Here is a 412,058-nt window from a genome sequence, read left to right as displayed (position 1 = left end):
GGAAGTGGGGGCATATACCTCAGTATAATGCAGCCTCTTTTGTGTGTGAACCCTCTGGCTACTGGCCTAGCCTGTTGCTGTGGGTTTAAGATGGTAAACCCAGCGGCTGGTCGCGGTCTGTTTGCCCACTGGCAACGTTGTGAGGGAGAATCAGCTGCCAAAAGAGAAGGCCCCTAGCTCCCCACAGCTTTCCAAGTCCCCTCTCTCTGGGGTTTCTGGCAAGTGATCCAACAGTGCGCCAGTGTGAAGCCTGCCTTTGCTCCTCCATTGTCAGAAGTCTCCTGCTTCTGTCATAAGGAGAGGGAGCCCCTGGTGTCTCCTCCTTCTCCTGACTCACCTCTGCCTCTCGACCTTCCTCCTCCCACCTCGCCTCCTTCCTCTTCTGCCTCCGATTCTGGACTGCATTCTGCCTCAGAGTCTCCCAGCTCACTAAGCCCTGTTACCCCTTCAGCTTCTGACACCTCGTCTTCCCGGGCTTCTCCCTGTTCTCCCTCTCACTGCTCATCCTTCCTCCACCTCCACTCCTTGGGCTGAGACATTTTCCCTTCCTGGTTCCCCGGCTGCTTCCTCCCACCATTCCTCTGTGCCCAACCAGTCCATGACATTGCTCCATCCCTCGGCCTCTGTCCCCACAAGGCAGCTTCCCCTGACCTGATCTGGTTCCACAGCCGCTGCTTCCCTTCTGCCCCCATGAAAAGGTGGATCAGGAGGTCTTGCTGGCATCATTCTGTCTCCTGAAAGAGAAAACAGGTAAGCAGGATGCCAGGCGTGCCCATGTCTCTCACAGGTGAAACAGGCATCTCTATCTACAGATGGGCCTTTCAGAAAGCCTTACCTGCTGAGTGCATTTGGACATTTGTGCCCATTTCATATGTTAGTCATGCAGAAATACATCTCTCCTCTTCTGGACCCTTCCTCCCTACTCCCCCCCCCCAAAAAAAAAACTTGATGAAAAGAACCCAGAGGTTATATGGGGAAACCAACAGAATGAGACCAAATGGAGAAAAACCGCCTTCCTCCTTACCCAGTGGCCTCTCTCTGGTGTCCAACGGAGGCCTTTCTGCCTCACAGGAATCTAGGTCCATTTCCTCAAAACGATCCTTTTCCTGAAAAAAGCAACAAGGATTCAAAATAGAGAATGAATGACAAGAAATAGCAGAAAGATAATGGAAAAGTCAAAAACTTTAAGAGTGTGAGATCTCATTCCATGGATGCCTTCCCAGAAAAAGCATGGGCCATCAGCAGAGCATTATGGGATGTTCTCCATCCTCTTTGGAGCCCCCAATAATAATAATAATAATTTTTTATTTCTACCCCACCCTCCCTGGCTGGAGCCAATCTTTTGGCGGCTAACATCATAAATCTAACACAGTATACAAAGAACATAAGAACAGGCAATCGATTAAAATACTTCTTAAAATTAGTTCAAAACAAATTAAAATCTGGACAGATGGCAGTCCACTGGTATAATGATGATAATAATAATAATAATAATAATAATAATAATAATAATAATAATAATAATAATAATTTATTTATACCCCGCCCATCTGGCTGGGTTTCCCCAGCCACTCTGGGCGGCTTCCAAAAGAATATTAAAATACTGCGATACATCAAACATTAAAAACTTCCCTAAACAGGGCTGCCTTCAGATGTCTTCTAAAAGTCTGGTAGTTGTTCTTCTCTTTGACATCTGGTGGGAGGGCATTCCACAGGGAGGGCGCCACCACCGAGAAGGCCCTCTGCCTGGTTCCCTGCGGCCTCGCTTCTCGCAGGGAGGGAACCGCCAGAAGGCCCTCGGTGCTGGACCTCAGTGTCCGGGTAGAATGATGGGGGTGGAGACGCACCTTCAGGTATACTGGACTGAGGCCATTTAGGGCTTTAAAGGTCAGCAGCAACACTTTGAATTGTGCTCAGAAACGCACTGGGAGCCAATGTAGGTCTTTCAAGACCGGTGTTATGTGGTCTCAGCAGCCGCTCCCAGTCACCAGTGTGGCTGCCGCATTCTGGATTAGTTGTAGTTTCTGGGTCACCTTCAAAGGTAGCCCCACGTAGAGTGCATTGCAGTAGTCCAAGCGGGAGATAACCAGAGAATGCACCACTCTAGCGAGACAGTCCGCGGGCAGATAGGGTCTCAGCCTACGTACCAGATGGAGCTGGTACACAGCTGCCCTGGACACAGAATTGACCTGTGCCTCCATGGACAGCTGTGAGTCCAAAATGACTCCCAGGCTGCGCACCTGGTCCTTCAGGGGCACAGTTACCCCATTCAGGACCAGGGAATCCTCCACACCTGCCCGCCTCCTATCCCCCAGAAACAGTACTTCTGTCTTGTCAGGATTCAATCTCAATCTGTTAGCCACCATCCATCCACCAACCAACTGCCTGCAGACACTCACACAGGACCGTTACTGCCTTCACTGGTGCTGATTTGAAAGAGAGGTAGAGCTGGGTATCATCTGTATACTGATGAACACCCAGCCCAAACCCCATGATGATCTCTCCCACCGGCTGCATGTAGATGTTGAAAAGCATGGGGGAGAGGACAGAATCCTGAGGCACCCCACAGGTGAGAGCCTAGGGGTCTGAACACTCATCCCCCACCACCACTTTCTGAACACGGCCCAGGAGGAAGGAGCGGAACCACTGTATGACAGTACCCCCAGCTCCCAGCCCCTCAAGACGGTCCAGAAGGATGTTATGGTCAATGGTATCGAACGCCGCTGAGAGATCCAGCAGCACTAGGAAACAGCTCTCACCTTTGTCCCTAGCCCGCCGGAGATCATCAACCAGTGCGACCAAGGCAGTTTCAGTCCCATGATGAGGCCTGAATCCCGACTGGAAGGGATCCAAATGGTCCGCTTCTTCCAGGCGTGCCTGGAGTTGTTCAGCAACCACTCTCTCAATCACCTTGCCCAAGAATGGAAGATTTGAGACTGGGCGATAGTTGGCCATCGTGGCTGCAATAAAGATGGTTTTTAAAGAAGCAGTTTAATAACCGCCTCTTTCAGCAGGTCTGGGAAGGCTCCCTCACGGAGGGAAGCATTCACCACCCCACGAAGCCCATCGCCCAGCCCTTCCCGGCTAGCTTTTTAAGCCAGGATGGGCAAGGATCCAGGAGACAGGTGGTTGGTTTCACTCGTCCAAGCAGCCTGTCCGCAAAGATATATCACCTGCCTGATAACAAATGTTGGAAATGTAAGGAAACTGAAGGAACATTCTTTCACCTCTGGTGGACCTGCCCTAGGGTTAAGGCTTTCTGGGAAATGATATATAATGAGTTGAAAAAGGTATTTAAGTATACCTTCCCTAAGAAACCAGAGGCCTTCCTTTTGGGCATTGTTGGCCAGAGGGTGTTAAAGAAGGACCGAACTTTCTTTATGTATGCAACAACAGCAGCAAGAATACTTATCGCAAAACATTGGAAGACCCAAGAGTTGCCCACTCTGGAAGAATGGCAGACGCAACTGATAGACTATATGGAATTGGCAGAAATGACTGGCAGAATCCGAGACCTGGGAGAAGAGGCAGTGGAAGAGGACTGGAAAAAGTTTAAGGACTATTTACAAAAACATTGTAAATTGTATGAGTGTTAAGAAGGATGCAGGACTGAAAACAACACGGCACCAGCAATTTAGTTGAAAGAAACATGAGAATAAGTGAGATTTGAGAAATAAGATAAATTTTGGAATGACATTATGTCTAAATTAAGTATTTAAGTATTTGATAAAAATGTTTAAAGTTGGGGACATAATATTTGAAAACTACAAAATAAGAGTTGAAATAAGGTGATAAATTGCTGTTTATGATTCTATAACTGGGAACGCAGGGATGGGAGATGCGAGGAAGTCCAAAAGTTTAAGAAAAGATGGATGTTAGATATCTGATTTTGTGGTGTGTTTGTTACTATATGTTTGTTTGTTTTTTGCTTTTTTCTATTGTTCTTTGTTTGTTGTATTTGGGTGAGGGTGTTATATGTGTTTGGTGAATTTAATGTTTAAAATCTTTAATAAATATCTTTTTTTAAAAAACAACAAGCAGCCTGTTCACATCCTCGAAGGTAACAGATTGGAATTGATCCCACGCAATTTGACTAGACAGGACTCTAGCACTCTCCCGCCCCGGCCCTGCTCCCACGGTGGAGTCTACTTCTTCCCGAATCTCAGCGACTTTATCTGCAAAAAACTTTGCAAAATCATTGCAGGAGATCATGTGGCCCGTACTGGGCCCCGATGTAGCAGGTGGTTCCGCTAAATTGCGGACCACCTAAGAAAGTCTCCTGCTGCTGTTTTCTGCAGATGCAATAGAGGTGGTGAAGAACGTCTTCTTCGCCGTCGCTATCGCCACTTGGTAGGCTCGACATTGAGCTCTAACCCGTGTCCGGTCAGATTCGGAATGAGTTATCCGCCACCGGCGCTCTAGCCGTCTCAACGATTGTTTCATTGCCCTCAGATCTGTGGAAAACCACGGGGCTGTCCGGGCTCCATGCAATCGGAGAGGGCGCTTCGGAGCCAGACAGTCAATAGCCCTGGTTAACTCCGCATCCCAGTGGGACACCAGGGAATCGGCTGAAAGGCCATCAACATGGGATAAAGCATCCCCTACCACTCTCTGGAAACCATTTGGATCCATTAAGTGGCGGGGGCGGACCATCTGAATCGGTCCCACCTCCCTGCAGAGGGGAAGGGTCGCGGAGAAGTCCAGTTGCACCAGGAAGTGATCTGACCATGGCACTTCTTTCGTTTCGCTTGTCAGATCACCAACATCCATAGAGGTAAACACCAGGTCCAAGGCATGTCCGCGGCTATGGGTTGGGCCAGACTTATTCAGGGACAGCCCCATGGAGGCCATGCTTTCCACGAAGTCCCGAGCGGCCCCTTGTAAGGTCGTGTCGGCATGGATGTTAAAATCCCCTAGGACAACCAAGCTAGGTGTCTCCAGGAGAACATCCGCCACGACCTGAAGCAGCTCGGGCAGGGAATCCTTGGTGCAGCGGGGAGGTCGGTACACCAAAAGGAATCCTGTACTGCCCCTATTGCCCAACTTCCAGAACATGCACTCAGAGAACTGGGTCTTCCCAATAGGACGCCTGGTGCAAACTAATGACTTCCTAAAAATCACTGCAACCCCCCCTCCCCGCCCACATGACCTGGGTTGCTGTGCGTAAGAGAAACCTGGTGGACAAGCAGCGGCAAGAACAGGCCCATCTGCTTCATCCAACCAAGTCTCTGTTACACATGCCAGGTCAAGTCCTCCATCCACGATCAAGTCAAGTAAAAATGAGAGTGGTTAATATTCGCTAGGGCCAACTACTGTTACCACTGGTCTTATAAAGGAGGTGTGAGCGGGCTAGGAAGCCTCTTTAATGCTTATTCTTGGACTGAAAGAAAAGAATCAGACTGAACTTTGAACCCTGAAGGCCTGGCAGAACACTCTGTCTTGCATGCTCTGAGGAAAGATGTCAAATCCCACAGTGCCCTGGTCTCTTGTGAGAGAGCGTTCCACCAGGACGGAGCCACATCCGAAAAGGCCCTGGCTCTGGTCAAGATAATATCCAGAGGAAAGTCTCCCTCACCTGCTTCCTCTCCTCTGCCTGACTCAGGAGGAAACCTTCGGCCAGGGCCACCGCCTGGGAACTGGTCTCCGCTCCACACTCCCTCACCCAGCTCTCCATCTCCGGAGGAAGGACAGCCAGGAACTGCTCCAAGATCACCAGGTCCAGCATCTCAGCTTTCGTGTGCCTTTCTGGCTTCAGCCACTGGTGGCAAAAGTGGTAGAGTCGGCTGCAAACCTCTCGGGGTCCTTTGGCCTCCTGGCAGCAGAACTGCCTCAACTGCTGGCTCTGCACCTCTGAGCGGAGGGTGTCCTCCTCACCCAGGATCTTCTGGCCAGAGTTTTCCCAGAATCCCCCACTGCTCCCAGTTTGGTTGGCATGGTCTCTTCCTGCTTCAGGGCCAGCTGGGTCTTGCTCATCCATCTGTGCTCTCAGGAAGCCTCAGAGAGATCGGAAGGAACCCTTTGGTCTTCTGCCAAGTTCTGTCTGTCTTAATGAGAAGCTCTAGCAAATCCTAGAAAGCAAATACATTGTTCTGTTACAGAATTTGTAGGTCAGGAGAAGAAACAGATCCCTGAACAAGCATGGATGAGTCTTGCCAGGAATCAGGACTGGACGGGACCAGAGCCCAAACCATGAGATACCTTTTTGAAAAGAAAGAGGAGGAGGAAGGGGAGAAGAAGTAAGTCTCCAGCCCTCTAGCAATGCAGAATGTGGAGGCAACGGAAGGGATTTCTGGGAGATGAGTCAGCCTGGTTGCTCCTGCCTTCCAGTCAATGCATGAAGTCAGAACTGACTGACAAGGGAGTCATTTGAAAAATGGATGCTTGGCTCTAGTGGGGGTCCTCATCCGGGGTCCTCAGGAGTTGATCCCCACCCCCACTCCCCTGCTTCTGTCTCCTTTTCTTGCACTTGGACTCTCTGCCGCTCACAAGACAGACTCCTGGGGTGGGGTCCCTTTTTCTTTGCTCTGAGGGCCAGGTATGTATCTAGTCAACCCCCTGAGGGCCAGGTGGGTGGGGCCAAATACATCTCCCTTGAAATATAGGCAGCTAATTTATTACTATTATTCTCTTAGATGGCTTAACACACGCACAGCCCTTGATGCCCAGGTCCCCGGAGGCTCAGTGAGTAGCAGCGCCCATTTCCGGCTGCTTTGCCAGCAACAATCCCTTTGGGAGAGAGAGGACGTGGTCCTGGGATGCCCTGCTCTGGGTGCGAGGGGATGGCTGCAGTGGCCTCCGTGGGGAGCTGCCCTGGGAGACACTGGGAAACTGGTCCCCAATGCAGCAGCCAGACTCTGGGCTGGGATCCCTCTCTTTATTCCTGGCCTCTCTTTCCCAATTTTCCTTCCTTCCTCCACCTCCTCTTCCAGCTTTCGAAAACCATTTGCAGATGTTTCCCCTGTTCTGCAATACTGCTGAGCGACGTCACACAGTCCTAGGGACTCCTTTGGGAGAAGGGAGATTTTTTCTGAAGGGGGGCGGAAGGCCAACTGAGTTTGAGACCCTCTGCTCTGCAGGAAGGAGAGCGTGGCAGACCTGGCCCCTCCCTGGCAGGACCCTCTCCTCCCTGACTTGGGGTCCCCCCCCCGCTCTCTCCTTCCCTGACCTTCCTCCTGGGGAATCTGGCAAAAAGCTCTGGCTCTCAGCCCCGGGGCTCCTTCCTCCTCTGGGTAGCAGGAGCATATGGGGGGGTCTTTGCACCCCTGACCCTCTCAACCCTGACTTGGGGTCCCCCCCGGAGGAGCAGATCAGGCCCCCCCGGCCCCCGGCCCTGCTGCAGCCCTGGGACCCCCACCAGATCCCAGAGAGAGAGGAGACTCACCAGATCCCAGAGAGAGAGAGGAGACTCACCAGATCCCAGAGAGAGAGGAGACTCACCAGATCCCAGGAGAGAGAGGAGACTCACCAGATCCCAGAGAGAGAGGAGACTCACCAGATCCCAGAGAGAGAGGAGACTCACCAGATCCCAGAGAGAGAGGAGACTCACCAGATCCCAGAGAGAGAGGAGACTCACCAGATCCCAGAGAGAGAGGAGACTCACCAGATCCCAGAGAGAGAGGAGACTCACCAGATCCCAGGAGAGACACCCAAGCAGGGAAGGACTGGGGAGGGAGGGGCCTTGGCTCTGGAGGACCTGCCCCCCTTGCTTCCTGGCCTCTCTAGGAAGGCAGCTCAGTTCCCTTTAACCCTTGCCATGCCGAGTCCCCCTTGGCAAAACCTCAGATTCTTCTTTTTCTATGGATTTGGGGGGGGGCAGCTGCCCCCCTGGCTCCCTCAATGCCCAGATATCCTTTTGGGGGCGAGGCTATCCTTTTGGGGGCTCAGAGCATCTCCTTCCCCTGGCCAGAAGCCGGAGGAAGAGTTTGCAGGGAAAAGGGCTTTGCAGGAAGGAAGGAAACTCATCCTAGAATTCAGGAAGGGGAGGAATGGGGGTGGGCTTGATCCACTACAGGGGGGCAATTTCAAAAGTCTTGATCAGGCCTTGCACCCCCTTTTTCTGGCTCCCTCCCCCTCCTGCAAGTGAGGGGAGCCCCCGCTCGCAACAGATCCATCCAGACCAAGCCCACAGGCTGCTGTTCTGCTCCAGGTTCTCCTGGTTGGTGTCTTTCTTTTTGTCCAAGGGAGCCCTCGGATTTCTCCGTTAAGACCCCCAGGGCTGGACTTGAGGGGTGACTGCTAATTAGGGGCAGCTAATTTATTATGATTATTCTCTTAGATGGCTTAACACACACACAGCCCTTGATGCCCAGGTCCCTGGAGTCTCAGGGAGTAGCAGCGCCCATTTCCAGCAACCATCCCTTTGGGAGAGAGAGGATGTGGTCCTGGGATGCCCTGCTCTGGGTGCGAGGGGATTGCTGCCGTGGCCTCCGTGGGGAGCTGCCCTGGGAGACACTGGGAAACTGGTCCCCAATGCAGCAGCCAGACTCTGGGAAACTGGGATCCCTCTCTTTATTCCCGGCCTCTCTCTCCCACCTCTTTTTTTCGGGGGGGGGGGTGTCTAGTCCACTTCCTTGTCCAGCTTTCGAAAACCATTTGCAGATGTTTCCTCTGTTCTGCAATGACGTTGAGAGACGTCACACCGACTTAAAGTCCCAGGGACTCCTTTGTTTAAAGAAGGGAGATTTTTTCTGAAGGGGGGGGGCGGAGGGCCAACTGAGTTTGGGATCCTCTGATCTGCAGGAAGGAGAGCGTGGCAGACCTGGCCCCTCCCTGGCAGGACCCTCTCCTCCCTGATCAGGCCCCCCCCGCCTCCTCCCCTGCTGCAGCCCTGGGACCCCCACCAGATCCCAGAGAGAGAGGAGACTCACCAGATCCCAGAGAGAGAGGAGACTCACCAGATCCCAGAGAGAGAGGAGACTCACCAGATCCCAGAGAGAGAGGAGACTCACCAGATCCCAGGAGGGGGCAGCGAGGCAGCCCTTGCAGCAGAGACACCAAAGCAACACCCCCCCCTTCCTTGCAGGAAAGGACTGGGGAGGGAGGGGCCTTGGCTCTGGAGGACCTGCCCCCCCGCCCGCTTCCTGGCCTCTCTAGGAAGGCAGCTCGCTTCCCTTTAACCCTTGCCAAGCCGAGTCCCCCCAGCTCAGCCCCGAAGAGATCCCGGCTGGCGAAGGGTCTCTCTAATCCAAGTGCAGAAATTGGGGGGGGGGGGGGGGGAGTGGAGATCCAGAGACGGGGAGCAACTGGGGCGGAGGGGGGAGCCTGTGCAACTGCCTCTCCCCCCCCTTTCCCTCCCGGCTGGACCAGAGCAGCTTCTCCTGGGGGGGGGACGCCCCCTCTCTCCCCCCCCCCCACAGATTGACATATTCATGGAACCGTTTTTTAAAGCCCATTTTGCGGGGAGGGGGCGCCTATGCCCCTGGTGGGGGACTTCCTCGCCCCCCCCCCCGCTAGATACGGCCCTGATCCCTGGGTCATCATCCAGTCCCACCCCCTGCAAGGCAGGAATCTCAGCTAAAGCATCCATGGCAGATGGCCGTCCGATCTCTGCTCAGAAACCTCCAAGGAAGGAGAGTCCCCCACCTCCCAAGGGAGACCTTTCCCTGCCCAGCTGCTCTTAGGTGTCCCTCAAGGCAGCGGGCCCTGAGTTCTAGCCCTGCTGAAACCATTGCACTGGCTGCCGAGGAGGAACCAAGCAAAGTTCAAAATAAATGATGGTGATGATGATGATGATGATAATTTATTATTTATACCCCGCCCATCCTTTTGGGGGTGAGGCTCTTGGCTGGACTCTGAGCATCTCCCTCCCTTGGCCAGAAACCAGAGGAAGAGCTTGCAGGGAAAAGGGCTTTGCAGGAGGCAAGGAAGCTCCTCCTAGAATTCCGGAGTGGAGAGATAGGAGGGGATCCCAGGGTCATCTAGTCCAACCCCAGCAATGCAGGAATCTCAGCTCAAGCATCCATGGCAGATGGCCGTCCGATCTCTGCTTAGAAACCTCCAAGGAAGGAGAGTCCCCCACCTCCCCAGGGAGACCTTTCCCTGCCCAACTGCTCTTAGGTGTCCCTCAAGGCAGCCGGTCCTGAGTCCAGCCCTGCTGAAACCATTGCACTGGCTGCCGAGGAGGAACCCAGTGAATATCATAATAAATAAATCCTATTCTCATCATGAGTAACCAAAACTTTCTTAAGCATGTTGCTATGCAAACATTCAATAGTATGCCATTTCCCCTCCCAGAAATGCTGAATTTCTAATTCAGTGGACTAAAAATGGATGGTTGTTATGTTTAGGGGAGCTTTTAATATTTGATGGACTATTGCATTTTAATATTTTGTTGGAAGCTGCCCAGAGTGGCTTGGGAAACCCAGCCAGATGGGCGGGGTATAAATGAATGAATAAATAATAATAATAATAATAATAATAATAATAATAATAATTGTTGTTGTTGTTCTTAATTGAATTGATATAGCACCCTTCATCAAAAGATCTCAGGAACATTGAAAACATAGAACTCATAAAAAGTATACAAATGATGCATCACCTCAAATTCTTCAAATAGGTGAGTTTTCTCTTTTGGAAAGAGGCAGGTGGGATCTCCACGGTTGCTAACAGAATAACATCGAAAGTCTAGTGAAATATGGGGAACCAAGAGCATCTGCTTGGCATGCAGAATGTCCCAGGGTCAGCCCCTGGCATCTCCCGCAAGGGCTGGATGAGACCCCTGCCTGAAACTGGGGGGAGCTGCTGCCAGTCAGTGTGGACTATACAGGGTTAGAGGGAGCCCTTGGTCGGGCTCAGCAGAATCTCCTCCCCCCAGACACCAGTTTAAGACTCTAGCCTTGCTCCACCTCTTCCTTTGCTCTTTCCTCCTCTGGCTCCGCCCGTCCTCTGGGGTCTTGCCCTTCCTAGACTGTTCTGACGCTGATTCCCCTGAGTCTTCCCCCTGCCTCCGGCGGGCTTTAGGACCTGGTTCCCAATCCAGGTTTTCTGCTGTCCCACGCGCCTGTACATTCGAACTTGGCACGCGCGCCCAGCCGGCAACCTTCCTCCTGACCATTACACTGCTCCTGTAACTGCTTCCCCCTTGGGGGGGGGCTAGCTGGACCTGACCTCCCCTCCATTCCCCCACTCTCCGATAGAGGCGTGGTCGGCCCTGACTCATCTTCTCCCCCGCTGGAGGAGACGCTGGCCCTGACACATGGGACTCTTCCCCCCCACTACGCTCTGGTGGGGAAGCTGGTCCTGATCTCCCGCTGCTGCTTTGGGAGTCCCCGCTGGCCCCTTGTTTCTGGTGCGTCCCCCCCTGGGACCCCCCTTGCCCTGACCATCGGCGCCTCCTTCTGGGAATCTTCCGATTCGCTGTCATACTCCCCTACGCTGCCCTCAGATTCTTCCCCTTCGCCCTCCATTTCCTTCCTCCCCTGTGCCTCTGTTCCTGAGCCCCTGACAGCAGGTGATACAACCTTGATGGCAGAAAGTGAGGAGGAATTAAAGAACCTTTTATTGAGGGTGAAAGAGGAGAGCGCAAAATATGGTTTGAAGCTCAACATAAAAAAAACTGAAGATCATGGCCACTGGCAAATAGAAGGAGAAGAAATGGAGGCAGTGAGAGATTTTACTTTCTTGGGCTCCATGATCACTGCAGAGCTTAAAAGCAGAGACATCACCTTGCCAACAAAGGTCTGAATAGTTAAAGCTATGGTTTTCCCACTAGTGACGTATGGAAGTGAGAGCTGGACCATAAAGAATGCTGATTGCCGAAGAATTGATGCTTTTGAATTATGGTGCTGGAGGAGACTCTTGAGAGTCCCATGGACTGCAAGAAGATCAAACCTCTCCATTCTGAAGGAAATCAGCCCTGAGTGCTCACTGGAAGGACAGATCCTGAAGCTGAGGCTCCAATACTTTGGCCACCTCATGAGAGGAGACTCCCTGGAAAAGACCCTGATGTTGGGAAAGATGGAGGGCACAAGGAGAAGGGGACGACAGAGGACGAGATGGTTGGATAGTGTTCTTGAAGCTACCAGCATGAGTTTGACCAAACTGCGGGAGGCAGTGGAAGACAGGAGTGCCTGGCGTGCTCTGGTCCAGGGGGTCACAAAGAGTCGGACACGACTAAACTACTAAACAACAACAACATTCCTGCCCTTGATCTGATTCTGCCTTCTGCCACATTGGCCTATGCTCCCCATTTGGTTTCGTCTGTAAATGTGATGAGCATCCCCTCAGTTCCTTCATCCAACTCATTCATAAAGACGATGAATGACAACGGGCCCAGGATTGAACCCTACAGCACCCCTCTTGTCACTTCTCCCAGGGTGTTGAGGAACCATGAAGGAGTCCTCTTTGGGTTCGGTCAGTCAAATCCACCTAACAGTTTCCTCATTCAGCCCACATTTTACCAGCTTTCTCACAGAAAGATCACGGGGGAACTTTCTCAAAAGCCTTACTGAAATCAAGATGCACTATTTCCACAGCTGTCCCCTGACCAACAAAGATTGTAACTCCATCCAAAAAAAGGGGAGGAGAGATTTCTCTGGCTTGAATTGTTTTTGAGAAAGCCATGCTTTCATCCTTTATGTTTCTGTTGTGAAATCTTCAGATGGAGGGCACATAAATATTAAAAATGATAATAAATAAGGATATTGACAAGCTGAAACATGTGCAAAGGCAATTTATGTAATTATTTAATTTGTATACCACCCGAAACAGTGGTGCCAACTTGAATAAAATATTGGTGGGGGGCCAGGTAAGGCCTGCCTTGCACAATCAATCACATGATGCATAAAGGGCATTGGAATGGCGATGCCTATCAACTGGGGGGGTGGCCCCCTCAAATATACTATTGGGGGGCAAAACCCCCTTGGCCTCTAAAAGTTGACTACTGTTCCCACATGTCACAGGTTGGTTACAACATAAAAAGACAATATAAAAACACATAATATACATCTGTAACCCCCCTCACTACATTTTAAAAGGGCATTAGATGTCAATAAGCCAAAGGCCTGGTTAACAAGGTGCGGATTTGCCTGGCTCCTATAGCTGTATAATGGTTTTTCCAACCTTGGCATGAATTCTCTGATGGGATGTGAGACTGAAGCTCTTCCTGAAGCTCTTTCCACATTCCACGCACTCATAGGGTTTCTCCCCTGTATGAATTCTCTGATGCCTAGTGAGATGGCCTCCCTGACTAAAGCTCTTTCCACATTCCACACACTGATGGGGTTTCTCCCCTGTATGAATTCTCTGATGCTTAGTGAGAGAGGAGTTATGACTGAAGCCCTTTCCACATTCCATGCACTGAAAGGGTTTCTCCCTTGTATGAATTCTTTGATGGGAAGTGAGATGGGAGCTCCTACTGAAGCTCTTTCCACATTCCACACACTGATAGGGTTTCTCTCCTGTATGAATTCTCTGATGCTTAGTGAGATAGGAGCCCATACTGAAGCTCTTTCCACATTCAAAGCACTGATAGGATTTCTCTCCTGTATGAATTTTCTGATGCTTAGTGAGATCAGAGCTCTCCCTGAAGCGCTTTCCACATTCAAAGCACTGATAGGGTTTCTCCCCTGTATGAATTCTCTGATGCTTAGTGAGATCTGAGCCCTTCCTGAAGCTCTTTCCACATTCAACACACTGATAGGGTTTCTCCCCTGTATGAATTTTTCGATGGGAAGTGAGACGGCAGCCCATACTGAAGCTCTTTCCACATTCCACACACTGATAGGGTTTCTCTCCTGTATGAATTCTTTGATGGGAAGTGAGAGAGGAGCTCTGCCTGAAGCTCTTTCCACATTCCATGCACTGATAGGGTTTCTCCCCTGTATGAATTCTCTGATGCTTAGTGAGATCTGAGCTCTTCCTGAAGCTCTTTCCACATTCCATGCACTGATAGGGTTTCTCCCCTGTATGAATTCTCTGATGCTTTGTGAGATCTGAGCTCTTCCTGAAGTTCTTTCCACATTCCATGCATTGATAGGGTTTCTCCCCTGTATGAATTCTCTGATGCTTAGTGAGAGAGGAGCCCTGACTGAAGCTCTTTCCACATTCCACACACTGATAGGGTTTCTCTCCTGTATGAATTCTTCGATGGGAAGTGAGAGAGAAGCTCTGACTGAAGCTCTTTCCACATTCCACACACTGATAGGGTTTCTCTCCTGTATGAATTCTTCGATGGGAAGTGAGAGAGAAGCTCAGACTGAAGCTCTTTCCACATTCCACACACTGATAGGGTTTCTCTCCTGTATGAATTCTTCGATGGGAAGTGAGAGTGGAGATCTGTCTGAACCTCTTTCCACATTCCACACACTGATAGGGTTTATCCCCTGTATGAATTCTTTGATGGGAAGTGAGAGAGGAGCTCTTACTGAACCTCTTTCCACATTCCACACACTGGTAGGGCTTCTTTCCTGTATGGATTCTCTGATGGGAAGTGAGATCAGAGCTCTCCCTGAAACACTTTCCACATTCAAAGCATGGATAGGGTTTCTCCCCTTCATGAAATTTCTGATGCTTAGTGAGATGGGAGCTCTGCCTGAAGCTCTTTCCACATTGCACACACTGATGTGGTTTCTCTCCTGTATGAATTTTTCGATGGGAAGTGAGATTGGCGCTCTGCCTGAAGCTCTTTCCACATTCAACACACTGGTAGGGTTTCTCTCCTGTATGAATTCTTCGATGGGAAGTGAGAGAGAAGCTCTGACTGAAGCTCTTTCCACATTCCATGCACTGATAGGGTTTCTCTCCTGTATGAATTCTCTGATGCTTAGTGAGATGGGAGCTCTCCCTGAAGCTCTTTCCACATTCCACACACTGATAGGGTTTCTCCCCTTCATGAAATTTCTGATGGGAAGTGAGATTGAAGTTGTTCCTGAAGCTCTTTCCACATTCCACGCACTGATAGGGTTTCTTTCCAATGAGAATTCTTTGTTGTGAAGTGGAATGGGAGCTCTGACTGCGGCTCTCTCCATACTCCAAATTTTTGCATGGCTTCTCCTCTCTGGGGTTTTTGTCATGTTCATCCTTGTTCTTGTTTTCCAATTCATCAAAATCTGCAATGGAGACAAAAAGGGATTAGAGCCTCAGAAACAAATCAAGAAGAACTGAAGGGAGTTGGGTCTTTTTTCATTGCCTTTGTTGGTTGTCATTAACCAACATTTTTATTCATATATTCTGATGGATTGTTGAATGTTGATTTGTTTGATATACAGTAGTGGCCAAAATTGTGGAAGCCTTTTGGGGAAAAAGTGTATTTCAGATATTTGATGGCTCGTAACACAACTTCGTTTAGAGTAATACCACAAAATTATGTATCAATGGAAAGATAATTTAATGAAGAATGTAATTATCTGTATTCTATCAAAAGTCATAGCGGAATAACCAGAAAAAGGAAGCACAACTTGCTTAGCTTGACTTTTGTTAGTGTGTTATGTTATATTGTGGAAAGTTGATATAAAATTTACAGATTGTATATTATTAAGAGAGAATTACATGAAAATGATGCATAGATGGTATATCACACCAGTGAAAATGGCAAAGATGTTTAAGAAAGAAAATAAGAGATGCTGGAGATGTCAAGAAAAGGAAGGAACATTTTATCATATGTGGTGGGAATGCAAATGCATTAAAAAATATTGGGAAATGATATATAATGAACTGAAAAGAATGTTTAAAATGAACTTTGGTAAACAGCCTGAAGCCTTTCTGTTAGGTATCTCAAATCAAGAGCTGCCAAAAGAAAAATGGACATTATTTATGTATACTATAACAGCGGCAAGAATCTTGACTGCACAAAATTGGAAGATGGAAGAAATACCATCAAAAGAACAATGGTAAGAAAAACTGATGAAATATGCAGAATTGGCTAAGCTAACAGAAAAACTACGAGAGAAGGACAAAAAGGATTTTAAATGAGTTTGGGAACCATTTACAGGTTATTTGCAGAAACAACAACTGGCAGGGTCTGAATAAACTTTATTATAGTAACAGAAAAATTAGATCAATAAAAATATTCAATAAATATTCATTTTAAAAAAGAAAAAAGAAAAAGATTGAGGAAAACTTAACCAAAGCTGGCCTTTCTATATTTGTGAAGAGATATAAGGAGAGTCCCATGGACTGCAAGAAGATCCAACCTCTCCATTCCGAAGGAAATCATCCCTGAGCGCTCACTGGAAGGACAGATCCTAAAGCTGAGGCTCCAATACTTTGGCCACCTTAGGAGAAGAGAAGACTCCCTGGAAAAGACCCTGATGTTGGGAAAGATGGAGGGCACAAGGAGAAGGGGACGACAGAGAACGAGATGGTGGGACAGTGTTCTTGAGGCTACAAACATGAGTTTGACCAAACTGCAGGAGGCAGTGGAAAGACAGGAGGGCCTGGCGTGCTCTGGTCCAGGGGGTCACGAAGAGGCGGACACGACTAAACGAATAAAGAACAAGATAAAGAGACTCAGTCACTACAAAATCAGACTGGTAAAGGCAGGAAAAGGTGCACAACAGCAAGTGATGATCGAAGAATGGAGAGACTGTGTCTGCATGACAGAAGAAAATCATCTGGGTGTTTACAAGATGACATGGCGCAATGGAAGGTGAAGTTGAGGGCAAGGACTGGTCTAAATGCTAGAATTCCAAGGGAAAAGCCATTATCTCTCAAGCCAAGGTGGAAAAGATTAAACTGGACTAAAACCCATGTTAACTGGACAGCGGAAGAATGGGACAGTGTTATTTGGAGCGATGAGACCCAAATCTCCTTGCTTGGTAGTGATGGCATGAAATACGCGAGGAGGAGAATCGGAGAAGATTTACATCCTACTTGCATTACACTGACCGTGAAACACCCAGACAGTGTGATGATCTGGGGTTGTATGACAGCAAAAGGTGTGGGCAGAATTTGTGTCATTAATGGGAACGTCAATGCCCCCAAATACATAAATCAAATACTTGAGCCTGAACTGAAGCGTTCTGAATGTGAAATCCTATTCCACTGCTGGAATGGCCTGGGAATAGGCCAAGCGAAAATATTGGGAGCCGACTAAAGAAACTTGTTAGTCAGAAGCAACCCAGCAATAAAGCCCAATTAATAGAGGCAATAATTCCATCTGGGTTTCACATTATTTTTTTATTTTTTAAAACTGATATTTATTGAGAATTTTAAAGTTACAAAGGAAAAAAAGAAGGAAAAAATAAGAAAAAGAGAAAGAAAAAGAAAAGAGTAGATAAAAGTAACAATTAAACAATACAAATCAATAAAAACAAAATCAAAAAGAAAAAACAAAACACACAATGCAACACAATCAAAAAACAAAAATATACAACAAATTTAAAAACAAATCCAATATTCCCAAATCCTTAACTTTCATTAACTTATTTCATCGACCTCCTCAAACCTCCCTTTTTTGTATTCTAGTTGTTAATTATCTCAGCAAATCCTTTCCATCTTTCACAATATTCTGTCATTAAACTACCTTAATCTATTTTAACCTTATCTTACCATAAAAACCTTAAAACTTAAATCTTAAATCTTACTTATACCTAATTCTTTTAACCATAACGTATTTTTACATAATTCTTTTTAACATTTCTGCTAAAGCCAATTAATTTCATTCCAACATTTTTCTAATACTCATTAATTTTGCGATACTTTTCTAAATAAATTTTTAAAACTTTCTTCCAATCTTCATCCATCGTCTCTTCTCCTGGTCTCGGGTTTTGTCAGTCCTTTCTATCCCATCCATCTAGTCCATCAACCTGGTGACCTTATATCCGAGGCTCTTAAGCCCTCCTCCCACCCCAAGTCTTCAGGAAAGCCATCCGATGCCCGGCGGGGGGGGGGGGGGGAGAACGTCTCCTCCCGCCGCCGGGCATCCGAACGAAGCTCCGATGCCCGGCGGGGGGGGGACGTCTCCTCCCGCCGCCGGGCATCGGATGGCTTTCCTGAAGACTTGGGGTGGGAGGAGGGTTTTCCTTCCCACCGCCAACATTCAGAATGCTGTTCTGAATGTTGGTGGTGGGGAGGAAAAACCCTCCTCCCACCGCAAGCCCCGGGAACAGAGGAGAAGCGCTGCCTTTCCCCCCCCGCCTGCCTTCCCCCCCCCCGCCTGCCCCGGGCGATCTTAAGTTGCTGGCGGGCGGGAGCGAAGCGTTCGCTGCCGACCCCCAGCATTTTAAAATCTCCAAGGGACAGCAGAGAAGTGTCTGTCCCGGGGAGATTTTAAAATGCTGGGGGTCGGGAGCGAAGCGTTAGCTGCCGACCCCCAGCATTTTAAAATCTTCCCCTGTCCCGGGGAGGTTTTAAAATGCTAGGGGTCGGCAGCGCTTCGCTCCCCACCCCCAGCATTTTAAAACGCTGTTCCGAAGGGGGGGCGGGGACACCTGCCCCAGCCGCCCCACTTCGGAAAGCTGTTCCGAAGTGGGGCGGGGGGGCGGGGACACCTGCCCCAGCCGCCCCACTTCGGAAAGCTGTTCCGAAGTGGGGCGGGGGGGCGGAGACACCGCCCCCGCCGCCCCACTTCGGAAAGCTGTTCCGAAGTGGGGTGGGGGGGCGGGGACACCTGCCCCAGCCGCCCCACTTCGGAAAGCTGTTCCGAAGTGGGGCGGGGGGCGGGGACACCTGCCCCAGCCGCCCCACTTCGGAAAGCTGTTCCGAAGTGGGGCGGGGGGCGGGGACACCTGCCCCAGCCGCCCCACTTCGGAAAGCTGTTCTGAAGTGGGGCGGGGGGCGGGAACACCTTCTGAAGGCGGGCAGGGGGCGAAAGTCTTTGTCCCCCCTGCCTGCCTTCCCAGGGGCTTTTAAGATCGCCCCGGACAGCAGAGAAGTCCTCCGCTGTCCCAGGGTTTTTAAAAATGCTGGGGGTGGGAAGAAAAGCCCTTGTCCCCCCCCCCAGCCTTCAGAAGAGGTCCGGGGACAGACTGTCCCCGGACCTGGTCTGAAGGCGGTTTCCCTAGGAACGCATTAATTGATTTTCAATGCATTCCTATGGGAAACCGTGCATCGCAAGACGAAAAAACCGCAAGACGAAGAGACTTGCGGAACGAATTAATTTTGTCTTGCGAGGCACCACTGTACTTTACTTTGTTTTCTTCTCCTTTCACTCTGGGTGACTCCAACTTGACAATATTTTTGTCCCTTCTTGACAAGTCAGCCCCTTTTCCATAGTCAACACTCAAATCCATGTGGTATTTAAAGGCATGTTTCAAGGCCCTTCCAAAGTTAGGGGCCCCCACAACTCCGAGCTCCCCCTGGCCTAAAGCCAGACTTGAAAAATCAAAACATCTCTGCATAGGGGGGTTTATCCAGCCCCCCATCTCCAAACCAAGCAGAACTCCATCTCTCCAAATCTGACTTTTTCCAGGCTCATTCATCAAATCCAACAACTCATGTTCCTGCTGGGCCACCACTCCCTCCATCTCTGCCACCCGAGGTCCAGCAACAGCCTCCTCCCTCATCTCATCTATCAAAGCACATTCCTGGATTAATTCCTGAGTGGGTTCTATATAGGTACCCACTGCCTGTCCAAAATTTCCTATCGCAACTGTCATCAAATCCATTTTCTCATGCAACTGTTCCAATAAAGCACTTGTCTTGCAAAAGGCAAGCACCAGAGCTTCTGAGCACATTCTTGTTCAAGGTCGAAGTCTGGTCCCACGATCTTTAATCTCTACAGCTGCAAAGCTCCCCAGTTCGGCTTTAATAACAGTTTCACGAGCTCCCTCTAGGGGAAACAGTTTCTATTTGTATCCATCTTTTTTTCCTTTTTTCTTTGAAGGCAGATTTAGCAACAAAGTTTTCCTTTTTCGGATATTTTGTCAAAATTTTGTTCCTTTTAGAAGCAAAAGGAAACAATGGAATCAATATTTTTCTGTTCTTTTAACTATCTGTCAAAGACGTTTGTCCATAGTCAATGAGCTTCTCCAAAACGTCTGTCTTGACACCCCGCTCCCAGGTTCAAGACGATGGAAAATTACCTTTCTTTACTCTCTCTTCTGCAGGTTTGAACAGTCCAAAAAAAGGTTCCCCCCTCTTCTCCTGCTTCCAAGGGGGGTTCAGTAATTTTAAATGATGAAAATTTAGTCCTTTACAAACAACTTTCTGAACTCTAGCTTGCCGTGTCTTTGCTTCAATCTATCTACAAAAGCGGAAGGCGGACTTCCTGTTTAGACCTTCCCACTTTCGGTGCCTAATTAAGAAATTTCACAGTCCAATTTTCCGTTCTACTCACAGGCAGCTGTTTGAAATCCAATTGTCCACAGGAAAAAAGTCAGCGCGCTCCGGCAACAGCACTGCGGCTTCACTCCGTGAAAGAAGCAGTCGATTCAAGGCACCGCGCCACTCACCCCACGTCACTCCGGATCCCCAAAACCGGGTTTCCCTGCGAGTGGAGGGGGCGCAAAGGTGCCAGCCGAATCCCACGTCCACAGGCTTCTCCCGCCTGTGGTTTTTGATGGGTCTCCGCCTCGCCGTGGCGGTTCAGACCCTGTTTTCCACGGAGCGGATTCCTCCCAATCGGAGGAAATCCGCCATTGCCAGAGGCGCCAACCTGAAAGTCCTCTGGGTTTCACATTATTACAGCTGCAGAACTAAAAAACTTGCTTCACTCCATGAGAAGGCGTTGTAAGGCCAGAATTAAAGCGGAATGTTACCAAAGTCCGTATTAATTGACATGGTGAGAATATCTATATATCTCCTTTTTTTCTATGTGTTTCACATTTCTTTTTAATGACTGCTGTTCTAATAAATACTCCTTCATAAAAGTTATTGCATTGCAATTTTCATTAAATTATCTTTCCTATGGTATCACTCCCCCCAAAATTGGTGTTATGAGCCATCAAACTTTGGAAACACACTTTTAAATAAGTTTCCATGATTTTAGCCACAAGTATAAGTTGTTCATTTAAAGTTAATGTACTTTTTATATGGGATCAGATTGTTGTTATTAATGTTTCATGTTTATATATGTGTTGGCTGGGTGCAACCCAATCAGATGGTCCAGGGATAAATAAAAATTATTACTATTACTATTATTATAATTGTAGGGATCAGACGGGATTACCATGAGGAATTATAAAATATACATCAAGCCATTGTGTCCACGATGAAAGCATTGTGTTGACTGGGTTTGATATATTGACGATAATTTCTGATTAAATCCCATAAGATTCTACATTCCTGCCCTTTTCATGCCCTTTTGCCTCTGCTGCCCTTTTTTCCTTGCTCTTCACGAATCACGTACACACTTGGACAGGCAGGCGTCCTGTGTCCTCAAAGACTGGGCAGTTTCGTCTTTGTAGTTTTCTAATAGGTAATCTTAGGATGTTAATCTTAGGGCCAGGAAACAGGTTTCACATTAAGGTGATAATGGTCACTGTCCTCCTGGCCATCCCCCTTATCATATGTACAGTGGTACCCCGCAAGACGAACGCCTCGCAAGACGGAAAACCCGCTAGACGAAAGGGTTTTCCGTTTTGGAGGCGCTTCGCAAAACGAATTTCCCTATGGGCTTGCTTCGCAAGACGAAAGCCCATAGGGAAATCTCTGGGACAGCGGGGAAGCGCAGCGCATTTAGAAGCGCTCGGGGAAAGCAGCGCACTTTGCTGCTTTGCCCAGAGTGCTTTTAAATGCGGGCGGCTGGGAGGGAATCCCTTGGCCCCCCGCCGGACTTCCTGAAGCTCTTTTGAAGTCCGGCGGGGGTGCAAGGGATTCCTTCCCAGCCGCCCACGTTTAAAAGCACTCTGGGGAAAGCAGCGCACTTTGCTGCTTTGCCCGGAGTGCTTTTAAATGCGGGCGGCTGGGAGGGAATCCCTTGGCCCCCCGCCGGACTTCCCGAAGCTCTTTTGAAGTCCGGCGGGGGTGCAAGGGATTCCTTCCCAGCCGCCCACGTTTAAAAGCACTCTGGGGAAAGCAGCGCACTTTGCTGCTTTGCCCGGAGTGCTTTTAAATGCGGGCGGCTGGGAGGGAATCCCTTGGCCCCCCGCCGGACTTCCCGAAGCTCTTTTGAAGTCCGGCGGGGGTGCAAGGGATTCCTTCCCAGCCGCCCGCGTTTAAAAGCACTCCGGGGAAAGCAGCGCACTTCGCTGCTTTGCCCGGAGTGCTTTTAAATGCGGGCGGCTGGGAGGGAATCCCTTGGCCCCCCGCCGGACTTCCCGAAGCTCTTTTGAAGTCCGGCGGGGGGCCAAGGGATTCCCTCACCGCCGCCCGCCTTTAGAAGCGCTCGGGGGAACACCTGCCCCAGCCACCCCGCTTCGGAACGCTGCTCCGAAGTGGGGTGGGGGGCGGGAGCACCTGCCCCAGCCGCCGGGCTTCGTAGCGCTGCTGCGAAGCCGGGCGGGGGGTGGGAACACCTGCCCCAGCCACCCCGCTTCGGAACGCTGCTCCGAAGTGGGGGGGGCGGGAGCACCTGCCCCAGCTGCCGGGCTTCGTAGCGCTGCTGCGAAGCCGGGCGGGGGGTGGGAACACCTGCCCCAGCCACCCCGCTTCGGAACGCTGCTCCGAAGTGGGGTGGGGGGGCGGGAGCACCTGCCCCAGCCGCCAGGCTTCGTAGCGCTGCTGCAAAGCCGGGCGGGCGGGGTAGAACGCCTGCCCCATCCGCCCCACTTCGGAAAGCTGTTCCGAAGTGGGGCGGGGGGCGGGAACACCTTCTGAAGGCGGGCGGGGGGCGAAAGTCTTTGTCCCCCCCTGCCTGCCTTCCCAGGGGCTTTTAAATCGCCCCGGACAGCGGAGAAGTCCTCCGCTGTCCGGGGCGATTTTAAAATGCCGCCCGCCAGCATTTTAAGATCGCCCGGACAGCGGAGAAGTCCTCCGCTGTCCCAGGGTTTTTTAAAATGCTGGGGGTGGGAAGAAAAGCCCTTGTCTCCCCCCCCCAGCCTTCAGAAGAGGTCCGGGGACAGACTGTATATTGCTTGTTTATTACCTCCAGGGTTGCCAGATGCTCTTCTTTGTAGTTCTGTTCTTTGTTTACCCTGTGCTTAATTAGTTTTAGTAGTTTAACTTTCTCCCCACGTGGGTTTGTTGAAATGCTCAGAAGAAATCTGATTGGTTCTTACGAACACTCTGTAAAAAGTTCTTTTGTGAATAAAATGGTGTTGGGTGTAGTGAAGGGTTAACCTTCTGTGTGAAAAGTGAAAGCGGTTTTGTTGCGAGCAGGACGCAGAGAAAATGCAGCTTGAATCAGATGGAAGTTCTTGATTGTAAATATGCTACTTTTGAGCAAATAAAGGGATATTAGGACAGAAGAAACGTGTGGGACTTGTTCACTGCTCTTTCCACACACATCGCTGCGTAATTCTGCTAATTGCTTTACGACCGCCTGAAAGCCACACTGCGTAAACAGAAGCTACAGAGGCTCCCAGGGGGAGCGTGGCTGGGCGCCGAACAATAAAGCAATAAATCTACCTAACAAACGGCCTGGGCCGGGGACTGCGGAGATTGGACGGACAAGCACAGAGAGACACGCACCCTTCCCAGAGTCTTGCTGGTTCAAGCCTCTGTGTGTATTCTTATTAATCAGAGTTCAATCATAGAATCATAGAATCATAGAGTTGGAAGAGACCACAAGGGCCATCGAGTCCAACCCCCTGCCAAGCAGGAAACACCATCAGAGCACTCCTGACATATGGTTGTCAAGCCTCTGCTTAAAGACCTCCAAAGTAGGAGACTCCACCACACTCCTTGGCAGCAAATTCCACTGTCGAACAGCTCTTACTGTCAGGAAGTTCTTCCTAATGTTTAGGTGGAATCTTCTTTCTTGTAGTTTGGATCCATTGCTCCGTGTCCGCTTCTCTGGAGCAGCAGAAAACAACCTTTCTCCCTCCTCTATGTGACATCCTTTTATATATTTGAACATGGCTATCATATCACCCCTTAACCTCCTCTTCTCCAGGCTAAACATGCCCAGCTCCCTTAGCCGTTCCTCATAAGGCATCGTTTCCAGGCCTTTGACCATTTTGGTTGCCCTCCTCTGGACACGTTCCAGTTTGTCAGTGTCCTTCTTGAATTGTGGTGCCCAGAACTGGACACAGTACTCCAGGTGTGGTCTGACCAGAGCAGAATACAGTGGCACTATTACTTCCCTTGATCTAGATGCTATACTCCTATTGATGCAGCCCAGAATTGCATTGGCTTTTTTAGCTGCCGGGTCACACGGTTGGCTCATGTCAAGTTTGTGGTCAACCAAGACTCCTAGATCCTTTTCACATGTACTGCTCTCAAGCCAGGTGTCACCCATCTTGTATTTGTGCCTCTCATTTTTTTTGCCCAAGTGCAATACTTTACATTTCTCCCTGTTAAGATTCATCTTGTTTATTTTTGCCCAGTTCTCTAATCTGTCAAGGTCATTTTGAAGTGTGATCCTGTCCTCTGGGGTGTTAGCCACCCCTCCCAGTTTGGTGTCATCTGCAAATTTGATCAGGATGCTCTTGAGTCCATCATCCAAGTCCTTGATAAAGATGTTGAATAAGACCGGGCCCAAGACAGAACCCTGTGGCACCCCACTAGTCACTCTTCTCCAGGATGAAGAGGAACCATTGATGAGCACCCTTTGGGTTCGGTCAGTCAGCCAGTTACAAATCCACTGAGTGGTAGCATAGTCAAGACCGCATTTTACCAGCTTCTTTACAAGAATATCATGGGGCACCTTGTCAAATGCCTTGCTGAAATCAAGGTAGGCTACATCCACTGCGTTCCCTTCATCTACCAGGCTTGTAATTCTGTCAAAAAACGAGATCAGGTTAGTCTGACATGACTTATTTTTCAGAAATCCATGCTGACTATTGGTGATCACAGCATTCCTTTCTAGGTGCTCACAGACTGTTTGCTTAATGATCTGCTCCAGAATCTTCCCTGGTATTGATGTCAGACTGACTGGGCGGTAATTATTTGGGTCCTCTCTTTCCCCCTTTTTGAAAATAGGGACAACATTTGCCCTCCTCCAGTCTGCCGGGACTTCGCCTGTTCTCCAGGAATTCTCAAAGATGACTGCCAGTGGTTCTGAGATCACATCTGCCAGTTCTTTTAATACTCTTGGATGCAGTTCATCTGGCCCTGGAGACTCGAATACATCTAAACTAGCCAAGTATTCTTGTACTATCTCCTTAGTTATTCTGGGCTGTGTTTGCTTTGCTGAATCATTTGCTCCAAATTCTTCAGGTCAGGCATTGTTTTCCTTATCGGAGAAGACTGAGGCAAAGAAGGCATTGAGGAGTTCAGCCCTTTCTGTGTCCCCTGTTTGCATTTCACCATCTTCTCCTCTGAGTGACCCCACTGTTTCTTTGTTCTTTCTTTTGCTACGAACATACCCGTAGAAGCCTTTTTTGTTGCTTTTAACCTCTCTAGCAAGCCTGAGTTCATTCTGTGCTTTAGCTTTTCTGACTTTGTGTCTACACGTGCTGGCTATTTGTTTGAATTCCTCTTTGGTGGTTTCCCCCCTTTTCCATTTTTTGTACACATCCTTTTTTAATCTTAACTCAGCTAAAAGTTCTTTAGATAGCCACCCTGGCTTCTTTAGGCACCTTCCATGTTTCCGTCTCATAGGTATTGCCTGACATTGTGCTTTTAGTATCTCCCTCTTAACAAACTCCCAGCCATCGTGAACTCCCTTTCCTTTTAGTATTACTGTCCATGGGATCTCACCCAGCACTTCCCTAAGTTTTATGAAGTCGGCTTTCTTAAAGTCAAGAAATTGAGTCCTAGTATGCTTGGCTGCTCCTTTCCGCTGTATAGTAAACTTCAGAAGAGCATGATCACTCGCGCCTAATGATCTTTCCACTTCTACCCCACTAACCAGGTCATCAACATTGGTTAGGACCAGATCTAAAATGGCTGTTCCTCTTGTTGCTTCTCCCACTTTCTGGACAATGAAGTTGTCTGCAAGGCCAGTGAGGAATCTGTTTGACCTTATGCTCTTGGCTGAGTTTGACATCCAACAAATATCCGGGTAAATGAAGTCCCCCATTACTACTATCTCCCTTCCTTTTGCATGCTTGGTCATCTGTTCCAGGAAGGCATCATCTATGTCCTCCGTTTGGCTTGGGGATCTATAGTAAACTCCCACAATGAGGTCCCTGTTATTCTTCTCTCCCTTAATTTTGACCCAAATGCTCTCACTTTGGCTTTGTGGTTCTAAATCTTGGATCTCTTCACAGGTATACACATCCCTGACATATAACGCCACTCCTCCTCCTTTCTTGTCTGGTCTGTTTCTCTGAAATAGATTGTATCCCCCCATTATTACATTCCAATCGTGGGACTTATCCCACCAGGTTTCAGTGATGCCTATTATGTCATATTTAGTTTGCTTCCTAATCCTTCCTTTACTTTGCGAACGCAACAATTATCACTGATTCTACTACCTGAGGTTCAATCAGCCTGACTCTTCTCTGGGACGGATTTTGTTTGGCCCAGTCTTGGCATTCCCCCCATCGCCAATGTCAGGCGTCTCTTTGGTCAACCCAAGACTGACAGCAGCAAAAACAAAAACAGAAAGAGCCAGTGTGGTGTAGTGGTTAAGAGCGGTAGTCTCATAATCTGGTGAACCGGGTTCGTGTCTCCGCTCCTCCACCTGCAGCTGCTGGGTGACCTTGGGCCAGTCACACTTCTCTGAAGTCTCTCAGCCCCACTCACCTCACAGAGTGTTTGTTGTGGGGGAGGAAGGGAAAGGAAAATGTTAGCCACTTTGAGACTCCTTCGGGTAGTGATAAAGCGGGATATCAAATGCAAACTCTTCTTCTTCAGAAAACCTGACAGAAGCTACTTATCTTTCCTAACAACTCTGAAGCTGACATTTAAGATGCCTGGGCAGTTCAGACCAGCCCAACCGTGGTATAAAAAGGCAGAACTGGAGGAAGATGGTTCACAGAAAAAACTGGAGTTTGCTGTTCAAGGTTTATTGTGGGGGTGTTAGGTTCCCAGGTGTTGTATTGGGCGCTGCTGAGCTATGTGGAAATATATGAGGTTTGTTACATAGAGGTATTTTTTGAATTTCCAGGCAGATAGGACGATCCCACAGGGAGCCTTACCAAGAGAGGCCACGGTCCCACGATTCTCCTCCATGACGTCCTTATGCAGAGCTCTCTGGTCAGGATCCAGCAACGCCCACTCCTCATCCGTGAAATGAACAGAAACATCTTCAAAGCACACTGGACCCTAAAAGAAAAAGGGAAATGTCCTCCTCTGAGACAGCAGAAATATGATCTGCTACACAATGCTCTGTTATAACAGATTGAGGTCGAATCCTGACAAGACAGAAAGTACTCTTTTGGGGGACAGAGGGTGGGCAGGTGTGGAGGATTCCCTGGTCCTGAATGGGCCAACTGTGCCTCTGAAGGACCAGGTGCGCAGCCTGGGAGTCAGTTTGGACTCACAGCTGTCCATGGAGACGCAGGTCAATTCTGTGTCCAGGGCAGCTGTTTATCAGCTCCATCTGGTATGGAGGCTGAGACCCTACCTGTCCACAGACTGCCTCACCAGAATGGTGCATGCTCTGCTCATATCCCGCTTGGACTACTGCCATGCGCTCTACCTTGGACTACCTTTGAAGGTGACCCGGAAACTACAACTAATCCAGAATGCGGCAGCTAGACTGGTGACTGGGAGCAGTCATTTTTTGTAAGTAGGTGGTACTCCAGTTGGTGTTTTTCAAGTAATTCTGCCTACGCAAGCATCCCAGTTTCCCAGATGGAAGGATCCACTTTCTCCTCTCCTCATGTGCTGTTTTGGGAAGTTCCCTCCCAGTGCCCTGGAGCCAAATTCAAGGGGTTCATGGGGGCATGGAGAGGGGGAGGAGTGGGGGGCAGGCCCCATTTTACAGCAATGGGGCTGGCTAGGTGAATCCTGGACACTGTTGGTTACGGTATCCAAAGCTTAGAAGCCATTTTTTGTATTCAGTGATTAATATAGAAATACAAGAAGCGTAGTCTGGATGACCAACTGTCTTGGAGGATCTAGCTGAGACTCCTGCAATGCAGGGGGTAGGACTTGATGACCTTTGGGGTCCCTTTCAACTCTAGGATTCCATGAAAACTGCAACTACAGATGAATCCTACTGGCGACATTCAGAAGGCTGGTGTAAAGTTGGTGTTTCCCCTTTGCAGTAACACTCTGGCACAGTCAGCGTGCTACTTAGAGTCTTTATTACACATATACAAGAAACAGCTACAGTTCAGAATTAGGCGTCCAAACCTGTCGAGTCAGATTCGGGGAGCGGCTTCCTACGATTCCCGCGCAAGACGTCTTTGATCCTTCTTGTCTGTGCTGATTTGAAAGCCCCCTCCCTTCCGGAGTCTCAGCTTCCTCCCTGAGCCTCTAGGTGGTTGAGGGGATCTTCAGCATCCCTGAGCCCCGGCTCCCCCCGACTGCTCTCTGCCCCCCCCCCGTTCTGCCTCTTCTGTCCATTACTCCTCCGAATCCTCCCTGACAGCTGGCGTCACAGAGTTATATGGGCAGGAAATCCCACAGTTCACAGCTGGAGTTAACTCTTTATCAGCAAGAACACAATATTCACAGACTTGGCTGAGTTTCAGGCCTAATGAGAAGAGCAGCTCATTCCCTGAGGGTTTGTCAGTTTGCATTTCTTAGTGCAGAAAGTATGAATCTGATATTGATCTTTTCTATTCTAGTTAGTTCAAGAGGGTTCCGGAAGCTGCTCTGAATAAAAGAAACAAGCAGAAGGTTCCTGATGTTTGGGTTATTCCTTCAGAGAAGCTGAGTACAGCTGGGTTAAAGTGGTTCTGTCATCTCTTCTGTCAAGAACCACTGGCAGTCATCTTTGAGAATTCCTGGAGAACAGGCGAAGTCCCGGCTGACTGGAGGAGGGCAAATGTTGTCCCTATTTTCAAAAAGGGGAAAAGAGAGGACCCAAATAATTACCGCCCAGTCAGTCTGACATCAATACCAGGGAAGATTCTGGAGCAGATCATTAAGCAAACAGTCTGTGAGCACCTAGAAAGGAATGCTGTGATCACCAATAGTCAGCATGGATTTCTGAAAAATAAGTCATGTCAGACTAACCTGATCTCGTTTTTTGACAGAATTACAAGCCTGGTAGATGAAGGGAACGCAGTGGATGTAGCCTACCTTGATTTCAGCAAGGCATTTGACAAGGTGCCCCATGATATTCTTGTAAAGAAGCTGGTAAAATGTGGTCTTGACTATGCTACCACTCAGTGGATTTGTAACTGGCTGACTGACCGAACCCAAAGGGTGCTCATCAATGGTTCCTCTTCATCCTGGAGAAGAGTGACTAGTGGGGTGCCACAGGGTTCTGTCTTGGGCCCGGTGTTATTCAACATATTTATCAACGACTTGGATGATGGACTCAAGGGCATCCTGATCAAATTTGCAGATGACACCAAACTGGGAGGGGTGGCTAACACCCCAGAGGACAGGATCACACTTCAAAACGACCTTGACAGATTAGAGAACTGGGCAAAAATAAACAAGATGAATTTTAACAGGGAGAAATGTAAAGTATTGCACTTGGGCAAAAAAAATGAGAGGCACAAATACAAGATGGGTGACACCTGGCTTGAGAGCAGTACATGTGAAAAGGATCTAGGAGTCTTGGTTGACCACAAACTTGACATGCGCCAACAGTGTGACGCGGCAGCTAAAAAAGCCAATGCAATTCTGGGCCGCATCAATAGGAGTATAGCATCTAGATCAAGGGAAGTAATAGTGCCACTGTATTCTGCTCTGGTCAGACCTCACCTGGAGTACTGTGTCCAGTTCTGGGCACCACAATTCAAGAAGGACACTGACAAACTGGAACGTGTCCAGAGGAGGGCAACCAAAATGGTCAAAGGCCTGGAAACGATGCCTTATGAGGAACGGCTAAGGGAGCTGGGCATGTTTAGCCTGGAGAAGAGGAGGTTAAGAGGTGATATGATAGCCATGTTCAAATATATAAAAGGATGTCACATAGAGGAGGGAGAAAGGTTGTTTTCTGCTGCTCCAGAGAAGCGGACACGGAGCAATGGATCCAAACTACAAGAAAGAAGATTCCACCTAAACATTAGGAAGAACTTCCTGACAGTAAGAGCTGTTCGACAGTGGAATTTGCTGCCAAGGAGTGTGGTGGAGTCTCCTACTTTGGAGGTCTTTAAGCAGAGGCTTGACAACCATATGTCAGGAGTGCTCTGATGGTGTTTCCTGCTTGGCAGGGGGTTGGACTCGATGGCCCTTGTGGTCTCTTCCAACTCTATGATTCTATGATTCTATGATTCTAAGGTCATGCTGACTATAAGAAGAGGCCAGAAGGGGACTGGCTTTCACTTTCTCTTTCTATACTTCTCTCTCTCTTCCTTCTGGTGTTCTGTACATAGTATGTGTTAAGCTTAAGGTTAAGTGTTAAGGTTTAGACTTATTATATGTTGTGGTAAGTTTAGGTTAAGTCTGCTGCAACTGAATTTCTTATGCACAAGGCCAATCCTGAATGTTTTGGATTTGGGACCATTATGCTCATTTGCCTTCAATAGCAGTAAAGCTCTGCTGGATGAAATACAATTGCCTCTGGTCTATTTTTGGGAATCCTATAACGTGTTTAGGTTTTACTCTGCTAACTATACATTGGAGTTCTGCTCTGGATCAATATTGAGTCGAATTTTATAACGGTGTCTTCCTCCACAAAATCAATTGCTGAGAGTGAAGGCCCCCAGCTCCCCACAAGTTTCTAACTCCCCTCCTCTCTGGGGTTTCTGGCAAGTGATCCAACAGTGCGCCAGTGTGCAGCCTGCCTTTGCTCCTCCATTGTCAGAAGTCTCCGGGCTCTGAGAGACAAGCAGGGAGGGTGGCTTATGGCAGAAGGAGAGGGAGCCCCCGGTGGCTCCTCCTTCTCCTGACTCTCCTCTGCCTCTCGACCTCCCTCCTCCCACTCGCCTCCTTCCTCTTCTGCCTTTGATTCTGGACTGCATTCTGCCACAGAGTCTCCCAGCTCACTATGCCCTGTTGCCCCTTCAGCTTCTGACACCTCCTCTTCCCAGGTTTCTCCCTCTTCTCCCACTGACCTCTCATCCTTCTTCTACCTCCACTCCTTGGTCTCTAAGACGTCCTCCCTTCCTGGTTCCCCGGCTTCTTCCTCCCACCATTCCTCTGTGCCCAACCAGTCCATGACATTGCTCCATCCCTCAGCCTCTGTCCCCACAAGGCAGCTTCCCCTGACCTGATCTGGTTCCACAGCCGCTGTTTCTCTTCTGCCCCCATGAAAACATGGATCAGGAGCTTTTGCCGGCATCATTCTGTCACCTGCAAGAGAAAAAAGGTAAGCAGGATGCCAGGAGTGCCTCTTCTCTCAGAGGTGTAACAGGGCATCTCTAACTACAGATGGGCCTTTCAGAAAGCCTTTCCTGCTGAAAGCATTTGGAGGTTTGTGCCCATTTCATATGTTAGATGTGCAAAACCCATTTCCCCTCCTCTGGACCCTTGGTCCCAACTGCCCCCCCCTCCAAAAAAGAACCCACAGATTAGTTGGAAAACCAACAGAATGAGACCAAATGGAGAAAAGCCACCTTCCTCCTTACACAGTGGCGCCTCTCTGGTGTCCAACGGAGGCCTCTCTGCTTCACAGGAATCTAGGTCCATTTCCTCAAAATGATCCTTTTCCTGATAAAGAAACAAGGATTGAAATCAGAGAAAGGTGAGAAATATTAGAAAGAGAATGAAAAAGACAAAAACTTTATGGGTGTTAGATCTCATTCCCAGAAAAAGAACGGGCATCAGTAGAGCATTATGGGATGTTCTCTGTCCTGTTTGGAGCCCATTGGGAGTATCCAGGCAAAGTCTCTCTCACCTGCTTTCTCTGTTTCTGCTTTCTCTCCTCTGCCTGACTCAGGAGGCAACCTTCGGCCAGGGCCACCGCCTGGGAACTGGTCTCCGCTCCACAGTCCCTCACCCAGCTCTCCATCTCCAGTGGAAGGACAGCCAGGAACTGCTCCAAGATCACCAGGTCCAGCATCTCAGCTTTCGTGTGCCTTTCTGGCTTCAGCCACTGACGGTCAAGGTGGTAGAGTCGGCTGCAAACCTCTCGGGGTCCTTTGGCCTCCTGGCAGCAGAACTGCCTCAACTGCTGGCTCTGCACCTCTGAGCGGAGGGTGCCCTCCTCACCCAGGATCTTCTGCACAGAGTTTTCCCAGAATCCCCCACTGCTCCCAGTTTGGTTGGCATGGCCTCTTCCTGCTTCAGGGCCAGCTGAGTCTCGCTCATCCATCTGTGCTCTCTGGAAGCCTCTCAGAGATCGGAAGGAACCCTTTGGTCTTCTGCCAAGTTCTATCTTAATGAGAAGCTCTTGCCAATCCTACAAAGCAAATGTTTTTTTTATGTAAAAGTTTTTATTATTAGTAGTAAATATTTATATTTTTTGTATAGTTTGTATAGTTTTGTTCTTTAGGTGAGAGGGTCAGGGCTGCCTGGGAGTCGGCCCCATTCAACAGAATGGCAGGGGGCGGGTTCCCCGGGGGGGGGGGGAAGCACTGGGACACTCGATCACAGTGATCACGGGTAGGAGGAACAGTTACACTAAGATCAGACCACGTCATTACCGAGGAGGCAGGTTTAGTCATTGTTTGAGGACTATCCTTCCCTCCAGGTCTGGTCTTGACCAGAAGGATACTGGAATCAGCAAGGGAGACCCACGTGACCTGAAGGGGCTGCTGTGCAATGCCAGGTCAATGATTCATGAGACCACTGCCATCCACGACTTGGATGGAGGACTTGACCTGACATGTTCACCTCTATGGATGTGGGTGATCTGACATGAAGTGAAACCGAAACAAAAGAAGTGTCATGGTCGGATCACTTCCTGGTGCAACTGGACTTCTCCACAACCCTTTCCCTCTGCAGGGAGGAGGGACAAATTCGGATGGCCCACCCCCGGTGCTTAATGGATCCAAATGGTTTCCAGAAAGGAGGAGGGGATGTTTTATCCCATGTTGATGGCCTTTCAGCTGATTTCCGTGTGGTCCCTGGAATGTGGAGTTAACCCAGGCTATCGATGGCCTGGTTCCAAAGCGACCTCTCCGATACATGGAGCCTGGACAGCCCCGTGGTTTTCCCTGGAGCTGAGGGCGATGAAACAATCACTGAGATGGCTAGAGTGTCGGTGGCAGAAAACACACTCTGAATCTGACCAGATACGAGTTAGAGCTCAACGTCAAGCCTACCAAGTGACGATGGCTGTCTAAACTGCCTCTATCTGCAGAAAACAACACCAGGAGACTATTGCAGGTGGTTCGCAATTTAGTGGAACCACCTGCATCATTGGGGCCTCAAAAGGACCCTAAGATCTCCTGCAATGATTTGGCAAAGTTTTTTTGCAGTTAAAGTCACTCAGATTTGGAAAGAGGTAGACTCCACCGTGGGAGCAGGGCCAGGGTGGGAGAGTGCTAGAGTTCTGTCTAGTCAGGTTGCGTGGGATCAGTTCAAGTTTCTTACCTCCAAGGATGTGGACAGGCTGCTTGGACAAGTGAAACTGACCACCTGCCTCCTTGCTCATCCTGGCTCATAAAAGCCAACCGGGAAGGGAAGGAAGGATGGGCTCTGCGGGGTGGTGAATGCTTCTCTCTGTGAGGGAGCCTTCTCAGACCCGATGAAAGAGGCGGTCCTTAAACCACCTCTTAAAAAACATATCTTTGGACCAGGCCAATATAGCCAGCTGTCACCCAGTCTCACATTTCCCATTTTTGGGCAAGGTGATTGAGCGGGTGGTTGCTGAACAACTCCAGGCACGCCTGGAGGATGCGGACCATTTGGATCCCTTCCAGTTGGGATTCAGGCCTCATCATGGGACTGAAATTCCCTTGGTTCATGATTTCCGGCGGGCTAAGGTGAGAGCTGCTTCCTAGTTCTGCTGGATCTCTCAGCAGCCTTTGATACCATCAACCATGGCATTCTTCTGGACTGGCTAGAGGGGCTGGGAGCTGGGGGCACTGTCATACAGTGGTTAATCTCCTTCCTCCTGGGCCATGTCCAGAAAGTGGGGGGGGGGATGAGTCTTCAGACCTTTGGGCTCTCACTTGTGGGGTGCTCCAGGGTTCTGTCCTCTCCCCCTTGCTTTTTAACCTATATATGAAGCCACTGGGAGGGATCAGCAGGAGGTTTGGGCTGGGTGTTCATCAGTATGCAGATGACACCCAGCTCTACCTCTCTTTTAAATCAGAACCAGTGAAGGCGGTGAAGGTCCTGTGTGAGTGTCTGGAGATGGTTGGTGGTGGATGGATGGTGGTTAACAGATTGAGGTTGAATCCTGGAGGCTCAGGGAGTAGCAGCGCCCATTTCCGGCTGCTTTGCCAGCAACAATCCCTTTGGGAGAGAGAGGATGTGGTCCTGGGATGCCCTGCTCTGGGTGCGAGGGGATTGCTGCCGTGGCCTCCGTGGGGAGCTGCCCTGGGAGACACTGGGAAACTGGTCCCCAATGCAGCAGCCAGACTCTGGGCTGGGATCCCTCTCTTTACTCCTGGCCTTCCTCTCCCACCTTTTTTTTGGGGGGGGGCTAGTCCACCTACTCGTCCAGCTTTGGAAAACCATTTGCACACGTTCCCTCTGTTCTGCAGTGATGCTGAGAGACGTCACAGAGAGTCAAAGTCCCAGGGACTCCTTTGTTTAAAGAAGGGAGATTTCGGGGGAGTCATTTTTTTCTGAAGGGGGGGGGCGGAAGGCCAAATGAGTTTGGGATCCTCTGATCTGCAGGAAGGAGAGCGTGGCAGACCTGGCCCCTCCCTGGCAGGACCCTCTCCTCCCTGATCAGGCCCCCCCCGCCTCCTCCCCTGCTGCAGCCCTGGGACCCCCACCAGATCCCAGAGAGAGAGGAGACTCACCAGATCCCAGAGAGAGAGGAGACTCACCAGATCCCAGAGAGAGAGGAGACTCACCAGATCCCAGAGAGAGAGGAGACTCACCAGATCCCAGGAGGGGGCAGCGAGGCAGCCCTTGCAGGAGAGACACAAAGCAACACCCCCCCCCTTCCTTGCAGGAAAGGACTGGGGAGGGGGGGCCTTGGCTCTGGAGGACCTGCCCCCCCCCGCCCGCTTCCTGGCCTCTCTAGGAAGGCAGCTCGCTTCCCTTTAACCCTTGCCAAGCCGAGTCCCCCCAGCTCAGCCCCGAAGAGATCCCGGCTGGCGAAGGGTCTCTCTAATCCAAGTGCAGAAATTGGGGGGGGGGGGGGAGTGGAGGTCCGGAGACGGGGAGCAACTGGGGCGGAGGGGGGAGCCTGTGCAACTGCCTCCCCCCCACTTTCCTTCCCGGCTGGACCAGAGCACCTTCTCCTGGGGGGGGGGCACGCCCCCTCCCCCACACCCACAGATTGACATATTCATGGAACCTTTTTTTTAAAAAGTAATATTTATTAAAGTTTTACAGACATGAGAGAATTTCAAAGTTTAAACTTAAAAAGTAAAGACAGAGAATCACCCCAATATCATGGGACCGTTTGAAAGCCGATTTTGCAGGGAAGGAAGGATGGGCTCTGCAGGGTGGTGAATGCTAAAGAGAAGGGAGCCTTCCCAGACCCCATGAAAGAGGCAGCTATTAAACTGCTTCTTTAAAAAAAATATCTTTGGACCAGGCCACGATGGCCAACTATCGCCCAGTCTCAAATCTTCCATTCTTGGGCAAGGTGATTGAGCGAGTGGTTGCTGAACAACTCCAGGCATGCCTGGAAGAAGCAGACCATTTGGATCCCTTCCAGTCGGGATTCAGGCTGAATTCATGGGACTGAAACTGCCTTGGTCGCACTGGTTGATGATCTCCGGCGCGCTAGGGACAAAGGTGAGAGCTGTTTCCTAGTTCTGCTGGATCTCTCAGCAGCGTTCGATACCATCGACCATAGCATCCTTCTGGACCGTCTAGAGCATGGGAAGGCAAACTAAGGCCTAGGGGCTGGATCCGACCCAATTGCCTTCTAAATCCGGCCCGCTGACAGCCCAGGAATCCGCGTGTTTTTACATGAGAAAAATGTGTGCTTTTATTTAAAATGCATCTCTGGGTTATTTGTGGGGTATAGGAATTCGTTCTCCACCCCCGCAAATATTGTCCGCACCCCCACAAGGTCTGAAGAACAGTGGACCAGCCCCCTGCTGAAAAAAATCGCTGGTCTAGAGGGGCTGGGAGCTGGGGGCACTGTCATACAGTGGTTCTGCTCCTTCCTCCTGGGTTATGTCCAGAAAGTGGTGGGGGGGATGAGTGTTCAGACCCCTGGGCTCTCACTTGTGGGGTGCCTCAGGGTTCTGTCCTCTCCCCCATGCTTTTTAACATATATATGAAGCCACTGGGAGAGATCATCAGGGGGTTTGGGCTGGGTGTCCATCAGTATGCGGATGATACCCAGCTCATCCTCTCTTTCAATTCGGAACCAGTGAAGGCGGTGAAGGTCCTGTGTGAGTGTCTGGAGGCAGTTGGAGGATGGATGGCAGCTAATGCATTCAGGTTGAATCCTGACAAGACAGAAGGACTGTTTTGGGGGGGTGGACAGGGCTACCTTTGAAGGTGACCTGGAAACTACAACTAATCCAGAACGTGGGAGCCAGACTGCTGACTGGGAGCGGCCACCGAGACCACATAACATCAGTCTTGAAAGACCTACATTGGTTCCCAGTACGTTTCTGAGCACTATTCAAAGTGTTGGTGCTGACCTTTCAAGCCCTAAACTGCTTTGGCCCAGTAGACCTGAAGGAGCGTCTCCCGTCTCCCCCCATCGTTCTGCCTGGACACTGAGGTCCAGCACTGAGGGCCTTCTGGCGGTTCCCTCACTGCGAGAGGCCAAGTTACAGGGAACCAGGCAGAGGGCCTTCTCGGTAGTGTCACCCGTGCCGTGGAACACCCTCCCATTGTAGCCTTATGAGGCTTTGCCCTCGGGTGGGAAAAATACTGCGCCTGGGAAAGGGAAGTGGGAGTCAACAGACACTCAAGGAATAGTTCGGAGAAAAGGCTTTTATTTCTACCATCCATGAACTGGTAGAAGGAGCAAGTGTGATAAGTCACAGAAAGCATGCACGAGTTGACAGTGATGTGCACAAACATATATACCCCTTTCTAGTTCCCTCCTCCTTTCTCCTCCCTCCGGAGTCCTGCCCCATGTTGAGGTTCCTCTGAGCATGAACAGAAGGCTCTCTTGGGACTATTGTGGACTCTTGGCCCCCTTCCCAGGAAAGGGGGAATGAGAGCGGTTCAACATGTCCAAAGGTGTTGCAACTGAATGAGATAAGCTTCGTCTCTCAGGCCTGAGTATTCTTGGCAATGACAGAGTCTATTCATTAGCCTTTAAAAGTAACATTTTGCCTTTTGCCACAGCATCTTGTGATAGAGCAGAGGAGAGCAGAGAAAAGCTGTTTTGGATTTTTAGAAGACAAAAGGAATTCTGGACAGTTTTGAGGCCTGGGGTGATTTCACAGACAGGATTTGGGTATCCTGTCCCTTCACCATCAGATGTTAAAGAGATAAACAACTATCTGATGTTTAGAAGGTTATTTTGAACTTGGCTTGGTTCCTCCTTGGCAGCCAGTGCGATTCTTTCAGCAGGGCTGGAACTCAGGACCCTTGAGGGACACCTAAGAGCAGCTGGGCAGGGAAAGGTCTCCCTTGGGAGGTGGTGGACTCTCCTTCCTTGGAGGTTTCTCAGCAGAGATCGGACGGCCATCTGCCATGGATGCTTGAGCTGAGATTCCTGCATTGCTGGGGTTGGACTAGATGACCCAGGGATCAGGGCCGGATCTAGCGGGGGGGGGGGCGAGGAAGTCCCCCACCAGGGGCATAGGCGCCCCCCCCCGCAAAATCGGCATTAAAAAACGGTTCCATAAATATGTCAATCAATCTATGGGTGTGGGGGAGAGGGGGCGTGCCCCCCCCCAGGAGAAGCTGCTCTGGTCCAGCCGGGAGGGAAAGTGGAGGGGGGGAGGCAGTTGCACAGGCTCCCCCCTCCGCCCCAGTTGCTCCCCGTCTCTGGATCTCCACCCCCCCCCTCCTTTCTGCGCTGCAGCGATGGATTAGAGAGACCCTTCGCGAGCCAGGATCTCTTCGGGGGCGCAGCGTGTCGGTCAGGCTGTGCAAAGGGAGGAAGGGCGGAGCTGGGGGACTCGGCACTGCAAGGGTTAAAGGGAACCGAGCTGCCTTCCTAGAGAGGCCAGGAAACGGAGGGGGGGCAGGTCCTCCAGGGCCAAGGCCCCCCCTCCCCAGTCCTTCCCTGCTTGGGTGTCTCTCCTGCAAGGGCTGCCTCGCTGCCCCCTCCTGGGATCTGGTGAGTCTCCTCTCTCTCTGGGATCTGGTGAGTCTCCTCTCTCTCTCTCTGGGATCTGGTGAGTCTCCTCTCTCTCTGGGATCTGGTGGAGGTCCCAGGGCTGCAGCAGGGGAGGGGTCCTGGGGGGCCTGATCTGCTCCTGCAGGGGGGGACCCCAAGTCAGGGAGGAGAGGGTCCTGCCAGGGAGGGGCCAGGCCTGCCACGCTCTCCTTCCTGCAGATCAGAGGATCCCAAACTCAGTTGGCCTTCCGCCCCCCCTTCAGAAAAGATCTCCCTTCTTTAAACAAAGGAGTCCCTGGGACTTTAACTCTGTGTGACGTCTTCTCAGCATCAGTGCACAACAGAGGGAACAGGTGCAAATGGTTTTCGAAAGCTGGACAAGGAGGTGGGCTAGACACCCCCCCAAGAAAACCCCACAGGGAGGGAGGAAGGAAAGGTGGGAGAGAGAGGCCAGGAATAAAGAGAGGGATCCCAGTTTCCCAGAGTCTGGCTGCTGCATTGGGGACCAGTTTCCCAGTGTCTCCCAGGGCAGCTCCCCACGGAGGCCACTGCAGCAATCCCCTCGCACCCAGAGCAGGGCATCCCAGGACCACATCCTCTCTCTCCCAAAGGGATGGTTGCTGGCAAAGCAGCCGGAAATGGGCGCTGCTACTCCCTGAGCCTCCAGGATTCAACCTCAATCTGTTAACCACCATCCATCCACCAACCAACCGCCTCCAGACACTCACACAGGACCTTCTCCGCCTTCACATGTTCTGATTCAAAAGAGAGGTAGAGCTGGGTGTCATCTGCATACTGATGAACACCCAGCCCAAACCTCCTGCTGATCCCTCCAAGTGGCTTCATATATATGTTAAAATGCAAGGGGGAGAGGACAGAACCCTGGGGCACCCCACAAGTGAGAGCCCAAAGGTCTGAAGACTCATCCCCCCCCCACTTTCTGGACATGGCCCAGGAGGAAGGAGATTAACCACTGTATGACAGTGCCCCCAGCTCCCAGCCCCTCTAGCCAGTCCAGAAGAATGCCATGGTTGATGGTATCAAAGGCTGCTGAGAGATCCAGCAGAACTAGGAAGCAGCTCTCACCTTAGCCCGCCGGAAATCATGAACCAAGGGAATTTCAGTCCCATGATGAGGCCTGAATCCCGACTGGAAGGGATCCAAATGGTCCGCATCCTCTAGGTGTGCCTGTAGTTGTTCAGCAACCACTCACTCAATGACCTTGCCCAAAAATGGGAAATGTGAGACTGGGTGATAGCTGGCTATAGTGGCCTGGTCCAAAGATATGTTTTTTAAGAGGTGGTTTAATAGCTGCCTCTTTCAGCGGGTCTGAGAAGGCTCCCTCACAGACTGAAGCATTCACCACCCTGCAGAGCCCATCGCCCATCCCTTCCCGGTTGGCTTTTATGAGCCAGGATGAGCAAGGGGGCAGGTGGTCAGTTTCACATGTCCAAGCAGCCTGTCCACATCCTTGGAGGTAACAAACTTGAACTGATCCCACGCAAACTGACTAGACAGAACTCTAGCACTCTCCCACCCTGGCCCTGCTCCCACGGTGGAGTCTACCTCTTTCCAAATCTGAGTGACTTTAACTGCAAAAAAACTTTGCCAAATCATTGCAGGAGATCTTAGGGTCCTTTTGAGGCCCCAATGATGCAGGTGGTTCCACTAAATTGCGAACCACCTGCAATAGTCTCCTGGTGTTGTTTTCTGCAGATAGAGGCAGTTTAGACAGCCATCGTCACTTGGTAGGCTTGACGTTGAGCTCTAACCCATATCTGGTCAGATTCAGAGTGTGTTTTCTGCCACCGACACTCTAGCCATCTCAGTGATTGTTTCATCGCCCTCAGCTCCGGGGAAAACCACGGGGCTGTCCAGGCTCCATGTATCGGAGAGGTCGCTTCAGAACCAGGCCATCGGTAGCCCTGGTTAACTCCACATTCCAGAGACCACACGGAAATCAGCTGAAAGGCCATCAACATGGGATAAAACATCCCCTCCTCCTTTCTGGAAACCATTTGGATCCATTAAGTGGCGGGGGTGGGCCATCCAAATTGGTCCCACCTCCTTGCTGTAGGGAAGGGTCGTGGAGAAGTCCAGTTGCACCAGGAAGTGATCCGACCATGAGACTTCTTTTGTTTTGGTTTCACTTCATGTCAGATCACCCACATCCATAGAGGTGAACATGCCAGGTCAAGTCCTCCATCCAAGTTGTGGTCTTATGAATCATTGACCTGGCATTGCACAGCAGCCCCTTCAGGTCATGTGGCTCTCCCTTGCTGATTCCAGTATCCTTCTGGTCAAGCCCAGACCTGGAGGGAAGGATAGTCCTCAAACAATGACTAAACCTGCCTCCTCGGTACTGACGTGTTCTGGTCTTAGTGTAACTCTTCCTCCTACCCGTGATCACTGTGATCGAGTGTCCCTGTGCTCCCCCCCCCCCGGGGAACCCGCCCCCTGCCATTCTGTTGAATGGGGCCGACTCCCAGACAGCCCTGACCCTCTCACCTAAAGAACAAAACTATACAAACTATACAAAAAATATAAATATTTACTACTAATAATAAAAACTTTTACATAAAAAAAACATTTGCTTTGTAGGATTGGCAAGAGCTTCTCATTAAGATAGAACTTGGCAGAAGACCAAAGGGTTCCTTCCGATCTCTGAGAGGCTTCCAGAGAGCACAGATGGATGAGCGAGACTCAGCTGGCCCTGAAGCAGGAAGAGGCCATGCCAACCAAACTGGGAGCAGTGGGGGATTCTGGGAAAACTCTGGGCAGAAGATCCTGGGTGAGGAGGGCACCCTCCGCTCAGAGGTGCAGAGCCAGCAGTTGAGGCAGTTCTGCTGCCAGGAGGCCAAAGGACCCCGAGAGGTTTGCAGCCGACTCTACCACCTTTGCCATCAGTGGCTGAAGCCAGAAAGGCACACAAAAGCTGAGATGGTGGACCTGGTGATCTTGGAGCAGTTCCTGGCTGTCCTTCCCCCGGAGATGGAGAGCTGGGTGAGGGAATGCGGAGCGGAGACCAGTTCCCAGGCGGTGGCCCTGGCCGAAGGTTTCCTCCTGAGTCAGGCAGAGGAGAGAAAGCAGAAACAGAGAAAGCAGGTGAGAGAGACTTTGCCTGGATACTCCCAAGGGGCTCCAAACAGGACAGAGAACATCCCATAATGCTCTACTGATGCCTGTTCTTTTCCTGGGAATGAGATCTAACACCCATAAAGTTTTTGTCTTTTTCATTCTCTTTCTAATATTTCTCACCTTTCTCTGATTTCAATCCTTGTTTCTTTATCAGGAAAAGGATCATTTTGAGAAAATGGACCTGGATTCCTGTGAGGCAGAGAGGCCTCCGTTGGACACCAGAGAGGCGCCACTGGGTAAGGAGGAAGGTGGCTTTTCTCCATTTGGTCTCGCTCTGTTGGTTTTCCAACTAATCTGTGAGATCTTTCTTTTGGGGGGGGGGGGAGGACAGTCGGGAACAAGGGTCCAAAGGAAGGGAGAAGTAGTTTTGCACAACTAACACATGAAATGGGCACAAACGTCCAACTGCACTCAGCAAGAAAGGCTTTCTGAAAGGCCCAACTGTAGTTAGAGATGCCCTGTTTCACCTGTGAGAGAAGCAGGCACTCCTGGCATCCTGCTTACCTGTTTTCTCTTTCAGGAGACAGAATGATGCCGGCAAGACCTCCTGATCCATATTTTCATGGGGGCAGAAGGGAAGCAGTGGCTGTGGAACCAGATCAGGTCAGGGGAAGCTGCCTTGTGGGGACAGAGGCCGAGGGATGGAGCAATGTCATGGACTGGTTGGGCACAGAGGAGTGGTGGGAGGAAGCAGCCAGGGAACCAGGAAGGGAAGACGGCTCAGAGCCCAAGGAGTGGAGGTGGAGGAAGGATGAGCAGTGAGAGGGGGAAGAGGGAGAAACCTGGGAAGAGGAGGTGTCAGAAGCTGAAGGGGTAACAGGGCTTAGTGAGCTGGGAGACTCTGTGTCAGAATGCAGTCCAGAATCGGAGGCAGAAGAGGAAGGAGGCGAGTGGGAGAGGAAGGTCGAGAGGCAGAGGTGAGTCAGGAGAAGGAGGAGCCACCGGGGGCTCCCTCTCCTTCTGCCAGAAGCCCCCCTCCCTGCTTGTGTCTCAGAGCCAGGAGTTGTCTGACAATGGAGGAGCAAAGGCAGGCTGCACACTGGCGCACTGTTCAATCATATGCCAGAAACCCCAGAGAGGAGGGGAGTTAGAAACTTGTGGGGAGCTGGGGGCCTTCACTCTCAGCAATTGATTTTGTGGAGGAAGACACCGTTATAAAATTCGACTCAATATTGATCCAGAGCAGAACTCCAATGTATAGTTAGCAGAGTAAAACCTAAACACGTTATAGGATTCCCAAAAATAGACCAGAGGCAATTGTATTTCATCCAGCAGAGCTTTACTGCTATTGAAGGCAAATGAGCATAATGGTCCCAAATCCAAAACATTCAGGATTGGCCTTGTGCATAAGAAATTCAGTTGCAGCAGACTTAACCTAAACTTACCACAACATATAATAAGTCTAAACCTTAACACTTAACCTTAACCTTAACACATACTATGTACAGAACACCAGAAGGAAGAGAGAGAGAAGTATAGAAAGAGAAAGTGAAACCCAGTCTCCTTCTGGCCTCTTCTTATAGTCAGCATGACCTTGACAGAAGAGATGACAGAACCACTTTAACCCAGCTGTACTCAGCTTCTCTGAAGGAATAACCCAAACATCAGGAACCTTCTGCTTGTTTCTTTTATTCAGAGAAGATTCCGGAACCCTCTTGAACTAACTAGAATAGAAAAGATCAATATCAGATCCATACTTTCTGCACTAAGAAATGCAAACTGACAAACCCTCAGGGAATGAGCTGCTCTTCTCATTTGGCTTGAAACTCAGCCAAGTCTGTGAATATTGTGTTCTTGCTGATAAAGAGTTAACTCCAGCTGTGAACTGTGGGATTTCCTGCCCATATAACTCTGTGACGCCAGCTGTCAGGGAGGATGCGGAGGAGTAATGGACAGAAGAGGCAGAACAGGGGGCAGAGAGCAGTGGGGGGGGGGGGAGCCAGGGCTCAGCGATGCTGAAGATCCCCTCAACCACCTAGAGGCTCAGGGAGGAAGCTGAGACTCCGGAAGGGAGGGCGCTTTCGAATCAGCACAGACAAGAAGGGAAATGAAACATAAGGATCAAAGACGTCTTGTGCGGGAATCGTAGGAAGCCGCTCCCCGAATCTGACTCGACAGGTTTGGACGCCTAATTCTGAACTGTAGCTGTTTCTTCTATATGTGTAATAAAGACTCTAAGTACCACGCTGACTGTGCCAGAGTGTTACTGCAAAGGGGAAACACCACCTTTACACCAGCCTTCTGAATGTCGCCAGTAGGATTCATCTGTAGTTGCTGTTTTCATGGAATCCTAGAGTTGAAAGAGACCCCAAGGGTCATCAAGTCCCACCCCCTGCATTGCAGGAGTCTCAGCTAGATCATCCAAGACAGATGGCCATCCAAACTAGGCTTCTTGTATTTCTATATTCATCAATGAATGCTAAAATAGGCTTCTAAGCAGCGGACAGACGAGTACAAATAGTGGCCAGGATTCACCTAGCCAGCCCCATCCGCTGCAAAATGGGGCCTGCCCCCACTCCTCCCCCTCTCCATGCCCCCAGGAACCCCTTGAATTTGGCTCCAGGGCACTGGGAGGGAACTTCCCAAAACAGCACATGAGGAGAGGAGAAAGTGGATCCTTCCATCTGGGAAACTGGGATGCTTGCGTAGGCAGAATGACTTGAAAAACACCAACTGGAGTACCACCTACTGACAAAAAATGACTGCTCCCAGTCACCAGTCTAGCTGCCGCATTCTGGATTAGTTGTAGTTTCCGGGTCACCTTCAAAGGTAGTCCAAGGTAGAGCGCATGGCAGTAGTCCAAGCGGGAGATAACCAGAGCATGCACCACTCTGGCGAGACAGTCTGTGGGCAGGGAGGGTCTCAGCCTGTGTACCAGATGGAGCTGATAAACAGCTGCCCTGGACACAGAATTGACCTGTGTCTCCATGGACAGCTGTGAGTCCAAACTGACTCCCAGGCTGCACACCTGGTCCTTCAGAGGCACAGTTGGCCCAAACAGGACCAGGGAGCCCCCCACACCTGCCCACCCTCTGTCCCCCAAAAGAGTACTTTCTGTCTTGTCAGGATTCGACCTCAATCTGTTATAACAGAGCATTGTGTAGCAGATCATATTGATCCTGTCTCAGAGGAGGACATTTCCCTTTTTCTTTTAGGGTCCAGTGTGCTTTGAAGATGTTTCTGTTCATTTCACGGATGAGGAGTGGGCGTTGCTGGATCCTGACCAGAGAGCTCTGCATAAGGACGTCATGGAGGAGAATCGTGGGACCGTGGCCTCTCTTGGTAAGGCTCCCTGTGGGATCGTCCTATCTGCCTGGAAATTCAAAAAATACCTCTGTGTGACAAACCTCATATATTTTCACAGAGCTCAACAGCGCCCCCTCCAACACCTGGGAACCTAACACTCCCACAATAAACCTTGAACAGCAAATTCCAGTTTTTTCTGTGAACCATCTTCCTCCAGTTCTGCCTTTTTATACCACGGTTGGGCTTGTCTGAACTGCCCAGGCATCTTAAATGTCAGCTTCAGAGTTCCTTCCAGTAGTTTTGACTATGGCAGACCAACACGGCTACCTATCTGTAGCTTCAGAGTTGTTAGGAAAGATAAGTAGCTTCTGTCAGGTTTTCTGAAGAAGAAGAAGAAGAGTTTGCATTTGATATCCCGCTTTATCACTCCCCTTCAGGAGTCTCAAGCGGCTCACATTCTCCTTTCCCTTCCTCCCCCACAACAAACACTCTGTGAGGTGAGTGGGGCTGAGAAACTTCAGAGAAGTGTGACTGGCCCAAGGTCACCCAGCAGCTGCAGGTGGAGGAGCGGAGACACGAACCCGGTTCACCAGATTAAGAGTCCACCGCTCCTAACCACTACACCACACTGGCTCTTTCTGTTTTTGTTTTTGCTGCTGTCAGTCTTGGGTTGACCAAAGAGACGCCTGACATTGGTGATGGAGGGAATGCCATGACTGGGCCAACCAAAATCCGTCCCAGAGAAGAGTCAGGCTGATTGAACCTCAGGTAGTAGAATCAGTGATAATTGTTGCGTTCGCAAAGTAAAGGAAGGATTGAACTCTGATTAATAAGAATACACACAGAGGCTTGAACCAGCAAGACTCTGGGAAGGGTGCGTGTCTCTCTGTGCTTGTCCGTCCGATCTCCGCAGCCCCCGGCCCAGGCCATTTTATTCACAAAAGAACTTTTTACAGAGTGTTCGTAAGAACCAATCAGATTTCTTCTGAGCATTTCAACAAACCCACGTGGGAAGAAAGTTAAACTACTAAAACTAATTAAGCACAGGGTAAACAAAGAACAGGGGCGCGGGTGGCGCTGTGGGTAAAAGCCTCAGTGCCTAGGACTTGCTGATCGTAAGGTCGGCAGTTCGAATCCCCGTGGCGGGGTGCGCTCCCGTCGTTCGGTCCCAGCACCTGCCAACCTAGCAGTTCGAAAGCACCTCCGGGTGCAAGTAGATAAATAGGTACCGCTTTATAGCGGGAAGGTAAACGGCGTTTCTGTGTGCGGCTCTGGCTCGCCAGATGCAGCTTGTCACGCTGGCCACGTGACCCGGAAGTGTCTGCGGACAGCGCTGGCTCCTGGCCTCTAGAGTGAGATGAGTGCACAACCCTAGAGTCTGTCAAGACTGGCCCGAACGGGCAGGGGTATCTTTACCTTTTAAACAAAGAACAGAACTACAAAAAAGAGCATTTGGCAACCCCGGAGGTAATAAACAAGCAATATACATATGATAAGGAGGATGGCCAGGAGGACAGTGACCATTATCACCTTAATGTGAAACCTGTTTCCTGGCCCTAAGATTAACATCCTAAGATTACCTATTAGAAAACTACAAAGACGAAACTGCCCAGTCTTTGAGGACATAGGACGCCTGCCTGTCTAAGTGTGTACGTGATTCGTGAAGAGCAAGGAGAAAAGGGCAGCAGAGGCAAAAGGGCATGAAAAGGGCACGAATGTAGAATCTTATGGGATTTAATCAGAAATTATCGTCAATATATCAAACCCAGTCAACACAATGCTTTCATCGTGGACACAATGGCTTGATGTATATTTTATAATTCCTCATGGTAATCCCATCTGATCCCTACAATAATAATAATAGTAATAGTAATAATTTTTATTTATCCCTGGACCATCTGATTGGGTTGCACCCAGCCAACACATATATAAACATGAAACATTAATAACAACAATCTGATCCCATATAAAAAGTACATTAACTTTAAATGAACAACTTATACTAGTGGCTAAAATCATGGAAACTTATTGAAAAGTGTGTTTCCAAAGTTTGATGGCTCATAACACCAATTTTGGGGGGAGTGATACCATAGGAAAGATAATTTAATGAAAATTGCAATGCAATAACTTTTATGAAGGAGTATTTATTAGAACAGCAGTCATTAAAAAGAAATGTGAAACACATAGAAAAAAGGAGATATACAGAAATTCCCACCATGTCAATTAATACTGACTTTGGTAACCTTTAGCTTTAATTCTGGCCTTACAACGCCTTCTCATGGAGTGAAGCAAGTTTTTTAGTTCTGCAGCTGTAATAATGTGAAACCAAGTCTGAATTATTGCCTCTATTAATTGGGCTTTATTGCTGGGTTGCTTCTGACTAACAAGTTTCTTTAGTCGGCTCCCAATATTTTCGCTTGGCCTATTCCCAGGCCATTCCAGCAGTGGAATATGATTTCACATTCAGAACGCTTCAGGCTCAAGTATTTGATTTATGTATTGGGGGCATTGACGTTCCCATTAATGACACAAATTCTGCCCACACCTTTTGCTGTCATACAACCCTAGATCATCACACTATCTGGGTGTTTCATGGTCAGTGTAATGCAAGTAGGATGTAAATCTCCTCCGATTCTCCTCTGCACGTATTTCATGCCCTCACTACCAAGCAAGGAGATTGGGGTCTCATCGCTCCAAATAACACTGTCCCATTCTTCCGCTGTCCAGTTACCATGGGTTTTAGCCCAGACTAATCTTTCCAACCTTGGCTTGAGAGATAATGGCTTTTCCCTTGGAATTCTAGCATTTAGATCAGTCCTTGCACTCAACTTCACCTTCCATTGCGCCATGTCGTCTTGGAAACACCCAGATGATTTTCTTCTGTCATGTAGGCACAGACTCTTCATTCTTCGATCATCACTTGCTGTTGTGCACCTTTTCCTGCCTTTACCAGTCTGATTTTGTAGTGACTGAGTCTCCCTATGTTGTTGTTTAGTCGTTTAGTCATGTCCGCCTCTTTGTGACCCCCTGGACCAGAGCATGCCAGGCCCTCCTGTCTTTCCACTGCCTCCCGCAGTTTGGTCAAACTCATGCTGGTAGCTTCGAGAACACTATCCAACCATCTCGTCCTCTGTCGTCCCCTTCTCCTTGTGCCCTCCATCTTTCCAATAATAATAATAATAATAATAATAATAATAATAATAATAATAATTTATTATTTATACCCCGCCCATCTGGCTGGGTTTCAGAGAATGATGCTGGCTTTCCACTCTGCAAAAAACCCCTCTCTTATTATTAAGCAAAAAGTGTTTTTGAATAGTCTTGGCATTTTTCCAACGAGAGTTTTCATGGATTCCATAACTAGACAAATTGGGCTGATTTAACTAAAGCTAAATGGTGGACTGCTCCATGCCTCGACAATTATGATTTGAGACATGCCTTAGGGAGAGCCTCAAAAGACTCTAAAGTAAACGAGGCTGGAGTACTTCTTTACCAAATGGCTATTCGCTTAAACCTAGTACCCCTGAATGGTTGCTGCCCTCCTGATATACCGGGGGAGTATACCCACCTAGGCATAAAATCAAACAGTGTACTAGATTACCTTTTAGCCTCGAGTGACCTGATTTCGAAAGCCCTCTCTTTTAAGATTGACAATATTCAGTTCAGTGACCACCTTCCACTTGCTGCTACATTTGACCTAGATTGGCATGGGGACGAGCACAGTCATCCAACTCAACTAGATACCAACGCAGAAAACCCGGTAGAGGGTATTAATACGGCATTACGAGTGAAGGGTATAAAGTGGTCTGTAACGCAGGCTCAAAAATATTCTGAATTTTTTCAGCAGGAGATCATACAAACCTATTCAGCCCTTGGCATAACCTCATATGAATATGATCAATCTATTAATCTATTTGCCAATCTGTTGAATGACCTTACGTCATTCTTTACTGTCCCATCCCACCAGGCAAATAGGGCCCACTCCAAGACAGGTGCACTGTGGTTTAACCGTAATTGCAAACAAGCCAAACAACATCTCTGTGCTATTTATAATGATTAAAAATCCTCAGGGGTGACTACGCTTCCCAAGAAGTACTATCAGGCAAAATCAGCTTACAAATATGTGCAAAAAAAGGCCAAACAGGAATGGCAACGGAACCGCTGGCAAGCACTTATAGCTGCCTCAAGCACCCGTAATTCCCGAAAATTCTGGCTGTTGGTTAACAGAAAAACTAAAAGATACCCCTTAACAGTTATTCCTGCCCCAGTTTGGGAATCCTTTCTAAGGAACTATTTTGCCTTACCAGACCTTAATATTAATACAATCGATGGATTCTTTGAGCAGGCTCCCTCTTTGGCCACCCACTGACCCGGAAGAAATCCACGGACTCATTTCTAATCTTAAAATTGGAAAAGCCCCCGGTCCTGACCTAGTCCCGGCGGAAGCTATAAAACTTCACGCAGACTGGTGGGCGAAAATCCTGGCCACTACTTTTGATGCCGTAAACAACAGTGGGATGGTACCAAGAATATGGAAGGATGCGATTATTGTTCCAATTCATAAAAAGGGCTCGACAGATGATCCGGGAAATTACAGGAATATCAGTTTATTGTCATTAATTGGGAAAATATATGCACGGTTCTTGTTAACTAAGCTTACTAAGTGGGCCGAAGAGAACAACTTGATTGGGCCTGAACAGGCTGGTTTTAGACCGAATCAGTTAGCGGTTGATCATGTCTTAGTTTTATACCACCTTGCCTGGAAATATTCTTCCCCAAATAGAGGCCAACTTTGTGCGGCCTTTATTGATTTAAAGGCCGCTTTTGACAGCATCCCCAGAGGATTACTTTGGGGAAAATTAGCCCGATGGGGAATAGACAAAAGACTTTTGTGGCTAATAACTAAATTGCATGACGGATCGGCCACTAGGGTGAGAATCACTCTGGCTGGCGACCTCTCAAACTCAGTAACTTTCAATAGAGGTGTTCGTCAAGGATGTATCCTTGCTCCGACCCTTTTTAATCTATTTATAAGTGATATGAGAGCGCCTCTGATAGATTCTCAAGAAACGATTCACGCCCCCCGTCTTGCCCAATATCGTTGCCCCCTTCTACTCTACGCAGACGACGCAGTGAGTCGGCCTTAGGAGGGCATTAAATTTTTTTTATGTTTACTGCAAATCAAATTTTCTTACAATTAACCATGTTAAGTCCAAAGTCCTAATTTTCACCAAGAGTCGAAAAACCTATAATTGGAGAATAGACGGAAAAGCAATTGACCAAGTCTTTAAATTTCAGTACTTGGGAGTCCTTCTCCAACACAACATGGGCTGGAAGGTCCATCTTGCATATGTATTAAACAAAGCTAAAGCCCTTTCCTTTGCGCTACTGCGTTTTTTCTTTTCAGATGGGGCTTTTCATATTCCATCAGTGTTAAAAGTTTTCAAGGCAAAGGTGATTGCAACAATAGCATATGCAATCCCATTATGGGGGTCCTTTGTTAATCTAACCCATTTGGAGATAATCCAAAACCAGCTTCTAAGAAGGTTGCTAAAATTACCCAGGTGTGTAAGCAATACTGCAATACGACTGGAACTAAATGTTACATCGCTAGAAACCACATTATGGAAATGCATCCTCTGTTACTGGCTGGCATTATGGCATAAACTTCCAAATCTCCACTTGATACAGTGTCTCTGGAGAGATGACTTCCCTAGCCCCTGGGCAAAAATAATACATGGGAAACTTGTGTCCCTAGGACTATCTCCATCTGAACTATTAAAATTGGATTTAATTTCTGCCAAGAGAATTATAACTCAAAAATTAGAGGAGATGGATTTACAATTTAATATTGCGACAGGTGGTGGCACCTGTTCGCCGATAAACCTTGGCTTAACACCACCAACGAAACTTCCATCTTATTTAACTACCTTATCTGTGGTGACGCACAGGTATGCCTTTATAAAGGCTAGATTCAATGTTTTCCCATCAAACGTGTTGGGTAACAGACTCTCCAACAGACAGATCTCACTCCTCTGTGACTGTAAAAGTGGATCTATAGAATCGTTACATCATATAATCTTCTGTTGTCCATTACATTCGGCTGCACGGTCCAAGTTTCTGGCCCCATATTTATCGAGAATTGCTGACGGACCTCAGGAAGCCCAAATAATATACTTATTAAACGACGAAGATACAAGTAGATCCCTTGCAGTCGCGAGATACCTGATTAATGTTTTATTTCAAAAGAGGAGAAATGGATCACTGTATGACTCTGACAGCTTAGCTAAACTTAAGAACCATCAATAAGTGCCAGAACTAAGACGCATACCCCCAAAATCTGGTGGATTTGAATTGCGGTTTACATAGAGGGAGCTTATTGAGTATAGTGTTTACTTAACTGAAGTAAAATTGGTTTTATATGGGTGTTTTAACTTGGAACTGTTTAAATTGTATTGTTTATGGATAAATTTTGATGTATTGTTTTTGATATGGGCCAATGGCCGCAATCTATCTATCTATCTATCTATCTATCTATCTATCTGCGGAATGGAGAGGTTGCATCTTCTTGCAGTCCATGGGACTCTCCTTATACCTCTTCACAAATATAGAAAGGCCAGCTTTGGTTAAGTTTTCCTCAATCTTCTTCTTTTTTCTTTTTTAAAAATGAATGCTTATTGAATTTTATAACAAATAAAAATATCTCAATCATCATGTTATATACAATTGTTCTCCCTCCTGTCCTCCGGACTTCCCTCAACTCCCCTTCTACTGAGTTATTTAGTTTTATTTATTGTGTCCTGCTTTAGATAAAAGTAAATTCCCCTATCATTTCTCTAATTTTTCTGTTACTATAATAAAGTTTATTCAGACCCTGCCAGTTGCTGTTTCTGCAAATAACCTGTAAATGGTTCCCAAACTTTTAAAATCCTTTTTGTCCTTCTCTCGTAGTTTTTCTGTTAGCTTAGCCAATTCTGCATAATTCATCAGTTTTTCTTACCATTGTTCTTTTGATGGTATTTCTTCCACCTTCCAATTTTGTGCAGTCAAGATTCTTACCACTGTTAAAGTATACATAAATAATGTCCATTTTTCTTTTGGCAGCTCTTGATTTGAGATACCTAACAGAAAGGCTTCAGGCTGTTTACCAAAGCTCATTTTAAACATTATTTTCAGTTCATTATATATCATTTCCCAATATTTTTAATGCATTTGCATTCCCACCATATATGATAAAATGTTCCTTCCTTTTCTTGACATCTCCAGCATCTCTTATTTTCATTCTTAAACATCTTTGCCATTTTCACTGGTGTGATATACCATCTATACATCATTTTCATGTAATTCTCTCTTAATAATATACAATCTGTAAATTTTATATCAACTTTCCACAATATAACATAACACACTAACAAAAGTCAAGCTAAGCAATTTGTGCTTCCTTTTTCTGGTTATTCCACTATGACTTTTGATAGAATACAGATAATTACATTCTTCATTAAATTATCTTTACATTGATACATAATTTTGTGGTATTACGCTAAACGAAGTCGTGTTACGAGCCATCAAATATCTGAAATACACTTTTTTCCCAAAAGGCTTCCACAATTTTGGCCACTACTGTATATCAAACAAATCAACATTCAACAATCCATTAGAATATATGAATAAAAATGTTGGTTAATGACAACTAACAAAGGCAATGAACAAAGACCCAACTCCCTTCAGTTCTTCTTGATTTGTTTCTGAGGCTCTAATCCCTTTTTTGTCTCCATTGCAGATTTTAATAAATTGGAAAACAAAAACAAGGATGAACATGACAAAACCCCCAGAGAGGAGAAGCCATGCAAAAATTTGGAATGTGGAGAGAGCTGCAGTCAGAGCTCCCATTCCACTTCCCAAGAAAGAATTCTCATTGGAAAGAAACCCTATCAGTGCGTGGAATGTGGAAAGAGCTTCAGTCAGAGCTCCTCTCTCACATCCCATCGAAGAATTCATACAGGAGAGAAACCCTATCAGTGTGTGGAATGTGGAAAGAGCTTCAAGCAGAGCGCCAATCTCACTTCCCATCGAAAAATTCATACAGGAGAGAAACCCCATCAGTGTGTGGAATGTGGAAAGAGCTTCAGGCAGAGCTCCCATCTCACTAAGCATCAGAGAATTCATACAGGGAAGAAACCCTACCAGTGTGTTGAATGTGGAAAGAGCTTCAGGAAGAGCTCAGATCTCACTAAGCATCAGAGAATTCATACAGGGGAGAAACCCTATCAGTGTGTTGAATGCAGAAAGAGCTTCAGGCAGAGCTCCGCTCTCACTTCCCATCAAAGAATTCATACAGGGGAGAAACCCTATCAGTGTGTGGAATGTGGAAAGAGCTTCAGTCAGAGCTCCTCTCTCACTAAGCATCAGACAATTCATACAGGGGAGAAACCCTATCAGTGCATGGGATGTGGAAAGAGCTTCAGGAAGAGCTCAGATCTCACTAAGCATCAGAGAATTCATACAGGGGAGAAAACCTATCAGTGCATGGAATGTGGAAAGAGCTGTAGGAAGAGCTCAGATCTCACTAAGCACCAGAGAATTCATACAGGGGAGAAACCCTATCAGTGTGTGGAATGTGGAAAGAGCTTCAGGAACAGCTCCTCTCTCACTTCCCATCGAAGAATTCATACAGGAGAGAAACCCTATCAGTGTGTTGAATGTGGATTGAGCTTCAGAAGGCATTCCCATCTCACTTCCCATCAAAGAATTCATACAGGGGAGAAACCCTATCAGTGTGTGGAATGTGGAAAGAGCTTCAGGCAGAGCTATGATCTCACTAAGCATCAGAAAATTCATACAGGAGAGAAATCCTATCAGTGCTTTGAATGTGGAAAGAGCTTCAGTCTGAGCTTCTCTCTCACTTCCCATCGAAGAATTCATACAGGAGAGAAACCCTATCAGTGTGTGGAATGTGGAAAAAGCTTCGGTAGGAGCTCCCATCTCACTTCCCATCAAAGAATTCATACAGGGGAGAAACCCTATCAGTGCATGGAATGTGGAAAGAGCTTCAGTCATAGCTCCTCTCTCACTAAGCATCAGAGAATTCATACAGGGGAGAAACCCTATCAGTGCGTGGAATGTGGAAAGAGCTTCAGGAAGAGCTTCAGTCTCACATCCCATCAGAGAATTCATGCAAAGGTTGGAAAAACCATTAAAAAGCTTTAGGAGCCAGGCAAATCCGCACCTTGTTAACCAGGCCTTTGGCTTATTGACATCTAATGCCCTTTTAAGATGTGGTAGTGAGCCACAAATATGGATAAGTCACAAAGACAGGTAGTCATGAAAGATGGCAGACTGCCAAAAACCTTTTTTGACATGACTGACAACATGGACTTGATTGACATTTGGAGAACTAAGAACCCCTCGGGTAGAGAGGGAACTTTCTTCTCTGAAGCCAAAATGGCATGGACAAGAATTGACCAAATTTGGATAACTAGAGGATTGGCTCCTAAAATTCGAAAAGCGGAAATTTGTCCTAAAACTTACTCCGTCCATAATGCTGTGAGAATGGAGATGAAATTAACACCAATTGGTTCCTTTAGATGGAGGATGATTGACACCTTGTTTAGAAATGTAGAGGTTACCAAGAAGGCCCAAAAAATCTTGAGAGACTATTTTGATATAAATTTGAATACCACGGTTGAAAAAAGAGTAATGGTTGAAAAAAGAGTAAAAAATTTTGCAGACATTTTGGCAAAAAGACTTAAAAAAGCATTAGCAGAGATGATAAATAAAGACCAGGCAGGCTTTCTCCCCGGTAGACATTTATCTGACAACATAAGGAATGTAATCAATATTTTGGAAAAGTTACAAGTGAATATCAATACAAAAGCAGTTTTGATATTTGTAGACGCGGAGAAAGCCTTTGACAATATTTCTTGGAGTTTTATGAAGAAAAATTTTCAAGGGATGGGGGTTGGACAAAACTTTGAAAATGGTATAGGTGCGATTTACTCTGAACAAAAGGCTAAACTGATAGTTAACAACATAGTGACAGAAGAATTTAAAATTGATAAAGGGACACGACAAGGCTGCCCAATTTCCCCACTGCTTTTTATTTCGGTCCTGGAGGTTTTGCTAAATATGATTAGAAGGGACCAACTGATACAAGGTATACAGGTCGGATCTAAACAATATAAACTTAAAGCCTTTGCAGATGATCTTGTATTGACACTACAGGAGCCAGTATCTAGTACCAAGAGGGCTCTAGAATTAATCCAGGAGTTTGGTCAAGTGGCAGGCTTTAAGCTAAACAAGTTAAAAACTAAGGTTTTGGAGAAAAACTTGACGCCGATTGAGAGAGAGAGGTTTCAGAATGAGAGAGATTTAATATTAGTAAAGTAGGTAAAATACCTGGGGGTGAATATGACTGCTAAGAATGCGAATTTATTTAAAGACAATTATGAGAAATGTTGGTCAGAAGTGAAGAAAGACTTAGAAATCTGGTCGAATTTGAAGCTTTCCTTGCTTGGTCGAATTGCTGTTATTAAGATGAATGTATTGCCGAGAATGTTGTTTTTGTTTCAATCATTGCAAATTATTGACAAGATGGACTGTTTCAAGAGGTGGCAAAGAGACATTTCGAGATTTGTCTGGCAGGGCAAAAAGCCCAGAATAAAATTTAAGATACTTACTGATGCTAAAGACAGAGGGGGGTTTGCCCTGCCGGACCTTAAACTTTACTATGAATCAGCATCTTTCTGCTGGTTGAAGGAATAGATGCTTCTTGAGAATACGGACATTTTGGATCTTGAAGGTTATGGCAATGTATTCGGGTGGCATGCATACTTGTGGTATGGCAAGGTTAAAGCACATAAGGCATTTAAAAATTTAATGTTTGGATAAGATATAAAGACTTTTTGGAGAGTAAAACCCCAAGGTGGTTATCACCTATGGAAGCGAAAGCTATGAAAAAACTTAATATGGAGGCCAAATGGCCAAAGTACAGTGGTACCCCGCAAGACGAATGCCTCGCAAGACGGAAAACCCGCAAGACGAAAGGGTTTTCTGTTTTGGAGGCGCTTCGCAAGACGAATTTCCCTATGGGCTTGCTTCGCAAGACGAAAGCCCATAGGGAAATCTCCGGGGACCTGTTTTAAATTGCTGGCGGTCGGGAGCAAAGACTTTCGCCCACAGCCGGCCTTCAGAAGAGGTCCTGGACCTCTTCTGAAGGCCGGCGGGGGGCAAAAGTCTTTGCTCCCCCCACTGCCTTCCCGGGACAGCGGAGACTTCTCCGCTGCCCCGGCGATCTTAAAATGCTGGGGGTCGGCAGCGAACGCTTCGCTCCCGACCCCCAGCATTTTAAAATCTTTGGGCGAGTGTCTGCAAGCCTCGCGCGCCCGGCAGGAGGTCCCGCCGGGTGCGCGAGGCTTGGGGCGGCAGCCTGTCACCCAAAGCACGGGGAGCCCTTCGGAGAGCTCCCCTTGCTTTGGGCGAGTGTCTGCAAGCCTCGCGCGCCCGGCAGGAGGTCCCGCCGGGTGCGCGAGGCTTGGGGCGGCAGCCTGTCACCCGAAGCACGGGGAGCCCTTCGGAGAGCTCCCCTTGCTTTGGGCGAGTGTCTGCAAGCCTCGCGCGCCCGGCAGGAGGTCCCGCCGGGTGCGCGAGGCTTGGGGCGGCAGCCTGTCACCCGAAGCACGGGGAGCCCTTCGGAGAGCTCCCCTTGCTTTGGGCGAGTGTCTGCAAGCCTCGCGCGCCCGGCAGGAGGTCCCGCCGGGTGCGCGAGGCTTGGGGCGGCAGCCTGTCACCCGAAGCACGGGGAGCCCTTCGGAGAGCTTCCCTTGCTTTGGGCGAATGCCTGCAAGCCTCGCACGCCCGGCAGGAGGTCCCGCCGGGTGCGCGAGGCTTGGGGCGGCAGCCTGTCACCCGAAGCACGGGGAGCCCTTCGGAGAGCTCCCCTTGCTTTGGGCGGGTGTCTGCAAGCCTCGCGCGCCCGGCAGGAGGTCCCGCCGGGTGCGCGAGGCTTGGGGCGGCAGCCTGTCACCCGAAGCACGGGGAGCCCTTCGGAGAGCTCCCCTTGCTTTGGGCGAGTGTCTGCAAGCCTCGCGCACCCGGCAGGAGGTCCCGCCGGGTGCGCGAAGCTTGGGGCGGCAGCCTGTCACCCGAAGCACGGGGAGCCCTTCGGAGAGCTCCCCTTGCTTTGGGCGAGTGTCTGCAAGCCTCGCACGCCCGGCAGGAGGTCCCGCCGGGTGCGCGAGGCTTGGGGCGGCAGCCTGTCACCCGAAGCACGGGGAGCCCTTCGGAGAGCTCCCCTTGCTTTGGGCGAGTGTCTGCAAGCCTCGCGCGCCCGGCAGGAGGTCCCGCCGGGTGCGCGAGGCTTGGGGCGGCAGCCTGTCACCCGAAGCACGGGGAGCCCTTCGGAGAGCTCCCCTTGCTTTGGGCGAGTGTCTGCAAGCCTCGCGCGCCCGGCAGGAGGTCCCGCCGGGTGCGCGAAGCTTGGGGCGGCAGCCTGTCACCCGAAGCACGGGGAGCCCTTCGGAGAGCTCCCCTTGCTTTGGGCGAGTGTCTGCAAGCCTCGCGCGCCCGGCAGGAGGTCCCGCCGGGTGTGCGAGGCTTGGGGCGGCAGCCTGTCACCCGAAGCACGGGGAGCCCTTCGGAGAGCTCCCCTTGCTTTGGGCGAGTGTCTGCAAGCCTCGCGCGCCCGGCAGGAGGTCCCGCCGGGTGAGCGAGGCTTGGGGCGGCAGCCTGTCACCCGAAGCACAGCCGCCCGGAGCTTGCGGGGCGGGAGGTGGGAAGAAGGGCTATTTTTCCCACCGCCAGCCTTCAGAACAGCCTTCTGAAGGCTGGCAGTGTAAAGAAAAGCCCTTGTCCCCCCTCCCCAGCCTTCAGAAGAGGTCGGGGGACAGACTGTCCCCGGACCTGGTCTGAAGGTGGTTTCCCTAGGAACGCATTAATTGATTTTCAATGCATTCCTATGGGAAACCGTGCATCGCAAGACGAAAAACTCGCAAGAAGAAAAAACTTGCGGAACGAATTAATTTTGTCTTGCGAGGCACCACTGTATTGGGAAATCTTGGAACAGGAAGGTGACAAGCTGAAATTGCAGAGCTATGAGAAGCTTAAAGGGAAGGTGCGAGACTGGTTACATTATTTTCAAATAAGAGAGGTTTATAACCAAGATAAAAAAATTGGTTTCCAGGTGGAAAAATCAAAATTAGAAACAGAATTGTTAGAACTTCCGGGTTGGTGCCATCGCCGAATGGCGGATTCTCTCCGAGCTCCGGAGGGAATCTGCTCGGCAGGGGTCGGGTCCTGCTGCGCCGGCAACGCGGGGACCATCAAAAACCACGGGCGCGGAAGCCCGTGGACCTGGAGACTCGGCGGGCACCGTTTGTGCCCCCAGACCCACGAAGGAGCCTTTTTAAAGGCTACAGAGCGGGGGACGGGGAGCGGCGCAGTGCTGTGAGTCTTCTGCTTCCCCTGCCGAGCGAAGCCGCATGCCATTTGACAGAGAGCGCTGACTTCTTCTGAAAATTTGGACTAAAAACTAAAAACAAATGGGAGGGGGGGACTAAGGAGATAAGATGGCGGCGCGTGTAGATGCAGCGGCTGGTTGCTCCTCAACTCAGAATTTGGCTTTTTTGTCCTGCCAAAATAGACTTGTTTATAGTCGGCAGGACATGTTATCTATTCGGCTAAGGAGTGAGTGCTGCACAAATTGTGAGTGTCTCCGCGTCTGCAAGGAAGATTTTTTGACTTCAAAGAACTGGGGAGTAAAGAGACACAGGAGAGACCGTAAACAGAAGAGAGGCTGCAGAGGAGGAAGGTGATTAAGGCAATTAAGGTTGAAGACACAACATTATAACTTACCGCTTCCCAGCATTTTCTATGCGAATGTGAGATCTTTGGTGAATAAGCTGGAGGAGTGGAAATTGTGGATAGCAACGGAGAAAACTGTGAGTGAATGCTGTCTTCTGCTGCTTACAGAAACTTGGCTGACACCAATTATTCCTGACTCAGCCATAGAACTAACAGGCTATACAGTGTTCCGCCATGATAGAACAGAGGACTCTGGTAAAAGAAGGGGGGGAGGTTTGTGTGCATACGTGAATAACAGCTGGTGCACAAACCACGCTGTGATAGCCAGTCATTGCTCCCCAACTGTGGAATTTATGACGCTTAAATGCAGACCTATATATCTCCCCCGAGAATTTACAGCAGTACTGATAACTATAGTATACATTGCACCTGATGCGAACATCAATGAGGCAATGGGTCTTCTGCATGATGCCATCAGCAGACAACAAGGCAAGTATCCCGAGGCTGCATTTCTTGTATGCGGGGATTTCAACCAGGCAGATTTGAAAGTGGTCCTACCTAAATTCTATCAACACATAAAGTGTGCAACCAGGGGAGAAAGGACTCTGGACAGGCTGTATACAAATGTCAAACAGGCCTATAAGGCCGAACCACTGGCACATCTAGGCCAATCTGATCATGTGTCCCTGCTCCTGACTCCTGAATATATTCCATTGAGGAAACGGACTCCAGCTATAAAGAGGGATATTACAATATGGCCAGCTGAAGCATCCCAACAACTACAAGACTGTTTTCATGACACCGATTGGGAGGTATTCGCCCAACAGGATGTAGAGACTCATACTGAGCAAGTGTTGGACTATATTAGGTTCTGCACTGAAAATGTAACACGGAGGCGCCGGATAAAGATCTACCCAAACAGGAAGCCCTGGATGACAAGGGAGGTTCAGGGGTTGCTAAAGGCAAGAAATACTGCTTTCAGAAGTGGAAATAAGTCGTTGTACAGCTTAGCTAGAGCGGATTTAAAGAGAGGTATCCGTGTAGCAAAGGAGGCGTATACACAGCGGCTGGAGAATCATCTACAAAGTAACAACACCAGGCAGGTGTGGCAAGGTGTACAAGAATTAACAGGGTATAAATCCAAGGATTCCCTGGCAGACGAGGGAGGGGCATCCCTCGCAGAGGATTTGAATGCCTTTTTTGCCCGTTTTGAAGTAACATCTGCAGCAACACCTGCTGAGGCTTTACCACCACCACCACCACTCCCTGTGAAGGCCTTGCCACCATCACCATCATCAGTACAAAGGAATGTAGTAGTCTCTGTGGAAAAAGAAGAGATGAGGAAGGTGTTGAAGGGAATCAACCCAAGGAAGGCCACAGGGCCAGATGGGGTAGCTGGAAGGGTATTGAGAGACTGTGCAGATCAACTAGCAGGAGTTTTCACTGGGATCTTAAATCGATCCCTAGCCCAGGCTATTGTTCCATCCTGCCTAAAGTCCTCTACTATCGTTCCAATAGCAAAAAAATCTAACCCGGAAGATCTGAATGACTTTCGTCCAGTAGCACTCACACCTATAATCATGAAGTGCTTTGAAAAGCTGGTACGAAATTATGTCATTGCCTGCCTACCAGAGGGACTGGACACATTCCAATTTGCTTATAAAACGAAAAGATTGACAGAGGACACTGTGGCGATTGCCCTCCATGCCGTTCTTGCACATTTGGAGCAGCGGGGGGGGGGGGGTTATTCCAGACTGCTTTTTTTAGATTTCAGCTCGGCATTTAATACCATTCTACCACAACGTCTGATGTCTAAACTGGAAGATCTGGGGCTTCCGTTATCACTTTGTGGGTGGATATTGGACTTTTTGTCAGACCACCCCCAGAGGGTTCGGTTGGGCCCTTATACCTCTAGTATGCTTAGGACTAACACAGGAACACCACAGGGATGCGTACTCAGTCCGCTCCTTTATATTTGCTACACGTACGATTGTGTCGCTGCTCACCCTAGTAATAGGGTTGTCAAATTTGCAGATGACACAACCGTGATTGGGCTCATCTCTGAAAGGGAGGGTGAAACGGACTATAGAGATGAGGTGGAGCAGCTGACAGAGTGGTGCAGAGCTAACAACTTGCTCATAAATACAAGGAAGACAAAGGAGCTTGTGGTGGACTTCAGGAGACAGAAGAGCAACGTCCAGCCACTTTTGATTGATGGGGTCTGTGTGGAGAGGGTAACAACGTTCAGATTTTTGGGCATTGAATTACAAGAGGATCTGTCCTGGAGTGTCAACACAAGGGGGCTTGTGAAGAAGGCGCAGCAGAGACTGTACTTTTTGAGAATACTAAGGAAAAACCACCTTCCACAGAAACTGCTGCTTGCCTTCTATCACTGTGCCATTGAGAGCGTGCTCACTTATGGCTTATGTGTGTGGTACGGAAGCTGTACTACCCAGGACAGGTTGGGGTTGTGCAGGGTTGTTAAGGCAGCAGAGAGCATTGTTGGCTGCCCACTCTCCACCTTAGAGCAGATTTATGCCACAAGGTGCCATAGGAAGGCACTGGACATAGTAAAAGATCCATCGCATCCTGGTCACTGTCTCTTCGAGCTCCTGCCGTCGGGACGGAGATACAGGACGATGAAGACAAGAACAAGCCGTCTTAAGAACAGCTTCTTCCCCAGAGCGATCTCGGCCCTGAATGGGAAGCCTGGACTTTGAAAGTCATCTAATCTTCCTTGCTGTTTTATACTGTATTGTTTTAATTAGTGTTTTTATAGTTGATTTGATTTTGTGTGGAGTGCCCTACCTGGGTGGATGGAGCAGCCAAGTAATTTCGTTGTCCCCGAGAGGGGGCAATGACAATAAAGATATTATTATTATTATTATTATTATTATTATTATTATTATTAAAAACAACAATCCGTGAGTAAATTTGGAAATTGGACTAAAATTTTTCTTGGATTAGGTACAAGCAGGGGAGGTGCAAAGAGGAAGTCTGTCTCCCCCCCCCCATTGTAAACAATTTAAAGCAAGGATTTGACAACTAAGGTCGAGAGAAGAGCCTTTTATTTATTGGATAAAAGTTATTAATTGCACGGATTGAGAGTATAAGTAATTGTGCTGGAGGATAAGAGCTAACTTTTTGAGTTAAAGTGAGCTAACTTTTTGATTTAAAGTGCCACCCCTCCCGGGAACGGGAGCGATCCACGAGAGGAGCCTGCTGAGGAGACACAGAAGATTTTTACAGCTGTCAAATTAGCTGTCAAAGTCGGAAAAAATAGAGAACTTTGTTTCTGATGTTCTTGCCGGTTACATTAGATACAATATAGTTACAACTGAAACAAATTAACTTGACTTTTGGGTTGGAAGTGAAAGGAATACCGAATAACCAGAATCCCTCTTGAGGGAGTTCAGGGACATTACAAGAATGGAAATAGGTCGGAAAATACTAGCTGACCTGGACGAGGTTGCTTTTCTCTTGGGAAAGTTGCGAAAGTTGCAAGAGCAAGGTCATGTTTTGTCTACATCCGCTATAACTTTGAAGTCAACAGCAAATGTATCTACTGAGTTGGAAAAGGACTTGATGTACAAAACCCAGGCAGCTGAACAAGAAAAGAAATCTGAGAAAATTGAGGAAGTGGAGAAAGAGATATATGTTGAACAGGAGGAGCAGGAAGGAGGGACTGCAATGCTGCAGAAAGCAAAGGAGAGCCGGAGGCCTGTCAAGATGGATATAAAAGAAAATAAGGACTGGATGAGGAAAATTTGGTATTGTCAGGGGTACAGGGACAGAGGCACAGGGAAGGCAGGAAATAGAGAGCGATGGAGAGGAATCCCAGGAGAGCGAGGAAGAGGATAGCAATGACGCAGGGGATTCCATGAGTCTCTCCAGCGAATCAGAGGATTCCCAGAAAGGGGCGCCTGTGGTAAGGGCAAGGGGAGCCCCGGGGGGAAAGTGTCAGGAGCGGGGGGCCAGCAGGGGACCCCAAAGCAGCAGCTGGGAATCAGGGCCAGCCTCCCCACCAGAGCGCAGCGAGGGAGGGGGAGGTTCTAGTGTGTCAGAGGGAGCAGCTCCGGCGACAGAGAAAGGGGAGGGATCAGAGCAAGCCGTTCTCCCGGAAGGGGATGAAAGCAGTGAGGGGAGTAGCATAACTGTCAAAAGGAAGGTCAGAAGTTGGGCGCGCGCGCCAAGTTCAAATGAGGAGGCGTGCGGGAGAACAGGGAGCCCGGAGGAGGAGGGGCCAGGTCCCAAAGCCCGCAGGAGGGGGCAGGAGCAGTCTGGAGACTCCGCTTCAGGAGAAAGCAGGAGGGGAGGAACCCCGACGGGCAGAAAGTGTTAGGATATTTCCGTTACACCTTAAAGGGAGCAGGCTTTGTAAGCAACAGAGTCTGCGCATGTCCTGTTTTTGTTCTGATATTCCTTTCGTTTTTGTCAGTCGGCTCAGAGACGCTGAAAGAATGGATGTGTTTTCTTTTGTTCTGTTCAACACTAAATAAAGTCTGTAAATTATGCTCTTCTGTGATGCAAGCTTTTGGCTGTGTTTCTGCTGAAAGAGGGTGCACCAGCCTAGGAATGAGGCTAGGAATTTCCAAAGGCTTCGTGTCCCTAACTGTTGGATCTGCGTGACTACGGGAGGCCGATGGACGTCCAGAACTCCGGCTTGGGGGCCATGATGGACGTTATCTCCCTTGCAGTTTCCCAACAACAAGGTTTCGGGCCCAGATTCACGGCACCTACAGGAGAGTAAAGCTGCAACAGACTGCGTTTGAGAGGTATGAAGGGGGGAAAAGCAAAACGGACGCTTTTTCTGTTTTACCTCGGCAAAGAGCCTTTGATCTCCGGCAAGGCTAAATTGGCCTGGGAGCTGAGCCAAAAAGGCTTCGTGATTAATGGCTGCCAAGATAACGAGTCTCTGAAGATAAATAAGGGCTCACGGCTCAAGTAAAAAGCTGAGATGGATCTCTTACAGACCTCAGAAACTGCTCTGTGTCCTAAGTTGGATGGGCAGAATTATGAACCCTGGGCAAAATGGTGTGAATCTTTGCTGCGTCAGTTTGGGGTCTGGCATGTTGTTTCTGAAGCCCCCCCCCCAGTTCCTCTGACAGAGAGGTGGAAATCAGCTGATTCGAGAGCGATGGACATAATAGTCCTATCCGTATCTCTTGAGGAAATTAAGACGCTGGCTGGCAACACCACTGCACGTGGAATGTGGTCTGCTTTGAAAAAAGCTCATTTGCCAATAATCCCAGCCCAGAGTTTGACTGCATCGGAGGTCCTAGCTGTTTCCCAGAATGCGATTGAGTGCAGGGATGCTGAGGGCACCGGTTGCAAGCTGCAGGGGGAGCTGACCGTCACGGCATCCCAGGCAGCATTCCAGCCTCCAGGGGGAGCCAAGGAGTCGGCAGCTGAGAGCTCTGTTTCTCATGGGAACCAAGGCTATCGCCTTTGCAGAGGCCGGAAAGGCAAAGGTAAACAGAGCCACAGGCAGACACCTGCAGATGGTCAGGAGCAGAGGGAGGGTGAAGAGCCCACGCCAGTGGAAAGCAAGGCGTTGCTTGCTGGCACAGCTTCACCAAAGGCTAAAGGCAAGTCTGCTGGCCAGGAGCAGCAGGGGGGCAAGCTGCAAAAGCCCACGCCACTGCAAAACAAGGGTTTGCTTGCTGTAAAGACTGCTCCAACAGCCAAAGGCAGCTTTGTTGTGGATTCAGGCTGTACGCGCCACATTTCTAAGGATCGGCATCTCTTTATCTCCTTCAAGCCTCAGGAAGGTGAGATCCACCTGGCTGATGGAAGGACGTTGCAAATTGCAGGAGAAGGGACTGTGAAACTTGCAAGTCTGCACACTACCATCAGTAATGTACTTTTTGTTCCAGGAGCTGCAAGCAACTTGTTGAGCGTCCCACAGCTTACTGGACGTGGTTTTCAGATTTCCTTCAAGAGGAGCGTCTGTGTCATCAGTAAAGGCAAAGAGGACTATTTGCATGCAAAGTTTATGGATGGTTTGTTCCATATAACTTATGATGACACTGCTGTTGTGTCAAATGCTGATTCTTGTTGTGTTGCACAAACTAACAAAGTTCTTCATGCAGGTTGCATTCACGATGCGCATCGACGGTTTTGTCACCTCTCTTGGAAGGCACTGGCCAAGATGCCAGAGGTGGTTGAAGGTTTGAACATCAAACCCTGTAAATTGCACATGAAATGTGTATCTTGTGCAGAGAACAAGGTGAAGGTTGCTCCAAAAGGCAAGGAGTCTAGCAGGCAGGCTTCCAAACCCTACCAGCTAGTGCACGCAGACCTGGTTGGGCCACTTGCGCCCTCTTTAGGGGGAGCAAGGTACTTCATGATTCTGATTGATTCTTTTTCCAGGTACATTCATGTGTATTTGCTCGAACAGAAATCGCAAGCGTTTCCGAAGTTTAAGGCATTCTGTGCTTGGTTGCAGAATGTGCACGGTAAACGTATTTCTTGCTTGTTTACTGATCGGGGCGGGGAGTTCACTTCTCAGCAGTTTGAAGCTTTCCTGACTGAGAAGGGAATCCAGCAGCACTTCCGGTCGGTGCCAGCGCTTAATGGCGGTCCTAGCTCCGAGCTCCGGAGAAGGACTGCTTCGCAAGTTCGGGTCTTACCCGCTACGGCAAGCGGGGGACCCCTAAAATCCCAGGCGCTGAAGCCTGAGAACAAGGAGACTCGGTGGGCACCTTTGCGCCCCCCGGTACCGTGAAAGAGCCTTTTTAAAGGCTACGGATCGACATCGGGAGTGAGCGCGGTGCTGAGAGTCGCTACCCAGCCTGCGAAGTGAAGCCGCGTCGCCATAAGCGGAGAGCGCCGATTCCTTCCTGAAAAGAAAATTTGGACTGATTCCCCGTGAGTAAGAGCTGAAAAATAACCGGGACTCTTTGAATTTTAAAAATTGGGCTAAAAACGGGGGAGATTTAAACAAAGGAAGTCTGCCTCCCCCCGACTGTATGAAAGCGAAAGCAACGGAGCTCTAAACCTGCATCCGTTTAAACCCGTTCTTTGATCAGCTAAACCGGACATTTAAACCTTTGATCTCCCCTCTAGCAAGCAGGGCAGAGGGGAGGTGAATCTGACCAATAACTGCATGATTTATTTGGGGGAAAAAACCTCTGCTGTCTCATCTATTTGAAAGTACGAAACGGTCTGCCTTTTCAGTACACTGAACTGACTTTTTCCTGTGAAGCGATACTCTGATACAAAGTTTCCACAGTGCCTGACTACTGTATATTATAAGAAGAAACAGTATAAATTGGGCAACTGTGGCAATTTGAAGTTATAAGCATTTAGCAACATTGACTTTGACTGTGTTAATTTCCTTTTTTCTTACTCCTTGGATTGTCTCCTTTATTTTTGTATTTGGAAATTTTGCTCTATGGCCATTTTGATTTGCTCCCTCTAGAGGATAAAGTAAAGCTCGGCACGGCTTAAGACAGTGGAATTTTCCAAGGGAGAATAAATCCCGTGGGAATTGACCTTGACATGAGTGGCCCACAAGAAGAGATAGTCACAAGAGCCAAGATCAAGCAACAACAACAACAACAACAGCTGCAGCTGCAACAGGCAAAGAAAAGAGGCTCAATCTCAGGCGCAACAGCCGGATCAGCAGGAACAACAGGTCAAGACAAAGGAGCAGCCGTTTCTATGGAAGCTGTGACAGAGGCCCTGCTCAAGATAAACCAAACTCTGGAGTCTTTGACAAAACAGACTTCAGAGAACACACAAAAATTAACAGAAATATCAGCAAGATTAAACCAGAATACAGAATCTATAAATAAATTGGTAGAGGAAAACGCCACCACGCGCCAAATTGCCGAAGAGGCCAAAGCCACTGCTGGAGAGACACAGGAGAAATTAGAGCCGCTTGCCAAGAAGGTCTATGAGCATGATGCAACTTTGGCCTTGTGGGAGTTACAGAGGAAAGAGAGAAACTTAAAATTAAGACTGATTCCGGAGAATGAAAGAGACAGCCTTGTGGAATATTTGACACGGGAGTTTGCGGATTGCTGGGACCTTGAGGAAGACGAATTCAAAATTACGACTGCCTTTAGACTGGGGAAAAAGCAAGACAGAAAGACACCGAGAGATTGTCTGATTACACTCAGATCCAAGGAGGAAAGAGACAAAATACTAGGATTACACTTTGAAAAGGCCTTGCAAATTGGAAATTCAGCTGTACAGATCTTTAAAGACATCCCAAAATACATTTTGGATTTAAGAAACTTCTACAAGGACTTGGTTCTCTTGCTAAAGAAGAATTCTATTCGCTTCAGGTGGGAGTTCCCACAAGGACTGTCATTCGACTACAAGGCAAAGAAAGTGAAAATAAAGACAATTCAAGATAAAGACAAATTTTTGGCAAGATACCAGGAGGACTTACAGAAGGGGACTGTGGACGCACTTGCAGAACAGAGGAGAGCACTGGATATCCTGAATCTCTCGTTTGGACAAAAACCATCACCATCAGAAGAAGAGCAACAACTTGGAGCTGTTGGAGGAGCCTTAGGAAAATAACAAGATGGCTCTGCAATTCCTTAGTTGGAATTGTAATGGGCTCAATGGGCCTTTGAAGAGAAGACAAGTATTTCATATATTGAATAGAGAACAATTGGACTTGATATGCTTACAAGAAACTCACATAACCAGAGCCCACAGGAGATTACTTTCAAACAAAAGGCTAGGACAAGAATTTATCTCATCAGACAAAGTTAAGAAGAGAGGAGTTGTAATATATGTGAAGGAGAAATGGGCTCCAAAAATGATATTTAAAGATGAACAAGGGAGATATCTGGCTGTGGAGATACAAGTACAAGGAGAAAAATTCTTAGTTGTTGGAATTTATGCACCAAATGAAGGCAAATCCGACTTCTTTAAGAGACTTCATGAAACTTTGATGGACTATCTGGATTACAATATGATAATTATGGGAGACATGAATGGCGTGGTCTCCACCAATATGGATAAGGCACAAAGACTTACAGTCACCAAAGAAGGGAGACTCCCTAAGACTTTTTTCGAAATGACTGAAAACATGGACTTGATAGATATTTGGAGAACAAGGAATCCTCTGGAGAGAGAGGGAACCTTTTTCTCCCAAGCAATGATGACCTGGACCAGAATCGATCAAATCTGGGTTACTAGTGGAATGGCTCCAAGGATTAAGAAAGTGGAAATCTGCCCAAAAACTTGCTCCGACCATAACGCCGTGAAGATGGAGATGAAACTCACAACAACTGGTCAATTTAGATGGAGAATGAATGACACCCTCTTTCGAGACAAGGAGATTCTCACGAAGGCCCAAAAGACCCTAAAAGACTATTTTGAAATAAATTTGAGGACCGACGTGGAGAAAAGAGTGATCTGGGACGCAAGTAAAGCGGTGATGAGAGGATTTTTGATTCAACAAAACTCAATAAAGAGGAAAAAACAAAATGAGAAAAAAGAGAAGATTTTGGAAATGATAAAGGAAGGAGAGAGGAAATTAAGAACAAAACCAAAGTCTCAGGACATTTTAAGAGAGATCAAATTATATCAAACACAATATATGGAATTGATGAACCAAGAGATTGAATGGAAGATAAGGCAAATGAAGCAAAAGACTTTTGAATCAGCAAATAAATGTGGCAAACTTTTGGCATGGCAACTGAAGAAAAGGCAGAAACTAAATACAGTTACAAGCCTAGAGGTGGATGGAAGGAACATATCCAAACCCAATGAAATCAGAAATTGCTTTTTAAGTTATTTTAAAAAACTCTTCACCCAAGGCCCGCAAAATGAAGAAGATATAGACAAATTCCTCGGAAAATATGGACTACAAAACATCTCTCATCAAAGTAAGATGGATTTGAACCAGAGAATCTCAGAACAAGAGGTAGAGGCTGCCATTCAGAATATGCAACTGGGCAAATCTCCGGGACCAGATGGACTGACTTCCAGATACTACAAATCGCTGAAGGAATGGTTGACTCAACCACTAAGAGAAGTTTGTAATGAGATCCTTGAGGGAAAAAAGGCACCTGAATCGTGGAAAGAGGCATATATTTCACTCATACCAAAGTCAGAGACTGAAAAGACCCAACTTAAGAACTACCGCCCAATATCTCTGCTTAATGTGGATTACAAAATTTTTGCAGACATTTTGGCAAAAAGATTTAAAAGAGTCTTGATGGAGAAGATTCATAAAGACCAAGCAGGCTTTCTCCCTAAAAGACATCTAGCAGACAATGTAAGGAATGTAATAGATATTTTGGAAAAGCTAGAGGTGAATATAAACACTAAAGCAGTATTGATCTTTGTGGATGCGGAGAAAGCCTTTGACAATATTTCTTGGAGTTTTATGAGGAAGAATCTTCATGGGATGGGGGTAGGTCAGGGTTTTGAGAATGGTATGGCTGCAATATATTCTGAACAAAAAGCCAAACTGATTGTAAACAATGTTGTGACTGAGGAACTTAAGATAGAAAAAGGAACACGACAGGGGTGCCCGATTTCCCCATTACTTTTTATTTCAGTTCTGGAGGTGTTGCTGAATATGATAAGAAATGACCAGCAGGTCAAAGGTGTGCAGGTCGGAGCTAAACATTATAAGTTAAGAGCGTTCGCAGATGACCTAGTATTGACTTTGCAAGAGCCAAACACTAGTACGAAAAAGGTTTTAGAAATAATACAACAGTTTGGTCAGGTAGCTGGATTTAAGTTGAACAAGCAAAAAACCAAAGTTTTAGGGAAAAACCTAACAGATATGGAAAAGGAGAAATTTCAAGAGGAAACAGGTTTGACTGTGGTCAAGAAGGTCAAATACCTAGGGGTTTACTTAACATCTAAGAATCAGAATTTGTATAAGGACAACTATGAAAAATGTTGGTCAGAAATTAAAAAAGATTTAGAAATATGGTCAAATTTGAAACTGTCAATGTTAGGCCGAATTGCAGTAATTAAAATGAATGTATTGCCTAGAATGTTATTTTTGTTTCAGACCTTGCAGATTATTGATAAGATGGAATGTTTTAAGAGGTGGCACAAAGATATCTCGAAATTTGTCTGGCAGGGCAAAAAGCCCCGAATTAAATTTAAAATATTGACAGATGTTAAAGAAAGAGGGGGTTTTGCCCTGCCGGACCTAAAATTGTACTATGAGGCAGCAGCTTTTTGCTGGCTCAGAGAATGGATGCTCCTCGAGAACACGGACATCTTGGATCTGGAAGGTTTCAATAACGCTTTTGGTTGGCATGCATATCTTTGGTATGATAAAGTCAACAGTGCCTTTAAAAATCACATTGTCAGAAAAGCATTGTTTAATGTTTGGATAAGATATAAAGATCTATTGGAAAACAAAACCCCTAGATGGGTGTCACCAGTGGAGGCTAAAGCAGTGAAGAAACTCAATATGGAGGTCGGATGGCCGAAGTATTGGGAAATTTTAGAACAGGATGGAGATAAGTTCAAACTACAAAGTCAGGAGAAATTGAAGCATAAAGTAGAAAATTGGTTCCAATATCGCCAAATAATGGAATTTTTTAAACAGGACAGGAAAGTCGGTTTTCAGGTGGAAAAATCAAAATTAGAAACCGAACTGTTAGAACCCAATACTAAGAATTTATCTAGAATGTATAACTTGTTGTTGAAATGGAACACACAGGATGAAACAGTTAAATCGGCTATGATTAAGTGGGCTCAGGATGTTGGACATAACATTATGTCAGCTGACTGGGAATGGTTATGGAACACCGGTATAAAATTTACGGCATGTAATGCCTTAAAGGAAAACATTATGAAAATGGTATACAGGTGGTACATGACCCCAGTCAAGCTGGCAAAAATCTATCATTTGCCCGATAACAAATGTTGGAAATGTAAAGAGACTGAAGGTACCTTTTATCACCTTTGGTGGACATGCCCGAAGATTAAGGCCTTCTGGGAAATGATCTATAATGAAATGAAAAAGGTACTTAAATGTACCTTTCCTAAAAAACCAGAGGCCTTTCTCTTGGGCACTGTCGGCCAATTGGTGACAAAGAAAGATAGAGCTTTTTTCATGTATGCCACAACAGCAGCAAGAATACTCATCGCAAAGTATTGGAAGACACAAGATTTACCCACTTTGGAAGAATGGCAGATGAAAGTGATGGACTATATGACACTGGCCGAGATGACAGGCAGAATCCGTGACCAACGAAAAGAGACGGTGGAAGAAGAATGGAGAAAATTCAAAAGCTATCTTAAGGACTACTATAAACTTAATGAATGCTAAAATGCCGTGGTTTCCAGAAACAAAGGGGTACAGGGATATAAGGTCAGATTATAAAAGAGGACTAAGATGATAGAGATTGGAAAGTAACAATTGGGAGTTGCTAGTTGAACTATGGACATTGGGATGCAGAGAGGGGGGGTATGGGGAAGTCCAAGAAAAGAGGTTTATGAAAATATGTTTGAAACTATACGTGTATGTTTGTCATTTTTAGTGTTTGTCTGTTTTTCTTAAAAATGTTGTAAAACCAATAAAAATTTTATAAAAAAAAAGAGAAGGGAATCCAGCATGACATGTCAACGCCCAGATCGCCATGGATGAATGGTCTTGCGGAGAGAGCAAATCAAACATTGCTGCAAGGGATAAAAACCTTGTTGCATGATGCCAATCTCCCTGATAAGTTTTGGGGGGAGGCTTTGGGGAATTTTGTTTATTCCTTTAATCGCAGATTGTCATCACCCATTGGTTGTACCCCCTATGAGAAGATGTTTGGCAAAAAGCCCAACACCAAACACATGAGAATTTTTGGTTCGGACATGTGGGTACGCACACAACAAACCAACAAGCTTGGGAAGCGTGGGGCACATGGTTTGTTCATGGGGTACGAAAAAGGTGCATACAGGGTATGGATGACTGACTCTAAGTCCATAAAGTTCACAAGGAGTGTTGAGTACAATCCTAAGTGGGGGAAAAATGTGGGAATTTTCCAGAGTTACCCAGAGGAGGATGAAGGTGATGTCAAGCAAGCAGCTAAAGATGAGAAAGCTGATGATGATGATGATGATGAGGATGATGATGATGATGATGATCAGAGTTCGGATTCCAGTTCAGTGGGCGGCGCTGCTGCTGATGTCAGTGACAGTGACGACACAGCAGACTACCAGAGCGCAAAAGCCTCAGTCAGACCATCTGATGCGTCTGTCAATGAACTGGAAGAACCACTGTTCACCATTGGTCACTTTTCTCCTAAGAAAGAGGAGATGAGTCCAGAAGACTTGCGTCTAGTACGTAGGTCTGAAAGGGCGACCAAGGGCAGACCTCCAAAGAGGTATGCTGATGAGTTTGCTAAGACAGCAACTGCTGTTCTTAGTAGCTCAGAGAAGGTGTGGGAACCTTCACGCTTCAAAGAGGTTCAGGAGTTAACCTCTAAAGATGCTGAGCCTTGGCTTAATGCCATGAAGGCTGAAGTTGATTCCTTGAACAGGAACCAAACTTGGGAACTGGTACCGGTAGTCCCAGGAATGAGACTGGTTGGCAGCAAATGGGTCTTCAAGGCCAAGACAGACCAGAATGGCAAGGTAGTCAGACACAAAGCCAGATTGGTTGCCAGAGGTTTTTCACAGGTACCAGGACAGGATTACCACGAGACCTACTCACCCACAGTCAAATATGAGAGCATTCGGCTGATGCTCAAGGTCGCTGCGGAGGAGAAACTGCATGTTTCCCACCACGACATTAATACAGCTTTTTTGTACGGGATTTTGGGGGAGGAGCTGTTCATGCTTCCACCTGATGGGATGCAGATACAGAAGGGAATGGTCTGTAAACTGCGGAAATCCTTATATGGTCTCAAGCAGAGTGCCAGGTGTTGGAACACAAAACTCACTGAGACATTGCTTTCTCTAGGTTTTCACCAGGGCAAAGCTGATCCATGTGTGTTTGTCAAGGAGGAGGGGCAAAACAAACTGTATTGTTTATGTTTTGTTGATGATCTTCTGATGTTTTGGAAGAATCAGGCTTTTTACCAAAGCACCCTAGCTCAGCTGAAGGAGCACTTTGACATGAAGGATCTTGGTGAGGTGTCCAACTATCTTTCTCTGCAGGTGGAGAGGGACCAAGCAGGTAATTTTCTGGTACACCAAACACAGAAAATTGCTGATGTATTAACCAGGTTGAATTTGGTTGATGCAAACCCAGCAGACACACCGATGGTGACAGGTTACCAGGTAGACAGTACTGCTGAAGCGTTTTCTGACACAACGCTATACAGATGCATTCTAGGCAAGCTGAATTTCATTGCCAGATGTTCAAGACCTGACATAGCTGTAAGCTGTAATCTGCTTAGCAGACATGCCAACAATCCTACGATTCAGGATTGGAAAGCTCTGAAGCGCATAGCCCGCTATTTGAAAGGGACTATGCACTACAGGCTGAAGTTCACCAGTCAGAAGACTGGAGGTCTTGAAATCTTTGCAGATGCAAGTTTTGGAAGTTACACCACGGATGGTACAAGCACTTCTGGAGTATGCTACATGTACAACCACTGCCTGCTTGACTGGTTGTGCAAGAAGCAAACAACAGTGAGCCTAAGTTCCTGTGAAGCAGAACTCAATGCTCTGTCATTTTCACTCATGGATTGTGAATGGTTGATGCAACTGTTTAAGGACATCAGGGTTTCTGTGAAATGTCCTATACAAGTGTATCAAGACAATAGATCGTGTTTGGCTTTGCTGAACTCCGAGAGTTGCAAGCAGAGAACCAAGTACTTGCAGATTAAGCTACATCGTGCAAGAGAGTGTATTCAGAAAGGACTGATTCAGGTGTCCTACATGGCAGGAAATGAAATTCCTGCTGATCTGTTGTCTAAGGTTGTTAACAAAGAACAACTTAAGGTTTATGTACAAAGGTTGCAATTGGGTGAACCACAGGTACAACAGGTTACACGGAAAGGGGGAGGATGTTAGGATATTTCCGTTCCACCTTAAAAGGAAGCAGGCTTTGTAAGCAACAGAGTCTGCGCATGTCCTGATCACAGGATGTTTTTGTTCTGATATTCCTTTCGTTTTTGTCAGTCGGCTCAGAGACGCTGAAAGAATGGACGTGTTTTCTTTTGTTCTGTTCAACACTAAATAAAGTCTGTAAATTATGCTCTTCTGTGATGCAAGCTTTTGGCTGTGTTTCTGCTGAAAGAGGGTGCACCAGCCTAGGAATGAGGCTAGGAATTTCCAAAGGCTTCGTGTCCCTAACTGTTGGATCTGCGTGACTACGGGAGGCCGATGGACGTCCAGAACTCCGGCTTGGGGGCCATGATGGACGTTATCTCCCTGGCAGTTTCCCAACAGAAAGACCCTGCGGAAAAGGAAAGAGAGAAAGAGGTGGGGCAGCGTTAGCTTATTAAACTGGTGTAGGGGAGGGACCGATTCAGAGGGGACTTCTAATGTCCAGGAGAAAGAGACCCTTGTATATAAGAAGAGCTTGGCGTTGGTCTTTTGTGAGCTGAGACCTGAGGCAGCCCTGACAGTAAGTCCCCTCCCAAAAGTACGCAAAAAATTTTTTTGCGAAGCTCACGAAGTTTGGCGGCCATGAGTATGGAGGAGCAGATAGCTGATCTTCGCAACGCAGTCTCCCAGCTTACCACTGCGGTAGTGATCTCCCAGAAGAAGGGGGAAGAGGCGGAAAAGCGATGCCAGGATCTGCAAGCCAGGTGGGATCATGCATGCCAAGTGGGATTCCCGGGGTCCAGATCTGCAGGCGTAGGACTGGGCAGAAGGGGAGGCAACTTGGTAGCCCACTTCGATGGGAACCTGAAGCAGTACCCCAGTTTTCGAGCAGACGTCGAATATGCGTTGCATTTGCTTCGCGACGACTTTAAAGATGAGGAGGAGAAGGTGGGTTTCATTGTGTCCCACTTGCATGGGGAAGCGAGGGCTTGGCTGCGCAATCTGTGGCGCGAGGATTGTCCTGCTCGAAGGGACTCCGATGAATTTATCAAAGCCATGGACGCTTGCTTCCAATCTACCGTGGTTGTGGATGTAGCACGCAAAGAGATGCATGGGTTAAGGCAAGGCAAGGCTACAGTACGTCAGTATCATGCTAGGTTTTTCGCCTTGCTGAATGTGCTGAGGTGGGAGAAAGACTCCCTGGCAGTAAGAGACTTGTTTTGGGAGGGGTTGTCTGGCCCTGTAAAAGATGAATTGGCAAGGGGTGACAGACCACAAACCCTAGCAGAACTTGTGCAGCGGGCGCTCGCCATTGGAGTGCGCCACGAAGAACGCCCTTGGCGCAATGAGGAGGGTCGCCAGCTTCACACACCCTCTAGAGCGCCTCCTTTCCTTCCCAGGGATCTAGGACGTACGCGTCCCTCACCTCAGCTGCAGGCGGGGGAGGAACCAATGGAACTTGGTGGTGCAAAGGCTCAGTCAGCTGCTGGAGCCCCAGCGTCCGGAGCAGTCAAGACGAAGCCTCCTAGAGGGAACAGGAAGTGTTACATCTGTGACAGTGCGATGCACATGGCCAAAGAGTGTCCCCAGAGGCTCCAAAAGCACACTGCAGCCTTAGCAACAGTAACTGCAGCAGCACAACATGAAGAGCACTTTCAGGGAAACGGCAATGCCTGGCTGGAAGCAGAAATGCTGGGGCACAGCCAGGCGAGTCAGTAGGACAGTCCCCAGCGCTTTTGCAGCATACAGACCCCCTGCCACCCAAGCCAGTGGTGCAGCTCACTGCAACTCTCCCCATTACAATTGACAGTGGGAGCAACGCAGACTTCATGGGGGTGCACTTCGTCAAGCAGCATCGCATAGAGCTCCTACCAGCCACGCTGCCATTGAACGTCGTCACAGTGGATGGCAGGAAGCTGCTGGGTGGGCAGGTGGTACAACAGACGCCGCCCATGGTGATGCAGATTGGCAATCACCGAGAAGTCATCAGTTTCAACGTCACCCGCCTGTCAGACACGCCTATAGTGTTAGGCATGAGTTGGCTGGATAGGCACAGCCCAACCATGGCGTGGTACCAGCGGCAGCTCACTTTCGGCTCGTCCTATTGCGCGCAGCATTGCATCCAGACTGGTCAGGAGGAGGAGGGCCAAGAGGAGGGGCAGCAGCTAAGTCTCAGGATGGCACAAGCAGTACCCCTCAAGTACAAGGGGTTTTTGGAGGTCTTCTGCGAAAAGGAGGCTGACCAGTTGCCACCCCACCGGCCCTACGATTGCGCAATTGACCTCTTGCCAGGGACAACGCTGCCGCCTGTGAAGCTGTATTCCATGTCCGAGGATGAGCTGCAGGAGCTCAGGGAGTTCATAGATCACAACCTGCAGCGGGGATTCATCTGAGAATCAAAGGCTGTAGGGGGCAGTCCTGTGTTTTTTGTGAAGAAGAAGGACACGCCCCAAAAGAGGCTGATCATAGACTTTAGATTCATAAACTCGAAGACAAAGCCCGCGGCCTTTCCCATGCCCAAGATTGACGACCTGCTCGCGACGGTGCGGAAAGGGAAGATCTTCATCAAGTTGGATCTCCGCGGAGCTTACAATCTCATACGCGTGCGAGAGGGTGATGAGTGGAAGACGGCCATGTTCACGCCGTTGGGCACCTACGAATACAGAGTTATGCCGTTTGGTCTCCAAAATGGCTCCCACTATTTCCAAGCTTTTATGCACCACGTGCTAGCGGGACTCCTCTACAAGAAGTGCGTATGTTTCCTCGACGACATTCTGATCTTCTCAGAATCGCCGGAGGCTCACGAGAGCGACGTGAAGGAGGTCCTGCAGAGGCTACGGGAGCACAGGCTCTACGCCAAGCTGGAGAAGTGCCAATTCGACGTGACGGAGGTGGATTTTCTGGGCTATAGGCTGTCCGACAGGGGACTAGCCATGGACAGCGCCAAGGTCCGCGCGGTGTTGGACTGGAAAAGCCCGCGAAATCGGAAGGAGGTCCAGAGGTTCGTCGGCTTCGCCAACTTTTACCGCAAGTTCATCAGGGGTTTCGCCAGGGAGACGTCAGCTATCACGGACACTCTCAGCTCCAAGAAGAAGAAGTTCACCTGGACGGACCAGGCGGAGCAGTCCTTCAGGAGACTTAAGAGTCTCTTCGCGTCCGAAGAACAGCTGCTACACGTGAATCCCGGCAGGCCCATGAGGGTTGAGACTGACGCATCTGACAAAGCGGTGGGGGCCGTCCTCTTACAGGAAGACCCGCAGGGGAACTGGAGGCCCTGCACTTTCTACTCCCGGAAGCTCAGCAAGTCGGAACAGAACTACACCATCTGGGACAGGGAGTTGCTGGCCATCCACGCGGCTTTCAAGGCGTGGAGGCACTTCCTCATTGGAGCCAAGCACACTGTGCAGGTCCGCACGGACCACAAGAACCTAGAGTACTGGCGCACGGCGAAGCTACAGAGCCAGAGGCACATACGCTGGGCCGAGTTCTTTGCGGACTCCGATTTCAGGATTGAGTACATCCCAGGCGACAACAATGTCATAGCAGATGCGCTCTCCAGGAAACCGCAGTATCTCGAGGAAGCGGCACCTGTGGGAGCCAAGCACATTTTTGCACCGCAGGCGTGGGCGTGCGCTTCAGCTGCCGTGGACCTGGAGGCGGTGCGTCGCGCGCTGCAGATGGATCCGTTCGCACAGTCCAAGATGGAAGAGGTGCGGAGAGGCACAGCGAGGGACGACGAGTTCCAGATACGCGACGGCCTGCTAACCCGTAAAGGTGCTCTCTACATTCCGGGAGACGATCTCCGCGTGAAGGTTCTGCAGCAGTTGCACGACGCACCCAGCGCTGGCCACTTCGGCAAGGAAAAGACGGCGGAATTAGTGGCCAGAGACTTTTGGTGGCCCCAGATGCGAGGGGAGGTCATGGACTACGTCGCCAGGTGTGACACTTGCCAAAGGTCCAAGCCAGTGCACCAGAAACCAGCGGGACTGCTGGAACCGTTGGAGACGCCACTGCAGCCGTGGGAGAGGGTGGCGCTGGACTTTGTCACTGATCTGCCCAGTTCGCGAGGCAAGATGGCGGTGCTTGTGGTTGTAGACCTGTTCACCAAGATGGCACATTTCATTCCTTGCGCGAAGGTGGCGACTGCGGAGCAGACCGCCAAACTGTTCATAGACCACGTGTTCAAGGTGCACGGCTTGCCGCGATCCATCCTGTCCGACCGCGGTCGCCAGTTCGTTTCCAGTTTCTGGCAGAAGCTCCTGGGTATCCTGAACGTCAAGATCAACTTAGCGTCGGCGAGACACCCGCAGACCAACGGCCAAGCGGAAAGGGTCAATGCCATCATGCAGCAGTACCTGCACTGTTACGCCAATCAGAAGCCTGCGACTTGGGTGGACTACTTGCCGATGGCCGGGTTTGCCTACAACAACACGAAGCACGCGTCCACGGGGGTGACGCCGTTCTTCGCCAACAATGGGCGGCATCCCAGAACCTTTCCGGGAGTGGAGACGACGGTGCAGGGAGCGACGCAGGGAGCGGAGCATTTGGCCGCAGAATTGCAGGAGGTCCATGAGGAGCTCCGACGGCACTTAGAGTTGGCTAAACACGCCTACAAGGTGCAGGCAGACAGGCACAGGAGGGCAGGGGAAGACATACAGGTGGGGGACTGGGTATGGTTGGCAGCCCAGGCGGCGCCTACCAAGTCGTTAGCCAAGAAGAAGCTAGGACACAGACAGCTGGGGCCATACCAAGTTGAGGCCAAGATCAACCCCGTAGCTTATCGGTTGACCCTCCCAGAAGGTTCCCGAATGCACCCGGTCTTTCATAGGTCGGTGCTTACGCCCTACAAAGCCCCACACAGGTTTCAGGAGCCAGGGACGGCACCGGACCCACGCAGGGAGTCCCCAAGGGGGGGGGAGTCACCGAAGGCCGAGACACTCAACAAGGTCACAGAAATTCTGGACTCGAGATGGGGGGAGGAGGGAGTAGAATACCTCCTCGCCAGAGAGGGTACCCCGGCCAGTGCTAACAGTTGGGTGCCGGGCTATGCTCTGGATGAACCCCTTCTTAAGGACGAGTTCCATGCACTCTTCCCACACAGGCCCATGCCAGCGGAATTTTTCGACGACTGGCTTTTCACGCCCACACTTTCAGGCAGCACCTTCCGGGGGTTCTCCTCAGCAGAGGAGACCACGCCAGAATCGAGTTCTCCAAGGGGATCGTGCTCGGGGGTGGACACGGATCGCTCTTACTGGTGGGACAACCAACCAGAGGATGAGTGGCGGAGGAGATTGCTGAGAGGGCCCTGGCAAACAGCATCGTCCGAAGAAACAGGGGGAGGGGAGGACATGGACATGTTGGGAGAGGACATTGGTTTCGTGCACACAAGCAATGAGCTGGAAGCAGAGACGATTGATGTCGACGAACTGTATCCAAGATCTACCCCAGCGACTGAGGAGCTTCCGGAACCTGCACCCGAGCAGCGGGAGGGGGGAAGGGGGGGCTTCGAGGGGGGATGGATGTCAGGGGTACAGGGACAGAGGCACAGGGAAGGCAGGAAATGGAGAACAATGGAGAGGAATCCCAGGAGAGCGAGGAAGAGGATAGCAATGACGCAGGGGATTCCATGAGTCTCTCCAGCGAATCAGAGGATTCCCAGAAAGGGGCGCCTGTGGTAAGGGCAAGGGGAGCCCCGGGGGGAAAGTGTCAGGAGCGGGGGGCCAGCAGGGGACCCCAAAGCGGCAGCTGGGAATCAGGGCCAGCCTCCCCACCAGAGCGCAGCGAGGGAGGGGGAGGTTCCAGTGTGTCAGAGGGAGCAGCTCCGGCGACAGAGAGAGGGGAGGGATCAGAGCAAGCCGTTCTCCCGGAAGGGGAGGAAGGCAGTGAGGGGAGTAGCATAACTGTCAAAAGGAAGGTCAGAAGTTGGGCGCGCGCGCCAAGTTCAAATGAGGAGGCGTGCGGGAGAACAGGGAGCCCGGAGGAGGAGGGGCCAGGTCCCAAAGCCCGCAGGAGGGGGCAGGAGCAGTCTGGAGACTCCGCTTCAGGAGAAAGCAGGAGGGGAGGAACCCCGACGGGCAGAAAGACCCTGCGGAAAAGGAAAGAGAGAAAAAGGTGGAGCAGCGTTAGCTTATTAAGCTGGTGTAGGGGAGGGACTGATTCAGAGGGGACTTCTAATGTCTAGGAGAAAGAGACGCAGGGCTGCACGCCTCGTTTGTGGAACCAATAATGAACTGCAATAAACACCCTTGTATATAAGAAGAGCTTGGCGTTGGTCTTTTGTGAGCTGAGACCTGAGGCAGCCCTGACAGGTATGAACTTAAAAATGAGGAATGGAAAGATCTCCTTTTGTGGGGATCTGAAGATCTATGGACTATAAATTTGATCAAGGTGGAAGTTGGAGCCTTTGGGTTATTTGGACTTAAAAAGATTAAGAAACAAGATTTGAGCTCCACCTTTAAATATGGAGGTCTGGCTGGAAGGAACATGGGCATTATAGGGATAGTGCCCCTCCGAGGCTTGGTGTTAAATATAAAGGACTTCCAAAGAAACCGGCAGAGAGGGACTGAGAGAGATTTAAGGGCCTCAGACGTGAGGTTGCCAGGCTGATAGTAGATGGACTAATGGACAACGATCCGGGGATCGAAACCGGGGAAGGGAGGGTGGGGTTTGGAAATCCAAAGGGCGTTTGATTTTTTCTATTCTTTTTTTATTTTTGTGTTGTTATTAGTATAAAAATGGGGAATTCGTGGAAGGGAAACTGGGTCGACCTTAGAAAAAGTTTTTAAGCATAAATGATTGATGTATATAAGCTAAAAGTTGATATATAAATTAAGTTAAATATAATAACAAAGTAAGGTAAAAATTTAGGGATAAGAACTTGTTGAACAAATATTTGGACATGGAATACAAGAAGGGGAGGTGAGGGGAAGTTGTGGAAAAAAGTTATTGAAAATTTGGATGGTAGAGGTTGAATCTTTTTTCTTTCTTCTTATTTTTCTTTTTTGCTTTTTGTATTATTTCAAACTCTAATAAATATTATTTAAAAAAAAAAAATTAAAAACCATATTGTCAGGAAAGCACTATTTAATGTTTGGATAAGATATAAAGACTTTTTGGAGAGTAAAACCCCAAGGTGGTTATCACCTATGGAAGCGAAAGCTATGAAAAAACTTAATATGGAGGCCAAATGGCCAAAGTATTGGGAAATCTAAGATATTATCAAGAATGTATAATTTCCTGTTGAAATGGAGTACTGAGGAAGAAACGGTAAAATCGGCTATGATCAAATGGGCACAAGATATAGGGCATAACATTATGTTTGCGGACTGGGAGCAGTTGTGGACCACTGGGATTAAATATACGGCATGTAATGCCCTAAGAGAGAATATTATGAAAATGATTTACAGGTGGTATATGACCCCAGTCAAGCTTGCAAAAATTTACCATTTGCCCGATAATAAATGTTGGAAATGTAAAGAAATTGAAGGTACATTCTTTTACCTTTGGTGGACGTGCCCAAGGATTAAGGCTTTGTGGGAGATGATATATAATGAAATGAAAAAGGTATTTAAATATACTTTCGTGAAGAAACCAGAGGCCTTTCTCCTGGGCATAGTTGGCCAATTGGTGCCAAAGAAGGGCAGAACTTTCTTTATGTATGCTACAGCAGCAGCAAGAATACTCATCGCAAAGCATTGGAAGACACAAGATTTACCCACTCTGGAAGAATGGCAGATGAAGATGATGGACTATATGGAACTGGTGGAAATGACTGGCAGAATCCGAGACCAGGGAGAAGAGTCGGTGGAAGAAGATTGGAAGAAATTTAAAGACTATTTACAGAAACATTGTAAAATGTATGAATGCTGATGACATTGAAATGTAATGAAAGGGTTCTAGTAAAAAGATAGACAAAAAACTTGAAATTTAAATTTGGGAGGTAAAATAATTAAGGACAAAATAATTGGATGAATTTGTTGAACCAACTTTTTAAGAGGGATACAAAAAAGGGAGGCGTGAGGAAGTCAGGAAAATAAGTTAACCAAAGATGAGCAATTAGAAAAGAGGGACTTGTGTTTTTGTTTTTCTTTTGTGTGTGTGTGTGTGTGTGTGTATTTATTGACTTTTTCTTTTTCCCCTGTTAGGTTAAATGTTTGTACTTTTTGTATTGTGAATTTTTTGTATTGTTGTGTTTTATAATTTTCCCTGTGTTTTTATTGTTCTTTGTTTGATTGTTGTGAATTTTCATTATTGTTAAACCTAATAAAATATTATTATAAAAAAAAGAAAAAGAAAAAAGAGTAATCTGGGACGCAAGCAAAGCGGTCATGAGAGGGTTTCTGATTCAACAAAATGCAATAAAGAAGAGAACCCAAAATGAGAAAAAAGATAAAATTCTGGAGAAAATAAAAGGAGAGAAGAAATTAAGAGCGAAACCAAAGTCGCAATAGATTCTGAGAGAAATAAAGTTATATCAATATATGAAAATGATAAATCAGGAAATAGAATGGAAAATTAAACAGATGAGACAAAAGACATTTGAATCGGCTAATAAATGTGGGAAACTGCTAGCCTGGCAGATGAAAAAAAGACAAAAATTCAACACCATCACAAATTTGGAAGTGGAAGGAAAGAATATACAGAATCCATTGGAGATTAGAAAGTGTTTCCAGAGATATTTTAAACAACTATATACACAAGGGCCACAGAAAGAGACTGATATAGACCAATTTTTAAGAACAAATGGATTACAAAAAATTTCTCAAGAAAATAAGTTTCTCTGGGGTGGCTAACTCGATCTAGACTGTGTAAATTTTTTAAAAAAAAGTTATAACAGTTTTGTAAGTGGATAAAAACTGTGGTTCCTCTTTCTGTCTACCTGTGGATTACAAAGTTTCGAAAACCTGGCTCCCGATCTGCCTGGATACAAGTTGTATCGGACTGCGGTAACTGTATATAAAACATAAAATTATATTGGGCTACTTTGTATTTGGAAAAAAAGAAGGAACTGTTGCATGCACCTTTGTTAAGAACTCTTATTCTCTGCAGTTAAAATTGAATGGAAGATCCCCCTGTTTTGGATGTTATTTAATTCTTTTTTTTCTTTTTTTGTGGGAACTTAATGGTGGAAACTTTTTATCCTTCCTTCCCAAATTTGTTTTTGGGAGCTCCCCCTACTGGATTGTAGAATTATTAGTCTCTGAGAACTGCCGGTTTTTTTTCTTATCTGGATGTTTACTCTTTCTGGATTGTTTCCCATGGGATTTACAATTTGACCTTGATCCTGGGACAGCTGTGGAATGAGTGGCGCACCAAAAACAAGGGCTGGAAAGAAAGCAAAACAAACTGAACTCGTGCAAACAACTTTGCCTGGACAGCTACGCAGATCGTCTGTTCCAATTGTGACAGGTCTGCAAGAAGGACAAATTATACAGCCACCTTTGGGGGAGATGGCTGCTGGAGGGATAGACCCTGTCTCTAAAGAAATACTGGACCAACTGGCAGCATTGAATAAGAAACCCGACGAACAAGCAGCTAGATTTGATGAACAATCTGCTAAATTCGACCAGGTGACAGCTTCTATTAATAAATTGACAGACCAGGTCACTAAAAATACACAGGCAATAAGTAATATTGAAAAGGCCACAACAGAAAACCGAAAATTAGTTGAAGAAGTAAATACAAAAACAGACGAAAACAAAAAGAGGATAGAGGAATTAAGAGGGGAGGTGAGACCACTGAGTAGACAGGTAACTGAACAGCAAGCGTACCTGTCCCTGGCAGAATTGAAAAACAGGGAAAATAATCTCAGATTGAGAAATATCCCAGAATCAGAAAAAGAGGACTTGATTGGTTTTTTGACAACAGAAATTTCTAAATTCTGGGGATTGACAGAAGAGAAGGACTTTAAAATTGTCACCGCCTTTAGACTAGGAAGAGTGGCCAAGAAGGATAAACCAAGAGATTGCTTGATCATTTTGAGATCTAAGCAAGAAAAAGACAACATACTCGGCCTACATTTTAAAAATTCATTGGTGATTCAGGGAAAGACGGCAGAAATCTTCAGAGATATACCAAAACAGCTTTTGGATTTAAGAACCACGTATAAAGACCTAGCAAGCCTATTGAGAAACAATAAAATCCCTTATAGGTGGGAATTCCCTCAAGGACTATCCTTTACCTTGAAAGAGAGGAAGGTAAGAATCAGAACAGCAGAGGAGCAAGAAAAGTTCCTAAACGATCACGGGGAGGACCTTCGGAAAGGAGTAGCAGGAGCCTGGCCACCTCCTTCGTTTGGCTTCAACCCGGTTCCACCTCCAGGTGAAGAAGATAAAGGAGACACCCCCACTGACAAATAAATTGATCCAGGATGTCTCTGCAGCTACTTAGTTGGAATATAAATGGCGCGAATTCTCCCGAAAAAAGGAAGAAGATTTTTCATATTTTAAGAAAAGAGCAATTGGACGTCATCTGTCTTCAAGAAACGCATGTGACCAGGCTCCACAGGAGAGTGTTAATTAACAAGAAACTAGGCCAAGAGTTTATTTCATCAGACAAGGTAAAAAAAAGAGGAGTAGTGATTTATGCAAAGGAGAACCTGGCACCAAAATTGGTATTTAAAGATGAACAAGGAAGAATTTTGGCGATTGAAATACAATCACAAGGAGAAAATTTTTGATAGTTGGAATATATGCACCAAACGACGGGAAATCGGAATTCTATAAGAGGCTGCATGAGACAATGCTGGACCATATTGACTATACCAACATCATTCTGATGGGAGATATGAATGGGGTAGTCTCTACCTACATGGATAAGTCACAAAACCAAAACCTGAACAAGGATGGCAGACTTCCAAAGACCTTTTTTGAACTTACAGACAATATGGACTTGATTGACATCTGGAGGACAAAGAACCCTCTAGGCATGGAGGGAACTTTCTTCTCTGAGGCCCATCTATCATGGACAAGAATCGACCAAATCTGGATATCAAGAGGACTGGCACCTAAGACAAAAAGAATAGAGACCTGCCCTAAAACTTGCTCCGACCATAATGCTTTGAAAATGGACTTGAGACTCACACCAGCTGGATCCTTCAGATGGAGAATGAATGACTATTTGTTTAGAGATCAGGAAATTGTGAAGAAGGCCCAAAAAACGTTGAAAGACTATTTTGAAATAAACCTGAATACTTCGGTGGAAAAGAAGACAATCTGGGATGCGAGCAAAGCCGTTATGAGAGGGTTCCTGATACAACAGAACACTATTAAAAAGAAACTCTGGAATGGTAAAAAGGACAAGATTTTGGAAAGAATAAGAGATGGAGAAAGAAAATTGAGATTAAATCCAAAATCAAAAGAGGTCTTAAGAGAAATAAAATTTTATCAAGTACAATATACAAAATTGATAAACCAAGAAATTGAATGGAAAATTAAACAGATGAAACAAAGATCATTTGAATCGGCGAATAAATGTGGGAAGCTGCTGGCATGGCAGCTGAAGAAGAGACAAAAATTGAACTTTGTCACCAATCTGGAGGTTGAAGGAGAATGTATTCAGAAACCAGAAGAAATTAGAAAGTGTTTCCAGAGATACTTTAAAAAGTTGTACACCCAAGGACCACAAGCAGAGATTGAAATAAATAATTTCTTAAAAAGTCATGGCCTGCAAAAGTTAACACAAGACAAACAAACAACCCTGAACTGTAGAATAACACAACAGGAAATTGAAAGAGCCATTCAGAATATGCAAATAGGCAAATCCCCAGGCCCAGACGGGCTTACCTCCAAATATTACAAGACACTGATGGAATATTTGACACAGCCATTAATGGAGATATGCAATCAGATTATGGAAGGGAAGGGGGCACCAGAATCGTGGAAAGAAGCATTCATCACTCTGATACCAAAATTGGAATCTGAAAAGACTCAACTTAAAAATTATCGTCCCATCTCACTCCTAAATGTGGACTACAAAATTTTTGCTGATATTTTAGCAAACAGACTGAAAAAAGTTCTGAATGAAGTAATTCATAAGGACCAAGCAGGCTTTCTCCCTGGTAGGCATTTGTCTGATAATACCAGGAATATTATTGATGTTTTGGAGTTACTACAGACAAATATGAATACAAAAGCAGCCTTGATTTTTATAGATGCGGAGAAGGCCTTTGACAATATATCCTGGAAATTTATGAAGAAAAATTTGGAAGGGATGGGAGTGGGAAGGGCGTTTCAAAATAGTATTGAAGCAATCTATTCAGAACAAAAGGCTAAATTGATAGTAAACAGTGTGGTGACAGAGGAGTTTAAAATTGAAAAAGGGACACGACAGGGGTGCCCTCTATCACCCTTGCTATTTATTTCTGTCCTGGAGGTTTTGCTGAACTTGATTAGGAGGGATCAGCTGGTGGAGGGAATACAGGTCGGAGAAAAGCAATATAAACTTAAGGCCTTCGCAGACGATTTAGTTTTGACACTACAGGAGCCAGAAACCAGCACAAAAAGAGCTCTTGAACTAATTTCTGAGTTTGGTCGGGTGGCGGGATTCAAGCTGAACAAACAAAAAACTAAGGTTTTGGCAAAAAACTTGACATCTGCAGAAATAGATGGGTTCCAGAAGGAAACAGAATTAAATGTGGTTACAAAAGTGAAATACCTGGGGGTTAACTTGACTGGGAGAAATTTGAATTTATTTAAGGATAATTATGAAAAATGCTGGTCAGAAATTAAAAAGGATTTGGAAACTTGGTCAAGATTGAAACTCGCCTTGTCAGGAAGAATTGCTGCAGTAAAAATGAATGTATTGCCAAGAATGTTGTTCTTGTTTCAAACCCTTCAGATCGTGGACAGAGTGGAATGTTTTGGAAAGTGGCAGAGAGATATCACGAAGTTTGTCTGGCAGGGCAAAAAGCCCCGAATAAAATTTAAGATTTTAACAGATGCAAAAGAAAGAGGGGGGTTTGCCCTGCCGGACTTAAGACTGTATTATGAAGCTGCATCTCTCTGCTGGATGAAAGATTGGTTTCTGTTAGAAAACACTGATGTCCTAGATCTGGAAGGGCATAGTAATGCCTATGGGTGGCATGCATATCTGTGGTACGACAAGGCAAAGTCTCATAAATTGTTTAAAAACCATATTGTCAGGAAAGCTCTATTTATTGTCTGGACTAAATACAAGGACTTATTTGAAAGTAAGACCCCGAGGTGGTTATCACCGACGGAGGCTAAGGCCATAAAATTACGTAATATGGAGAGTGGCTGGTTGAAATATTGTGAGATAATTGAAAGAGATGGTGATACTTGGAGGTTGCAGAGTTTTGAAAAATTGAAAGGAAAGGTGCGAGACTGGTTCCATTATGCCCAAATTTTAGAGACTTTTAAAAAAGACAAAAAAATTGGTTTCCAGGTGGAAAAATCAAAATTAGAGACAGAATTACTTGAACCCAAGACGAAAGTGCTTTCAAGAATGTATAACTTGCTGCTTAAGTGGAATACTCAAGATGAGATAATCAAATCAGCTATGATAAAATGGGCACAAGACATTGGGTACAACATTATGTCTGAAGACTGGGAAAGGTTGTGGACCACCGGTATGAAATTCACGGCATGTAGTGCCTTAAAGGAAAACATTATGAAAATGGTATACAGGTGGTACATGACCCCAGTCAAACTTGCAAAGATATATCATTTGTCTGATAATAAATGTTGGAAATGCAAGGAGGCTGAAGGAACTTTTTTTCACCTCTGGTGGACATGCCCGAGGGTGAAGGCTTTTTGGGAAATGATTTACAATGAGTTGAAAAAGGTGTTTAAATACACCTTTCATAAGAAACCAGAGGCCTTCCTCCTGGGCATTGTGGGCCAGAGAGTGTTAAAAAAAGATAGAACTTTCTTTTTATATGCAACCACAGCAGCAAGAATCCTTATAGCCAAATACTGGAAGGCACAGGAGTTACCCACGCTGGAAGAATGGCATTCGCAGCTGATTGACTATATGGAATTAGCCGAAATGACAGGCAGAATCCGAGATCTGGGAGAAGATGCAGTGGAAGAGGACTGGAAAAAATTTAAGGACTATTTACAAAAACATTATAAGTTATATGAATGTTGAGAGTTTGCTAAGTGCTTTGGAAAAACACGCCTCAGTATTGAAATTGGTAAATGATAGAAATTAAGTTTAAGATTTAGAAATGCATAAATTATGGATTATATAACTAAATGAAAACACAAAAACAACTGAAATAAGGTATTAATTTGCTGTTTATTTTTATTGTAAAGAAAGCAGGGGATGGAGGACGTGGGGAAGTCTGGTTGATCATGAAAATTGATTTGAAAAAGTGAATCTCTTTTTTCTCTTTATAACTTCTTTTCTTTTCTGTAAAATTGCTTTTGTTGTGTCATCAATGCTGTATTTTTACCTTGGAAAAAAGCAAATAAAAAAACTATTATAAAAAAAAAAACAGAGGACAGAATCACACTTCAAAACGACCTTGACAGATTAGAGAACTGGGCAAAAACAAACAAGATGAATTTTAACAGGGAGAAATGTAAAGTATTGCACTTGGGCAAAAAAAATGAGAGGCACAAATACAAGATGGGGGACACCTGGTGTCAGGGGTTCAGGAGCAGAGGCGAGGGCAAGGGAGGAAGGGGAGGAGAGAGCGAGGGGGAGGAGGCAGAAGAAAAGATGAGTGATGACGACGACCCGAGATCTCCGAGTCTTTCCAGTGAATCAGAAGATTCACAGGAAGGAGCGCCAGTGGCCAGAGCAAGGGGGGAGCCTAGGGGGACACCCCAGGAAGAAGGGTCCAGAGGGGGCTCAGAGAGCAGCAGTTGGAAATTGGGGCCAGCATCACCAACAGAACGCAGTGGAGAGGAAGGGCGCCAGGTACCGAGCTCTGGCAGCTCACAGCAGGGGGGAGGGCATGAGTCAGGAGTGGCCACACCTCCATCGGGGAGCGAAGAAACGGTCAGGCGGAAAGTGGAAGGTTGGGTGCACGCGCCAAGTTCAAATGCACAGGAAGGTGGCGCAGTAAGCAGCCCGGAAAGGGAGCCAGGTCCTAAAGCCCGACGCAAGGAGACAGAAGGGTCCGGGGGGTCAGCGTCAGAAGCGTCCCGAAAGGAAGAGACCACGGGGGGCAGAGGGACCCAGAGAAGAACGGTCAGACGGAAAAGGTGGAGTAAGGCTAGGGCATTTAGCTGGTGTACAGGGGGCGGAGACTCAGACGGAGCTTCGCCGGTCTAACCCATAAGACGTAGAGTTGCACCCAGCAGCTTGAGAATGGAAACTGTAACTCAATAAAGACTTTTACAAAGTGACCGCTGGCTAGCGTGATCCTCTGTGAGCTAGGATCTGGAAGCAGCTCTGACAGTAAGCTCCCTCCCCAATTGTGGGCATCTACGGCCTCGCGGAGAGGAGAGAAGGCGGGTGCCTACTAGCGAGCTCACGAACGGCAGACAATATGACGGCCGAACAGCAGATAGCGGAACTCAGAGAAGCAGTGTCACGACTGAATGCCGAGGCTCTCGCATCCAGGAAGAGAGAGGAGGACGCAGCTGCCGCCTACAGGGATCTCCAGGTCAGGTTGGAAGTGCTTACGAAGCAAGGGCAACAGAACCCCAAACCGGAGGGGATTGGGTTGGGGAGACGAACAGGCGGTCTGGTCTCTCACTTCGATGGGAATTTGCAACAGTACCCCAACTTTAGAGCAGATGTAATGTGTGCACTGCAACTGCTGCACAAAGACTTTAGAGATGAGCAAGAGAAGGTGGGATTCATCATGTCCCATTTGCATGGAGATGCTAAAGCGTGGCTGCGCAATTTGTGGAGGGATAAGGATCCAGCGCTCCAAACCGCGAATGCCTTTATTAAAGCGATGGATGGCTGCTTTTTATCTAGCATAGACGTGGATCTTGCCCAGAAAGCGGTACATGGGCTGAAGCAAGGGAGGGCCAGTGTAAGACAGTATCACGCCCGCTTTTTTGCACTGGTCAGTGCCCTGGAATGGGACAGAGATTCGGCTCCAGTCAGAGACCTCTTTTGGGAAGGATTGAACAGCGCGGTTAAAGACGAAATTGCAAGGGGGGAGAGACCCCGGACCACGCAGGAGATCGTTCAGAGGGCGCTGGCGGTTGGGGTGCGGCTGGAGGAACGTCCATGGAGCAGGGACGAAGGGCGTGGAGGGCGCGAACCAGCGAGAGGGTTCTCCTTCGTTCCCAGGGAAGCTGCGCGTGCGCAATCCACACCTCCGCCAGGAGGGGGAGCGGAACCTATGGAGGTTGGCGGGGCCAGGGCTCAGTCAGCAACCAGAGCCCTAGCACCGGGAGCAGTCAAAGCGAAGCCTCCTAGAGGGAACCGGAAGTGTTACATCTGCGAAAGTCCGCAGCATATGGCGAAAGAGTGTCCCCAGAGGATCCACAAGCTCAATGCAGCCTCTGCAACAGTGACTGCAGTTACTCAGCACGGAGACTCACAGGGAAACGACGGAGTCTGGCTGGAGACAGAGGCACTGGGGCCCAGCCAGACGAGTCAGTGAAGCAGTCCCCAGAGATTTTGCAGCCCACAGACCCCCTCCCACCCAAACCAGTGGTGAGGCTCACCGCATCGCTCCAGCTACCCAATGGCCTCATTCTGGACGTGCCAATCACCGTTGACTCAGGAAGCAATGCGGACTTTATAGGGCAGGACTTTGTAGATAAACACGCTATACAGCTGCTGCCTGCCACGCTGCCCCTACAGGTCGTCACAGTGGATGGCAGGGAGCTGCTAGGGGGGCAGGTGGTGAAGCAAACGGCACCTATGGTGATGCGACTGGGAAATCACAAGGAAGTCATCAGTTTTAATGTCACCAGACTGTCGGACATGCCTATTGTCTTGGGCATGAGTTGGTTGGACAGACACAGTCCGACATTGGCGTGGTACCAGCGGCAGCTGGTCTTCGGCTCATCATATTGCGCTGAACACTGCATTCTGCCCCGGCAAGAGGGAGAGGGGGAGGAGGCACAGCTGCAGCTGGGGACGCTGCAAGCAATCCCCCACAAATACGCGGGATTTTTGGAGGTCTTCTGCGAGAAGGAGGCGGACAGGCTACCCCCCCCCCCACAGACCATATGACTGCAAAATTGACCTGCTGCCAGGGGCGGCGCTGCCTAAAGGGAAGCTGTATTCCATGTCTGAGGACGAACTGCAGGAACTCAAAGAGTTCATAGATCATAATTTGGAGCGCGGTTTCATCCGAGAGTCCAAGGCAGTGGGGGGCAGTCCTGTATTCTTTGTTAAGAAGAAGGACACGCCCCAAAAAAGGCTTGTGGTGGACTATCGCACCTTGAACAGTGTGACCAAGCCATCGGACTTCCCCATGCCCAGGATCGACGACCTCCTCGCAACGGTACGCAAGGGCCGCATGTTCACCAAGTTGGACCTGCGAGGGGCGTACAACCTCATTCGCATGTGGGAAGGAGATGAGTGGAAGACAGCCATGTTCACGCCCCTAGGCACCTACGAATATAGAGTTATGCCTTTTGGACTGCAAAATGGCTCCCACTGTTTTCAAGCTTTCATGCATCACGTGTTAGCGGGGCTCCTCTACAAGACATGCGTCTGCTTCTTGGATGACATCCTGATCTTTTCGGAATCGCAGCAGGAGCATAACAGACACGTCAAGGAAGTGCTGAGCAGGCTACAGCAGCATAGGCTTTACGCCAAGCTGGAGAAGTGCCAGTTCGACGTGACGGAGGTGGATTTCCTGGGCTACAAGTTGTCTGACAAGGGGCTCGCCATGGACAGCGCCAAGGTTCGCGCAGTGTTGGATTGGAAAAGCCCACGCAACCGGAAGGAGGTCCAGCGGTTTGTCGGCTTTGCAAACTTCTATCGCAAGTTTATCAAGGGCTTTGCTATGCAAACAGCGGCCATCACGGACACGCTCAGCTCCAAGAAAAAGAAGTTCATCTGGACGGAGCAGGCGGAGCAGTCCTTTCAGGCACTCAAGCGTCTCTTCGCGTCGGAAGAGCAGCTACTGCATGTCAATCCCAGCAGACCGATGAGGGTGGAGACAGACGCCTCGGACAGAGCCGTGGGAGCTGTGCTGTTGCAGCAAGACCCACAGGGGGCGTGGAGACCGGGAGCGTTCTACTCCAGGAAGCTCACCAAGTCAGAACAGAACTACACCATCTGGGACAGGGAGTTGCTGGCCATTCATGCAGCATTCAAGGCGTGGAGGCACTTCCTGATTGGCGCCAAGCACACGGTGCAGGTCTGCACGGACCACAAGAATCTGGAGCACTGGCGCACGGCGCAGTTCCTGAACCAGAGGCAGATACGTTGGGCTGAGTTCTTTGCGAACTTCGACTTCCGAATAGAGTATGTACCGGGAGACACCAACGTCATGGCGGATGCCCTATCCCGTAAACCACAGTATCTGGAGGAGGCGACGCCAGCGGCCGCCATGCACATCTTCGCACCGACAGTGTGGGTGTGCGCTTCGGCAACAGTTGACCTGGATGCGGTGCGACGAGCGTTGCAGGATGACTCCTTCGCGCAAGCAAAGATGGCAGAGGTGCACAGGGGCACGGCAGCCACCAACGAGTTCCAGGTGCGAGATGGATTGCTCATCCGTAAAGGGGCCATCTATGTACCAGGAGACGAACTTTGCGCCAAGGTACTGCAGCAGCTGCACGACGCGCCCACTGCCGGGCACTTTGGCAAGGAGAAGACGGTGGAATTAGTCGCCAGAGACTTCTGGTGGCCCGGAATGAGAGGGGAAGTCGCGGACTACGTGGCGAGGTGCGACACCTGCCAGAGGGTCAAACCAGTGCGCAGACCGCCGGCCGGACTGCTGGAACCGCTGCAAACTCCGTTCGAACCGTGGGAGAGAGTGGCCCTGGACTTTGTCACGGATCTGCCCAGCTCGAGGGGCAAGACGGCAGTGCTAGTGGTGGTGGACTTGTTCTCCAAGATGGCACATTTCATTCCGTGTGCGAAGGTGGCCACGGCGGAACAAACCGCCAAACTGTTCATAGATCACGTGTTCAAGGTTCACGGTCTGCCACGGTCTATTCTGTCCGACCGGGGGCGACAGTTCATCTCAAACTTCTGGCAGAAGCTGATGGGCTTCCTGAACGTCAAGATCAACCTGGCTTCGGCTAGACACCCGCAGACCAACGGACAAGCGGAGCAGGTCAATGCCATCATGCAGCAGTACCTGAGGTGTTATGCGAATCAACAGCCCGCGATGTGGGTGGATTACCTGCCTCTCGCCGAGTTCGCCTACAACAACACGAAGCACGTGTCCACGGGAGTGACGCCGTTCTTCGCCAACAACTGAAGGCACCCCAGAACCTTCCCGGGACTGGAAAGAATGGAGGAGGGGGAGCCGCAGACAGCAGACGCGTTCGCGTCGGAGTTGCAGGAGGTCCACGATCAGCTTCGGCGGCACCTGGGGCTGGCTAAGCACGCATACAAGGTACAAGCGGACAAACACAGGAGGGTTGGCGAAGAGATCCGTGTGGGCGACTGGGTATGGTTAGCAGCCCACGCAGTGCCGGCCAGGTCGTTAGCGAAGAAGAAACTAGGGCATAAACAACTGGGACCCTACCAAGTCGAAGAGCAGGTCAACCCGGTAGCCTTCAGGCTGACGCTTCCGGAAGGCTCCAGGATGCATCCGGTGTTCCACAGATTGGTGCTCACTCCCTACAAGACACCTCACAGATTTCAGGAACCAGGAATGGCGCCGAGTCCGCTCCGAGAGGGAACCGAGCAAAAGGGAGTGCCACAGGAGGAGCCCATCAACGAAGTCACAGAGATTTTGGACTCGAGATGGGGGGAAGAGGGAGTAGAATACCTTCTCGCCAGAGAGGGCACCCCGGCCAGTGCCAACAGCTGGGTGCCGGGCTACGCTTTGGAGGAACCTCTGCTCAAAGACGAGTTTCATGCCCTCTTCCCACACAGGCCCATGCCAGCAGACTTTTTCGACGACTGGCTTTTCACGCCCACGCTTTCAGCCAGCACGTTCCGGGGGTTCGACTCGGATGAGGAACCGACAATGGACACTCGTTCCCTGGAGGGGTCGACAGCGGGATCTGCCTCGGAACCCTCGTATTGGTGGGACGATAGACCAGAGGAACAGTGGCGCAGGAAGTGGCTGGAGGTTCCAAGTCGAGCGACGGACCCGGGAACGACTGAGGCGGAGACGGACGGGGACATGTACGGGGAGGATTTTGGGTTTGAGCACGGAGGCACAGAGATGGAGGCAGAGGTGACCGTTGTCGACGAGCGCAGGGAGGAAGAACCGGAAGTCTTCAGTTGGAGGCCCGCCACGGGTAGCGAACTGTATCCAACATTCGTCCCCATGACACTGCAGCACCCAGCTCCCGCACCGGAAGGAGGGGAGGGGGGGAGGGGGGGCTTCGAGGGGGGGATGGATGTCAGGGGTTCAGGAGCAGAGGCGAGGGCAAGGGAGGAAACCGAGAGCGAGGGGGAGGAGGCAGAAGAAAAGATGAGTGATGACGACGACCCGAGATCTCCGAGTCTTTCCAGTGAATCAGAAGATTCACAGGAAGGAGCGCCAGTGGCCAGAGCAAGGGGGGAGCCTAGGGGGACACCCCAGGAAGAAGGGTCCAGAGGGGGCTCAGAGAGCAGCAGTTGGAAATCGGGGCCAGCATCACCAACAGAACGCAGTGGAGAGGAAGGGCGCCAGGTACCGAGCTCTGGCAGCTCGCTGCAGGAGGGAGGGCATGAGTCAGGAGTGGCCACACCTCCATCGGGGAGCGAAGAAATGGTCAGGCGGAAAGTGGAAGGTTGGGTGCGCGCGCCAAGTTCAAATGCACAGGAAGGTGGCGCAGTAAGCAGCCCGGAAAGGGAGCCAGGTCCTAAAGCCCGGCGCAAGGAGACAGAAGGGTCCGGGGGGTCAGCGTCAGAAGCGTCCCAGAAGGAAGAGACCACGGGGGGCAGAGGGACCCAGAGAAGAACGGTCAGGCGGAAAAGGTGGAGTAAGGCTAGGGCATTTAGCTGGTGTACAGGGGGCGGAGACTCAGATGGAGCTTCGCCGGTCTAACCCATAAGACGTAGAGCTGCACGCAGCAGCTTGAGAATGGAAACTGTAACTCAATAAAGACTTTTACAAAGTGACCGCTGGCTAGCGTGATCCTCTGTGAGCTAGGATCTGGAAGCAGCTCTGACACCTGGCTTGAGAGCAATACATGTGAAAAGGATCTAGGAGTCTTGGTTGACCACAAACTTGACATGAGGCAACAGTGTGACGCGGCAGCTAAAAAAGCCAATGCAATTCTGGGCTGCATCAATAGGAGTATAGCATCTAGATCAAGGGAAGGAATAATGCCACTGTATTCTGCTCTGGTCAGACCTCACCTGGAGTACTGTGTCCAGTTCTGGGCACCACAGTTCAAGAAGGACACTGACAAACTGGAACGTGTCCAGAGGAGGGCAACCAAAACGGTCAAAGGCCTGGAAACGATGCCTTATGAGGAACGGCTAAGGGAGCTGGGCATGTTTAGCCTGGAGAAGAGGAGGTTAAGGGGTGATATGATAGCCATGTTCAAATATATAAAAGGATGTCACATAGAGGAGGGAGAAAGGTTGTTTTCTGCTGCTCCAGAGAAGCGGACACGGAGCAATGGATCCAAACTACAAGATTGAAGATTCCACCTAAACATTAGGAAGAACTTCCTGACAGTAAGAGCTGTTCGACAGCGGAATTTGCTTCCAAGGAGTGTGGTGGAGTCTCCTACTTTGGAGGTCTTTAAGCAGAGGCTTGACAACCATATGTCAGGAGTGCTCTGATGGTGTTTCCTGCTTGGCAGGGGGTTGGACTCGATGGCCCTTGTGGTCTCTTCCAACTCTATGATTCTATGATTCTAAGTTAATGCTGAACCATAAAATAACGGAACAGGAGGTTGAAGGTGTTAGGATATTTCCGTTCCACCTTAAAAGGGAGCAGGCTTTTGTGAGTCAGAGTCTGCGTATTTCCTGTTCACAGGATGTTTATGTTTTCTGTTGCTTTCGTTTTCTCTCTTCGTGCCTGAACGCTGAAGCAGGCGGTCATGTTTTTTCTTTGTTCTGACCAACGCTGAATAAACTTGTAAATATGCTCTAGTGTGTGCATCTCACGCTGTGCATTATCTGCTGATAAGAGTGTGCACCAGTTCCAGAATGTGGGACTAATTCTGGGGCTCGTGTCGCTAATTGCTGATACTGCGTGTCTACGGGAGATCGATGGACGCTCCGGAGGCAACGTGGGGCAATGATGGACTTTGTCTCCCTGGCAGTATCCCAACAGAAGGTGCCATCCAGAATATGCAGTTGGGCAAATCTCCAGGGCCGGACGGTTTAACCTCAAAATACTATAGATCTTTGAAAGATTGGTTAATTCAACTACTAAAGGAGGTTTGCAATGAAATTTTGGAGGGGGGAAAAGCGCCAGAGTCGTGGAAGGAAGCTTTCATTACACTTATACCGAAAACTGAGTTTGAAAAAACCCAACTTAAGAATTACCGCCCCATATCCCTGCTTAATGTGGATTACAATTTTTTTGCAGATATATTGGCTAAAAGATTGAAAAAAGTTTTAGTTGAGGAGATACATAAAGACCAAGCTGGCTTTCTCCCAGGTAGACACTTGTCTGACAACATGAGAAATATAATTAACATTTTAGAGAAGCTGCAAGTGAACATTTATACTAAAGCAGTTTTGATATTTGTTGATGCGGAGAAACCCTTTGATAATATTTCTTGGAGTTTTATGAAGAAAAATCTTCAGGGAATGGGGGTTGGTCAAGGTTTTGAAAATGGTATAGGTGCAATTTATTCAGAACAAAAGGCCAAATTGATTGTTAACAACGTGGTGACAGAAGAATTTAAGATGGAGAAAGGGACACGACAAGGCTGCCCAATTTCCCCTTTGCTTTTTATTTCAGTCCTGGAGGTTTTGCTAAGTATGATTAGAAGGGACCATTTGATTAAAGGTATTCAGGTCGGAGCTAAACAGTACAAACTTAAAGCTTTTGCAGATGATTTAGTACTGACATTACAGGAGCCAGAATCTAGTACTAAAAGAGTATTAGAACTGATTGAGGAATTTGGTCAAGTGGCAGGATTTAAGTTGAACAAGTTAAAGACTAAGGTTCTTGAGAAAAATTTAACACTGTTTGAGAAAGAGAGGTTTCAGAAGGAGACGGGTTTAACACTAGTTAAGAAAGTAAAATACCTGGGGGTTAACATGACTGCTAAGAACTTGAATTTATTTAAAGATAACTATGAGAAATGCTGGTCAGAAGTGAAAAAGGATCTTGAAATATGGTCAAACTTGAAGCTTTCCTTGTTTGGTCAAATGGCTGTGATAAAAATGAATGTATTGCCAAGAATGTTATTTTTGTTTCAATCATTGCAAATTTTGGACAAAATGGACTGTTTCAAGAAGTGGCAGAGAGACATTTCTAGATTTGTCTGGCAGGGCAAGAAGCCCAGAATAAAATTTAAAATATTAACTGATGCAAAGGACAGAGGTGGATTTGCCCTGCCAGACCTTAAACTTTATTATGAATCAGCAGCATTTTGCTGGTTGAAAGAATGGCTGCTTCTTGAGAACACAGACATTTTGGATTTAGAAGGTTTTAATAACGTTTTTGGGTGGCATGCATATTTGTAGTACGACAAGGTTAAAGCACATAAAGCATTTAAAAACCATATTGTCAGAAGAGCATTGTTTAATGTCTGGATAAGATATAAAGACGTACTTGAAAATAAAACCCCAAGGTGGCTATCACCGATGGAAGCGAAGGCTCAGAAAAAGCTCAATATGGAGGCCAAATGGCCAAAATATTGAGAGATTTTGGAACAGGAGGATGACAAACTGAAATTGCAGAGTTTTGAGAAATTAAAAGACAGAGTGCGAGATTTGCTTCATTATTATCAAATAAGGGAGGCTTACAATTTGGACAAAAAAATTGGTTTCCAGGTGGAAAAATCAAAACTGGAAACAGAACTGTTAGATCCCAAAACTAAGATATTATCAAGAATGTATAACTTGCTGATGAAATGGAATACTCAGGATGAAACGGTTAAATCTGCTATGATTAAATGGGCACAAGATGTTGGACATAATATAATGTTTGCTGACTGGGAACAGTTGTGGACCACAGGTATGAAATTTACGGCATGTAATGCCCTAAGAGAGAATATTATGAAAATGATATACAGGTGGTACATGACACCAGTCCAGCTTGCAAAAGTATATCATTTGCCCGATAATAAGTGTTGGAAATGTAAAGAAACTGAAGGTACATTCTTTCACCTTTGGTGGACGTGCCCAAGGATCAAGGCTTTCTGGGAGATGATCTATAATGAATTGAAAAAGGTATTTAAATATACCTTCCTGAAGAAACCAGAGGCCTTTCTCCTGGGCATAGTCGGCCAATTGGTGCCAAAGAAGGATAGAACTTTTTTTATGTATGCCACAACAGCAGCAAGAATACTTATTGCAAAGTATTGAAAGACACAAGATCTGCCCACCCTGGAAGAATGGCAGATGAAGGTGATGGACTATATGGAACTGGCGGAAATGTCTGGCAGAATCCGAGACCAGGGAGAAGAGTTGGTGGAATAAGATTGGAAGAAATTTAAAGACTATTTGCAGAAATATTGTAAAATTAATGAATGTTAAAATGATGTTGGATTGAAATGAAACGGCTTTAGCAACAAGGTTAAAAAGAATATGTAAAAATGGATCGATAATTAGATGAAAATACGAAGTTATAATATGTTAAGATATAGAATTAAGATAAAAACAAAGAGGGAAAGGATTTGCTGAATGAACCATGTGAACTGGAATACAAAAAAGGGAGGTGTGAGGAGGTCAGGAAACAAGTAAATGAAATATAAGACATGAAAATATTGATCTGTTTCTAATTGTTTTTTACTTTTCATGTATTTTGTATTTTTTCTTTGTATTTTTGTACCTTTTTTCTTTTCTCTTTTTTAATTCTGTAACTCTTTTCTGTCTGTAAAATTTCAATAAATATCATTTTCAAAAAATAAAATAAAAGTAAAATGTGGTAGTGAGGGGGGTTACAGATGTGCATTTTGTGTTTTTATATTGTCTTTTTATGTTGTAACCGTCCTGTGACATGTGGGAACAGTAGTCAACTTTTAGAGGCCAAGGGGGTTTTGCCCCCCAATAGTATATTTGAGGGGGCCACCCCCCCAGTTGATAGGCATCGCCATTCCAATGCCCTTTATGCATCATGTGATTGATTGTGCAAGGCAGGCCTTACCTGGCCCCCCACCAATATTTTATTCAAGTTGGCACCACTGTTTCGGGTGGTATACAAATTAAATAATTACATAAATCACCTTCCTTTGCACATGTTTCAGCTTGTCTATATCCTTATTTATTATCATTTTTAATATTTATGTGCCCTCCATCTGAAGATTTCACAACAGAAACATACAGGATGAAAGCATGGCTTTCTCAAAAACAAGTCAAGCCAGAGAAATCTCTCCTCCCCTCTTTTTGGATGGAGTTACAAACTTTGTTGATCAGGGAACAGCTGTAGAAATAGTGCATCTTGATTTCAGTAAGGCTTTTGAGAAAGTCCCCCCGTGATCTTTCTGTGAGAAAGCTGGTAAAATTTCGGCTGAACAAGGTAACTGTTAATGGGATTTGACTGACCAAACCCAAAGAGGACTCCTTCATGGTTCCTCAACACCCTGGGAGAAGTGACAAGAGGGGTGCTGTAGGGTTCTGTCCTGGGCCCGTTGTCATTCATCATCTTTATGAATGAGTTGGATGAAGGAACTGAAGGGGATGCTCATCACATTTGCAGACGACACCAAATGGGGAGCATAGGCCAATGTGGCAGAAGGCAGAATCAGATCAAGGGCAGGAATGTGGTTGTTGTTTAGTCATTTAGTCGTGTCCGCCTCTGCGTGACCCCCTGGACCAGAGCACGCCAGGCACTCCTGTCTTCCACTGCCTCCCCCAGTTTGGTCAAACTCATGCTGGTAGCTTCGAGAACACTGTCCCACCATCTCGTCCTCTGTCGTCCCCTTCTCCTTGTGCCCTCCATCTTTCCCAACATCAGGGTCTTTTCCAGGGAGTCTTCTCTTCTCATGAGGTGGCCAAAGTCTTGGAGCCTCAGCTTCACGATCTGTCCTTCCAGTGAGCACTCAGGGCTGATTTCCTTCAGAATGGAGAGGTTTGATCTTCTTGCAGTCCATGGGACTCTCAAGAGTCTCCTCCAGCACCAGAATTCAAAAGCATCAATTCTTCGGCAATCAGCTTTTTTATGGTCCAGCTCTCACTTCCATACATCACTACTGGGAAAACCATAGCTTTAACTATTCAGACCTTTGTTGGCAAGGTGATATCTCTGCTTTTAAGCTCTGCAGTGATCATGGAGCCCAAGAAAGTAAAATCTCTCACTGCCCCCATTTCTTCCCCTTCTATTTGCCAGGAGGTGATGGGCCCAGTGGCCATGATCTTTATTTTTTTGATGTTGAGTTTCAGACCATATTTTGCACTCTCCTCTTTTACCCTCAATAAAAGGTTCTTTAATTCCTCCTCACTTTCTGCCATCAAGGTTGTGTCATCTACATATCTGAGGTTGTTGATATTTCTTCTGGCAATCTTAATTCTGGTTTGGGATACATCCAGCCCTGCCTTTCGCATGATGAATTCTGCATATATACAGGGAGACAATATACAGCCTTGCCGTACTCCTTTCCCAATTTGGAACCAATCAGTTGTTCCATATCCAGTTCTAACTGTAGCTTCTTGTCCCACATAGAGATTTCTCAGGAGACAGATGAGGTGATCAGGCACTCCCATTTCTTTAAGAACTTGCCATAGTTTGCTGTGGTCGACACTGTCAAAGGCTTTTGCATAGTCAATGAAGCAGAAACAGATGTCTTTCTGGAACTCTCTAGCTTTCTCCATAATCCAGCGCATGTTTGCAATTTTGGTCCCTGGTTCCTCTTCCTCTTCTAAATCCAGCTTGCACTTCTGGGAGTTCTCGTTCCACATACTGCTTGAGCCTGCCTTGTAGAATTTTAAGCATAACCTTGCTAGCATGTGAAATGAGTGCAATTGTGCAGTAGTTGCATTAAGTGTGCATAAATCAAGAGTCCAGTCAGCTCCTCTAATCTAGAAGTGTTTATTTTACAGCAGTTTAAATATGTAGGATCTCTCTGCCCCCTCAGAAGGCAGGGCGAAAGAACTGAGCTGTTTAACCCTGTAAGCTCAGGTTCTGCTCACAGGGTCATCTAGTCCAACCCCCTGGAATGCAATCTCAACTAATTGATACTGGATGCAGATGCTGTTTGTGTCTCCGTTACGGAAAGTAGTGTTGTTTTCAGTTAAGTTTTTCCTGCTGACAAGATTCTGAGATTATTATGCAATTTTATTTTCCAAATTTGTCAGTCACTTGCCCAGGGTAACCCAAAGCAATGTGCAGCCAAACCTTTCTGCCACGGCTGGCCCACGTACAGTCTGGGTTCTCCACCCTTTTCTGGTACCTCCTGGTACTCCTCAAACGAGAAGATAGAAGGTTGCTTGACGTAGCAGCTTTCCTGCATCAGCGTTCCCAGCAAGCAATGTTGGAATTCCCAAATGTGGAAACTCTCTTTTTGGGCAAAGATCTGTGTCTTGCCCAATGAGCTCCATCTGAGCAGTGTGGAACTTCTTCTCCACTTCCAGAGGGAAGTAACTACTACTCGCTGTCAAGCTAGTTAACTCGTGTTCTCGTTATGTGTTTTTATGTTGTGAACCGCTGTGTGAGATTGGGATGAAGGGAGGGATATACAAATTTTTATACAGTGGTATACACTGATTATTCCTTTCATTTTATGGACCAATGGTCTTGTTAGATAGTAAAAATTCATGTTAAATAAATGTTTTAGGGGTTGTTTTTAAAAGTGGAATGGATTAATCCGTTTTGCATTACTTTCTATAGGAAAGAACGCCTTGGTTTAAGAATGCTTTGGTTTAAGAATGGACTACTGGAACAGAATAAGTTCGTAAACCAAGGTACCACTGTACTGCTGGGTTGCTTAAAAGTTTCTTTTGTCGGCTCCATAGATTTTCAATTTGGTTAAGGTCTGGGCTATTCCCAGGCCATTCCAGCAGTGGAATATGATTATATTGAAACCACCTTTTGCACAAAGGAGCAACATGATGTGAAGCTGAATCCTGCTGAAATACAAAATAAATAAATAAAAATGCTTCAGTATCTGGGAAAAGATCACATGCGGAAGGCTTCAGTTTGGGCTCAAGTGTTTGCTTTATGTATTTGGGGATTTTACATTCCCATTAATGAAGCAAATTAACGAAGCAAATTCCAAAACTTTTGCTGTCATACAACCCCAGATCATCACACTAACTGGGTGCTTCACGGTAGGTGTAATGCAAGTGGGATGTAAATCTCCAATTCTTCTTCTCACATATTTTTCTTTTATTCTATTGCGGTATGTTCTTCAAACTCATGAAATGAAAGAAGACCAACCAACTTGATAGCAGTCACATAACAATATGACAAAAGTCAACCTAAGCAAATGTGCTTCCTTTTTCTAGTTATTTGGCTATAACATTTGATAGAATACAGGTAATTACATTCTTGGTTAAATTATCTTTCCATTGATACATAACTTTATGATATTACTCAAAAAAAGCAGGGTTATGAGCCATCAAACCTCTGAAATATACTTTTTTCCACAAAAGGCTTCCGCAATTTTACCACTACTGTATATCAAACAAAGCAGCATTCAACAACCCATCAGAATCTAATAACAAATACGTTGATTAATGACAAACCACAAAGGTAATGAACAAAGACCCAACTCCCTTCTGTTCTCCTTCATTTGTTCCTGAGGCTCTAATCCCTTTTTTGTCTCTATTGCAGATTGTGATGAATTGGAAATCAAGAAAAAGTGTGACCACAGCAAAATCCCCAGAGAGGAGAAGCCACGTAAACATTTGGTGTGTGGAGAGAGCTGCAGTCAGAGCTCCCATTCCACTTCCCAACAAAGAAATCTCATTGGAAAGAAACCCTATCAGTGCATAGAATGTGGAAAGAGCTTCAGTCAGAACTCCAGTCTCACTAAGCATCAGAAAATTCATACAGGGGAGAAACCCTATCAGTGTGGGGAATGTGGAAAGAGCTTTAGTATGAGCTACAATCTCACTAAGCACCAGAGAATTCATACAGGAGAGAAACCCTATCAGTGCATGGAATGTGGAAAGAGCTTCAGTCAGAGCTCCTCTCTCACTTCCCATCACAGAATTCATACAAGGGAGAAACCCTATCAGTGTCTGGAATGCGGAAAGAGCTGCAGTACGAGCTCTGATCTGACTTCCCATCAAAGAATTCATACAGGGGAGAAACCTTATTGGTGTGTGGAATGTGGAAAGAGCTTCAGGCAGAGTTCCTCTCTAACTTCCCATCAAAGAATCCACACAGGAGAAAAACCCTATCAGTGCATGGAATGTGGAAAGAGCTTCAGGCAGAGCTCCCATCTCACTAAGCATCAGAGAATTCATACAGGGGAGTCAACTCTCCAAAGCTGTCGCCATGAGCAGAGGACACCTGTTTTTTAAGATGAAATTTGGACTTACCGTATTTTTCGCTCTATAACACGCATCTGACCATAACACGCACGTAGTTTTTAGAGGAGGAAAACGAGGAAAAAATATTCTAAATGAAACAGTGGATGTATGATTTTTATGGTTCATGCTGTGGCCACAGACATGTGATCTGACAGTGAGTTTGGGGTAGCCCAATGCAAAAATCCTGAGGATCCATGTGGATCCGTGCTTTGTAACCTCGTTTTAAGGCGGGATGGAAGTAAAAGAACTCAAGGGACAAGGAGCTTTTCCGCGGGGAGGAGGGAGGGAAAGAGCACTGTTGCTTTAAAGGTATACTTAAGGTATTTGCCCTGTGCCTGGGTTTTTTTTCCCCATTTAACAGTTTGCAGCCTTTTCCTTCCGCTCCTTGTTTTGAGGCGGAATAGATTTGAGCAAGTGAGGAGGACTTGGATTGCAGGGGATTCGCCATTAGCTGTGTAAAAGCGCTCCTCCTTGCAGCCTGAACGATAAGCAGCCACCAGCAGCAATAGAATGGAGCACAAAAAAGCGGTAGGGGCACTAGGACCCAGACATTGCTCAAATCTATCCTGCCTGAAAACAAGCTGCTCCGTCCCAGCCGATCAGCTGAGACGCGGGGGATTTGTGAAGTTTTCCCCTCTCCCTCATGCCCTCCCCAGCCTTTTTTTTACTTCCTGGTTTTCACTGCGCTGGCTCAGAGCTCGAGGTTGGTTTTATTTTGCTGCTGGTTGCTTAAATTTTATCTTTCCTGCCGTCTCTCTGCAGCCTCATTGCTCTGTTTATAGAGCGCGCAGACCTTTGCTAGCGTCTCTCCCTCCTCCCGTGTAAGCGGCTGCTGCCGGCTTTGCTGCTATGGCTCTCCTTCCCTCCCTCCTTCCTGGCTCCAGGTCGCTTTAAAGAAAGCAAAGTGAGAGCCTCGTAGAGCGTGTAAGTGGCTCCCGCTTTGCCTGACTGACGGCAGCCATTTCTCTGATCCGTGCATTCGCTCCTTAACACGCACAGGCATTTTCCCTTACTTTCTCGGAGCAAAAAAGTGCTTGTTTTGGAGCGAAATTTACGGTAATTAACAGGCATGCTTTGAAGTAGGGGAGATAAAATTATCTACTAATTGAATCAGCCAAGTTTTTGATCTAAAGAAGGACTTTCATTGTAATTGGATTGGTGTGTTGGGGGAGGTGAGCCTCGATTATTTTCTTTTGATATATTTTGCATTTGCTGTTTTACTTGGCAAATCTCCTCCAAAAGGTTAAGTTTTTGAAATATGCAAGCGGGATTTAAAGAGTATTTTGTTATTGTTATGGTTTAACTTCAAAATAGACTGTCTGAAATTTTGACTATGATTCTGGCAACGACCCTGAATGGAATGATAAAAAGAATTCTTGACTGCAGTTGTTGTGTTTTCGCTGAGGCGTCAACTTGTTAGTAGCTGGAATGAGATCACAGAAGGGAATTTTGGATATCTGCCCGGGGCTAATAGCAGAAGGCTAAACCTCCCTTTGTCTTGGATGTGACACACTGAGATTTGCCCTTGTGGGCAGAACCTGAAAGTGACATTGCTGAGGACTTTGGAAAACAGCAGGGAGGAAAGAAGAAAATATTTCATACAGAATTATAAAGGACTAACCCGCTTGCTGAATTAATGGAGGGATTATTTGAATACCAGCGAAAGTTGAATGGGCCTGTGGCTGTTAAAATAAACAAAACATAAATGAAGGATTAACATCGGAAATGATTTCTTTGGACTAATAAAGAAATGCAGTATGACATCATTCCCCAAACGTCAGAGCATGGGAAGTCACCCAAAGGATATATACGGTAAATTGGCATTGAAGAATTGGCTCTTTTGATTGTATTATAACTTAGAATGTTTTATTGTGGTCTTTATTGGATTTTTAAAATGGAAATTTAACAAGAATATTATATGTGTGTGTGCTGATAGGAGAAAAACCCTATGTGTGTGGAATGTGGAGCGAGCTTCAGCCAGGGCTCCCATCTCACATCCCATCAAATAATCCATAGAAAGGTTGGGAAAACCATTATACAGCTTTAGGAGCCAGGCAAATCCCCACCTTGTTAACCAGGCCTTTGGCTGATTACATCTAATGCGCTTTTAAAATGTGATAGGGAGGGGGGTTACAGGTGCGTATTTTGTGTTTTTATATTGTCTTTTTATCTTGTAACTGTCCTGAGACATGTGGGAACAGGAGTCAACACCTAGAGGCCGAGGGGTTTTTGCCCCCCCCAATAAAATATCTGAGACCGCCACCCCCAAGTTGGTTGACATTGCCATTCCAATGGCATGCATGCATCATGTGATTGAAACTGCCTTGGTCGCGCTGGTTGATGATCTCTGGCGGGCTAGGGACAAAGGTGAGAGCTGTTTCCTAGTTCTGCTGGATCTCTCAGCGGCGTTTGATACCATCAACCATAACATCCTTCTGGACCGTCTTGAGGGGCTGGGAGCTGGGGGCACTGTCATACAGTGGTTCCGCTCCTTCCTCCTGGGCCGTGTTCAGAAAGTGGTGGTGGGGGATGAGTGTTCAGACCCCTGGGCTCTCACTTGTGGGGTGCCTCAGGGTTCTGTCCTCTCCCCCATGCTTTTCAACATCTACATGCAGCCGCTGGGAGAGATCATCAGGGGGTTTGGGCTGGGTGTTCATCAGTATGCGGATGATACCCAGCTCTACCTCTCTTTCAAATCAGAACCAGTGAAGGCGGTGAAGGTCCTGTGTGAGTGTCTGGAGGCTGTTGGAGGATGGATGGCGGCTAACAGATTGAGGTTGAATCCTGACAAGACAGAAGTACTGTTTTTGGGGGACAGGGAGCAGGTGGGTGTGGGGGATTCCCTGGTCCTGAATGGGGTAACTGTGCCCCTGAAGGACCAGGTGCGCAGCCTGGGAGTCATTTTGGACTCACAGCTGTCCATGGAGGCACAGGTCAAATCTGTGTCCGGGGCAGCTGTCTACCAGCTCCATCTGGTACGCAGGCTAAGACCCTACCTGCCCGCAGACTGTCTCGCCAGAGTGGTGCATGCTTTAGTTATCTCCCGCTTGGACTACTGCAATGCTCTCTCTGTGGGGCTACCTTTGAAGGTTACCCAGAAACTGCAATTAATCCAGAATGCGGCAGCTAGACTGGTGACGGGGAGCGGCCGCCGGGACCACATAACACCGGTTCTGAGAGAACTGCATTGGCTCCCAGTATGTTTCCGAGCACAATTCAAAGTGTTGGTGCTGACCTTTAAAGCCCTAAACGGCCTCGGTCCAGTATACCTGAAGGAGCGTCTCCACCCCCATCGTTCAGCCCGGACACTGAGGTCCAGCGCTGAGGGTCTCCTGGCAGTTCCCTCTTTGCGAGAAGTGAGGTTACAAGGAACCAGGCAGAGGGCCTTCTCGGTAGTGGCGCCTGCCCTGTGGAACGCCCTCCCATCAGATGTCAAAGAGATAAACAATTACCTGACATTCAGAAGACATCTTAAGGCAGCTCTATTCAGGGAAGTTTTTAATATGTAACGCTGTACTGTTTTTAACACTTGATTGGGAGCCGCCCAGAGTGGCTGGGGAAACTCAGCCAGATGGGCGGGGTATAAATAATAAATTATGATGATGATGATGATGATGATGATGATGATGATGATGATGATGCAAGGTGGACCCTCACCAATATTTTAATCAAGTTGGCACCACTGGGTCGGATGGTATACAAATTAAATAAATACATAAATCGCCTTCCTTTGCACATGTTTCAGCCTGTCAATATCCTTATTTATTATCATTTTTAATATTTATGTGCCTTTCATCTGAAGATTTCACAACAGAAACATGCAGGATAAAAGCATGGCTTTCTCAAAAACAAGAAAAGCCAGAGAAATCTCTCTTCCCCTTTTTTTGGATGGAGTTACAAACTTTGTTGATCAGGGAACAGCTGTGGAAATAGTGCATCTTGATTTCAGTAAGGCTTTTGAGAAAGTCCCCCGTGATCTTTCTGTGAGAAAGCTGGTAAAATGTGGGCTGAATGAGGAAACTGTTAGGTGGATTTGACTGACCGAACCCAAAGAGGACTCCTTCATGGTTCCTCAACACCCTGGGAGAAGTGACAAGAGGGGTGCTGTAGGGTTCAATCCTGGGCCCGTTGTCATTCATCGTCTTTATGAATGAGTTAGATGAAGGAACTGAAGGGGATGCTCATCACATTTGCAGACGACACCAAACGGGGAGCGGAGGCCAATGTGGCAGAAGGCAGAATGAAGCAACCAGAAATCACCTCAACCCAATGGACTGGTGACCCCCTCCTCCTTCTCCTCTCCCCCCAAGCCATCAATACAGCTAACACGATCAATATTCCCCCCAGCCTCACACCTCCACAGAGATCCCCAAACATATTATCCAAAAACACATCATCCTTTATTTTTTCCCCATTTTTCCTCCCTCCTCCCACCCAACCCCACCCCACCCCTCACTTCCCTCAGTTCCAGGCTTTCATTTCTCTGTAAATGCTATTCTCTGCATGTTACCAAGTTGTATAGATCCTTAAATTGTTTAACTGATTATTGTCAATAAAAACGTTTGTGAATATTTATTCAAAACCTGCCACGGAGTCCAATTCACTTTGTTGAATTTTGTAAAGGGTTCCCATTCCTCTTTAAAATCACAGTTATCCTTGTCCCATAGCTTATGTGTCAATTTTGCCAGTTCTGCATAGTCCATCAGTTTTTCTTGCCATGATTCTTTAGTTGGAATTTCTTCAGTCTTCCATCCTTGTGCTATTAGGACTCTCGCAGACATGAAGATGTTTTCCAGCTTTTTTGGCAAGTCTTTCCCTACAGTCCCTAACAAAAATGCTTCAGGTTTTTAACAAAAGTTAGATGGAACATTTTCTTCAATTCATTGTATATCATTTCCCAAATTTTTTACCGGTAAATTACATTACAATCCCACCACTTATGATAAATTGTCCCTTCCTTTTCCTTACACTTCCAACATATAGTTGAACTAGTTTTGTACATTTCCCTAACTGCACTGGTGTCGTGTACCATCTGTACATCATCTTTATGTAATTCTCTTTCAATAGCGAACAGTAAATTTTAAATTAGTTTTCCATAATTTTTCCCAATCTTCCATCATAATGTTGTGACCTACATCTTGTGCTCATTTAATCATGACTGATTTTACCTCTTCATCTTTTGTCTCCCAATCCAATAGTATGCTGTATGCGGCCTTCAGTAGTTTCACTTTCCCTTCAATCACTTCCGTTTGAAACCTAGATCTTGTGTAGCTAAATCCTTTCTTACTGTCTTCTTTATATGTTTCATATAATTGTTGATAGTGCAAGCAACTCTGAAAGTGATCTTTGATCTCATCGTAATGTCTTAATTTCCAATTTCCATCGTGGTCCTTTAATAAATCAACATATGTGAGCCATTTTCCTTTCTTTCCTAGTGGTTTGAGCAGTAATGCTTCATGTGGTGAAAGCCACCACAGCGTCTTTTGTTCCAATAAATCTTTGTTTCTCTGCCATACTCTCATTAATAATTTTCTAATTATATGGTTATAAAAACTTCTATGAACCTTTCCTTTCCCATACCATAGATATGCGTGCCAGCCAAATCTGTTGTCATGTCCTTCTAGTTCTAGTGCCTCTTGCTTATCCAATCTCATCCAGTCCCTGATCCATACCAAACAAGCAGATTCATAATACAATTTAAGGTCTGGGAGGGCAAACCCGCCTCTATCTTTTATGTCTGTATTTTATGTTTTATCCTTGGCCATTTGCCCCCCCTCCCCAGATAAATTTTGAAATCTCTTTCTGCCATTTTTTAAAACATTCATCTTTCAGGATGACTGGTATTTCTAAATTTCTTTTTACCTCGAGCCAAATTCTTTCATAATTATTCTTAAATAGTCAAAATAAAAAAATTCCTTCCAGTAGCACCTTAAAGACCAACTAAGTTAGTTCTTGGTATGAGCTTTCGTGTGCATGCACACTTCTTCAGATACACTGAAACTTGAACACTGAAAGGATCTGGCAACTTCTGTTTCAGTGCATCTGAAGAAGTGTGCATGCACACGAAAGCTCATACCAAGAACTAACTTAGTTGGTCTTTAAGGTGCTACTGGAAGGAATTTTTTTATTTTGACTATGGCAGACCAACACGGCTACCTATCTGTATTTTTAAATAGGTTTACATTTCTTGATGTTAACCAAATCCTTAAATATTTCACCTTTTTATGGGCTTCAATCTCAATACTTGGCTCTAATTCTCCCCCCCTCTTCTTTTAAATTTTTAACTAATAGTTTAGTTTTATTCCTATTTAACTTAAATCCTGCCACTTCCCCAAATTTCTGAATTACTCCAGAAGAAGTAGTGTTATTGTCAGGAGCACATGCCGGAGCCAGGCCCTGGGACCGGTAGGGCTTTGCAGGGCTAGGGCTTTCCTAAGTTTGTTCTGAAGAGGCAAGGCAGGGCTGCACAGGTGAGGCCGATTGGTAACTCACCGCACCCTTTGGCTCTTTGCCACAGCAAAGCGTTTCCTTCCTTGGGCTTCTTGACTCCTGGCTTCCTGATCCTCGGACCCTTGGCTTCTTGACTCCTGGCTTCCGGATTCCCATTCCTGCTCCCACCCCACCGTCTTGCCCCCGGGTCCTGATGTCCTCCACCAGGACTTTGACCGCCCACAAACCGTAACAGTTTGCTGTGGCCAACCTATGTCCCGGCCAGGGGGTCAGATGGACGGAGCCCAGCCTATAGATCTCCCCAGGGTGCTGCGGAACCTCTACACCCAGGGAGCTATGTTCTAGGGGGAGGTTCAAGCACTTTGAGCGGCCCCAGCCTGACCTGCTCCCCTGCCCCATAACCAGAGAGGTTCGGGGGGGAGCATGGTGTTGGGATTTGTCCAGCTCTGGCTCGTCTTCTCTTTAGCCCAGCAGAGCGTAGTCCGCAGACGAAAGGATAAAGCAGTATGTGCCACATGCTAATCTTTATTTCTCAACTATACCGAGAACACCCAAACCTACATCTTGCCTCTGTGAGAGCAGAGAAGAAACTTACTCTCGACACAAAGAAACCGAGAGAACACTGAAAAACAGGAAACCAGTGTACGTCACATCCAGTCTCCCATTCCCGTGGGAACCCAAGAGGAACTTGGACTGTGGAATGGAAACAATGTCTTGTGACATGCAGTTGCTGCTCAGTGAGGGAAATAGAAACCAACACATGGGGCCCTTCGAGGCTTTGTCAGCCAGTGTTGGCTGATGTCCGCCACCTGTGCAGCAGACTTTCCCACCCCACGGAGCCGCGTGTGCTTTATGGTCAGCCTCTTCGTGGGCCCGGCACTTTCTTGGGTCTCTCCATACCTTGAGGCCAGCGACCATCTGCTGGGGAATTTGGACGACTTCATTGCCACCCTGGAGGGCACATTCGGGGAGCTGAATCGCGCCCTGGCGGCTGAGATGGCCCTGCAGAACCTCCGGCAGGGGGCTTGCCCAGTTACTGAGTCCGCCGCAGAGCTCCGTTGGTGGGCTGTGGACACCCTGCTATGCAGCTGCCTGACGGTTCCACTTCCATCAGGGCCTTCATCCCTGCCTTAAGGATCAACTGGCATGGGTGACCCCCCCTCACCATTTCAGTGGTGGGTCTGGAGGGGACGCCCCTCGCATCCGGACCCATTACCCGTGAGCCCTGTCCACAGGCCAGGTTAGTGGCACCCCTGCACCAGGAACTGTTAACGTTTCAACTAGTCCAGACGCCACATTTCCCTCTGGTCCATGGAAGTCCATGAATGTATCATTTTGCCTTGACAGCTCAGGGAAGATATCCAACTTTATAAATCATATCAAATCAACTCCAGGAAGTGCCCAGAGGTGACAATTGCTGAGCTGATTATTGGAAAGCCTCATCCCATCCCCACACTTGCCAAGGGGTCCAGACATGCAAAGGAAGTTCTGCTGTACTTTTGGGTGGTGGGTACTTGAGACTTCTTTGCCTATGCTAATCCTATCCTTGGGTCTTGCACTGACGCATTTTCCTTATGTTAATCTTGTGTAACCCTCCCCTTTCTGACGTTTTAGTGGTGTAGCAATGACGTATTGATGATGCTGTACGAACTGCATTCTGGGATATGGTGGGAAGCTTTAAAAGTCAATGTTGCCCCATGGCTCTGGGTTCCCACGCTGCTCTTGAACCTGTTGCGCAACCAGAAAGGATCTCAGTCTACTGGCTGCTGTTTTGCTCCAAATTGCTTGGCGGGAATTTCCTTCTTTTACTGACCGCACGGACCTCCGGGGGACTTGTGCCCAGACGAGCTGGGATCTTTTTGGTGATGCAATGTATTCCTTTTTTCCTACACCTCTTTGCTAATAATCTGGAGCTTTCCCCTCCATACTCACAGAAGCGTTGTTTAGAGTATGGAATGTTGATCATTGTTTTGTTGATTTCTAGGGAATCTAGTTCTCTCCATTTTTGTTCTATAGCTTTAAGGACTTTTTTTAGATCCTGTTTGTTTGTAGCGTGATGAGAGGGCCGTGATGTCTTGTTCTGTCTTGCTAACTTTTAAGGGGGTTTGTTTTTTAAGGGATGCTTTTAGCAACTTGTAAGAGTCCCTAATTGTTGGGGTTTCCTTCGGAGGAAGGTTGCCCATGGGGTTGTAGGGGGGGTGTCTTTCAGGGATATGCTTTTCATATTTAGGTTGAGGTCACCCCCCCCCCCCAGAACTGCTTCCCCTTCGGAGGAGAGGAACTAGTTTTTTAGATGAACTCTAGATGTTTCAAGTTTGGGGCATATATGGAGCCAATTGTCAGTTTAGTTTTGCCATCTAGTGTCCCTTTAGCAAAAATGAGTCTGCCTCTTTTGTCTTTGAGGACTGTCGCGGCTTTGAAGTTCAGGACTCTACTGAGTATTATGGCTACTCCACAGGACTTCGCTGAGCCAGGTGCAACTCATTGTTGACTGAAGCAGGGATCGCTCAGGAGTTTGGGAGGGTTGTGTATTGATTGTAGGAAGGCGATGTGTGGTTTCATGGTGTTTACATACAAGGTGATGCATTTTCTTTTGATGGGGTTTCCCAACCCCCTCACATTTAATGCAATTGCTTTTAAGCTAGCCATCTTGCTTATCTACTATATAGGGTGATTCCATGCCAGCCCGTCCGGGTTGCCCTGTGTCTCTCACCTTGTATTGTCTATCAAACCAGTGAAATTGCGCTGACCTAGAGGTTAAAATTAGATTTGGGTTAAAGAGTGGGGGGTGGGTTGCAGAAATTATCCCCTATGTAGTCATATAGGTGTTTATTGTGGCTAGATGATGCCGCATTCTGGATTAGTTGTAGTTTCCGGGTCAGCTTCAAAGATAGCCCCACCCAGAGCGCATTGCAGTAGTCCAAGCGGAAGATAACCAGAGCATGCACCACTCTGGCGAGACAGTCCATGGGCAGGTAGGGTCTCAGCCTGCGTACCAGGTGGAGCTGGTAAACAGCTGCCCTGGATACAGAATTGACCTGTGCCTCCATGGACAGCTGAGAGTCCAAAATGACTCCCAGGCTGCGCACCTGGTCCTTCAGGGGCACAGTTACCCCATTCAGGACCAGGGAGTCCTCCACACCTGCCCGCCTCCTGTCCCCCAGAAACAGTACTTCTGTCTTGACAGGATTCAACCTCAATCTGTTGGCCGCCATCCATCCTCCAACCATCTTTGTGATGCCTATGTTGGATATTTTGGGGAAATTAATCCTGCGTCCAGTCAGGCTTCCCCAGCGCAGCGCTGCTTGGGGCTTGAGGCCGACCTGAGCAGGAAGAGCAGAGTCACAGCGGTCCTGCCGTCCGTGTGAGATAGAGGGATAAATCAAGTCCAGAGACAGTTCGTTCTTATCTCTAGAAGCGTTTATTTACAAGCCATAAATCAGTCACATTCCATTGGAGCTTTCCGGCATCTTTCCCGTGCTCCAAAAGCATGAGCTGAGCTGCGTCTCTCAGTCTCAGTCAGAGCTGAAAGCAACTCTGAACAACGACACAGACAAAGACAGACAAAGCCTGTGACGTCCGGCCCTGCGTCAGGCCCCTCCCAGATACAGGACACCACAGAGTTTTAACCCTGTCAGTTCCAAACTCCACATAGGGTCCATAAGCAATGTTGCTAATGTCATTAACATCACTGGTAAGTTGGGGTAGGGATAAGGGTGTTGATATCCTCTGGCAGCCCCAATGTGCTGCTTGTTTGTCAGATTTTAGCCTGTCTGTGGATTGTTTTATTGAGGTTAGGGTGAAGCAGGACCACCTGGAGGAATTCTACCCTTATGCTTTTCATATAATCAGTTAGCCATATAACCATATATCCTTATAATGATTTTTATATAATCCATGTTTGAATCATGACGGCTTCTGCAAAAGCTTATAGCAAATTGCTTAGATCGGAAGAATCCGAAATGAACTCTGCCCCAGTTTGCTTCCCTTGTTCTTCTCAATGTCTCGCTAACATAAGGGGGAAGCAATAAATCTGCTGTGCTGGCACTTTCCCCCCTGTCCAGACAGGGTCCCGAGTAGCTCAAACAGGAAGATGCTAACCGCAGAATGTCCCGGTATAGCAGATGGCCGCGTAGGAACGTAAGGGCCGAAGTTCCTTCTTCTTCCTTCTTACCATAAATCAGGGGAAAGGTTAAATGCATGTTCAGACTGAAAAAGCAGACGTTGGGAGGGAACTCTTTACATGATCAGGGGGCAAGGCTAGAATGTGCTCATTGGTTTTCTTTTTGCTGCTGTGTGCGATTGTATCGATTATGTCATGAACTATGATTTATGTACTCAGGTATAAAGCCTCAGGGCGCTGGAGCCCGGGGCCCAGTCTTTGGGAAAGGATTCCACTGGGTCTCTTATTGCTCAGCAATAAATATCACTTTCTTTTTCTCCACTGCTGCGTCTGTCAATTCTGGGACACAATTTGAGTGGCTCACTGGTACCTTAAAAATCCTGGCAACAAGGGGAACTATTTTACTTAGTAAGGCGTGGGGAGGGGTGCTGAGAGTGAGTTGAAGATTGTTGGGCAATGGGGAGTGTCTTTTTATGTACCTGGACTGGTGTTGGGTGGGGATCTCTGTGGAGGTGTGAGGCTGGGGGGAATATTGATCGTGTTAGCTGTATTGATGGCTTGGGGGGAGAGGAAAGGGAGGAGGGGGTCACCAGTCCATGGGGTTGAGGTGATTTCTGGTTGCTTCATTCTGCCTTCTGCCACATTGGCCTCCGCTCCCCGTTTGGTGTCCTCCGCAAATGGGATGAGCACCCTCTCAGTTCCTTCATCCAAGTCGTTCATAAAGACGATGAAGAACAACGGGCCCAGGACAGAACCTTGCAGCACCCCTCTTGTCACTTTCCCCCAGGATGACGAGGAACCATGGAGGAGGACTGTTTGGGTTCGGTCAGTCAAATCCACCTAAGAGTTTCCTCATTCAGACCACATTTTAGAAGCTTAAAGGCAAAAATATTATGGGGGACATCGTCAAAAGCCTTACTGAAATCAAGATGCACTATTTCCACAGCTGTTCCCTGATCAACAAAGTTTGTAACTCCATCCAAAAAAAGGGGAAGAGAGATTTCTCTGGCTTTTCTTGTTTTTGAGAAAGCCATGCTTTTATCCTGTATGTTTCTGTTGTGAAATCTTCAGATGAAAGGCACATAAATATTAAAAATGATAAAAAATAAAGATATTGACAGGCTGAAACATGTGCAAAGGAAGGTGATTTATGTATTTATTTAATTTGTCTACCACCCGACCCAGGGGTGCCAACTTGAATAAATATTGGGGGGGGGACAGGTAAGGCCTGCTTTGCACAATCAAACACATGACGCATGCAGGCCATTGGAATAGCAATGCCTATCAACTGGGGGAGTGGCCCCCTCAAATATATCATTGGGGGGCAAAACCCCCTCAGCCTCTAAGTGTAGACTCCTGTTCCCACATGTCTCAGGACGGTTACAACATAAAAACACAAAATACACATGATAACTCAACTCCCCACCACATTTTAAAAGGGCCTTAGATGTCAATCAGCCAAAGGCCTGGTTAAAAAGGTGCATATTAACAACGCTCCTAAAGCTATAGAATGAAGGGTTTCTCCCCTGTATGACGTTTCTGATGCTTAGTGACAGCAGAGCTGTGACTGAAGCTCTTTCCACATTCAAAGCACTGATAGGGTTTCTCCCCTGTATGAATTCTCTGATGGGAACTGAGATTGGAGCTCTGACTGAAGCTCTTTCCACATTCCACACACTGATAGGGTTTCTCTCCTGTATGAATTCTCTGATGGGAAGTGAGATTGGAGCTTGTAATGAATTTCTTTCCACATTCCCCACACTAATAGGGTTTCTCCCTTGTATGAATTCTCTGATGGGAAGTGAGATTGGAGTTCTTATTGAATCTCTTTCCACATTCCCCACACTGATAGGGTTTCTCCCCTGTATGAATTCTCTGATGGGAAGTGAGATCCGAGCTCTGCCTGAAGCTCTTTCCACATTCCCCACACTGATAGGGTTTCTCCCCTGTATGAATTCTCTGATGCTTAGTGAGATCAGAGCTCACCCAGAAGCTCTTTCCACATTCCCCACACTGATAGGGTTTCTCTCCTGTATGAATTCTCTGATGGGAAGTGAGACTGGAGCTTGTAATGAATTTCTTTCCACATTCCCCACACTGATAGGGTTTCTCCCCTGTATGAATTCTCTGATGGGAAGTGAGACTGGAGCTTGTAATGAATTTCTTTCCACATTCCACACAATGATAGGGTTTCTTCCCTGTATGAATTCTCTGATGGGAAGTGAGATCCGAGCTCTGCCTGAAGCTCTTTCCACATTCCCCACACTGATAGGGTTTCTCTCCTGTATGATTTCTCTGATGGGAAGTGAGTTCCGAGCTCTTGCTGAAGCTCTTTCCACATTCCCCACACTGATAGGGTCTCTCTCCTGTATGAATTCTCTGATGGGAAGTGAGACTGGAGCTTGTAATGAATTTCTTTCCACATTCCCCACAATGATAGGGTTTCTCCCCTGTATGAATTCTTTGATGGGAATTCAGACTTTGGCCGTGACTGAAGCTCTTTCCACATTCCATGCACCGATAGGGTTTCTCCCCTGTATGAATTCTTTGATGGGAAGAGAGATCATGGCTGTGACTGAAGCTCTTTCCACATTCCAAACACTGATAGGGTTTCTCCCCTGTATGAATTCTCTGATGCTTAGTGACATCAGAACTCTGACTGAAGCTCTTTCCACATTCCACACACTGATAGGGTTTCTCCCCTGTATGAATTCTCTGATGGTTAGTGAGATGGGAGCTCTGACTGAAGCTCTTTCCACATTCCACACACTGATAGGGTTTCTCACCTGTATGAATTCTCTGATGGTAAGTGAGATGGGAGCTCCAACTGAAGCTCTTCCCACATTCCACACACTGATAGGGTTTGTCTCCTGTATGAATTCTCTGATGCTTAGTGAGATTGGAGCTCTGAGTGCGGCTGTCTCCACACTCCAAATTTTTCCATGGCTTCTCCTCTCTGGGGATTTTCTCTTGTTCAGCCTTGTTCTCGATCTGCAATTCATCACAATCTGCAACGGAGACAAAAAGGGATTAGATCCTCAGGAACAAATGAAGAAGAACTGAAGGGAGTTGGGTGCTTGTTCATTACCTTTGTTGTTTGTCATTAACCAACATATTTATTATTAGATTCTGATGGGTTGTTGAATGTTGCTTTCTTTGATATACTGTAGTGGTAAAATTGTGAAAGCCTTTTAGAAAAAAGTGCATTTCAGATGTTTGATGGCTCATAACACCACTTCTTTTGGAGGACAGTGGATGCTCGGGTTGCAAACATGATCCGTGTGGGAGACATGTTCACAACCCGCAGTGTTCGCAACCTGCAGCGTTGCATCTGCGCATGCGTGGGTCGTAATTTGGTGGTTCTGCGCATGTGCAAGCACTGAAACCTGGAAGTAAGCCATTCCGGTACTTCCAGGTTCAGCTCAGTGCACAACCTGAAAACACGCAACCTAAAGTGACTGTAACCCGAGGTATGACTGCAATACCATAATATTATATAGCAATGGAAAGATAATTTAATCAAGAATGTAGTGTGTCACAGTAAATGGGGTTGCTTGTGTGTAAATCTCCAGCCGTTCCAAACTGCTTAGGTGTGGTTGTGTCTTTCCCTGACTGAGCAGCCTTGCCGCTGCTGCTCAGTCACTAGCAGAATCCGTGAGTGGGCGTCTCCTAAATTTCCTCCAGCATAAGAATTCCTTAACGGACAACCTTCGCCTCGCCTCTCTGCGCGGAAGCCTTCTGCGCAGAGTGGGCGTGCCAAGTGGTGGTCCTCCACCCTCCTCACTGACTTCACTGGAAGAGTCTCAGAGCCTCACCTCCGAGATGCTCTCTGCCTCTCCCTTCTTCCCGGTGTCACCTGGACTTCCTTCCCCAGATGACGTTCTCTCTCTTCCCTTACTCGTTCCCTCTCCTGCAGAATCTGGGAGCCTCGCCTCTCCCCTCTGCTCTGATATCAGTTCCCTGACATCCACCTCCCTCCCAGGGCCCTCCACCCCCCCCATCCTTTCCTCCGATGGTGAGGCAGGAAACCCCCGGAAGGAACTCTCCTCTCCGTCCGATGTTTCAAACACTCCTCTCCATTTGCTGCTGTCTCTTCTGTCTCCCCAATCTCCCCAGTCGGATTCTTCTCCGGACAAATCCCATTCCTCCTCTTCGGAGGCGGAAAAACCCGCAAACTCTTCCTCTTCATCGGTGGTGCCAAATTGCTCCCCCTAGAACCTCTCTGGTGGTTTGGGCTTTCTCGGATACCTGCTATGAAACTCCTCCTGCAGATACTCATCCCTAATCTCTTCTGCTGGGACCTATGCGTTTTCCTCTTCTGGCTCCCCCTCCCATTCCACCAAATATTCCACTCGCCCCCCTTTCCACCTGGAATCGAGAATTTCAGCTGCATGGCCACTGAGTTCCCTTTCCTCCATCTGTGGATGCAAGGGTGTTTCACTTTGCTGACCCAGAAATTCCCTCCCTTCCCTGAACAGTGGTGTAAAGCCTCCATCTCTTCCACAAATTTTTCAGCTGCGGGAACACTCCAACTTCCCTCCCCTTCCCCTGGGAAAGCCCTGGGGTGACACCCGTAATTCGCCATAAACGGACTCATCCCTGTGGACACATGTTCTGCGTTATTGTATGCAAACTCAGCCAGTGCTAATTTGTCCACCCAATCATTCTCCCTCTCGTTGACGTAGCAGCGTAGATATTGTTGAAGAATGCTGTTAGCTCTCTCTGCTTGTCCGTTGGTTTCGGGATGTCTGGCCGTTGAGAAACTAACTTTGACGTCCAGCAGACTCATAAGCTTCCTCCAGAATCTGGACGTAAATTGCCGGCCTCTGTCGGATAAAATCCTCAAGGGGGTGCCATGCAACCTGAAAACATGCTCTACAAACAGCTTTGCTGTTTCTTCTGCAGTCACCGCATGCGAGCACGCAATGAAATGGCACATTTTGGTCATCAAGTCAACTACCACCATTACTGCCGTTTTCCCCCTCGCTTTGGGTAAATCTGTCATAAAATCAATTGATACCACCTCCCATGGCCTCTCTGGTGTCGGTAAGGGCTCCAGTAACCCCGCAGGTGCTGTCCTCTCCCCCTTCGCTCTCTGGCAGCACTGGCACCCGTGTACATACTCCTTCACATCTTCCCTCACCCGTGGCCACCAAAACTGCCTGGTGACCAGTAACATTGTCTTATGTTGGCCAAAATGTCCCGTTGTGGGGTTGTCATGCAGTTGTTTGAGTATTCTGCTCCTCAAATTCCCCTCAGGTATGTACAAAGCACCCTTATAGTACAATGCCCCGTCCTTTACTTCAAACCCCCCCCCCCGAGTTTCCCCAGTAATACCAATTTCCCTGATCTTGGTTTGTGCATACTGATCATCCCTTGTCAACCCGGCCAGCTCTTGCCTCCCTACGAACACTACCCCACACACCCATTTGTCCTCGGGTATGACATAACGCGCTTCTGGCCCTCCCTCCCCTTCCTCGTATTCGGGCTTGCGGGAGAGGGCGTCTGCTCTGACATTTTCCTTCCCAGGCACGTACCTAATCTCAAAATTAAACTTGGAAAACTCCTGTGCCCACCGCACCTGTCGTTGGTTCAGCACTCTCGCCGTTCTCCAATATTCCAGGTTCTTGTGGTCAGTACACACCTGGACTTTGTGCTGTGCGCCTATGAGAAAATGTCTCCATCGTCGAAAGGCCTCGTGAATTGCCAGCAGTTCCCGATCGTACACCGTATAGTTTTGCTCTGACTTGTTCAGCTTCCTGGAAAAGAAGGCACACGGCTTCCACTGTCCCCCATTTCCCTGCTGGAGCAATATGCCTCCTACAGCTCTGTCTGACGCGTACGTCTCTAGCCTCATCGGCTTCCGCAAATCCACATGTAGGAGCTGCTCTTCCGACGCGAAAGCCCTCTTAAGCTTCTCAAAGGAACGCTGGGCCTCTTCCGTCCAGTCGAACTTCTTCTTGCTGCTGAGACAATCCGTTATGGGTGCCGTTAGATGGGCGAAGTTCTTGATGAACTTCCTGTAGAAATTTGCAAACCCCAAGAACCTCTGTACATCCTTCCGGTTCTTGGGAGGCTTCCATTCTAGCACGGCCTGCACCTTGCCTGGGTCCATTGCCAGACCTTTGTCTGACAACCTGTAGCCCAGGAACTCCACCTCTCAGGCATGGAATTGGCATTTCTCCAGTTTGACCCACAGCTGATGCTCCTGCAGCCTTTTCAGCACTTCCCTGACATCTTTCACATGCTGCTCCTCGTTCTCTGAGTAGATAAGCACGTCGTCCAGGAAGGCCACACAATTCTTGTACAGCAGGGACCCCAGCACGTGGTGCATGAATGCTTGAAATGTGCTGGATCCCGATTGTAATCCGAAGGGCATAACGAGATACTCAAAGGCCCCCAGAGGGGTGAACATCGTGGTTTTCCATTCATCACCCTCCCTCATCCTTATCAAATTGTACGCCCCTCGAAGGTCCAACTTGGTAAAAACCTTCCCTTTCCTTACCCTGGCCAAAATGTCATCAATCCTGGGCATTGGGAAGGTCACCGGTTCCGATACCCGGTTGACGGACCTGTAATCTACGACTAAGCGTGGTTCTTTGGAGTCTCTCTTGTCCACAAAGAACACTGGACTGCCCCCCACCGCCCTTGATTCACGTATAAAGCCCCTCTTGTCAATGAACTTCCGCAACTCCTGCATCTCCCTGTCTGACATGGCGTACAGCTTACCCACTGGTAACTGGGCCCCTGGGAGTAGGTTGATCTGACAGTCAAAGGGCCGGTGAGTGGGTACTCTATCCGCCTCTCTCTTGCTGAAGACTTCTTCCAGGTCTGCATACTGAGGTGGTACTCTACCCTTTTCTCCCACCGCCATCCCTGCCACCCTGGCTACTGCCATCCTCAGGGTTTCCCCTTCTTGGCAGTGCTCTACGCAGTGAGCTGACCCAAAGGTGACTGTCCGCTGGTGCCACCCTACTACTGGGTCGTGCAGTGCCGGCCAACTCATTCCCAGTAAGATAGGTGGTCCTGCTAAGGTGGCTACGTGAAAGGCAATTGTCTCAGTGTGTCTGGAAACTGTCATTTTCATGGGCGGGGTCTGGTGGGTCACTTCCTCTCCCAAAAGTTCTCTCCCATCAATAGTGGTTACTTGCAGGGGATGTTCTAGAGGCACCACCTGTAGCTGGTGTTCTAGCACAAAATCCTTGCTAAAGAAGTTGCAAGAGCTGCCTGAATCCAGCAATGCCTTCACTTTAATGGGGTGTCCGTTTGGCAGCTCTAGCACACCCTCTATGGCGATGGCTGCTCGGGGAGGGTCAGGTTTGGGCACTTCTACTGGTTGCTCGCCTGGCTGCTGTGCCCTCCTTCCTGCAGCCAAGCACTGCCGTTTCCCGGCGCCTCCTTCTTTTCCTCCTCACTCCCCACTGCCCCCACCATTCCTTGCCACGCCTTCTTCTGAGGGCATGCTCTGGCAAAATGTCCCAGCTGCTGGCATAGGAAACACCTCTTACTGGTTTTCCCCTCCTTCTTACGCACCTTGCTGGAGTTTGAAAACCCGCGCGCACTCGCTCCTCCAATCTCCATTGGCTCCTCGGGTGGCACAGTAGACGCTGGCATGTCTGGAATGTGGTTGTCATGCCAACGCTCTGCTCTCCCTTCCCGCCTTTCCAGAGCGTGCTTCTCTTGTCGGACTCCTACAGCGAGCGCCAACTTGGTCAGCTGGTCCATCGATTCCGGGCGGGGTGAGCGGGAAAGTTCGTCTCTCACCCAAGAGGATAAGACCTCCTCAAACAACATTTGTACTGGTTGAGAACTCAGATCCCACCCAAGTTTATGGATCAGCATAGCAAATCTTGACCAGTACTCTCTCACTGACTGGTTTCCTTGCTTGCACCCCATCAGTTCTTTACGAGTCACACTCTCTTCAACATCGCTCGAGAACATGTGGTCCATGGCGCTAAAAAACTTTCTCAAGTCCTTCAGAGCCGCGTTCTCCGCCGCCATTAAGGGTCGGACCCAATCTCTGGCCCGCCCCTGCAGGTGCCCCACCACGAAAGCGACTCTTCCCCCATCGTCGGCAAAGTCATCGTGCTGCAGATCCAGCGCATACTGCACTTCTGTCTTAAAAGCGTTATAATCCCTGGGGTTGCCCCCAAACGTCTGCACAAGTCCCGGTACCTTTCTTGCGATGGGGGTAATCTTCCCCTGGGCGTCATGTGTCCTCCTTTCATCCAGCCGCGCCGCTAGTAGAGCCAGTTGCTGCTCCAAGTCTCGGTTTCTCTCCTCCAGACTCTGTCCGCCTTTGGCCCCCTCTCCTGCGCCGGCTCCTCCGGTTTGACTCATGACTGTACCCCGGTCCTCTTGCACACAAGCAACGTAAAGGACTCACGGATTTCTGTCATGGGAATTGGGGTTGCTTGTGTGTAAATCTCCAGCCGTTCCAAACTGCTTAGGGGTAGTTGTGTCTTTCCCTGACTGAGCAGCCCTTTGCGCTGCTGCTCAGTCGCTAGCAGAATCCGTGAGTGGGCGTCTCCTAAATTTCCTCCAGCATAAGAATTCCTTAACGGACAACCTTCGCCTCGCCTCTCTGCGCGGAAGCCTTCTGCGCAGAGTGGGCGTGCCGAGTGGTGGTCCTCCACCCTCCTCACTGACTTCACTGGAAGAGTCTCGGAGCCTCCCCTCCGAAGTGCTCTCTGCCTCTTCCTTCTCCCTAGTGTCACCTAGACTTCCTTCCCCAGAAGACGTTCTCTCTCTTCCCTTACTCGTTCCCTCTCCTGCAGAATCTGGGAGCCTCGCCTCTCCCCTCTGCTCTGATGTCAGTTCCCTGACATAGTGCAACAAATTTGTTCAATTATCTGTATTCTATCAAATGTTATAGACATATAACCAGAAAAGGGAAGCACAACTTGCTTAGGTTGACTTTTGTCAGGGTATTATGTGATTGCTATCAATCTGGTTGGTAGTTACCCAGAAAGAGATGTAAAATCGTACTACAGTGGTGCCTCGCAAGACGAAATTAATTCGTTCTGCAAGTCTCTTCGTCTTGCGAGTATTTCGTCTTGCGATGCACGGTTTCCCATAGGAATGCATTGAAAATCAATTAATGTGTTCCTAGGGAAACCTCCTTCAGACCATGTCCGGGGACATTCTGTCCCCGGACCTCTTCTGAAGGCTGGGGGGGGGGACAAGGGCTTTTCTTCCCACCCCCAGCATTTTAAAAAACCCCGGGAAAGCGGAGGACTTCTCCGCTGTCCGGGCGATCTTAAAATGCTGGCGGGCGGCATTTTAAAATCGCCCCGGGACAGCGGAGGACTTCTCCGCTGTCCGGGGCGATTTAAAAGCCCCTGGGAAGGCAGGCAGGGGGGACAAAGACTTTTGCCCCCCGCCAGCCTCAGAAGAGGTCCTGGACCTCCTCTGAAGGCGGGCAGGGGGCGAAAGTCTTTGCTCCCCCCCTGCCTTCAAAAGCCCTCTGGGACAGGCAGGCAGGGGGGAGCAAAGACTTTCGCCCCCCGCCCGCCTTCAGAAGGTCTTCCCGCCCTGCCGCCCAGCTTCGGAGCACCGTTCCAAAGCCGGGCGGCGGCGTGAGGTGTTCCCTCCCCACCGCCCGGCTTCGGAGGAGCCTTCCGAAGCCCGGCGGCGGCGGGAGGTGTCCCCGCCCCACCGCCAGGCTTCAGAGGAGGTCCGAGGACAGTGGGGAAGACGCGCTGCGCTTCCCCGCTGTCCCTGAGATTTCCCTATGGGCTGTCGTCTTGCGAAGCAAGCCCATAGGGAAATTCGTTTTGCGAAGCGCCTCCAAAACGGAAAACCCTTTCGTCTAGCGGGTTTTCCGTCTTGCGAGGCGTTCGTCTTGCGGGGTACCACTGTATTAAGTGAACAAGGCTACAGGTATGAAGAAAATAGAAGAAAGATTGGGGAAAACTTAACCAAAGCTGGTCTATATTTTTGAAGAGGTATAAGAGACTCAGTCACTCCAAAATCAGACTGGTAAAGGCAGGAAAAGGTGCACAACAGCAAGTGATGATCGAAGAATGGAGAGACTGTGCCTGCATGACAGAAGAAAACCATTACATTCTTCATTAAATTATTTTTCCATTGATATATAGTTTTATGCTATTACTTCCCAAAACAGTGGTGTTATGAGGTATCAAAGCTCTGAAATACACTTTCTCCAAAAGGTTTCCACAATTTTGGCCAGTAGTGTAAGTTGTTCATTTTAAAGTTAATGTACTTTTTATATGGGGACAGATTGTTATTATTAATGTTTCATGTTTTTATATGTGTTGGAAGCCGCCCAGAGCAGCTGGGGCAACCCAGCCAGAGGGACAGAGTAAAAATAAAAATTATTATTACTATTATTATTATTATTATCATCATCATCATCATCATCACTGCTACTACTACCTGAGATTCAATAAGCCTGGCTCTTCTCTGGGACGGATTTTGTTTGGCCCAGTCATGGCATCCCCTCCATCTCAAATGTCAGTCGTCTCTCTGGTCAAACCAAGACTGACAGCAGCAAAAACAAAAACAGAAAACTTGACAGAAGCTACTTATCTTTCCGCACAACTCTGAAGCTAAATAAAAAAAATTCCTTCCAGTAGCACCTTAGAGACCAACTGAGTTTGTTATTAGTATGAGCTTTCGTGTGCATGCACACTTCTTCAGATACCAACACTGAAGCTGACATTTAAGATGCCTGGGAAGTTCAGACCAGCCGAATTGTGGCATAAAAAGGCAGAACTGGAGGAAGATGGTTCACAGAAAAAACTGGAATTTGCTGTTCAAGGTTTATTGTGGGAGTGTTAGGTTCCCAGGTGTTGTATTGGGCGCTGTTGAGCTATGTGGAAATGTATGAGGTTTGTTACATAGAGGTATTTTTTGAATATCCAGGCAGATAGGACGATCCCACAGGGAGCCTTACCAAGAGAGGCCACGATCCCACGATTCTCCTCCATGATGCCCTTGTGCAGAGCTCTCTGGTCAGGATCCAGCAATGCCCATTCCTCATCCGTGAAACAAACAGCGACATCTTCAAAGCACACTGGACCCTAAAAGAAAAGGGAAATGTCATAGAATCATAGAATCATAGAGTTGGAAGAGACCACAAGGGCCATCGAGTCCAACCCCCTGCCAAGCAGGAAACACCATCAGAGCACTCCTGACATATGGTTGTCAAGCCTCTGCTTAAAGACCTCCAAAGGAGGAGACTCCACCACACTCCTTGGCAGCAAATTCCACTGTCGAACAGCTCTTACTGTCAGGAAGTTCTTCCTAATGTTTAGGTGGAATCTTCTTTCTTGTAGTTTGGATCCATTGCTCCGTGTCCGCTTCTCTGGAGCAGCAGAAAACAACCTTTCTCCCTCCTCTATGTGACATCCTTTTATATATTTGAACATGGCTATCATATCACCCCTTAACCTCCTCTTCTCCAGGCTAAACATGCCCAGCTCCCTTAGCCGTTCCTCATAAGGCATCGTTTCCAGGCCTTTGACCATTTTGGTTGCCCTCCTCTGGACACGTTCCAGTTTGTCAGTGTCCTTCTTGAACTGTGGTGCCCAGAACTGGACACAGTACTCCAGGTGAGGTCTGACCAGAGCAGAATACAGTGGCACTATTACTTCCCTTGATCTAGATACTATACTCCTATTGATGCAGCCCAGAATTGCATTGGCTTTTTTAGCTGCCGCGTCACACTGTTGGCTCCTGTCAAGTTTGTGGTCAACCAAGACTCCTAGATCCTTTTCACATGTACTGCTCTCAAGCCAGGTGTCCCCCATCTTGTATTTGTGCCTCTCATTTTTTTTGCCCAAGTGCAATACTTTACATTTCTCCCTGTTAAAATTCATCTTGTTTGTTTTGGCCCAGTTCTCTAATCTGTCAAGGTCGTTTTGAAGTGTGATCCTGTCCTCTGGGGTGTTAGCCACCCCTCCCAGTTTGGTGTCATCTGCAAATTTGATCAGGATGCCCTTGAGTCCATCATCCAAGTCGTTGATAAAGATGTTGAATAAGACCGGGCCCAAGACAGAACCCTGTGGCACCCTACTAGTTACTCTTCTCCAGGATGAAGAGGAACCATTGATGAGCACCCTTTGGGTTCGGTCAGTCAGCCAGTTACAAATCCACTGAGTGGTAGCATAGTCAAGACTGCATTTTACCAGCTTCTTTACAAGAATATCATGGGGCACCTTGTCAAATGCCTTGCTGAAATCAAGGTAGGCTACATCCACTGCGTTCCCTTCATCTACCAGGCTTGTAATTCTGTCAAAAAACGAGATCAGGTTAGTGTGACATGACTTATTTTTGAGAAATCCATGCTGACTATTGGTGATCACAGCATTCCTTTCTAGGTGCTCACAGACTGTTTGCTTAATGATCTGCTCCAGAATCTTCCCTGCTATTGATGTCAGACTGACTGGGCGGTAATTATTTGGGTCCTCTCTTTCCCCCTTTTTGAAAATAGGGACAACATTTGCCCTCCTCCAGTCTGCCGGGACTTCGCCTGTTCTCCAGGAATTCTCAAAGATGACTGCCAGTGGTTCTGAGATCACATCTGCCAGTTCTTTTAATACTCTTGGATGCAGTTCATCTGGCCCTGGAGACTTGAATACATCTAAACTGGCCAAGTATTCTTGTACTATCTCCTTAGTTATTCTGGGCTGTTTCCTTTGCTGAATCATTTGCTCCAAATTCTTCAGGTCGGGCATTGTTTTCTTTATCGGAGAAGACTGAGGAAAGAAGCCATTGAGGAGTTCAGCCCTTTCTGTGTCCCCTGTTTGCATTTCACCATCTTCTCCTCTGAGTGACCCCACTGTTTCTTTGTTCTTCCTTTTGCTACGAACATAGCCATAAAAGCCTTTTTTGTTGCTTTTAACCTCTCTAGCAAGCCTGACTTCATTCTGTGCTTTTGCTTTTCTGACTTTGTGTCTATACGTGCTGGCTATTTGTTTGAATTCCTCTTTGGTGGTTTCCCCCCTTTTCCACTTTTTGTACACATCCTTTTTGAATCTTAACTCAGTTAAAAGTTCTTTAGATAGCCACCCTGGCTTCTTTAGGCACCTTCCATGTTTCCGTCTCCTTGGTATTGCCTGACGTTGTGCTTTTACTATCTCCCTCTTAACAAACTCCCAGCCATCATGAACTCCCTTTCCTTTTAGTATTACTGTCCCTGGGATCTCACCCAGCACTTCCCTAAGTTTTATGAAGTCGGCTTTCTTAAAGTCAAGAAATTGAGTCCTAATATGCTTGGCTGCTCCTTTCCGCTGTATAGTAAACTTCAGAAGAGCATGATCACTTGCGCCTAATGATCCTTCCACTTCTACCCCACTAACCAGGTCATCAACATTGGTTAGGACCAGATCTAAAATGGCTGTTCCTCTTGTTGCTTCTCCCACTTTCTGGACAATGAAGTTGTCTGCAAGGCCAGTGAGGAATCTGTTTGACCTTATGCTCTTGGCTGAGTTTGACATCCAACAAATATCCGGGTAATTGAAGTCCCCCATTACTACTATCTCCCTTCCTTTTGCATGCTTGGCCATCTGTTCCAGGAAGGCAGCATCTATGTCCTCCGTTTGGCTTGGGGATCTATAGTAAACTCCCACAATGAGGTCTCTGTTATTCTTCTCTCCCTTAATTTTGACCCAAATGCTCTCACTTTGGCTTTGAGGTTCTAAATCTTGGATCTCTTCACAGGTATACACATCCCTGACATATAACGCCACTCCTCCTCCTTTCTTGTCTGGTCTGTTTCTCTGAAATAGATTGTATCCCCCCATTATTACATTCCAATCGTGGGACTTATCCCACCAGGTTTCAGTGATGCCTATTGTCAGGGGTTTAGGAGCAGAAGCACGGGCAAGGGAGGAAACAGAGAGCGAAGGGGAGGAGGCAGAAGAAAAGATGAGTGACGACGACGACCCGAGATCTCCTAGTCTTTCCAGTGAATCAGAGGATTCACAGAAAGGAGCACCAGTGGCGAGGGCAAGGGGGGAGTCTAGGGGGGCACCCCAGGAAGACAGAGCCAGAGAGGACTCAGGGGGGAGCAGCTGGAAATCGGGACCAGCGTCACCGCCAGGAAGCAGGGAAGAGGAAGGGAGCCAGGGGGGAAGCGCTGGCAGCTCACCACAGGAGGGAGGACATGAGTCAGGAGTGGCCACACCTCCACAGGAGGGAGGACATGAGTCGGGGATGGCCACACCTCCATCGGGGAGCGAAGAAACGGTTGAGAGGAAAGTGGAAGGTTGGGCGCGCGCGCCAAGTTCAAATGCAGAGGAAGGCGGCGCAGTAAGCAGCCCCGAAAGAGAGCCAGGTCCTAAAGCCCGGCGCAAGGAGGCAGGAGGGTCTGGGTCAGCGTCAGAAGAATCCCGGAAGGAAGAAGCCCCGGGGGGTAGAGGGACCCAGAGGAGGACAGTCAGGAGGAAAAGGTGGAGCAAGGCTAGGATATTAAGTTGGTGCACACAGGGCGGAGACTCAGACGGAGCTTCGCCGACCTAGCTACTAGGCGTAGAGTTGCGCGCAGCAGCGTGAGAATGGAAACTGTAATTCAATAAAGACTTTTACTTAATGACCGCTGGCTAGCGTGATCCTCTGTGAGCTAGGATCTTCAAGCAGCTCTGACAGTAAGCTCCGTCTCCACTTGTGGGCATCTACAGCCTCGAGGAGGGGAGAGACACAGGTGCCTACTAGCAAGCTCACGAACGGCAGACGACATGACGGCTGAGCAGCAGATAGAGGAACTCAGAAACGCGGTGGCACAACTGAACGCCGAGGCTCTAGCATCCAGGAAGAGGGAGGAGGAAGCAGCCGCAGCCTGCAGGGATCTCCAGGTCAGGTTAGACGTGCTGACAAAGCAGACACCCCGGCAGGAGGGCATTGGGTTGGCGAGACGGACAGGCGGGCTGGTCTCTCACTTCGATGGGAACCTGCAACAGTATCCCAACTTTAGAGCCGACGTACTGTGCGCACTGCAACTGCTGCATAAAGACTTTAGAGATGAACAAGAGAGAGTGGGGTTCATCATGTCCCATCTGCATGGGGATGCGAGAGCATGGCTACGCAATTTATGGAGAGATAAGGATCCGGCGCTACAGAATGCAGATGCCTTTATTAAAGCGATGGATGGGTGTTTTTTATCAAGTATTGACGTGGATCTTGCACGGAAGGAGGTGCATGGGCTGAGACAAGGGAGGGCCAGCGTCAGGCAGTACCATGCCCGCTTTTTCGCCTTGGTCAGTGCCCTGGAATGGGACAGAGATTCGGCTCCTGTAAGAGACCTCTTTTGGGAGGGGCTGCATAACTCGATTAAAGATGAGATCGTCAGGGGGGAGAGACCCCGAACCACCCAGGAGGTCGTTCAGAGGGCACTGGCAGTGGGGGTGAGGCTGGAAGGACGTCCGTGGAACAGGGACGAAGGGCGTGGAGGGCGCGAACCAGCCGGGGGCCCCTCCTTCTTTCCCAGGGAAGCAGCGCGGGCGCAATCCACGCCTCCGCCAGGAGGAGGAGCCGAACCTATGGAGGTTGGAGGTGCAAGGGCTCAGTCAGCAACCAGAGCCCTAGCACCAGCAGCAGTGAAAGCGAAGCCTCCTAGAGGGAACAGGAAGTGTTACGTCTGTGAGGAGCCAGGGCATATGGCGAAAGAGTGTCCCCAGAGGCCCCACAAGCTCACTGCAGCCTCAGCAATGGTGACTGCAGCAACACAGCAAGGAGGACCACAGCAGGGAAACGAGGCTGTCTGGCTGGAGGAAGAGGCACTGGGGCCCAGCCAGACGTGTTAGTGACGCAGTCCCCAGCGATTTTACAGCCCGTGAACCCCCTCCCGCCCAAACCAGTAGTGAGGCTCACAGCGTCTCTCCAACTGCCCAATGGAATCACCATGGACGTGCCAATCACCATTGACTCAGGCAGCAATGCGGACTTTATAGGGCAGGACTTTGTCGACAGGCACGCTGTGCAGTTGCTGCCGGCCACACTGCCCCTGCAGGTTGTCACGGTGGATGGCAGGGAGCTGCTCGGGGGGCAAGTGGTGAAGCAGACGCCACCAATGGTGATGCGACTTGGGAATCACAGAGAAATCATCAGCTTCAACGTCACTCGACTATCTGACACGCCCATTGTATTGGGCATGAGTTGGCTGGACAAGCACAGCCCAGCGATGGCTTGGTACCAGAGGCAGCTGACCTTCGGCTCTTCCTTTTGTGCTGAACACTGCATCGTGCCCAGGCAGGAAGGAGAGGAAGAGGAGTCACAGCTGCTGCTAGGCACGCTGCAAGCGATTCCACACAAGTACGCTGAATTTTTGGAAGTTTTCTGCGAGAAGGAGGCAGACAGGCTACCCCCTCACAGACCATATGACTGCAAAATTGACCTGCTGCCGGGGGCGGCGCTGCCTAAAGGGAAACTGTATTCCATGTCAGAGGACGAACTGCAGGAACTCAAAGAGTTCATTGACCATAATTTGCAACGCGGCTTCATCCGGGAGTCCAGGGCAGTGGGGGGCAGTCCCGTATTCTTTGTTAAGAAGCGGGACACGCCCCAGAAAAGACTGGTAGTGGATTACAGGATTTTGAACAGTCTGACTAGGCCATCGGACTTCCCCATGCCCCGTATTGACGACCTCCTCGCAAAGGTACGGAAGGGCAGAGTGTTCACCAAGTTGGACCTGCGGGGGGCGTACAACCTCATTCGCATGCGGGAAGGAGATGAGTGGAAGACAGCCATGTTCACGCCACTGGGGACCTACGAATATAGAGTTATGCCTTTTGGATTGCAAAATGGCTCCCACGTTTTTCAAGCGTTTATGCATCACGTGTTGGCGGGACTTCTCTACAAGACGTGCGTCTGTTTCTTAGATGACATCCTGATCTTTTCGGAGTCGCAGCAGGAGCATGACGGACACGTCAAGGAAGTGCTGAGCAGGCTAAAGCAACATAGGCTCTACGCCAAGCTGGAGAAGTGCCAATTTGACGTGCCGGAGGTGGATTTTCTGGGTTACAAGCTGTCTGACAAGGGGCTCGCCATGGACAGCGCCAAGGTTCGAGCGGTGTTGGATTGGAAGAGTCCGCGCAACCGGAAGGAGGTCCAACGGTTTGTCGGCTTTGCGAACTTCTATCGCAAGTTTATCAAGGGCTTCGCGATGCAGACAGCGGCCATCACTGACACGCTTAGCTCCAAGAAGAAGAAGTTCGTTTGGACAGCGCAGGCGGAGCAGTCCTTTCAGGCACTCAAGCGTCTCTTCGCGTCGGAAGAGCAGCTGCTTCATGTCAACCCCAGCAAGCCGATGAGGGTGGAGACAGACGCCTCGGACAGAGCCGTGGGGGCGGTCCTGTTGCAGAAAGACCCGCAGGGGGTGTGGCGACCGGGAGCGTTTTACTCCAGGAAGCTCAGCAAGTCCGAACAGAACTACACCATCTGGGACAGGGAGTTGCTGGCCATTCACGCAGCGTTCAAGGCGTGGAGGCACTTTCTGATCGGCGCCAAGCACACGGTGCAGGTTTGCACGGACCACAAGAATCTAGAGCACTGGCGCACGGCACAGTTCCTGAACCAGAGGCAGATACGTTGGGCTGAGTTCTTTGCAAACTTCGACTTCCGAATAGAGTATGTCCCGGGGGACACCAACATCATGGCAGACGCTCTCTCCCGTAAGCCACAGTATCTGGAGGACGCAACGCCAGCGGCCGCCATGCACATCTTCGCACCAGCAGTGTGGGCGTGCGCCGCGGCGACAGTGGACCTAGAGGCGGTGCGACGAGCGTTGCAGGATGACTCCTTCGCGCAAGCAAAGATGGCAGAGGTGCAAAGGGGCACGGCTGCGGCCGACGGTTTCCAGCTACGAGATGGATTGCTCATCCGTAAAGGGGCCATCTACGTGCCGGGAGACGACCTTCGCGCCAAGGTGCTGCAGCAGCTGCACGACGCGCCCACGGCCGGGCACTTTGGCAAGGAGAAGACGGTGGAATTAGTAGCCAGGGATTTCTGGTGGCCTGGAATGAGAGGGGAGGTCGCAGACTACGTGGCGAGGTGTGACACCTGCCAGAGGGCCAAACCAGTGCACAAACCGCCGGCCGGACTGTTGGAACCGCTGCAAACTCCGGTCGAACCTTGGGAAAGGGTGGCCCTGGACTTTGTCACGGATCTGCCCAGCTCGAGGGGCAAGACGGCAGTGCTGGTGGTGGTGGACCTGTTTTCCAAGATGGCGCATTTCATTCCGTGTGCTAAGGTGGCCACGGCGGAGCAAACCGCCAAACTGTTCATAGACCACGTGTTCAAGGTTCACGGTCTGCCACGGTCTATTCTGTCCGACCGGGGGCGGCAGTTCATCTCGAATTTCTGGCAGAAGCTGATGGGCTTCCTGAACGTCAAGATCAACCTGGCGTCGGCGAGACACCCGCAGACCAACGGGCAAGCGGAGCGGGTCAATGCCATCATGCAGCAGTACCTGAGATGTTATGCAAATCAACAGCCTGCGACGTGGGTGGATTACCTGCCGCTTGCCGAGTTCGCCTACAACAACACGAAGCACGTGTCCACGGGGGTCACGCCGTTCTTCGCCAACAACGGGAGGCACCCCAGAACCTTCCCGGGACTGGAAAGAATGGGGGAGGGGGAGCCGCAGACAGCAGATGCGTTCGCGTCGGAGCTGCAGGAGGTCCACGATCAGCTGAGGCGCCACCTGGAGCTGGCCAAGCACGCATACAAGGTACAAGCAGACAAGCACAGAAGGGTTGGAGAAGAGCTCCACGTGGGAGACTGGGTTTGGTTAGCAGCCCACGCAGTGCCGGCCAGGTCGTTGGCCAAGAAGAAACTAGGGCATAAGCAACTGGGGCCCTACCAAGTCGAAGAGCAGGTCAACCCGGTAGCTTTCAGACTGGCACTTCCGGAGGGTTCCAGAATGCATCCGGTATTCCACAGATCGGTGCTCACTCCCTACAAGGCACCGCACAGGTTCCAGGAACCCGGAACAGCGCCGAGTCCGGTCAGAGACAGAACAGGGCACGCGGAAGTGGCACAGAAGGAGCGCATCAACGAAGTCACTGAGATTTTGGACTCCAGATGGGGGGAAGAGGGGGTAGAATACTTTCTCGCCAAGGAGGGCACCCCGGCCAGTGCGAACAGCTGGGTGCCGGGCTACGCCTTGGACGAACCTCTCCTCAAAGACGAGTTTCATGCCCTCTTTCCCCATAGACCTATGCCAGCAGAATATTTTGACGACTGGCTTTTCACGCCCACACTTTCGGCCAGCACTTTCCGGGGGTTCGACTCGGACGAGGACCCGACACAAGACGTCCGTTCCCCGGAGGGGTCACCCTCGGGATCTGCATCAGAACCCTCGTATTGGTGGGACGATAGGCCAGAGGAGCAGTGGCGCAGACGGTGGCTGGAAGGCCCAGGACGAGCAACACCGACAGGAGGAAGTGAGGGAGAGACGGACATGGACGTTTTCGGGGACGACCCTGGTTTCGAGCACGGCGGCACAGAGATGGAAGCGGAGGTGACTGTCGTCGACGAGAGCGGGGAGGAAGACCCGGGAGACTTCAGATGGAGGCCTGCCACGGGAAGCGACCGATACCCGACGTTCGTCCCTTTGCAACAGCAGCCCCCAGCTCCAGCACCGGAAGGAGGGGAGGGGGGAATGGGGGGCTTCGAGGGGGGGATGGATGTCAGGGGTTTAGGAGCAGAAGCACGGGCAAGGGAGGAAACAGAGAGCGAAGGGGAGGAGGCAGAAGAAAAGATGAGTGACGACGACGACCCGAGATCTCCTAGTCTTTCCAGTGAATCAGAGGATTCACAGAAAGGAGCACCAGTGGCGAGGGCAAGGGGGGAGTCTAGGGGGGCACCCCAGGAAGACAGAGCCAGAGAGGACTCAGGGGGGAGCAGCTGGAAATCGGGACCAGCGTCACCGCCAGGAAGCAGGGAAGAGGAAGGGAGCCAGGGGGGAAGCGCTGGCAGCTCACCACAGGAGGGAGGACATGAGTCAGGAGTGGCCACACCTCCACAGGAGGGAGGACATGAGTCGGGGATGGCCACACCTCCATCGGGGAGCGAAGAAACGGTTGAGAGGAAAGTGGAAGGTTGGGCGCGCGCGCCAAGTTCAAATGCAGAGGAAGGCGGCGCAGTAAGCAGCCCCGAAAGAGAGCCAGGTCCTAAAGCCCGGCGCAAGGAGGCAGGAGGGTCTGGGTCAGCGTCAGAAGAATCCCGGAAGGAAGAAGCCCCGGGGGGTAGAGGGACCCAGAGGAGGACAGTCAGGAGGAAAAGGTGGAGCAAGGCTAGGATATTAAGTTGGTGCACACAGGGCGGAGACTCAGACGGAGCTTCGCCGACCTAGCTACTAGGCGTAGAGTTGCGCGCAGCAGCGTGAGAATGGAAACTGTAATTCAATAAAGACTTTTACTTAATGACCGCTGGCTAGCGTGATCCTCTGTGAGCTAGGATCTTCAAGCAGCTCTGACACCTATTATGTCATATTTAGTTTGCTGTACCAAGAGCTCAAGCTCATCTTGTTTATTTCCCATGCTTTGTGCATTAGTGTACAGACATTGAAGTCCATTAATCATTCCCCCGTGTCTCTTATTTAAGGATTTTTTCCTCCCTCCACTAGGTCCGCGTGCTGTTTGCTCCATTTGGTCTATGACATTTGGATGATCATCTTCATTAATTGATAGACTCCTACCTTCAGGAGCACTGTCTCCCTCCCCCACATTAGTCAGTTTAAAGCCCTCCTGATGAGGTTTCTGAGATTTTTGGCAAAAACATTTCTCCCAACCGTTGTGAGGTGCAGCCCATCACTTGCCAGAAGTCCATCTTCAAGAAACTGCAGTCCGTGATCTAAGAATCCAAACCGTTCCTGTTTGCACCATTTGCGAAGCCAGCTGTTCACTTCCACTATTTTCCCCTCTCTCCCTGGGCCACGTCGTTCAACTGGGAGGACAGACGAGATGACAATTTGTGCATTTAGTTGCTTCAATTTCCTGCCGAGAGCCTCGTAGTCTCTTTTGATCTTCTGGAGGCTATTGCTTGCAGTGTCATTGGTTCCCACATGAACCAAGAGGAAGGGGTATTCGTCAGTGGGTTTTATGATTTTTTGCAGTCGTTCAGTTACATCTTGGATCTTAGCCCCGGGGAGACAGCACACTTCCCGAGACATCTTGTCAGGCCCACAGATCACTGCTTCTGTTCCCCTCAGTAGGGAATCCCCTATCACCACTACACGCCTCCTCTTGGGTTTGGTCGGGGTTCTTCTGTGAGCTGTCTGTTCCAAGGTCGCCTGCACATTCCCTGAGGACTGACTTTGCTGCTCGTCTTCATATACCTGATCGACTGTAATGAGGGAGAGATCCTCAAATGGAGTCTGCTCTTCGTCTTCCATGCTAGGGGAGAGGACCTCAAAGCGATTGTGTATTTCTAAACAATCAGAGTGAACCCTGGGCCTCCTACTTCTTTGAGTCACGTTTCTCCATATATCTGGCTCCTGTGTTGCTGAACTATCCTCCTTCTCAGGGGAGTCCCCTGTCTCCTCTCTGGTGGAGACGGTGTGCTCTGTTGCTTCCAAGAAGAGCTCCAGCTCTCTAATTCTTTGGAGCGTAGCTACACGTTCCTCCAGTTGCTGGACTTTGTCTTTTAAAAGGGCAATCAACATGCAATTGCTGCAGGTAAAGCTGCCTGCAACCTTTGGCAAGATGGCAAACATTGCGCAGGAATCGCAGGCGACTGCAGCTGTTCCCTCCCCTTCCATCTTGAGATTGTGTCGTTGGGGGTGGCTACAGAGGTCCTCCATCATAAAAAGCTTGAGGACAGGACAAATAACTTCCCCTCCACACACACACACACAAAAAACACCTAGGTCTCCCCCAACAAACGTTTGAGACTAGCTCCCCTAAATCTAAAAGATGGGTATAACTGCGCGCGCCGCAGCTAATCCCCTGCCTCAACAGAAACCCTGCCCCCTCTGACCTTTGCACAGGGAAAACAGCTAATCAGCCACAAAGAAACACACACACACAAGAAAACCCTTTTAACTCCTTCTTCAACTCTGCCCTGCAGACTCTGATAAGCTCCTCCGACAGCTAATCCCCTGCCTCAACAGAAACCCTGCCCCCTCTGACCTTTGCACAGGGAAAACAGCTAATCAGCCACAAAGAAACACACACACACAAGAAAACCCTTTTTGCTCCTTCTTCAACTCTGCCCTGCAGACTCTGATAAGCTCCTCCCACAGCTAATCCCCTGCCTCAACAGAAACCCTGCCCCCTCTGACCTTTACACAGGGAAAACAGCTAATCAGCCACAAAGAAACACACACACACAAGAAAACCCTTTTTGCTCCTTCTTCAACTGATGCCCTGCAAGCTCTGATAAGCTCCTCCCACAGCTAATCCCCTGCCTCAACAGAAACCCTGCCCCCTCTGACCTTTGCACAGGGAAAACAGCTAATCAGCCACAAAGAAACACACACACACAAGAAAACCCTTTTTGCTCCTTCTTCAACTCTGCCCTGCAGTACCCTTCCTTCACAAGAGCTGGTACAGATAACAGACAACAATGCATCTCCGGTACAATGTAGACCTGCAGCTGCGCCTGCAAAAAGGAAACATAAACACGTGTCATGTTAGAAACTGGCTTTTGGGATCCGTTTGCAAACTGAACAATCGTCCCAGTTGAAACAGCCCTGCAGTCCCACATCCCGACAGCAGGTGGCTTGCTTATCAGGTGATGACTGGCTCCTGAATCAATCACCCAGCGCGTCACCGTGTCCTTGTTGGAGTTGTTCTTTAAGGTTGCCATAGAAGCAGTGAGATGAAAAGAACAGCCTCCACTCTCTGAGTCACGTCCTTCCCTTGCGTTCCCACGCTGACTTCCTCTCCTGGACTGGTTCCCATGGGAAACGACCTTGGGCACATCCTGCCCGCTCTCTCTGTTCCTCTGCGGACAGTTGCGACGCAGATGGTCAGGAGAATTGCAAATAAAACAGCGACGAGTGGAAAAATACTGGGGTGAGCTCATAGCTGGCATAACTTCCGGGCTCTCGATTCCAGCCCCGCCCCCTCTCAAACTGCATTCCTGCTTGTCACACACAGTGGAAACTTTTCCAAACTGACTTTTGGGCTTCTCTGCCCCCCCGACAGTTCCAACAGCACTTCGCAAGGCTGTAAAATCTTCAGAGCTTCTCACTAAGCTCTCAGCTTTCATCTGCCCCTGGCCCCCTGCTGAGTTTTCACACACACTTCTCAACACTTGCCAGGCTTCACAGGCAGACTTAATGCCTACCAAATGATGCTGTAGCGTATGGTGCACGCTGGCTTTCAACATGCAGATCTCTCTCTGCTGTCTGTCCACCAGTGCTCCATTTCCAGTAGCCACTGGTTCTCTCTGGGATATGTCCCAAATTTCCGTGGCTAAAAACCACGCTCTCACCTTCCTGACCCATGTATTCCATGTCTGGGTGGTGAGTTTTTCAAGCGGTACCTCCTGGCCAACCGCCATCTTCCCCCCGGGGCCCAGCTGACTCACATAAACAACAGCGTCCAGCTCCCGGTACAGCAGACCAGCCTCCTCCGGCTCCGGCAGATCAGATCTCCTCCTCCCAGCGAGCTCCTTTCAGCCTCAAAAACAGCAAAGCTCTAGCTGGCTCCAGCTTCTTCCCAGCTGGCTTCCCCACACATAGGACGTCTCTCCTGCAACAGCTTCAAAGCTTTGGCAAAGTACCCATAACCTTTGCCGTCCAGAGGGCCAAATATGGCGCCCGGCAGGCTTCCTCTGCGCATACAGCACGCTGCTGATCACAGCAATGTCCTCTTGCTTCTCTCTGGACAGTTTTAGCAGAGCGATACGCAACGGTGAAAGACTGCTGCAGTGTGGGGATCATAAATCAGGCTTGCACGCAGGCTTCTCTTATCTCTAAACACTTTTATTCGGGTAGCATAACATCGTAAATTCAGTCTCAAGCTCCCGGAGACGACTCGCACATCCTCCCTCTCGGACAGAGCGGAAGAGAAGAACACACGCAGAGAAACCACTCCCATACGTGTAAATGTAACCACGCCTCATGATGTAAGGCATCACACAGAACCTCTTAACCCTGTAGGTTCTGATTCCTCCACATCAGATCACTTTGTGGTGCAACTGGACTTCTCCGTGACCCTTCCCCTCTGCAGGGAGGTGGGACTGATTTGGATGGTCTGCCCCTGCCACTTAATGGATCCAAATGGTTACCAGAGAGTGGTAGGAGACGTTTTATCCCATGTTGATGGCCTTTCAGCTGATTCTGTGAGGGGAATCAGAGTTTACAGGGTTAAACAGCTCAGTTCCAGTCGTCCTGCCACTGAGGGGCGGAGAGATCATCCAGGGATCTGTTCTTTGTCTGTGAGTTACCTCGTTTTTCGCTCTATAGGACGCACCCGACCATAGGACACACCTTGTTTTAGAGGGGGAGAACAGGGGGGGGGGAATTCTCCCCATCTCTGCTCAGCACCCCTTCAGCGAAGCAGCAGGAGAAACGGAGCCCCTTTCATTTCTCCTCCTTCTTGACTGAAGGGGCGCTGTGCAGCTCTCCCTCTCTGCTGAAGCCAGGAGAGTCTTGCTCTCCCGGCTTCAGCAAAAGGAACCCAAAGCCTTATTAAACCGCTTCTTAAGAATCCATCTTTAGATGCGGCCAATATGGCCAACTATCACCCATTCTCAAATCCTTCATTCTTGGGCAAGGTGATTGAGCAAATGGTTGCTGAACAACTCCAGGCAGCCTGGAGGATACGGACCATTTGGATCCCTTCCAGTCGGGATTCAGGCCTCATCATGGGACTGAAACTGCCTTGGTCGCACTGGTTGATGATCTCCGGCGAGCGAGGGACAAAGGTGAGAGCTGTTTCCTAGTTCTGCTGGATCTCTTAGTGGCTTTTGATACCATCGACCATAACATCCTTCTGGACCATCTAGATCATGGGAAGGCAAACTAAGGCCCAGGGTCTGGAACCGACCCAATTGCCTTCTAAATCTGGCCCGCTGACAGCCCAGGAATCAGTGTGTTTTTACATGAGAAAAATGTGTGCTTTTATTTCAAATGCACCTCTGGGTTATTAGTGGGGCATAGGAATTCGTTCTCCACCCCCGCAAATGGCCCCCTGCTGAAAAAATTCGCTGACCTTTGGTCTAGAGGGACTGGGAGCTGGGGGCACTGTCATACAATGGTTCCGCTCCTTCCTCCTGGGCCGTGTCCAGAAAGTGGTGGGGGGGATGAGTGTTCAGATCCCTGGGCTCTCACTTGTGGGGTGCTTCAGGATTCCATCCTCTCCCCCATGCTTTTTAACATATATATGAAGCCACTGGAGGTTTGGGCTGGGTGTTCATCAGTATGCGGATGATACCCAGCTCTACCTCTCTTTCAAATCAGAACCAGTGAAGGTGGTGAAGGTCCTGTGTGAGTGTCTGGAGGCGGTTGGAGGATGGATGGCAACTAATGCATTCAGGTTGAATCCTGACAAGACAGAAGTACTGTTTTGGGGGGTGGACAGGGCTACCTTTGAAGGTGACCTGGAAACTACAACTAATCCAGAACACGGGAGCCAGACTGCTGACTGGGAGCGGCCACCGAGACCACATAACACCAGTCTTGAAAGACCTACATTGGTTCCCATTACGTTTCCGAGCACAAGTCAAAGTGTTGGTGCTGACCTTGAAAGCCCTAAACTGCCTTGGCCCAGTAGACCTGAAGGAGCGTCTCCCCCCTCCCCCCATCATTCTGCCTGGACACTGAGGTCCAGCACTGAGGGCCTTCTGGCAGTTCTGCACTGCGGGAAGCCAAGTTACAGGGAACCAGGCAGAGGACCTTCTCGGTAGTGGCACCCGTGCCGTGGAACACCCTCCCATCAGATGTCAAGGAGATAAGCAACTATCTGATGTTTAGAAGACAACTGAAGGCAGCCCTGTTGAGGGAAGGTTTTAATGACTGAGGTTTCAATGTGTTTTTAATATTTGGTTGTAAGCTGCCCAGAGTGGCTGGGGAAGCCCAGCCAGATGGGCGGGGTATAAATAATAAATTATTATCATCATCATCATCATCACTGTCAGGGGTTCTGGAGCAGAGGCAAGGGCAAGGGAGGAAACAGAGAGTGAGGGGGAGGAGGCAGAAGAAAAGATGAGTGATGACGACGACCCGAGATCTCCGAGTCTTTCCAGTGAATCAGAAGATTCACAGAAAGGAGCACCAGTGGCCAGGGCAAGGGGGGAGCCTAGGGGGACACCCCAGGAAGAAAGGGCCAGAGGGGGCTCAGAGGGGAGCAGTGGGAAACCGGGACCAGCGTCACCCACAGAGAGCAGGGGAGAGGAAGGGCGCCAGGTATCAAGCGCTGGAAGCTCACAACAGGAGGGAGGGCACGAGTCAGGAGTGGCCACACCTCCATCGGGGAGCGAAGAAACGGTCAGACGGAAAGTGGGAGGTTGGGCGCGCACGCCAATTTCAAATGCACAGGAAGGTGGCGCAGTGAGCAGCCCGGAAAGGGAGCCAGGTCCTAAAGCCCGGCGCAAGGAGACAGAAGGGTCCGGGGGGTCAGCGTCAGAAGAATCCCGGAAGGAAGAGACCCCGGGGGGCAGAGGGACCCAGAGAAGAACAGTCAGGCGGAAAAGGTGGAGTAAAGCTAGGGTATTAAGTTGGTGTACAGGGGGCGGAGATTCAGACGGAGCTTCGCTGGTCTAGCCATAAGACGTAGAGTTGCACGCAGCAGCTTGAGAATGGAAACTGAAACTCAATAAAGACTTTTATTTAATGATCGCTGGCTAGCGTGATCCTCTGTGAGCTAGGATCTTGAAGCAGCTCTGACAGTAAGCTCCATCTCACGTTGTGGGCATCTACGGCCTCGCGGAGAGGAGAGAAAGCGGGTGCCTACTAGCGAGCTCACGAACGGCAGACAACATGACGGCCGAACAGCAGATAGCGGAACTCAGAGAAGCAGTGACACGACTGAATGCCGAGGCTCTTGCATCCAGGAAGAGAGAGGAGGACGCAGCTGCCGCCTACAGGGATCTCCAGGTCAGGTTGGAAGTGCTTATGAAGCAAGGGCAACTGACACCCAAACCGGAGGGGATTGGGTTGGGGCGAAGAACAGGCGGTCTAGTCTCTCACTTCGATGGGAATTTACAACTGTACCCCAACTTTAAAGCAGATGTACAGTGTGCACTGCAACTGCTGGACAAAGACTTTAGAGATGAGCAAGAGAAGGTGGGATTTATCATGTCCCATTTGCATGGAGAGGCTAAAGCATGGCTGCGCAATTTGTGGAGAGATAAGGATCCAGCGCTCCAAACCGCGGATGCCCTTATTAAAGCGATGGATGGCTGTTTTTTATCCAGCATTGACGTGGATCTTGCCCGGAGGGAGGTGCATGGGCTGAAGCAAGGGAGGGCCAGCGTAAGACAGTACCAAGCCCGCTTTTTTGCTTTAGTCAGTGCCTTGGAATGGGACAGAGATTCCGCTCCAGTCAGAGATCTCTTTTGGGAAGGCTTGAGCGGCCCCGTTAAAGACGAAATTGCCAGGGGGGAGAGACCCCGGACCACGCAGGAGGTCGTTCAGAGGGCGCTGGCAGTGGGAGTGCGGCTGGAGGAACGCCCATGGGGCAGGGACGAAGGACGTGGAGGGCGCGAACCAGCGAGAGGGTTTCCCTTCGTTCCCAGGGAAGCTGCGCGTGCGCAATCCACGCCTCCGCCAGGAGGGGGAGCAGAACCGATGGAGGTGGGCGGTGCCAGGGCTCAGTCAGCAACCAGAGCCACAGCACCGGGAGCAGTCAAAGCGAAGCCTCCTAGAGGGAACAGGAAGTGTTACATCTGTGAAAATCCGCAGCACATGGCGAAAGAGTGTCCCCAGAGGCTCCACAAGCACACTGCAGGCTCAGCAATGGTGACTGCAGCAACTCAGCAAGGGGAACCACAGCAGGGAAACGACGGAGTCTGGCTGGAGAGAGAGGCACTGGGGCCCAGCCAGACGTGTCAGTGAAGCAGTCCCCAGAGATTTTGCAGCCCACAGACCCCCTCCCACCCAAACCAGTGGTGAGGCTCACCGCATCGCTCCAGCTACCCAATGGACTCACCATGGACGTGCCAATCACCATTGACTCAGGAAGCAATGCGGACTTTATAGGGCAGGACTTTGTCGACCGGCACGCTATACAGTTGCTGCCTGCCACGCTGCCCCTGCAGGTTGTCACGGTGGATGGCAGGGAGCTGCTAGGGGGGCAAGTGGTGCAGCAGACGCCACCAATGGTGATGCGACTTGGGAATCACAGGGAAATCATCAGCTTCAACGTCACTCAACTATCGGACACGCCCATTGTATTGGGCATGAGTTGGCTGGACAAGCACAGCCCGACGCTGGCGTGGTACCAGAGGCAGCTGACCTTCGGCTCTTCCTTTTGTGCTGAACACTGCATCGTGCCCCGGCAGGAAGGAGAGGAAGAGGAGTCACAGCTGCAGCTAGGCACGCTACAAGCGGTTCCCCACAAGTACGCAGAATTTTTGGAGGTTTTCTGCGAGAAGGAGGCAGACAGGCTACCCCCCCACAGACCATATGACTGCAAAATTGACCTGCTGCCGGGGGCGGCGCTGCCCAAAGGGAAGCTGTATTCCATGTCTGAGGACGAACTGCAGGAACTCAAAGAGTTCATAGATCATAATTTGGAGCGCAGTTTCATCCGAGAGTCCAAGGCAGCGGGGGGCAGTCCTGTATTCTTTGTTAAGAAGCGGGACACGCCCCCCAAAAAACTTGTAGTGGACTATCGCATCTTGAACAGTGTGACCAAGCCATCGGACTTCCCCATGCACCGAATCGACGACCTCCTCGCAAAGGTACGCAAGGGAAAAGTGTTCACCAAGTTAGACCTGCGAGGGGCGTACAACCTCATTCGCATGCGGGAAGGAGATGAGTGGAAGACAGCCATGTTCACGCCCCTGGGCACCTACGAATATAGAGTTATGCCGTTTGGATTGCAAAATGGCTCCCACGTTTTTCAAGCTTTCATGCATCACGTGTTGGCGGGGCTCCTCTACAAGACATGCGTCTGTTTCTTGGATGACATCCTGATCTTTTCGGAATCGCAGCAGGAGCATGACAGGCACGTCAAGGAAGTGCTGAGCAGGCTGCAGCAGCATAGGCTTTACGCCAAGCTGGAGAAGTGCCAATTCAACGTGACGGAGGTGGATTTCCTGGGCTACAAGTTGTCTGACAAGGGGCTCGCCATGGACAGCGCCAAGGTTCGAGCAGTGTTGGATTGGAAAAGCCCACGCAACCGGAAGGAGGTCCAACGGTTTGTCGGCTTCGCGAACTTCTACCGCAAGTTTATCAAAGGCTTTGCCATGCAGACAGCGGCCATCACGGACACGCTCAGCTCCAAGAAAAAGAAGTTCATCTGGACAGAGCAGGCGGAGCAGTCCTTTCAGGCACTCAAGCGTCTCTTCGCGTCGGAAGAGCAGCTGCTTCATGTCAACCCCAGCAGGCCGATGAGAGTGGAGACAGACGCTTCGGACAGAGCCGTGGGAGCCGTCCTGCTGCAGAAGGACCCGCAGGGGGCTTGGAGGCCGGGAGCGTTTTACTCCAGGAAGCTCAGCAAGTCGGAGCAGAATTACACCATCTGGAACAGGGAGTTGCTGGCCATTCATGCAGCATTCAAAGCGTGGCGGCACTTCCTGATCGGCGCAAAGCACACGGTGCAGGTCTGCACGGACCACAAGAATCTGGAGCACTGGCGCACGGCACAGTTTCTGAACCAGAGGCAGATACGTTGGGCTGAGTTCTTTGCGAACTTCGACTTCCGAATAGAGTATGTCCCGGGGGACACCAACATCATGGCGGATGCTCTCTCCCGTAAGCCACAGTATCTGGAGGAGGCGACGCCAGCGGCAGCCATGCACATCTTCGCACCGACGGTGTGGGCGTGCGCATCAGCGACAGTGGACCTGGATGCGGTGAGGAGAGCGCTGCAGGCTGACACCTTCGCGCGAGCCAAGATGGCAGAGGCGCAAGGAGGCGCGGCGGCGACTGGCGAGTTCCAAGTTCGCGATGGATTACTCCTTCGTAAAGGGGCCATCTACGTGCCGGGGGACGATCTTCGCGCCAAAGTACTGCAGCAGCTGCACGACGCACCCACTGCCGGGCACTTTGGCACAGAGAAGACAATAGAATTTGTTATGTAGTGTAGTTTCACCCTGGGCCAACAGGGGGATACTGTATATAGTTTTCACTCAGGTCTGTAGATAGTTTTCACTCAGGTCCGCGGCAGTTATTTTAGGCGGGAACTCTGGGCTGTGGTGGTTACAATGTTGACAGCCGGCTGCCTATAAATACAGGCCGGCTGAGCTGTTCCCAGTTAGTTCTATTCCAGCTTACCATAATAAAGAGCTACTTGAAGAAATCGCTGTGCCGGCTGCTATGTCAACCCACGACTTAACACTGGCGACGAGGATGGGATGGATGGACATCAGAGCACAGCCAGATGCGGCCAGCCTCTGAACTGAGCTGAATCACTGAGCTGAATCACAGAGCGAAATCCCTGAGCGAAATCACTGGGAAGAACCAATTCAGAGCTGACTGTTCTGGCTAGAGCACTGTGTTCCATCCATCGCCCTTCACGCCGGCATCGGAATCATGGCTTCACTTGTGCCTCTACCGCCGTTTGCGCCAGCCTCTGAATCATGGGACTCCTACCTCGCTCGGTTCGACTGCTACCTCCAAGCCAACGAGCTGACAGCAGTATCAAAGGATCGGAAGCGGGGCCTATTCCTCAGCCTCTGTGGGCCTGAGGTGTTTGAGACGGCCCGAGCGTTGGTTGCGCCTGAAGCAGTCCAGGCAACACCATGGGACACGATCCAAGAGAAGCTCCGCAACCACTACGCACCAAAGCCGTCCAAGATTGCTGCCCGCCATGCGTTCTACCACCGGAACCAGGCAGAGGGGGAGTCAATCAACAACTACACCACCGCCCTGCGACAGGCTGCAATGCACTGTGAGTTCCGAGACTTAGACGATGTCCTGATGGATCGAATCGTCTGCGGGGTCCGGGACATCCATCTGCAACGGCGCCTCCTAGCCAAGCCAGACCTCACGCTACAGAAAGCCATTGAGGAGGCTGTGGCCTCAGAAGCTGCGGAACGCTCCGCCCAGGAGATCCGCAAGTCCAGCAGCCCGCGTCTTGCTAGGGAGCCAGTTCCGGTGCATCATGAAGAGGCCAGCAGTGAGGGGGCATCCTCCAGTGAAGACGATGACGTGCACCAGACAAAGCGGGAGCGCAGGAAGTTCCAACAGAAGTCCAAGGGCCAACCGGAATGTGCTGGCTGCGGAGGCAACCATTCCCGTGCCAAGTGTCGATTCAGAGACGCCATCTGTAGGAAGTGTTCCAGAAGGGGCCACATCGCTAAGGTCTGCCGATCGGCTCCGTCTGACACCCCCCCTTCATCGACTCGCAAGTCCAAGTCTTCACTCCAGTCTGCCAAGGAAAGTTGTTTCGCTCTCACCAACAGCTCGACAAGGAGGCATTGGCACTTGTGGCTGGAGTGAAGAGGTTCCATGAATACCTCTATGGCAGGACTTTTGACCTCATCACTGACCACAAGCCACTCCTGGGCCTCCTCGCCGGTGATCGTCCAACTCCACCGGTCCTCTCACCACGCATGCTGCGATGGACTGTTTTCCTGGCTGCCTACCACTACCGGCTCATCCATCGCCCGGGGAAATCGATGGGCCATGCCGACGCCCTCAGCCGTTGCCCTCTTCCAGCATTTGTGGAAGACCCGGCTCCAGCTTCATCGCTCCTTCTGATTGAGGATCTTCCGGCAGCGCCTGTATCGGCTGCCACTGTGGCCTCCGCATCTGCCCAGGATCGCACCATCAGCCGGGTGCTCAACTGGGTGTGGAGGGGGTGGCCACAAGGGCCTTTTGCATCGGAGTTCCAGCCCTTCGCAACCAGACAACATGAACTCTCAGCTCATCGCGGCTGCCTGCTGTGGGGAGACCGCGTCGTGATTCCCCAGGGACTCCGTCAGCGCGTCCTGGAGGCTCTGCACGTTGGCCACCCGGGAATTGTCAAAATGAAGGCGTTGGCTCGGTGTTACGTCTGGTGGCCTAATATGGACGATGCCATCACTGCCTGGGTGTCCGCCTGTCAAGCGTGCCAGGAGTCGAGGCCTGCACCACCGGCAGCTAAGGGACACACCTGGGAGACGCCAAAGACACCCTGGTCGAGGGTGCACATCGATCTGGCTGGCCCCTTTCACGGCCGGACCTTTATGGTAGTGGTGGACGCCTATTCCAAATGGCTGGAGGTCGCCCTGATGCCCTCCACCACTACCGAAGCTGTCATCCGGGTGCTGCGAGGCCTGTTTGCAACGCATGGGTGTCCTGATGTCCTTGTCTCTGACAACGGATCGCAGTTCACGTCAGGCACGTTTGAGCGGTATCTTTTGGGACTGGGCATCCGCCATGCCCTAACGGCACCCTTTCATCCATCCAGCAACGGGCAAGCTGAAAGAATGGTGCGCTCGACAAAAGAGGCACTGGCGCGCCTGGACCGGGGAGACTGGCATGAGCGGGTCGCCGAATACTTGTTCGTGCAACACATCACCCCTCATGCGGCCACAGGGAGGAGTCCTGCTGAACTGCTTATGGGCCGCCGCCTCAGGTCACCGCTCGACCGGCTACACCCAGACTTTGCCGTGGCTGAACCCCCAGGCTGTGCCAACGCACCACGGTCATTTGTCCCAGGAAACCAGGTCTTTGCCCGGAACTATGTGGGGGACATCCCTTGGGTGCCAGCCACAGTAGTGGGAGTCACTGGACCTCGCTCGTACCAGGTGGCACTCGAAGACGGACGCTTGTGGAGACGGCACATAGACCAGCTTAGGCGCAGGGTTGGGGACTTGGACACTACCGAGGTGCCCCCAACTGCGCTTGCGGCTCCAGAAGAGACACGTACAGATGGCGAGGCCCCACCTACACCTCCCTCGCAAACTGCCAGCGTGGAGCCGAACCAAGCCGTTTCAGAACAGACTCAGACCACTCCACTTGCGGAGGCTCCACCCACAGCAGCGGATCCAGGGGAGTTGTTTCCAACGCCACCTAGGGTCGCACCACAGCCTCAGCGAGAACTGTGTGGCCCTCCGGACTTGGCTACCAGTCCCCGGCGGTCTGGCAGAGTTGCCAAGCGCCCAACTTATTTAAAGGACTATGTTGTTGGACAGGTATCACTGTTGGTCTAAGTATGGGAAATGTAACCGATATGCTTTTGTGCTTAATTGAACCATTACGCGTAGTGCTGTATATAAGGAAACCATTACGATTGTAACTAACGCCTTATCTCAGTGGGGAGGGGTGTTATGTAGTGTAGTTTCACCCTGGGCCAACAGGGGGATACTGTATATAGTTTTCACTCAGGTCTGTAGATAGTTTTCACTCAGGTCCGCGGCAGTTATTTTAGGCGGGAACTCTGGGCTGTGGTGGTTACAATGTTGACAGCCGGCTGCCTGTAAATACAGGCCGGCTGAGCTGTTCCCAGTTAGTTCTATTCCAGCTTACCATAATAAAGAGCTACTTGAAGAAATCGCTGTGCCGGCTGCTATGTCAACCCACGACTTAACAGAATTAGTCGCCAGGGACTTCTGGTGGCCCAGAATGAGAGGGGAGGTCGCGGACTACGTGGCGAGGTGCGACACCTGCCAGAGGGCCAAACCAGTACACAGGCCGCCGGCGGGGCTGCTGGAACCGCTGCAAACCCCGGGCGAACCATGGGAGAGAGTGGCCCTGGACTTTGTCACAGATCTGCCCAGCTCAAGGGGCAAGACGGCAGTGCTAGTGGTGGTGGACTTGTTCTCCAAGATGGCACATTTCATTCCGTGTGCGAAAGTGGCCACGGCGGAACAAACAGCCAAACTGTTCATAGACCACGTGTTCAAGGTTCACGGGCTTCCGCGGTCTATACTGTCTGACCGGGGGCGGCAGTTCATCTCGAACTTCTGGCAGAAGCTGATGGGCTTCCTGAACGTCAAAATCAACCTGGCTTCGGCTAGACACCCGCAGACCAACGGGCAAGCGGAGCGGGTCAATGCCATCATGCAGCAGTACCTGAGATGTTATGCGAATCAACAGCCCGCGACGTGGGTGGACTACCTGCCTCTCGCCGAGTTCGCCTACAACAACACGAAGCACGTGTCCACAGGGGGCACGCCGTTCTTCGCCAACAACGGGAGGCACCCCAGAACCTTCCCGGGACTGGAAAGAATGGGGGAGGGGGAGCCGCAGACAGCAGATGCGTTCGCATTGGAGTTGCAGGAAGTCCACGATCAGCTTCGGCGGCACCTGGAGCTGGCTAAACACGCATACAAGGTGCAAGCGGAGAAACACAGGAGGGTTGGCGAAGAGATCCATGTGGGAGACTGGGTCTGGTTAGCAGCCCACGCAGTGCCGGCCAGGTCGTTGGCGAAGAAGAAACTAGGGCATAAACAACTGGGGCCCTACCAAGTCGAAGAGCAGGTCAACCCGGTGGCTTTCCGGCTGAAACTTCCGGAGGGCTCCAGGATGCATCCGGTGTTCCACAGATCGGTGCTCACTCCCTACAAGGCACCTCACAGGTTTCAGGAACCAGGAACGGCACCGAGTCCGCTCCGAGAGAGAACCGAGCAAGGGGGAGTGGCACAGGTGGAGCACATCAACGAAGTCACAGAGATTTTGGACTCCAGATGGGGGGAAGAGGGGGTAGAATACTTTCTCGCCAGAGAGGGCACCCCGGCCAGTGCCAACAGCTGGGTGCCGGGCTACGCTTTAGACGAACCTCTGCTCAAAGAAGAGTTTCATGCCCTCTTCCCACATAGGCCCATGCCAGCGGACTTTTTCGACGACTGGCTTTTCACGCCCACGCTTTCAGCCAGCACGTTCCAGGGGTTCGACTCGGACGAGGAACCGACACGAAACGCCCGTTCCCCGGAGGGGTCACCCTCGGGATCTGCTTCAGAACCATCGTATTGGTGGGACGATAGACCAGAGGAGCAGTGGCGCAGAAAGTGGCTGGAGGGTCCAGGACGAGCAACGTCCCCAGAAGGAAACGAGGGAGAGACGGACATGGACGACCCGGGGTTCGAGCACGGCGGCACAGAGATGGAAGCGGAGGTGACCGTCGTCGACGAGAGCAGGGAGGAAGAACCGGAAGACTTCAGATGGAGGCCCGCCACGGGACGCGAACTGTATCCGGCATTCGTCCCCCTGACACGGCAGCACCCAGCTCCCACACCGGACGGAGGGGAGGGGGAAGAGGGGGCTTCGAGGGGGGGATGGATGTCAGGGGTTCAGGAGCAGAGGCAAGGGCAAGGGAGGAAACAGAGAGTGAGGGGGAGGAGGCAGAAGAAAAGATGAGTGATGACGACGACCCGAGATCTCCGAGTCTTTCCAGTGAATCAGAAGATTCACAGAAAGGAGCACCAGTGGCCAGGGCAAGGGGGGAGCCTAGGGGGACACCCCAGGAAGAAAGGGCCAGAGGGGGCTCAGAGGGGAGCAGTGGGAAACCGGGACCAGCGTCACCCACAGAGAGCAGGGGAGAGGAAGGGCGCCAGGTATCAAGCGCTGGAAGCTCACAACAGGAGGGAGGGCACGAGTCAGGAGTGGCCACACCTCCATCGGGGAGCGAAGAAACGGTCAGACGGAAAGTGGGAGGTTGGGCGCGCACGCCAATTTCAAATGCACAGGAAGGTGGCGCAGTGAGCAGCCCGGAAAGGGAGCCAGGTCCTAAAGCCCGGCGCAAGGAGACAGAAGGGTCCGGGGGGTCAGCGTCAGAAGAATCCCGGAAGGAAGAGACCCCGGGGGGCAGAGGGACCCAGAGAAGAACAGTCAGGCGGAAAAGGTGGAGTAAAGCTAGGGTATTAAGTTGGTGTACAGGGGGCGGAGATTCAGACGGAGCTTCGCTGGTCTAGCCATAAGACGTAGAGTTGCACGCAGCAGCTTGAGAATGGAAACTGAAACTCAATAAAGACTTTTATTTAATGATCGCTGGCTAGCGTGATCCTCTGTGAGCTAGGATCTTGAAGCAGCTCTGACAATCACCATCATTTATTTCGAACTTTTCTTGGTACCTGCTTTGTAGCCAGCACCATTATTTCAGCAGTGCTGGAACTCAGGACCGGCTGCCTTGAGGGACATCTAAGAGCAGCTGGGCAGGGAAAGGTCTCCCTTGGGAGGTGGTGGACTCTCCTTCCTTGGAGGTTTCTCAGCAGAGATCGGACGGCCATCTGCCATGGATGCTTTAGCTGAGATTCCTGCATTGCTGGGGGTGGGACTGGATGATGACCCAGGGACCAGGGCCGTATCTAGCGGGGGGGGCGAGGAAGTCCCCCAGGGGCATAGGCGCCCCACTCCCCGCAAAATCGGCTTTAAAACGGTTCCTTGAATATGTCTGTCTCTGTGGGGGGGGGAGGGGGGCGCGTCCCCCCAAGAGAAGCTGCTCTGGTCCAGCCGGGGGGGGGGAGTGGAGGGGGGGAGGCAGTTGCACAGGCTCCCCCCTCCGCCCCAGTTGCTCCCCTCTTTGGCCAAGCCCTCCACTCCCCCCCCTCCTTTCTGCGCTGCAGCGATGGATTAGAGAGACCCTTCGCGAGCCGGGATCTCTTCGGGGGCGCAGCGCGTCGGTCAGGCTGTGCAAAGGGAGGAAGGGCTGAGCTGGGGGACTTGGCTTGGCAAGGGTTAAAGGGAACCGAGCTGCCTTCCTAGAGAGGACAGGAAGCAAGGGGGGGGCAGGACCTCCAGAGCCAAGGCCCCTCCCTCCCCCAGTCCTTCTCTGCAAGGAAGGGGGGGTGTTGCATTGGTGTCTCTTGCAAGGGCTGCCTCCCTGCCCCCTCCCGGGATCTGGTGAGTCTCCTCTCTCTCTCTCTGGGATCTGGTGGGGGTCCCAGGGCTGCAGCAGGGGAGGGGGCCTGGGGGGCCGGATCTGCTCCTGCAGGGGGGGGGGACCCCAAGTCAGGGAGGAGAGGGTCCTGCCAGGGAGGGGCCAGGTCTGCCACGCTCTCCTTCCTGCAGAGCAGAGGATCCCAAACTCAGTTGGCCCTCCGCCCCCCCCCCCTTTCAGAAAAACAATGATTCTCCCCCGAAATATCCCTTCTTCAAACAAAGGAGTACCTAGGAGTCGGGGTGACGTCTCTCAGCATTACTGCACAACAGAGGGAACAGGTGCAAGTGGTTTTCCAAAGCTGGACAACGAGGTGTACTAGCACCCCCCCCCCCAAAAAAAAAAGGTGGGAGAGGAAGGCCAGGAATGAAGAGAGGGATCCCAGCCCAGAGTCTGGCTGCTGCATTGGGGACCAGTTTCCCAGTGTCTCCCAGGGCAGCTCCCCACGGAGGCCACTGCAGCAATCCCCTCGCACCCAGAGCAGGGCATCCCAGGAGACAGAAGCAGGGGAGTGGGGGTGGGGGGAGAGCCACTCCTGAGGAACCCCAAGTGAGGACCCCCACTAGAGCCAAGCATCCATTTTTCAAATGACTCCCTTGTCAGTCAGTTCTGACTTCATGCATTGACTGGAAGGCAGGAGCAACCAGGCTGACTCATCTCCCAGAAATCCCTTCAGTTGCCTCCACATTTTGCATTGCAATCTTCCTTCTAGGAGAGCTAGAGGCTGCTTTCTTCGTCTCCTCCTTCTCCTCCTCCTCCTCCTCCTCCAGATACCTCATGGTTTGGGCTGTGGTGCAGTCCAGCCCTGGTTCCAATATTAATAATAATAATGATGATGATGATGATACTCCACCCACTCTGGGTGTCTCCCTATAGAATACTAAAAACAGTATGAAACATCAAACATTTAAAACTTCCCTAACAGGGCTGCCTTCAGATGTCTTCTAAAAGTCAGATAGTTGTTTATTTCCTTGACATCTGATGGGAGGGCGTTCCACAGGGCGGGTGCCACCACCGAGAAGGACCTCTGCCTCGTTCCCTGTAACCTCTTTTCTCACAATGAGGGAACTGCCAGAAGGCCCTTGGTGCTGGACGTCAGTGTCCGGACAGAACAATGGGGGTGGAGATGCTCCTTCAGGACTACTGGGATGAGGCCGTTTACGGCTTTCAAGGTTAGCAGCAACTCTTTGAATTGTGCCCGGAAATGTACTGGTAGCCAATGTAGGTCTTTCTGGATTGGTTTTATGTGGTCATGGAGGCCACTCCCAGTCACCAGCTTCCAGTTTAGCTGCCGCATTCTGGATTGCGGTAGTTGTAGTTTCCGGGTCACCTTCAAAGGTAGCCCCACGTAGAGTGCATGGCAGTAGTCCAAGCGGGAGATGAGCAGAGCATGCACCACTCTGGTGAGGCAGTCTGCGGGCAGGTAGGGTCTCAGCCTGCATACCAGATGGAGCTGGTAGACAGCTGCCCTGGACACAGAATTGACCTGCACATTCATGGATAGCTGTGAGTCCAAAATGACTCCCAGGCTGCGCTCCTGGTCCTTCAGGGGCACAGTTACCCCATTCAAGACCAGGGAGTCCCCCACACCTGCCCGCCGTCTGTCCCCCAAAAGAGTACTTCTATCTTGTCAGGATTCAACCTCAATCTCTTAGCCCCTGTCCATCCATCCACCAACCAACCGCCTCCAGGCACTCACACAGGACCTTCACCACCTTCACATGTTCTGATTGAAAAGAGAGGTAGAACTGGGTGTCATCCGCATACTGATGAAAACTCAGCCCAAACCTCCTGATGATCCCTCCCAGTGGCTTCATATATATGTTAAAAAGCAAGGGGGAGAGGACAGAACCCTGAGGCACCCCACAAGTGAGAGCCCAAAGGTCTGAAAACTCATCCCCCATCACCACTTTCTAGACATGGCCCAGGAGGAAGGAGATTAACCACCGTATAACAGTGGCCCCAGCTCCCAGCCCCTCTAGCCGGTCCAGAAGGATGTTATGGTCGATGGTATCAAAGGCCGCTGAGAGATCCAGCAGAACTAGGAAGCAGCTCTCACTTTAGCGCCCGCCAGAAATCATGAACGAGCGCGACCAAGGGAATTTCAGTCCCATGGTGAATCCCGACTGGAAGGGATCCAAATGGTCCGCATCCTCCAGGTGTGCCTGGAGTTGTTCAGCAACCACTCGCTCAATCAGCATACCAAAAAACGGGAAATGTGAGACTGGGCGATAGTTGGCTATATTGGCCTGGTCCAAAGATTTTTTTTTAAGAAGCGGTTTAATAGCTGCCTCTTTCATCGGGTCTGGGAAGGCTCCCTCACAGAGGGAAGCATTCACCACCCCACAGAGCCCATCACCCAGCCCTTCCCGGTTGGCTTTTATGAGCCAGGATGAGCAAGGAGGCAGGTGGTCAGTTTCACTTGTCCAAGCAGCCTGTCCACATCCTTGGAGGCAACCTGACTAGAGGGGACTCTAGCACTCTCCCAGCCTTGCCCTGCTCCCATGGTGGAGTCTACCTCTTTCCAAATCTGAGTGACTTTAACTGCAAAAAACTTTGCCAAATCATTGCAGGAGATCTCAGGGTCCTTTTGAGGCCCCAATGATGCAGGTGGTTCCACTAAATTGCGAACCACCTGAAAGAGTCTCCTGGTGTTGTTTTCTGCAGATGAAATAGAGGCAGTTTAGACAGCCATCGTCACTTGGTAGGCTCGACGTTGAGCTCTAACCCATATCTGGTCAGATTCAGAGTGTGTTTTCTGCCACCGACACTCTAGCCATCTCAGTGATTGTTTCATCGCCCTCAGATCCGGGGAAATCCACGGGGCTCTCCAGGCTCCATGTATCGGAGAGGTCGCTTCGGAACCAGGCCATCGATAGCCCGGGTTAACTCCACATTCCAGGGGCCACATGGAAATCAGCTGAAAGGCCATCAACACGGGATAAAACATCCCCTCCTCCTTTCTGGAAACCATTTGGATCCATTAAGTACCAGGGGTGGGCCATCCGAATTGGTCCCTCCTCCCTGCAGAGGGAAAGGGTTGTGGAGAAGTCCAGTTGCACCAGGAAGTGATCCGACCATGACACTTCTTTTCTTTCGGTTTCACTTCATGTCAGATCACCCACATCCATAGAGGTGAACATGTCAGGTCAAGTCGTCCATCCAAGTCATTGACCTGGCATTGCACAGCAGCCCCTTCAGGTCACGTGGGTCTCCCTTGCTGATTCCAGTATCCACCCGGTCAAGACCAGACCTGGAGGCAGGGATAGTCCTCAAACAATGACTAAACCTGCCTCCTCGGTAATGACATGGTCTGGTCATAGTGTAACTCCTCCTCCTACCCATGATCACTGTGATTGGGTGTCCCAGTACATCCCCTCCCCCCGTGGAGCCTGCCCCCGCCATTCTGTTGGCTAGGGCACACTCCCAGACAGCCCTGACCCTCTCACCTAAAGAAGAAAGCTATACAAACTATATAAAACTATATCAACTATGCAAAGAATAAAAATATTAACTAATAATAATAAAAACAATTCTTTAACAATGCATTTGCTTTGTAGGATTTGCTAGAGCTTCTCATTAAGACAGAACTTGGCAGAAGTCCAAAGGGTTCCTTCCAATCTCTTAGAGACTTCCTGAGAGCACAGATGGATGAGCAAGATTCAGCTGGAGCAGGAAGAGGCCATGCCAACCAAACTGGGAGCAGTGGGGTATTCTGGGAAAACTCTGTGCTGAAGATCCTGGGTGAGGAGGACACCCTCTGCTCAGAGGTGCAGAGCCAGCAGTTGAGGCAGTTCTGCTGCCAGGAGGCCAAAGGACCCCGAGAGGTTTGCAGCCGACTCTACCACCTTTGCCGTCAATGGCTGAAGCCAGAAAGGCACACAAAAGCTGAGATGCTGGACCTGGTGATCTTGGAGCAGTTCCTGGCTGTCCTTCCTCCGGAGATGGAGAGCTGGGTGAGGCTCTGTGGAGCGGAGACCAGTTCGCAGGCGGTGGCCCTGGCCGAAGGTTTCCTCCTGAGTCAGGCAGAGGAGAGGAAGCAGGTGAGAGAGACTTTCCTCTGGATACTCCCAAGGGGCTCCAAACAGGATGGAGAACATCCTATAATGCTCTACTGTTGGCCCATCCTTTTTCTGGGAATGAGATCTAACACCCTTAAAAATTCTGTCTTTGTCATTCTCTTTCTAACATTTCTCACCATACATTTGCTGTTTTGAATCCTTGGTTTCTTTCTCAGGAAAAGGATCATTTTGTAGAAATGGACCTGGATTCCTGTGAGGCAGAGAGGCCTCCGTTGGACACCAGAGAGAGGCCACTGGGTAAGGAGGAAGGTGGTTTTTCTCCATTTGCTCTCATTCTGTTGCTTTCCCAACTAATCTGTGGGGTTTTTTAATCTTTTTTTTTGGGGGGGGACACAGTTGGGAACAAGGGTACAAAGAGAGGGAGAAGTATTTCTGCACAACTAACATATGAAATGGGCACAAATGTCCAAATGCACTCAGTAGGTAAGGCTTTCTCAAAGGCGCACCTGTAGTTAGAGATGCCCTGTTTCACCTGTGAGAGAAGCAGGCACTCCTGGCATCGTGCTTACCTTTTTTTCTTTTGCAGGAGACAGAATGATGCCGGCAAGACCTCCTGATCCATCTTTTCATGGGGGCAGAAAGGAAACAGCGGCTGTGGAACCAGATCAGGTCAGGGGAAGCTGCCTTGTGGGGTCGGAGGCCGAGGGATGGAGCAATGTCATGGACTGGTTGGGCACAGAGGAATGGTGGGAGGAAGCAGCCAGGGAACCAGGAACAGAAGATGGCTCAGAGTCCAAGGAGTGGAGGTGGAGGAAGGATGAGCAGTCAGAGGGAGAAGAGGGAGAAGTCTGGGAAGAGGAGGTGTCAGAAGCTGAAGAGGTAACAGGGCTTAGTGAGCTGGGAGACTCTGTGGCAGAATGCAGTGCAGAATCAGAGGCAGAAGAGGAAGGAGGCGAGTGGGAGAGGAAGGTTGAGAGGCAGAGGTGAGTCAGGAGAAGGAGGAGCCACCGGGGGCTCCCTCTCCTTCTGCCAGAAGCCACCCTCCCTGCTTGTCTCTCAGAGCCCAGAGACTTCTGACAATGGAATTGACACTGTTGGATCGCTTGCCAGAAACCCCAGAGAGGAAGGGACTTGGAAAGCTGTGGGGAGTTGGGGGCCTTCACTCTCAGCAATTGATTTCTTGGAGGAAGACCCTGTCATGGAATTCTACTCAATATTGATCCAGAGCAGAACTACAATGTATAGTTAGCAGAGTAAAAACCTAAACACATTGCAGGATTCTCCCCAAATAGACCAGAGGCAATTGTATTTCATTCAGCAGAGCTTTACTGCTACTGTGAATGCATAATGTTCCCAAATCCAAAATGTTCAGGATTGGCCCTGTGCATAAGAAATCCAGTTGCAGCATACTTAGCTGAAATTTACCACAACCTAGGACTTGCTGATCAGAAGGTTGGCGGTTTCGAATCCCCACAACGGGGTGAGTTCCCGTTGCTCTGTCCCTGCTCCTGCCCACCTAGCAGTTGGAAAGCACGTCAAAGTGCAAGTAGATAAATAGGTAAACGGTATTTCCGGGCGCTGCTCTGGTTTCACCAGAAGCGGCTTAGTCATGCTGGCCACATGACCCGGAAGCTGTATGCCGGCTCCTTCGGCCAATAAAGCGAGATGTGCGTTGCAACCCCAGAGTCGGCCACAACTGGACCTAATGGTCAGGGGTCCCTTTACCTTTAGGGAATTCTGGTGGCCCAAAATTAAGGAGGATATCGCAGAATACGCGAGGGGGTGCGAAGTCTGTCAGACAGCCAAAGGTCAAAGGACGGCCCCAGCCGGGCTGTTACAAGATAGATAGATAGATTAGTTTATTACGGCCATAGGCCCATATTCAATACATCATGCAACAGAACAAGTATAACAAAATAAAATTAAAAAATTAAAAATTAAAATACATTTAAATCAAGTACATCTCAAACCGTAAATTTCTAAATTCCATTAAAATAAGAACAATATATCGCTTAAAATATCAAATTATCAATATATATCAATATTATTTAAGCAAAATCAATAGTCATAGAGTAATCCATTTTTCCTCTTATAAGCTAATACTGTTATCAGAAATCTGGCAACAGAAAGGGACCTACTCGGATCAGAATCTTGCAATAAATATATTAGCTGTGTTTCCAAGGAGTCACCTGAGATTTCCAATAATAAAGGGGACAAGAATCTGATCCGAGAAACCTAATGTAGTGAACAACAGAATAGTATATGTTGTAAAGATTCTATAGATCTATTATCACATACACACACCACTGAGATCCGACCATTGGAAAATCTATTATTCAAGACATTGGAAGGAAAGGCGTTAAATCTTGCCTTAATAAAGGCATATCTGTGGGCCGCTACAGACAAAGAAGTCAAATAAGATGGTATCTGCTGTGAGGGCACTATGCCAAGATTTAATGGTGAGCAAGTGCCACTACCCAAAATGGTGTTTTGTTGTAGGTCAATCTCCTCAAGTTTTTGAGTGAGGGTTTTTTCTGCTGTGGCTAGGTCCAATTCCAATAATTCTGATGGAGACAATCCATAGGAATGGATCTCTTTTGCCCCTAGGACGGGAAAATTATCTCTCCAGAGGCATTGGATCAAATACAGATTCGGGAGCCTATGCCTTAAGGACAACCAGTAACAAAGGCTGCGCCTCCAAAGAATATTTTCTAAAGATGTAGTTTTTAATTCTAAGCGAATAGCTGCGTTACTAACGCACTGAGGAAGTTTTAGCAGTCGTCTTAGAAATTGATTTTGAATTACCTCCAAGGACATCTAGTTTACTGCGGTCCCCCATAAAGGAACAGCATATGCCAATGTTGCAATTACTTTAGCTTTGAATACTTTCAGGGCAGATGGAACATGAAGAACCCCGTCCGAAAGAAAAAGTGCAAAAATGCAAAGGATAGGGCATTGGCCTTGTTTAAAATATGTGCAATATGTGCCTTCCAACCCAGATTATATTGGAGAAAAACTCCCAGGTATTGAAATTTATAGACCTGTTCAATAGGTTTTCCATCTAATTGCCACTTATAGGATTTCCGACTTTTTGAGAAAATTAATACTTTTGATTTAGATTGATTTATAGTGAGGGAATTTGTTTTACAATATGAAACAAAGAGTTTTAATGCTCTCCTGAGGCCAATTCTTGAGAAGGATAAAATCACAGCATCATCAGCATAGAGTAATAGTGGGCAATGATAGTTTGCGAGGCGGGGGGCATGGGTGATTTCCTGAGATTCGGCCAATGGTATCCTCATGTCACTAATGAATAAATTGAAAAGAAAAGGAGCTAGGATACATCCTTGCCGGACTCCTCTGTTGATGGGCACAGAGTTTGTGAGATCGCCGGCTGGGGTTATTCTCACCCTAGCAGCCGACCCCTCATGCAGCTGGATTATTAACCATAAAAGTCTTCTATCAATTCCCCATCGGGCCAACTTTTCCCAGAGTAACCTTCTGGGGATGCTGTCAAATGCAGCCTTAAGGTCGATAAAAGCCGCACAAAGTTGGCCTCGGTTTGAAGAGGAATATTTCCGGGCTAGATGGTGCAAGACTAAAACATGGTCCGTAGTTGATTGGTTCGGTCTGAATCCTCCTTGCTCGGGGCCTATCAGTTTCTTTTCTTCAGCCCATTGGGTAAGTCTATTCAGCAGAAAACGTGCGTATATCTTTCCAACTATTGACAGTAAACTAATATTCCTATAATTCTCCGGATCGTCTGGGGAGCCTTTTTTATATATTGGAATTATAATTGCGTCCTTCCATATTTTTGGCACCCTTCCAGTTGCATTAATAGCATCGAAAGTAACAGCCAGGATTTTTGCCCACCAGTCGGAATGTAGTTTTATGGCTTCCGCCGGAACCAAATCTGGCCCAGGGGCTTTGCCGATTTTAAGTTTAGAGATTAAATTCAAGATTTCATCGGGGTCAGTAGGAGGCCAGATGGGGAGATGGTCAAATACATCATCAAGAACGTTGGTATTGGGATCTGGTGACGCAAAATATTTCCTTAAAAAGGATTCCCAGACCGGGGCAGGAATTATTGTTAAGGGGTATCTCCTTGATCTTCTATTAATCAATTGCCAAAATTGCCGTGAGTTACGTGAACTAGAGGCGATTATAAGCGCCTGCCAACGATTTTGTTGCCACTCTTGCTTAGCCATTCTCTGGGCTTGCTTATATGCTATTTTTGCTTGTTGGTAATTCCTAGGTAATACTAAAGCACCAGAAGATTTATATTCATTGTAAATGGCACAAAGATGTCGTCTAGCTTGTTTGCATTTTAAGTTAAACCAAGGGGCACCGGTCTTAAAAAGGGCCCGATTTACTTGGATGGCTGGTACTGTGAAAAAGGACATAAGATCTTCTGTAAGCAGAGAGAATGAATTGATAATTTGTTCATGCCCATACAGATCTAAATCTAAAACAGCATGAGTTTGAATTTTCTCTTGCTGGAAGAATTCCATATATTTTTGGGCTTGAGTTACTGACCATTTTATTCCTCTCACTTGTTCGGCATTATTTATTCCCATATATATGGGGTGTCTAGACTTGATAGACTGCCAGTCTAGGGAAAGCTTGGCACTCAAGGGGAGATGGTCGCTCATTTGGACGTTTTCTATTTTAAAATAAGAAAAATTTGGGAATAAATCTCTAGAAACAATAAAATAATCGAGAACACTATTTGTAAGTGTGCTCAAATGAGTAAACTCACCCGGAATATCCGGGGGACAATTTCCATTTAAAATTATCAAATTCAAACGTAAAATCAGCTGATAAAGAAGGGTTCCCGCTTCATTAACCCTATTATCTTTCGATTTTCTCTGTATATGGGGGGAGAAATCCAAGTTCTGGTGATCAGGTATGACCCACCATTTGGCCTTGCCTAGCGCTTCCCAGTTTGCAGCTGTACGAGCATTAAAATCACCTCCCATGACGGCTGAGATATTTGGGAACTTAGTGTAACAGAAAGCTAGGTGTTCTTCAAGTGTTTCCCATTTGGAATGGAGGTCCACTACCTGCCCCCCGGGGGGGAAATAAACATTTGTTACCAGTAATTCAAATTTCCCTCCTGAAATCAGTCCTGTAATCGCATAAGGAGAGAAAGATTTAACAAGTGTAAGTTTTGCTTGCAATTAGAGGGAAATGGCTATTGCCAAACCTCCCCTAGGGCGTCCACCTTTAAGAGAGGGGCTAGCTGGAAGCAAAATGGTATCGTATCCATTTATGTCAATCACCTCCTCTTCCCAAGTTTCTTGTAGGAGAATTACTTGGAATAAATTAACAAATTTTAAGAAGTCTGGATCAGATTTCTTCCCCCTCCATCCCGCAATATTCCAGCATAAAAATGACATCAAGGGGTGGCTGGGTTGGTAGTTAGGTAGTCAGATCATGTGGGCATGGGATTCTAAATTTGGGGGAGTTTCAGCTTCAAAAAAATCAGTAATTTTCCTTTGAGAAGGTGGCAATCGTGCTATACATCCCAACTGTTTAGATTTATTGGGGTGGTTTGGCTGTAAAGTCGTGCCACTCGTCTCGCTAAAGGCAGATGTTAGGCCTAAGATAGTTGACTTTTCAGAGCCTGATGGTAGAGTTAGGGGGGTATTACTTACAGAGAGCGAATTTAAGTCAACAGGTATCGTGCCACTAGTTGAGTGATCATTAACTGTTTGGATAGCTTTGTTAATACGACCTGTCGGGTCTTCAACCAGATCACTCTTCGGGGCTAAAATTAAAATAGAGTCATCTCTCATTTGTTGGTCTGGTTCAGCTGGTTCTGTTACCGGTTCGATGGTATCTATAGATTTATTCAACTTGCACACGTTAGAAGAGAGTGGGTTAATAAAGTTACAAGTAAGTGGACCCATATGGGGCACTTTACATGGAGAGCCTAATTCAGATTCGTTAAGTTCCCTCATTTTGTCCCAGGCAGATGTTGTAGCCATATTTGCCTCAGAGATGGGGTGCATAATAGATGGGTCTGGTGATGGGGTTTCCGCCTCCAGAATATGGGAGAGTGGATTCATCTCCGCAACAACCAGTTGGTTGGTAGGGGTGGGTGCCTTCCCAACCCACAGGTCCAGTTCTTGGTGGTATAAGCATGGGGCAGAATCTGAACCACAGTCTCTATCAAGCATATTTTGTTTAGGTAATCTCAGCTGTTCCTCCGTCACTTTTGTCAGGCAGAAGTAAAGGGTATCAATTTTATGAAGTATTTCTTTCTGAGCTTCTTGCGGGAGAACGCTATAAGAGTGGAGTAAGTTATTATCAAAGCTATCAAGGTCGATTCCCTGATTCTCCGGATGCCTGGGCCCAAGGGAGTCCAACCTTTGAGAGTCCTTGGCAGTCAGACCAGTAGGGTGTTTGAAGATGTCCTCCGCAGAGTTTATATCAATTAGAACGTGTTGGTCAATCTCGTGTTGAGTTTTTGGCAAATTTACAATATGGGGGATAAGTGGAATTGGAGGTGCTTCATTTTTAAAGTATCTTGAGATTCTTATACCACACGTCTCCAGATGTTCTCTACATTTGTACACTAGTTTTGCCAGTCTCCCCTCATAGAATGAGACCACCGCTCTGGCAAGGAATCCGTTGAATTATAGATATTCCACTTGGGCCAAATCATTAGGGTTATTAAGGATACCCGGCATATAGATCTTTAAAAGGTTCAATAGATGGACTTTATGCTCTTTTTGTGACAGGAGTCCTGGGGGTTTAGGATAATTTGATAAAACGAGTTTGTTTCGGTACAGCACCAGATTCCAGTTTTTATTTGTTAGATTTATCAGATTTCTCTTCTTAGAGGGATTGGTTTCATCTACAGATAGAATGTAAGTCCATGGATCTTGGATCAGAATGTCTTGCTTGGAGTTAGGTGTTGGGGTAAGTGTTAAGGGTTCCAAGCAATCCATCGCAGCGTCAAGGCAAGGGTTTATAGAACGTTCTTGCTTAGAAGATTTCCTGGTTAGAAGTTTCTCAGTGTTGCCACTGGTCTCGGTTATTGGGATACTCTTGAGAAGATTAAAGAGCTTTTTAAAGTCCATTTTTTTGTAACGCACTGCCTTAAAATTTTTAACATTTCTGCTCTTTTTTACCCTTATGGGCCTCCTTTTCAAGGCAGTAGCCCTACAAGATCTCTTGGCCTTCCTTGGTAATCTGTTTTTGCAGGTGGTAGGAAGGAAGTTGTTATTACTTTCCAATTCTACAGTCACCTCGCTGGGTTCCCTACAGAGAGTTTTGCAAGTGTCCATCATTATAGTGAGGATTTCTGTACAAGTGGCCAGATGAGATTTTATATTTTCGAGATCCTCAGTTAAAAGCACAAGCCATTTGATAACTGATAAATCCTCATCCTCATTTGTCTCAAGTTGGAAGCAGGAGTCTCTTGATGTTTTAGGGTTTCCCGAAGACATCTCTGCAATTTGTTTTAACATTAGTTCTTCCACTTCTCGGACTTGGGATGGTTCAGGGGACGCTTGAGATTTAAGTCTCTGTTTTGGGAGTACTTCGGTGACTGTACCAATTATGTTTGGATTTACCTTGGGCTTTATTGGCCCTTTGTTGTGGCATTCTTCTACGCAATCCTCTCTCTGCACAGCCGGCCCTTCAGTGGAGGAGGGAGAAGTTTCAGTTTCCTGGTGATTCTCACTCGGCTTGACTTTACCCCTATTCTTAAAGGACCGAGTGCTTTTTAGTTGTGCTCCCTTTAGGGTAGTTCTTTTAGAGAGGGGTCTTAAATCACTCTGATAAAAGCCTGATGTTCTACAGCCACTCCTGGTCGTCACCATTATCTATCTTGTAAAGGTCAGGTTGGTAAAAATCTCACCTCGGCTCACCAGCTGTGTTGGGGGTCGCAGCAGGGCCCTCCGCGGGACCGCTTCCAAGGTAGGCAAGTAATTAAGACCAATTTGCTGAGCTCCTTTGCCGTGGGAGTCACAGGCTTTCAAGATTGATGGTATCGTCTATTGCTCCTTATCTGCAAGGCGCTGACTCATCCGGCACATTCTCTACTCACAGCTCAACATTCTTCTGCTCTCAAGCTCCAGGTTAAAAGAAACAGTTGGTAATTAAGAAAAATAAAATACTTGGTCTAAAACGAGTTAAAACGAGATAAAATCAATTAAAACTCAGTTAAAATTTGTGGAGCTCTGGAGCTGACTGCCTGGCCTGTCACCATCTTGACCGGAAGTCCGCTATCCCCGGGCTGTTACAACCGTTACCCACCCCAAGTAAACCATGGGAAGTGGTATCCATGGATTTTTTCACCAACTTGCCAGTGTCACAGGAGAAAACCCCCGGTTATTTGGGTGGTGGTAGATGTGCTGACAAAGATGACACATTTTGTACCTTGCTCTAAGATACCTTCCACAAAGGAGACAGCAAGGTTATTCGTGGATCATGTGTTTAAGTTGCACGGTATGCCATCAAGGCTGATCACAGATTGTGGAAGTCAGTTTACTTCGCATTTCTGGAGGAAGTTGATGCAGTTGTTAGGGGTGGAGGTTAGCCTGACTTCAGCTAGGAATCCACAGAGAAACCGAGAGTCAGAAAGGACCAATGCCACCCTGCAGCAATACTTGAGGTGCTCTACATGCTACCATCAAGATGACTGGGTAGAGAAGCTGAGCCTGGCCGAGTTTGCACACAACAATGCGGTCCACGCATCCACGGGCGTGGCCCCCTTTGTGGCGAACTGTGGTGTGCATCCCAGGGCCTTTCTGGGTAGGGAAGAGGTGCTGTCAGTACCAGCAGCTGAGGAGTCTGTGGAGTAAATGGAGTACTTGCATGAGATATTGAAAGACAACCTGGAAGCATCAAAGGCAGGTTACAAAAGGATCTCGGACGCACATAGGCGGGAGGGAGAGAAAATCCAGGTAGGAGACCAGGTGTGGTTGTCCTCAAAGGGGTTGCCGTTCAAAGGGAGGCGCATGAAGCTAGAGCCTCGGAGGCTGGGGCCGTTTAAGGGGGTGCAGGAGATTAATCTGGTGTCCTTTAGGCTCCGGTTCTTTGCTGTCCCCCTTTATTCCAGCACACAGGTACCAGGGGGAGAGGAAGGAACCTCCACCCCCCCTAAGCTGGTAGAAGGGGAGCAGGAGTACAAGGATAGATTCTGAAACTGGGATGCTTGCGTAGGCAGAATGATTAGAAAAACACCAACTGGAGTACCACCTATTTACAAAAAATGACTGTTCCAGTCACCAGTCTAGCTGCCGCATTCTGGATTAGTTGTAGTTTCCGGGTCACCTTCAAAGGTAGCCCCAGGTAGAGCACATGGCAGTAGTCCAAGCAGGAGATAACCAGAGCATGCACCACTCTGGCGAGACAGTCACAGCAGATAGGGTCTCATCCTGCATACCAGATGGAGCTGGTAGACAGCACCCCTGGACACAGAATTGACCTGCGCCTCCATGGACAGCTGTGAGTCCAAAATGACTCCCAGGTTGCACACCTGGTCCTTCAGGGGCACAGTTGCCCCATTCAGGACCAGGGAGTCCCCCACACCTGCCTGCTTCCTGTCCCCCCAAAACAGTACTTCTGTCTTGTCAGGATTCGACCTCAGTCTGTTAGCCACCATCCATCCACCAACCAACCGCCTCCAGGCACTCACACAGGACCTTCACTGCCTTCACTGGTTCTGATTTGAAAGAGAGGTAGAGATGGGTATCATCTGCATATTGATCAACACCCAGCCCAAGCCCACTGATGATCTCTCCCAGCGGCTGTATTAACAGAAAGGAAAGAACAGAGCATTGTGTAGCAGATCATATTGATCCTGTCTCAGAGGAGGACATTTCCCTTTTTCTTTTAGGGTCCAGTGTGCTTTGAAGATGTCGCTGTTCGTTTCACGGACGAGGAGTGGGCGTTGCTGGATCCTGACCAGAGAGCTCTGCATAAGGACGTCACGGAGGAGAATCGTGGGATCGTGGCCTCTCTTGGTAAGTCTCCCTGTGGGATCGTCCTATCTGCCTGGAAATTCAAAAAACACCTCTATGTGATTTCCACAGAGCTCAGCAGCACCCCCTACAACACTGGGGAACCAACACCCCCACAAGAAACCTTGAACAGCAAATTCCAGTTTTTTCTGTGAACCATCTTCCTCCAGTTCTGCCTTTTTATACCACGATTCAGCTGGTCTGAACTGGCCAGACATCTTAAATGTCACCTTCAGAGTTGTTCGGAAAGATAAGTAGCTTCTGTCAGGTTTTCTGTTTTTGGTTTTTTTGTTTTGTAAAAATGATATTTATTACTTTTAAAGCTTACAAAAAAAAAGAAAAAGAAAGAAGAAACAAAAGAAACAATACAATATAGACAATACAAAACACAACCTTAACATCTAAACACCATAAACTATACAAAACAAAAACAATTTAACACACATCATACCTTTACCATAATCTATCTTCCATTCCCTTGTTTCATTGACCTCCTCTCACCTCCCTCCTTGTATTCCACTTCTATATGTTATCTCAGCAAATCCTTTATCTTAAAATATTTTTAATCTTATTCCCCATTAAATCTAATATACCTATTTACACTTAACCTCTTAAAATATTTCCACTAAGGCCAAAAAAAAATTCCATTCCAAGATTTTTCTATCCCTCATTAAATTTTACAAAATTTCCCTATATAGACTTTAAATTTTCCAATCTTCTTCACCGTCTCCTCTTCCTGGTCTCGGCCTCTGCCAGTCCTTTCCGTCGATTCCATATAGTCCATCAACCTGGAGATCTTATGTCCGAGGCTCTTAACTCATCTCCACATCCCTTCTGCCAATCTTCATATTCTTTAATTCTAGAGAGCAGATCTCGGGGAAGCTCCGACCCAATAGCATTTTTATTCCATCTCGACCTCTTCCAGTTTCAGCCACAGAGGGCCCCGACCTGTAACCCTCAACCTGCCTCTGTGAGGTTAAGGCTCCCCCTTGTATTACTTTAAGTTCAACAACAGCAACTTTCTCCTTCTCCTTTTCAACGATTCGCCCTGCTGAAATAGATTCCTGTGCCAGATCCTGAGTTATTTCTGTGTTGGTATTCACTTTTAGTACCGAAATGTCAATTTTGTAGCCATAGCATCTATTTTCTTGTGAAGCTGTTTCAGCAAATGATCTATCCTGCAAAATGCAGACACTATTATCTCATCTGCCGACATTTTAGTCCAAGGTCAGTCTCTAGTTCTCACAATTCTTATCGTACAGCTGGATTCCTCAGCTCGACTCTTGTAACAGATTCAGCTCAACTCTTGTAACAGTTTCAAAGACTCCCTCTAGGGGGGAGCAATCTCCACTTGTATCAATCCTTTCCGACACAATTCCAAAAGTAATATAGTTTCAGTTTCCAGTTACTTTTTCAATTGCTTTTTCTTCCTTTTAAAACGCAGAAGCAGATAGTGAAAGCAATATATTTCTCTTACTAACTAACTGTTTTTCGCTGTCAATGAACTCTTCCAAACGTCAGTCTGTTGGCAGCCCGTTCCCAGGAGTTCAGAGCAGTGATAATTTAGTTTTTATCACTCTCTCCTGCAGGATGCACAGTCCGCAATTTCCCCCCTCTTCCCCTGCTTCCAAGGGGGGTTTAATGGTTTCAATTGATGGAAATTTAACCCTTTACATGAGGCTTTCCAAGACCTTAGCTTGCAACCTCTTTGCTTCAGTCTATTTACAAAAAGGGAAGGCGGACTTCCTGTTTTGAACCTTCCCCGCTCGTTGCCAAATTAAGGTATTTAAAAATCCAATTTTCTTTTTTTTTATATATAATAATTTTTATTAATTTTCCAAACATATATAAAACAGAAAATAAAACAAAACAATACAAAACATACAAACATATAAACACGTATAATTTCTTAAACTTATTTTCATACACCTTTTTTCCCGGACTTCCCCATACCTCCCTTTTTCTGCATCCTTATGTTAGCCCTTTCTCAGCAACCCTTAGTTCAATTAATTCACTCATTTTCATTTTACATTCTTTAAAGTTATGATTTACAGCTGCAAATCTCTATTTCTTATAACTATAACATCTCAACCATCGTCAATCTTACAACAGTCTTTAAGATATTTTTTAAATTTCTTCCAATCTTCTTCCACCGTCTCACTCCCCTGGTCACAGATTCTGCCGGTCATCTCTGCCATTCCCATGTACTCGATCACCTTCGCTTGCCATTCTTCCAGAGTGGGTAGTTGCTGCATCTTCCAATACTTTGCCAGAAGAATTCTTGCCGCTGTGGTAGCATACATAAAAAATGTTCTATCCTTCCTTGGCACCAATTGGCCCACCATGCCCAGGAGAAAGGCCTCTGGTTTTTTCAAAAATGTCCATTTAAGGACTTTTTAAATTTCATTATAGATCATTTCCCAGTAGGCCTTTACCTTCGGGCAGGTCCACCAAAGGTGATAGAAAGTACCTTCAGTCTCATTACATTTCCAACATTTGTTACTGGGCAAATGGTAAATTTTTGCAAGTTTGACTGGTGTCATGTACCACCTATAGATCATTTTCATTATATTCTCTCTCAATGCATTACAAGCTGTAAACTTAATACCTGTATTCCATAACTGTTCCCAATCATCAAACATTATGTCATGACCTATGTCTTGTGCCCATTTGATCATGGCTGATTTTACTGTTTCATCTTGTGTATTCCACTTCAGCAGCAAATTGTGCATTCTCGACAAGTTCTTAGTATTGGGTTCTAGCAATTCTGTCTCTATTTTTGACCTCTCCATCTGGAAACCTATTTTCCTGTCCTGTTTAAATACCTCATTTATCTGACGGTAGTGGAACCAATCTCGTACCTTAGACTTTAATTTATCGAAACTCTGCAGTTTAACTCTTTCACCATCTTGTTCTAAAATTTCACAATACTTTGGCCATTTGGACTCCATATTTAGTTTCTTTGACTCATTAGCCTCCATTGGTGATAACCACCTGGGAGTTTTACTTTCCAGTAAATCCTTATATCTTATCCAGACATTATACAGTGCTTTCCTCACAATATGGTTTTTAAAGCCTTTATGCGATTTTACCTTGTCATACCATATATATGCATGCCAACCAAGTCTATTATCATACCCTTCCAGATCCAAAATATCTGTATTCTCAAGAAGTAGCCATTGTTTCAGCCAGCAAAAAGCTGCCGATTCATAATAAAGTCTCAAGTCCGGCAGGGCAAAACCCCCTCTGGCTTTTGCATCAGTTAAAATCTTAAAGTTTATTCTGGGCTTTTTGCCCTGCCAGACAAATTTTGATATGTCTTTTTGCCACCTCTTGAAACAATCCATCTTATCCAAGATCTGGAGTGTCTGAAACAAAAACAGCATTCTAGGCAATACATTCATCTTAATGACAGCAATTCGGCCTAACAAGGAAAGTCTCAACCTTGACCATATTTCTAGATCTTTCTTCACCTCTGTCCAACATTTTTCATAATTGTCTTTAAATAAATTTACATTTTTAGAAGTCAAGTTCACACCCAGGTATTTCACCTTTTTTGTTATTGTTAAACCTGTTTCACTCTGAAACTTCTCTTTTTCCGCCATTGTTAAATTTTTCTCCAACACTTTGGTTTTTTGCATGTTCAATTTAAATCCTGCTACTTGACCAAATTTCTCAATTAATTCTAAGACTCTTTTAGTACTAGTCTCTGGCTGTTGCAAAGTCAATACCAAATCATCTGCAAATGCCCTTAATTTATAGTCTTTTGCTCCGAGCTCAATACCTTTAACCAATTGGTCCCCTCTAATCATGTTCAGCAAAACCTCCAGGACTGTTATGAAAAGTAAGGGTGATATTGGGCATCCCTGTCGTGTACCTTTTTCTATAGGAATCTCTTCCGTTACCACATTGTTAACAATCAACTTTGCTTTTTGCTTAGAATATATAGCACCTATACCGTTTTCAAATCCTTGGCCTACCCCCATCCCTTGAAGATTCTTCTTCATAAAGGTCCAACAAATATTGTCAAAGGCTTTCTCCGCGTCCACAAAAATTATGACTGCTTTTCTATTAATCTTTACTTCCAGCAACTCTAAAATGTCTATGATGTTCCTTACATTATCTGACATATGTCTCCCTGGGAGAAAGCCTGCTTGGTCCTTATGAATCTCCTGCACCAAAACTCTCTTCAGTCTTTTTGCTAAAATGTCTGCAAAAATTTTGTAATCCACATTGAGTAATGATATAGGGCGGTAGTTTTTGACCTGATTCTTTTCAGTCTCTGTTTTCGGTATAAGTGAAATAAAAGCTTCTTTCCACGATTCGGGTGCCTTTTTCCCTTCCAAAATTTCATTACAAACTTCCTTCAATGGTTGTATTATCCATTCCTTCTGTGCCTTGTAATATCTAGCAGTCAAACCATCTGGGCCTGGAGATTTTCCCAATTTCATCTTCTGAATGGCGTCCTCTATTTCTTGTCCTGTTATTTTCTCATTCAAAATCCTTTTACTCTGGTCTGAAATCTTTGGTAGTCCATACTTTTTAATAAATTCTTCTATTTCCTGCTCGTTAACTGGCCCTTGTGCATATAGTTTCCTAAAGAAACTTTGGAAACAGTTATTTATCTCATTTGGTTTGTGGATAATTTTTCCTTCCATTTCCAGACTTGTCACCGTGTTCAATTTTTGTCTCTTTTTCAGTTGCCATGACAGGAGTTTCCCACATTTGTCTGCCGATTCAAATGTTCTTTGTCTCATTTGCTTTATCTTCCATTCTATCTCTTGATTCATCAGTTCCATATATTGTGTCTGATAATACTTTATTTCTCTCAAAATCTCATGAGACTTTGGTTTAGACCTCAATTTCTTTTCAGCTTCTTTTATCTTTTCCAAAAGATTTTCTTTTCTCTCATTCTGTTTTTTCCTCTTTATGGAGTTTTGTTGTATTAGGAAACCTCGCATCACGGCCTTACTAGCGTCCCAAATTATTCTTTTTTCCACATCAGTTCTCAAATTTATCTCAAAATAGTCTTTCAATGCTTTTTGGGCCTTCTTGTAAATCTCTTCGTCTCTAAATAGGGCGTCATTCATCCTCCATCTGAAGGTTCCAGTTGTTGTTAGTTTCATCTCTATCTTCACTGCGTTGTGGTCGGAGCAAGTCTTGGGACAGATTTCTGCTTTTTTTACCTTCGGTGCCATACAACTAGTTACCCAAATTTGGTCGATCCTTGTCCAGGTCATTTTTGCTTCAGAGAAAAAGGTTCCCTCCCTCTCCAGGGGGTTCTTTACTCTCCAAATGTCAATCAAATCCAGTGTTTCAGTCATTTCAAAAAAAGTCTTTGGAAGTCTTCCATCGTTGGAGATTATCTGTCTCTGTGCCTTATCCATGTTGGTAGAGACAACACCATTCATGTCTCCCATCATTATAATTTTGCAGTCCAGATAGTCCATTAAAGTCTCATGCAACTTCTTGAAGAATTCCGCCTTCCCCTCATTTGGTGCATATATTCCCAATATCATAATTTTTTCTCCTTGAACTTGTATTTCTATTGCCAGGTATCTTCCTTGTTCGTCCTTAAAGATCATTTTAGGAGCCAATCTTTCTTTTGCATAAATCACAACGCCTCTTTTTTTAACTTTGTCTGATGAAATGAATTCTTGTCCAAGCCTCTTATTTATTAGTAGTTTCCTATGTGTCCTGGTCACATGCGTTTCTTGTAAACAAATTATGTCCAATTGCTCTCTTTTCAAAATATGAAAGACTTGGCGTCTCTTCCTGGGGAGGTTAAGACCATTACAATTCCAGCTAAGAAGTTGCAGAGACATTTTGGTACTATGTGCCTACTCCTCCAACTGCTCCAAGTTTTTGTTCCTCCTCTGATGGAGGTAAAAGTCCAAATGAAAGGTTTGCAATATCTGTCGGTTCTTTCTGTACTGTTATGTCTACTGTTCCTTTCTGTAGGTCTTCCAAGTTTCTTTCCAAAAACAATTCTTTGTCTTGAACTGTTTTTATCTTGATTTTCCTTCCTGTATAGTTAAAGGACAGTCCTTGTGGGAACTCCCACCTGAAAGATATGCTGTTCTTCTTCAGAAGGTAAACCAGATCTTTATAAAAGGCCCTCACCTCCAAAATGTATTTAGGGATGTCTTTAAAGATCTGAACTTGACAGTTCTGGATTACTAGAGCCTTTTGGTAGTGTAGATTTAGTATTTTATCTCTTTCTTCTTTAGCTCTCAGTGTAATCAGGCAATCCCTAGGCTTCTTGCCTTGCCTTCTGCCCAACCGGAAGGCCGTTGTTATTTCAAATTCTTCCTCCTGAAATTCGTCCTGCCAAAATTCCAAAATATTTTCTGTGAGGAATTCTACAAGACTGTCTTTCTCCTCCTCTGGAACTGATCTTAATTTAAGATTTTTCTCCTTTCTCTGAAGTTCCCACAAAGACAAAGTTGCGTCGTGTTCATTCACCTTTTTTGTAATTGGTGCGAGCTCCCTCTTGGTTTCTTCTGCTGTGTCTTTTGCACTTTGAGCAATTTTTCTTGTTTCAGAATTTTCTTGAATAAGTTTATTTATAGAATCTGTATTAGAGGCTACACTTGCCGTGTTCAAGTCCAATCTTGTTGTCAGGTCATTCAATTTTTTTGTATTCTCCACTGACTGCTTTGTCAGTGCTTCCAAAGACTGATTTATCTTAAGCAATGCCTGTGTCATTGACTCCATAGATACTGTTGGTGCTTTTTCCTGTCCAGCTGGTGTTGTGCCTTGCATCGAACCCCTTTTCTTTTGCGTTTGCTGAGTTTGTTTTGCTTTAGATCTAGTTGTTATCTCATCTGGTTGGCTACTCATGTCCTCAAGGTCAATTCTCACAGGAAAGGCTTAGAGGTGGAAAATTCCACTCTTCCCTTCTCACAGTAACAAATTTTCTTTAAGTCCTCTAGAGGGAGCATTTAATTGTATCCAGTTTAGAAAGTCAAAAATAGACAAAGTAAAAAACAAAGAATCCAAACAACAGAGTCCAAAAGTTCACAATCAGAACACTTTTTACAGTTTCAATGTCCTCAGATGTTCACAAAATAACTCCCTTAAAGTCTTGTAACTTTGTCTCCGTCAAAACCCCAACTTTGTAACCAGTTTAAGTTGACAGTTCAGTTGCCCGGTGCTTACTCCGGCAGCCCGACTCAGGGTTTTGACAGTGGAAGATCTCTTTCCTCCATTCTCTCCAGCAGGTATTATAAATTTCTAATCTTACTCCCCCCCTCTCCTGCTTCCTGGGGGGAAGTTTAAGTCCGATGTCAGGTTTTAAACAGTTCAAAAATTAACCTTCATTTAAATGCAGCTTTATCCTTTCGTTGCTTTATTTACATGCAGTCCGGGGAGGCAGACTTCCTTACTTTATGCCTTTCCCGTTTTCAGCCAAATTTTAAAATTCCTCTTTAAATGTCCCTTTTCCGTTTGTCAATCTTACTCACGGGTATTTGTAGTCCAAATTTAGTTTCAGGAAGAAATCGGCGCTCTCTGTTCAATGGCGACGCGGCTTCACTCCGCAGGCTGGGTGACGACTCTCAGCACCGCGCTCACTCCCGATGCCGCTCCGTAGCCTTTAAAAAGGCTCTTTCACAGTACCGGGGGGCGCAAAAGGTGCCCGCCGAGTCTCCTTGCTTACAGGCTTCAGCGCCTGTAATTTTAAGGGTCCCCCGCTCGCCGTAGCGGGTCAGACCCGAACTTGCGGAGCAGTCCCCCCTCGGAGCTCGAGGCAAGGACTGCCATTAAACACTGGCGCCGACCGGAAGTCCTACTCATGGGTTCTACTCATGGGTTGTTGTTTAAAGTCCAATTGTCCACAGGAAAAAAGTCAGCGCTCTCCGACAGTAGCAATCGACTTTGAACCGACTGCTTCTTTCTCTCCGTGAAAGAAGCAGTCGATTCAAAGCACCGCACCACTCACCCCACGTCGCTCTGGATCCCCAAAACAGGGTTTCCCCGCAGGTAGGGGAGGCGCGAATGGTGCCAGCCGAATCCCAAGTTCACAGGATTCTTCCGCCTGTGATTTCTATGGGTCTCCGCCTTCACCGTGGCGGTCAGACCCTACTTTTCACGGAGCAAGTTCCTCCCGATCGGAGGAGCTCTGCCATTGCCAGAGGTGCCAACCCCGGAAGTCCAGGTTTTCTGTTTTTGTTTTTGCTGCTGTCAGTCTTGGGTTGACCAGAGAGACGCCTCACATTGGCGATGGAGGGGAAGCCATGACCGGGCCAAACAAAATCCTTCCCAGAGAAGAGCCAGGCTTATTAAATCTCAGGTAGCAGTAGCAGTGATAGTAATAGTAATAATTTTTATTTATCCCCTGCCCATCTGGCTGAGTTGCCCCAGCCACTCTGGGCAGTTTTCAACACATATATAAACATGAAACATTAATAATAACAATCTGATCCCATATAAAAAGCATATTAGCTTTAAATGAGCAACTTATACTAGTGGCTAAAATCATGGAAACTTTCTAAAGTGTGTTTCCAAGGTTTGATGGCTCATAACACAACTTTTTTCGGAGTGATACCATAGGAAAGATAATTTGATGAAGAATGCAATGCAATAACTTTTATGGAGTATTTATTAGAACAACAGTCATAAAAAAGAAATGTGAAAGACATAGAAAAAAGGAGATTTACAGAAATTCTCACCATGTCAATTAAAACTGACTTTGGTAACCTTTAGCTTTAATTCTGGCCTTACAACGGCTTCCCATGGAGTGAAGCAAGTTTTTTAGTTCTGCAGCTGTAATAATGTGAAACCAAGATGGAATTATTGCCTCTGTTAATTGGGCTTTATTGCTGGGTTGCTTCTGACTAACAAGTTTCTTTAGTCGGCTCCCAAGATTTTCGCTTGGGCTATTCCCAGGCCGTTCCACCAGTGGAATATGATTTCACATTCAGAACGCTTCAGGCTCAAGTATTTGATTTATGTATTTGGGGGCATTTACGTTCCCATTAATGACACAAATTCTGCCCACACCTTTTGCTGTCATACAACCCCAGATCATCACACTAATTGGGTGTTTCACGGTCAGTATAATGCAAGTAGGATGTAAATCTCCTCCGATTCTCCTCTGCACGTATTTCATGCCCTCACTACCAAGCAAGGAGATTGGGGTCTCATCACTCCAAATAGCACTGTCCCATTGTTCCGCTGTCCAGTTAGCATGGGTTTTAGCCCAGTTTAATCTTTTCCACCTTTGCTTGAGAGATAATGGCTTTTCCCTTGGAATTCTAGCATTTAGACCAGTCCTTGCACTCAACGTCACCTTCCATTGCACCATGTCATCTTGTAAACACTCAGATGATTTTCTTCTGTTGTGTAGGCACAGTCTCTTCATTCTTCGATTGTCACTTGCTGTTGTGCACCTTTTCCTGCCTTTACCAATCTGATTTTGTACTGACTGAAACTCCTTATGTTGTTCTTTAGTCGTTTAGTCATGTCTGACTCTTCCTGACCCCCTGGACCAGAGCACGACAGGCCCTCCTGTCTTCCACTGCCTCCCGCAGTTTGGTCAAACTAATGTTTGTGGCTTTAAGAATACTGTCCCACCATCTCGTCCTCTGTCGTCCCCTTCTCCTTGCGCCCTCCATCTTTCCCAATATCAGGGTCTTTTCCAGGGAGTCTTCTCTTCTCATGAGGTGGCCAAAGTATTGGAGCCTCAGCTTCAGGATCTGTCCTCCCAGTGAGCACTCAGGTCTGATTTCTTTCAGAATGGATAGGTTAGATCTTGCAGTCCATGGGAGTCTCCTTATATCTCTTCACAAATATAGAAAGGCTAGCTTTGGTTAAGTTTTCCTCAATCTTCTTTTTTCTTTTTTAAAATGAATATTTATTAAATTTTATAACAAATAAAAATATCTCAATCATTGTCAGGGAACTGCCATCAGGGCCGGAGGGAGAGAGCGGGCTCCAGAGGAATTACAGAGAGCATCCTGGGATGGGGAGAGGTAGCCCATCTTCTGGGGAAGGGAATCAGTGTAGCACCAGTGGAGCAGGGGGGCAGATGGGGGAATTGGCGAGGTGGTCCCATGACTCCTTGCCGGGGACCAGTGGGGAGAGTAAGGGTCCTCCGCTGCCCACACCCTCCTTGCGCAGAAGGCTTCCACGCAGGGAGAGTAGGAGGAGACTAGGCGTCAAAGAGCTTCTTTGCTGGAAGAAGTTCAAGAAACGCCCACTGATGGTTTCTGCCAGTGATTGAGACAGCCACGGGCGAGTGGATGTCCAGACAGAAGAGGTTCACTCAGGCAACCCAGCCAGGTGTGGTGCCGGTTTGCGCATGAGAAACCCCTAGAACCATTACAGCAATCCATCAGTCTCTGACGTTGCTTGTGCGCAGCCCCGGGGAGGCAGCACGATGAACCAAACAGGGACAGTCGGAGAGACGGAGCAACAAGCCGTGGTGCGAGGTCTGGTCGAGAGGAACCGAGACCTGGAGGCGCATGTACCTACCCTGATGGCGCGGCTGGAGGAGAGACGGGCTCAGGATGCACAGGTCAGAACCACCCCCATCGCAAGGAAGGTACCGGGGCTGGTACACAAGTTTGGGGGAAAGCCCCAAGACTACAATGCTTTCCGAACGGAAGTTCAGTATGCTTTGGAATTGCAGAAAAATGACTTTGCTGATGACGGGGAGAGGGTGGCTTTCATTGTGGGCCATCTGCAAGATGGGGCGTGCAAATGGATCAGGCCCCTAATGGCGACGCAGAATGATGCCTTGAAGGACCTTAAGAAATTCTACCAGGCAATGGACGTGATGTTCTCCGGTGAGGTTGAGCAAAGCGTGACACAACGGGAACTGATGGGGTGCAAGCAGGGGGGCCAGTCCATCAGGAACTACTGGTCGCGTTTTGCGATGTTAGTCCACAGGCTCGGGTGGGATCTGGACTCTGAACCGATACAAATGTTGTTTGAGGTGGGTTTATCCCCCGAAGTGAAGGACGAGTTGTCCAGAGCGCCCCGGCCGCGGTCAATGGATGAACTCACAAAGGCTGTGCTTGCAATCGGCGTACGCCAGGAAGCGCGGGCTCAGGAGAAGTGGGAGATAAGAGGGGAGCGTTTCCATGACAACCGCATTCCTGAGATGCCGAGGGAGCCTTCCCAGGCGGCAGAGCCGATGGAAATTGATAGCACGCGCACGCACAAAGTTTCAAACGCTGGTAAAGGGAGGGAAAGGAGTGGAAAACTACCAAGAAGTGTTTCCTCTGTCAACGACTGGGACATTTTGCTAAGGTCTGCCCTCAAAGAAAGGCCTGGCAAGGCATGGTGGGGGCTGCTGGCTGTGAAGAGAAGGGGGAGGAAGGGCAGGTGCAGGAAAATGACAACGCCTGGCTGCCAACCAGCAGGGGCAGCAGCCAGGCCAGCGACCAATAGAGGTGCCCCAGCCTGACCCCACCAAGGCAGCTATAGCCATAGAAGTGGTGCTAGAACTCCCGAATGGGCACCCCTTCAAAGTGAAGTGACTGCTAGATTCGGGCAGCTCGTGTAATTTCTTCAGCAGAGACTTCGCTCTGGAGCACGAACTCCACCTGTTACCACTAGATTTTCCCTTGCAGGTGACCACCATCGATGGCAGGGAACTTCTGGGAGGGGAAGTGACACACCAGACCCCACCAATGCGAATGAGGGTTTCCAGGCACATGGAAATCATTGCCTTTCACGTGGCCACGCTGGCAGGACTCCCAATAATACTGGGAATGAGCTGGCTGGCAATGCATGACCCAGTAGTTTCATGGCATCAGCGGTCAGTCACCTTTGGGTCAGCTTACTGCTTGGAACACTGTCTGGGGGGGACCCAAGAATGACGGTGGCCAGGGTGGCTGGCCTGGCCTTGGGACAAAAAGGGGAGGTGCCACCACAATATGCTGACTTGAAGGAGGTCTTCAGCAAGAGGGAGGCAGATAGACTACCCCCCCACAGGCCCTTCGACTGCCAAATCAACCTACTCCCAGGGGCTCAGTTGCCGGTGGGTAAGCTGTATGCTATGTCCGACCGGGAGATGCAGGAGTTGCGGCAGTTTATTGACAAGAACCTGAAGAGAGGGTTCATAAGGGAATCAAAGGCGGTGGGGGGCAGTCCGGTGTTCTTTGTGGACAAAAAAGAGACTAATCAGCCCAGGCTAGTCGTGTATTACCGGGCCCTGAACCTGGTGTCCGAACACGTGACTTTCCCAATGCCCAGGATTGATGACATTTTAACACATGTGAGGCAGGGGAAGATTTTTATCAAGCTGGACCTCAGGGGAGCATACAATTTGATCAGGGTAAGGGAGGGGGACGAATGGAAAACAACCATGTTCACCCCCCTGGGGGCTTTTGAGTACTTAGTCATGCCATTTGGATTACAATCAGGGTCCGCCTGCTTTCAAGCCTTCATGCACCATGTGTTGGGGCCCCTGCTGTACAAGAATTGTGTGGCCTTTTTGGATGACGTCTTAATCTATTCGGACAATGAGAAGCAACACGTCAGAGACATCAGGGAGGTGCTACAGAGATTGCAGAAACATCAGTTGTGGGTCAAGCTGGAAAAATGCCAATTCCACGTCAGGGAGGTCGAGTTTCTGGGGTACAAGTTGTCAGACAAAGGCCTAGCTATGGACCCAGGCAAGGTGAAGGCAGTGCTGGAATGGAAAGCCCCCCAAAACCAAAAGGATGTGCAGAGGTTCCTAGGCTTCAGCAACTTCTACAGGAAGTTCATAAAGAACTTCGCTCACTTGACAGCGCCCATAACGGGTTGTCTTAGTAGCAAAAAGAAGTTCGCGTGGACAGAGAGTGCACAGCAATCCTTTGAAAGGCTGAAGAAGGCGTTTGCCTCGGAAGAGCAGCTCCTGCACGTGGACCTGGAGAAGCCCATGAGACTGGAGATGGACGCGTCCGACCGAGCCATTGGAGCGGTCCTTTTGCAGCCTGGGGCCAAGCAGAGCTGGAGGCCGTGTGCCTTTTTCTCAAGGAAGCTGAGCAAGTCAGAGCAAAACTACACAGTGTATGACCGAGAACTGCTTGTGATCTATACGGCGTTTCAGCAATGGAGACATCTATTGATAGGGGCGTGGCACAAGATCCAAGTCCGAACTGACCACAAGAACTTGGAATACTGGTGGACCGTGCGAGTACTCAACCAGAGACAGATTTGGTGGGCCCAGGAGTTCGCCAAGTTTTTCTTCGAGATCAGATACGTGCTGGGAGAGGAGAACGTAAGGGCAGGTGCTCTCTCCCAGAAACCGGAGTACATGGAAGGAGAGGGACCACCGGAGACCCGACACGTGTTCCCCGAGGACCGGTGTGTGGGGGGGGGAGTGTTGGTTGGGATACGAGAACTGGCAGGGCTTACTAGAGACGATGCGTTCGCTCAGACAAAAATCAGGGAACTCCGAGACGGAAGGGAAAACAATAGAGGGTTTGAGGAAAAGATAGGGCTACTGTACTATAAGGGGGCACTGTATGTACCGGGGGAGACTTTGAGGGGGAAGGTACTTAAACAACTCCACGACAACCCAACAGCTGGGCACTTTGGACAGCACAAGACCATGCTGCTTGTCACCAGGCAGTTCTGGTGGCCCAAGGTGAGGGAAGACGTATGGGAATATGTACGGGGGTGCGATGGATGCCAGAGGGCAAAGGGGGAGAGAGCTGCCCCCGCAGGGTTACTGGAACCCTTACCTACACTGGGAATGCCCAGGGAGGTGGTGTCCATTGATTTTATGACAGATCTGCCCAAGTCAAGGGGGAAGACAGCAGCCATGGTAGTAGTCGATCTACTGACAAAAATGTGCCATTTCGTAGCTTGCTCACATGCGGCAACGGCACAGGAGACAGCCAGGCTGTTTGTGGATCACATTTTTAGACTGCATGGGGCTCCATTGAGGGTAATCTTGGATCGCGGGAAACAATTTACTTCCCGGTTCTGGAGGAAGCTCATGAGCTTGCTACAGGTCGAGGTGGGTTTCTCGACGGCGAGGCACCAACGCACAAGCAGAAAGAGCGAATGGTATACTCCAGCAATACCTACGCTGCTACGTCAGCGAGAGACAGAACGACTGGGTAGAGAAATTAGCTTTGGCTGAATTTGCGTACAATAACGCTGAACATGTGTCCACGGGTGTCAGAGCTGCCTCCAGGTCCCAGCTCACAGAGGACCAACGCTACCCGGTAGTAATGTACAAAAGTCTTTATTGAAGTACAGTTTCCATTTTCAAGCCGCAGCGCGCAGCTCTACGTCTAGAGGCTAGACCGGCGAAGCTCCATCTGAGTCTCCACCCCCTGTACACCAGTTTAAGACTCTAACCTTACTCCACCTCTTCCGTCTCTCCTTTCTCCTCTGGGTCCTTCTACCCTCCGGGGTCCCTTCAGTCCTGGACTCTTCTGACGCTGACGCTGACCCCCCTGACTCCTCTCCCTCCTTTCGGTGGGCTTTAGGACCTGGCTCCCTATCCGGGCTGCCAACTGCGCCGCCCTCTTGTACATTTGAACTTGGCGCGCGCGCCCAGTCTCCGACCTTCCTTTTGACCGTTTCCTCGCTCTCCGATGGAGGCGTGGCCAATCCTGACTCATGTCCTCCCGCTGGCGGTGAGCCGCCTGATCCCGATACCTGGGACTCCTCCCCCCTACTGCGCTCTGGTGGAGAAGCTGGTCCTGATTTCCAACTGCTGCTCTCTGAGTCCCCTCTGGCCCCTTCTTCCTGGGGTGTCCCCCTAGGCACCCCCTTGCTCTGACCATGGGAACCCCTTTCTGTGAATCCTCCAATTCGCTGGAAAGACTCAGAGACCTCGGACCGCTGTCATCGCTAACATTTCCTTCGGATTCCTCCCCCTCGCTCTCTATTTCCTCCCTTTCCTGTGCCTCTGCTCCTGAGCCCCTGACATCCATCCCCCCCTCGAAGCCCCCTTCCCCCCTCCCCTCCTTCCGGTGTGGGTACTGGGTGCTCCATCGTTGTGGGGGTGAGTGCCGGATACAGTTCGTCCCCCGTGTCGTACATCCAGCCGGATAAGTCCGGCTCGTTCTCCGTGCTTTCGCCGACGTCGATCTCCTCTGCCTCCATCTCTCTGCCCCCGTGCTCGAACCCAACGTCCTCCCCCAACACGTCTATGTCCGTCTCTCCCCCGTTCTCCTCTGAGGGTGTTGCCTGCCAAGGACCCCCCAACCACTTCCTGCGCCACTGCTCCTCTGGTTGATCGTCCCACCAATAAGAGCAGTCTGAGGCAGACCCCGAGGGTGATCCCTCCGGAGAGCGTGTGTCTGGTGCCAGTTCCTCATCCGAGGCGAACCCCTGGAATGTGCTGGTTGAAAGTGTGGGTGTGAAAAGCCAGTCGTCGAAATACTCGGCTGGCATGGGCCTGTGTGGGAAAAGGGCATGAAATTCGTCTTTGAGCAGAGGTTCCTCCAAGGCATAGTCCGGCACCCAACTGTTGGCGCTGGCCGGGGTACCTTCTCTGGCGAGGAGATATTCTACTCCCTCTTCCCCCCATCTCGAGTCTAAAATCTCTGTGACCTCATTGATGTGCTCCCCCTTTGGCGACCCCCCTTTGTGGGCGTTTCTCTGAGCGGGTCTGGTGCCGTGCCTGGCTCCTGAAATCTGTGAGGTGCTTTGTAGGGCGTGAGCACTGATCTATGGAAAACCGGGTGCATTCTGGATCCCTCCGGAAGTGTCAACCGGAAAGCCACTGGATTGACCTGTGCCTGGACTTGGTAAGGCCCTAGCTGCTTATGTCCGAGCTTCTTCTTCGCTAACGATCTGGCCGGCACTGCCTGGGCTGCTAACCAAACCCAGTCTCCCACCTGTATGTCTTCCCCAACCCTTCTGTGTCTGTCAGCCTGCAGTTTGTATGCGTGCTTTGCTAGTTCTAACTGCCTCCGAAGCTGTTCGTGGACCTCCTGCAACTCTGACGCTAAGGCTTCCGCTGCCTGTGGCTCCCCCTCCCCCACTCTCTCTAATCCCGGGAAGGTTGTGGGATGCCTCCCGTTGTTGGCGAAGAACGGTGTCACCCCCGTGGACACGTGCTTCGTGTTGTTGTAGGCGAACTCGGCGAGTGGCAGGTAGTCCACCCATGTTGCAGGCTGCTGATTTGCGTAGCATCTCAGGTACTGCTGCATGATGGCGTTGACCCGCTCCGCTTGTCCGTTGGTCTGCGGGTGTCTAGCCGAAGCCAGGTTGATCTTGACGTTCAGGAAGCCCATCAGCTTCTGCCAGAAGTTCGAGATGAACTGCCGCCCTCGGTCAGACAGGATAGACCTTGGTAGACCGTGAACCCTGAACACGTGGTCTATGAACAGTTTGGCGGTCTGTTCCGCCATGGCCACCTTCGCGCACGGAATGACGTGTGCCATTTTGGTGAACATGTCCACCACCACTAGCACTGCTGTCTTGCCCCTCGAGCTGGGCAGATCCGTGACAAAGTCCAGGGCCACCCTCTCCCACGGTTCGAGCGGTGTCTGCAGCGGTTCCAGCAGTCCCGCCGGCGGTTTGTGCACTAACTTGGCCCTTTGGCAGGTGTCGCACCTCGAGACGTAATCCGCGACTTCCCCCCGCATCTTGGGCCACCAAAAATCTTTGGCTACTAATTCTACAGTCTTCTCTTTGCCAAAGTGCCCGGCGGTAGGTGCGTCGTGCAACTGCTGCAGTACTTTCGCGCGGAGGTCGTCTCCCGGTACGTAGAGGGCCCCCTTGCGGATGAGTAATCCGTCGCGTATCTGGAACTCGTCGTCCTTCGCCTTGCCCCTGTGCACCTCCTCCATCTTGGCTTGTGCGAAGGGGTCCTCCTGCAGCGCGCGACGTACGGCATTCAGGTCCACGGTTGCCGAAGCGCACGCCCACGCTTTCGGTGCAAAAATGTGCTTGGCCGCCGCTGGTGCCGCCTCCTCGAGGTATTGCGGCTTCCTGGACAGTGCATCTGCCATGACGTTGTTGTCGCCTGGGATGTACTCTATCCTGAAGTTGAAGTCCGCAAAGAACTCCGCCCATCGTATGTGCCTCTGGTTCAGGAACCTTGCCGTGCGCCAGTACTCCAGGTTCTTATGGTCTGTGCGGACCTGCACTGTGTGTTTGGCTCCGATAAGGAAGTGCCGCCACGCCTTGAATGCTGCATGAATGGCTAGCAACTCCCTGTCCCAGATGGTGTAGTTCTGCTCTGACTTGCTGAGCTTCCTGGAGTAGAAGGCGCACGGTCTCCAGTCCCCATGCAGGTCTTGCTGCAACAGGACTGCTCCCACGGCCCTGTCTGAGGCGTCCGTTTCAAGCCTCATCAGTCTGCTGGGATTCACATGCAGTAGCTGCTCTTCGGACGAGAAGAGACACTTGAGTTTCTGAAAGGACTGCTCCGCTTGCTCCGTCCAGATGAACTTCTTCTTCTTGGAGCTGAGCGTGTCGGTAATGGCCGCCGTCTGCATAGCGAACCCCTTGATGAACTTGCGGTAAAAGTTGGCAAAGCCAACAAACCGCTGGACCTCCTTCCGACTGCGCGGGCTCTTCCAGTCCAACACTGAGCGAACCTTGGCGCTGTCCATGGCGAGCCCCTTGTCTGACAATTTGTAGCCCAGGAAATCCACCTCCGTCATGTCGAACTGGCACTTCTCCAGCTTGGCGTACAGTCTGTGCTCCTGCAGTCTCTGCAGAACTTCCTTGACGTCTCTCTCGTGAGCCTCTTGCGATGCTGAAAATATCAGGATGTCGTCCAGGAAGCAGACGCACTTCTTGTAGAGGAGTCCCGCCAACACATGATGCATGAAGGCTTGAAAGCAGTGTGAACCATTTTGTAATCCGAAGGGCATAACTCTGTATTCATAGGTGCCCAGGGGCGTGAACATGGCCGTCTTCCACTCGTCGCCCTCCCGTATGCGAATCAGGTTGTACGCCCCTCGCAGATCCAACTTGGTGAAAACGCGTCCTTTCCTCACCGTCGCGAGCAGGTCGTCGATCTTGGGCATGGGGAAGGCCGTGGGCTTGGTTTTCAAGTTCAAAATTCGATAGTCCACCACAAGCCTTTTTTGGGGCGTGTCCTTTTTCGTCACAAAGAATACGGGACTGCCCCCCACTGCCTTCGACTCCCGGATGAAACCGCGCTTCAAGTTGTGATCTATGAACTCCCTGAGTTCCTGCAGTTCGTCTTCAGACATGGAATACGGTTTCCCGGTCGGCAGCGTCGCCCCCGGCAGGAGGTCAATCTTGCAGTCATAGGACCTGTCGGGAGGTAGCTTGTCCGCTTCCTTCTCGCAGAAAACCTCCAAAAACTCCGCGTACTTGAGTGGCACTGCTTGCAGCGTGCCCAATTGTAGCTGCGGGTCATCCTCTTCCCCTTCTGGGCTGGGCATAATGCAATGTTCCGCACGGTAGGAGGAGCCGAAAGTCAGCTGGCGCTGGTACCAAGCCAATGCTGGGCTGTGCCTGTGCAGCCAACTCATGCCCAATACTACAGGCGTGTCCGACAATTGGGTGACATTGAAGCTGATGACTTCCCGGTGATTCCCAATTTGCATCACCATCGGCGGCGTTTGCTGCACCACCTGCCCCCCCAGCAATTCCCTGCCATCCACCGTGACAACCTTCAGGGGCAGCGTGGCTGGCAGTAGCGCTATGTTGTGTTGTTGAATGAACTCCAGTCCTATAAAGTCTGCGTTACTACCAGAGTCAATGGTAATTGGCACTTCCATTGTAAGTCCATTGGGTAGCTGGAGCGATGCGGTGAGCTGCACCACTGGTTTGGGCGGGAGGGGGTCTGTGGGCTGCAAAATTTCTGGGGACTGCTTCACTGACTCGTCTGGCTGGGCCCCAGTGCCTCTGCCTCCAGCCAGACTCTGTCGTTTCCCTGCTATGGTTCTCTCTGCTGAGTTGCTTCCGTTACTGTTGCGGAGGCTGCAGTGTGCTTGTGGAGCCTCTGGGGACACTCTTTCGCCATGTGCTGAGCACTGTCGCAGATGTAGCACTTCCTGTTCCCTCTAGGCGGCTTCGCTTTGACTGCTCCCGGTGTCAAGGCTCTGGTTGCTGACTGAGCCCTGGCACCTCCAACTTCCTTCGGTTCCTCTCCCCCTCCCTGCGGAGGTGTGGATTGCGCACGCGTTGCATCCCTGGGCAAGAGGGCGGGCACTCTCGCTGTCGTGCGTCCCCAACGCCCTTCTTCTTTGCTCCATGGACGTTCTTCCAGACGCACCCCGATTGTCAGCGCCCTCTGGACCACTTCCTGAGTGCTCTGGGGTCTCTCCCCCTTTGCAATTTCATCTTTCACATTTGCATTCAATCCTTCCCAAAAAAGGTCTCTGACTGGAGCAGAGTCTTTATCCCATCCCAGCGCATTGACCAATGCAAAAAGCGGGAATGATACTGCCTTACACTGGCTCTCCCTTGTTTCAGCCCATGTATGTCTTTTCTGGCGATATCAATGTCTATATTTGATAAAAAACAGGAATCCATCGCTTTAATGAATGCATCCGCACTTCGGAGCGCCGGATCCTTATCTCTCCACAGATTGCGCAGCCACGCTTTAGCGTCTCCATGCAAATGAGATAAGATAAACCCCACCTTCTCTTGCTCATCTCTAAAGTCTTTATCCAGCAGTTGCAGTGCAAACAGCACGTCTGCTCAGAAGTTAGGGTACTGCTGTAAATTCCCATCGAAATGAGATACAAGGCTGCCTCCTCTCTTCCCCAGCCCAATCCCCTCTGATTTGGGTCCCGGTTGCCCCTGCTTAGTAAGCACTTCCAACCTGGCTTGGAGATCCCTGCAGGCGGCAGCTGCTTCGTCTTCCCTCTTCCTGGATGCGACTATTTCCGCGTTGAGTTGTGTCACTGCATTTTGTAGGGCTGCTATTTGCTGTTCGGTAGTCATCTTGTCTGACTCTTGTGAGCTCGCGAAGCACCAATCTTCTTCCCTCGCTGCGTCCACTCACGTTGCGAGGTTTTTGGTGAAAAAAACTGAGATGGAGCTTACTGTCAGAGCTGGCTCCAGGTCCCAGCTCACAGAGGACCAACGCTACCCGGTAGTAATGTACAAAAGTCTTTATTGAAGTACAGTTTCCATTTTCAAGCCGCAGCGCACAGCTCTACGTCTAGAGGCTAGACCGGCGAAGCTCCATCTGAGTCTCCACCCCCTGTACACCAGTTTAAGACTCTAACCTTACTCCACCTCTTCCGTCTCTCCTTTCTCCTCTGGGTCCTTCTACCCCCTGGGGTCCCTTCAGTCCTGGACTCTTCTGACGCTGACGCTGACCCCCCTGAGTCTCCTCCCTCCTTTCGGCGGGCTTTAGGACCTGGCTCCCTATCCGGGCTGCCAACTGCGCCGCCCTCCTGTACATTTGAACTTGGCGCGCGCGCCCAGTCTCCGACCTTCCTTTTGACCGTTTCCTCGCTCTCCGATGGAGGCGTGGCCAATCCTGACTCATGTCCTCCCGCTGGCGGTGAGCCGCCTGATCCCGATACCTGGGACTCCTCCCCCCTACTGCGTTCTGGTGGAGAAGCTGGTCCTGATTTCCAACTGCTGCTCTCTGAGTCCCCTCTGGCCCCTTCTTCCTGGGGTGTCCCCCTAGGCACCCCCTTGCTCTGACCATGGGAACCCCTTTCTGTGAATCCTCCAATTCGCTGGAAAGACTCAGAGACCTCGGACCGCTGTCATTGCTAACATTTCCTTCGGATTCCTCCCCCTCGCTCTCTATTTCCTCCCTTTCCTGTGCCTCTGCTCCTGAGCCCCTGACAACGGGAATGAGCCCTTTCATGGCCAATTATGGGTGTCACCCCAGGGCCTTCCCTTTTTAAAAAAATAATATTTATTAAAGTTTTGAAAATGTTACAAAAAAGAAAAAGAAAATAAAGAAAATAAGAGAAATACAAAATACAAAATACAAAAAAATAAAAACAATTAAAAACATTTCAATCTTTCCATATCTTGTCTTTCATTTACTTGTTTCCCTGACCTCCTCACACCTCCCTTTTTTGTATTCTAATTCAATTAGCAGTTTCAGCAAATCCTTTCCATTTTTGCTTTTATCTTAATAATTTATCTTAATATATTGTAACTTTACATTCTCACTTATTCATAATCCAATTTTACCTTATTCTATAACATTACCGCTAGAAATTTGCGTTACTTTATTTAACCTTACCTTGCCGTAAAACACCTTAAAACTTAAAACTTAATGCTTATTTATACATAACTCCTTATATCATTTCTACTAAAGCCAGACAGTTTCATTCCAACATTTTCCCTAATATTCATTAATTTTACACTAATTCCCCAAATTAAAAATTTTCCTTTATAGACTTTCCAATTTTCAATTTTCATCCAACGTCCCTTTTTCCTGGTCTCGGGTTATGTCAGTCCTTACTGTCCATTCCATTTAGTCCATCAACCTGGTAGTCTTATGTCCAAGGCTCTTAAATCTCTTCCATGTCCCTTCTGCAGATCTTCTTGTTTATACTCATTGAGGAGTAGGTCTCTGGGGGATTTCAGCCCATAATTATCTCCATCTCCCCTCATCAAACCAGCCCATTCCCCACAGTCCCACTCCCCACAGTCATCAATATAATCCAAAAAATATTTAACAACATATTTCAAAGTCCCTCCAAATTTAAGAGCCTCCTCAGCTCCAGACTCCTACTGGCCCATTCCAAATTCAATCTTCTAAAACAACGGCTTATGCTCCTGCAGGGCCTCAGATCTCTCCATTTGTATTGCTTGAGGTACCATCGCAACCTTTTCCATTATCATCTGCCCTTGCATTTGCACAGTCGAACCAGTTTCCAGAGTTGGTCTCTGTATAATTTCTGCGTCAGTATTCCCTATTTGATCACATTCCCTGACTACAACAGTCATCAAATCCAACTTCTCATTCATCAAATCCATCTTCTCGTGCAGCTGCTCCAACAAAGCACTTGTCTTGCAGAAAGCAAGCACCAAAACCTACTCCAAACACATTTTTATTCAAGGTCGCTGTCTGCTTCCACGATCTTAATCTCGCAGCTGTGAAGTCCCAAGTAAACTGCAGCAACAATTTGACAAGCTCCCTCTAGAGGAGACAGTTTCTATTTGTTACCGTCCTTTTAAAGCATATCCAACAAAAGAAAGTTACTTTCAATTTTCAAGTATTTTGTTTCTTTAGAATGCAAAAGGCAACATTGGAATCAATTTGTTTTTCTTTTTTAGCTGTCTGTCAAAATGTTCCATTCACAGTCAATGGACGTCTCAAACAATTTCTGTCTCTGACTCCCGTTCCCAGGTTTGAGACGGTGGAAACTTATTTTTCATTATGCCCTCTCCTGCAGACTTAAACAGTCAAGTTGGGGATTTTAGTGGTTATAAATGAAGGAAATTTCGATCTTTACAAAACAATTTTCCAGGCTATTAGCTTATAAGGTTTTTGCTTCAGTCTGTTTACAAAAAGTGGAAGGCGGACTTCCTGTTTTGAACCTTCCCGCTTCGGTGCCAAATTAGGATGTTTCTTGATCCAATTTTCCGTTTCTACTCACGGGTACTTGTTTAGAGTCCAATTGTCAACAGGAAAAAGTCAGCGCTCTCCGGCGATGGCTATGCGGCTTCCCTCCGTGAAAGTAGCAATCAGTTCACAGCACCGCGCCGCTCACCCTACTTCGCTCCGGAGCCCCAAAATGGGGTTCCACACGAGTAGGGGAGGCGCTCCTGGTGCTCTGCCGAACCCCACGTTCCCAGGCTTCCTCCACCTGGGATTTCTAGCGGGTCCCCGTCTTCGCCGCGGCAGGAAGACCTGGTTTCCACGGAGCCCGTTCCTCCTGTCGGAGAAACTCCGCCATTCGCTGATGGTGCTAACCTGGAAGTCCTCCACCCCAGGGCCTTCCCGGGGAGGGGGGAGGAAGGATGGAGTGTACCTGCGGCTGAGCAATTTGTGGAGGAAATGGAGGCCTTGCACCAGCAACTCAGGATGAACTTGGAGCGGGCCAAGGAAGTTTACAAGAGGCAGGCGGACAGGCACTGTCAGGAGGGGGAGGCTATACGGGTGGGAGACCGGGTGTGGTTGTCAACCCAAGGGTTACCCCTGAAGGGAGGGTGCAAGAAGTTGCAGCCAAGGCGGCTGGGGCCTTTTGAGGTAACACAGCAGGTGAACCCAGTGGCATTCAAACTCAAGTTGCCTGACAGCATGAAGATACACCCGGTGTTCCATAGTTCCCTACTTTCACCGTACAGGTAGGGGTGGAAATTTCTGGGGTGGGAGGGAGGAGTCACCACCCACCCACGGGTAGAGGAGAGGGAACACTGTAAACAAGCAACGGAAATACTCGATTCAAGGTGGCGAGGTCGCCAGGTGGAGTACTTGGTAGCTTGGGAGGGAGAACCCAGGTCGGAAAACACGTGGGTCCCCGCTGAATCAATCAATGACGGCTATCTGGTGGGAGAATTCCACAGTTTGTTCCCAGATAAGCCAAAACCACTAGCTAGATTCTGGGAGGAAGAATTTGGACCCACAGACGACGAAGGGGACTTTGTGGGTTTTCCTGCCTCCGAAGAGGAGGGAGGGCAGGTGTCCGAGGGAGAAGAATCAGACTGGGAGGTTCAACCTGCGGGAAGAGATCTGAGCGGATGGGGGGCTGGTTTTGAATCCTCAGAGGATGATGACAGCTCCTTCAGGGGATTCCCCTATTCGGGTAAACAAAACCTGCATCCAGTCAGGCTTCCCCTGCGCGGCTCTCTTGGGAGCTGACCTGGCAGGCGAGCAGAGTAGCAGCGGTCCTGCGTCCATGTGAGATAAGGGATAAATCAAGTCCAAAGACAGTTCAGTTCTTATCTCTAGAAGCGTTTATTTACAAAGCAGTAAATCCATTGGAAACCTCCGACATGTTCCGTGCTCCAAAAGCACACACACGCAGCCTGCAGCCTCCGAGCTGAGTTGCGTCTCAGGCAGAAGCGAAAGCAAGTCTGAACAGTGACACAGACTGTGACGCACTTCTCTGCTTTGAGCTCCTCCCAGATACAGGACACCACGGAGTTTTAACCCTGTCAGTTCCAAACTCCACACCCCCTCTTGTCCTGCATCTGGGGACAATAGCCAACAATGCTTTTCCCATACACAGACCCTCACAGAACTCCTCGTGCCTCTGGAAGGTCAGTGGTTTTGTGAAACCATCAGCGAGGTTCTTGGTTGAGGGACAGTATTTCAGAGCAATTAGCCCCTCATGAACGCTCTGACATACATTCCGGAAACGTATGTCCAAATGTTTGGTCCTCGCCTTGAACTGCCCAGTCTCAGCCAATTTGAGACACGGTTGATTGTCTTCATGCACCACAACGGGCAGACAATTCTCTCCACAGATTTCCTCGACCAAACACACATAGAACTCCAGCTCTCTGCAAACATCTGATAGCGCACTGAACTCAGCTTCAGTAGATGAAAGCACTATGAGACTTTGTTTCCGGGACCTCCACCCAACTACTGAGTCCCCAAACTTCACCACTAGGCCTGACACTGACTTGCGGTCCACAAGGTTAGCCCAGTCTGAATCCACCCATGCGGTCAGCTTGATGCCACCCTCAGCTGACATCTTGAGGCAAAAGTCTTTGGTATCTTGCAGGTAATGTAGCACCCACTTTATACCATTCCAGGCCTGCACACTAGGACTTGAAGCCTCTCTACTGAGCAGACTGACAGCAAATGCTATATCTGGTCTGCTCCACTGTGACAGATACAACAGACTACCCAGAGCTGACTGAAAGAGTTCAGTATTTTCGAACACCACGCGTTCTACTTGCTGACACTCCTTCACGTATCCAGCCTCCATGGGTGATCTGGCACCTGCACAATCAGACATCCTGAACTTCTCAAGCAACTGTTCAATCTTACCTTTCTGGCGAAGCAAAAAGCTTCCATCACTTGCCCTTGTGATCTCTACGCCTAGATAGGACTTGACATCTCCAAGCTGCTTTAGCTTGAACCGCTTTCCAAGCTCCCTAGCAAACTTCTCCACCTGTTTACCTGTCTGTGCCATGATCAAAAGGTCATCAACGAACACCTGCACCACCTCCTGTTTCAAACCTGGATCTCTAATGTAAAGACAACTGTCTGCAAGAGATCTCTTAAAACCTAGCTCTTCTAAGGCTTCATGTAGGCACATATTCCAATTTCTGGCAGATTGGCGTAATCCATAGATGGATTTGTGCAACCGCCACACGACGCCTGGCTCACTGACTTCAAACCCTGGAGGAGGAAGCATGTACAACTCCTGGAGATCTGAGTTCAGGTAGGCGACATCTACATCAAAATGGTTCACCATACAACCTCTCTGTGCTGCTATTGCCAAAAGCGTTCTCAAAGTCTCCACTCTCGAGGTTGGCGAATAGACCTCCGTGAAGTGGACACCCTTTCTCTGTGTGAATCCTCGGGCCACTAACCTCGCTTTATACTGTGGTTCTCCCGCTTCTGTGGATTTCAAGCGGTAAACCCATCTGCAGCTCACAGCGTGCTTGTTAGCTGGCAGCTGAGTGAGTGAGAACACACCAAGAGACTCCTTCTGCATTGCCTCACACCATTTGCTGGCTTCTTCCTGAGGCAACTTCTGAACATCCTCAAAGGATTCAGGTTCACATCTAGCCACACCAACCCAGACACTTGTGGCTTCATATCTTTCAGGTGGCTTCCCTTTGGTTGATCTTGCTGACTCCCTCAGCGTGAATTCTGGAACTACGCCTGATTCACCTGGATCAACCCTAGTATCCCCTGTGTCAAAAACATCCCCCTCTGACCTGCTGCGCCGTTTCGGGCGTACAGCTGGTTCTGCTGGCGAGGATGGTTGGCTCCTTAGCTCAGACTTGACAGAGACCTGTGGAGGGGTCCTGGGACTCCCTTTTGGAGAGATATGGAGCCTCTCCCTTGGAGATCCCGGCTCTGGACTCTGGCTGTGGACTGTGCACCTCAGCGACAGGTTCAGCCTCGTCCTCCTCCTCTTCCTCATCTGAGTCTAACAGAACATCCGGGTTCCCGTGAAGACGCTTCCACCCACTCTGCTCGCAAAACTCAGCACTGCCGCTAATGAGCAGCTTAGACTGGTTGCCAGTAGGGTATGTGAAACGCCACGCCTTTGAACCTGGCTCATAGCCTACAAAGATCATCTTCCTAGATCTTGGCTCACCCTTTCTGCGCATGGCCTTTGGAATGAGGACCCAAGCCTCAGAGCCAAAAACGCGGAAGTAGTGCACTTTCGGTTTCTTCTGATGCAGTAAGAAAAATGGTGTGATGCCTACACTGGAATTGTACACCCTGTTCTGCAGAAAACATGCTGTCTTATAACTCTCAGCCCAAAAGCACTGTGGCAAACCCGAGTCTGCCAACATAGCGTTCGCTGCTTCCTGTAGCGTGCGAAATTTTCTCTCTGCAACCCCGTTCTGTTGCGGAGAGTAGGGGGCAGACAATTGATTACTGATACCCTTCTGCCTGAAAAACGATTGCAGCGCAGAACCTGTGAACTGGCAGGCGAGCAGAGTAGCAGCGGTCCTGCGTCCGTGTGAGATAAGGGATAAATCAAGTCCAAAGACAGTTCGGTTCTTATCTCTAGAAGCGTTTATTTACAAAGCAGTAAATCCATCAGAAACCTCCGACATGTTCCGTGCTCCAAAAGCACACACACGCAGCCTGCAGCCTCGGAGCTGAGCTGCGTCTCAGGCAGAAGCGAAAGCAAGTCTGAACAGTGACACAGACTGTGACGCACTTCTCTGCGTTGCGCTCCTCCCAGATACAGGACACCACGGAGTTTTAACCCTGTCAGTTCCAAACTCCACACCCCGCATCGTCAGCCGAGGAGAGAGAGGAGGTTGTGTCGGAAAATCGCGCCAGGGTGGAGGGGGTCCTGGGGAGGAGGTGGATGTCAGGGAACTGCCATCAGGGCCGGAGAGAGAGAGCGGGCTCTAGAGGGATTCCAGAGAGCATCCCGGGATGGGGAGAGGCAGCCCATCTTCTGGGGAAGGGAATCAGTGCAGCACCAGTGGAGAAGGGGGGCAGATGGGGGAATTGGCGAGGTGATCCCATGACTCCTTGCCGGGGACCAGTGGGGAGAGTAAGGGTCCTCCGCTGCCCACACCCTCCTTGCGCAGAAGGCTTCCGCGCAGGGAGAGTAGGAGGAGACTAGGCGTCAAAGAGCTTCTTTGCTGGAAGAAGTTACAGATAGGTAGCCGTGTTGGTCTGCCATAGTCAAAACAAAAAAAAATCCTTCCAGTAAGGAATTTTTGTTGTTTTGCTGGAAGAAGTTCAGGAAATGCCCACTGACGGATTCTGCCAGCGATTGAGACAGCCACGGGCGAGTGGCTGTCCAGACAGAAGAGGTTCACTCAGGCAACCCAGCCAGGTATGGCGCCGGTTTGCGCACGAGCAACCCCTAGAACCATTACAATCATCATGTTATATACAAATGTTCTCCCTCCCGTCCTCAGGACTTCCCTCAACTCCCCCTCTACTGAGTTATTTAGTTTTATTTATTGTGTCCTGCTTTATATAAAAGTAAATTCCCTTATCATTTCGCTAAAATTTCTGTTACTAAAATAAAGTTGTGAACGTTTATTCAGACCCTGCCAGTCGTTGTTTCTGCAAATAACCTGTAAATGGTTCCCAAACTCTTTTAAAATCCTTTTTGTCCTTCTCTTGTAGTTTATCTGTTAGCTTAGCCAATTCTGCATAATTCATCAGTTTTTCTTACCATTGTTCTTTTGATGGTATTTCTTCCATCTTCCAATTTTGTACAGACAAGATATTTGCCGCTGTTGTAGCATACATAAATAATGTCCATTTTTCTTTTGGCAGCTCTTGATTTGAGATACCTAACAGAATGGCTTCAGGATGTTTACCAAAGTTCATTTTAAACATTTTTTTCAGTTCATTATATATCATTTCCCAATATTTTTTAATGCATTTGCATTCCCACCACATATGATAAAATGTTCTTTCCTTTTCTTGACATCTCCAGCATCTCTTATTTTCTTTCTTAAACATCTTTGCCATTTTCACTGGTGTGATATACCATCTATACATCATTTTCATGTAATTCTCTCTTAATAATATAGAATCTGTAAATTTTATATCAATTTTCCACAATTTTCCCCAACTTTCAAATTGAATGTTATGTCTCACATCCTGAGCACATTTAAACATGACTGATTTGACCTCTTCATCTTTGGTTTCCCACTCTAATAAAACACTATATGCTTTTTTAAACAAAATTGGATAAAGTTGGAAAAAGAAGAAGAATCCTCAATCTTTCTTCTAATTTCTTCATTACTGTAGCCTTTTCCACTTAATAGTACTATTTTACATCGCTTCTGGGTGTCTGGTCAACTCTTTCTGCCATTTCTTGAATTTTATTATGTTTTACAAACTCACTAAATGAAAAAAACACTAAATAAGCAACGAACGTGATAGACATCACATAACACACTGACAAAAGTCAACCTAAGCAAGTTGTGCTTCCTTTTTCTAGTTATTTGGCTGTAACCTTTGATAGAATACAGATAGGTACATTCTTGATTAAATTATCTTTACATTGATACATAATTTGTGGTATTACTCCAAACGAAGTGGTGTTACGAACCATAAAACATTTTTTCCTAAAAGGCTTCCACAGTTTTGGCCACTACTGTATATCAAACAAATCAACATTCAACAATCCATTAGAATATATTACTAAAAATGTTGGTTAATGACAACCAACAAAGGCAATGAACAAAGACCCAACACCCTTCAGTTCTTCTTGATTTGTGCATGAGGCTCTAATCCCTTTATTGTCCCCATTGCAGATTTTGATGAATTGGAAATCAAGAACAAGGGTGACCATGACAAAACCCCCGGAGAGGAGAAGCCACGCAAAAATTTGGAGTATGGAGAGAGCTGCAGTCAGAGCTCCCATTCCACTTCCCAACAAAGAATTCTTATTGGAAAGAAACCCTATCAGTGCGTGGAATGTGGAAAGAGCTTTAGCCAGAGAGGCCTTCTCACTAAGCATCAGAAAATTCATACAGGAGAGAAACCCTATCAGTGCTTTGAATGTGGAAAGAGCTACAGTAAGAGCTCCAGTCTCACTTGCCACCAAAGAATTCATAGAGGGGAGAAACCCTATCAGTGTGTAGAATGTGGAAAGAGCTTCAGGAAGAACGCCCATCTCACTTCCCATCAAAGAATTCATACAGGGGAGAAACCCTATCAGTGTGTGGAATGTGGAAAGAGCTTCAGGGTAAGATCCCATCTCACTTCCCACCAGAAAATTCATACAGGGGAGAAACCCTTTCAGTGCATTGAATGTGGAAAGAGCTTCAGGAAGAACGCCCATCTCACTTCCCATCAAAGAATTCATACAGGGGAGAAACCCTTTCAGTGCATTGAATGTGGAAAGAGCTTCAGGAAGAACGCCCATCTCACTTCCCATCAAAGAATTCATACAGGGGAGAAACCCTTTCAGTGCATTGAATGTGGAAAGAGCTTCAGGAAGAACGCCCATCTCACTTCCCATCAAAGAATTCATACAGGGGAGAAACCCTATCAGTGTGTGGAATGTGGAAAAAGCTTCAGGGTGAGATCCCATCTCACTTCTCATCAGAGAATTCATACAGGGGAGAAACCCTATCAGTGTGGGGAATGTGGAAAGAGCTTCAATGAGAACTCCAATCTCACTTCCCACCAGAAAATTCATACAGGGGAGAAACCCTTTCAGTGCATTGAATGTGGAAAGAGCTTCAGGAAGAACGTCCATCTCACTTCCCATCAAAGAATTCATACAGGGGAGAAACCCTATCAGTGTGTGGAATGTGGAAGGAGCTTCAGGGTGAGATCCCATCTCACTTTCCATCAGAGAATTCATACAGGGGAGAAACCCTATCAGTGTGTGGAATGTGGAAAGAGCTTCAGGGTAAGATCCCATCTCACTTCCCATCAGAGAATTCATACAGGGGAGAAACCCTATCAGTGTGGGGAATGTGGAAAGAGCTTCAATGAGAACTCCAATCTCACTTCCCACCAGAAAATTCATACAGGGGAGAAACCCTATCAGTGCGTGGAATGTGGAAAGAGCTTCAATCAGAGCTCCCATCTCACTAAGCATCAGAGAATTAATACAGGGGAGAAACCCTATCAGTGCGTGGAATGTGGAAAGAGCTTCAGTTTGCGTTCCCATCTCACTTCCCATCAGAGAATTCATACAGGGGAGAAACCCTATCAGTGTGCGGAATGTGGAAAGAGCTTCAGTCAGAGAAGCCATCTAACTTCCCATCAGATAATTCATACAGGGGAGAAACCCTATCAGTGCAGGGAATGTGGAAAGAGCTTCAGTACGAGCTCCTCTCTCACTTCCCATCAGAGAATTCATTCAGGAGAGAAACCCTATCAGTGTGTGGAATGTGGAAAGAGCTTCAGTACGAGCTCCTCTCTCACTAAGCATCAGAGAATTCATACAGGGGAGAAACCCTATCAGTGTGCGGAATGTGGAAAGAGCTTCAGTATGAGCTACCATCTCACTTCCCATCAAAGAATTCATACAGGGGAGAAACCCTATCAGTGCATGGAATGTGGAAAGACCTTCAGTCAGAGAGGCCATCTCACTAGGCATCAGAGAATTCATATAGGAGAGAAACCCTTTCAGTGCATGGAATGTGGAAAGAGCTTCAGGAAGAGCTTCAATCTCATTTCCCATCAGAGAATTCATGCAAAGGTTGGAAAAACCATTATACAGCTTTAGGAACCAGGCAAATCCGCACCTTGTTAACCAGGGCTTTTGCTGATTGACATCTAATGCCCTCTTAAAATGTGGTAGTGAGGGGGGTTACAGATGTGCATTTTGTGTTTTTATGTTGTCTTTTTATGTTGTAACCATCCTACGACATGTGGGAACAGAAGTCAACTCTTAGAGGCTGATGGGTCTTTGCCCCCCCAATAATATACAGTCATACCTTTTGTTACATTTGCTTCAGGTTACGTCTTTTCAGGTTGCATCCTGCGGCAACCCAGAAGTACCGGAAAGGGTTACTTCCAGGTTTCACCGCTCGCCATGCGCAGACGTGCAAAATGATGTCATGTGCAGATGTGGCGACTTGTGACCTTTGCATGCGCAGACACGGGTTGTGTTCCTTTCAGGTTGCAAAGAGGGCTCCAGAACAGATCCCGTTCGCAACCAGAAGTCCAACTGTATTTGATGGAGAAACCCCCAGTTGGTACATGTTGCCATTCCAATGGTGTGCATGCATCATGTGATTGATTGTGCAAGGCAGGCCTTACCTGGCCCCCCACCCATATTTTATTCAAGTTGGCACCACAGAGTTGGGTGGTATACAAATTAAATAAATACATAAATCGCCTTCCTTTGCACATATTCCAGCTTGACAATATCCTTATTTATTATCATTTTTTAAAATTTATGTGCCCTTCATCTGAAGATTTTACAACATAACCATACTGGATGAAAGCATGGCTTTCTCAAAAACAAGTCAAGCCCGAGAAATCTCTCCTCCCCCTTTTTTTTGGATGGAGTTACAAACTTTGTTGATCAGGGGAGAAGGATTTTGACAAAGTCCCCCGTGAAATTTTGGCAAGAAGCTGGTAAAATGTGGGCTGAACGAAGTAACTTTTGGGGGATTTGACTAACCGAACCCAAAGAGGACTCCTTCATGGTTCCTCGTCATCCTGGATAAAAGTGACAAGAGGGGTGCTGCTGGGTTCTGTCCTGGGCCCGTTGTTGTTCAACGTCTTTATAAATGACTTGGATGAGGGACCTGAGAGGGATACTCATGACATTTGCAGATGACACAAAACAGGGAGCAGAGGTCAACACAATAATCTTTATTGTCATTATCCCATGTCGCAGAAGGCAGAATCAGATCAAGGACATGAATTTTGTTGTTTAGCCGTTTAGTCGTGTCCGACTCTTCGTGACCCCCTGGACCAGAGCACGCCAGGCACTCCTGTCTTCCACTGCCTCCCGCAGTTTGGTCAAACTCATGCTGGTAGCTTCGAGAACACTCTCCAACCATCTCGTCCTCTGTCATCCCCTTCTCCTTGTGCCCTCCATCTTTCCCAGCATCAGGGTCTTTTCCAGGGAGTCTTCTCTTCTCATGAAGTGGTTAAAGTATTGGAGCCTCAGCTTCAGGATCTGTCCTTCCAGTGAGCACTCAGGGCTGATTTCGTTAAGAATGGATAGGTTTGACCTTCTTGCAGTCCATGGGACTCTCAAGAGTCTCCTCCAGCACCATAACTCAAAAGCATCAATTCTTCAGCGATCAGCCTTCATTATGGTCCAGCTCTCACTTCCATACATCACTACTGGGAAAACCATAGCTTTAACTATACGGATCTTTGTTGGCAAGGTGATGTCTCTGCTTTTTAAGATGCTGTCTAGGTTTGCCATCACCTTTCTCCCAAGAAGCAGGCGTCTTTTAATTTCGGGTGAATAGTACCACTATATTCATGTCCACTAATAGGACATGAATAGTACCACTTTATTCTGCCTTGGTCTGGCCCAACGTAGAATACTGTGTTCAGTTCTGGGCACCACAATTTTAAGTATCAAGAAGGTGTAACACAATCCATATTCCTTTTATAACACATGGCCAATGGTTATTGAATACATAAATTGTGAAGACTGTTGCAGGAATCCACCCAGCACTCATGGGAAAAGGTGGCCTGATCTTTTTTAAAATAATCAAATGAAACTTTAACACATGGCAGGATGAAAGTCTGCAATTCCATCAGAGAAGTTATTTGTTTTTTACTGTTGTAACCTTTGCTTTCTTTAAAATTATCTTTTACATCATGAAAATTGAAGTGAAGGACATGAGGCAGGAGCTGATAATGCAGGTGAGCTGTGCACATGTGAGCTGCAAGCAAGCTGCTGCCCAGCTCTGTGGAGGCTCCTTTTATTGACACAATATGCAAACCCAGGCAGATACATTTTGGGCTGTGACCTTTACACGTCTTCCAGTCCTGGGATCGTGGGGTGGTACAAAGCTATTTTGGCACCTGTTTCCACCGCGTCATTTTCCCCTTGCACAATGTATGACGAAGGAGACAAAGGTCTCAGAGACAAAGGTTACAGACAGGACACTGCAGACCACTGAGACCGCAAAAGGTTAGACAGAGGGCAAGATGTTCAGACAGCTGTGGCTTTATCTGTGGAGGGGAGTGTGCCCCGCACCCAGCGATCATTCTTACAAAAATAAAAGCATTTTTTTTAAAAAAAGGAGGTGGGGAAATCATGTATACTATTCTTGCATGTGTTTTATGTTATTTGCAGACTGTAACTCCCAGTGATTTCACATTATCGATGGGTTTCTTTGTATTCAGCACACATGATTGCAGGTGAGACTGAATAAAACACTTCCCAGGAAATTCCCTTTGACTGCATCTGTATTGTTTCAAATGTGATTTCACTTACAGATAAGAACAAATCATATTTATTGCTGACAAATCACACCACAGTCAGCTCATTAATCTCAACCCCAACAAACCCTGCGTTTAACAGGAGCAGCTGCTTTCTTCCCATTTCCTAGGTGGAAATAACTATAAGGAAGAAGGGAGAAAGACCCTTTCCCTCAACCTTTGGGGGCCTGGGGGGGGCTTCATTTCACCCCTTAGTCCTGCTCCTGAAAGCTTGGCAGATGTGGAGTATTTGCTCACACTCTGCCATGACTTAAAGATCAACATTTTATAAAAAATGGTATTGCAGTACTAAAAAGGCTCAAGAATGCCATTCCCTGTAGTAGCTTGAATTAACAATTAAGCATTTCTGCATGGGGAAATGATATACAGTGGTACCTCGGGTTACATACGCTTCAGGTTACAGCCTCCGCTAACCCAGAAATAGTACCTCGGGTTAAGAACTTTGCTTCAGGTTAAGAACAGTTTCAGGTTAAGAACGGACCTCCAGAAGGAATTATGTACTTAACCCGAGGTACCACTGTACTTGTGTATGTTTGTATAGCAGCATACATAAGAAAGTATTGGTCATTCACGATGAGAATAGGATTCATGCATTGGTGGGGGTGGGGCTAGATGACCCTGGGCTTCCCCCTTCTATCCCTCCCACTCCTGCCTGATGATGTAAAAGGATCCTTGGGGGGGGGGGTCCTGTCACAGCCCTGCGACATCCTGTTAATAAAGTGTGTGCCCAAAGACAGGTGAAATCATGTACGACCTCGAAGGTGAAAGAATGGTGTAAAATATGAGACTGTACTCTACAAATGAAAGAAACGCAATACAAATGAAATGAGGCAACAACACAGTTGAGTGTAACCGAAGGAAGGACTTGTGTGTCTCCGGGCCAGATTGTTGCCCTCAGGAGAGGGAGACCAGGAACCCCCCAAGCAGGACCGAAAGAGCCAGTCCCCCCCTTGGACACCCAAGAGCCAAAGGCCCCCCCAAAGGGACCGAGGGAGATGCTCAGAGCCCAGCCAAGAGCCAAAGGCCCCCCCCAAAAGGGACCAAGGGAGATGCTCAGAGCCCAGCCAAGAGCCAAAGGCCCCCCCCAAGGGACCGAGGGAGATGCTCAGCGCCCAGCCAAGAGCCAAAGGCCCCCCCAAAAAGGGACCGAGGGAGATGCTCAGAGCCCAGCCCAGAGCCAAAGGCCCCCCCCAAAAGGGACGGAGGGAGATGCTCAGAGCCCAGCCAAGAGCCAAAGGCCCCCCAAAAAAGGGACCGAGGGAGATGCTCAGAGCCCAGCCAAGAGCCAAAGGCCCCCCCCCCCAAAGAGACCGAGGGAGATGCTCAGAGCCCAGCCCAGAGCCAAAGGCCCCCCCCTAAGGGACCGAGGGAGATGCTCAGAGCCCAGCCAAGAGCCAAAGGCCCCCCCCAAAAGGGACCGAGGGAGATGCTCAGAGCCCAGCCAAGAGCCAAAGCCCCCCCCCAAAAGGGACCGAGGGAGATGCTCAGAGCCCAGCCAAGAGCCAAAGGCCCCCCCAAAAAAGGGACCGAGGGAGATGCTCAGAGCCCAGCCAAGAGCCAAAGGCCCCCCCCCAAAGGGACCATGGGAGATGCTCAGAGCCCAGCCAAGAGCCAAAGGCCCCCCCCAAAGGGACCGAGGGAGACGCTCAGAGCCCAGCCAAGAGCCAAAGGCCCCCCCCCCCAAAGGGACCATGGGAGATGCTCAGAGCCCAGCCAAGAGCCAAAGGCCCCCCCAAAAGAGACCGAGGGAGATGCTCAGAGCCCAGCCAAGAGCCAAAGGCCCCCCCCAAAGGGACCGAGGGAGATGCTCAGAGCCCAGCCAAGAGCCAAAGGCCCCCCCAAAAAAGGGACCGAGGGAGATGCTCAGAGCCCAGCCAAGAGCCAAAGGCCCCCCCCCCCAAAGGGACCATGGGAGATGCTCAGAGCCCAGCCAAGAGCCAAAGGCCCCCCCCAAAGGGACCGAGGGAGACGCTCAGAGCCCAGCCAAGAGCCAAAGGCCCCCCCAAAGGGACCAAGGGAGATGCTCAGAGCCCAGCCAAGAGCCAAAGGCCCCCCCAAAAGAGACCGAGGGAGATGCTCAGAGCCCAGCCAAGAGCCAAAGGCCCCCCCCCATAGGCGGAGCCAGGAGGAAGCTGCCCCCTTAGAGCCATTCAAAATGACAGAAAATAATAGAAATCAGAGTTCTGCCCTGGCTACGTGAGTGTGCAATGCGCGCGGGGGGGGGGGCCTGAGCTGGGGGGGACTCGGCTTGGCAAGGGTTAAAGGGAACCGAGCTGCCTTCCTAGAAAGGACAGGAAGCGGGGGGGGGGGGCAGGTCCTCCAGACCCAAGGCCCCTCCCTCCCCAGTCCTTTCCTGCTTCGATGTCTCTCCTGCAAGGGCTGCCTCGCTGTCCCCTCCTTGGATCTGGTGAGTCTCCTCTCTCTCTGGGATCTGGTGAGTCTCCTCTCTCTCTGGGATCTGGTGAGTCTCCTCTCTCTCTGGGATCTGGTGGGGGTCCCAAGGCTGCAGCAGGGGAGGGGGCCGGGGGGGGGGGGACCCCAAGTCAGGCAGGAGAGGGTCCTGCCAGGGAGGGGCCAGGTCTGCCACGCTCTCCTTCCTGCAGATCAGAGGATCCCAAACTCAGTTGGCCTTCCGCCCCCCCCTCAGAAAAACAATGACTCCCACGAAATCTCATTTCTTTAAACAAAGGAGTCCCATAGCACAACAGAGGAAACATGTGCAAATGGTTTTCCAAACTGGACGAGGAGGTGGACAACCAAACCCCCCCCCCCCGAAAAAAAGGGTGGGAGAGGAAGGCCAGGGATAAAGAGAGGGATCCCAGTTTCCCAGAGTCTGGCTGCTGCATTGGGGACCATTTTCCCAGTGTCTTCCAGTTCAGCTCCCCACTGAGGCCACTGCAGCAATCCCCTCGCTCCCAGAGCAGGGCATCCCAGGACCACATCGTCTCTCTCCCAAAGGGATTGTTGCTGGCAAAGCAGCCGGAAATGGGCGCTGCTACTCCCTGAGCCTCCAGGGACCTTGGCATCAATGGCTGTGTGTGTGTGAAGCCATCTAAGAGAATAATCATAATAAATTAGCTGCCTATATTTCAAGGGAGATGTATTTGGCCCCACCCACTTGGCCCTCAGGGGTTGGCCAGATACATACCTGGCCCTCAGAGCAAAGAAAAAGGGACCCCACCCTAGGAGTCTGTCTTGAGAGCGGCAGAGAGACCAAGTGCAAGAAAAGGAGACAGAAGCAGGGGGGAAATGTGCCCTGAAGTGGGGGTGGGGGGAGAACAAATCCTGAGGACCCCCGTAATAATAGTAATAATAATAATAATAATAATTTATTATTTATACCCCACCCATCTGGCTGGATTTCCCCAGCTACTCTGGGCGGCTCCCAAACAGAACACTAAGAACAGAATAAAACATTAAAAGTTTCCCTGAACAGGGCTGCCTTCAGATGTCTTCTAAAAGTCTGGTAGTTGTTCTCTTTGACATCTGATGGGAGGGCATTTCACAGGGCAGGCACCACTATTGAGAAGGCCCTCTGCCTGGTTCCCTGTAGCTTTGCTTCTCGCAGGGAGGGAACCGCCAGAAGGCCCTCGGCGCTGGACCTCAGTGTCCGGGTAGAACGATGGGGGTGGAGACGCTCCTTCAGGTATACTGGACCGAGGCCTTTTAGGGCTTTAAAGGTCAGCACCAACACTTTGAATTGTGCTCAGAAACGTCCTGGGAGCCAATGTAGGTCTTTCAAGACCGGTGTTAGGTCTTGAAAGACCAGCGAGTCCTCCACACCCGCCCGCCTCCTGTCCCCCAAAAACAGTACTTCTCTCTTGTCAGGATTCAACCGCACTTAGAGCGCATTGCATCCACATAGAACCAAGCATCCATTTTTCACAAAATACAAATGATTCCCTGGTCAGTCAGTTCTGACTTCACGCATTTACTGGAAGACAGGAGAAAACTGGCTGATTCACATTTTGCAATGCTATCTTCCTTCTAGGAGGGCTAGAGGCTGCTTCCTCCTCCTCCTCCTCTCCTTCCTCTTCTTCTCTCCACCTCCTCCGTCTTCTTTTTCAGAAGATATCTCATGGTTTGGTACAGTCCCACCCTGGTTCCTAGGAAGACTCATCCATGCTTCCTCAAGGGACATTTCTCTTCTTCGGACCTAAAAATTCTGTAACTAAACAATATTTGCTTTATAGGATTTGCTAGCACCTCATTAGCACAGGCAGAACTTGGCAGACGACCAAAGGGTTCCTTCCTTCCTTTACCACCGGGGCCTTGTAAAGACCCCAAGATCTCCTGCAACGATTTTGCAAAGTTTTTTGCAGATAAAATCACTCATATTCGGAAGGAGCTAGACACCACCGTGGGAGCAGGGCCGGGGCGGGAGAGTGCTAGAGCCCTGTCGGGTCAAGTTGCATGGAATCAATTTCAATCCGTTACCTCCGAGGATGTGGACAGGCTGCTTGGACGAGTGAAACCAACCACCTGTCTCCTTGATCCTTGCCCATCCTGGCTAATAAAAGCTAGCCGGGAAGGACTGGGCGATGGGCTTCGTGGGGTGGTGAATGCTTCCCTCCGTGAGGGAGCCTTCCCAGACCCGCTGAAAGAGGCGGTCTTTAAACCGCTTCTTAAAAAACCATCTTTATTGCGGCCACGATGGCCAACTATCGCCCAGTCTCAAATCTTCCATTCTTGGGCAAGGTGATTGAGCGAGTGGTTGCTGAACAACTCCAGGCACGCCTGGAGGATGCGGACCATTTGGATCCCTTCCAGTCGGGATTCAGGCCTCATCATGGGACTGAAACTGCCTTGGTTGCACTGGTTGATGATCTCTGGCGGGCTAGGGACAAAGGTGAGAGCTGTTTCCTAGTTCTGCTGGATCTCTCAGCGGCGTTTGATACCATCGACCATAACATCCTTCTGGACCGTCTTGAGGGGCTGGGAGCTGGGGGCACTGTTATACAGTGGTTTCGCTCCTTCCTCCTGGGCCGTGTTCAGAAAGTGGTGGTGGGGGATGAGTGTTCAGACCCCTGGGCTCTCACTTGTGGGGTGCCTCAGGGTTCTGTCCTCTCCCCCATGCTTTTCAACATCTATATGAAGCCACTGGGAGAGATCATCAGGGGGTTTGGGCTGGGTGTTCATCAGTATGCAGATGATACCCAGCTCTACCTCCCTTTCAAATCAGAACCAGTGAAGGCGGTGAAGGTCCTGTGTGAGTGCCTGGAGACGGTTGGAGAATCCTGACAAGACAGAAGTACTGGTTTTGGGGGACAGGGGGCGGGCTGGTGTAGAGGACTCCCTGGTCCTGAATGGGGTAACTGTGCCCCTGAAGGACCAGGTGCGCAGCCTGGGAGTCATTTTGGACTCACAGCTGTCCATGGAGGCACAGGTCAATTCTGTATCCAGGGCAGCTGTCTACCAACTCCACCTGGTACGCAGGCTGAGACCCTACCTGCCCGCGGACTGTCTCGCCAGAGTGGTGCATACTCTGGCTATCTCCAGCTTCGACTACTGCAATGCGCTCCACATGGGGCTACCTTTGAAGGTGACTCGGAAACTACAACTAATCCAGAATGCGGCAGCTAGACTGGTGACTGGGAGCGGCCGCCGAGACCATATAATGCCGGTCTTGAAAGACCTACATTGGCTCCCAGTACATTTCCGAGCACAATTCAAAGTGCTGGTGTTGACCTTGAAAGCCCTAAATGGCCTCGGCCCAGTATACCTGAAGGAGCGTCTCCACCCCCATCATTCTGCCTGGACGCTGAGGTCCAGCGCCGAGGGCCTTCTGGCGGTTCCCTCATTGCGAGAAGCAAAGCTACAGGGAACCAGGCAGAGGGCCTTCTCGGTAGTGGCGCCCGCCCTGTGGAACGCCCTCCCATCAGATGTCAAAGCGATAAACAACTACCTGACATTCAGAAGACATCTTAAGGCAGCCCTGTTCAGGGAAGTTTTTAATGTGTGATATTTTAGTGTTTTTTGGTTTCTATGGAAGCCGCCCAGAGTGGCTGGGGAAACCCAGCCAGATGGGCGTTGTACAAATAATAAATTATTATTATTATTTATTTTATTTATTATTATTATTATTATTCCAATTTCTTAGAGACTTCCTGAGAGCATAGATGGATGAGCAAGACTCAGCTGGCCCTGGAGTAGGAAGAGGCCATGCCATCCAAACTGGGAGCAGTGGGGGATTCTGGGGAAACTCTGTGCAGAAGTTCCTGGGTGAGGAGGACACCCTCCACTCAGAGGTGCAGAGCCAGCAGTTGAGGCAGTTCTGCTGCCAGGAGGCCAAAGGACCCCGAGAGGTTTGCAGCCGACTCTACTACCTTTGCCACCAGTGGCTGAAGCCAGAAAGGCACACGAAAGCTGAGATGCTGGACCTGGTGATCTTGGAGCAGTTCCTGGCTGTCCTTCCACTGGAGATGGAGAGCTGGGTGAGGGACTGTGGAGCGGAGACCAGTTCCCAGGCGGTGGCCCTGGCCGAAGGTTGCCTCCTGAGTCAGGCAGAGGAGAGAAAGCAGGTGAGAGAGACTTTCCTCTGGATACTCCCAAGGGGCTCCAAAAAGGATGGCGAATATCCCAAAATGTTCTACTGATGGCGCATTCTTTTTCTGGGAAGGCATCCATGGAATGAGATCTAACACCCTGAATGTTTTTGTCTTTGTCATTCTCTTTCTAATATTTCTCCCCATTCTCTGTTTTGTATCCTTGTTTCTTTTTCAGGGAAAGGATCTCTTTGCAGAAATGGACCTGGATTCCTGTGAGGCAGAGAGGCCTCCGTTGGACACCAGAGAGAGGCCACTGGGTAAGGAGGAAGGTGGCTTTTCTCCGTCTCATTCTTTTTTCCGTATAATGTCTGGGTCCTTTTCATCAGGTTTTTTTTTGGGGGGGGGGAGTTGGGAAAAAGGGTCGAGAGGAGGAGAGATGTATTTCTGCACGACTAACATATGAAATGGGCACAAATGTCCACCTGCACTTTTCTTTCTTGCAGATGGCAGAAGGATGCCGGCAGGACCTCCCTATCCACCTTTTCATGGCAGAAGGGAAGCAGTGGCTGTGGAACCAGATCAGGTCAGGGGAAGCTGCCTTGTGGGGACAGAGGCTGAGGGATGGAGGAATGTCATGGACTGGTTGGGCACAGAGGAATGGTGGGAGGAAGAAGCCGGGGAACCAGGAAGGGAAGACGTCTTAGAGCCCAAGGAGTGGAGGTGGAGGAAGGATGGGCAGTGAGAGGGGGAAGAGGGAGAAGCCTGGGAAGAGGAGGTGTCAGAAGCTGAAATGGTAACAGGGCTTATTGAGCTGGGAGACTCTGTGTCAGAATGCAGTGCAGAATCAGAGGCAGAAGAGGAAGGAGGCGAGTGGGAGGAGGGAGGTCGAGAGGCAGAGGTGAGTCAGGAGAAGGAGGAGCCACCGGGGGTCAGCATGACCTTGACAGAAGATTTGACAGAACCTCTTTAAACCAGCTGTACTCTGAAGGAATGACCCAAACCTTACAAACCTTCTGACTGTTTCATTTTCACAGAGAAGCTTCCGGAACCCTCTTGAATTACCGTATTTTTCACTCTATACGACACACTTTTTCCCCTCCAAAAATGAAGGGGGAAAGTGTGTGCGTCCTATGGAGCGAATGCAGGCTTTCGCTGAAGCCTGGAGCGCGAGAGAGGTCCCGGCGGACAGCTGCCTGCAGCCCGAAGCCCGGGGAGTGCGGCACTGTGCACCCCGGGCTTCGGGCAGCTCTCCACAAGTCTTCAGAGCCCGGTGGGAGTTCCTGCCGGGCTCCCAAGGCTTGCAGATAGCAGCCTGCTGTCCCCGAAGCCAAAAAAGTGAGACGGGGCGCTGCGCTGCCCTCTGTCTCGCTGTTCCAGCTTCGGGATGGCTGCGCAAAGCCTCTGCAGGGCGGCGGGGTGAAGGCACCCTGTCGCCCTGCGGAGGCTACAAAGGATGTCCCCGAAGCCTCAAGCCTTTGGAGTGCTCTTGAACGCACCATGAACGCACCTTGTTTTTGAGGGGGAGAACAAGAAAAAAATATTTTTTTTTCCAATTCTCCCCCTCCTATGGTCCGGTGCGTCCAAAAGAGCGAAAAATACGGTAACTAGAATAGGAAAGAGCTCTACATATCAGATCAATGCTTTCTCCTCTAAGAAATGCAGACTGACAATCCCCCCATTTATTAAGTGCAGGAAGTATTGATATGCAAAACACCTCTGGAAAAACATTGCATGTACACTTTCCTTCAACAAGAATAAATCCTAGCCTTTGGTTGGTAGACCTGCAGTTCACCAGCAGATGACACAGTCTGACCAGAAGCTTCTGTGAGCAGCAGAACAACATCCTGACTCCTAAAACTAAATGTTGTCCCTCACATTAGAAAACAAAAGGCTACCTATGAAACCTGACACAGTTAAGGAAAAAACACAACTCACTCATCAAAACAGCTATCTTATAAACTTTATCATCTTATCTTAGTTTGGTTAGCTTACTAATCGTATATAAACTCCACTCAAACATATAAACCAAGACCTGAAAACCTCGCTTTATAGCAAATCTCTCCAACAGAATATTCAACAGAGCACTTCTTTACCAGACCACATCAACAAACTTTGCCCTATATCATCTCACTTTTCAAATCTCTCCACACTAAAGAAACTTCCACCTAGACAACTAGTCCATTAATTGATTGACAGTGCAAACTGACAGACCCTCAGGGAATGAGCTGCTGTTCTCATTCAGCCTGTAACTCAGCCAAGACTGTGAATATTGTGTTCTTGCTGATAAAGAGTTAACTCCAGCTGTGAAGTGTGGGATTTCCTGCCCAGATAACTCTGTGACACCAGGCTTCTGAATGTTGACAGTAGGATTCATCTGTAGTTGATGTTTTCATGGAATTCTAGAGTTGAAAGGGACCCCAAGGGCCATCAAGTCCCACCCCCTGCATTGCAGGAGTCTCAGCTAGATCCTCCAAGACAGATGGCCATCCAAACTAGGCTTCTTTTATTTCTATATTCATCACTGAATGCTAAAATAGGCTTCTATGCAGTGGACAGACAAGAACAAATAGTGTCCAGGATTCACCTAGCCAGCCCCATCTGCTGCGAAATATAGCCTGCCCCCCATTCCTCCCCCTCTCCATGCCCCCTTGAACCCCTGGAATCTGGCTGTGGGGCACTGGGAAGGAATAGGACATGAGGAGAGGAGAAAGGGGATCCTTCCATCTGGGAAACTGGAATCCCTGCGTAGGCAGGTTGACTTGAAAACCACAAGGAAGAGAACCACCTATTTGCACAAAGATGAATACCCATAATTAAAAGCTGAATAAAATAATGCAATTAAAATGTCAAAATAGGCATCCATAATAGAAATGTGCAGCAAAGCAATCCTATTGAAACAACACAGCAATTAACAGGAAGGAAACAACAGAGCATTGTGTAGCAGATCATATTGATCCTGTCTCAGAGGAGGACATTTCCCTTTTTCTTTTAGGGTTCAGTGTGCTTTGAAGATGTTGCTGTTTGTTTCACGGACGAGGAGTGGGCGTTGCTGGATCCTAACCAGAGAGCTCTGCATAAGGACGTCATGGAGGAGAATCGTGGGATCGTGGCCTCTCTTGGTAAGGCTCCCTGTGGGATCGTCCTATCTGCCTGGAAATTCAAGAAATACCTCTATGTGACAAACCTCATAGATTTTCACAGAGCTCAGCAGCGCCCCCTCCAACACCTGGGAACCTAACAACCCCACAAGAAACCTTGAACAGCAAATTCCAGTTTTTTCTGTCAAAAATCTTCCTCCAGTTCTGCCTTTTTATACCATGATTCGGCTGGTCTGAACTGCCCAGGTATCTTAAATGTCAGCTTCAGAGTTGTTAGGAAAGAGTAGCTTCTGTCAGGTTTTCTGTTTTTGATTTTGCTGCTGTCAGTCTTGGGTTGACCAGAGAGACGCCTGACATTGGCGATGGAGGGGATGCCATGACTGGGCCAAACAAAATCCGTCCCAGAGAAGAGCCAGGCTTATTGAATCTCAGGTGGTAGTAGCAGTGATAGTAATAGTAATAATTTTTATTTATCCCCTGCCCATCTGACTGGGTTGCCCCAGCCACTCTGGGTGGCTTCCAGCACATACATACACATGAAACATTAATAATAACCATCTGATCCCATATAAAAAGTACATTAACTTTAAAATAAACAACATATAGTAGTGGCCAAAATTGTGGAAATCTCTTGCAAAAAGTATATTTCCGAGGTTTGATGGCTCAAAACACCAATTTTTGGGGGAGTAATACCATAAAATTATATATCAATGGAAATATAATTTAATGAAGAATGCAATGCAATAAGTTTTATGAAAGTGTATGTATTATAACAGCAGCCATAAATACGAAACATGAAAGACATAGAAAAAATGAGATCTACAGAAATTCTCACCATGTCAATTAATACTTATTTTGTTAACCTTTAGCTTTAATTCTGGCCTTACAACGCCTTCCCGTGGAGTGAACCAAGTTTTTTCATTCAGCAGCTGTAATAATGTGAAACCAAGATGGAATTGTTGCCTCTATTAATTGGGCTTTATTGCTGGGTTGCTTCTTACTAACTAAATATTTATATAAATATATATAAACACTTCATTATGTGAGAACAGATCAAATGTAGAACACTTCAGTTTGGGCTCAAGTATTTCATTTATGCACTTTTGGTCATTTACATTCCCATTAAGGATGCAAATTCTGCCCACACCTTTTTCTGTCATACAACCCCAGATCTATCACACTATCTATGGGAACAACCCTTCAGGCTCTGTCCAGTACGACACTTCGGCTCCCACCCTGGCGTGAGAGCATGCATTAGCAGAGTTTAGCGATATCAGACTGTGCAGGGTTGTAGCATCGAGAAAACATAGAAACATGGCCATCTCCTCTAAGTCAAAAGAGAAGGACAAAGAGAGGAAGTAAAATCACCCTAAGTTCCCTTCCCATACACCCAGCAGCAAGGATCATAGGACCCTGCAATGGGAGAATGAAAATACTAACACCAACTGGGTGTTTCACGGTCGGGGTAATGCAAGTAGGATGTAAATCTTCTCCCATTCTCCTCCTCGCGTATTTCATGCCCTCACTACCAAGCAAGGAGATTGGGGTCTCATCACTCCAAATAACACTTTCCCATTCTTCTGCTGTCCAGTGACCATGGGTTTTAGCCCAGTTTAATCTTTCCAACCTTGGCTTGAGAGATAACAATGGCTTTTTCCTTAGAATTCTAGAATTTAAACCAGCCCTTGCGCTCAACTTCACATTACATTGCACCATGTCATCTTGAAGACACCCAGATAGAATCATAGAATCATAGAATCATGGAGTTGGAAGAGACCACAAGGGCCATCGAGTCCAACCCCCTGCCAAGCAGGAAACACCATCAGAGCACTCCTGACATATGGTTGTCAAGCCTCTGCTTAAAGATGATTTTCTTTTGTCACGTAGGCACAGTCTCTCCATTCTTCGATTGTCACTTGCTGTTGTGCACCGTTCCCTGCCTTTACCTGTCTGATTTTATAGTGACTGATGCTCCTTATACCTCTTCAAAAATGTAGAAAGGCCAGCTTTGGTTGTTTCCCCCAATCTTTCTTCTAATTTCTTCATAACCGTAGTCTTGTTCACTTACTAGTACTATTTTACATCGCTATCTGGGTGACAAGTAAACTCTTTGTGCCATTTCTTTAATTTTATTATGTTTTACACACTCACTAAATAAAAGAACACACACAAAAAACCAACTAACATGATAGCAATCACATAACATACTGAAAAAAGTCAACCTAACCAAGTTGTGCTTCCTTTTTCTGCTTATTTGGCTATAATTTTTGATAGAATACAGATAATTGAACAAACATTTGTGCTATATGTTCATAACTAGAGGTACCAGATGTCAAAGAGATAAATAATTACCTGACATTCAGAAGACATCTTAAGGCAGCCCTGTTCAGGGAAGTTTTTAATATGTAACGCTGTACTGTTTTTAACACTTGATTGGGAGCCGCCCAGAGTGGCTGGGGAAACTCAGCCAGATGGGCAGGGTATAAATAATAATAACAATAACAATAACATCAACAACAACAACAATAATAATAATAATAATAATAATAATAATAATAATAATAATTCCACTGTAGATCAAACAAAGCCACATTTAACAACCCATGTGAATCTAAAAATAAATATGTTGGTTACTGACAAACAAAAAAAGGTATTGAACACACACCCAACCCCCTTCAGTTCTTCTCCATTTCTTCCTGAGGCTCTAATCCCTTTTTGTGTCCATTGCAGATTGTGACGAATTGGAAATCGAGAACAAGGGTGACCACAACAAAATCCCCATAAAGGAGAAGCCACATCAAAATTTGGAGTGTGGAGACAGCTGCAGTCAGAGCTCTCATTCCACTTCCCAACAAATAATTCACACAGGAGAGAAACCCTATCAGTGTGTGGAATGTGGAAAGAGCTTCAGGAGGAGCTCCCATCTCACTTCCCATCAAAGAATTCATACAAGTGAGAAACCCTATCAGTGTGTGGAATGTGGAAAAAGCTTCAGTCACAGCGACATTCTCACTAAGCATCAGAGAATTCATACAGGGGAAAAACCCTATCAGTGCATGGAATGTGGAAAGAACTTCAGGAGGAGCTCCCATCTCATTTCCCATCAAAAAATTCATACAGGGGAGAAACCCTATCAGTGTGTGGAATGTGGAAAGAGCTTCAGTCATAGCCACAGTCTCAGTTTTCACCAAAGAATTCATACAGGTGAGAAACCCTATCAGTGTGTGGAATGTGGAAAGAGCTTCAGGAAGAGCTCTGATCTCACTTACCATCAAAGAATTCATGCAGGGGAGAAACCCTATCAGTGCATGGAATGTGGAAAGAGCTTCAGTCAGAGCTCCCATCTCACTGCGCATCAAAGAATTCATACAGGAGAGAAACCACATCAGTGTGTGGAATGTGGAAAGAGCTTCAGTCACAGCCACAGTCTCACTTTCCATCAAAGAATTCATACAGGAGAGAAACCCTATCAGTGTATGGAATGTGGAAAGAGCTTCAATAAGAACTCCAATCTCACTTCCCATCAAATAATTCATACAGGGGAGAAACCCTATCAGTGTGTGGAATGTGGAAAGAGCTTCAGGAAGAACTTCACTCTTACCTCCCATCAAAGAATTCATACAGGGGAGAAACCCTATCAATGTGTGGAATGTGGAAAGAGCTTCAGTCAGAGTTCTCATCTCACTAGGCATCAGAGAATTCATACATAGTTCGGAAAAACCCTTCAGTATAGATTTAAACATCAGGCAAATTAGATAGATAGATAGATAGATAGATTCTTTATTGTCATTACACTAGTGCAACATTGCACAAGTGCAACCAAATTGGATGCCATCCAACGAAATATGCACCTTCTTAACCTTGCCTCTGGCTGATTGACATCATTGTCCTTTTAAAATGTTGGGAGGGGGGTTACCGATGTATATTTTTTGTTTTTATATTGTCTTTTATGTTGTAACCGTCCTTAGACCTGGGGGTGTAGGGAATAGAAGCCAACTCTTAGAGGCCGAGGGTTCTTTGCCCCCCAATAAAATATTTGAGGGGGCACCCACCCAGTTGATAGTCATTGCCATGCCAATGGCACGCATGCATCATGTGATTGATTGTGCAAGGCAGGCCTTACTTTATCCCCCCACCATTATTTCATTTAAGTCGGCACTACTGGGTAGGGTGGTATACAAATTAAATACATGTATCGCCTTCCTTTGCACATGTTCCAGCACATGTTCCTTATTTATTACCATTTTTAAAATTTATGTGCCCTTCGTCTGAAGATTTCACAATATAAACATACAGGATGAAAGCATGGCTTTCTCAAAAACAAGTCAAGCCAGAGAAATCTCTCCTCCCCTTCTTTTGGATGGAGTTAAAATCTTTGTTGATCAGGGGACAGCTGTGGAAATAGTGCATCTTGATTTCAATAAGGCTTTTGACAAAGTCCCCTGTGATATTTATGTGAGGAAGCTGGTAAAATGTCGGCTGAACAAGGTAACTGTTAGGTGGATTTTGCTGACGTAACCTGAACAGTACTCCTTCATGGTTCCTCACCTTCCTGGCGAAAAGTGACAAGTGGGGTGCTGCAACACGTACCTGGTGCCGGTGGACTTGACCCAATCCTGTCAGCAGTTGCTGGTGGATGAGGCCACCATTGAGGCACAGACGATTGTAAAGCACAGGGGCACATTCCGGGTCAAGTGACAGCAATTCGGCATCAACGTGGCGCTAGGCATATTCCAGAATCTAATGGACTCTCTCCTCAAAGGGGTTCCCGGTGTCACTCCCTATGATGTGTTGATTGCTGGGCCCATGCCGGAGGAGTTCAGGGTCTGCCTCTGCACCGTCCTGCACTGTTTCCAGACTGCTGGGCTCAAGATGAAGCAGGAAAAGTGTTGACTAGGAGTGCCCCAGGTGGACTTGGATTTACGATGGATGCAGACGGGGTCCACCCGACCGGGAACAAGGTGCAGGCCATTTGCGACACCCTGGCACCTAAGGGTAAGGCCGAACTCCAGGCCGCCTTGGGACTATTGAACTTTTACCATGCCTTCCCTCCTCATAAGGCGGCGGTAGCGGAACCCCTACACAGGCTCCTAGACGAGCAGCCCTCGTGGGTGTGGGGTCAGCGCCAGGAGGCCAGATTCCAGGCAGTCAAGGACTTGCTCATCTTTAACTCGGTCCTGGTGCACTTTGACGAGAGGCTGCTGGTGGTGCTGGCATGCAACGTCTCACCCTATGGCATTGGCGCCATCCTGGGGCACCAACTTTCAGATGGGAGAGAAGTGCTGGTGGCGTACTTTTCCCAGATCCTCACCGCAGCTGAGCAGAACTCGCAAATTGACAAGGAGGGTCTCGCAATCGTGAAGGGAGTAAATTGTTTTCATGATTTCTTGTGCGGGCGCCCTTTATTGTGGTGACTGACCACAAGCCGCTGCTTCACCTGTTCGTCCCTGAGAAGCAGCCCCCCCAAGTACTGCCCCCCGCATTGATTTTCCTTGCCAGCTACCAGTATGCACTGTTCTACCGGCCCGGGAAGGTGATGGGCTACGTGGATGCCCTCAGCCGGCTACCACTACCATAGACCAACCCCAACCCAGTGCCCGCGCAAGAGGTCATGAACCTGAAGCTGCTTCCCGATTGCCCCAATCAGGTGCCGGAACTAGCGTGCCACTCCAAGAAAGATAGGCTCATCTCCCAGGTCCTGGACTGGGTGTGGCAGGGATGGCCCAGTAACAGCCGAGGTCCGGATTTGCGGGCTACACGACCTGCAAACACAAACTGTTGGCCCACAAGGGATGCCTGTTATGTGGGAGGAGGGTGGTAGTTCCCCAGCCACTCCGCCAAAAGTTCCTCACAGCCATACATGAGAGACACCCAGGGTTAGTGAGAATGAAGGCCCTTGCCAGGAGTTACGTGTAGTGGCCCGTGCTCAACGGACAGATAGAGGCCTGGGTTAAATACTGCCAGGCCTGCCAGGAGTACCACCTGGATTCCCTGAGGGCCCCCATCCAGTCCTGGGAGCCCACCCAAAAGCCATGGTCCTGCCTGCACATGTACTTCGCTGGCCCCTTCCAGGGAAAAACATCCTTTGTAGTGGTGGACTCCAACACCAAATGACTGGAGGTCACCCTGGAATGGTTTCATTTCTATGGCCGTGGTCATCTGGGTACTACGTAGGCTGTTCATGACCCACGGGCTTCCTGACACCCTCGTCTCAGACAACAGAACTGCATTCACGTCAGAGGAGGTCCAGACTTTCACAGTGCAAAATGCTACCTGCCACGTCTGCTTGCCACCGTTCCACCCAGCCACCAACATCAAAGCAGAGCGCACAGTGCAGAGCACCAAAGATACCCGAGACCACCGAGAGCCAGTGTGGTGTAGTGGTTAAGAGCAGTAGATTCGTGATCTGGGGAACCAGGTTCGTGTCTCCGTTCCTCCACATGCAGCTGCTGGGTGACCTTGGACTAGTCACACTTCTCTGAAGTCTCTCAGCGCCACTCACCTCACAGAGTGTTTGTTGTGGGGGAGGAAGGGAAAGGAGAATGTTAGCCGCTTTGAGACTCCTTTGGGTAGTGATAAAGCGGGATATCAAATCCAAACTCCTCTTCATCTTCTTCTTCTCTGCCGCATGACGCAAGGGGGCTGGGAGTACCACCTCACCACATTCCTTCTAGCTCAGCACAGTAACCCCAGCACAACAACCGGCCAGAGCGGAACGATTAAAGGCTGGCGCCTCACAACAAGACTTGACCACCTTCACCCCAACAAAGCTCAGGACAAGGCAGCGGCGGGGGGAAGCATGGACCCCCGGACCCAGTGTACAGAAAGAATTTCAGGGCAGGCCCAGCATGAGTAATTGCCACAGTCACCAGGGCGACTTGCCCCATGTATTATGAGGTGCTAACGGGGGAGGGGGGGCAATGCTGACACCGCCACTGCGGTGAGCTAGAGCGACCTGGACAGAAGGGTCCCAAGGGGGCAGCTGGGCGGTGAGGCCCACAGAGCAGGAGGAGTGGGCAAGGGAGTCAGAACCACTATGCACAGAGATGACCCCCAAGGCAGAGCAGCCACAGGAACCAGAGTTGCGACTGAGTGGGCTGTCTGTGCCAGACCAAATGGCCCTGAGCATCCAGCAGCCCCGGAACATGAGCCAGAACCAGAACCCCCAACCGAGAAACACCCCAGGCATCAACTTAGACGTAGGCAGCCAGCGTACATGGAGGACTATGAATGCAAACCTCCTGTATGTACTGAGCTGGGATACTAGAACAAAATGCAGGTAGGATCCAGAAGGCAGCAACCTGATTGGCCTTTAGGAACAGTCCATGCAGGCTCTAGGAGGGGACTTGAATCAGCCAATTACGTGGGACCCGTTGTATAAATAATGTATATATAGCCAGAGGTTTTGGGGAAAATTCATTCACTGTATACTAGGAGCTGAAATAAAGAGCATGAAATCAATACTCCGAGTATATTTCACCCTTTGGGGGGGAGCTCAAGCAGTGGAGAGATTGTAAAAGGTAAAGGGAGCCCTGACTATAAGGTCCAGTCGCAGACAGCTCTGGGGTTGCAACGCTCATCTGGCTTTATTGGCTGAGGGAGTCATGTGGCCAGCAGGACTAAGCCGCTTTTGGCGAACCAGAGCAGAGCAACGAAATGCCATTTACCTTCCCGCCAGAGTGGTACCTATTTATCTACTTGCACTTTGACGTGCTTTTGAACTGCTAGGTTGGCAGGAGCAGGGACCGAGCAACAGGAGCTCACCCCGTAATTGCGGGGATTTAAACCGCCAACCTTCTGATCGGCAAGCCCTAGGCTCAGTGGTTTAGACTACAGTGCCACCTGCGTCCCTCAGAGCCTTTCTCTGATTGGCTACCCTACAAGAGAGGGTTGGAGGGAGAATAAAGAGAGCCGTTTCTGAGGGGATTTGAGATGGGAGAGAGGGAAGGTTGGGAGAAGATGGGGATGAGGAGAGGGAGGGAGGGAGGGAGAAGTGGCTCTGATCTGAGTGGATCCTCCGCTCTGAGGAGAATATCTATGGAGCCAGAGGAAGGAGCCTCACAGCTGAGATGGGGAGACCATGTTGAGGGTCTGGAGGGAGTATTCAGATGGGAGTGAAGCTGGAGGGAGAAGCTGTGGGAAGACTCTCCTCTTCTTCTTCTGGGGTCTCCTTCCAGTCAGGAGGAGAGAGATCTTCCAGGAAAAGGAGATTCCCAAGTCCGTGGCAAGGGCTGAGAGGATCCCCTGGGTCTGGCATACAAAGGAAAATACCTCAGGAGTGGGATTGCTAAGAGAGAGGGGAAGCGAGGAAAAGTGGCCCCTCGCTGTGAAGGAAGCTGGGCTGTGTCCAAAGTACCTCACGGAAAGACCCCTCATAACTGAGGGAGGGGATGAGAGAGAAGCCGCAGAAAGAGAGTTCAGCCTTTCACCACCTATTCTGGAAACCTGAACATCTACCTGAAGTGCAGCAACTGAACTGGAGGGAAGCTGCGCCTGCAGAACCGTCTTTAATCCTGAGACCTTCAGGTCCGCCACCGGCTTTCCCGGGCGTGAGAGGACCTTTTCTGGCTCCCGATGCTTTTGGGCGGGACGGGCGTGTCTGCTGATTGGGCAGGCGGCTGTGGACTGCGGGAAGCTCGGCTGCCTATTGGCTGGGAGGGCGAGGAGGCGGCTGCTCCCGCTGATCCGGCGGTTGAGAGGCAGCTTGGGCCGAAGCGCGCCGAAATGGCCCGAGAGAGGCGGCCGGTGTCTCCGCTGGCGGGCTGCCCTGAGGAAGGCGAGCTGCTCCTCCTCCTCCTCCTCCTCCTCCTCCTCCTCCTCCGGGCTCGCCGAGGCGGGGCAGCCGCGGGGAAGGAAGCCAGCAGCACGACGACTGCCAGAAGATGGGGCTGGAGGCCAAGGCAGGGAGGTGCTCAGGGCCCAGCCAAGAGGAGAGCCGGGCAGGGGCCTCGCCAGGGGGGGGGGCAACTGCCCCCCCAAAGCCGTCACAAATAACAGAAAATAATGGAAATCTGCCTGGCTACAGGCGTGGGTGGACTCGGCATTGCAAGGGTTAAAGGGATCTGAGCTGCCTTCCTAGAGAGGCCAGGAAGCGGGGGGGGGGGCAGGTCCTCCAGAGCCAAGGCCCCTCCCTCCCCAGTCCTTCCCTGCTTGGGTGTCTCTCCTGCAAGGGCTGCCTCCCTGCCCCCTCCTGGGATCTGGTGAGTCTCCTCTCTCTCTCTCTGGGATCTGGTGGGGGTCCCAGGGCTGCAGCAGGGGAGGGGGCCGGGGGGGCTTGATCTGCTCCTGCGGGGGGGGACCCCAAGTCAGGGAGGGGAGGGTCAGGGGTGCAACGACCCCCCCATATGCTCCTGCTACCCAGAGGAGGAAGGAGCCCCGGGGCTGAGAGCCAGAGCTTTTTGCCAGACTCCCCAGGAGGAAGGTCAGGGAAGGAGAGAGCGGGGGGACGGGACCCCAATTCAGGGAGGAGAGGGTCCTGCCAGGGAGGGGCCAGGTCTGCCACGCTCTCCTTCCTGCAGATCAGAGGATCCCAAACTCATTTGACCCTCCTCCCCCCCTTCAGAAAAACAATGACTCCCCCGAAATCTCCTTCTTCAAACAAATGAGTCCCTAGGACTGTGTGACGTCGCTCAGCGGCATTGCAGAACAGAGGAAACATCTGCAAATGGTTTTCGAAAGCTGGACAAGGAGGTGGACTAGACACCCCCCCCCAAAAAAAAAAGGTGGGAGAGAAAGGCCAGGAATAAAGAGAGGGATCCCAGCCCAGAGTCTGGCTGCTGCATTGGGGACCAGTTTCCCAGTGTCTCCCAGGGCAGCTCCCCACGGAGGCCACTGCAGCAATCCCCTCGCACCCAGAGCAGGGCATCCCAGGACCACATCCTCTCTCTCCCAAAGGGATTGTTGCTGGCAAAGCAGCCGGAAATGGGCGCTGCTACTCCCTGAGCCTCCAGGAACCTGGGCATCAATGGCTGTGTGTGTGTTCAGCCATCTAAGAGAATAATAATAATAAATTAGCTGCCTAAATTTCAAAGGAGATGTATTTGGCCCCACCCACTTGGCCCTCAGGGGGTTGGCTAAATACATACCTGGCCCTCAGAGCAAAGAAAAAGGGACCCCACCCCAGGAGTCTGTCTGGAGAGGCAGAGAATCCAAGTGCAAGAAAAGGAGACTAAAGCAGGGGGGAAATGTGCCCTGAAGTGGGGGTGGGGGGGGAGAAAGACTCCTGAGGACCCCCGGATGAGGACCCCCACTAGAGCCAAGCATTCATTTTTCAAATGACTCCCTTGTCAGTCAGTTCTGACTTCATGCATTGACTGGAAGGCAGGAGCAACCAGGCTGATTCATCTCCCAGAAATCCCTTCAGTTGCCTCCACATTCTGCATTGCTAGAGGGCTGGAGACTTACTTCTTCTCCCCTTCCTCCTCCTCTTTCTTTTCAAAAAGGTATCTCATGGTTTGGGCTCTGGTCCCGTCCAGTCCTGATTCCTGGCAAGACTCATCCATGCTTGTTCAGGGATCTTGTTTCTTCTCCTGACCTACAAATTCTGTAACAGAACAATGTTTTTGCTTTCTAGGATTTGCTAGAGCTTCTCATTAAGACAGACAAAACTTGGCAGAAGGTCAAAAGGTGCCCAGAGGGGACAAACTTAGAAAGGGAGTGAAGGTGGGTGATATTCTGGAACACAGGTGCTGGCAGTCGGTTTTCCTCCTTCTTGTTCTTCTGCATTCCAAGTCCTGCTGACAGGTTATGAAAGATGACAACATGAAAGAGGTTAAAATGGAGAACCATGAAAAAGGAGCCAGGTTTCCTTGAGGTCTGAGGCTGGTGAGGGTGGACAGACTCTTGCTTTGAGGACGATCTCATGTCTCCTGACCAAACTGCAGTCTGTGCAGATATGGAGTCTATGAATGAGGAAGCTAGCAAGGACCCAGAGCTGAAGAGCTCTGAGCTGAGGGAGCCACTCCAGGCATCAGTGCAGACAGCCAAAGAGCAAGATACCCAGTGCGTTGTGAAGAGGACTCCCCTGTGTGAGTGCCTGAGGGCCCTGCTCCCGCCACTCACCACCTGGCCCAGGGCAGGGCCTCACTAGGATAGTTGCTGTTACTGCAGGAGGGGCACAGAGTGTTTTTAAAAATGTTTTAACAAATTTCTTTTGAATTTTTTGTATGTGGGGGGTGGGATGGATGTTTGGTTGGGCTTCAGAATTTGTTTGCTTTTGATGTTTTTTGTAATTTTTACAGTTTTTTTGTTTGTATAGTTTTATTGTTGTTTTTTTTAAGGTGTTATTTTGTTCTTAAGGGGAGGGGTCAGGGCTGCCGGGGAGTGGGTCCCAGCCCACAAAATGGCTGGGGCATGTTCCACGGGGGGGATGCACTGGGACAACCGATCTCAGTGATCACAGGTAGGAGGAGGAGTTACGCTAAGACCAGACCATGTTATTACAGGGGAGGCAGGTTTAGTCGTTGTTTGAGGACTATCCCTGCCTCCGGGTCTGGTCCTGACCGGATGGATACTAGAATCACCAAGAGATACCCACATGACCTGAAGGTGCTGCTGTGCAATGCCAGGTCAATGATTCATAAGACCACTGCCATCTATGACTTGATCATGGATGGAGAACTTGACCTGGCATGTGTAACAGAGACTTGGTTGGATGAAGCAGATGGGCCTGTCCTTGCCGCTGCTTGTCCACCAGGTTTCTCTTACGCACAGCAACCCAGGTCATGTGGGCGGGGAGGGGGGGTTGCAGTGATTTTTAGGAAGTCATTAGTTTGCACCAGGCGTCCTATTGGGAAGACCCAGTTCTCCGAGTGCATGTTCTGGAAGTTGGGCAATAGGGGCAGTACAGGATTCATTTTGGTGTACCGACCTCCCCGCTGCACCAAGGATTCCCTGCCCGAGCTGCTTCAGGTTGTGGCGGATGTTCTCCTGGAGACACCTAGTTTGGTCTTCCTAGGGTATTTTAACATCCATGCCGACACGACCTTACAAGAATCATAGAATCATAGAGTTGGAAGAGACCACAAGGGCCATCGAGTCCAACCCCCTGCCAAGCAGGAAACACCATCAGAGCACTCCTGACATATGGTTGTCAAGCCTCTGCTTAAAGACCTCCAAAGTAGGAGACTCCACCACACTCCTTGGCAGCAAATTCCACTGTCAAACAGCTCTTACTGTCAGGAAGTTCTTCCTAATGTTTAGGTGGAATCTTCTTTCTTGTAGTTTGGATCAATTGCTCCGTGTCCGCTTCTCTGGAGCAGCAGAAAACAACCTTTCTCCCTCCTCTATGTGACATCCTTTTATATATTTGAACATGGCTATCATATCACCCCTTAACCTCCTCTTCTCCAGGCTAAACATGCCCAGCTCCCTTAGCCGTTCCTCATAAGGCGTTGTTTCCAGGCCTTTGACCATTTTGGCTGCCCTACTCTGGACACGTTCCAGTTTGTCAGTGTCCTTCTTGAATTGTGGTGCCCAGAACTGGACACAGTACTCCAGGTGAGGTCTGTCCAGAGCAGAATACAGTGGCACTATTACTTCAAGAGTTACAAGAGGCCGCTCGGAACTTTGTGGAAAGCATGGCCTCCATGGGGCTGTCCCTGAATAAGTCTGGCCCAACCCATAGCCGCAGACATGCCTTGGACCTGGTGTTTACCTCTATGGATGTTGGTGATCTGACACTAAGTAAAAGCGAAACGAAAGACGTGCCATGGTCAGATCACTTCCTTTTTTATATATATATAATTTTCATAGAATCATAGAATCATAGAGTTGGAAGAGACCACAAGGGCCATCGAGTCCAACCCCCTGCCAAGCAGGAAACACCAATTTTTATTAACACCCCCTGCCAATTTTTATTAACACCCCCTGCCAATTTTTATTAAGGTTTTTATATTACAACAAAAGGGATAAAACAAAGAAGAAGAAAAATAAAAAAAATACAGCCATTATTTTTCATTTACTTGTTTCTTGGACCCCCTCATACCTCTCTTTTTTGTATTCCAATTCAATTTATTAGCTCAGCAATTTGTTTCCCTCTTTATCCTACCCAAATCTTTATTCTTAAATTTTTATGATCTTGAAATTTTACTTCTATAAACCCATTTTTTCATATTCTTTTAACCCATTACAGCTAGAAACCTCTTAATTTTAATCCAACATTATTCTAAAGTTCATTGATTTTACAATGTCTGTGTAAATAATCTTTAAATTTCTTCCAATCTTCTTCCACTGACTCTTCCCCCTGATCTTGGATCCTGCCGGTCATTTCCGCCAGTTCCATATAATCCATCACCTTCATCTGCCATTCTTCCAGAGTGGGTAGATCTTGTGTCTTCCAATATTTTGCGATAAGTATTCTTGCTGCTGTTGTGGCGTACATAAAGCAAGTTCTGTCCTTCTTTAACACCAATTGGTCAACTATGCCTGGAAGAAAGGCCCCTGGTTTCCTTTTTCAGTTCATTATATATCGTTTCCCAGAAAGCCTTAATCCTTGGTCACGTCCACCAAAGGTGAAAGAATGTGCCTTCGTTTTCTTTACATTTCCAACATTTATTATCGGGCAAATGATAAATTTTTGCAAGCTTGACCGGGGTCATGTACCACCTATAAATCATTTTCATAATGTTCTCTCTTAAGGCATTACATGCCGTAAATTTCATACCAGTGGTCCACAACTGTTCCCAGTCAGCAAACATGTCATGTCCAACATCTTGTGCCCATTTAATCATAGCAGATTTAACTGTTTCATCCTGAGTATTCCATTTTAACAGCAAGTTATACATCTTTGACAAATTCTTAATTTTGGGTTCTAACAGTTCTGTTTGCAATTTTGATTTTTCCACCTGGAAGCAAGTTTTCTTATCCAAATTGTATGCCTCCATTATCTGATAATAATGGAGCCAATCTCGCACTTTATTCTTTAGTTTCTCAAAACTCTGCAATTTTAATCTATCTCCATCTTGTTCCAAAATTTCCCAATATTTCGGCCATTTAGCCTCCATAGTGAGCTTTTTCTGAGCTTTCGCTTCCATCGGTGACAGCCACCTTTGAGTCTTATTTTCCAATAAATCTTTGTACCTTATCCAAACATTAAACAATGCTTTCCTAACAATATGGTTTTTAAATGCTTTATGTGCTTTGACCTTATCATACCACAGATATGCATGCCATCCAAATACATTATTAAAACCTTCCAAATCCAAAATGTCTGTGTTCTCAAGAAGCAGCCAATCCTTCAACCAGCAAAAAGCTGCTGATTCATAATAAGGTTTAAGGTCTGGCAGGGCAAATCCGCCTCTTTCCTTTGCATCCGTTAATATTTTAAATTTTATTCTAGGCTTCTTGCCCTGCCAAACAACTCTTGAAATATCTCTCTGCCACTTCTTGAAACAATCCATATTGTCTATGATTTGCAATGCCTGAAACAAAAACAACATTCTCGGCAATACATTCATTTTTATAGCTGCGATACGGCCCAACAAAGAAAGTTTCAAATTTGACCATATTTCTAGATATTTTTTCACTTCACCCCAGCATTTTTCATAGTTATCTTTAAATAAGTTCCCATTTTTTGCTGTCATATTGATCCCCAGGTATTTAACTTTCTTGACCATTGTTAAACCTGTCATATTCTGAAACCTCCCTCTCTCGGTTTGAGTTAATTTTTTCTCTAAAACCTTGGTTTTTGACTTGTTCAGTTTAAACCCAGCAACCTGACCAAATTCTTGAATCAGTTCTAAAACTCCTGACCAAGTCTTTTATTAACCAATAATTTCCTGTGTAATCTTGTTATATGGGTTTCTTGTAGACAAATCCAATCCAATTGCTCCTTTTTTAATAAATGAAACACAGATCTCTTCTGAGGGGAATTTAGACCATTACAATTCCAACTTAGTAGTTGCAGAGCCATGATGTAGGTACTATGCTTCTCCGACTGCACCCAGTGCCTGTTCCTGTTCTGTTGGTGGTATCACCTTCTTCAACCGCTCTTTTAATTCAGGAGGGAGATCTGGTATATCCAAGGTTTCGCTTACAAGTGTTCTTAACTCTCCTTCAGCCTTCTTCTGCAAGTCTTCTCCGTGGTCTCTCCAAAATTTTGTTTTATCGTCCTCTGATTTTATTCTTATCTTCTTGCCTTTATAACTGAAAGACAGACCTTGAGGGAATTCCCACCTAAAGAGGATTCCGTTACTTCTCAGCAGTGCAGTCAAGTCTTTGTAATTGGACCTAAGGTCCAGAAGGTGTTTCGGGGTATCCTTGAATAACTCCACTCTTGACTGATGTATTACCAAAGTTTTCTGGAAATGCAGATTCAAAATTTTATCTCTCTCCTCTTTTGTTCGAAGAGTAATCAAACAGTCTCTTACTTTGTCCTTTCTCCCTCCTTTCCCAAGTCTGAAAGCACTCACTATCTTGAAACTGTCCTTCTCTAGATCTGGATTCCAAAAACTTGCAAATTCCTTTGTAAGAAATTCAATCAAATTATTTTTCTCCAATTCAGGGACCGCTCTGACCCTTAAATTTGTCTGTTTCTCTCTCAGTTCAATCATAGAAAGGGTTGCTTTATGATCCTGTAGTTGTCTATGTATTGGTGGTATCTTCTCTTCTACCACAGTGGCTGTGTAGGTTGTGATTTCTTTTGCCTCATCAGCTGTCTTTCGTATTGAGGATGATTCCTGGACTAATCTCTGGATAGTCTCAGTATTAGTATTTACTTTCTGACCCAAATTATTAATACTTGTAGTGTTTTGATTAATACTTGTGGTGTTCTGATCGATTTTATTCGATGCCTCGGCAAGTTGTCTGCTTATTTTGTCCAAAGACTCATTTATTTTACTCAGAGCCTGAGTCAAGGCATCCTCAGCAGCCATACCTTTAGGTTTAGATTGTGTCAATGGGGTTGTTGTTGACAAGCCAGAGGAGCTGGGTACCGAGCCTCTTCTTTGCAGTCCAATATCTGTACGCAATACTTTCCCGGATCTAGTTGCTTGTTGAGACTCTAGTTTGTCTTTCCCATCAGCCATAACCTCCAAATATGAGCCAAGGTCAGTCACACATTCAAGATCAGAGTCAGAGTCTGTCAAGGTCAGTCACACACTCAGAAACAAAGCTTATTTTGAAATGGAAAATTCCCTGAATTCAGCTGCAGTTGCAGCACATTCAAAGTTCCTCTAGGGGGACACAATGTTAGCAACAGTCAATAATGTTTTTAAAGTCACTTACTTTCCATTTCATCCCCCAGTCTCTGAAGGAGAACGTTTTTTGTTTCAATTTGTTTGTTAAATGTTACTTTAAAATCAGGAGAAACCAGGAGAAACCAGTCAATGAAATTGTATCTTAATTGTATCCTCAAATGCAGAGTTAGTTGTTACAAGGAAGAAGCACTTTCAGCGACAACACACGTCCCAGACAATATTATTTACAGTTCACAGCAACCAGTCTCAGAGGTTTGAGCAGTGGATTTAGCTGCTTTCTCTCTCTCTTTTTACAGGGAAAAACTGTTCAAAATCTTACCCCCCTCCTTCCCCTGCATCAGAGGGGGGGCTACAACTTGTTTGATGTTCGGTTTGTAGACTTTAATGACGTCCTTTAAAATTCCTGCTTACAGATTCATTGCTTTACTTCTTTACAAAACGGGAGGCAGACTTCCTTTTTGTACCTCTCCGCCTTTGGTGCCAAATCTTTCAAGTCAATTCCTTTAATTGTCGAATTAACCTACTCATGGATCGTTGGTTTTGATGTCAATTTTCAAGGAAGAAGGCAGCGCTCTCCGGCAACGGCTTAGCGGCTTCGCTCCACAAAACAAGCAGATGACTCACAGCACAGCGCCACTTCCCCGCTCAGCTCTGGGACCCAAAACTGGGCTCCTTTGCCGATTGGGGGGGCGCAAAAAGGTGCCCGCTGAGTCCCACGGCCACAGGCTTCACCCGCCTGTGGGTTTTAAGGGTCACCGCTGCGCCGTAGCGGTAAAAACCCCAGTTTCCGTGGAGCCAGTCCCCCCCGTTTAAGGGGAATCAGCCATTTTCCGATGGTGCCACCCCGGAAGTCCCATGGTCAGATCACTTCCTGGTGCAACTGGACTTCTCCATGACCCATCCCCTCTGCAGGGAGGTGGGACCAATTCGGATGGTCCGCCCCGCCACTTAATGGATCCAAATGGTTTCCAGAGAGTGGTAGGGGATGCTTTATCCCATGTTGATGGCCTTTCAGCTGATTCCCTGGTGTCTCACTGGAATGTGGAGTTAACCAGGGCTATTGACTGTTTGACTCTGAAGCGCCCTCTCCGATTGCATGGAGCCCGGACAGCCGCGTGGTTTTCCACGGATCTGAGGGCAATGAAACAATCGTTGAGACGGCTAGAGCGCCGGTGGCGGATGACCCATTCTGAAGCTGACTGGATACGGGTTAGAGCTCAATGTCGAGCCTACCAAGTGGCGAAGAAGACTTTCTTCACTGCCTCTATTGCACCTGCAGAAAACAGCAGCAGGAGACTTTTTCAGGTGGTCCGCAATTTAGCGGAACCACCTGCAACATCGGGGCCCAGTACGGGCCACATGATCTCCTACAATGATTTTGCGAAGTTTTTTGCAGATAAAATCGCTCAGATTCGGGAAGAAGTAGACCAACGTGGGAGCAGGGCCAGGGCGGGAGAGTGCTAGAGTCCTGTCTAGTCAAGTTGCGTGGGATCAATTCCAATCTGTTACCTCCGAGGATGTGGACAGGCTGCTTGGACGAGTGAAACCAACCACCTGTCTCCTGGATCCTTGCCCATCCTGGCTTATAAAAGCAAGTCGAGAAGGACTGGGCGATGGGCTTCATGGGGTGGTGAATGCTTCCCTCCATGAGGGAGCCTTCCCAGACCCGCTGAAAGAGGCGGTCATTAAACCGCTTCTTAAAAAACCATCTTTAGATGCGGCCACGATGGCCAACTATTGCCCAGTCTCAAATCTTCCATTCTTGAGCAAGGTGATTGAGCGAGTGGTTGCTGAACAACTCCAGGCACACCTGGAAGAAGCGGACCACTTGGATCCCTTCCAGTTGGGATTCAGGCCTCATCATGGGACTGAAACTGCCTTGGTCACACTGGTTGATGATCTCCGGTGGGCTAGGGACAAAGGTGAGAGCTGTTTCCTAGTTCTGCTGCATCTCTCAGCGGCGTTTGATACCATCAACCATAACACCCTTCTGGACCGTCTTGAGGGGCTGGGAGCTGGGGGCACTGTCATACAGTGGTTCCGCTCCTTCCTCCTGGGCCATGTTCAGAAAGTGGTGTTGGGGGATGAGTGTTCAGACCCCTGGGCTCTCACTTGTGGGGTGCCTCAGGGTTCTGTCCTCTCCCCCATGCTTTTCAACATCTATATGAAGCCACTGGGACCTTCTCGGTCTTGGCTCTCCCTGTGGAACGCCCTCCCACCAGATGTCAAAGAGAACAACAACTATCAGACTTTTAGAAGACATCTGAAGGCAGTCCTGTTCAGGGAAACTTTTAATGTTTGATGTATTATGTAAGAGAGTTTGTACTAACATTATGGTATTTTAATATTTATTTGGAAGCCGCCCAGAGTGGCTGGGGAGGCCCAGCCAGATGGGCAAGGTATAAATAATAAATTATTATTTTTCATCATCATCAAAGGGTTCCTTCCGATCTCTCAGAGGCTTCCTGAGAGCACAGATGGATGAGCAAGACCCAGCTGGCCCTGAAGCAGGAAGAGGCCATGCCAACCAAACTGGGAGCAGTGGGGGATTCTGGAAAAACTCTGTGCTGAAGATCCTGGGTGAGGAGGAGACCCTCCACTCAGAGGTGCAGAGCCAACAGTTGAGGCAGTTCTGCTGCCAGGAGGCCAAAGGACCCCGAGAGGTTTGCAGCCGACTCTACCACCTTGACCGACGGTGGCTGAAGCCAGAAAGGCACACAAAAGCTGAGATGCTGGACCTGGTGATCTTGGAACAGTTCCTGGCTGTCCTTCCACTGGAGATGGAGAGCTGGGTGAGGGACTGTGGAGCAGAGACCAGTTCGCAGGCGGTGGCCCTGGCCGAAGGTTTCCTCCTGAGTCAGGCAGAGGAGAGGAAGCAGGCAGAGAGAAAGCAGGTGAGGGAGACTTTCCTCTGGATACTACCTTGACCAGAGCCAAGGCCTTTTCGGATGTGGCTCCGTCCTGGTGGAACGCTCTCTCACAAGAGACCAGGGCACTGTGGGATTTGACATCTTTTCTCAGAGCATGCAAGACAGAGCTGTTCCGCCAGGCCTTTGTTCAGGGTTCAGTCTGATTCTTTTCTTTCAGTACAAGAATAAGCATTAAAGAGGCTTCCTAGCCCGCTCACACCTCCTTTATAAGACCAGTGGAAACAGTAGTTGCCCCTAGCGAATATTAACCACTCTCAATTTTACCAGTGGACTGCCGCCTGTCCAGATTTTAATTTTTTTTGAACTAATTTTAAGAAGTATTTTAATTAATTGATTGCCTGTTCTTATATTCTTTGTATACTGTGTTAGATTTATGATGTTAGCCGCCGAAAGATTGGCTCCGACCAGGGAGGGTGGGGTACAAATAAAAAAATATTATTATTATTATTAGGGGCTCCAAAGAGGATGGAGAACATCCCATAATGCTCTACTGATGGCCCATCCTTTTTCTGGGAAGGCATCCATGGAATGTGATCTCACACCCTTAAAGTTTTTTACTTTTCCATTTTCTTTCTGCTATTTCTTGTCATTCATTTTCTGTTTTGAATCCTTGTTGCTCTTTCAGGAAAAGGATCGTTTTGAGGAAATGGACATGGATTCCTCTGAGGCAGAGAGGCCTCCGTTGGACACCAGAGAGAGGCCACTGGGTAAGGAGGAAGGTGGTTTTTCTCTGTTTGGAGGCATTCGGAACCAAGGGTCCAGAGGAGGGGAGATATATTTTTGCACAACTAACATGAAATGGGCACAAACGTCCAAATGCACTCAGCAGGTAAGGCTTTCTGAAAGGCCTATCTGTAGTTAGAGATGCCCTGTTTCACCTGTGAGAGAAGCAGGCACTCCTGGCATCCTGCTTACATTTTTTCTTTCGCAGGACACAGAATGATGCCGGCAAGACCTCCTGATCCGTCTTTTCATGGGGGCAGAAGGGAAGCAGTGGCTGTGGAACCAGATCAGGTCAGGGGAAGCTGCCTTGTGGGGACAGAGGCTGAGGGATGGAGCAATGTCATGGACTGGTTGGGCACAGAGGAATGGTGGGAGGAAGCAGCCAGGGAACCAGGAAAGGAAGACGTCTCAGAGCCCAAGGAGTGAAGGTGGAGGATGAGAAGTCAGAGGGGCAAGAGGGAGAAGCCTGGGAAGAGGAGGTGTCAGAAGCTGAAGGGGCAATAGAGCTTAGTGAGCTGGGAGACTGTGTCAGAATGCAGTTCAGAATCGGAGGCAGAAGAGGAAGGAGGCGAGTGGGAGGAGTAAAGGTCGAGAGGAGAGTCAGGAGAAGGAGGAGCCACTGGGGGCTCCCACTCCTTATGCCATAAGCCACACTCCCTGCTTGTCTCTCAGAGCCAGGAGTTGTCTGACAATGGAGGAGCAAAGACAGGCTGCACACTGGCACACTGTTCAATCGCTTGCCAGAAACCCCAGAGAGGAGGGGGCTTGGAAAGCTGTGGGGAGCTAGGGGCCTTCTCTTTTGGCAGCTGATTTCATGGAGGAAGACCCTGTCATGGAATTCTACTCAGTATTGATCCAGGCAGAACTCCAATGTATAGTTACCAGAGTGAAAATGTAAAGATGTTGCAGGATCCCCCAAAATAGACCAGAGGCAATTGTATTTCATCCAGCAGAGCTTTACTGCTACTGAAGACAAATGAGCATAATGGTCCCAAATCCAAAACATTCAGGATTGGCCCTGTCCATAAGAAATCCAGTTGCAGCAAACTTAACTGAAATTTCCCACAACTTATAATAAGTTTAAACTTCAACACTCAGCATACTATGTACAGAACACCAGAAAGGAGAGAGAGAGAGAGAGAAACCCAGGCTCCTTCTGGCCTCTTCTTATAGTCAGCATGACCTTGATAGAAGACATAACAGAACCACTTTAACCCAGCTGTACTCAGGCTGCGGGGCCTGGGTCCTTGTGCCAAAGGCCAAGCACAGAAAGGGTGGCCCTAGGTCCCCAAAGATGCTTTTCTGTGGGTATGAGCCAGGGACCAAGGGGTGGAGATCTGCCTATCCAACAGGCAATCAGTCCAAGATTCTGCTCAGCAGCAGTGCTGAGTTCTGTGAGTAGAATGGATGGACACACATACATGGGAACCCTGATGTTCTTTCAGAGAGTCTGCAAGACTCTGCTGATGAGGAAGAGATAGAGGTTGAACCTGCTGCTGAGGCACGGAGTCCTGACCCAGAGCAGGTAGAGGGAAGAACTTCTCCTAAAGCTGTGAAGCTTGAACAGAGAAGTGCTCCTTCCTCACCCACAGGTTCAGCTGAGAAGTCTAAACGGTGCAGTAAGTCAGAGGGGGAGCTCTCTGAGGCAAAGGACGTTCTAGCTGGTCCTAGTGGGTCTGAGGGGGTACCTGAACCTGGGTTGAGACGTTCAGCTCGCACAACAAAAGGTAAATCTCCTGACAGCTTTGCAGTCACAAGTGTGTGGGTTGGCATGGTACAGTGTGAACCCGAGAGTTTTGAGGGTGTTCAGAAACTGCCTCAGGAAGAAGCCAGGAAATGGCATGAGGCAATGCAGAAGGAGATGAGCTCAATGGAGTCTCTAGGTGTGTTCGCCCTCACAACGTTGCCAGCGGGCAAACAGGCTGTGAGCAGCCGCTGGGTTTACCGTCTTAAACCCACAGCAACAGGGGAACCACAGTACAAGGCTAGGCTAGTAGCCAGAGGGTTCACGCAGCAAAAGGGGCTGCATTATACTGAGGTATATGCTCCTACTTCCAGAAGTGAAACTCTGCACATGCTCTTAGCCATTGGTGCACAAAGAGGTTTTCAGGTGTATCACTTTGATGTGGATGTGGCCTATTTGAACTCAGACCTCCAGGAGGATCTGTACATGCTTCCTCCTTCAGCGTTTGAGGGCAATGAGCTGAATACTGTATGGAAGTTTCACAAGTCCATTTATGGCTTAAAGCCTTAGAGAAGCTAGGTTTCAAGAAGAGTCTTGCTGACAGCTGCCTGTACCTTAAAGGGTCAGGAGAGTCACAGGAAATGGTGTTGATCTTTGTTCATGACATCATTCACATCTCAGGGGCAAACAAACAGGTGCAGAAGTTTGCCAAAGAGCTTGGAAAACGGTTTCAGCTCAAGAACCTGGGTGCAGTAAGGATCTACTTAGGTGTTCAGATAGACAGGACTGAAGATGGAAGCTTCTTGCTCAGTCAGAAAGGCAAGATTGAGCTGTTGCTTCAGAAGTTCAGAATGTCTGATTGTGCAGGGGTCAGGGCACCTATGGAGACGAGCTACATGAAAGGCAGTCGGCTAGCAGAACGCGTTGAGTGCGAGAACGCTGAGCTCTTCCAGTCCGCTCTGGGTAGTCTGTTGTATCTGTCCCAATGGAGCAGGCCGGACATTGCTTTTGCTACCAATCTGCTCAGTAGGGAAGCATCAAAGCCCAGTGTAAATGCCTGGCATGGTATCAAGCGGGTGCTGCGTTACCTGCAGGATACCAAGGACTTCAGTCTCAAGCTGTCAGCTGCAGGTGAGACGGTGCTTACTTGCTGGGCAGATAGCGACGGGGCGAATCTGGATGACAGGAAGTCCTTATCTGGGATGGTAATAAACCTTGGGGAATCTCTAGTTGGGTGGAAGTCCCGGAAGCAAAGTCTCATTGCGCTGTCCTCTACTGAGGCTGAGTTCATTGCACTGTCGGAATTGTGCAGGGAATTGGAGTTCTATAGATGCCTGGTGCAAGAGATCTATGGGGTTTGTTGCCTGCACATCACTGTTTGGGAAGACAATCAACCCTGTCTGAAGTTGGTAGAATCTGGGCAGTTTAAGGCCAGAACCAAGCATCTATTTTTTTTTTTCAGATTTCAATTTTTAAGTTTTATTTTTTTTTATAATCATATTTATTAAAATTTCCAATAATGACAGAATAGAAAAAATAGAAAAGATAAAGAAAAGAGAGAAAAAGAAAAACCAATTTTACACCCTTATTTTCATAATCTTATTTCTGGGACTCCCTCCTTCCCCTCCCGACTGTATTCCCCTTTCCCTAAGTTGGTTCCACAAGTTCTCATTCCCAATTTAAACCTAATATGTTGTGCCTATTAGCCAATTTAAATTACAATCTTAACATCACTCCTCATCTTTAACAGAATAGAGAAAAAGTTTTTCCCCCAAGATCTACCCCATTTCCTTCCACGAATTCCCCCTTTTTTTTTAACACATGTTAAATCAAAATACCAAAGTTATATAGAGAGATAAAAAATAGAAAATAGAAGAAGATTCAAAAAGTTGGTTACATAGCCTTTGGATTCTAAAATTCCCCCTCCCTTCCCCGGTTTGGATTCCCCATGTCCATCAGTCTGTATGTTGTCGGCCTGGAGGTCTCAAGTCCACAGCCAAATTTTCCTCAATCCATCTTGCCGGTTTTCTTTAAATTTGCTTGTTTTGATGCTGTTTAACTTCAAAAATCCAGTCCAATAGAGGCCTTTAATTTCCTTTGGTTGTAGTTGCTCCTCCCATTGTTCTTTCCGTGGCGTAGTTGGTCCTTTGCTCTTTTATTTCTTACTTTCTCAGGTTTCTGTCTTGTTCAGCTGCAAAACCATTCTTATTCCGAAATCTAATATCTACAGAGGTTTGTTATTCAGGAACAAAAACTTACGTCCAGTTCCTACCTTGCTTCAATAGAAAAATTCTATTGTGTTGTCACCTCTGTAGACAAAGCAATATTTCAGTTTAGCTGCTTTCCCAGGAGATAAGACCTGTACACATCCCGGAGTAGTTTTCCACATACGCCACTTGTAATGTCCCAAAGCCCCTCTAGGGGGGTTGCAGTAACTTTGTATCCTCTAATCCAAAAGTCAAGTTGTTGTTTCTTCCCCCCCCCCCCGACATTTTGTATCCATTTTTATATCCAATTGTAACAAAATTTACCAGCAAAATACTTATAACAAAGTCCTCTTTATATTCTCAAGATTTGACAGCTACTTTGACAGCTGTCAAATTCTCCATCTCTCTCCGCCAGGTTCTCCGAATCGCCCCGGTTCCCAGGGGGGGGGGTTGCCTTTTCCCTCTCACCCTCGACTTTTCTCCTCCAGCGCAATTCTTGTAGTATCCCATCGTGGAATTGATATTTTTTGTCAGCAATAAGCTTCTGAATCGATCTTGGTTTCTCAGTCCTTGTTTTAGCATGTTTACAATCAGGGAGGGGACTGACTTCCTTTTTAGACCCCCCCCCCCCGCTCGTGCCGAATCCGAAAAAAAAATTCCATTTTTTCTCCTTTTATACCCGGTTACCCAATTACTAACGGTACCAGCCGAGTCCCCATGTCCACGGGCTCCGTGCCCGTGGTTTTTAAGGGTCCCCGCGTCGCCGGCGCGGTAGGACCCAGCCCCTGCCGAGCAGACTCCCTCCGGAGCTCGGAGGGAGTCCGCCATTCGGCGATGGCGCCAACCCGGAAGTCCCAGAACCAAGCATCTAGACATATGTTTCCAGAATGCGTGTCAAAGTGTCAATCCTATTGAAAGCAATCCTATTGAAACAACACAGCAATTAAGAGGAAGGAAAGAACAGAGCATTGTGTAGTAGATCATATTTCTGCTGTCTCAGAAGAGTACATTTCCTTTTTCTTTTAGGGTCCAGTGTGCTTTGAAGATGTCGCTGTTCGTTTCACGGATGAGGAGTGGGCATTGCTGGATCCTGACCAGAGAGCTCTGTATAAGGACGTCATGGAGGAGAATCGTGGGATCGTGGCCTCTCTTGGTAAGGCTCCCTGTGGGATCGTCCTATCTGCCTGGAAATTCAAAAAATACCTCTATGTAACAAACCTCATACATTTCCACATACCTCAGCAGCGCCCAATACAACACCTGTGAACCTAACACCCCCACAATAAACCTTGAACAGCAAATTCCAGTTTTTTCTGTATTCCAGCAAATTCCTGGGTTTTTTTTGTATCTGAAGAAGTGTGCATGCACACGAAAACTCATACTAATACAAACTCAGTTGGTTTCTAAGGTGCTACTGGAAGGATTTTTTTTTTATTTAGCTTCAGAGTTGTTTGGAAAGATAAGTAGCTTCTGTCAGGTTTTCTGTTTTGTTTTTGTTGCTGTCAGTCTTGGGTTGACCAGAGAGACGACTGACATTGGAGATGGAGGGGATGCCATGACTGGGCCAAACAAAATCCATCCCAGAGAAGAGCCAGGCTTATTGAATCTCAGGTAGTAGTAGCAGTGATAATAATAATAATAATAATAGTAATAATAATTTTTATTTGTACTCTGCTCACCTGGCTGGGTTGCCCCAGCTGATCTGGGCGGCTTCCAACACTTATATAAACCAGAAACATTAATCACAACAATCTGTCCCCATATAAAAAGTACATCAACTTTAAAATGAACAACTTACACTAGTGGCCAAAATAGTGGAAACCTTTTGCAGAAAGTGTATTTCAGAGCTTGGATACCTCATGACACCACTTTTTGGGGAGTAATAGCATAAAACTATATATCAATGGAAAGATAATTTAATGAAGAATGTAATGATTTTCTTCTGTCATGCAGGCACAGTCTCTCCATTCTTCGATCATCACTTGCTGTTCTGCACCTTTTCCTGCCTTTACCAGTCTGATTTTGGAGTGACTGAGTCTCTTATACCTCTTCAAAAATATAGACCAGCTTTGGTTAAGTTTCCCCCAATCTTCCTTCTAATTTCTTCATACCTGTAGCCTTGTTCACTTAATAGTACGATTTTACATCTCTTTCTGGGTAACTACCAACCAAATTGATAGCATTCCCATAATACACTGACAAAAGTCAACCTAAGCAAGTTGTGCTTCCCTTTTCTGGTCATATGTCTATAACCTTTGATAGAATACAGATAATTGAACAAACTTTGTTGCACTACATTCTTGATTAAATTATCTTTCCATTGCTATATAATATTATGGTATTACAGTCATACCTCGGGTTACAGTCACTTTAGGTTGCGTGTTTTAGGGTTGCGCACTGAGGCGAACCTGAAAGTACCGGAATGGTTTACTTCCAGGTTTCAGTGCTCGCACATGCACAGAACCACCAAATTATGACCCACACATGCGCAGATGCAACACTGCAGGTTGCAAACGCTGCGGATTGCAAACATGTCTCCCACATGGATCATGTTTGCAACCCGAGCATCCACTGTGCTCCAAAAGAAGTGGTGTTATGAGCCATCAAACATCTGAAATGCACTTTTTTCTAAAAGGCTTTCACAATTTTACCACTACAGTATATCAAAGAAAGCAACATTCAACAACTCATCAGAATCTAATAATAAATATGTTGGTTAATGACAAACAACAGGTAATGAACACACACACAACTCCCTTTACTTCTTCATTTGTTCCTGAGACTTTAATCCCTTTTTGTATCCATTGCAGATTGTGATGAATTGCAGATCGAGAACAAGGCTGAACAAGACAAAATCCCCAGAGAGGAGAAGCCATGGAAAAAATTGGAGTATGGGGAGAGCTGCAGTCAGAGCTCCAATCTCACTAAGCATCAGAGAATTCATACAGGGGAGAAACCCTATCAGTGTGTGGAATGTGGAAAGAGCTTCAGTCACAGCCACAATCTCACTTCCCATCAAAGAATTCATACAGGGCAGAAACCCTATCAGTGTGGGAAATGTGAAAAGAGCTTCAGTCAGAGCTCCAGTCTCACTTCCCATCAGAGAATTCATACAGGGGAGAAACCCTATCAGTGTGGGAAATGTGAAAAGAGCTTCAGTCAGAGCTCCAGTCTCACTTCCCATCAGAGAATTCATACAGGGGAGAAACCCTATCAGTGTGGGGAATGTGGAAAGAGCTTCAGGAAGAGCTCCCATCTCACTTCCCATCAGAGAATTCATACAGGGGAGAAACCCTATCAGTGTGGGGAATGTGGAAAGAGCTTCAGGAAGAGCTCCCATCTCACTTACCATCAGAGAATTCATACAGGAGAGAAACCCTATCAGTGTGTGGAATGTGGAAAGTGTTTCAGTCACTGTTCCAATCTCACTTCCCATCAAAGAATTCATACAGGGGAGAAACCCTATCAGTGTGTGGAATGCGGAAAGAGCTTCAGGGAGAGCCCTGGTCTCACTAAGCATCAGATAATTCATACAGGAGAGAAATCCTATCAGTGTGGGGAATGTGGAAAGAGCTTCAGTAGAAGCTCCCATCTCACTTCCCACCAGAGAATTCATACAGGAGAGAAATCCTATCAGTGTGGGGAATGTGGAAAGAGCTTCAGTCACAGCTCTGATGTCACTAAGCATCAGAGAATTCATACAGGGGAGAAACCCTATCAGTGTTTGGAATGTGGAAAGAGCTTCAGTCAGAGCTCCCATCTCACTTCCCATCAAAGAATTCATACAGGGGAAAAACCCTTCATTCTATAGCTTTAGCAGCCTTGTTAATATGCACCTTTTTAACTAGGCTTTTGGCTGATTGACATCTAAGGCCCTTTTAAAATGTGGTGGGGAGTTGAGTTACTGATGTGTATTTTGTGTTTTTATGTTTTGTTTTTATGTTGTAATCGTGCTGAGACATGTGGGAACAGGAGTCAACAACTAGAGGCCAAGGGGCTTTTGCCCAATAGTATATTTGAGCCCCCCCAGTTGATAGGCATTGCCATTCCAATGGCCTGCATGCATCATGTGATTGATTGTGCAAGGCGGGCCTTACCTGGCCCCTCCCACCAATATTTTATTCAAGTCAGCACCATTGGGTTGAGTGGTATGCTAATTAAATATATACATAAATCGCCTTCCTTTGCACATGTTCCAGCTTGTCAATATCCTTATTCATTATCATTTTTAATATTTATGTGCCTTTCATCTGAAGATTTCACAACATACAGAAACATACAGAAACATACAGGATAAAAGCATGAATTTCTCAAAAACAAGAAAAGCCAGAGAAATCTCTCCTCCCCGGCAGCAAAAAGAAAACCAATGAGCGCATTCAAGCCTTGCCCCCTGATCATGTAAAGAGTTCCCTCCCAACTTCTGCTTTTTCAGTCTGAACATGCAGTATAACCTTTCCCCTGATTTATGGTAAGGAGGAAGAAAAAGGAACTTCGGCCCTTACGCTCCTACGCGGCCATCTGCTATACCGGGACATTCTGCGGTTAGCATCTTCCTGTTTGAGCTACTCGGGACCCTGTCTGGGCGGGGGGAAAGTGCCAGCACAGCAGATTTATTTCTTCCCCCTTATGTTAGCGAGACATTGAGAAGAACAAGGGAAGCGAACTGGGGCAGAGTTCATTTCGGATTCTTCCGATCTAAGCAATTTGCTATAAGCTTTTGCAGAAGCCGTCATAATTCAAACATGGATTATATAAAAATCATTATAAGGATATATGGTTATATGGCTAACTGATTATATGAAAAGCATAAGGGTAAAATTCCTCCAGGTGGTCCTGCTTCACCCCAACCTCAATAAAACAATCCACAAACAGGCTAAAATCTGACAAACAAGCAGCACATTGGGGCTGCCAGAGCATATCAAGACCCTTATCCCTACCCCAACTTACCAGTGATGTTAATAACATGAGCAACATTGCTTATGGACCCCATGTGGAGTTTGGAACTGACAGGGTTAAAACTCCGTGGTGTCCTGTATCTGGGAGGGGCCTGATGCAGGGCCGGACGTCACAGGCTTTGTCTGTCTTTGTCTGTGTCGTTGTTCAGAGTTGCTTTCAGCTCTGACTGAGACTGAGAGACGCAGCTCAGCTCATGCTTTTGGAGCATGGGAAAGATGCCGGAAAGCTCCGATGGAATGTGACTGATTTATGGCTTGTAAATAAACGCTTCTAGAGATAAGAACGAACTGTCTCTGGACTTGATTTATCCCTCTATCTCACACAGATGGCAGGACTGCTGTGACTCTGCTCTTCCTGCTCAGGTCGGCCTCAAGCCCCAAGCAGAGCTGCGCTGGGGAAGCCTGACTGGACGCAGGATTAATTTCCCCAAAGGTTATGGAAGTTCCGTGTTTCCTGCCATGTGTGAAGGGGGAAGAAGGCTGCCAGCTTTGAGCTGCTTTGAGCTCCTGCCAGGAAGGGCAGTGGGAGACGCTGGTGGAGAACGGAGCCAAGAGGAGGCTGCTGCTTCAGAGGACCAGCCAGCTGGCAACGCGTGAGTACGCTTGAAGCCCCGGTGGGTGGAAGAAGGCTGCTGCCCAGGCACAGCAGGGCCATGAGAGCTTTAATATCCCCTTCGAAAGACTGAATGGGGCCAATTGGGAAGCCTGGAGTAAGCGCATGTACTACTGGCTGGCAGAAAGGAAGCTCTGGGAGTGTACACAAGCCGACCCAGTCCTTGCCCAGCCCAGTGAGAAGTCTGCAGGAGCAGTGGGAGCTTGTAGTGAAGACGTGGCTGCTGCTCTGGAGAGAGAGCAAAGGGTGCTAGCCATTTTAAGGGCCAGCGTTGATGCTTGGCTGTTGCCAAAGCTGCAAGGGAAGAAGCCCTGGGTCGCGTGGCAGGCACTGAAGATGGCATGTCAGGCTGCAGTGGGAGCCAGACCAGAGGGGGCTAAGAGTTGCCCAGAGAGAGCACCAAGCCCGGGGGGGCTGGGACTGTTTTGGGAAGCTGTTTCTATGCTTCAACACGTCTGTGTGATGGTCCGGGAGAGAGGCTGAGAGCTGGGAAGAGGAAGGCAGTTGCAGTCCGTTCCTCAGGCAGCTGGGCACCCAGGAGTGGGGGTGCAGGCCAATCCAAGAGCTCTGGGAAAGCCAAAGTCTCCAAGAGTTGTTTGTGCTCTGAGGCGAAGTCCAACAGCGAAGGGCATTGTTCTGCAGAGGCCCAGGAAGGCAAGGACACCGGCTGGAGAGGAATGTCAACAAAGCAGATAAGCGGCGGTCCCAGGGCCGGTTCCCAGCAGAGACGTGGGAAAACAGCAGGCCAGGAGAAAAACAAAGACAAGGCGTCTTATCACCTCACAGCTGCGATGGTGTCTCTGAGAAAAGGCAAAAGCCTTAGTCGGGGGGGAGGTTGTGGCCATGGCAACCGGTGGGAGTGCGAGCAAGGCCTTGGCAACTGTGGAAAAGAGAGACACTTTATCTCTTGTTGTCGACTCGGGAGCCTCTCATTGCCTAGTGACCTCCAGAGGGCTCCTGAGAAACTGCAAGACAGTTAAAACTGGACGCTATGTTACATTAGCAGATGGGTCTCAGAGACAGCTAACTGAAACTGGTTTTTTATATTGTTCCTTTATAGATCATGAGGTGCAAGCTTTTGTGGTTCCTGAGCTTGCACATTCTCTTTTAAGTGTATCAGCTCTTATGGCTGCTGGTTTTGATGTTCTGTTCTCTAACAATTTGTGTTCCTTCTACAGGAATGGGAAGAAGATCTACAGTGTTGTGAGAAAAGACAGGCTCTTTCTGGTGCAGATGCCTATTAAAAATGGGGCTGGTGGAAAATGGGGCTAGTGGAAAGTCCAGTGAAGACGCTCAAGTGCAGTGTGCAAATTTCCCACCACACCATGATTGTTTACATCTCTGGCACAGACGCTTCGGACATGCAGGGTGGTCGTATGTAAAAAGGGCCGCAGAGAACACAATTGGATGTGGGTTCAAAGCATGTGATAGATACTTAGATTGTCAAGCCTGTAAGCAATCAAAGGTCACAACATTTACATACCCCAGGTCAGAGAGGAGGACCAGCAAACCCTTTGAACTTGTGCATGCAGATTTATCAGGACCCATGCCAACACCTTCTTTAGCTGAGTCTAAATGGGTTCTGGTTCTGATTGATGATTTTACAAGGCATTCTTGGGTTTTCTCGCTTAGACACAAGTCAGAAGCAGCTGCACTGATCAGGGATTGGATCATAGCGGTAGAGCTGCGGTTCTCTACCAGGGTGATTTCCTTTCAATCTGATCGCGGGGGGTGGGGGAGTTCACAGGTTCTGCGCTGCAATCGTTTTTCAGGCAGAAAGGTATCAGTCATCGATTGACTGCCCCCCACTCTCCGCAACAGAACGGAATTGCAGAAAGAAAGTTTCGGACGCTACAGAAAGCAGCGAATGCTATGTTGGCAGACTCGGGTTTGCCACAGCACCTTTGGGCTGAGAGTTATAAGACAGCATGTTTTCTGCAGAATAGGGTGTACAATTCCAGTGTAGGCAACACACCATATCTCTTGTTGCATCAGAAGAAGCTGAAAGTGGATTTTCTGTGAGTGTTTGGCTGTGAGGCTTGGGTCCTCATTCCAAAGGCCATGCGCAAAAAGGGTGAGCCAAGATCTAGGAAGATGATCTTTGTGGGCTATGAGCCGGGTTCAAAGGCGTGGCGTTTTGCATACCCTACTGGCAACCAGTCTAAGCTGCTTATTAGCGGCAGTGCTGAGTTTTGCGAGCAGAAGGTGGAAACGTCTTCACGGAAACCCGGATGTTCTGTCGGAGGAGGAGGAGGAGGAGGAGGAGGATGAAGCTGAACCTGTTGCTGAGGTGGACAGTCCACAGCCACAGAGTCCAGAGCCGGGATCTCCAAGGCAGAGGCTCCGAACCTCTCCAAAAGGGAGTCCCAAGACCCCTCCACAGGTCTCTGTTAAGTCTGAGCCAAGGAGTGAGCCATCCTCGCCAGCAGACCCAGCGGTGCGGCCTAAAAGGCACAGCAGGTCAGAGGGGGAAGTTTCTGAAATGGGATGGTGTGGCTGGTCCAAGTGAATCAGGCGCAGTTCCAGAGTTCACGCTGAAAAGGTCAGCAAGGTCAACCAAGGGTAAGCCACCGGAAAGGTATGAAGCCACTAGTGTTTGGGTTGGTGTGGCTAGATGTGAACCTGAATCCTTTGAGGATGTTCAGAAGTTGCCTCAGGAAGAAGCTAGCAAATGGCATGAGGCGATGCAGAAGGAGATGAACTCAATGGAGTCTCTTGGTGTGTTCTCACTCACACAGCTGCCGGCTGGGAAGCAGGCTGTGAGTTGGAGATGGGTTTACCGTTTTAAACCCACAGAAGCTGGAGAACCACAGTATAAAGCGAGGTTAGTGGCCCGAGGATTCACACAGAGGAAGGGTGTCCACTTCACGGAGGTCTATTCGCCGACCTATGGGGCCGATAGCAGCACAGAGAGGCTGGAAGGTGAACCATTTTGATGTAGATGTCGCCTACCTGAACTCAGATCTCCAGGAGGAGTTGTACATGCTTCCTCCTCCAGGGTTTGAAGTCAGTGAGCCAGGCGTCGTGTGGTGGTTGCACAAATCCATCTATGGATTACGCCAATCTGCCAGAAATTGAAACGTGTTTGAATGAAGCCTTAGAAGAGCTAGGTTTCAGAAGTGTTGCAGACAGCTGTCTCTACCTTAAAGGTTCAGGTGAGAAACAGCAAGTGGTTCAGGTGTTTGTTGATGATATCTTGATCATGGCACAGACAAGCAAACAGGTGGAGAAGTTTGCTAAGGAGTTTGGAAAGCAGTTCAAGCTCAAGCAGCTTGGAGACATCAAGTCGTATTTAGGCTTAGAGATCACGAAAGTAAGTGATGGAAGCTTTTTGCTTCGCCAGAAAGGTAAGTTTGAACAGTTGTTTGAACAGTTGAACAGGATGTCTGATTGTGCAGGTGCCAAGTCACCCATGGAGACTGGATACGTGAAGGAGTGTCAGCAAGTAGAACGCGTTGTGTTCAAAAATACTGAACTCTTTCAGTCAGCTCTGGGTAGTCTGTTGTATCTGTCACAGTGGAGCAGACCAGACATAGCGTTTGCTGTCAATCTCAGTAGAGAGGTGTCAAGTCCTAGTGTGCAGGCCTGGAATGGTATTAAACAGGTGCTTCGTTACCTGCAAGATACCAAAGATTTTTGCCTCAAGATGTCAGCTAAGGGTGGTGTCAAGCTGACCGCGTGGGTAGATTCGGATTGGGCTAACCTTCAGGACCGCAAGTCAGTGTCAGGTCTAGTGGTGAAGTTTGGGGACTCAGTAGTTGGGTGGAGGTCCCAGAAGCAAAGTCTCATAGCGCTTTCGTCTACTGAAGCTGAGTTCAGTGCGCTATCAGAGGTTTGCAGAGAGTTGGAGTTCTATGTATGTTTGGTCGAGGAAATCTGTGGAGAGAATTGTCTACCCGTTGTGGTGCATGAAGACAATCAACCGTGCCTCAAATTGGCCGAGACGGGACAATTCAAGGCGAGGACCAAACATTTGGACATACGTTTCCGGAATGTATGTCAGAGTGTTCGTGAGGGGCTAGTTGCTCTGAAATACTGTCCCTCAACCAAGAACCTCGCTGATGGTTTCACAAAACCATTAACCTTCCAGAAGCACGAGGAGTTCTGTGAGGGTCTGTGTATGGGAAAAGCATTGTTGGCTATTGTCCCCAGATGCAGGACAAGAGGGGGTGTGGAGTTTGGAACTGACAGGGTTAAAACTCCGTGGTGTCCTGTATCTGGGAGGCGCCTGACACAGGGCCGGACGTCACAGGCTTTGTCTGTCTTTGTCTGTGTCGTTGTTCAGAGTTGCTTTCAGCTCTGACTGAGACTGAGAGACGCAGCTCAGCTCATGCTTTTGGAGCACGGGAAAGATGCCGGAAAGCTCCAATGGAATGTGACTGATTTATGGCTTGTAAATAAACGCTTCTAGAGATAAGAACGAACTGTCTCTGGACTTGATTTATCCCTCTATCTCACACGGACGGCAGGACCGCTGTGACTCTGCTCTTCCTGCTCAGGTCGGCCTCAAGCCCCAAGCAGAGCTGCGCAGGGGAAGTGCTGACTGGACGCAGGATTAATTTCCCCAAAATATCCAATGTAGGCATCACAAAGATGGTTGGAGGATGGATGGCGGCCAACAGATTGAGGTTGAATCCAGACAAGACAGAAGTACTGTTTTGGGGGGACAGGGAGCAGGCTGGTGTGGAGGACTCCCTGGTCCTGAATGGGGTAACTGTGCCCCTAAAGGACCAGGTGCGCAGCCTGGGAGTCATTTTGGACTCTCAGCTGTCCATGGAGGCGCAGGTCAATTCTGTGTCCAGGGCAGCTGTTTACCAGCTCCATTTAGTACGCAGACTTAGACCCTATCTACCCGTGGACTGTTTTGCCAGAGTGATGCATGGTGCAGAGTGGTTATCTCCCGCTTAGACTACTGCAATGCACTCTACGTGGGGCTACCTGTGAAGCTGACCTGGAAACTACAACTAATCCAGAATGCGGCAGCTAGACTGGTGACTGGGAGCGGCCGCCGAGACCATATAACACCGGTCTTGAAATACCTACATTGGCTCCCAGTACGTTTTCGAACACAATTTAAAGTGTTGGTGCGACCTTTAAAGCCCTAAACTGCCTCGGTCTAGTATACCTGAAGGAGCGTCTCCACCCCCATCATTCTGCCCGGACGCTGAGGTCCAGCGCCGAAGGCCTTCTGGCGGTTCCCTCATTGCGAGAAGCAAAGCTACAGGGAACCAGGCAGAGGGCCTTCTCGGTGGTGGCGCCCGCCCTGTGGAACGCCCTCCCACCAAATGTCAAAGAGAAGAACAACTACCAGACTTTTAGAAGACATCTGAAGGCAGCCCTGTTTAGGGAAGCTTTTAATGTTTGATGCATTATGATATTTTAATATTTTGTTGGAAGCCGCCCAAAGTGGCTGGGGAAGCCCAGCCAGATGGGCGGGGTATAAATAAAAAAATATTATTATTATTAAGACACTTAACACCGTTTCACTGACCACTCCCTATCGCAAATGACAGGGAGGATGGCCTGACCTTGAACAAAGAACTCCATGCCAGCTGAGACCTAGGACCAACTGGCTAAATGCCAGATGGCCCATGATACCCCAAATAAACACCTATATGGCTACATAGGGCAGTGTTTCCCAACCTTTTTTGGGCAAAGGCACACTTGTTTCATGAAAAAAATCTCGAGGCACACCACCATTACAGCCCCGTGACGTCAGCGCGCAGCGTCACGCCGGGAGGGACATGAATTGCTAGCAAATTACATAATCACCTCCTTGAGGGCTGGCTCATCTTCTGCGAAGGCAGAACCCCATTAATTAACAGCACAGACTCACACCATAGCCAAGACGAGGGGGGAAAACCTCAGTCATGCACAGTCATGCACATGTGGGGGCTAAATGAGGACGAATACCGGGCAGAGAGCAGGGTTCAAATCATCCCACCTGGCCAGGACAATCCCTGGGTGCTCCCTTGGGCCACTCGCCTGACCCACCTCGCAGGGCTGTTGTTGCGAGGATAACGGGGAGAACCACGCGCGCCCCCGGGAGCTCCTTGGAGGAGAAAGCGGGCGATGAATGCAATGCACGAAATATATGAGAGGCGACCAGGTTTTGCAGGTGAGGGCCCCCCGCCAGCCTCCGCTTCCAACACCCGACGCAACGACGCCGAAGTTTCCCCCCGGGCTCGGCTCGGGGAGCAGCGCTGCTCCCCCCGGCTCCCCTTCGCCCTCCCGGCTCTCTCTGCCGCCCACTGGGGACCCCCCTCACCTGCCAAGTCCGGAGCGCCGGTGGAAGTTGCATGCATGCATGCAGGGTGCCGCGTTGCCATTGCATTGCACTGCACTCCATGCAACGCCTGCACGCATGCATTGCCTTGCACGCCCGCCAAGGGGTCTCCCCGCGGTCCGATGCGTCCCCTCCGGCGCGGATGCAGCATTGCAAAAATAAACACACACCCCGACGCAGCCCTACCTGGGGGGCAGCCTCCGCCTCCACCGCTCCACCTCCGCAGGGATCCCCGGGCTCCATCCTGCCGCCCGATCTCCACGGGGCCGCAGGCAGGCTGCGCGGGGTCTGCGCAGAAGAGCCCCTGCCCGCCTGGCCGCCGCCGCTGCGCTCATTCCATGGCCGGGAGAAGAGCACTTCAAACAAAACGCCCGGCCCGCCAGGCCACGCTGGGAAACGTAGTTCGCGCATCCCGCACGGGCGCGGAGCCCAAGGGCGAGGGGACTACGGATCCCGGCAGCCCCCGCGCCGGGGACGGAGGGGGAGAGGCCGGGTGCAGGGATGGAGGGACGGGTGGGCGAGCGAGTGAGTGAGTGGCAGCCGCCAAGCCTTGGCCGAGAGCCAGGAAGGGCCTCCCCGGAGGAGGAGGAGGAGGGAGGCGCAGAGCGGGAGGGAGGGAGGGAGGGAACCCCAGGGGTCATCTAGTGACGGCGCCCCAATCGAAAATTTGACTTAAAAAAAAAAATCTTTCGATTTTTTTAATTTTTCCCGCGGCACACCAGGCAACATCTCGCGGCACACTAGTGTGCCGCGGAACAGTGGTTGGGAAACACTGACATAGTGGATACTTTCTGCAACCCCCCCCCCACTCTTTAAGCCAAATCTAATTCTAACCCCCCTGCTTCCCTACCCACCACACACTAGATCAGCACAATTTCACTGGTTTGATAAACAATACAAGGTGAGAGACACAGGGCAACCCGGACAGGCTGGCATGGAATCACCCTATATAGTAGATAAGCAAGACAGCTAGCTTAAAAGCAATTACATTAAATGTGAGAGGGTTGGGAAACCCCATCAAAAGAAAATGCATCAGCTTGTATGTAAACACCATGAAACCGCACATCGCATTCCTACAATAAATACACAACCCACCCAAAGGGAGCAAACTCCTGAGCGATCCCTGCTTCAGTCAACAATGAGTTGCACCTGGCTCAGCGAAGTCCTGTGGAGTAGCCATAATACTCAGTAGAGTCCTGAACTTCAAAGCCGCAACAGTCCTCAAAGACAAAAGAGGCAGACTCATTTTTGCTAAAAGGACACTAGATGGCAAAACTAAACTGACAATTGGCTCCATATATGCCCCAAGCTTGAAACAGCTAGAGTTCATCCAAAAAACATTAAACAAGTTCCTCTCCTCCGAAGGGGAAGCAATTCCGGGAGGGTGACCACAACCTAAATATGAAAAGCATATCCCTGAAAGACACCCCCCCTACAACCCCATGGGCAACCTTCCTCCGAAGGAAACCCCCAACAATTAGGGACTCTTACAAGTTGCTAAAAATGCTAAAAACTGGTCTCTATGACGTTTGGGGTGAAGAAAACCCAGGAGACACCAGCCACACATTCTTGTCTGGGCGCCATGGCACAGTGTCCACCTGGACAGCATTCTGCTCACACAAGGTCGGATCCCCTCAGTAGAATCAATCAACGTAGGTAACATTAAAATCACAGATCACGCCCCAGTAGAAGTTGCCCTCAAAATAGGAGAGGGAACACAAGCCACCCCATCATGGTCCTTCAGTCCCATCCTAACCACAAGTAAACAGAGTCTCACAGAAACACTCCCAAACTACTTCAAGGAAAACAATGTAGACAACAAACAACCCCGCTCCTATGGGATGCAATGAAAGCGGTCACCAGAGGAGCTTGTATAAAAGAGAAAGCATCCCTTAAGAAACAAACCTCCTTAAAAGTTAGCAAGATAGAACAAGACATCACGGCCCTCTCATCATGCTACAAACAGGATCTAAAAAAATTCTTAAAGCTATAGAACAAAAACGGAGAGAACTAGATTCCCTAGAAATCAACAAAACAATGATCAACATTCTATACTCTAAACAATGCTTCTACAAGTATGGAGGGGAAAGATCCAGACTATTAGCAAACAGGTGTAGGAAAAAAGCACTCAGAACAAGAATACATTGCAACACCAAAAAGGACAGCAACATAACATTTCCCCCCAAAGAAATAACCTCAGAATTTGCAGAATTGTACTCCAACCTATACACCTCCCATAACTGATGAGGAACAGGAATTCATGGACAGTCTTATCACCCCAGAGGAAATAGATACAGTCCTCAAAAACCTGAAGCCGCACAAAGCCCCATGGCCCAGACAGCTTTACAGCAGAATTCTATAAGAAATTCAAAGAACCCCTGATGCCCTACATTGTGGGAGTCATAAAGCCACGGCAAAGGCTTGTAATATTGCAGGAAGCCCCCTGACCTCGGCTGACCAGCACTCTGAGCTTTACAATGTATTGGAATGTATTGACCTTAAATGGAGTTGTGTTTCCTCTGGGCAGTGATGACCCTATATGGTGATGGGTATAATAAAAGCTTTGACCGGATGAGGTAACGTGAGACATTGGCAAACGGCCGTGCAGCTGGAGAGAGACAAAGGATAATAAAAGTTACCGGAGGGAGAGAAGAGGTTCGAAGGAGCTGCTCCTCCATCCTGAAAATACAGCTGTCTCACTGTGTCTTTATTTTATGCTAAACAGCACCATTTTGTGACGGCTGGCTCCGTCACTACATGACCCACCTATTCAATGAAATCATAAAAGGGGGCCCCATTCCAAAAACCTGGACCTACTCCAAGATAGTCTCCATCCCAAAACCACTGAAATACAGCCTCAAAGTAGAATCATTCCGCCCAATCTCAATAATAAACCATGACTATAAGATACCCACATCAATCTTGGCCAACCGCCTAAAAATCTTCCTACACAAGTTAATAGTCCCAGACCAGACTGGCTTCGTCCCTGGCCACAATATAACAGACCCCATCAGGAAACTACTGAATCTGATTGAACACAGCAAGGCAACTAAACTCCCACTGACAATTATGTCCCTAGAAATCCAAAAAGCTTTTGATTGCTTAGAGTGGAAATATATTTTGGAAGAAGAAGAAGAAGAAGAGTTTGGATTTGATATCCCGCCTTTCACTCCCCTTCAGGAGTCTCAAAGCGGCTAACAATCTCCTTTCCCTTCCTCCCCCACAACAAACACTCTGTGAGGTGAGTGGGGCTGAGAGACTTCAAAGAAGTGTGACTGGCCCAAGGTCACCCAGCAGCTGCATGTGGAGGAGCGGAGACACGAACCCGGTTACCCAGATTACGTGACTACCGCTCTTAACCACTACACCAGTACTAACTAACATGAAATTTGGCCCCAACTTCCTACAAACCCTCAAACAAATATACACCCGAGCCTCAGCAAAATGCAAGACTAACAATAATACCAAAGCAATCCAAAGAGGCACAAAACAAGGATGCCCACTGTCTCCCTTCCTATTCATCCTGGCTCTGGAACCTTTAACAATCCGAATCCGAGCAGCTGCAGACATCACTGGAGTGGAAATAAAAGGCAGAAACTATAAATCAGGGCTCTTGGCAGATGACCTAGTGCTCACAACACCAGACCCCATAAACACAGCAACCTCCCTAACCGGAGAACTCAACACATTTGCAATAGTATCAGGCCTACAGGTAAATTTTGTAAAGTCAGAAGCAATGTGCTCAACACCCCCCTTACACCCCAAAATAATTTGCCAACGTCACCAAGATAAAACTTTGCCGCACCAGGCTCAGATACCTAGGGGTACAAACAACCAGAAACCTCAACAAATTATACCTCTACAACTGCAACCCCTTGTGGTGACAAATTAACAAAGACCTAAAGAGACGGGACAACACAAACTTCACTCTCTCAGACAAAGTAGCCATGATCACCCTCCCAAAACTAACCTACCTATACCTATACCAAACCTCCCTCAGCCACAAGTGGCAGAAAAAACTACAAATTCCCAAAATCCAATTATTCTGGACAACAACCATATGAGAAATATGCAAAATAACTAAGCAAGTATTAGAAGTTACCCCAGAAATGGCCCTACTAAACATCTTCCAAGACAATAACGCCCACTCACATCACAAAGAGCTCATAACCCACCTACTCTCAGCTGCCGGAAACATCATAGCCAGACCCTGGAGAGACCTGTCAGGAGTAAGCATGAACCAATGGTACCGAATAGTATGGGAAATAGCCTTATTAGAAAAACTAACCAATGAACTGAAACTGACACGGGGATAAATAGAAGAAGACGCCTTCACTCAGGTATGACTCCCAACAGCATATGAATCAAGATGGCTAACCTGATCCAAAACACCCACCCACCCCACTCACACATGAAAACAAAGACCACCACAGCCAACCACAAACAAACAAGCACACCCTGGGCCAACCCCAACCTCTCTCACCACCAAAGGAACACAAGCGAATAGTAGAGAACCCACACGAGTGACGCTGACACAAAACCCCACACATACATTAAGTAAAATAGAAACTGTGAGGAGAACCAGAGATTTTAGGGTTAATAGCTCATGGAGTGAGGGCCTGCCAGTGGGGGGGGGTGTTCACATGGGGGGGGGGTTCTGCTTTGTTATGTGAGCTTTTTACTTTCGGTTTTTTTTGCTACCATACAGGCTCTCTCTCCCGGCCTGTTTCTCTGCTGTAAATAAAGATTCTTAGATTAGGAAGAAGCTGCGTGCTGCACACACCGGGGATCGCAACACTGTGCTACACGTCCAGAGCGGAGCTGAGGCGCAGCTGAAGTGTGCCGGGTGTTCAATTTCAGAGGTTATGGCTGCATAACACAACAGAAACATTGTCACCCCACCCCACCCCCATTCACCATGCCCCCACCTCTTTCCCCCTTTTCTTCCTAATTCAACACTAATGTCTCAACAGAGGAAACTGATCTGTAGAAAATGTAACTTGAAAAAGGAGAAATTGCACATACTTTTGTAAACCAAGAAATAAAAAATGTTGTGCTTTTTTTAAAAGGAGAGGGATCCCGGCCCAGAGTCTGGCTGCTGCATTGGGGACCAGTTTCCCAGTGTCTCCCAGGGCAGCTCCCCACGGAGGCCACTGCAGCAATCCCCTCGCACCCAGAGCAGGGCATCCCAGGATCACATCCTCTCTCTCCCAAAGGGATTGTTGCTGGAAAACCAGCCGGAAATGGGCGCTGCTACTCCCTGAGCCTCCAGGGACCTTGGCATCAGTGGCTGTGTGTGTGTTAAGATATCTAAAAATAATCATAATAAATCACCCGCTTAAATTTCAAGGGAGATGTCTTTGGCCCCATCCACTTGGCCCTCAGGGGTTTGCCAGATACGTTCCTCTTGCTGGCCTTCTCCCACTTTGGAACAAGCTGCCTGAAGTGTCCACATGAGAGTCAGAGGGGTCAGATAGAATCGCAGGATTGCAGAGTCAGGATGTACCCCAGGGGTCATCTAGTCCAACCCCCTGAAAGGCAGGAATCACAGCAAAAGACTCCCTGACATATAGATGGCTCTAGGTGATGGCTTCTTATTGCAGTTATCAGCCTCTAGGAAGGCGACATCTTTTTATATGGTCTATAGAGATCTTGCTCTTCCTGCCTGGGTGCCTCCATTCCTGGTCTTTGCTCTCTAAGAAAAGATGGAGCTGGAATTTCTATCCTTTTGATCTTGCGGAGTTTTGATGAAGCCTCCAAAGGAACATCGGAAGCTGCCTTCTGCTGAGCCCGACCAAGGGCTCCCTCTAGCTCTGCATTGTCCACACTGACCGGCAGCAGCTCCCCCCAGTTTCAGGCAGGGGTCTCATCCAGCCCTTGCGGGAGATGCCAGGGGCTGACCCTGGGACATTCTGCATGCCAAGCAGATGCTCTTGGTTCCCCATATTTCACTAGCCTTTCAACGTTATTCTGTTAGCAACCGTGGAGATTCCACCTGCCTCTTTCCAAAGGAGAATCATAGAATCATAGAATCATAGAATCATAGAGTTGGAAGAGACCACAAGGGCCATTGAGTCCAACCCCCTGCCAAGCAGGAAACACCATCAGAGCACTCCTGACATATGGTTGTCAAGCCTCTGCTTAAAGACTTCCAAAGAAGGAGACTCCACCACACTCCTTGGCAGCAAATTCCACTGTCGAACAGCTCTTACTGTCAGGAAGTTCTTCCTAATGTTTAGGTGGAATCTTCTTTCTTGTAGTTTGGATCCATTGCTCCGTGTCCGCTTCTCTGGAGCAGCAGAAAACAACCTTTCTCCTTCCTCTATGTGACATCCTTTTATATATTTGAACATGGCTATCATATCACCCCTTAACCTCCTCTTCTCCAGGCTAAACATGCCCGGCTCCCTTAGCCGTTCCTCATAAGGCATCGTTTCCAGGCCTTGGACCATTTTGGTTGCCCTCCTCTGGACACGTTCCAGTTTGTCAGTGTCCTTCTTGAACTGTGGTGCCCAGAACTGGACACAGTACTCCAGGTGAGGTCTGACCAGAGCAGAATACAGTGGTACTATTACTTCCCTTGATCTAGATGCTATACTCCTATTGATGCAGCCCAGAAAACTCACCTGATTAAAGGATTTGAGGTGATGCATCATTTGTATACTTTTAATGAGTTCTATGTTTTCAATATCCCTGAGATCTCTTGATGAAGGGCGGTATATCAATTTAATAAATATTAACAACCATCCATTGTTAGTCCCCTGAATTTGCAATGAAGTGTATGGGGGGGGGCTCATTTAATTTCACTGCACACAGGTGGTGTAGTGATAATAAAGGTTTATTATTATTACTGTTCTCGAAGCTACCAGCATGAGTTTGACCAAACTGCAGGAGGCAGTGGAAAACCGGAGTGCCTGGCATGCTCTGGTCCAGGGGGTCACGAAGAGGCGGACACGGCTAAACGACTAAACAACAACAATTATTACTGGAAGGAGAAATGGCATACAGTGGTACCTTGGGTTATATACAATTCAGGTTACAGACTCCGATACCCCAGAAATAGTACCTCGGATTAAGAATTTTTGCTTCAGGATAAGAACAGAAATTGTGCTCTGGTGGCACGGCAGCAATGGGAGGCCCCATTAACTAAAGTGGTGCTTCAGGTTAAGAACAGCTTCAGGTTAAGAACGGACCTCTGGAACGAATTAAGTTCTTAACCTGAGGTACCACTGTAAAGGTAAAGGGACTCCTAACCACTAGGTCCAGTCGTGACCGACTCTGGGGTTGCGGTGCTCATCTCGCTTTATTGGCCGAGGGAGCCGGCGTACAGCTTCCGGGTCATGTGGCCAGCATGACTAAGCTGCTTCTGGTGAACCAGAGCAGCGCACAGAAATGCCGTTTACCTTCCCACCGGAGCGGTACCTATTTATCTACTTGCACTTTGATGTGCTTTCAAACTGCTAGGTGGGCAGGAGCAGGGACCGAGCAACGGGAGCTCACCCCGTCGTGGGGATTCGAACCACCGACCTTCTGATCGGCAAGTCCTAGGCTCTGTGGTTTAACCCACATCTATTTACATCCTTGCCAAAGTTCAAGGATTCTCGCTTGAGGCCGAAGTCGTCTTCTTGAGCTTCTGCCGCTCAATCCTGTCTCTTCTCTCTCTTTCAACATGTTGGGGAGACAGGAGAACCTGCAGAGTCCAGCGCTGCTGAAGGTCCGTGCCCAAACTTTCCTTTTGGGCTTTTGTCCTGAAAAGGCAGCTTCCTGAGCGAGATGGAAAACAGTCTTTCTGTCTGTCTGGGGCACACACTTGGCTCAAAGTCTGGGGCAGATTTCTTTGGAAAGAACTGTCTACTGTCTACAAAGCAACTCTTCCTCCCAGATGAAACTAATTCTTGCTTCAGTGCCAGCCCTGGGGACCCCGGCACTTTTACATACTTCTAAAGTTGGGTCCTTAAGCATTTCTTTCTTAAAGTCATTATTAAGCCATGTCATGCTTATGATATTTTATTCTCTTTTTAATGACGGTATGCTGTTATAAATGTGCATTTTATATTTGACTTCACTTAGCAATGTTGTTGTTTTTTATAAAAAGTTTAAGTTTTTTTCTGTTAACCTTGTGTTAAATATGTATTCTGTAGTTGACCTTCTTTGTAATGTTTTATTTTGAAATTTTAAGATAATATTTTAGTTTCCTGTTAATTATGCTGTTTTGACTATATACGCTATATACAACTATATTTTGACATATTTTATTGATGTTTTAATATGCTGTAAACCACTTTCAGATTTTTCTTAAAAATATAAAGTGGTATAGAAATGAAAATAATGATGAAGAAGAAGAAGAAGGGGTGAAGGAGGAGTCATGGTATTCTCACCATACTTTGCCAAAGAAATTTCTGGTGACTCAAAATCTTCACGAAACTGATTTACATTTCCAATGACAGGCTCCTCAACACATTGGCTGGATGATACACCAAAAGTTAACTCTTTAGAGTCCGGCAACAGCTCTTTTTGCTGCTGAGCTAAATGCTATTTAAAAGCGAGATCATTGCTTATAAGGCAAGGTGTAAACATATCATTTTCATGTACTAAAACTGATAAGGACCTTTTAAAATCTTTGTATTCACAATCTACCTGGGCTAGACTGGTTTTTACTGCTTGGACCCCATAGGGAGTTCCTGTTACGATATAGAAGCAATGCGGCAGCGAGCTGCTAGCTTGAAAGCAAAACATAAATGGGAATGTTGGGACTGTTCCGTGGGAAACAGAGGGACAGTCTATTCACAGTGCGAAGCACCGGAATTAGCTCAGAGTGTAATATGAGCTGTACAGGAAGTACAGGAGGAGTTCGTCTCTCGGCTGCTGGAGTTTGAAGAGAGCAGACGTGTTTTTCTGTAACGCTGCAAAGACAGAAATAAAGGCATGTAAATACGTTTCTGTGTATCTCTTTTCCCTGCCCACGGGGGGGGGGGGCAGGAAAGAGTGGTGTGTTCTTCTCACGCTGAGGAGGATCGCCGATCGCGACCTAGCCTGTATCCTGCCGGGAAATGCAGACAGGGAGGTCAACCAGAGATCAAGCCGGGTGCCTGGAGAGTGGCCAGTTTCTCCTGATAAAGGCTTGATTCCCAACAGTTCCAAACAACTATTTACCTTCTAAAAATTGGCCAGGCTGTAATAACCCCTGAGGAAGCATCAGCCCCTGTGTCCTGTAACCCAACTATTAATATGTTATTAATTTTAATTTCATCACTGCATTGCACCTGAGCACCTGAACCCATCTAGATTGACACAAGTCAATTAATGCCGTTCTCACAGAGACCCATTCTGGTGAACCATTTTCTGTTGACGCTTGATTCTGGGGAGTGGGAGCTGCTGTTAGATATTGGTCACTTGGCCTTTCTCCCTCCTCCCGTGAAGCAGCACACACACTGCAGCACACACACACTTGTGCTGTTCTCGATATGCGACCTGCCCGCCATTTTCTGTCTTGCCGCAAGCTACCATCTTTCTTCCAGCCATCAATCATGCAAGACGTGGCAGGAGAAGTCCCTGGCTAGGCTCCTGGGGTGCTAGTCCTCAGCATAGACCTAGCTACTCACACCTTGAAAAGGTGTGATTCACAACAGCAGAATCTCATAGGTTAGTTTACTCTGTTGGCAGCAACTGTGCATAGGAGCCAGCTCCTAGGGGGCAGAGGTCCCTTGACCCTCTGATCACCCTGTGATCAATTATGCAGGGGGGGGGAGCTTACCTGCTCCACCCTCAATATTTTGTTCAAGTTGGCACCCCTGCCACCGTGAATGGCATGGAAGCAGCACCACATGCTGCCATGCTGTGCCCACACTGGTGTGGACCCCCGTCTTGCCCCCTGCCAAGCTCTGAAGAAATCGAGACCAGTTCAATGGCTTTGTTGCCAGTGTTAGCTCTACATGAGAGTAAGGGTGCCGGAATTTCCCAATGAGAAAGCCAAAGTTGTATTTGTGATTAGCCTGCTAGAAGGGGACACCAGGCACTGGGTGGCCCCCATTCTCATTGCTGTCAGAAAACAGGCTATGATTGGACCCTTCCATTCTCTATTTTTGTAGCCATCGAGATCTGAGCTTGCAGAAAAAGGTCTTCTCAAGGTGATTTTAAGGGCTGACGCCAAAGAGTCCCGCAACCTAGATGGCAGAGTGTGGATTGTGCATTAAAACAGTGGGGTGGGGTGGTGGTTTTGCTTTTGTGTAGAAATCATGGGACACAGTTTCATTCATCTTAAAGTGTCTTCTTAGAGCCAGGCATCATCAGGCACCTTCTTACAAATATACTGCATGCGTTGAGCACACTTAAATGCCATCCAGCATCCTTCGTAGTAGCAATCAAAGGTCATTGCACCACAGTCGTGGAGCGCTTCATAATTTGGCTCATAGTAATTCCAGTACCTGAAAAGAAAGAAACAGCAGCGCTGATGAATCAAGATTGGATGTTTATTTCCTCACCTGTTCCCCATGCCTTCTACCATTAAAAAGATGTTCAGCTCTTTCTCTCTTCACATCCACCCACAACTGTGATGAATTTTTCTCCCCAGATTTTAGAATTCTAACCATGTAAAAGCAACAACTACAACACCACACACATGCACACGCAAACTAAGACTCTCTACATTCTTTTCACATGAAGTGATTTCTCATAGGAAACTACAAAAAAGTGAGGCTGTCACTGTGGAAGGCTCAGTGGTACACACAAGAACTTTCATTCAATTTATTCAGTTTATTTTACAATTTTGGGTAGTATCCAATGCAGTACTTCTGCTATTGCCAGGATTTCCATTTCTGCAACAGAACCGCCCCTCTCTCCTCTCCATATGCACCCACATCCTCCTCGGATCTGCTGTGTACTGTTGTGGGTGATGGAGAGAGAGTTTTGGAAGAGAGAGCCTTACTCTCTCATAGCCGAGTTAACACAGTAGTGATTGATCTGAGCATATTAAAAACTTGTTAGATTTGCATCCGCTTTCATCCACCTCATCTCACATCCATCACCCACCCCATGCGTGAGGATAGCAATGACAGTATACAGAAACTAAAATAGCTACGTCTACAAATGAAATACAAAAAATAATCTATAACCACAAAGCCATTATAGAGTTGATTGAAATATATCATCATCTCATTGATTGAAATATATCATCATCTCATTGATTGAAATATATCATCATCTCATTGATTGAAATATATCATCTCATTGATTGAAATATATCATCATCTCTCACATATATATCTTATCTAAATCTTACATGATGGTTCTAAGTTTAATCAATCACCCTAGCCTCCCACTTATTGGCCTTGCATTCTCCAGTCTCCATTGTATACTGAATCAAGTCCCACTACATAGCACTAAAATTCTGTGATAAATGTATTCTTTAACTCCCCCATGTTTAACTCTCCATGAATCTATTCAATTGATACTAGTGATAATGGTGTAGTAGGTGTTTTTTACTCCCATGAGATGTTGCAGTTGGATCTGCCCTTTGATCAAGTCTAAGTTCACATACAGCAGTGATTCACCAATTGGAGGTCCAAGGACCACCCACCCAGCGGCTCCATTACACCATTCACATAACAAAAACTGCCACAGAGATATCCAAATGTTCAAAGGTAGAGGGGCCCATGGGTCTTGGCTTCTGAAAAAGAAGGGGTCTGTACTACTTAGCTAACTGGGAAGCACTGGCAAACAGGGTTTAAGTTCCCAGCTGGTATTATCCAACTCCAATGGCCGTTTGTGAACTTTACTCAGTGCCTTTGCCAAAAAGGTTAAGTGATTAGTATTGGGTGCATCAATGGAGACGAATGCCATTGGGTTTTGTTCCAGGAGAAAGCGACCCTCTGTTCATCCAGTCTTGGTAATAAATGCCAGACTAGCTCGCTGTTCTACTACCAAGCTGTGGAGGAGTGAGATCTTACTCTGACCTTGTCAATCCATCAACACGGGTTGAAAAGGGTTGTTAGATATTTAAAGGGAACCATGAACTATCTTAAATTGCCAGCTGACAGCAAAAACTATTAGGGATCTGTCAAGGCTTCTTCAGTTGTGATTCCTGCTTTGCAGGGGGTTGGGACCAGATGACCCTTGGGGTCTCATGCAATGCTAAATTTCTATGTGTCTATGATTCTATCCAAGAAAGTGAGCTTCATTGACCCTCCCTTACACACTTACTTCACCTGCTCCTATTATTTTAGGTTTGAGATTGCTGGTTATTCAGCTTGTTTAGCAGATAACTGCAGAAATATTTTCCTAAAGAGAGTGTTGCTCAGCTTTAGGTTCTTGCAAGTCCTTTTGAAGCTGAGCTAAGCAGCACAAAACATTTAAAATCATGCCTTCATCCTCTTCCGAATCAGCGCATTCACTAGGTTAGAGAAGCATTTGGAACGCATGCCATTCTTCATAAACTTACGTGGTTTCAGGACTCATTCCTGGTGTCCATCTCCATGTCCCTCCCTTGTCTTTAAAGAGTCCAATCCAAAAAAGCATTTTACGGCCTTTTACTTGCTGGTTTATAAAGAACTAGGGTAGGGGAAGGGAGAAAGAAAAAACAGAAAATCATCAGTAGCAATGAGGAGCAAGGCGCTTCTCTCAAAGCCCTTCCAGACAATGTCCCTTTCTCTGGGAGACTACAGCCCTTGACCGACATTCAACAGGCACAAAACAAATACGTTTCAAAAGGAGCAGGTGTCACCATTGGAAGTCCAATACACATTTTTTAAAGAAGCAGTGCTCAAAACTATACAGTGGTACCTTTGTTCTCAAACGCCTTGGTACTCAAACACCTTGGTTCCCAAACACGAAAACCTGGAAGTAAGTGTTCCAGTTTCTGAACATTTTTCAGAAGCCGAATGTCCGATGCGGCTGTCTGGCTATTGTTCCCAGGGTGCCTGCACTAACCGGAAGAAGCTCCTTGGTTTTCAAACATTTCATAAGTCAAATGGACTTCCGGAATGGATTAAGTTTGGCGTTTTGGGTTTTGCTATTTATTTTGCCTTTTTGTTTTTTAGGCTTTTTTGCTTAATTTGTTTTTGTGACTGTGTGGAACCCAGTTCAGCTACTTGTTGATTGATTGATTGATTGATTGATTGATTGTGTGATTGTGGAAATGGTTAAAAGCATTCCATCCAAACAATGACTATCATCAGTGCAGGTAAGAAAAAAACAATAATTTTAATTTCCGTCATCTACGATGCTTCTTATTAATTTTACAGCACATTACATAGATTCTTGCTTTCATTTTATGGTCTCGTTAGATAGTAAAATTCATTTAAATTGCTGTTTTAGAGGATGCTTTTAAAAGGCTGGAATGGATTAATCTGTTTTGCATTGCTTTCTATGGGAAAGCACGCCTTGGTTTTGAAATGCTTTGGTTTTGGAACGGACTCCTGGAACGGATTAAGTTTGAGAACCAAGGTACCACTGTACATGGTACTCCAAGTAAGGTTGCATCAAGCACCAAGAATAATTGTGTACTGAGGATGTGCTATTGTTCCCCTGACCCAAATTATGATGATGCTGATGATGATGGAATCAAGGAAGCATCCCAAAGAGGAAATATTACAGTGAAGGGTAACTTCACCTGCCCTCACCGAGACTGGCTACATATGTCTTTCCATACGTATGTCTTTCATGAAACAGAGTTAAAATTTCCAGATACTGTAAATGACTGTGCCATAAAACAGTTTGTCTTGAAACCATCTAGCAGGACAGTGACCGGTGTAGCAAACACTCCAATTTCTGCATCCATGCTTGCTTGTTGATTCCAGAGACACTGGAATCAGTCTGGTTGTGGTATGCTTGAAGGACTGATGATGGGGTCTCACTCACATCTGTGCCCTGCAGCACCCCAGTAGCCCCTCTACCTGGGCTAAGGGGCTGGGAGAGGGATATACCTTGCAAGGTCCTCTAGAGTCATCTCCATGATAGTCTCATGCCAGAGACAGATAGGTAGCCGTGTTGGTCTGCCATAGTCAAAATAAAAAAATTCCTTCCAGTAGCACCTTAAAGACCAACTAAGTTAGTTCTTGGTATGAGCTTTCGTGTGCATGCACACTTCTTCAGATACACTGAAACAGAAGTTGCCAGATCCTTCTATATAGTGAGAAGGTGGGGAGGGGTATTACTCAGAACTCCTAACCCACAATAATACAACTCCTAACCCACAATAATACTACAACCAGACTTAACACAGACACTGGCACCAGAGCCTGCAATAAACCCAGATGCAACTTTGCTGCCACATACACCCGGACAACACCATTACTGGCCCCAACAACATCACACATACCATCTCGGGACTATTCAATTGCTCATCGTCTAACATTGTGTATGCCATCAAATGCCAACAGTGTCCTTCAGCTCTCTATATTGGACAAACAGGCCAAACCTTACACCAAAGAATAAACGGACATAAATCAGACATCAAGAATCACAAGACAGAGAAACCAGTAGGAGAACACTTCAATCTCCCAGGACATTCTGTACAAGATCTCAAAGTAGCTGTTTTACTACAAAGGAATTTCAGAAATAGACTGGAAAGAGAAGCTGCTGAATTGCAACTCATTACCAAACTTAAAACCATGGAGAGACCTGGTTTGAACAAAGAGATTGGATTCTTATCCCATTATACATGACTAAGCCATTTCTCACCTTCTCACCCCTTGCCTTTTCCTGTAAGACCTATTACAGTCGTTAAGAGTCATCAACAGGCTCATCTCAGCTACCTGCCAATCTCCCATTCCCACCACCCTTCTGAGTAATACCCCTCCCCACCTTCTCACTATATAGAAGGATCTGGCAACTTCTGTTTCAGTGTATCTGAAGAAGTGTGCATGCACACGAAAGCTCATACCAAGAACTAACTTAGTTGGTCTTTAAGGTGCTACAGGAAGGAATTTTTTTATTTTGACTCATGCCAGAGAGTTAGGGTGGAGCAGAGGAAGACTCTGCAGAGCAGAGGAAGAATTTACCAGCAAGCCAAGGGATAGATGCCCCTCAAGTATCTCCTCCTTCACCTCCTTCAAGACCTCCTTCCTGACTGCCAGCTTCATTCTATTAGAGCTCAGCAGCCCCAAGAAACCTCAGTGAGTCCCAGATGGTAGCAGCTGCTCCCTGCCCCACCCACCCCTTGGCTTGACTGGTGGAGTTGCTGTCTTGGCTGCATACAGGGGGATTGGAGCTTCTTAAATGGATGGTGATGATAGGAGCCTTTGGCTCAAGGAGATCTCCTACCTTCCTGTACTCAGCTTTGATGCTCACCTGTTCTTCCTTTGTTTCCACAGAAATGAGCCTGGCGCCCTCCTGCTCACAGTATTTTTTGGAATCCACCCATGAGCGTAGCTCAAGAGAAAAGAAATAGAAAGTCCTTGAATATACAATCCAGCCATTGTCCAAGTTCCTAGTAAGGATGTCTTTGAGTCAAGCCATGTATGGAGGAAGAAAAGAAAAAGAAAACAAGATAGGGAATTTAAGGGGACCAACTTTGTATTTCTGTGCGGACTTCAATTATTTTTGTTAAGTTCATTTCTGTGGCCACATGATAGCATACATTCATCTAGGAAGCTCAGGAAGATTAAAATAAGACCATTAACTCTTCACCCCATGCTGATGCTGCAGTAAATATCTGGGTGGGCATAGCTGGGAGTGCAGTCAAGAACCTTTTATTCGAGGGAATAGACAAAAGATGTACGTCCCCTCACAGGCCTGATCTGAACCCCTGGGGCCTCACCTATTTGTTAAAAATCTGGATACTCAGGGCAGCATCAGGGCAGATTTGAAGGTTGGGGAGGGGAAGTAGCTGTGGTTTATCACAAAATTCTCTTCCTCTCTCCAGGCTCTCTGCTGGGGGTGGGAATCTGGAGTGTGTGTTCCTGGCATTGGGCAACTGGGACAGATGAGGGAGTCTGCTGGTTTATCACCCAGTTTGCTGCCCAGCAGTCTCCCTGCCTGAGCTGACAGGATGGATCCAGTGGGCTTCCAAAATGGCTCTGGGGGATTTTGGTGCTCCTAACGAACTTTGGCCAAGCTCTGGAACAACAACAACAACAACAACAACAACAACAACAACAACAACAACAACAACAACAACATAATAATAATAATAATAATAATAATAATAATAATAATAATACTTTATTTATATGCTTTTATTTATGTTGTGCCCAGCCACTCTGGGTGACTTCCAACAAATTAAAACACAATTGTACACAAACCATTAAAAACTTCTCTGAACAAGGCTATTTTCAGTCAGATAGTTGTTTATTTTCTTGACATCTGGTGGGAGGGAGTGCCACAGAGCAGGCGCAGCTACCCAGAAGGCCCTCTGCCTTGCCTCGGGCAGTTGACACAATTGCCCCTGAGTGCCCTCTCCCTCTTCATGCAGCCTGTTTGGCCCCCTGGTCTACTGCAGAGGTTAGGGTGAAGAAAGAATCTGGGAGATGGCTTGAATGTGAGTGGAGGAAAAATCTGGTTGAATGCAATCAACTGCTGGTGAAGGCTCATCATCGAGCCCACCAAGTGGCAGTGAAGGCTACAAAGAAGGCTTGCTTTGCTTCCCCCACTGTGCCATCCAGCAGAGCTTTCCCAGGTAGCGTGGGGCCTGCTACAGTCTGAGAGCAGCTTTCTGTGACTTGTTTGCAAAGCATTTTGAGGATAAAATTGCTTGCATCTTGACCCTGCTATTACAGCAGATGAATCTCAAAGGGTGTCCAGAGCAGAGTCGGGTTCCACTGTGCTGGGTGTGCCGTTGCACCAATCACCCCACTGCCCAGCCGTCTCTCTAAGCTGGCGGAAGTTGCCTTGAAAGTGCTGCTCCAGAATCCCTCTCCCGTGGGTCAGTATAAGAAAGGACAGGTCTTTTAGCTGACTTGTCTCTGTTATAACAAAGAATGGCAAAGTCTTTTCTTTCCTCACTGCAGAAGCTAAATCAGTTCCAAAGTTCAGGAGAGCTAAACTGAGTATCTCTGATGTTTCCCTAGGGTTGCAGCTCTCTGCTCTGGCTCTAAGAGTTTTCAGCTGGGGGGGGGGGCTTTCAGCTGGTGCAGAATCAGGGCTGATTCCCACTGCACGACAATTTTCCAGCATCGTAGGGTAGCTTACCAATTTCCTTCTGCAGTTGATCATTTCTGTTGGCAAAATACCGCATTTCCTCTGATATGTTTTGAGCTGCAGCGAGTATTTGGAAGTCTAAAAGATTAGAAACGGTTTAAGGCAGGAGCATCTGAAATAACAATCTGCAAATCCCAAGAAACCATTTTCAAACGTTTTGAAACGCTCTAGCCTAAAACTAGGAGCAGAGCTCCAGGACGGGGTTTTCTTATGAATATGAGGGCACATTTGATTCTCTGTGGCTGAGATCACCAATGAAAAGTCTCTGGAGAATCCTGCGGCTGGATCAGACCAAAGACCCATGCAATCCACTATCCTATTCTCATATTAAAAGTGACTCATGAAGTATCTCTGATGTTCCCTTCCTATGTCCTCCTTTTCTGCTGGGAATCACAGAGTCACAAAGCAGTTCCTCCCTGAATCCCACAGCAGAGCCAAATATACAAAGAATACTTTGCAGTTTTCAATTATGCTTTGTGAGATCTAAGAAGATACAGGCACCCAAACTCTTTTTCTGATACAGATAGGTAGCCGTGTTGGTCTGCCATAGTCAAAATAAAAAATTTCCTTCCAGTAGCACCTTAAAGACCAACTAAGTTAGTTCTTGGTATGAGCTTTCGTGTGCATGCACACTTCTTCAGATACACTGAAACAGAAGTTGCCAGATCCTTCTATATAGTGAGAAGGTGGGGAGGGGAATTACTCAGAAGGGTGGTGGGAATGGGTGATTGGCAGATAGCTGAGATGAGCCTGTTGACGACTCTTAACAACTGCACTAGGTCTTACAGGAAAAGGCAAGGGGTGAGAAGGTGAAAAATGTCTTAGTCATGTATAATGAGATAAGAATCCAATGTCTCTGTTCAGACCAGGTTTCTCCATGGTTTTAAGTTTGGTAATGAGTTGCAATTCAGCAGCTTCTCTTTCCAGTCTATTTCTGAAATTCCTTTGTAGTAAAACAGCTACTTTGAGATCTTGTATAGAATGTCCTGGGAGATTGAAGTGTTCTCCTACTGGTTTCTCTGTTTTGTGATTCTTGATGTCTGATTTATGTCCGTTTATTCTTTGGCGTAAGGTTTGGCCTGTTTGTCCAATATAGAGAGCTGAAGGACACTGTTGGCATTTGATGGCATACACAATGTTAGACGATGAGCAATTAAATAGTCCCGAGATGGTATGTGTGATGTTGTTGGGGCCAGTAATGGTGTTGTCCGGGTCTATGTGGCAGCAAAGTTGGCATCTGGGTTTATTGCAGGCTCTGGTGCCAGTGTCCGTTTTAGGTCTGGTTGTAGTATTATTGTGGGTTAGGAGTTGTTTAAGATTGGGTGGCTGTCTGTAGGCAATGAAAGGTCTTCCTCCCACAATAATAGCTCTGGGAGAAAGACCTTTCATTGCCTACAGACAGCCACCCAATCTTAAACAACTCCTAACCCACAATAATACTACAACCAGACCTAAAACGGACACTGGCACCAGAGCCTGCAATAAACCCAGATGCCAACTTTGCTGCCACATAGACCCGGACAACACCATTACTGGCCCCAACAACATCACACATACCATCTCGGGACTATTTAATTGCTCATCGTCTAACATTGTGTATGCCATCAAATGCCAACAGTGTCCTTCAGCTCTCTATATTGGACAAACAGGCCAAACCTTACGCCAAAGAATAAACGGACATAAATCAGACATCAAGAATCACAAAACAGAGAAACCAGTAGGAGAACACTGTTAGGATATTTCCGTTCCACCTTAAAGGGAGCAGGCTTTTGTGAGTCACAGAGTCTGCGCATGTCCTGTTAACAGGATGTTTATGTTTGCTGATTCCTTTTGTTTTCAGTTGGCCAGAGATGCTGACACAGAACGGTCACGTTTTCTTTTGTTCTGTTAAACGCTAATAAAGTCTGTAAATTATGCTCTTCTGCGGTGCAAGCTTTTGACTGTGCTTTCTTCTAAAAAAGGGTGCACCAAGCCCTGGAATGTGGCTAGGAATTTCTAAGGCTTTGTGCCCCTAACTGTTGGATCTGCGTGACTACGGGAGGCCGATGGAAACTCCGAACTCCGGCTTGGGGGCCATGATGGACGTTATCTCCCTGGCAGTTTCCCAACAACAAGGTTTCGGGCCCAGATTCACGGCACCTACAGGAGAGTAAAGCTGCAACAGACTGCGTTTAAGAGGTATGGTGGGAAAAGCGAAAGAAATGAGGGAGGCATTTGGCTTTTCTGTTTTACCTCTTTGATCTCCGGCAAGGCTTAATTGGCCTGGGAGCTGAGCCAAAAAGGCTTCGTGATTAATGGCTGCCAAGATAAGGAGTCTTTCAAGTTAAAATAGACTCGCGGCTCAAGTAAAAGGCTGAGATGGATCTCTTACAGACCTCAGAAACTGCTCCGTGTCCTAAGTTGGATGGGCAGAATTATGAACCCTGGGCAAAATGGTGTGAGAGTTTACTGCGTCAGTTTGGGGTGTGGCATGTTGTTTCTGAAACCCCCCCAGTTCCTCTGACAGAGAAATGGAGATCAGCTGATTCGAGAGCGATGGACGTAATAGTCCTATCCGTATCTCCTGAGGAAATTAAGACGCTGGCTGGCAACACCACTGCACGTGGGATGTGGACTGCTTTAAGAAAAGCTCATTTGCCAGTAATCCCAGCCCAGAGTTTGACTGCATCGGAGGTCCTAGCTGTTTCCCAGAATGCGAGTGAATGTAGGGATGCTGAGGGCACCGGTTGCAAGCTGCAGGGGGAGCTGACCGTCATGTCATCCCAGGCAGCATTCCAGCCTCCAGAGGGAGCCAAGGAGTCGGCAGCTGAGAGCTCTGTTTCTCGTGAGAACCAAGGTCATCGCCTTTGCAGAGGCCGGAAAGGCAAAGGTAAACAGACGTCTGCAGATGGCCAGGAGCAGAGGGAGGGTGGAGAGCCCGCGGCGCCAGGGAAAAACAAAGCGTTGTTTACTGGCACAGCTTCACCAAAGGCTAAAGGCACGTCTGCTGACCAGAAGCAGGGGGGCAAGCTGCAAAAGCCCACGCCAGTGGAAAGCAAGGTTTTGCTTGCTGGCACAGCTTCACCAAAAGCTAAAGGCACGTCTGCTGGCCAGGAGCAGCAGGGGGGCAAGCTGCAAAAGCCCACACCAGTGCAAAACAAGGGTTTGCTTGCTGTAAAGACTGCTCCAACAGCCAAAGGCAGATTTATTGTGGATTCAGGTGCGAATCGCCACGTCTCGAAGGACAGGCATCTCTTTATCTCCTTCAAGCCCCAAGAAGGTGAGATCCACCTGGCTGATGGAAGGACGTTGCAAATTGCAGGAGAAGGGACTGTGAAACTTGCAAGTCTGCGCACAACCATCAGCGGTGTACTGTATGTTCCAGGAGCGGCGAGCAACTTGCTGAGCGTCCCACAGCTTACTGGGCGTGGTTTTCAGATTTCCTTCAAGAGGAGTGTCTGTGTCATCAGTAAAGGCAAAGAGGACTATTTGCATGCAAAGTTTATGGATGGTTTGTTCCATATAACTTATGAGGACACTGCTGTTGTGTCAAATGCTGATTCTTGTTGTGTTGCACAAACTAACAAAGTTCTTCATGCAGGTTGCATTCATGATGCGCATCGAAGATTTTGTCACCTCTCTTGGAAGGCACTGGCCAAGATGCCAGAGGTGGTTGAGGGTTTGAACATCAAACCCTGTAAATTTCACATGAAGTGTGTATCTTGTGCAGAGAACAAGGTGAAGGTTGCTCCAAAAGGCAAGGAGTCTAGCAGGCAGGCTTCCAAGCCCTACCAGCTAGTGCATGCAGACCTGGTTGGGCCACTAGCGCCCTCTTTAGGAGGAGCAAGGTACTTCATGATTCTGATTGATTCCTTTTCCAGGTACATTCATGTGTATTTGCTCGAACAGAAATCGCAAGCGTTTCCGAAGTTTAAGGAATTCTGTGCTTGGTTGGAAAATGTGCACGGTAAACGTATTTCTTGTTTTTTTACTGATCGGGGCAGGGAGTTTACTTCTCAGCAGTTTGAAGCTTTCCTGACTGAGAAGGGAATCCAGCATGACATGTCAATGCCCAGATCGCCATGGATGAATGGTCTTGCGGAGAGAGCAAATCAAACATTGCTGCAAGGAATCAAAACCTTGTTGCATGATGCCAATCTCCCTGATAAGTTTTGGGGGGAGGCTCTGGGGAATTTGGTTTACACCGTTAATCGCAGATTGTCATCACCCATTGGTTGTACCCCCTATGAGAAGATGTTTGGTAAGAAACCCAACACCAAACACATGAGAATTTTTGGTTCGGACATGTGGGTACGCACACAACAAACCAACAAGCTTGGGAAGCGTGGGGCACATGGTTTGTTCATGGGGTACGAAAAAGGTGCATACAGGGTATGGATGACTGACTCTAAATCCATTAAGTTCACAAGGAGTGTTGAGTACAATCCTAAGTGGGGGGAAAATGTGGGAATTTTCCAGAGTTACCCAGATGAGGATGAAGGTGATGTCAAGCAAGCAGCTAAAGATGAGAAAGCTGCTGCTGATGAGGATGAGGATGATGATGAGGAGGATGATGATGATGATGATCAGAGTTCGGATTCCAGTTCAGTGGGCGGCGCTGCTGCTGATGTCAGTGAAAGTGATGACACAGCAGACTACCAAAGCGCAAAGGCCTCAGTCAGACCATCTGATGCGTCTGACAATGAACTGGAAGAACCACTGTTCACCATTGGTCATTTTTCTCCTAAGAAAGAGGAGATGAGTCCAGAAGACTTGCGTCTAGTACGCAGATCTGAAAGGGCGACCAAGGGCAGACCTCCAAAGAGGTATGCTGATGAGTTTGCTAAGACAGCAACAGCTGTTCTTAGCAGCTCAGAGAAGGTATGGGAACCTTCAAGCTTCAAAGAGGTTCAGGAGTTAACCTCTAAAGATGCTGAGCCTTGGCTTAATGCCATGAAGGCTGAAGTTGATTCCTTGAACAGGAACCAAACTTGGGAATTGGTACCGGTAGTCCCAGGAATGAGACTGGTTGGCAGCAAATGGGTCTTCAAGGCCAAGACAGACCAGAATGGCAAGGTAGTCAGACACAAAGCCAGATTGGTTGCCAGAGGTTTTTCACAGGTACCAGGACAGGATTACCACGAGACCTACTCACCCACAGTCAAATATGAGAGCATTCGGCTGATGCTCAAGATCGCTGCGGAGGAGAAACTGCATGTTTCCCATCATGACATTAATACAGCTTTTTTGTACGGGATTTTGAATGAACAGCTGTTCATGCTTCCACCTGATGGGATGGAGATACAGAAGGGTATGGTGTGTAAACTGCGGAAATCCTTATATGGTCTTAAGCAGAGTGCCAGGTGTTGGAACACAAAACTCACTGAGACATTGCTTTCTCTAGGTTTTCACCAGGGCAAAGCTGATCCATGTGTGTTTGTCAAGGAGGAGGGGCAAAACAAACTGTATTGTTTATGTTTTGTTGATGATCTTCTGATGTTTTGGAAGAATCAGGCTTTTTACCAAAGCACCCTAGCTCAACTGAAGGAGCACTTTGACATGAAGGATCTTGGTGAGGTATCCAACTATCTTTCTCTGCAGGTGGAGAAGGACCAAGCAGGTAATTTTCTGGTACACCAAACACAGAAAATTGCTGATGTGTTAACCAGGTTGAATTTGGTTGATGCAAACCCAGCAGACACACCGATGGTGACAGGTTGCCAGGTAGACAGTACTGCTGAAGCGTTTTCTGACACAACGCTGTACAGATGCATTCTAGGCAAGCTGAATTTCATTGCCAGATGTTCAAGACCTGACATAGCTGTAAGCTGTAATCTGCTTAGCAGACATGCCAACAATCCTACGGTTCAGGATTGGAAAGCTCTGAAGCGCATAGCCCGCTATTTGAAAGGGACTATGCACTACAGGCTGAGGTTCACCAGTCAGAAGACTGGAGGTCTTGAAATCTTTGCAGATGCAAGTTTTGGAAGTGACACCACGGATGGTACAAGCACTTCTGGAGTATGCTACATGTACAACCACTGCCTGTTTGACTGGTTGTGCAAGAAGCAGACAACAGTGAGCCTAAGTTCCTGTTAAGCAGAACTCAATGCTCTGTCATTTTCACTCATGGATTGTGAATGGTTGATGCAACTGTTTAAGGACATCAGGGTGTCTGTGAAATGTCCTGTACAAGTGTATCAAGACAATAGATCGTGTTTGGCTTTGCTGAACTCCGAGAGTTGCAAGCAGAGAACCAAGTACTTGCAGATTAAGTTACATCGTGCAAGAGAGTGTATTCAGAAAGGACTGATTCAGGTGTCCTACATGCCAGGAAATGAAATTCCTGCTGATCTGTTGTCGAAGGTTGTTAACAGAGAACAACTTAAGGTTTACACACAGAAGTTGCAATTGGGTGAACCACAGGTACAACAGGTTACACGGAAAGGGGGAGGATGTTAGGATATTTCCGTTCCACCTTAAAGGGAGCAGGCTTTTGTGAGTCACAGAGTCTGCGCATGTCCTGTTAACAGGATGTTTATGTTTGCTGATTCCTTTCGTTTTCAGTTGGCCAGAGATGCTGACACAGAACGGTCACGTTTTCTTTTGTTCTGTTAAACGCTAATAAAGTCTGTAAATTATGCTCTTCTGCGGTGCAAGCTTTTGACTGTGCTTTCTTCTAAAAGAGGGTGCACCAAGCCCTGGAATGTGGCTAGGAATTTCTAAGGCTTTGTGCCCCTAACTGTTGGATCTGCGTGACTACGGGAGGCCGATGGAAACTCCGAACTCCGGCTTGGGGGCCATGATGGACGTTATCTCCCTGGCAGTTTCAATCTCCCAGGACATTCTATACAAGATCTCAAAGTAGCTGTTTTACTACAAAGGAATTTCAGAAATAGACTGGAAAGAGAAGCTGCTGAATTGCAACTCATTACCAAACTTAAAACCATGGAGAAACCTGGTCTGAACAGAGACATTGGATTCTTATCTCATTATACATGACTAAGACATTTTTCACCTTCTCACCCCTTGCCTTTTCCTATAAGACCTATTACAGTCGTTAAGAGTCGTCAACAGGCTCATCTCAGCTATCTGCCAATCACCCATTCCCACCACCCTTCTGAGTAATACCCCTTCTCACTAATAGAAGGATCTGGCAACTTCTGTTTCAGTGTATCTGAAGAAGTGTGCATGCACACGAAAGCTCATACCAAGAACTAACTTAGTTGGTCTTTAAGGTGCTACTGGAAGGAAATTTTTTCTTTTTCTGATGAATATTGGGTTGCATTCCCTATAGTTCTAAAGAGTTCTAAAGTTATGTAAGCGCAGGAATTTCTCTTTGTGCAATGCAATCTTCAGCCCCCTCCCCTCCAATCTGTTCTGAAGTTTCCCCCACCCTGGAGAGCAGCTTTGTTGATGGCATGCAGGGAGAAGTGGGGGGAACGTTCCCTTGTGCTAGTGCTAAAATCTTACACTAGCACAAACATTGTGAATTGCAGTGTGATGGGGGAGGACAGCATTTCTTTTTTTAAAAGATATTTATTAAAGTTTCAAACAAAATTACAATAATAAGAAAAAGATAAGAAAAGAAAAAGAAAAAAGAAAATACAAAATGCAGAAAAATAAAAAACAATAAAAAACAAATCAATCTTTCCATATCTTGTCTTTCATTTACTTGTTTCCCTGACCTCCTCACACCTCCCTTTTTTGTATTCCAGTTCAATTAGTTAATTCAGCAAATCCTTTCCCTTTGTTTTTATCTTAATCCTTTGTCTTGATATATTATAACTTTAGATTCACACCTATTAGCAATCCATTTTTACATACACCTTTGTAACATTGCTGCTAAAACCACTTAACTTCATTCCAACATCATTCTAACATTCATTAATTTTACAGTATTTCTGTAAATAGTCTTTAAATTTCTTCCAGTCTTCTTCCACCAACTCTTCTCCCTGGTCTCGGATTCTGCCAGTCATTTCCGCCAGTTCCATATAGTCCATCACCTTCATCTGCCATTCTTCCAGGGTGGGTAGATCTTGTGTCTTCCAATACTTTGCAATAAGTATTCTTGCTGCTGTTGTGGCATACATAAAGAAAGTTCTATCCTTCTTTGGCACCAATTGGCCAACCATGCCCAGAAGAAAGGCCTCTGGTTTCTTCAGAAATGTATATTTAAATACCTTTTTCATTTCATTATATATAATTTCCCAGAAAGCCTTAATCTTTGGGCACGTCCACCAAAGGTGAAAGAATGTACCTTCAGTTTCTTTGCATTTCTAGTGGGGAGGTGTGAGAATCACAGCCGTCTGCTTTGCTTCCTGCTGAGCAATGAAACAGGGATAAACTCTGTTGGGTGCTGAGTTTCATTGAATACATGTATGGCTCAAGCAATATGAACCCCAAATTTAACTACAGGAATTGAAATCTGTTTAAATTTAACTACAGGAATTGAAATCTGTTTAATTGAAACCTGTTTTAGCAAAAGTGAGGATTTGTATATAAAATGCTTACCATCCTTGTCCATATAGTTTGAATCAATCCCAACCACAAAGGTTCGAATCATGTTCATTGCCTCTTGGAACTCTGCTCTTTTTTCCACTTCCTTCTTATCTAAAAGGTAGAAAAGAAATGAAGAAAATGTGTTCTAGCCCACTAGTCTGATGAGCTGTGCAAGCGGGATACTTGGTTTCAAACTGCTATTAATATTTAATTTTAAATGCTGACTTGTAACAGGGTCCCGGGACCTTAGGGAGAAGGGCGAATAAAAAATCAAATCAACAAAACCAAGAATATGACTTCTATTAATATTTTCTGCTCCAAACCCTTATACTGAGGTTTCCTGTGCCTTGATTGTGCCTGCCCTGGTGGCTGGGGTTCTGTTTCCATGACTGGCCTTCCTCAGAGAGCATTAGATTTTTGGCTGTCTAGATACACCTGTCCTCTTTGTCCTACAGACTTGCATTTGCCAGGCTGGCTCATGCTCTGCCATATGCTTAAAATATGCAAATTCTTGGATCATTTGACTCCCTCCCTCCGAGCTTTGCTTACTTTGGAGTGCCCTTAAAAAATGAACTCGCTAGGCAAATAGGCCATGTGTTCATCTATCCAGTGCTATTTTTCTAGAAAAAGAGGCACTCAAACTCACCATTAATGCCTCCCCTGTTCTCTTAGAATGGAAACATCACCCACCTGAGAGGGGCCGGAACTGAGTCCTGATGAATTCCGGCTGAAAAAAGCCCTGCATATATCTCAATATTTAGGTAGGCTATGGACCCACCCACATTAGCCATGGCCTTATCCTTTGCAGCCTGTTTCCCCCAAACACTTTCCTTGAAGGGACTGGAGCCCTAGCAGAGGGCAGGGTGCCGAGGACCAGAAATGGGGGCTCTCCCACAGCAAAGGAGGATTAGTGGGGAAAGGAGGAGAGAATTGCAAGCTGGGAAAGGGAATTGTCCAGGATGTCCCGGGGACTTGTGTTAGCCTGTGCTTCTGTTCCAAGTGCTGGAACTCACTTATTCAGGGAGAACAAAACAGTGCCATTGCTCTCACCGGGTGACAGCTGGAACTCCCTCCCTGATATGAAAGAGAGATGAAAGGGGTCAATGGAAGCTGCATCCTGCCATCTCTTTTTGGAAATGCTATTGGCATTAAAATAAAGCCCGTGTTATTAGTTGCTAAGTCCGCCAATTATGTACTTACATAGCATGTAAATCAGCAGCGTCATGGCAATAAGGATGAAAATCTCAACTATGATCAATCTTTCACCCGTTGAAGATTGGAAGAAAGTAACCAAGTCCTGAAAAGCAGATGCTTGAAGAAAGAAAATCCTGCTTTAGCCACCAATAGCCAACATACCATTGCCACTCCAGGAAAAAGGGTTTCCATGTGCTGTGGAATCCATCAGCCAGAGACACTCAACTGTTCAGGGAGTGGGCACTTGGGAGGATAAAAGCAGGTGGAGGAAGCAAGTCGAGATGCCATGCTACTTGAGGAAACTTTTCTGACCAATGTCTGGATCAGAAGACAGGAGCCTTTGATACTACTTTCTGCCCCCCAGGCAAATGACAAGATGCTCCCTCCAAACACGTAATTCCACACACACAAGCTGGGCTGGGCTGGCCATTGGCTCTTATCTCAATGTGGCTAACGGGGCAGCAGGCTAACTGAGGAGGCGCAGTGCAGTTTGTGTGGTCTGCACATCTCTACCCACCCCAGACCTGCTACCTGAGGCAACGGCCTCATTCTGCCTAATTGTACAGCCATTCCTGACTGCACACACTAAAGGGACACAGCAGCCAGCAGCAAAGAGTGGGCTCACCCCTGGGGTTTCTATGGGGCTTAGTGGATCTCTGGCACCCAAAGAGCTGCGTGGGCTTTTCTCAGCACTCCTCCCTGGCACAATCCACTCCCTGCCCGTCTCTCCATCAACTTCCCTTTCCCGCGCATTCCTTATCCCGATGACTGTGCTGTATACAGACCCCCAGTTTCATTTGCTTTTGCTTTGCGCTTTCTGGACGCTGGAAGCTTTGTGGGCGTTGGCTTCACCATCCTCTCAGATGTGTCTGTGAAAGAACAAACTATTATAACATGGAGGATAAGACCATGAACACATTGCTTGGATGCTGGGGGGTTTTCCCTTCCAAGCTCAGAGTATAAGTCTCTTGTCAAGCATGAAAGTTCACAATATTCTCTTAAACTCCCCATTTCAAGAACATAATTTTTAAAATAGATGCACGTCTTCAAATGTCAAGGATTTCATCGGTACAAAGTTGAAATGGGCAACAACTTCTGGCCAAAAATGGGTCTCAATCAGGCATTTCCAACATTAAACTTTGGCGTCTGTCAGGATCAGACAATCCTTTCCCATAAAGACATTGTTGAGTCCAATATGACTGAAATGTCTTTTTCTTTTGCTGGATCAATCTCCATTTTAAAAAGATGTTCCATATGGATTCAAAGGCATTTAAAAAAATGTTTTAGATAACATAGCTTTCTCATTTGCATCTTATTCCTCTCTAAGCTCCTGGGCATCTAGTTTATAGGACTTCAGTAAGCATTTGCAAGCAACAGTTATGGGTTTGATCCATCTTTTCTCTCTATATCCATTTTATGGGGTAAATCAAATTTGGGGCAATCGTCTTTGTGGAAGAAACGGGTTGATTGTAAGATCTGTACACTAGATCAGCTGATAAATCAGATGGAGAATTTTTGGTTCTTTTTAAAATTGCAGCTGAAATCTCAGTTACTGGTGTGTGCTGAAAAGAAATATCTTGCTTTGCAACATTTGTTGGTGTTTATTTATAGGCTATCTGCTTTGATACCAGTCCTCAGGCTGAAAGTGGCTTCCCCATAATACATTACCAGATGTTCACCATTTAATAGACTGTGTGGGATCTATGAGGTCTTCAGATGTTCCTGGGTGCCAACTCCTTCCATCACAGGCATCATGGTCAATGTTTGGGGATGACAGGAGTTGCAGACCAGTAACATCTGGAGGGCAACATGTTCCCCATTGTTGATGGAAGGTATATACATTTAATTATGGAATTACCTCCTGATCATCAGAAAAGATGGAGTACTAGATCTCATCTCACTTGGATGCATATAACTCCAATTGAGTCTAGCAAGACTTTGGAGACCATCAGTTGGACCTGGAAAAGAAGCAGAAAGAAGCTGTTACCCTGGCTCTCCAAGTGTGCCATTTTGTTTTCTTTTTGCAAAGACCCAGCCTGACATCTGGTGCTGTGGCAGGAAGGAAGGAAGGAAGGAAGGAAGGAAGGAAGGAAGGAAGGAAGGAAGGAAGGAAGGAGGCTGTTGTCTAATCCCGTTTTGAAGCCATCTGAGCTAGCAGCCCTTGATATGCCAGCAAATGGGTTTCCCAAAGACTTGTATTTTCTGGATCATGATCTGGATCATGATCTAGATCTGGATTGACAAACTGGGCCCATGAATCAGAGCAGGGCGCCTGTATTGCCAGGGAATAAAACCGAATGTGGTGCTCCTGGTTTGCGATGGAGTTGTAGCTTTAAGGTAAGGAACGTGGCTGTTTGAGAAGAAGTGAAAACAACTTCATGGCTTGGCCGGCTATCAAACACCTGCCTGCATGGGGGAAGGAAGGAAGGGAGGAGGAGCCAGTTGTCTGGGAACAAGGAAACTAGCCTTATTTTGACTGCAGAGATAAAGAAAGAATGCAAATGAAGGCTCATGCCCACACTTGTCGACTCCCAGGCCAGATCAAAGGATGGGATTGGGATTGGGAGAGCCAGTGTGGTGTAGTGGTTAAGAGTCTCCTAATCTGGGGAACCGGGTTCGCGTCTCCGCTCCTCCACATGCAGCTGCTGGGTGACCTTGGGCTAGTCACGCTTCTCTGAAGTCTCTCAGCCCCACTCACCTCACAGAGTGTTTGTTGTGGGGGAGGAAGGGAAAGGAGATTGTTAGCCGCTTTGAGACTCCTTAAAGGGAGTGAAAGGCAGGATATCAAATCCAAACTCTTCTTCTTCTTCTTCTTCTTCTAATTACATCTGTTGCCAGCTTATAATAATTTATTATTTTTACCCCGCCCATCTGGCTGGGTTTCCCCAGCCACTCTGGGCAGCTTCCAACAAAGATGAAAAATATCACACATTAAAAACTTACCTGAACAGGTAAGGGCTGCCTTCAGAGAACAGGGCTTGGATGAGACTTTCACTATGGACTATATAATGGCCAGCAGCTGAAGGAGACAGTGAGATCTTGATACATTATTCTATGCTCCATTCCAGAATGTGAAGAGAAAGACTGTCTGCCAGTCTGAAGCCTTCCAGATCTCCATCGGCTGGGGAGACATGAAGAACTGAACCTATTCTATCCCTATTATTATTATTGTTTCCCAAGAACTTTTGCTTATTGGTTATATTGCTAGCTTTGTAGTTTATTCCAGTTGCTGCTGGCTTTACATTAGACTCTGTCCTACGTTGCTGATCAATTTCTTTGCTAATGTTAACCAATTAATAAAAGTTTGTCGCTACCTAAGAGTCTGTCAGTCCTCCGTCCAACCTCTCGCTTGCCTGGTGGTTGCCATTGGCCAAACAGCCATTAGGGGGCGCTGCCCAGACAGCACCTGTACACAGTCCTAGAATGTTCCACCACTCAGTTTCATGGGATGACCCTGAGTTCTAGTATTTAAAAGAGAAAGACCACCTGTAATTTTAAAAAGTTTCCTATCATTTCCCCTCTTAGTGACCTTTTGGCCCTGGAATGAGACCCTGCAAATATCACAGCTTGTAATGAAAGTGTTAAACCCACCTCGCCTCTTTCTGTTTTGATAACTTGTTGTTGTCATGGAACAATCTTTTCTCTCCTTTCTTCATAAGGTTGTTTCACCTTCCCACTGGCTAAGAACCACCTCCCTTGTGACGTCAGGGATTCCAGAACTCCTCTCATTTAGTCTATACCATTTCTTGATTGGCTCCTCATCATATCCAATCAGCATTCGTTATACCACCTATTTTTTCAAATGATTTTACATTTTATTTTTTATTTAGGTCGGGTACATACAGTACCTTCAAAGCATATCCCTCAGAAGAATCCTTACTCCTCATAAACTCTGCTAGTAATATTGGAAAGCTTCCTATCTCAACACTTGCACCAGGAAATATGGCAAAGCGCATTAGTATAAATCTTCATTTGCAAAGTTAAAGCACAAAGAAAAGGAACAGTCGCAGTCAAATTTCAATATGTTTGGTTTACATTTATTGAATGTATCATCATCAAAACAAACATGCCACCAATGCTCTTTTTCCAGAAAAAAGGGTGCCAGAACTGACTCTTACTGTATAATGGTGTCCACCTGAGAGGTGTCACCTTCAAGAGAGGGTCACTCATGGAGAACTGTACTTGGATTGAAAGATAGATCTGCACAAACTCAGAATTGGACTCTGCTAATAACAAGGCCAGTGGAAGTGATGATATTCCATCTGAACTCTTTAAAATTTTAAAAGATGATGCTGTTAAGGTGCTACACTCAATATGCCAGCAAGTTTGGAAAACTCAGCAGTGGCCAGAGGATTGGAGAAGATCAGTCTACATCCCAATCCCAATCCCAAAAAAGGGCAGTGCCAAAGAATGCTGCAACTACCGCACAATTGCACTCATTTCACACGCTAGCAAAGTTATGCTTAAAATTCTACAAGGAAGGCTCAAGCAGTATGTGGACCGAGAACTCCCAGAAGTGCAAGCTGGATTTAGAAGAGGCAGAGGAACCAGGGACCAAATTGCAAACATGCGCTGGATTATGGAGAAAGCTAGAGAGTTCCAGAAAGACATCTACTTCTGCTTCATTGACTATGCAAAAGCCTTTGACTGTGTCGACCACAGCAAACTATGGCAAGTTCTTAAAGAAATGGGAGCGCCTGATCACCTCATCTGTCTCCTGAGAAATCTCAATGTGGGACAAGAAGAACTGGATATGGAACAACTGATTGGTTCAAAATTGGGAAAGGAGTACGGCAAGGCTGTATATTGTCTCCCTGCTTATTTAACTTTTATGCAGGATTCATCATGCGAAAGGCTGGGCTGGATGAATCCCAAGCCGGAATTAAGATTGCCGGAAGAAATATCAACAACCTCAGATATGCAGATGACACAACCTTGATGGCAGAAAGTGAGGAGGAATTAAAGAACCTTTTAACGAGGGTGAAAGAGGAGAGCGCAAAATATGGTCTGAAGCTCAACATCAAAAAAACGAAGATCATGGTCACTGGTCCCATCACCTCCTGGCAAATAGAAGGGGAAGAAATGGAGGCAGTGAGAGATTTTACCTTCTTGGGCTCCATGATCACTGCAGATGGTGACAGCAGCCACGAAATTAAAAGACGCCTGCTCCTTGGGAGAAAGGCGATGGCAAACCTAGACAGCATCTTCAAAAGCAGAGACATCACCTTGCCAACAAAGGTCCGCATAGTGAAAACCATGGTTTTCCCAGTAGTGATGTATGGAAGTGAGAGCTGGACCATAAAGAAGGCTGATCGCCGAAGAATGGATGCTTTTGAATTATGGTGCTGGAGGAGACTCCTGAGAGTCCCATGGACTGCAAGAAGATCAGACCTCTCCATTGTGAAGGAAATCAGCCCTGAGTGCTCACTGGAAGGACAGATCCTGAAGCTGCGGCTCCAAGACTTTGGTCACCTCATGAGAAGAGAAGACTCCCTGGAAAAGACCCTGATGTTGGGAAAGATGGAGGGCACAAGGAGAAGGGGACGACAGAGAATGAGATGGTTGGATGGTGTTCTTGAAGCTACCAGCATGAGTTTGACCAAACTACGGGAGGCAGTGGAAGACAGGAGGGCCTGGTGTGCTCTGGTCCAGGGGGTCACAAAGAGGCGGACACTACGAAACGACTAAACAACAACAACAACAAACAACGCTCCAGTCTGGGCTGCGCTGCTCCTCCGCTTCCTGGCCAAGGGACCGAGGGAGATGCTCAGAGCCCAGCCAAGAGCCAAAGGCCCCCCCAAAGGGACGGAGGGAGATGCTCAGAGCCCAGCCAAGAGCCAAAGGCCCCCCCAAAGGGACCGAGGGAGATGCTCAGAGCCCAGCCAAGAGCCAAAGGCCCCCCCCCAAAGGGACCGAGGGAGATGCTCAGAGCCCAGCCAAGAGCCACAGGCCCCCCCCCAAGGGACCGAGGGAGATGCTCAGAGCCCAGCCAAGAGCCAAAGACCCCCCCCAAGGGACAGAGAGAGATGCTCAGAGCCCAGCCAAGAGCCAAAGCCCCCCCCAAAGGGACCGAGGGAGATGCTCAGAGCCCAGCCAAGAGCCAAAGGCCCCCCCAAAGGGACCGAGGGAGATGCTCAGAGCCCAGCCAAGAGCCAAAGGCCCCCCCCAAAGGGACCGAGGGAGATGCTCAGAGCCCAGCCAAGAGCCAAAGGCCCCCCCCAAAGGGACCAGGGGAGATGCTCAGAGCCCAGTCAAGAGCCAAAGGCCCCCCCCAAAAGGGACCGAGGGAGATGCTCAGAGCCCAGCCAAGAGCCAAAGGCCCCCCCCCAAGGGACCGAGGGAGATGCTCAGAGCCCAGCCAAGAGCCAAAGACCCCCCCCAAGGGACAGAGAGAGATGCTCAGAGCCCGGCCAAGAGCCAAAGGCCCCCCCAAAAGGGACCGAGGGAGATGCTCAGAGCCCAGCCAAGAGCCAAAGGCCCCCCCCCCCAAAGGGACCGAGGGAGATGCTCAGAGCCCAGCCAAGAGCCAAAGGCCCCCCCCCAAAGGGACCGAGGGAGATGCTCAGAGCCCAGCCAAGAGCCAAAGGCCCCCCCAAAGGGACAGAGAGAGATGCTCAGAGCCCAGCCAAGAGCCAAAGGCCCCCCCAAAAGGGACCGAGGGAGATGCTCAGAGCCCAGCCAAGAGCCAAAGGCCCCCCCCAAGGGACCAAGGGAGATGCTCAGAGCTCAGCCAAGAGCCAAAGCCCCCCCCCCAAAGGGACCGAGGGAGATGCTCAGAGCCCAGCCAAGAGCCAAGGCCCCCCCCAAAAAAGGGACCGAGGGAGATGCTCAGAGCCCAGCCAAGAGCCAAAGGCCCCCCCCAAGGGACCGAGGGAGATGCTCAGAGCCCAGCCAAGAGCCAAAGGCCCCCCCCAAAGGGACCGAGGGAGATGCTCAGAGCCCAGCCAAGAGCCAAAGGCCCCCCCCAAGGGACCGAGGGAGATGCTCAGAGCCCAGCCGAGAGCCAAAGGCCCCCCCCCAAAGGGACCAAGGGAGATGCTCAGAGCCCAGCCCAGAGCCAAAGGCCCCCCCAAAGGGACCGAGGGAGATGCTCAGAGCCCAGCCAAGAGCCAAAGGCCCCCCCAAAGGGACCGAGGGAGATGCTCAGAGCCCAGCCAAGAGCCAAAGGCCCCCCCCCAAGGGACCGAGGGAGATGCTCAGAGCCCAGCCAAGAGCCAAAGGCCCCCCCAAAAGGGACCGAGGGAGATGCTCAGAGCCCAGCCAAGAGCCAAAGGCCCCCCCAAAGGGACCGAGGGAGATGCTCAGAGCCCGGCCAAGAGCCAAAGGCCCCCCCCAAGGGACCGAGGGAGATGCTCAGAGCCCAGCCAAGAGCCAAAGGCCCCCCCCAAAGGGACCAAGGGAGATGCTCAGAGCCCAGCCGAGAGCCAAAGGCCCCCCCCCCAAAGGGACCAAGGGAGATGCTCAGAGCCCAGCCCAGAGCCAAAGGCCCCCCCAAAGGGACCGAGGGAGATGCTCAGAGCCCAGCCAAGAGCCAAAGGCCCCCCCAAAGGGACCGAGGGAGATGCTCAGAGCCCAGCCAAGAGCCAAAGGCCCCCCCCCAAGGGACCGAGGGAGATGCTCAGAGCCCAGCCAAGAGCCAAAGGCCCCCCCAAAAGGGACCGAGGGAGATGCTCAGAGCCCAGCCAAGAGCCAAAGGCCCCCCCAAAGGGACCGAGGGAGATGCTCAGAGCCCGGCCAAGAGCCAAAGGCCCCCCCCAAGGGACCGAGGGAGATGCTCAGAGCCCAGCCGAGAGCCAAAGGCCCCCCCCCAAAGGGACCAAGGGAGATGCTCAGAGCCCAGCCCAGAGCCAAAGGCCCCCCCCCAAAGGGACCAAGGGAGATGCTCAGAGCTGATACGGACCGGGAAAGGGGGGGGGTACCTCCTTTCCCCTTCTCCTTTGAACAACCGAGGCGATGACCTCGAGGGTGCCCACAATACACCCACCCTCAGCCCCCTCACCGTTACACAAGCACCACACGTCTCCCGTCACCCCTTTTCCTTCTTTCTTTCTGGAGCGAAATAAGCTCAAATCCTCCTATCTCTTCCTATGGCTATTCACGCTCCATTCTTAGAACGGGTAGACCTGGCGTTCCAGCTTCTCCGCTAATTCCTATGGCTGCGCCTTAGCCAATCACAGCCATGCATTTATCCTGCACGAGCTAGCTCACGGAGCCCTTGCACGCCTCGTTGAGCCTACTGACAAGCTGCTGACGGCCCCCCACGGCGAGAACAATGGATCCGAAACCAAGGGCCTCGTAAAGCTGTCAAAATGTATCCATTCTTGCTACAATGTATCCATTTTGTTTCCACTTTCAATCACCGATACGGAATAGGTCAGACAGCATAGGAAACCTTTAAAAATTGATATAAAATCAACCGTAACTCCGATTTCTTTCCTCTTGGTGTCATTCAACTCGGCTCCCTATGGACTCCATGATGCTGCCCCTGCCTCCATGATCCCCTGAGCGACAGGTCACGTACTCAGGAAGACCTTAATCCTGTCGGATCGTTCTGCCATACCCTTCCTCCGGGCGATGCCAGGTGGCAGACGATGCATATCTCCGCTATTGTCTCCCATCACCTGTACTCAGGAAACGCTTATCTGTGTTTATCTGTGCATATCTCTTACTCTGCATATTTCCCCCCTCCCTTCCTGAAATGCTAATCCATGTAATCCCACCTTCCTGTAATGTATTCATGATGTAACCTGGAAAACCCAGCCTTCTTTTAATGTATTCATGACGTTTTGTTGCACTGTATTCTGGGACTTGGAGGGAACTTTTAAAAGTTGATGTCGCCCCATGCTCGGGGTTCAATGCCATTTTGAACCTGTTGCGCAATAAACTCGGATCTTTGCGTTTTGCTCCTGCGTCCGGCTGAGCTTCCTTTTCCTCCGCTAGAATCCACGGACCTGGTCCGATTGGCTGGGTGGCAGGGTAAATACGCACCCAGATTTTTCCGTAACAGCTTGGCGCCCAACGTGGGGCGGGCGGTTCTCCCGGGTTGCTGACCGGGGGCCCCGAATTCTTCAGCCGGCGGCGGGCCAATTTGCCCGAGAAGACTCTTTTGGACCTCCGGCCATCTCCCGGGCGGTAATCGGAAGCCCCAGGAGTTCAGCCGGGGAGCAAAAGGGATCCAGCCGGCTTATTCATCGATCCCGGGATCGGATCGACGTAGAAGACGCGTGAGTATAGGAAAATCCAGTGCACTGGTGGGAAGGGGTGGAAGTCTCCTGGCAACCGAATTCTCTGCCCTCCTCTCTATCGTTTCTTCTCACCTGTCTCTTGGTCCGAGTGATAAGAGAGATCGTGGACCACTGCTCAACCCGAAAAAGGGGGGTCCTGAGCTCTATCTCTTTCTCCTCTTAACTCTCTGGCCAGCCGCACCGATTGAGAGTCCGAAAGTAAGACGGAGAGACCCGGCTTGGAAAGACAGCCGACTCCCTGCAACGGGCATCTCAGTCGAAAGCAAGGGGTTGGAGTTCCTTTCCGAACTTCCCGAGCGCCCTTACGGAGGGGGCAGGAAGGGGTCTTGCTTTCCTATCAATCAATCCCAGCCGCACCGGTCGGGCCACGTAACACGTGTATCGTGCGTGAGCCCGCTTCCGAAAGCAAGGGGGATTTTCCGTTCAAATCCTGTCCAGGGACTACCCGATCTGGCACCGCAATACGCGGGCGTTCAGTAGGGCCCCTTTTCCTGAGAGTGTGACGATAGGTAGGAGGTTGCCAGGAGGGATAGCCCATGAGGGATTGGGCGGGACCGGCAGAGTGGAAAGAGACCCCAGGTTCAAAAGGTTAAAGGAATAGAAAAGAGAACACAAGGACCGGATAGCTAGAGCTCTTTAAAACCCCCACTAAGAAAGTTGCCAAGCAGCTAAAGACCCCACTTTACTATATATCCTCGCATTAGGCATACCAATTCCCCAGGTATACCAACCCTTACCGAACCCTTCTTTCCTCTTTCCGTCTAGACACGTGTGAATCTAAAATGGGTACCCAGGCTTCCAAATACGAGCGGGCTCACTCTGGGAGGAAGGCTTCAAGAAAGCCATCCAAATCTCAGAAGGACCCTGACTCCCCTCTCCAATTTGTCATCATGTATTGGAAGTCCATTCCTGGCCACAAACTATTATCCCAACGTAAATTGGAGGACCTCTGCACCGAAATCTGGCCCGCCAGCACCGCCTCCTCCAAGCCGGAACTACGCTGGCCGCCGGGGGGCTCCTTTAATGAAGAACGTATGAACCACCTAAAAAATTACTTAATGGAAGAAAAACCCCGCCAATTAGAATACTGGGCTACCTTTAAGACCGTGAGGGGGTTGCTCCAGGCTTCAGAAGGTACAACCTCTTACCAATTACCTATAATGAACCCGGGACGACAGCCCATGCCCCCTCCATATGAGGGACACCTCGCAGATGACGAGGCGCAGCAAGCCCTGGTTCCCTTCTACTATGAGAGACCAACCCCGCCTGCCCCTAGCGACAGCGACAGTTCAAGTAATAACGAAGACACAGGGGATGAAGGGACACAGGAGAATGAAAATAGAAGAGTTACGAGACTACAGGTTAAAAGGGACCAGCGGGGCCCCGGTCAAGCTAAGATAAAAACTCAAGATCCAATATCCCGCAACCCCATAGAGGACCCCATCCAAGCTAAAAAGAAACCCATCCCCTCAGCGCCTCACGAGCCCACAGCACAAACCTTAGATCAGAATGAAAAGACTCCAAGTACTTCCGACCAAGTGAGCTCAACCGTAACCTCTACCGCAGTCCAAATGCCTTTAAGGGCCTTACCAATACCACCTCTTCGACCCGATGGACCGCCGAGAATGGTTTATACACATCACCCCTTCTACACCTCTGACCTCGTAACTTGGTCAAACCAGATGCCCTCCCTAAGGGACGACCCCGATAAATGTCACCGGCAGATTAGTGCCATCTTCTCTACCCACAACCCCACCTGGCCAGATGTTCACGTCCTATTGAATGCCCTATTCAACGAGGCAGAAAAAGCAGACATTATAGCCAAGGCGGGGGAAGCAATAGAATCGCCAGACTACCAGAGAGGACGGCCCCAAGACGTGGAGGCTCTCTCAGCACAGTGCCTCCGTGTAGAACCTACATGGGACTACAACACCACGGATGGGATTTGGTGCTTGAACCTGTTTAAGAAAGCCATCCTGGACGGCGTAAAGGCGGCCGGACAACGCACCGTTAACTGGACCAAGGTCCAGACAGTAATGCAGGGGCCGAACGAACACCCGTCTGATTATTATACCAGGCTGGTTTCCGCCATCAAAACTTGGGGGGGAATAGACCCCGAAAATTCCCAACATGAGGTGATAGTCAAGGGTTTCTTCAAGGACCAAGCCTGCCCGGACATTAGAAAGGCCCTAAACCTACAAATTGGTTACGATGGAAAGAGCATTAGTGAGATCTTATCCATCGCAAAATCCGTTTATAACTCCAGAGACGAGAGGAAGCGGAAAGAAACAAAAACCGAGACAGAGCAGATCTTGGCTTTAAGTATGGAGGCCACCCAAGATCCTAACCGAAACAGAAGCTTCCACCGAGGAAAGGGGGTCCGGGGAGGAGGACCACCCAATCCCCACAGGCAATGGGGGTCGACCAACGGAGGGTGCTACTACTGTGGGCAGGAGGGGCATATAAAGAGGTTCTGCCCCTATCTCAACACATCATCCTACGGGGGGCAAGATCCGAAACTATGCCCCGTTCGAGCAAACCACCCCCCTTTTCCTTCCCAACCCTATCCAACTCAGGGATACTCAATTCACCAACCGGCAGCCTATCCCCCGCAAAATCCAACACCCCAGCCTCAACGACCTCAACCGGGCCCACGAACTTTAATGCCGACCCTGAATACTCCTACCCACCCGTGGGCAGATGCTACTGCCCCCTCTCTACACCCCCCAAACCAGCCACCACCCGATGATCAAGTAAACTACTGACAACCAGAAGGGGATCCCAGTCCTACCCAAACCATTTGTCCCATGCTAACATTGTCATCTGAAGATCCGGTTTGCACTATAGAGATCGATGGCCATCCCTACCAGTGTTTACTAGACACGGGGGCCACTTATTCCACCTTAACAGACAGCCATCTATTACCAGGGACAGTAACGAAAAAGGTAATGGGATTGGATGGGATACCCCGCACGTGCCCACTCTCACAACCAGCCAAGGTCACCCTCGGACCCCTACTAGCAGAACATGCCTTTCTCCTAACCAACAGCCCTGTGAACCTCCTCGGTAGGGACCTCCTTTGCAAACTTAACGCCACCATAAAGTGTTCCGCGGATGGCATCTACCTCTATATGCCCGAAGATTCCGTCACCACTTTCCAGGGCATCGTACAGGAAGCGAAATCGAACCAACAGTTTCCCGAACTCCCCCCAGACTTAGAAAGGGAATTACCCACCTCCCTGTGGGGCACTGAATCAACTTCGGTGGGACTTTTACTCTCAGCTACCCCAGTTAAAATTACCTATCGGACCGACCTGCCCTTCCCTTGCACCAAACAATACCCCTTGCCCAAAGAGGCCATTGAAGGGTTAACCCCAATGATCGAAGATTTCCTCGAAAAAGGGATTCTAGTTCCATGCGCTTCGCCTTGTAATACCCCGGTACTCCCAGTAAAAAAGCCCTCAGCGGAAGGAGCCCCTGTCCGATATCGTTTCGTCCAAGACCTTAGACTAGTCAACCAATTCGTCATACCCCGCCACCCTGTGGTTGGCAACCCAAACTCTCTTCTGAATGCCATCCCAGCGGGGACAACATGGTACTCCGCCGCGGACTTATGCTCCGCCTTCTTTAGTATACCCCTGGACCCTGCCAGCCAATTCCTCTTTGCATTCACCTGGGGACCCAGTCAATTAACGTGGACAAGACTGCCCCAAGGTTACGTGGAGTCGCCCGCAATCTTCTCCGCAGTGCTACATCAAGATTTAGAGGACATACGTTTACCTGCTAACTCCGCCCTCCTTCTTTACGTAGATGACCTCTTGCTGTGCTCTACTAGCGAAGAGGCATGCAAAGTTGACACAAAATATCTCCTGTCCGAATTGGCGAAAAAAGGACATAAAGTATCCCCAAAAAAGCTTCAATATTGCAAACAGGAAGTGAAGTACCTCGGGCACATCCTAGGAGTAGGTACCCGAAGCCTAGCCACTGACAGGATAGAAGCCGTCACAAAAATTCCCCTCCCAAAGACTAAGCGACAGTTACGCGGCTTCCTTGGGATGGCCGGCTTTTGCCGAGCATGGATTGCCGGCTACAGCGAAATCACAAAGCCCTTAACCCTCATGACCCGCCAAGACCACCCGGACACCTTGGCCTGGGAAGAAGAAGCCTATAAATCTTTTGAAAGACTAAAACGGGAATTGAGATCTGCCCCTGCCCTAGGACTACCTGACTATCGCATCCCCTTTAACCTGTTCATCCATGAACAAATGGGGGTAGCCTCCGGCGTCCTAACCCAACCATTCAGGGACCAAGAAAGGCCAGTGGCCTATTACAGTTTACAATTGGATAACACCGCGAAAGGGGCAGTTAGTTGCCTGAGAGCCATTGCCGCCGCCGCAATTCTCCTCGAAAAGGCTCAAGAAACGGTTTTGGGACATGAGATCACCATTCATGTACCTCACTCTGTCTCAACCCTTCTTACCCTAAAGGGATGCCACCACTTCTCAAATTCCCGCCTCAACCGCTATGAAGCCCTCTTATTGACCCCGTCGAACGTCACAATTAAGCGAGTAAATTCCCTAAACCCAGCCACCTTATTACCCCTCCCGGAGGATGGCACCCCGCATCATGACTGTGCCACAATAGTCCGTCAAGCCGAGAAACCCAGGGAAGACCTAGATCACATACCTCTAGAAAACCCGGACCTCGTACTATACACAGATGGCAGCTCCAAGGTTGTAGAAGGGGAAAGGAAAACGGGATATGCCGTAGTCTCGGAATTTGAAGTGTTAGAATCTAACCCCATCAACCCACAATATAGCGCCCAAGCAGCAGAACTAATAGCGCTCATACGCGCCTGTGAACTCAGCGAGGGCAAGCGGGCTACCATCTACACGGATAGTAAATATTGTTTCGGCTTAGTCCACACCACGGGTCAAATCTGGCTACAAAGGGGCTTCCTAACAGCTGCAGGCTCCAAAATTTCACACGCCGCCCTAGTGGAAAGACTATTAACCGCTATCCACATGCCCAGCGCGATCGCAGTTGTGCATTGCAAAGCACATACCCGAGGAAGGGACCCAGTTTCAAGAGGCAACCGACGGGCCGACTGCGCGGCTCAAGCAGCCGCTCTCCGCCCCCCCAACCAAGAATCAGAGTTTCAAGCCCTTCAGATCCCATTTAATGTAGATCCCACACAGATTTACAAAGAAGCCCCTGAGGAAGAAAAGACTTTCTGGCGTTCAGTGGGTGCAGTACAACAAAATGACGTTTGGGTCCTCCCCGATGGCAGACCCGTTCTTCCAAAAACATGGGTTCCAAAATTGGTGAGGATTCTCCACCAACAAACGCATTGGGGAAAAGGGAGACTGATAGAACATGTTAGGAGATCTTGGTACGCACCAGGCTTGGCAATCGCAGCCACTACAGCATCTAAGAACTGTATTACCTGCAGCTCCTACAACCCCAAGAGACAACCCAGGGCACCTCCGGGTGCCAGACTATGGGCATTCGTCCCCTTCGAAAGCCTACAACTTGATTTTATCGACCTACCACCCTGCCAAGGCTTTAAACACGCCCTCATTATAATAGATAAACTCTCTTCCTGGGTAGAAGGATTTCCCTGTAGAAAGCCAACCGCCTCCGTAGTAGCCAGAGCCCTCTTGCAGGACATCATTCCTCGGTTTGGAATTCCCCGCCGCCTAGACAGCGACAGAGGAACCCATTTTACGGCTCAAGTAGTGCAATCGGTCACAAAGGCTCTACAAATAAAATGGGATCTCCATACACCCTATCACCCACAATCTTCAGGCAAAGTAGAGCGTATGAACCAAGAAATTAAAACACAACTTGGAAAACTCTGCAGACTTACTGGGCTAAAGTGGGTGAACGCACTCCCATTAGTTCTCCACAATATACGAAGTGCCCCCACAGGACCCTTGAAACTATCTCCGTACGAACTCCTATTCGGGAGGCCCCCTCCCGTCTATAATACTCTGTTTCCCCTTTCGGAGCTCGAACTAGGGGAAGCAGAACTTACTAACTATGTCATTCAGCTCCAGACGCAACTACAGCGCCTCCACCAGTACGCGGCCATCGAGGGACAGAACCTGCCCATCGACGTGCAAGCCCACTCCTTCAATCCCGGCGACTGGATTCTCGTCAAGGTTTACCAAAAGGAACCCCTTCAACCCGCCTGGGACGGCCCCTACCAAATCCTCCTCACATCACCAACCGCTGTGAAGGTAGGAGAGAAGAATTCGTGGATCCATCACACGAGGTGTAAGCCCGCGCCACCCCCTCAGGAGACGGAAGAAAACCCCGGAGAGGACTTCACTTTCTCGACCCCTCCCACACCACCGACCTCGTACATCGACGACGACGAGGAACAGACCGGACCAGCAGATCGGGGCCAAGGTCGGGCTCAACAGACCGGACCAGCAGATCGGGGCCAAGGTCGGGCTCAACAGACCGGACCAGCAGATCGGGGCCAAGGTCGGGCTCAACAGACCGGACCAGCAGATCGGGGCCAAGGTCGGGCTCAACAGACCGGACCAGACACCGCGACACCCAACTGGACGTCTGAAATCATCCCAGATACCAACACCATCAAGCTACGTTTCAGACGCGTTGACAGCTCCGTTTGACAGCTCCATTGACAGCTTGCTTCGTTCATTTGACAGCTCCATTTGACAGCTCCATTGACAGCTTGCTTCGTTCATCTGACAGCTCCGTTTGACAGCTCCATTGACAGCTTGCTTCGTTCATCTGACAGCTCCGTCTGACAGCTCCATTGACAGCTTGCTTCGTTCATCTGACAGCTCCGTTTGACAGCTCCATTGACAGCTGGCTTCGTTCATCTGACAGCTCCGTTTGACAGCTCCATTGACAGCTTACTTCGTCGACAGCTTCGCCTTTTGACAGCTCATCTGACAGCTCCATTCAACAGCTTCCTTTGATAACTTCGATCTGCAGCCTCGCCCTACCTAACACCTTTGTTCGTTAGACCATCTGCGCCCTCCCTACACGCATCCGAACCATGGGTCTGCTTGGCACCGCCCTTCTCCTCGCTGCCCTATCCTCGGTCGCGTCCATCTCATCAGACCACTGCACGGGCTTGCAAACGAACTACCACTTCTTGGACTATCATGAGGTCGAGACGGGAAGGTCAAACCCTGATCGAATGGGGGACTTTGATTTCTGCCTCCCTGAGTCCCGAACCCTGCTGCGCCATTCCCTAGTTCCCCAACTCGCCGAAAACGAATATTGGGAACTTTTCATCCGGAACAAGGATTTACACCGCATCGGCTCTGCGGCTCTCACTCTTGACCACTCCTCTTACCGGCTGACCTGCAGAAATGGGACTTATCTTCTTTACGAGAGTGGAGAGGTCTCACAAACCCCGAATTGGACCGAAGTCGAGACAGGAGGGGCTACTCACGCTTATACGCAATCAAGCCACCCCTCTGGAAACTTGATTTTCGGGTTCCAATGCCTCCGCTCCACCCCAGAAACCCGAAAGCCCCAACTCCAAGGACTCTGCCTGCGACGGTTCTGCTGTTTATGGGACTTAGGGGTCACTCATGAGTGGAAAGGGGCTGAATATCTCGAAGGGTGGCACCACCCTATACACCCCTCACTCTCCCCCTCCTGGGACCACGTCGGACCCCTGCGATGCGGCGGTATCGCCAGGGATAGGCGACTACTGAACACCACCGACCCCCTCCATCCGGTTGGTACGGCACCCCGACAATTCGGCACTGACTCGGCACTCCCGGGAGAAGATCTCCTATCATCTTGGGAGCAGAACTCCTACATTAAGCTTCTCAGCCAGGTGGCGAAGGAGTCACCCTACCCGGACTGCTGGATTTGCGCTCACGCACCCAGCCATCTCCAACAGAGCCTCCCACTGGTTCCTGTACCAGTGACCCTAGAACAGTTCCGTTCCGGAAATGTTACCTCCTGGAACTTGACCGCACTCAACTTAACACATCAATACCTCTACCTCACCGGCCCCACAAAGGGACCCCTTTGCCGCAGCTTCTCAGGGGAAGGAACCTTCATCGGATCCAGTACATGCATCAACACTCTAGAAATCCTACCAACTGGACTGGTCACCGTCTCCAACACTAGGGACTCCCGGACTTTTCCTAACCTTACTGTTGCCTGGGCCGCTGCGGTCGGACACCCCTTGGACTGGAAGCCACAACCCACAGATACCATGCTCCTGCAAACTTTTGCCTCAGGCCGGATGGAATCTTACCTCAGCGGACTATTCTGGGTGTGTGGACACCGCGCTTACACATGGGTGAGCCCACACATGTCCGGATCCTGCTTCATTGGCTACATCGTTCCCGGAATTAGAATAGTACCACACCTACCCCCTGGAAGACAACGAAACAAAAGGGAGCAAAAGGAGCTGTCAGATCTGTCAGATGTCGCTGCAAATGGAGAGACCGTAGGCCGGTCGCTTTTCCCCGCCTACGGTGCCGGTTCAAATCATGTGGATATTCTCCGACTCACCGACATCCTCCTTAAGTTCATGCAGGAGGCGACTCAGATCACAGACTCTCTCATGTCGGAACTATCCGAGGTAAGACAATTGAGCCTACAGACGAGAATCGCGACAGACTTCCTCTTGTCCAGTCAAGGAGGCACCTGCGCATTAATAGGCACAGAGTGCTGCACATATGTGACTGACCAGACTTTGAATATAACTGGACATTTAAATAACATTCATGAGCTAGCAGGGAAGCTCCACGACATCCAGCATGAGGGACTATCCGACGTGGACTTATGGGGATGGTTGCCCAAGCTGGGTTGGCTCAGGCAGTTATTGAAAGTCGTGGTGTTCATCATTTTAACTGTTTTCCTTTGTGTCTCCATCCTCTGTTGTACTATGCATTGTATTACCCCTTGCTGCTCTTTCCTCCGTCATTCTGCCTCGCCTAGCTCCTTCCCTCTTCGAGCCTATTCCCACTCCCGACATGCTCCCACTTTCCCGGACTACGTACAGATGAGGCATTTGGGAGAAGGGGAGTATGAGATCACCGAAATTTGATGCTCCAATGGTGCGGAGAAAGGATTTGCAAGTTCTTACAGAACTTTAATGCAAATCTATCTCCGAATGGGGGACTGATACGGACCGGGAAAGGGGGGGGGGTACCTCCTTTCCCCTTCTCCTTTGAACAACCGAGGCGATGACCTCGAGGGTGCCCACAATACACCCACCCTCAGCCCCCTCACCGTTACACAAGCACCACACGTCTCCCGTCACCCCTTTTCCTTCTTTCTTTCTGGAGCGAAATAAGCTCAAATCCTCCTATCTCTTCCTATGGCTATTCACGCTCCATTCTTAGAACGGGTAGACCTGGCGTTCCAGCTTCTCCGCTAATTCCTATGGCTGCGCCTTAGCCAATCACAGCCATGCATTTATCCTGCACGAGCTAGCTCACGGAGCCCTTGCACGCCTCGTTGAGCCTACTGACAAGCTGCTGACGGCCCCCCACGGCGAGAACAATGGATCCGAAACCAAGGGCCTCGTAAAGCTGTCAAAATGTATCCATTCTTGCTACAATGTATCCATTTTGTTTCCACTTTCAATCACCGATACGGAATAGGTCAGACAGCATAGGAAACCTTTAAAAATTGATATAAAATCAACCGTAACTCCGATTTCTTTCCTCTTGGTGTCATTCAACTCGGCTCCCTATGGACTCCATGATGCTGCCCCTGCCTCCATGATCCCCTGAGCGACAGGTCACGTACTCAGGAAGACCTTAATCCTGTCGGATCGTTCTGCCATACCCTTCCTCCGGGCGATGCCAGGTGGCAGACGATGCATATCTCCGCTATTGTCTCCCATCACCTGTACTCAGGAAACGCTTATCTGTGTTTATCTGTGCATATCTCTTACTCTGCATATTTCCCCCCTCCCTTCCTGAAATGCTAATCCATGTAATCCCACCTTCCTGTAATGTATTCATGATGTAACCTGGAAAACCCAGCCTTCTTTTAATGTATTCATGACGTTTTGTTGCACTGTATTCTGGGACTTGGAGGGAACTTTTAAAAGTTGATGTCGCCCCATGCTCGGGGTTCAATGCCATTTTGAACCTGTTGCGCAATAAACTCGGATCTTTGCGTTTTGCTCCTGCGTCCGGCTGAGCTTCCTTTTCCTCCGCTAGAATCCACGGACCTGGTCCGATTGGCTGGGTGGCAGGGTAAATACGCACCCAGATTTTTCCGTAACAGAGCCCAGCCAAGAGCCAAAGGCCCCCCCCCCCAAGGGACCGAGGGAGATGCTCAGAGCCCAGCCAAGAGCCAAAGGCCCCCCCCCAAAGGGACCGAGGGAGATGCTCAGAGCCCAGCCAAGAGCCAAAGGCCCCCCCCCCAAGGGACTGAGGGAGATGCTCAGAGCCCAGCCAAGAGCCAAAGGCCCCCCCAAAAGGGACCGAGGGAGATGCTCAGAGCCCAGCCAAGAGCCAAAGGCCCCCCCCCCAAGGGACTGAGGGAGATGCTCAGAGCCCAGCCAGGAGCCAAAGGCCCCCCCCCAAAGGGACCGAGGGAGATGCTCAGAGCCCAGCCAAGAGCCAAAGGCCCCCCCAAGGGACCGAGGGAGATGCTCAGAGCCCAGCCAAGAGCCAAAGGCCCCCCCAAAGGGACCGAGGGAGATGCTCAGAGCCCAGCCAAGAGCCAAAGGCCCCCCCCAAAAGGGACCGGGGGAGATGCTCAGAGCCCAGCCAAGAGCCAAAGGCCCCCCCAAAGGGACCGAGGGACATGCTCAGAGCCCAGCCAAGAGCCAAAATCCCCCCCCAAGGGACCGAGGGAGATGCTCAGAGCCCAGCCAAGAGCCAAAGGCCCCCCCCCAAAAAAGGACTGAGGGAGATGCTCAGAGTCCAGCCAAGAGCCAAAGGCCCCCCCAAGGGACCGAGGGAGATGCTCAGAGCCCAGCCAAGAGCCAAAGGCCCCCCCCCAAATGGACCGAGGGAGATGCTCAGAGCCCAGCCAAGAGCCAAAGGCCCCCCCATAGGCGGAGCCAGGGAGAAGCTGCCCCCTTAGAGCCATTCAAAATAACAGAAATCAATAGAAATCAGAGTTGTGCCCTGGCCAAGCGAGTGTGCAATGTAGGGGGGGGGCTGAGCAGGGGGGGACTGGCCTTGCAAGGGTTAAAGGGAACCGAGCTGCCTTCCTAGAAAGGACAGGAAGCGGATGGGGGGCAGGATGAGGTTTCCTCTTCTTCCTTAGTCTTCCCGCCTTTTCTTAACCCCGGGACCCTCCTCTCCAAGGGGTGTTGCTTTGTGTCTCTCCTGCAAGGGCTGCCTCGCTGTCCCCTCCAGGGATCTGGTGAGTCTCCTCTCTCTGGGATCTGGTGAGTCTCCTCTCTCTCTGGGATCTGGTGAGCCTCCTCTCTCTGGGATCTGGTGAGTCTCCTCTCTCTGGGATCTGGTGAGTCTCCTCTCTCTGGGATCTGGTGAGCCTCCTCTCTCTGGGATCTGGTGAGTCTCCTCTCTCTGGGATCTGGTGAGTCTCCTCTCTCTGGGATCTGGTGAGTCTCCTCTCTCTGGGATCTGGTGAGTCTCCTCTCTCTCTGGGATCTGGTGGGGGTCCCAGGGCTGCAGCAGGGGAGGGGGCCTGGGGGGCCTGATCTGCTCATGCGGGGGGGGGGGACCCCAAGTCAGGGAGGGGCCAGGTCTGCCACGCTCTCCTTCCTGCAGATCAGAGGGTCCCAAACTCAGTTGGCCTTCCCCCCCCCCCTTCAGAAAAACAATGACTCCCACGAAATCTCCCTTCTTTAAACAAAGGAGTCCCTGGGACTTTAACTCAGCGGCATTGCACAACAGAGGAAACATGTGCAAATGGTTTTCCAAACTGGACGAGGAGGTGGACTAGCCCCCCCCCCCAAGAAAACCCCACAGGGAGGGAGAAAGAAAAGGTGGGAGAGAAAGGAGAGGAGTAAAAAGAGGGATCCCAGTTTCCCAGAGTCTGGCTGCTGCATTGGGGACCAGTTTCCCAGTGTCTCCCAGGGCAGCTCCCCACGGAGGCCACTGCAGCAATCCCCTCGCACCCAGAGCAGGGCATCCCAGGACCACATCCTCTCTCTCCCAAAGGGGTTGTTGCTGGCAAAGCAGCCGGAAATGGGCGCTGCTACTCCCTGAGCCTCCAGGGACCTGGGCATCAAGGGCTGTGCGTGTGTTAAGATATCTAATAGAATAATCATAATAAATTAGCTGCCTAAATTCCAAAGGAGAAATTTCAATGGTTATGTGTGTGTTAAGCTATCTAATAGAATCATCATCATCATCATCATCATCAAACTACCCATCCTTTACTCTGAGTTTCAAGGGAGGTGTCTTTGGCCCCATCCACTTGGCCCTCAGGGGGTTTGCCAGTTACACACCTGGCCCTCAGAGCAAAGAAAAAGGGACCCCACCCCAGGAGTCTGTCTTGAGAGCGGCAGAGAGTCCAAGTGCAAGAAAAGGAGACAGAAGCAGGGGAGAAATGTGCCCTGAAGGGGGGTGGGGGGGAGAAAGACTCCTGAGGACCCCCGGATGAGGACCCCCACTAGAGCCAAGCATTCATTTTTCAAATGACTCCCTTGTCAGTCAGTTCTGACTTCATGCATTGACTGGAAGGCAGGAGCAACCAGGCTGACTCATCTCCCAGAAATCCCTTCAATTGCCTCCACATTCTGCATTGCTAGAGGGCTGGAGACTTACTTCTTCTCCCCTTCCTCCTCCTCTTTCTTTTCAAAAAGGTATCTCATGGTTTGGGCTCTGGTCCCGTCCAGTCCTGATTCCTGGCAAGACTCATCCATGCTTGTTCAGGGATCTGTTTCTTCTCCTGACCTACAAATTCTGTAACAGAACAATGGATTTGCTTTCTAGGATTTGCTAGAGCTTCTCATTAGCACAGGCAGAACTTGGCAGAAGACCAAAGGGTTCCTTCCGATCTCTCCGAGGCTTCCTGAGAGCACAGATGGAGGAGCAAGACCCAGCTGGCCCTGAAGAAGGAAGAGGCCATGCCAACCAAACTGGGAGCAGTGGGGGATTCTGGGAAAACTCTGGGCAGAAGATCCTGGGTGAGGAGGGCACCCTCCGCTCAGAGGTGCAGAGCCAGCAGGTGAGGCAGTTCTGCTTCCAGGAGGCCAAAGGACCCCGAGAGGTTTGCAGCCAACTCTACCACCTTGACCATCAGTGGCTGAAGCCAGAAAGGCACACGAAAGCTGAGATGCTGGACCTGGTGATCTTGGAGCAGTTCCTGGCTGTCCTTCCTCCGGAGATGGAGAGCTGGGTGAGGGAGTGTGGAGCGGAGACCAGTTCCCAGGCGGTGGCCCTGGCCGAAGGTTTCCTCCTGAGTCAGGCAGAGGAGAGAAAGCAGGTGAGGGAGACTTTCCTCTGGATACTCCCAAGGGGCTCCAAACAGGACGGAGAACATCCTATAGTGCTCTAATGTTGGCCCATTCTTTCTCTGGGAATAAGATCTAACACCCTTAAAGCTTCTGTCTTTGTCATTCTCTTTCTAACGTTTCTCGCCATTCATTCTCTGTTTTGAATCCTTGTTGCTCTTTCAGAAAAGGGATCGTTTTGCAGAAATGGACCTGGATTCCTGTGAGGCAGAGAGGCCTCCGTTGGACACCAGAGAGAGGCCACTGGGTAAGGAGGAAGGTGGCTTTTCTCATTCTGTTGCTTTCCCAACTAATCTGTGCGTTCTTTTCATCTTTTTTGGGGGGGGGGGACAGTTGGGACCAAGAGTCCAGCGGAGGGGAGATGTATTTTTGCACAACTAACATGAAATTTGCACAAATGTCCAAATGCACTCAGCAGGTAAGGCTTTCTGAAAGGCCCATCTGTAGATAGAGATGCCCTGTTTCCCCTGTGAGAGACATGGGCACTCCTGGCATCCTGCTTACCTTTTTTCTCTTTCAGGATACAGAATGATGCCGGCAAGACCTCCTGATCCATATTTTCATGGGGGCAGAAGGGAAGCAGCGGCTGTGGAACCAGATCAGGTCAGGGGAAGCTGCCTTGTGGGGACAGAGGCCAAGGGATGCAGCAATGTCATGGACTGGTTGGGCACAGAGGAATGGTGGGAGGAAGCAGCCGGGGAACCAGGAAGGGAAGAGGTCTCAGCCCAAGGAGTGGAGGTGGAGGAAGGATGAGCGGTCAGATGGAGAAGAGGGAGACGCCTGGGAAGAGGAGGTGTCAGAAGCTGAAGGGGCAGCAGGGCATAGTGAGCTGGGAGACTCTGTAGCAGAATGCAGTCCAGAATCGGAGGCAGAAGAGGAAGGAGGCGAGTGGGAGGAGGAAGGTCGAGAGGAGAGTCAGGAGAAGGAGGAGCCACCGGGGGCTCCCTCTCCTTCTGCCAGAAGCCCCCCTCCCTGCTTGTCTCTCAGAGCCAAGAGAGGTCTAACATGGAGGAGCAAAGGCAGGCTGCACACTGGCGCACTGTTCAATCGCTTGCCAGAAACCCCAGAGAGAGGGGACTTGGAAAGCTGTGGGGAGCTGGGGGCCTTCTCTTTTGGCAGCTGATTTCATGGAGGAAGACCCTGTCATGGAATTCTACTCAGTATTGATCCAGGCAGAACTCCAATGTATAGTTAGCAGAGTAAAACCTAAACATGTTACAGGATTCCCAGAAATAGACCAGAGGCAATTGTATTTCATCCGGCGGAGCTTTAACTGCTACTGAAGGCAAATAAGCATAATGGTCACAAATCCAAAACGTTCAGGATTGGCCTGTGCATTCATGGACAGCTGTGAGTCCAAAATGACTCCCAGGCTGCGCACCTGGTCCTTCAGGGGCACAGTTACCCCATTCAGGACCAGGGAATCCTCCACACCTGCCCGCCTCCTGTCCCCCAAAAACAGTACTTCTGTCTTGTCAGGATTCGACCTCAATCTGTTAGCCACCATCCATCCACCAACCACCTCCAGGCACTCGCACAGGACCTTCACCGCCTTCACTGGTTCTGATTGGAAAGAGAGGTAGAGCTGGGTATCATCCGCATATTGATCAACACCCAGCCCAAACCCCCTGATGATCTCTCCCAGCGGCTGCATTAACAGGAAGGAAAGAACAGAGCATCATATTTCTGCTGTCTCAGAGGAGGACATTTCCCTTTTTCTTTTAGGGTCCAGTGTGCTTTGAAGATGTTGCTGTTTGTTTCACGGACGAGGAGTGGGCGTTGCTGGATCCTGACCAGAGAGCTCTGCATAAGGATGTCATGGAGAAGAATCGTGGGATCGTGGCCTCTCTTGGTAAGGCTCCCTGTGGGATCGTCCGATCTGCCTGGAAATTCAAAAAATACTTCTGTGTTACAAACCTCATACATTTCCACAGAGCTCCAACACCTGGGAACCTAACACCCCCACAAGAAACCTTGAACAGCAAATTCCAGTTTTTTCTGTCAAAAATCTTCCTCCAGTTCTGCCTTTTTATACCACGATTCGGCTGGTCTGAACTGCCCAGGTATCTTAAATGTCAGCTTCAGAGTTGTTAGGAAAGATAAGTAGCTTCTGTCAGGTTTTCTGTTTTTGATTTTGCTGCTGTCAGTCTTGGGCTGACCAGAGAGACGCCTGACATTGGCGATGGAGGGGATGCCATGACTGGGCCAAACAAAATCCGTCCCAGAGAAGAGCCAGGCTGATTGAATCTCAGGTAGTAGTAGCAGTGATAGTAATAGTAATAATTTTTATTTATCCCCTGCCCGTCTGGCTGAGTTGCTCCATCCACTCTGGGTGGCTTCCAACACATACATACACATGAAACATTAATAATAACCATCTGATCCCATATAAAAAATGCATTAGTGGCTAAAATCGTGGAAACTTTTTAAAAAGTGTGTTTCCGAGGTTTGATGGCTCATAACACCACTTTTTTGGGAGTAATACCATAGGAAAGATAATTTAATGAGGAATGCAATGCAATAACTTTTATGAAGGAGTATTTATTAGAACAGCAGTCATAAAAAAGAAATGTGAAACACATAGAAAAAAGGAGATATACAGAAATTCTCACCATGTCAATTAATACTGACTTCGATAACCTTTAGCTTTAATTCCGGCCTTACAACGCCTTCTCATGGAGTGAAGCAAGTTTTTTAGTTCTGCAGCTGTGATAATGTGAAACCAAGATGGAAATAATAATAATAATAATAATAATAATAATAATAATAATAATAATAATAATAATTTATTCATACCCCGGCCTCCCCAGCCAAGACCGGGCTCAGGGTGGCTAACAACCAATAATAAAAACAAGTTGATTAAAATACAATTTAAAAGATTAAGATACAACATTAAAACATTAGGATGCAGCCTCTTCAAGGGAGGAGAAAGGAAAAAGAAAGAGGGGGAGGGAATCAAACTGATTCTAAGCCAAAGGCCAGGTGGAACAACTCTGTCTTACAGGCCCTTCGGAAAGAAATCAGATCCTGCAGGGCCCTGGTCTCATGAGGCAGAGCGTTCCACCAAACCGGAGCCAGAGTTGAAAAGGCCCTGGCTCTGGTTGAAGCCAATCTAATTTCCTTAGGGCCCTGGACCACTAGGGTGTTGCTATTTATGGACCTTGAGGCTCTCCGTGGGGCATACCGGGAGAGGCGGTCCCATAGGTACGAGGGTCGTAGGCCGTGAAGGGCTTGAAAGGTCAAAAGCAGCACCTTAAATCTGACCCTGTACTCCACCGGGAGCCAGTGCAGCTTGAAAAGCACTGGGTGAATATGCTCCTATGGCAGAGACCCCGTGAGGAGCCTCGCTGCAGCATTCTGCACCCGCTGGAGTTTCTGGGACAGCTTCAAGGGCAGCCCCGCATAGAGCGAATTACAGTAGTCAAGCCTGGAGGTGACCGTCGCATGGATCACTGTGGCCAGATCGGGGCAGGAAAGGTAAGGGACTAACTGCTTGATGTGGCAAAGGTGGGAAAATGTTGCCTTGGCTGTTGCTGTAACCTGGAAAGGGAGGCGTCAAGGATTACACCCAAACTCTTAACGGAAGGCAATGGCAAGAGAAGGGAGTTGGTCCCTCATCCCCTCATTTCGCTTGGCCTATTCCCAGGCCATTCCAGCAGTGGAATAGGATTTCCCATTCAGAACGCTTCAGTTCAGGCTCAAGTATTTGATTTATGTATTTGGGGGCATTGACGTTCCCATTAATGACACAAATTCTGCCTTTTGCTGTCATACAACCCCAGATCATAACGCTAACTGAGTGTTTCACAGTCGGTGTAATGCAAGTAGGATGTAAATCTTCTCCGATTCTCCTCCTCGCGTATTTCATGCCCTCACTACCAAGCAAGGAGATTTGGGTCTCATCACTCCAAATAACACTGTCCCATTCTTCCGCTGTCCAGTTACCGTGGGTTTTAGCCCAGTTTAATCTTTTCCACCTTGGCTTGAGAGATAATGGCTTTTCCCTTGGAATTCTAGCATTTAGATCAGTCCTTGCACTCAACGTCACCTTCCATTGCCCCATGTCATCTTGTAAACACCCAGATGATTTTCTTCTGTCCTGTAGGCACAGTCTCTTCATTCTTCGATCGTCACTTGCTGTTGTGCACCTTTACCTGCCTTTACCATCTTTTCCAACATCAGGGTCTTTTCCAGGGAGTCTTCTCTTCTCAGGAGGTGGCCAAAGTATTGGAGCCTCAGCTTCAGGATCTGTCCTTCCAGTGAGCACTCAGGGCTGATTTCCTTCGGAATGCATAGGTTTGATCTTGCAGTCCATGGGAGTCTCCTTTTTTTTTTAAGTTTCAAAAAAAAATTACAATAATAAGAAAATGAGTAAAAAAAAGAAACAAAGAAAATACAGGATACAGAAAAATAAAACAATTAAAAACAAATCAATCTTTCCATATCTTGTCTTTCATTTACTTGTTTCCCTGACCTCCTCACACCTCCCTTTTTTGTATTCCAGTTCAGTTAGTTAAATCAGCAAATCCTTTCCCTCTTTATTTTTATCTTAATCCATTATCTTAATGTATTATAACTTTAGATTCTCACATGTTAGCAATCCATTTTTGCATACTCCTTTGTAACATTGCTGCTAAAACCACTTAACTTCTTATCCAACATCATTCTAACATTCATTAATTTTACAATATTTCTGTAGATAGTCTTTAAATTTCTTCCAATCTTCTTCCACCGACTCTTCTCCCTGGTCTCGGATTCTGCCAGTCATTTCCGCCAGTTCCATATAGTTCATCACCTTCATCTGCCATTCTTCCAGGGTGGGTAGATCTTGTGTCTTCCAATACTTTGCAATAAGTATTCTTGCTGCTGTTGTTGCATACATAAAGAAAGTTCTGTCCTTCTTTAGCACCAATTGGCCGACCATGCCCAGGAGGAAGACCTCTGGTTTCTTCAGGAAGGTATACCTAAATACCTTTTTCATTTCATTATAGATCATCTCCCAGAAAGCCTTGATCCTTGGGCACGTCCACCAAAGGTGAAAGAATGTACCTTCAGTTTCTTTACATTTCCAACATTTATTATCGGGCAAATGATAAATTTTTGCAAGCTTGATTGGTGTCATGTACCACCTGTATATCGTTTTCATAATATTCTCTCTTAAGACATTGCATGCCGTAAACTTCATACCGGTGGTCCATAACTGTTCCCAGTCAGCTATCATAATGTTATGTCCAACATCTTGTGCCCATTTAATCATAGCAGATTTCACCGTTTCATCCTGAGTATTCCATTTCAACAGCAAGTTATACATCCTTGACAAAGTCTTAGTTTTAGGATCTAACAGTTCTGTTTCCAATTTTGATTTTTCCACCTGGAAGCCAATTTTCTTGTCCAAATTGTATGCCTCCATTATTTGATAATAATGAAGCCAAACTCGCACTTTATTTTTTAGTTTTTCAAAGCGCTGCAATTTCAATTTATCTCCCTCTTGTTCCAGAATTTCCCAATATTTCGGCCATTTGGCCTCCATATTGAGGTTTTTCTGAGCCTTCGCTTCCATCGGTGACAACCACCTTGGGGTTTTATTTTCAAGTAGGTCCTTATATCTTGTCCAGACATTAAACAGTGCTTTCCTGACAATATTATTTTTAAATGCTTTATGTGCTTTGACCTTATCATACCACAAATATGCATGCATTATTAAATACATTATTAAAACCTTCTAAATCCAAAATGTCTGTGTTTTCAAGAAGCAGCCATTCTTTCAGCCAGCAAAATGTGGCTGATTCATAATAAAGTTCAAGGTCTGGCAGGGCAAATCTACCTCTTTCTTTTGCATCCGTTAGTATTTTAAATTTTATTCTGGGCTTCTTGCCCTGCCAGACAAATCTAGAAATATCTCTCTGCCACTTCTTGAAACAGTCCATTTTATCCAAAATTTGCAAAGTTTGAAACAAAAACAACATTCTTGGCAATACATTCATTTTTATCGCAGCAATACGGCCTAGCAATGAAAGCTTCAAATTTGTAAATCTTTTTTCACTTCCGTCCAGCATTGTTCATAGTTATCTTTAAATAAATTCACATTCTTAGCAGTCATATTAACCCCCAGGTATTTCACTTTCTTAACCAAAGTTAAACCTGTCTCCCTCTGAAACCTCTCTCTCTCAATCACTGTTAGATTTTTCTCTAAAACCTTGGTTTTTAACTTATTCAACTTAAATCTTGCGGCCTGACCAAATTCTTGAGTCAGTTCCAATACTCTTTTAGTACTAGATTCTGGCTCCTGTAATGTCAATACTAAGTCATCCGCAAATGCTTTCAATTTGTACTGTTTGGCTCCGACTTGTATACCCTTAACCAATTGGTCCCTTCTAATCATATTTAACAGGACCTCCAGGACCGATATAAAAAGCAATGGGGAAATTGGGCAACCTTGTCGTGTCCCTTTCTCTATCTTAAATTCCTCTGTCACCACATTATTAACAATTAGTTTAGCCTTTTGTTCAGAGTATATTGCACTTATACCATTTCCAAAACCTTGACCAACCCCCATCCCCTGTAGGTTCTTCATAAAACTCCAGGAAATATTGTCAAATGCTTTCTCCGCGTCCACAAATATCAAAACAGCCTTGGTGTTAATATTCACTTGTAATTTCTCTAAAATGTTAATTCTGTTTCTCGTATTATCAGACAAGTGTCTGCCCGGGAGAAAGCCTGCTTGATCTTTATGTATCTCTTCCACTAGTACTTTTTTTAATCTTTTAGCCAAAATATCTGCGAAAATTTTATAATCCACATTAAGCAGAGATATGGGGCAGCAATTCTTAAGCTGTGTCTTCTCAGACTCAGTTTTCGGTATAAGTGTAATGTAAGCTTCCTTCCACGACTCTGGTGCTTTTTTCCCTTCCAAAATTTCATTGCAAACTTCTTTTAGTGGTTGTATTATCCAACTTTTCAAAGATCTATAGTATCTTGAAGTTAAGCTGTCCGGCCCTGGAGATTTACCCAATTGCATATTCCGGATGGCACCTTCTACCTCCTGTTCAGTTATTTTATAATTCAACATTAGCTTGTTTTCTTGAGAGATTTTTTGTAGTCCATTTATTTTCAAAAATCGATCTATGTCAATTTCTTTCTGTGGCCCTTGTGTATATAGTTGCTTAAAGTACCTCTGGAAACAATTTCTAATCTCCACTGGGTTCTGTATATTCTTTCCTTCCACTTCCAAATTTGTAATAGTGTTGAGTTTTTGTCTTTTTTTCATTTGCCAGGCCAGCAATTTTCCACATTTATTAGCCGACTCAAATGTCTTTTGTCTCATCTGTTTAATTTTCCATTCTATTTCCTGGTTCATCATTTTCATATATTGTACTTGATATAACTTTATTTCTCTCAAAATCTCTTGCGACTTTGGTTTTGCTCTCAGTTTCTTCTCACCTTCCTTTATTTTCTCCAAAATTTTGTCTTTCTTCTCGTTTTGAGTTCTCTTCTTTATTGCATTCTGTTGTATCAGGAACCCTCTCATGACCGCTTTACTTGCATCCCAGATTACTCTTTTTTCAACAGTAGTATTCATATTTATCTCAAATAGTCTCTCAAGGTTTTTTGGGCCTTCTTAATCACCTCTTCGTCCCTAAACAAGGTGTCATTCATCCTCCATCTGAAAGAGCCAATTGGTGTTAGTTTCATCTCCATCTTTACAGCATTATGGTCGGAGCAAGTTTTAGGGCAAATTTCCACTTTTCTTTTTTTATTTTTATAAATATTTATTAAGGTTTTTACAATATTACAAAATGAAAAAGAAAAAATACAAAATACAAAATAAAAATAGTTAAAAACAATTCAATCTTTTCATCACTTATCTTTCATTTACTTGTTTCCCGGGCCTCCTCATACCTCCCTTTTTTGTATTCCAGTTCAATTTATTAGTTCAGCAATTCCTTTCCCTCCTTATTTTATCCTGATCTTTAATCTTAATCTATTATTATAGCATTAAATTTTTGCCTATTAAAAAACCATTTTTTTCATATTCTTTTATACCATTACAGCTAGAAACCACTTAATTTCAATCCAACATCATTCTAACATTCATTAATTTTGCAATATTTCTGTAAATAGTCTTTAAATTTCTTCCAGTCTTCTTCCACCGACTCTTCTCCCTGTTCTCGGAATCTGCCAGTCATTTCCGTCAACAAATTTCCACTTTTCTTGTCTTTGGAGCCAGTCCTCTAGTTACCCAAATTTGTCAATTCTTGTCCATGTCATTTTGGCTTCAGAGAAAAAAAGTTCCCTCTCTACCCAAGGGGTTCTTTGTTCTCCAAATGTCAACTAAATCCAAATTGACAACATTTCTTTTGACAACATTTCTTGGACTTTTATGAAAAAGAACTTACAGGGTATGGGGGTAGGCCAAGGTTTTGAAAACGGTATAAGTGCAATATATTCAGAGCAAAAGGCTTGATTAATTGTAAATAATGTGGTGATGGAAGAATTTAAGATAGAAAAAGGGACACGACAAGGTTGCCCAATCTCCCCATTGCTTTTTATATCGGTTCTGGAGGTTTTGCTGAATATGATTAGAAGGGACCAGTTGGTTAAAGGTATACAGGTCGGAGCCAAACAGTACAAATTGAGAGCATTTGCAGATGATTTAGTATTGACGTTACAGGAGCCAGAATCTAGTACTAAAAGGGTCTTAGAACTGATTCAAGAATTTGGTCAGGTTGCAGGGTTTAAACTGAATAAGTAAAAAACCAAGGCTTTAGCTTGCAGCTTCTTTGCTTTAGTCTATTTACAAGAAACGGAAGGCGAACTTACTGTTTATGCCTCCCCGCTTCGTTGCCGAATTAAACCTTTTTTTTTTTTTTTGCTTCAATTTTTCAATTTATCCTACTCACGGATAGTTGCTTTTGTAGTCGAATTGTCACAGGAAAAAGTCAGCGCTCTCCGGTAACAGCTGTGCGGCTTCGCTCCGCGGAAGAAGTAGTTGACTCACAGCACCGCACCACTCGCCCCGCTTCGCTCCGGAGCCCACAATCGGGTTTCCTTACGAGTTGGGGGGGCGCAAAGGGTGCCCGCCGAGTCCCACGCTCACAGGCTTCACCCGCCTGTGATTTTTAGAGGGTCCCCGCTTCGCCGTAGCGGTACTGACCTGATTCCCGCCAAGCTGGTCCCTCCAAGTCAGAGGGAGTCCGCCATTACCGATGGCGCCAACCCGGAAGTCTCCTTATACCTCTTCACAAATATAGAAAGGCCAGCTTTGGTTAAGTTTTCCTCAATCTTCTTTTTTAAAAATGAATATTTATTGAATTTTATAACAAATAAAAATATCTCAATCATCATGTTATATACAAATGTTCTCCCTTCCGTTCTCCGGACTTCCCTCAACTCCCCCTCTACTGAGTTATTTAGTTTTATTTATTGTGTCCTGCTTTATGTAAAAGTAAATTCCCTTATCATTTTGCTAAAATTTCTGTTACTATAATAAAGTTGTGAACGTTTATTCAGACCCTGCCAGTTGTTTTTTCTGCAAATAACCTGTAAATGGTTCCCAAACTCTTTTAAAATCCTTTTTGTCCTTCTCTCGTACTTTCTCTGTTAGCTTAGCCAATTCTGCATAATTCATCAGTTTTTCTTACCCTTGTTCTTTTGATGGTATTTCTTCCATCTTCCAATTTTGTGCAGACAAGATATTTGCCGCTGTTGTAGCATACATAAATAATGTCCATTTTTCTTTTGGCAGCTCTTGATTTGAGATACCTAACAGAAAGGCTTCAGGATGTTTACCAAAGCTCATTTTAAACATTTTTTTCAGTTCATTATATATCATTTCCCAATATTTTTAATGCATTTGCATTCCCACCACATATGATAAAATGTTCCTTCCTTTTCTTGACATCTCCAGCATCTCTTATTTTCTTTCTTAAACATCTTTGCCATTTTCACTGGTGTGATATACCATCTATACATCATTTTCATGTAATTCTCTCTTAATAATATACAATCTGTAAATTTTATATCAACTTTCCACAGTATAACATAACACACTGACAAAAGTCAAGCTAAGCAAGTTGTGCTTCCTTTTTCTGGTTATTCCGCTATGACTTTTGATAGAATACAGATAATTACATTCTTCATTAAATTATCTTTCCATTGATACATAATTTTGTGGTATTACTCTAAACGAAGTCGTGTTACGAAGCATCAAACATCTGAAATATACTTTTTTCCCAAAAGGCTTCCACAATTTTGGCCACTACTGTATATCAAACAAATCAACATTCAACAATCCATTAGAATATATGAATAAAAATGTTGGTTAATGACAACCAACAAAGGCAATGAACAAAGACCCAACTCCCTTCAGTTCTTCTTGATTTGTTCCTGAGGCTCTAATCCCTTTTTTGTCTCCATTGCAGATTTTGATAAATTGGAAAACAAGAACAAGGATGAACATGACAAAACCCCCGGAGAGGAGAAGCCATGCAAAAATTTGGAATGTGGAGAGAGCTGCAGTCAGAGCTCCCATTCTACATCCCATCAAAGAAATCACATTGGAAAGAAACCCTATAAGTGCGTGGAATGTGGAAAGAGCTTTAGTCAGAGCTCTGATCTCACTAAGCATCAGAGAATTCATACAGGAGAGAAACCCTATCAGTGCATGGAATGTGGAAAGACCTTCAGTCGGAACGACTCTCTCACTTCCCATCGAAGAATTCATACGGGAGAGAAACCCTATCAGTGTGTGGAATGTGGAAAGAGTTTCAGTCAGAACTCCTCTCTCACTTCCCATCAGAGAATTCATTCAGGAGAGAAACCCTATCAGTGTGTGGAATGTGGAAAGAGCTTCAGTCATAGTGCATCTCTCACTTCCCATCACAGAATTCATACAGGGGAGAAACCCTATCAGTGCTTGGAATGTGGAAAGACCTTCAGTCAGAGAATCAGTCTAACTTCCCATCAGAAAATTCATACCGGGGAGAAACCCTATCAGTGTGTGGAATGTGGAAAGAGTTTCAGTCAGAGCTCCTCTCTCACTTCCCATCAGAGAATTCATTCAGGAGAGAAACCCTATCAGTGTGTGGAATGTGGAAAGAGCTTTAGTATGAGCTACAATCTCACTTCCCATCAGAGAATTCATACAGAGGAGAAACCATATCAGTGCATGGAATGTGGAAAGAGTTTCAGTCAGAGCTCCTATCTCACTTCCCATCGGAGAATTCATACAGGGGAGAAACCATATCAGTGCATGGAATGTGGAAAGAGCTTCAGTCGGAACGACTATCTCACTTCCCATCAGAGAATTCATACTGGGGAGAAACCATATCAGTGCATGGAATGTGGAAAGAGCTTCAGTATGAGCTCCTATCTCACTTCCCATCAAAGAATTCATACAGGGGAGAAACCCTATCAGTGTGTGGAATGTGGAAAGAGCTTCACTAAGGGCTCCTATCTCACTTCTCATCAGACAATTCATGCAACGGTTGGAACAACCATTATCCAGCTTTAGGAGCCAGGCAAATAGGCACCTTGTTAACCAGGCCTTTGCCTGATTGACATCTAATGCCCTTTTAAAATGTGGTAGTGAGGGGGGTTACAGATGTATATTTTGTGTTTTTATGTTGTTGTTTTTATGTTGTAACCATCCTTAGACCTGTGGGAACAGGAGTCGACTTTTAGAGGCTGAGGGGATTTTGCCCCCCAATGATATATTTGAGGGGGCCACCCCCCCCAGTTGATAGGCATTGCCATTCCAATGACCTGCATGCGTCATGTGATTGTGCAAGGCAGGCCTTACCTGGCCGCCCACCAATGTTTTATTCAAGTTGGCACCACTGGGTTGGGTAGTATACAAATTAAATAATTACATAAATTGCCTTTGCACATGTTTCAGCTTGTCAATATCCTTATTTATTATCATTTTTAATATTTATGTGCCCTCCATCTGAAGATTTCACAACAGAAACATACAGGATGAAAGCATGGCTTTCCCAAAAACAAGTCAAGCCAGAGAAATCTCTCCTCCCCTTTTTTTGGATGGAGTTACAAACTTTGTTGATCAGGGAACAGCTGTGGAAATAGTGCATCTTGATTTCAGTAAGGCTTTTGAGAAAGTCCCCCATGATCTTTCTGTGAGAAAGCTGGTAAAATTTTGGCTGAACAAGGTAACTGTTTGGTGGATTTGACAGACCAAGCCCAAAGAGGACTCCTTCATGGTTCCTCATCATCCTGGGGGAAAGTGACAAGAGGGGTGCTGCAGGGTTCAGTCCTGGGCCCGTTGTCATTCATCGTCTTTATGAATGAGTTGGATGAAGGAACTGAGAGGATGCTCATCACATTTGGGGACGACACCAAACAGGGAGCACAGGCCAACGTGGCAGAAGGCAGAATCAGATCAAGGGCAGGAATAGTACCACTTTATTCTGCCTTGGTCAGACCCCACCCAGAATACTGTGTTCAGTTCTGGGCATCACAATTTAAGTATCCAAAAGGTGGGGGAACACAATCCGTATTCCTTTTATGACACGTGACCAATGTTTATTGAATACATAAATTGTGAAGACTGTTGCCGGAATCTACCCAGCACTCGTGGAAATATGTGGCGTGATCTTTTAGAATAAAAGAGAGGTAGGCATCCTTTCGGCGATGGTTCCCCACTCCAGTTTGCCTCTGTCGGCCCCTGATGCCCCTTTCCTGTGGCCCCTGAATGGCTCTCTCCTCATCCGTCTGTCTTGGGAGACAATGGAGGACGGCTCAAGCGGTGGGGAGATTGCAAGGCCTGCTGGGGCAGCTGGCTGCTGTGACGGACAGCAGAGCCAGAGCAGAGTCTGGGGGTGCAGTGCCTCACCATTCCACCAGAGGGCCAGAGCCTCTTTCTGATTGGCTACCCAGAGGGGGGTGGTGCCAGCGGTGCAGACCCGATTTCTGCAGAGCTGGTCCCCTCCAAGTTAGAGGGAATCCGCCATTGCCGATGGCGCCACCCCGGAAGTCACTTTTGGAGGGAAAATAAAGAGCCGTTTCTGAGGGGATTTGAGATGGGGGAGAGGGAAGGTTGAGAGAAGATGGGGATGAGGAGAAAGAAAGATGAAAGAATGTACCTTCAGTTTCTTTACATTTCCAACACTTATTATCGGGCAAGTGATAGATTTTTGCAAGCTTGACTGGGGTCATGTACCACCTGTATACCATTTTCATAATATTCTCTCTTAAGGCATTACATGCCGTAAACTTCATACCTGTGGTCCATAACTGTTCCCAGTCAGCAAACATAATATTGTGTCCAACATCTTGTGCCCATTTAATCATAACAGATTTCACCGTTTCATCCTGAGTATTCCATTTCAACAGCAAGTTATACATCCTTGACAAAATCTTAGTTTTGGGTTCTAGCAATTCTGTCTCTAATTTTGATTTTTTTCCACCTGGAAGCCAATTTTCTTGTCCAAATTATATGCCTCCATTATCTAATAATAATGAAGCCAGTCGCACTTTGTTCTTTAGTTTCTCAAAACTCTGCAGTTTTAGTCTATCTCCATCTTGTTCCAGAATTTCACAATATTTTGGCCATTTAACCTCCATATTGAGGTTTTTCTGAGCTTTTGCTTCCATCGGTGACAGCCACCTTGGGGTTTTATTTTCCAATAAATCCTTATATCTTATCCAAACATTAAATAATGCTTTCCTAACAATATGATTTTTAAATGCTTTATGCGCTTTGACCTTATCATACCACAAATATGCATGCCATCCAAATACATTGTTAAAACCTTCCAAATAAAAAATGTCTGTGTTTTCAAGAAGTAGCCATTCTTTCAACCAGCAAAAAGCTGCTGATTCATAGTAAAGTTAAAAGTCTGGCAGGGCAAATCCACCTCTTTCCTTTGCATCTGTTAATATTTTAAATTTTATTCTAGGCTTCTTGCCCTGCCAGACAAATCTTGAAATATCTCTCTGCCACTTCTTGAAACAATCCATTTTGTCCACAATTTGCAATGCCTGAAACAGAAACAACATTCTAGGCAATACATTCATTTTTATAGCAGCGATATGACCCAGCAGTGAAAGCTTCAAATTTGACCATATTTCTAAATCTTTTTTCACTTCAACCCAGCATTTTTCATAGTTGTCTTTAAATAAATTCCCATTTTTTTGCTGTCATGTTGATCCCCAAGTATTTGACTTTCTTAACCACTGTTAAACCTGTCATATTCTGAAACCTCTCTCTCTCTATTGGTGTTAAATTTTTCTCTAAAACCTTGGTTTTTTACTTATTCAGTTTAAACCCTGCAACCTGACCAAATTCTTGAATCAGTTCTAAGACCCTTTTAGTACTAGATTCTGGCTCCTGTAACATCAATACTAAATCATCTGCAAATGCTCTCAATTTGTACTGTTTGGCTCCGACCTGTATACCTTTAACCAACTGGTCCCTTCTAATCATATTCAGCAAAACCTCCAGAACCGATATAAAAAGCAATGGGGAGATTTTTCTATCTTAAATTCTTCCGTCACCACATTATTTACAATTAATCTAGCCTTTTGCTCTGAATATATTGCACTTATACCGTTTTCAAAACCTTGGCCTACCCCCATACCCTGTAAGTTCTTTTTCATAAAAGTCCAAGAAATGTTGTCAAAAGCTTTCTCCGCATCCACAAATATTAAAACTGCCTTAGTGTTTATATTCACTTGTAGTTTCTCTAAAATGTTAATTATGTTTCTCACATTGTCAGATAAATGTCTTCCTGGGAGAAAGCCTGCTTGGTCTTTATGTATCTATTCCACTAACACTCTTTTTTAGTCTTTTAGCCAAGATACCGTATTTTCCCCTCTATAACACACAGATTTTTTCTCCTAAAAAGGAAGGGGAAATGTCTGTGCGTGTTATTGAGCGAATGTGTGGTCCCTGGAGCCGAAAAATCAGGCAAAAATCAAATCGCGCTTCACGGAGAAGGGAAACCTGAAAAGAGGAAGCGGCTGCTTTCCTGCATTCTGCCTCAGGGTCTTACTGCCCACCCTCTCTGTTTCGTTGCTGTGTTTGCTCAAACGGAACAAAGAGCAGGGAAAGCCCCTCCCCTCCAGGCAAGCAGAGGGGAAAGCAGAGTGTCTTCCTTCTAATTCCTCTCTGTGCTCCGGTGCTGCTGGGGGAGAGGGAGAGAGAGGGGGGGAGGGAGAGAGAGGGGCAGGAGGGAGAGAGAGGGAGAGAGAGAGAGAGAGAGAGAGAGAGAGAGATGGCTGGCTTGGGCGGGGAGAAACTTTTGCCTTTCTTTCCTCCCTCCCGTTAAATCCCTCTCCTGCATTCTTAGCCAGCTACTTCTCTGCACACCCCTCTCATGTCCCTTCTTTGTTTTTCCTTCGCTCCCCACTTAAAATGTGGTTACAAAGCATGGATCCACAGGGGTTCTCAGGATCTTTGCATTGGGTCACCCCAAATTCACCATCAGATCACATAGCATGTCCAAGGCTACAGCCTGCACCAAAGAAATCACGCACCCACTGTTGCCTGGGGCTGCAATGGTGCAAAAACGTGGTTACAAAGCATGGATCCACAGGAATTCTCAGGATTTTTGCATTGGGTCACCCCAAATTCACCATCAGATCACATGTCTGTGGCCACAGCATGAAACACAAAAATGATACATCCACTGTTTCATTCAGAATGTTTTTTCCCTTGTTTTCCTCCTCTAAAAACGATGTGCGTGTTATGGTCAGGTGCGTGTTATAGAGCGAAAAATATGGTATCTGCAAAAATTTTGTAATCCACATTAAGCAGTGATATGGGACGATAGTTCTTAATCTGCGTCTTTTCAGTCTCTGTTTTCGGTACAAGTGTGATATATGCTTCTTTCCACGACTCTGGTGCCCTTTTCCCCTCCATTATTTAGTTGCAGACCTCTTTCAAAGGTTGTACTAGCCATTCTTTTAAAGATCTGTAATATCTAGAAGTCAGTCCATCCGGTCCTGGAGATTTACCCAATTGCATATTCTGAATGGCACCTTCTACCTCCTGTTCAGTTATTTTATAGTTCAACATTAATTTGTTTTCTTGAGAGATTTTTTGTAATCCATTTTTTTTCAAAAATCGGTCAACGTCAGTTTCTTTCTGTGGCCCTTGTGTATATAGTTGTTTAAAGTACCTCTGGAAGCAATTTCTAATCTCAGCTGGGTTCTGTATGTTCCTTCCTTCCACTTCTAAATTTGTAACTGTATTTAATTTTTGTCTTTTTTTCATTTGCCAAGCCAACAGTTTCCCACATTTATTAGCCGACTCTAATGTCTTCTGTCTCATTTGTCTCATTTTGTCTCATTTGTTTAATTTTCCATTCAATCTCTTGATTTAACATTTTCATATATTGCACTTGATATAACTTTATTTCTCTCAAAATCTCTTGTGACTTGGGTTTTGCTCTCAATTTTTCCCCGCTTTCCTTTATTTTCTCCAAAATTTTATCCTTCTCATTCTGGATTCTCTTTTTTAATGCATTCTGTTGTATCAAGAACCCTCTCATAACAGCTTTACTAGCGTCCCAGATTACTCTTTTTTCCACATTGGTGCTCATATTTATCTCAAAGTAGTCTCTCAAGGTTTTTTGGGCCTTCTTAAACACTTCTTCATCTCTAAATAAGGTGTCGTTCATCCTCCATCTGAAGGAACCAGTTGGTGTTAGTTTCATTTCCATCTTGACAGCATTATGATCGGAGCAGGTTTTTGGGCAGATTTCCACTTTTCTTGTCTTTGGTGTCATTCCTCTAGTTACTTGTCTTTGGTGTCATTCCTCTAGTTACCCATATTTGGTCAATTCTAGTCCATGTCATTTTGGCTTCAGAAAAGAAGGTTCCCTCTTTAGCCAAAGGGTTCTTTGTTCTCCAAATATCAACTAAATCCAAGTTGTCTGTCATCTCAAAAAAAGTTTTTGGTAGTCTACTGTTATGTACTAAAGTTCTCACCCTGGGCCAGCAGGGGGATACTGTAGATAGTTTTCACTCAGGTCCACGTCAGTTATTTTAGGCGGGAAACCCTGGGTTGTTGTTGCTACAATGTTGACAGCCGGCTGAGCTGTTTGCTGTTCAGTTCTGTCCAGCTTACAATAAAGAGCTCCTCTGGAGAAATCACTGTGTCATCTGCTATGTTCGCCCGCAACTTAACACTGGCGATGAGGATGGGATTGATGGACATCAGAGCACAGCCAGATGCAGCCACCTCTGAGCAGAGCTGAATCACTGAGCTGAATCACTGAGCGAAATCACTGAACAGAACCAATTCAGAGCTGACTGTTCTGGCTAGAGCACGGTGTTCCATCCATCGCCCTTCTCTCCGGCATCGGAATCATGGCTTCACTTGTGCCTCTACCGCCATTTGCGCCAGCCTCTGAATCATGGGACTCCTACCTCGCTCGGTTCGACTGCTACCTCCAAGCCAACGAGCTGACGCAAGTATCACAGGAGCGTAAGCGGGGCCTATTCCTCAGCCTCTGTGGGCCTGAGGTGTTTGAGACGGCCCGAGCGTTGGTTGCGCCTGAAGCAGTCCAGGCAACACCGTGGGACACGATCCAAGAGAAGCTCCGCAACCACTACGCACCAAAGCCGTCCAAGATTGCTGCCCGCCATGCGTTCTACCACTGGAACCAGGCAGAGGGGGAGTCAATCAACAACTACACCACCGCCCTGCGACAGGCTGCAATGCACTGCGAGTTCCGAGACTTAGACGATGCCCTGATGGATCAAATCGTCTGCGGGGTCCGGGACATCCATCTGCAACGACGTCTCCTCGCCAAGCCAGACCTCATGCTACAGAAAGCCATTGAGGAGGCTGTGGCCTCAGAAGCTGCTGAACGCTCCGCCCAGGAGATCCGCAAGTCCAGCAGCCCGCGTCTTGCTAGGAAGCCAGTTCCAGTGCATCATGAAGAGGCCAGCAGTGATGAGGCATCCTCCAGTGAAGACGATGACGTGCACCAGACAAAGCGGGAGCGCAGGAAGTTCCAACAGAAGTCCAAGAGCCAACCAGAATGTGCCGGCTTTGGAGGCAACCATTCCCGTGCCAAGTGTCGATTCAGAGACGCCACCTGTAGGAAGTGTTCCAGAAGGGGCCACATCGCTAAGGTATGCTGATCGGCTCCGTCTGACACCCCCCTTCACCGACTCGCAAGTCCAAGTCTTCACTCCAGTCTGCCAAGGAAAGCTGTTTCGCTCTCACCAACTGCCGCTGCCCGTCTGGAACCACGACTGGCCAAACCGACTCGCCTACGCGACGCAAGCTGAACGTCACGGTGCTCATTGAAGGAGCTCCATGTGACATGGAGATTGACACCGGGTCTGCCTTGTCCATCGTGTCATGGAGCACCATCAAAAGACTGGTACCCAGAGTGTCCAAAAGGCAACTCGACTCTCACCGCGTACACCTGAGAGACTACCAGGGAAACGACATTCCCGTGGTAGGTGTTGGCTGGTTCTGGATCGCCTTCAAGGATTTTTCGGGCCTGCTCCGACTGGTGGTGGTAGAAGGTCAGCGGCCAAGCCTCCTAGGGCTAGACTGGTTTGATGCCCTCGGCCTGGAAGTCACCGGCATCAACTGCATCTCTAACGCAGAGACTGAGGGTCTGGTCAAAGACTTTGCCGAGGTTTTTGATGGCACTTTGGGGCAATATACAGGTATGCCCATCTCCTTTAGCCTTGATCCACAAGTCGCCCCCATCAAGCTAAAGCCACGCCGGGTTCCCTTTGTTCTCAAGGCTAAGGTGGATGAACAACTGGACAAGCTGATCGCCCAAGGAGTTTTGGAGCCGGTTGACCACGCCAAGTGGGAAACCCCCATCGTCACGCCTGTCAAGCCAGACGGGTCAGTGAGAATCTGCGCCGACTACAAGTGCACGATCAACAAGACACTTCAGCAGCACGCTTATCCGGTTCCTGTTGTCCAACACCTGCTGCATTCCCTGGGTGAGGGTAAGGTCTTCGCTAAGCTGGACCTTGCCCAAGCCTATCAACAACTGCCCGTTGATGATGCCACTGCTGAAGCCCAGACGATCGTCACCCACCGAGGGGCATTCCGTTGCCGCCGGTTGCAGTTTGGGGTGAGTGTGGCTCCAGGCATCTTCCAAAGCCTTATGGCTGCAAGGCTTTCGGGCGTGGTACCATATTTTGATGACGTCTTGGTGTCCGCAGACTCACACCAGCAGCTGTTTGAGCGCCTCCGTGCCGTGCTGACCAGGTTCCAAGAGGCCGGGCTCAAGGTAAAGAGGGAGAAGTGCCAGATCGCCGTTCCACAGGTAGATTTCCTGGGCTATCTTATCGATGCCTCTGGCCTTCACCCGACCACATCCAAGATCCGCGCTATCCAGCAGGCCCCCATCCCAAAGAACAAGACAGAGTTGCAGGCGTTCCTGGGGCTACTGAACTTTTATAACATGTTCCTGCCCCACAAAGCCACGGTGGCTGAGCCTCTTCACCGACTCCTCAGCACAAAGATGCCTTGGTCCTGGGGTCATCGGGAGACGGCGGCCTTCAACGCGGTCAAGGCTCTCCTTTCATCGGACAGTGTGCTGGTACAGTACAGTGAAGCCAGGCCGCTGGTCCTTGCCTGCGACGCCTCACCTTTTGGCATCGGCGCTGTCCTTAGTCACCGTTTTCCAGATGGAAGAGAAGCACCGCTGGCCTACTTTTCCAGGACGCTATCTCCAACGGAACGGAATTACAGCCAGCTCAACAAGGAGGCACTGGCACTTGTGGCTGGAGTGAAGAGGTTCCATGAATACCTCTATGGCAGGACTTTTGACCTCATCACTGACCACAAGCCGCTCCTGGGCCTCCTTGTCGCGTATTCCACGCGGCGTTTTCAGCAAAGCATTAAGAGTTCCAGGTTTTTCAGTGCAGTCCTTTTTAATGTGAGCTATATACAGGCATTTACAAAAGAAACAGTCCATACAGTGTACTTACAAACGAATACTCTCCACCACAGCACCACCACACTACAGCACAACCACCACACCCCCTGTTAAACAGGCTTTCCTTTTTAAAACAGGTGATAGCCAATTACACTAATCACACTCCTGCTGAGTCACTGTGACCCAGCAGAGTATTGCATCATCCTGTTGAAGCCTGCAGACTTATCCAGTATCCTGCGAATCCCAACACTCCTCGCCGGTGATCGTCCAACTCCACCGGTCCTCTCACCGTGCATGCTGCGATGGACTGTTTTCCTGGCTGCCTACCACTACCGGCTCGTCCATCGCCCGGGGAAATCGATGGCCCATGCCGACGCCCTCAGCCGTTGCCCTCTTCCAGCGTTTGTGGAAGACCCAGCTCCAGCTTCATCGCTCCTCCTGATTGAGGATCTTCCGGCAGCGCCTGTATCGGCTGCCACTGTGGCCTCCGCATCTGCCCAGGATCGCACCATCAGCCGTGTGCTCAACTGGGTGTGGAGGGGGTGGCCACAAGAGCCTTTCGCATTGGAGTTCCAGCCCTTCGCAACCAGACAACATGAACTCTCGGCTCATCGCGGCTGTCTGCTGTGGGGAGACCACGTCGTGATTCCCGAAAGACTCCATCAACGCGTCCTGGAGGCTCTGCACGTTGGCCACCCGGGAATTGTCAAAATGAAGGCGTTGGCTCGGTGTTACGTCTGGTGGCCTAACATGGACGATGCCATCACTGCCTGGGTGTCCGCCTGTCAAGCGTGCCAGGAGTCGAGGCCTGCACCACCGGCAGCTAAGGGACACACCTGGGAGACGCCAAAGACACCCTGGTCGAGGGTGCACATTGATCTGGCTGGCCCCTTTCACGGCCGGATCTTTATGGTAGTGGTGGGCGCCTATTCCAACCCCCAGGCTGTGCCAACGCGCCACGGTCATTTGTTCCAGGAAACCAGGTCTTTGCCCGGAACTATGTGGGGGACATTCCTTGGGTGCCAGCCACAGTAGTGGGAGTCACTGGACCTCGCTCGTACCAGGTGGCACTCGAAGACGGACGCTTGTGGCGCCGGCATATAGACCAGCTTAGGCGCAGGGTTGGGGACTTGGACACTATCGTGGTGCCCCCAACTGCGCTTGTGGCTCCAGAAGAGACACTTACAGATGGCGAGGCTCCACCTACACCTCCCTCGCAAACTGCCAGCGTGGAGCCGAACCAAGCCTCTTCAGAGGGTCTGCCAGACTTACCACAGACTCAGACCACTCCACTTGCGGAGGCTCCACCCACAGCAGCGAATCCAGGGGATATGGTTTCAACGCCACCTAGGGTTGCACCACAGCCTCAGCAAGAATTGTGTGGCCCCCCGGACTTGGCTACCAGTCCCCGGCGGTCTGGCAGAGTTTCCAAGCGCCCAACTTTTTTGAAAGGCTATGTTGTTGGACATGTATCACTGTTGGTCTAAGTATGGGAAATGTAACCGATATGCTTTTGTGCCTAATTGAACCATTACGCGTAGTGCTGTATATAAGGAAACCATTACAATTGTAACTAACGCCTTATCTCAGTGGGGAGGGGTGTTATGTACTGAAGTTCTCACCCTGGGCCAGCAGGGGGATAGTGTAGATAGTTTTCACTCAGGTCCACGTCAGTTATTTTAGGCGGGAAACCCTGGGTTGTTGTTGCTACAATGTTGACAGCCGGCTGCCTATAAAAGCAGGCCGGCTGAGCTGTCTGCTGTTCAGTTCTGTTCCAGCTTACAAAATAAAGAGCTGCTTTGGAGAAATCACTGTGTCATCTGCTATGTTCGCCCACAACTTAACATCTACCATCCTTAGTGACTACCTGTCTTTGTGCCTTGTCCATATGTGTAGATACCACTCCATTCATGTCTCCCATCAAAATCACATTGTAATCCAAATAGTTCATCAGGATCTCATGCAACTTTTTTTTAAAAAAATCAGATTTGGTGCGTAAACACCTACTATCAAAAATTTTTCTCCCTGTGTTTGAATTTCAATTGCCACAAATCTTCCTTGGTCATCTTTAAAGATAAATTTCGGTAGTAATCTCTCTTTTGCGTAAATCACTACCCCTCTTTTTTTAACCTTGTCCGATGAAATAAACTCCTGACCAAGTCTTTTATTAATCAATAGTTTCCTGTGTAACCTTGTTATATGTGTTTCTTGTAAACAAATCAGATCCAATTGTTCCACCTCTTTCCTTTGCGTCCGTTAGTATTTTAAATTTTATTCCAGGCTTCTTGCCCTGCCAGACAAATCTAGAAATGTCTCTCTGCCACTTCTTGAACCGAGGAAGATGCTCAGAGCCCAGCCAAGAGCCAAAGCCCCCCCCCCCCAAAGGGACCAAGGGAGATGCTCAGAGCCCAGCCAAGAGCCCAAGGCCCCCCCCCAAGGGACCGAGGGAGATGCTCAGAGCCCAGCCAAGAGCCAAAGGCCCCCCCCCAAAGGGACCGAGGGAGATGCTCAGAGCCCAGCCAAGAGCCAAAGGCCCCCCCAAAAGGGACAGAGGGAGATGCTCAGAGCCCAGCCAAGAGCCAAAGGCCCCCCCAAAGGGACCGAGGGAGATGCTCAGAGCCCAGCCAAGAGCCAAAGGCCCCCCCAAAAGGGACAGAGGGAGATGCTCAGAGCCCAGCCAAGAGCCAAAGCCCCCCCAAAAAAGGGACTGAGGGAGATGCTCAGAGCCCAGCCAAGAGCCAAAGCCCCCCCCCAAAGGGACCAAGGGAGATGCTCAGAGCCCAGCCAAGAGCCAAAGGCCCCCCCAAGGGACCGAGGAAGATGCTCAGAGCCCAGTCAAGAGCCAAAGGCCCCCCCCAAATGGACCGAGGGAGATGCTCAGAGCCCAGCCAAGAGCCACAGGCCCCCCCCAAAGGGACCGAGGGAGATGCTCAGAGCCCAGCCAGGAGCCAAAGCCCCCCCCCAAAGGGACAGAGGGAGATGCTCAGAGCCCAGCCAAGAGCCAAAGCCCCCCCCCAAAAAAGGGACCGAGGGAGATGCTCAGAGCCCAGCAAAGAGCCAAAGGCCCCCCCAAAGGGACCGAGGGAGATGCTCAGAGCCCAGCCAAGAGCCAAAGCCCCCCCCCCAAGGGACCGAGGGAGATGCTCAGAGCCCAGCCAAGAGCCAAAGCCCCCCCCCCAAAGGGACCGAGGGAGATGCTCAGAGCCCAGCCAAGAGCCAAAGCCCCCCCCCAAAAAAGGGACCGAGGGAGATGCTCAGAGCCCAGCCAGGAGCCAAAGGCCCCCCCAAAGGGACCGAGGGAGATGCTCAGAGCCCAGCCAAGAGCCAAAGCCCCCCCCAAAAAAAGGGACCGAGGGAGATGCTCAGAGCCCAGCCAGGAGCCAAAGGCCCCCCCAAAGGGACCGAGGGAGATGCTCAGCCCAGCCGAGAGCCAAAGGCCCCCCCCCAAGGGACCGAGGGAGATGCTCAGAGCCCAGCCAAGAGCCAAAGGGCCCCCCCCCAAAGGGACCGAGGGAGATGCTCAGAGCCCAGCCAAGAGCCAAAGCCCCCCCCCCAAAGGGACCGAGGGAGATGCTCAGAGCCCAGCCAGGAGCCCAAGGCCCCCCCCCAAGGGACCGAGGGAGATGCTCAGAGCCCAGCCAAGAGCCAAAGGCCCCCCCCCCAAAGGGACGGAGGGAGATGCTCAGAGCCCAGCCAAGAGCCAAAGGCCCCCCCCATAGGCGGAGCCAGGAGGAAGCTGCCCCCTTAGAGCCATTCAAAATGACAGAAAATAATAGAAATCAGAGTTCTGCCCTGGCTACGTGAGTGTGCAATGCGGGGGGGGGGGGGGGCTGAGCTGGGCGGACTTGCCTTGCAAGGGTTAAAGGGAACCGAGCTGCCTTCCTAGAGAGGCCAGGAAGCAAGGGGGGCAGGTCCTCCAGAGCCAAAGCACTCCCTCCCCAGTCCTTTCCTTTTTTGGTGTCTCTCCTGGGATCTGGTGAGTCTCCTCTCTCTCTGGGATCTGGTGAGTCTCCTCTCTCTCTGGGATCTGGTGAGTCTCCTCTCTCTCTGGGATCTGGTGAGTCTCCTCTCTCTGTCTCTGGGATCTGGTGGGGGTCCCAGGGCTGCAGCAGGGGAGGGGGCCTGGGGGGGACCCCAAGTCAGGGAGGAGAGGGTCCTGCCAGGGAGGGGCCAGGTCTGCCACGCTCTCCTTCCTGCAGATCAGAGGGTCCCAAACTCAGTTGGCCTTCCACCCCCCCTTTCAGAAAAACAATGACTCCCCCGAAATCTCCTTCTTCAAACAAAGGAGTCCCATTGCACAATAGAGGAAATATCTGCAAATGGTTTTCCAAAGATGGACGAGGAGGTGGACTAGCCCCCCCCCCCCAAAAAAAAAGGTGGGAGAGAAAGGCCAGGAATAAAGAGAGGGATCCCAGCCCAGAGTCTGGCTGCTGCATTGGGGACCAGTTTCCCAGTGTCTCCCAGGGCAGCTCCCCACGGAGGCCACGGCAGCAATCCCCTCGCACCCAGAGCAGGGCATCCCAGGACCACATCCTCTCTCTCCCAAAGGGATTGTTGCTGGCAAAGCAGCCGGAAATGGGCGCTGCTACTCCCTGAGCCTCCAGGGACCTTGGCATCAAGGGCTGTGCGTGTGTTAAGCTATCTAAGAGAATAATCATAATAAATTAGCTGCCTAAATTCCAAGGGAGATGTCTTTGGCCCCGTCCACTTGGCCCTCAGGGGGTTGACTAGATACATACCTGGCCCTCAGAGCAAAGAAAAAGGGACCCCACCCCAGGAGTCTGTCTTGAGAGCGGCAGAGAGTCCAAGTGCAAGAAAAGGAAACTAAAGCAGGGGGGAAACGTGCCCAGAAGTGGGGGTGGGGGGGAGAAAGACTCCTGAGGACCCCGGATGAGGATCCCCAGTAGAGCCAAGCATCCCTTTTTCACAAGATACAAATGACTCCCTGTTCAGTCAGTTCTGACTTCATGCATTTACTTTACAGAAGCATTTAATATTTGATGAATTACTGTATTTTAATATTTTGTTAGAAGCCCAGCCAGATGGGCAGGGTATAAATAATAAATAGTAATAATAATAATAATAATAATAATAATAATAATAATAATGGCGTGCCTGGCTTGCTCTGGTCCATGGGGTCACGAAGAGTCGGAAACAACTAAACAACAACAACAACAACTACTATTATTATTATTATTATTATTATTATTATTATTATTATTATTATTATTTACTGGAAGGCAGGAGCAACAAGGCTGACTCATCTCCCAGAAATCCCTTCCGTTGCCTCCACATTTTGCATTTCAATCTTCCTTCTAGGAGGATAGAGGCTGCTTTCTTCATCTTCTCCTCTTCCTCCTTCTCCTCCTCCTCCTCCTCCGTCTTTTTAAGATATCTCATGGTTTGGGCTGGTTAGCCCTGGTTCCAAGAAAGACTCATCCATTCTTGCTCACGGAACCTTTTTGCTCTCCTTCGTTTCCTCTTTAGTTCTGTAACTAAACAATGTTTTTGCTTTGTAGGATTTGCTAGAGATTTTCATTAAGACAGACAGAACTTGGCAGAAGACCAAAGGGTTCCTTCCAATCTCTCCGAGGCTTCCTGAGAGCACAGATGGATGAGCAAGACTCAGCTGGCCCTAGAGCAGGAAGAGGCCATGCCAACCAAACTGAGAGCAGTGGGGGATTCTGGGAAAACTCTGGGCAGATGTTCCTGGGTGAGGAGGACACCCTCCACTCAGAGGTGCAGAGCCAGCAGTTGAGGCAGTTCTGCTTCCAGGAGGCCAAAGGACCCCGAGAGGTTTGCAGCCGACTCTACCACTTTTGCCACCAGTGGCTGAAGCCAGAAAGGCACACGAAAGCTGAGATGCTGGACCTGGTGATCTTGGAGCAGTTCCTGGCTGTCCTTCCTCCGGAGATGGAGAGCTGGGTGAGGGACTGTGGAGCGGAGACCAGTTCGCAGGCGGTGGCCCTGGCCGAAGGTTTCCTCCTGAGTCAGGCAGAGGAGAGAAAGCAGGTGAGAGAGACTTTGCTCTGGATACTCCCAAGGGGCTCCAAACAGGATGGAGAACATCCCATAATGCTCTACTGTTGGCCCATCCTTTTTCTGGGAATGAGATCTAACACATTTAAAGTTTTTGTCTTTGTCATTCTTTTTCTAATACTACTTACCATTCATTTACTGTTTTGAATCCTTGTTCTTTCAGAAAAGGGATCTCTTTGCAGAAATGGACCTGGGTTCCTGTGAGGCAGAGAGGCCTCCGTTGGACACCAGAAAGAGGCCCCTGGGTAAGGAGGAAGGTGGCTTTTCTCCGTTTGGTCTCATTCTGTTGGTTTTCTAACTAATCTGTGAGTTCTTTTTTGGGGGGGGAGGACAGTTGGGATCAAGGGTCCAAAGGAAGGGAGAAGTAGTTTTGCACAACTAACATATGAAATGGGCACAAACGTCCAAATGCACTCAGCAGGAAAGGCTTTCTGAAAGGCCCATCTGTAGTTAGAGATGCCCTGTTACACCTGTGAGAGAAGCAGGCACTCCTGGCATCCTGCTTACCTTTTTTCTCTTGCAGGTGACAGAATGATGCCGGCAAGACCTCCTGATCCGCCTTTTCATGGGGGCAGAAGGGAAGCAGCGGCTGTGGAACCAGATCAGGTCAGGAGAAGCTGCCTTGTGGGGACAGAGGCCGAGGGATGGAGCAATGTCATGGACTGGTTGGGCACAGAGGAGTGGTGGGAGGAAGCAGCCGGGGAGCCAGGAAGGGAAGATAGCTCAGAGCCCAAGGAGTGGAGGTGGAGGAAGGATGAGAGGTCAGAGGGAGAAGTGGGAGGAGTCTGGGAAGAGGAGGTGTCAGAAGCTGAAGGGGCAACAGGGCTTAGTGAGCTGGGAGACTCTGTGGCAGAATGCAGTCCAGAATCAGAGGCAGAAGAGGAAGAAGGCGAGTGGGAGGAAGGAGGTCGAGAGGCAGAGGTGAGTCAGGATAAGGAGGAGCCACCGGGGGCTCCCTCTCCTTCTGCCAGAAGCCACCCTCCCTGCTTGTCTCTCAGAGCCAGGAGACATCTGACAATGGCGGAGCTAAGGCAGGCTGCACTTGCCAGAAACCCCAGAGAGGAGGGGACTTGGAAAGCTGTGGGGAGCCAGGGGGCTTCACTCTCAGCAGCTGATTTCGTGAAGGAAGACCCTGTCATGGAATTTTACTCAGTATTGATCCAGGCAGAACTCCAATGTATAGTTACCAGAGTGAAAACATAAATACGTTGCAGGATCCCCCAAAATAGACCAGAGGCAATTGTATTTCATCCAGCAGAGCTTTACTGCTACTGAAGACAAATGAGCATAATGGTCCCAAATCCAAAACATTCAGGATTGGCCCCCTCCATAAGAAATCCAGTTGCAGCAGACTTAAGTGAAACTTACCACAACTTATAATAAGTCTAAACCTTAACACTAAGCGTACAGTGGTACCTCTGGTTACGTACTTAATTTGTTCCAGAGGTTCGTTCTTAACCTGAAACTGTTCTTAACCTGAAGACCACTTTAGCTAATGGGGCGTCCCGCTGCCGCCGTACGATTTCTGTTCTTGACCTGAAGCAAAGTTCTTAACCCAAGGGACTATTTCTGGGTTAGCGGAGTCTGTAACCCAAAGCATATGTAACCTGAAGTGTATGTAACCCAAGGTACCACTGTATTAAGTCTAAACCTTAACACTAAGCATACAGTGGTACCTCGGGTTAAGTACGTAATTTGTTCCGGAGGTTCGTTCTTAACCTAAAACTGTTCTTAACCTGAAGCACCTCTTTAGCTAATGGGTCCTCCTGCCGCTGTCGTACGATTTCTGTTCTCATCCTGAAGCAAAGTTCTTAACCCAAGGGACTATTTCTGGGTTAGCGGAGTCTGTAACCTGAAGCGGATGTAACCCGAGGTACCCCTGTAATTTGAATAGGAAATATCAATATCAGATCCATACTTTCTGCACTAAGAAATGCAAACTGACAGACCCTCCAGGAATGAGCTGCTGTTTTCATGAAGCCCAAAACTCAGCCAAGTCTGTGAATATCGTGTTCTTGCTGATAAAGAGTTAACTCCAGCTGTGAACTGTGGGATTTCCTGCCCAGATAACTCTGTGACACCAGCCTTCTGAATTTCGCCTGTAGGATTCACCTGTAGTTGCAGTTTTCATGGAATCCTAGAGTTGAAAGGGACCCCAAGGGTCATCAAGTCCCACCCCCTGCATTGCAGGAGTCTCAGCTAGATCCTCCAAGACAGATGGCCATCCAAACTAGGCTTCTTGTATTTCTATATTCATCACTGAATGCTAAAATAGGCTTCTAAGCAGCGGACAGACGATAACAAATAGTGTCCAGGATTCACCTAGCCAGCCCCATCTGCTGCGAAATATAGCCTGCCCCCTATTCCTCCCCTCTCCATGCCCCCTTGAACCCCTGGAATCTGGCTGTGGGGCACTGGGAAGGATCCTCTTCAGAATAGGACATGAAGAGAGGAGAAAGGGGATCCTTCCATCTGGGAAACTGGAATCCCTGCGTAGGCAGGATGACTTGAAATCCACAAGGAAGAGAACCACCTATTTGCACAAAGATGAATACCCATAATTAAAAGCTGAATAAAATAATTCAATTAAAACGTCAAAATAGACATCCATAATAGAAATGTGCAGCAAAGCAATCCTATTGAAACAACGCAGCAATTAACAGGAAGGAAACAACAGAGCATTGTGTAGCAGATCATATTTCTGCTGTCTCAGAAGAGGACATTTCCCTTTTTCTTTTAGGGTCTAGTGTGCTTTGAAGATGTTGCTGTTCGTTTCACGGATGAGGAGTGGGCGTTGCTGGATCCTGACCAGAGAGCTCTGCATAAGGACGTCATGGAGGAGAATTGGGGGATCGTGGCCTCTCTTGGTAAGGCTCCCTGTGGGATCGTCCTATCTGCCAGGAAATTCAAAACATACCTCTATGTAACAAACCTCATATATTTTCACAGAGCTCAACAGCGCCCCCTTCAACACCTGGGAACCTAACACCCCCACAAGAAAGAGTAAATTACAGTTTTTTCTGTGAACCATCTTCCTCCAGTTCTGCCTTTTTATACCACGATTCGGCTGGTCTGAACTGCCCAGGCATCTTAAATGTCAGCTTCAGAGTTGTTAGGAAAGCTAGGTAGCTCCTGTCAGGTTTTTCATTTCAGCATCCACCTTCAGGAATAGAGGCCACAGTTTTACCTACCTTGATGCGCTGAGAAGCACCCAAGGGCCCAGCAGGGTCTGAAGGATGCTGTTGTGCCCGACAGGATTAAGTAAACTGGGCTCTGTTCTCGGAGGAGTCCCTGGCAAGATGGTCCCCTCTTGGGAGCCATAATTGATGGAGTCTGCTTTTGGCCTCCAGTTGGGAATTGGCATAATAATAATAATAATAATAATAATAATAATAATAATAATAATTTATTATTTATACCGCGCCCATCTGGCTGAGTTTCCACAGCCACTCTGGGCATCTTCCAACAGAATATTAAAATACAATAGTCTATTAAACATTAAAAGTTTCCCTAAACAGGGCTGCCTTCAGATGTCTTCTAAAAGATGATGGTCAGCTCATAGATCTGGCCTCATGGACCATTTCTAGCTCGACCCAAATATGCTTTGCCAGTCATCCAGGCACTACGAATGAGCAAGACACACAAAATTTTACCTCATGCCCTCTGTTACCGTATTTTTCGCTCTATAGGACGCACTTTTTACCCTCCAAAGATGAAGGGGAAATGTGTGTGCATCCTATGGAGTGAATGCAGGCTCCCTGGCTTCAGCGATAGCAACGCGAAGCCTCTGAAGCATGCGCTCCGGAGGCTTTGCATTGCTTTCGCTGAAGCCAGGAGAGTCTGGTCTTTGAGGCTGGCAGTGGGGAAAAGCAGCGCTTGCCCCCACTGCCAGCCCCACAGGCTCGTGCGACGCCTCCGCGCTGCTCCTGGACCTGGGTGTGTGGTTCCTGTGGGCTTTTGCGGGAGATGGGGGAATTCCCCCACCTCCCGCAAAAGCACACGGAAGCAGCACGCTCTTTAAAGGCTGTGCGGCTCCTGCCGGCTTTTCTACGATGTAGTGGTTGGGAGTTACTCGTGCGCAATCCTGCTCCGTTTGAGCATCGGATTGCCTGGTTAAACCCTCCGGACTACGCAGCCCATATTAGCGTGGCTGCCCTTAGTCACTTGTAGAATCTGTCTGTGGGCGTTTCTTAAAGCGTTGCCAACATAAGAGTTGTTTGACGCCCAATCGTTTCCGCCTCTCACTGTGCGGGAGTCTCCTGCGCAGGGTGGGCGTGGGCAGCGGGGTGCTTGGGCTCTCCTCGCTAACTTCCAATGAAGAGTCCTGGAGCCCCTGCACCTCCCTGTCCCGTTGCTCTCCTGGATCCCTGGTGTTACACTCATTCTCTTCCCCTTCTTCCCGGCTAAGTCTCCCTCTAGTGCTTGGACCTTCCCCTGCAGAATCAGAGACCCTCTCCTTCTCCCGTGCCTCTGATGGCAGTTCCCTGACATCCACCTCCCTCCCAGGGCCCCCTTCACTCCCCCTCCGACCCGGGTGCTCTGTTGCGGCCTCTTCTCTGGTCGGCGAGCCAAGGAAACCCCTGAAAGAGCTCTCCTCCTCATCTGTGGGTGTGAACACCTCTTCCCACCTGCTAAGGTTCCCACCCAAGGAATGACTCCCAATCCGATTCTTCTTCGGATTCTGAAAACCCTTCGAAACTCTCTTCCTCCTCCGTGGTGCCGAACTGTTCTTCCCAGAATCGCTCTAAGGGCTTGGGTTTATCTGGGAACTGTCGGTGGAACACTTCCACCATATGCTCGTCGCCAACTGCCTCTGCCGGCACCCACGTGTTTTCCGACCAGGGCTCTCCTTCCCACGCCACCAAGTACTGCACCTGCCGCCCTCGCCACCTTGAATCCACTATCTCTGCGGCCGAGCTCTGGTGTTCCCTCTCTTCTACCTGTGGTTGTGGCAAGACTTCTACCTCCCGCCCCTCGAATTCCCGCCCCTCTCTGTGTGGTGAAAGTAAGGACCTGTGGAACACGGGATGTATTTTCATGTTGTTGGGCAACCTGAGCTTGAACGCCACTGGGTTTATCTGTTGTATAACTTCAAACGGGCCCAGTCTTCTGGGCTGCAACTTCTTGCACCCTCCCTTAAAGGGTAACCCTTGAGTGGACAACCACACGCGATCCCCCACCCTAATGGTTTCCCCTTCCCTCCTGTGTTTATCTGCTTGCTTCTTGTAACTGGCTTTGGCCCTTTCTAGGTTCATCTTGAGCTGTTGATGTAACGCTTCCATTTCTTCCACAAACTGTTCAGCCGCAGGCACACTCCAGCTCTGTTCCTCATTGCCCGGGAATGCCCTGGGATGACACCCATAATTGGCCAAGAAGGGGCTCATACCGGTGGACACATGTTCAGCATTATTGTACGCAAATTCTGCTAGCGCTAGTTTCTCTACCCAATCATTCTGCCTTTCGCTAACGTAGCAGCGTAAGTATTGCTGGAGTACACTGTTGGCCCTTTCCGCCTGCCCATTGGTTTCTGGGTGTCTCGCTGTCGAGAAGCTGACCTCGACTTGCAGTAGGCTCATGAGCTTCCTCCAGAACCGGGAAGTAAATTGTTTTCCGCGGTCAGATAAAACCCTCAAGGGGGCGCCATGCAGCCTAAAAATGTGTTCTACAAACAACCGTGCCGTTTCTTCCGCCGTCACCACATGGGAGCAGGCGATAAAGTGGCACATTTTGGTTAGCAAGTCTACTACTACCATCACTGCTGTTTTTCCCCTTGATTAGGGCAAATCCGTCATGAAATCAATTGACACCACCTCCCAGGGTTTGTTTGGCGTGGGTAAGGGTTCCAGCAAACCTGCTGGCATCGTGCGTTCCCCTTTGGCCCTCTGGCAGCGGTCACACCCTCTTACATATTCACGTACATCTTCCCTCACCCGTGGCCACCAAAATTGTCGGGTCACCAGCATCATGGTTTTGTGTTGCCCAAAATGTCCCGCTGTGGGGGTGTCATGTAGTTGTTTGAGTACCCTTCTTCTTAGAGCCTCCCCCGGTACGTACATCACCCCCCTGTAGTACAACACCCCTTCCTTCTCTTCAAACCCCTCTGGTGCTCCCCTCCCCTCTTGGAGTTCCCTGATTTTGGTCCGGGCGAATTCATCGTCCCTAGTGAGTCCTGCCAGTTCTCTCGTGCCCACTAGAGTACCCACACACACCCATCGGACCTCAGGTATGACGTGACAGGTCTCCGGCGGCCCTTCTCCTTCGAAGTACTCTGGTTTCCGTGAAAGAGCGTCTGCTCTCACGTTTTGCTCGCCGGGCACATACTGGATTTCGAAAGAAAACTTGGAAAACTCCTGCGCCCAGCAAATCTGTCTCTGGTTGAGCACCCGTGCTGTCCGCCAATATTCCAAGTTCTTGTGATCTGTGCAGACCTGGATCTTATGCTGCGCCCCATCAGCAAATGGCGCCACCGACGAAAGGCGGCGTAAATTGCTAGCAATTCTCGGTCGTACACGGTGTAGTTTTGTTCCGACTTGCTCAGCTTCCTCGAGAAGAAGGCGCACGGTTTCCATTCTTGCTGGTTCCGTCCGGGCTGCAACAGAACCGCCCCGATGGCTCTGTCTGATGCGTCCGTTTCCACCCTCATTGGTTTCTCCAAATCCACATGTAGTAATTGTTCCTCCGACGCGAATGCCTTCTTCAATCTTTCAAAGGATTGCTGGGCTTCCTCCGTCCACACAAACTTTCTTTTACTACTGAGACAGTCCGTGATTGGGGCCGTCAAGTGTGCGAAGTTCTTGATGAACTTCCGGTAGAAATTGCCAAAACCTAGAAACCTCTGCACATCCTTTCGTGTCTTTGGGGTCTTCCACTCCAATACTGCTTGCACCTTGCTTGGGTCCATCGCTAAGCCTTTGTCAGATAGCGTGTACCCCAGGAACTCCACCTCTCGGGCATGAAACTGACATTTCTCTAGCTTGACCCACAACTGGTGTTTCTGCAAACGTTGTAGCACTTCCCTGACATCTCTCACATGTTGCTCCTCATTTTCTGAATAAATCAAGACGTTGTCCAGGAATGCTACACAGTTCTTGTAAAGCAGAGACCCCAACACGTGGTGCATGAACGCTTGAAAACAGGCGGAGCCTGACTGTAATCTGAAAGGCATAACGAGATATTCAAAGGCCCGCAGGGGTGTGAACATGGTGGTCTTCCATTCATCCCCCTCTCTCATCCGGATTAAGTTGTAAGCCCCCCTCAGATCTAGCTTGGTAAAAATCTTTCCCTTCCTCACTCTCGTCAGAATGTCATCAATTCTGGGCATAGGGAAAGTCACAGGTTCTGACACCAAATTTACCCCCCTAAAGTCCACGACCAGTCTCGGTTTATCAGTGTCCTTTTTGTCCACAAAAAATACTGGACTGCCCCCCACTGCCTTGGACTCTCTTATAAACCCTCTCTGTAGGTTCTTGTCGATAAAGTCCCGTAACTCCTTCATCTCTCTGTCTGACAGCTTACCCACCGGCAGCTGCGCCCCAGGGAGCAAATTGATCTGGCAATCAAACAGCCTGTGGGGTGGCAGTCTATCTGCCTCCTTTTCACTAAAAACCTCCTTCAGATCAGCGTATTGTGGTGGCACCTTCCCTTTACCCTCCACTGCAGTGCTTGCCACTCGGGCTACGCTCATCCTTGGCGTTTCCCCTCCTAGGCAGTGCTGCAGGCAGTAGTCAGACCCAAAGCTGACGGTCCTCTGATGCTACGCCACCACCAGATCATGTTGCGCTAACCAGCTCATCCCTAATAATATCGGGGGACCCGCTAATGAGGCATCGTGGAAGGCGATTGTCTCTGAGTGCCTGGACACTCTCATTCTCATAGGTGGGGTCTGGTGCGTAACTTCCCCCCCCAATCAGTTCCCTCCCATCAATGGTGGTGACTTGCAGAGGTGCATCCAGAGGTAGCAGGTGAAGCTGATGCTCTAAGGCAAAGTCCCTGCTAAAAAAATTGCATGAGCTTCCTGAGTCCAGCATACCTTGAACCTTCACTGGGTGCCCATTTGGGAGTTCAAGCACCACCTCAATGGCAATTGCTGCCCTTGGAGAATCTGGTTTGGGCACATTTATTGGTTGTGCGCTCGGCTGCTGTGCCCGCTGATTGGCAGCCAAGCGTTTCCGTTTCCCTGCTCCGGAGCTTGGGGTTCCTCCTCCTCGCCCCCCACTGCCCCCACCATTCCTTGCCAGGCCTTTCTTTGTGGGCATACTCTGGCAAAATGTCCTGGCTTTTGGCAAAGGAAACACTTCTTGGTCGTTTTTACATCCTTTCCCTCCTTTTTGCGACTCTCGCTGGCGTTTGAAACTTCCTGGGCGCGCGCACCGCCTATTTCCATTGGCTCCGCCGGCGGGGAAGGCTGCCTAGGCATTCTAGGAATGTGGTAGTCATGACAACGCTGCTCTCTCCCTTCCCGCCTCTCATGAGCCCACGCTTCCTGTCTTACTCCAATCGCAAGGGCTGCCTTGGTCAGATGGTCCATAGACTGTGGGCGGGGTGCGCACGAAAGCTCATCTTTGACCGTTGGTGACAACCCCTCCTCAAATAGCATTTGTATGGGTTTCGAGTCCAGCTGCCACCCCAGACGATGAACAATCATTGCAAAACGTGACCAATAGTCTCTAACTGACCCTTCTCCCTGCTTACAGCTTAGCAGTTCCCGTTTGGTCACACTCTGTTGCACATCGCTACTGAACATTGCGTCCATCGGCTGAAAGAATTTCGATAGATCCTCCATGGCGTCATTCTGCGTCGCCATAAGCGGCCGAATCCACTCTCTCGCCCCGTCCTGCAAGTGCCCCACAATATAAGCAACTTTGGCTGCGTCATTTTCAAAATCATTTTTCTGCAGCTTCAAGGCATATTCTATTTCTGTTCTAAACGCCCCATACTCTTGAGGTTTTCCCCCAAACTTGTGCACCGGTCCCGGTACCTTCCTCGCTATGGGGGTGGGTTTCCCCTGAGCATCCAGCGACCGTCGTTCTTCCAGCCTCGCCGTCAGGATGGCTATGTGCTCTTCCAAATCGCGGTTTCTCTCCTCCAGCGATTGGCCTCCAGCCACCCCTCCCGTGGCTCCAGTTCCTCCGGTCTTACTCATGATGCCCCCTTCTGCTTGTTGCGCACGAGCATCTTTCAGAGACAGACAAATTGCTGTAGTGGTTGGGAGTTACTCGTGCGTAATCCTGCTCCGTTTGAGCATCGGATTGCCTGGTTAAACCCTCCGGACTACGCAGCCCATATTAGCGTGGCTGCCCTTAGTCACTTGTAGAATCTGTCTGTGGGCGTTTCTTAAAGCGTTGCCAACATAAGAGTTGTTTGACGCCCAATCGTTTCCGCCTCTCACTGCGCGGGAGCCTCCTGCGCAGGGTGGGCGTGGGCAGCGGGGTGCTTGGGCTCTCCTGGATCCCTGGTGTTACACTCATTCTCTTCCCCTTCTTCCCGGCTAAGTCTCCCTCTAGCACTTGGACCTTCCCCTGCAGAATCAGAGACCCTCTCCTTCTCCCGTGCCTCTGATGGCAGTTCCCTGACATACGAGGTAGGGGAATTCCCCCACCTCGTAGAAAAGCCCGCAGGAGCCACGCAGCCTTTAAAGAGTGTTCCGCTCTTGGGGGCTTTTCCCCAAGGATGGAGACGGGACTGACTGACTGAGTCAGTCCCTTCTCCCTCCTGTGGGCTTTTGCGGGAGATGGGGGGATTCCCCCACCTCCTGCAATAGCAGGGAGAAGGTCTGGGAGAAGCGGACAGTTTATCTTTTTCCTTGATTTCCCCCTCTGAAAACTAGGTGCGCCCTATGGTCAGGTGCGCCCTATAGAGCAAAAAATACGGTATTCTTGAAGTGGGAATCTTCCTCATGTAGCCAAACCATCCATCCCCATCCACACACAAGAGGGAGTCACTAGGTTAGGGGAATCCCAAGGTTTTCAGAGGTACATGCAAGTCCCATTAAAAACACGATTATGATGAGGACTGGATGTCCTCACTGCCCACGGCAGAATATGCTGACCACTGATTTCTCAGTCTGGACAGGTGGGTTTGAGACCCTCAAAATAAAATCTGAACAAAATTGGTGAAGCAGCAAAGAGCAGCACGGGTGTCCAAACGTAGGCACACACAAATTTAGCAAAACACAAGCTAGCTACATGCAGTGCAAGTTCTTTCTCCTGTTTCCCCATTGGCTGGGCGTGCGCAGGGTTTACAGACTATGGAGGTGCAGGTTAACTCTGTGTCCAGGGCGGCTGTCTACCAGCTCCATCTGGTATGCAGGCTGAGACCCTACCTGCCCGCAGACTGTCTCGCCAGAGTGGTGCATGCTCTTGTTATCTTCCGCTTGGACTACTGCAATGTGCTCTACGTGGGGCTACCTTTGAAGGTGACTCGAAAACTGCAATTAATCCAGAATGCAGCAGCCAGACTGGTGAATCATAGAATCATAGAATCATAGAGTTGGAAGAGACCACAAGGGCCATCGAGTCCAACCCCCTGCCAAGCAGGAAACACCATCAGAGCACTCCTGACATATGGTTGTCAAGCCTCTGCTTAAAGACCTCCAAAGTAGGAGACTCCACCACACTCCTTGGCAGCAGTGACTAGGAGCGGCTGCCAGGACCACATAACACCAGTCCTGAGAGATCTGCATTGACTCCCAGTGGATTTCCGAGCACAATTCAAAGTGTTGGTGCTGACCTTGAAAGCACTAAAGGGCCCAGTATATCTGAAGTAGCATCTCCACCCCGATCGTTCTGCCCGGACACAGGTCCAGCGCCGAGGGCCTTCTGGCGGTTCCCTCATTGCGAGAAGTGAGGTTACAGGGAACCAGGCAGAGGGCCTTCTCGGTAGTGGCACCTGCCCTGTGGAACGCCCTCCCTTCAGATGTGAAGGAAATAATCAGCTATCTTTTCTTTAAAAGACATCTGAAGGCAGCCCTGTTCAGGGAAGTTTTTAATATTTAATGCTGTATTTGTCAGGCCTGGTTGTTGTCCTCTTCAGATCACCACACAAACACTTCTTGTTCTTTTATAAAAAAATTTATTGCGTATTAACAAAACAATCTTATAAACGGTTCTTAACTATTATCATCAGCATTGCAAATACAGCCTCTGAAATAGCCAGGTCTCGCTGAACAAGGTCCTGTCTGAGACGCTTTAATTGAGATAGATGGCTAGGCAAATCACCACCTTTCTCCAACTGCAGCCTGCACAGCTTCTTAAAGAAAATCACACTGGAACCAGCATTCTGCCTCAGATGCATATCTCTCAACTTATGCCAAACAGCTTGTGCAGTCTCTTGACCCTCTAAGTTCACCAGCAAGTGGTCTGAAACACTCAAAATAATTGTCCCTCGGGCTCTCATGTCTGCAGCATGCCACTCAGCCCAATCATCAGCATCCTCATCGGGAGGGTCATCTTCTATCGTGTGAAATAGCTTTTCCCTCTGTAAAAGCGCTTTCATCTTTACTTGCCAAACTGCATAGGTTTCAGGCGTGAGGAGAGGAAAGGACAGAGCCATCTGGCCAGAATGTGCACAGGCCATGTCTGCTATTACTTAGAGCAAGACACTTCCCTCGTGCAACACAGATAAAGCTTTGACTCCTTCAGCCACTCTCTCTCCCACTCAGAGCGCAATTAACAGGCAAACAGGGATGCTATCTTCTTCCTTTGGCAGTCAGCAACATACCTCCATAAATCAAGCAGCAGCAACAGCAACAGCGGCAGCTTGAATACTCTGCTCCAAAACAGCTCTGCTTCTGGGCACCGCAAATCAGTCCAGCATGCAGCGTCCGTTCCACCGTCCGGCAAACAGCAACAGAAACCTCTGGCAACTGGGACGACTGGAACAACGCCAGGTCAGACGACTGGAACAATGACTGGGCCCATAACCGATGTCAGCATCGCCCTGGAGAGCCAGTGCACCAACTGGACTCATGCACCTCAACCCCGACTGGGCTAGGCGAGCTAGGTAGCACCGCCAGAGACCTCCTTCCTCACAGGAACAGGTCACAGTGCTGTGGACTCACAGCTTAGAGCTGAGAGCACCGGATTCACTGTCTCAATAATACAGTTGTTGCGCAGCAGAGTTTTGCAGAGTCTTGCAGAGTATAAACCACTCGGAGAGCAGCTCTGTGGAATATCTTCCTTTTATTCTGTAACTACAACTATGATACAAAACTATATACAGAGCTGAATATTCTAAGCATAAATCAATGCTACACTGAGAGTCTGCAGCTGCTCTTAGCAGCAATCTTATCTCTAGGATCTCCAACACTCTCACTCTCTCCGATACACTGACTGACTGACTCTCTCTCACACACAGAGATGTTGCTGGGCAGAATAAGTAGATAGGCAGGACACGCCTCCTCTTCTCTGGAGAGTCAGCAGAGACCATCAGGAGATGATCAGGAGATTCTTGGGTATGGGAGGGGTGAAATATCCTCATCTGAGTACCTTGGCTCAGAGTTCCCCTTCTGGGACGTAGAGGGTTCCCCCTCTGTACAGCAACCCTCCTCTCTCTGTGAAATCCTTTGCATCACTCCCCCGTTTTGTATCACCTCTTTCTTTTTCTGAGCAAACCCATCTGGAATCTCAGGCCTAACTGCAGAGCGGCTTGCCCCACCTCTTCCAAGGTGTTCAACCTTGCATTTCTGCAAGTTCATTGCGAATCTCCTCGCAGAGTCCTGCTTTGAACAGGGCAATCAAGGCCTTCCCTTCCCACTCCAGTTGACAGGCGTGCATCATAAAACTGGACCAATACTTTGCTACTGTTCTCCTTCCTTGCCTGAGGTTCAGGAACTCCTGTTCCAACTACGCCTATTGTGCGGCATTCCTGAGTATGTTGTCCAAGAGCTTCAAAAAGGCAGGCAAATTAGTGAGCACGCGGTCATTAACATCAGGTAAGGGGGAATCCATTGTCTAGCCGCCGCCCCCAGAAGCCCCACAGACGTGGCTATTCTTGCTTCATCAACTCTGTAGAATCATATAGTTGGAAGAGACCACAAGGGCCATCGAGTCCAACCCCCTGCCAAGCAGGAAACACCATCAGAGCACTCCTGACATATGGTTGTCAAGCCTCTGCTTAAAGACCTCCAAAGCAGGAGACTCCACCACACTCCTTGGCAGCAAATTCCACTGTCGAACAGCTCTTACTGTCAGGAAGGTCTTCCTAATGTTTAGGTGGAATCTTCTTTCTTGTAGTTTGGCTCCATTGCTCCGTGTCCGCCTCTCTGGAGCAGCAGAAAACAACCTTTCTCCCTCCTCTATGGGACATCCTTTTATATATTTGAACATGGCTATCATATCACCCCTTAACCTCCTCTTCTCCAGGCTAAACATGCCCAGCTCCCTTAGCTGTTCCTCATAAGGCATCGTTTCCAGGCCTTTGACCATTTTGGTTGCCCTCCTCTGGACACGTTCCAGTTTGTCAGTGTCCTTCTTGAATTGTGGTGCCCAGAACTGGACACAGTACTCCAGGTGAGGTCTGACCAGAGCAGAATACAGTGGCACTATTACTTCCCTTGATCTAGATGCTATACTCCTATTGATGCAGCCCAGAATTGCATTGGCTTTTTTAGCTGCCGCGTCACACTGTTGGCTCATGTCAAGTTTGTGGTCAACCAAGACTCCTAGATCCTTTTCACATGTACTGCTCTCAAGCCAGGTGTCACCAATCTTGTATTTCTGCCTCTCATTTTTTTCCCCCAAGTGCAATACTTTACATTTCTCCCTGTTAAAATTCAGCTTGTTTGTTTTGGCCCAGTACTCTAATCTGTCAAGGTCGTTTTGAAGTGTGATCCTGTCCTCTGGGGTGTTAGCCACCCCTCCCAGTTTGGTGTCATCTGCAAATTTGATCAGGATGCCCTTGAGTCCATCATCCAAGTCGTTGATAAAGATGTTGAATAAGACCGGGCCCAAGACAGAACCCTGTGGCACCCCACTAGTCACTCTTCTCCAGGATGAAGAGGAACCATTGATGAGCACCCTTTGGGTTCGGTCAGTCAGCCAGTTACAAATCCACTGTGTGGTAGCATAGTCAAGACCGCATTTTACCAGCTTCTTTACAAGAATATCATGGGGCACCTTGTCAAATGCCTTGCTGAAATCAAGGTAGGCTACATCCACTGCGTTCCCTTCATCTACCAGGCTTGTAATTCTGTCAAAAAACGAGATCAGGTTAGTCTGACATAACATATTTTTCAGAAATCCATGCTGACTATTGGTGATCACAGCATTCCTTTCTAGGTGCTCACAGACCGTTTGCTTAATGATCTGCTCCAGAATCTTCCCTGGTATTGATGTCAGACTGACAGGGCGGTAATTATTTGGGTCCTCTCTTTCCCCTTTTTGAAAATAGGGACAACATTTGCCCTCCTCCAGTCTGCCGGGACTTCGCCTGTTCTCCAGGAATTCTATTGCTTGCAGTGTCATTGGTTCCCACATGAACCAAGAGGAAGGGGTATTTGTCAGTGGGTTTTATGATTTCTTGCAGTCGTTCAGTTACATCTTGGATCTTAGCCCCGGGGAGACAGCACACTTCCCGAGACATCTTGTCAGGCCCACAGATCACTGCTTCTGTTCCCCTCAGTAGGGAATCCCCTATCACCACTACACGCCTCCTCTTAGGTTTGGTCGGGGTTCTTCCGTGAGCTGTCCATTCCAAGGTCGCCTGCACATTCCCTGAGGACTGACTTTGCTGTTCGTCTTCATATACCTGATCGCCTGTAATGAGGGAGAGATCCTCAAATGGAGTCTGTTCTTCGTCTTCCATGCTAGGGGAGAGGACCTCAAAGCGATTGTGTATTCTTCCCCTTTAGGACGTAGGCAATATAAGCAGGAGGCTCGGAAGGAGTCATACTCTGCACTATTCCCATTGAAATGTGGGGGAGGGGGGGACTAGGTTTTTTGCAGTTTGCCTATCGGATAAGTCGGAGAGCTCTCTTGCCTGTTCTCCCGTCACTCCTTCCAGTCGTGCTAATATTATCTTTAATTCTTGATTCTCTGCCCAGAGAAATTGTGTAGGATCCACTGCCGTTGGAGCCTCCGTAGCTGCTGCTCCTTGCCCGGCTTGCATATCCACGGGCTGCTGCTGCTGTCGCTTTTCAGCCATCCTTGCTTAATTATCTGATGGGCTTTCGTTCTCAGCAGCAGTTGAGTTGAGTCATGCTGTAGTGGCAGCAAGACTTGAACACGTACAGTGAAGTAAAAGTTGGTTTTATTCCTGAAAAAACTTGCCTCTTCTCCGGACCTCTCTGCCCACATGACTTGGGGCTACCCTTATGATGACTCAACTAAATCCTCAGCGTTGTTCCTCTTCCTCCAGAAACAACGTGTGAAGACGAATCTCTTCTGTTGCTTCTATGATGTCAATTTCCCCTTTTCTTGTACCCCTTCTCTTCTGCGTTACTGCACTCTGAGAGGCTTGGAAACTGGCCCAGACAAGCTATTGTCTGATAACTCCTGTATTTCTCTGGGCTGTGACCTCCCCCCTGTACTTTCCTCTGTGTTTCCCATAACAATCCTCCCTTTGTCCCCTGGGCAGCCATTCAAGTCTGGCAGCTGCTGTTGCTCGCTTGTTGGCTCCAGCCTGACAAATACCGATAACTGAACAAACTTTGTTGCATTACATTCTGGATTAAATTATCTTTCCATTGAAAAATAATTTCACAATATTATTAATAATACCTTTATTGTCATTGTACAACCTGTGTACAATGAAATTCAATGAGCCTCCCTCCCAAAGAAGTGGTGTTATGAGCCATCAAACCTCTGAAATACACTTTCCTCCAAAAGGATTCTACAATTTTACCACTACTGTATATCAAGCAAAGCAACATGCAACAACCATTAGAATCTAATAATAAATACATTGGTTAATGACAGACGACAAAGACAATGAACACACACGCAACTCCCTTCAGTTCTCCTTCATTTGTTCCTGAGGCTCAAATCTCTTTTTGCCTCCATTGCAGATTGTGATGAATTGCAGATCGAGAACAAGGATGAACACGACAAAATCCCCAGAGAGGAGAAGCCACGTAAGAATTTGGAGTGTGGAGAGAGCTCCCATTCCAGTTCCCAACAAAGAAATCTCAATGGAAAGAAACACTATCAGTGCATGGAATGTGGAAAGAGCTTCAGTATGAGCTCCGATCTCACTAAACATCAAAGAATTCATAAAGGGGAGAAACCCTTTCAGTGCATAGAATGTGGAAAGACCTTCAGTCGGAACGACTCTCTCACTTCCCATCAAAGAATTCATACAGGAGAGAAACCCTATCAGTGTGTGGAATGTGGAAAGAGCTTCAGTCACAGCTCTGCTGTCACTAAGCACCAGAGAATTCATATAGGGGAGAAACCCTATCAGTGCTTGGAATGTGGAAAGAGCTTCAGTTTGAAGGCCTCTCTCACTTCCCATCAAAGAATTCATACAGGGGAGAAACCATATCAGTGCATGGAATGTGGAAAGAGCTTCAGTCAGAGCTCTAATCTCAATTCCCATAAAAAAAATCATACAGGGGAGAAACCCTTTCAGTGTATGGAATGTAGAAAGAGCTTCATGAAGAGCTCCCATCTCACTTCTCATCAAAGAATTCATACAGGGGAGAAACCCTATCAGTGCGGCGTGGAATGTGGAAAGAGCTTCAGTTACAGCCAAAGTCTGACTTCCCATCAAAAAATTCATACAGGGGGGAAAACCTATGAGTGCATAGAATGTGGAAAGACCTTCAGTCGGAACAACTATCTCACTTCCCATCAAAGAATTCATACAGGGGAGAAACCCTATCAGTGCATGGAATGTGGAAAGACCTTCAGTCAGAGCTCTGATTTCACTAAGCACCAGAGAATTCATACAGGAGAGAAACCCTATCAGTGTGTGGAATGTGGAAAGAGCTTCAGGGAGAGCTCCAAACTCACTTCCCATCAAAGAATTCATACAGGCGAGAAACCATATCAGTGCTTTGAATGTGGAAAGAGCTTCAGTCAGAGCGCCCATCTCACTTCCCATCAAAGAATTCATACAGGGGAAAAACCCTATCAGTGCTTTGAATGTGGAAAGAGCTTCAGTCAGAGAAATGATCTTACTTCCCATCAAAGAATTCATACAGGGGAGAAACCCTATCAGTGTGCGGAATGTGGAAAGAGCTTCAGTCAGAGCTCTAATCTCACTTCCCATCAAAGAATTCATACAGGGGAGAAACCCTTTCAGTGCATGGAATGTGGAAAGAGTTTCAGTCAGAGCTCCTCTCTCACTTCCCATCAGAGAATTCATACTGGGGAGAAACCCTATCAGTGCTTTGAATGTGGAAAGAGCTTCAGTCAGAGCGCCCATCTCACTTCCCATCAAAGAATTCATACAGGGGAAAAACCCTATCAGTGCTTTGAATGTGGAAAGAGCTTCAGTCAGAGTAATGATCTTACTTCCCATCAAAGAATTCATCCAGGGGAGAAACCCTATCAGTGGGACTTCCGGTCGGCGCCAGTGTTTAATGGCGGTCCTTGCCTCGAGTTCCAAGGGAGGACTGCTCCGCAAGTTCGGGTCTGACCCGCTACGGCGAGCGGGGGACCCCTAAAATTACAGGCGCTGAAGCCTGTGAACAAGGAGACTCGGCGGGCACCTTTTGCGCCCCCCGGTACTGTGAAAGAGCCTTTTTAAAGGCTACGGAGCGGCATCGGGTGTGAGCGCGGTGCTGAGAGTCGTCACCCAGCCTGCGGAGTGAAGCCGCGTCGCCATTGAACAGAGAGCGCCGATTCCTTCCTGAAACTGAAATTGGACTGCAAAACCCGTGAGTAAGATTGACAGACGGAACGGGACATTTAAAGTTGAATTTGAAAATCTGGCTGAAAACGGGAAAGGCATAAAGTAAGGAAGTCTGCCTCCCCGGACTGCATGTAAATAAAGCAACGAAAGAACAAAGCTGCATTTAAATGAAGGTTAACTTCTAAGTTGTTTAAAACCTGACATCGGACTTAAACTTCCCCCCAGTAAGCAGGAGAAGGGGGGGAGTAAGATTGGAAATTTATAAACCTGCTTGAAGGAGCGGAGGAAAGAGATCTTCCACTGTCAAAACCCTGAGTTGGGCTGCCGGACTAAGGCACCGGGCAACTGAACTGTCAATTTAAACTGGATACAAAGTTGGGGTTTTGACTGAAACAAAGTTACAAGACTGTAATGGAGTTATTTTGTGAACATTTGAGGATACTGAAACTGTAATAAGTGTTTTGACTGTGGACTTTTGGACTCTGTTTTCTGGATTCTTTGTTCCCTACCTTATGTGTTTCTGACTTTTTAAATTGGATACAATTAAATGCTCCCTCTAGAGGACTTAAAGAAAATTTGTTACTGTGAGAGGGAAAGAGTGGAACTTTCCACTTCTAAGCCTTTCCTGTGAGAACTGACCTTGAGGACATGAGTAGCCAACCAGATGAGATAATAACTAGATCCAAAGCAAAACAAACTCAGCAAACTCTAAAGAAAAGGGGTTCGATGCAAGGCACAACACCAGCTGGACAGGAAAAAGCACCAACTGCATCTATGGAGTCAATGACACAGGCATTGCTCAAAATAAACCAGTCTTTGGAAGCACTGACAAAGCAGTCAGCGGAGAATACAAAAAAATTGAATGATCTGACAACAAGATTGGACTTGAACACGGCAAGCGTAGCCTCTAATACAGATTCTATAAATAAACTTATTCAAGAAAATTCTGAAACAAGAAAGATTGCTCAAAGTGCAAAAGATACAGCAGAAGAAACTAAGAGGGAGCTTGCACCAATTACAAAAAAGGTGAATGAACATGATGCAACTTTGTCTTTGTGGGAACTTCAGAGAAAGGAGAAAAATCTTAAATTAAGATCAGTTCCAGAGGAGGAGAAAGACAGTCTTGCAGAATTCCTCACAGAAAATATTTTGGAATTTTGGCAGGACGAATTTCAGGAGGAAGAATTTGAAATAACAACGGCCTTCCGGTTGGGCAGAAGGCAAGGCTAGAAGCCTAGGGATTGCTTGATTACACTGAGATCTAAAGAAGAAAGAGACAAAATACTAAATCTACACTACCAAAAGGCTCTTGTAATCCAGAATTGTCAAGTTCAGATCTTTAAAGACATCCCTAAATACATTTTAGAGGTGAGGGCCTTCTACAAAGATCTGGTTTACCTTCTGAAGAAGAACAGCATACCTTTCAGGTGGGAGTTCCCACAAGGACTGTCCTTTAACTACACAGGAAGGAAGATCAAAATAAAAACAGTTCAAGACAAAGAATTGTTTTTGGAAAGAAACCAGGAGGATCTACAGAAAGGAACAGTAGACACAACAGTAGAGAAAGAACCGACAGATATTGCAAATCTTTCATTTGGACTCTTACTACCATCGGAGGAGGAACAAAAACTTGGAGCAGTTGGAGGAGTAGGTACATAGTACCAAAATGTCTCTGCAACTTCTTAGTTGGAATTGTAATGGTCTTAACCTCCCCAGGAAGAGACGCCAAGTCTTTCACATTCTGAAAAGAGAGCAATTGGACCTAATATGCCTACAAGAAACGCATGTGACCAGGACACATAGGAAACTACTTATAAATAAGAGGCTTGGACAAGAATTCATTTCATCAGATAAAGTCAAAAAAAGAGGTGTTGTGATTTATGCAAAAGAGAAATTGGCTCCCAAAATGATTTTTAAAGACGAACAAGGAAGATACCTGGCAATAGAAATACAAGTTCAAGGAGAAAAAATTATGATATTGGGAATATACGCACCAAATGAGGGGAAGGCGGAATTCTTCAAGAAGTTGCATGAGACTTTAATGGACTATCTGGACTTTAAAATTATAATGATGGGAGACATGAATGGTGTTGTCTCCACTAATATGGATAAGGCACAGAGACAGATAATCTCCAACGATGGAAGACTTCCAAAGACTTTTTTTGAGATGACTGAAACACTGGACTTGATTGACATTTGGAGAGTAAAGAACCCTCTGGAGAGGGAGGGAACTTTTTTCTCTGAAGCAAAAATGACCTGGACAAGGATTGACCAAATTTGGGTAACTAGTTGTATGGCACCGAAGATAAAAAAAGCAGAAATCTGCCCAAAGACTTGCTCCGACCATAACGCAGTGAAGATAGAGATGAAACTAACAACAACTGGAACCTTCAGATGGAGGATGAATGACACCCTATTTAGAGATGAAGAGATTTACAAAAAGGCCCAAAAAGCATTGAAAGATTACTTTGAGATAAATTTGAGAACTGATGTGGAAAAAAGAACAATTTGGGACGCCAGCAAGGCCGTGATGCGAGGTTTCCTAATACAACAAAACTCCATAAAGAGGAAAAAACAGAATGAGAGAAAAGAAAAACTTTTGGAAAAGATAAAAGAAGCTGAAAAGAAATTGAGGTCCAAACCAAAGTCTCATGAGATTTTGAGAGAAATAAAGTATTATCAGACACAATATATGGAACTGATGAATCAAGAGATAGAATGGAAGATAAAGCAAATGAGACAAAGAACATTTGAATCAGCAGACAAATGTGGGAAACTCCTGTCATGGCAACTGAAAAAGAGACAAAAATTGAACACGGTGACAAGTCTGGAAATGGAAGGAAAAATTATCCACAAACCAAATGAGATAAATAACTGTTTCCAAAGTTTCTTTAGGAAACTATATGCACAAGGGCCGGTTAATGAGCAGGAAATAGAAGAATTTATTAAAAAGTACGGACTACCAAAGATCTCAGATCAAAGTAAAAGGATTTTGAATGAGAAAATAACAGGACAAGAAATAGAGGATGCCATTCAGAAGATGAAACTGGGAAAATCTCCAGGACCAGATGGTTTGACTGCTAGATATTACAAGGCATTGAAGGAATGGATAATACAACCATTGAAGGAGGTCTGTAATGAAATTTTGGAAGGGAAAAAGGCACCCGAATCGTGGAAAGAAGCTTTTATTTCACTTATACCGAAAACAGAGACTGAAAAGAATCAGGTCAAAAACTACCGCCCTATATCATTACTCAATGTGGATTACAAAATTTTTGCAGACATTTTAGCAAAAAGACTGAAGAGAGTTTTGGTGCAGGAGATTCATAAGGACCAAACAGGCTTTCTCCCAGGGAGACATATGTCAGACAATGTAAGGAACATTATAGACATTTTAGAGTTGTTGGAAGTAAAGATTAATAGAAAAGCAGTGATAATTTTTGTGGATGCGGAGAAAGCCTTTGATAACATTTGTTGGACCTTTATGAAGAAGAATCTTCAAGGGATGGGGGTAGGCCAAGGATTTGAAAACGGTATAGGTGCTATATACTCTAAGCAAAAAGCAAAGTTGATTGTTAACAATGTGGTAACGGAAGAGATTCCTATAGAAAAAGGTACACGACAGGGATGCCCAATATCACCCTTACTTTTCATAACAGTCCTGGAGGTCTTGCTGAACATGATTAGAGGGGACCAATTGGTTAAAGGTGTTCAGCTCGGAGCAAAAGACTACAAATTAAGGGCATTTGCAGATGATTTGGTATTGACTTTGCAACAGCCAGAGACTAGTACTAAAAGAGTCTTAGAACTAATTGACAAATTTGGTCAAGTAGCAGGATTTAAATTGAACATGCAAAAAACCAAAGTGTTGGAGAAAAATCTAACAATGGCAGAAAAAGAGAAGTTTCAGAGTGAAACAGGTTTAACAATAACAAAAAAGGTGAAATATCTGGGTGTGAACTTGACTTCTAAAAATGTAAACTTATTTAAAGACAATTATGATAAATGTTGGACAGAGGTGAAGAAAGATCTAGAAATATGGTCAAGGTTGAGACTTTCCTTGTTAGGCCGAATTGCTGTCATCAAGATGAATGTATTGCCTAGAATGTTGTTTTTATTCCAGACACTCCAGATCTTGGATAAGATGGACTGTTTCAAGAGGTGGCAAAAAGACATATCAAAATTTGTCTGGCAGGGCAAAAAGCCCAGAATAAACTTTAAGATCTTAACTGATGCAAAAGACAGAGGGGGTTTTGCCCTGCCGGACTTGAGACTTTATTACGAATCGGCAGCTTTTTGCTGGCTGAAACAATGGCTACTTCTTGAGAATACAGACATTTTGGATCTGGAAGGGTATGATAATAGATTTGGTTGGCATGCATACATATGGTATGACAAGGTAAAACTGCATAAAGGCTTTAAAAACCATATTGTTAGGAAAGCACTGGATAAGATATAAGGATTTACTGGAAAGTAAAACTCCCAGGTGGTTATCACCAATGGAGGCTAATGAGTCAAAGAAACTAAATATGGAGTCCAAATGGCCAAAGTATTGTGAAATTTTAGAACAAGATGGTGAAAGAGTTAAATTGCAGAGTTTTGACAAATTAAAGTCTAAGGTATGAGATTGGTTTCACTACCGTCAGATAAACGAGGTATTTAAACAGGACAGGAAAATAGGTTTCCAGATGGAGAGGTCGAAAATAGAGACAGAATTGTTAGAACCCAGTACTAAGAACTTGTCGAGAATGTATAATTTGCTGCTGAAGTGGAATACACAAGATGAAACAGTAAAATCAGCTATGATCAAATGGGCACAAGACATAGGTCATGACATAATGTTTGATGACTGGGAACAGTTATGGAATACAGGTATTAAGTTTACAGCTTGTAATGCATTGAGAGAGAATATAATGAAAATGATCTATAGGTGGTACATGACCCCAGTCAAACTTGCAAAAATTTACCATTTGCCCAGTAACAAATGTTGGAAATGTAATGAGACTGAAGGTACTTTCTATCACCTTTGGTGGACCTGCCCGAAGGTAAAGGCCTACTGGGAAATGATCTATAATGAAATTAAAAAAGTCCTTAAATGGACATTTTTGAAAAAACCAGAGGCCTTTCTCCTGGGCATGGTGGGCCAATTGGTGCCAAGGAAGGACAGAACATTTTTCATGTATGCTACTACAGCGGCAAGAATTCTTCTGGCAAAGTACTGGAAGACGCAGCAGCTACCCACTCGGGAAGAATGGCAAGCGAAGGTGATCGAGTACATGGGAATGGCAGAGATGACTGGCAGAATCCGTGACCAGGGGAGTGAGACGGTGGAAGAAGATTGGAAGAAATTTAAAAAATATCTTAAAGACTGTTGTAAGATCGATGATGGCTGAGATGTTATGGTTATAAGAAATAGAGAATTGCAGCTGTAAATCATAACTTTAAAGAATGTAAAATGAAAATGAGCGAATTAATTGAACTAAGGGTTGCTGAGAAAGGGCTAACATAAGGATGCAGAAAAAAGGGAGGTATGGGGAAGTCCGTGAAATAAGGTGTATGAAAATAAGTTTAAGAAATTATATGTGTTTATTTGTTTGTATGGTTTGTATTGTTTTGTTTTATTATTTGTTTTATATATGTTTGGAAAATTAATAAAAATTATTATAAAAAAAAAAGAGAGAAACCCTATCAGTGTGCGGAATGTGGAAAGAGCTTTAGTCGGAGCTACTCTCTCACTTGTCATCAAAGAGTTCATATTGGGGAGACATCCTTCATTATATAGCTTTAGGAGACAAGGAAATCTGCACTTTGTAAACCAGGCCTTTGGCTGACTGATATCTAATGTCCTTTTAAAATGTGGTGAGAAGAGGGTTACACGTGTGTATTTTGTGTTTTTATATTGTGTTTTTGTTTTATGTTGTAACTGTCCTGACACGTGGCAACAGGAGTCAAACTTTAGAGGCTGAGGGTTTTTTGCCCCCCAATAAAACATTTGAGGGTGCCACCCTCCCAGTTGGTAGGCATTGCCATTCTAATGGCATGCATGCATCATGTGATTGATTAAGCAAGGCAGGCCTTATCTGACCCACCAACAATATTATATTCAAGTCAGCACCACTGGGTCAAGTGGTATGCAAATTAAATAAATACATAAATTGTCTTCGTTTGCACGTTCCAGCTTGTCAATATCCTTATTCATTATCATTTTTAAAATTTATGTACCCTTCACCTGAAGATTTCACAACATAAACACAAAGGATGAAAGCATGGCTTTCACAAAAACAAGTAAATCCAGAGAAATCTCTCCTCCCCTTTTTTTGGATGGAGTTACAAACTTTGTTGATCAGGGGAGAGCTGTGGAAATAGTGCGTCTTGATTTCAGTAAGGGTATTGACAAAGTCCCCCCATGAAATATTTACATGGAAGCTGGTAATATGTGGGCTGAACGAGGTAACTGTTAGGCGGATTTGACTGACCAAACCCAAAGAGGACTCCTTCATGGTTCCTCATCATCCTGGGGAAAAGTGACAAGAGGGGTGCTGCAGGGTTCTGTCCTGGGCCCGTTGTTGTTCAACGTCTTTATTAATGACTTGGATGAAGGAACTGAGGGGATGCCCATCACATTTGCAGATGACACCAAATGGGGAGCGGAGGCCAATGTGGTAGAAGGCCGAATCAGATCAAGGGCAGGAATAGTACCACTCCATTCTGCCTTGGTCAGGCCCCACCTAGAATACTGTGTGCAATTCTGGGCACCACAAGTTAAGTATCTTAAATATTGGTTGCCTGGAGAAATCAAAAGGTAGGGAAACACAATCCATATTCCTTTTATAACATGTGGCCAATGTTTATTGAATACATGTATTGTTAAGACTGTTGTAGGAATCCACCCAGCACTCAGTAATTGTTATTAAACATTAAATATGGGGCGCTTAAGCACTACCCGCCCCCCCGATCTCTCAGAGCGAAAATACCTCTGTGGGCGGGATCGGCTAATAGGATAGCTTCAAGAACTGGGTCAGTCACCAACCCTGTGTGTACCTAGAGAAAACCACTGTAGGGATAGTAAGTTGTGATGGTAGTGAGTCACACATGAGTGCAGTTCATTTAGAGTTGGTTTTATTCCAAGAAAAGAACAGATTACCAGGAGCTCCTCTCCCGCGAGCTGGTCGCCATTACGATGATGACTCAACTAAGTTCTCAGTGTCACGTTTCATCCTACAAGTGCAACGTGGGAGGAAACTTCTATTCGTATGCAGGGACTAATCACGTCCTCTTTCCTGTAACCCCCCTCCACGCTCTTGAATACTCAAAGACTGGCCAGCCATTTCTGAGAGGCTATCTGTGGAGTTCGGCCTTTCACCTACATTCTGGGAGAGTGTTTCCATGATAAACCCCCTTCCTTTTGTATCTTAAGAAAGAAAAATTGGGACGTCATTGGTCTCCAGGAAACACATATAGCAAAGAAACATGACAGAGTTTTGATAGATAAGAAATTAGGAACAGAATAACAGAATACATAGCTCCAGATGTTTCCAAAAAGAGAGGAATGGTTATTTATATATATATATATATATATATATATATATATATATATATATATATATATATATGCAGGTTTTGGTGTCTTCGGGTGTCTTCCCGTGTAAGAGTTGGGGTGTCTAGGCGACGTTTCGACGAGGTCTCACTCGTCATCTTCAGGCTGGTGCTTTCGGCTTCTTGTTACTGGAACAGAGCAGGATCTCAGTGTTTGAGTTCCTATAAATACTGTTGAGGGGGTGTGGTGTATAGCCTCCAATGTTCTGGGCAGAGAGGAAGTTCCCAGGCTAGTGTGCCTTTTCTTCTTTTGTTCCTTAATTACTTGAGGGATATCTTGAGTGATTTCTTGGGTGATATTCTGAGTACCACTTAGGTGGGTCATTAGGTGTGGATTAGTTGCTAAAGCCTTCGTGTCTTGACATCTTGAGCTTTGTGAAGAGTTTTTCTGAGAAGATGGCTGTAATGCACTTAGTTGTGCTCTGGCTTGGCTTCGTGTATAGGGGCGAGCTGTGGTTTTGTGCCCTGTGCCAGCCAGATCTGTGTAGGGATTGCAGGGGGATGCAGCATCCGGAGGTGCCACTATGGTTTGGCTACTGGATGGTGTCTGTAATTTATCTGTGGAGAGGGTCTGGGTTTGGGTCTGGTGTGGTTGATTGGTGATGGCGTTCTGTGTGCCTCTGGTTCTGGTGTCGGTTTTTGTGGGGAGGGCTAATTTCCAGATGTCTGGCAGGCGGGACGTGTCGTCACGCTTGTTCATGTTGTGAGGGTGTTTCTCTATCTCGATGGCTTCCATGATTATTCTCTTGTGGTGATGTTCCATGTTAAAGAGCAATTTGGAATCTGCAAAATTAATTTCGTGTCCTGTTTCTTTCATGTGTTGGAAAAGAGAGGAAGTTTTTTCTTCTTTTTTGACGGCATTCTTGTGTTCTGCGATACGTGCATTTATTCGTCTGTTTGTTTGTCCAATGTACGTGGCTGGGCAGACTTTGCAGGGTATTTCATAGACCCCTTGGTTTTCTAACTGGATTTTATCTTTGGGGTTTCTGAGGATATTGGCTATTTTTTGGTTGGTGCAAAAGGCTGTTTTGATATTGTGTTTATGGAGGATTTTGCTAATTTTATCTGTAGTGCCCTTGATATAAGGAAGGAGGGCCATGCCATTGTTTTCTTCTGTGTCTTGGTTTTTGGGGGGTGTTTCTTTTTGGATTAGCTTCGTAACCCTGTTTTGCTGGTATCCATTGGCGATTAACACATTTGAGAGATTCTGTAACTCAGTTGTCAAGTGGTCTTTGTCAGCCAGGCGTTTGGTTCTGGAGATGAGAGTCTTGGCTACGGAGTTTATTTGTGCAGGGTGGTGGTGTGATTGTGCATGTAAGTAGCGGTTGGTGTGTGTTTTTTTCCGGTAGATAGTGTGAAAAAAACACACACCAACCGCTACTTACATGCACAATCACACCACCACCCTGCACAAATAAACTCCGTAGCCAAGACTCTCATCTCCAGAACCAAACGCCTGGCTGACAAAGACCACTTGACAACTGAGTTACAGAATCTCTCAAATGTGTTAATCGCCAATGGATACCAGCAAAACAGGGTTACGAAGCTAATCCAAAAAGAAACACCCCCCAAAAACCAAGACACAGAAGAAAACAATGGCATGGCCCTCCTTCCTTATATCAAGGGCACTACAGATAAAATTAGCAAAATCCTCCATAAACACAATATCAAAACAGCCTTTTGCACCAACCAAAAAATAGCCAATATCCTCAGAAACCCCAAAGATAAAATCCAGTTAGAAAACCAAGGGGTCTATGAAATACCCTGCAAAGTCTGCCCAGCCACGTACATTGGACAAACAAACAGACGAATAAATGCACGTATCGCAGAACACAAGAATGCCGTCAAAAAAGAAGAAAAAACTTCCTCTCTTTTCCAACACATGAAAGAAACAGGACACGAAATTAATTTTGCAGATTCCAAATTGCTCTTTAACATGGAACATCACCACAAGAGAATAATCATGGAAGCCATCGAGATAGAGAAACACCCTCACAACATGAACAAGCGTGACGACACGTCCCGCCTGCCAGACATCTGGAAATTAGCCCTCCCCACAAAAACCGACACCAGAACCAGAGGCACACAGAACGCCATCACCAATCAACCACACCAGACCCAAACCCAGACCCTCTCCACAGATAAATTACAGACACCATCCAGTAGCCAAACCATAGTGGCACCTCCGGATGCTGCACCCCCCTGCAATCCCTACACAGATCTGGCTGGCACAGGGCACAAAACCACAGCTCGCCCCTATACACGAAGCCAAGCCAGAGCACAACTAAGTGCATTACAGCCATCTTCTCAGAAAAACTCTTCACAAAGCTCAAGATGTCAAGACACGAAGGCTTTAGCAACTAATCCACACCTAATGACCCACCTAAGTGGTACTCAGAATATCACCCAAGAAATCACTCAAGATATCCCTCAAGTAATTAAGGAACAAAAGAAGAAAAGGCACACTAGCCTGGGAACTTCCTCTCTGCCCAGAACATTGGAGGCTATACACCACACCCCCTCAACAGTATTTATAGGAACTCAAACACTGAGATCCTGCTCTGTTCCAGTAACAAGAAGCCGAAAGCACCAGCCTGAAGATGACGAGTGAGACCTCGTCGAAACGTCGCCTAGACACCCCAACTCTTACACGGGAAGACACCCGAAGACACCAAAACCTGCATTCCTGTACCCGTGAAAATCTACGAAAGCATATATATATATATATATATATATATACACACACACACACACACACATACCGAAAGATAGATGCAAAAATCCTACTTAAAGATGATAGATGATGAAGGAAGAATATTAGGAATACAATTGACAAAAGGCAGAGAAGAAATAATTTTGGTGGGGATGTTAGGATATTTCCGTTCCACCTTAAAAGGGAGCAGGCTTTGTGAATCACAGAGTCTGCGTATTTCCTGTTCACAGGAAGTTTATGTTTTGTCTTTGCTTTCGTTTCTCTCTCTGTGCCTGGACACTGAAGCAGGCAGTCATGTTTTTTCTTTGTTCTGACCAACGCTGAATAAACTTAAGCAATGCTCTCCTTAGTGCATCTTTTGCTGTACATTATCTGTTGATAGAGCGTGCATTAGCTCTGGAATGTGGCAAGCTATTTCTGGAGCCCGTGTCGCTAATTGCTGATACTGCGTGTCTAGGGGGGATCGATGGACGTCTGGAATCGACGTGGGGCCTTGATGGATGATGTCTCCCTGGCAGTATGCCAACAATATGCACCAAGTGGAAATAAAACAAACTTCTTCAAAAACAACCTTGAAGATATTAGAATACAGTAATGACAGTATGATCATCATGGGAGACTTCAACGGAGTAACATCCCTGGCTCTAGATAGAACGGAGAGAGACGTAACATCAAGAAAAGGGAAGTTCCCAATAACATTTAATCAATTGGTAGAAGATCTGAATTTAAAAGATGCTTGGAGAGAGAAACAGAGAAGGGACAGACAATATACCTTCTATTCATATGCTAAAAAATCAGATGCAATCCAGACTTCAAATAATCTAATACCTTTTTGAAGAAATGTTGAGATCCTCCCGAAAATGATATCAGACCATAATTTGGTAATGATGGAACTAAAATATAATAAAATTAAAAACAGAAGTTGGAGGTTGAATGGAAGATTATTAAATGATGAGAAAATATTAGAGATAACCGGATAGTCCTAGAAAGAACAGAGATCTTAGATTTGGAAAGCTACAATAATAGGTTTGGATTACACACCTATTTAGGTTACAATAAGAGCAAAGCCCATACAGATTTCAACAACCATATTTTAAGAAATGCCTTTTATAAAGTTTGGATAAAACGCCAGCCGCTCTTGGAACCATTGACACCCTGGCAGCTGTCCCTGCTTGAAGCCCATGCGGTGAAAATTTATAATATACAAATATTAAAAAATGACCAAGGGAGAGTCATAATGGTAAAGGCTAAAAAAAATTATTGATAGGAATTTATGCTCCAAATGAAAAATAAATCAGAATTTTATAAAAAGTTGGAGAATGATTTAATGGAATTTGCAGATCTAGAAATGATTTTGATGGGCGATCTGAACAGAGTGATGTCATTGGAAATGGACAGAACAATTAGGAAAAAGGATACTAAGGAGGGCAGACTTCCAAAAGCTTTCTTTGAATTGGTTGACAATTTGATAGATATTTGGAGAACCAAACATTGGTTAGATAGAGAATTCACATTTCATTCTGATGTATACGAAAGCAGTTCAAGAATCCATACGATATGGGTGTCTAAAGAATTAGAATTGAAGGTAAGAAAAATACAGATACAGTGGTAACTCAGGTTAAGTACTTAATTCGTTCCGGAGGTCCGTTCTTAACCTGAAACTGTTCTTAACCTGAAGCACCGCTTTAGCTAATGGGGCCTCCTGCTGCTGCCGCGCCACCAGAGCACGATTTCTGTTCTCATCCTGAAGCAAAGTTCTTAACCTGAAGCACTGTTTCTGGGTTAGCGAAATCTGTAACCTGAAGCGTATGTAACCCGAGGTACCACTGTATTGCCAAGAACAATATCAGACCATAACCCTGTTTTTTTAGAAATGCAAAATGAAAATCAGTCTATGGAATACACTGGGATCTCCTTCTGCCCTTCTTTGATAGGGCTTGTGTACATCCATCTCCTCCCTCTGGGGGGGGGGGCACTGAAGTTTGCAAACTGGTGGTTCGGGGGGGGGGGGCAAGCACAAAGGATTGCATCATCTCTCTCTGCTTGGCTCAGAGCCAGCTGCCTCCTGACTTCTGCTGGGTGTTAATGATCGCTGCAGCAGGAGCCAAGTGCCTGGCATGGATGAGGCCTCATTCTGGCCTTCTGCTCCACTGAGCAAATGTGACAAAGGTCAGGGCTCCTGGGGGGGGGGGGTAGAATTTCCCCAAAATCACAGACTCATCAGAGGGTTGCCCCACAGGCCTAGACTGGAGCCACTCTGGCCCTCTTCCAGCGAGCTTGGGCACGACCCTGCTGACTCGTGCAGAGGTGGCCGCCTTCAACGGGACATTCTGGGATCCAAAGAGAAGCTGGGATCGGCTGCTGGGATCCAGCCTGTCCCACTTTGAACAGGACAGTCGTGGGCTATCCATTCTGGCCCTCTGCTCCCCTGAGCGAATGCAATAGAAGCCGAGGCTCCGGGGTGGATGGTGGGGATAGTAGAGTTGAAAGGGAGCCCCAGGGTTCTGTGGGCTAAGGTTACCAGATTTTTTTTTCAAAGAACCCGGGGAGACTTCTTTTTTCTTTTTCTTTTTTGAAAAGGGGGGAGGGAGTTATTTTTAAAAAGTTATTTTAATTTTTTTTCCAGAAGTAGTGTCTTCTCTTCTGTGATCTCCTCTGTCACACGGCCTTCCTCTGGGCCCTGGCCTGTTGTCTTGTAACGCTAGCTGCCGTGGGGTGGGCCCGGGTCTGGACTGGGCTCCGCCACGTGTCCTTGCCCTCCATGTGCGCTCCTACCTGTCCTTGGTGGTGGCGGCTGTGGCATGGCAAGGTTGGGGCTCCCCTCTTTTTCTCCTTCCTCTTTCTCTCTCTTCTCCTTCTCCTTCTCCTCTCCTCCTTCTCCCTGCCTTGGCTCCGGGGTTTTCATGGTCCTGGAGCGCCGCTGGGCAGTCAGACTGGTGGCCGGGCGCTCTTGCTCCCGGCTTGATTTGGGTCATGGGGGGAGCAGCAGTTCCCCCAGTTCCCCCTCGGCAGTGGCACCCGCCATTTTGCCTCACTGGAAGTCCCCATATGATGTGTCCTGTGCTGCTGAACCAATCACGCAACATTCATTCCCTACTAATAAATCTACAACACTTAAAATATAAATCTGGGGACATTAAATGAAATCCCGGGGCATTCCAGGGACAGATTTTGTCCGGGGACAGATGCTTGAATCTGGGGACTGTCCCTGGGAAACGGGGACGTCTGTTAACCACACTCTATTCCAACCCCCTGCGTTGCAGGAATCTCAGCTCTGAATGTCAGCTCCCAAGGCCTTGGGGGCCCTTGACTGGGTTTCCCCAGCTACTCTGGGCAGCTCCCAAACAGAACACTAAAAACAGAATAAAACATTGAAAACTTCCCTAAACCGGGCTGCCTTCAGATGTCTTATAAACGTCAGATAGTTGTTTTGACATCTGGTGGGAGGGTGTTCCACAGGGTGGCTGCCCCTACCAAGAAGGCCCTCTGCCTGCTTCTCTATAACTTTGCTTCTTGCAGTGGGGTAACTGCCAGAAGGCCCTCAGAGCAGGACCTGTGACATTTGTTATCAGACGTGACTCCCGCTAATTGATTTATGGCCCTCAATTAGCTTTTCACAGCCCGGCACACTTCCCTTGCGGCACGCTCTGCTCCGAACTCTCAGTCACGCCATAGCAGAGTTTTGCACAGCGGTGTAAACTGTCACGTGTCTTGGTTTCCAGACAAACACACATAGAGTCCAGTTTGTCTATTTACAGCTTTTATTCCAACATTTCTCAGGAATTTCCAGGACTATTTGCAGCCATGCCAAAACTGCGTCTTTTCCCCACGGAACACAGAGTGGGACTGGCAATCTTTGCCCAAGCTCCTCCCAGGCTTCCAAAATTGACGTCAGAATGGTGTGGCATCATGGGAAGAACTTAACTCGTTAAGTTCCAGCTCCAACACCCCCCTTTGCCGCACCTTCTGACAAGACCCTTTTGAGTTCAACACCTTTCCCTTTGCCTTGTGCTCCTTCCCAGCATCTTTCCCAGGCACCTGTTGAACCCCTTCAACACTCCCAGAATCACACTGTGCGAATTTTGCCCACGCACTTCTCGCTTGGTACCTTTCAGGTGGAATGCCCTTTGTTGAGCGACTGGACCTTCTGGGCACAAACTCAGATGTTACCTCTGACTCACTGCCACCAGGACCTGTGTCCTCAGCTTCACGGGATTCCCCTTCCGACTTAAAACGTTTTCGAATCCTCTCCATTACACTCACAGGAGAACTGGGCTCGCTTTTGGGTGTTCTCTTAACCTGTGGAGAAACTACAGATACCTCCTCCTGTTCCTGACTTTGGTCAGTTACCTGATCGTCATCATCAGACTCAGTTTCTTCTTCCTCCCCCTCAGAATCTTCCTGTTCTGAATCAGAAAGACATTCTGAAAGAACATCACGCTTGTCAGCAGGTTTTGACTTTTCATCCTGCTCATAGAACTCAGCGTGCTTGCTGATCAGTAACTTACTCTGATCACCTGATGGAAATGCAAACCTCCATGCACTCGCTGTTGGCTCATACCCACAGAAGATCATTTTTCGGAACCTGGATCCATCTGGCCCCTGCAAAGCAGCAGGTACTGACACAGATGCACGTGACCCAAACATACGCAAAAAATGAATCTGGGGTTTCCTGCCATGCAACAGCCCAAACGGTGTGTCCCCTACCATGGAATTGTAGGTCCGATTCCAGGTGAAGCTCACATACTTGATTGCCTCCAGCCAAAACCTTGGAGGTAACCCAGAATCTTTCAGCAACACCTGTGCAGTTTTAACCAGAGCCTGACACTTGAGCTCTGCCTCCCCCCTCTGATTGGGTGAAGTCACTGTGTGACGTATCCCTTTCTTGCGAAAGTACTTTTGCAAAGCAGAACCCGTAAACTCAGCTCCCCTGTCACTTGTGACAGCTTGCACTTTGGTGGAAAACCTTACTTCCACCTCCTCAATCCAACGTTTGATCAGCTGTGCTGCATCACCCTTGGATTTGAGACCGTGTGTCCAGGAATTCTGTGTAAAATTATCCTGCATCAAGAGCAGAAACCTTGACCCTCCCAGACTTGGTTCTTTTACAGGACCCCACAAATCTACGTGAATTTGTTCAAAAGGCCTAGTGGTTGTCCTCTCAACTTTTGGATAACTGCATCCTTTTACCTTTGCCAGCTTGCAAGTTTCACAACTTACAGCATGTCCACATTCTAAAATCTTACACCCTTTAGAAACTTCCGGCAGCACCTGTAGTTCTTCTACTGAACTATGAGCCGTCCTAGCATGCCAAATATGGGCACATTGCACATGAGCGGGAATTTCAGCACATAGGGCTTGTGCTTTCTCAACCTTCCCCTCACCCTCCAGAGACATTTTAAGAATGAAGAGATCATTCTGCCCCTTTTTAACCTTGGCAAGCATCCTCCCTCCTTTGGAGATTGTGCACACATCATCCTGAAAACAAACCATAAATCCCTTTTTCAGTAAATAAGGCACAGATAAAAGACAGTGGTGTATCCCAGGAACGGTACAAAACTTCATCGTTTCCTGTAAAACAAACACATGTAAATCAACAATACTGTTTACATTCTTTTTCTGCCCATTTGCAAACAGCACAGTTTGTCCTTTTGGAACTGCCTTGCAATTCCACATCTCGACTGCAGGGGTCTCTGGAATTAAATTGCGATTAGCTGCAGAGTCAATAACAAAGCAGAACATGGAATTTTCCACACGGCCGTCTTCGAACAAAGCCATGCTCGCAGAGACTTGATAAGACTCTTGTTGTTTACCACGACCACCTGGTTCAGCTCTACGCCTGCCTGCCTTCCCAGGCCTGTTGCCATGGAAACCCGACTGGCTCCCATGAAAAGTGTCCTTGACAACATCCTGCCGCGCCTGTGTGCTCCGGTGGGGGCAACTGCCACGCAGACGTTGAACTCCAGTGGAAAAACACTGCCCGGGGCTCCCAGCTGGCTTGTCCTTCCTTCTTCTGGAACGGCGCCTCCCACCAGCCTCGCCCCCCCTGAAGCTGCTCTTCGCTTCAGCACAAGTTGAAAGTCCTTTAAACTCGCCTTTGGAACTCTCGGCCCCCCCGATCTGCGCACCAGCACTCCTTGAGGCTGATTGGGGAATAGGGGCTTCTAGGCCAGCGTCTGCAGGGCTCTGGCCTCCCGCTGAAGCTTGACACAAACCCTTCAGTATATTCCAGGCAGCCCACGCTGATTTCACACCCTCTACGTGGGGTCTCAGTGATGCATCAACGCATGCCTTGAGCATCTCCAGCTCTCTTTGCATTTTCTGCTGGCTATCTTCAGGCAACGCAGCCTCACAGCCTGCAACGTCTCCAGCCGCTTTAGCGCTGGGCGGTGGCGGTAGTGGCTCCCTCTGGCTTGCTTCCCAAAGCCCATGGACCAGGAACCACCCCTTTATTCTTTGCCTCCAGGTTGCCCAACTCTTTAGAGTGAGCTTTTCTACCGGTACATCCTGGCTCTCTGCCATCTTCTTCCGTTCTCCCAAGGGGCCCCAAGCTGTACTTACAAACGCACCAGCTCCTCCGGCTCCTCAGCTCCGTGGAGAAACGGTACCTTGCTGCCCTCAGCTCCTGGCTCCACAGCAACACAGGCAAATCTCTGCGTTTTCCAGCTTGCTTGTTTGCTTCTGCCTGCACCTCCTGCCGTCTCTGCTCGACACCGCAGATTTCACAGCTCCCGTGACAGTTTTACAAGCGATGATTTAGGTCACCCATAACCTGTGACATTTGTTATCAGACGTGACTCCCGCTAATTGATTTATGGCCCTCAATTAGCTTTTCACAGCCCGGCACACTTCCCTTGCGGCACGCTCTGCTCCGAACTCTCAGTCACGCCATAGCAGAGTTTTGCACAGCGGTGTAAACTGTCACGTGTCTTGGTTTCCAGACAAACACACATAGAGTCCAGTTTGTCTATTTACAGCTTTTATTCCAACATTTCTCAGGAATTTCCAGGACTATTTGCAGCCATGCCAAAACTGCGTCTTTTCCCCACGGAACACAGAGTGGGACTGGCAATCTTTGCCCAAGCTCCTCCCAGGCTTCCAAAATTGACGTCAGAATGGTGTGGCATCATGGGAAGAACTTAACTCGTTAAGTTCCAGCTCCAACAGGACCTCAGTGTCCAGGCTGAACGATGGGGGTGGAGACGCTCCTTCAGGTATACTGGGCTGTTGAGGGCTTTAAAGGTCAACACCAACACTTTGAATTGTGCTTGGAAACGTCCTGGGAGCCAATGTAGGTCTTTCAGGACTGGCGTTATATGGTCCTGGCAGCCGCTCCCAGTCACCAGTCTAGCTGCTGGATTGTGGATTAGTTGTAGTTTCTGGGTCACCTTCCAAGGTAGCCCCACGTAGAGTGCATGGCAGTAGTCCCAGTGGGAGATAACTAGAGCATGCACCACTCTGGCGAGACAGTCTGCGGGCAGGAAGGGTCTCATCCTGTGTGCCAGGTGGAGCTGGTAGACAGCTGCCCTGGACACAGAATTAACCTTCACTTCCATGGACAGCTGTGAGTCCAAAATGACTCCCAGGCTGTGCACCTGGTCTTTTAGGGGCAGTTAACCCATTCAGGACCAGGGAGTCCCCCCACCTGCCCGTCTCCCAAAAACAGGACTTCTGTCTTGTCGGGATTCAGCCTCAGTCTGTTAGCCACCATCCATAGCGATCCATAGCTGCCATCCATAGATGACGGCATCATGATCCTGGCAGTTTTCTGCTCAATTCCTTTGCTAAGGACCCCTAGCGTGACGTTTGCCTCTTTCGCAGCCGCCACATTCCGGGTCTTGACATCCTGATGCAGACAGAGGCTGGCTAAGATTATGATAGATGAAAAATAATACTTTTTTTGGGGGGGGGTGTCCTCATCTCTGGCCTGGTTTGGCAGGCCCACTTTGGCTAGGGGAATCCTGGACTGGCAGTGGCTCTGTCGCAGGAACCCCCCCCCAATCATTCAGTTTGTACAAACTTGACACACACACTCACACACTACATACGCTACGCTTCTGTTATAAATTCATAGAAAATCAACCATACATCGGATTTGCACTGTTCCACTTTTATTTTACTCCATGAAGGAAGGACTACAAAATGGGGAAGGTTTGATACAGGGCAGCCATAATCCCTTCAGCATACCAGCACATCCACAGGAGCCCTGCCCAGTTGCTATGCCAACCCTGATGGTCCTAGACAGAAGACCATCAAGATCACAAAGAACTTGCATATAGGAGTGGATTCAGCACAGACTGGAACAAAGGACAATGATCAGATCTTCCCTCTGGGGGCAGGAAACTGCCAACACCCCTGTGTCACCTGCAAAGCACTCATGGGGAGGGGGAAAGGGGGAACCAGCCAGGTTACCACCACAACTCCTCCCTCAACCCCTCCTTTTTGTGATATAGTTGTGATGTAGTCTTAGGGGTGTAGTTTGGGATATTAGTAACTAATAAAAGTTGGGGTCTTCTCTTGTTCTGGACTTCCATTTTGCTTCATCTTGTTGCAGGTGGGAGTCCTGTCGCGACAGTATCCAATAAAGGCCAAGCCTACAGGCTGCTGTTTTGCTCCAAGTTATCCTGGTTGGTGTCTTTGTTTTTGTCCAGGGGAGCCCTCAGATTTCTCTGTTAACAGCTCTCAATGGCCAGCAGGCTCAGTGGTTAGAGGCATCCAGATGGGACTCTTGCTGGCCTTCTGCCACTTTGGAACAAGTCTCCACATGAGACAGTTTGGGGGGAGAGAGAGTCAGAGGGGTTGGAGGGAGGGAGAAGTGGCTCTGATCTGAGTGGATCATCTGCTCTGAGGAGAATATCTATGGAGCCAGAGGAAGGAGCCTCACAGCTGAGATGGGGAGACCATGTTGAGGGTCTGAAGGGAGTATTCAGATGGGAGTGAAGCTGGAGGGAGAAGCTGTGGGAAGACTCTCTTCTTCTTCTGGGGTCTTCTTCCAGTCAGGAGGAGAGAGATCTTGTAGGAAAAGGAGATTCCCAAGTCTGTGGGCTGAGAGGATCCCCTGGGTCTCATAACTAAGTGAGGGGATGAGAGAGAAGCCGCAGAAAGAGAGTTCAGCCTTTTACCACCTATTCTGGAAACCTGAACATCTACCTGAAGTGCGACAACTGAATTGGAGGGAAGCTGTGCCTGCAGAACCATGTTTAATCCTGAGACATTTAGCTGAAGTAATAAGTTAACTTCTACCTGAAAGAACACATCTCCTGTCTTCACTTTGTTTCACCTTTCTCTTTTTTGTAAATAAAACTTTCCTTGTCTCATTATCTTCTGCCAGAGACTCCCTGGATCGCAGTTTCCCTCACACAAGACGCCTGGATTTAATTTGGGACAATTAGCAGGGAGACTCTGCTGCGCAAGGGACACTGGACTGACTAGCAGGACATGCCAAAAGGATCTCAGGGTCTTGGTGGATCCCAAGCTCCACCTGAGTCCAAGATGTGATGCAGCAGCAAAGAAGGCAAATGTTCTTCTCGGCTGCATCCACAGAAGTGCATCGTGTCCAGATGAAGGGAAGTCCGAGTCCTGCTCTCTTCTGCCTTGGTCAGAATCCATACCTGGAATCCTGAGCGAAATTCCGGCTGCCATGATTCCAGTTTCTTAAATTTGGTTTGCTTAGGGAATATCTATCCCTTTTGATCTTGCAGAGCTTTGAAGTAGCCTCAGAAGCTGCCTTCTGCTGAGACCGACCAAGGGCTCCCTCTAACCCTGTATAGTCCACACTGACTGGCAGCAGCTCCCCCCAGTTTCAGGCAGGGGTCTCATCCAGCCCTTGCGGGAGATGCCAGGGGCTGACCCTGGGACATTCTGCATGCCACGCAGATGCTTTTGGTTCCCCATATTTCACTAGCCTTTCAACATTATTCTATTAGCAACCATGGAGATTCCGCCTGCCTCTTTCCAAAGGAGAAAACTCACCTATTTGAAGAATTTGAGGTGATGTATCATTTGTATACTTTTATGAGTTCTATGTTTTCAATATCCCTGAGTTCTCTCTCTTGGTGAAGGGGAACAGAAGCAGTGATCTGTGGGCCTGACAAGATGTCTCGGGAAGTGTGCTGTCTCCCTGGGGCTAAGATCCAAGATGTAACTGAACGACTGCAAGGAATCATAAAACCCACTGACAAATACCCCTTCCTCTTGGTTCATGTGGGAACCAATGACACTGCAAACAATAGCCTCCAGAAGATCAAAACAGACCACGAGGCTCTGGGCAGGAAATTGAAGCAATTAAATGCACAAATTGTCATCTCATCTGTCCTCCCAGTTGAATAACGTGGCCCAGGGAGAGAGGGAAAAATAGTGGAAGTGAACAGCTGGCTTCACAAATGGTGTAAACAGGAACGGTTTGGATTCTTAGATCACGGACTGCAGTTTCTTGAAGATGGACTTCTGGCAAGCGATGGGCTGCACCTCACAGTGGTTGGGAGGAATGTTTTTGCCAAAAATCTCAGAAACCTCATCAGGAGGGCTTTAAACTGACTAATGTGGGGGAGGGAGACAGTGCTCCTGAAGGTAGGAGTCTATCAATTGATGAAGATGATCATCCAAATGTCATAGACCAAATGGAGCAAACAGCATGCAGACCTAGTGGTGGGAGGAAAAAATCCTTGAATAAGAGACACGGGGGAATGATTAATGGACTTCAATGTCTGTACACTAATGCGCAAAGCATGGGAAATAAACAAGATGAGCTTGAGCTCTTGGTACAGCAAACTAAATATGACATAATAGGCATCACTGAAACCTGGTGGGATAAGTCCCATGATTGGAATGTAATAATGGGGGGATACAATCTATTTCAGAGAAACAGACCAGACAAGAAAGGAGGAGGAGTGGCGTTATATGTCAGGGATGTGTATACCTGTGAAGAGATCCAAGATTTAGAACCTCAAAGCCAAAGTGAGAGCATTTGGGTCAAAATTAAGGGAGAGAAGAATAACAGAGACCTCATTGTGGGAGTTTACTATAGATCCCCAAGCCAAACGGAGAACATAGATGATGCCTTCCTGGAACAGATGGCCAAGCATGCAAAAGGAAGGGAGATGGTAGTAATGGGGGACTTCAATTACCCGGATATTTGTTGGATGTCAAACTCAGCCAAGAGCATAAGGTCAAACAGATTCCTCACTGGCCTTGCAGACAACTTCATTGTCCAGAAAGTGAGAGAAGCAACAAGAGGAACAGCCATTTTAGATCTGGTCCTAACCAATGTTGATGACCTGGTTAGTGGGGTAGAAGTGGAAGGATCATTAGGCGCGAGAGATCATGCTCTTCTGAAGTTTACTATACAGCGGAAAGGAGCAGCCAAGCATACTAGGACTCAATTTCTTGACTTTAAGAAAGCCGACTTCATAAAACTTAGGGAAGTGCTGGGTGAGATCCCATGGACAGCAATACTAAAAGGAAAGGGAGTTCATGATGGCTGGGAGTTTGTTAAGAGGGAGATAGTAAAAGCACAACGTCAGGCAATACCATTGAGACGGAAACATGGAAGGTGCCTAAAGAAGCCAGGGTGGCTATCTAAAGAACTTTTAACTGAGTTAAGATTAAAAAAGGATGTGTACAAAAAATGGAAAATGGGGGAAACCACCAAAGAGGAATTCAAACAAATAGCCAGCACATGTAGACACAAAGTCAGAAAAGCTAAAGCACAGAATGAACTCAGGCTTGCTAGAGAGGTTAAAAGCAACAAAAAAGGCTTTTATGGGTATGTTCGTAGCAAAAGGAAGAACAAAGAAACAGTGGGGTCACTCAGAGGAGAAGATGGTGAAATGCAAACAGGGGACACAGAAAGGGCTGAACTCCTCAATGCCTTCTTTGCCTCAGTCTTCTCCGATAAAGAAAACAATGCCCGACCTGAAGAATTTGGAGCAAATGATTCAGCAGAGGAAACACAGACCAGAATAACTAAGGAGATAGTACAAGAATACTTGGCTAGTTTAGATGTATTCGAGTCTCCAGGGCCAGATGAACTGCATCCAAGAGTATTAAAAGAACTGGCAGATGTGATCTCAAAACCACTGGCAGTCATCTTTGAGAATTCCTGGATAACAGGCGAAGTCCCGGCAGACTGGAGGAGGGCAAATGTTGTCCCTATTTTCAGAAAGGGGGCAAGAGAGGACCTAAATAATTACTGCCCAGTCAGTGTGACATCAATACCAGGGAAGGTTCTGGAGCAGATCATTAAGCAAACAGTCTGTGAGCACCTAGAAAGGAATGCTGTGATCACCAATAGTCAGCATGGATTTCTGAAAAATAAGTCATGTCAGACTAACCTGATCTCGTTTTTTGACAGAATTACAACCCTAGTAGATGAAGGGAATGCAGTGGATGTAGCCTACCTTGATTTCAGGAAGGCATTTGACAAGGTGCCCCATGATATTCTTGTAAAGAAGCTGGTAAAATGCGGTCTTGACTATGCTACCACTCAGTGGATTTGTAACTGGCTGACTGACCGAACCCAAAGGGTACTCATCAATGGTTCCTCTTCATCCTGGAGAAGAGTGACTAGTGGGGTGCCACAGGGTTCTGTCTTGGGCCCGGTCTTATTCAACATCTTTATCAACGACTTGGATGATGGACTCAAGGGCATCCTGATCAAATTTGCAGATGACACCAAACTGGGAGGGGTGGCTAACACCCCAGAGGACAGGATCACACTTCAAAACGACCTTGACAGATTAGAGTACTGGGCCAAAACAAACAAGCTGAATTTTAACAGGGAGAAATGTAAAGTATTGCACTTGGGCAAAAAAAATGAGAGGCACAAATACAAGATGGGTGACACCTGGCTTGAGAGCAGTACATGTGAAAAGGATCTAGGAGTCTTGGTTGACCACAAACTTGACATGAGCCAACAGTGTGACGCGGCAGCTAAAAAAGCCAATGCAATTCTGGGCTGCATCAATAGGAGTATAGCATCTAGATCAAGGGAAGTAATAGTGCCACTGTATTCTGCTCTGGTCAGACCTCACCTGGAGTACTGTGTCCAGTTCTGGGCACCACAGTTCAAGAAGGACACTGACATTAAGCGCGCATTGGATTCTTTGGCTGTTCTTACCATGCGCTCAGCCTGCCCATTGGAGGATGGGTGAAAGGGCGCAGATGTGACCCCTCTTATGAAGTTATCAGCCAAGAATGCCCTGAATTCTTGGGATACAAAAGCTGCCCCATTATCTGATACAATGGTCTCAGGCAACCCGTGGGTTGCAAACAGCTGCCTCAACACCTTGATTACGGCAGCTGATGCCATGCTAGGGACCATCGCCACTTCTAACCATTTGGAATATGCATCAACGATAACCAAAAAGACCTTTCCTTGGAATGGCCCAGCAAAATCTAAGTGCAGCCGGCTCCAGGGAGATCTGGACTGCTCCCACCAGTGGACTGGTGCTCTGGCCACTTCAGGCCGCACTTCTTGGCATGCCTTGCATGTTTGTACCCATTGTTCTATGTTCTGGTCCATTCCAGGCCACCACACATAACATCGGGCTAGCGACTTCATCCTGACCATTCCCGGGTGTCCCATGTGAAGCGTCTCAAGAACCCTGTTTCTCAGTGGTGCTGGGATGATCACCCTATCTCCCCACAGGAGACAACCCTTATGCATGGACAACTCGTGCTGCCTTGTCGCATAAGGCCTGAATTTGTCTTCATGCGGACCACCTGGCCACCCCCTCCCCACCCAAGTGAGCACACGGGAGAGAACAGCATCTTTCCTCGTTTTCTCAGCTATATCAGTAGCCGTTACAGGAGCCCCCGGAAGTGTTTCCAGCATCATTATGTGCTCCGCTGGAGCAGGATCCTCAGTGCTCCCGCCAGGAAGGGGCAATCGACTCAGCGCATCAGCGTGGCACAACCGTTTTCCCAGCACATGGGTGAAGGTGTATTGGAACCCGTTCAGGAATATAGACCAACGCAACATTCTGGGGGAGAGAATTTGTGGCGTTTGTTTGTTCGGGTTGAACAACCCTAACAGTGGTTTGTGGTCCGTTTCAATGGTGAAATGGCGACCGTACACATAATCATGGAACTTTTTGATTCCTGCCACAATTGCAAGCGCCTCTTTGTCAATTTGAGCATAGTTGCGCTCCGTGGGCGACAACGTACGGGAATAGAAAGAGATGGGCTTTTCCGACCCATCCGGTTTCCTATGACTCAGCACCGCCCCCAGGCCGTATTGAGAGGCATCACATGCCAGGACCAGCGGCTTTGACTCATCATAATGAGCAAGGACGCTCCTGCTACTCAGCATTCCTCGCAAGGAGTCAAAAGCCTTCTGCTGCCCCTTCCCCCATTGCCACACATTCTTTTTCTGCATCAGTCTATGTAATGGTTCAGCTACCGAAGCTTTCTGGGGTAAGAATGAATGATAAAAGTTAATGACTGCAACTCCGTCTTGTTCTGTGGTCGTGGTGCCTCGATGATGGCCTTAATCTTAGCATCTGTGGGGTGGATGCCGGATGCATCAATTTTAAACCCCAAAAAATCCACAGTTGGCACCCCAAAACTGCATTTTTCCTTTTTCAGTTGCAACCCCACCTCCTTGAACTTGAGCAACACTGCACGGACACGCGCAACCAGTTCCTGTGGGTCTTTCCCAGCAATCAAAACGTCATCAAAAAATGGCAAGACCCTCGGCAGGCCACTTAACAGGCTTTCCATGAGCCCTTGAAAAATCCCTGGGGCCACACAAACTCCAAATTGTAATCTGTTAACTCTGAACGCCCCTTTATGTGTGACAATAGTCTGTGCTTCCGCTGATTGTGGGGTTACTGGCAGCTGTTGGTAAGCTTGTGCCAGGTCAGTTTTGGTGAACACCTTGCCCCCAGCCAGTTTAGCCAACAGATGTGATACGACTGGAATGGGGTATGAGTTTCCCCTGAGTGCCTTATTGATAGTACATTTGTAATCTGCACAGATCCTGACTTCCCCATTTGCTTTAAGGGGCGTGACGATTGGAGTCTCCCACTTAGCAGAGTCCACGGGTGAGAGAACTCCCTGCTTGACCAATTTATCCAGCTCTGCTTCGATCTTGGGTTGCAGTGCAAATGGCACTTGCCTTGGTTTGAGTCGGATTGGGGCCACCTCAGGGTCCAACTCGAAGTCAACAGGGGGCCCTTTATAACAACCCAGTTTTCCATTAAAGAGACCAGCAAATTCTTTGCATAATGCCTCGCTCATCTCAGGGCAGGTTTGGATTGAATTAAGCCCTGATATACTCAGTCCCAGGGCGGGGAACCAGTCAGTGCCCAGGAGACTGGGGCGACTGCCCTTCGCAATCACCAGTTTGAGTACAGCCTGTTGTCCCGGAACTGAACTCTCACGGCACACATTCCCATAACATGGATGCGGCCCGCTGAGTATGACTGCAAGGTTGCCGGGAAGGGCTCCAGAGGGGGCAACTTACCCCTGGGGAAGAATGTCCTCGCGGTCTGGTCTGACACGATAGTGAATCCAGATCCGGAGTCCACCTCCATGTCGCACTGCTGACCCTCAATCTTCACCTTGACGTGTGCCTTGCCTTGCGCTGGGAACTGCACGACCCTCCCGTTGATCTCCGTTACGTAGTGGCAGTCCTTTAGAAAATGGGTTGCTGTGGGTGGTCTGCGATGCTCCAGTCTAGGTGCTCCTGTCACTCCCAACGCCGCCGATCTACAGACCCTGGCGATGTGACCTGTCTTCCCGCACGTCCGGCACATAGCATCCCGGAAACGACAAGTCTTCCGCTCATGGTTTCCGCCACAACCTGGGCACCTGCCTCGGTGATCTTTGTGCACTGTGCAGGCTTGACGCACTGACTCGACCCCACAGACTGGGCTCTGGCTCGGAGTAGCCTCTAGCTCGTCCATGGCATGCGCAACTTCTATCTGTGGCTTAGGGGCCTTGCGACTGGCATCAAGGTCCTCTCTTTCATAATTCTCCGCGGCAGTGGCCTCCTTCAAGGCTGAAGCAAGGGTAACCTCTTCTTTAGCCACGATGCGTCTTCTGGCTTTCTTGCTGCTCAGACCACCGATAAACCGATCCAGGAGAGTCTCTTCCAGATTTTGGAAGTCGCAGTGCTGAGCGAGCTTCCGCAGTTCAGCCAGAAATGCAGATACAGACTCCCCAGCACGCTGCTGCCTCTTATGAAACTCCATCTGCCAGGCCATCTTGGTCTCAGTAGGCGCCAAGTGGCTTGTTAGGCAGGCGAGAATATCTTTGAGAGATGTCTCACTTAGCTTCGCTGGAGCAAGCAATGCCTTGGCCAGCTTGAAGGTCTCAGGCCCACAGTAGCTCAGGAATGTGGCCCTTCTTTTGCTGGCATCGGTGATCCCTTGAGCCACTGCGAAGAACTCAAAGCGTTCGACATAGTCTTCCCACGTGTGGGGCTCTGATGGCTGGAAGGGCTCCAATACCTTTGGACTCTCCATTGTCCTGTGGGCAGGGTCGTCTTCTCAGCTGGCCAGTGAGTCTTGTTCTTAGCTGCAATCCGGACTCTGAGGCAGGGCTGCAGTCAACCGCTCCTCAGCATTCCGGATCCCATGCTCGTCGCCAGTTGTTGTGACGTGGGGTTTGTGATTTCAGCTCTCTTGACATAATATGCTGGAGACAGTTCTCTAGTAACACTTCTTTATTACAGCAAACAAGACTGAGACCTGAGGAGGGGAAAGCTACATTTATAGGGACAGGGGACTAGCTAAAAAGGATACATTTTGGAGGGAACAATATCAGGCAATCACAGTCCTGCCTTTTGGAGGAAACCAATAAGACAGAGGATCCAAATACAGCAGCTTAAATGAACCAATAGTAGCTGTACCCTCTGAAACCAAAAGGCAGTTACTTTACCCTAATGCAAATACAGACAATAATAATACAAATATAAAATCCTTTGACTCAATACACAACAGAAACGATGCCTTATGAGGAATGGCTAAGGGAGCTGGGCATGTTTAGCCTGGAGAAGAGGAGGTTAAGGGGTGATATGATAGCCATGCTCAAATATATAAAAGGATGTCATATAGAGGAGGGAAAAAGGTTGTTTTCTGCTGCTCCAGAGAAGCGGACACGGAGCAATGGAGCCAAACTACAAGAAAGAAGATTCCACCTAAACATTAGGAAGAACTTCCTGACAGTAAGAGCTGTTCGACAGTGGAATTTGCTGCCAAGGAGTGTGGTGGAGTCTCCTACTTTGGAGGTCTTTAAGCAGAGGCTTGACAACCATATGTCAGGAGTGCTCTGATGGTGTTTCCTGCTTGGCAGGGGGTTGGACTCGATGGCCCTTGTGGTCTCTTCCAACTCTATGATTCTATGAACAACAATTATTATTATTATTATTATTATTATTATTATTATTATTTATTCATTCATTTATACCGTGCACATCTGGCTGGGTTTCCGAAGCCACTCTGGGAGGCTTCCAACAAAATATTAATACAATAGTCCATCAAATATTAAAAGCTCCCCTAAGCATAACAACCATCCATTTTTAGTCCACTGAATTAGAAATTCAGCATTTCTGGGAGGGGAAATGGCATACTATTGAGTGTTTGCCTAGCAACATGCTTAAGAAAGTTTTGGTTATTCATGATGAGAATAGGATTTATTTATTATGATATTCACTGGGTTCCTCCTCGGCAGCCAGTGCAATGGTTTCAACAGGGCTAGAACTCAGGACCCGCTGCCTTGAGGGACATCTAAGAGCAGCTGGGCAGGGAAAGGTCTCCCTTGGGAGGTGGTGGACTCTCCTTCCTTGGAGGTTTCTCAGCAGAGATCGGCCATCTGCCATGGATGCTTTAGCTGAGATTCCTGCCTTGCTGGGGTTGGACTAGATGACCCTGGGATCCCCTCCTATCTCTCCACTCCTGAATTCTAGAAGGAGCTTCCTTGCCTCCTGCAAAGCCCTTTTCCCTGCAAGCTGCTCCTCTGGTTTCCGGCCAAGGGAGAGAGATGCTCAGAGCCCAGCCAAGAGCCAACCCCCCCCCCAAAGCAACCCTTACCATAGGCGGAGCCAGGGGGAAGCTGCCCCCTTAGAGCCATTCAAAAGAACAGAAATGAATAGAAATCAGAGTTCTGCCCTGCCTAAGCGAGTGTGCAATGCGGGGGGGGGGGGCTGAGCTGGGGGGGACTGGCCTTGCAAGGGTTAAGGGTAGCGAGCTGCCTTCCTAGAAAGGACAGGAAGCAAGGGGGGGCAGGTCCTCCACAGCCAACCCCCCCTCCCTCCCCAGTCCTTTCCTGCTTGGGTGTCTCTCCTGCAAGGGCTGCCTCGCTCTCCCTCCTGGGATCTGGTGAGTCTCCTCTCTCTCTGGGATCTGGTGAGTCTCCTCTCTCTCTGGGATCTGGTGAGTCTCCTCTCTCTCTCTGGGATCTGGTGAGTCTCCTCTCTCTCTCTGGGATCTGGTGGGGGGTCCCAGGGCTGCAGCAGGGGAGGGGGCCTGGGGGGGGCCTGATCTGCTCCTGCAGGGGGGGGCAAGTCAGGGAGGAGAGGGTCCTGCCAGGGAGGGGCCAGGTCTGCAACACTCTCCTTCCTGCAGATCAGAGGATCCCAAACTCAGTTGGCCTTCCGCCCCCCCTTCAGAAAAAAAATGACTCTCCCCCGAAATCTCTTTCTTTAAACAAAGGAGTCCCTGGGACTTTAACTCTCTGTGACGTCACTCAGCCTCATTGCACAACAGAGGAAACACGTCCAAGTGGTTTTCCAAAGCTGGACGAGGAGGTGGACAAGACACCCCAGCCCCCCAAAAACCCCACAGGGAGGGAGGAAGAAAAGGTGGGAGAGGAAGGCCAGGAATAAAGAGAGGGATCCCAGCCCATAGCCTGGCTGCTGCATTGGGGACCAGTTTCCCAGTGTCTCCCAGGGCAGCTCCCCACGGAGGCCACTGCAGCAATCCCCTCGCACCCAGAGCAGGGCATCCCAGGATCACATCCTCTCTCTCCCAAAGGGATTGTAGCTGGCAAAGCAGCCGGAAATGGGCGCTGCTCCTCCCTGAGCCTCCAGGGACCTTGGCATCAATGGCTGTGTGTGTGTTAAGCCATCTAAGAGAAGCATCATCATCATCATCATCATCAAGCTACCCATCCTTTACTCTGAGTTTCAAGGGAGATGTCTTTGGCCCCGCCCACTTGGCCCTCAGGGGGTTGACTAGATCAGTGTTTCCCAACCGGTGTTCCGCGGCACACGAGTGTGCCGTGAGACGTTGCCTCGTGTGCCGCGAGATGCCTGGAGGGAGGCGGGCGAGTCGGGCGGCGAGAGGCGGGGCGGCGGCGGCGAGGAGAGGCCGCGCCTCCTGCTGCTGCCTGGCGCTCCTCCTCGCAGCCGGCAGCGCTGCCTGGGCGCCTCCGCGCGACTCTGCCTCGCTGGGTTTGGTCTCCCAGCAGAGACGGGTCACACACGCCCCTCCCTCCCTCCCTCAGCCTGCGCGGAGGGAGAGCCAGAGAGAGGCATCGCTCCTGCGCAGCGGGAGAGGGAGCAGCCGGAGCGATGCCCCAAACGAACGCATGGGACCGGAGGGGAAATCCTCTCCGAGGCGGATTGAGCGCAGCTGAGAGAAGCCTTTCGAGGAGCTGCCGTGTCCCCTGGAAACCCCCTTCCCAGCTCTGCCTCAGCCGCCGCCGCCTCAGTTGCCGCCGTCCCTCAGTCCCTCGCTCTGCTGCCTCCTCCCACCCCCAAAGCTTGGAGGTTCCCCAGCAAGGGGGAGGGAAAAAACTTTCACTTTTGTGCGTCCCTCCCGGCGTGACGCTGCGCGCTGACGTCACGGGGCGGGGCTTTAATGGTGGTGTGCCGCGAGATTTTTTTTCAGTAAACAGGTGTGCCGTTGCCCAAAAACGTTTGGGAAACACTGGACTAGATACATACCTGGCCCTCAGAGCAAAGAAAAAGGGACCCCACCCCAGGAGTCTGTCTTGAGAGCGAAGGAGAGTCCAAGTGCAAGAAAAGGAGACGGAAGCAGGGGAGAAATGTGCCCAGAAGTGGGGGTGGGGGGAGCAACTCCTGAGGACCCCCAGGTGAGGACCCCCACTAGAGCCAAGCATCCATTTTCCACAAGATGCAAATTATTCCCTTGTCGGTCAGTTCTGACTTCATGCATTTACTTTAGGGAAGCATTTAATGTTTAATGGATTACTGTATTTTAATATTTTGTTGGAAGCCGCCAAGAGTGGCTGGGGAAGCCCAGCCAGATGGGTGGGGTATAAATATATTATTATATTATTATTATTATTATTATTATTATTATTATTATTATTATTATTATTATTTACTGGAAGGCAGGAGCAGGCAGGCAGATTCACATCACATAAATCCCTTCCGGTGCCTCCACATTTTGCATTGAAAGCTTCCCTCAAGGAGGGGTAGAGTACGGTTACCAGATATTTTTCAATGAATCCGGGGACACTCCCCCCCCCAAGCTGAGTAGCAACAGGGAGTCAGTAGTGGGGATGGTGAGGCAAAAGACCCTGGCTCCCTCTCCTTCTGCCAGAAGCCCCCCTCCCTGCTCGTCTCTCAGAGCCAGGAGACGTCTGACAATGGAGGAGCAAAGGCAGGATGCACTGTTGGATCGCTTGAACCCCAGAGAGGGGGGGACTTGGAAAGCTGTGGGGAGCTGGGGGCCTTCACTCTCAGCAGCTGATTTCATGGAGGAAGAGGCTCAGGGAATTCTGCTCAATATTGACCCAGAGCAGAAGTCCAATGTATAGTTAGCAGAGTGAAACCTAAAAACATTGCAGGATTTCCCCGAAATAGACCAGAGGCAATTATTTATCATCCAGCAGAACTTTACTGCTACTGAAGGGAAATGAGCATAATGGTCCCAAATCCAAAACGTTCAGAATTAGCCTTGTGCATAAGAAATCCAGTTGCAGCAGACTTAACTTAAACTTACTGCAACTTATAAAAAGTTTAAACCTTAAGACTCAGCATACTATGTACAAAATAAAATAAAAAAAATCCTTCCAGTAGCACCTTAAAGACCAACTAAGTTAGTTCTTGGTATGAGCTTTCGTGTGCATGCACACTTCTTCAGATACACTGAAACAGAAGTTGCCAGATCCTTCTATATAGTGAGAAGGTGGGGAGGGGTATTACTCAGAAGGGTGGTGGGAATGGGTGATTGGCAGACAGCTGAGATGAGCCTGTTGACGACTCTTAACGACTGCAATAGGTCTTATAGGAAAAGGCAAGGGGTGAGAAGGTGAGAAATGGCAGAAGAGATGACAGAACCACTTTAACCCTGCTGTACTCAGCTTCTCTGAAGGAGTAACGGAAAGATCGGGAACTTTCTGCTTGTTTCTTTTATTCAGAGAAGCTTCCGGAACCCTCTTGAACTAACTAGAATAGAAAAGATCAATATCAGATCCAAACTTTCTGCACTAAGAAATGCAAACTGACAGACCCTCCGGGAATGAGCTGCTCTTCTCATTAGGCCTGAAACTCAGCCAAGTCTGTGAATATCGTGTTCCTGCTGATAGAGAGTTAACTCCAGCTGTGAACTGTGGGATTTCCTGCCCAGATAACTCTATGACTCCAGCCTTCTGAATGTCGCCTGTAGGATTCATCTGTAGTTGCAGTTTTCATGGAATCCTAGAGTTGAAAGGGACCCCAAGGGTCATCAAGTCCCACCCCCTGCATTGCAGGAGTCTCAGCTAGATCCTCCAAGACAGATGGCCATCCAAACTAGGCTTCTTGTATTTCTATATTCATCAGTGAATGCTAAAATAGGCTTCTAAGCAGCGGACAGACGATAACAAATAATTTCCAGGATTCACCTAGCCAGCCCCATCTGCTGCGAAATATAGCCTGCCCCCCATCCTCGATGCCCCCATGAACCCCTTGAATTTGGCTCTAGGGCATTGGGAGGGAACCTCCCCAGAAGAACTCACGAGGAGAGGAGAAAGTGGATCCTTCCATCAGGTAAACTGGAATGCTTGCGTAGGCAGAATAACTTGAAAACCACCAGGAGGAGTACCACCTATTTGCACAAAGATGAATGCCCATAATTAAAACATAGAATAAAAGAATTCCATTAAAGCGTTAACATAAGCATCCATAATTAAAATGTGCAGCAAAACCATCCTACTGAAACAACACAGCAATTAAGAGGAAGGAAAGAACAGAGCATTGTGTAGCAGATCATATTGATCCTGTTTCAGAGGAGGACATTTCCCTTTTTCTTTTAGGGTCCAGTGTGCTTTGAAGACATCTCTGTTTGTTTCACGGAAGAGGAGTGGGCGTTGCTGGATCCTGACCAGAGAGCTCTGCACAAGGGCATCATGGAGGAGAATCGTGGGATCGTGGCCTCTCTTGGTAAGGCTCCCTGTCTTATCTGCCTGGAAATTCAAAAAATACCTCTATGTGACTAACCTCATACATTTTCACAGAGCTCAACAGCACCCCCTATAACACCTGGGAACCTAACACCCCCACAATAAACCTAGAACAGTAAATTACTGCTTTTTCTTATATATATAATTTTTAAAATTATTTTCCATTTAATATTGTACATTCGCATCATCATTATCCGCTATACCACCTGGCTCTTTGGAGCCTCAACTTCCTTCCCTGCCGCCTCATGGCTTTCAAAATTAACCTTTATATCATTGCAATTTGTACATTTTCCAATTCTTATTACACTCCTTACAGAATGTCTCAAGATTTAAATATAGAAAGGTAGAAAATTTCTCATTACAAGTCTTCAGACAACCCTGCTAGTGATGTTAATTGCTTACAATAATCTTTCAGATATCGTATAAATTTACTCCAACCCTTTTGGAATCCTTAATCCTGCTGGTTTTCCTGTCAATGTCACCAGATATGCAAAGTCCATCATTTTCATCTGCCAATCTTCTAACAGAAATTCTCACCATGTCAATTAATACTGAGTTTGGGAACCTTTAGCTTTAATTCTGGCCTTACAACACCTTCCCATGGAGTGAAGCAAGTTTCTTAGTTCTGCAGCTGTAATAATGTGAAACCAAGATGGAATTATTGCCTCTATTAATTGGGCTTTATTGCTGGGTTGCTTCTGACTAACAAGTTTCTTTAGTTGGCTCCATAGATTTTTTATTGGGTTAAGGTCTGGGCTATTCCCAGGCCATTCCAGCAGCGGAATATGATTATCTTGAAACCACCTTTTGCACACAGCAGCAACATGACATGGAGGTGAATCCTGCTGAAATAGAAAACAAACAAACAAATAAAAAGGTTCAGTACAGTATCTGGGAAAAGATCACATGCAGAACACTTCAGTTTGCGCTCAAGTATTTCATTTATGTATTTTGGAGCATTTACATTCCGTTTTATGACACAAATTCTGCCCACACCTTTTGCTGTCATACAACCCCAGATCATCACACTATCTGGGTGTTTCATGGTCGGTGTAATGCAAGTAGGATATAAATCAGGGGTCGGCAAGCCTTACCCCGTCTGGGCCAGTTCACTCCCACAAACCGGATCCGTGGGTAAGATCGCGCGCATGAGTGCGATCTCTCCTGTCTGCATCTCTGCAGAAGTGATTTCTGGCGCCGCAGAAGTGAGTCCCTGTGCTGCGCTGCCCCGGTTTAGCGCAGCGCATGGGAACCTGCTGAGAAGAAGAAGAAGAAGAAGAGTTTGGATTTGATATCCCGCCTTTCACTCCCCTTCAGGAATCTCAAAGCGGCTAACATTCTCCTTTCCCTTTCTCCCCCACAACAAACACTCTGTGAGGTGAGTGGGGCTGAGAGACTTCAAAGAAGTGTGACTGGCCCAAGGTCACCCAGCAGTTGCATGTGGAGGAGCGGAGACGGGAACCCGGTTCCCCAGATTACGAGATTACCGCTCTTAACCACTACACCACACAGATGGCTCGGTTCGGGGGGCCGCTAGTGGGTCGGTTTTGGCCCATAGGCCACAGATTGCCAACCCCTGATGCAAATCTGATTCTTCTCCTCGCATATTTCATGCCATTAGTACCAAGCAAGGAGATTTGGGTCTCAACACTCCAAAGAATACTTTCCCATTGTTCTACTGTCCAGTTAACATGGGTTTTAGTCCAGTTTAATCTTTTCCACCTTTGCTTGAGAGATAATGGCTTTTCCCTTGGAATTCTAGCATTTAGACCAGTCCTTGCACTCAACTTCACATTACATTGTGCCATGTCATCTTGTAAACACCCAGATGATTTTCTTCTGTCACGTTCGCAGTCTCTCCATTCTTCGATCATCACTTGCTGTTGTGCACCTTTTCCTGCCTTTACCAGTCTGATTTTGTAGTGACTGAGTCTCCTTATACCTCACCAAAAATATAGAAAGGCCAGCTTTTGTTACATTTCCCCCAATCTTGCTTCTAATTTCTCCATAACTATAGCCATGTTCACTTAATAGTAGTATTTTACGTTGCTTTATAGTTGACCAATCAACTCTTTGTGCCATTTTAATTTTTTTATCATGTTCTGCAAACTCGCTAAATGAAAGAACACAAAAGAATCAACAACAACTTGATAGCAATCACATAACACACTGACAAAACAAAATAAAAAAAATCCTTCCAGTAGCACCTTAGAGACCAACAAAGTTTGTTATTGGTATGAGCTTTTGTATGCATGCACACTTCTTCAGATACCAGCTCCTACCAATAACAAACTTAGTTGCTCTCTAAGGTGCTACTGGAAGGAATTTTTTTATTTTGTTTTGGCTAAGGAAGATCAACACGGCTACCTACCTGTAACACTGACAAAAGTCAACCTAAGCAAGTTTGCTTCCTTTTTCTGGTTATTTGGCCATGACTTTTTAATTTAATACAGATAATTGAACAAAGTTTGTTGCATTACATTCTTGATTAAATTATCTGTCCATTGCTAAATAATTTCACGATATTACTCCAAAAGAAGGGCTGTTATGAGCCATCAAACCTCTGAAATACACTTTCCCCCAAAGGCTTCTGCAATTTTGGCCACTACTATATATTAAAAAAGCAACATTCAACAACCATTAGAATCTAATAATAAATATGTTGGTTAATGACAAGCAACAAAGGTAATGAACACTCACCCAACTCCCTTCAGTTCTTCATTTGTTGTTGAGGCTCTAATCCCTTTTTGCCTCCATTGCAGATTGAGATGTATTGGAAATCGAGAACATGGGTGACCAAAAGAAAATCCCCAGAGAGGAGAAGCCACGGAAAAATATGGAGTATGGAGACAGCTGCAGTCACAGCTCCCATTCCACATCCCATCAAAGAAATCTCGTTGGAAAGAAACCCTATCAGTGCGTGGAATGTGGAAAGAGCTTCAGTCAGAGTGCCAATCTCACTAAACACCAGAGAATTCATACAGGGGAGAAACCCTATCAGTGCATGGATTGTGGAAAGAGCTTCAGTCAGAGCGCCAATCTCACTTCCCATCAAAAAATTCATACAGGGGAGAAACCCTATCAATGTGTGGAATGTGGAAAGAGCTTCAGGAAGAGCTCCCATCTCACTTCCCATCAAAAAATTCATACTGGGGAGAAATCCTATCAGTGTGTGGAATGTGGGAAGAGCTTCAGGAGCAGCTCCCATCTCACTGCACATCAAAAAATTCATACAGGCGAGAAACCCTATGAGTGCATGGAATGTGGAAAGAGCTTCAGGAAGAGCTCCCATCTCACTTCCCATCAAAAAATTCATACAGCGGAGAAACCCTATCAGTGTGTGGAATGTGGAAAGAGCTTCAGTCACAGCCAGAGTCTCACTTCCCATCAAAGAATTCATACAGGGTACAAACCCTTTCAGTGCATAGAATGTGGAAAGACCTTCAGTCGGAACAACTATCTCACTTCCCATCAAAGAATTCATACAGGGGAGAAACCCTATCAGTGTGTGGAATGTGGAAAGAGCTTCAGGAAGAGCTCATCTCTCACTTCCCATCACAAAATTCATACAGGGGAGAAACCCTATCAGTGTGTGGAATGTGGAAAGAGCTTCAGTCAAAGTGCATCTCTCACTTCCCATCACAGAATTCATACAGGGGAGAAACCCTATCAGTGTGTGGAATGTGGAAAGAGCTTCAGTCAAAGTGCATCTCTCACTTCCCATCACAGAATTCATACAGGGGAGAAACCCTATCAGTGTGTGGAATGTGGAAAGTGCTTCCGTCAGAGCTCCGATCTCACTTCCCATCAAAAAATTCATACAGGGGAGAAACCCTATCAGTGTGTGGAATGTGGAAAGAGCTTCAGGAAGAGCTCATCTCTCACTTCCCATCACAGAATTCATACAGGGGAGAAACCCTATCAGTGTGTGGAATGTGGAAAGAGCTTCAGTCAAAGTGCATCTCTCACTTCCCATCACAGAATTCATACAGGGGAGAAACCCTATCAGTGTGTGGAATGTGGAAAGAGCTTCAGTCAGAGCTGTGATCTCACTAAGCATCACAGAATTCATACATTCGAGAAACCATATCAATGTGTGGAATGTGGGAAGAACTTCACTCATAGATCATCTCTCACTTCCCATCAAAAAATTCATACAGGGGAGAAACCCTATCAGTGTGTGGAATGCGGAAAGAGCTTTAGTCGGAGCTACTCTCTCACTTCCCATCAAAGAATCCATACAAAGGTTGGAAAAACCGTTATACAGCTTTAGGAGACAGGCAAATCCGCACCTTGTTAACCAGGCCTTTGGCTGATTGACATGTAATGTCCTTTTAAAACGTGGTGGGGAGGGGGTTATAGATGTGTATTGTGTTTTTATATTGTGCTTTTATGTTGTAACCATCCTTAGACCTGTGGGTGCAGGGATTAGGAGCCTACCCTTAGAGGCCGAGGGGTCTTTGCCCCCCAATAATATATTTGAAGGCCCCCCAGTTGGTAGGCATCGCCATTCCAATGGCATGCATGCATCATGTGATTGATTGTGCAAGGCAGGCCTTACCTGGCCCCTCCCACCAATATTTTTTTCAATTCAGCACCACTGGGTCGAGTATTATACAATTTAAATAAAGACATAAATCGCCTTCCTTTGCACATGTTCCAGCTTGTCAATATCCTTATTTATTATCATTTTTAAAATTTATGTGCCCTTCATCTGAAGATTTCACAATATAAACATAGAGGATAGAGAACCTCTGTATATATAGGGATAGTAAGTTGTCATGGCAGTGAGTCGCGCACGAGTGCAGTTCATTTATAAAGTTGGTTTTATTCGAAGAAAAGAACAGATTACCAGGAGCTCTTCTCCCGCGAGCTGGTTGCCATTACGATGATGACTCAACTAAGTTCTCAGTGTCACGTTTCATCCTACAAATGCAACGTGGGAGGAAACTTCTCTTCGTACTCTGTGACGAATCACTTCCTTTTTCCACGCTCTTGAATACTCGAAGGCTGGCCCGCCATTTCTGAGAGGCTATCAGTGGAGTTTGGCCTTTCACCTACATTCTGGGAGAGTGTTTCCATGACAACCTCCCCTCTCTTTGCTCTGGGCCATCTTCCAACCCTGGCAGCTGCTTAGAATCAGAAGCTTCCTGTATCCTGACATCAGTGTTTATATAGAGAAGAAATAAAAATGTCAACTAATACCAAGAAAGGACAGCCAAACCCAACACTCCTTACTTTAACGGCAAGATGCCACTCCGTGGTGTTTGATCTTATTGTGCTGGTGAAAGAAAATGTTGAAAAATACATTTATTAAAAAACCAGAAGCCTTTCTACTTGGAATAATAGACTGGAATTGCAAAAAAAAAATAAAAAAAAATGTTAGACTGTTTTTGTATGCCACTACAGTGGCAAGACTTTTATTAGCCAAAAATTGGAAATCGCAAGAGATACCAACAATAGAAGAATGGCAGATGTTGAACTTTTTGGAGCTGGCTGGCCTGACTGGAAGAATCTGTGACCAGAAAGGAGACACAAGAGGACTGGAAGAAATTTAAAGACTATTTAGCTAAATATTGTATTATAAGATAAAGAGAAATTTCTTGGAAGTAACAATTAGGTTTAGGAGTAGAATAAGAATATGTTGTTAATAAACATTAAGGATTAGAATATTAATAAAGGAGAAGTTGTTAGTAAATGAAAGAAGTTAATATTATTAAAAATATGAATTTGGAGAACTGCTAAACTGGTGATATAACGAAATTCAGGTAGAGGAAATTTGAGGAAGTCAGTTATCAATGAAATGAAACTAGGATTTGGAAGTAGAAATTCTTCTTTATGTGTTTTTGTTTTTGTGTATTGTAATGTTTTTCTTTTTTCTTGTTCTTCCTGTTTATGCGGTAAATGTGAAATCCAATACAAATTTTTTTGGGTGGGGGGAGAAAGAGAAGAAAGAGAACGAGGACAGGAAAGTCCAGGAGGATAAGAAAAGAAGCAGAGTTTCCCACAACTATATTATTGTAATTAAGTGCAGTTCCATATTTGATGTTGATATTTGACTGTGTGTCTAATAAAAATTCATGAATTTGAACATTATATCGTGGAACATCAATGGTTTGAACAATAAGGTAAAAAGGAAAAAAAACTGAGCGTATCTTAAGAAAGAAAAATTGGGACGTCATTGGTCTCCAGGAAACACATATAGCAAAGAAACATGACAGAGTTTTGATGGATAAGAAATTAGGAACAGAATACATAGCTCCAGATGTTTCCAAAAAGAGAGGAATAGTTATATATATAAAAACCAAAAGATAGATGCAAAAATCCTACCTAAAGATGACGAAGGAAGAATATTAGGAATACAATTGACAAAAGAAATCATTTTGTTTTGTTTTTTAAAATAATATTTATTAAGATTTTAAAAAACAGACATAGAATTACACAATACAATTCACAAAAATCATATGTAACAATCTAAAAACGATAAAAAAGTGAAGAAGAAAAAACACATAAAAAATGAATAAATAAAAAAGAAGAAATGACAATAGCTAAATATAAAAAGAAAACAGAAAAAGCTTAAAATTAACTCCATCTTTCAATCATCCTTTATCTCATTTGCTTGATTCTTTGACCTCCTCACACCTCCCCTTTTGTATTCCCATTTAAAAAGTCCTTTCAGCAAATCCTTACTCTCTGTCATTTTTCAAAACTCTATTTCATCACCTATTGTAAATATATATTTTTAACCATTATCAATCCATACTTGCATATTCTTAAAAAGCTTTTTACCAATACAGTGGTACCCCGCAAGACGAATGCCTCGCAAGACGGAAAACCCGCAAGACGAAAGGGTTTTCTGTTTTGGAGGCGCTTCGCAAGACGAATTTCCCTATGGGCTTGCATCGCAAGACGAAAGCCCATAGGGAAATGCTGGCGGTCGGGAGCAAAGACTTTCGCCCACAGCCGGCCTTCAGAAGAGGACCTCTTCTGAAGGACGGCGGGGGGCAAAAGTCTTTGCTCCCCCCCGCCTGCCTCCCCCCCGCCTGCCCCGGGTGATCTTAAAATGCTGGCGGGCGGGAGCGAAGCGTTCGCTGCCGACCCCCAGCATTTTAAAATCTCCCCGGGACAGCAGAGAAGTCTCTGTCCCGGGGAGATTCTAAAATGCTGGGGGTCGGGAGCGTTCGCTGCCGACCCCCAGCATTTTAAAACGCTGTTCCGAAGCGGGGGGCGGGAACAGCTGCCCCAGCCGCCCCACTTCGGAACGATGTTCCGAAGGGGGGAGGTGGGTCGGGAACAGCTGCCCCATCCGCCCCACTTCGGAACGATGTTCCGAAGGGGGGAGGTGGGTCGGGAACAGCTGCCCCATCCGCCCCACTTCGGAACGATGTTCCGAAGGGGGGAGGTGGGTCGGGAACAGCTGCCCCATCCGCCCCACTTCGGAACGATGTTCCGAAGGGGGGTGCTGGGTCGGGAACAGCTGTCCCATCCGCCCCACTTCGGAACGATGTTCCGAAGGGGGGAGGTGGGTCGGGAACAGCTGCCCCATCCGCCCCACTTCGGAACGATGTTCCGAAGGGGGGAGGTGGGTCGGGAACAGCTGCCCCATCCGCCCCCCTTCGGAACGATGTTCCGAAGGGGGGAGGTGGGTCGGGAACAGCTGCCCCATCCGCCCCACTTCGGAACGATGTTCCGAAGGGGGGAGGGGGGCGGGGACACCTGCCCCATCCGCCCCACTTCGGAACGATGTTCCGAAGGGGGGAGGTGGGTCGGGAACAGCTGCCCCATCCGCCCCACTTCGGAACGATGTTCCGAAGGGGGGAGGTGGGTCGGGAACAGCTGCCCCAGCCGCCCCACTTCGGAACGATGTTCCGAAGGGGGGAGGTGGGTCGGGAACAGCTGCCCCAGCCGCCCCACTTCGGAACGATGTTCCGAAGGGGGGAGGTGGGTCGGGAACAGCTGCCCCAGCCGCCCCACTTCGGAACGATGTTCCGAAGGGGGGAGGTGGGTCGGGAACAGCTGCCCCAGCCGCCCCACTTCGGAACGATGTTCCGAAGGGGGGAGGTGGGTCGGGAACAGCTGCCCCAGCCGCCCCACTTCGGAACGATGTTCCGAAGGGGGGAGGTGGGTCGGGAACAGCTGCCCCAGCCGCCCCACTTCGGAACGATGTTCCGAAGGGGGGAGGTGGGTCGGGAACAGCTGCCCCATCCGCCCCACTTCGGAACGATGTTCCGAAGGGGGGAGGGGGGCGGGAACAGCTGCCCCAGCCGCCCCACTTCGGAACGATGTTCCGAAGGGGGGAGGTGGGTCGGGAACAGCTGCCCCATCCGCCCCACTTTGGAACGATGTTCCGAAGGGGGGAGGTGGGTCGGGAACAGCTGCCCCATCCGCCCCACTTCGGAACGATGTTCCGAAGGGGGGAGGGGGGCGGGGACACCTGCCCCATCCGCCCCACTTCGGAACGATGTTCCGAAGGGGGGAGGTGGGTCGGGAACAGCTGCCCCATCCGCCCCACTTCGGAACGATGTTCCGAAGGGGGGAGGTGGGTCGGGAACAGCTGCCCCATCCGCCCCACTTCGGAACGATGTTCCGAAGGGGGGAGGTGGGTCGGGAACAGCTGCCCCAGCCGCCCCACTTCGGAACGATGTTCCGAAGGGGGGAGGTGGGTCGGGAACAGCTGCCCCAGCCGCCCCACTTCGGAACGATGTTCCGAAGGGGGGAGGTGGGTCGGGAACAGCTGCCCCAGCCGCCCCACTTCGGAACGATGTTCCGAAGGGGGGAGGTGGGTCGGGAACAGCTGCCCCAGCCGCCCCACTTCGGAACGATGTTCCGAAGGGGGGAGGTGGGTCGGGAACAGCTGCCCCATCCGCCCCCCTTCGGAACGATGTTCCGAAGTGGGGAGGTGGGGCGGGAACAGCTGCCGCCACCGCCCCACTTCGGAAAGCTGTTCCGAAGTGGGGCGGGGGGCGGGGACACCTGCCGCCGCCGCCCCACTTCGGAACAGCTTTCCGAAGTGGGGCGGGGGGGGGCGGGGACACCTGTCCCATCCACCCCACTTCGGAAAGCTGTTCCGAAGTGGGGCGGGGGGCGGGAACAGCTGCCCCAGCCGCCCCACTTCGGAACGATGTTCCGAAGGGGGGCGGGAACACCTTCTGAAGGCGGGCAGGGGGCGAAAGTCTTTGTCCCCCCTGCCTGCCTTCCCAGGGGCTTTTAAATCGCCCCGGACAGCGGAGAAGTCCTCCGCTGTCCGGGGCGATTTAAAATGCCGCCCGCCAGCATTTTAAGATAGCCCCGCACAGCGGAGAAGTCCTCCGCTGTTCCGGGGTTTTTTAAAATGCTGGGGGTGGGAAGAAAAGCCCTTGTCCCCCCCCCCCCCAGCCTTCAGACGAGGTCCGGGGACAGACTGTCCCCGGACCTGGCCTGAAGGTGGTTTCCCTAGGAACGCATTAATTGATTTTCAATGCATTCCTATGGGAAACCGTGCATCGCAAGACGAAAAACCCGCAAGACGAAGAGAATTGCGGAACGAATTAATTTCGTCTTGCGAGGCACCACTGTACCACTTATTTTCCATCCAACATCATTTTAACATTCCTTAATTTTACAGTATTTCTGCAAGTAGTCTTTAAATTTCTTCCAATCTTCTTCCACCGACTCCTCTCCCTGGTCATGAATTCTGCCAGTCATTTCTGCCAATTCCACATAGTCCATCACTTTCATCTGCCATTCTTCCAGGGTGGGTAGATCTTGTGTCTTCCAATACTTTGCAATAAGTATTCTTGCTGCTGTTGTTGCGTACATAAAGAAAGTTCTCTCCTTCTTTGACACCAATTGGCTGACCATGCCCAGGAGGAAGGCCTCTGGTTTCTTCAGAAAGGAACATTTAAATACCTTTTTCAGTTCATTATATATCATTTCCCAGAAAGCCTTAATCCTTGGGCACGTCCACCAAAGGTGAAAGAATGTACCTTCAGTCTCTTTACATTTCCAACATTTATTATCGGGCAAATGATAGATTTTTGCAAGCTTGACTGGTGTCATGTACCACCTGTATACCATTTTCATAATATTCTCTCTTAAGGCATTGCATGCCGTAAATTTCATACCTGTGGTCCATAACTGTTCCCAGTCAGCAAACATAATATTATGTCCAACATCCTGTGCCCATTTAATCATAGCAGATTTAACCGTCTCGTCCTGAGTATTCCATTTTAACAGCAAGTTATACATTCTTGAAAGTATCTTAGTTTTGGGATCTAACAGTTCTGTTTCCAACTTTGATTTTTCCACCTGGAAGCCAATTTTTTTGTCCAAATTATAGGCCTCGCTTATTTGATAGTAATGAAGCCAATCTCACACTCTATCTTTTAATTTCTCAAAACTCTGCAGTTTCAATTTGTCTCCTTCTTGCACCAAAATCTCCCAAAATTTTGGCCACTTGGCCTCCATATTGAGCCTTTTTTGAGCTTTTGCCTCCATTGGTGATAACCACCTTGGGGTTTTATTTTCAAGTAGGTCTTTATATCGTATCCAGACATTAAACAGTGCTTTCCTGACAATATGGTTTTTAAATGCCTTATGAGCGTTAACCTTGTCGTACCATAAGTATGCATGCCATCCAAAAACATTATTAAAACCTTCTAAATCCAATATGTCTGTGTTCTCAAGAAGCAGCCAGTCCTTCAACCAGCAAAAAGCTGCTGATTCATAATAAAGTTTAAGGTCTGGCAGGGCAAATCCCCCTCTTTCTTTAGCATCAGTTAATATTTTAAATTTTATTCTGGGTTTCTTGCCCTGCCAGACAAATTTAGAAATGTCTCTCTGCCACTTCTTGAAACAGTCCATTTTATCTATTATTTGTAATGATTGAAACAGAAATAACATTCTTGGCAGTACATTCATCTTGATAACAGCAATTCTACCCAACAAGGAAAGCTTCAAATTTGACCATATTTCTAAATCCCTTTTAACGTCCGACCAACACTTTTCATAATTGTCCTTAAATAAGTTCCCATTTTTAGCTGTCATATTAATCCCCAGGTATTTCACCTTCTTAACCACTGTTAAACCTGTCTCATTCTGAAACCTCTCTCTTTCGGTCAATGTTAGGTTTTTCTCAAGAACTTTGGTTTTTAACTTATTCAATTTAAATCCTGCCACCTGACCAAACTCTTGGATCAGTTCTAATACTCTTTTGGTGCTAGATTCTGGCTCCTGTAGTGTCAAGACTAGGTCATCTGCAAAAGCTTTCAGTTTATATTGTTTAGCTCCGACCGTTATGCCTTTAATCAGATGGTCCCTCCTAATGATGTTTAACAAAACCTCCAGGACGGAGATAAAAAGTAAAGGGGAAATTGGGCGGCCTTGTCGTGTCCCTTTCTCTATCTTAAATTCCTCTGTTACCACATTATTGACTATTAATTTAGCCTTTTGCTCTGAATAAATTGCACTTATACCATTTTCAAACCCTTGACCAACCCCCATCCCTTGAAGATTTTTCTTCATAAAACTCCAAGAAATATTATCAAAGGCTTTCTCGGCATCCACAAAAATTAAAACTGCTTTTGTATTGATATCCTCTTGCAGCTTCTCCAATATGTTAATTATATTCCTCGTATTGTCAGACAGGTGTCTGCCTGGAAGAAAGCCAGCTTGGTCCTTATGTATCACTTCCTTTAATACTTTTTTTAACCTCTTGGCCAAAATGTCAGCAAAAAATTAATAATCCACATTTAACAGGGATATGGATCGGTAGTTCTTAAGTTGTGTCTTTTCAGACTCAATTTTCGGTATAAGTGTAATAAATGCTTCTTTCCACGACTCTGGATCTTTTTTCCCCTCCAGAATTTCATTACAAACCTCCTTTAGTGGTTGAATTATCCAATCCTTCAAAGTTCTATATTATTTTGAGGTTAAGCCGTCCGGCCCTGGAGATTTTCCGAGCTGCATGTTCTGAATGGCACCTTCTACCTCCTGTTCCGTAATTCTATAGTTCAACATTATCTTATTTTCTTGTGAGATTTTTTGTAATCCATTTGTTCTCAAAAACTGGTCTATGTCAAACTCTTTCTGTAGCCCCTGTGTATATAGTTGTTTAAAGTACCTCTGGAAGCATTTTCTAATTTCCACTGGATTCTGGATATTTTTTCCTTCCACTTCCAAATTAGTAATGGTATTAAGTTTTTGTCTTTTCTTCATCTGCCAAGCTAGCAGTTTCCCACATTTATTTGCCGATTCAAAAGTCCTTTGTCTCATTTGTTTAATTTTCCATTCAATTTCCTGGTTTATCATCTTCATGTACTGCACTTGATGTAACTTTATTTCTCTCAGGATCTCTTGTGAATTGGGTTTTGCTCTCAGTTTTTTCTCACCCTCTTTTCTTTTTTCCAAAATTTTTTCTTTTTTCGCATTTTGGGCTCTCTTCTTTATTGAATTCTGTTGGATCAGAAACCCTCTCTTGACTGCTTTGCTTGCGTCCCAGATTACTCTTTTTTCCACGGTAGTGTTCAAATTTATCTCAAAATAGTCTCTCAGGGTTTTTTGGGCCTTCTTGGTCACCTCTTGATCTCTGAACAAGCTGTCATTCATCCTCCATCTGAAGGAACCAGTTGGTATTAGTTTCATCTCCATTCTCACGGCATTATGGTCGGAGCATGTCTTAGGGCAGATTTCTACCTTCCTAGTCTTGGGTGCCAGTCCTCTAGTTATCCAGATTTGGTCAATTCTTGTCCATGTCTTTTGGGCTTCAGAAAAGAAGGTTCCCTCTCTACCCAGGGGGTTCCTGGTTCTCCAAATATCAATCAAATCCATATTGTCAGTCAGTTCAAAAAAAAGTTTTTGGTAGTCTGCCATCTTTAGTGACTACCTGTCTCTGTGACTTATCCATGTTTGTGGATACCACCCCATTCATATCTCCCATCAAAACGATGTTATAGTCCATATAGTCCAATAGTGTTTCATGCAGCTTCTTATAAAATGTAGATTTCCCCTCATTCGGTGCGTAAACACCGAGATTTTTTTCTCCTTGTATTTGAATATCAATTGCTATAAATCTTCCTTGATCATCTTTAAAAACAAATTTCGGTGACAGGCTATCTTTTGCATATATGACCACTCCTCGCTTTTTGACATTGTCCGATGAGATAAATTCTTTTTTTTTTTTTTTTATAAAATTTTTATTGGTTTTACAACGTTTTAAAAAGACAAACAAACAATGAAAATGACAAACAAACACGCATAGTTTCGTACATATTTTCTTATAAACCTCTTTTCTTGGACTTCCCCATACCCCCCCCTCTCTGCATCCCAATGTCCATACTTCAACTAGCAACTCCCAATTATTGCTTTCAAATCTCTGTCAACTTAGTCCTTTTCTATCTTCTAACCATATATCCCTGTACCCCCTTGTTTCTGAAAACCACGACATTTTTAACATTCATTAAGTTTATAATAGTCCTTCAGATAACTTTTAAATTTTCTCCAGTCTTCTTCCACCGTCTCTTTTCGTTGATCACGGATTCTGCCTGTCATCTCGGCCAGTGTCATATAGTCCATCACTTTCATCTGCCATTCTTCCAGAGTGGGTAAATCTTGTGTCTTCCAATACTTTGCGATGAGTATTCTTGCCGCTGTTGTAGCATACATAAAAAAAAGTTCTATCCTTCTTTGTCACCAATTGGCCGACAATGCCCAGAAGAAAGGCCTCTGGCTTTTTAGGAAAGGTACATTTAAGTACCTTTTTCATTTCATTATAGATCATTTCCCAGAAGGCCTTAATCTTCGGGCAAGTCCACCAAAGGTGATAAAAGGTACCTTCAGTCTCTTTACACTTCCAACATTTATTATCAGGCAAATGATAGATTTTTGCCAGCTTGACTGGGGTCATGTACCACCTGTATACCATTTTCATAATGTTTTCCTTTAAGGCATTACATGCCGTAAATTTAATACCGGTGTTCCATAACCATTCCCAGTCAGCTGACATGATGTTATGTCCAACATCCTGAGCCCACTTAATCATAGCAGATTTTACTGTTTCATCCTGTGTGTTCCATTTCAACAGCAAGTTATACATTCTAGATAAAATCTTAGTATTGGGTTCTAACAGTTCAGTTTCTAATTTTGATTTTTCCACCTGGAAACCAATTTTCCTGTCCTGTTTAAAAAATTCCATTATTTGACGATATTGAAACCAGTTTCCAACTTTATGCTTCAATTTCTCCTGACTTTGTAGTCTGAACTTGTCTCCATCCTGTTCTAAGATTTCCCAATACTTCGGCCATCCGGCCTCCGTATTGAGTCTCTTCACTGCTTTGGCCTCCACTGGTGACACCCATCTAGGGGTTTTATTTTCCAATAGATCTTTGTATCTTATCCAAACATTAATCAATGCTTTCCTAACAATGTGATTTTTAAAAGCGCTGTTTACTTTATCATACCAAAGATATGCATGCCAACCAAAAGCATTGTTAAAACCTTCCAGATCCAAGATATCAGTGTTCTCGAGGAGCATCCATTCTTTCAGCCAGCAGAAAGCTGCTGCCTCGTAGTACAATTTTAAGTCCGGCAGGGCAAAACCCCCTCTTTCTTTGGCATCTGTTAATATTTTGAATTTAATTCTGGGCTTTTTGCCCTGCCAGACAAATTTCGAAATATCTTTCTGCCACCTCTTGAAACATTCCATCTTGTCGAGAATCTGCAAGGTCTGAAACAGAAAAAGCATTCTAGGCAATACATTCATTTTAATCACAGCGATTCGGCCTAGCATTGACAGTTTCAAATTTGACCATATTTCTAGATCTTTTTTAATTTCTGACCAACATTTTTCATAATTGTCCTTGTACAAATTCAGATTTTTAGATGTTAAATAAACCCCTAGGTATTTCACCTTCTTTACCACAATCAAACCTGTTTCCTCTTGAAATTTCTCCTTTTCCATATCTGTTAAGTTTTTCCCTAAAACTTTAGTTTTTTGCTTGTTCAACTTAAATCCAGCTACCTGGCCAAACTGTTGTATTATTTCTAAAACCTTTTTTGTACTAGTGTTTGGCTCTTGCAAAGTCAATACCAAGTCATCTGCGAACGCTCTTAACTTGTAATGTTTAGCTCCGACCTGCACACCTTTAACCTGCTGGTCATTTCTTATCATGTTCAGCAACACCTCCAGAACTGAAATAAAAAGTAATGGGGAAATCGGGCACCCCTGTCGTGTTCCTTTTTCTATCTTAAGTTCCTCCGTCATAACATTATTTACAATCAGTTTAGCTTTTTGTTCAGAATATATTGCAGCCATACCATTCTCAAAACCCTGGCCTACCCCCATCCCATGAAGATTCTTTCTCATAAAGCTCCAAGAAATGTTGTCAAAGGCCTTCTCCGCGTCCACAAAAATCAGTACTGCTTTAGTGTTTATATTCACCTCTAGCTTTTCCAGAATGTCTATTACATTCCTTACATTGTCTGCCAGGTGTCTTTTGGGGAGAAAACCTGCTTGGTCCTTATGAATCTTCTCCATCAATACTCTTTTAAATCTTTTTGCCAAAATGTCTGCAAAAATTTTGTAATCCACATTGAGGAGTGATATTGGGCGGTAGTTCTTAAGTTGGGTCTTTTCAGTCTCTGACTTTGGTATGAGTGAAATATATGCCTCTTGCCACGATTCAGGGGCCCTTTTCCCCTCAAGGATCTCATTGCACACTTCTCTTAGTGGTTGAGTTAGCCATTCCTTCAACGATTTGTAGTATCTGGAAGTCAATCCATCTGGTCCCGGAGATTTGCCCAATTGCATGTTCTGAATAGCAGCCTCTATCTCTTGTTCTGAGATTCTCTGGTTCAAGTCCATCTTACTTTGATGAGAGATGTTTTGTAATCCATATTTTCCCAGGAATTTGTCTATATCTTCTTCATTTTGGGGGCCTTGAGTGTAAAGCTTTTTGAAATAACTTACGAAGCAGTTTCTAATTTCATTAGGTTTAGATATATTCTTTCCATCCACCTCCAGGCTTGTAACTGTATTTAGTTTCTGCCTTTTCTTCAATTGCCATGCCAAGAGTTTACCACATTTATTTGCTGATTCAAAAGTCTTTTGCTTCATTTGCTTTATCTTCCATTCAATCTCTTGGTTCATCAATTCCATATATTGTGTTTGATATAACTTGATCTCTCTTAAGATGTCCTGAGATTTTGGTTTTGTTCTTAATTTTCTCTCTCCTTCCTTTATCATTTCCAATAGCTTCTCTTTTTTCTCGTTTTGTTTTTTCCTCTTAATTGAATTTTGTTGAATCAAGAATCCTCTCATGACCGCTTTACTTGCATCCCAGATCACTCTTTTCTCCACGTCGGTCCTCATATTTATTTCGAAATAATCTTTTAAAGTCTTTTGGGCCTTCATAAGAATCTCCTTGTCCCGAAAGAGGGTGTCATTCATTCTCCATCTGAATTGACCAGTTGTTGTAAGTTTCATCTCCATCTTCACGGCGTTATGGTCGGAGCAAGTTTTTGGGCAGATTTCCACTTTCTTAATCTTTGGAGCCATTCCACTAGTAACCCAAATTTGATCAATTCTGGTCCAGGTCGTCATTACTTGGGAGAAGAAGGTTCCCTCTCTCTCCAGAGGGTTCCTTGTTCTCCATATGTCTATCAAGTCCATATTTTCTGTCATTTCAAAAAAAGTCTTAGGGAGTCTCCCTTCTTTACTAACTGTTAGTCTTTGTGCCTTGTCCATGTTGGTGGAGACCACACCATTCATGTCTCCCATGATTATCATATTGTAATCCAAATAGTCAGAAAGAGTTTCATGAAGTCTCTTAAAGAAGTCAGATTTGCCTTCATTTGGCGCATAAATTCCAACCACTAAAAATTTTTCTCCTTGAATTTGTATTTCCACTGCCAGATATCTCCCTTGTTCATCCTTAAATATCATTTTTGGAGCCCATTTTTCCTTAACATATATTACAACTCCTCTCTTCTTGACTTTGTCTGATGAGATAAATTCTTGTCCTAGCCTTTTATTTATAAGTAGTCTCCTGTGGGCTCTGGTTATGTGAGTTTCTTGTAAACATATCAAGTCCAATTGTTCTCTGTTCAGTATGTGAAATACTTGTCTTCTCCTCAAAGGCACATTGAGTCCATTACAATTCCAACTAAGGAGTTGCAGAGCCATCTTGTTATTTTTCTAAGGCTCCTCCAACAGCTCCAAGTTGTTGCTCTTCTTCTGATGGTGGTGGTTTTTGTCCAGTCGAGAGATTCAGGATCTCCAGTGCTCTCCTCTGTTCTCCAAGTACGTCCACAATCCCCTTCTGTAGCTCCTCCTGATATCTTGCCAAAAATTTTTCTTTATCTTGAATTGTCTTTATTTTTACCTTCTTTAACTTGTAGTCAAATGACAGTCCTTGTGGGAACTCCCACCTGAAACGGATGGAATTTTTCTTTAGCAAAAGAGCTAAGTCCTTGTAGAAGTTTCTTAAATCCAAAATATGTTTTGGGATGTCTTTGAAGAACTGTGCAGTTGAATTTCCAATTTGCAAGGCCTTTTCAAAGTGTAGTCTTAATATTTTGTCTCTTTCCTCCTTGGATCTGAATGTAATCAAACAGTCTCTCGGGGTCTTTCTGTCTTGCTTTTTTCCCAATCTAAAAGCAGTCGTAATTTTGAATTCGTCTTCCTCAAGGTCCCAGCAGTCCACAAACTCCCGTGTCAGATATTCCACAAGGTTGTCTCTTTCGTTCTCCGGGATCAGTCTTAATTTTAAGTTTCTCTCTTTCCTCTGTAAGTCCCACAAGGCCAAAGTTGAGTCATGCTCATAGACCTTCTTGGCAATCGGCTCTAATTTCTCCTGTGTCTCTCCCGCCGTAGCTTTGGCATCTTCCGCAATTTGACGCGTAGTGGCATTTTCCTCCACCAGTTTATTTATAGATTCTGTATTCTGGTTTAATCTTACTGAAATTTCTGCTAATTTTAGTGTGTTCTCTGAGGTCTGTTTTGTTAAAGACTCCAAAGTTTGGTTGATCTTAAGCAGCGCATCTGTCACAGCTTCCATAGAGACGGCTGTCCCTTTATCTTGTCCTGTTGTTCCTGCTGCTCCAGTTGTTGGGCCTGAAATTGATCCTCTTTTCTTTGCCTGTTGTTGCTGCAGCTGTTGTTGTTGCTGATGGTGCTTGGTCTTAGCTCTTGTGACTATCTCTTCTTGTGGGCCACTCATGTCAAGGTCACTTCCCACGGGAATTTTCTCCCTTGGAAAGTTCCACTGTCAAGCTGTGGCAAACTTTACTTTATCCTCTAGAGGGAGCAAGTCAAAATGGCCATAGAACAATGTTCCAAGTACAAAAAACAGGGGAGATTGTCCAGAATACAAAACAAGAGCTTAACACAGTCCAAATCAATATTGCTAGAAAGCTTGTAGCTTTAAGCTGCCACAGTTATCCAGTTTGTATTATTTCTTCTTATACTACAGAGTAGCCAGACACTGTGGGAACTTTGTATCAAAATATCACTTTACAGGGAAAAGTCAGTTCAGTGTGCTAAAAAAAAAAAAAAGGCAGACCGTTTCATGCTTTCAGATGGGTGAGACGGCAGAGATTTTTAACTTCCAATAGATCATGCAATTATTAGTCCAATTCACCTCCCCTCTGCCCTGCTAGCTGGAGGGGGGATCAAAGGTCCAAAATGTCCGGTTTAGCTGATTAAAGAGCTGGTTTAAACGGATGCAAGTTTAGAGCTCCGTTGCTTTCACTTTCATGCAGTCGGGGGGAGGCAGACTTCCTTTGTTTAGATCTCCCCCGTTTTTAGTTCAAATTTTAAAGTTTAGAGGGTCCCAGTTATTTTTCAAGTCTTACTCACGGGAATTCAGTCCGAATTTTCTTTTCAGGAAGGAATCGGCGCTCTCCGCTAATGGCGACGCGGCTTCACTTCGCAGGCTGGGTAGCGACTCTCAGCACCGCGCTCGCTCCCGGTGTCGCTTTCACGGTACCGGGGGGCGCAAAGGTGCCCACCGAGTCTCCTTGTTCTCAGGCTTCAGCGCCTGGGATTTTAGGGGTCCCCCGCTTGCCGTAGCAGGTAAGACCCGAACTTGCGAAGCAGTCCTTCCCCGGAGCTCGGGGCTAGGACCGCCATTAAGCGCTGGCACCGACCGGAAGTCTCCCGATGAGATAAATTCTTGGCCCAACCTTTTGTTAATCAATATTTTCCTATGTAGCCTTGTCACATGCGTTTCCTGTAGACAAATTAAGTCCAATTGTTCCTTTTTAAGTATATGAAAGACCTTCTTCCTTTTCTCCGGGGAATTAAAACCGTGAATGTTCCAACTTAATAGTTGCAGAGACATGATGTAATTAAATTTACTCTCCTCCAACTGCTCCCAATAATTCCTCTTCTTCTGACGGTGTTATCACTTTCTTTGTCTTATCCACTCCCAAAGGTGGTAGTCCTTTGTCTAGTAATCCTAGTGATAAGGTTCTAAGCTCTCCTTCCGCTCCTTTTTGCAGGTCTTCTTTGTGGTCTCTCAAAAATTTTCCCTTCTCCTCCACTGATCTTATTTTAAACTTCTTGCCTTTAAAGCTGAAAGATAGGCCTTGAGGGAATTCCCACCTAAAAATAATTCTGTTTCCTCTCAGCAAAGTCACCAGATCTCCGTATTTGGACCTGAGTTCCAGAAGATGTTTTGGGATGTCCTTAAAAATTTCTACTCTTGACTCTTGTATTATCAAAGTATTCTGGTAATGCAGACTCAAAATTTTATCTCGCTCCTCTTTAGAACGAAGGGTAATCAAACAGTCTCTCACTCTGTTTTTTCTCCCTTCTTTTCCAAGTCTAAAAGCGTTTATTATTTTAAAATCTTGCTTGTCCTCCAATTTCCAAAAGTCTGCAAATTCCTGTGTCAAGAAGTCGATCTAGCTATCTTTCTCAAGTTCAGGTACCGCTCTGACCCTCAAATTGGTCTGTTTTTCCTTCAACTCAATCATAGACAAAAGTTCCTGATGGTCCCCAAGCTGTTTGCTTATCAGCGTTATCCTTTCTTCTACGGCAGCTGCTTTTTCTATTGCTTCCTGAGCCGTCTTTTGGTTTAATTCTGACTGTTGCAGTAATTTTTCGATAGAATCTGTGTTAGAATTCACCTTCTGACCCAGGTTGTTAATACTTGTAGTGTTCTGGTCAATTTTATTTGATGCTTCAGCCACTTGATTACTTAGAGCCAGTGTGGTGTAGTGGTTAAGAGCGGTAGTCTTGTAATCTGGGGAACCGGGTTCGCTTCCCCGCTCCTCCACCTGCAGCTGCTGGGTGACCTTGGGCCAGTCACACTTCTCTGAAGTCTCTCAGCCCCACTCACCTCACAGAGTGTTTGTTGTGGGGGAGGAAGGGAAAGGAGAATGTTAGCCGCTTTGAGACTCCTGAAGGGGAGTGAAAGGCGGGATATCAAATCCAAACTCTTCTTCTTCTTCTTCTTAATTTGTCCAATGTTTCATAGATCTTATTTAAAACAGAAGTAAATCCTTCTTCTGTCATCCCTTTTGACCCAGCTTGCACTGGGTCTTCCTCTTGTGGCACAGGAGGGCCAGAGGCAGATGCCCTACGCTGCTGCAGTATTGCACTGGTCGGTTGGTATCTCACTTTGCCTGATCTTGTTACCTTTTCATCCGATTTTGTTTGCTTTTCATCCATGGCACTTCATCTGGAAGTCAAGGTCACTCCCACAGTCAAACTTGTTTTGCTGTGAGGCTTTCCCAGGCTGGTGCTAAGTGGAAAATTCCCCGGCCAGTTACAACTTTTTTCAGTAAACCTCTAGGGGGACACAGTAGCAATCAGAAGTAGTGCAACAAAATGTCTTAATAAATGTTCAAAAGCCCCCTTCAGCAGAAGAGTTCACAATGTCAAAGGTTTCAAAGTATCAGTTTTGCAGAGTTAAATGTTCAGCAAATTACATTGTTCATAAAGAGTGCTGTTCACAATATAGCCAGTCTATTCAGTCTGACAGTCTGTTTCCAGGGATTAAGAGGTGGTCTTGCGTCCCTCCTTTCTCTCTTATATTTTAAATAGGCACAATAAATACTGTCCCTTCTTCCCTCCCTTTCTTTCAATTCAGGGAGGGAATTCCTTAATTTGACGTTTAAGATTTAGATCCTTTTAAAGCTCCTCGCCGGTATTTGGCTTGGATGGTCTTTGCTTTGATCTTTCTACAAACCGGAAGGTGGACTTCCTCTTTGCACCTTCCCGCATTCAGTCTGAATTTTACTTTATTTTCTTTTAATTTTCAGTCATAGTACTTGACCTACTCACGGGTTGTTGTTTTGACAGCCGAATTGTCAGAGGAAGAAAGGTCAGCGCTCTCCGGCAACAGCTGCGCGGCTTCACTCCACAGAAGTAGCGATTGACTCTCACAGGGTCCCTTTACCAGTTGGGGGGGCGCTTTTGGCACCCGCCAAGTCCCACGGCCGCAGGCTTCCTCCGCCTGCGGTTTTTGAGAGGGTGTCCGTTGCGCCGTAGCGGGCAGACCCGATTCCTGCGGAGCTTCCCCTTCCTAATCAGAAGGAGACTGCCATTGCCGTTGGCGCCGCCTCCGGAAGTGAGAAGAAATCATTTTGGTGGGGGTATACGCAGGGCCGTCTTAAGCATAGCTGGCGCCATGGTGCAAAGATCCCTTCGGCGCCCCTCCCCCCGTTCCCCAGAGTTCATGACCTTTTTTAAGGGGGAGGGAACCCCAAAGTTGTTGACTTTTTAGGAAAGGTTCACCAGAATTCCAGAATTGTTGAGCTTTTTTTAGACTTACACATTATCTCTGCTTGGGAAAGGAAAACAGGAAACATAAACTTCTTTAGTTGCTCATTAATTAACAATGCACTTATATATACAACACCTCCACATTTTGTTTTTTCTTGTTTTTTTAAGACAAATTATCTTAATGTAACACCTTGTTTTTAGCAATGTTGATTTCTTTTTAAATTCAGATCTTTTAAAAAAACAACAACCCTAAATGGCTGCAAAAATTGAAAACCATCCAAGAGGCTCACGGCAGAGCAGAGCCAGAAATTATAGATAAAGCCTAAATCTGGCAACAGACAGGAAGGGGTTCCCCCCCTTAACTTGGGGTGTGTGTTAATATAAAGGTAAAGGTACCTCTGAACATCAGGTCTAGTCGTGACCGACTCTGGGGTTGCGCGCTCATCTCGCTCAAGAGGCCGGGAGCTGGCGCTTGTCCGAAGGCAGCTTCCGGGTCACGTGGCCAGCGTGACGAGGCCGCATCTGGCGAGCCAGCACCAGCGCAGCACACGGAAACGCCGTTTACCTTCCCGCTATAAAGTGGTCCCTATTTATCTACTTGCACTTTGGGGTGCTTTTGAACTGCTAGGTTGGCAGGAGCTGGGACCGAGCAACGGGAGCTCACCCCGTCGCGGGAATTCGAACCACCAACCTTCCGATCAGCAAGTCCTAGGCTCTGTGGTTTAACCCACAGCGCCTCCCGTGTGCTAATATATGCATGTGTAAAAGAGAAAGAAATCTATAAGCAAGTGATGCTATGCAGCAAGAACTAGCTAATGTGATCTGCACAGAAAACAACAGAATTAGGAGGCATCATTGTTATAAACAAAAGCCAAAGATCCAGAAGGAATTGTCAGCTGTTATAGCAGTGCAACACTTCAGGCCATTTTTGGGCACAAAGAGGACAGATCAGTGTGACTTTTTCATTCTAAGCACTATCAGGGCTTTTGTTGCACTGCCCACTGTGATCCAAGCCAATTTTGCTTGTGTTCCTTTGACCCACAATAATTCTTAAGTACACACTCAATATCAGATTGCAGAACTAGCTGGAACATACCCAAGGGAAAGCATATTATTGTTCAGAGGTGCATTCCCTTTTTTTTTAAATAATATTTATTAGAATTTCAAAAAAAAGTTACAAAAATAAAGAAAAAATAGAAACAAAAAAAGAAACAAAAAATACAAAATACAGAGAGAATAAAAACAATTAAAAGTAAATCCATCTTTTCATGTCTTGCCTTTCATTCGCTTATTTCCCTGACCTCCTCACACCTCCCTTTTTTGTATTCCAATTCAAATAGTTACTTCAGCAAATCCTTTCCCTCTTTGTTTTTAACTTAATTCTTTATCTTAATATATTATAACTTTACATTTTCACCTGTTAACAATCCATTTTTACATACTCCTTTTAGACATTACGCTAAAACCACTTAAATTAATTCCGACATCATTTTAACATTCATTAATTTTGCAATGTTTCTGTAGATAGTCTTTAAACTTCTTCCAATCTTCTTCCACCGACTCTTCTCCCTGGTCTCGGATTCTGCCAGTCATTTCCACCAATTCGATATAGTCTATCACCTTCATCTGTCATTCTTCCAAGGTGGGTAGATCTTGTGTCTTCCAATACTTTGCAATGAGTATTCTTGCTGCTGTTGTAGCATACATAAAGAGAATTCTATCCTCCTTTAACACCAATTGGCCGACCATGCCCAGGAGAAAGGCCTCTGGTTTCTTCAGGAAGGTATAATTAAATACCTTTTTCATTTCATTATAAATCATCTCCCAGAAAGCCTTAATCCTTGGGCACGTCCACCAAAGGTGAAAGAATGCTTTCCTTTCACAAGAGATTAAAGGAAAAGAAACACGGGGGGGGGGGAGGATAATCTTACTTACCATATTTTTCTCTCCATAGGGCACACCTGACTATAGGGCGCACCTAGTTTTCAGAGGGGGAATTCAAGGGAAAAAATATGATCGCCCCCCCCCCGCAGCTCTGGGAGCAGCAGACAGGCTGCAGGCAGCCTGTGCTCTTCTCCCAGTCCTTCCTGCTTTTGCGGGAGGTGGGGGAATTCCCCCATCTCCCGCAAAAGCCCACAGGAGCCACACACCCTTTAAGGAGCGCATGGCTCTTGCTGGCTTTTCTACGAGGTGGGAGAAGGGACTGATGCGGCCAGTCAGTCCCTTCTCCCTCCTGGGGAAAAGCCCGCAAGAGCGCACAGAGCTTGTGTGCAGTTCCATAGAACACACACACATTTTCTCTTGCTTTTTAGGAGGGAAAACGTGCGTCCTAGAGAGCGAAAAATACGGTAAATCATATGAGATAGTTCTCTGTTAAAGCACCTGATAGGATATACTAGTAGCGGCTTATGGAACACAGGAAGCTGAGTTTATAGTTTACTGTGACTGGCAGTGGTGAGGGTTTCAGACAGGGGACATTCCCAGCTCTACCTGAAGATATTGAGGATTGAACCTTGGATCGATTTACTGCATGCAAAGCAGCAGCGCTCACACTACATGGGAATATATATATATATATATATATATATATATATATATATATGGGGTTCAAGACAGCCTCCATGTTCTGTAGTCTCAGATGCATGTGGGCCAGCTAAAATCTGACAAGTCACTCCTGGTCTTTCTTGTGAAGATTTATTGCTTCTCCGTCCAGTTACGCTCCGCTTCGAGCGTCTGCCGGCTTCTGTCCTCAGCGTGATCACGGGAGAAAGCAAACGTAGCAGAATGCACAGCGAAATGTGAGAAGGGCAGTAAATCAGTCCAAACAGCTTCTTCTATTCTAGAAGCTTTATTGTACAGCAAATAGCTTATTTACAATCCATCAAAGACCATCAGTGTCCAGCTGCATTTTCTCTGACTCCTCACATCCTCCGTGCAATCTGAAATCGAAAGCACTCTCTTCACAGCATAACAAGCTGTTGACGTAAGGTCCTGGCTTACTTCCTTTGTAAGCCCTTCCCCCTTGAGCTCGAGACACAGAAGGTGTTCACTACACCCAACAGGCTTAAATTGTCCAAGCAAAATGGCCTAGCTTTGTTGGGATACTGCCGGGGAGACGGAGGCATCAGGCAGGCCCCCAGCTTGCTCCGGACGATCACTGGTCTCCCGTGGAACAGCATCAATCAGTTAGCGACACGAGCCTCAGTTAAGCTCCAAGACCCGTGTATAAATCATCTCTCAGCAGAGTGTATAAATCATCCACAACGAAAGAGGCGGACAGAGAAATATGTGCAAGCAAAAATGTACAGCATTTATTCAGAGTAGTTCAGGAACAAAGGAGAGCATGACTGCTTGCCTTTGTGTCCAACGAAAAAGCCGTAACACAAAAGCTACATAGGACGGAAGTTCCCAGCAGTGCTGGGAGTAAACAGGCATGTGACACACAAACGTCATGCCTGTACCCTTGTAAGGTGGAATATCCTAACAAGCCTAACCTGGCCCAAAAATGAGGAAAAAGTGCTGAACTTCGATACACCTCAGTCAGTAAAGCATGAGACTCTTAACCTCCAGGTTGTGGTTTCAGTCTTGGGCAAAAGACTCCTGCATTGCAGGGGGTTGGACTAGATGGCCCTGGTGGTTCCCTTCCATCTCTGTGAAGGGTTCTGCTATTCTGTTGTATCTGAAGGGCTGTTCACAGGGAAGATGGAGAGATGCTTGTGCTGTGATTCCTGCACTGGAGGGGGTTGGTCTAGAGGACCCTCGGGGGTCCCTCCCAACCATCCAGTTCTGTGGTCCTATAGTTAAAATACTCATGGGATGGGATGTGCCCTGCCAAACCACCCTGTAGCCCAAGCCCCATTCACCAGGCCAGACCCGGTGAGCCGAAGGAGCGCTCCGCAGTGGCAACGGAGCTGCCCAGGAGACAGTTTGGGGAGAGAGAGAGTCAGAGGGGTTGGAGGGAGGGAGAAGTGGCTCTGATCTGAGTGGATCATCCGCTCTGAGGAGAATATCTATGGAGCCAGAGGAAGGAGCCTCACAGCTGAGATGGGGAGACCATGTTGAGGGTCTGAAGGGAGTATTCAGATGGGAGAGAAGCTGGAGGGAGAAGCTGTGGGAAGACTCTCTTCTTCTGGGGTCTTCTTCCAGTCAGGAGGAGAGAGATCTTGTAGGAAAAGGAGATTCCAAAGTCCGTGGCAAGTCCGTGGCAAGTGGCCCCTCGTTTTGAAGGAAGCTGGGCTGTGTCAAAAGTACCTCACAGAAATCGAGTTGGACCTGATGGCCCTTGTGGTCTCTTTCTACTGATACGGAAGGAGGGGGGGGGAGCAACCTTTCTCCCCTCCACCGCTTCCTGAACGGGCCCGAGGCGATGATCTCGATAGTGCCCAACTCTGCCTAGAACCCTCAGCCCCCACATCGTTGCACAAGCACCACACTATACCCCTGCCTTGCTAATAAAAGGCTCTTCTTTCCTTTCTCCATACGGGCGAAATAAGCCCTGATCTTCTCTATGCCTTCCTCTCGCCCTATTCCTAACGTGAGTAGACCGCATCATAATAAAACTCCATTCACTATACTGAGCTCCGCTTTAGCCAATCACAGCCATGCATTCGCCTTGCAGGAGCTAGCTCAGGAGCTACTGCACGCCTCATTTCACTCCTGACAAGCTGCTGACGGCCCCCCACTGTGAGAACAATGGATCCGAAACCAGGGACCTCATAAAACTGTCAAAATCCTGTTACAATGTATCCATTCTTGCTACAATATGTCCGTTCTGTTTCCGATCTTGATTAACGGTACGGAATAGGTCGGAAAGCATGGAAACCTTCAGAAATTGATATAAAATCAACCGTAACACCGATTTCCTCGCTCTCGGTGTCATTCAACTCAGCTCCCTGTGGACTCCATGATGTGACCCCTACCTCCATAATCTCCGAAGCGACAGGACACGTACACAGGAACTTCTCAATCCTGTCAGATCGCTTCGCCTCACCCTTCCTCCGGGCAATATTAGGTGGCAGACGATGCATATCTCTGGCCCATTGTCTTGCCACCACCGGTACTCAATAAATGCTTACTTATGTGTATCTCTCACTCTGCATATTTCCCCCTCCCTTATCTCAAATGTTAATTACTGTGACCCTGCCTCTCTTATACATATTCGTGACGTGTTAAATATATTCATGATGTAACCCATGGAACCCAACCTTCTCATAATGTATGCATGACGTTTCTCACACAGTATTCTGGGAAACGGAGGGAACTTTTAAAAGTCTTTGTCGCCCCATCCTCGGGGTTCAATGCCATTTTGAACCTGTTGCGCAATAAACTTCGGGTCTCCGCAGTTTGCTCCTGTGTCCGGCTGAACTTACTTTTCCCGCTAGGACCCGCGGACTTAGTCCGACGAGTCGGGTGGCAGGGCAACTCCGCACCCGAATTTTTCCGTGACACTACTCTATGACTCTATGATTCTATGACCCATCATAACTAAGTGAGGGGATGAGAGAGAAGCCGCAGAAAAGGAGTTCAGCCTTTCACCACCTATTCTGGAAACCTGAACATCTCCCTGAAGTGCAACAACTGAATTGGAGGGAAGCTGCGCCTGCAGAACCGTGTTTAATCCTGAGACATTTAGCTGAAGTAGTAAGTTAACTTCTACCTGAAAGAACACATCTCCTGTCTTCACTTTGTTTCACCATTCTCTTTTTTTGTAAATACAACTTTCCTTGTCTCCTTATCTCCTGCCAGAGACTCCCTGGATCGCAGTTTCCCTCACACAAGACGCCTGGATTTTATTTGGGACAATTAGCAGGGAGACTCTGCTGCGCAGGAGACAGCGGACTGACTAACAAGACATGCGAAAGGGATCTCGGGGTCTTGGTGGATCCTAAGATCCACCTGAGTCCAACATGTGATGCAGCAGCAAAGAAGGCAAATGTTCTTCTCGGCTGCATCCACAGAAGTGCATCGTGTCCAGATGGAGGGAAGTCCGAGTCCTGCTCTCTTCTGCCTTGGTCAGAATCCATACCTGGAATCCTGTGCGAAATTCCGGCTGCCATGATTCCAGTTTCTTAAATTTGGTTTGCTTAGGGAATATCTATCCCTTTTGATCTTGCAGAGCTCTGAAGTAGCCTCAGAAGCTGCCTTCTGCTGAGCCTGACCAAGGGCTCCCTCTAACCCTGTATAGTCCACACTGACTGGCAGCAGCTCCCCCCAGTTTCAGGCAGGGGTCTCATCCAGCCCTTGCGGGAGATGCCAGGGGCTGACCCTGGGACATTCTGCATGCCACGCAGATGCTCTTGGTTCCCCATATTTCACTAGCCTTTCAACGTTATTCTGTTAGCAACCGTGGAGATTCCACCTGCCTCTTTCCAAAGGAGAAAACTCACCTATTTGAAGAATTTGAAGTGATGCATCATTTGTATACTTTTCATGTGTTCTATGTTTTCAACATCCCTGAGTTCTCTCTCTTGGTGAAGGGCGGTATATCAATTCAATTAACAACAACAATTATTATTATTTATTCATTCATTTATACCCCACCCATCTGGCTGGGTTTCCCCAGCCACTCTGGCCGGCTTCCAACAAAATATTAGAATGCAATAGTCCATCAAATATTAAAAGCTTCCCTAAACATAACAACCATCCATTTTTAGTCCACTGAATTAGAAATTCAGCATTTCTGGGAGGGGAAATGGCATACTATTGAGTGTTTGCTTAAGAAAGTTTTGGTTATTCATGATGAGAATGGGATTTATTTATTTTGAACCTCGCATGGTTCCTCCTTCGCAGCCAGTGCAATGGTTTCAGCAGTGCTGGAACTCAGGACCCGCTGCCTTGAGGGACACCTAAGAGCAGCTGGGCAGGGGAAAGGTCTCCCTTGGGAGGTGGGGGACTCTCCTTCCTTGGAGGTTTCTCAGCAGAGATCGGACATCTGCCATGGATGCTTTAGCTGAGATTCCTGCCTTGCTGGGGGTGGGACTAGATGACCCTGGGATCCCCTCCTATCTCTCCACTCCTGAATTCTAGGAGGAGCTTCCTTGCCTCCTGCAAAGCCCTTTTCCCTGCAAGCTCTTCCTCTGGTTTCTGGCCAAGGGAGGGAGATGCTCAGAGTCCAGCCAGAGCCCCCCCCCCAAAAGGGACCGAGGGAGATGCTGAGAGCCCAGCCAAGAGCCAAAGCCCCCCCCCCAAAGGGACCGAGGGAGATGCTCAGAGCCCAGCCAAGAGCCAAAGGCCCCCCCCAAAGGGACCGAGGGAGATGCTCAGAGCCCAGCCAAGAGCCAAAGGCCCCCCCCCCAAAGGACCGAGGGAGATGCTCAGAGCCCAGCCAAGAGCCAAAGGCCCCCCCAAAAAGGGACCGAGGGAGATGCTCAGAGCCCAGCCAAGAGCCAAAGGCCCCCCCCCAAAGGGATCGAGGGAGATGCTCAGAGCCCAGCCAAGAGCCAAAGGCCCCCCCAAAGGGACCGAGGGAGATGCTCAGAGCCCAGCCAAGAGCCAAAGGCCCCCCAAAGGGACCAAGGGAGATGCTCAGAGTCCAGCCAAGAGCCAAAGGCCCCCCCAAAGGGACCGAGGGAGATGCTCAGAGCCCAGCCAAGAGCCAAAGGCCCCCCCAAAGGGACCGAGGGAGATGCTCAGAGCCCAGCCAAGAGCCAAAGGCCCCCCCAAGGGACCGAGGGAGATGCTCAGAGCCCAGCCAAGAGCCAAAGGCCCCCCCAAAGGGACTGAGGGAGATGCTCAGAGCCCAGCCAAGAGCCAAAGGCCCCCCCAAAGGGACCGAGAGAGATGCTCAGAGCCCAGCCAAGAGCCAAAGGCCCCCCCCCAAAGGGACCGAGGGAGATGCTCAGAGCCCAGCCAAGAGCCAAAGGCCCCCCCCAAGGGACCGAGGGAGATGCTCAGAGCCCAGCCAAGAGCCAAAGGCCCCCCCAAAGGGACCGAGGGAGATGCTCAGAGCCCAGCCAAGAGCCAAAGGCCCCCCCCAAAGGGACCGAGGGAGATGCTCAGAGCCCAGCCAAGAGCCAAAGGCCCCCCAAAAGGGACCGAGGGAGATGCTCAGAGCCCAGCCAGAGCCAAAGGCCCCCCCAAAAGGGACCGAGGGAGATGCTCAGAGCCCAGCCAAGAGCCAAAGGCCCCCCCCCAAAGGGACCGAGGGAGATGCTCAGAGCCCAGCCAAGAGCCAAAGGCCCCCCCAAAGGGACCGAGGGAGATGCTCAGAGCCCAGCCAAGAGCCAAAGGCCCCCCCAAAAAAAGAGACCGAGGAAGATGCTCAGAGCCCAGCCAAGAGCCAAAGGCCCCCCCAAAGGGACCGAGGGAGATGCTCAGAGCCCAGCCAAGAGCCAAAGGCCCCCCCAAAAAGGGACCGAGGGAGATGCTCAGAGCCCAGCCAAGAGCCAAAGGCCCCCCCCCAAAGGGACCGAGGGAGATGCTCAGAGCCCAGCCAAGAGCCAAAGGCCCCCCCCCAAAAGGGACCGAGGGAGATGCTCAGAGCCCAGCCAAGAGCCAAAGGCCCCCCAAAAAAGGGACCGAGGGAGATGCTCATAGACCAGCCAAGAGCCAAAGGCCTCCCCAAAAAAGGGACCGAGGGAGATGCTCATAGACCAGCCAAGAGCCAAAGGCCCCCCCAAAAGGGACCGAGGGAGATGCTCAGAGCCCAGCCAAGAGCCAAAGGCCCCCCCAAAGGGACCGAGGGAGATGTTCAGAGCCCAGCCAAGAGCCAAAGGCCCCCCCAAAAGGGACCGAGGGAGATGCTCAGAGCCCATCCAAGAGCCAAAGGCCCCCCCCCAAAGGACCGAGGGAGATGCTCAGAGCCCAGCCAAGAGCCAAAGGCCCCCCCAAAGGACCGAGGGAGATGCTCAGAGCCCAGCCAAGAGCCAAAGACCCCCCCAAAAAAGGGACCGAGGGAGATGCTCAGAGCCCAGCCAAGAGCCAAAGGCCCCCCCAAAAGGGACCGAGGGAGATGCTCAGAGCCCAGCCAAGAGCCAAAGGCCCCCCCCAAAGGGACAGAGGGAGATGCTCAGAGCCCAGCCAAGAGCCAAAGGCCCCCCCAAAGGGACCGAGGGAGATGCTCAGAGCCCAGCCAAGAGCCAAAGGCCACCCCCAAAGGGACCGAGGGAGATGCTCAGAGCCCAGCCAAGAGCCAAAGGCCCCCCCCCCAAAGGGACAGAGGGAGATGCTCAGAGCCCAGCCAAGAGCCAAAGGCCCCCCCCAAAGGGACCGAGGGAGATGCTCAGAGCCCAGCCAAGAGCCAAAGGCCCCCCCAAAAAGGGACCGAGGGAGATGCTCAGAGCCCAGCCAAGAGCCAAAGACCCCCCCAAAGGAACCGAGGGAGATGCTGAGAGCCCAGCCAAGAGCCAAAGGCCCCCCCAAGGGACTGAGGGAGATGCTCAGAGCCCAGCCAGAGCCAAAGGCCCCCCCCAAAAAGGATCCCTTGGCATAGGCGGAGCCAGGGGGAAGCTGCCATTATAATGTGTCAATCTATGGGTGTGGGGGAGGGGGCGCGCCCCCCCCCCCGAGAAGCTGCTCTGGTCCAGCCGGGAGGGGGGGGAAGGGAGGGGGGAGGCAGTTGCACAGGCTCCCCACTCCGCCCCAGTTGCTCCCCTCTTTGGCCAAGCCCTCCACTCCCCCCCCCCCAATTTCTGCGCTGCAGCGATGGATTAGAGAGACCCTTCGCGAGCCGGGATCTCTTCGGGGCTCAGCTGGGGGACTCGGCCCTGCAAGGGTTAAAGGGATCCGAGCTGCCTTCCTAGAGAGGACAGGAAGCGGACGGGGGGGGGCAGGTCCTCCAGAGCCAAGCCCCCCCCTCCCCAGTCCTTCCCTGCTTGGGTGTCTCTCCTGCAAGGGCTGCCTCGCTCTCCCTCCTGGGATCTGGTGAGTCTCCTCTCTCTCTGGGATCTGGTGGGGGTCCCAGGGCTGCAGCAGGGGAGGGGGCCTGGGGGGCCTGATCTGCTCCTGCAGGGGTGGGGACCCCAAGTCAGGGAGGAGAGGGTCCTGCCAGGGAGGGGCCAGGTCTGCCACGCTCTCCTTCCTGCAGATCAGAGGATCACAAACTCAGTTGGCCTTCCGCCCCCCCTTTCAGAAAAAAAATGACTCCCCCGAAATCTCCCTTCTTTAAACAAAGGAGTCCCATTGAACAACAGAGGAAATATCTGCAAATGGTTTTCCAAAGATGGACGAGGAGGTGGACAACCCCCCCCCCCAATAAAACCCCCCAGGGAGGGAGGACTGAAAGGTGGGAGAGAAAGGAGAGGAGTAAAGAGAGGGATCCCAGTTTCCCAGAGTCTGGCTGCTGCATTGGGGACCAGTTTCCCAGTGTCTCCCAGGGCAGCTCCCCACGGAGGCCACTGCAGCAATCCCCTCGCACCCAGAGCAGGGCATCCCAGGACCACATCCTCTCTCTCCCAAAGGGATTGTTGCTGGCAAAGCAGCCGGAAATGGGCGCTGCTACTCCCTGAGCCTCCAGGGACCTGGGCATCAGTGGCTGTGTGTGTGTTAAGCCATCTAACAGAATACTAATACTAAATTGCCCGCTTAAATTTCAAGGGAGATGTCTTTGGCCTCATCCACTTGGCCCTCAGGGGGTTTGCCAGTTACACACCTGGCCCTCAGAGCAAAGGAAAAGGGACCCCATCCCAGGAGTCTGTCTTGAGAGCGGCAGAGAGTCCAAGTGCAAGAAAAGCAGTGGGGGAATGTGCCCGGAAGTGGGGGTGGGGGGAGCAACTCCTGAGGTCCCCCGGATGAGGACCCCCACTAGAGCCAAGCATCCATTTTCCACAAGATGCAAATGACTCCTTTGTCAGTCAGTTCTGACTACATGCATTTACTTTACGGAAGCATTTAATGTTTGATGAATTACTGTATTTTAATATTTTGTTGGAAGGCGCAAAGAGTGGCTGGGGAAGACCAGCCAGGTGGGTGGGGTATAAATAATAAATTCTTTTGCTAATGGGGCCTCCTGCTGCCGTCGTAAGATTTCTGTTCTCATCCTGAAGCAAAGTTCTTAACCCAAGGGACTATTTCTGGGGTACCACTGTAATTAGAATACCGAGGTACCACTGTAATTAGAATAGGAAAGATCAATATCAGATCCATATTTTCTGCACTAAGAAATGCAAACTGACAGACCCTCAGGGAATGAGCTGCTCTTCTCATTAGGCCTGAAACTCAGCCAAGATTGTGAATATCGTGTTCTTGCTGATAAAGAGTTAACTCCAGCTGCGATGTGTCGGATTTCCTGCCCAGATAACTCTGTGACACCAGCCTTCTGAATGTCGCCAGTAGGATTCATCTGTAGTTGCAGTTTTCATGGAATCCTAGAGTTGAAAGGGACCCCAAGGGCCATCAAGTCCCACCCCCTGCATTGCAGGAGTCTCAGCTAGATCCTCCAAGACAGATGGCCATCCAAACTAGGCTTCTTGTATTTCTATATTCATCACTGAGTGCTGAAATAGGCTTCTAAGCAGCGGACAGACGAGAACAAATGGAGGCCAGGATTCACCTAGCCCTCCCCATCTGATGCAAAATATAGCCTGCCCCCCATTCCTCCCCCTCTCCATGCCCCCTTGAACCCCTGGAATTTGGCTGTGGGGCACTGGGAGGGATCCTCTTCAGAACAGGACATGAGGAGAGGAGAAAGGGGATCCTTCCATCTGGGAAACGGGAATCCCTGCGTAGGCAGGATGACTTGAAATCCACAAGGAAGAGAACCACCTATTTGCACAAAGATGAATACCCATAATTAAAAGCTGAATAAAATAATTCAATTAAAACGTCAAAATAGCTACCCATAATAAAAATGTGCAGCAAAGCAATCCTATTGAAACAACGCAGCAATTAACAGGAAGGAAAGAACAGAGCATTGTGTAGCAGATCATATTTCTGCTGTCTTAGAGGAGGACATTTCTCTTTTCTTTTAGGGTCCAGTGTGCTTTGAAGACATCTCTCTCTGTTTCACGGACGAGGAGTGGGCGTTGCTGGATCCTGACCAGAGAGCTCTGCATAAGGACGTCATGGAGGAGAATCGTGGGATCGTGGCCTCTCTTGGTAAGGCTCCCTGTGGGATCGTCCTATCTGCCTGGAAATTCAAAAATACCTCTATGTAACAAACCTCATATATTTTCACAGAGCTCAACAGCGCCCCCCACAACACCTGGGAACCTAACACCCCCACAAGAAAGAGTAAATTACAGCTTTTTCTGAGAACCATCTTCCTCCAGTTCTGCCTTTTTATACCACGATTCGGCTGGTCTGAACTGCCCAGGCATCTTAAATGTCAGCTTCAGAGTTGTTAGGAAAGCTAGGTAGCTCCTGTCAGGTTTTTCATTTCAGCATCCTCCTTTAGGAATAGAGGCCACAGTTTTACCTACCTTGATGCGCTGAGAAGCACCCAAGGGCCCAGCAGGGTCTGAAGGATGCTGTTGTGCCCGACAGGATTAAGTAAACTGGGCTCTGTTCTCGGAGGAGTCCCTGGCAAGATGGTCCCCTCTTGGGAGCCATAATTGATGGAGTCTGCTTTTGGCCTCCAGTTGGGAATTGGCATAATAATAATAATAATAATAATAATAATAATAATAATAATAATTTATTATTTATACCGCGCCCATCTGGTTGGGTTTCCACAGCCACTCTGGGCATCTTCCAACAGAATATTAAAATACAATAGTCTATTAAACATTAAAAGTTTCCCTAAACAGGGCTGCCTTCAGATGTCTTCTAAAAGATGATGATCAGGTCATAGATCTGGCCTCATGGACCATTTCTAGCTCGACCCAAATATGCTTTGCCAGTCATCCAGGCACTACGAATGAGCAAGACACACAAAATTTTACCTCCTGCCCTCTGAGCCAAGTTACCATATTTTTCGCTCTGTAAAGGTAAAGGTACCCCTGCCCGTATGGGCCAGTCTTGACAGACTCTAGGGTTGTGCGCCCATCTCACTCAAGAGGCCGGGGGCCAGCGCTGTCCAGAGACACTTCCGGGTCACGTGGCCAGCGTGACAAGCTGCATCTGGCAAGCCAGAGCCACACACGGAAACGCCGTTTACCTTCCCGCTGGTAAGCGGTCCCTATTTATCTACTTGCACCCGGGGGTGCTTTCGAACTGCTAGGTTGGCAGGCGCTGGGACCGAACAACGGGAGCGCACCCCGCCGCAGGGATTCAAACCACCGACCTTTCGATCGGCAAGCCCTAGGCGCTGAGGCTTTTACCCACAGCGCCACCCGCGTCCCTTTTCGCTCTATAGGACGCACTTTTTCCCCTCCAAAGATGAAGGGGAAATGTGTGTGCATCCTATGGAGTGAATGCAGGCTCCCTGGCTTCAGCGATAGCAACGCGAAGCTTCTGAAGCATGCGCTCCGGAGGCTTTGCATTGCTTTCGCTGAAGCCAGGAGAGTCTGGTCTTTGAGGCTGGCGGTGGGGGAAAGCAGCGCTTGCCCCCACCGCCAGCCCCACAGGCTCGTGCGACGCCTTCGCGCTGCTCCTGGACCTGGGTGTGTGGCTCCTGTGGGCTTTTGCGGGAGATGGGGGAATTCCCCCACCTCCCGCAAAAGCACACGGAAGCAGCACGCTCTTTAAAGGCTGCGCGGCTTCTGAGGGCTTTTCACTGAGGTGGGGGAATTCCCCCACCTCGTAGATAAGCCCGCAGGAGCCACGCAGCCTTTAAAGAGTGTGCCGCTCTTGGGGGCTTTTCCCCAAGGAGGGAGACGGGACTGACTGACTGACTGAGTCAGTCCCTTCTCCCTCCTGTGGGCTTTTGCGGGAGATGGGGGGATTCCCCCACCTCCCGCAATAGCAGGGAGAAGGTCTGGGAGAAGCGGACAGGCTGCACCCAGAGCTTGGGGGGATCATATATTTTTCCTTGATTTCCCCCTCTGAAAACTAGGTGCGCCCTATGGTCAGGTGCGCCCTATAGAGCGAAAAATACGGTATTCTTGAAGTGGGAATCTTCCTCATGTAGCCAAACCATCCATCCCCATCCACACACAAGAGGGAGTCACTAGGTTAGGGGAATCCCAAGGTTTTCAGAGGTACATGCAAGTCCCATTAAAAACGGGATTATGATGAGGACTGGATGTCCTCACTGCCCACAGCAGAATATGCTGACCACTGATTTCTCAGTCTGGACAGGTGGGTTTGAGACCCTCAAAATAAAATCTGAACAAAATTGGTGAAGCAGCAAAGAGTTTATTGGTTACATAGACATCCTTGCAAGCACGGGTGTCCAAAAGTAGGCACACACAAACTTAGCAAAACACAAGCTACATGCAGTGCAAGTTCTTTCTCCTGTTTCCCCATTGGCTGGGCATGCGCAGGGTTTACAGACTATGGAGGTGCAGGTTAACTCTGTGTCCAGGGCGGCTGTCTACCAGCTCCATCTGGTACGCAGGCTGAGACCCTACCTGCCCGCGGACTGTCTCGCCAGAGTGGTGCATGCTCTAGTTATCTCCCGCTTGGACTACTGCAATGTGCTCTACGTGGGGCTACCTTTGAAGGTGACTCGAAAACTGCAATTAATCCAGAATGCAGCAGCTAGACTGGGGACTAGGAGCGGCTGCCAGGACCACATAACACCGGTCCTGAGAGATCTGCATTGACTCCCAGTGCATTTCCGAGCACGATTCAAAGTGTTGGTGCTGACCTTTAAAGCCCTAAACGGCCTCATCCTGTATACCTGAAGGAGCGTCTCCACCCCCATCGTTCTGCCCGGACGCTGAGATACAGCACCGAGGGCCTTCTGGCGGTTCCCTCATTGCGAGAAGCCAAGTTACAGGGAACCAGGCAGAGGGCCTTCTCGGTAGTGGCACCTGCCCTGTGGAACGCCCTCCCTTCAGATGTGAAGGAAATAATCAGCTATCTTTTCTTTAAAAGACATCTGAAGGCAGCCCTGTTCAGGGAAGTTTTTAATATTTAATGCTGTATTTGTCAGGCCTGGTCGTTGTCCTCTTCAGATCACCACACAAACGCTTCTTGTTCTTTTATAAAACTTTTTGTTGCGTATTAACAAAACAATCTTATAAACGGTTCTTAACTCTTCTTCCTCAGAGTCACTTCTTTCAGATAACCTTCTGAGCTCTGCTTCTCGGTGACCAGCCACTCTCAACATGGCGAAGGCGCCCTTCCCTTCGCTTTCCTGCTCTTTTTCCTACCCTCCTGGCTAGAGCTGGCCTGGATCTCCCCTCCTCCCAATCTGAGCTAGAACTGAACCCTTGCCTTTCCTGGGAACAGCCGGTCCCTCCCTCTTGTTCCTCTTGCTCTCTTCTGTTAGATTCCTTGGGGAATGCTTTCTCCCTCTGGGAAACTGGAAACGTCTAACTCTTCCCTGACAGTATTGTTTTTAACACTTGATTGGAAGCTGTCCAGAGTGGCTGGGGAAACTCAGCCAGATGGGCAGGGTATAAATAATAAATTATTATCATCATCATCATCATCATCACAATTAAAATGCTAAAATACCCACCCTTGTTGACATCTGCCCTCACCCTGAATTCTGCCATCCACCCCTCATATTTACCATTGTCCTTTTTTGGTCAATGCCTCTATGCCTTTGTCTGTGGACGTAAGCCATGCTCTAACCACCAGTTGTTCCAGTTACAAGCGTAAGCGAGTTCTTTGCCTTTTGAAGCCAAGAGGAGAGAGCCACATCTCTCTTTTTTTTGGAAAAAAAGGAATATAATTTTTAAAAGTAATTATATTATAATTATATTATAAAAGTAATATAATTTTTATTTGTTTTCCATTTAACATTATGCATTCACATCATCATTATCCGCTATACCACCCTGGCTCTTTGGAGCCTCAACTTCCTTCCCTCCGGCCTCAGATTTCGAAATTAACCTTTATATCATTGCAATTTGTACATTTTCCAATTCTTATTACACTCATTACAGAATGGCTTAAAATTTAAATATAGAAAGGTAGAAAATTTCTCATTACAAGTCTTCAGACAACCCTGCTAGTGATGTTAATTGCTTACAATAATCTTTCAGATATCGTATAAATTTACTCCAACCCTTTTGGAATACTTAATTGTGCTGGTTTTGAATTTTTCCTGTCAGTGTCACCAGATATGCAAAGTCCATCATTTTCATCTGCCAATCTTCTAACAGAAATTCTCACCATGTCAATTAATACTTAGTTTGTTACCCTTTAGCTTTAATTCTGGCCTTGCAACGTCTTCCCATGGAGTGAAGCAAGTTTCTTAGTTCTGCTGCTGTGATAATGTGAAACCAAGATGGAATTATTGCAACTATTAATTGGGCTTTATTGCTGGGTTGCTTCTGACTAACACGTTTCTTTAGTTGGCTCCATAGATTTTTGATTGGGTTAAGGTCTGGGCTATTCCCAGGCCATTCCAGCAGCGGAATATGATTATCTTGAATCCACCTTTTGCACACAGCAGCAACATGACATGGAGGTGAATCCTGCGGAAATAGAAAACAAATAAATAAATAAAAAGGTTCAGTACAGTATCTGGGAAAACATCACATGTGGAATGCTTCAGTTTGGGCACAAGTATTTCATTTATGTATTTTGGAGCATTTACATTCCTTTGATGACACAAATTCTGCCCACATCTTTTGCTCACATATTTCATGCCATCAGTACCAAGCAAGGAGATTGGGGTCTCATCACTCCAAAGAACTCTGTCCCATTGTTCCGCTGTCCAGTTAACATGGGTTTTAGTCCAGTTTAATCTTTTCCACCTTTGCTTGAGAGATAATGGCTTTTCCCTTGGAATTCTAGCATTTAGACCAGTCCTTGCACTCAAATTCACATTACATTGCACCATGTCATCTTGTAGACACCCAGATGATTTCCTTCTGTCCTGTAGGCACAGACTCTCCATTCTTCTGTCACGTTCGCAGTCTCTCCATTTTCAATTGTCACTTGCTGTTGTGCACCTTTTCCTGCCTTTACCAGTCTGATTTTGTAGTGACTGAGTCTCCTTAAACCTCTTCAAAAATATAGCTTTTGTTATATTTCCCCCAATCTTGCTTCTAATTTCTCCATAACTATAGCCTTGTTCACTTAATAGTACTATTTTACATTGCTTTATGGTTGACCAGTCAACTCTTTGTGCCATTTTAAATTTTTTATCATGTTCTGCAAACTCGCTAAATGAAAGAACACAAAAGAACCAACAACAACTTGATAGCAATCACATAACACACTGACAAAACAAAATAAAAAAATTCCTTCCAGTAGCACCTTAGAGACCAACAAAGTTTGTTATTTGTATGAGCTTTCATGTGCATGCACACTTCTTCAGATACCAGCTCATACCAATAACAAACTTACTTGCTCTCTAAGGTGCTACTGGAAGGAATTTTTTTATTTTGTTTCGGCTAAGGAAGATCAACACAACTACCTACCTGTAACACTGACAAAAGTCATCCTAAGCAAGTTGTGCTTCCTTTTTCTGGTTATTTTGCTATAACTTTTGATTTGAATTCACATAATTGAACAAACTTTGTTGCATTACATTCTTGATTAAATTATCTTTCCATTGTTAAATAATTTCACGATATTACTCCAAAAGAAGTGCTGTTATGGATGACTGGCAGAATCCACGATCAGGGAAAGGAGACGGCGGAAGAAGAATGGAAGAAATTTAAAATCTACCTTAAGGATTATTATAAACTTGCTGAATGTTAGAATGTCGAGGTTTGAGTAAGAAAGGGTTACAGCGATATAAGACTAGATTGAAGAAAAGATTAAGAGGACAGAGGACTGACAGACATATTTAGAGTTGCTAAAAACTTTTGGATATTGGGATGCAGAAAGGGGAGGTATGGGGAAGTCCGGGAAACATAGTTTATGAAAAAAAAGGTTATGAATTTATATGTGTTTGTATGTCTTTATATATGTTTGTATTGTCTTAAAAAATTTGTAAAACCAATAAATTTTTTTTTTAAAAAAAAGAAGTGCTGTTATGAGCCGGTGTTATGAGCCATCAAACCTCTGAAATACACCTTCCCCCAAAAGGCTTCCACAATTTTACCACTGTTGTTGTTTAGTTGTTTAGTCGTGTCCGACTCTTTGTGACCCCCTGGACCAGAGCACGCCAGGCACTCCTGTCTTCCACTGCCTCCCGCAGTTTGGTCAGACTCATGTTTGTGGCTTCGAGAATTTTACCACTACTGTATATCAAACAAAGCAACATTCAACAACCATTAGAATCTAATAATAAATATGTTGGTTAATGACAAACAACAAAGGTAATGAACACTCACCCAACTCCCTTCAGTTCTTCATTTGTTCCTGAGGCTCTAATCCCTTTTTGTCTCCATTACAGATTGTGATGAATTGGAAATCGAGAACAAAGGTGACCACAACAACATCCCCAGAGAGGAGAAGCCACGGAAAAATTTGGAGTGTGGAGAGAGATGCAGTCACAGCTCCCATTCTACATCCCATCAAAGAAATCACATTGGAAAGAAACCCTATCAGTGCATGGAATGTGGAAAGAGCTTCAGTAGGAGTTCCTCTCTCACTTCCCATCAAAGAATTCATACGGGGGAGAAACCCTATCAGTGTGTGGAATGTGGAAAAAGCTTCAGTCAGAGCTCCTCTCTTACTTCCCATCAAAGAATTCATACAGGGGAGAAACCCTATCAGTGTGTGGAATGTGGAAAGAGCTTCAGTCAGAGCTCCTCTCTTACTTCCCATCAGAGAATTCATACAGGGGAGAAACCATATCAATGTGTGGAATGTGGAAAGAGCTTCAGTCATAGTGCATCTCTCGCTTCCCATCACAGAATTCATACAGGCGAGAAACCCTATCAGTGTGTGGAATGTGGAAAGAGCTTCAGTAAAAGCTCCTCTCTCACTTCCCATCAAATAATTCATACAGGGGAAAAACCCTATCAGTGTGTGGAATGTGGAAAGAGCTTCACTCATAACTCCAATCTCACTTCCCATCAGAGAATTCATACAGGGGAGAAACCGTATCAGTGTGTGGAATGTGGAAAGAGCTTCACTGATAACTCCTCTCTCACTTACCATCAAAGAATTCATACAGGGGATAAACCCTATCAGTGTGTGGAATGCGGAAAGAGCTTCACTGATAACTACTCTCTCACTTCCCATCAGAGAATTCATACAGGGGATAAACCCTATCAGTGTGTGGAATGCGGAAAGAGCTTCAGTCATAGTGCATCTCTCACTTACCATCAGAGAATTCATACAGGGGATAAACCCTATCAGTGTGTGGAATGCGGAAAGAGCTTCAGTCAAAGCTCCTCTCTCACTTCCCATCAGAGAATTCATACAGGGGATAAACCCTATCAGTGTGTGGAATGCGGAAAGAGCTTCAGTCATAGTGCATCTCTCACTTCCCATCAGAGAATTCATACAGGGGAGAAACCCTATCAGTGTGTGGAATGTGGAAAGAGCTTCAGTCAAAGCTCCTCTCTCACTTCCCATCAGAGAATTCATACAGGGGAGAAACCCTATCAGTGTGTGGAATGCGGAAAGAGCTTCAGTAAAAGCTCCTCTCTCACTTCCCATCAAATAATTCATAAAGGGGATAAACCCTATCAGTGTGTGGAATGTGGAAAGAGCTTCACTCATAACTCCAATCTCACTTCCCATCAGAGAATTCATACAGGGGAGAAACCCTATCAGTGTATGGAATGTGGAAAGAGCTTCAGTCAGAGCTCCAATCTCACTTCCCATCAAAGAATTCATACAGGGGAGAAACCGTATCAGTGTGTGGAATGCGGAAAGAGCTTCAGTAACAGCTCCTCTCTCACTTCCCATCAAATAATTCATAAAGGGGAGAAACTGTATCAGTGTGTGGAATGTGGAAAGAGCTTCACTCATAACTCCAATCTCACTTCCCATCAGAGAATTCATACAGGGAAGAAACCGTATCAGTGTGTGGAATGCGGAAAGAGCTTCAGTCAGAGCTCCTCTCTTACTTCCCATCACAGAATTCATAGAGGGGAGAAACCCTATCAGTGTGTGGAATGTGGAAAGAGCTTCAGTCATAGTGCATCTCTCACTTCCCATCAGAGAATTCATACAGGGGAGAAACCCTATCAGTGTGTGGAATGTGGAAAGAGCTTTAGTCGGAGCCACTCTCTCACTTCCCATCGAAGATTTCATACAAAGGTTGGAAAAACCATTATACAGCTTTAGGAGAAAGGCAAATCAGCACCTTTTAAACCAGGCCTTTGGCTGATTGACATGTAATGTCCTTTTCAAATGTGGTGGGGAGGGGGTTATAGTTGTGTATTGTGTTTTTATATTGTGCTTTTATGTTGTAACTGTCCTTAGACCTGTGGCTGTAGGGATTAGCAGCCAACTCTTCAAGGCCAAGGGGTCTTTGCCCCCCAATAATATATTTGAGGGGGCCACCCCCCCCAGTTGGTAGGCATCGCCATTCCAATGGCATGCATGCATCATGTGATTGATTGGGCTAGGCGGGCCTTACCTGGCCCCCCACCAATATTTTATTCAATTCAGCACCACTGGGTCGGGTGGTATACAAATTAAATAAAGACATAAATCGCCTTCCTTTGCACGTGTTCCAACTTGTCATTATCCTTCTTTATTTTCATCTTTAAAATTTATGTACCCTACATCTGAAGATTTCACACTCTAAACATACAGGATGAAAGCATGGCGTTCTCAAAAACATGTAATGCCAGAGAACTAGAGAGAACCAACTAAGTTCTCAGTGTCACGTTTCATCCTACAAATGCAACGTGGGAAGAAACTTCTCTTCGTACTCTGTGACGAATCACTTCCTTTTTCCACGCTCTTGAATACTCAAAGGCTGGCCAGCCATTTCTGAGAGGCTATCTGTGGAGTTCGGCCTTTCACCTACATTCTGGGAGAGTGTTTCCATGACAACTTCCCCTCTCTTTGCTCTGGGCCATCTTCCAACCCTGGCAACTGCTTAGAATCAGAAGCTTCCTGTATCCTGACATCAGTGTTTATATAGAGAAGAAATAAAAATGTCAACTAATACCAAGAAGAAGAAGAAGAAAACTTTATTTGCGTAGCCGACAGGCCATAGCATCAAGGACAAACACCGACAAAAATACATTACAAATATAATTACCATAAAATCTTATGACCTATTAAAACCCTAGGTAGAAGCTGGATTATCATTCATCCATGACCCTCTGTCCCATGGGCGACGGCCTTTTCTCTGGAAGATTGTTCCAGGTCAGTTAAGTAAATAGACCAGCCAGATTGAAAGATTATAAATATAACCTCGGAGGGATGGTCAGGACAGGGAGAAAGATAATAATTACCAGATGCAGATAAATCAATAATCTCAGTACTTAAAACTTGGCAGAGGTAATAAAATGATAATAATAAAACATAATGATAATAATAAGATCCTAGGCAAGGAATCCGGGTGACGACACTGATGTCATTCAGATAGCAGCTCTCAGTCTCATTGCTCTCTCGATAAATCTGGCAACCTTCTCTGTTGTCGAGCTGTTCTGGTCGGCTAGGAGTGAGAACAATTTGGCTTCACAAGAGCGGCCCGGGATGGCAGATAGGAGCGGCGTGATGGTCTCGTCCCTGAGATCTTTATATAGGGAGCAAGACAAGAGAACGTGTGACACAGTCTCTA

The 412,058-nt window shown here is 48.0% G+C and overlaps 10 protein-coding genes and 1 long non-coding RNA gene across 31 annotated transcripts in view; 7 read left to right on the top strand and 4 right to left on the bottom strand.

Annotated features, from left to right (window-relative positions):
* LOC310705094 (uncharacterized protein) overlaps positions 1-55,576 on the top strand; it is a gene marked incomplete at its 5' end in the record, with an annotated part of 105,973 nt that extends 50,397 nt beyond the window's left edge. Inside the window, 5 exons of the mRNA XM_083499514.1 lie at positions 40,808-41,311; positions 41,499-41,580; positions 41,865-41,947; positions 44,500-44,626; positions 52,371-55,576. Of these exons, the coding sequence (XP_083355640.1) occupies positions 40,808-41,311; positions 41,499-41,580; positions 41,865-41,947; positions 44,500-44,626; positions 52,371-53,797 (2,223 nt within the window). The 3' untranslated portion in view covers positions 53,798-55,576. The remainder of the gene's footprint in view (positions 1-40,807; positions 41,312-41,498; positions 41,581-41,864; positions 41,948-44,499; positions 44,627-52,370) is intronic.
* On the bottom strand, positions 25-9,123 carry LOC310705346 (uncharacterized protein). 8 transcript variants are annotated; one of them, XM_083500023.1, is made up of 4 exons: positions 8,895-9,123; positions 5,576-6,068; positions 1,025-1,106; positions 25-734 (listed from the first exon to the last, which is right to left on the bottom strand). In XM_083500023.1, the coding sequence occupies exons 2-4, from the start codon at positions 5,975-5,977 to the stop codon at positions 502-504; spliced, it is 717 nt and encodes a 238-aa protein (XP_083356149.1). In that variant the 5' UTR covers positions 5,978-6,068; positions 8,895-9,123; the 3' UTR covers positions 25-501. The 8 variants fall into 8 exon arrangements, with proteins under 8 accessions (XP_083356149.1, XP_083356147.1, XP_083356145.1 ...); XM_083500021.1 differs by having other exon boundaries at positions 8,922-9,123; XM_083500019.1 differs by having other exon boundaries at positions 8,949-9,122.
* Positions 12,670-34,930, bottom strand: LOC310705060 (uncharacterized protein). The gene is made up of 6 exons (XM_083499395.1): positions 34,848-34,930; positions 31,772-32,275; positions 31,503-31,584; positions 31,145-31,227; positions 27,006-27,132; positions 12,670-15,047 (listed from the first exon to the last, which is right to left on the bottom strand). Exons 2-6 carry the CDS (start codon positions 32,186-32,188, stop codon positions 13,033-13,035), a joined length of 2,724 nt encoding a protein of 907 aa, XP_083355521.1. The 5' UTR covers positions 32,189-32,275; positions 34,848-34,930; the 3' UTR covers positions 12,670-13,032.
* A 57,668-nt stretch (positions 55,577-113,244) lies between the features above and the next one.
* Positions 113,245-125,467, bottom strand: LOC310705234 (uncharacterized protein). Of its 2 annotated transcripts, none has more exons than XM_083499808.1 (3): positions 124,417-125,467; positions 113,714-116,506; positions 113,245-113,541 (listed from the first exon to the last, which is right to left on the bottom strand). In XM_083499808.1, exons 1-2 carry the CDS (start codon positions 124,448-124,450, stop codon positions 115,260-115,262), a joined length of 1,281 nt encoding a protein of 426 aa, XP_083355934.1. In that variant the 5' UTR covers positions 124,451-125,467; the 3' UTR covers positions 113,245-113,541; positions 113,714-115,259. The 2 variants fall into 2 exon arrangements, with proteins under 2 accessions (XP_083355934.1, XP_083355933.1); XM_083499807.1 differs by lacking the exon at positions 124,417-125,467 and adding an exon at positions 119,143-119,439.
* A 10,525-nt stretch (positions 125,468-135,992) lies between these two features.
* Positions 135,993-197,703, top strand: LOC310705048 (uncharacterized protein). Of its 2 annotated transcripts, XM_083499361.1 has the most exons (6): positions 135,993-138,338; positions 153,943-154,425; positions 154,620-154,701; positions 154,991-155,073; positions 164,258-164,384; positions 193,128-197,703. In XM_083499361.1, exons 1-6 carry the CDS (start codon positions 138,144-138,146, stop codon positions 195,056-195,058), a joined length of 2,901 nt encoding a protein of 966 aa, XP_083355487.1. In that variant the 5' UTR covers positions 135,993-138,143; the 3' UTR covers positions 195,059-197,703. The 2 variants fall into 2 exon arrangements, with proteins under 2 accessions (XP_083355487.1, XP_083355488.1); XM_083499362.1 differs by lacking the exons at positions 153,943-154,425; positions 154,620-154,701; positions 154,991-155,073.
* LOC310705058 (uncharacterized protein) lies at positions 149,824-410,990 on the top strand. Of its 6 annotated transcripts, none has more exons than XM_083499392.1 (8): positions 149,824-150,345; positions 203,852-204,272; positions 292,555-292,636; positions 292,910-292,992; positions 294,115-294,241; positions 297,381-297,424; positions 321,052-321,178; positions 408,759-410,990. In XM_083499392.1, the coding sequence occupies exons 2-8, from the start codon at positions 203,871-203,873 to the stop codon at positions 410,603-410,605; spliced, it is 2,712 nt and encodes a 903-aa protein (XP_083355518.1). In that variant the 5' UTR covers positions 149,824-150,345; positions 203,852-203,870; the 3' UTR covers positions 410,606-410,990. The 6 variants fall into 6 exon arrangements, with proteins under 6 accessions (XP_083355518.1, XP_083355514.1, XP_083355519.1 ...); XM_083499388.1 differs by lacking the exons at positions 149,824-150,345; positions 203,852-204,272 and adding exons at positions 216,412-216,537; positions 291,869-292,361; XM_083499391.1 differs by lacking the exons at positions 149,824-150,345; positions 203,852-204,272 and adding exons at positions 290,275-290,327; positions 291,739-292,361.
* LOC310705262 (uncharacterized protein) lies at positions 204,472-235,847 on the top strand. 2 transcript variants are annotated; one of them, XM_083499863.1, is made up of 5 exons: positions 204,472-204,556; positions 227,395-227,477; positions 232,104-232,230; positions 233,888-233,989; positions 234,043-235,847. In XM_083499863.1, exons 2-5 carry the CDS (start codon positions 227,437-227,439, stop codon positions 234,886-234,888), a joined length of 1,116 nt encoding a protein of 371 aa, XP_083355989.1. In that variant the 5' UTR covers positions 204,472-204,556; positions 227,395-227,436; the 3' UTR covers positions 234,889-235,847. The 2 variants fall into 2 exon arrangements, with proteins under 2 accessions (XP_083355989.1, XP_083355990.1); XM_083499864.1 differs by lacking the exons at positions 204,472-204,556; positions 227,395-227,477; positions 232,104-232,230 and adding an exon at positions 232,589-232,688 and having other exon boundaries at positions 234,043-235,271.
* LOC310705329 (CD209 antigen-like protein D) lies at positions 252,885-273,550 on the bottom strand. 6 transcript variants are annotated; one of them, XM_083499989.1, is made up of 11 exons: positions 273,331-273,550; positions 273,054-273,200; positions 272,683-272,860; positions 271,598-271,697; positions 270,525-270,608; positions 269,746-269,856; positions 268,558-268,656; positions 260,056-260,142; positions 258,217-258,368; positions 255,368-255,477; positions 252,885-253,355 (listed from the first exon to the last, which is right to left on the bottom strand). In XM_083499989.1, the coding sequence occupies exons 5-11, from the start codon at positions 270,592-270,594 to the stop codon at positions 253,202-253,204; spliced, it is 783 nt and encodes a 260-aa protein (XP_083356115.1). In that variant the 5' UTR covers positions 270,595-270,608; positions 271,598-271,697; positions 272,683-272,860; positions 273,054-273,200; positions 273,331-273,550; the 3' UTR covers positions 252,885-253,201. The 6 variants fall into 6 exon arrangements, with proteins under 6 accessions (XP_083356115.1, XP_083356114.1, XP_083356116.1 ...); XM_083499988.1 differs by lacking the exon at positions 273,054-273,200; XM_083499990.1 differs by lacking the exon at positions 273,054-273,200 and having other exon boundaries at positions 272,683-272,758.
* On the top strand, positions 285,354-288,042 carry LOC310705801 (syncytin-1-like; the record flags this gene model as incomplete). The annotated part of the gene is made up of 2 exons (XM_083500622.1): positions 285,354-285,610; positions 285,828-288,042. Exon 2 carries the CDS (start codon positions 286,021-286,023, stop codon positions 288,040-288,042), a length of 2,022 nt encoding a protein of 673 aa, XP_083356748.1. The 5' UTR covers positions 285,354-285,610; positions 285,828-286,020.
* LOC310705350 (uncharacterized protein) lies at positions 296,495-307,521 on the top strand. Its single transcript, XM_083500031.1, has 2 exons — positions 296,495-296,648; positions 302,811-307,521. Exon 2 carries the CDS (start codon positions 303,053-303,055, stop codon positions 303,899-303,901), a length of 849 nt encoding a protein of 282 aa, XP_083356157.1. The 5' UTR covers positions 296,495-296,648; positions 302,811-303,052; the 3' UTR covers positions 303,902-307,521.
* Positions 395,954-396,890, top strand: LOC310705419. The gene is made up of 2 exons (XR_014525260.1): positions 395,954-396,115; positions 396,221-396,890. It is a non-coding gene; the product is annotated as an uncharacterized lncRNA (long non-coding RNA).
* Positions 410,991-412,058: the final 1,068 nt, after the last annotated feature.

This window comes from Podarcis liolepis (assembly GCF_965112155.1).
Source record: "Podarcis liolepis genome assembly, chromosome: 4".
Classification (NCBI taxonomy): domain Eukaryota; kingdom Metazoa; phylum Chordata; class Lepidosauria; order Squamata; family Lacertidae; genus Podarcis; species Podarcis liolepis.
Note: the sequence above shows the minus strand (reverse complement) of the source record. Positions and strands in the feature narration are given on the sequence as shown.

Excerpts from the sequence above, each read along its gene's own strand:
- LOC310705346 (XM_083500023.1), bottom strand. The coding sequence starts at position 5,977 with ATGGATGAGCAAGACCCAGCTGGCCCTGAAGCAGGAAGAGACCATGCC. Across the intron at positions 1,107-5,575 it reads AGGCAGAGGAGAGGAAGCAG|GAAAAGGATCGTTTTGAGGA; the intron begins GTGAGGGAGACT and ends TGCTTTTTTCAG. Across the intron at positions 735-1,024 it reads CACCAGAGAGAGGCCACTGG|GAGACAGAATGATGCCAGCA; the intron begins GTAAGGAGGAAG and ends TTTCTCTTTCAG.
- LOC310705060 (XM_083499395.1), bottom strand. The coding sequence starts at position 32,188 with ATGGATGAGCGAGACTCAGCTGGCCCTGAAGCAGGAAGAGGCCATGCC. Across the intron at positions 31,585-31,771 it reads AGCAGAAACAGAGAAAGCAG|GAAAAGGATCATTTTGAGGA; the intron begins GTGAGAGAGACT and ends TTTCTTTATCAG. Across the intron at positions 31,228-31,502 it reads CACCAGAGAGGCGCCACTGT|GTGACAGAATGATGCCGGCA; the intron begins GTAAGGAGGAAG and ends TTTCTCTTGCAG.
- LOC310705234 (XM_083499807.1), bottom strand. The coding sequence starts at position 119,182 with ATGGAGACATTTTCTCATAGGCGCACAGCACAAAGTCCAG. Across the intron at positions 116,507-119,142 it reads GCGCACAGCACAAAGTCCAG|ATTGTGATGAATTGCAGATC; the intron begins GTGTGTACTGAC and ends TCTCCGTTGCAG.
- LOC310705048 (XM_083499361.1), top strand. The coding sequence starts at position 138,144 with ATGGCCAACTATCACCCATTCTCAAATCCTTCATTCTTGGGCAAGGTG. Across the intron at positions 138,339-153,942 it reads CCGGCGAGCGAGGGACAAAG|GATTTGCTAGAGCTTCTCAT; the intron begins GTGAGAGCTGTT and ends TTTGCTTTGTAG. Across the intron at positions 154,426-154,619 it reads AGGCAGAGGAGAGGAAGCAG|GAAAAGGATCATTTTGTAGA; the intron begins GTGAGAGAGACT and ends TTTCTTTCTCAG.
- LOC310705058 (XM_083499392.1), top strand. The coding sequence starts at position 203,871 with ATGGATGAGCAAGACTCAGCTGGCCCTGGAGTAGGAAGAGGCCATGCC. Across the intron at positions 204,273-292,554 it reads AGGCAGAGGAGAGAAAGCAG|AAAAGGGATCGTTTTGCAGA; the intron begins GTGAGAGAGACT and ends TTGCTCTTTCAG. Across the intron at positions 292,993-294,114 it reads CGGCTGTGGAACCAGATCAG|GGTCCAGTGTGCTTTGAAGA; the intron begins GTCAGGGGAAGC and ends TTTTTCTTTTAG.
- LOC310705262 (XM_083499863.1), top strand. The coding sequence starts at position 227,437 with ATGGGGGCAGAAGGGAAGCAGTGGCTGTGGAACCAGATCAG. Across the intron at positions 227,478-232,103 it reads TGGCTGTGGAACCAGATCAG|GGTCCAGTGTGCTTTGAAGA; the intron begins GTCAGGGGAAGC and ends TTTTTCTTTTAG. Across the intron at positions 233,990-234,042 it reads TGGGGAGAGCTGCAGTCAGA|TGTGTGGAATGTGGAAAGAG; the intron begins GCTCCAATCTCA and ends AAACCCTATCAG.
- LOC310705329 (XM_083499989.1), bottom strand. The coding sequence starts at position 270,594 with ATGGTGAAGCCAACGCCCACAAAGCTTCCAGCGTCCAGAAAGCGCAAA. Across the intron at positions 269,857-270,524 it reads AAAAGCAAATGAAACTGGGG|CATCTGCTTTTCAGGACTTG; the intron begins GTCTGTATACAG and ends TCTTTCTTCAAG. Across the intron at positions 268,657-269,745 it reads GCTGCTGATTTACATGCTAT|ATAAGAAGGAAGTGGAAAAA; the intron begins GTAAGTACATAA and ends TCTACCTTTTAG.
- LOC310705350 (XM_083500031.1), top strand. The coding sequence starts at position 303,053 with ATGGAATGTGGAAAGACCTTCAGTCGGAACGACTCTCTCACTTCCCAT.